The sequence below is a fragment of the Chionomys nivalis genome, chromosome 9 (genome assembly GCF_950005125.1).
Source record: "Chionomys nivalis chromosome 9, mChiNiv1.1, whole genome shotgun sequence".
NCBI classification, from domain to species: domain Eukaryota; kingdom Metazoa; phylum Chordata; class Mammalia; order Rodentia; family Cricetidae; genus Chionomys; species Chionomys nivalis.
Window position 1 is genome coordinate 31,500,194 of NC_080094.1, and position 502,813 is coordinate 32,003,006.

Here is a 502,813-nt window from a genome sequence, read left to right on the forward strand (position 1 = left end):
ATCTAGGAGAAACTCCTCTCTAATATGTGGCACTTACTTGACTGGTTATTGCCCAGGACACATTCTATGTACTTGATAATCACTTGTCTGTCTAGTGAATTAATTAATTCACCACTCAGAGGCTATCCTTGGCACTGGGAAAAGCATTACCAGGTTACTGTATCTAAGGTTGTCTTTAAGTTTCCTTTCAGAATCACATGTTTCTGTCTTTATTTGGGTCTCTCCAACTTGCTTTAAAAGTCACTATGCCTTCAAATCTGCTTATAACAGAATTGTGTGTCTTTGTTATTATTTTTTTTCTCCAATAAAAAATGACCTTTGAAGAGAGAAAATAAATTTGGGTAGATTTCTTTTCCTTCCTTATTTGGAACTAATAGAGTTGAAGCTTAGTACACAAGGGAGCTGGGATCCATGGTTGCCATGGTACCTTGTGAGGAGATGGAGATCCTCCCATGATGCAGTTCTCTGTAGACTACTGGGGCCTGGACAGATGAGGGAACACTCACAGCATTCTGTCTCCCTAGAGCCTGCCTGGGGACTAGCAGAAACATGGGAGGGTAGACTCAGGTATCCTCTTACTGCCTATTTTACATTTCCAAATCAGGAGGTGGGATTCATCAAGTCAGCAATTCTGCAAACTACAATGTGTTGGAAAATAACAAGGACAGGATTGGATGCCTTATATAACACAGAATCCTATTCTTAGTCTCTAGAAAGACCTCAACAAGAACAGCAGACAGAACCCAGGCAGGGCCAGAGGTAAAGGATGCTCTCCTAGTCCCAGGCCCCTGCTCTGCATGTTGTCTGCATCCTTCTCTTCTAGCTCTCTGGTCCTCCCTGGGGGACTCCACCCTGAGACAAAGGCTGCCTTCAAGTTCAACATTAACTCCCTTTCCTACAATCTAGCTAAACACAACCAGAAAGGTGGGATCCCATTCTGCAAACAAGTTGCAGCTAACTCCTGTGGGTAAGGAAGAAGAGTTTAGGGGAATCTCTACGAACTGTCATGTATCTCTTATTAGACAGCTACCTGCTAAGGAATACGTAAGGAACCACCTTAGGACAAACAAACAAACAAATAAAACACTGGAGTATGAGAGAACATGCTGCAAAGCCCTGAGTTCTAAAAGGAAAAGCCAGCAAACAGCTATTACATGGCACATTTATAAGAGGGAAGCAATCCAAACTATTGGGCTCTTGGTGGCCACAGTAGTAATGGTTTACATCTAAAACTGCACATTTCTAGGTGTCAGATTTCCCTTGCTGTGTAACAAATGTCCTCTACAACTGCCTTTCAGTCCTGTACCCTTGATGAAAGCAGCCCTGAGTCAAGCAGGAAACTGTAAAGTATATATATACATAAAGACTATGCATCAGCTTTCCTTTTGGAGCAGGCATTGGAGACTGACAAAGGGGTGGTAGACTCCCCAGTATAGAGTCTTATTCTCTTGGCTTAAGTATAGAGTGATCAAACAGAGCTAAAGAAACTTCTAGAATAAAGAAATTTATTTTAAAATTAAGAACAAGAACTCCTAGGCAGGCTAGAATGAATGAGCCAGTTGCCCTGTTTAAGACCTTTGCTGTGATCATCAGAATGGAGGAAGAAAAGCTGATTCTGCTGAACAGAAGGCTCCATCCCCAGAGGAACAAGGGAGGTCCCAGAGCCACAACTATCACACAAGATGCCTCCTTCAAGAGGAAAGCTGAGACAAGCTCATGGCTAAGCAAAAGTTCTCTGGTCAAGTAAAAGCACTTCTTAAGAGTCCTCTTGGGGCTGCCTGCAAGTGAGCAACTGCCCCTTCCCATCCTTAGAAGGCAGCCCTTCTGATCAAAAGCCTCCTACCTATCATCCCAGAAACCTAACTAGCTATTACCTCCCAGCTCAAAATAAGTGCATGAAAGAGGAAAACGTATTCCAGTGCAGCCGCTCAGCAATCTTAATTAAGATAAGCCTGCTCATAAATATTCAACCAGTCAAGAAAGTTCCACAGGCTTCGCTTATGGGGCTGCCTAATTACAAGGGCTGAGTCTCAAGTTCTTGTGGGTGTCTTAGGCTGCTGTAAATACCATTAACCCCAAGAAAAAGGCTGCATTCTCAGCAGTCACAGGAGGAATTCTTAAATCCAGCGGGAGAAAACAACCACACACACTTTCAGGCCAAAAAGAAAGAAAAAGGAAAAGAAGAAGATACATCCAAAGAAAGACAGCTTTGCCCCTGCCGAGCTGGAAGCCCAGCTCTACCATGAAGAACCTGATTTCCATGGAAGCATTTTATCTGCAGCAGCCTCAGTTTTCCCCATCTGTGAAGTTACGGGCAAAGCCCTTCAACTGTAATAGCGTCCCCACTCCCAGAGAATGGCTGAGGACGGAAAACCTAGCCATGGCAACGTGTGCAAGCACAGATCAGACACAGGGAACCCTCACTGTGAGATCACAGTGTGAAGTGGTCACTATAGACGGCTCAGTGGAACCACTACCAGGAGCCAGCGTGTGTTCATTCTGACACTTAGACTTCTATCCAAATGGCCTCATCTTTTTACATCTTTTATGTGTATATACAAATTGTGTCTTTCTAAAATCTGTGAGTGGAGGGTCAAACTCAGCCTTTAAACGTCTGGTAAATGCTCAATGAGGCTGGTAGGATGGCCCCTCATGCATTTTGATCAGCATCTTTGTGAGCGGGAAAGAAACAAGGAAGATGTGTGCTCAGAAGGGGGGGTGGCAAAGAGGATGCTATGGGACGCAGCTGTGTGTAACTTGGCAAGAGCGCTCACAGAACCACTCCTGCTGAAATCTTGCTCTCATACTTGCATCCTTCTGAACTGTGAGCAGTAAACTCTGCTGTTTCCACCTCCTAAACTATGTTATTTTGCTATGGCAACCCAATCAAATTGATGCACTATTTCTGGATGTCAATACCTCTTCTCACTGCTGCTGCTCAAACATGCAACCTATTTCAGTGTCCGTGTACCCCAAGAAGCACTACTTGGTGTAAAGAAATTGTGGAATACTTTGACATTTGTGTACCTGCCCTTGTCTACTAGAGACCAGGAAAGTCCCACTTCCTGACATGAGATGGAACAAGACCACGGTGTGAATCATACTCTGTAACGTTTCATGGTCTAAGCTGAGATTGGAACTGGACCAGAAGTCCTACCCTGGCTGCACTCTTCTCTATGCTCCTTTACTCCTTCTCCATTCTCTCTTGAGACACACATTAATAAAACACGAACACAGATCTTCATCTGAGGCTCTGCTTCCCAGGAGCCCTACTTGAGATGTTGTCTCCAAGGATATGTGCACCCCAATGCCATGACATAGAGCCAGCTTCATATTCTACATCCTGTTTATTACTTCTCCTGCAGACCCACCATATTGGCTTCCTACATTTCATAGTCCCTGTTCTGACACACACGCATGTTCTCAACTGTGGTTGTCATGTACCTAAAGGTCCAGTCTCAGCCCTGCTCCTTGGAGCTTAGTGACTATATACATATATATACGTGTGTGTGTGTGTGTGTGTGTGTGTGTGTCTGTGGGTACTCTCTGAGAACTCGGGTTCTGTTCTAGCCTGCTCAGACTCAAGCTGCACACTCTGTCCATCTGGGGGGACAGTGGTTGACACACAGAGGAGAAACAAGAATTGAGAGAAAACACAGAACATTTTTAAGTAACTGTAGTATGAATCATTGACTCAAATACTTTATTTCGAACGGATGCGATGGAAGTCAATGAGGGCAGGATACTGAGCAGGTCACTGCCAGGGGTAGTGCATCCTATGGGGCCCTCCTGAGGGTGTGGGACACATACAAGAGCTTCCCACCTACAGAGCAATGTTGCTGGGGAATGTCTATAGCAATCTGTTTGGTAGATGGATCTATGATCAGCTGAGAGGAGGAACCAGAACCAAGAGGAAATACACAACTTTTTAAGGAAGCGTGGTATGAGTCAGTGATTCGAACACTTTGTTTAGAAGGGATAGAAGTCAATGCGAGCTTCTGCCCTGAGGGGTGCCATTGCTATGCAGTTATGGTCACAGAGGGACAGATCGGGTGGCAGTAGTCATAATGTTGACCCGGAAGGGCTGAAGGTGTATGAATGAGGCACAGGCAGATCTAACCCATGAAGGAAGGCTTTTCAGAGCTACTGCTGCTGACGAGAGATGAGTGACTGGGTGTAGTCTGGAGTGAAGAATTGCTATCTTGAATTTCTCTATGGTCATGAGCAGACAAGCTGCTCCTCTTCTCAGAACATCCATGTCTCTATAAAATGTGAGGTAAAAATCGCAACCACGGTGAAAGTTTGAGCAATCGGATGTTTGTTTTGTCTCAAAATCCCTCCTTCTTCAGATGTTATAAACAGTGACATGGCGAGGGGGAAACCTGGGAAGCGCCACCCGACCGAGCAATCAAAGCTAGCCCCTCTATAACACCGTAAATCAATAGACCGTGCTTGTTCGCGTGATGTGCAGAGAAGATGGGGCCTTTCCATCTAACCCTGCCAAAATTGCACAACTGAATCTAATCACAGGGAGACATCAGACAAAGTCAAATAAAGAGACAGTCTACAACGTAATTGGCCTGCACACCTCAAAAAGTGTCAAGGTGATGAAAGACAAAGTCTGAGGTGCTGTTTCTGATTGTAGGAGGCTTAAGGAGATGTGACAACTAAGCGCAGTGTGTGAGCCAAGACCTGCTTGGGGTTTTGTTTTGTTTTCAGTCTGGTCACAAAGAACCAACATCTAAATAATGTCTGTGGGTTATAAAATAATATTCCATAAATATCCCACTCCCTGGTTTTTATAGCTATACAGTAGTTATAAAAAAAAGACTTACATTAAATAACAAAACAGGGAAGAGGTAGGGATAGGGGCTTTGTCTTTGTCTGCAATGGTTACTGTTCGAACGCCATAGTTGAAGTGGTTTGTAAACAACATGCCCCTCACGCTTCTAGAAATGGCAAGTCGAAGATCAAGGTGCTGGAAGCCCTGCGGCCTGCTCGGCTCTTCTATCAGGATCGCTCGCTTTTTTAATCTCATGTAGTTAACTTACAAGGGACAGGGCCATCAGGCCACTAGCAGCATTCACAGGACCTGATCCTCCTGATCTACCTACCTCTTAAGAGCTCCATCTCCCAATACCATCACACAACGACTAGGATTCAAAACCATAAATTCTGGGGAGGTACAACAGCTATCATGTCTGCAACTCATTCTAATCAGAAAAACAAACAAATTTCTTGTATGAGGGTTTCCTAAATAATTTTTTAGCATGGGCTTGTCCTGTAGTTCCAGCACCATTTGTTTGTTTTTAAAAATCCATTTTCCTCTCCTTTGTCTTAGGTCATTTCATTATTTATGAGGTCATTTCACTGCAAATAATCACACGTATTACAATCTACCCCAAACAACACATGTGTATAGTGAACACATGAAGTGACTTTATGTATAGAAGACAAAATGTATTACAGTTGGCTTAAGCAAAAAGAATAAGGCTAGAGGGGTTATAATTGCAGATCTGAAGATATATTACAAATTCCGGCCAGGGAACCAGAGCCCAACAACCCTACTACAGCAGGCTCTGAACATTCCAACATTGCTGAAGCAGAAGAAAAGGACCTTAAAACAGTCTGTATGAGGAAATACAGGTCCTTAAAGAGGAAATGAATAAATCCCTTAAAGCAATCCAGGAAAACACAAACAAACAATGGGAAGGAATAAACAAAACTGTTTAAGACTTGAAAATGGAAAAAGAATCAATAAAGAAAACTCAAACTGAGGGAATTCTGGAAATGAAATTTAGAAGTGCAAACAGGAACTACAAGCTTCACCAACAGAATTCAAGAGATAGAAGAGAGAATCTCAGACACTGAGGGTAAAATAGAAGAAAGGGATATATTGCTCAAATAAGATGTTAAATCTAAAAATCTCCTGACACAACCCATCTGGCAAATCTGGGACACTGTGTTAAGATCAAATTTAAGAATAATAGTAATAAGACCAGCCTGGTCTACAAGAGCTAGTTCCAGGACAGGCTCCAAAACCACAGAGAAACCCTGTCTCGAAAAACCAAAAAAAAAAAAAAAAAAAAAAAAAAAGAATAATAGTAATAGAAGAAGGAGAAGAAACCCAGATCAAAAGCCCAGTAAATACTTTCAGCAAAATCAATGAACAAATTTCCTAACCTAAAGATGGAGATATTTATAAAGACACAGAAACCTTACAGAACACCAAATAGGTTGGGCCTGAAAAGAAAGTTCCTGCAACACATAATAATCAAAATGCCAAATATACAGAACAAAGAAACAATGTTAAAAGATGCAAGGGAAAAAGAGCGCTTCAAGAAACATATGAAGGCAGAACTGCTAGAAGTACACATGACTTCTCAATGGATACTGGAAAAGCCAGAAGGGCCTGGACAGATGTGCTATAGACTCTGAGAGACCACAGATGTCAACCCAGATTGCAATACCCAGCAAATCTTTCAATCACCATAGATGGATAAAACAAGACATTCTCTGATAAGACCAGATTTAAGCAATATTTATCTACAAATCCAGTCCTACAGAAAGTGGTAGGAGGAACACTCTAACCCAAGGAGATTAGAAGCCTGTTCTTTTCTAATGAGAGTGGTTCTGGATGGGAGAGGAGGAGGGGAGGAACTGGGAGGAATAGAGGGAGGAAAAACTGTAATCACAATATAGTCTATGAGGATGAGAAAAGTCTATTTTCAATAAAAGAGGGAAATTCTTTTTTAAAAATATTTATTACAGAACCATAGTAATAAAAGCAATATGATATGGGCACAGAAACAAACATGTAGACTAATGGAATGAAATAGAAGACCCATAAATACATGAGTACTCATAAATCTAGCCACTTGATATTTGAAAAAGATGCCAAAAACATAAACTGTAGAAAAGAAATCATCTTCAGTTAATTATGTGGGCCAAACTGGATGTTCACATGCAGAGTAATGAAATTAGACCTGCATCTATCACCTTGCACAAAAACTAGCTCCAAAGGAATCAAAGACCGACAATTAAAGCTGAAACTGGTGGGGGAAGCATAGGCAGTACTCTATCCGATACGGGTGTAAGAGAGGACTTTCCCAACCGGACTCCATTTGTCCAAGAATTAAGGCCAACAATTGGCAGGTGGAACTTCATAAAACCAAAAAGTTTCTACACAGCTAAAGAAACAATCAACCAAGCAAAGAGAAAGTCCACAGAATGAGAGGACCCTTGTCCAGCTATACGCCTGCTGCAGGATTCATTTCCAGAACATACAAAGAACTCAAAAAACTCAACTCAAAGAGACAAAAATATGACCCATTCAAAAAATGGGCATGGAACCTGAACAGAGAATGCTCAACAGAATAGAAAAAAAAATGGCTAGGAAATATGACAAAAATGTGTTAATTGTCCCTAGAAATTAGAGAAATGAAGAATCAAAACAACACTAATATTTCATCTTATCCCAATAGAACAGCAAAGTCAAACAATTGACAGCAAATGCCGGAGTGCATGCAGGGAAAGGAAACCCTCATTCACTGTTGTTGGGATGGCAACTGGTACAGCCATGGCTGTAAGTGTGGAGAATTCTCAGAAGGTGAAAAATAAATCTACCGTACGGCACAGTTATACCACTCCATAGCCTATGTCCAAAGGACTCGACGTCCTACCCTACAGATACTTGTTCAGCCACGTTCGCTGCTGCTCTATTCACAATGGGTAGGAACTGCAAGCACTCATTTGTATCCATAACAAAGGACAATTCTTAAGATTCCATAATTGGGGATCTGCCGAACATGAATTAGAAATGAACTATATAATGAGTTATTTGGTTTTGACTTGAGTTTTTTGTGTTTTTGGTTTTTTTTTTTTTTTTTTTTTTGGTTTTTCGAGACAGGGTTTCTCTGTGGTTTTGGAGCCTGTCCTGTAACTAGCTCTTGTAGACCAGGCTGGTCTCGAACTCACAGAGATCTGCCTGCCTCTGCCTCCCAAGTGCTGGGATTAAAGGCATGTGCCACCACCGCCCAGCTGACTTGAGTTTTTTAAATAGTTTTACAAATGTCATTTTATGTCATTTTATTTTTTTTAATTCAATCACAACATCTCTAGATAAGACCACAACAGAATTAACTCTTTCTTATATCACCTAGACAAGGTATAAATACAGGATTTCAGGTCTGAAACCTTAGCATGTATCAGAATCACCTAGAAGCCTCCTTGAAATGCAGCTGAGCTTCACATTAAGAGCACTGGCTTCTCTTGCAAAGGACTTAGTTTCAGCTCCCAGAACCCACATGGTGATCCACAACTGCCTGTAACTGTAGTTCCAGAGGATTCAATGCCCTCTCCAGACTTCTCCAGATACCACGCACAAACATGGTGTGCATACATGCAGGAAAAAACCTCATACACATAAAAATAAGTTAATTAAAGCAAAATTTAAGGAAAAACCAACAGTTTTTCTTAAATATCATCTCAAGGGGCTCTGATTCTGTATCTCTGTATGGCATATTGTTATCATATTTCTAAACATATAGGAAGTTTTAATTTCATCTGAACAGGTGATGGAGGAGTTAATTTCATTGGTTAAATAAAGAAACTGCCTTAGCCCTTTAATAGGACAGAAAATTAGGTAGGCGGAGTAGACAGAACAGGATGCTGGGAGAAAGAAGCTGAGTCAGTGAGTCGCCATGATTCTCCCACTCCAGACAGACGCAGGTTAAGATCTTTCCTGGTAAGCCAGCTCGTGGTGCTACACAAAATATTAGAAATGGGTTAGATCAATATGTAAGAGCTAGCCAATAAGAGGCTGGAACTAATGGGCCAGGCAGTGTTTAAAAGAATACAGTTTCTGTGTAATTATTTCGGGGAATAAGCTAGCCATGTGGGCGGCCAGGTGCCAGGAACGTAGCCCACCGCTCCTAATACTACAAACAGGTAAAATTTTTAGTAGTCTGTATCTAGCCATAAACATTCCATAGGATGTTCTTACACTGAAAAATCCTTGTTCATGTGCAGCTGAATTTCACTGAACATCCTATATGTCAGCTAACCTTATTGAAGTGATCCCAGGAGCTGCTAGAAGCTGCTGGCCCAGGTTCTTTGCTTTGAGAATCCCTGGGCATTACAGACCTTCTACTTTGGCCATCTCCGATTCTAGACTGAGTACTAAAGCTTGGAGTGTTGTGGGTTATTGTACACTGTGTGAAGATGCATTGCTGTGACTGGTATCATAAAAGCTGAATGGCAGGCAGTAAGCATAGGTGTGACTTCTAGGCAGAGAGAGGACTCTGGGAAGAAGAAAGGTGTCATCACCAGCCAGGCGCAGAGGAAGCAGGATGTGGAGTACAGAGTCAAGGTAACAGAGACACTAGGAGAATGTAGACTAAAAGGAATGGGTTAATTTATCAGAGCTAGTTAGGAACAAGCCTAAGCTAAGGCTGAGCTTTCATAATTAATAAGTCTCCGTGTCATTATTCATGAGCTGGCAGCCCGAAGAAAAATCTGCCTACATCAGAGATACTTGGCAAATACTCAGATCGTTTCAAGAGAATTTGAAGGTCAGGAAACATGGAGAGTGCTGGCACATCGCAGTGAATGTGAGGTGGCTCTTAAAAACTCACTGCTTAGCTTGAGTGGTTATAATCCTTGCAGCAACCAAAAAGTCTGAAGAGACTGGAAGCTGTTTCCTTGGCTGAGTTTGTGCAGACAGCCGTGGAAACTGGCCCTGCTGTATCCGTGAGCAGGAGATGCTGAGTTACTGGGGCCCAAGGTCTGTCATTTGCACCTGGCAATCGATCCCCATATTTGTTTCCCTGTGTGAGTTTCTCAGTCCTGCAGAGCTTTCTCCTCGCCTTTGCTCAAGATCACAGGTGATGAGAAATTCATGTGTGCTTGCTAAGTAATCCTCTTTCTCTTTCCCAACCTCTCACTTAGCTTTTCTTTTTTTTCCAAGCCTGCCCTGTGAATGAGTTCCTACTTGGTGGTAGTCCCTGCCATTTATACTCCAGGAAAGAGAATGCTGTCCAGCTGGTGGTGTTTTATAAGCATGGATCATACATAGAGCGAAACCGAATATACAGAGACAGGCGAGAGCACAATCAAGACAAATTGGTGTTTGCTGAGTGACAGCAGTATTGCACACATAGATTCCTGGCTATTAATACCCTATCCTGTCTCTGCATTTTCATCAGTGGTAACGAGTGTCAGTTGTGGTTTACGGCCACACGAGAAGTTCCAAGGTGCCCATCTACCAGCAATGATGATTTCCTTGATGTGGGTATGGCTTAAAAATAAAGGCAAATTTAAGAGCTCCTGGGATAGGACAACGGCCTGAGCAAACTGCTGAATTTATAGTTGATTCTTATTATTCATAGTGCTTGTGTTCTGTAAAGTCACTTTGGATAATGAATTTGAAAATACTGAACCATTGTTCCTTCGGGAAGCATGGGTTTTGGTTCCTTCTAGCTTCTAACAGTAATATTTTGGCCAACCAGTCATAAATAACCGTCTCGTACATGTTTTTGCAATTCATGCCTGGACATAACTTATCTAGTTTAACATACATTTTCTCTGCAGTAATATCCCAGCCTTCTTGCTGGTGGAAGCGCCACTCAGGGTCTTAATAGAAACTGCATGTGGGGACCTTCTAAACTGCAGAGTCATCAGAAAATGGCACAGGTGACAGGAACCGCACTGGAAGGGACCCTGCTTACAATTCAAGTGCTGGAGCATGACAAAGGGCCGCCTTGATCAACCACAGCTGAGGAATTTTAAGGAACTCAAATTTCCACCCTTCTGCACATGTCCACAAATGACCACAAAAGTGCCACAGGCACCGTGTTAGCAAATGGGTAAATTCAGAAATATAAAATCGTGTATCATGAGGAGTGACTGTCACTTGGACCCAGCAAGTCTGCTCCTACAGAAAAAATAGGAGTCTTAGTTAGCGTGCCTATTCACTGTGATAAAGAATCATAAACCATAAATAACTTTGGAAGGAAGTATATTTCCCTTATACTTCCACATCACAGTTTATCAGCAAGGAAATCAGGGCAGGAACACAAGCACGGCAAGAACCTGGGAGGCAGATGGTACGGAGGCCACAGAGGAATACTGCTTCCTGCCCTTCTCCCAGTGGCTTGCTCAGCCTGCTTCCTTATGGCATCCAGGGTCACCAACCAAGGGGTAGTGTTGCCAATGGTGAGCTGGGCCTTCCCCCATTAATCACCAGTCCATAAAATGCACCACGGCTTTGTCCACAGGCCAGTCTAGTGGGGGCACTTTCTCAGTTGAGGTTCCCTCTTCCTAAATGGCTCTCATCAAATTAACTAGCACAGCGTGTTCACCAAAGACAAGCAGCAGGCTGTGCAGAGTACATTGCCTCACAGTAGGTCAAATCCGGAAATAACTAACACTCTTCAACAGAAGGGTAAAGAGTGATATACTTGAGCACACAATTAAATAATAACCATCAGTATAAAAACTAATCAATAAAGCACACAGTAACACAGGACTCTAACTCTAAAAAATACCAGGATGAGAAAAAGATACTAAACACAAAACATTTTATACAGTATGACAGTGCTTACCTGAGCCTGGGAAGTGAGGATAGAATTTGGAGAAGGAATAGTTAATGGGTACGGAGTGTAACCGAAATAACGTCCAATGTCCTATAGCATGGCGGGATAATGGTGACTATGGCTTGACAATAAATTGTATGTTTCAAAATAGCTTGTAGAGAGGATTTTAGTGTCTTCCCAAAAAGAAGTAATCAATGATTGAAGTAATAAATATGCTAATTACCCTGATCATCGTGCATTGTATCCATACACTGAAATACCCACTGTACTCCATAAATACCTATTTTGTATTAATTAAAATGTTCTTCAAATATCTTTAGAAAAATGTCCATTTTATGTAAAATTCAAAATTAGACTAATAGAATGCAAACATGGTGGATTCTAATCTAATTCTGTTGATAATTACCTTGAATGTCCATGTGATCTAAGTATGTTAATTAAAAGACAAAATGGATCAAAAATAAAGACCTATCTACGTGCTGTCTACAAAAATCCCACTCCAGGTGTAAGTATATAACTATCTGTATTTATAAGTATATAAACTGAGAACATTATCATGCTAACACTGATTAAAAGAAAGATGGAATAACTATATTAATTTCAAAGAAAGCAGATTTTAGTGAAAAGAAAATTATAAAAGTTATGAGAAACATTGAATAAAGAAGTCAATGAGCCAAGAATATATAATAATCCTAACATGTGTGTGCCTAACAATATACTATCACAACATGAGGCAGAAGCTGATAGAACTACAAGGAAAAACAGAAGAATCCACTGTTTCACTGGAGAAGTCGACACTCCTCTTTGCAGAAGTGCCCAGATCCAGCCGGCAGAAAATCAGTAGGGACATAATTGAACTCAACAGCACCATCAATCAGCTGGATGCAATTGACATCTGTAGAGTAGTTCATCCAACAAGAACAGAATACATATTCTCTAGCTCACATGGGACGTAGATCACATTTTGGGCTATAAAAAAATCTTGACACGTTTAAGAAAATATAAATCACACATCTCTCAGATTACAACAGGATCGAACTGAAACCCAATAACAAAAAGATGGATAAAATTCCCGAAATGACTGGCTCATATCTGGTTCCAGTTCCACATTTTTGGGAGTCCCCAATGGTAAAGGATAATGTTAGCATCAACACCACTGGACTGTAGTGCCCACTTGTTTATTAAAACACTAATCTAAAAAAAAATAAAAAATAAAATAAAACACTAATCTAGATGTTATTTGCTCTAGAAGCATATTTTGGATATCATTAACCTTTGGAGAAATAGATTCTAAGTAGAAGAAATTTTCTTTCACGAAGGAGAGGGCCTAGTCCAATAAGCTTAACGCCTTGAGCATACACTGAAGTTTCCCAAGGAGCAGAAATTTGACCTAACATCAGCAGCATAGAAATCCTATCTGAAGTTCCAGTCCAATGTCTTGTTCTCTGCGATTTGGGTTCATGAAGATAACCTCAACTCCTGCCTGAATTTCCAGTCTTTTGTCTTGGTTAGACTTTACACAGTTGCATAAGTCAATTCCTTAAAATTGTTTCTCTCCATTTCTCTTTCTCCCTTCCTTACCAACACCCCACAAGGCACAGGCAAGATGGAGAAGGACCCATGGATCTGTAAAGCACTGGGTAGAAGCATTACAGTATCAACTATACAGAAGACAAGAGTATCTTTCTACAGGACAGTCTTCTGAAAGACCAGAACAGGGTTCGAGTGAGAGACTTAAGAGCCTGCCATCCTTTAAGGTCTATCAGCCACTTGAGTACTTAATGGGCCTCTATAGACACAACGCCACAGTAGGCACGCTATCTAGGTGTCTTAGGGTTTTTATTGCTGTTATAAAAGCCATGACCTCCCAACACTGGAAGGAAAGGATTTATTTTCCCTACTCTTTTATATCACAGTCCATCACTAAAGGCAGCCAAGGCAGGAACTTGGAGGCAGGAGCTGATGCAGAGTCCATGAAGTAGTTGCTTCTCATGTCTTGATCAGCCAGCTTTCTTAAAAAGTCCAGGACCACCAGGCCAAGGGTGGTCCCCCCCACAAAGAGATGGGACCTTCCCACATCAGTCACTAATCAAGATAGTGCCTCACAGGTTTATCTACAATCAGATCTTACAGAGTCATTTTCTCAATTGAGGTCACACTCTTCTCAGATGGCTTTAGCTTGTGTAAAGTTGACATAAAAAACAGCCAATATTGTTGACCCCCCTCAACTTGACGTGCAAACACACCACTTATTAAAACATAAACTTTTTGTTTCTGTTGTTCCCAATCTCTCACGTTAATTTTAATATCATAATAATATTCCAACATAAAATATATTGCAAACTTTAAAAGTCCCACTGCCTAAAATTTCAGACACATTAGAATTTCAGTCTCTTAACTGTGGGTTCCTGTAAATTCAAAAACAAATTAAATTCTTTCTTATTCCAAGAGGGAAGAAGCGGGGCACAGTCATAACCAAAGCAAAGCAAAACCAAATTTGAACAGTATAAATAACTCAGTGTCCAATGTCTAAGATTCACTCATAATTTTATTGGTCCATCCCAGGGGCTTGGGTAGCATCTCTGGCTCCACCCTCTTCAGCCCACACACCTGGTCTCCAAGGCTCAGACTGGCTCCAGTCAACAGGTGCTGCTCTTCTGAGGCAGTTGTCCCACGGTCCTGGCTACTGCAAAATGCTGGGCTCGACTACTGCACTGGGCTGCACGTTCACCAATAGCCTCACCTGAACTCAACTCAGAGACTCCAGCCCTGCCACACAGTACCAAGCCTCAGCTGCTCCCCGTGACCCCTTCATGCCTTCAAAACCAGTACCACCTGGTTTTTACACTACCAAGTTTGGCTGCCAGCAGGAGGAACAACCTTGGCTACCTCTGGCACCTTCTGGGCGCTAACCCTGAGGAAACACTTCCCAGCAGAATCTTCCTCGGTGATACGGGTCTGATCTTAATCACAGAGATTCTCCAACCCCAGCACCCATTGCCCCAGCAAAGCACAAGTTTTATTTCGGTGATTCTATCTCTTGTTGATCACAGCCGATTCCTCGGCTCTAGCTGACCAGAAACCACAGGTTCTGAACGCAAAATATTATACAACTACCCCAGTAGAATACCGCTTCCTCTGACTTCACAAGTCAGGCCTCCATGTCTACACTGCTCTCAGATTTATCTTCTGAAGTCATTCAACTCCGAATATTCAGTGGCTTTTCCAACCCAAATTCCAAAGTCCTTCCTGTCCTCCCCCAAACAACATGCTCAGGTCTCTTACAGAAATACCCCAGGATCTTACTAATTTCTGTCTTAGCTGGGGTTATTATTGCTGTGACAAAACACCATGATCAAAAACAACGTGAGAGGGTAAGTTTATTTTACTTACTCTTTCTTGTCACAGGTCATCATCAATGAAGGAAGTGAGGGCAGGAACTCAAACAGGGCAGGAACTTGGAGGCAGGAGCTAATGCAGTGGCCATGGAGGGGAATGGCTTACTGGCTTGCTCCTTCATGGCTTGCTCGGTCTACTGTCTTATAAAATCTAAGACTATCAGTCCAGGAATGGCCCCACCCACAATGAGCTGGGTCCTCTCCCATCAATCACTGATTAAGAGAATGCCCTACAGGAGACAACAAAGAACCAGACAATGCACACCCTTCCCAAAAGGACACCTGTGGTTGGGAAATTACCAGGCTTCCCAATTTTTCTATAAGTGGAATTGAAATTGGAAAGATTTTTTTTCATTAAGTTTTTTCATTTAGTCAAAAGACAGCTTGCTGGAGTTGGTTTTCTCCTTCTGCCTTGAAGGTCCTGGGGATTCAACTCAGGTCATCAGACTTGGGGGCAAGTGCATCTCTACTTTTAAAATCCTACAATAGCCGGGCGGTGGTGGCGCACGCCTTTAATCCCAGCACTCGGGAGGCAGAGGCAGGTGGATCTCTGTGAGTTCGAGGCCAGCCTGGTCTACAAGAGCTAGTTCCAGGACAGGAACCAAAAGCTACAGAGAAACCCTGTCTCGAAAAAAAAAAAAATCCTACAATAGATCATTGAATTGTACATATCCACCAAACTGTTTCATGTCTTTGGTAGTTTCAAAATTAATAATAGAGCCTTTACAGATTGTTTTAATCACCATAAAAATGACGATTAAATTATGAAATCCAAACAAAAAAGTTTTTTCATTTATTTTACATATCAACCACAGTTTTCCCTTCCTCCTCTCCTCCTGTTCCCTCCCCCACCTCTTTTCTACCACCCCCATCCACTCCTCAGAAAGGCTAAGGCCTCCCATGGAAGTCAACAAAGCCTGGCATATCAAGTTGAAGCAGGACAAGGCTCCCCTCCCGCCCCCCGCCTGGCTGCACCAAGGGTGCAGGCATCCCAGTATCTTAAAATTTTAGTGATTAGTGTAAATTCTGAAACCACTGAGAAGGTCCAATAAAATACAGGGGTCCCTCTGGACCCACAGAGTAGTGACTATGGGACCCTACGAATTCCACAATCTGCATATAAAATAACATATATGGTATTTGTGATAACCTTCTGTACACAACTTTGCCTAGCCTTTATATCATCTCTACATTATTTATAATATCTAAAAACTAATGCAAACACTAGATAACTAGTAGACAGATAACTGTTATACTTCACTGTTTTTATACCTTTTGTTTAGTTTTGGGGCTTTTGTTTTTTTCCTTTTTAGTTTCTCTTTTCTTTTCACTGTATCAAGGATTGACCCTAAAACCTCCCACATGCTAAGCATCACTCTACTGCTAACCTATGCCCCAAGTCCTGTTCTTATTTTTGTCATGAAACAGTCTCACAATGTTGCCCAGGCTACCCTTGAACTCACCCTATACCCCAGACAGGAAATCACCCCACCATAGCCTGCCAAGTAGTTGAGCTTACAAGCTTGCCTCGCCATACCCAGCTGTCATTTGTTCTTCAAGCCAAAGTTGGCTGAGTCAAATCTGAAGCCTGAGAGTACAATGGGGGGCAACTGTACAACTAGGAGTCATGTAAGAAAATTCAACTGTCAGTTTTTGATCCACAGGCTAATCCAACTCTTGCCCCTCCTACTTTAATTAAATTTTACTCATGACCCAGAGCCTAGTGAAGGGTTTGCCGCATTCACGAGAGCCCCTTAGACCTACGCTGAGCTATGCAAGTTCCTAGCAAATCCAGTCCACTTTACTCCCATTCCTCTTTGTGTGCCTCTATCAGAGAATGAACCCCACTACTATCTGGATGTCTGATTGCTTGAGATATATCAGTCCCTCAATTAGTTATGTGTCTCTATGTTCATCACTACCCACTGCAAAATAAGCTCCTTTGGCCAAGGCTGAGAGAAACACATATATGAATATGATAACAGATATTGAGAAGGGAATTTGACAGCATGAGAAGTTAACAAAGCAACAGTAAGAGCGTCCCCTCCAGGATCAACATCCTCCCCATTATTATTTTGTGCAGAATCTTTCTGCAATTTTGCATCCACCCTCTGCTGCATGGATCTTCTGAAGACAGATGTCAGGAGCAAACTCCTGCAGGCCAGCTCATAGCTCCTGCCCAGTAGTGCCCAGTGGGCAGCTCTGGGGCTGTGAAAGTGTCTGAGGGACGGGCCTGGGTAGCCCCTTGCTAACCTCTCGCCAAAAAATAAATAAGAGGATAAGAAGCTCCCTCTGCCAATGGATATGATACAAAGCCAAATGACTCCCCTGCTTCATCATCATCTTGTCGACCCTTTTGTGCTAATCTTTGCCTGGGGTTGGAGGAATTGCTGCTTCTGGACAGTCTCCTACAGTTTGATGATAATGTTTCTGATCCTGACTGCCACTTGCTGGTGCCCTCTTTGGCATGTGAACAGTTGCATTTGTGGGAATGTGGTGTGTGTGCTCATCTCTTGCAACTGCTTAAAGTGAAAGGTGAAGTATTATTTTCCTGGAAAACTCAAACTTCCTTCTTCCATCTGAGGAATGGCTGACTACTGCTTCATCCGTGGAAAGGGACACATGGTGGAGGCCCAAAACATTTCAAAACTCCTGTTGCAGGGGGGCCACCCAGCTAGCTTAGACCCGAAATAATCACACAGAAACTATATTATTTAAAACACTGTTTGGCCTATTAGCTCTAACTTCTTATCAGCTAACTCTTACATTTTAATTTAACCCATCTCCATTAAACTGTGTATCACCATATGGCAGTGGCTTACCAGCAAAGTTTCAACATGTCTGATTCTGGCCATGGCTCCATGGCATCTCTCTCTCCAGCTTTCTTCTCCCAGCATTCAGTCCAGTTTTCCCCGCCTACCTAAGTTCTGCCCTATCAACAGGACAAGGCAGTTTCTTTGTTCATTAATCAATACAATCAACACATAGACAAAAGGACCTCCCACACCAAACTCCCCTTAGCATAAAAGAGTGCATTCAGTCACTCTCATCACCATGGGGCAGGTAACCCAGGCTCCCTGCTCTGTGTAATTTCATTTTTCTTGGCTGCTGCTTAAGAAAATAAGGTTCTAGTTACTGATTGCTATTGTGACCTTATTGACACTATACCTGAGCTGGAATCTCAACAAGGCCTATGACTATATATGAGCTTCTTAGGGACAGCTTAAGTCCCTTAGAGACATGGCTTGAAGTATCTAAACAAAAGGAATAGACTTCATTGCCTTGGGGGACAGGCATAGAATCTTTATGGGTTTCAATTTAACTTCCAGACTTTGTTTTGAATATCAAACACCATGGAGGAGTTTCCTTGAACCTCTGGGATAGACAGTGAGACTTCATTCAGTCAGCTACTTCAAGTCACTCTCTATTCCCTTCTTCTTCTTCTTCTTCTTCTTCTTCTTCTTCTTCTTCTTCTTCTTCTTCTTCTTCTTCTTCTTCTTCTTCTTCCTCTTCCTCCTCCTCCTCCTCCTCCTCCTCCTCCTCCTCCTCCTCCTCTTCTTCTTCTTCTTCTTCTTCTTCTTCTTCTTCTTCTTCTTCTTCTTCTTCTTCTTCTTCCTCTTTTTCCCTGGAACTGGAGATAATTAATAGGAAAGAGTTAGAAAGTCCAAAAGTACCACCTGCTCTAATGTTCACTTGGTTAAGAGGCAAGCAAGGAAAAGCACAGTGCTTCCAATAATGGAATAATCCTCAATCATAAGGAGGTAAAACTAAAAATACACACAGCAACTTGGATGAATCTTGAAGTCATGCTAAGTAAGAGAAGCCAGAAACATTGGAGTATATGTGGCAGGATTCTGTTCATATATGATCATAGAAGAGGCCATGCAAAGCTGTGGGGATGGAAATCAGAACAGGAATTTCCCCCAAGGGAGCATATAAGATTACCTGGGGAATAAAAGAGCAAAAATATTGTTCTGAAGTGGGGGGATATTTCCTATCATGAGTAGGGTGTTCACACAAGCCTATATATTTGTCAAAACCCATGAAACTGTGTTAAAATCTATGTGTGTTACTCTTTATAAATAATACACCAATGCAAAGGGAAACCAAAGCTCTCATCTGCTGAATAGAGGTGTCACTGGGAAATGAGAGCTGGCATCAATCTGAACCTTGCATGCTTTGTGAGGCTGTCACCAAGGGGCTATTGCACAAAAAACTCTGGGCTTTAAACCTAGGTGTTTTATGCAGCAAGAGTCCACCAGTTGTGGTATGCCGCTAATACACATTGTTATCTTACCTGCAATGCTGGGTCCCATATGAAGCAGAGCCAGGTATTAAGATTAGTTTGTGGGAGACAATCCTGAAGGTGTTCTTTGGGACTGAGTTTGTGGAAGGAAGGGAGGGAAGCAGAAGTGGACAAAAAGCCAGAAACTTTCTCAACAAGGGTCCCTCCTTGCCTCTGGCCCAAATGGCAAACAAACCCAAAGAAGATGCATGGTTCTGTGGAAAACACTCCAGAGTTGATGCCTTTAACTGACCATGGGCCAGAGAATTAAGAAGCTGATAATGCTTGCAAAGATCACTAATGTTCTCGTGAAATGGACCAGGGAACTAAAAGAATTGATTACTGATTAATTAATAATCAACACACACTCATGCTAGGAGAAATGAAGGAGTTATTTACGCTTAGGCTCCAAAGGGGATCCTGTCCACCTTATTAGTCAGTGGCATACATTCTCATTGTTGGGCATCCTTCAGATGCTGGGCATCCCTGAGGCAGATGGCTTACTTGGGGAATCCTATGAAGACTGGATAAAAGAAGGTAGTGAAGCAGAGAAAAAGGGAAAGTCAATATCATGCATTTGACAGAGCAAGTCATATATCTGTACACAACTGCAAGTCAGTATCACAAGAGATCCCCTAAGGACCTGCATAAAGCCAACAAAAGAACTGTCCTGCGCTGCCTAAAGATTCCCCTGATAGTCTGACAGCCCCACACTAGTGGAAACTCTCAAGTATAGCTTGAGCTACCTCCTGAGACATCAGAGAACAGGACCCAACAAGCCGCAGATGTGGGATGCAACACAGGACACACTGCACCATGTCAGCCACATAGTCAGCTGACAGGAGGGTTACCTTCAGTGATGTACAAGTGCTACATACGGTCACCCTGGGCTCCATAAGCAAAATAGCCCACACTTGGGTTATCAACGCTGCTGTCATCACTATAACAATGTTAAGTTTTGAACACAATACCCTTGTTTTCCTTTTACATGAGGTCCTGCAAATTGTATCACTGCCCTGTGACTGTCAAGACAAATCATATTCTTCTCAGGTCAGTGCTGGCCAATGTCTGAGAAAGCAGTGATATGGTATAGGAAGGTCCTAGAACCTCCATCTAATGTAAGAATGCTTTTATGGGCAGCCTTAACCAGTACAGATTTCATGAGGCCTTCTCCAGGGTCTCACAGCTTTGCCTACCCAATCAATCCTCTTCCTGTTTTTTCCTTTTAGACACTCATTACCAAGAAGTCTTTCTCATCCTCACTCTGACTCAGCATCTTCTTCCAGAAGACCACATCTGAAGTCTGAGTTGGAGCAAGGGGGTAGGATGTGAGACAACAGGAACACTACAGTGTTGAGTTTTACTGTCATCCAGTCTTGTGAGAACCCCATCCCTACCACCAGCAATGTGACAGGTAAATTAAGAAAATATTTTTCTCAAGTCACCTGCAACAAGGTTGAAATGATATCCCCAAAGTCTTTGTCCTTGCACACACACACACAAATGCCTTCCTTACTGCTTAAATTCTACCCTTGAATTGAACATTAACAACTGGTTGCCCATCAGTGTCCTAAGTTGGTCTTATTCACCAATACAATTACGACAACTAGTTTCTTGTTAATCAATACAGTTACAACAATTAGTTTGCTATTAACTAATGCAATTGCAACAACTAGTCTGTTGTTAACCAATGCAATTGCAACAACTAGTTTGTTGTTAATCAATACAATTGCAACAACTAGTTTGCTATTAACTAATGCAGTTGCAACAACTAGTCTGTTGTTAACCAAAGCAACTTCAACAACTGTTAACCAATGCAATTGCAACAACTAGTTTCCTGTCAACTCCTTCTTTGCTCTTTTGTTTTCCATCTATAAAAACCGAAGTCCTCAGACGATGCCATTTGGGGACCACTAACTCTAGACAACTAGAATCTGTAACCCTGGGTTACCCATCATCATACTCAGTGCACCTCAACTTGCCTTCTACACAGACAGATGGCAGACCTGGAAAGTCCTACTTGGAGGAAACTCAGCATCGTAATATCTACCAACCTTTACCTAGGTTTGTTCCCACAGCTATAGATAGCTGTACTTTAGCCTCAGTTTTCCTTTTGTACTTCAATTCAGTTGTAACAAGGGCTGTGCTATAGCCCTGAATAATTCTTGCTAGCTCCTTCACTAGGTGATTTAGGGAGTATTGATGGAAAAGACTAAGTATATGAGCCAGCAGATCTGGACAGGTGAAAAGCCACAGTGCAACGCTTCTGTCCTGCTCAGCCCTGCAAACCCTTCACCACTGGAACCTTGTTAATGTTCCCCTTAGAACAATCACCTCCCCATCTTCAGGTCCAGCCTGACCTGTCTTGAGCTACTTTCTACAGAAAAATAAAATCTCAAGTTTCCCTGAACAAGTTACATCATGGGCGACAAGACAATGATGTTACTAGGCACCATATGCCTAGTGAATCCACATGCAAAGTCTGCCCTACACTGGTTTAAAGGTGAAATGGGTCTAAATAGTCTTTCCAAAGTTAGCTTTAAAAACAATCGCTATGTCTGTGCATACTCTATGTAAATGTGCTTATAGTATGCAGAGAAGAAACTAAATTTCTTTGTTTTTGTAGCATAGTTCACTTTTTTCCCCATTGCATCCTCAACTAACCTCTTCAGTTTACTGCCAATCATCCTGAAGAGCTCCCAAGTACAATGAGAGCATGCGTGCACACACACCCAAAGCATCTTCATCTTGCAAGTTCTCTAAAAACTTTCTCTAGGACCAGGGAACTTTTCTCAGCCCACGTATAGGACAGCTGTGGGTATTCAGGAGTACATGGTGCCAAATAACCTCAATCAATAAGAGAGGAGAGTTGGTGAATGATCAACCCATCAAATTTTAAAGTTTTTCAATGGGAAAAGTGCCATAATAGCCTCAAAATTAAAAGACAAGTTCAATCTAGGGAAAACTGTATACAATTTATGGGAAAAACAGTCACTATATTTTATTTTTAAGGATAACTCAACTGACCAGTGTCCTACTAATTAATACTGTCATTTGGATATATCAAGAGCATAAAAACTATTTCTGGTAAGCAAAAAAGTGAGCTAACGTGACATGCAGCTTTCAATAGTCATGTCCACGTTACTCCAGGTGTGGAGATAGAGGTGAGAAAATGAACACACTTGGGCACACCTGTGAGGACAAGAGTTGGTCCATTTCTCTGAAGAGCAATCTGAGTCAGGTCAAAAGCCTAATCAATTCATTGAATACACAGTGTTTCCTCATTTCATCCCAGGCCAACTCAGATAAAACCCCTGTGTTGGGTCTCACCACTAAATTCCTGTTAGCATATTCATAATTATCTTCTAAGGAGTCTAATTCTAACTTTGAAAAGTCATGACATTCAGGACTACACACACACCAAAACTCACCAAAAAGAGACCTCTTTCCTAGGTGGTGTCCAAAGCCCACTTCTCTCTGTGGTAACTGTGGTTGCACCCCACCCCCGTTTTAGGACTGAGGTTAAAATAGATTTGCGTGAGAATAGTCTAGTAGACATTATGTCCCGCCTGGGAAACAACAGCCTCTCTCATCACCCTGGTTCTTGCATTCACAGAAGAATGCCCTGCAGACACAGGTGGTATGGGAAGTCCTTCGGTATATATGTTGCTTTTATTGGTTAATGAATAAAGCTGCTTCTGGTCAATAGCTTAACAGCATAAAGTCAGGCTGAAAGAGATATATAGAGAGAGTAGGCAGAGTCAGAGAGGAGCCATGTAGCTACTAGAAGAGACAGATCCTGGAACCTTGCTGGTAGGCCATGACCTCGTCATGATGCACAGATTAATGGAGATGGGTTAGTTTAGGATATATGAGCTAGCTAGAAGTACACTTAAGCTATTGGCCAAACAGTATTGCAATTAATATAGTTTCTGTGTGATTATTTGGGTCTGAGCAGCCTCTGCCAACAGTCATGAGCTTGGGAGATGATGGCAGGTCATTTGGGAGTCAACCAAGGTCAGCACCATCCCGGTATTGAAATCAGAGGCCTGTGAAGTTCAAAGCACGTGGATCTGAAGCCTCCGTGAGTTCAGTCAATTCTATGTCTGGGAATGGGATGCAAGACAGCCAGTGACAAGTATTTGATAAACACAATCAGCTTAGGAGCCCAGAGGAGAGGACGGCGGGAGGGAACAGCAATACAGAAGCGGTTCTGGGTGTCGCCCAAGGAGCTCTCATTTCCCTCCATTCATCACCTGCCATTGTCCCTGATTACAGTTTTTGCACCCGTCCATCTCGCATCCTTACATTAATCCTTCCAATTCGGGGCAATTTCGTTGCATTGTGTTTGCTAATTTCCCATTTAGAGCAACATGGAGGCAGGTTTCCACTGCTTCCTGAATGGCTCAGAAGCCAGCTGAGCAGCTAAGACACGCGAATTCTCCGCTTCTAGAGTCTGCCTTTTGTGCAACAGTATAAGCTTTGAAATACAGGCACCCAAAGCAGAGGAGCAGATGCTTCTGTAAAAAAAATGCAAAAGGTGGGAGTCGGAACAGAGGAAAATGCAGTTGAGGGAGGAGTGCCAAGACAAGGCACTGGTGTGAGCTCTTAGCTCAGACAGACCTGCAGGCAGACGGGCTCCTTTCCTCCTTCCCTCTTTCTCTTAAGCTTTTTATTTATTTGTTTGTTTTTGCCTCCTATAAGAAATCAGGTTAGTGACGGAGGTTTGTGAATAGCCTGGTGTGGCTACCACGACTACCCATCCACTATGCCTTTGGAATAAATTGCTCCCGCCAAAACGACTGTATCAATTACCTACAGCTCTGTGCTACAGTCTAGCTAAGGGTCCTGTTGACACCTACTTGCTAGAGGATTGTTTCTAGGCTGTGGCATGGTTGGGAAATGATGGAGCCTTTAAGAGGAGTAGCAGAAAGTGAGGTCGCTGGGGGAAAGCCTTTGAAGGGACTGTTGGGGCTCTTGCCTCTTCCGCCTCCCTGCATCCTGCCCATGATGAGAACAGCATTGCTCTATCATACGTTCTCGACATGATATGCAGCCTCGCCACTGCCCCAGAGGTAAGAGGGTCAAACAACCCCAGGCTGCTGAAACCTCCAAAACCATGAGCCAAAGCTTTTGTTTTACTTCTCTTTGTTGTTGGTTTTTGTTTGGTTTTGTTTTGTTTTGGTTTGTTTTTTGAAACAGTGTTTCTCTGTAGCTTTGGAGCCTATCCTAGAACTAGCTCTTGTTGACCACGCTGGCCTCGGACTCACAGAGATCCACCTGCCTCTGCCTCCTGAGTGCTGGAATTAAAGGTGTGTGCCACCACTACCCGGCTCTTGTTTTACTTTTAAGTCGACTCTAGGGTTTGGCCACAGTTAAAAAAAAATGGTAAATACATATATTCCTCTAAAACAATCACAGCTTACCTAGCTCACAATCCTATGAATCAGGAGTTCAGGCTATGCTCACAGGGCTATTTTTCTTTTCATCTTTATTGGTTAGTCCATGTGTCTTCAAGTTGGTTTTGCTGTGTTTCTCATGTATAGGTCTTAACAAGGATGCAATGATTAGTTACTTGGCACAGTAGAAAGAAGCCTCAATGAGGAATTGTCTGGATTAGGTTAGCCTGTAGGTGTGCCGGTTAGAGACTGGATTCACTGAGATGGGAAGAGCATCCTCAGCGTGAGCAGCACCAGTCAAGGACTGGGTGCTACATTAGTGGAAAGGATGATGAACTGAGCACCGTCATCATGTGTGCATCCTTTGCCCTCTGTTTCTTGACTATGGATGCGATGTGACCAGCTGTCTCAAACTTTGGACGAGTGTCCAACAATGATGGGCTATAACTCAGAACTCTGAACTGAAATACCCCATTCTCACTTAAGTTTATTTTGTTAGGGTATTTCATCACATTCACGAAGAGAAAACTAAGATAAGTCCCTGTCTGATGGGGAAAGCCTTTTAACCAATAATCTTTAAGAGGTGGTACACAGGTTTTTATCTCCCTGTCCCAGAAAGCCACGCCTAAACTAGGTTCCACCTCTTAAAGATTATTGGTTAACAAGGCTTTCCCCATCACCTGTCTCTGACAAACTGACTCTGCCATCCTTCCAAAGGCTAGCCTGACACACTGACATGGTGGAGGCAGAATCCTAAAGAGAGCAAGGCAGAGCAGGTGCTGCCGCAGGAGCCAGACTGGATAGCCAGACTCAAAGGAATAGAGAGAGACAACACCCCATGTCTTTATTGCTGGGAGAAGTCACACAGTCACATTGTAAGACATAGTCTCAGCCACGACTGTAGCCATTTTTGCTGCAATGAAACACCATGACCAAAGCTACCTAGGGAGGAAAAGGTTTATTTTGTTTGCATATCACAGTTCAAGAGAAGGGAAGTCAAGGCAGGAATTCAAACAGGGCAGGATTCTGGAGGCAAGAGCTGATGCAGAGGCCCTGGGAGGCATGCTTCTTCCTGGTTTGCTCATTACAACTTACTCAACTTGTTTTCTTTTTTTTTAAATTATTTTTATTCTTTTTTAATTAAAATTTCCACCTGTCCCCGTTCCCCATTTCCCTTCCCCTCCTCCCAAATATTGCCCCTCCCCCCACTCCCCTTTCCCTATCCCTACTCCTCTTCTCCACCCCCCACTCCATTCCCCCTCCCTCTCGATACTGAAGAGCAGTACAAATTCCCTGCCCTGCGGGAAGACCAAGGTCCTCCCACTTCTATCTAGGTACATATCACCTTAGAACCTGCATCTGGCGATGGATCGAGATAGAGACAGAGACTCAATTTGGAGCAACGGTCTGAGCTCTTAAGGTCCAAATGAAGAGCAGAAGGAGGGAGAACATGATCAAGGAAGTCAGGACCACGAGGGGTGCACCCACCCACTGTAACATTGGAACTGATTTATTGGGAGCCCACCAAGGCCAGCTGGACTGGGACTGAATAAGCATGGGTTGAAACTGGACTCTCTGAACATGGCGGACAATGAAGGCTGATGAGAAGCCAAGGACAATGGCACTAGGTTTCGATCCTAATACATGAACTGGCTTTGTGGGAGCTTAGCCTGTTTGGACGATCAACTTGTTTTCTTATAGGACCCAAGACAACCAGCCTAGGAGTAGCCCCACCCACAATGGGCTGGGCTCCCCACATCAATCACTCATAAAAAATAAAATACCCCCAGGCTTACCTACAGCTCAATTTTATGAAGGCAGTTTTTCAGTTTAAGTTCCCTCCTCTCAAAAAAATGAAGTACAGACCTAAACAGAGAACTCTAAACAGAAGAATCTAAAATGACTGAAAGACACTTAAGGAAATGTTCCACATCCTTAGTCATCAGAGAAATGCAAATCAAAACAACTCTGAGATTCCATCTTGCACCTGTAAGAATGGCCAAGATCAAAAACACTGACGACAACTTATGCTGGAGAGGTTGTGGGGTAAAAGGAACACTCCTGCATTGCTGGAAGGAATGCTAGCTGGTACAGCCCCTTTGGATGTCAGTGAGGCAATTTCTCAGAAAATTAGAAAACAACCTTCCTCAAAACCCAGTAATACCACTTTTGGGTATATATCCAAAGGATGCTCAATCGTGCCACAAGGACATGTGTTCAACTATGTTCATAGCAGCTTTGTTTGTCATAGCCAGAACCTGGAAACAACCTAAATGCCTCTCAACCAAAGAATGGATAAGGAAAATGTGGTACATTTACACAATGGAGTACTGCACAACAGAAAAAAATAATGACATCTTGAAATTTGTAGACAAATGGATGGAGCTAGAAAACATCATTTTGAGTGAGGTAACCCAGACCCAGAAAGACAATTATCACATGTATTCACATATAAGTGGTTTTTAAACATAAAGCAAAGAAAACCAGCCCACAAATCACAATCCCAGAGAACCTAGACAACAATGAGGACACTAAGAGAGGCATACATAGATCTAATCTACATGGGTAGTAAAAAAAAAAAAAAAAAAAAAAAAGACAAGATCTCCTGAGTAAATTGGGAGCATGGGGACCTTGGGAGAGGGTTGAAGGGGAAGGGAGAGGCAGGGAGGGGAGCAGAGAAAAACATAGAGCTCAATAAAAATCAATCAAAAAGGAGTTCCCTCCTCTCATATGACTACAATTTGTATCAAGATGACATAAAACTAGCCAGCACAGTCAGTATCTAAACTCTGCATTCAGAAAGATGAATATTGGACATTCAGGTTCCCATGCTATTAAAAATAAAGTCCCCTGGGGTATTCCTTCAGAATGATCCTCTTGTCAAGAAAACAAAACAAATCCACTTTAGAGGGCTCTCTGGGGGCATCTCTTTAACGGAGGGCCAATGAAGATCTTGCATCTTGTCCCCCAGAGCTAAATGTTATCCCTGGGTGGATGGAAGAAATTGAGCCTTGCTTGTGACTCCTCTTTCAGGCGCGGTTTTCATCAATCAAGAACTGCGGTACAGGTCCTAAAGAATAAGTATGCTGAAGATGAGGAATAGAGACAATGGCAGCCTAACATTTTCCCTTTCCAGGGCCTGTCTCAAGTTGAGTGGGCTTGTGACTCACGGACAGGGAACACATCCACAGTTATCTTGAGTCTGAATGCGGATACAGTTCTCTTTTTTTCTAGGTTAAATAAAACAAAAACTAGTCATGTTGCATGTTTTACTTGCAAGGGAAGTGGGGAATGGATCAATGCTTTCCATTTACATACAAGGGTTTCATAAAGATGGAAGAAAGACTACTTCCTGTGTCAAGAAACAAGCTTCTGAAGGCTCTGGTCCTGAGACAGATGTGTGTTAGTGAGAGGTGTAACCCTAAGCCCATTGAGGTTATAGTCAAAGTCTATAAACTCACTTAGGAATAAAAATATCTTTAAGCGATAGGGCATATGACTAGCAGGCATGGTCTTGCACTGATTCTGAAATATGCTCTTCTCCCATACCAGCAGCTTTGAACTTGAGCTTCCTATTATCATCAAATGTTCTTTAGCTTCTGATGCCTATATATGCTTGAATATCAAAATACCAGCAACAAATCCTGACGGGTGGGTACGAGTAGTGTGGATGGAAATTTGGACCTACCACGAATGAAGAAGGGAGTGGGGATCACTTTAACAGTGATGTGAAAGTGGGCTCTGAGCATGGGATTTCAAGCTTGGAAACTAAAGTAGGGAAACCATTCTCCACTCACAACTCTAGGAACCTGTAGGCCACATCGGCAGAAACCTGGACCATCCAGAGAAGACCCACGGAGAATGAATTAGGACTTGCAAAAGAACTTTCCTTTTTTCCCTTACATCTCAAGCACATGCTCTAAGCATTTGGAACAAAGGTAAACTCCAAATTGAGGAGATCCATAAATGCGAAGCTAATGTATTAACTACCTACCTAAGGCAGAGGGGACAAACTGGTTGTGAGATTATGGTACATGTTTATTGGATTTCCTCAACTTCCTCTTCATAACTTCCTCCTAAAACCAGCCATTCAAGCTTTACTATTCCCCCACCTTTAGCTGGCCACAAAGAAATTCTCCAGCCTACCTAACCTGTCTGGTGGTAGATCACTGGAGCCTGCTCATTCTGCCAGCACCTGCCCAACTGCCCTGAAAGAGGGAATGCTGCCTCAAGAGCATGGATGGGCACTGTTGGTGAGTGAAGCGCTCTCCTCCTCATAGAAGCTTCTCTTTGCGATAGGAAGATGTTAACACAGAGAAACACAGATGATCAAAGTGCAGAGAATAAGTCCCTGTATCCTGACTCCTCCCGCAAAGGCCCAGAGAACATGGCAGAGGAGAGGAGGAAAAGACTGTAAGAGCCAGAGGTCCTTGAGGATTGTTGCAGCTCCATGACTTCTGTATATGACAGGAAATTTTTCTCATGAGCTCAGCAGCTGTAGTTGCTGCACAAGACTTGAACATGACCAATCTAGTCACCATTTTAACAGCTCCAATAGTTGGGGAGCTCATGAGGTCCCGCTCCTAGGTGAGAAGCCACAGGTAGTTGATGACTGCTAAGGAAAGTCCTGGTAGGTTGTCCATGCTACAGCGTGCAGCCCTACGCACACATGCATGCAGGAAACACTAACTGAACTCCGTAAAATAGAGAAGAGAAAGGGAGAGAGAGAAACATAAAGTAGGGCAGGTAGGGAGGTGGGGGATCTAAGAAGAGTTAGGGAGGGGCAGAAACATCATCAAAACACACTGCATAAAACATTTTTAGCTGAAAATAGGAAAAGAAACTAAAGCCTTGGTCTTTCAATTTGGGGATATTACATAATAAACTATCCCAAAACAGCATCTTTCCAATGATCATCTGCTTTGCTTACAAACCTGGGAATAAGGACACCACCATGTGGTCCTTGCCCAGGGTATTCTATGCATGTGTAGAATTGAGAGTCTGTGGCTGTCTTTGAGGCCTCCTCGCTGGTAATCTTGACATCCCTGAACATCAGTCTGTCCCCTCCATGAGTTCGCCCCCCATGGAGATGAGTCTGTATCTATGAGAACATAGAAGAATCCTAGAATCCTGGGAAGTCCTGCAGACCCCCTTCTGCTACATCCTACTTATCAAAGCAAACACAAAGACACCCCCCAAGTTCCAAAAGAGGAGGACCCACGTTTTAAAGAGAGAAGTATCAAAGAATTTGTGCAGATTTCAAATCGCCACAGCTGGTGAATTATAACAGTACAGCTGACAATGACTGTACCAGAATGTTCACTTTCACACCCCCCTCTTTCCATGAACTCTGTCGACTGTCTGTCAGCCACACCTGCTGAGCGGGCTGGGCGAACAATCTTACCTCTGGTATGTTTCTGCAGCGGACAGGCACACAGTCTGCTCTACAGGGAAAGCTGCCTACTGCTAGCACGAATCTTGTATGCTTGTACTCTCCTATCCTTTAAGTCCTTTCAAAACTGCCTTTCGGGATTTAAGACCTTCCAGAGCCAGCCACTGGTGGCGCACACCTTTCATCCCAGCACTTGGGAGGCAGAAGCAGGTGGATCTCTGTGAGTTCAAGGTTAGCCTGGTCTACAAAGTGAGTTCCAGGACAGCCTGGGCTGTTACACAGAAAAACCCTGTCTTGAAAATAAATAAGCAAACAAGCAAACAAACAAAGCCTTCCAGAAGCTCACTGGCATAGAATGTGGCATTTAGTTCATTTTTTTCCTCCCTAGGAATTCCACTTATCACAAATCTTGCTACATTTTCTTCCAAGAAACCTGAACTTCCCCTTTTGTGTTCTACCCATACTCATCTATAACCCTCTTTCCTCCTCCTCCCCTTCTTCTTCCTCCTTCTGAATCCTTTACCATCTTTACTTAATTTATATGCTGACATAAATCATTCGGATCTTCCAGAGTCCCATAAATTCACAGTCTACCTTAGGGTCAGCAAAACTATCCATTCCTCATACCAGTCCCAAGGTCCCTATTGAATCAACCTCCCGAAAAGATTGTTCTATCTGGCTTGATGAGAACAACATCCAAAGCTGCCTCCATCGTGCCCACAGTCCTCTCCGTAATGCCTGTCTTTCCTTCATTGTTTTCTAATTTCTGATAGCCACTAGCACCTCAGCCAGCAATAAACAATTGTCTCTAGAGGCTCATGTGAGCCAGTCCATCAGGAAATGATTTTACTCGAGTGTGGAGCCTTTGTCTCCAATAGCAATGGGCAGTTCTACTGCTAGCTCTTCTGCTTTTATGACACTTCGGCTGGTACCATCTGCCCCCATATACCACAGCCTTCTAAAAGTGAACATGAGGGATTTTATAATTCAAGCAATTCACATGTTGAATATTCCCTGATTATGATAGTTTCCTGTGCTGAGCAATTATTAAGGTCTCTGCCTGCAGCACGCCTTTTATCTTCCTTTCTACTGGAGGTCAGCCTGAGGGGTCTTCTATCGTTTCTACTTCATCCCATTTTCAGTGTCTGATTCTTCCCAGGAGTTTCCAGTTTGGGGGTGGACTCTGTAGCACAGATATGACACTCACTCCCTTCTGTTGTAAGAAATGGAAAGCCAACACCTCCATCCCATTTTCTATTTTCCCTGACAAACCAGATTACTGCAAAGGATAACACCCACATGTCTTTTGTAAATTGTAATTTCTCTTTTGAACTCGTAAGTTCTTTCTAGGCATCAACTGAACCTCAGTTGTATGTCTTCCCTACTAAAACAAAGGTCACACAACTGTCACCACAGCCTACTTGTGATCCTGTCTCACACATGCTACTTTTATCAGCCTCATCAAGGAGGCATGTCGTCCAGTGTCACATAGATTCTTCCCAAAGATGCTGCACTGTCCAATGGTTTGGCCTTGATTAGTTTCCCTACCACCCATCCCAGCATGCAATTGCCACTACTGCAAAAGTGCACACCATCCCACACCACACTGGGAGAGGTAGCCATTTCAGGACTGACCCCATGGATGCTCCACCCTATGACAGACCAATTACAATTGAATTTCTCATCCCTCATCACAAGGGCCATGCAACTGTTCTCCCCCAACTTATCCTTGGTTCTGTAGGTCATTTCTCAGGTGCCTTCAAGGTGTATGAATTTTCCTGAGAATATATAAACAACATGTACCAAATGCAGCCCTTGGTTTCCAAGAGCACAGTCTCAAGGTTGCCTCCTTTCTCACTGTCCCTTCAGTGAAGTCACAGACTCCTTTCCATCATGACACTGATCCCCAGGGCTTGGAGGAGTCTAGGATCACAGGGTTGGAGGCAGAACAAAAGAAGCTGAAGCCATACTGGTGTTTTCAGCTTTGAGGGTCTTTGATCCAAGTTGGAGCAATCCATCCCTTACTCTAATGGTCTCCTCCAGAATACAAAATCGGGGTGAGGTTCTGAACTTCGAGGGTGCTTCCTAGCCCCGACCATGAGAGGATAACTGCTGCTCATTTCCCCATGCTGAGAGCCCATGCTCTTGCACCTCCCCAGCCTTCTGTTTCTTCTGCCTGTTGCCTCCAGTATCATTCCTGTTAGAGTGACAAAATACTCAACAGACTCTTAAGAGAGGAAGTTTTGTTTTGGCCTATGGTTTTATAGGTTCAGTACACAGTAGCTTTGATACCATGGGCTTGGGTAGAACATCAGGGCAATGGGAAGAAATGTGACAGGAGCATCTTCATCTTACCAAACAGGATGCAACCAGAGAGGGAATATAGGAAAGAGCCATCGCAAGCTGTGATTCCCCAGGACATGCCCTCTGTGACCCCACCACCAACCTCTCACCACCTTCTAATAATATTACCATATTGTGAACCAATAAAGGGATTTATTATTCATTAGCTCTTGCGATCTTCTTGTCTCAGAAATACTATCACAGACATGCCCAGCTCTTTACTAATCTCCCAGACATCCTCAGTGTGCCCACAGCAGACTCGAATCAGGTTTTGCAGACTGCCGGTGCTCAGATCACTCAGCTGAGAAGCTATGCCACCCCACTAAGTTAAAAACCATTTTACTGGTGATAGCAAGGGCCAGCATACCATCCCTAACACCACCAGCTCGAACTTCTATCACAGAACTCATCTGAAGGCCTGTGACCATATCCAGTGTCCATTTCTTCAGCCTCCTCAGGAAAGAAACATCAACAAAGAGGCGCTTTGAGGTGTCTAGCTTTTCTCCTTAGGAAACAAGGTTATAGGCAAAATCACGGAAATAACCATCGTTCGCCCATCCACCCTGGAGGCAGCCAAGCAGCCCTCAGCCTGGTGTTTTCTTCAGCAGTTTGGCATCGTCTCTATAGCTGCTCCAACCGTGAGCCTGTGGGAATGACTCACCAGAGCCCCCTTCCAGCCCATTGCCTGGGCTGCCTATAAATCTCATCTGGCCTTTGGGAGCCTCCAGCTGTTTTCAAGAGTTAACCAAACATCAATTTAATTACACTGCTAAACTATATAAATATTGTGCTCCAGAAAATGGTACAAAACATATTTTTAGGCGGTCACAGATGTTTTGTGTGATTAACCAAGTCACAGGTCTGCAAGAATTTTTTTTTTCTTCTCCAACGAAAAGTAAATGAGAATCTTAAGCAGTCACTCATGGGCATGTCCTGATGCAGGTCAGTCTGTGGTCCTCTGTGTCTAGAGAACTCCTTCCTGGTTCTTCATCTCTGCACTGATACTTGCTGCACAGTCTCCCTCTGTAGCCCAGGCTGGCCAAAACCTCACTGTGTAGCCTAGGCTGCTCTGAACGTGCAGCATTCCTCCCATCTCAGTGGCCTAAGTGCTGGTATTACAGGCGTGGGCCACCATTTCTACTTCTATTTATTTTGACTTTTTGTTGAAGGTTAATATCCACAAAGTACAAGTCCACTCAGCACACACTCATGTGATAGGTTCTAAAAATTTGGACATGGCCAGGGCTCCACAAAGTCTCACTTACACTCCTAAAAAAATCCAATAAGCAAATACACAAAAGAAAGAAAAGAAGGAAGAAAGAAACAGGAATCGGGGAAGGGAGGGAGGGACAAAAGGACGAAGGGAGGGAAATTGGGTGCAGTAGCGCATGCCTGAAAACCCAGCACTCGGGAGTTAGAGATAGGACTGTGAGTTCAAAAATAGCCAAGGCTATATGATATGTCCTTGTTTTAAAAGACCAAAATAACAAAGACAGACGAGTAGGTAGGTAGATGGATGAATGGACACACACGTACGCGCGCGCGCGCGCACACACACACACACACACACACACACACAGCTTGCCCAAGTCCCATAGCTAGGAAGTGGTCAGAACAAGATCCAGCCTGTAGCCCTAGCCCAGAGTCTAAGCTCTTCCCTAAAGGACCTGCATGTCAGAGCTCTGCTCAGGTTTGGCCCTAACGCCCCACTTGTTTTGTTTGATCCTTCTTTGGACTTCACCATCTCTGTCTTCCCCAGCCCTCTTCTACCTTCCTGGGCTTTCCCCAGGGCTTGAAGCCCACTCTGCATATGTGGCAGATCCCCCAAAGCCCGTCAATCAGCAACTGTCCCAGAAGCCCCTAGCTTCTTGTGAGAAGATCCAGAGGTGTCTTTATGCCAGGTCCTGTTATGGGACTAAGGCCCAGTGGCGCCATTCAGCAAAGAGCCCTGTGTCACCTGCCTTCACCCCCTATCATGTCAACTCCTGAACAAGTGCCTCTGGAAACACCTTCCAGATCACCTGCTGACATTCAAGTCTTGGCCCAGGTACCAGTTTCAAGATCATCAAATCTGAGGAGCTCCTGGTGTTGAAACATTCATTTACCACCATAAATGAAAAACATAGACTGAGTAACAAAGTTTTATTCAGCTCACAGTTTTAGATGCTGGGAAGTCTGAGGTAAGGTCGCCTCTAGTGAATTCCTTCTTGTTGATGAGGACTTTGCAGAATAAGTTAGACAAGTCAGTCCTTGGATACCCCACTAGTCCTGAGCAAAGACCCAGTCACTTTATAAGGTCCCATCTGATTTTATTTTATATGTGAGATATATACTGAGATGAGGCAGGGTCTCACTATATGATCCATAGTTGTGGAGGAAGGAAGTAGCGTCTCTAGCGAAGTATTCTAAGTTCTGCTCTTCATTCATAGTTCACATGAACCTTTAACCTCTCTGAGCCTTGGCTTCCCCTTTCCTTTCAGGGCTATGCTGCCACCTTGGGTGAGAAAAATGAATTTTAGCACCATCACATCCTGCTGCCCACACAAACCTGGCACTGGAGGATTCATCAGTATTTGCTAAATGATTGATTCGATCAATAAAATGATGACAGTTCAATTGTAGATTGGATTAGGTTCTTACAGTGTCCAGACCTCATCCTCCAAAAACGCTTCCCACATCCTCTTGTCCTACTCATTGAACTGATGATGCACGGTCTGTGGAAGGCGTAAAGCAACTGTATATAAAATCCTCAGCTAGGGCCACTATTTGGGAAGATTACGGAGCCTTTGGAAGGTGGAGCTTCATTGAAGGAAGTCCCTTACCGGAAGAGGGCTTTGAGATTTTATGGCGTGACCCTACTTGCTGTTGGCTTTCTGTTTCTTGTATGCAGGTGCACCATGACTAGATGGCTTCTTGTCCCTACTACCATGCCTGTTGCCATGTCTTCCTCACTGTGATGGACTCTATTCCCCCAGAACTGCAAGCCAAAAGAAACCCTTTTTTCTTTAAGTTGGTGCTGTTGCTGGGGTATCTTATCACAGCAACAGAAATTAGTACAAGCTAAAAAGGGGTGATGAGGAACTGTTTTCCAATGATGCACAATCAGATAAGCTGGTGCACAACACACACAAACACACACACACACACTTCTGAGCCTCCTATTCCACACAGGGTAATCACCCAAGCCAAATTTCACTCCTGCCACCTCTCAGCAGAAGAAAAGAGAAAAACTGCCAAGTGCGAATCTCATTAACTGGGCAGATGGGGGAGGAGGTGGCTCCCAAGGTGCACCCTGTGCCTTTGACAGACTGACAAAAATTCTTCATCAGAATAAAATTCCCTTTCTTTCCTGCTTTGGGCAAATAAACAGAATATTCCTGGCCCGGGGAAACTCCGGAATCTTGTAAATAGATCTAAGAACCAACAACAGGTTTTGCTGCTCCTAGCACAGTTTCTCACAGGGCAGATCTAATCGATTATTTAGTTCTACCTGCTAGCTCCTGCCTGCAGCCTGGGCTCCCACTCAGACACAAGAACACTCTGAGGGCACCAGAAGGATGGACCAATGACTGACAGGAGCTTCCCACCACCCTCACCTGAAGCCTACCAGACCACAGCATTCTCTGTTGACCTGTGGACAGGAGGGAACCCCGCAAAACAGAAGGAACAAAGACAGCACTGTCCCAGGCACAGACAAGGGATCCCATCCTTTTTCTATTCCTTAGCAGGCATCCTCTTCACACCCTATATCACAGAATACAGATGATGCAGAGAACATAATGAGAGAAAATAAATGCCAACCCCAAGCCAAAGGACTGATCTTGCTCCTTGAGTTTGGAAGCTACACTTCATGACAAATTTCCAACAGCATATCAGCGAACAGGAAGAAGTTCCCACATGGTCAAACCACCCACCCCTGACCCTCAAGGGGAGCATTTTTAAAGGACGAGATGTGTGTGGTACTCTATGAAATAAGTCAAAACACAAGGTAGGAAGATAGGAAATAGCATTTATGATCGGCTTTTATTCTGGTGGAAAAACAAAACAAAACCAACAAAAGGAGGGCTGGACATACCCAATCTGTGTGTTGGCTCTTGTGGGATTACATCTAGAAGCAGAGACAAGATATTTTGTGGAGAAGTGTTGGGAGCTGTGAAGTCCCAGATCCTGAATTTCTTGTAAACAACTTGTTTTCCTCTGCTCCGAGACAGTCTGCAGCTGCTCTGAGCACGAGACCCTCAGGAGTTCCTGATGGCAGGAGAGTGGTTTCTGGTGGGTTTGGCTGGTGCGTGGTTATTCCTATATAAGCTGTCCCTGAACACAATAAAGGGGGCATTCTTTTTTTTTTATTAATTAATTTATTTAATTATTAAAGATTTCTGCCTCTTCCCCGCCACCACCTCCCATTCCCTCCCCCTCCCCCAATCAAGTCTTCCTTCCTCCTCAGCCCAAAGAGCAAGCAGGTTTCTCTGCCCTGTGGGAGGTCCAAGGACCACCCACCTCCATCCAGGTCTATTAAGGTGAGCATCCAAACTACCTGGGCTCCCACAAAGCCATTACGTGCAATAGGATCAAGAACCCATTGCCATTGTTCTTCAGTTCTCAGTAGTCCTCATTGTCCATTATGTTCAGCGAGACCGGTTTTGTCCCATGCAGACCCAAAAAGAGGAACATGGGATGTACTCACTCATATTTGGTTTCTAGCCATAAATAAAGGACATTGAGACTATAATTCGTGATTCTAGAGAAGCTAAATAAGAAGGTGAACCCAAAGAAAAACATATAAGCATCCCCCTGAATATTAACCTTCATCAGGCGATGAAAGAAGACAGAGACAGAGACCAACATTGGAGCACTGGACTGAAGTCTCACGATCCAAAGGGGGCATTCTTGTTTCAAGGATGACCTGTCTCTGTCTCTTGGTGTGTGTGTCAATCTCCAGCCCCTTGCCCAGTTCATGAACTGTATGGTGGCGCATATAGCGCAGATGGGCGTGGTGCACCGCAGAGAAGGGCCAGGAAGAAGAGATGAAGTTAAAAGAACTAAATTTCCCCTAAATGTTTGTGGTGATTTGAATAGGAATGCCCCTATAGACTCGTGTTTGAGCACTTGACCCCATAGGGAGTGGCACTATTAGGAGGTAAGGCCTTGTTGGAGGAAGTGTCACTGTAGAGGTAGGGTTTGAGGTCTCCTATGTGCCCAAACTCCATGTGGTGTACATACAGTCTCCTTCTGCTGTCTATGGATCAAGATATAGGACTCTCCAGCTCCTTCCCCAGCACCATGTTTGCCTTCACGCCATCATGTTTCCTGCTGTGATAATAGTGGACCAAATCTCTGAAACTGTAAGCCAGCCTCCATTAAATGTTTTTCTTTATAAGAGTTGCCATGGTCACAGGGTCTCTTCACATCAGTTGAAACCCTAACTAAGACAATAGTTTTTAATGTAGTCAGACATTTTTGTCAGGACTGGAGGTTCTCCAATAATGGCATGGAGATTTATTATTAATTATGAAAGTTCAGCCAATAGCTTAGGCTTGTTTCTAACTATCTCTACTAACTTAAATTAACCTGTTTCTATTAATTTACTTCCTGCCTCATGGCGTTATTATCTCATCCTCATAGTGCTCGTTCTGTTTGCTCTGAGTCTCCTCATGTCTCACAGTCTCCACCCTTCTTCCTAGCATCCTCTGTGCCTAGAAATCCTGCCTAGTGATTGGTCATTCAGCTTTTTATTAAACCAATCAGAGTGACACTTCTTCACATTGTACAAAAAGATTCTTCCACAACACTTTTATATTGTTCAGCTTTTTCCTTTTATAAGTTTTATTTTTAATTGTGCTTATGTGACTGTATGTGGGTTTGTGCACTTGAGTACAGTTCCTGTGGAGGGCAGAAGTACAGATGGTTGTGAGCTCCTACATGGGAGCTGGGACCCATACTCCGTCTCCCTGGAAGAGCAGTAAGCATCCTGAACCACTGGGCCAGCCCCTATTTGGAATTTTTTGTGGACTTTTTTAATGTTGAAAAGTTTTTTGCACTCACTCAGCAAACAGTTGTGAAGTCCATAGTGTATATCAGACTCCCAAAGAATGAGATGAAGTGAACCCAGGAAAAGGACCTGATTGGCTCTGCTCCCCAGATCCCCCACCCTAGTAGTGCAGAGGGGGCCTCATGACCTGACAAATTGAGACTTCTCTGAGGAAGGAGAAACTGCTGACTGAATAACAAGATGACAGTGTGACCCAGGACTGTGCTGGCAAAGTCCCAGATGAGAAGAGCCACAGAAACTCAGAACACGGGGCTGGGGTTGGGGGAACACACACATTGTGGAAGAACAGGATAACTGAATGAGGGTCCGTTTTACAAAGGTTTGGGTGCAGTTTAGATGGTGGAGTTTAGTCAGAGGAAGTGGAATTATAGAACTGCGGGCCCCATGAACGCTCAGCATCTCAGTCCTGAGGGCTGTGGCCACTGCGAGGTTCACGGGTTACAAGCTGTATAACAAGACATGTGGACTGGATGGCTTAAGCAATAGCCGTCTCAGCCGGGCGATGGTGGCGCACGCCTTTAATCCCAGCACTCGGGAGGCAGAGGCAGGCGGATCTCTGTGAGTTCGAGACCAGCCTGGTCTACAGAGCTAGTTCCAGGACAGGCTCCAAAGCCACAGAGAAACCCTGTCTCGAAAAACCAAAAAAAAAAAAAAAAAAAAACAAGCAATAGCCGTCTCTCTTCAGAGTTCTGGAAGCTGATCTCCCTGCTTCTCACAAGAACACTTACCTCATATCGGCGACTCACCCCAGGGACCACTCAACATTAATTCCCCTCCCAGGGTTGGTACTTTGATATAGGGTATCTTTTCATGGTGCCGTGACTCCAACGCAGTGCCTTGGCATGCTGGGCTAGCGCTCTATCCTTGAACCATAACCCCAACCATATGCTTCCCATGAAATGAAGAGGCTCTGGATGAGTGTTATTACAGGCCAAAGGGATTCTAAGGATATAACTGACTTTTCAGTGGAGATTAAGAAAGGGAGATTATCCTGGAACTACGGCAGTGCAGTGAAACCACAGGAGCCCCATAAAGTAGACAAAGAAGAACGAGGTGGAAGGACCCAGTGAAGTTTGGAGCATGAGGGCTCCACACAGCACTTCTCATTCTGCAGATGAGGACCTCCCCCAAAAAAGCTGATCCTGTCCTAATCTCAGTGAGTGCAGTGTTAATTTTCCTATGGATCCTCACACAAGGCATAGCCTAGCCAATTCCCTGATGTCATCATTGGGAGCTGAGCCCACCTGGACTTCTAGTCAGCAAGAATTGAGACTTAATGCATGGATATTGTTTTGAGTCATTAAATTTGCAGTATTTGTTATATGGCCATGGGAAAAAAATGAGCAGAGTGTCTCAGTTAAAGGAAAAAATAAGGCACCTTACTGTATGGAGCTATGTTAGCAACTGAGCAAGACAGGTACCTACGAGGACAGACTCACTATATTAATGCCCCTTTAAAGGGCTATCTCCTTTATTTTCAGCTAAATTTTTATGGTGTAAATTGAGCATGGCCAAACACACAGGGCTGTCCACCATATTAACCTTAAACATGTCCCAGGGCCTTGAGTTAAGCGCGCTCCAAAATGTAACAACTTGCTTGGGGTTTGGGTTTCTTTTTTCCTTAAGCACCTGGAGAGGTGGTTCAGTTCCCAGAACCCATGCTGGGCAGTGCATAACACCCCTAAGTCCAGTTTCTAGGTGCCTAACACGCTTTTGGTTCCATAAGCATGGCACTCATGTTCACAAACCCATACACAGACACGTATAGACACACATTTATTTTTAAAAATTCAAAAACAAGGGTGGAGAAGTGAGTAAAAGCACTTGCTGAGCAAGTATGAGAACCTGAGTTTAAATCCCTAGCGTCCATGTAAAAAGTCAGGCATGTATGTAAGCACCTGTAATCCCAAATTGGGGGGGGGGACAGAGATAAACTAATCCTGAGAGGTCACTGGCCGGCCAAAGTGACTTTCTGTATCAGTGAGAAACCCTGTCTCAAAGCAATAAGGTGAGGAGCAGAGAAAGACACCATCCTTCTCTGGCCTCCGCATGCCTATGCTCAGGTGTGAATACTCATACAGTTGTGTGATTACACTATTCCAAACACACACACCATACAAGTACAACACACACATGTAAAAAAATAAGCCTTTAAAAAAGTATTACCTTAAACTGAGCATGCTCAGGAATGGACCCCAGCTGTATGTGAATACGCTCAGCACCCACAGAATAAGATCCCCAGTTTCCTCTACTGAAGGACGGCATTGCTTTGATCGACTCCCGGACTCTCTAGACCTGCTGCAGGTGGCAAATCTGTCTTCATCCTTCTATCATGGCCAGGCCTTTTTTTGGCTTAGCACTCCCAAAGATACAATCCCATTGTGTTCCATTCCATAAATAAACCCTGTTAGGATCCCAGGAAGCAGGCCCAGCTTGGGAAAATGACAATGTGAACATTGTGATGTCAGACCACTAACACAGCCTCAGCAGAGGAGGACCTGGGTCTTTCTGGAAGACTTTTACCCCCCCCCTCAACACACATACACATACACACCACTCCTGAGTTGTTGCCTGGCAGGAACATAGGCTCAGGGTGTACAAAATTCTAATTTTTTCAGGAGAATCCAGGAGTCTCATTTTTATGTCTTAACTCAGTCTTAAAAACACTGCCCTGGCCAACTTTGTGCTGACCAAACCAAACACAGATGTGTACTTGAGCCAGATGTGACCTTCTGAAAGCCCCATCTGAGTATAAGACAAAAGGCAGAGAAGTCCCCGGAGCACAGCAGGAGAAACCCCAAGCATGGCCCTTTTTAGAGACGAAAAGGAGCCACTGAAAGCCCCCACTCACCTACCGTGATTCTCATTCAGAAGAGAAGGGAAGTCACACTTATGGAAAGTGCAGTTTGGTGAGCGGCATGTCCTGATTGTAGCTCCCTGGTGCACTGTCCTGATAGGGCCTGGACTACTGCTTCCAGATGAGGCATCTGGGACAAGAAGTGGTTCAGTAACCATCAGTGACACAGCTATGGCATGACACGGTTTCTTGTTCGTTCCTAAGGGCTTCCTGCAATGTTTCCCAAGTCCTGAGCAGCTTCCTCTGCTTACTTGATGGAGGAAGGTCATTGGCTAATAAAGAAACTGCCTTGGCCCATTTGATAGGCCAGCCTTTAGATAGGCAGAGTAAACAGAACAGAATGCTGGGAGGAAGAGGAAGTGAGCTCGGATGCAGGGCAGCTCCTCTCAGAGGCAGACGCAATGAAGCAAGCCACCAGGTCAGACATGCTGAATCTTTCCCGGTAAGACTAATGCTACACAGATTATTAGAGATGGGTTGATCGGGATATGAGAATTAGCCAGTAAGGGCTAGAGCTAATGGGCCAAGCAGTGTTTAAAAGAATACAGTTTGTGTGTTGTTATTTCGGGGCATAAGCTAGCCAGGTGACCAAGAGCTGGGGCGGCAGGAACACAGCCCGCAGCTCCCATTTCACTTACTCAAGGCTCCTGTTCACTCCTGTCTCCAGCTTCTGCAGCAAGAGTTAGTCTGTCTCCCATGGGTTTGCTGGCTCCTCTGATGGCCCCACCTTCCAGGTCCCTTCTCACTGCTTGTTTGTAGCTCAGTCTATCATTTTCTCAATCCAAGATTCTCAAGGAAGGAACCTGAGTCAGGTTTGTTTGGGTGGACCTTAGGTCAGATGCTGCTCCAAGCATCAACTAGACTCTCCTTTGGTTGTCCTATGCCGTTCTTGCCTCAAGGCCAATCAGTGGAGGCTAATACCAACTCACAGCCTGAGCAAGGCTCTCTGGATACCTGAACTTGGACTCGCCATTTCCCTCATATAGTGTCCTGTACATCTACCCACCCTCTTGTGGCCTTGTTGGAGGAAGCCTGGTCTTTCTGAACAAAGAACTCCGAGTGAAGCCTCCACAGATGCCCTGAGAGCAGGATGCAGCAGGAACACCACTGTGTGTTTATCATTTTTCATGGTCCCAGGGAGAAAAGAAACTAAGATACATGTCAGGTGACCACCCAGACCCTTAGCAATCTTTTCCATGGAGTGGACTCACTCAACAGAGCATCAGTTAGACAAACAACAGCCTTTCCTTCCCCAAAGAAGAGATGTTCTGGGAACAACAGCCATTGTTTTGCCTTCTCCTCTACAGAGAATCTCAGGGCCATCCAAATCAGCCAAGGGTGGGAAACCAGGCCTGTGACAGGTCAAAGGGCTTATTTCCCTGAGACAGGGTTAATCACAAGTCCTCTTGGAAATGTTCTTTCTGGGAACAAAGGCTGCCTTTAGGGCAGCTTTAGCGCTTGCACTGAGACACGGACAACACAAGTCCATGTACCTTAGTAAAGTGTAAAATTGGGTGTATTGATCTATATATCATCTGTAACCCATTGCCGCACAGAGATAATGACTACATCCATCAGCCCAAGTTTCCCCATGATCATTTCTAACACCTCCCCCATCCTTCCCACACCCCATTCTCATCTCCTGGCAAACTGATCATTCTGTCATCACACTTTACGTTTTCTCATGGTCTTTTTCCTCACCTTTTCCAGTATTTTGTAATACTATAGCATCTACTCAGTTCTCTCTGGCATCCTCTCATCAACATAATTATTTTTTTCTTTCCATCTGCTTGCTGGGTGTGCAACTATAATTTGTTCCTTTTTATTGCTAAGTAGTATTCTATGGTATGGCGGTCTACAATTTGTTCATCCCGTCTCCTATTGATAGACATTTGCTTTTATTTTAAATAATTACCAACACAGCTACAGTTAATGTTTATACCAAGCCTTTATGTTCCTTTGATATTTTCCTTTTTTATTTGCATTTTTGCAGAATTTCATACATGAGAACTATATTTATGTCATTTCACCCCTCCTCTGCCCTCCAACTCTTCCGATGTCCCCCCACTTCTTCTCAAACTCAAGACCTCCTTGTAATTATTGTGCCGTGTGTGCATACACTGAGTATGTATGACTGAGTCCATTTACTGTTATTTATATATACCCGTGTCTAGTTAGGGCAGACCACATGGGATTGGGTAACCTAATTCAGAGGGCTGATCCCTGAAAAAGGCTGAATTTTCCTCTCTCGGTAGCCCTTGGTAGCCTGTAGCTCTTCATCTCGGGGTAGGACCTTATGAAATTTTTTCCATTCACATCATCATGTCAATTAGTATTGTCATTATGCAGGTCTTGTTTAGGTGGCCACATGGCTGAAGTTTCCTGGGTGCAACTTTCACATCATATATAGAAGACACTTACCTTACGGCAGGAGTCCTGGTCCCCTGGCCCTTAACACATCCCTTCGGCAATGCTCCCTATGTAGATTGCATTGCAGATGTACCAGTTGGGGTTGGAGATCCCACAATCACTTATTCTCTGCATTTAAGCAGTGTTTTTAACTTTAAAAATGGTTATATTTATTTGTGTGTAGAGATGGCAGGACAATTTCTAGGAGTGTGCTTGCTTCTTGCTTCTCTCCTTCCACCAGGTGAGTTCCAGAAATCAAAGCCAGGTTCTCAGCCTCAGCAGTCGTTTCCCTTCCTCACTGAGCCATCTCGTTGGCTTTCATACAAGTTTTTGTACTTGTACATATATGTTTGCCTTAAGATATTACTTTAAAATGAAATGATATTGGGTAGGTACCATGGTTTTAATGTGTTCCCAAAAATTCATGCCATGGAAACTGATTTGCTAAGTTTATGTTACTGGTATCTGGAGGATGAATGTTTGGGAGGTGTTTGGGTTGAGATGAGGTCCTAAGTATGGGACCATCATGGTGCTACTAGTAGCTTTATAAGAGACAAAATTCACTGACCTAGCAAACCACTCTCTTGTGGATGCCCTTTTCCATTTTACAACACAACAGAAAAGCCCTCTTGGATGGGAATAGTATTCCAGCACCATGCTCCAAGAATTCCTAGTCTTTGAGACCATAAGTCAAATAAACCTTTCTTCTATAAAAAGTACTCAATCTCAGATGTTGTATTATAGCAGCGTAAAATAGACTAAGAAGACAAACCTGTGTTGATCACCAAAGTTCTGACATAACTTTCATAGGAGCCTCAGAATATCTATGCTGCACATATTTAAAGATTCGCCCAGACCACATGTGAACCAATGATGCGCACACTCACTTGCAGAGACCAAATGAGCTGCAGTTGGCTTCATACCAGTCCAAGAAAACACGTGAGGAAAGCTACCAGAAAGAGGAAAACCCCTTGCATGAACTTGATTATTAAAATGCCAATGCACAAACTTCCAGTAACATGAATTCTTTAGAAATGGATCTGAGAGAACTATGTAGCCTGTCTTTAAATAATGACAGCATCTCACTGGTCTTGCATAGAACAATGATCAATACCATAACCTTCCCACAAAGCAAAGGAGGGCAAAAGCTTTTCAAAGGTGGCCCCACTGACATTGAAACATGGCTGAAAGGCACATTCTCCCCAGGACAGACCAACTGAGTCGAAACTGAGGTTCCCATCATACAGACTTGAACTATGCTTCTGGACAATTCTGCTACATGATCTGGCCTATCTTTCAGGCCCTTCAAATTTCCTGGCTTGAATCCATCAAAGGATACACTATACCCAGAAAAACATCTCACTATTGCTGGATTCCATGCACAGAGCTGTAGGGATCACGGTCTCAGGGCCTTGAGACCTGCAGTAAGCTCTGCTTCTGGAACGAAATCACCATGCATAGTGCCCACATACTTCTTTCCCCTAAAGCTCCAAACTACTAAAAAGGCTATATATTTTTCTAAGATATAGATAGATAGATAGATAGATAGATAGATAGATAGATAGATGATAGATAGATAGATAGATAGATATAAAGTATATATATAAAGATATATATAAAGTATATATACTAAGATATACTCATATCTTAGAAAATCATCAGCTTTAAGATCCAAACAGAACGACCCATTCAGCTTCATGCGGCCTCACACTGACATAACAGAGGAGAAGCCCAGCTAAGGAATTGAAAGGACAAAGGTTTTAGGTGTTACACTCCAACACTTTTTACTGTCCCAGAATCCAGCAAATGTAGACATCAGCAGGAAATCAATTGAACTTGAATAGGAAGAATTTGAGTAAAAATATTGGCTATTTTTTTCCTTTAATCTTCAGTTTAAGCATGGCTGCCAGTCAACATTATAAACCAGAAGTCTTGATCTTCTCTGGGTTTCCTGCATGCTTAAAATTTGCCCCAGTCTCTGAAGATCTTCTCCAGCTTCTGGCTAAGGAAAACTTTGCCTTTCACTTTGAACTTGCCAGCCAGGAAAGCCTTCTGTGGGTTCATCTTACCCACAACTAACTCCATGAATACAGAGTCAGGAATGATGAAGACAGTGTCTGCTGGAAGCCGGGCAGATCCCAGGTACGTGTCCCCAGAACCATTCTTGAGGTCAATGGTCCATTGCAGAATGGTCTTCCCATCTTTGGTGATGTCTAGCTGAAAGATGGCATTCACTTTCTTTACCAGTTGGGCTCCTACTTCTTTGATGTGATGGCTAATGTCCTCAAACACGGAGAAGCCCTGAAAGTCTGACGGTTCTAGAGGGTGTGGCGGTGCTGTCTGTGTGGCCGACCCCAGAGCCAGAGAATGGCAAGTCTGGGGCCTATCTCCTGCTTTGATCTTGGCTTGAGGATCAGTTCTCTTCCACATCTTACTGTGGTCTTCTTTACTTTGCCATCTGGCCTATGAGTGGCTGTAGCCAGATTAGTGCCTGAAGGTCAGATTGTGACATCAAAGGCAAGGCTCCAGCAGGGTCTGAGGCTGGTGTGTGTGTGCTGCAATCTTATTGGCCAAACAAATCCTAAAATATGACATAGGGTGAGGGTAATTGTGAGGCAGAAATATACCACATCCTCCTCACACACACACTACCACCACCACCACACCTGGCCAGTTAGCACTTCTGGAGCCATGAGGCCAAAGGTCTGAACTCTGGTGGGGATCAGGATACCTGGCCCCAGGCTGAGCTCTAGCGACAGGAACACCTGTAGCTTTCCGAAGCAGACTTGTCCCTGTGTTTCAACCCTGATTGAGAAACCAGTTATTTTGATTCCTTTAAAAGTACATAATTCCATCTTAAATTGTCACCATAGAACCTTCATCGAGCAACTGATGGAAACAGAGGCACAGACCCACATTGGAGCACTGGACTGAGCTCCCAAAGTCCAGTTGAAGAGTGGGAGGAGTGAGAATATGAGCAAAGAGGTCAAGACCATGATGGGGACACCCACTGAAACAGCTTACCTGAGCTAATGGGAGCTCACCAACTACAGCCAGACTGGGAAGAAACCAGCATAGGTCCAAACTAGTCCTTCTTAATGTGGTTGACAGTTGTATGGCTGGGGCAGACTGTAGGGCCACTGGCAGTGCCACCAGGATTTATCCCTACTGCTTGTACTGGTATTTTTGGAACCCATTCTCTTTGGATGATACTTTGCTCAGCCTAGATATAGAACGGAGGGCCTTGGACCTTTCTCAAAGCAATGTGCCTTACCCTCTCTGAGGAGTGGAACGGGGGTGGGTGGAGGTGGGAGAGTGGAGAAAGGTGGAGGGAATTGGAAGAGGGAAGGGAGTGGGAACTGGGATTGGTGTGTAAAATGAGAAAAGACTGTTTTCTTTTTAAAAATAAAATAAAGTAACACAAAAATTCAAACTCTTTTTAAAAAGTACATAATTCCTAAGTCACAAATGCTGGTGGTAGATTTGGTTTTATCAGGTCACTGGTAGAGGGGAAAATAGAAGAAAAAAACAAGGGAGAAGCAATATCTCAGGAGATATCCCTGAGATGCTCCCTGTACCCTGGCAGGACAATAAAGACATAAGGAATTGAACAAATGACAAAGAAAGAAGCAGCTCCTCCCCACAACAGAAATCCAATTATCAAGCCTCAAAAAAGTGGTGAGAATAAAGAATACATCAAATGACTACTTGGCACCATGATGCAGGTGCAAGTGTGGGCAAAGAGGAATGGGCAAACAGGACATTTGAAACATCTCGCATTGCTATTTACATGTACTGTTTACAAAGAGAAAAAACAACAATAGAAAAACGGGACAGGGAGATGGCTTCACCAGTCAAACCACTCGCTGAGAAAGCATTGGGCCTGAATTTAACTCTCCAACATGTAAGGCATAATCAAAACATAAGCTTCATATGTCTGTAGCCCCATCATTGCAGGGCAGAGACAGGCAGGTCCCAAGTACTCAGTGACCAGCCAGCCTAGCTGAAGTGGTAAGATTTTGGATCAGTGAGAGAACTTGCCTCAAGACAATCAGGTGTAGAATGTTAAAGATACCCAGTACCATCCTGTTAGTTCTGCATGTGCTCACAGTGCTGCACCTTCACACTCATGTGCCTCTCTCTCTCTCTCTCTCACACACACACACACACATACACACACACCAGCAACAGCAGCAGCAACTCTAACAGAAATAATTTTAGCCAAGTAGTCAAAGTCCAGAAAAAAAGACCTCACATCACGTACATCTGATCTGTGTCCCTGGGGAGGACACAAGATCACCCATCTATTAAAAGTGCATAACCAAAAAAATGTATACACTCAACATGGGAAAACATTAGACCTCAAACAAAAGACACTTTGTGGGATAACTGGCAGGTACTTCTTCAATGCGTCATGGTCATGATCGCGAGACTGAAGAATTGTTACAGATTTCAAAGTACTACGGAAATATACAACCAAAATCAATATGAAATCCTGGGCCAAAATCTGGACTCTGGATCAAAATCTGGGTATTAGTGAGCCAATAGGCAAAACTCGCATATTGGTTCAAGTTTAATTAGCAACGTCAAGAAGTTCCCAATGTTAATTTCTTAGATCGGATCCTCACACTGTAGTTTTATGAGATGCTAACATTGGAGGAAGCTGGCTATGGGATCCATAGGCATTATTTTTGCATAGGATTTAGTGTCAGTTTGCCTCTGTTCAAACCTGGCCACACTACTTACTAGCTGGCTTACCTTCCTATCTACTGATTCCCACCAGGTTTCTTATCCGCTAAACTGGGATAAAAGGGTACCTATCTCAGAGGCTGTGATGAAAATTAAATGTGCTAAAGCATGTGGAATGTTTAGAATTCATCGCCAAGGCTCAGGGCAGCGACTGTGGTGACATATCCCATTTCTTAGGCTATCAAAGCTATGGCATTTTATTACAATAGCCCAAGTACACAAACACACGCCACATTCACATCTTGCTTGGTGGGGGGTGGGGAGTTGATCCGTTTGCTTTAGCTAGTCTAATAGGTATGTAGCCCACATAGCTTTTAATTCTAAGGCAGACAACTGTGAGAGGAAGTCTATTCAGAGGCATGGGGAATAGCTTTTCTTTGCTAGATACGGCTTCAGGGAATGACACGATTGCATGTTGTAGATGGGAGGAATTCTCCCACTCTGTAGAAAGAATGTGCCAGAGCAAATTACCGGCCTCAACTTTGCACATTGCTAAAAGAGTCTTTCATCAACAGCCTTGCAATGTCTTTCACTGGGGGTGGGGGACACAGCCCCACCACTTTGGAGCTGGACATGGTCATGGGACCTGCTGTGGGTAGTGGGACATTTGTGACATCGAATGAGCAGAAGCTTGAAACGTGTCAGGGTAACTGGGTTTGTACCCTTACGACAACCTTACGTTTTTGTCGTAGCCATTAAATGGTACTTCCTGGGCAACTGTGAGTACAGGGAAGAGATACATGGAACTAAGCCCGAATCCAGCAGAGCCCAGCTTTGGTTCGCCAAATATTAATTTCCCTGTTTGCCTGTGGAATAAATTTGAGTCCTTTGAAGTCTCTGAGCTTTGGAGTTGTTTGTTATTTGGCATTTCTGAGGTTCTAGCTGACCTGTGTGCTTAAAACATAATCTGAAGCTGCCAACAAGCCTTGGGGCCAGGATCTTCAGCCTGGAAACAAACATGTCTTGGGCAATGGCAGCCTGTGGTCTTTCTTCATGAGAGATCTGCATATCCAGAGCGGGAACTTGCCTGAGACAATAGAAAGGTTTTCACCTCAGCCAGGAAACAAACCTAGGTGTTCTGTGTACACAGCTGCTCTGGGAAATGTGATTTGCTGACCAGCGGCAGTGGCATCTCTGTGAGCTTCTCAGAAATACAAAATCTCAGGCCCCATCTGAGATCCGCTACAGCAATGTCTGTTTTAACAAGATCCCTAAAGATTCCACAGCTTGTTAAAACTTGGCACGGGAGGATCCATATGCCCACTCACACACCTGCTACAACCCCACTGATTTGAAAATAATAGCAATTTCATAATGCGTCCTGGGGTTAATGTTTACAAATAGCAAACACACAGTTAGGGAATAATTTAATATAAACTAAGAAAGCATTTAATTTCAACATTTGTTAGTAGGGTTTGTAATTTTTTTTTTCTTTTACTGTACCAGGAATTGAACCCAGGGCCACACACAAGTACCCTACCAAAAAACTATGACCCCAGCCTTCTTCTTCAACTTTATATTTTAACTTACTTTGTAGCCTGGGCAGGTCTTGAATTTCAATCCTCCTGCCTCGGACTTCTCAAACTGTTCTTTCTTTAAGACAGTTTTAGACTTCATATAGTATAGAAAGTTCTCAAATATCCCCTCTTCCTCTTAACACAAGATCCTGTTATTTACACCTTGCATTAATGTGGTGTGTTTGTTACAACTACTGAACCAATTTTCATATACTAATATTAATTAAGATTCATAATTCAGAGTATATTTCTCTCAATTTCATACATTCCATGGGATAATGCCATGTACTCACCCTTGCAGGGCCATGCAGGATACTGTCACTACCCCTTATCTATCCAAGCCTCACCATAACCTATGAGTTCCACTTATCTTTCTACTGTCAATAGTTTTGCCCCTTATAGAATCTCATATAGTTGTAAACATACAATAGGAAGTCTTTCAGACTGCCTTCTTTTCCTTATAAAAATATGATCTCTCCTGTAGCTAGAGAGATGGCTCAGCAGCTAAGAAAGCTTGCCACCCATTTAGAAGATCAAAGTTTGGTTCTTAGCACCTCCATCACGGGGCTCACATCAACCTGTTAGAAGGTCCCCTTCTGGTCTTCACAGGTATACAGAGTGGGGGAGGGAGGGAAAAACAGAGAGAGACAGGGGTTGAGTTTTGAAAACTATACTGTATTCACATGCACATACCACACATAGACATACATATCACACATACCGCGCTCACATGCACACACCACACATAGACATACATATCACACATACCACGCTCACATGCACACACCACACATACACATCGCACACATCGTTTGATAATCAAACTTTAAGAGAATTCTCCACCTCTTTTCACATCTTTATAGCATTTTTTATTGTTACTAAATAATTTTCAATCATGTGACCATGGTTTTTACCAGTGGTCTGGACAAGGTATTTCCAGGTTCTTAGCTCTTATAAAAGTGAAATTAAAGCCCACAGAAATTGAAATGTAGTAAGAAAGCTTTATTTGAAATAAAGTGCTAGAACAGGTCAGATAAACTGTCGAGAATAACAGCAGGCTATGGGAGTAAAGAGACTCAAGGACCCGGGTTATTGTTTGTGGCTTTCTTTTCTGAAGTTCAAAACAAGGAAACAGTGTTTTCCAGGCACAACAGGGCAGTTGCACACAGAAACTCACAGAGACCACGCAAGATCTGTGTAAGCTTTGGCTAGACGAACATCCAACCTGAGGGGGAGGGGGAGCATGGAAGGTAGGCATAAAACCCCATCATCAGCTGCAGAACTATTGGCACCTGATAGTTGATGGGGCAGGGAGAGTCCATTTTCTTAAATGGCATGACCCTGGTAGGCTGACCCCACATCTGGGCAGGCCCATTCTCAAGACTAGTTGGAAACTACAAACTGGGCTTAATGGGGGGGGGAGTAATCTCAGAGTTGGGTGGCCAAGGCATGGAGAGTAAGAGGCAGTTATGGGAGGAGCTGGGAAGAGTTGATGGAGATAAATATGTTCAAAGTGAACTGTATGAAATTCTCAATAAATCAACAAAAATATCATTTAAAGAAAGAAATGATGCTATGAAAGGCTGCTAAAGGGATAACTTATTTCAGTGATTCGTGTCCATGGATTTATTCAGGAGTCGGTCCTAGGTTGCTAATAAGTTTGCACAATGATATGGGTATAGCCCAAATCAAGGAGTGTCACAGCCTGCTAAGCTCTTTCCTATGCTTGTCTGTTTCACCCTGAAGGATAATTTGATTCTACCAAGTTTGTCATTTATGAATAAAGGTTCTATTTGCCAGGCCTCCTTAGCCTTATTCCCCAGAGAAAGGTGAGTGCGCTATCCGACCGTTCCGCAGCCCCACTATGCAGGACAATCAGATTCAAAGCAGGAACTCAGCTTATTACTCTGAGCATCCGCTTATAAAGCTTAAGGGTCATCATAGGGGCTGATGTGATGCAGGGTACCTCCAGCCAATGAGAGACAGCCACGCCCTCCCTCTGGCTGGAGGGCCTTCTACCTAGAATTTGCTGTCTTATCCCCACTCAGACTTCTCTCTGTCCTACAGGCCTCGAGGTATAAGCCCTGAGATAATTTTGGCCCAACACAATTGACATGTAAAATCCTGTGAAGATTAGTTTATGTCTTTTTCCAGCTGTCGCTGTTGTTTACTGAATAGTCGCAATCCTTCAACCTCTACAATAAATCCGCATATGTTTTCATTTTACAAGTGTGAATTGGGAGGCTGGGTAACTTGTCCAAAGCACATAGCTGATAACTTCCGTGGGATGTCCTTGGTAGAAGGAGAGGGCACTGAAAAGTAGTCTTCTGACCTCCACGTGATCACATAACACACGCACGCACAGACAACTGTACACTAAGAGAGATGCAAGCTAAACACGTCAAATACACATAATAAACTTTACATAAACACAACTTTGTTGCCTTCATGAACTTCTATCTTTACTAAGTGGTTATCTTCACCCTTAATGAAATCCCAATACAAATGGCCACCAGGCACACTGAAAAGTATCTAACATCTTTAATCATTGGAGAAATGTGAATTAAAACTCCAGCCAGATTTCCACATCTTCCGATCTCATAATCCCACAATGCAACTTAAGAACACACCTACTCTTTTTAGTTGTGAGTGGTGGCATGTACCTGTAATGCCAGCATTCAGGAGCTGAAGGCGGGAAATTGCCACAAGTTATAGGCTGGGTTACAAAGAACACACATGGTGGATAGGAAACAAATATTTTTAATTGTATCATATTGGGTAGGCACAGATGTTTTTCTTGTGATTGTTTCCTAAAAAATACAATATAATATAGAATAGTAACTACTTATTCAATGTTCTACATTGTGTTAGGCATTGTAAGAATATAGAGGCTCTTTAATGCATAGCAGAATTGTGTAGTTTATTGTAAATACAATATTTTATAAAAGGGACTTGAGCATATGTAAAGCTGCATAGCTGTGCGGGATTCTGGAGCCAATTCATCAAGGGCACTGATGGATAACTCTCCAGTGAGATATATCTTCCCTGTATTGGAATGGTTAGATTCGAAGGCTGTCAATGGCAGAACTGGATGCTGGGAGGAAGAAGACAGACAGAGAGAGCCGCCATAGAGCCAGCCTCCAGGTCAGACATGCTAAATCTTTCCCAGGAAGCCATGACCTAGTGGTAAAATACAGATTACTAGAAATTGGTTAAATCGAGATATGAGAGTTAGCCAATAAGAGGCTAGAACTAATGGGCCAGAACTAATTTAACCAATACATTTTCTGTGTGGTTATTTCAGGGGTTAAGCTAGCTGGGCAGCCGGGACGAAAAGCAGGCCCCCTCTCTCCTTCAACAAAGTGATTAAAAACAAGGGGTAACTGAATGGTCAGCAAGAAACAGAACACCAACATCATCTTCCAGCCCCCAACGCTCAAGCAACACTGCAGAACACAATATATCATGAAATGTTCATATTTTCTGTAGCAAATTTTCTCTAAGAAAATACATTCCATCTTAGAGGGAAGCTTATCAATACTAAAGGGACCCTGTTAAAAATTGGGAAATAATTCCGAAATCTCAGGAAATCCCTGAAATTAACTAGATATACTAGATCACTCCCTCTCTATGTTTAGATAAGCAATATGAACTGCCGAGAGACCAGCCAAGTCGCCTGAGTCACTCTGCCTGCAGGTTGCCCAATGAACTCTAAATTTCCAGATTTTGTGGGCTGTCATTCATGCTGGGGTGGGCTTTTAGTAATACAGCCACCTTTGTGTTAGCCCTGTACTTTCATCACTGATAGAAGCATAGCTGAAGAAAAACACTTAATGTGAGGACCTAGTGGGCTGCCAGTGAGACCCCACAGGACCATGGTTAGAGTCAGCCATGTCCCTATGTATGGGAAATTTGGAGGTGTCTTTGAGAGTGATAGAGATTTTCTTGGCTCTTAGTGACCTCAGCTCAGGGTCTAGGTCTCTGAAAATATGAAGGCCAGCACAACTGTCCCTCAAACCAGTGGCTTTGGGGGTTTGTCTTAATTAGATATGTGATGAAACACAAGACTAAAGGCAAGTTGGGGCAAAAAGGGTTTATTTCACTCACTCTTCCATATCAGGGTTCATTATCAAAGGAAGTCAGGGCAGGAACTCAAGCAGAGCATGAACCTGTAGGGAGGAACTGATGCAGAGGCCATGGAGGAGTGCTGCTTACTAACTTGCTCCTCGTGACTTGCTCTGCCTGTGCACCAAAAGCTCAAGTATGGACCTACCAGCAATGGGCTGGGCCCTCTGGCATCACAAATTAAGAAAATGCCCTACGGGTTTGTCTACAGCCCAACCACATGAAGGAAATTTTTCAGTTGTGATTTCCTAACCTCAAGTAATTGTCTATAGCTTGTGTCAACTTGAGATTAAACTAGCAATGGGGAGAGGACCTTTACTTGTAAATTCAAAGAGTGAAATTCACAGCCTACAAAGTTTAGGAAGTTTATTTCTATTTTAACTGCATAGTTGGGATCTTAAGGGAGAGCAAGAAATGGGGCAGAGCTCCTGAATAGTAGGAATGGCTAGAGAAATGTGGCACCAATGAGTTGAGAGCCTGGGAATTTTATAGGATTTAGAAGAAACAGGGTTAAAGCATGGGGAGGAGTGGGCTGGTAGTCCAAGAGACCCAACCATGAGGTGTCAAGACGCTTTCTCTCAATTTCAGCCATGTATTCATATACAGCTACCCCACAGAGGTAAGAGGTGACGTGGAACCAGGAACCAGCCATGTGTTCACACATAGCTTCCACTCAGAAGTAAAAGGTGACGTGGAACCAGGAACTGGCACTCTCTTCTTGGCATCCCTGACCGTCAACATGGACATTCTTAGAACTGCTACTTTGGGGCCTCGTCCTAACTTCTTTTGTCACTTAAGACCTCTACATGAAAGTTGGAAATGTAACGCCCAGTGAAAGTTCTAGATGTGTAGGAACTTGGTTTATACTTTCTAGTTTATTCATCACTCACAAAGGGCAGAATGGGTGAGTGGTTGGGTACAAAGAAGCCAACAGTGGTTTAAAGAATTTCTTTGAGATATTTTCCTTGAGGAAACCAGAAAATGCCCACAGACCCTCACTTTAATGAATCTGAATTCAAGCTGGACTGGGATGAAGGGTGAACACAGAAAAATTTTGCCCAGTAGAACATGGACATTTCTTGATTTTGCTCAAGAGACTGATATAGACCTTCTCCGGAGTCCCAGTAAATGCTACTGGGCAATGCTAGCCCCAACAACTTGTGCTATTTCTTAGAAGCTTTTCTGTCTAAACATCTGGTTTATGTGGACCAATTGGTTCTAATAGCTCCTCACTCTGTGCCCATGTGAAAAGTGAGCTATTGTTTCCTAGGATATATTTTTTGAACTCAAGCTAGCCTGGTTTGATGCCTACAATATTGGATGTTCTCTTAGCTTACAAGTTCTCTTAGCTTTATGTCTCATTTTCTTCTCTTACTTCCCCTAAAGTTTGGCTAGGGCTTTACAACTCATAGTGGAGCTTCTCCCTAAAGTTCTCAATCTCTCCCACAGCCTGACTCTGTCCTGAAAGAGCCACAATACCTCTGTAAGTACACTAGAAAAAAAAAAAAAAACAAAGACTCTGTTTTAATGGCTAGCTTTTGACCTGTATTATGACACCCTCACTTGGTGTCATAATTACCAGCCAAAAGACAAACATAATTATATTAGTATTGCTGCATTTATCTCTGAATAGGATGTATGTGTGCCCATGTGTGTGATTCCTGAGTAGTATGTCAAATTATAGAAGGCGTAATTTAATTATAATACAATTATATACTAAATATAATGTAATTTTATTGATTATAATTTCATTAAGAGGCTATACATTCAACTTCTTCTAACTACCGAGAGCACATTGTCCTTGGTGAGTAGCTTAAATAGGTCTTAGCTATCAATGACCCCCAAAATGCCATGTAACAAGTCACGCCCCAACTAACAGACTTAAAACAATACACATTTATCATCTCATGTGTGAATAAGTCAGCAGCTTAGGCTGTGGTCAATTTGGTGCTTATCCTGTTCTCTGGAGCACATGTATGATAATTTCCTATTAACTACAAATTAGCATGATTGGGTCATGTGACATGTTTCTCCACAGTGGCTTGTGTTCACTGAGAGTTGCTTTCGAGGCAGGGCTCTGCCAGACTTCCCAGAAGCCCTGAGTATGTTCCAGTAATATGTGCCTCAGAAGCAAACTAGAATATCAGAGATGACTGAGAGTTTATCGGCAGCTGCTTCTGCAAAGGCCAGGCAGGGTTGAGGATACTATGGGGGGAGGGGTTCTCAACCTGTGGGTCCTGCATATCAGATATTTACATTACAATTCATAACAGTAGCAAAATTACAGTTATGAAGTAGCAACAAGGTAAGTTATGGTTGGGGGTCACCACAGCATGAAGAACTGTATTAAAGGGACACATTAAAAAGGTTGAGAACCACTGCTCTAAGACTCTCTGCAACATGAATAATAAAAACCCAGAGACAGATATTGGGGTTCAAACTGAAGATCAGAAAAGCAAAGTGGCCAACCACTGGCTTTTACCTCTACCTCAGAACAAAATGGGCCATCCTGCCTCCATGAATCCTCAGACTGGGACTGAGACCACTCTCTTCCCATTTTATATTCCTATCTAGTGCGGGGATTAAAGGCTTGCATCACCAGTCCCAGCCTCTATGGCTGACTAGTGTGGCTGCTGAGATTAAAAGTGTGTGCCACCACTGCCTGGCCTGTATGGCTGACTAGTGTGACTGCTTTGCACTCTGATCTTTAGGCAAGTTTTATTTATTAAAACACAAATAATATCTTTTTTAACTTTTATTTATTTATTTAAATTTCCACCTCCTCCCATCCTCCCATTTCCCTCCCACTCCCCCCCCCTCCATCCAGATCTAGGAAGGTGAGCATCCAAACAGACTAGGGTCCCAAAAAGCCAGTCCATGCAGTAGGATGAAAATCCGGTGTCATTATCATTGGCTTCTCAGTCGGCCCTCATTGTCAGCCACCCACTATATTTCACCTTCTTGTCTAAAAAAGAAGGCTGTAACTAATATAAGAAAAACTATATACTATAAGTATAATAACTATATACATGCAATAAATAAATCAACAATGTCTAGTCCATTTGCACTTCACAAATTCAGAAAAAAATACTCCATATCTATTCTATCTTGATGAGTCCAAAGGGTTGAATCTAATCTACTTTATATTCTAATTTGCATTATCAAATTATCTTTTAATATCTCTCAACATTTTACACTTTATACCTCTTTAGTGAGTTTCTTTTCCGAGTCTGGTAAACAAGGAAAACTATAACTATCTAGTCTGCAGCTAACTCAGAGATTCAAGAAGGAAATAATATTAACTGAGTAAGCAGGAAGTGCAAGCAAGCAATTTCCAAAAAATATGTGAGAAATGGCAGAAACAGTTGACTGTCTGAAAGTCACCCAGGGTTCCTCTGCAATGTTGGGGCATCCAACTTCGGCCTATAGGCCTAGAATATTAGACAGACTTTTCTGTGAAGCAGGATATTCTGAAGTGCTGTACTGCCCTGTCTTGACAATGTTTGGCAATCACTCTCTTTTGTGTACTGCTTGTCCAATTAGGACAGCATACTGTCAGATTTCAAGGCAAGGACATTTTCTTGCTCAGTGGCTTACTTTTGCAGCAAAGAAACTAAACTCCATGTGGAGTTTCTTTGATGTCCATAATCTCTGAAGTAGATTGGTAGTACCAGGAGCAGACATGTCTCATTGTCATAAAAAAAAAGAAGCTATAGTATTCAAACACCTTAAAAGCCATAATCTGTGAATCTCTGATGATGACCTGTCTATTTAAAATACATTTCTATTTGACATTGAAAACATACCTAATGTGACTACAAGTCTGATTGTAATAGGTGACTAGCCCAGGTGCTTGGGCTCAGTCGCTTTGCGATCCAGGCAGCATGTGTCTTTCCTCTTCCTGGGACCAGCAGGCAGCCTGGGCCGTTCATTTTCTGAGGCTGACTACCAATGAGATCAGCACATTCTGCATAAGTGCATCTCAAAAGTGTTCCGCCATCTGTGCTAAAGTTATAGGATCCAAAGTAAATAAAAATAATCACAGGTACCTACATACCTAGACCTGGAAATGGAGGGTTTATCTAAAACTCCTTATTTATCACTGCAAGACACCCAAGGGTTCTTTCATCCCAAAGTCCAGGGAGTGAGATAGAAACCCTTTTCCTCTGTCTGTCTTGAATAGACTGTCCGTAGCTCCCTGTGTGAAGTAAAAGAAGAAGAATCAAATCTTGGGTGCATAAGCAGACCAACTCAAGTGGCCTATTCTGTTTTGCTTCTTCGGCTCCCCTCAGGGTAGAATCCCAAGGGAGAATTACAAACATCTGGCTAAGAGAAGGAATACAGGGCACTTATTTTCCTGCTTTAGTAGAAGTCAATTAGAGTTTCAGTTTCCTTCTCTAAATGTCGCCTTTTTACGACATCCTGGAGGAAGCGTTGGCAGTCCTTTCACGAGGTAAAGAAGTGTCTAAAGCGACACAGACGGGTTCAGAGATTAAAGGACCCTCGCGAGCTCACCAAGCTTCCCAGAGCTCTCCGTCTCTATTTTGAGAGGAGCATTTGGCTTCCCCCGTAGCCTCAAGTGAGCCTTTTGAATCTCCTGTCGCACTTTTCTGCCATCTGCAAAAAGGGGATAATAAGGCTTGCGGCTGGCGATGCACGCAAGGTGCTCCGAGGTGCTCCAGAGGAAGGCTGGCTTCTCGAGGAGAACCTGTCAGCATGTTCTCCCCAGGTGCCAGATATTTTCAGTGTCTGGTACCCCCAATTAGAGCATCTGTTCTTTCTCTGCGAATTTAGGAAGAAGGCAGAAAGCTCGGAGCAGAGAGGATCCCTTCCCTCACTCCTGCCGCAAAGGAGGCATGTCAAGTTGAGTGATGAACCGTTGCTGTTCTCCACTCGCAAACGCTGTGTACCCTATTTTCAAATTAAGGAGCACATTGTTGGCAGCCTGAAAGGTTAAACACTCCCACTTCATTGCCGCAGTCACTAATTGGTGCTTTATCACCATTTCTGCGAAGGGAACATCTTGTCTGCAGAAACAGCCCCTGCCCCAACAGAACTGAGATTTGGGGATCATCTCCAGTTTTCAAAGTTAGATTCTAAATCTAAATCTCCTGCTCATACCTAACAAATACAGTAAAGTAGTAAAACTGATACATCTTTTAAATGATGTGCATTTAAATGCATTTTAGATGCATGTGTGCGTGTGTGTGATGGCTAATCTTGGTTGTCAAGTTGACAGATCTGGAAGAGGAGACTTCAAATGAGGAATTGCTTTCCTCAGGTTGACCTGTGGTCATGTCTGTGGGGCTTTTATTTTCCTCACTGACGTAGGTGGGCCCAGTTCACCGTGGTCAGTGTCATTCCTGGAAGATGGTCCTGGGTTGTAGAAAAGCTAAACTGGGCAGTGGTGGCGCGCGCCTTTAATCCTAGCACTCAGGAGGCAGAGGCAGGCGGATCTCTATGACTTCGAGGCTAGCCTGATCTACAAGAGCTAGTTCCAGGACAGCTAGGACTGTGACACAGAAAAACCCTGTCTCAAATAAAGCAAAGTAAATAAATAAATAAATAAATAACAACAAAAAAAAACCCGAAAAGCTAGATGATCACATGATCATGTGGGACAGAAGCAGTGTTGAGTAATTACTGACCCAGCTTCCCTTGTCCTGTCTTTCCCAAGTTGCTTTTGGTCATGGTATTTATCACAATAACAAGGAACCAAACTAGAACTCTGTGTGTATGTGTGTCTGTGTGTCTGACTGTATGTCTGTATCTCTGTGTGCATGACTTGTTGTCTGTGTGTGTGTCTGGATCTGGATGTGTGTATGTCTGTGTGTATGTCTGTGTCTCTGTGTATATATGTCTGTGTGTACCTGTGTGTGTGTCTGTTTGGGGACCTGTGTGTATCTGTATCTGTGTCTCTGTGTGTATATGTCTGGGTCTGTCTCTATGTGTATCTCTAGGTGAGTATCTGGGTGTGTGTATGTGTCTGGGTGTGTGTACTCCTGTGTGTGTGTCTGTGTCTGTCTCGGTGTCTGTCTGTGTATGTGTATTTGAGTGTGTGTGTCTGTGTCTGTGTATGTGTGTATATGTCTGGGTCTGTCTGTGTGCGTGTATTTGAGTGTGTGTCTCTGTGTGTGTGTCTATGTATGTGTATGTGTTGTTTGTGTCTGTGTGTGTCTGTGAGTGTGTGTGTGTGTAGGCCAGAGATAGACATCAGGTATCTTCCACTATCCATCAGCGTTTTTCTAGAGACAGGCTCTCTAGAAGAACCTGGAGCTTATGAGTTTGCCCAGACTGGTTACCCAGTGACTGTGAAGGATCCTACTGTCTCTGCCTCCCATGCACTGGGATTACAAACACACAGGACCATGACTGATTTTTTGTGTGAATTTGGGGATCAAATTCAGGTGCTCATGCTTGCATGGTGCTGACTTTACTGGTGAGCTATCTCCCCAGTGGCTTGGAAGTTTCATAAAGATTATTTCTTTTCAATCATAGAGAAACTTATTTTCTCCCTCGGTGGAGATGTTTTTCAGACAGAGCTCAATCAACTGCAATACTAGAAAGAATTCAGAGTGGTTAGTGCATAACATTTTCTCCTGGGGCTCTTACTATGAGGAGTGTTTTGAGGGTGGTGCGGTGGAGGGCTGAGGTGAGGGTAGAAACTGGGCTGTGGAGATAGAAAGCCCCTGTGTGGACTCCGCAACCTCTCAAGGAAGGCCTTTACAGAGAGGAGCCCCTCGCTGGACTAGGAATATTTATAATCATCATCTAACACTGCAGAAGAAAAAAAGTCTTTTCAAGCCAGTATAAAAGCATCTTTGATCCCAATTTTCTAGCTCTACCATCATCTATCAATTTATCTGAAAGTTTGTTGAGCTGACAAGATGGTTCAGTGGGAAAAGCACTTCCCCAAATGGCCTAAGAGGTGAGACCTTCTCTCAATAAACAAAAATAATCTAGCATATGTTCCTCACTTGAATAATTTTGTCATTTTTAAATAACGAGAGCAAAACCCGCTGCGCTCTAAATCTTTGTTCTTATTCTTTTGCAGCAAAAGGTTTATCTTGACTCATGCTTGATTACTGACTGCAGTGTTCCAAAACATAAGACCTTCCCGTGAACAGGGCTTCTTTGGGGAGCTGTTGAACAAAATAGAACCAAACATTTACAGCTGTCAAGCTAAGGAGGAAAGATGAATCTTAAGCAAGAGAGACAAGTTACTTCACAGAATTTTGTTTATGGGATTTAAAACTTACTCGAATCTTTGCCTCTCCTTCCACACAGGGGCTACTTCCCCCAACCCCCTCCCCACTATCGTCCCAACATTAAACCCAGGAAGGAATTTCAGAGGAGTGTCACCACTGTTATCTGTGTCACCAGAGACACTGACATTGTCCACTTCTGAAGCCTTGGCTTGATGGTTTGGTTTCTTTCAATGCGTCAGTATTTTCTTTTAAGCCAAGATGGTTTGTTGAGGAGAATCTATTTAAATCTTCGGAATCTCAATTTATTTTCTTCTAAGATGGCAGTATCCTTTCCTACACTTTCTTTAGGGGCATGCTTCTTCCTCTCCTGCTAGAGGGCCTCTGGTCAATCTCAGCAGGTCAGCAATGAAGAAGAGGAGGAAATGGGTACCAGGGCTGGCAATCAAGTACCAGGGTCCCTGTGTTAGCAGTTCTGAGAAGACAGAGGAATTTCTTTTTTACAACCAATATGTATCTTAAAGCATATAACATGTTGTAGCATTTGCATACTGCCCTCTTGGACATGTTAAATACTCTCTGGATCATTAGGAACCATAGTCATCAATTGCTGTAGGTTGGAAAAGTATAACTAGAACATTCTGTATCCTTTTCCTTTTTTTTTTTTTTTTTTTTTTTTTTTTTTTTTTTTTAGTTTTTTCGAGACAGGGTTTCTCTGTGGTTTTGGAGCCTGTCCTGGAACTAGCTCTTGTAGACCAGGCTGGTCTCGAACTCACAGAGATCCGCCTGCCTCTGCCTCCCGAGTGCTGGGATTAAAGGCGTGCGCCACCACCGCCCGGCCTATATCCTTTTCCTTAACATGGACTTAGATTTATGACTTGCTATCTTTATGTAGTAAACATAAGACAAATAGAGGATTGGGGAGAGCTGTGTATTAGAACATCTCCTTTCTTTTTTTTTTATAGAGAAAAAAACATTTAATTGGAATAGCTTACATTTTCAGAGTTTAGTCCATTATCATCATGGTGTGACATTGTGGCGTGCAGGCAGACATGGTGCTGAAAAAGTAGAGGAGTGTCCTACATCTTTACTTGCAGACAACAGGAAGTGGTCTGAGACACTGTGTGTGTCTTGAGCATATATGAGACCTTAAAGCTCACCTCCACAGCGACAGGCTTCCTCCAAGGAGTAGTCCAACAAAGCCACACCTCCTATTAGTGCCACCCCTAAGAGCTTATAGGGGCCAATTACATTAAACCATCACAATGACCAACACTCAGTCTTAAAGCATATACTCAACTGCCAGCACTAAAGGCTACCTAAAGGTGAGTCAATGACACAAAATTTCTTTTTTTTTTTTGTTCTGATCTCCTTTCTTTTTATTTCATTATTTATTTATTTATTAAAGATTTCTGCCTTCTCCCTGCCACCCCTCCCATTTCCCTCCCCCTCCCCCATCAAGTTCCCCTCCCTCATCATCCCTAAGAGTAATCCGGGTTCCCTGCCCTGTGGGAAGAGGACATCTCCTTTCTTGCTATTGCAAACCTTCCATCGTTGTGTGATGAGGTCTAGGCTACCTATATGGAAGCTGAGCAAGTCGCCAGCCATTATAGCCAACACTCCAGACAAACTAACATCATCCAGGGCCACTGTGTGCAGCTAATCAGATAATCAGAGAGGAAGAGCCATCTACAAATCTCACAGAATCATGAAAACAAAAATATGTTACTACTACATACTTTAGAACAGCAAAAATCTGATTATGCCAAATGCTAGCCACAGTATAAACAAAAGGAACCTTCATCCATTGAGGGTGAGGTACAAAATGGCACCGTCTTGTTGAAGACAAGTTGGCAGTTCCTCCAATTAAACCAAAAGGTGGAGCTGTAGCTCAGTGGTTTAGTACTTATTTGGCATGCACAAGGATCGGGGTTCAATCCCCAGTCCTGCAAATAAGTAAATATAATTCTAGCCCTTAAGAGACTGAAGCAGGAGAGTTTCATGTTCAAGTTCAAGTTCAGCCTGTATAGCAAGATTCTGTCTCAAAAACAAAACAGGAAAAAAAATACACACAGTTTTGCTATATACCAAGCAATCACACTTACTGGCATTCACCGAAACAGGTTGAAAAGACTGCGCACTAGTTTGTAGCAGCTTTATTCTTAGCTGATGAAACTTAGAAACAACAAGAGGCCTCTGGGTAGGTGAACAAATACAGCATGGTGAATCCAGACGATAAACTACTATCTAGCATCAAAACCCAATGAACTACCCAGCTACAGGGTACAGCATGCACGCAGTATTCTAGACTATCTCTAATGAGTTCTTAGAAAAGGAAAAAAAAATCAGTGTTTTCAAAGGTTAAGAGGAGAAGACAAAATAGGCAGAACACAGACGGTCTTGGGGAATTAATGTTCTGAATGATACTCTCCCAAGGGGTACATGTCTTTCTACATTTATCAAGACTCATAGACTGTACAACACCCAGAGTGGGCCCTAAAGTAAACTACAGAGTTCGGGTGATGGTGTGTCAGTGTAGGCTCATGGTTCTAACGGGCCCACACTCTGGTGCAGTGTATGGTATTGATAGTGGGGAAGCCAAGGGGTCTGGGATCAAATGGGAATGCTCTGGACTTTCTGCTCCATTTTCCTATGAACCTAAAACTTACCTAGAAATGTAAGTCCACTCTAAAAACTCTGTGTTACTATAAGTCTCTAGGTTTAGAGTAACATTTTACATAATGTTGGTTAGTTTTCCTGAGATGTATAGACATCCCTATTCACCCTAGATAGAGAAGACAAAGATGGACAGAAAGAGAAAATGTCATGCAAGCCTAGCTTGGTGGACCAATGAGATTGCTAGGGTTACTTAGAAGAGTGTGGACACCTACAAAGCAGCTTCATGATGGGAAAGTCCTGTTGCAGGATGCGTGAGAACTCATGCAGTGTCTCCAGAGTTTCCTGTGGGACTCTAGACAACTGCACCCCTGTGTCTCCTTCGTCATTAGCAATCACTAACTACTTACGTAAACCCGAGCAGGGACTTTGTGAGTCTTGCACACCGCCTTATCTAGTGAGTCCTGTAACTTTCCTGTCAGAGTGTGAGCCATTTGAACTCATCCAGGAATGCCTCAAGCCAAGGAAACAGCTAGAGGACACACAGCAAACACTGCCTTTGTGGGGAGGGGTCAAACTGGAACCGGAAAATACACGCTAGAAAAGCACGGTCGACTTTGGGGTGAAATCTGCCCAGGCTTCTAATCAGGAGTGCTCGTTAAAATCAATCTAGGATGAGTGTCATTTTAGAAGAAAATGTTCTTTGCCTGCCCCTGGGTGTGCCTTTTCTGTTGAATCCTTATTTCTAAGGGAAGGAATTTGTTCCACTGTGGTTCTCATAGCAAAAATCCCATGTCTGTAGTTCCATCTACTTATGAGGCTGAGGCAGGAGACTCACAACTTACCAGCCAGCTTAAGCCACTTTAGGAAAAGCCTGTTTCAAAAAGAGATCTTTTTTTGAGACAAGATCTAACTACGTAACCCTGGCTGGCCTGGAACTCTCCATGCAGGCCATTCACAGAGATCTGCCTGCCTCTACCACTTAAATTCGGGGATTAAAGGTGTGAGCCGCCATCCTGAGACAAAGTTGTTTTGGTTTGTTTGTTTACTTGTTTGTGTGGGGGGGTTGTTCTATTTTGAGAGCTTGTAATATAGTTAAGTGGTGGAGTACTTGTTTAGCACACAGAGAGCCAGAGGTTCATCTAGTGTTTGGCCTTAGAAACTGCTACAGCTATGAATTAAAACTAAATCCTTCATTCTTCAGAGCCTGTTTTGGGTCACAAAAGCAATCTCTATAAAGGGAAAGGAACATAACAAAATGTGTTAGTGAAGGAAGGCCTTGGGAAGCTGAGGCAGGAGGACTGCCGTGTCTTGGAGGCCACCCTGAGATTGTAGAATGAAGCTCTGTCAAAGAGAGGAGGAGAAGGAAAGAGAGGGGAGAAAGAGAGAATTCAGGTGTTTACTTTCAAAGAGGACAGGAGGCTCTTGCTTGAGCCAGACCGTTCTGCTCTGGTCACCTGACCCAATACAGTCCTAGTCATCAGGGCCAAGGAGAAGGAAAAAGAAATATTTGCTTCCTTCAAAGGAAATGAACTCACCCTCACCACCTCTGGTGGTGAGTCTCTGGGCTGGTGTGCAAGCTGAAGACTTCATCTCTCTCTCTCTGCAGCACTCTGGGAGTCAGAGAAGAGAGAGACAGCACACAGCACCCTCACAAAGGGAGCTCTGGCCATGGTTTCAAAGCAGGATAGTATTCCGAGTTGATGAGAATTCCACAAGATCGTTAATCAGCTGTTAGCCATATGCCACTTGTCTTTCAATGTGCTTCTTAATCCAACATGAATATGACAGCCTAATTACAGGGAAGGCCTGCGACTAAGCATCCATCCATCCCTGGATTGTGTTACTCCCAGTCCCCTCCCCCATCCACGGGGCAATCTGGGATGTATGGAAAGTCACCCTCTGCCCACATCCCACTAAGGGAAGGACAGAAATTATCTTGAGACCTTAAGTCTACACATTCAAGGTTTTCCTACTTTAAATCAAGCAATGCCTCAAGGGAAAGGCCCCCCAAATCTTTTGTCTATGATATGTAGGTTAAAAAATTGTGAGGAGCTGAACTCAAGCAGGCTTTTCTACTTAAAAGATTGTGTGTGTGTGTGTATGTGTGTGTGTGTCTATGTTACTGTGACATTGGAACACCTTTTACCAGTATCAGTAAAGTGCAGATAAAGCACTTGGTGGCAAGAATACGAAGTGGTCTCAACTCTCATAGCTTTCTGGTAGAGACGCAAAATGTAACAGGACACACGCACACACAGTTAAACATTTACAGAATGTCAGGACCAAGGAAATGTTTATGTTAAGTGGTGCACTTAATTACAGACACCAGAATCCACTCTCGTGTAAGCAGATTGACAGCAGAACCAGCAAAACATGAGAAGCATGCTGATGAGCTGGGAAGGATCTCCCTCAGGTACTGCCGCATCTTGGATGATATGTTAATAGCCAAGTATAAAGGTGACATTGCCAATGATCAAACAGGGTGTCACCCTTCTGAAATTCGAGACCAGGTAGTACAGCGACCATCTCTGGTAAATCAGAGCAAGGAGAGTTTCTGGGAAAACGTGATCACGCGCTAGCCTGATGACTCCTGCTGGTAGTGAATTTGGAGCAAACCTAAGGCCATGCCTACTGACTTATACACTGGATGTTAAACAAGAAAATTAATCCCACTGAACAACCCTAGAGCCAGAAGAGACACAAGGATATTGTTAAGCAAATCAGCATCTGTAATGAGAAATTGGATCCAATCCTAACATGACAGCATTGTGCCAATGTCTTTTTAGTAATAGCATACCAGAGCCAACCACCAATATCCTTTGGTTCAAGGAATAGAAACCTCCCCAAAGTGTGAACATGCCAAAGGAGACACCCTGTGTGAAGCTCCAGAATCCATGTCTCCATTGATTTTTGCCTGTCAAGGCCCTATCTGTCTTCCTTTCCAAGTATCTACTATAATTGGAGTAGTAATCAGGGTGGACTGTAGGGCAGAAGCTGAAAGTGTTCTCAAGCCACACGCAGTTCTGCCATTCTGGAGAAGAACATTTTGGCACATGGAATTTAAGCATGACTTGAATCGATGGGCCAGGTATTGTCCCTATGGCCTGAGTAGAGATGTGGAAGCTTCAGTCAAGGTCACAACTGAAGTGAGTGAAAATGCAGCACAGCACTTTAAATAAAGTTCTCCATGGGTTCAGCATGGACTTCGAGTCAAGACTCGGCTTGCCACGATGTTTACTGTGGCGATGGTTAGTGACAGGATAAATGAGCAGCAATGAGAGCGACTGGCCTTCGTGCTAGACTACCATCCTGCACGTGGAGCCCACAGCAGGATTGCCCAGGTTTCTGTTCTGGACCCCCACCTGAGGGGCATTGCTCTAAGTTTGCCGAGTGAAAGAAGAAAATATGGCTGCCATTCTTGGAATAAGCTGGAAGACGGCACCAAGCTCTTGAAAACCAGCCTTTCTCCCACTATCGATTCGGTTCTCTGAGAACCCTTGTACCATGCGGTGTCATTTTACCGTTCATTCTCATGCCGCACACAGCTGTCATATGGGGAGGAAGAAGACTGGTTCATGGCATGTAGTATGGCTTAAGATGGTGGGACAGGTACCGTCCCTCTGGGCTGAGATTAGCATTCTCATGCTCACTGAGTTACTGTGGGTGTCAGGAAAGCACAGAGAAGACGCCGAGGGAGCTGGTGAAGGCTCGGAGGGCTGGATGAAGAGTGTCCCTAACAGCTGCCATCTCAGTCCCAATCAGTAAGAAGAAGAGTGATCTCAGAACTGAGGCTCAGTAGGCCACTTGAGATTAATGACAAAATACAGGCAATGATAGTAATGTATTTATCACATTCAGAAGAGAAGAATGTATTGTCAACCATTTAGTTGTATATGTAAAATTTTAATTTGCACATTATTATATTTAGTACTTTTTAGTAAAAATTACTCGACCAAAATTTTGTCAGAGAATCCTGATAATCACTAAAATAAATTTTAACAAAACTTAGTCTGAGCTTCCTTAGAAGAAACTCCATGGTCTGGAGAGATGTCTCAGTGGTTAGGACTACTGGCAGCTCTTCCAGGGGATTGGGGTTCAATTCCCAGCACTCATACTGCAGCTGACAACCATATACACCTCCAGAGTCAAGGAGTCCAATCCCTGCTGTGGTCTCCTTGGGTACCAGGAATACATGATGAATACAGACATATACATGTATACAGTCATATACATCATTACAGATAGTATACATATATACAGACATATACATCAATACAGATGTATACATGATGTATACCATCACACATAAAATAAAAATAAATCTTTAAAATAATGAATAAACTTTAAAGGGGAGACACACTTTGCAGCAGTCCCCACATCGTAAGGAAGCCCAGATGCTTGGAGAAGCCACCCTGCATGTTCTGATCTCCTTCAGCTTATTCTACCCCAAGCACTGGACAAGACTGTTGAGCCATCCTATCCTTGAATTCTTCCCAATAAGACCCTAGAAACTGGGGATCAGACACACATGGCCCCTATACTGTCCAAACTGACCTGCTATGTCCATTAAGTATAGTAAAATGGCTGCTTTAGGGGCTGTGCTTTGGAGTGGTTTGTTAAACAGCACCAGAAACAGGAAAGGCAAGTTGCAGAATGAATGATGGATGGGCCAGGCATCCTGCAGCAGCTCCGGTACTCTGGGTATGGTTCTCAGACGCAGCTTATGGCAAGGAAGCAAATGAATGATTTTCATAAAACTTTATTTCCAAAACCGGGAAACCAGTCCATGGGTCAGAGTTTGCCAACCCCTGCCTTAGACAAATCTGTGATTTAGTTTCCCTCATGTAACAAAAAGACCTAAAGCGGGCAGCTGTGACATCTGAAGGCTCAAGAAGGGCTGGATCCATTTCCTGTGCAGCCCACTCTAGTGAGTGGGATGACAGTTGGTTTCTTTCCTCGTGGCACTGTTTTGTGTCCCTAGAGCATCGAGGCTGGGGTCCCACGGAACAAGCCGTTCAAGAAGCAGAGGTGAAGCAATGCTTTCTGTGGGGGCCTGTAACGTCCTCAAGCTATTAATTTTGCTGTGTTCCTTGTATTACCAGAGATCGGCCCTGATTCAATGAAATAAAAGCTTGTGAGAGATAAAGACAAGGAGGTGGCAGACATTAAGAGACATCTGAAAAGTGTATGGCCACAGTAATGCCATATAGCTGGACACCAAGGAAAAGGACCTGCCATCTCCCAAGAGAAGGACCTGATAGTCACTCTAGACATTTTCTGTCTGCCACAATTATTCACCGTATTGTCTAAGGACAGCTGGGAAGGCGGCTGTGGCAAAGGATCCCTCCAGCCTGTGGAGTTGGCCAAGGCCAGGAGGTCTTGAAGGCCCAGGACTAGACTGAGAACAGCAGTTGCAAGAGGCATCTTCGAACAGAACAGTTAATGCTCGCTTGGCTTCCGGCCTCTGGTATGTAGCGGGCTGATCCTGAAAGGGTGGGTTCTGTGTGTCCTCCACTTCACTGTGCAAAACAGCTTGCCTTTCTCTCTGGGACAACTGCCCATGAGACCCTTAGTTTTCCATCTCTGTGTCTTTCGAAACAGCGTGGAGGATTTCAGACATCGTCAGCCGCTCATCTCAGGGCAGACCATCAAGCCAGCATCTCTGGGGGATTTAAATGTTTAAAGGCTCCTGAGGAGGTGTCCAGGTTAAGAGCTTCTCCCATGAACACAGGATTCCTTTCACTGTGGCTGGAGCCAGGACCAGAAGTCCTGACAGCCACCTCCCATTTGTAATTCTACCCTGTGGTTCCTTAAACCCCAAGTTCGTTATCAGCGGCTCCTTTCCTAGGTCCTCCCTGGCCTGCAGTTTCCATTTAACCCAGATCGCTTCATTTCATTGCATCACATTGAGAGACCCATCTGCCTAGGCTGTGGTCGCTCTGGCCCTCCTCTCACCCCGCAGCACCAGCGCACCCCACGGGCTCAATTGCATCCAAGCTCTTGATAAATGTTCTGTCTGGAGAAGAGCCCCGTGGCATTCCCCCAGCGAGTTCCTGCGAGGTATTTATCTGCCACAAATATCCTGGCAGCATCCTTATCTTCGCGATTTCCCCCAACATCCATCACAGCTGCTCCAGGGTCATAAGAGCATCTGTATTTCTAGCGCAGTCTGTGATGGCATCTCAGGCCTCCTCCTGCCATCCTTTTTTCTGGTTCCCACAAATCATTCTAGGGGCCAGCTCAGCATTCTCCTGGGGAAAATAGGGGGGAAAAGGGAACTGAGTGCTTCTGCCTCTTCTGGGGCCAGATTTGGGCCAGACATTCCATACTGGCTGCTTCCCTCAGTAGCTGCGTGCCCCTAGGGAAGTGGCTCCGCGGCTCTGTGCCTCCTTGTCTCACCTGTGGAAAGAGGAAAGGGGCGCTCTTCTCACGATGCCATTGTAAGCATTAAAGTGAGTGCGGGAGGCTGCTTACAGCAGCACCTACCAAGCGAGCCGGTTACTGTCACCATCATCATTGGTGCTGATGCTCCCATTAGTCCAGCAGACATCTGCCCCAGGAGCGGTATCGCTTTCTTGTACCTTTTAGGTGGAAAAGCTATATACATCTTTAATTTTTTTGTGTCGCCATCTTCAGTTTCCTAAGATGGACATTTTAGGATATTTACTGATCTTATCTCTTCCTTTTTTTCTCCTGCTTATTGAATGCTAAGAATTTCCCCCTAAGCACTACTCATTCCATTTGCACATTTTGTTTTCATTTTCATTTCTTTCTAAATATGTTACAATTCTGTCAAGAACTCCTTTTTGGCCTGCGGAGTTAGAGGAGGAGAAAACATAATGAAGATATATTACATCAAAAATTAAAATAAAATAAAAAGTAAGTCGTTGAAGATTTCTCCAAAAGAGTCTGCCTTCATTGATCTCTTTTTGTTGTTCACTTGTTTGGTTTTTGTTTCTGTTTGAAACAGGGTCTCTCTGCATAGCCCTGACTGTCCTGAACTCACTATACAGACCAGGCTGGCCACAAACTCATGGCTGTGTCCTCTCAGAGGTGATGCCTCTACCATATCACAGCACCCTTCTCTTTTCATGACAACTGCCTCTGCCTTCTGAGTGCTGGGATTAAGGCATGTATCAAAACACTGGCCCTTCATTAACTTCTAATGTCATTCCACTGTGGTCTGAGAACTGACTTTGAATGACTGCTATTATTTTAAGTGTTTAAGGCATATTTAATGAGTCAGAATGTGATCTCTCCTGGTGAATGTTCCATGCAAGCCTGAGCCAAATCGTGTATTCTGCTCTCTGTGAAAGGAGTATTTTATGAAAGTCAATTAGATCAAGCTGACGAATAGTGCTGTTGAGGTCAACTCCATCTTTAGTGCTTTTCTGACCTCTGGAAGATGCTGGAGTCTATTTCTCCTCGAAGTTCTCCGAGTTCTGCCTCCTGTGTTTTGACACTGTGTTGTTGGGCACATGCATGGCTGTGTCCTCTCGGAGGTGATGCCTCTACCATATCACAGCACCCTTCTCTTTTTTTTTTTTTTTATTCTTTTTTAATTAAAATTTCCACCTGCTCCCCGTTTCCCATTTCCCTCCCCTCCTCCCAAATATTGCCCCCTCCCCCCAGTCCCCTCCCCCTATCCCCACTCCTCTTCTTCTTCCCCCACACCATTCCCCCTCCCTCTCGATACTGGAGAGCAGTCCAAATTCTCTGCCCTGCGGGAAGACGAAGGTCTTCTATCTATGTCCAGGAAGGTGAGCGTCTAAACAGGCTAAGCACCCACAAAGCCAGTTCATGTATTAGGATCGAAACCTAATGCCATTGTCCTTGGCTTCTCATCAGCCTTCATTGTCCGCCATGCTCAGAGAGTCCAGTTTCAACCCATGCTTATTCAGTCCCAGACCAGCTGGCCTTGGTGGGCTCACAATAAATCAGTTCCACTGTCACAGTGGGCGGGTGCATCCCTCGTGGTCCTGATTTCCTTGCTCATGTTCTCCCTCCTTCTGCTCCTCATTTGGACCTTAAGAGCTCAGACGGTTGCTCCAAATTGAGTCTCTGTCTCTACCTCGATCCATCGCCAGATGAAGGTTCTAAGGTGATATGTAAGATATTTATCAGTATAGGATAGGGTCATTTCAGGTTCCCTCTCCTCAGTTGCCCAAGGTACCAGCTGGGGACATCTCCCTGGACACCTGCGAACCCCTATAGAGTCAAGTTTCTTTCTAACCCTAAGATGGGTCCCTTAGTTAGGATATATACTTCGCTGCTCCCGTATCCTCCCTTCCTATATCCCAACCATCCCAATCCCCCGAGCTCCTCCCAACCTCCCCTTCTCATGTTTCTCATCCCATTTCCCCTTTGCCCCTTGCCACCTCCCCCGCAAGTTCCCAGTTATTGCCCTGCAATCTTGTCTACTTCCCCTCTCCAGGCAGATGACTATATGATTTTCTTTGTGTTCACTGTCTTATTTAGCTTCTCTAGGATCACAAATTATAAGCTCAATGTCCTTTATTTATGGCTAGAATCCGATTATGAGTGAGTACATCCCATGTTCCTCTTTTTGGGACTGGGATACTTCACTCAGGATCGTGTTTTCTATTTCCATCCATTTGCACGCAAAATTCGAGAAGTCATTGTTTTTTACCGCTGAGTAGTACTCTAATATGTATATATTCCACACTTTCTTCATCCATTCCTCCATTGAAGGGCATCTAGGTTGTTTCCAGGTTTTGGCTATTACAAACAATGCTGCTATGAACATAGTTGAAGAGATACTTTTGTCATTTGTTGGGGCATCTCTTGGGTATATTCCCAATAGTGGTATTACTGGATCTTGGGGTAGGTTGATCCCAAATTTCCTGAGAAATCGCCACACTGATTTCCAAAGTGGTTGCACAAGTTTGCATTCCCACCAGCAATGAATGAGTGTGCCCCTTTCTCCACAACCTCTCCAGCAAAGGCTATCATTGGTGTTTTTGATTTTAGCCATTCTGACAGGTGTAAGATGGTATCTCAAAGTTGTTTTAATTTGCATTTCCCTTATCGCTAAGGAGGTTGAGCATGACTTTAAGTGTCTTTTGGCCATTTGGTGCTGGCAGAACTGGTTGTCAACGTGTAGAAGAATGAAATTAGATCCATATCTATCACCATGCACAAAACTCAAGTCCAAATGGATTAAAGACCTCAATATTAGTCTGAACACACTGAACCTGATAGAAGAAAAAGTGGGAAGTACTCTACAACATATGGGTACAGGAGATCACTTCCTACATTTATCCCCAGCAGCACAGACATTAAGGACAACATTGAATAAATGGGACCTCCTGAAACTGAGTAGCTTCTGTAAAGCAAAGGACACTGTCACTAAGACAAAAAGGCAACCCACTGACTGGGAGAAGATCTTCACCAACCCTGCAACAGACAAAGGTCTGATCTCCAAAATATATAAAGAACTCAAGAAACTAGACTTTAAAATGCTAATGAACCCAATAAAAAAATGGGGCACTGAACTGAACAGAGAATTCTCAACAGAAGAAATTCAAATGGCCAAAAGCACCCTTCTCTTTTCATGACAACTTCACTCCGATGTCTGCTACTAACATCAGCACTTCAGCTTTCTTTCAATTAGCGCTACCATGGTAGACATTTGCTCATCTTTTAATTACAAGCTATCAGTCTTCATACTTAAGTGGGCTTGGGGGTTCTAGGGTGCAGCTTCGTGGTAAAGCACTTGCCCAGCATGTCCAAGGCCCTGGGTATGATCCCAGTACCACGGAATAAACAGATACAGAGGTTTCTTATAGAAAGCAAATAGTTGTTGCCGTGGAGCTTAGAAAAAAACATTTTAAGCTAATCTGGGTCTCCCTCAAATAGTTTCCTACCACTTCACCCATAGTGTAGGTACCCTGTCAAAGCCATTCTCAACTCCTCCCTCCTGTGCCTTGTGGCGTGGCTGTCATTTGTTTTGCTTACCCGTTTGCTGTCAAATACACTGGTGCTATTGCTGGTTTAGAAAGGTACACTTGTCTATTTTAGAGACCAGGGCAGATTCTCTAGACTCTGTTTCCAAATCCAGAAGTCCTGTTTGAAGAGAGGCAAGACTTCTAACTCCCCTGAAGAGGAAGTTATTCCCAGTCCCCTCTGGAGAGCAGGGACCCCATTAAACACCAAAAGAACCCTATCACATAAAATGCTATACTGAATACTGCAGGGACATCATGATTGCGGAACTCAGACACAAGCCGTGCTGACCTCCACAGCTTACAGATGAGGAAAGGATGGCTCAAATGTCTGCTCGTGGGCTAATCAGAAGAGACAGAACATAGAAACGCTGCCAGATCCTTTACTGGGATCCTGCATGAAATGCTGCAAAAGACATTTTCAGATAAACTGACAGATAGCATTAGAACACGGACAATAAATCAAGAACAGAGTGTGAAATTCATTGGAGTGGCAACTGTAGTTACGAAAGGGGGGCTCCAGGGTAACTTACCCTCAGATGTGAACATTAGCCTCAAACAGATCAGAAAAAGGAGGCAGAAAGAAATGTCAAAGCAGATGGCCCCAAATGTTAGCCACAGTTAAGTTAGACCGATTATATAAGATATTCTTTGTAGTTATTGTAGCTTTTCTTTGGTAAGTGGAAATCATACTCAAATAAAAAATTTTAAAGTGATCTTTTCAGTCTTTTACTATAACAGGTTCTAACCCTACATGCCTGGAAATCCCAGGATTTGCCTCCGTGTTTTCAATGTTCTCTATATCACTGAGCTAAAACTACCAATATGTAATCTGGTGTTGTTGTTGAAGCTACCTTTCAGGTGCTGTTTCTGAAATAGGTGATTGTTGCCCTGGGGAAGGATTTATATCAGGCAAGTCTGCTTGGGTAGCCAGTTGTTGGAGTTAGGGGATTGTGATTATGCTCAAGGCCTTTGTTCTTCAAGAAGAGCACAGCCAAGGTGCAGATTCCTCTGGGATTGTACCTGGGTGGGGAGAAGGGCCCCTCCTTCCTTGTCCTTGAGAAGCACCCACCTTCAGGAAGTAGTGAGCAGCAGCATGGGGAGACTATTCCTGTTGTCTGTTATCCATGTTCCCTTTCTGTTTTCTTTTTTAATGCAATATTTTAATGCTTTGAGAATTTCATGCTATGTATTTTTTATCATATTTGCTCCCTACCCCACTCTTTCCCCAATTCTTCCTATATCCACCCTCACCTTCCACCTGCCTTTTTTAGTTTTATTGGTACATTTATACATATAAATTTATAAATACAACTTACTGTATCTATTTATTATTGTTTGTATGGATGCATTTTTAGGGCTGACCTCTTAGTCTTGGATAATCAATTAGGGGCTCATCCCTGGGGAAGACTGATTCCCCCTTCTTAACAGTCATTAATTGTCTATAGCTCTTCATCTAGGGGTGGGGCCTGGTCCAATTTCCCCATCCATCTTGGCATGTCAACTGGTGTTGTCATTGTTTAGGTCTTGTTTAGGTATCATATTATAAAGATTTCATGGATATAGCTTCCATGTTCTACATAGAAGACACGATTTCACGGCAGATGCCCTGGCCCTCTAGCTCTTCAAATCTTTCTGTCTGCTCTTTATAATGTTTCCCTGAGCCTTAAGTGTATGGTTTGTATTGTAAATGTTTCAGCTGGAATTGAATACCCACATTCAGTGGTTCTCTCAGCTCTCTGTAGTGGCCTCTATCTGATTCAAAAAGAAGCATCTCTGATGAGGGTGCCAGCTTCTTTTAGCTGTGGCTTCAAGGCTGAGCACATAGGATGCAGTTAGAAGTTATACAGGCTCTGCAAAACAGAGACTTTAGGCTCTCTTCTGGGCCCATGGCCTCACCAGCTATGGAAAGTTAGCGAAGTTTGTAGTAGTAGAAATTAATTCTCTCCTGTTGAGCAGCCTTAAGTCCAAGTCGACAGCGGTTGGCTACCTCTGAGATATGAGTTCCATTCCTTTACCTTCGGAGACATCTTTTATCTCCCCTGTTATCATCAGTGTTGTGGTTCAGAGGCATCTCAGCTGGGTAGGCGTTTTGATTGCTTTTCTCCCATGGAAGCTTGCACGGCACATTCTGGTACTGTGAGAGCTAGTTCTCAAAGAGGAGGCCATTTCAGCACAATCCTCCAAGTTCTGTGTCCAACTTGTGTGATGTTTTTAGCAATAGGGACTTAACCTCCAATTCTGGGAAGTAGCCAAGGGCAACAGCAATAGCCTATATTGTTTGGGAGAGGGGTCTCTTCGACTCCTCTGACCAACAACTTAAATGGAGGTTTCTCATACTCTCTGGTATGGTTTCTGGTACTTGGGTTTTCTTATTGAATAGGAACATTCTGTTGCGGAATATTTGTCTACAGTGTAAAGATAAGTCTCTGCCTAAGATACCTTCTGATTGGTTTACTAAAAGTTGAGTGGCCATTAGATAGGCAGGAGAGATAAGTGGGATTTCCAGGGAGAGGAGAGGATGAGGAATCTAGGCGCAGTGAGACACCAGGGACAGAAAGAGGAAACAAGAGGTGCAAGATGGAAGAGCAGTAACACCATGTGATAGAACATAGATTAATATAAATGGATTAATTTAAGACATAACAGCTAGTTGAGAGAAGCCACAGCTAAAGGCCAAGCTTTCATAATTAATAATAAGTCTCCATGTCATTATTTGGGAGCTGGCTGGTGGCTCTCAAATGAAACTCTGACTATAACATTCATTTCTACTTATGCCAGAAGAAAAAAATATCAAAACACTGAAAAAAGTAGTGTACCTATGGAGACCCACCAAACCTCTCTCCACCCTGTATCTTGACCTGACCTGATCCCAGAACTTTTGGAACCCAAGCCTAAACCAAGAGTTTGCAAGGAAAGCTTCACAGAAACATAACACTCCATTCTCCATCTCCATTCTTCTCTCACTGTGGCAGGATGGACTGAGCTTCAGGCTTTTGGGCTGTATGTGGTCCTCAGAGTCATCATCTGGTGGTCTCACTGTGTTCCTTTGCAGGAAGCATGGCTACTGAACAGACAGGCAGAAGACTTGGAAGTCAGGAGGCTTAATAAAGGTCATACCTTACATCACTGCCTTCAAATGGGAGCAGGTGGGATCTGAGGCTTCTAACCAGATAATAGCTTGGTTTCTCCTTCCTACTCATGCTCTCTTCTGGAGCAGCATCCGTTCTTCCCGCTCTGTGCACAGATCATCTCCAGCCATTTCCTCAGCTGCCGCCCTCCCTGCACATCATGCCACGATGAAGCCAACTCTTTGCTTGAGCAAGAGACAGCTAAGATCCTAAGACCATAGACCATTTTTCTCTAAGATGTCACCCAAAATGACACAGGATCCGGTGTGCTGGCGTTGCTCTCACACAACTGCTCTGATTTTTCTGAATGCCCTGGCAAAGGACACTGATAAACAAAGCCTTGGACTATGTCTAAGCACTGAACCTTCCTTGAGGGTCCCAGGATGCTCCATTTCTCCTGGTGTGTTCTCTGGATACATCCTTAGACAAGCTGTCTGCTATTACCTGAACAGTATGTGCCCTAGACGGCCATTCAAGCTTCCTTGAAAATTCCCTCAGACATGCATCCCTTCCCAAGAGTTTGGGATACTTGTTTGACTATATTATAAACTTCTTGTTGCTACTTTTACTGAAGCACCCTCCACTGCTGTGGTTTCTTGTCTGTTTTAGTAGAATGTGCATCCCGGCTCAAGGCCTCAGTGGCATTTATGTCTATGTGCCCAGAAACGATCACTCTAACATAAGCAAATGAATGAACCGTTCCCGAGAATCAGGGTCATTTGTTTCATGCTCTGGATCAGTCACTGTCTCTTTCATCTCACACGAGTCAGTTTTCTTCTTGGAGGCTCCATCTTCGCAATGGTGAAGGATCTTCTCTAGCTTAGAAATGGCTGTTCCAGCAAACCAATGCCCATGTAGCATGTAGATTATGGTTTAAACAGAGAATGAAGAGAGCTGAGAAACTCTGGGGGGGGGGCATATTGGAAGATCTAATATGCCTGGGCTTCTCTGCCTTAGTTGCTCATTGAGGGTGCCTGGGAAATTCTACTGGTTTTTGACACAGGACTGTGAGATTTTGAAATCTCCCCCCACCCCAGGTGACTATAATGTGCAGCTTAGACTGAGAATGCTGGCTGGCCCTGAAACATAATGCCTTCACCTCGGTGTCTAGCACTTGAGTCTTCTACCTGGAATAAGGAAAGGCAAGGAATTTTCGAAGTTTAACTAAATCAACATCAATTGCAGGATTGTTGAACCCGCTGCAGGAATGCACCTACGTTTTTGACTCAACTCTGGGGCACAGCCTGAGACTTTGTTTTTCAGAAGTTCCCAAGCAATTCTGCTTCTCTGGACTCTTCTATCTGAGAATACTGGGTTTGAAAAACTGTGGCTTTTGCAGCAAGTTCCAACTCAGACCTGCTGATGTCTTTTAATTTTTTTAAAATGAGTGTAGACACATGTAGCTAGGTGGTAACTACATCGCATGGTATGGTAGAAATCCAGAGACTTTTAGACCCATGAAGTATTTTCATCCCTTCTTTCAAGTAAAGGAGAAATACATGCCCTTGTATGACCTGTAGCATAATGCAATGTATACACACAGGGCGCTCACCTACCCAGCAGATAATTCAGGACCTCAAACCAGGCTTCAAAGTAAATGGGGACTAGATACTCAGAAAGCACTTCTAGCTAGCCACTAGCTAGCGGAAGCTTACATGACTCTGAGAGAGCAATAAAGCAATTTTAAAAAGAGTAGGACAGTCCCCATAATGTTCCAAAAAAATGTACAGAGAGAGAAATGGCGTTACTATACATGACTTCAAGTCCAAAGAACAAAGTGGTAGAGGGAAGGTTCATTTCAGGAGGAAAGAAATCACTGAAACAAGACAACCAGGCACACACAAGGATTTCAAAACGCCAGTGGCGTAGGTGATGGCAAAGCTGATGAAGGAATGGCTAACAGAAGTCCACAAGGCTAGAGAAGCAACACAAGCTAGAGCTGGTAGCCGTGAAGACTGTCAGCATGCCTGCATCCGAGGATGAATCTTGGAAAACTCTGCAGAAGAGGGAGGGCTGTCAGCAGTTGCTATGGCCTTTGTGGAAGACAGAGCCACGCTCCCCTAGCTCCCTCAGTCGGAACTGTTCTGCCCACCAGCAATCTCCATGGCCAAACCTAAGAAGCAACAAGGAAGTGGGCCAGGATCCCAGGCAAGGGCAAGGCACAGCTTGCATTGCAAATGTGCAAGAAGTCATCAGCTGGAAGGAGAGTGTGCAGAAGGGGAACTACAACAGTGTCCTGATCATGACTGCAGGGGAGAGTCACACATACGGAGCAGGTGACCAGTGAGACGTGGCACCACACCTCGGTGCTATCTTCATGCACTTGGTGGTTACGTGGGTCCTTCGTGTAGTTTCAATCCCGGGGCCCTAACACCTAATGGAGGTTTGTATTAGGGCATGATTGTGGAACCCCTCATAGGATCATGTTTTGAATGCTTGGTCCCTAGCAAATATTAGCATTTTAGAAAGTAGAACTTGGCTGGTAGAAGTAGGTCACTAGGAATAGGACATTGAAGGAATCTTATCCCTTCCCTGAGAGCTATTCTCTCCATCCTTCTATCCTTCCTTTGACCTCTCTCTGTGTGTGTGTGTGTGTGTACACACGTGTTTGTGCATGCATGCAAGTGTGTGTGTCTCCCACATGCTCCTGCTACCATGACATTCTGCCCACCATGCACACAGGGTCAAGAGGTCAATATCTGAACCCTTTAAGTTGTTTTTACTAACAGATATCTGCTCATCGTAATGATAAAAGTAACAAATACAGCTGTTGAGAGAGTTCTCTCTGGTGTTTCTTCAACTAAATTGGCTCTGAGCCTCCACTCCAAGTTTATACACAGCCCACAGTCACAGGAGAGTGTTTCCTCAAAGATCAGGCAGTACAGACAATCGGGCCCTCAGTGTCCCCTGCTTTATGGCTATGACACAAATATTGACCCTGAAGTTGCTATAGTGATGCTCAGCCCTGTCCTGGCTCAGGGTCCCCTGTGTTCTGCCAGCAAATACCACACCCCCTCCAATACTGCAGCAGGCTAACTGGTCAATCAGGTAAAATGTCCCACCCTTCCCAGCTCCTGATGTCGTTCCCCTCTCTGTTTCTCCACTGGGGAAAACAGAAGCGCTGTGGTGATTAGCTCACGCCTGCAAAGGGCGGAATCTAGCTTTTGGCCATGGGTAAGTGCTCAAATCAATTACTTTATCTACTCCTCTAAACAAACACTTGAAACTCAGAAAGGATAAAATAAGCATCATAAAAGTGGCCTTCAAGGCAAGGTAGGTGAGGAGATGGTTATATATTGGAATGAAATCAAGTTCCAAAAAGGCTTTGAGACCATTTTAAAGGTATAGTACAGACTATAGTACAGACTCTGTGGTGTAGAATTTTCGCGGAGTAGCTTTAAGAGATTAATGCTAAAACGAGAAAACAAAAAGTCAAACATGTCAAAAAAAATCAGTTTCCAAGAATGGATGGCAGATACTACAAACATCCCAGTACAATGTGAGCTCCTAGAACTCAGCAAGTTGGGAGGTAGGATGAGTTTGTAAAGTAACAGCTTGTGCTATACTATATTGTTTGACAAGATCACTGGGTTAACCACCAAAATGCTGTACAATGGAAGACAGCTTGGTTTCAGCAGGAATGGGCAACATGGGCAGGTCTGAAGATGACATGAGGTTGGGAGGAAGGACCAACACGACTGTAACAGCAGTTCAACTGACCAGAGGCTGTGTCTGGTAGGATTGCAGTGATTGTATGGGATTAATTCAGGGATTTACTTACCTGTAGGCTCCAGGTTAGCCAAGAATGGGATGCAGATACAGTCAGTGTCTGTTCACCCATGGGATGCACCTGTATGCGTTGCTGCTCTGACTTTGAGCATCCTGTTGTCTAGTCTTACAACCATACTGCAAAGGGAAGTGCTGCCTCCACCCAACAGAGGAAGGAGAAAAGCATCCAGCTGCTAGAATAGTAACTTATCCCAAGGTTTCCCTGGTCTAAGCCATCCCCTGGCCTGTTGAGACCAACATGCACATGTTCACATCAAGGTGCCTTGGGCACACAATAACAGAGCTACAAACAAATTTTCAAGGGTCACAGTTACAGGAAACATTGCTGAAGAACCAGAACACACCAGTCTGGGAAAGACCAGGAGACAGCCATGTGGACATGGACAGCAGAACTAAGAATGAGCAGGCCCCGCTACTCTAAGGTCTAGCTCTGTCCTTAACCCTCTGTGATCTCCCTCTCCCCACACGCACTATTACCAACCTTCTGGCAGTTGTCTGAACACCCTGCCACTTTGAGACCATTATACTTGCCATTTAACCTCCTCCATAACCCCCTGTGGTTGTGAGGCCATCTACCTCTTCCTACCGATCTCTCCTACCCTGGGAAGAGGCCCTTTTGTATCTAAAGCCTGAGCCATATTCCTCCCACAGAAGGGCTATCAGCTGCAGCTCCTTAGGGGACCACCCCAATGGACTTTCTGATCAACTGGAGCCTTGAAGCTCACTCACCCCGGTAAAGAATCAAAACAGGTTGTGAAGCCCCTATAAATATCCAATACATTATCCCAAAGTAATCTATTAATTTAGATTCAGCAGTCGAAAGCTTCGCAGTAGCAAATGATTTCTTAATGGGCATTTAAGGCTGGTTTTTAGGAGCTCCAAAATTAAATGAACTGCTGTCTGGACCTCAGGAGAGAATGAAAACGCGGAAGCACTTAAGAAGGCTGACTCCCTCAAATGGCAGGCTCCCTAGTCTTTCCTAATACAGTCAAGAGAGGCCTGACTCGAACCTTGCCCAGTTTGTGATAAAAGGTTCTTCTACTCTATCTTAAAAGGACTCCAAACAGCAATTTTCTACAAACAGAATTCATCTACAAAGAATTCTGGAAGTGCCCAGGTGACCAGGGCAGGTAAAGGTTAATTAACAGCAGAGGCCATCTCTCTGGTTTTTGAGTTACTAAATTGACAGTGGGTCAAAAGGAGTGGAGTGATGGTACGGTGTGTTTGCTCATTATGATCAAGTCGGTAGATATCAATTTTCGTCTATACCCATCCATCAGTACAGCTCCATCCATTGTCTCAATGCAGCATGGTAGAGGAGCTGCCCCGCCTTCCTCCCCAGGACCACCAACCATGACGACAGGCTGTGGAGCATCCAGCCTCAGAGGATGCCTTTATTTGGTCTAGGTTTTGTGTAGCCACAAGGGCTTGTCCTGCTATAAAGTAAACTGCAAAAGGCAAGATTAAACGGATCTTGCTTCCCAGCATTGCCGGCACACTGCTGTTTAAAGTGCTGGGCCTGAGACCTGCCAAGGCAGGCGTCTCAAAAAAAGCCATACATGGTATGGCTCTCCTCTCCCATCCCCACACAAAAGATGTTTTAGCAGACAGTAAACAGCAAGCTTTGTAAGTAAGCAGAGATGCTAGCAAGGACGTAAAGATGGAGTTTTATCCTATGCAAGCAGAACTGTGCCCCAAATCTAATTTTAGCCTTTCCTCCCACAGGCGGACTCGGAAACAACCTTTCTTTCAAAGGAGGGTTAGTGGGTGGAAATCGGTGCTTTGCTTTCGATGGAACCTTGCCTGTTCTGGGGTTTCTCCTTGACCTCACATTGTCTCTCATCATATTTGCCCGTTAGATCGGACCTCCCCAAGGCACTCTGGAGTGTGTTCGCTGCTTCTATGATCCTAGGAACTGAAAAAGATCTTTATGATGGTGAAATGCTTCCTTGCATCCAATGCTCCATTTTCCTGATAGTCATCATAGTCCCTGCATTTTGTCAAGGAGGATTTTTAAGCCAATTATTTGAAACAGCAGGTCTCCCTCCACATAAGTAGGTTTGAGTTTTCTGCTCAGATGATAAAAGCTCCCAACATTACAATCCACTTTGGAATTATTTTGTTAGAAAGCCAGCCTCTGCTTAATGCAACTTACACCCACTGTTCCTGTCATTATTTCTGACCCAAGGTCTCCCCTACATCTTTCCAATTCTCACAAATGTTCTCCCCCAGGCTACAGAGTCTCAGATCTTTCAGCTCTCTGCCTCGTGGTTGTCAGCCACTTCAGCCATTTGGCCATACTCTGCTGCTCACACTCCAGCTGGCCTGTGCCCCTTTCAAATGGGGTCCAGAGACAGAGCTGTGGACCATGCGAGTGTGTCGCTTCACCACCGTGCAAACAGCCAGTTATTGGTTATTGCTATTCAGCCCTCATCTCCCCTGACTCCAAGGACAGGCTGCAGCTGTTCAGCGAGCACTAATTGGTGCTGATAAACTGTGGTGGCAGGAAAATACATGACAAATCTGCTCGGTGACGCATATAAAAGGGGGAGTTTAGTAAATTTATTCATATCAAACCCTGCTTTGGTAAGTCAGATAGAGTGGGGGGGGGGGGTCTTCTTGGTCCTCGCTGCCCATGAGCTGGGAAAACTGACCTGATTTGCACTGGAGTGCAATGTTTTCAACCTCAAATGTAGATGTTAAAATATCATACATTTTGTTGGATGTCTGTACTGGTTCAGAACAAAGACAGATTTCACTAGGGAGCAAGTTCTTTCCTAACTGTATATTCTGAGTTCCTTGAAGATGGGTTTTAAATGCCATCTGAGGTGTTTCCCCCCATACTTCTTAATGTTTTCATTAGACGTAGACAAGTTGGTCAGATCAGAGGGACTCAAGTCATTAAAAAGGTCGTGGGTAGACAGTGTCAGCATTACCAAAATGCCAAAAAGGGGTGTCTTCTCTATGAGCCGAGAAATATTTTAAGAGCTAGCTAACACTGTTTACTGTAAGCAATAATATTTCTCAACATTGTATAATGTTTAAAAAAGGACTGCTATAGATGTGTCACTGGTCAGCTAACTCCTTGGACAGAGTGACTCGGTCAACGAGTTCAGATGCACACACAACAGAGCAGCTGATGGACAAAGGCTTCTGTGCTGCCAACATGGGAGGCCTCATCCTACTTCCCCTGTGGAATCTGAATGTTCTGGCCATCCTGAAGATGGATCCCCAGCCCGTCTGCGTTTCCTTTCCCGCAACCACTTTTCCAAGTTGAATGCCATCAGTCACAAATTAGCTCAAACAGCCTCTCACTCTGAAAGCAGAAGCCTATGTGAACCACTCGTGGAAGAACTCTTGCAAGGCTGTCTGAAATGATGCATGGATGCATACGGTGGGTTCAGACACATCACATCTCTAACACAACATGGTTAAACCAACACAGCAGAATCTGCCTAACAATAAAGTAGTTCATTGCGGTTTATGGTTTTATTAGTATTTATTTTTAGAAAAAAGAGAAATTTACAAGATGCAAAGTCTCATACAATATGTTATTGTTGTTTGCCAAACAGAAGCCCTGCCTTGTGACTCAGAGATGGAGACAACATGGGCAGCAGGAATGTGCTGGAGACTGATCATGAACACAGAGACTACACCACAGTAGACTTGAGGACGGATGATGCTGGGTCAGCCTGTACCAACAGCAAGCCAAGACATGATAGGAAGCGAGGAAACCATGGACCTCCCTCCACAGGGGAGGCATAGCTGTGTACCAACCGCGAGCATCCCCCATCCCATAACAGCCACTACCCCATCAGACCACAGCATTACAGGAAATGGGATGGTCCTTTGGTGTTTTTCTGCAGGGGTATTCAGGTTCCCAGTGTCTTATTTCTGATTTTCTTTTCACATTTGAGTCCTGAATTCTTAAAGCAGTGTAGGGGCTTAGCATCTTGAATTTTTCAGGATCCGGTTCTGCCCAATGGTAATTTGCTAAAAGGAACAAAGAGAAGACATTGCTAAGACAAACTGCAAAACCTGTTTTCAAAACCTATCTCTAGGTCCAGAAGCATTAAGAATTAGCTGAAGGAATCACTTCAAACTCACACAAAGACATGGATCACAATGCCTTGCTTAACTATGAAAAATCTAGCAACTTGTGATATGTAAACCCAAATACCTTCTCACCAAAGTATCTCCACAATAACCTCAATATTTGAGCTCTAAAAGATACTAAATCAAATTACCAAACACAGTTCTTTGATTAGTTTGGGGATTTTGTTTTATTTTGCTTTGTCTTCATTTTTTGAGACAGGATCACATCCTATAGCCTAGGCTGACCTAGAACTCACCATGTAGTCTGAGGTTGGCCCTGAGCTTACAGTAATTTTCCTACCTCAATCTCCTAAAATTACAGGTTTAAACTACCATGCCCAGATCTGAATATACTTCTAAATGGCCTTTGCATCAAAGAGAACTCTCAAGGAAAACTGGAGTGTATTTTGAAGTATATGAAAAAGAAAACACAATATACCAAAACAACTGTAATAGTCACCTTAGGAAGAATTTCATAGCATTTATGCTATGGGGGGGGAAACTGTCAAATCCATAATCTGAGTTTCTACCCTAAGAAAGAAAAATGATAAAAGCAGAATAATCCTCAAAACAAATTTAATCAAGAGAAGAAAATGACAGAAAAATAAATAAAAATACCAATAAAACCAATATATCTAACATTGAGGTTTTTATTTGACAACCTATGGCTTATGGGAGGAGCATTATCCTTGATGTAAGGTAATTCCAATTAAACTCTTTGATATGATACACACACATACACACAAGTGTGTGTATGTAATATATGTATGTATGTATGAATAGTGTAAAATAATAGATTTCTATATGGATTTTCAAACAAACTTAACATTTTTACTCCTCCCCAACCCACTCCTCTGTCCTGCCTTCCCATCCGAGTACTAGGTATGGGATACCTTCCCTCAAGTCTGGGGCATACAAGAAATCACAAAACAATGCAAACCATTGCTTTTAGTCACCCACCAGAATTCGATTATAATATACCGTTGCTGAAGACACCACACACTTTGGTCACAGGGCATGGAGAAGGCAAGCTGGCACTGACTACCAAGCTTCCTCCCAGATGGCTAGCTTTCACAGTCCTGGAAGGTGTCATGCAGACTGCTGGGGATGCAAAGGAAAAGGCCACTAACTCACTCCCTGCTGTGAACCCTGGGTTCAGCACAGACAAGACTTCTATGGGAATAACCAACCAGGCTTAAGCCTGTTTTCTTAAGCCTCACTCCACAGGGAGGAACACATACCTGGTACTATGAATCTGTCCAACAAGTCCTGGTTCATGAACTCATAAGCACCAGAAATGAACCCATTACTATTATTTTGCTAAATGGACAAAGCATCAAACTGTTTTTAAAATCATATTTCTATACCCATAGATTAGTACAGGTCTCAGATCTTATCAGGGAAGTTTCTCTGTGGAATGATGCAGAAACAACTGGTCAAAGTGCAGAGAGTGGGTGAACATGGAGTACTCAGCCACAGGTGGGCATCTATGTTAAATCCGCTCTCCGCACGGCTCAAGGACCACTGTGGAAGAGAAGGCACAAAGACTGTAAGAGTCAGGCTGGGGAAGAGCAGAGGAGACAGGGTCTTCTAGACATAACAGAACTACGGCACTCATGAGCTCACAGCATCTGTGGTTTCTGCAGAAGAGCAAGCAAGCCAGTCATCATTCCAGCACAGAGGACGAGGCTCTGAGCCCCGCCCCTCTGGAAGAGCTACTGGCACCTGGCTGCTTCTGGAGAGAGTCATTTTTCTTTAAGGGTTTGGCCCTTAGTAGGTTGGTCACACTTCAGTGGATGGCCCCAAACTCATAAGTATAAAGTAGCACAAATTGGACTCAGGGTTATTTTGAGAGAGAGAAAGAGAGAGAGAGAAAGAGAGAGAGAGAGAGAGAGAGAGAGAGAGAGAGAGAGAGAGAGAGAGAGAAAGAGAGAGAGAGACTGTGCAGCTGGGAGGAGTTGGGGGAGGAGTTAAGGTTGAAGAGCGTTAAAATACATTGTATGCATGAGTGAAATTCTCAAAGAACTAGTGAAAATATTATATTAAAAAATCTGATGGCAAAACCTCTTACTCAGGGTTATTACTGCTGTAATAAAACGTGCAGGACCGCTGCTTACCAGCTTTCTCAACCTCTTGCTTTCTTACAGAACCCAGACCCACCTCCCACAGTAGACTGGGCTTGCCCACATCAATCACTAAGAAAATGCTCTACAGGCTTGCCTGCAGCCTGGCCTTATGGAGACATTTTCTCAACTGAAGTTTTCAACCTGGGGGATATGACCATCAGAAAACATATTTCTGAGAGTCTTAGGAACTAAGAACTCACTCAGTAGCAAAATAACAGTTATGAAGTAGCAGTCACAGTTGGGGGTTCCTAAGACCATTGGAAATACGTGTTCTCTGATGGTCGTAACTCATAGGTTGAGAACCACTGTTCTAACCTCTGTCAAACTGACAGAAAACTAAACAGCATATAAGTAACAGATAATATAATAATCTGGAAGTAAATACATCAACAATGAGATGTCATTTCAGTGTGTTTGAACTGTAAATCAACTAAACAAAAAATTTAATTGGGTTAACCTCATCATATAAGCAGTAAAAATAGAAGTATCAGTGCGGACCCTACAGACAAGAAAAAACTAAACCAGTAAGGAGGCAGGTGTGATATCAGCACTTGGGAGGCTGAGGCAGCAAAAGCATGCATTTGTGAATAGCCTGGGCTGTTTAGACTCTTGTCTGAAAGAAATTAATTAAATTAAATATAAAAAATAAAATCTATATATCACAAATTGATGCTCACATAATATGTGGGGTAAATTCTTTGAAAAATGGGTATAAATGGTTTTTAATACAATGGGGTTTGGGGAGCTGGGGACCTAAAGAAAGCAATAAAAGGAAGGAATAAACTGAGCACTTGTTCTTGGGATGTTTAATCCCACTCAAAAGATGGCTGTCTTTTGATATAAAATGTCTAAGTGAGCTTTAAATTGTAAGACAATAATGTGAATTACATGAGAAAAAAAGTTTTAATTAGGTATGGAATTCTCAGTTAATCCTAAAGCAGCTGTGCTGGCTCACGTCCATAGCCCCAGCATGCAAGGCAGGAGAGAGCAACCCAGGGGGATTTCCATGGGCATTCTAGAGGTTCTAGAGGCCACATAGTGAGTTCCGAGCTGACCTGAGCTATATACACTGTGACCCCATAAAAAAACACAAACAAGTGTCTCATGTTTCCCTTTGTGATTTCGAGGCCACAATAAAACTCAGCTGACAAACTGCCAAGCTTCATGGTTGGAGGATTTCTCATCCAAATGTTCAACTAAATTCCAAAGCTCAACAGAGCACTTTCTGTTCCCTCACATCTAAAAGATCCTAACAGCAACCCTATGAGGTAACACCTACTCTGGGTGTGCTTTCTGGTATCTTCAATGCCGAACATGACAGATGCCTCAAGGAGTTAACAGTTTGCCATGGAGGCCCCTGAGTGCACATAAGAAAAGCCATCAACACTTGAGGCAGGTGGGAGAGCTGCCCCTGTGGTCATAAGAGCAGGAGAGCTGTCCTTGCCCCCTCCAACTGCAACTCTCGGGAGAGAGGCCATGCACTTCTCCAGGGCAGTGCAAGAGAGGCAACACTGTTAGAGGAGGTCTGGGTGAGGCAGCCCCAAAGTTGTGAACATGGGAGAGCTGTCCCCATTTCTCATCTGTCCTGTGGCAGCATGGGTGGGGAAAGATGCCCCCATGACTACCTGAGGCAAATGTGAGAGCTAGGCCTGTGGTCATAAATGCGGGAGGGAAGGCTGCCCTTGATCCCTACCAGCAGCAACACTCAGGAGAGCAGGCCCTGCACCTCACCTGAGCAACAATAGAGCCAACCCTGTTGGCTAAAGTGTGGGTGAGCCAGCCCCAAAGTAGTGAGTGGAGGAGACCTAGCCCCACCTCTCATCTGCCATACGGAGGCAAGGACTCGGGAAAGATGCCCCTCACACACCCCCAGTACCTATTAGTGCCTGAGGCAGGTGGGAGAACTGGCCTTGAGGTCACAGAGCTGTCCCTGTCTCCTACCAGCTGCCACACTTGGGAGAGCACACCCTGCACCTCACTGGGAGACACAATTGAGCCAACCCTGCTAGTGGAGTTGTAGGTGAGCCAGTTCAGTCCCAAAGCTGTAAGCGAGGGAGAGCTGTCACCACTACTTGTCTCTCATGCAGTGGTGTGGATAAGGGTGTCCCCCCTACTCCTCATCCCTTACTGTCTGCAACAGATGAGAAAGCTGACCCTCCCCCCCTTACCAGCTGCAGCCCTCAGGAAAGCGGGCCCTGTTCCTCACCTAGACAGCACAGCAGAGCTGCCCAGTGGTCAGAGGTGATAGTGACCCAGCCCTAATGCTGCGAGCAAGGGAGAACAGTTCCCATTACTCATCTGACATATGGTAGCATGGGGAAGGAAAGATGCCCTTCCCCCCACCTCCCACCCATCAACAACCTGAGACAAGGGAGGAGCTGGCCATTGGGTCAAAAGAGCAGGAGGGCTGCCCCCTCCAGATATAGCACTTGGAAGAATGGCTCCGTACCTCAAAAGAACTGGCCCTGAGAGCATAGGCATGGGAGAGCCAACCCTGAGGGCATGAAAGCAGGAGATGGTCCCCATCCACTGTTCCTGGTTGCAAGAGGTGAATCAGCCAGGGAAAGACTGGAGTGCTCACCCAGGTGGTAAGAACAGGGGAGAGTTGGTGGGTGGACCAACCCTGCAGTTACCCAGGCCCAGACCCAGGGTTATCCACCCCATCTATGATCTGCTGGAGCACACGAAGGAACCTGACCCGTAGACCTAGAGTTGCAGGATATCCACAACACAGGGCAACAACAGGATATCCAAGAAGAGTCCCAGTGAGGGCCCAGCATCAATAGTGTAGTAGAAACCAGAGGCCTGAAACCAGACCAATGACTCTCTGTCATGAACACTTGCAAGTAATAATACATGGACAAAGGGGTTTACTGAGTGACTTACTGTGTCACACTGCAGCTTCTATGATGAGATTGTTAAAATTTTTCCCTTTTTTCTATTAAATTTGTTTTATTTTGGGAGGGGTACAGGGGCAGAGGTCAGATGTGAAGGGATAGGATAATGAATGGAATCAAGACACATGCTGTAAAAGACACAGAATAAATAAAAAAGAAAGTGAAAAGAAAAGCTAGCTAGAAACACAGCTACTCTATGCTCTTTGGTTCTGTCTGGAAACATGTCAAGAATTGACTTCTCCCCTCAGGCCTCACTCACACTCTAAGGCACCCCCTTAATAGCCCTGCACCCCTAAACAAATAGCAGAAAGTCCAGCAGGTGGAAACACACCATGCCATTCTCAGGACCTCACTGTTTCCGGGTTTTAGCCAACAAAAGAAAGTGACCCACTTCTTTTTGCACAGTCCTGAAGGTGACGCCCCAAACGCAGGGACTGGAGTCTCTGAAGGTCTCTTCCTCAGCTGTAACAACAAGTGAAAGTCTGAAACTCTCCCTTGCTGACCTCAGAGAAGCCCATCCTCCTGACACACACTGAAACTACACTTCTGGTTTTTGGAACTTGTTTTAAGATTCTGGTTAAATAAATTTTCCTTTCCTTTCTAGATTAACTTTAAGTACTCTATAATATTTTAAAATCTTGAAGATAATTTTATGATTCAAATGTATGACATACAGGTGGAAAATATAAAGTTTACTTTAGAAGAATAAATGACTTAAACATTCATGACACCCTTTCAAGGGAAATAAAGCAGCTGACACTGTGTACTGAGTAGTCCTGAGCTCTTGAAATGAGATGAAAAAGACACGGGATGATCTGCTTGGGAAAATGCTGCAAAGGAGTCAGGCCAGGGACAGCTGTATTGGAATGACAAGCTGGCAGGTTATTTTTTCTTTTCTTCTTTGAGCAATTTGGCATTTCTGAAATGTGCTAAGTGTAAATTTTTGTAATAAAATTTTATTTCAAAATAGGTTCTAAAGGAGAAAACTTATTTATGAATTCTGATTCTCTACTAAAAGAAACATAGAACCATAAGGAATCTTGGAGGGTGGAGTCCAAGAGTTCTCCAAGCTTTTGGATATACTTTCAGGCAGAAGGACTCCACAAAGCATCTGTCTTAAAGGACTGGGAGCTAAATGTGCCTTCAGGATCGACCTTGCTACAACTGGAGGTCCCAATGGGCCCAATCATATGTCAACATTAATACTATGAGTGACATGCTCTCAACAAAGCCCAGAGCCTCTAGCAAGCAGCAAATACTGTCCCAGCTGTAAGTCTCTGCCATCACCATGGGACTGGCCAGTGGACGCTGCTCTGTTTCTAACCTGTTTGTTAGAATATCCCACTTCGTTTTCCTTGACCTAGCTGTAGAAAAGATTAGGAACTGGTTGCTGGGCATCATGGAGAGTGGCTGGAGATGGTGACGCTATACATTGGACAGCTATAACAGCCACCACAACCGGCAGCCTTTCTGACTACCAGCTTCCTCCAGCTGTGCCAGTGGCTCTCTTTCTACTGTTTTCAAATACCAAGGAGTGAGAAACATCCTTGGTGAGGCCAGTGCAGGAATGGAAGCTAGGAGTCCTTCAACAGCCGGTTCAAATGCTGATGTGGTGGCTCAGATCTGCACTCCTAGTACTTGGGAGGTTGAGGATGGAGGATTGCTCTGAGTTTGAAAACAGCCTGGGCTATATCGTAAGTTTCAGGCTATCTTGGATTAAATAATGATGCCCTCTTTAAAAAAAAAAAAAGAAAGAAAGAAAAAAGAAAAAAAAGAACCACAAGATGTTCCTATTCGTTGACTTTTAGCTGATCAGTTTCCAGCTTCAGGCCATTTGTGTAACTACAAGATGCAAGATACAGGACACAACAGGTGTTCTCCAACTCATTGTTCCAAACAAAACCCAAGTTTATATTTATTTATGAATTTCATGTCTCAGTTGGGAATCTCATTGGCATCATTTACCTAGAAAGTAGAACTGTTCTTTGCAAAAACTCAGAATTTCTGGGAAACCTGACATTACCAGTTAATACTGTTAGAGGTTCCGGTGAGCCCCTCCAATGAACTGCCAAGGGGTCTCAGGTCTTTCAAACAAACAAAGAGTGGAAATTTGGCAAGGAGTGTGGTGCACTAGTACAATCTCAGCCCTTCCGAAACAGTCAGAGAATCATAAATTCAAGTCCAGACTGGGTAAGAGTTCAAGGCCAGCCTGATCTACATAGTAAGACCCTGTTTCAAAAAAGCCAAGGATTAAGATCCAATACCTGACTTCTGGGTAGAATGGCAGATTAGAAGCTACCTCTCCTTGTGACCCACTTGAGGTGAAATCTTCATTTAAGAAAGAACTGCCTATTGCAAAGAGAGAAAAGTGAAGAGGTCTGGAACTTCACAGAGGCAGTGAGAGAATGGCTAAGGGAGTTGGGCAGTGCCCCTCCCAAAGAGCCAGAGCTAAACACTGCTCCTGATACATAGCTGTACAGTGGGGTGGGGAGAAGTAGAGCCCTCATCTTAGAACTAGTCTAGGGGTCCCAGGTAAAGAGACAGGCAGCCCTGCCCTCGAAGCAAGCTCTCCCTACATATAGCAGTGGTTTGGTGATAGAGATTCCTCTCACTCATAGGTCAGGAATGAATAGGAGTTCATTTTGTCAGTCTACACGACTCGGGAAACAAAAAGGACTGGCCACCATCTTGTGGGGTGACGTGTTGTTTAAAACTGACCCATTCTGGGGGCCTGGGAACAGCAAGCAATGCACAAGTCAGGGAATCTCAACTTAACCAGACAGCCCCAGATGAAAGACAGTCTGGGGGACATATGTGGACAGCAGGACAGGAGGACATCAGGACAGGAGGACATCGGGACAGGAGGACAACGGGACAGGAGGACAGCAGGACAGCAGGACAGGAGGACATCAGGACAGGAGGACAGCAGGACAGGAGGACATCGGGACAGGAGGACAACGGGACAGGAGGACAACGGGACAGGAGGACAGCAGGACAGGAGGACAGCAGGACAGGAGGACAGCAGGACAGGAGGACATCGGGACAGGAGGACAACGGGACAGGAGGACAACGGGACAGGAGGACAACGGGACAGGAGGACAACAGGACAGGAGGACAGCAGGACAGGAGGACATCAGGACAGGAGGACAACGGGACAGGAGGACAACGGGACAGGAGGACAGGAGGACAACAGGACAGGAGGACAACAGGACAGGAGGACAGCAGGACAGGAGGACAACAGGACAGGAGGACAGCAGGACAGGAGGACATCAGGACAGGAGGACAACAGGACAGGAGGACAGCAGGACAGGAGGACATCAGGACAGGAGGACAACAGGACAGGAGGACAGCAGGACAGGAGGACAGCAGGACAGGAGGACAGCAGGACATCAGGACAGGAGGACAACGGGACAGGAGGACACGGGACAGGAGGACAACAGGACAGGAGGACATCAGGACAGGAGGACAACGGGACAGGAGGACATCAGGACATCAGGACAGGAGGACAGCAGGACAGCGGGACAGGAGGACAACGGGACAGGAGGACACGGGACAGGAGGACACGGGACAGGAGGACAACGGGACAGGAGGACAGCAGGACAGGAGGACAGCAGGACATCAGGACAGGAGGACAGCAGGACAGGAGGACAGCAGGACAGCAGGACAGGAAGACAGCAGGACAGCGGGACAGGAGGACAGCAGGACAGCAGGACAGGAGGACAACGGGACAGGAGGACAGCAGGACAGCGGGACAGGAGGACAACGGGACAGCAGGACAGCAGGACAGGAGGACAACGGGACAGGAGGACAGCAGGACAGGAGAACAGCGGGACAGCAGGACAGCAGGAGATCAGGACTGAGAAGCTGGGCAGCAGAGGCTTCTGAGACTTAGCTCACACCTCCACCACCTACAGATGGAATCAGGACTCATCAACTGGGAGCTGGACTTTTACAGCCATGAGCCTGAGGCCAGTGGGGGTGAGGTTCTCTCATTGAGAAAGCTGAAGTTCCAACAGTGTACCTGATGGCCACTGCTGCATCTTTCCAGAACGGTGATTAATATCGGGAGGTCCTGAAGGAACTAAGCTAGGTCCTTTTCCTGTACAGATCTCCATGCTGTGGGTGCTTCCCGTGAATCCCAATGTGCTTGGGAGACTCCTGATCCTAGAACAGCTTAGGGGATACCATTTGAGAAATAGCAGAGTGAGAGAACCACGGACCACAAAGCTAAGTGTGGACAGCAGAAGCCCCTGGTACACAAAGAAAGGAAGCTGACAGTAAAGACAGGCCAGTGAACACAGGACACCTGTCCATACAAACTCAAGCCCAGCCTAGACCACAGGAAAGTCTGTGTCCACAAGTGTGACTGGCACCCCCATCCCACACTGTCAGAACTGAAGTCAGAGGAGTCAGACTCCCCGGAGGACAACACTGAGCACAAGAGGGCAGGGATGGTTTCTCCTGCTCAGCATCTAGTTTCTGCGCTAGTATTTCCAGATGCTCACATAATCCCTCCATTAAACCTCCATTAAGCTGAAGATCTCAGTCTTTGGGTCATAACCCCCTTTGGGGTCACATATCAGATATTTACATTACAATTCACAACAGTAGCAAAGTTTCAGTTTTGAAGTAGCAATAAAATAATTTTACGGTTGGGGGTCACCACAACATGAGCAACTGTATTAAAGGGTCACAGAATTAGGAAGATTGAGAACCACTGCTCTAAGGACTATGGAAGTTTGAAAGCTGATTGTCAAGCAAGTGTTTCTTGGATTGTCTTGAGGCAATAATCCTTCAAAGAATGGCTATGGGATCTTATCTTTTAATCTCGCATTAAGTTTACACAGTTCCTGGAAAAATATTTTGACAACAATTCTACAAGGTGACATAGTGGCTTCTTCACTTTCATACATTCCAGAACACTCCATAGAAACAAAGCAACACGTAAAAGGTGAGCAAACTTCTTAGCAACACTTCTCAATTTACTCGTTTCAAAGTGACGTGTGGTATCATCTTGTTCTTTGAATATTCTTTCAAATGATTTAATGCACTCCTCGATCAGCATGCAAAATCACCCAGATAAGGAGCCTAAAAAGACTCTCCTGAGCCTTCTGTTGGCACAGCCATTAGGCAGCATGTTGCAGAGTTCTTGTTTGGACTTTTAAGAAACTCCCTTTGTCTGCAATTTGTGAGGGCCTTCTTCAAACTCTAAACTTGACTAACAAGTCATATGACAAAATGAGACTAGATGAACGCAATTTTGTCATGAGAAGTCACTTTTGTCCTTCATCATCTTCTTTCTTTTTACTACTGCCAGCTCTTGGTCTTTGTTTGCATCATGGTCTCCTCCATTGATAATTTTCCTTAGTAGAGAGCCTCCTCGCTAGGAACAGAAAAGCCAAACACTTCCTGAACTACAGGGAGCTCCATCCTTTTTTCTCCTTCCCCCATCAGAAATCTATATTAATATATTAAAATATATTTTGTATATAAATATATCATATATATTATATAATATATAAATGTACATATTAGATAATAAAACTGCCATTGGAGATGTTGACTATGTTGGTGGCTTCACCATGGATCATTTTCTTCAGGGACTCTGGTATGCTAAGCTCAGTGTGTGTGTGTGTGTGTGTGTGTGTGTGCTAAGCTGATTATATATGTGTGTATACACACAAACACACAAACACACACATAAAAACACACACATCCTAAAGTCTAATTGGGAAATATTCCTTGTCTTTTAAGCATAAAATTGTTTTAGTTTATTAAAAAAAAATAAGAAAAACAAAAAAAAAAGACCACAAAAAATGCCAAGGGTATTGTTGGGGATGTCTCTCCAAAGTGGAGGGTCTTTTTTGAGTGATATCCTAAAATAAAATATTTTGATAAGAAATAAAAACAAATTTTCCTTAATAGCTTTAACTTTCTTCATTCCCCACAAGACTGGAGCATGTTGGAAACACTCTTCTGGAGCTCCGAGAATGTAGGAAATCCACTAAACAGGAGCTGGCAGAGGACGAAGACGATGACTTCCGGAAGGTGGAGTGCCCCAGAGCGATGCACTGATCGGCCTACCCCGAGCCCCACATTAGATACCACATTGGGCTAGTCTGTGCCTTGTATATCCAACTTCCATGTTGGACTTGGGCCAGTGTCTGAAAGTACCCAGATTGTACATGTTTGCAGTTTGCTCCCTATGGCCAGAAGGAAAGACCAAGTATCATGTCAAATATTGCACAGTTAGCATAGCAATCAGTGCTGATGCTTCAAGTGTTGGCTTAAGGTGGAGAATCTGCCTGCAACCTCCTGATGGAGCTGCTGGATGCAAGCTAGTGTCAGCGTATCCCAGCAGATGACCTTTTAATAGGTTTCTTTTTGTCAGAGCCACAGTCACATAACTTTGTGGGATCAGTCCTGCCTGTAAATACCCTTTAACTAGATACTGCCTACAGTGGTGTAATGGTTTCCTTTTGACTAGAAGTGTATTTGTGGTTTGGGTACAGAGGGAAATGTAAGGCGGAGTGAAGTGCTAAGCGTTTAGGCTGGTTTCACCAGGGCAACACAAAGCATTGCAGAGGGGCAAAGAAGCCGGGAGGAAAGAGGATTCAGAGAATCAGGAAAACGGCACTGGTGCAAGAGAGTGGTACTGACCTGAACACAGGTACACCAGCTGTACCTCGAACTGACCAAGCAGCTTGGGTGTCTGAGAAACAGTTTAATAACTTGTAGAACATAGACTGAGCCTGGAGAGCTGCTCTCATCCTAAGCAGCAAGTCTGCTTTGTAGCAGGCATATGCAAGGACTTCAAAGGTGTCTGTCACTGGGATCCTTAGATGTAAACTTTGTATTTGTGAAAATGGCCCTTTAAGTATATTTAATTTTTTTGCCACTTGTACTTATTTAAAGGCAGCAATACTTTCTAGGTCACACCATTTTAATGAAATTCCTCTCATGTCATTGAGGGCTTTAATAAAGGTTCCTTCCCCACTATGAAAAAAAGATATATCTTCTGGATTATAGTCACCCTCCAAAGTGAGCATGTGAAATAAACTGAGTCAAGTCCAGGTGGTCCTCCATTCCATCTTTCTGTATAGAAAACTTCAATCATATGCTGACCTCCTCTCTTAATTTCAGACTCGTGTAGGACTTTTTGAAGGAATTCAGAACTAGCATTGATTCCTCCTGGTGACGTCTGTGTTCATGTGAGGCTGCATTCTTTGAGCAAGCCAATGGCTACTTCAACACTATCACCTACAGGTCTTCCCAGGAGCAAAGGGAGCACCTCTATGCATAGAATTTCATGTTATATCTTGCTTAATAAGATGTGCAACAAAATTTGAGGTATTCAGACAAATTCATTTATTATTTCTTTAATATCCTTTCTAAAAATTAAAAAATTAGTCTCAGAGGATTTATTCTCCAGTTTGCGGGCCTTCTGAGTTGGTAACCGCTACTAAAGTTGCATAAGCTTGAGTGACAAGTCAAGAAGCGCGTTGTGCTTACAAAACAGATCTGGAAAACAGTCCTCGCCCTCAAACTGTGTTTTCTTGAAGAAGCTCTTGGATAATAAAACATCTTAGAGATGTTGAATTTTTTGGTGGCCTCACCATTGATCATCTCCCGTAGGCCTCTCTGTTCATTCCCTGGTATGCTAAGCTGATATTATCAATACTCTATTCCTGCATCATCCTGAGCTATGAGGGAGGAAGGGCCACTCCTCCAGGAAGAGTGGTGAGAGGATCCAGTTCATCTTTTCTCCTTTTGTAGTAGGTTCATCTCAAGTGGACCTGGGTCACTGCTGGTCCTGGGCTTCTTCTAGGAGATGGGGATTTCCAGGACCTCTTCTTGTAAGCAGAGTAATATCTCTTCAGGGAAACATTTCCTTTTTGCATATTTTCCTGTGTGCCATATTACTTTTCATTTTCTGATGCCAACTGAACCAATAAATCAGACTCCTCAAGTTGGACCAAGTAACAAGTACTCAGTGGTCTGTATTCCTTGACAGTTTTGTCTTTCTATCTCTAGGCATCATCTATCGCCCATTCCCTTGAGTAGTCTTTTCTAGCCTACTTTTAATAATCATTAGTTGAGTAGACTCAACTAGTAACATGAAAATTATAGTGACAATGGTAATGACAGCAGAATGAGAGGGACTACAAGAATAACAACAATGAGAAAAGGCAGCAGCAGAGCTATAGTAAAGACAGCTGCAGTAGAGACAGCAAAAGCAATGTTACAGCAAAGACATCTATATTGTAGCAACAGAAATGGTGGGAACATCAAAACAAAAGGGTAGCTATGGCCCAGGAGTAGCAGGCATGACAGCAGCCATAGCAAAGACAGGCAGCTCAAAGGTTACAGAAAGCAGCTATGACAATAACAGGAGAAACTAGAAATAAAGAGAATGTAAAAGAGTCCAACGAGCTGAGACTGGAGAAGGGCAGAAAGTTGTGAAGATCCAGAGAAGAGAAAATGATGAATTCCAAAGATCAACCAGGCCTTGAGAGCAAACAGTTTCAGACATTCTACACCTACGAGCTGTATCAATAGCTGCTCTTAGGGTCTAAGGAATCTTGACACCCGAGGTCCAAGAATCACAATACTAGTTACTTATTTTCTAATAAGCACAATAATAATAAGAAGAAGAAGAAGCAATGGGAGACTGTCATGGAGAAATCCAACACACAACTAATAAAGTGCCATAATAGTGAAAATGCACCCCAAATTTCTGTGGGGGTCCCAGAATTTGAGAGGTCATGTAGAGAAACTGAGGCACCATGTAGCAGGGGTAGAGTCCCTGAGTAGAGGCCATTCGTGAAGGTGCAGCCTCAGTTACAGTGCAGACTCCAGCATATTTGAGATGCTAGGACCATGAGCTGCCTACCATGGGATGGATGACAACAGCAGATGTGAAATGGAGCCTGTCTGAACACATGAGAAAATTGGATATGTTGTGGATGGCAGACCTCATAAAGGTGAGTACCCAAAGTCCTTTAGAGCCCAGAAGATCATGAGTGAGTTCCAGATGTCAGACACTGGGCTTGTTACACTGTTGGAATTTTGTTTTGTTTAAATATAATTGTTTGTATGTCCTGTTTTGAGTAAAAATGTATTTAAAATGGTTACTATTATTATCATTATTATTATTATTATTTGATGAGAGCCCACAATTAAAAGATTGAATATTTTAAAGAGACTTGGAACTTTTAAAGTGTTTGAATTTTTTTTTGAGACAAGGTTTCTCTGTGTAACAGTCCTAGCTATCCTGAACTTTCTCTGTAGACCAGGCTGGCCTTGAACTCACAGAGAATTACTTACCTCTGCCTCCCAAGTGCTGGGATTAAAGGCATGTGCCACCACAATTTTTTAAAGACTATGGAACTTGAAAAACATCCTTCATAAATATACAAAAAACCAAACTTTCAAAAACTGTATGGAATGAAATAACCAAAGCAATTCTAAGTAAAAAGAACAAAGCTGACGGTGTTATAATACCTGACCTCAAAATCTACAAAGTGATAGTACTCCAGACAACACTGTACATATGCACATGCACATTAAATAAACCAAAGGAACAAACTAGAGAACCAATAATTAAAAACATGCATTTATAAACACATTTCTTTGACAGTGAAGACATACATTGAAGAAAGGAAATTCTTTGATAAATGGTACTGGGCAAAGTAGACTGTCCATACACAGAAGAACTAAACTCCCAACTCTTACTATATACAAAAATCAACTCAATATGAATCAAAGACATAAGTCCTAAAACTATAGAATTATAGTCCTAAAACTATAGTCCTAAACTATGAGAAAAAAACTTTAGAACATCATGAGGTAAATATTTGGATATGATTGCAAAGCATATGCATCAAAACAGGAAATGATAAATAAGATCACATCAAACTAAAAGCTTTATGTAGAGCAAAGCATTCAACAGAGTGAAGAGACAACCTAGAAGAGGGGGGAAATATTTGTAAACTATAAGACAAGAAATGACTTTTAGAATATATAAGAAATTCAAATAAACCACGTAAAAAATAACACTGTGATTTTCAAATGGGCAAGCTACCTGAATAGATATTTCCCAAAAACTAACACATCTAAATATCTAATAAGCATATGAAAAACTCATCATAACCAACCATCAGAGAAATGTAAATAAGAACCACAATGAGATGTCGTTCTATCCCAGTTAGAATGACTGTTGTAAAAGAAAAAATAACTAATGCTGGTGAGGATGTGGAGGAACAGGAAACCTGATATGCTTTTGATGGGAATGTAAATTAGAACATCCATTATGGAAATAGTACAAAAGTTTCTCGGAAAACTAGAAATAAAATCATCATATGACCTAGCAATCCCACTACCAGGAATATATCTCCAAGAATTGTGATTAGAAGCCCAAAGGTACAGCTACATTCATGTTTATTAACACACTATTCACAATAGCCAGGAAATGAAAACAACTTAGGTGACTATCAACACATAAATGGATTTTAAAAATGTATTTTACATACACAATAGAATATTTGATATCCACTCAGAAAAAAATGAAATGGTCTCATTTGCAGCAACAGACATGTAAGAGAACCGAGTCACATAGAAGGACGGATGCTGTATGTTCTCACTTACATGGAGAAGACGAAGTTGATCGCAGAGAGATAGAGAATAGACCTAACGAGACCAGATCCTGGGAAGAGTGTTGGGGAGAGGATGCAAAGGGACAGTGTTAGCACCAGTCCCCCAGATGCTAGTGTGAAGAGCCTCACAGACCTGCCCCGCTGCTCACATCTGCAGCAAAGAGCTGACAGGCCACACAGTTCTCATAAGAGATAAATGTCATGCTGCCAGGGCATCCAGAGACAGCTTGACTATGGTCAGGTAACAGGGGTAACATATTAACTAAGCCTGCTTCCTTGAAGTGCAGGACCACCCCCTTCCTCAGAAACACTGATGAGTAGATATGGCACTCTATGGAACTGAAGCTCCTTACTTCAGGCCTTGCCTGTAGCATTAATAAATCTCTTGTGTGAATGCTAATTCTACCAGGTGTTTTTCTCTAGAGTCCCTTTCCTGTCTCCTTCTCCTAAACTAGCAGTTGGGAAATGGGCACAGGGGTACAGATGGATAGGAATACAGTAGGATGACTACAATCGACTGCCACACCTACAGTAGGATGACTACAATCCACTACCACACCTACAGTAGGATGACTACAATCCACTACCACACCTACAGCAGGATGACTACAATCCACTACCACACCTACAGCAGGATGACTACAATCGACTGCCACACCTACAGTAGGATGACTACAATCCACTACCACACCTACAGTAGGATGACTACAATCCACTACCACGCCTACAGTAGGATGACTACAATCCACTACCACACCTACAGTAGGATGACTACAATCGACTGCCACACCTACAGTAGGATGACTACAATCCACTACCACACCTACAGTAGGATGACTACAATCCACTACCACACCTACAGAAGGATGACTACAATCCACTACCACACCTACAGAAGGATGACTACAATCCACTACCACACCTACAGCAGGATGACTACAATCCACTACCACACCTACAGCAGGATAACTACAATCCACTACCACACCTACAGTAGGATGACTACAATTGACTGCCACACCTACAGTAGGATGACTACAATCCACTACCACACCTACAGTAGGATGACTACAATCCACTACCACACCTACAGCAGGATAACTACAATCCACTACCACACCTACAGTAGGATGACTACAATTGACTGCCACACCTACAGTAGGATGACTACAATCCACTACCACATCTACAGTAGGATGACTACAATCCACTACCACACCTACAGCAGGATAACTACAATCCACTACCACACCTACAGTAGGATGACTACAATCCACTACCACACCTACAGTAGGATGACTACAATCCACTACCACACCTACAGTAGGATGACTACAATCCACTACCACACCTACAGTAGGATGACTACAATTGATAACAAATAACAGAATGTTTCCTGCTAGCTAGTGCAGAAGATTTTGAATGTTCTAAGCAACAACAAAACAATATGTGTCTTTGGTGGCACATATGCCAGTATATCTGATACATGTATACATACACCAAAAGGTCACACTACATACCAAAAACATTTACAACCACTATATGTCCTTTAAAATTAAAAATACATTTGAAAATAATTTAAAAAGAGAGAAATGAAGCATTTAAATATTGAAAATACAAAAACTACCAGTTAGAATTCTAGACCAGCAAAATTATCCTTCAAAAACAAAAAAGAAAACTAAAGATTTCCTTAAATATGTGCTTCAAAAAATACAGAAAGCAATTCTTCAGACAGAAGGAACATGAAATAGTTTGAAAACCTATGTTCACAGCATGAAAGGAAAAGCCATAATCAGAGAAATGAAGGCAAACACCTCTTCCTAACCTTGATTCATCTTTAAAATAACCACTCAGGAAACGATGAAAGCAGTGCACAGTGACCATCCCGCGTGTCAGCTGGGCCATGGCAGTGACATCACAGGAAGGAAAAACTGGGAAGACAGGATTGTGCAGGTAACTTAGCATGATGCTGTTTAAAAGTGGAACCGGAGACATTTAAAATTGTAAACTCTAGAGCAAACGTGCACACATGCACACACACACGCACACACATATGCACAGACTACTCAACTACTCTGCTCATTAGAAAGAATGTTGCATCTTACTATTACGACAAAGGTCAGCCTGGAAAAGCAAGCAGATGGCAACTCCCAAAACATTCCCTTGTTTTGTTGACATTTGAGGATGAAATGTGGGGGGCTGTTCAGGAGCTCTTCTTACACCCTAGGTACAGCAGTCAAGTAAATACTCAAATGTAGTGAGAGGTGACCCTGAAGCAAAGAACAGTCTTCCAGTCCAGGCTGCCCTAACCCCCGCCTGTTAACAGGAGAATAACTGAGTCACAGTCTCACCGCAAATCCTCTCATCCTGAGGAGTGAGATGAGAAGCCTGAAGAAATGAGACCAAACACAGAACAAACGTTAATTTTAGCATTTTTATGCCTGTTTGATGAAATAGAAAGGAATTTGCAATTTGACAAAGAAATGCCCCCACCCTGGGAATACCCTCCCAACCACGAAGGGTATTTAATCATTTTCAAAGAAAAATAGAGCCAATGGTATGAGTTTCTCATTATATTTTCTTTGCCTTTCCCTTTTCCCTCTCAAGCCCTGAAAATTCAAAGCAGCTCCCCAGGCTCCATGGGTTCCCCAGGGCTCTTTCTCCTTTTAAAGAAAAGCAAAAGAAAACTGCAGCTCCCGTCTGGACTGGCTGTTCCATGCAACAGAACAAACGCAAGGTCACCATCTGCTCTCTTCTTCAGCTCTCACCAGGATCTAAAATGTCTGAGGGTGATTTTGTGGCCTATTGAGACGACAAATTTCTTCCAAGTGACAACACAAAACCTAAACGTACAATTGTTATAGCACCTGTCCTTTAGTCTGGCCCCCTTCAAAGTCTTCAAATCCAGAAACGCGGCTAAATTCTCTGAGAAAGGTACACCCCAGCCCCTCACTGGCTCAGAGGGACTCCCCTGCCAGGCTCTGTTGCAGCTCTCTCTCACACCTGGATTACTACTGGAATATAAGAGTCTCCCCAAACAATAAGGGTTATTCCATTGCCCTTGGTTATCTTCAAGAATTTGAAGGTAAGATCCTATAGCTAAAGACATCACACACTTCAGACACAAACCTGGAGGAATAGAGCTGGTACTGACCTGGAAACCGCCTCCCCAAAGACTAGTTCTCAAAGCACTGGAGATCACACACACACACACACACACACACACACAGCCAAGGGGAAATGCAAGCAGCAGTCCTACCCTGCAGGAAAGCCTATGACCCACAACAATGACTAAATTGGCAATGTACCCCGGGTGGTGCAATAGCAGCATTTCATCTTGAGGGTAACCAGAAGCTGTCTAGTTGGACTTAAGGAGAGAATTCATTCCTGGTTCTGTAAACCTAGCCAACTACCCATGGCTGGAGAGATCGTTCACCCTAGAGAAGAATCTACTACAGCCACTTTCCTAAACCAATCCTAACTATATTCTAAATATGAAGTTTTAAATACTTACAATTCTTAACTATATTCAAAATACGTATTCTTATACCCACAGGCAAGTGTAGCTCTCACCCCTCATCAAAGAAGCTTCTTTTGCAACAGATGGAGTCTACTACCAATATCCATGACTGATCAAAAGCCAGAGAACAAGTGACTGTGGGCTATCTAACCCCAACTAATAGATCTCTAATGATGTGGGATTTCCCTCTGTATGCTATGAATATGTCTTATAACCATTAGCTAATAAAGAAGCTGCTTTGGCTTATGACAGGGCAGAATAGAGTTAGGTGGGGAAAACTAAAGTGAATGCATGGAGAAAAAAGGCAGAGTGAGGCAGATGCCAGGTAGCTGCCAAAGGAGAAAGACACCAGAACCTTATGGGTAGGCCACATTAATTGTGGTGATACACAGATTAATAGAAATGGGTTAATTTAAGATGTAAGAATATGTAGGAATATGCCTAAGCTATTGGTTAAACAGTGTTGTAACTAATCTAGTTTCTGAGTGATTATTTGGGGCTGGGTAGTCAGGAAACTAAAGTACAATCTCCGTTTACACTCTAAGGCAACCCCTATACCTAAGACTCAGGGAAAATCAGGGACAAGGGAGAGGAAAGATTGTAAGAACCAGAAACCCTAAGATACTTGCTACTAGATAGTATCCCTAAACATGACACATACATTTCACCATGAAATATCAACAATATGTTTGCCTAAATAATAGTCATATAATGACAGTATCAGTTGACATACCAATGTGGACAAGAGAAATTTTGCATGTTCCAATCCCTAGATGAAGAGCTATGTACGGGTGGTCAATGGATGCTAAAAGAGGAAGAATTAGTTTCCTCCAAGGATAACATAGGTTACCCAGTCCCAAATGACCAATCATGGACATGTTCATGCAAGTCACACTAAATGGATTTGGTGACTTACATATGTATATGTATGTAACAGTAATAACTAAAGATGAGACTGTGAGTTTAGGAAAGAGGGGATACTGGAGTTGAAGACAGGAAGAGGGTGAGACAGACAGAGACACACTGCTCACACAGAAAGATTTCCAAAAAATTTTTTATAATTATTTTGAGGCCAAATCCAAAGCAAAAAGAAGCTGTCAGATTGTTCTGTTTTATGATCATTTAAAAAGTAACAAAATTCTTGTCAGGTGGTGGTGGTGCATGCCTTTAATCCCAGCACTCGGGGAGGCAGAAGCAGGTGGATCTCTGTGAGTTTGAGGCTAGCCTGGTCTACAAGAGCTAGTTCCAGGACAGGCTTCAAAGCTACAGTGAAATCCTGTCTCAAAAAACAAAAACAAACAAACAAAAGTAACCCAATTTTTTATACCTCAAAAGCAAAACCAAGATTTTCTGATACAGTTAAAGTAAAACTCAAGACATTGCATTTGTAAAATATGCTGATATGTCAATAATATAAAGCAGAGTAATCAGTAGGCTGGCATTATAATTGTTCAAGATGTTTGAAAGCACAAAACATATTCTAATGTATGCACAGGCATGTGTCTACACAATGGTGTGTATGGCATATGTATACATGTTTGTGTGCACAAGCATGTGTCTAGACATTTCTGTGTATAGCATATATATATATGTTTATGTGCATAGCATGTATATAGACATGTATGCACGACATGTGTATTTATATATGCTTGTGTTCACAGCATGTGTAAAGATGTGTGCACAAGCATATATATATGTTTGTGTGAACAGCATGTGTATAGACATATGTGCGCACAGCATGTGTATTTAGATTGATAATCTAAGTTTGGTTCTTTAAGATGAGTGCTAATAATGTTATCCCTCTCCCATCAATTTTGCACGGTAGTTTAAACATTTAATTTGCATTAAACTTGTAGCTGAAGTTCTAATTCTCTAGAAAAAGACTATAGTTTATAGTCTAACAAAAGTCAAGAGATAAAGGCAGCGTTCACAAGTGTCAAGAGAATATGGGAGGCTGCCCAGTCCTGGGATCCATGGCTGGAGGTCTAGACTAGTCTCTACTTCTTAACCAAGTGAAGGGCTTCCCCAGCACAATGAGCCTGACAGACTGGGTCCTTCTGACCTTTGCTGGTGGGTACAGAGGAGTCCATCTTTCCAATGCTTCTGTGGGACCTAAAGCACTATGCACAGATGCTGGGGCTTAAGCCAGTGTCTCCTTCCTGCACAGACCACTGCATGCATTCTGATACCATCACTCTACCTGTCCTTGATCTGCATCAGCTGCAGGAAGTGGACTTGATTGTTTTAAGGGAAGAAACACCAAGGAGGCAGAAATCGCATAAAGACCTAAAAACCCAAAAGCAGGATAAGGTCCTGCATAAGACCCAGCGCTGTGTTAGTACCTGCTCCTAACAGGCATGACAGACCTGAGGCCTAACCATGCCTTCTGTTTTGTTTGTTTGAGATTATAATACAATTACATTCTCCCTTCCCTTTACTTCCTCCAAACCTTCCCATATACCCCTCCCCTTTCTCCTTCAGATTCATGGCCTATTTTTTTCACTAATTGTTATTGCATGCATGTATCTATACATATACATTCCTAAATATAACCTATTCGGTTATATGATGGTATCTCTATGTGTGTTTCCAGGACTGACTATTTGGCACTGGATAACCAATTAGTGTGATCTTCCCTGGGAAAGACCACCTATCCCACTCCCAGTTTTTCTCAGTTTCCTATAATTCTCTCCGTAGGGTCGTGCCTTGCAGACTCCCACCCCCACTCGCTGTCCACTTTGGCAAGTCCATCGGTGTCATCCTTGTTCAGTTCGTGTTTCAGCAATCATGTTCATGAGACTTCATAGGTGTAGCTTCTAAAGTTACTAGGAAGCACCATCTCACAGCAAACTTCTTGATTGTCTGCCTCTTTCCATCTTCTCTTCTCCAATGTTCCTTGAGCCTTAGGTTGTGGGAGTGTTTTGTAGATGTCACCATCGAGACTGGACTCCACAACTCTGCATTTTGATTTGTTGTGGTTTTCTGTAAAGGTCTCTATCTGTTGCAAAGAGAAGTTTCCTTGATGGGGGATTAAGACTACAGCTATCTGTGGGTACAAGAACAAAGGTTTCTAGATTGTTGTCAGGGACTATGCAGGTTTAATAAGTTAGGGGTTGTAGATTCTTCTCCAATAACCATGACCTCACTAGCACTGAGTAGTTGGCTAGGTTTCTAGTACCAGGCATGGTCTCCCTCTTGTTGGGTGTCTTCTTGCTGCCCTTTCTATTTGAACATGAGGTTGGACTCTGGCTTCCTCTCCATTTGGCTGGCCCCTCTGTTCTTTCCACTGGCTACCCCATACTCGAATGCTTTCTGCCCTCAGCCAGGCAGAGGCCTCCTCTCCATCATTTTTCTTCATCCCTGCCCTTTGTGCTCTGTCTGCACGCGTCACAATTCCTACCTCTAAACAGATTATTAAGCAGTATCATTAGCAGTATTTGTATGACAAAGAGACTGATGACTGGCAGGAAAGACATGAAGTTTTAGAAGGAGTAGGAATGGATGTTTTATAGAATATGTATGTCACACAAAATATTATCACATATTCATGTATACTTAACATTATTAGAAACCAAATATCACATTTTATATGTAACTAACCCACATTACATTTTTTCAGTTCATGATTAAAAACCAACGACTTTAGGCCTGAGCATCAAAACGAGAAACTGGTGAGTTGGTGATTATGACCAACAAAGCCCACTGTGACGGGACCTTTCTCTGACTCAGACTTCACTCATCCGTGAATGTGTGAGGTTAAGTCAATCACGACCAGCTACTAGAGCACCACCATCTTCCCACAGGTACATTGGAAGAAAGCATAGAGCTATAGGGAGGGTATGGGGAAGTAAGAGCAACCCCCTCAAACTATCAGGGCCCATCCTTTCTGAGCTGTTTATTCATTCCTTTATCTGTTGGAAGTGTGTACTACTGCACCCAACTATTACTAATGTATCTTAATATCTGTACATGAACATCCTCAAAGCCACAGACATCACAGTCACTGCCTTCAGAAGGGAAGAGAAAGAATGCCTTGTTGGCAGCAACTCCTCTTGTAGTTTGCTATCTTCAGAACGACCCTGTCTTCAGATATGGTTTAATTGGTATAGAAGCTGAAGGCTCCAGAATGCATGCCTAAGACCTCTTCTTAGCCCAGTCCCACAGACACAAGACTGTCACCAAAATTGTTACTAGTATTCCCTCCTATTTCTCCTACATCATTCTAGGTGCCCCCAATACTCATATTGATTAACCAAGCTGATCCTTTACATCTTCCAGCCCTACCTCTCTCCTTGAATCCCACTATTTCTTTGGATTTCTGTAGGTCCTCCAAACTGGCCTATCTACTTCTGGTCTCACTCACCAGAGCTGGAGGATGTTTTCATTTTTGCCTGTCTATGTCACTTGCATACTAAAACTTCTCAGAGATTTATCATCACCCCATATTCATGGGATTTATAAACTACATCCTGAATGATAATGTCCCCCCCAGCAAAAAGCTCTATGCCCTCCCACTGGTACCCAACCCTTCAATTAATTTTCACTTTTTCTTTTCCAAAGCTATTTATCTTTGTTATTTTCATTTTTTTCCAATGAAATAATGCTAGCACCTTGCTATAGAATGTATCTGAAGCATCCTCCACAGACTTACATGGTCAAGGCTTGCTCTGTCTGCACTGTGGTACTACCTAGAGGCAGTGAAAATTTTCAGGCATGGGGCCTGGGAAAACATCTTCAGGTTATTTCAGGAATGTTCCTAAAGGAGACCATGGATCTTAGCCTTCTCTTCCTCCCCTCTCTCCTCTTTGTGCTTCCTGGCCATATGAACTCGCCATGGCATTTTGGCTTTTCCAAATGATCAAAAAGCAACAGGGTCTGCTTTTTGAAAAGCAAAAATCACTGGCTGAAACCACCAAAACTATGAGTCAAAATAAGTCTTTTCAAAAGCAGATGTTTTTGTTTAGTTATAGCTGTTGTAATTTACTGGCCTGGCCTGTTACCTGGGTACCCTGTCCCTTTAATAGGCAAGCCCCACACACTACCAATCCACCCCTTTCCCTGTGGAGGCAAGCGGATCGGATCACCTGCCTCCCTCTCCCTCTCTCTCTCTCTCTCTCTCTCTCTCTCTCTCTCTCTCTCTCTCTCTCTATCTCTCTCTCTCTCTCTCTCTCCATCCTGCTTCTGAAGAGGTAGCTACTGCCTTTTCCTCCCCAATTTTCCCCCCCATCTCTCTATCTCTATTTAGCTCTTTCCTCCATAATTCCCTTACCCATTAAATAAATTCCACCCAAACTCTCTCTACATTGCATATCTTTGTCCTCTGCTCTGCCAATACTGTGCTGAATGCAAGAGACACCAGACAGTTCCACACCACAAATCCTTGAGTAAAGCAACCAGCTACCCCAGGATGTTACCAGCACCCACCTTTCTCAGGCCCCCCAAGAAAGACTTTGGTGCCCAAAAATAAGCAGGAAGCAGTCTTGAGAACCTGCCGTCCCAATCCCCTCAACCTACCATGCCTAACTCCCCATCATTTTATTATAAGACAAAGCAGGAATATTGTAATCTGCTGGCCTGGTCTGTCACCTGGGTACCCTGTCCCTTTAAGAGACAAACTCCACTCACTCCCAACCTCTTCCCCTTTGGCCAAGGCAAGCGGACCTCGTGCCCTCTCTCCATCCTCTCTCTCTCTTTCTCTGTCCCTCTCTCTTCTGAAGAGGTAACTACTACCTCCTCTTCCCCATCTCTCCTCTCTCTTTCCTCTTTCTCTGTCCCCCTTTCTCCCTCTCCCCTTCTCCCCACCTCCTCCATAACCCCTCACTCTTCTACTATTCGCACTAACTAAGCTCTACACCCAAGCTCTCTCTGCATGGCATATCTGTCTGTCTCCCGTGCGGCCTCAGGGGACTCACTAAGGCCTCAGGTGATCTGCTGCCACCCTTGGGGGACTGACCTCGGGTCACCCGCATTTATAAATGATAACAGTATGAAAACAGTCTAGTCTACATAGTTGAATTTGAAGTCAATCAAAACTACACAGCAGAATGCTCTCTTGATCTAATAAACAAATAAATGGCGGTGTCATGCAGTGTGAAAGGACGATGGTAAAACACAAAGCAGGCGATGGTGAAGGAGACTGCTGCAGAGGACACTGTAGCACTGGGGCTGCCGAGAGTGAGAGCAGCAATGGCCGGCAGGGCGGTAGAGTTAGACAGAGATGGGGCCAGACAGCAGGAGAGCACACAGATGCCAGGCAAGCCCAGGCAGTGTGGCTGGCACAGACAATGCAGGAGGGGCACACTCACTAGGTGCACCCTGCAGCCTACATATAGCCTCCTGTACACATTTTGATGACTACAACACAATCTTACCAGCGACCTTCACCATGCAGGAAAGTAACACATTCATGGTTGTCATGACTGAAGAAGATTCAAGAGGAGCGCTACCTTAGCAGCCATCTCACCTTGATTCATTTCTGTTCCCCTACAACATGGGGGACAGAGCTGTACAGGTGAAAACCTCCTACCTGAGCTCCCGCTTCTGCATCTATGGCTCCCGCTCTGAAGACACATCACCCTCAGCCCCGCTGCTGGCACTGCGATCCTCTTTCCGGGGTGCATTTCGTTCTTTGCTTGACTCAGAAGGCCCCTTGGCTCTGGTCTTTTCTTTTCTCTGCTGCTGCTTCTCCAGCTTTGACAGCTGTTTAAGAAAGAAAATATTTTGAAGCGGTGAAGATGTGACTAGGTAGCCAACGCATGAGAACTTCCCACATGCAAGCCACCGGGAAAGCTTCTTCCTGGTGCCTGATTTTTCACAGTTGCTCAGAGATCCAACAATGAACACTGATCAAACAGCACCTGAATCCTTCACACAGATTCTCTGCCCACTACCTGTAATGCCACTCTGACCTCTCATCACCCAGCATGTGGGATGTGAAGACAGCCATGCTCCAAGCTTCTTACAGCAGCTCAGAAAACCGTCTTAAATGACAAAGGCCTTTTTTAATTTGTTACCATTTGTTACCATTTTCTTTGATGGCCTTGTAGCTTTTCTCGCCATTGTCTCCCCTCTATTTTTTAAAGATTGTTCAAAGCATTCCAGTATTTGCTGAAGGTAACAGAGAAGACTGTGAAATAAAATACAGTGTCTCAGTTACATTCCTGAGCCTAAAGCCTGACTCACCCACGGCACGTGCTCCTACTACGCTAATGGTAGTCACAGATGAGCCACCAGCCACTGGAGCATCCTCCAACTTTCCAGGGGCGGGGGGTGGCACACATGCTCTGAGATGACCTGGACCCATTTCTTCCCTTGATGTCTCCCCAAGAGTTTCAAAGTAACCACAGACTAGACAGACAGAAGAAACTTAGGTCATCTCACACTGAGCAACAGTGCAGCCACTCCAAAAAAGGCTTGCTGAGAATACTAGCCAAGTTTTGGTTCATGAGATTTTCTTGGACCAAGAAAGGCATCTGTACCAAACCCTGAGAGACAGCGACACCCAGCTCCATCTGCTTCCCAGACCAAGTCTGCAGGCATTTTCTCCATCACATGGAAAGAAATTCAGTGAAGGGCTAGCCTCTCCCAGCTGGCCTCTGCCCATTCCACACAGCCTGCCAGAGCACTGCTTCTATTATGCACAGATTAGAACTCAACCTTTTATTAATAAACAATCAGCCTTCAATCTGGTCTAAGAAACCAAATTTATTAACAACTGGCTTACAGTATTATCTTTCCCAATTTCCATTAACTTGAAAAGTTACAGCAAATAACCAGGTTGGTTGATATGCTAATTCGATTTTATGCTGAATTGCACCATTGACCCAGAGACTTTGTTCCCAGGTAACTCCCCTTACAAGATTCCACCCCTGAAGGATTGTAAGAGCCAGAGGTGATGGATAACTACAAGGCAATGGTGTCTTCCAGACACAACAGAGCAGGTAGACATAGACTAAGTGATTGTGTCAGCATACACAAGACCTGTGTCAGCCCAGGTCAAAGTCCCAGCATGGAACAGTGGGAGGGGCACAGGAAGTCTCACCACTTGCTGAGGTGCTATTGGCCATTGAGAGCTTCCAGGAGAGGAAGGGTCTGTTTTCTTTAAAGGTGTGAGCCTTAATAAGCCAATCACTCTCCAGAGCAGACACCACAGCCAAGAGTATTTGCAGAGACAAAATTAGATGAATCAATGGTTTGGTTTGGTTTTGGTTGGGTGGTTTTTGTTGTTTTGTTTTGTTTTTGTTTGTTTGTTTGTCTGTTGAGACAGGGTTTCTCTGTGTAGTCCTGGCCATCCTGGAACTCACTTTGTAAACTAGGCTGGCCTCAAACTCAGAGAATTACCTGCCTCTGCCTCCCAAGCACATGTGCCACCACCACCCAGCCAAACAATCAGAGAGAGAGAGAGAGAGAGAGAGAGAGAGAGAGAGAGAGAGAGAACAGCACAAAGTTGGGTGGGCGAGAAGATGGAGTGGATCTGGGAGGATTTGGGGAAGAGAATGAATATAATCAAAATACACTGTATGAAATCCTCAAAAATTTAGTAAAAATATTTTTTTAAAAGATTCAACCCAAGCACACAGGGAGGTTCATAAAAATGTGTAGTGTTATATTAGCAAAAAACCTAGAAACCATGGAAATATCCATTAATAGGATAAATAAAAATAACATGCTAAACTAACAAGAAGTAATACTGTAGGACAGGCAAATCTGCAATTACAAAAATAGAAGAATCTTTAAAATTATCTTGTGCAAAAACAAAGTTTCAGAGACAGAACTACACACCATGACGTGCTCATGCACTACACACCGTGATGAGCTAACAGACTACACAACGTGACGAGCTCATGCATTACACACCTGAGTAGTTCACACACTGCACGCTGTGAAGAGATCGTGCATTGCACACCATGATGAGCTCACACTACACACCGTGATGAGCTCTCACACTGCACACCGTGATGAGCTCACACACTGCACACCGTGATGAGCTCACACACTGCACACCGTGATGAGCTCACACACTACACACTGTGATGAGCTCACACACTACACACTGTGATGAGCTCACACCACACTGTGATGAGCTCACATTACACACTGTGATGAGCTCACAGACTACATACACACTGTGATGAGCTCACACACTGCACACTGTGATGAGCTCACAATACACACTGTGATGAGCTCACAGACTACACACTGTAATGAATTTACCCACTACACACTGTGGTAAGTTCACGTAAATGGGTGGGAAGGCAGACACTAGCTCCGGTGTACTGGAGAGGAGAGGGGGAAATGTGGTGGAATGAATAGACACAGGCTTCGACTATAACTGTCAACTTTCACTTCTTTAAGAACAAAACCAGACCTAGAGTTTGGCTTCTGACTAGGGCCAGGCCATGAGCTGTTTGTGCAGGACATCTGGACCACAGATGGAAGAGTGTACATCAGCCCAGAGCTTCCCTCATCGACAGTCACCCAGCAAAGGGTAACACCTACTACACTGTGTTCTAGGTGTGTGGCTGACCTCATGCTGCCCAACACTCATTGTCTGACCATGGTCTGGTAACAAACAGCGCGTGTCCCTGTCCTTTAAATAGGAAAGGTCAGAAGAAAAGGTGACAACATTTCAGTGTTTTAAATCTAGGAAATGGCAACCAGAATGGCCACATTTTCATTACAGCATTATTTTCCATGAGCAAATACTCCCTTTATATATCTGACCGCAGATGAGAAAGAACTGTTACACTCATGCTTTCATTTCTCCCTCCTATTGAAACCTCTTTCTTTTTTTGACACCATGAGGACAGGCATGGGTCCCTCTGTCTTATTCTTTTCTTAAAAAAAAAAAAAAAAAAAAATCTTAACTTGTAAATATGCCTCATGCCACAGAAATACATAATAAAAATGGTTACAATGGAAATCTTCATATGTGTTTTTCTAAAATTTTACAATAATTGCAGGGGCTGGAGAAATAACTCAGTGATTAAGAGCACTTATTGATCTTGTAGAGGACCCTGTTCCGTTCCCAGAACCCACAGGGAAGCTCCAATTCCAGGGGTAGCAAACCTCTTCTGGCCTCTGTGGGCACCAGAGATACATTCAGGCAAAACACCCATACCCATAAAATAATGTTTAATTAAAAATAATTTTTATGCTGGGCAATGGTGGTGTATACCTTTAATCCCAGCACTTTTGAGTCAGAGGACCACAGATCTCTGAGTTCAAGGCCAGGCTGGTCTACAGAGTGAGTTCCATGATAGCCAGGGCATCACAAAGAAACTTTGTCAAAACAAAACAAATAGCAATAATGACAATAATAATAATATTTTGGTAAACATAAGTTGACAATACATATTGAATTCCCAATTTCTTTTTATTTTCTGTGTTTCTGGTTCATAAAACCTAAAAATCTGGAAGTCAGGGTTCTACAGCACATACACTCTGTCAACTGCCTTTGGTGTGTTATACTCCAGTATGCCACATGTGTAGGTAGATACCCACATAAAGGGATGATCACAGATGTGATCCAAGACAGGTGTTGAAAATATGGTATTTGCTTCAGATGACAAGAAGCCCTCTCAGTTTTGTTTCTCCTTTTTAGAGGTAGCATACAGGAAATGTGAATATCACAAGTGCCAAGAATGAATATTGCGGTGCCCGCTGTAGAGTCGGCTCCCACACGAGGCTTGCTGTGCCTTTTGCATCTTTCTCTGCTGCCCTGGATAACAGGTCCTAAGAGAGAGGCAGGATCCCAGGGAATTGGGGCTGCTCAGGGGCATCACAGCTCCAAGCAGCACCCATCAGATGTGGCTCTGACACAAAGGCCTTGTCCCACAGTGCACAAATGTAGAGACATAGATCTGAACTTCACCCTAACCCTGTCGCCCCACCACCATGAGCCAAGCTTTTAAATCACATGTGATAATTCTTTAAGCAATAGGCAGTCATGTTTCTGCCAACCATGCAATGCTGATTCTCTTACATTACTTATCTTAAAATAACCCAATCCCACATGGCTCCAGGCCACCAAATAAAGTTCTCTATGAGAACACTGTGAACCAAATTAATAAATTGAAGCCTTTTCTCGGAAAACTGGGTCCAATGCATCCAGGAGGTGGAAGTCATGTCTCAGGGTAAGAAGCAGATGGGCTATTTTCCTTTTCTTTGCTTTCTTCCCTCTCTTTCCTTCCCCTTTCTTTCCCTCCCTTTCTTCTTTCAAGGAGATGACTCTTCCCACTTCTCGTTTCCTCTTCACCGTCTACCCCTCCCTTCCCTTTCCTCCTCAGAACTAAGGAGAAGGAAGAAAGAGAAAGGAAAGCATGGCACTGTGCATGGGCTCATATAGAAAGACAGCAGATCCACGTCAAAGAGAAAGCGAAGTGCTGTGGTCTGTGAGCACAGTACCCATGAGTGCTGATATTGAGTGCTTCTGGAGCTTCTCTCCTCTCTGCTTGTTTAGGCACTGATGAGCAAGCTCACACTGTAAAGTAGGCCTTGTCCCAAGGACTGACCTTAGCGTCTTAGAGACAAACCCAAAGGCAGCTTTGGACTAAAGAGCCCCCAGGGATCTAAATGAAGAACTTTCTTTTTCATTAATATCTGCGAGCTATGATAGCGTTCTCTAAGAACATCTGAGGACAGGCTTTACCTGCTCTGCAGCCAAGCCTGCAAACTGAAACACCCTGAGAGATGGCACAGAGCTCAATAGAAAGAACATGGTGGAGACTGGGCTATCTATCACCCAAGGGCAAGCCCTACCCAAGGGTGTTCACATTTTTATACATAGTCTGAAAAATGTCATGCTAATATCACCTGCTAGGACTCCGCTTTGTTCTTCTACCATGATTTGCTAACTCTTCTGTAGGGATAAGTCCTGTCCCTTAGGGGGGCGTGTTCGCCTCGGGCTACAAACCAAGTTTAAGGCCAGCCTGTGCAACAGTTGAGCCCCAGGTAGCTGGTGTTTGTTCCACCCATGACCTTGGGCTCCTTGGCGTGTGTAGGCAGTGCTTCTCATCTGCCTATGTGACCTCTTAAAACCTCTTAAAAGGAAGGAGGGAGGGCCCAGCTAGCTCAGTTGGTAGAGCACAGGTGTAGTGGGAAGCTGCGGGCTGTGTTCCTGCCGCCCCAGCTCCTGGTCGCCCGAAATAACAACACACAAATTGTATTCTTTTAAACACTGCTTGGCCCATTATATCTAGCCTCTTCTTGGCTAATTCTCACGTAATAATTTAGCCCGTTTCTAATAATCTGTGTAGCACCCCAAGGTGCACTTACCGGGAAGATTTTAGCCTATGTCCATCCTGGGTTGGAGCTTCATCGCGTCTGCCCTGGCGATGAGCTGCATTGCGTCTGTCTCTGAGAGGAGCTGCCCTGCATCTGAGCTCACTTCCTCTTCTTCCCAGCATTCTGTTCTGTTTACTCCACCCACCTCTGTTCTAACCTATGAGGGCCAAGCAGTTTCTTTTTTAATTAACCAATGACCTTCCTCCATCACTCTTCAGATGCCAAAACAATTTGTCACCATCATCACTGTGAACAATCCACGGAGAAGCACTGTTAGCACCATAGCCGGTCCCTTCCCAGTCCCCCCGCACCCCCCCCTGCCCCCGCCTCCCGCACACACTGATTCCTGCTTCAAGGGGAATAGCATCTAACCTAACGGCATGTGGCATGTGGTCTGCAGGAGCTGCAGGGATAGCAAAGAAGTGATTCCCTCACCAATAACACACAGGAGTGAGGTGACACCATCTTCCTTCTCTCCTGACCCTGGCCACATGGGAACCCTGGCACTGTACAGAGCTAGAGGTGAGGAAGGGCTCCTGGGGTGCACAGAAGCCTCTGGTGATCCTGAGCATGGCACCCCTGTTAGGGACAGCAATTACGCTGCTTACGGTTAAAATCAGTGTGGTTGGGGACAAGTTCAACTGAGAGCAAACCAGCAAAGCTATGGGCTTTCTTTCAGTTTGGCAGTATGTGAAATCCTGAGGCTTCTAGAACACTAGTCTCAACCTTCCTAATGCTGAGACCCTTTAATACAGTTTCTCAGGCTGTGGTTACTTCATAACTGTAGTTTTGCTACTGTTATGAACTGTAATACAAATATCTGACCTACAGGTTGAGAACCACTGTTCTAGAGAGCAGAGGGGAGAGTGGCACAAAGATTGGGCACCCAGATAGAGGGTTAGCCAGGGTGTCCTGTTCATTACCACCTTCTGTCCAGAGAACCACACATCCCTCTCCCTCAGCATATTAACTTCATTTAACAGATATTTCCTGAACACAAGCTATATTTTGTGCCTCATCACAGCAGAGAGTAGCACATCACTGCACCTTTGGGGCTTACTGTTCCCCAGAAAAATGGTTGGTAATCCCTTATCTGCCAGAACCAGTCTCTGTTCTAAACACTTGATATGTATGTGTAATGGAGTCATCATAAGCCCACCCAGAACCTTCCCATTTGCCTAGAACATGTGGCTGGCTCACTGTCACGCCTACAGTGGTAAAGAGAAGCAGTGCAGGGTCTGAGTGGAAAATGACACACAGGAAGACAGAAGCCAAAGGAGTGGAGCATCACACCAGGAAAGTCAGAGGCCCAGGCCCAGGGATGGTGAAGCAAGCCAGCAAAGGGGATGAGTGAGGGGTGAGTTGGGCTACGGTGACCCTCAGACAGAAACTAGAGCATCTTCCAGAAGAGGAGGATGCCAAAGCTCTGCAGGTGGACTCATCCCAGAGCCCTTGAACAGAGCAGAAGGGAGAATGGCCCAGTGAATAGGGTACCAAGACTCAGTGGTAGCCAAGGTGCCCTAGTCATCAAAACAATGGTAGGGACGTGGACATTGCTCTGTGGCACCTAAAAAAATGCCAGATAGACTTTCTGAAATAGGAATGAACAGGTAAATGTTGTTTGCAAGAGCAGACCAGGAAATGGCCTTGGAGGGAAGGAAGGTCCAGGTTCCCAGTTCTTAGCAGCAAGGTTACACAGGTGCCATAATGAGGAGAAGAGGCACTCAGCCAGCTGCAGACATGAGTGGCCCTGTACGGATGAGGGGCCTGTGCCTTCAGAGTTGGTGTATCTGTCTCTAATGATGTAGCAGTTCACTGGCAAGAGGAAAACATCTGCTTCACCATAAATGACCCAGGGCACCAAATAAACAGGGAGCCATTATCATTACCCTGTTCTTTCACACACACACACCATTACACGGGGCATCTTTTATCTCTTCATGTTGAGGACATAGAGTGCCATGTGACAGAAACTATGACATGACAGGTAGCTCCTGTGACACTAATGATAAGGGATGTCTCCATTATTAACCAGAGGATTTGAGTCCTAGTCCTTCATGCTCAGTCAGACCCTGTAATCTTCAAGATTCCAATATCTCTAGGAAATCAGGCACAGTCTAATGTCCTGCAGCTAGCTACACCAAACGAGACTGGAAGGGTTCAAGTGGAAGCAGCAGGAAGGGTTGGGTGTGCTGTCCTCTACCCCACTTACCTCCCTGGGGACACCCCAACCTACCAGACTAAAGCACTACACTTTGCAGTGATTCCCAAGAACTGGCTTCTTTGTGGCTTATTTCAGAACAAATGAGGTACTCTTTAACACTGGATGGAAGGATCACAGTTGGAGTGAGCTCACAAGGGTGCCTGACACTCACTTTCAACATGATTAGGAACAACATCAACAGTGAAAACTCACCGAGGCCACAGATGAGCTACAGCACGTTTTTGTGAGAAGTCCCACAAAACCCAAGTCTGCGCATATCCTTTCTCTTATTGGAATCTATAACTTAGAAATAAAAGAGCCTCTACCCTCAAAGGCCCAATACACATACAGTGAAAATTCTCCTTCAGTTCTCTAAACTCCATCTTCACACTGCGGAAACAAATGACCCCTTAGATCCTGACAGCCAACTGTTCCCCTTTGGGATTCTGAGAACTCAAGAGCAGACATTATTACTCACAGATTGTTTCTGAGCACAATGAGGTCAGTGAAGAGAGCGCTTGCCCAAAGTCAAGTACAGGCTGGGCAGGCTGGGCAGGCTGGGCAGGCTGGGCAGGCTGGGCAGGAGCCAGGTCTCAGGACTGCCTGCCAAGCCTCCAGTTGACCTGACTGTTCTTTGGAGCAAATGCTCACCTATGTAGGGATTTACTGGGAGTGCTAGGGCCCAGGGCAGCAAATCCCATTCCCATCCTTCTAGGCTAATGTGAGGTACGGTCCTGTCTTGGAGTTATTTTAATGCCAGTTATTTCCTGCCAGACTGTTCTGTCCCGCATATGAGAGAAATCTAATTAGAGAAGGAAGAAAATAACAAAAGAAAAACTTAAGCCCATGAAGTCAGTTCTGTGGTTTTTATAGACCCTGGTGTAGATGAGAAAGTTCTGCTCCAACCAACCCCTTACAGAGATTCCAAGAACATCTTATTGTGCAAATCATATAGCTCAAATGTGCCCGCCCCCACATGCACACAAGGCATTACTCCTCTGAGTTGCTAGCTCATACCTGTGACTCAGCTGATGTCACAGGACACTGGGAGAAAGGACATGCCCAACCAGGTCTCCTGAGTCAGGTACGCATTCAAGACAAAAGGACAAAATGCCTAACACAAGCACCCTATTAACTCAGCTCAATGCTTCAGAAGTTTATCTCCAGAATGCCATCTTTCCTAAGTGTCCATGAATGAAGAATGCCGGAGAACCATGGCCTTTTCAAGTCATCTCAGCTCCACATGACCCTTCTCTCACCCTAGAGATAAGCAGATGCTGTCCTTATTTGTTTGTTTTCTTGAATACTTGACTATTCCAAGGCAACAAAGAAGTAAAGCACATTAGAGATCAGATAAAAGTTAGATCATAAGCTTTGTTGTCTACATCATTAAACTTCACTCTGCTTCAGTTTGCCATGTTAGACCACAGAAACTTCTGGAAGGTACCTTTCTTGATCATGGTTATCTCCCCTGCCAGATAAATGCAGGCAGTGCCTTTCTACCAGTGCCATGCAGGTGCAGTAAGACCCAAACACTGCTGGAATAGCACCAGGGGAACCAACTGTCCTCTGGGATGGTGCACAACGTCCTCAGGTGTAGACTACAGGGGAATGGCAGGGTCCTCAATCAAGAGCTATTGGCAACTGATAACTGCCAGAGGAGGACAAATCATGATTCGTAGAGGACCCTGGTATGTTTCCAGTTCTCAGTAGATGGTACCACACATGTACAGGCAGCACTGTGCGTTATAAAGGAAAGGAAGGGGGCAGCAAGAGCCATGACATGAAGTTAGGGGAAATAAAGAAACTAGAAGGCAAAATGCTGAATAGGGTTGTATATGACCATATTTCAGTGTATACATGCATAAAATTCTCAAAAAATAAAAAGACATCTGCACTCAAACTCCAGGGAAGGAATGTTCACTGGCTAGCCCAACGGCTACAGGTCAACTGCACACACATTCATTTCTGCCTTCAGAACTGAGGCATTTCTTGAACTGCAGGGAAGCCTGTGGGTCCAAAACCTTTCTCTTTCCCTCTACTCAAGGCCCAGGTAACAAGGGGTTGGGAGAAGAAAGGAGGGGGATGGGGTTCTAATCGGGAAATGAGTAGCAAAACATTGAAAAGATGCACGCCTGTATCTATCATGCATTATAAGACCCGCAGAAACATATTCCTACACATGGCCTGCAATTGACTAAGTCATTTTTTAACAGGGCAACTGGAATTTATAGCTGAACAATTTATTTTATCAAACTGCAGCTTGGTATAATTTTACCTTATGTGATAATTTGGAAGGCATTTTTTAAAACTAATCTTATGCAATGGAAAACCTGACCGAACATTTAAGAGGATGTTTCCATACACACCAGAGTCTGCCCTGGTGTCAACTGCCGTGTTCCGTTATTGTTAAATCAACTAGCTGCTTAATAAAAACATTATGAAGTAGAGCGCACACATGGTACCTAATTCTCATACATTACTAGCTCTGCTTGAGGTTTTTGTGGGACTTTTAAAAAAATCAAGTAAAAAAGCATCTGTCCCCATGTGAAATCATGCAAGCTAATTTTATTTTCTAATTCCTTGTTGCTTCGGCATGCAAAGTTAGGAGGGTGTGGCGCCTTCCTCTTGTTCTTACTGAGCTCAGTCCCTGGGTTTAGGCCTTGGCTTCGCAGGCTATTGTTGGATTGGCTCCAGTCATCCCATGTCGGCGGCCACTTGTTCTAGGCTATGGTGGGATGTGCAGAGTGCAGCTGGTCCCTGAGGTCCTAAGTGGACTCCTGCAGCTGCACCATAGGCTGTCGGAGTCCCCAGAGGCCCCAGCCCAGGGGCTGCCTGCAGCTCCTCTCAACCTTTCAAACTTTTGGCTGCTTATCTCCAGTAACTGACCCTTTTTGATGAAGGTCCTTCTGGCCAGTCACAGAGGGTCAGGCCACTAACGGTCTTAGAAGGACCAACTGTGAGATGTACCTGCAGGATACACTGGTGTGCATCCTCTGGGACTCCCTTTCTATCCTTCCTGCACAACAACTACCTGGCCCTAAGGACTGTCACTCCAGGGATCCTAACCACAGGTATGTAAGTCCTCTCTAATAAACCCGTGTTAATGTGAGTTCTCATTAGTATAACCTGCTTGTCAGCTGGCATCTAGAAACTGACATTTGATGCTTCTTCTTTGTCTCAACGCTGGAGAATGATGTGGCTGTTTCGGGTACTGACTTTCTCTTCCAAGGCACTGGAAAAGGCTACAAAGCGAAGGGATTCCTGAGCGATTTGGAGTGTAATCTGTGACAGTTTGATTATACATGCAACCTTCCCTGAAAATCGGTTAGCCACACAAATGGCAAGCTATGCGCAGTAGTGGTGAGGGCGTTTTTACTCTGTACCTACTCCCCTGCCCTACTGGGTATAAGGTGTTGATGGCATTCCACCCCCCTGCTAGTGTCAAAGTTCTCTTCTCCCCATAACTGTGGCTTTGGGTTTTTCTTTCAGTGAGGGGTGATCATAAAATTCTAAGAATTGTGAGGCAGAAGTAGCCACTTCCTTTCTATTTGTGGATGAGGTCAGGTAGGGACCACCTCCACCCACTGTTCCATCCTCTTATGGACCTATCATTATTAGGGGCCTAGACAATAGAACACAAAATAATATAAGCAACTATATAATAGTAAGCAACTATAGTCAATGTATACTTTTGACTTGAGTCAACATCTATGGCATACTTGGCACATGCCTGGTTTAAAATCATGAACATCGGTAAAGTTTAAAGAGACACTTGAACAATTTCAGCTCAGTTCTCCAATGCATAATTGGTAACAGAAAGCACTTCATGAGCATTTTAAGCAAATAATGTTCTTTAAATGATTCAAAATGTTTCTTTAATTGCAATAATCTTAAGGAAAACGGGGGGCTCCTCTCCCACTTGGTCTATATGTTGTGCAAATGCCAAGAGAACAAATCTGGAACAAGGAAGAATTATTACACAGGATAACTATACACATAAAAGGGGAAAGATGGGATCCAGAAAGGCAGTGGGCATGACCTGAGAAAGAAGTTGAGGCCAAGGGCAAATAAGGTGAATCCTCAACAGCTAAAAGACTAACCTGCACACAAGGGAACTGGGAGTGATACAGAACATAGGCTCTCATGGGGGAAGGAAAGTAGAGAAAAGGTCAGGGGCTCAGAGATGGGTAAGTGAAATACCTTCAGCAAGACTGCAAGAGGAGAAGAAAGACAAACAAACAGGTCTGGAAACGCCAAAAGCTGAACGCTGACAACAAAACCTGCAGGGTACAACATGGCTTTGTAGTGCCTTACAGTCCCTGAGCCACAACCACACAGATACTGCTGACTGCTTCAGTGAGAAGCAACAAAAGGTTAGTACGGAAAATGGGAGGATCCATTCCTCCTCTGTAATAGCCTGAAAAAAATAGCAAAATTCAATAAGTCAGAATTACTGAAGATCCCTCAATGTAAGATAAAGAAGAATGTTCTAAAAGAAATGTTTCATGCCTTGAAATATGGTTAGACAAGGACAGGGAGAAACCAGCATAGATTACTTTTCAATAACACCTTCATATATATTGTTTTAATTATATGCATAATTAATAAACACTTGAAAATTGATTTAAGGCAGAAAATACATAAAGCAAATATAGTTCTTAAATACAGCAATGCAGAAAATGACATTAGTGACAGAAATAGAGTTCATACAGTTCTTCTGAGAGTCATGGGAAAGACACTGAATAAAAAGAGCAGAAACATGGAAACCCAACAGAGGAAGTCCAGCGATCCGTGGGATGGAGGCTGTATGGAAAGGGATCTGGGTAGATGCAGAAGAATCAAAGGACATCATCGAAGACCCTCCTATTGATCAAGGACATACAGAGAGGAAAGTGAAAGAGAGGTACAGTGAGGGTAGCCTCTTCCCTCCACACCAGAACAGCCAGCAGTCTGGCTCTGCAAACCCCTGACCAACTATAAGTTGAACAGATGACAGAATGAGTGTGGGGACAGACAAGTGGCTAAACAGAAAGAAGGATGGCACAAGCAACAACCAACCACCACGACAATGTCTCCAGGGTCTAAGCACAAAATGATGACCCAAACACTCTGTGTCAACTGAGACTATTCCAAAACATGCAAGCATTCAGAAACTATTATGCCCACCTCTATACTTAAAAAGCAAAAGAATAAATTACTCACAAAAGAATTCCAGCCTCTATGGAAAATTTTGCTAAGTAATGTAACCAACAAAATGAATTACGCAAATTATAAAACTAATTCTTAAATGAGAGGACATATAATTCAAACAAAAACACAAGCTTCTATGAATCTTAAAATCCAGTTCCAAAAGCAATTTTTAAAATGTGAAGAAGCTCATGCGCCTAATAAGCTCCCCTACTAATAAAGTTCAGTTTCACTGGCAGCTAATGATGTAAATAGAAATGAGCTATAATTTATGATTCATCAAACTGAAAAGAGTTAAACAATTACACCCTTGAGCCTCTGTGAGGATTTGAGGAAAAGATCCTTCATGTTGGTGATGAGGATTGCAAAACTAGTGAACACAGTCTGGCAATGTACTTCAAAGCCCTAAGTACAGGCACATCTAAGCACACAAACATGTAATCAGATGCACATCTAAGCACACATACATGTAAGCTTAGATACATGTAAGCAGATGCATATCTAAGCACACAAACATGTAAATAGATGCACATCTAAGCATACATACACATAAGCATATGCACACCTAAGCACATGTATATATTAGTACATATGCACATCTAAGCACACGTACATGTAAGCAGAAGCACATTTAAGCATATATACATGTAAGTAGATGCACATCTAAGCATAGATACATATAATCATATGCACATCTAAGCACATGTATCTGTTTGATGTGGGAGGTAATGTATGCTGTGAATATGTTTTATTGCCATTGGTTAATAAAGAAGCTGCTTTTGGCCAATGGCTTAACAGAGCAAAGCTATGTGGGAAAGCTAAACTGAATGCTGGGAGAAAGAAGACAGGGTAGAGAGAAGCCATGTATCCACCGCCAGTGACAGACATGCCACAACCTTGTCAGTAAGCCACAGCCATGTGGCAATACACAAAATAATGGAAATGGGTTAATTTAAGATATAAGAGTAAGCCAGAAATATACTTAAGCTATTGGCCAAGCAGTATTGCAAATAACATAGTTTCTGTGTGATTATTTCATGATCTGGGCAGCCAGAAATGAACAAGCAGCCTCTAACTACACATGTTAGTACATATGCCCATCTAAGCACACATATATGTAAACATGTGTACATCCAAGCACACATACATGTAAGCATATGCACATCTATGCATACATACAAGTAAGCATATGCACATTTAAGCACACATACATGTAAGCAGATGCATGTCATGTAAGCATATGCACATCTACACACATGTACATGTAAGCATACATACATCTATACATGTGCATATCAGGACTCAGTAATTTCATCCCTCAGGATTTATCTTGTGCAAACAGCCAACCACCAAGTGCAAAGACATGTGCAAGAGGATGTTCACTGCATTTTCCTATCTCACACTAGAAAAATCTTTAGAGGAATCTAAACATCTACAAAAGGGAAATTTCTTCACAAATTATGAGACATTCAGGTGTTACAACAGGCAATGGTGGTTACAATATCAAACAAGGCCTCCTCTCAGGTCTTCTTGGGTTTTTAAAATCATATTTTTGGAAATAGCATAAAGTCATTGTGAGTGATTAGCTGGTGGTGGAAAGTGTGGAAAGCTGGGTGAGTGCACACACCTGAGAGAACAAAGCTGAGCACAGAGGCGAGAGTGAAAGCAGTGGCAGGGAATGGGAGTGCCTAACCAGGCAAACCACACAACCTTCCTGGGGACTCTATGCACTCCAGGGACCACTTGGATACAGAGGAAAGAGGCAGGATGTTGAGATGCAGGGCAGACGAGGCATGGAAGGTCAGTGACAGCAGGAAGGGGGAAGGGTCCCAAATAAAGATGATACCCCAGTTGTCAGATGGACAAAAACCTCAGCCCCATTCGGCAGTCACACTGTTTATACAGGGGAGTGAGGTCACTTCATTCTCAGTCCTGCTTTTGCCCAACGGCTCAAGCAGTCCAACCAGTCTTTCTGCAGGTAACCTGAGAGAGATCTACATCCCTCTCCATTCTCAAGCCTGCCAGAGAAAACAGTGTTATTCCGAAAGACAGTGACACTTCTGCCTGTCTCACAGAATGCCTAGCTCTGGATGCCCTCCGGTCACTCTGGGCCTATTTGGTCTCCAACTGCAGACATCTCAACAGAAAACAGAAGTGTAGCAGGCAAAATTCCTAGAAATCTAATAATGTTGGTTCTTGCCATTCACTTCTAAAAGGAAACGTTAACAAAACACCACAAACCTCTCATGAATTTCACTACTGTGGAAGAATGCATATTCACAAAAGCATCGGTCATGATTTTGGTATAAACAGAAGCTGCCATGCCCTGTGCCAAAATACTGCCACAACTGGAGCAATAGAAGGCTATCAGGAAGTACCCCTCCTGCGATGGAATTGGAGGAGAAACATAATGCTCAAAGCCACCATGCTACTTTGATTCTCCAGTCTCAAAACACTCACCTTGCTGGACAGATCCGGGAGAACATGCAGGGGCTTTCCTAACATGCCAGCACTGCTCATAGCTGCAGAGAATTCCTCAAAGTCCTAAGAAGCCTGACCACTGTCCCCATACCACCTTGGTTGTGTTGTTTCTCTCTACTTACAGCCTCCCACATCCATACATCATGAAGCAGAGATACAAAGAGCAATGCTCTAGGAGGTGGGGCTGTTCCTAGTGCCTATTAGCCTACAAGACTCATGGGCTCTATCTACCCAGACCTACAGTCAGAATCTTAGGACATTCTTATGCACGAGCAACTGTAAGCTCACTTGGTGTCAAAAGAAGCTGCATCGGGAACATTGCACTAAATGAGATTGCATCCAGGGACTTTGACATGGGACTGATGGACCATGAGAGGCACTACTATCCAAATGGATCTTGGGGTTGCTGTTGATGAGAAGCCAACACTTTGATGGTCTTCATCTCCCCTCATTCCAGCGAGCCTCCATATTAGTCACTTCTCTCTGAGCTGCAACCAAACACCTGACAGATGGAGGGGGAGAGGGAAGGAGAGGGAGAAACAAAGGGGAGGAAGCAGAGAAGGCTTATTTTGATTCATAATTTCAAGATATAGCCCAGCGTGGCTGCGGAGGTGCAGTGGCAGAAGCAGGAGGCAGTTGGTCACATTGCATCCAGTCAAGAAGCAGAGAGACAAAGGTTCATGCTTACCAAACCCACTCCTTTGTATACAATCCTGTACCTTGGCCCAAGGCTTAGTGCCACCCACATTTCCTAAACCTAGAAAATCCCTCACAGATGCGCTTAAGAGACTTTCCTTCAAGATGATTCCGTCAAGCTGGCAGCCCCTATAAACCATCACTGTCCTTTCTAACACACTCCACCAGCCTGGCAGTCTGTATATTTACTGTACTCTGATTTCCTGCACCCCACCCAAAAATGAGACCTTTCAACTCCTAACCCCCTTTTTGTCCCACCTCAGGAAGGTCTTCTCTGGAATTCACAGGCAGGACCCTCATCACAGACTTCCACAGGACACCTCGCCTGGTCTCTAGCCTGTCTCATCCCGAGTGGCACTATTCCAGCCGAGCCCATCAGCAGTCTCACCAAGCAGCTCTCACGTTCCCTCCACCAGCACTGTCCTGACAACCGAGAGCTGCTCTCACCCATAAGTGGCTGATTCGGCATGAGATTTTCACCAAAATCCAAGATTCCACACCTAAAGAAGTTTTAAAAACATTCACAGAAACACCTGTCTCTTTCAAATCCACCCTCGTACTCAACCCCGCAGAGACACAGTTAGAATGCCAACCCAGTGGACTGTAAATGTCACTACCTATCAGCATAATTCAGAACAACCAAAAAGGGGAAAACCAGCGCAAGTTTCCATTAGCTGCTGAATCAATAAATGAAGTATGGTCTATCCATACAATAGAATATTATTAGGGAATAAAAAGGACCAAATCACTGAATCATGTACAACATGGATAGACACTAAAAGTGTTACTCTCTGAGCTAAAAGAGCCAGTCACAAAAGGCTGCATAATGTATGATTCTGTTTGTATGAAATGGCCAAAACGGGGCCATCTAAAGACAAAAAGTAGGTTATCAGTTGCTTAGGGCTGGTGTGTGTTGGGGGGGGGGGGAGACGAAGCTGAAGACAGGTTTGTTTTGTGATGGTGGGGATGTGGTATTGGTCTTACAATCCTGAAGACTATGGGTCAGTGACCTGTACACTCTAGGTGGGAGAACTGTATCTCAGCAAAGCTGCATTCAAAATGATGTTACTTCTCATTTAAAACTTCAAGAAAAGCCATGACTCCTCGGAGTCACAGAATATTTTCCATGATCTGACCCCACACACCTATCCAGTTCCACCTCCCAATCCTCCTCACCCTATGTTTCGTGCTCTGGAATTCCAAGCTCTCACACTCCCCACCATGCAATCCTTCTGCACTGCATAGGATTTCAACATTGAAGCCTCATCACATCCCAGTTCTGTCTCAGAGTTGGGCTAAGGCCCCTCCTCCTGGTATTCATGCATACTTCACCACTGTCTGATGTGAAACTCTGAAGCTCAGTTGTGATTCTTGGTGTACACCCACAGGCTAAACAGACATACAGACACAGTGGCTAAGTCCTTGGTTATATCTACTACCTGGTCACAACGTGTCTGCGAAAGTAACATTATCACGTTGCTTAAACCTCTGGACCTCATGGCCTAACACGGAGTACATATTTGACTCACAAGCAGCCAAAGCCCAACCTTTTGAATGCAAAGAGGTACTCTCCAACTTTCTTAGCAAAAGATAAGTCAGCCCCAGTGGTAGTTCCTTCTGGCCCCTGAAAGTAATTAACATCTTAGGACACTTCGTCCCCAACTCCCTTCTCTGGACAATGAGCAAAACAACACATGGAATTAATTAACACAAGCTGGAAGGGACAAAGTGGCAGGCCGTTGTCCCCTAAGAAAGCAGACAGAAGGGAGGGGCATGTTAGAAATGGTATCCACGCCTCCAGACTAAGCCTCATTGGCCAAAAGATTGACTCTTCTTACTAAGTCTGACTTTATGACAAGGAAAATTCCCCTCAGAGTTCCTCTCAAAAACATCCCTGAGATTTTTAGATTCTTCATGTGCATCATAAGGCAACTAAATTTTGGTGACAACAGCTGACATTTACACCGATGAGAAACTGGTCAAATTATATGGAGAACCCAATAAAAAGAAACCCTTCACTGCAACTAAGCACCCCCTCTATCTTGGTTAAATTTATGATTTGAGATTACTTGTGCCATGTGAGTCTGTGATGAGAATTAATGTCAAAATGGGGTTCAGAGGTCCACAAATAAATTACATGATTCCCTGTCATTAAGTTAAGATCAGGACCATTTCTGGACAAATGGATGACGAACAGGCTTGACAAAGCATAGAAGAAAATGCCTCTGCTGTCACTAGGAAGGTCAGGCCATCAAGATAAATGTTTAAATTTCAGGTTCAATCAGTTATACACAGAATGTCTAGGCCAAAGGCCTTCCCATTCCACACCTATAAATTCTAACACTCCCCTGAGCCTGTGGGGACCATGAACAATTGAACCTGCAGACAATCCGACATTTCTGCACAACAATCCAGAAAGAAAGAGTCACACACCCAAGGTGCCGGATGCCTAGAACTGACCATTATGCTATCTTCCTGGAAGACCAGGACCAGAAACGAAGGTGCCCAGGGCTGCTGAGTATTGCACTCTGACACCTGGGAAGGTCTGTCTGAATTCTAAGGAACAAAATGCCACAGGTTGAGATGTGGGAAAGAGGAAATGTTAGTGATAGCTTTCACAATTTTGTCAGCACACTTAGAACCAAGTATACAAGTAAAGTCAGACGATTCTGACAATGTCCCAAACAAAGATGTCAATCAACTATAAACAGGTGGCTTGGAATTGGGCTCTACAGGTAAGATAAGCTAGGGAGCATCTTGGAGAGATGACTGTTGTGGGGAGCTGTGGGCTGCGTTCCTGCCACCCAGCTCCCGGCGGCCTGGCTAGCTTATGCTCCGAAATAACAACACACGAACTTTATTCTTTTAAACATTGCCTGGCCCATTATATCTAGCCTCTTCTAGGCTAATTATCACGTATTAATTTAGCCCATTTCTAATAATCTGCGTAGCACCAGTAGGTGCGCTTACCGGGAAAGATTCAGCATGTCTTACCTGGCGGCTGGCTGCAACCCGTCTGGCTCTGAGAGGAGCTGCCCTTCATCTGAGCTCACTTCCTCTTCCTCCCAGCATTCTGTTCTGTTTACTTCACCCACTTATGTTCTAACCTATCAGGCCAAGCAGTTTCTTTAATTAACCAATGACCTTCCTCCATCAGATGACCAAAGTGAGACTACAGTGGCATCTTACAGAACGAGTGTCATTAAAAGTGGCTCCTACTAGGTCATATCAGAGACCTAGAGCCAAAAGAATTGGACCTGATAGAGCTGGACCCAATAGGAACAAATGTGAACCTTGGATCTCAGACCAGAGGCTAAAGAAGGTGGCTTCAGAACTGTTTCCTTGTGGATCAAAAGCAATGATATGTCTGTTATGGCCCATTCCAGTGCTGCAAGAAGAGCAGGAAGCATGGGTTGTCTCTTAGTTAAGGCCCAGCTGGCTCTTGCTGGGGAAGGTAATGGCCAACGGATTCTTTGGAAGCCTTACACAAGAATGATACAAACCAAAACATTTTCAAATGTTTTAATTCAAACTGGGAAAGTAGTGCTATTCTTTCTGGGATAAGTGAAGACAGAATATGGAGCAGTGAGTGTCCACGCTAGCCTGGATCACATTCATGACACATACATTGTGGCTGAGTTTAAGATGCTGTTCACACATTATGCAGCATTTTTACACAAATTAAGGTTTTTCTAATGCAGTCTTGACCTCTGTATTATTAGAAAACAAAAAACTCTAAAGTACAAAATTCTAATATCACTCAGAATGAGCCAACTTATAAAATAAAAATAAAATCAACTAGTATTATAGTAACACTGAGGTATTCTGATGTCGGATTCCCCTCTGTATGCTGTGAATATCACTGATTAATAAAGGAACTGCTTTGTACCTATAGCAGAGATATAGGGGAACAGAGCTAGGTGGGGAAAACTAAACTGATGCAGGGAGAAAGAAGGACAGAGTCAGGAGAAGCCATGGAGCCTCCACCAGAGACAGACACGCTGAAACTTTACTGGTAAGCCATGACCCATGGTGATGCACAGATTAATGGAGATGGGTTAAATTAAGATGTAAGAGTTAGCCAGAAATATGCTTAAGTTATTTGGCCAAACAGTATTGCAAATAATATGGTTTCTGTGTGATTATTTTCAGGTCTGAGCTTCCAGGTGACCAGGCAATAAGTAGTCTCCTCCTAACAACAAACTAGCATCTGAGAGGGCTTGAAAAGGAATTCTAGATGTAAAAATACAGAGTTTAATACAGTTTATTGCTGTTTGCTGGCAGCATGCTGCAGCTCCTTTAAGAGAGGTTTTCCTGACTCAACGTTAGCAGGAAAAAAAAAAGCTGTGCCATTTTGAAATACCGGCTTTCTGAGCCATGCTGCCAGCATGAACCCTGGCTCTTTCAGAAGATTAAGCATTTGAATGGGGTTTGTGAGCAAAATGCTACAGCTTGCTTGGTGGCAACATGGACCAGCTGTGTGCCTAGAGATGGGGCAGTGTGCATGGCTCTTGAAGGCAGTGAGCAGTCCAACATGCTGGACTGGGCAGGGCAAGCAGGAAGTACCATATATGCCCTATTAATGCTGCTGCTTAGGTTTTTAAGAAGTGCTTAGCATTTTGAGAAGTGCTCCTAACAGTAAAGAATTACAGATACATAATAGGACAGATTCAAACATAAAAGACCTCTAAATGAGACACAGTGTGTTTTAAAAATGTGCAGAGGCTTGGGACAGAAAAGAAAAAGAGTATAGAGAGTTATAAAAAAGAAGTAAATGGTTTACAAAAAAAAGTCTTTAAAGAGACAGATTACAGACAGACATAGATTAAAAGGAGTAAAGAAAAATAAGCCACGTCAAGATGGAATATACACAGAGAGTCTGGATTATGGATACTATTATGTTTTCTTTGAATTTTTTGGCTGTAGAGAGACATTTGATTCTGAGGATTGCTAAGATAAACCAACATATATATTTTAAAGGTATCTTGATTTCAAAATATGGATCTAACGATATGCTGCTTCAAAAATGAGATTTTTCTTTTGTTTCCACAGAGGATGAGAACCTGTGGATTGCTTCCAAACTAATATGATTTGATGGACCAAGACCCCCTGAAAGGTCACCTTGAACACCCCTCAATAAACAGCAGGAAGCAGTCTGAAGAAGAACTATGTCCATATTCCCAAATATTGTCTATAAATGTTTGTTTACATTTAAAGGGGGATATGCTATAGAAATTTGCATTGGTATGGATCTTGGTTTATTGATACAAATTTAAGGTCAATTTTGTTAGACTCTGTATATATATTTCTGATCTTGATTAAAATATTATGTTTGTCCAGATCATTTAAAAATACAATGTATAATGAAGAAATATAGGTTAATAGATAATTATAATAGTCAAGTTTGTAGTCATGTTAGTTTATTTTCCAGATGGACAGAGATGTATTTCAGATGGATAAGGGATTCTTCAAATCTTTAAAAGACTACAGAATATGGCATTTAAAAGGACTTAAGAACTTAAGACTTTTCATGACAGTGAGACACACATGCTCCTGGCCACTCCAATCTACTTCAAGAGGAAGATGGGCAGTGAAGACACTCCTTATAAAGTTTGCTAGTCATTTGGACAAGAAACTGCTCTTTCCTGGACTGCTTGATAAACTGAACATGCAGGACTCACAGAAAATGGCTGTTGAACTTGCCAAGGGTGAGACGGTCCTTTGGGGTTCCTGCTTCAAAAGAATAAAAAGAGTCTGGTAGATGTTCTGCAGGACACAGAAAAAAGTGAGTGACAAACTACCAATATAGGTGGAACTACCTTTGAAATTTCCTGCTTCATGGGAGAATCTGCCAGATGCAATGGACGTGTAGGCTAAAGATGGGTGCCCCAACATTACAGAAGAACTTTGGGTGACTGTGCAGGCAGCAAAATGTCTCTCTCTGTCGATTTTAGAGTTTTGGAAGTTGCTTACAATGCACTTCCTGTTTCCTTAGGTAATATTATATCCTTCTGGAGTCTTTGATGGAGTTGAAGATAGTTAATAATAATATAGTTAGTTTTCCTTAGTTATGATAAAAGATAAAATAGATATAAATATTGTAACTGTAATTATTGCTTGATACCTGTTTTGTTATATATAATTTTACTATGTTAAAGTTAAAACCTTCGCTATTATTGAAACAGAAAAGATGTGATATGGAATTTCCCTCTGTATGCTGTGATTGCCATTGATAAATAAAGGGACTGCTTTGGGCCTATAGCAGAACTATAGGGGAACAGAGTTAGGCGGGGAAAACTAAACTAAACGCTGGGAGAAAGAAGGGCAGAGTCAGGAGAAGCCATGTAGCCCAAACCAGACCAAACTTTACCTGGTAAGCCACTGCCATGTGGCAATACATAGATTAATGGAGATGGGCTAAATTAAGATATAAGAGTTAGCCAATAAAATGCTAGAGCTAATGAGCCAAGCAGCATTTTAAATAATATAGTTTTTGTGTGATTTTTTTGGGGGCTGAGTGGCCAAGCAGCCGGGAACCAACAAGCAGCCCTCCTTCAACAGTCTTCGGCCAAGGAATTTAAGACAGTCTAAGACAAAAGACATATCATATCTCTCTCTCTCTCTCTCTCTCTCTCTCTCTCTCATATGTATGTATGTATCTCAAAAGACACATTAAAAGTGCAAAATTTCAGTTAATACAGGTATTGTACTCTTTGTTTTCTTCTCTGATGACTGCGGCCTGCACCAGCACTGGAGTTCTCCGCTGTCACATTGATCTGCAGGTCTTATTTCCCTTCTCTTGCGTTTCTTCTCAGAGGAAGTACCATGGCTAGCAAGATTCTAGGTGATTCCTGAGCCCAGTTTACTATAATCTTAATGTTTCAATGGGTGTTATGTAGCCATGTATCTATATGGCCCTATGTTTCCCCCAGTTCCTTGGGCTTCCTTTGCCATATGCTTTGGGTGGCTTGCTTGTAGTGGTCTTCTCATCATCAAAACAAGCTTCTGGGATCATGTGGTGGCTCTGAACCCTGATAGCCTGATGTTGTCCTTCAGGAAGTAACTATTGTAGCATGTGCCAACAAGGAGCATTCATGACTGCCTGTGCAACTGCCATTGTAATCACTTCCCATCATGCCACAAATCTTTGCGGGATTCTTTGTGTTGTAGCCAAGATTGGCATTGCATCACTTATATAATCATAAGAATTATAATCAAAACCTCTTGCAAAAAAAGAAAATGAAAAATGTAAAAAGCTCAGATATTTGGGCTAGGGTGATGACTACTCTTACTTGGAACAGGAGTCTAGAATGCTCAACTCCTTAAATTCTAGACACTGTGCTCTACTGTTGATACCCTTGGTGGGACACCCATGGCATGGCTACCCCCAGTTCTCTATTCACTATAGCACCCCAACACTGCAGATCACCCCCTGACAGGCAGGCCTTCCCAGGGTCACAGTCTCAACCAGCAGTTGCTCACTCTGCAGTCTGCCTGCCACACACTGGCTGAGAAAGAGATCTAGCCAAAACACATGAGAGGTAACTGGCAAGGGATTCGAGGAAAGTCTTTAGGAGGGACTTGAGATGGGGACATTCTCTTTCTACATGTAGACACTGCTGTCTGTCTTCATACCATACTTGCAAATGTGGCGATTATTCTGAAACCACGAAAGAAGCCAACACACTTAGAAAAGTTAGCCAGCATCAGAAGGAACTGGGATGCTGTACAGATAAACACAACCTTTGAATCGTGATAAACAAATGTTCTTACAGTACTAAGTGTGGGTGAACACACCTATAATAACAGCAGAAATATCATAAGTTTCAGGCCAACCTTCACTACATAGTGAGCTCAATGCCATTCTAGGCTATATAGTAAGACCCTGTCTCAAAAATAAAATAAAACCTAGGGCTAGAATAATAGCTTCATGGTCAAGAGAACTTACTGCTCTTGCAAAGGACCTGAGTTCAGTTCCCAGCATTCCATCACAGCTAACAAGTGCTGTGACTCCAGCTCCAGAAAATCTGACACCCTCTCCTGATCTCCACAAGCTCTGCATGCATGTGGTGTACAGAGATACATGCAGGCAAAACACTCATACACACAAAGATAAATAAATCTTTTTATGTTAAAGTAATTATCTCTATCATTTGAGTTACTTTTTACTGTTTTTGAGACCTATTGTCCAATGTCTGAACTTAGAACTGTCAGGAATAGGAATAAACAGGTTATCTTCTATGATGGAACTGCAACACATGTAATCTGACTTATATAATACACCTCTGACAGTCTTTTACTTTTAAATAACTCCTAAATACTACGTATTATACACTATACCTTGAGGGCTATACAGGGTCATGAAACCCGGTAGATAGTATAAAAAGGAAACTATGTTCTGAACATTAGAACTGTGCAAAGATGACCTCGGGGACACAATCATCACCTGGCGACAGCTCTAATCACAAATGAAACCTTAGGTGACACAGAGTCCCTTGAAACATTCTTGTTTTTGTAAGTACCTTAGAGGGGCAATGTAGGTAAGGATGCTTGTATCGATCTATCACTAGTAAGCAATAGGCCCAGCAATGCACAGGGCACCAAGGCATCTAAACAGTGGCTCTCCATTGAGGGAGCTCAGCACCTCCTCTCTCCTCTATTCCATCCAGACATTGGCCATGCTTGGAGACGTTTTGGGTTGTCACACTGTGGGGAGGGACTACCAACTGCTGGTGGGGAAGGCAGGGATGATATAAAAACAGCCTATAATGCATGGGGCAGCCTTCTACAGTAAAGATCATATGATCCACCATGGCAACAGTGTGAGGTGCATAAACCTTGGTCTGATGGGTCATGGCTCCTTCCACAAGGTAGCCACAAAGCACTAAGTTGATAGCCAACTGTTCTATGTTGATTTAGATGTTTGTTGCTCTGTGTTTCAGGCTCAAAATAACAAGATAGCATTTTCAGAGTACAAGAAAACCTAGAATATCATTTGGAGTATGCTCATAATCTGTTCTATATGAATGATGGTTTGCAATGTACCAACTTGCCACTATACTGGAGATAGGCCATTCATTAAGAATACTTTGAAACCTCAACAAGTCTACCTTCCTAGTGTAATGTCTTATTCTGCTCAATGGAGAAACTTTCTGTGGCCAGAATGAGCAAGCAGAGACCCCCACTAATATAGCTGAAACATTTGCCTTGAGTCATAGAATTGATGCAAATGATGAATGAGTCAATAAGAAATGCATTTTATCTTAGTCAGAAGAACCCAATAAAAAACTCAAATCCCCACCAACCAGATATAAGCTCAGAAAAGCTGTCAAATAGGTTGTACCTTCTTAATAAATGTAAATATAATGTTTTTCCCATCTCACCTCCATGACTACCTTAACTTAAAACACAAAGAGGCTTGAGTTTGTGTGCTGTGTGCCATTCTATCCCTGTTTTGACAGTTCTGTCTGCCCACTGGCCTCTAGCCAAGTGGCCTACATATGCCGAGTTTCCAGGCAATGCAAGTTGCTAAGTGGACATGGTGGCAACTACAGCGCATGCTGGAGCTTATAAATGCATGATGGTGCCAAGGGAGACAAGCACAGGGGTTAAGTCAGAACCCAGACAACAAGTGCATATGAAAGGTAAGGAAATGAATGGCCCTGAGTTTGATACATTTCCTATGAGCAGCCAGAGAGCAGGCTTGTCAGCATCTCCAGCTACCACATGTGGGTTGGTAAAAACAATGCCAGGGTCCTCGTGGAGCCCAATGAGCCTTCTGATTCTTTGTAGGGAACCACTTGAAAAGGCTGGCATCTCTGAAGCTCTCCTAATCTGCAAGCATGGAAACCTGTGGTACTTGCACAACAGAGGTCAGAACTGGAGCTGCTACTCCTCAGCCCAGCCCTCACAGTTTCCCATTCATGTCTCTATCACATCTCTAAAATACCTTCACAGTCCACAGAATGCTTGAAAACCTAAATTTTTGAAACTAAAATTAGCAAATAAACATTGCTTTGTAAGTAAGAGGTGGAAACCTTCCCATAAAAAAGACCACCAGACCAGATGGTTTAAGGCATACTGTGCCAACATTAAAGGAATGTTCATTCTATATAGACATAGTCTTCTATTGTATGAGGCTGCTAGTTCGTTTCCGGCTGCTCAGACCCGAAATAATCACTCAGAAACTGTATTAATTAAATCACTGCTTGGCCTATTAGCACTCATTTCTTATTGGCTAGCTCTTACACCAAGAATTAACCCATTTCCATTATTTTATGTTTTACCACAAGGCTCATGGCCTACCGGGAAGGTTCCAACTCACAGCTTGCATTTGTCTCCTCTGGTGGCTCCATGGCTTCTCCTTGACTCCACCTTCTTTCTCCCAGCATTCAGTTTAGTTTTCCCTGCCATCTTCTCAGTCTACATTTACCTCCCCTCTGAATATTTTTTAAATAAACTCTAAATAGAAAATAATAAACTGTGTATAATTCAAGGTCAGCAAGATGGCTCAAGGGGTAAGGGCACTGGCTGCCAAGCCTGATGACCTGAGTTCAGTCCTTAGATCCCACATAATGGAAAGAGAACCAGCTCCTAGCCTAGCTCCTACAAGATAACCTTTGACTCACACATACATACATACATACATACACACATACACGCACACGTGCGTGCATGCACATGCGCTGCATGCACACACGCATGCATGCACGCATACACACAAAGCAATTAAATAATATAAAAATCATTATATAAGAAAAGAGAAGTCTAGCTCACGGTTTAAACTGAATCTCTGGTTGTTCTTTCTATTTGGTTTGCTTGGCTGTTTCTTGTGAGGCTTACAAAGATGGTTCACTGACTGCAGACAGATGTTACCTTTGTCTATAACCTCCCAGCTCCTCTACTTTCTACATTTCTAATTCTGACTATCAAACACCATATTTCCTCCCCAGTTTAGAGAATATCATGCTAATTTCTCTGCTCCCACTGGTACCCCTCTGTAGAAGGGATTTTGAATCCACATGCATCAGCAGTTGTTTAAAGGTTCTAGATGATTGCACTTAGCCCAGCTCTGAGTTTTCAGAGGGAAGAGTCCAAATGATTAAGTAACAGGAAATTTTGACAACTGCTAAACCAATTTCAGCACAGAAGATGGACTGCTCTTTCCGCTAAACTGACAGTTATAAAACTGCATGCTGGCCAATTGGATTGTCTTCAGGAGACTGTGGTAGGTCCTCTCTAAAAGCCTTTCAGAGTAGGAGTGAAGCAGGCCCCACCCACCCAAGAAACCAGTTACCTGCTAGAAGTTAAGAAGCAGACTGGAGGGGTGTACCCACAAGCCTCCCCAGCAAGGACAGGCTGGGCACACAGGTGCCAAACAAGAAGAGTTGCATGGGACCCCTGGAGGGAAACGTGACACACTGGCCTGATTAATCCCAGAAGTCCTATAAGTTATAGACCAGAATCTGGACAAATGGGATCAGTGTTTCCTTTCTGTCTTAAAACATGATTTTTCCCAGTCTAGGATATGGGATCCACTATGTAGACTTTGTTTTTAAGGACAGAATCCAAATGCTTCTGGGTTATGGCAAGTTCAGATGCCAAACCAACACTTGGATGAATGGGGTGAAAAGATATGAGTCCCTCTGAGAAGACACTGGTTCTGAAAATTGATGGAGAAGATGCTATTGATGGATGCTGGAGTTCAGTGGATGCCAAAGGCCCAAGCGATCTGTTTAAAGGATCCAGGAAGCCATAAGTGCATGGCCTTAGCACAAATCTAAGGTTCAGGAAAGGGGCCCAGCTCTCAAATACACAACTTGGTTCTGAACATGATACATACTCAACCCAGACAAAAGTCAGAGCTAACAATAGCTGGCAGACACACTCAGAATATCTGCACACCAGACCCTGGAGAGCAGAGTCCCCCCAAAACTAGCAGTGCGGAGGCAGTTGCTGCCTGTCTAGAGCAGAAAGCCTGCAAATGACAGCCTGACATACCAGTCTTTAGGGCTGCTGAGAAACTTTTCAATTTCAGAGCTCAAGGAATTTTAATGCTGGTTTTGCCAGCTTTTATTAATCATCATTTTATAGACTGAATCCACAGAAAATCCTAGAGTTTCAAGTTTTAAATCGTGATGGCTTCTTCTACAACCAAAATAGAAATGCCAAACTGCTTTGCTACATCTTGGTTTAACTTTAGCATCTGCTGATGTTTCTCTTCCCATCAATTCCCTGGCCCACCAGGACCTGCTTGGTAGGTACCAGTGGAGAGCCACATCCACAGGAGAGGCAGATGGACAGCAGAGACCCATACTCATACAGGCTGTGAAGTTGTCCAGCCTGTGACACCTCAGAAACAAACTGGGACCCCACACAGGCAGCAGTCTGGGTGGAACAGGTAGTCCTTCGCCACAGGGTCCCCTGGGTAAGTGCAAGGACAGGACTTGCTATGTCAGGTCCTAAGGGCAGAGGAGCCGGGAAAGGAGGGGTTAGCACAGGATCCTGGTAAACACCGAGGACTCAGAGCAAATATTCAATAGAAGAGCTGGATCAAAAGAATTTTGAAGTTCCAATGGCCCTCCCTGGTTTTCAGGGCATCTCTGAGCCTACAAGTGAGGCAGGAAGACCTGTGGAACCTGAGGCCCAGGATGAATTTGGGGGCTGAACACAGACTGTTTCAAAACTGCTTGATGTGCACAAGGGTTTGGCTGAAGGGAGAGGTGTGTTGACAGTCTATCTTTGAGGTGCCAGAGGTTTCCCCTATTTTAAAAAATCTTCTGAAACAGTGGGTTTTTCTCTATAAGAAAGTTATGTGTATATATGTATGTATGTGTGTGTATTTGTATTTGTGTGTACATGTACATGTGGCATGTATATGGTACACACAGGAATGGGTGCATGTGTATATGTATGTGTGCAAGCATGCAGAGGCCAAAGGTCAGCATCAGATATCTTCCTTAATTGCTGCCCACATTATTGTTGTCATTGTTACTGTGAAAAGGGGTTGTTGTTGTTGTTGTTGTTATTATTATTATTATGAAAAATGGTCTCTCACTAAAGTCAGAGCTCAGTAATTCAGCTAGACTGGATAGCCAATGAGTTCCAAGGATGCTCCTGTCTCTGCCTCCCCAGCACTGGGATTACCGATGGAAACTTTTTACAAGGGAAATGGATCTGAACTCAGGTCCTTGTGCTTGCTAAATAAGTACTTTACCACTAAGCAACCTCCCTAGCCCCTGTGGAGAAATCTGTGAGATTGCCATGCTATCTCCGTTGCCAGTGTCAGCCAAGGAGGCTGGCAAGACTCTCCTGGTTTGTCTGTTTCTAAATCTCTGTTTTTAACCTGCTTTCTCTCCTGGCCCACAATCTCTATTTCCCTAATATTCCTTCTGTCCTTTTGGCCTTGACTGGAAAAGGCTGCTGGAAACCCGTCAGAGGTTCGGGCTTACAGCCATTGCTAGTCTCCAGGCCTCCCACCAAGGAAGGCCAACCGGGCATCCTTTGCAGAGGCTACTCTTTGAAAGATGTTTCTTTTGTGCACCTCTGGCACCTGCTCTGCCTAGTGCTTGTGCTCTTGGCATTTCAGCAGCTATTCTGTACAGTGCCTACATTTGTAGGCAGTGGACCACATGATGACAAAAGGCTTTATTTTCAGATAGTCACTTTCTTCCCTAAACCGTTTTATTCCTTCTGAAACAGCTTGTTAAATCTTCTCAGGGCTCCTGTGTCTGGCTGAGGACTTGACTCTGCTGTTTGAATGGATGAGCTAGACCTAGAGCATGTCTAGAGTGTGTGTGTGTGTGTGTGTGTGTGTGTGTGTGTGTGTGTGTGTGTGTGTGCCTGAGTGTTTGGTTGAAGTGTCCAGTGTTAGGGGCCAGAGAGGGAAGAGGGCAGGGGGACTGAGGATTTGGAGAAGCCATGGCCTACGTGCATCTGCATATCTATTAGTGCACCAGCAAGGAAGGAGGAAGATGATATGTGGGTTTGGGTGAACTGAGGAAAGTGGGGGAGATGGAGGATGTGCAGCATCAGTTCAGCGACTGCTAACACAAGTTGCCTCACATGAGGCAATGGAGGGTTCAAGACTGCTTCATGTTGAGCTAGACCACAGTAGACAACTGTCTTCCAGGCAGGAGTGTCTTAAACATGAGTATTTGGGATTTTTTATTGCCATCAGAGACCTATGTTGACACAGTGAAATCATTGCTACTATATTAAGAAGGCTGGGGGGGCGGCTTTAGAGATGGCTCCTCTGTTAAAAGACTGTGTAGTGTGCCTTCAGAAAACCCAGTTGGGTTCCAGTAGTCATAGTGGGTAGCTCACAACCGCCTAAAAACTCCAACTCCAAAGGTCCCAATACCCTTTTCTGGTCCCTGTGTGTACACACCCACATGTTCACATACCCCCAAATACATACACAACATACATATATACATAACACATAAACCTGGCTGAGCAGCCTTTAATCCCAGCACTTGGGAGGCAGATGCAGGTGAATCTCTGTGTGTTCAAGACCAGCCTGGTCTACAAGAGCTAGTTCAAGGAAAGGCCCCAAAGCTACAGAGAAACCCTGTCTCAAAAAACAAACAAACAAACAAATAAACAAACCTTTATGCTTTCTTAAAGTTTATTGTGTGACTATATGAGTGTATGCCACAGGTGTACAGGCACCTATGGAGACCAGAAGAGGGAGTCAAATGTCCTAGCTAGGATTACAGGCAATTGTGAACCAGCTAACATGGTGCTGGGAACTCAGGTCCTTTGGAAGAGCAGTGCACACTCTTAACCACTGAACCATCTCTCCAGTCCCTGATTAAAATTAAATAATTTTTAATGCTGTGGGATGAAAATGACCTGGCATTGTGGCATATGTCTTTATCACATATTAACTTTGTGTCAATGCTCACTTATGACCCTGCAGTCAGTGAACGGCTACCTGACACACAGACTGAGGGAGCTATCTTTAGCAACCTGACCCTGGGGTAAGTTGCTTCTGCTTCATCTTTGCATGTGCATGTACACTATACACATGTGTTTCATGTGCACACATATGCACTAAAGAACAATCTTGCAACACACAAATAAACTATATCCCCAAAGGCTCAAGCACTGTTGAACAGTACTGAAAGGCAGCAGAACCTTTAAAAGCAGTGCCCCAGGGAAGGTAATCGGGACAATGAGGGCATCACCCTCAGAAGGGATAGATACCCATTCAAGACAGACTGGCTTAGGTTTCACAACAGTGAGTGGCTTACCATAAGGATGGGTCATTATTAGGCAAACTTCACGGTCCATGCTCTTTTTCTTATTCCTACCCTTATCTTTTGCACCCATCAACTGCTCTTGTAGTTGTTCGCACTATGCAATGCCACCCACCATGTTGTAACATAACAAGAAGGTCCTTAACAGGAGTCAGACAGGACTTACTTCCTCCAAAATCATGAGCTAAGAAAGCCCTTTGGTTTATCAAGCATCAAGCCTCAGTAATTTTCCTGCAGCAGTACAAAATGGACTAAGACGGTGCTTATCAACATGACATCCTCTCATCCTTTAGCCATAAGGGCAAAAGGTACCTGTAATAGTTTAGGGATTGTTATTATCATTCCTGTGCTGACCTCGATGAATACCACAAGAAGTACAAACATGGGCCCCTGACTCAGGAAGTTTGAGAAACCGAAACTCAACACTGTAAGAACAAAGATGAATGACTGACTACCAGGCAAGGTACCATCCGCCACTTTAGTTTCTAAGTGCTCCAAGAAAGCAAAACTCATGAGCGGCTAGCAGTTGCACAGGGAATCACCTTGTTTTGATTGTTGTGTAGTTCAATTGCTGTTGTGTTGAGACAGGGTCTCACTATGGAGCACTGGCTGTCCTACCTGCTAGACAGTCCAGGCTGGCTTTGAACTTACAGAGATCTACCTGCCTCTGCTGGGACAAAAGGCATGTGCTCGCATGCCCAGCAACTGCCTTGTTAAAGAAGGTTAGATCCTAAAGAAACATCATGAAATCAAATAGAAGCCAACAGAACTTTGTAAGTCCTTAACCTAGAAGACACTGTGAGCCAGCTGAAGACAGCCTGAAAGAAAAACCGTCCTAACGAAATATGATTAATACAGCAACAATAACAACAGCAGCAAAACATTACCTTGACACTTGTGCTTTTGTCCAAGACAAATTCACTCTTATACCTAAAACTAGGAAGAGAGAGAGGGAGAGGGGGAGAGGGGGAGAGAGGGAGAGAGGGAGAGAGGGAGAGAAGAAGCAACCATTTTCCAGACACTGAACATCAGAAAATAAAAGCCAGGAAACAGGAAGAGAAGCTTAGCGGCAGCTGCAGCTGACTGCCAAAGAAGAGCTCACAGTCACTATCATGCACCACAGGGAGGAGGAGGCGGCTGCAGAGGTCCCTGAGCAGAAACAGAGGAAGCTACACAGGAGGCTGCGGTGACATGCAGCAGGGCTGAGGGCATTGACCAAGTGATCAGGGTATCTGAGTGAGAAAACTACGGAAGGTCATGGGGGAAATGACCCAAAGAGATTAGTATGCAATGCCTGGGACTTTCATAGTGATGGGAACAGTGTCTGTTCTCTGAGCCATAGTGGAGAACCATGCCCCACATCTCTGGATATGTGGTACTCAACAGGGACATACCTCAGTAGAGAAAATAGTGCCACTTGAGCATTGCTCTGAACTCAGCTAATAATGCATTAAGAGAGGCTGGAGGTATTGCTTAGTAGTTAAGAGTAATGCTACTCTCAGAAAAGATCCAAACTCAGCTCCCAGCATCTGTATTTGGTGACTCAAAACCCAGATGTAACTTCAGTTCCAGAGGATCTGATGCTCTCTTCTTACCTCTGAGGTCACCAGACACACAGGGTGCACACACATAAATACAAGCAGTCACACATCACATAAAATTTAAGTAAAAAAAATAAATTTTAAAAAACTAAAAGAACTAAATTGAGTCCCTGTAACTAACCTGAAAGCTTGATGTGGGTAGGGAAAAAAAAGTACCTAACAAAGTGAATATTCCAACATTTTAAATACATTTTAAATTAAAATATAATCACAATACTTCCTCCTTTCCCTTTCTTCCTCCTCACACCTCCATGTCCTCTCCCTCCAACCCCTCCCATATATGTGTGCAAAAACATAAATATAACCTGCTGAATCCATTTTGTTGTGTGTATATGATCTTAGGCTGACCACTTTTGGATAACCAATTAGAGTGTTCATTCCTGGGAGAAGCTAATCTCCCCGCTCCCTTCTTCCCTCCCTCCTTCTCTTTACTTTTCCCTCTCCCCCCTCACTCTCTGCAGTCATTATTTGCCTATAGTTCTTTGTCTAAGAGTGGATCCCATGAGGCTTTTCCCTATCTTTGCATGTCTATTGATACTGTCATTGCCGTGTTTATGCAGGCATTTCCAGAAGACACAGTCTCAAAGCAGGCTTCCTAGTATTCTGGCCCTTACCAACATTCTTCCTCCTCCTCTGTGAAGTTTTCTGAGCGGTAAATGCAGAACCTAAGCTACTCACTAGTCCCATAAAAGCATTCTCTAGCAAGAACTACTTACATAAGTCCCAGGACACAGAATTTACAGAATGATCATAAGCTTTATCAAAGAATTAAAAGAATTTAAAGACACAAACAAGCACCTCAGTGAATTCAAGAGGGCAGTAATAAATGCCTGAGTGATGACCAAAAAATCACAAACACACAGCTGGGACATGAGAGCAGTAATTCAGGATTTGAAAACTGATTCAATGAAGGGTAGAAATACTGAAGAGAACACAGGCTGAAATTAAGATGAAATTGAAAACCTCAGTATCCCAATTAGAAACTTGGGAAAAATCCTTCCAAGGAGAATGAATTAAGCAGAAGATAGAATAACAACAGCATTCAAAGATAAAGTGAAAGATCTAGACCAAATAATCAAAGACTATGAAACAACTTTAACACTCAAGAAAGGGAGATGGAAACTGGCTAGAAGGAAAATGTTTTCCTTTTCAAACTTACTGGACAGCAAGGGGTGTGCCGATTTGTTCTTAAAGTAACTTAAGTAAGTCCATTTTTACATAATGGCTGAAGAAGGTTTGGGATGCCCTTTTAGAGGATGACCAGTTTCTTTCAAAGATGAGAAATATCCTTGGGCAAATAGGCACTGTATTTATTGTGAATAAATTCTTCAAAGAATTATTGTATAATGGATGCTAAGAAATGGCCTACTCTGAACATTAGTGTTCCTTGAAAAACATGTAGGGATAAGCCCCAACCAAAGTCCAAAAGCAAGCCCCTTCCCTAGAGGCAGGTGAGCAGGGATGGCTCCAGAAGTTCCATAAACAAGGGACCTGGAGGTGGCCAGTTAGTTAGGGGTGGAGCTGGGGTGTAGGGCAACTATCTCGAAACTGTACGTGCAATGCAAACATATCCCTTTTACTTAACTATACCACTTACAGGATGTAGAGGCCTAGGTTTGTCACAGTTAGTCCTGATGCCACCTCAGGGGCAGGTAGGAGGGCCAGGAAAGCCTTCTAAGTCCCACACTGCAGACGCGGGTCTGCAAACAGAAAGTGTAAAGAGGGGAGCATTTAAAGTTGGTCACACAAATTTGATATTGCTGTGCATTTTAGCTTTGCTAAGGAAGACTAGAAACTAAAACAAGTTTGAGAAAGAAGGCCCTCCCATGAAGAGTCAGGTGAGCCGTGACCAAGTGTTCCATCTTGACCACTTAGCTCTGACAGGCAGGCCCAGTTAGTGGTTTGGACTGGTCTACTCTGGTCTGGAAGGAATGGGAGGATGGAGTAGGGAAGATGGGAAATAGCAGCAACCTTGTGTGCTCAGAGAATGTAAGAGGAAGAAAAGTCCTGGGAAAACACAAGGGGCAGTGGGGGCGGGGTGGGGATCCTGTTCTACAGGGAACAGACTCAAAAGTAATGCCCTAGCAAAGCCAAAGCTCGCTGGTATGGAAATGCAACTAACTACTGCTGCTTAGGGTCCAGACCCTGTCCAGAATGGATGTTAAAAGACTGAGAACGAGCAAATGATGCCTATGGAAACAGGAAAGTCCTAAAGTCTGCAGGCTGAGTGCAACTCAACAATCATGTTCACATGGGCAGCATTGGGAAGCATTCTTGATGAGGCACACACTCATCCTTGGTGGTGCACACACTCATCCTTGATGAGGCACACACTCATCCTTGGTGGTATACACACCCACCCTTAGTGGTGCACGCACTCATCCTTGGTGGTGCACACACTCATCCTTGGTGATGCACACACTCATCCTTCATGCATCACACACACACCCTTAGTGGTGCACACACTCATCCTTGGTGGTGCACACACTCATCCTCAATGAAGCTCACATCCTTCCTGCTTCTCCCAGCCTCCTCTGACCCATTCACAATGAGAGATCAATGTTCACTGCCTGCTCACTACTCATTTGTGTGATAGTTAGGTTTTACTTTTTTCAAAACTAGAATGTGCCCATTAATATGAAAAATGCTGCTTTCCTTATTGACTGCTTTCATCTGGGTAGCAGGCTACACTGTTTATCCCAACAGTGGCACAGAGGCGACAGTCACTTCCTACAGACATGCAGAGTATCATTTGAAGGGAACCCCAAACCACACTGCTATCTTGAAAGTGAATAATAAAATCACTCCCTGTATGTAAAAAAAAAAAATGTTTATTTAAACAGGATTTTTATTTAAACAATAAATGTTCTTTCTCTCTCTCCATAAAATCAAGACATTTTATTACAGCCATTAATTCTCATGCAGTTTTCTTATAATAGACCCTAATGAGACAGAGAGAAACAGAAAGAATAAAGTTTAAGATCTGACTCATTTTCATTTAAATACCAGGTAACGTCATACACCTACATAATACATAATATATATTTATACAAACACATATGTGCTTGCTCTCACTACTTCCTTGATTTTATTACAACTTCCTTTTTAGGAGTGCCTGGAGAAAAATTCTCTTTTATTGATGACTAAAGGCTAGCATATATAGCTTTGTCTCAAAAAGCATTTTGTTCACTAGACTGTCCCAGATTGCAGTTAAAGTCCACAGGCCTTAGACCAACACAATCCAATGCAAATATAAGACAAACCACAAATGGAATTTTTAAGTTTGCCAGTAGGCACACTGAGAAAGTAAAAAGGTGAAATACTAATAACATTATATGAAAATTAATAATAAGCTATTTTACCTGAAGAGGTAGAGAGCTATGTTTGTGGTTTGAAGGTTGAGCACTCTGCATTGGACAATGAACAAGGGGCTCATCCCTGAGAGAGAATAATTCTCCTTCTCCACACCATCAACAACAGTGGACTCAGCAGGTTGTATTTATGTTTTATCATACACATACATATATATGCATGTGTGTAACAGTAGTAATCAAAAAGAGTCTATCAGCTTGTGGAGGGACATAAGAGGGGTACCAGGGGACGGTATCTGGGAAGGGCTGGAAGGAGGAAAGTGATGTCATTCTATTACAATTAAAAACATTTATGAAAAAAAAGAGGTAGAGAAATAGCCTGATCCCCCCACCCCACTCCCATCCCAGGCACATGGGTCGCAGGCTCTAAGCCCCAGCCATGCATACTCAACATTAGCCACCCTGGCTTGGCCTATAATGGTGTCCCTTGTACACAAGTACAAGTCCTCGCCTAGACTTACTTACAAGGGAGGCCTCTGACCTGCAAGGTCCATGGACCAATGGGACAGGCACAAACAGACTGCAGCAGTTCTGTTTCAGCCCTGGCAGAAACAAGTAGATACACAGGAAGGAGCCAGGCTGGGCTCTGAGAAGCCATACCGTTCACTCCATCTCTGTCAGGTCCCCTGTACTCGGCTCATCAGCAAATGTGAGAAAGAAGACAACATGAAGGTATATGTGTGCATCTACACATGTGTGTGTGCTATCACATACCATAAATATGTTCTATGGCAAAGTCCACTCATCTAGAGAAAAGAGAACCGGTTCTGATGCCTGGGGAGACTTTTTATGGAGAACCAGCCACGAGCCCTCCTTGAAAAAAGGCATTAAAGGCCGGGCGGTGGTGGCGCACGCCTTTAATCCCAGCACTTGGGAGGCAGAGGCAGGCGGATCTCTGTGAGTTCGAGACCAGCCTGGTCTACAAGAGCTAGTGCCAGGACAGGCTCCAAAACCACAGAGAAACCCTGTCTCGAAAAACAAAAAAAAAAAAACAAAAAAAAAAAAAAGAAAAAAGGCATTAAGCCTCTGGGTCCCGGTGCCTCACTGCTGTACAGGACACACAGCCACAAGAACTAATCTATTTAAGAGGCACCTACCACTATAGTTTGGTACATGTGAGAGGCTAGATGTACATACAAGAGGGTAAGCATAGCTAGCCCCAGACAGAGCATTCAAGGAATAATTCACTATAAAGCATACCTTGTTCATTTTAAACACACAACAGGTATATAAGGCTTCAAAATCTAACACAGCTGTTGCTTAAACTGGAAAAACTGCAAGTGAGATCAGGCAGGTACCGAATTTCCTCTAATTAGTATGTGTTCTGACTGGTGGAGTTCCATCTTTCTGAATATAACTGAAAACTGATGACAACCCAGGGAGATACAGATATAGCATCAGGTAAACAAGGCGGTGAACACCCAAGTAAACTATGACAAGCTGCATGGGGATAGCACCCAAGAGAAGTCACTGTGAACCTGAGCCACCTCTCATGTACAGGTTTAGATTCTGTTTAGGCTCCTCCCCTCAACAGACTGGGTCTGCATAGGACACACCTGATGAATAATGACGTCAACACTCAGAAATGTTTCACCTTCCACATTTGGAAACATTCAATTAAAATATGTAAATGAAGCACTAAAGAGATTAGGAGGAACTCAATTACACCAGGCGCACTGCCTTTCCGAGACTGGAATACTGGGGCAGGGCTACACTGCTTCCTTGGGTATAATTCACACAAAAGGCTTGCCACCTAAAAATGCACACCACTTGATCTGCCTTGGAGCAGAAGCAAAGGTCATTCTCTGTGCTGTTTCTGCTGTTGCTGTTGTTGTTTTAAAGAGATTCGCTGTCAAGCTAGCTCTGTGGGGTAACTTCCTGCATCACTGCCACAGCATCAAACCTTACTCCTTAAAGGTAGTGGCTCCTCTGCCCACAAAGGACCCAGTGACATTTTCTCTTCCAAAGTCCACCATGAGCTGGATATGGACAGCTCACACCTGTTACCCCAGAACTGGAGAATACTCAACTCTCCAGAAGACAAGTTTGACACCATGAGCACTGATGTGGTGGGCAACACTGCCCTTTACAAACACAACTGCCTTGATCTTGTCTCAACACAGAAAATAGTACATTTGGAAAAAAAGTTTCCCAGCTCTTGGGTTCATAATGATAGCAAGAATCCCCACTCTGAGTCAGCATTTGCTAAATCTTCAGAACCCAATCACATCAGACAATAGCAGCTCACTTACTGCTTACCCTCTCCTTCTGAATCTAGGAGAGAGACCTGCAGAGATCCACATACAATATGGCAATCCCCATTTCCAGCAGAGTTTTGGCTACAGGTTTGGTCAGTCACAGGCCCACCAACCCAGATAGCCAACAAAAAGCAGATACCACAATAAGGTTCATGATGTGGGATTCCCCTCTGTATGCTATGAATACCAATGGTTAATAAAGAATCTGTCTTGGCCTGTGATAGGGTAGAGTAAAGCTAGGCTGGGAAAACTAACCTGAATGCTAGGAGAAAAAAGGCAGAGTGGTGAGATGCCAGGCAGCCAGAATCTTGCCAGTAGGCCACAAGCCTCATGGTAAAATATAAGATAACAGAAATGGGTTAATTTAATATGTAAGAGCTTGCTAGGAATATGCTATAGTGATTGGCCACACAATGATTTAATTAACAGTTTCTGTATGGTTATTTCGGAAGTCTGGGTAACCGGGAAATGAACAAGTGGCCTCTAAAAACAGGCTCAAGTGATCATTTGTTCAGAAACACATGGGCATAAACCCAGCAAACCAGTTTAGCATGCACTCAGCTCCAAGAGCAAAACCTTGCATTTCTAGAACATATTTGAGACGTTAGCAATGTTTCTATCATTTGCATATTCTAAGATGGACACACTGCATTCTTTTAAGTGACATTATAAAGGGGCACACAGTGTCACTGTGCATTCAGGAAAACCTTCCTAGAGGGCAATTATTAGGTCCTCTGGTTTTCAATTGATCATTCCCACACAGAACAGATGTCCAACCCTAAGCTAAGTCATCCCTGCCCTGCTCTTCCATCTACTGAGCCATCAGAATGTGAGCTCATTATGACACCATGATAGTGTTCAGACTTTTTAACATCTCATGGGGAAGACAAAGGCATTTACCTTCCACTGCAAGACCCCATGGCACCAGTTCACCTGTCCTCATGTTTATCACTACTGTAGAGCATGTGACTTCTGGCGAATGTTATCTCTTCTGAAGTCATTGTTCATTTGTGATATGTAGATGGTTTAAACCCTTGGTTCATGTTTTTCATCTGGGATACTAAACAACTCCCAAATATGATATTCCACTGGTACCTAAAAGCATCTTGTAATATGTCCTAGAGAAATCTTCCTAACGTTGCAGCCCTTTAATACAGTTCCTCGTATTGTGATGACATCCAACCATAAAAGTATCTTCATTGTTACTTCACATATAACTGTAATTTTTCCACTGTTAGGAATCATAATGTAAATATCTTTTCATGGTCTTAGGTGACCTTGTGAAAGGACCCTTCAATCCCCAAAGAATCACACACACAGGTTGAGAACTGCGGTCCTTAGGGACAGCTCTATCCTATAAATGTTCCACTCGACTAAAGACACCTGAATGTGCTGTCAATCCAGATCATGGGTTCAAATGAGACCGGAGTCCAAACCTCCACAGCACCCGCAGACTCTGAGGACACTGTTAACCTAGCCATTTCCGGAGTACCTGCCTCTCTACCCTACTTCAATCCCACCTCTCTTTTTGTATATTAATTATGAATAAACTTTGAAGACAGGAGAGAGGCTGAGGTTGAAACTGAAACTTTCTATTGATATTACTAGTGGGTTTCTGAGGCAGGAATACACTACAGGTGTGTATCTGTGTGAAGTCAGTTATATTTTCTAATTAATACATACATTAAAATTCAGAATTTAGAGCAAATGGTAATTTATTACAAGACAGTTTGAATGTAATTGACCCCCCCATAAGCTCATAGGGACTGGCATTAATAGGAGTAGTTTTGTTGGAGTAAGTATGGCCTTATTAGAGAAAGTGTGTCACTGTGGGGGTGGACTTTGAGTTCAACTTTGCTCAAACTTCGCTCAGTGTGACATTCAGACTTCTTCCTGTTGCCTGCGGGTCAAGATGTAGGACTCTCAGTTCCTTCTCCAGCACCATGTCTGCCTACACGTACCATGTCTGCCTACACACCATGTCACACCATGTTGATAAGGGACTAAACCTCTGAAAATGTAAGTCGCCTCAATTAAATGTTTTCTTTCATAAGAGTTGCTGTGGTCATGCTGTCTCTTCACAGCAAAAGAAACCCTAACTAAGTCACAGTGTATATATTCATACTGATTGTCAACTTAACAGGATCTAGAATCATGAAAAAAATAATGCCGTGAATATGTCTGTGAGAGATTTTCTAGACTAGTTTATCTAAGTTTGCAGGGCCTAGGCTAACTGGAGGTCACACCATTCCCTGGGCCAGAGCTTCAGAGTGACTACAAAGGGAAGAGAGCTGAGCACCAGCACACTCATCGCTCTGTTTCCTGGTGCAGCTGTCGTGTGACAGCCATCTCAAGTTCCTACACCGTGACTTCCCACCCTGATGGACTGTGAACTCACTGTGAGCCAAAATAAACCCTGCCTTCCTTAAGTGACTTTTGTCAGGTATTTTATTACAAGAACAAGATAAGTAACACATACACACACACTTAGCCTGGGACATGTTGAAAGACAACTTTTAGGGCTGAGGCTGTAGCTCAATTGCTTGCCAAGTATCCACAAAGTCCTGGGTTTGACTCCCAGCACCTCACAAAACCAAGTGTGATAGTGCATGCCAATAAGCCCAACAGTCAGGAGATGGAGGCAAGACGACCATAAAATCAAGATTATCCTACATACCAAGCTTGAGGTCAGCCTTGGCAATATGGGATCCTATCTCAAAAAACAACCAAATAAAATAATAATAAAACATAAAAACTCAATTTTTAAATGTAGCAGTATTCTTTTTAGCTTTAAATTTCTTAAATATTACAAATACAGTCTAGAAAAGCTCTGTACAGCAGAAATGTGTGTGATGGAAAATATCCAAAATAATCACCACAAGTGGATAGAAATGTGGCTAGCATGAGCCAATTATCTGGGGTTTTATTGAATTCTAGTCCATTTAAATAACCACTGTGGCTAGTGGCCACCACATGAGGCAGCACAGGTCCAGACAACAGACAACCTCCCTTAGCAAGTTCACTGACATGGAAATACTAATTTACCCATGACCCACTTCACCTCACCAGAGCAGGTATGCAGATAGAACCCTCATGCATGACTGCACCTACCACAGGAAGAGAACCTGCCACTGCAAGGTCACAGAAGAAGAAAGCTTCCCTGTCCTTGTGCAGCTTCTGCCACTAGTCTTTGGCAAGGGAACTGTCATGAGAATCTGGGAATATTAAGCAGCATCTCTGGTCTCCATTCCTATAGCCCTGACCCTCCCATTTGTGACAGCCCAAACTGTCCCCAAACACTGTCAGATGCCTACAAAATGTTTAGGAAGCTGCTGGAAGCTTTTAATAAAACAAACATCTGAACTCTGCTCTTAGAATGTCTGCCTTGGCTGATCTTACAGGACTAGGCTACTCTCTCGTTTCCCCTGGAAGTACCTTGTCTACCCCATGTACAAAACTCTTCAAAGCCAAGGCAGCTGAAGCTCCTACACTCTTTCTGAGGCTCCTGTCCACAAATATACATGCGAGTGTTTGGCTGTGCTCAGTGGAGAGGCCCATGGAGGACCAAAACAGTGTCCATGAGAAGCTGGTTCATCTTGCCTCAACAACTGCCTGTCTAGAAAATGGACAAAGGGGACTTTAGACTAGAAGCTAGCTAATGACAGCCAAGTGGATGGTTCAATTCCCCCCTAAATTAATTAAAACCAAAGACAGAAGGAAAGGGGAAAGATGCATAACTGCAGATGAACCAGAGACTGGATTGGAAACTGAAGCCTTTCGGCTTTCAAAGACAATCGTAGGACAATGGCCCAATAAAAGATTTTCTCCCTTCAGTGTTCTGAAGGACATACAATTGACACTCAATTTGTAGTGGAACTGAGAGACTTTCTAGGCAAGAGATTTAAAATTATGGGGGATAACTTCTCCCCATCAACCTTTAACATTGTATGGTGGTATCTCAATGCAAAATGAGCAACTCTGGCTGACACTGCAATACCCCAGAAACTTGTTCAGAACTAGCAGTTCACTTTCTGTGTTCATCAATAGATGTAAAGGTTGAGAAGTTTCATGGAGTCCGGTGCTAATGTCAGTTCCTTAAGAAGTCAGTGTAACTCCTAGGCAGTTCTAGCCTGTGCTCTCCCGCATGCCCCAGAGGGATCCTTTGAGAATCTGGTACAGAGCAATGGAACCAATATCTCTGAGGAAGTCACTCCCCTTTCCTGCTTCTGCCTCATGCTGGAACAGTATAAAGCTCTGAATACCATCCTGGGCTCACCAGGGACATAATGAATTCACAGAACAAACTTATTTAGAAAAAAAGCACTGCAATATTTTTTAAGACATTCATGGTCCTCATTGGGCTCCTGTAGGTGTGTCTCATACACCCAAAAGCCATTAAACCCCATTTACTAGGGAACATACCCTGTGTCTGAATCCAACATCTATCCTGTTGCCGCCATGCAAACCCTCGGCTGACCCCTCAGCCTGTCCCTGTCACTCTGCTGCTTCTCTCCTCATGCCCTGCTCTTACCTTGCACTTCTACACATCCCTCCCTCGTTCCTTCTGATGACCCAGTCCTGACTTCCTCTCCCTCCCTATTTGCCCTATCCCCAATCCTGAACAACCAGCCAGCCGGCAGATGTGGATGGAGGCCTTGTTCTTCCACACCCTAACTGTGCCTTTGGAAAACTCTTTCCCCGTGTGAAGGGGCTTTTTAAATAATAGCCCCTGTAGCAGGATCTTATCGTCTTCCTTCCTGCTGCAGCTCGGTTCAGAGGGCAAAAATGCCAGAATCTCACTGTCCAAACACCCCAGTGACCTGGACAGTAATCCAAGTCTGTTAAGAGGAAAGAGAATGTTGGCTGTGTTGGAAAACATCCTCTTCCTGATAAAAATAAAAGAAAATGAAATGAAGGGAAGTGTTAATCCTCTTGCTCACCATGAACCATGCAGGGGAGTAAGCATTGCAAGGATGTTTTCCCCCTGAGCTCTCAACAGCTATGGCTGCCTGTCAGAGATCTGCACAAAACCACACCGGGCAATATTCTAACATGGAAGGAAGAGGGCTCACAAGGTCCCACCCCTAACTAATGAGCTACAGTGGCTAAGTGAGGGAGAGTCAGTTTTCTTTCTGGAAAGGGACCCTGATAAGTTGCCCATACAAGGCCCAAGTGGTGAATTCTATATTGGTAAACATATGGGAAAAATTAATTGGATCATATGCAATATGTATGTATGTATGTATAATACATACATACATATCCCAATGACACAGAAGAAGTGAAAGAAGTAGGCATGAATTTGAGTGGAGAATATGGGGGGACATAAGATGAGGGGGAAGAATGAGGCTTATGATGAAAATGAGTTGTAGTCATGTATGAAATTCTCAAAAAAATTAAATTTTACAACTTATAAAACTCTCTAAACATTTGCTATAATTCTACTGATTTGCTTAGACATAAACATATTTATATCTATTTCACAGAATTTCTCTTATATCAAACATTAAACATTAATGAAATATACGTATCCCATTAGGTATTAAAGTTACAAAAAATTAATATTAATCTTGATGCCCAACAATTAAAGAAAAGATTATAAACTGTAGTAGGCAGATTTAATAAATAGCATACATATATACATAAAATTATATACAAAATTTATCCTCTAAGAAAATGTTTTTTAAAAAATTTTAAATCAAAAGTTTTACTTTTCTGATCCCAAGGTAAGCTTTATTTATTAAAATACAAATGAAATGCTACTACATTTAGCACTGGCTCAACATACGAAAAACTGTCACTGTAATCCACTGTATAAACAAACCAAAAAAAAAAAAATCACATGATCATCTCATGAGATGCTAAAAAAAGCCTTTGACAAAAATCCAACATCCCTTCATGAAAAAAGTCTTGGCTACTAACATGATAGCTACTAGACACATGTATCAATGAAGCTCCTGAAACATGGCTACTAACATGAGAGCCACTAGACATATGTAGCAACAAAGCACCTGAAACATGGCTACTGTGACTAAGTAGAATTTTTAGTTTCTTTAATGTTTATCAATTAAAATTCCCCTGGCTTTGCAGTGCTAGGGATGGCCATTCTGGTCAATTTGGAAATTTCTCATATACCTTTGGTATACAACATCTACGTGACACTTGTACACATTCACCATTGTGCCACACATAGTGAGCAATGGGCAACGGCAGTCCACAGACAGCAAAAACAAGCTGCTTATCCAGCCCAACACTAGCCAATATGGTAGCCACTAGCCCGAGGTGGCTATTTAAATTCAAACTGAGCCCCACAGTCTTGCTAGTAACTACTCACTAGTGGCTAGAAATTAATGCCCTGGACAGTAGAGGTTTAGAATATGTTCAACATTGGAAATTATATTGGATAGCAATGGTTTTCATAGTTTCAAAACAACAATGAAGTTGGCTCGAAACATTTTGGTTTGTGTTGTATTGGTAATTCCAGACAATATTAGTGACAAATGACTCTTCTCTGTCCAGTTTTTCCCTCTGTGGCATGCCCTGTCTACCCAAATCTACCTACCTAGGGACACAGGAATACATGACTGTAGGAGCATACTCATGTTCCAGTTGTACCTCTATTCAGATGATGTTTAAAGGGAACAGGAAAAGTAAAAACTTTAAAACTTATACAGTACAGTTCCCTTTCTGTTCCTAGCAAAGATCCAGTTTGTTCTTTAAAAATCTGCTTACAAGACAATCTCCAAACACAAAACTGCAAGCAATCACTGGACATATGAGAGAGAGGGGGGCCAAACGACACGAGTGGACCTTCTCCCCAGTCCTAGCAGTGGACTGTGCTGCAGATACGCTGGGCAAGTGCTTAGCCACTGGGCCACACCTCTGGTCCAGAGCACACTGTTTCCTTAACAGACTTCTTTACAAAAGACAGAAAGGCATCTCTGACTTCAAGGCTCTCTCACTCCTGGTAGCACCCACTTCCCAAAGACAGGCCTAAAATAGAACTCAACTTCTTCTAAAGAAGACTGGGAAAATAGGGCCAGCGAGAGCTGCTCGGCCCTCAGTTACGGTCCATGCATTAAACATTAACATGGCTACAGTCTTTTTCCTACCAGAAATATTAAAAATGCATACAATGTTTCTAATTTCAATTCCCATAATGGTCTGTAATGTTTTCAGAGGGTTCTGAATTTTTGATTTCTCATTCCGCCACCCTGTCCCAGTCTCTGCCAGCTCCACCTGTTACATATTATGCCTCCCCACCCCCACAAACCCTATGTTCCACCCCCAGTCAACAGCAAAGAAGGGCAAGGCCTTGCTGCCTCCACTCCTTCCATGTTCTGCAACATCTCCTCTTAAAAAGGGCAACATCCCTAAGAAGGAAACCTCTGCTCAGATCATGTCTGTAAATGCTTCCTAGCTAAAGAACAAACACTAGAAAATAAAAAGAGAGCAGATAACAAAAAGAATATTGTGCTATCTAGTATAATGGAGAAGATGTTTCCAGGTAGGGGATACACAAAGGGTTGTTGTTCATATCCTAAAGTCTACACTACTATATCTAAAGACTATCATTTATTCGGATAGTCTATGAAAATGCCCTGGGATTACCCTGATGTACTCTCAGGTCCTTTGTCATCCCTTTCTGCTGCAGCTCGTGGGATCCCTCCTCTCTCACACACCATAGCATCTATCACACACCATGGTACTTCTGAAGGGTCATTCGGAGACCTGTCCCAGGCACGCATGTGTATGCACAGGAAGGAGGGGTCTGGGTCAGACTGCTCTTTTGGTGAATGGTGAAGGTAGAAAGCACTAACCAGACACCTCACTTACAGTTTGAGGTGGAAGTCCAACCAGCCTTCAGCAAACAAGCTTTTCTCGAATTCTAGGAAATGTGTGGTTCATTCCTGTCAAAGGACCATGTACCCCATTATGAAAAAAAAAAATCCTATAGTTGGACTGGCTCAGGGACACAACACATGCTTAGCAGACACAAGCCCCTGGGTTTAGTCTCATCACACACACAAAGGAATCAACAACAAACTTAAGTCATGATTCAGAAACATAATGCTCTGCTGACGTCATCCCTTTTGTTTCACTGACTGAGGCTGAGCTGGAAGCGCTTGCTCTTCATCTGAAGGTTGTGCTGCGATCACCATTTCCGGGCAAGTGCTCATTTCTCCAAAATTGTATTTTCAAAGCAGTTAGGACTTGAAGCCCTGGCCCTAGTATCCCTTCCAGCTTTCTTATCTATGCTGCCACCCCTGGGTCCTGCATGCCACTCACAGCACCTCAAACACACCTAGAACTGTCCCTGAAGGCCTCACACTGTCTGTTCCTTCTATCGGCAACACTCTTCTCAAGATCCCTTCCTGGATACGCCTTCTCTCCCTCAGACCTCGGCTCTAATGCAGCCACTGTCCCCTTGTCCAGTTCTTTTCATCATTTCAACACCAACACACCATCTCTGTCTCATTTCCCACAGCTCTACCGAGTCCCCAACACCCAGCTCCGCAAGGGGATTTTTGTGCTCACTGCTGAGTCTAAGTGTCTAGAACGCACCTGTACAACGTATGTGCTAATGTCTCTGTACAACGACGGAGTCTGCATGGTGACGGCCCAACTCCTAACTACATCTCAGCCACAAGACGTCAGCCTCTAATGTGGCTCTAGAAGGACTAAAGACATGACCTGCAAAAATGGGAGGGGCAAGGATAAGACATAAACTAACTTTTAAAAAAAGCCTAGAACGTAAATATCTTACATAAATATACCCGCATCTGTGCCCTCTACCTCTTAGGAAAGGTTCCAATGTTCAATGCTAAATATCCCAGTCCTGGACCAAGCATTCTGAGGGCTTTACGGAGACCCTGAGGCTTCTGCCCCCTAAGTCTGGCTAAAGGTATTTACCTTGAGCACTTAGCTCTGCAAGCTTACAGGGCTGGGTGTCAGAACTTTTCTGTGCCTCCTTTTCATTCTTGTCCTTTTAACAAGTTCAGTAGGGCAGAATTTGGTCCAGGTATTTTTTTTTTCCCTGTCATTTCTGATGGGGCAGGCAGAGGACTGTGAGGGGAGCTCTCACCCACTTCCAACAGTCTGGTGGTGACTATCTTAACAGAAAGAAGCGAAGAGCGGCACATGCCAAACTCATTAAGTCAGTTATTACAGTGGTTTATCTGTTCTCCCCGGCACTCAGGCAGGCCAGAGGGGCTGGAGAGATGGCTCCGCATTTAAAAGCATACACTGCTCTTACAGAGGACCTGAATTTAATTCCTAGCATGCCAGGTTGTTCACAACTGCCTGTAACTCCAACTGCAGGGCATCTGACAGTCTCTTCTGGCCTCTGATGGCACCAGCACTCACATATGGACATACCCATGCCTATACACACATATATACAGATAATTAAAAATTAATCTTTTTAATGGAAATAAACTATACCTCTCAAAAAGTATCTCAAGTTCTAGATTGCTAGAATACGAAAGACATGCGTGGTGAATTAAAATCACTAGCACAGTTTGTAGGTGTTTTCCATAGATCCTCAGACTAAACAGACACAGCAGACCTGTGCTCTCCAAGAGAATCTTGGTTCACACTGAACAAATGGGTATCTGATGCTTTTGATAATATTGATGCCCAACACTAACTACAAGTATTATTGCCATAGTAACAGTTATCAGGCCAACAGGTCTTTTGGGGTGTAATCAAAGAAAATGTAAATCAAGAAATGCTTTCACAACTTGCTAGCTCATTCAAAGCCCTGGATAAAGAGATGGTTCAGGGAAGTAGAAAAAGACAAGATCTCCTGAGTAAATTGGGAGCTTAGGGACCTTGGGAGAGAATAGAAGGGAAGGGGAGAGGCAGGGATGAGAGCAAAGAAAAATGTAGACCTCAATAAAAATCAATAAAAGAGATGGTTCATTGTGGGCTTAACTCTGAATACTTAGAAAATGTCAAATTCCACATCACAGTACTTACCAGCACAAAGTCCCTCTATCTTCTCCCGAGATTCCTCATAAGCTATCAGAGAAACGAGCAGGAAAAAAAGAGACCCACCCACCCCCACCCTGTGCCATGCCAACACACATACATACTGCAAGAAAGCACTACAAGGTAACAAGAAAAAGACCCAAGACTGAAAAGGATGACTGATCACAAGCCTAAAACAGATTGGAAAGATAAATTCTCTCTATCTGCAGCTTGGGCTAAACAGGGGAGACAACTGCAGTGCAGAAGAGAAAGGGGCCAAGGATAGGCCTGAACAGGCTCCGGGAAGTAGAGAGAACCCTACCAAGACAGCTTCATTCACCCCTGAGCATATGGACAGCATCCATAAGCATAGAGAGCTTATTTCTCAGATAAAATTCTGAGGTTCTCTTTTAGTACAGATCAGTTTCAATATGGTCTCTGATGCAATTGTGCTTCCAAATGCTAATTTCTTGCAAGAGTCTAGGATGAATTTCCACAAAATGGGCAAGTGTGGGAACTCGGGGATGGACGCACATGGAGAACAGGGAAAATGAAGCACTGGGTTCATGAGGAAAAAGCAAAAACAACTGTGGACTCGATAGAATTGCAATGGTGTGAACTGCCCACCCTATGCTGAGAAATCTCTCAAAATTAGCTGCTTTTACTCTTGCCAGTTAATGATCTGGTGCATCTGCAGACAGGCCAGGGACCGCCCCAGCTCTCCAAAGACCCAGAATGCTAACTATGGCTGTCCTCGTCAGGCCCGCCATCCACCATACAACTCCACTGGGTGGCCCAACTGGCTTTGAATTGACTTCAAACTCTTTTCCAGGGTGCCCTTTTATATCTCCACTCATGAGGTCCCATGTGGGCATATGTAGAAAGTCTCAGGAAAAGCCACATGTGTACTTCATTCTGTGACAGACCAGAGCACCAAGGGTACAACATTTCAGAAGTACCTTTGAGGCTGCAGTGTGTATCCCTTAACAACAGTTGAGGCTTAATGTCATTTTTAAGCAACTGCTTCCCAAGTTACTGCATAAAACTAAGAGAGTGGGTCCATGTGAATATTTTGTCTTTGTAGATCTTTTTGAGCAACAGTTTGGTCATGTCCCAGGAAAGACAGAAAAAGGAAAAAGTAAAGAAAAACAGAAGTTGGGGCCCACTTCTCGTTACTCAGCCTCTATGTCCTCCACTCTCCCCATCAGCAAAATTAAGCAGGTCACCTCTGAGACTTGGGGAGGGATCAACAGACATCTGGGCAGCAGGGGGCCTCATTAAGCAATATTGGCTGAACACCAGGGCATGGGGCAGGAGCCCTGTGCAAAGCACTCACTGGAGGCAGATGTCTACCATGCCACACCACAGAATGGGGCTATCAATGACACAGGGCAAGCATTCAATTATGGTGGCCAGTTTCCACCTTCCGCCCCCAAGTCCTTGTGTTCAACACTCCTAAATAATGGAAAGACTCTGGGAGGAGAAAAAGCAAACCAGGATTGCCTCTTCCTTGAAATGCTCCCTAAATAACTACAACCACACAAGAAACTACATGGGTTCCACAGTACCGAGTTTAACCCATGAGGCTCTAACGTGCACATACATGCACACATGCACATACATACAACACGCTATCATTTACTCAGTGGAAAAATGTGTACGTGTATGTGGGTTTTGTTAAAATTTGTAGAAACAGCATAACAAAACTTCAGACCATTTAATAAGCACATGGGCTGAGAAGGCCTATGAATGATTTACAAAGGTCTTAATCCAGGTCAAATAAGCAAAAGCCCCAAATAAGAAAATACTGAATTGCTCATAAAGTTCATATGCAAGAAGTTTTAGAAAACAGCACAAAGAAAATGCCTGCTTCCCTTTGCCTTTTATTTTCCTTTCCTTATTTTTCTCTCTTTTGGGGATGGGGATGTAAGCAAAAAAAAATAAAATAAAATAAAATAAAATAAGCAATAAGGACAACTAATAAGAAGAAAACAAAAGAATGCTTGCCAGGAAGGAGCTAGGCTCTGGGTAAATGTTAGTTCCCTCCCCTCTCTTGCCCTTTTGGGATTACTCAAAGGGCTAGCAAGAGTTTAACCAGCACATAACAATGAGCCAAAAATCCAGCAACGGCAGCAACAGCTGGAGCAGAAGTAGGTGGGGCATCTGCTTCCTGTACTCTCAGAAACATCCATTGCTTTGGGGATGCACAGCCCTGCAATCTTGCTCCCTGTTCTTGACTGTTTTGTTGCTCAGCAGAACCTTGGGGGTTTGGGTAGGATGAGAGAAATGAGGGCTGAAACATAAAACAGTTGATCTTCCAATTTATTGGCTACAGCATGGCGTGGAAAAGACAGCACAGCTTCTTGAAGGGGAAGCCTCTGGGTTTCGAACTAAATTGTTTGGCAGCTGCAGTTCTGCTGGAGTGCTAATTCCCACCCTGCATAAACCACTCCCACTCATTATCTCTGAACAATTAGGAGTTAGCTAAATTTTTGGAAACAAAGGCGTGAATATTGGAGAAAGGAGAGGTAGGAGAAGGGATTGAGAGGAGTGGAGGGAGGGGAAACTGAGGTTAAGATGTTATGTATGAAAGACTAAAAACCGGGTGGCTATTGCAGCATGGGTGTGTTCCTGGGTCTTCTGTCTACATGAGTGTTTTTGTGCCAGCACCATGTCTATATGATACAGTTTCAAATCTGGCATTGCTATACCTCCCACACTGCCCATTCTTTTGATGATTTAATTATTTTACTTATTTGAAGTCACTTGTGCATCCACATGAATGTTTGCGACTGTTTTCCTGTTCTGCAGAGCACATCATCGGCATGTTGATGAGGACTGTGTTGGATGAGAAGGCTGACTCTAGTAACTCAGCTATTTTCACAGTGCAAATCCGGTTAGCGCACGAGCTGGGAGTCTTGGAACCCTTTCATCAGGGTCTTCCAGGCAAAGGCTTCTTCTAACTAGCGCCCTTTCACTTCTTTGGTTAGGTTTATTCCTAGAGATTTTCTAAACTAAGATGAATGGGATTCCACCTCTACCCTGATTTCTCTTTCAGTAATCAAGCTGAAACTCTATTAGATCAAAGAGCTTTCTGGTGGGGTCTTCAGGCTCACGTTCGTATAGGATCTTACATTCACCAGCTACAGATAAAGCTAATTTATTTTCTTTTCCTTTCCTAATCATATATATTTTATTTCTTTATCTTGTCTTATTGTTCTAGTTAACATACCAAGTATATATTGAATGAAAGAAAAAAGTGTCTTGTCTCATTCTTGGTTTCAAGAGAAAATATTTAAATTTGCCCCCCCCCCATAATGCTGGGTACAGGGTCTACTGTATATAGCTTTTATTGTGTTGAAGCATATATTGTTGTAATTCCTCATTTATCCAAGGTTTTTATCATGAAAAGGACATAAATTTAGTCTAAGGGTGTTTCTACATCTATTGAAATAATCATGTGTCCCTAACTCTGTTTTATTACATTAATTGATTTGTATATATTTGCATTCTTAAAATGAAACCAACCTAAAATTATGGTGTGTCATTTTTTAATGTGCTGTTATTAAATTTGATTTGCAAATATGTGATTGAGAAGTTTTGTGTGTATGTTCATAGAAACTGACCAATACCACTACCTTTCTCATTTTTTGATATTTGGTGTTCACAGTAATTAGCTTCACAAAAAGTTTGGAAACATTCCAGTGTTGAGTGTTTATATAATTGTTACATTGCCTTTATGGATTATTTCTATTAATAAGTAATGACCTATCTCTCCTAATTTTGGCCTCATATATATTTTATCAAATATTATTATAGCCAACCTTGATTGTTTGAGGCTTTTGTTTATTATATTCTTTCATCTCAGTCTCAGCTTGTGCCTTTTTCAATGAGGTGTGTTTCTTGTACACAACCAATATTTGGGTCTTGCTTTTTATTCCAATCAGCTAGTCTGCAACTCTTGAGAAATAAGACTTTACATGTAAGATTATTACTGTGGAGTTGTGCCGATTCCCACAATTTTGTTGGCTGTTTTTCTGCTGGTTATTATTGTTTGCTCACTTCCTTCTCCTCTATTTGTGATTGGCATTTGATGCTTTACAAAGCTGGACACGACTGGTTGTAGTCCATCTCACCTTTTCCATTTATTCCTCTAAGGTCATTTACTCTTTCCCTGCTCATATAATTAAAACTGTCTTTCTTCCTCCCTGTGTTTAGAGCCCTTTAAGTATCTTTTGTAATGCTGGACTGGTGATCATGACTGCTTTAGCTTGCTTTCTTGAAATGTTTATCTCCATCAATTTTGAAAGATATAACAATCTTACTTTGGGGACTTGAAATATATCATCCCACATGTTCCTCACTTTTATGATTTCTGTTAAGAGTTTTGAAGTATTATGAAGTGTTTGCCTATGTTGTGAGATACATTTTTCTCTTAATTTTTTTTTGAGACAGTATTTCTCTGTAGCTTTGGAGCCTGTCTTAAAATTAGCTCTTGTAGACCAGGCTGGCTTTGAACTCACAGAGATCTGCCTGCCTCTGGAATTAAAGGCATGCGCCACCACTGCCCAGCTTCTCTTACAGTTTTTAATACTGTTCCTTTGCTTTGTATTTTGGGAAACTTTAATGTGTTGTGGAAAAGTTCTCGGTCATGTCTATGTTGGATTCTAAATGCTTGTGAATTTATCCTTTTCTGATTTATTTTTCTTTGATAATTTCACACATGTATATATTGTATTTTGGCACACTCATCCCATTCCCCTTCTTACTCCTCTCCCCTAGAATTCTTCATAACATGTCCCGTGGTACTTTCATGTCCTTTTCTTTTTAACAACCCACTGAGTTTAATCAGGACTGTTTGTATTTTGCATAGGTTACTTACTGGCTTATATGTAAGTAGACAGTGGATACACCCCTAAAGAAAAAAACATTAACTACCGATAGCTCCTCAGCAAGGGATGGAACCTCACCCATTCCTCCTGGAATGTTGATAGGCTCCATCTGGGGCAGAAAAGCACAGCTGCTAAGTAACAGCCATGTCATGTCCAGATGACAGCATGTCACAGCACTCCCCTCAGTCCTCTGGCTCTTAGATTCTTTCCACTGCCGCCTCCTTCCTCAGTGTTCCCTAGGTCCTGAGTGGGGAAGGGTAGTGTGTGTGTGTGTGTGTGTGTGTGTGTGTGTGTGAGAGAGAGAGAGAGAGAGAGAGAGAGAGAGAGAGAGAGAGAGAGAGAGAGTTACAGATGTCATTGCCCCTTTAGTGCTGAGTACTCAATAGTCACTTCTTCGCAACACTTTAACTACTTATTGAGTTTCTACATTAACTAGTGACCATTACAGAGAGAAGCTTCTCAGGCAAAAGTTGAGGACATCACTAATCTATGTGTATAAATATAAACATTTAGAAAGTAGTTTGATAACATGTCCATTTGGAAAGACAAGAGAAGGTTCCCTCTAGGACCTCCTGAGCCATGGCGTTTTAATCAAGTTTACAGTGACAGAAATGAACTTCCTTCTATGTAGCAGGCCTCAAATCTAATCCCGCAGCCTTTGTGCCACTATTATAAGTGGGTCCATCTTGTCTGGCAGGCCAAGACTGGGTTGATTCACTGGTCCATTGCACTGATGTCTTTTCTCCCCCAGCAGCCCAAAAAGCACCTTTAGACACTATAAAAGCCAGCTGGGAGGAAATTTCTAGTACGCTCCTGATTGAGGTCTCGAAGTCCGAGAACCACAGGGTGTTACATACTCAGAAATAAGATCTCACCATCCCGTTCTGGTCTATAACCGTCAGCAACAGCCAATATGTTATGCCACTCTGCAGGCCTTTGGGGCTTCCTTGACCAATAACTTATTAGGAAGTACCCCGTGATCAGCACTGAGAGTTTTAAACCCATATCTTCTGTGGGAAGCACTGTGTGTGTTGTACTCCCTCCTCCAGTGCAGCGTACCTATATTCAAATTCCTTCACTTTTACTATCTTCAATTAGTTTATAAAGAAGTGAGGTCCCATAATGATTTTCCATACATCCTTAGCTTTGGTTGATCCAGTTCCCACTCTCTCTCCCCTGTTCCCTTACCCTTACCCTAATTAAACCTCTCACCCCCAGTATTCCTCCCTTTGAGCTTCATATCATATGTGTTCTATTTCTTCCTGTGACCTTGCATATGGGTTTCTCTTTAGTCTGAAATATTCCTCAAGGATTTTCTACAGAGCCGGCTCAGTGGTCAGAAATAGCTTTAGCCCACTTTTGTCATGGAAATTTTTTATTTCTCCTTCAATTGTGACAAACAGTGTTGTATATATTGTAGCCTGGGTTGGCAGTTGTAGTATTTCAGAACGTGAAATACATCCTTCTAGGCCATCCTGGTTTTATAGTTTCAGTTCAACAGTCTGTTGTTGGGGTTTTGTTTTTGGTCAGGTGAAATGGGCCAGCCTTTATATACGACTTGATGTTTTTCTCTTGCCACTTTCAATAAACTTTCATTTTTTGCATATCTAGTTTTAATTATAATTTGGGGATTCTTTCTGCTTCCTACTTTACATGCCTTCTATATTGAGATTAGCATCTCTTTTCCTAGCTCTTGGAAATTGCCTGTTATGACTTCTTTTGGAATTTTTTTCAATGCCTTTAGGATGAGACTCTTCTTCTATACACAGAAACCACAGATTTGGCCCTTTCATAGTATTGCATATATCCTGGAGTTCCCATTGATATCTATTATTTTCTCTTTGTCTTGTCTGGATTGCTCTAGTTCCTCTTTACTGTCTTTAAGCTCAGATAGTCTGTCTTCTCCTTGATTCACGCTACTGCTGAGACTTCCCACAAAGCCTTTTAGATAATGTCTGACATGTTCTGTCTCCAGTCTTCCAGATCGGTTTTACTTCAGTACTTCTCTCTAGTCCCTTGTTGAGAAAGTACATGGGATGCGATCAGTATCCATCCACAGATTTTATTGGCTGGTAAAGCTATCAAAGGTTACAATTAAGAAGTAAAAGAGGCTGGGCAGTGGTGGCACACCTTTTATCCCCAGCATCTGGGAGGCAGAGGCAAGTAGATCTTTTGAGTTTGAGGCCAGCCTGGTCTACAGAGTGAGTTACAGGACAGCCAGGGCTGCACATAGAAACCCTGTCTCAAAGAAAAAAATAAAGGGGGTCAAAGAGGAGATACAGAAGAGAGAAATAGAACTAAGAGGAAGTATATGAGATGTGGGTGAAAAGTATAGGAAACAGTGCCATACAGTCAACTGGATGGAAAAATATACACGACAACCCTAAAACCCAACTGAGCAATATATATGAACAGACAAAACCATCATGAGCCATAAATGCAAGAATGGAGATCAAATACTAGAAAATAAGGAATAAAAAGATACTTATGCAGTGAATTGCTGCCACAGCTGTGCTGAGGTGGGAGGCAGGCAATCTTGTCAGGGGGTGTCTGTCAGTGCCCAGGAGTGGGGACGCAGACACGGCACTAGCACCTGTCCAGGTCAACCAGCCTCTACGCTTCAGCACCCACTCTGTGCTGAACTCCTTGCTGGAGGGAGGAGGCTACAGAAGTCCACTGCTCTGTGAGAACTTCTGAGTTCTCGGTTCTACGAGCAGTGAATCTGACAGTAAATAGGAGGTTCCAGAGTAGGGGCCACCTGCTGACCTCAGGCTGTGACTGCATGTCCATGGTTGGACTTAGGTGGAAGACTCAGCTCCTAGCCACCCCAACTCAGACCATCACCCACCATACTCTTCGCTGCCTAGGCCAAGTCTCCTACTCTCCAGAATCTGCCTCCCACAGCCGTCTCCCCCATTCTGGTGCAAAGTGGACTCTAGACCCCTAAGACTGTTCATTGTTGTCAGGTCCCAGGGTGGTTCAGTCTTAACCAATAACCTCTCCCAAGATGACCCACAACCATAGCCCTCAGTAAGAGTGACAAATTGAGGGGCTGGAGAGATGGCTCAGAGGTTAAGAGCACTGCCTGCTCTTCCAAAGGTCCTGAGTTCAATTCCCAGCAACCACATGGTGGCTCATAACCATCTGAAATGAGATCTGATGCCCTCTTCTGGCTGCAGACACACAGACAGAATATTGTATACATAATAAATAAATAAATATTAAAAAAAAAAGAGTGACAAATTGAGCTCCATTCCACTATTGGCCCATCATGCCAAGGGAGGGCGCCACGATCGGAGGCTTTCCAGTTCTGTGATCTTGTCCTGTGTGTACCACAGTCTCTCTTCATCAGGGCTGCCTGGTTTACCCTTTGAATGAGACTTTTGCTTCCCCTTCGACTGCTGTAGAGCCGCACTGGAGCCATGTGCTGCTTCCCCCGGTGTGTGTTTGTTTGTTCATTTTCTATTCCCCTCTGTTTCTCCACCCGCTAGCAGCCTTGTCACCCACGCTGGGCTTTCTGGCTCTCTTCTGCTCTTTCTTTAAAACAGCCTGTTCGTTGTTACCCTTACTATCTAAGATGTTACGAAGCAGCACAACGGAATCTAATTTTCTTACATATGCCTACAGGTGTGGAAAGGCACATACACTAGATGCAGACAGAAGGGAGGCGGCATAGAGAAAGACAATGTGTCAAGGTTAAGTACTAACACTGATTTAAAGATAAGATTTTTGAGTAAAATGCTTCCAAAAGTTCTAGTTTGTAACTTCGAGGCCCGGTTCCTAGGTTCCTAGGGAAAACTACTGTCGTGCTCTGAGGACATCTAATCAGCCGTGGGGAGAAGTACACACGGCAGGAAACCAAGGCTACCCTCCGGCAGCCAGCACAGCTTGAGTTTCTCAGGTGAATCACTTTGGAAGCAGGTTCTCTGGCCACTTGTCAGTGGGTCATGGTCCCAAACCAACACCTTGACTGTAGTCTCTTGAAACCCGTAGCTATAGCCACCTGGTGAAATACTTCAAATTCCTAACCCACAGAAATTGAACTGTGAAGTTGAACTGGCTTAAGTTTGGAGGTAATTTGCTGGGTAGCAATTCAGTTGGTCGCATCTGAAATGAAGATCTAAGTGGCCCACAGAACACAATGCCCAGGGGCAGTGGCTGCAGAGCAGCTGCAGGACTCCGCATCAGCACTCAGACGCTGGGCTGGAGCACCTGGGAAAGAGACAGCAGGTTTCTACCACTGAAATGCAGGGCTCCTTGGTGACTCCTGGGACTGGACCAAAGCAAGGAAGATAACAACTCTCCCAGCTCAGGACCTTGTCAGCAGAGGCATGAAGCAGTAACTGGGGTCACAAGATCATGTGTCCCCAAAATGGAGCAGCCCACAGAACAAATAATCTTCCACAAAGGAACTCTTGACATCACAAATTCGGCCTGCAACCCCTTTGGTGTGCTTTTAAGCTCCTTTAGATTTTTTGAGATTTTTTTTAAGGTCCTTTCTGAGATAATTATTTTTAACTCTAATATTATGGCCATATTTTAGTGGCCTGGGTTAGGCCCTCCCTGTGGCGCTGCTTTAAGCAGTTTGTAATTCAGACAGCATTCCCTTCCCCACTCTCCCATTCCCTTTTTATTTTTTTTTTCCAAATCATAAACTTTTGGTAATGATTGCAGGGTTGTCAGTTACTTTAAACACTGCAAGCCACCACTGGAAATCAAGACAGCCAGGCTTCCAAGTCAATAAAACTATGGCTGCTTAGAGCTGCAGTGGTTCCTGGTTATATTTATATCTACACAGCACATTTAAAAAATTGGGGAAAGTCACCAAAGTGACTCTGATATAAATCTACATGGAGTAAGGAAACCTAAAAACACAATCACAGGGGGAAAAATGTGAACCTTAAAAACTTAATTAGGTAATTTAAGAAGAAAAATTAGGTGTCTTCTCCCCTTTATCTCCAGTGTTCTTGAAAAGGTGACTCTGAAACAATTTCCACCAAAGCAAAATAAATATAACAGAGTTTTTAAACTATGGGGTCTTAAAAAAAACTTAGTGTAGAGTTTTATATCATTTTACACACTGAATTGCTTATTTTATGACAAGGTCTCATGTAGTCTGGTTTAGAACTCACTATGAATCTGAGAAGACCTTGAACTTCTGATCCTCCTGCCCCACCTCCTGGGATTAAAGATGTGTATCCCTCTTCCTGATTTATAGTGTTGGGGTTCTGTGCATACCAAGTAAGTACTCTGCGACTAAACCATGTCGCCAGCCCAGGGTATTAAACATTTTTAATGGGGTAAATCTAATCAGACTCATACTGACAGTAACTTAGTGGGATCCTATGCTGAAAAATACTTTAGGCCGGTTTAGCCAGCAAGCTAATCAGACCAACTCTGTGCTTATTCCCAAAGCAGAGTAGAAGCACCATTTCCCACTCTGTGAAATAAGTACAACATCATTTTAGATATGACCAGACCAGACCTTCAAGTCACAGCTCTTGTGAAGAAGACAATGACAGGACTCCAAAGTCAAGCTTTCATTTGCCTAATCAACTGAGATAACTTCAAAGGGCAAGTTATGACGTGAAAACTCTCCATCACTCGAGACTATTCCCTTCATGTGACAGAAGAACAGAAGCCTAGTAAGAATTAAGTCCCTGCCACCCACTCCTTCATGAAGTATAAAAAATGCATAACAGACACACGTGAAATGTGATTCAGAGAAACATTCTGCCAGGTGGCTTGTCTGGTGGCATTTTCAGACCAGAAGAGGTCAAACATCTTATTAAGTGTAAGGTACCAGGTAAGTACAAAATAAGGGGAAATTTAAGATTGATCAATGAACCTCAAGTGGTTAAAGGCATCAAAGAAAAACAATCACACTAACAGTCAAACAAACCTTAGCTCTTTAAGTTGGGACTTGAAGATCCTGAACAGACTGAAGAGCTGGGCTATCAATTAACATTTGCAGACAACAATGAGATGGAGGAAACCAGATGGCACTTCATCAATAAGCAGCTCCCTATGTACAAATGACATCTGGCCAGTTAACTCTTTCCACAATTCATTAATTCAATAGATTGTTACTGAGTGCTTGTTATGCTCCAAATGATCCTCTTGCTCAGTTCACAAGGCAGAAGCAACAAGTCTCATTATGAATTTAGCAGCAGCTGCCTGACTCATAATTGACTAAAACTTATAATCATACTGGTCTAAATCAGCTTCTATATCAAGTAAAAAAGCAATTTTATGAACTCCTCAGGATCCAAAAGAAGATAGAAAATTATTCAAATAATATAAGCAGAAATACCCCATAAAATAACTCTTCCATCCTTAGTGACTTCCACTGAATCTAAATCTTCTGATTGTTATATTATTATTTTGCAAGCATTGATATAAAATAGCAATTTGGGAAATACGCTTCAAACATGTTTGCATGGAAACAAACATATGTTTTAATTAGTACGTGTGATGGATGGTTAGTTTTTGTCAACTTACCTTGACCTAGAATCACTAGAGACTCTCAAGTGTCTAGAACAGGTTGGGCTGTGGGCATGTCTATAGGAGACTGACTGACTTGATGATTAATTGATCTAATTCACTTTGGGTAGCACCATTCTCTATACAGGGCCCTAAACTGTAAGCGTGAAGAAAGCTAACTGGACATAGAAACAAGCAAGCTGGCAGCATGGATGTGTTCCTTTCTTTCTGCTTTTGACTATCAACTAGTTACTTGAGTAATTATTGCCTTAGTAATGCACGGGAACATGAAACTGTAAGCTAAAATCTTTCCTCCACTGTGGCTTTTGGTCATAGTATCTTATCACAGCAACAGAAATGAAGCTATTCCAGTTGTGATAAGCTTTACCGTGAATGCCTAAACTCAGACTAAAACTAATTGTTTAAACTCACTAGGACACTGGGTATGGCATATGAAATGAGCATCCAGGTCTGAAATCAATCCACACTTTACAAAGGTAGTGAAATTGTAGGACCTTGATTGGTTCGCATGCTCTTTCTAAACAGAGCCACAGTTTTCTCTTGATTTCGCTTCCTTTTAAACAGCTGTAACTTAACTTTGACATAAACTTCTTAAGAACCATCTTTCAAGACAGCTTGACATTTTAGTTGCTGTTGAACATTCTGTTGGCTGAAAACGAAGCCTAGCTTTTCAAGTTCAGGATCCTGTGCCCAAACCTCTCCCCCAGCAGCCCCAATGTCTCTTTCTGGGACCAGGTCTGTTAAAGGCCAAAGGCCTAGTCTGCCCCCACAATACTCAACTTTCCATTAAACACACACACACATACACATGCATAAAATCAGAGATGTATGGGCACACACACACACACACTACAGTCATCAGAAAGTAAGCAAACATGATCAGGCCAAAATAGCCCCTCTAAAACATCTGTTCTAACAACAGCCAAATAAAGTGATGACAGCGCCTGTGAGAAGCTGAACAGATGACCACGCTGGTGCTGTGCTAATGTCTTATGCAATAAAAAGCATAGGAATAAGTTATCCAGCTTACTCTGGCTTCAACTCTAGGTTACAAAGTCAATGCTTTAAAAAAAAAAGGCACAACCGGCCAGAAACATTAAGCTGCTCTGTGCCTGTGGCTGGGGTTAGGGCCTTGAGAAATAATGAAAAGGAGGCTGCTGGAGGATATAACGCTCATCACAGGGATCAATTAAAACCTACGCATGACCCCAGATCCTTTACAACTGCTATGTTTAAACATTCTCTCATTGAAATGCTTTCAATTAAACAAGCTACTAAAGTGGGAGAGCAAGCTTGAAACAGTAATGAGTCAAGGTCTCAGATGAGAGTGAATGCAAGAGAAACAGGGAGCCCTCTCCCCACCCCGCCCCATTCCTGTATTCTACACAAGCCCCTGTGCGATGTAGGTTCAAGTGTCTCCCACAGCACTGAGTGAGAAGTAATAAAGCATCTCTCACTCCTCACCCCTACAAGGTTGTGACCCACAGCCCCATGGCCAGCACACCCAAGAACCCGCAGAATCAAGTCACATGGACAACTCTAAAGAAATGATGCAAAATTATCCTGGATGCAGCAACACCATGGACTCCTGCCCCATTGGACACAGACGGCACTGCTGCAGGTAGTGATTCACTGTGCCAACAAAGACCATAAGAGGCTTGGCTCCACTAGACTCCCTGTCCCTCCGCTTGCTTAGTTCTGAGTGAGGCTCTTATAAACCCATGAAGCACAAGACTAGAGAAGAGCAAGAGAATTAGTCATACCATAGTCTTGTGCCAAAGACAAGGCTTCTTTATCTCTCATAATAAATTTCTTTAAAACTGAAATGGAATGCAAATATTTGTCAATGCCTACTCTGTGCCTTGGGATGTTTAAGTTCTGGTCTGGCTGGCTCTGGTCTTAAGGAGTCCATAATTTAATTGCATAACAAGAGATGTGCTCTTAAGAAGTCAAATAGAAATCACTACATTTCAAGACAAGGGAGCGTTAACAAATAGTCACTCGTCTCAGCAGTTCCCACATGTGGCCACAGCTGCCATTCGCATCCAAAGGGTGAGAGCTATTTATGCCTGCAAAGGGAGGACAGAAGAAAAATGCACAAAAGTGCAGCCACGCAGATGAAAAGTTGAAGGTGCAGGCTCAATGCAAGGACAAACATGTGCTAATGACACCCCACAGAAAAACAGTGGAGGACACACTGGAGATGCAGCCCTGGTGGGCTTAAGTTTGATATTTACCCCATGGGAAACAGATCCAGCAAGGACTTGCAAAGGCGAATACTAGGATCAAAGCAGTCAGAGCACACCAAGAAACCTGCGGTGCGTTGGTTTCAGTGCAGAAGTCCTTGCGTGCAGAGCCATGGCAGCAATTAAAGTAACTGTTTTGAGGAGATATCGGCCAACGAGAGTGGAGAATGTGGGTCATGTTCACGTACCGTTTAGAAGCCTGATAGGGAATGAGCAGAGCACTGACGTGAAGCAAGGGCTCAACCAACATTTACTTCTAAAGCTGTATTTATTATTACCTAGATGTGAACAAACAGGCCTTTGAGGAAAGTGAAGAGAGCCAAGAAGTGGGGTAGGAGCCAACGTCAACCCTGAGAAGGACAAGGAAAGAGGAACCCAGCAGAAGAACAGCAAAGAGAGTCTTTCTTCTAAGCAGAGACAGCTGGCCCATAATTTAATGCAGGCCCAGAGAGAGGCCTCAAAAGAAGCTGAGGAACAGTACGAGGCAGTGCTGAGGACATTCCCTCGATCACCATGCCTATGAACCCCTGACTCCAGAGATGAGGCTACTTGATCACATCATGACCAAGGGCTCCTCAGAGGTCACTCTGGAGAAACCCCCCAAAGGCATGGCTCTGAGCTCCTGCCATATCGCTGCCCCGTCTCCAGCTCTAAGGAGGACTCGCGCTGTTCACGGGTGTCCAGAGAGAATCAGAAGTCCAGGGAAGGTCCCCTGCCAGTACAGCTTAGAAATAAGTACTCTGTGGACTCCCCTTCCTTCACTGGGAGCAAGCTTCCCACAGACACACCAGGGGGAGGTAGTACCTCAGAGAACTTGTTAGCCAGAACACAGGAAAGAAGATACCTGAAAACAAAGAGGCCACAGCTGCAAAATGTTCAATTCAATAGCAGTAAAGCTAAAAGGAAATCTTCCTGAAGACCTCACATGCAGGTGTACAGGTGGAGAAGCCGGGCCATCTGGAAGGGGCAGGTGGAAGCTGTCTAGCTCTCCTCATAAAAAAGTAGCTCAGCTCACACTGTGGCCTGAGGAACAGAAACCCCGTTTCGTCCTCTAATCCTCCCTAGACCCCAAAGGGAAGGGTGTCCACCCAGAGGACATACCTCACTGTAATCCACAGGCCTTAGCTTCTACCCCCTGAGCACGGGCAGTGGTGCCTCTACATGCCCTTTGTTGATATTCAGCGTCCCCACAGGTGTGCTCTGCTGACACAATGACAACAGGGAACTCTACATGAGGCCCCCCCCCCAAAAAAAATAAATAAAAAGCAATGGCAGAATCTAGCAGCCACTCGGACCACATTCACACCCAAAATTCCTTACAGAAAACATAATTGCCTGCTTTTTTCTAGAATTATCAGGAGGTGGCCTCGTGGTTTACAGTTTGAATATGTGACTCACTTGTGTCCCACAAACAGAAATTCAAGAAAATTCAAAATGCTTGCCAAACTCTAGCCTACAATCAGGTAGAACTCTGAACTCGTTTCTATAACAGTATTCCAAAATGTGTTAAGTTTCAAAACATAATTCAAAAACAGACAAAAACTGGTACTACAGACATCTGGCATCTTAAAAGTCTAAACACATGGACAAACATATGTTATTCTGTTCAAGGGCATTATGAGACCCAAACACAGACATTTATAACACCTTCAGGAAGCTATGCTACAAGCAATGCTTTGCTTTCTTACAGACAAGTAACTGGCAGCCCCGGACTGCACTGATTAGCCACTCTTGGTAGGTACTGCACTGGACATCTGGGCTTATAAGTGTTTCTCATTTGGGAAAGGCAAGTGTTCTACCCTGAGGTAGGTAGGCATTAATTCCCCACGTATCTGGCAAAGGCCTTCTGCATTATCAAGTGGTGTGTCAGATACTGAAGATATGACAGCAGAAAGAGAACAGAGGCAGAAGTCTGGCCAGAAAGGATGGACACCAGAATGAAAAGGTGCCAGGCATGGGAGAGAACACAATGAGGGTATCTGTGGAAACCCAACAGTCAGGTCCCAAGCCCCAGGGCTCAAAATAACTGGCTTAAGTTAGAAATGACAAGTGACTGACATCCTAAACACAGCAGCTCATGGTCAGTGCAGGTGAGGTGGACAGACCCAGATCACAATCTCTAAGAATCAGGATAGGACCAAAGGGGTGGGGGTGGGGGGTGATGCCCACATTGAAGCAACAAACTAATATAAAATACCTACAGCATGCAAATAGTGCTCTAGCTTCAACTGCCATGCATCTCTCCAGTACCACCCTTCTCTCACATGAACTGATAAGACGCAACATCCATCTCTCCTGGCCCAAACGGCAGGCCCTCAAGCATTCACCAGGAACCCTGTGAGAGTGATGCAATCTCTCCTTCAGGAGGAACTGAGCCATCTTTTGAGCTCTGCAGTCACTTCTGCTTCCTGAAACACCTGCTGGTGATGAAAAGCAGGCTCTGATTTGATGGGTACCAGCTGCTGAGAACAAAACATCCAAGGTAATCACGCCTGCAAAACTGCTGCTTTAATGAAAAGCAACACTATTTGATGGGCTAGGTGCACTTCCAGGAAATCAGAGGTCTGCTTGTCTTTTAGAAGCAAACTCCGTGGATCCCTTCAGCATTCCATCCACTCCCCACAACCCGTCTTCATTTCTATCATCCACTTAGAATTCTCTCACACCTGCTAAGTCCGGGATCTTAAGCAATCGCAAGTGCTCACACTGCCAAGTTTGAGGGAATCCATTTGCTAGCTGCTGCTGTAGCCTCCGGTGCTGCTTAAAGAGACATCAGTGTCTCCTTGCCCCACCCACGATCAGCACTTTGAAATTCAGCACAAATCTCTTGTTTCCTTCAACTCCGGTTTTCATTTATGGGGCCTGAAAACTAATGTGCTTTTTGGCTCGTGTAATGAGAAAGACCTTTTTGCCAAAACACACACAAACTAATTCCTTTTTCAAAGCAAACAAAACTATTTTCCATGTTGCTTTAAAAGAAAATTAAGCAAAGTACCAACCCTGAAGCATATCTAACTCTGATAAAGGAAGATGGTGAGCGGGAAGGAGACTTACAGGGAGATGATGAACTCAAAGGCCCAAGGAAAGAGAAGAATCTTTCTGATGGACACATTTCAAACATGATCAGACATGACAGCATACAGGATGCCCAGTTAACTCTAAAGTTCTAATAGTAGTACAAGGATTGTACACCTAAAATTATTCACTCTTGTTCTAAGGGGTGGGAGTCAATGAGGTCTCTTAGCTTGTGACAGGATCTGGTGTTGCTCCCTAGGACCTCTCCACAAAAAAGATTAATCCTGTATATCTTAAATTAAACTTATCTGGGTATTCTGCAACCCTACAAATTATATATATATATATATATATATACATATACATATACATATACATATACATATACATATACATATACATGCACACACACACGCACACACACACTCCTAATCTCTTTAGGGTAGGCTGTGATTAGTGACTTGTTCTCAAATATCAGAATAGGGAAACGGTGGCAATGGCCACATGAGATGGGCAGCATGTGGCAAAGTGCATGGTGCCAGCCCACCAGGAGGCAGCTCTCTGAGGGGTGGATCTCATTCAAGCAAGGCTATGAGACTACAGACCCCCAAATGTCTTATGTTTCTGTTGTGTCTTTTCATGCTTGTTACTGCAATATTCATCTGGAATCTAGTATGGTGTGCATGGATATGTGGAGATCTCCACTGCCTGTAATACAGTGTGCTTATCTATTGGAAACATCCTGTTCTACTGGGCATTTTTACCTGTGGGTTGTCAAGATGACCCGTCCCTAAGCTGTACTTTATAAATTGATAATAAAAATGATAGCCTATACAGTGTTTTGATGAATAAAAATAAATACAAGGATATGTTTCACAGCCAGGGTCCATGAGTTTCATCTAAGGAGCTGCATGGATTGTGTAGTTCAAGCTAATGATTATTGAGTCCCAGTAGCCCAGCTAGTTTAAATTCTTTTAACCTTGATGTTGGGAGATGTTCACAAATTTCAGAGTGCATCACAGATGAAACAAAGCTTTGAAAATAACCAAGTTAGAATAAGATGTTTCTGTTATATAACTTTGAAGTGGAAAGCCCAAGAAGACAAGAAAAGGTTTAGAAAGGCACATAGCCGAGTGAGGGACTCTTTAACATCAGGGAACAAGAACAAGGCAGCCCATTATCATTAGCTGTACCTTTCTTGCTAGAACTGGTTGATGACGAAAGGTGATGATTAATTCCTTGTACACATTTTTGCCCTCAATCTCCTGATATAAAAAAAACTATTGATGAGTGGGTATGCACCCTAAAGATTTAAAGTAGAGCTGACTGATTCTTCTTCATATATAAAAGTTTCGGCTTGTGATTCCTTTAAGACTCCTTGTAAGACTACCTTTCAAAATAAGTAATACAGTAATCAGCCTTTCTTTGTAACTGCCAAATTAGCCTGGAGTAAAAGACCTGACAAGAGCACCTTGCTTACCCACACAGTTAATCTATTAACAAGTTGCTTGGGTATGAATGTATGTGGGTTCTTGGGATAATTTATTTCTCACTGATACATGTAAATGTTTAATCATGAAAGAGAGTTGGAAAACATGTTGTTTTCTACTGTTTGTTCTGTATTCATTGTAATCATTCACTTGAAAAACAGAATGTAACCACATTGTAATTCCTATATTGCCTGAAAAACATGGATGGAGTATATAGACTGCAGGGAAAAAGTAGAAAGTAGAGAAAGAACACGAGAGAACAAAAGAATAAAGAAAGGAGCCATCAAGAGTGTGAGTGTCCTCTTCCCTAAACGCCCTCGGATAGAAAAGTCTAGTTTACGCTGACTCCGTGGATGTCTCTCAAAGTCCTGTGCTGTTGGAGGCTGCCCTGCCCCCCAGAGAGCAGTAAAAGAGAAGCACAGTGACTTCACAGTGGAGGGACAAGGTCCATACTGCATGCTCTCGGCGATTAGTATTAGCATGCAGGGACGTCAAGAGAAATCAGAGGACACTTAATCTTAGTATTCCTCCCCAAAACAGTGTCAGCAAGCACTCCCCACAACTGCCACAGCACTCCCCACAGACTGAGGAACTGCCATGGACAGTGAAATGCTCAGTGGTGCCCAGATGGGTCCTAGAACAGAAAGATGACATGAGGAGGAAAACTAGTGAGATACAGTTCATTTTTAACTGCTAGCAATATGCCCAATGTCCATTTCTGAACTCTGTGCTGTGGTAGTGTAAGAGTTGACAATTGCAGAGAAGGGTGGTGGGTGTATGGGAACACTCTGCACTGTTAGCAACGTTCCCAGAGATCAAAAATTACCCAAAAGTTTAAAAGTTTGTTTTTTAAAAAAATCAAATGGACTCCACCCACCTGACATTCTTTCTTCACTCACTTCTAGCAAAAGCTAATGACGGTCAAAAAGGAAACTTTACAACCTCCTTCCCCTTCTGCCCTTGAACTGCCCCAGCTTACAAGTGGATGTGGGTTCTGGTTCTTACAGAGCCCCCCATCCCCTGCACAGGTTTGTTCCCAAATAAAAGCCTGTCCTGTCTAAGTCAAATCCAATGTAAAGAAATTAGAGGAGGGCAGTCAAGATGGTAAGTGGTGAAGGAGCCTGATGCACAAGCCAAGCTATGAGTTAGATCTGTGCACCCATGGAAAAGGGAGGAAGGAGGGGAGGTCAGGGTCACTCGGCCTGCTCTTGCAGAAGACCTGGGTTCAAGCCCCATTACCCACATGGCAACTACCGTGGTAGCTGTAACTCCAGTCCCCAGGGACCTGATGCCTTCTTCTATATGCATGTGGTACACAGACAGACAAGCCGACAAAGCACCTATACACAAACTTAAAATTTTTTAAGTAGGCTAGGCGGTGGTGGCACGTGCCTTTAATCCCAGCACTCAGGAGGCAGAGGCAGGCAGATCTCTGTGCACTCGAAGCCAGTCTGGTCTATGAGAGCTAGTTCCAGGACAGTTTTCAAAGCTGCAGAGAAACTCTGTCTTGAAAAGCCAAAAAAGGCAGAAAAATGACTCACAAAGTTATCCTCTGGCCTCCATACATACACTATGGCATGCACCAACACAAACATCATGTGTACACACAACATACACAGAATGAATAACAACAATAATAATCAAGGGAATTGTGGAATTGCTTCAAAGTTTGCCAACAAATGCAGGAAGAAGATGAGAGAAGGGTGATGTGTCAGGACTAACCAGCACATCTTTACTGCAGGACATGGACAGAGGACCGTGACTAGAACGGCCCAGGGAGTCTCTCAGGCCTGACCAACTGCCTTCACTTTCTGGCCCAAGCCGTCTTCTCTATGGTAATTAACCATCTCAGTTTGTCTGAAACCATCAGGGTCTTAGCACTGAAATCTTCATATACCAGAAAAGTCTCTCAACCCCCAAAAAACCCTCATCCTCTCATTTTCTCTGTGTGTGTGTGTTTCTGTCTGCCTGTATGTCTGTGTGTCTATGTGTGTATGTCTGCGTATCTATCTGCCTGTGTGTGTATGTATATATATGTGTGTGTTATGAACAGAAGAACACACACATAATACACACTTAGAATGCGGAAGGAAATACTCAAAAAGCCAAGTACAGTTCCAGAGTCCAGGAAAGTAACTATGTTTACAGAAAGTTCTAGAAAATAGGTGTGATTCCCACGTGCCTGTAATTCCAGCACTTGGGAAGCAGAAGCAAGAGGTTCACCATAAGTTTGAGGCCAGCCTGAGTTACATAATAAGCATCAAGCCAGCCTAGAAAACAGTAAAACTTTGTCTCAAAAGGAAAAAAAATATTGTTTAAAAAGCTCTAGAGTAGCAACCTGCCTCTTTGAACACCTACCTGCCACCACTGCATATTTATACTCACTGCTGTTTCCAGAAGGACAGGAACTCTTGGCTACTATCTATGAAAACACAAATACCACCCTTGTACCTAGTCTGGAATATATTTCTAGGCCACTGGAAAAGGCTATTTAGAATAGTGAGGTCACTCCGGACAGCATGGGTTGCAGTGCACAACCCTGAATGTACAGGTTCAACAGACACCAATGCGAGCACCAGACATCTGTGTATGAAAACACCCAGCAGCCCTTGTCCTGCTGCCAGGCATCCTAAACATGAGAACAGATACTCCCCGGTGCAGGCAGAGAGGCTCCCCTCTGCATGCCTGCATCTGGAAGCCTGGACTTTAGCAAACAACACCTTCCCCACAGGTACCATGGAAGATACCCAGGCTGAACGCCTTCCTGGGTGAGGGCAGGTGCTGTGGTACAGGATGACCATCCCTCAGGTGTCGTCACAACAGCAGTGACCATGGCTTTGCAAGATTTATGGGCCAGGTGCATAACTGCAGGGTCCTCTTACAGAAGAAGCAAGTTCATCACTGTGGACACAGGAGTTTGAGAAGGAAACAAAAATATGTTCAGAGCATTTCTACAAACTCACCCATCGGTTAGTAAGTCATAAATGGTAAGCCCTAAATGCATGTGTATCTGAGCAACACTAAAATAACTAAGTTGCTTTGTGTATGTGTGTTTGTGTGTGTATGTATGTGTTTGTATGTGTATGTATGTTTGTGTGTATGTGCCAATAACAATTTTTTAAAAATCAAACATTTAAGAAGGAGGACAACATGGGAGGAGATGGAAGGGGAAAGGAAAAGGTAGACATTATATGAATGCAGTACTCATGCATGAAATTCTCAAAAGAATCAAAAGTTTAAGTTTCAAAGAAATGTAAGCCAGGTAGTGCATTGATAAGATGAGCTTACACAGTGCTGTACCAGTGAGATGCCCAGGATTATCTGCTGGAGCAGTTAACATTTCTATAATAATCACAAGGACTGTATATCCATTCAGAGAACCGTTAATCTTGAACTTCTAAAAGAAAGCCTTATTTGCCAAGTACCAGACAATAATAGCATCTCTCTGGGAGACTGAAAGTATCCAGGCCGCCCTGACTTATAGATGTTTCCTCTGCTAGCCTCGAAAATACAAATAAGCAATATTTATGGACAAGGCCATCTATTGAGACAAACTAATACATCAAATATAGAAATAAATTCAATGAAATACTCTCTTGAGGCCCCTCCCATTCCACTACCATGGATTCTGACCATGCTTCTTCTAATTGGGCTTCAATTATTAGTATTTACAGCCCAGCCACACATAGGGACATCTAAAATGTGCATTTTTGGACAGCTGATAATAACTGATACAAGGATGACAATCTGTTACATTTTCTCCTCTACTTTTATGGGTTTCAGGATTTCTACTGTACAGAGTTAGAAAGATAAGTATCTCAGAAAAATTGCTATAATTAAAACAGACTAACCCTTGTGATAAACAGAAATTATTGCCTTCACAACAAGAAGCAAGAAAACTAATTCAGGCAGAGAAGGCAATTGGGCTAAGGCATCAGTAGTTGAGTGGGCTGCTGACGGATTAGCTCATTAGCCTGCCATCCTCACTCACATAAATTCTGTGGGAATCGAAGTTATTTGTACCTAGATTAATTTACCAGAGTTCATGACCTTATTTGAAAAACAGGGACACCAAATTGGAAACATTCACATTATAAGTTTATTCCCTAGACTATTATTGACCCTAAAATTCTGGGTTCTTGTTTTGTCATAACTTAAATTAAGCTGAAATAGGATTATCATAACATAGTAAACATTCTAATAACCAAAAGCACCCTTCAAAATGACTTTCTATTTTAAATTGCACATTAAAAAGAAAAGCAGAAATGTGAACCATAAACACTCATTTTCTAAGCCATGGATAGTTTATTAAATAACAGTGTAACCTCACCAAAATAATACCACACATGCTGATTAGTGCTCAAAAAAGGAGGTTCTTTTGACACCAGAAAGAGCTTCTGTGTGTACATATTAAAGTTCAAGGCTTAAATTTATTTAACCTTTCACTCAACCAGTTTTCCCACCTGTCAAATACAGGCAATGCTGTCAAGACACACGGGTGTCGGGGGCCAGCCCGTGTTACTCTCGGGGCTCTGGCTGGAGGAACACCGCGGAGAGGTGACAGCAGAAGAGGGATCTGCACGCAGATGCTGAGAGACTCTCAGTCTCACCCCACCTGTGCAGAGAAAGGCCACACACAGACCTGGCCACCTCCTGTACCTCACCGGGAACTCAACTACTCACGTGACTAAAGGGCAAGCACATGCAAACTTTGTGGAGCAGCCAACTCCTGGAGGACAAGAAGCTAGCTGTTTAAACAGACTACCTTCAGAATGGAAAAGGGACAAGCAAAAGAAATCTGAGCCAATGCAGCCTGAAAGATGTCTTCTGTCAGAGCCTCTCTCTCACCTTACAGCTATGCCACGTCATTCTGACCTAGTCATTGACAAGGACAACTAAACTCTTCCCTTCCACAGGGACAGTGCAGGTCTGGTGTGTGGCTGTGAGGCTACGAAACTGATAAGCCATTGGTTCTCAATATGGCTTATTAATAGCCATGGTCTGCTCTCTAACAATGGCTTCTTTCGGGCATAATTACTTCCTTTTTTTCAAAAGCAAAGCTTCATTTTAAAGCTATAAATTTCTCCAAAACAGTTTCCTAATGTTTGACTTAAAAACAGAAAGGAAATTTGGGGGAAGAATGCCACAGCCATTATCCAGAGAGAGAAAGAGCTAATTAGCATTTTATGAGTTAGAAGCTCATTTTTAAAGTATGCCATTTGTTTGCAGTTTATACTCCTCTACATTAATTATAAACCACTAATAAGTAAAATTATTCAGATTTCAAAAGCTGTTTTAATTTTTGGAGTATTCTTATTTCATACTCCAAAGTCAAACTCAACAACTACTTTCATATATTAATATACTTTAAATTAATAGTTAAGTTCAAAGAAAACTAATTTATGAATCTTCTAATTGTTGTTCAATTCATTAAGTAAGATTGGATCTAGACCTGGTCTGCTTGTTAAGAGCCCCAGACATGGCTAATTCACCATTCTTGCTTAAAGAAGTCTCAAGTGAAGCCAATGATAACGACACTAGGATTTGTCTCTACTGCATGTACTGGCTTTTTGGGATCCTAGTCTACTTGGATGCAAACCTTCCTAGGCCTGGATGGAGGGGGGAGGGTAAGTGTGGACTTCTCACAGGGCAAGGTACCCTGCCCTCTCTTAGGACTGGGGGGAAGGGGTTAGGGTGAGTGGGGGAGTAGGAGGGAAATGGGAGGGGGGAGGAAGTGGAAATTTTGAATGGTATTATTTATAAAGCAATAAAAAATTAAAAATAAATAGATAGATAAATAGATAGATAAATAAATAAATAAATAAATAAATAAGTATCAAGCGTGCTAGCAAAAATAAATTGTTTCTTAAGAAAGCCAGTCAGCAACTGTTCCCAAGCACCTCCTTGACCCAAACCCTGAGGTCAGTTAATGCCCAGGCACATGTGACAGACTTCACAATTCTTTTCTAAATTCCACCCAACAGTGGGCTAGGGACTTGGTTCGGCAAGTAGAGTGCTTGCCACTCAAGTCCTAAACTCCATCCTGGGAAGCCAGGGAAAGGAAAGAACCAACTCCACAAAGCTGTTGTCTGATCTGCACATGCATGGAACACACACATGCATGGAACATAGACACATAGATGTATCATGTGAGCACACACAATAATAATAATTGATACACTATAAAGTAAAATAAACACATTTTTAACTATTTTTTAAAAAAAGAAAACAGGGGCTTATAAGGAAGAATCTGCCTTGAGTATCAAAAGAAACTTCAGTTTTTAAACAGTGTTGGAAGTGTTAAAGACCACAAGGACTTTTGAATTTGGAATGAATGTATTTTGTTAGATGAAATGGCCAAGATCCCATAAAACCAGAATGTTACGGTTTGAAATGTAAAATGTGCCCCATAGACCCACGGTTTGAACATTTGATCCCCAGCTGAGGGAGTCCTTGTGATGGGGTCTAACTGGGAAAAGTGGATCCTTGAGGGTAAGCCTGGAGTTTGCTGAGTTTGCCCATCTCCTGTCCTTTCTGTTTCGTGATACCTGCCATCATGCCTTCTCTGCCATTACAGATGATTAACACTTCTTAAACTAGAGCCTAACAAACCCTTCCTCTCCTAAGCTGCTTCTTGCCAAGTAGCTGGCAGTACTACAGTACTGAGAAAAACAACTAATAGGTAGCAACCCTCACATGATACTCCTTAAAGCAAGGGGAATGGCAGTCTGTGTCTGTAGTCCCACCTACTCAAAGAGGCTCAAGCAGGAGGACCACTTGAGCCTAGGAGTTTGAGGGCAGCCAAGTCAACATCTAATTCCATATCTAAAAGAGAAAAGGATAAAGCAGCCCACACAACATCATAAATGGAGCCAGAATGCTGTCTCCTCTTCCCTGGAAGGGCTGCAATCCTGCTCCAGCCCTGAGGCCCTCAGGCTGCACACAGTTTGGGCCAAAACCTAGAGGGGCTTCTCTGGACAGCCGGACAGTTCCAGAACAGGAGAAAGTAGGAACTCTTCTGTAAAGGGATTTCCTGGGATTTTGATTGACATTCAGATGTTCCTAGGAGCTACTCCACCAGACTGAAAACAAAGCTGAAAGGGGCATTTCTCTCACCACTTCAGAAATTATTTATGCAACCAGATATTTACACTGAGGACCCTCCAAAAAGCCTAGAAGAGCACTTCACCTTAAGAATGAGATACAAGTTATATGTAAATACTGCAATATGGATACTTTGGAGTGCCCGCAGCCTGTCTCCTGCATCTCAGTCACCTCAGACAGCTCCATGTAGATGCTGCCTGGCCACTGATCTTTTTGCCACGAGGTTTTCTCAGAAGCCATGAAAACTGTGAGGGCCGGAACCGGTGGCTAGGCTTCATCTTGAATCCTCTGGACAGACAACTGGTGGCATTCTGCATCCCAGTATAAATAAAAAATGTGTTAGTTTGATGCCTTAAGCCTTTAAACAGTGTTCTTAGTCTGGATCCTGAATTACATCCCCATGAGGTGCCAGATGAATAAAACCATGGTTCTCCGCTTTAGCTCTGCAAATGGAGTCATCCAGAACACACTCATCTGGCAGGGTGCAGTTCAGCTACCTAGGCTCAGCCCTGGCCTGTCTGTTCTAGGACCTGGGAATTCCAACACCAACCAGAAGTACAACAGCAGAGCTCTGCAGAAAGGCCACAAAACTCAGTACATCAACCCTCAACAGGAGGATGGCCATGAGGGCTGACGGTAAACCCTCTTCTGGCAGGGCATAGCAGTACATACCTGTAACCCCAGCACTCAGAACATAAAGGAAGTAGACTCCCTGATTTGTGGCCAGCCTGTGCTACATATCTAAAACTGTATCTCAAAAAAAGGGGTAGAATAAAAACTCTTTTCCAGAATGTGTTAGACACAAGGGATCCACAATAGTGAGAAGCAGCCAGACCGATTACAGACCAACAGATGGTTTCTGTTCTGACATAAATAGAATGGCACCACATATATTCTTTGGAGATATATTCATTTCATATAATAATGTGTCTACTGTACTACTATTCATTCAATTTTTAAAAATAATTGAATAGATGTCCTAATGCCTTTTCTGAAAATCCATCTCTAGCCACTAATCTGAAATGCTACCCTTGTGAGAGTCTTACTCTACACAGACCATCAGAGTGTCTCTCGGGTCTTTCATCTGGTCCTCTAATAGCTTTCTCTCCCACTCTGTCAGCACCATCTGCTTTCACTACTACAGTGGTGTAATACATTTTGATATTTAGGAAGGCCAGGACCCTCTGTGAGATTCTTTTAAATTACATTTATCTCTTTAACTCCACTGAAATGTATTCTAAAGGGCAGCATAAACTAAGGATCTGAATGATTAATTTTCTATAATTGCCAACCAGTTGCCCAGTTACCACTTCCTGAGAAAGCTTCCATCTGCCATGAATGTATGATGCCTACTTTGTCACGCAGACCAAACTTCTGCAGGAAAGGGCACATACTCCATTCTGAACTGCCCCTTGTCTACCCCTAAGTGGGCTAAGAGCTGACAGTCTAGACAACAGATTTCAAAGGCTAAACAAGAAGCAAATTTTTAGAGGTAATAAATCTGACAAAAGAATGGGGGAAGCAGTGTGGGAACCTGGGAGTGAGGCCCAAAGCAGCCCCAGGATGGAGTGAAAGCCTGAGTGAGGGGCCAGCAATGTGGGGAGGTGGACCAGTGGGAGGGAAGGTGGCAGGGTTGAGCTCATAGGCATGGGAACTGAACAAGCACATAGTCCCCACACTCACAGAGGTCTGCATTTATTTAATGCACTGCCATTGCCACCTTGAAATTCTTAATGTTTTCCTATAAATCAATCTGCTTTAAGTCTTATGAAGCCATGTTACATGTTCATGCACAAAGGAGATACCCACGACAACACGCAGCTTTCAGGGCGTGTCACAAACACAGCGTACCCACGGGACTCACAATGCCTGTGACACTCACAGCAAGAGTAGCACGGGAGAGCCAAACCCATGACCGAGGAAACAAGGCTGGATGCTCTAGGGCCACGGTTCCCCTTTGAATCACAACAGCCTGAACAGAAAGGACAACAGCGCTCTAAGGCATCCAAAACCCGAAAGAGCCTTTCCACTCACCGCCAACTGTCAGAGTTACTACCCACCTTGGATGTAATAACACAGAAGAAAGATAAGGTGCTTGCAGCTCCTTTTCTGGGCCCTTTTCTTTCATTTCTCCTTAGTCAATGGAGGGGAGGTGTTGGCAGGACATGCGCGTGACGAGCAATGAACAAAACCAGATAAATCATTTCCTACCATTATGGTAGAAACAAACAGTACAATCTCCATGCATGAACTATAAAATACAAACTCTGTAATTTTGGTGATTCACAAATGTGTTTAAAGCCACCACTGCATACTATGAGTGGTAAAAGCCATGCCAATAACATCAATGCTTTATTCTTCTCCTGCTAGAATGGCATTAAAAGAAAAGGCACTATGACAAATACTGAGGACCTCATGAAAGAAAGAAAGCTGCCCCCATGCCTTTTGACCAAGGAATCTGGCATTTTCATCCTTCAGTGAGCCCTGAAAAAAATCCACCCAACCCTGTCCCTGGGTTAGAACATCAGCCTGTCTTCATGGCTCGTCCTTTTCCAGTCTAGATTTGTGATCTCAAACTTCACTTCCGACTGGAACCATCTCTGGCCCCTTCCAGAGGATCTACAGTCAATAGATCTATGGTCTAGGGTAAGCCCCGGTAATAGGTGATGGCAAACCCAGTGTTGAAAAGTACAGCTTAAACAGAAGCGCATCTAGCAAGGCCTGCAGTGGCACCCGAGGGAAAATGCATCGCTTCCTACAGCCATAATCTGGACCTTATTCCACATCTACAGTCTGCTGGTTAGTTTTCATCAACTTGACACAGACTAGGGTTATCTGGAAAGAGGGAACCTAAATTGAGAAAGTGCCTCCATCAGATTAGATTGTAGGTAATTTTACAGGGCATTTTCTTGATAAATGATTGATATGGGAGGGACCATCCACTGTGAGTATGCCCACCCCTGGGCAGGAGCTCCTGGATGTATAAGAAAGGTAGCTGAATGTGACCTAGCAAGCAAGTCAGTAAGCAGCATTTCTCTATGGTCTATGCTTCAGTTCCTGCCTCAAGTTCCTGCTTTGAATGCCCTTGATAATGGACTGTCATCTGTAAACCAAATAAACTCTTTCCTTCCAAAGCTGCTTCCTGTCATGGTGTTTGTCATAACAATAGAAACAGACAAACAAAACAAAGCCTAGGGAACTGGGCACTCTGTGAGTCAGCCTTCTTTCTCCGTGACAAAGCCTGAGATGGGCAGCTAACAAGGAGTAAAGATTGTTTTGACTCAGTTTCAGGTGTTCTGGACCAAAGTTGTTTGGTCCCATTGTTTTGAGCTGGGAGTGAGGCAGCAAAGAATGGCAAGAAGTATGTGGCTTGTTTACCTCCTGGTCACCAGAAAGCAAATACAGATGGGAAAGGGCTGGGGTCCCAATATCCTATGCAAGAGCACACCACCCTCCATTCCACCAAGCATCATCTCCAAAGAGTCTCAACCTAACACTTAGCTACAGGCAGTTAGCTAGAGAGCAAGTCTTAAACATATGGAGGGGCAGCATTTTGTTTCCAAATTACAGCAGACCTTGGAAAAAATTATCAAAACAAACAGAAAGGATGTAGGAGAAATGTAGGCTTGAGCTGGCAGTCACCTATGTGGCATACTGCATTCATGACATACTATGCTCCTGAAGTCAGAACACTGAATTCTGAAGAAGCTTGAGGAGCCAGTATCGGGTCTACGGATGAATCTGCACTCTCCATGTCTCCTTTAATGTGTTTATTCTGCATAGAAACCTGGGTGGTATGAGCACTCACTATCCAATCCGAGGTAATATGCTAACCAATCACAGTTGATAGGCTTCCACTTTGTAAGAGGTGGCCCAAGTGCAATGAAGTGAATACTGTTCCCTGAAGCTGTCTCTGGAATAGGTTTATCTCCTCTCCCTTTAGCAACCCACAGGCACTGTGGTTTTGTCGGGAGACACTCCAGCAATGACAGCAAAAAGACAGAACAACAACTGGTCCTATAGGAGCCACATAAAACCAGAGATCAGCAGAGTCCTTTGAGCTGGGAGTGAGCTTTTCCCAGGGATGAAGAGATAGCTCAGCAGTTCAGAACACTGTCTGCCCTTCCAAAGGACCCAGGTTTGATTCTAACACTCACCTGGCCACTCAAAACCATCTATAACCCCAGTCCCCTGAAATCAGTGTTGTCTTCTTGACAACAGCACCAGGCATTCACGTGGTATAGAGATAAACACGCAGGCAGAACACCCACACACATAAAATAATTTAAAATCATACATACATACATACACACATACCTACAGAAAGAGAGAGCTGACCCCAATGTGGACCCCATAGAGGCTGACAAGCTCACTCTACTTGTCATCCCCAGTCCATTTGTCATGAGTTGTCTTTTTGCAACTCTCTTTCCAGACCCAGTGCAGGTGCCCTGCTGTGTCTAGTCCAAACTAACATTCTGCTACAAGGTGATAGCTACAGGACAGACCTGCCCATTCCACCCTGTTCAACTCGCTTCAGTGGCTGCAGAACGCTCAAGGGCGAAGTGAAAGCTCCACGCCAACACTTTGGCTGTCATGATCATCTTGTACCTTCTCCAGGCCCTCTGTCCTCCCCATCTATAGCTTTCCTGCACCAACAGACATCTTCTTCCACCAAATAGTCCTCCTTGCTTCTACTCTTCCAGGAAGGCATCACATTTCAAACCTGGTGTCTTAGTTAGGGTTTCTATTGCAGTGACGAAGCACCACGACCAAAAAGCAAGTTGGGGTGGAAAGGGTTTATTCAGTTTACACTTCTATATCACTTTTCATCATTGAAGGAAATCAGGACGGGAACTCAAGCAGGGCAAGAATCTGATGCAGAGGCCATGGAGGGATGATGCAAACTGGCTTGCTACCTCTTGCTTGCATAACCTGCTTTCTTTTTTTTCTTTTTCTTTTTTTGGTTTTTCGAGACAGGGTTTCTCTTTAGTTTTGGAGCCTCTCCTGGAACTAGCACTTGTAGACCAGGCTGGCCTCAAACTCACAGAGATCCGCCTATCTCTGACTCCCAAGTGCTGGAATTAAAGGCGTGCACCACCACCACCTGGCTATAACCTGCTTTCTTATAGAAAGCATGTCTACCAGCCCAGAAATGGAACTATCCACAATAGGCTGGGCCCCCTTCCATTAAGAAATTAAGAAAATGTCTTAGAGTCAGATCTAATGGAGGCAGCTTCTCAATTGAGGTTCCCTCCTTTCAGATAACTCTAGTTTGTATGTCAAGTTGACACAGGACTAGCCAACACACCTGGTTACTTCTCACCCAGATGTCTACTAGGGGCACATGCATACCTGTTCTGACAACCACACCTCACTAATGCTCTGTGTATCTCACTTCCTCCCTAAGCCAAATAGCCTCCTCTAAGAACCATCTCAATGACTTCTGTCCCACTGAAATAGGAGCCTCTTGAAGAAAGAATCATGCCTTACTTCTATTCTACGATGAAGAATCTGACATATAAAAAGCTGTCAGCAAATATTTATGAAAAGAAACCAAATGCAAGCAACTATGCCAATTTTTACATATATGGATGTGGGTCAAGTATTGAGGTTAGACTCCCAAAGCCAATGAAAACACCAATCTATTTTGGAAGACATATATTCAGAATACAAACATGAAGTTATTTGTACTTGTTATTTCTGAAATACTTGGCCTTTGAGAGTTTGGGTTGATTGATTAGAAGGGCAGAGAAAGTGGGAATTCCTTTCCCCCACTGTCAGGGCTTTACTTTGTTCTGTTGAGCTCGAGTTAACACCAAATGTAGGTGGTTCATCTCAGAAGGTCAGGGCTGATGATCCTGAAATGCAATCAGGCCCATATGGCCCATTAACATGCAAATCCCTCTCTTCAGACATCTGATTTCCATCAAGGTATAGAGACCAAAGCTTGCAAAGCCACAAGAGTCCCCAGTAGAGATTTCCAGGCCATTCTGGGCGGTCTGTTTCTTCTTGAGAACAAAGGCCCAAGGAAAAAGTATCACCAGAAGGCCAAAGACAACAGTTAAGCAACCAAGAAATCCTCTGTGTGACCAAGAGTCAACACCACAGGCAGGCAGGTCTATAAGCAATAGAGACCCAAACTTCCACCGTGATCGTTAGACAAGGAATCCAGCAGGTCTGTGACAAGGCCACATAGTCTGAGACTCCCAGGAACCTGGCCGTCAGTCTTGCTTTGACCTACTCTTCTGCTCTCAGCTCCTGAAGGGCCTTTATGAGGGAAAAGAAAGGAAGGGGTACAGTGGGCATTTTGTGTGCATTTCCCTAGCCTTTAAGAAAGGAAATGAGGTGAATGCTGTACCTGGGCCACAAGAAGCCCAGGGAGCCTGTGGCCCACTGTACCAACATGCTGACCACAAGCAAGCTCTGGGCATCCCAGTGTGTTTTACAGCATGAAAAAGGTCATTCATTTCAAGTCCATAATGACATTTTTTTACAATATACTTTAGCCTCTTATAAAGGAAGTTGTCATGTGTTAAAGAGGCAAATACAGCCCTATGTTTATTCATAAGGACCAAGATAATACTCAACATCACTGTCTTCCACAGAAAAGGGATAAACAAAGCATGTTATGAATACATATATACAACAGAATATAATTCATCCATTAAAGAAACTGTGGTTTGTGGCAACATGGATGGAAATGAAGGGCATTATGTCAAGTAAAGTGAGTCGGGCACAGAAAGGCAAACACTTCATGTTCTTAATTCTATGCAGAAGACAGCAAGTTGATCTCACAGGAGAAGAGAAAACAGTGGTTACCAGTGTCTCGGGAACATACTGGGGAGAGGTCAGCAGGTGTTAGGTTCCTAGCACTTTTGATGTTCTATAGCACAGGGCAGCAGCTGTGATTGGCTACGACTAACTGTATAGTGCAAAGCAGCCAATGAGAAGGGTTCTGAGTGCTCCCAACACAAAGAAATAGCAGATGTTGAAGGTGACAGCTATGCCAGTTACCTTGATCTGATCATTACATCCATTTAAATGTCACACTGTACAGGATGGAATGGTACATGGCACTCATGAAGCTGAAGCAGTAGGTTTACAAGTTCAAGGCAAGCCTGGGATTCACTCTTATTCTCATTCAGTCTCTCTTTGTCCTTCTCTCATATGTGTGTGTGCATGCGTGCATACGTGTGTGTGTGTGTGTGTCACAGTGTACTTCATAAATATGTATGATTGCTACATCTCAAAACAGCAATTTAAAGACCCACAAAACCTCCAATAAGGCAGGTATGTAGATTTTGTTCTAGGGATTGAGATCACATCACCAAAGCAGGTTAGAACTAGTATATCTAAGTGATGATGACCTTTGTCCAGAACTTGTGGGAATATGATTCACTTGGAGCCATGTGTTTGCTGCAGGCAGTCCAGGAAACGTGGGCCGCACTCACTTCTTCCTGCAGGCATGTGAACTAGGAGACAGGATCCTCCTTTAGCTCAATAAAACTCCTTACACTGTTAATAACACTTCTCCAAATCCCAGAGCAATTAATTAATTTATTTCCAGAGAATTCCATTTCCCACGGTTTGGCAAAGTAAGCTGAAGTCCAGCCTGGCCCTTCTCCTCCCTTGGCTTGCCTCCTGCCACTCATGGTTACAAAACTGATTTACCACAATTTATCCTGGGACTGAAATGGTTCAGTATGCCTTCCTGTGTGTGTCTCATCTCACCAACAAGCAAGCAAGGGATCCAGTACAAGAAATGAATCTAGGCAGGTTCCAAGCAGTTCATCCAGGTCTGTTATTCTTTTTTTTTTTTTTTTTTTTTTTTTTTTGGTTTTTCGAGACAGGGTTTCTCTGTAGCTTTGGAGCCTTTCCTGGAACTCCCTTTGTAGACCAGGCTGGCCTCGAACTTACAGAGATCCGCCTGCCTCTGCCTCCCGAGTGCTGGGATTCAGGTCTGTTATTCTTAACCTTTGATGATTCTTCCTCCTGTTTCATTTTATTAAATCCTATTAAGGTAGACATGAAAGAAATCTAAAGGAAAAGGTGGCTGAGCCTACATGGTATTGTATTCATGAGTCGTATCTGGAAAGTAAGCCCACACTTTCTGTTGGTTCTTTTTAATCTGACTTTCCCAAAATATCTTGCTTTTGAAAAGGCTATCTACTTTTGAGGCAATTGTATCACTAATAATAATTCTCACTCAGTAAGACACTAACTTCGAATAAGCCCTAGAAAAGCTCCTTGGTTCATCCTTTATTGAGTGATATGATAATTTAACAACTTAAAGATTCCAGAGCCAATATTAGCATTTGTACAGTTAGGTGTTGTTACATTATTCTCTGTACCTTTAGCAAGTTTTAAATATCTTTATTTTTTCAATACGAAATATTACAAAGAAGCAATTTTCTATTACCTTGAAAATCAAAATCTACAAAAGGAAATATCCACAATTTTTGTGTCATTTTAATAATAGCAAAAACTTCCCAATGACTCCATAAATCCACCAAAAGGAAACTAGCTGAACAAAACACAGTCTATTCATAAAATAGAATCCTGACTTGCAGTTAAGATGAAGCAACCAGCTGTGTGTGAAACAAAACTAGTGATACAGCAGGGTGGGCGAGAGCGAGCTTTAGGACAAGGCTGTGTATGGTCTCATACCACTTAGCCAAGAGCTTCTGTATGTACACATCGAAGACACACAATACATATGTGCATGTTCGCACGCACACACACACAGATGCACACTGCATCTAACCCTAGAAGAATATCATATAAACCAAAGCGAAAGACAGTCTTCAAAACAATGCCTGTATCCTACAAAAGCAGGCTCATGATAAAAGGATAAACCAACATAGGGTAAAGGACACTGAAGATACATGACAATTAAATACAAAGAATGATTCTGAACTTGGTCTTTTCACTATAAAAGGCTTTGTGGTAAAGGTAGTAAAATGTGAAAGGGATCTGTGAATTGAACTCTAGTAAAATAAAGGCAATTTTCTGATTTTTCTGGGAGTTGAGGAGTTCTATGAGAGAATGTTTTTATTTTCAGGAAATATATTAATGAGTGTAGAGGCCAGGGGCATCAAGTCAACAACCCACTCTTAAATGGTTCCACAAAAAAAAAAAAGTTCTCATCAATGTTCTGCCTACTTGTCTGTAAGTAGAAAAGTATGAATAGTTGAGCTCACATATGAATGTTAACTCAAATGGCCACGGTGGATAAATAAAATACAAAATATATATGGTGGACTATTATTATATCATTAAAATTTTGACCTATGCATAAGGTTTGACATAGATGAGCCTGGAAGACATCACGATAAAGAAGCCAGTTACAAAACACTATGTATTGTATGGTTTCACTCAGATATACAACAGCCAGATTCAAAGAGAAGTCATCACTGCCAGGACCACAGGGGAGAAATGGAATTGTTACTTAATGAGTCCAGTTCAGTTCTGAAAAAGGACTCCGCTCTGTGATGCACCACTGTAATATTGGCTGCAGACAACATGAGTGTACTGCTGCCACTGAACTGTGTGCTCAAAATGCATACACAGTAAGTTCTGTGTTACATACATCCCATTGCAGCACATGAAACTGCTGTCTGTACACCAAGAGATATTACATATTCTTCACAAACAGAGCAAATAGCATATTTTATTAAGTCTAGCGAAAAATCAGTGACACTCATCAATAGTGCTACCTCAGAGAACTGAAAGATTAGAATCAAGTGTTTTTGCTGTATCTTAAACTCCTTAATTTTTCAAAGAATATTGATTTTATGTATTGTGTGTAACAAAAAACTGATAAGATGCTATCTTCTGGGCTTACAAGAAAAATAAATGATGGAAAAAGAACTGTCTCTATAAAAATACCTTTCTACCCAGGAATACTATTAAAAACTCACTATAAAAAAAAAACTTTCCTAAATTGGTACTTTCCATTCATTACATGCTTGCTCATTTCAAATTTAAAAATAATAATAATTGCAATAATAAGAGACTCATCCCAGAGGAAATGAATGGTGCAAAGGGACAACATGAAATGGGGTGGGGGAGAAAAACCCCACTGAGATGTGGTCTGGAGTTTGAATGAAATTCTATAGGAACTGTATTTATCCCCTGAAGGTTTCGTGACCCAACAATGACACTAACAGTTAATAAAAGCCTTTGCCCTCCCTCTGCAGTCTAACAGCAATGCCATTTCTGAAAGGAGCCACTGCCCGGGGGATATGATGTGGGTATCGTGTTCCTGACAGAGGAGGAGGAGTGGAAAATGGAAACAAGGCCACAAACTTAGATCTTTCCATTACATAGAAATTGAGGCTTCCGGGCTTCACTTTCATGATTAAAAATAGAAAAAGAAATTGACTTCACATTTTATGGAAAGTAGTCAAAGGAATAAATTTCATGTGAAGAATCTTCACAGAACTGCAATGCTTTTGTGGTCCATACTGGCAAAAAAAAAAAAAAATCATTGAGATGGCAGAACCAGTGGGGTAGGAAGCAGGAAGCAGCCTGCAAGATGGTGGGAGCAGTGGGGTAGGAAGCAGCCTGCGTGACTGAGACTCTGAACCTGCTCCCAGTAGAATGGGCTCCAGAGTGCACAGCAGAGCAGCTGCCTTCATCCTGGATGGCTGTTCCCCCTCTCTAGCTGCCACCTCCCTTCTGATAACTATTTCCTGCAATTTCCAGGATCAATGAACACCAGGAAACACACTTTTCCAAAAATAAATCTTTTATCTCTCTGACAAGTTTCAAAAACTTATTCTGAAAAAAAAATAGATTCTGACAATATTAGAAAAATTGGTGTACATAAATAGAATTCAATATAAATGTTTCTTGAGCTTTCATAATACATTGCATAATTCAAGGGTTGGTTTGCATTGTAGGGGAACTGGGCAACAGTGAAACATCTGGCTTCCCACTGACCTAAAGGAGGAGTTGTGTCCCTGGAACATCAGATGGGTGTTCTCATTTTGTGCCCAGCCTAGGCCCAAGGGCAAAAATTACACCCTTGATTCCAAATGCATGATCTTGTCATAGATACACAATGGACTCCCTTCGCCTCCCTGGCCATGAGGAATGGGGTCTTTCTTATAATGAGCCATGGAAGGTTAGACTTCACAGTCTTTCCTGATGTTCAGACCACAGGATGAAATAAATCTGACATATAACACTGAGGAAGAAAAAAATAACTTCTATTGTAGGAGGTACTATGCCTCCACATCACACTTAGAATCTCTGACTCGCTCGCCCACCTGTATCGCAGCCTTTGAATGCTCTCCTTGACATGCTATGTATCCGGTGGACATGTGCAAGCTCTTAATGCCACAATCAAAACTGCTTTGCTGCCTAGTCCTAGACGCCTTGTTTCATCAGGCCAACTCACAGCCTCATTTCCTAAGGCCTCCATGGCACCTCCACGCTCCAGCCTCACTGGCCTGGAGTCTGTATTTGCTCATCCACATTCTTCCTCCAGTTTTGCATGAAGTTTGCTCACCTGAACTCAGTGTCCCTCCTCAGCACCTGTGCTTTTAAGATAGCAACATTTTCTATATCTAATTCCATTTTATTTCTTAATATTATCACAATTTCAAATTATACTTATTTTGTATGTTTCTCCACTAGTACCTGTGTCCCCTTAGAACATGCTTGAGATTAGAGTTAAACCTACGTGTAGAGCCAGCACAGAGTACATATCTCATAAGCAGCTGCTGAAGGGCTATGTAAGTAGGTGGTTAAGTGAATGGACTGACATATGATTGCACAGCTTGCTGGACACACAGGTCGATCGACAAGTATATATGTCAACAGGCAAACTAAAACCTGAATGCACGTGAGCTTTTGTCCAAGTGCATTTCTGTTAGGGAGTAGACTCCACACCACATAGAGGAGAGTCAAAGTGAGGAGGGTGCATCTGGAAGGACTGGGGTAAGCACTATGAATGAAACACTATCTGAAATGGATCTTAAAAGGTGGGAAATATTGCGGCTAGCAAGATGGCTCTGTCCATAGGTAAAGCACAAGCCTGATGACCTGAATTAGATTCCCAAAGACTAAGTAAAAAGCCAGATGCGGTGGCGTGCATCTGTAATCGCAGTACTTTGACTTCAGCAGTGAGATGGGAGGCAGGGAGAGAAATGGTCCAGAAGCTCAGAGGCTGGCTTGTCTGGAATACAGAGCACAAGCATGACCAAGGCAACACACTCATCTCAAAACATGGTGGAGGAGAGGACCAGTTCCCAAAAATTGTCCTCTGACCTCCACACATGCACTGTAGCATGCTCCCACATTCACACGCACATCACACTCATACACACACATCACACTCACACACACACATATATACTAATAATAAAAAGGGAATAGGTTGACAGGCAGGGACAGAGAAGGAATTCATTTCAATGGGTGAATAGAAATACACAGGAGGGTAAAAAGAATCATAATGCTTATTCAACAACCAGCAAATAACTGCAGGAACCTGGTTTACAATTGGCTGGGGAAAGGTTTTACCATGAACTCCATAGGTAATCATACACTATAAAACAGGAACATTTAACAATGCCTAGTGTGAGTTTAAATGTAAATGATCACCAACTGCCCAGGGGAACATTAGCATTCATGGATTTCAAGAAATTGCAATTTCCATGCAAAGACTAAGATGTGGATCATCCTGGGGTTTATTCTAGTCCCATTAATATGTCAACGGAAGAGTAAGGCAGTCTATACCCAGTACTCCCCACAGAAGAGAGCTATAAGTCACCTTTTGAGAAACAACCCCACTGAGTGGCTATTGAACAATACCCATGTAGAGTTCATTGCTTTCAAGGTAATTCCACTAACACATGGCTCAGTGCCACTCGGTGGAGTGGCCAGTCGTCAGTCATTCATGTATTAGGTTGTTGTCTCTACTGGATTTCCCCTAATGCACTGCAGTTGTGGCAAGAAGGCGTCATACTCAGGCAGCGTTTTCATCACTGCATGTATGGGAATGGGGTTAGGAGACTCTGGGGAGCACTGACGAAGGAGAACAGCTTCATGTGTGACCTCAATAATCCAGCCCAGCCATCTTGTTCACCTGCAGCTGCACAAACACAGGTCATGGAGTCTTTTTAGACATGATGAAGCAGGGAGGGAGAGAAGGGTGGCCTGGAGGAGACGAATCCCTGAACCAGATAGAAACGGCACTGTCAGATTCCCTGTGGTCCAGCTGCTCTCAAATGCCTGTGTGCTTGTGGAAAACATGATTGGAAACAAAAATCTACTGTCTCCTGCACCCTACGTCCACACATGCCAGAGCTCTGGTCAGACAGGATGGGTAGGTTTAAAATGCTACATTTAGCAAGTCTCCTGGGTACCCATATGGTCTGAGTGCTCTATGAAGGCTATCATCGCCCACAGTGACTCTGACGGAGACACAGCAGCCCCCAGTCCATGAGCATTTTCCAGGCCACTGGAAAATATGACACAAGTCTTTGAAACTCCTCTCCCTCCTTTCTTCTCTCTCTCTCTCTCTCTCTCTCTCTCTCTCTCTCTCTCTCTCTCACACACACACACACACACATGTGGCTAAGCTCAGAACAGTCTATGACCTTCCAAAAACCCACTTTAGCCAATAGTTTCTTAAAGACTGGCTAGATTTAAAATAGCAAATGCCTTTTCAGTCATTAAAATGACCCCAAAATGTATTAATTATTTTGGCAAAAAAAAAAATTATGTAGTTCGGTGTTTTACGTATTAAGCAATTATAGCAAACATTACATTCCGATGCCTTCCAGCTCATTCTTGTTCCCATGCTGAAATGCTTCAACACAGCGTTCTACGAAACACCACTGAATGGCTGAACAGCTCTTACAATTAACCAGGACTCCTGACAAATCACTTAAAAGTTAAGGATTCATAACTAAAGTCTTGGGTCTCTGTGATGGAATTATTGCTATGTTGAAAACATGAGCCCAGGGGAAAACAGAAGTAACCAATTCTTAGAAACAAAAGAAGATGCTGTACTCTTGGACAGATCAAGTCAGCAGGTGAGGGTTCATTGTTCATCTACCACAAGTGAGACCAGAGAATAAAATAACTAAAACTCTGCCCAGAGGCCACATGCAGGAGCAAATGAAGTGCTTCAAGTTTAAGGTACTAACCCATTAGTGCACTGAGAGATTAGTTTAAAGCAAAACAGGTACTTTGTCTTAGTACGATCAGAAATGGTATATGTGTCAGAGACAGAAGGAGAGTGAAGCATACTTTCAAAATTGCTATCCAAATTCCAATCACAAGGAACAAACACTTCAATTTCTGCAATTTTGTTAACATGGGCTATAGATTCAAAATGGTAAGAGGAAAGTCAATTGATCCAACTGTCACTCAATGGGTTCTCAAGCAGAGAGGCACAGTCACATGTGTCCTGGAAAGACTTTTTCTTAAGACTACAGTGGAGTAACTCAGGACAACTGTCCACATGGGGTTAAAAGATTGAAACAAGGGCAGCAGGTGGTGACAGAGGAATGACCGACCAACCTACCAGGGAGCACCAGAGGGGTCCTGATGACTGACCCACCCAGGAGCACCAGAGGAGGCCTGAGTAACCTATTGGCCTGGGAGCCACGAGCAACCCACACAGGACCAGTGAATGACCCAAACCATAGCCCTGCCTCTACCTCAAGGAGTGACCATATGAGTCTTGGGTCCCCATGAACCTTGGGGAGAGATCACTAGAGGTTCTGTTCTGCCTACACCTGAAAAAGCTTTCAAGAGAGCCACAGCCCCCAACTACACCAATTGGAAGAAGAGGGACCACTTGAAGCACAGGTTCCACCTATACTGATTGGAAGATAAGCTGGATAGACAAAACAGTAAGAATATACTCAGCAACATAAAGAGCAATAAGGCACCACCAGAAACTAGTGGCTAAACAACAGCAAGATCTGAACACCTCAACACAGATGAAGCAGAAGAAAAGACCTTAAAAATGACTTCCAGAAAATGATTGAGACCCTTAAAAAGAAAATGAAAAATACCCTTAAAGAAGTGGAGGAAACGACAAACTAAAAATTGGAAGAAATCAACAATCTTAAAGAAAACCAAGAAAAAGCAATCAAACAGGCAAAAGAAATGATTCAAGACTTGAAAACTTAAAAAAAAAAAAAAACTTAAAAAGAGACAATAAAGAAAACACAAAATAAGTGAGTTCTGGAAATGGAAATTTTGGGTAAACGATCAGGAGTCACAAATGCAAGCACAAACAACAGAACAGACGAGATGGAAGAGAGAACTCAGGTGCTGAAGACAGAATAGAGGAAATAGATTCATCAGTCAAAGAACATGTTAAATCCAACAAAAGCTTAATAAAAACTATCCAGGAAATATGGGACACTATGTAAAGATCAAACCTAATAATAAAAGGGATAGAAGAAGTTCAACGCAAAGACACAGAAAATATATCAACAAAATCATACAAGAAAACTTTCCTAACCTAAAGAAGGACACGCCTATGAAAATACAAGAAGCTTACAGAACACCAGATAGGCTTGACAAAAAAAAAAAAAATCCCCTCAGCACATAATAATCAAAACACTAAACACAGAGAATAAAGAAAGAATATTAAAAGCTACAAAGATAAAAGGCCAAATACCATAGAAAGACAGACCTATTAGAATTATAGCCAATTTCTCAATGGAAACAATGAAAGACAGAAGGTCCTAGACAAGCATTATATAGACACTAAGAGACCAAAGATGCTAGCCCAAACTACTATACCCAGAAAAACTTTCAGTCACCATTGATGGAGAAAACAAGATATTCCATGACAAAACCAGATTTAAACAATACCTATCCACAAATCCAGTCCTACAGAAAGTACTTGTAGGAAAACTCCAGCCCAAGAAAGTCAACTACATATACAAAAACACAGGCAATAGATGATCTCACAGTAGCAAATCCCAAAGAAGGGAAACACACACACAATACCACCAACAACAAAAACAAAAACAACAAGAACTAGCAATCACTGTTCATTAATATCTCTTAATATAAATGGACTCAATTTGATTCCACTAAAATCAGGGACAAGACAAGGCTGTCCACTCTCTCCCTGTCTATTCAATATAGTACTCCAAGTCTTAGCTAAAGCAATGAGACAACAAAAGGAGATCAAGGGGACACAAATTGGAAAGAAAGAAGACAAACTTCCGCTATTTGTTGATGATATGATAGTATACATAAGTAACTCAAAAAATTCTACCAGGAAACTCCTACAACTGATAAACACCTTCAGCAATGTGGCAGGCTACAAGATTAAGTAAAAAAAATCAGTAGCCCTCCTATATACAGATGTTAAACGGGCTGAAAAAAATCAGGAAATATCACCCTTCACAACAACCACAAACAAAATAAAATATCTTGGTGTAACTCTAACCAAACAAATAAAAGACCTGTATGACACGAACTTTTAAGTCTTTAAAAAACCAAATTGAAAAAGATATCAAAAAATAGAAAGCTCACCCATGCTCACAAATAGGTAAGATTAACATAGTAAAAATGGCAATCCTACCAAAAGCAATCTATAGCTTCAATGCAATACCCAGCAAAATCCCAGCATAATTCGTCACAGATCTCGAAAAAAAAAATTCTAAATTTCATATAGAGAAAGTAAAAACCCAGAATAGTCATACAATAAACTATACAATACAAGAATATAATAAAAGAATATCTGGAGGCATAACCATCCCTGACTTCAAGCTCTATTATAGAGCTACAGTAATAAAAACAGCTTGGTTAAAAAAAAAAAAAAAAAAAAAAAAAAAAAAAACAGCTTGGTATTGGCATAAAAAAAAAAGGACAGGTAGACCAATGGAATCGAATTGAAGATCCTGATATTAGTTCACATACCTATGAACACCTTATTTTTGACAAAGAAGCTAAAAACATAAAAGGAAAAAGAGAAAGTTTCTTCAACAAATGGTGCTGGTATAAATGGAAGTCGACATGTAGCAGAATACAAATAGATCCAGATCTATGGCCATGCACAAAATTCAAATACAAATGAATCGAAGATCTCAACATAAATCCATCCACACTGAACCTCATAGAAGAGAAAGTGGGAAGCACCCTTGAACACATTAGCACAGGAGACTACTTCCTAAATATAACCACCAGTAGCACAGATACTGAGAGCAACAATAAATAAATGGGACCTCCTGAAACTGGGAAGCTTCTGTAAAGCAAAGGACATAGTCAACAAGACAAAATGACTGCCTATAGAATGAGAAAAGATCTTCACTAACCCCACATCTGACAGAGGACTTGATCTCTAAAATAAACCAAAAACTCAAGAAACTAGACATCAAACTACCAAATAATCCAATTTAAAAATGGGGTACAGATCTAAACAGAATCATCAACAGAAAAATATCAAATAGCTGAAAGACACTAAAGAAATGTTCAACATCCTTAGTCATCAGGGAAATGCAAATCAAAACAAGTCTGAGATACCATCTTATACTAATCAGAATGGCTAAGATCAGAAACACTGATGACAGCTTATGCTGGAGAGGATGCGGAGTAAGCCAAACACTTCTCCATTGCTAGTGGGAGTACAAACTTGTACAGCCACTATGGAAATCAGTATGGTGAGTTCTCAAAAAGTTAGGAATCAATCTACCTCAAGACCCAGAAATATCATTTGGGGACATAAACCCAAAGGATGCTTAATCATACTCTAAGAACATTTGCTCAACTATGTTCATAACAGCATTATTCATCATAGCCAGAACATGGAAACAAGCTAAATGCCCCTAGACTGAAGAATGGATAAAGAAAACATGGTACATTTACTCAATGGAGTATTATTCAGCAATAAAAAAAATGACACCTTTAAATTTGCAGGAATGGATGGAAACTAGAAAAATCCATTGTGAGTAAGGTAACCCAGACCCAGAAAGGCAAATACAGTACATCCTCACTCATAAGCGGATACCAGACATAAAGCAAAGGGTAACCAATCTACAGTCCACAACCCCAGAGAAGCTAAAACCCTCTTCCAGAAACAGAGGAAAACAGATGCAGAGATCCACAGCTAATCACTGGGCCACGCTCCAGGTGAAGAGAGGGATGAACAATAATATGGACAAAGGTATCAAGACCATGATGGGGAAACCCACAGAATCGCTGACCCGAGCTAGTGGAAGATCACTGACTCTGGACTGACCTGGGGAACCTGCATAGGACCAACGTAGGCCCCCAAATACAAGTAGTATGGCTTGGCAGTATAGGAGCCACTGGCAGTGGGAGCAGGATCTAACTCTAATGCATGAACTGAATTTGTGGAGCCCCTTCTCTATGGAGAGATATGTCTTGCTCAGGCTAGGCATGGGTAATAGCAGGGGCCTTGGAACTGCCTCAAGGAGGTGGTGGGACAAAGTTGTCTTCCAGGGGAGGCCTTGACCTCTCTGAGGAGCGGGTGGGAGTGGGGTAGGGAGAAAGAAAGAGAAGGGAGGGATTGGTATTAATAAATAAATAGATAGACTGACAAATAAATAAATAAATGCAATTTTTTTGAAAAAAGGTCAAAACAAAAGGGATGCCTGGCAACTCCTCTCAGGAGGGGAGTCTGCTTGGAGACATGCAGTGGGCTCAGCCTTTCCAACTGTGGGATAGTCATTCGTAAGTAGGCATTCTGCTGGGCACTGACAAGGTCTGGTGGACACCTGACTGTACTGGCAGTGAGCAGAGCTGAGGATGGTCAGGAGCCCACCCACCCACTATCTGACCTACTCCCCACAGGGCTGTTATGATTTCATAACTCACAGAAAAGCAGATGTGCAGACCAAAAGAACTAAAAGCCAGGCAGGCTTCCTCGTGTGGAGAGAGGTCTAGACAGTCGCTAGCCTCGCCTTGATGGGAGGCCTTCAACAGAACATGCTAGATCCAGAAACCAGTGTGGCCAGAATGCTGGCCATGACTGTAGCGAGCTGCGTGAAGCCACACCTGATGGCAATGTAGAGAGCTGCGTGGAGTCGCACGTGATGGTGCTGGCTCCCGCCCTCCACAATCCCAAAAGCAAGTGCTCTCTGTGATAATCAACTCCTAATATCAACTAGACCTGACTTATGCTATTATCACGCAATGATTGTCAGCTGCTTGCATATGCGTGGACCTATGAGCAGTGCCCACCTGGCAATCCAGGATTGGTAGCCCAGGCCTACTTAAGGGCTGGGAGAGGTTTGCCTGAGAGAGGAGAAAAGGAGAGAGAGAGAGGGAGAGAGGAAAAGAGAGAGGAGAGAGGAAAAGAGTGAGAGGGGGAGAGGGAGAGAGAGAGATTTTACAGTTGTCAAAATGTCCTGAATAAAACTGCAGTGAGAAGAGCTCCGGTGGTCGCGTCATCCTTGCTGGACAAGGGGGGCCGCGACACATGACAAGCACTGCACCACAGCAACCACACAAACTGCGATGGAGGAGCGACTCCCAGGCCGCACATCAATGCTTTCAAAATACTGAAGCATAAATAAAGCAAACTCAGCCAGTATTTCTTCAACAAACTAAGGTGTCAGGACAGACTGCTGCACTGTGGGTGAACAGCAAGATCTGAGTTCCATGTCAGCACCCAGACCTGCGAGCATCCTCCCAGAGCAAGTCAAGTACCAGAGCGGAACTCGGAACTCGCCAGAGCCAAGGGATCCTAGTCTAGAGGCCATGCATAAAAAAAAGAGCAGGAAGGAGAGCATAAGCATTTCTTCCTGAAAAGGCAAACTGGCCCCCAGGCAACTCTTCTGGATAGCACTCCTCACTGGATAGGACCCTCAACTGTAGCTCCACAAAGGGGCAGGCTGTCTGGACACCTGCTCCAGGTTGTCTGGCAGAAGCCATATTGCCCTAGTCTGTCTGCAACACCTGAAGCCCATAGCACTGACTAAAGGCTGCTCCTGTCGGCAGAAGGAGAAACAATGATCCAAATGGACTTCTTTTCTAAGAAGTTCACCCCTGCTCTATCCTACAGATCCCCTCCAGATCCTCCCGATGCCTGCCACACATGTGTCAGTTTCTACACTGAAGGTCCAGGCACAGGGACAGACACTGGCTGAGAATCATACAGAAAGAGTTATAGGCAAAGCAAGAGCAGTACTCAAAGAAGTATAGAATTAAAACCTCCATAAAGTTCAAGGCGCCATTCTGCACTAGTCAATTCCTCCAATCATCTGTCAATAATCACAGGAGTCAATGCAAAGACACGTTAGTTTCATTTTTCTAGCTTTTTCCAGTGTTTCTACTTAGTCAAGTTTTCAATCAGAGTAAATAAATGAGAACATAAATAATTAATGGTCATATTATGAAGTAGGAAGGCTCTGAGCCCCAGAGTAGACCCCTTCCATTACCCAATGCCTGCCTCACTAGGAGAAATGTCCATCTGCTCTCACCCCTTCCGTGAGGGTCAGGAAAACAGTCCCCATTCAGGAAAGGCCACTTAAATTTAAAATAAGGAAAGTATCTACCTCCAGGACAGTGAGCTAGGGTGTTCATCTCCTACCACCTAGGCATCTGCAGAACTTATACATCAGCGACCACGCATTGTGTAAGCATCAGGATGCTCCAGAATCCTGTTTTCCCACAATGGGCATTAAAGAAGCAGCTCCCACTCAGTTTGCACAGCCTGAGACCTTTGCAAATGTCATACAAAGGAAATATGGATGCTCTTCTTCCAGCCTCTTCCCATCACCACACTATGTCATGGGACCCATACTGCAGCCTATAAGATAGACAGGCATGTCATTGATATGACTGTAGGAATGGTACAGACGCTATAGTGGCCAGTCCCAGAAACAAGCAGAGTTCTAGCTAAAGCAAGCAAAATGCTGCTACCTTTACCAGATCAATCTCCACCCATTCATTACCCATTAATAAAGCCCTGGGATTCCTGAAAACAAGAAGCTACCTTCACTTCAAGTGCAAGTCTGAAAACAACTAGGAATCCCTTCTCTCTTCATCATGAATGTCAGCTGAGGCCTCCTGCTCCCTGGAGGCTGGCCCAGCTCAGTAGCAGCAACAATGGCAGTAGCTGACTTAGAACTCAAGACAATCCATAGGGAGGAGCTCATGAGGCCCCACCACTATTTAAAGGAAAATGGGCAGGTAATGATTGCTGGGAAAGGAGCGTCATTTCTGGGTGTGGTAAGTTGTTCATGCTCCAGTAGACATGCCTCATTCATGCCTATGCTAGCAACCATAATGAAATTCAGTGTATCACACACAGACACACACACATGCACACATGCACACAAACACAGGTGAGAAGCTTGTTGGGAAGAAGGGTTTCAACAGGGCCAGGAAGAGAATAAGAGAAGGTAATGGGGTAAAAATGACCAAAACTAATTGCATGAAATTGTCAATAAATTTTTAAAGAACCCTTTATATCTGAACTATGTATTCAATGCAGTACATATTTCTATGATTAAAAAAAAAACGACCTCAGGACATTCACAGACAGCACAGCCCACAGCCTGCACACTCAAATGACACACCCCTGACACACTTCCTACAGCACAGCAGCAAACAAGATACAGTGCACACAACTTAGGAGGAGTGAAGAAGGTGGTAAGCAGAGAGCAAGAAGATATTGAGAGATGGCAACAAGCCCTTAAAGCAGTCATCAAGGCAGTGTGACGGTGCCTGTGAAGGGCACTGAGAAGCTCCTCCTCTGAGAAACCAACCTGGTTGTCCTCTTCTTGGACTGGAGAGGAAACACGAGTGAGTGCAGCACCGGGAAGGCAAGACAGTGCAGGGCAGACAGGACTGCCACAGAGGCCACAGAGACCCTAACTAAGTACACGCTTTATAAAGGCCATAAAGGGTTGGGAGTAAGAGCCTAAGTTGTGTGGCTGTGACATTCCCTGTGGGGTTCTATGCTAACTGGACCTCTTTCATACTCTCTGACCTTCCTGGTTTATGTTACTCTAAATCCATGTTTGAGAGCAAGGATCAGGGGTTAGGCAGAATGACTACCCAGCACACCATCATATGCCTAAAAGCATGCACGCACACAGATACTCGCAAGCTTGCACACACACACACACACACACACACACACACCTTGTTCATCTGCACAGATGGCTGACGGAGTTGATATTTCTTAAAAACTGGCCAAAAGAATAATTTTTCGGTAACAAAGAAACGTGCCAAACAAATGGTTTTTCCATAATGCAATTGTAGAAATTTGGAATAGGGAAATAAAACACTTAGAATTAAAAGCTTGCTTAACAGAAACACATGTTTTTCTATCAGTAAAACAAATTTGGCTATGCTCTTTCTGTCCATACAGAAGCAAGCCAAGACACTGTCTGCGGGGAGAGGAAGCCCCTCTAGCTGAAAGGGGAAAAAGCAAGGAGAAGCCACAGGCAGAGGAAAGCACCAGGGTCACATTGGCCCCTCTGTGCCCGCTGGCGCCACCTGCTGGAGAGCCAGAGGATGAACACCTGCATGAGTTTCCAGGGTTAGGAAAAGCTACAGATGTGAAATTAGACGATACATGAATTTAAACAGAAAGGATCTTAAGGACTCAGGAGTCTTCTTTAACCTAATAAATCATCATAATTTCTTCATATGGTTGAAGAACACCATTTGAGGCTCTACGGGGTTCTTTGTGGGTTTTTTATGGTACATAATACAGGTGTACAACATACCATTTCAAAAAACTGTTTGGAATGAATAAAAAAGCTTCATAACCAAAATTTCCCTGAAATACAGCTAACGCAGAATAATACATCAAAACTACACACTAGCAATCACATAAAACCAAAGGAACTGCCAGAAGCAGGAGGAAAACCCAGACACATTGCCATCCTGCAAAAGGTGGTTTCCAGGACCAAGGAGATCACAGAGGCAGGAATGACTGGGATGAAGGACAAGGAAGGGGCATGAAAGCTGTCGTGAAGCAGGCCACCAAGCAGGCAGTGGGGACCGTGAGCCCTCTGAGGGCAGAGTAGGAGAAAGACGTTGATGAACTCACTCTGGGTATCTAAGCACAGTTGAAAGCTGATGGAAGACCAAGGAGGCCTAGCACGCATGAGACACGGGGATCAATTCCCAGTGCGAGGAGGGAAACCCAGTAAGAATAAGATGATGGGTGAGCATGCATGGCTGCCAAGAGCATGGAAAGGGGGGAGTCTAGTCCAAGCCAGACTGGCTACACAGAATGTGACCTCTACTGCCACAAGGGGTCTAAGTTCAAGGAGCCCCTACTCTGTCAGCAGCTTGAAGTTTTTTTCTTTTTCAAGCATATTGTCATTACTCAGAGACATCACAAAGTTTAGAATTCCTAATTAGGAAGCTCTGATTCTAAGAGAGCTACACAGAAGGGAAAGGCTGCTACTGGAGGAGCCAGGTGGTACAAAGGAAAGCACCCTAAGATGTTCTCATATAAGACGGACTCTAATAAGGGTCCTTATTACCATTTCACTTTGGCTCTGGTTCAAAAAGAGAGGCTGGCCTCAGCCCAGAAGGGAAGCTTTGCTGCTATGCTAGAAGGCAGTGGGGAAGAACAGCAGGATGGATACTTTATGCTGACCTCTTCCCCTGCAAAGAAGAAAGAACTGTCTGCCACGACCAGAAGAAAGACAGATAAGGGAAGGGTAAGGATTTCACAAAGGATGGAAAAACCTGGTAGACTCCACCTTAACCAATGCAAGGTTAACATCACCACGGTGAGACACCACCTTGACCAGGAGGCAAGGCTAACATCACCACGGTGAGACACCATCTTAACCAGGAGGCAAGGTTAACATTACCGCGGTGAGACACCACCTTGACCAGGAAGCAAGGTTAACAACACTGAGATGAGATGATGACCAGGTGGTAAGGTCAGCATCACCATGGTGAGACAGAACAGTGCCATACACCTCAGTTGGCACTAAGAAGAGAACAAGATCACTTCTGAACAAGCTGAGACTCATGTCAAACCACAATGCCTTGCTGTAACCACAAAGACAAAATAGAGAAACAGTTTATAAAACATACAGCACATATGGAAAGTGTCAAGGTCACGAAACACAAGGAAAGACCAAGGAACTGTCACAGATTAGACAAAGGAGAAAGACAACTGCAATTAGACACCATGTAGAATACTGCACAGCTAAGCAGACACCAGTGAAACTGTGCAGTGTCGCCTCCCTGGAAGATGACGTGGAAGAGGAGGCATTGACGGCGACAGCTGGGCATGGTAGCTCAGGCCTATAATCCTGGCATCTAGAAGACTTGGGGAAAGAGAGCTACCATGAGCTCAGGACCAGCCTGGACTACAAAGTGACACCTTGAATCAAAGAAGGAAGGGAGAGAGGGAGGGAGGGCTGATGAGTTCAAATCGGGCTTGCTTGCATGTAGTTAATAGTATCTTATCAATGTTAACTTCAGTATGTCGATCACTAAAAGACTACACCAGGGCTCTGGTTGGCTTTCTTGTAAGTCTCCAATTATCTCAAAGCTTGCATTTCCATGTGGATTCTTTTTGTTTGTTATTTTTAAAATGTTATCAGCAGGGGCTGGAGAGATGGCTCAACAGTTAAGAGTACTAGCTGCTCTTCCAGAGGTCCCAGGTTCAATTCCCAGCAGCCACATGGCAACCATCTATGCCTCTTCTGGCTTACAGGTGTACATACAGACAAAGCATTCAGACAGACAGACAGATAGAATGTTACCGGTAATGGCAGTACCCTCGGGTCCATTTTTGAAGCTTGATGCTATTGCACACATGGTCCTACTTCTCAGCCAATATACAGTGTTAACACTGGCTTTCTACAGAAGAAGACCATTGCTCTACACCAGTTACTCAGCCCCAAGTTTTCATCACGGCTCCCCCAGATGAATTCATTAGTCCACTTTACAGCATCCTAGCAAGGGAAGGATGCTAGGAAGGACAAGCAGGAACACACCTCAACCCATCGCCTGTCGTGACTCATGTCCCTATCAAGTGGATACATTAATTAAAGCTTTTGTAAATGCTAAGCACAAAGGGACAATGTAAGTTTGCAAGGACGATCACACACCTCCTTTCTCTATTTTAATTACATTTTTCCTGAACACTTATAGAGTTGGCAATAAATCCAGTTCAGATGTTGCTTTAGAAAAATGAAGATTTAAAGAGAATCTTGAGTGTCTCGTCTACCCACACCTTGGACAAAACCCAATCCAGGTAACCACTCTGAGTACGCTGGCCAGGGATGCTGCTCTGCTGCCACCAAGTGGCAATTGGGTGCCATGACGCCTAGTCCAAGAACAGTCCAAAAGGAAAAACCAGACCCTTCTAAGAACACTTTCTGTGCACAGTCAAGCCTGCCACACATTCAGGAGTGACTGTAACATGCATTCTTGAGAAAGAGAAATTAAATACAAGGCTGAGGCCATGAGGTGTTTCCTTCGCTTCAAGATGAGGACTACTACAGAGGCCAAGGCTAAGCCACGGCCCATTTCACCCACGAGACCATGGCGGTCTCCAGACTTCAGACTCACCTGCTTTGGGTCAGAGTTAGCAGCTCCAGGAGCAGGAGACTCCAGTTCTATAGTCACTGGCCCATCATTCTGAATGTGCACCTGCATGTAGGCACCAAACTTGCCATCTGAAAGAACAATCCAAAAATTTTAAGAGTTGGAGACCCCGGGTTTATCTATCCAAAGACTACATGTACAACAATGTAATTTTAAAAACCTGGGCAATAGGGCCTACCAGCCAACACAGGACAAAATGGCCAGCTTCGTGAAGGGTGGGGGAGGGAGAAGCAGGTAAACAGCGCCGATATTACAGCCTGCCCAAATGAACTGGCAAGAAAGACCTGGTAACACCAAGAAGGACACACAGCATGAATAAGATGCCATGTCCGTGCTGGGAAGGCAAACTAGCATAGCCAGAGGAAGGCCATTTTAGCCCCAAATCTGGTAATGCCTCTTCATATCCATCCCCACTGTCTGACCCAAGCAGAATCTTTCTTCAGGGGCCATAGCTTCCACCGCCACATCAGTTTTCCCCTCTGGTTCTTCCCACCCAGTTTACTCCCTCCTTAGTCTCGCGAGGACTGAGCAAAACAGACACATCAACACTGGCTTTCGTCAGTGCACAGACTATAACCTTGAGACAGCATTAAGAGCACCCGAGCAGCCTGCCATCTTTATAGGCAAGATAGCTGGTTCCTGGTGGGGAGCCAAATGTGCCCAAATAGTAGTGACTTCTGTGCCCTCCAGGGATTAAGGTGGTCACTCAGATCAACCGAGCCTTTCTTCTATCTGTGTCACACCAGCTAAAGAGACATCAGCTGGGAAGGAAATCATGTGTTTAATTGCATGCTAAAATTATGGCTACAATTAGTAGCAAATTTCACCATCTACACTCCTCAGGGAAGCTGCAGGCAGACTCAGGAGGAAGGAAATGATTTCCAACCTTAAATTTCTGTTGCCAGGATATACGACGCATGCTTCACCATAGTTCTCATTCCAAGTGGTAAGAAATGATTTTTCTTTTCCTGTTTTTCTTCAACTGGGAACAGAACTATTATCTGAATTTCCATTTGTACACACAATAAATCCAAAGACAGGTTTTAAGAGGTCTTAAAATTGTAACATTTTTTTCCAGTCCAGATCAAAGGGTGAAGTCCCTAAGAAAAATTATACTAGCCAGGGAAAATAAATATACTTTTAAAAAGAAAAGACAAGAACATATCTACAGAATTACATCTGGTTTCATGCGGTGATACAATCGAGTTGTTCTTAAATATGAGCCTCAGGACTCCACCCAGAGCTGCAGGACAAGCACGTGTCAAACATGTCTGTGCCACATGTTTCAGGCACGAAACCACCAGCTGGGCCCAGCATCTACAAACTGGTCTCTGACAGCAGCTGCTCAAAGCCCCTCCCAAGCAGGCTGGAAGTCAAGCACTTCACATCAGGATTCACTGGTACCTGTGAGGCTGGTACTCGTGCCCCTCTAGATAATGCCCAACTGATTCCCTCCACATACCAACAAGACCCACACTGCCAGTCTGTGGCCCAATAGGACAGTCATCGTGAACGCAATGAGTCACTAGTGCTAACATACTTGTCACTGGCCATCATAGCATCTGGTCAACCTGGGGACCAGCCCGGTCAATTTACTGAGGGGGTGGGGTATTGAAGAAAAACAGAGTAAACAAGAGGTGTGTGATGCTGCTTCCTGGCCTGGTTCAAGGAAAGCTCTACTGTCCAGAGCATGGCCATGACCCACTGGAACTTGGCCGCTCTCAAGACTCAGGGCACATGGCACTAGACGAGAGCCTTGGGCTAACCTGAATTAAGCCCATCTTACAGGCAGTTTCCTGCCACCCAGGAAGTGTTCTCACCACCCAGACTTCTTTTCTCTTCCACTTTGCATGTGTTCAGAGCCCAATCAGGGGAGGAGGAGTCACTACTGGAAACCCCAACCCTGGATACACAGGCTGGGACATGAAATCAAGCAGAAGAACGGCCTGGGGAAAAAGAACACATTCAAAATTCAGGTTATAAGAAGGTTAAGATGCAGGGCTTTGATTTGAATCCCCAGGACTGTGTAGGCAGAGCTCATAGAAATGGTACTGCCAGGCTGCGGGCATCTGGAGCAGCTCTACCCTCATGTGCAGAGCCTGCTTCCATGGAGACAGCAGTGCTTCTCAGCATCCCTGCTTCCTCAGAGGACATGGCAACACTAGCGGACCACACTGGGACAATGATTACAACAGAGCAATGGATGCCTGGCTCCAGGCAACCTGAATGGCAGTGGCAAGGGCTCTAGGAGCCTTCTGCAGAAATCAGAGTCTCTGAGAAAGACACCTCCTCAGGCTTGTCAGCACGTGGGACAGTATGAGTAACCGAACTCTTCAGAGTAAGAGCAGCCAGGCCTGAGTGTAGAGCTCCATTCTACAGTGGAGGCCATGGAGGGATTAAGAGGGGCAAACCCTAGACCCTTACAGATTCTTCCAGGCCCAGGATCCCTTCGGAAAATGTTCTGATTAACTGCTACTTCCAAGCACTGAGGTGTCCCAGACCCAGGATTTCATGGCAAGAGGTACTAGGGAAGGGGATATACCTGTGGCCCAATATAAACAATGCCAAATTATAGGAAAATGCCACCCTCAAACACAAACCACAGTTTCTGAAGGAAACAACCATTTGGCTGGTAAACACCTAGGGCAAAAATTCACCTCAACTGGGCAGGTATGATGCTAACTGAGTTTAGGTGCTGGAATCATGGATTCACAGCAATGAAGGACGTATATCTTGTCTGACACAGAGATTCTATGCAATGTCTCTGACAACTGGGCTTTGCTCAGACACCTTAGTGTTCTTTTGCAGTCCCTAACAACATTCTGCTTAGAGAGCCTAACAGGAAGTATTAGGCCACCTGGACTCCTAAAGGAGACACACAGGAGCCTGTGTGGCAATGCTGGAGTGGTCAAGCTCTGAAGGACCCACAAGGACACCTTTATAACACAAGTATGCAAATATGTTGGCCATGGCTGCTAAATGAACCCACATCAGACCAGTCATGGACACCTCTCCACTGAGAGAACTAGGTAGGAAACCATGGAGGGTCTTCTGAGCTCAGACTTCATTTCTTTGAACTTGAATGTGACAAAGAATTGGTCTGTAATTTCTCCCCAGGTATATGAGAAAGGTATAGAATTACATTCAACTTCTATGCATGCCCACATTGCTGACACTGGAGATAATTTCCTCGTGTGTCTTATTCAGATGTGTCTTCTATTCAAACAGTCCTTTAACCGCACAGCAAAACTTCTGCTGGGCTGAGCAGAGCTAGTCAAGATGGCTGGCTGCAACAAAGGAAACAACCGAGATTTGTCTTTCCCCTTGGGAGCATGGTGGCCTCAGAGGAGCTTCACATCAAGACCCAGGTTAGAACTTTAGGAGACAAAGGATGCAGAGCAGGAACATCCTCAGAGGCTCAAAGGTGGACCAGCTGGGGCTATGGCCATCTATCTCCCTAACAGGGAGCCCCCATGGCCCGAGGGTTTCTCTGCTCAGAAACACCCTCTATCTGTTCCTGTCCCTCCCAGGAAGAGAATGACAGTTCTCAGGAAGGCATAATGCTTTCTCCCCGACTCCACTCCCACCCCACACAGGAACAAAGACACACACACACACACACACACTGTTGTCCTTGTAGTTACTGCTGAAAATTAAGCATCATCATTCAAAGCTTTCCCAACCTAAACCTCTCCAGGGAACTGCTAACTGTTGTGAGGACTGCCTGAAGGAGACGCAGCTGGAGGCAGGAGGGAGAGGCTGTCACGGTAGTTAAGATGGCAGACTCTGACGTCTTGTGCTGGAGTAGCTTCGGCAAGAAGTGGCATCCAGTTTCATGCACGTCAACAGAGAGCCTAGAACAACTTGCTAATGAATGAGATGTGGCAAAAAAAGGAGCCATGCAAAATTCTGACATTTTCAGACCATGAATTTATTATTTAGCAAAACTAAAAAACTAAATGAAATAAGGAGCCAGTACAATAAACAGAGCACACAACACAAAGTGAAGAAGACATGCAAAGACTGAGGATTAAAGTGAAACCAGAAAAGAAAGAAAGAACTAGATCAATTAAGAGCAGTTTTCAGAAGAAAAAAAATAATTAAAATGCTAAAAATAATCTGAGAAAGCTTCAACCACTCTCTGCACATTAAAACTCAACAACTGTTGAGTTTATCAACAGGTGGAGAGCAATCTAGAAGCTAAAAATGCACTGTTGACAAAGCTATGACGAAAGGAGGGACCTCACAGACCGGAATGGGCAGCACCTTCTGGCACATCTGTCGTTCCCATCCAGGATATTGACACTCCACAGAAAGTCGTATATGTACAAATTTACTTTTTGTATCACTTTGGAGTTAGTATTGTATTAGTGGTGTGTGCATGCGTGTGTGTGTGTGTGTGTGTGTGTGTGTGTGTGTGTGTGTGTGTGTGTGTACAAATGCCTGGCATGGAAGTCAAAGGACTACTATCAGGAGTCAGTTCTCTCCTTCCACCATGTGGGTCTGAAGATCAAACTCAAGTCACCAGAATTACAGAGAAAACACTTGCGCCCACTGAGCCATCTCACTGGTCCCGCTACTGTTCTTAAGAGACAAAAACTACCCTGGCCATGACACAGGATCCCACAGCAGCAGTGGCCACCTACACAAGATCAAGCTACTTCCAAGCTCTAGCAAGGAGGGAGAAGGTCCTGAGGTCCCGCCCCGCTAAAGAGTTTATGGCAGTTGATGGCTTCTGGGGTCTGGAACATCACTTTCCTTCTTCTTTTTTGTTTTTGTTTTTGTTGTTGTTGCTGCTGTTTAGTTTTGTTTTGTTTTGTTTTGTTTTTCAAGACAGGGTTTTGGTGAGGGAGGTCCAGCAGGGTTTCTCTGTAGTTTTGGAGCCTGTCCTGCAACTTGTTCTGTAGAGCACTCACAGAGATTCTCCTGCCTCTGCCTCCCGAGTGCTGGGACTAAAGGCAAGCACTGCCACTGCTGGGCAAGAATCATTTTTCTTTAGGAGTGTGGCCACTCAAAGGTTGTGTGTGCCTAGTGGATGATCCCAGGTACATCAGCATCACTAAGAGGATTCAGTGGGTTTAAAAATAAATAAATCTAAGTCATTATAAAACAGCGACATAAAGCTGGGAGGAGGATGTGATGGGTCTGGTCTTAGGAGGAGTTGTTATGAGGGTGAGAATGAATATGATTAAGATATGTGGCATAAATGTATGACACTATCAAAGAATAAAGGTGAAAAAGACCCAAAAATTTTAAAATCCAATAATCCAACAACAGAAGCACCAATAAGTCGCAGTGTGCTCCTGCCTTAAGCACTACCTAGCTGACACCAAAAAGATGTGAGGACATGGGGCTAAACTGGTGAGGGAAGACTCTCTAGGGAGATAAAAATAGTTTATTGCATGCTACCTTTTACATTAAAAGCCAAACACTCACATTAGTTTGCATCTGCACATACAATAGATAAATAGAAAAAGTAATAAAAATTAATTATGTGTAGAAAGCTAGGGTGTAGATGGAGACCGCTTTTTTGTTCCCAGATGCCCAGACCCGAAATAATCACATAGAAACTATATTATTTACAATACTTAAGTGCATTTCTAGCTAGTGCTTACACCTTAAATTAACTCATTTCTATTTTATCTTTTACCACGAGACTCGTGGTTTACCAGTAAGGTTCCGGCTGGTGACTTGCGTCTTTGTCCTTCTATCGCTACATGGCATCTCTTTGACTCCACCTAACTCTCTCCTCCTCTATCTGCTTGGAATTCTTGCCTTGCCCTATGATGTGCTGCAATAGGCCCAAAGCAGCTCCTTTATTAACCAACTATTCACAGCATACAGAGGGGAATCCCACATCAACAGGAGAACAAGTTGGACAGGGATAAGGGGGCTAAACTTTCCATTGTGGAGCTGTGCATGTTTGAACTTCAGCATCAAACTACCTATTCAAACTACCTTTTAGAAGAACAGAGAGGACTCAGATGTCCCAATTTCAAATCTTACTACAAATCAAAATGGTGTACTTCTGGCATAAGGACAGAACAATGAAATAAAGCTTGGAATTCAGAAATAACCACCCCCCCAAAAAAAAAAAAAACCCTACATAGATGCTTAGAACAAAACTGTTCTTTTGCAGCAGATGGAGACCACTACAGACAGGTGTAACTGGACAAAACACAGAGAATAAGTAACTGTGGTTACTCATATGCCTACTCCCAGCTGACACATCTACAGTGCAGCCATACACCTCAGACTCGGGAAAATCACACAAGACAGAACAGGAAAGATTGTAAGAACCAAAGGACCAGGCACCTGCTGTGAGATAGCATCTTCTAAACATGGCAGGGGAGCTGCAACCATGAAATCTCAAAAACATGACTGCCTAAACAAATCCCACTTAATGACAACACCAGTTGACATGCCAGTGAGGGCAGGGGAAATTACACAAGGTTCCAGCCTTGGATAAAGAACTGCAAGCAATCAAGTGCCAAGAGAGGAAGAGATTCTGGTCCAGAGACTGGCCCCCGATAGGCTAACCAATCTAGAGCAGTCAGCCCTAAACACGTGTACATACAAGCAACACTAAACAGATTCAGTAGGTTGTGTGTGCATATTGAAATAGAAATAAAAATAGTTGGTTGATGTTAACTCAGAGGATGGGTGAAAAGCTAAACAACATGAAGAACACATAAACTGGGTGGATTCCCATGGGACACAGCAAAAGGAAGAATGATAAAAAGGCACATGCGCTATTCATTTCTTCAGTAAAGTGTAGAAGTGAAGAACATAAAAAGTCAACAAATTCATCAATAGTTCTGTCTTTCCAGACCCTGGATCCTTCTTATGACTCCTGAGTGAGTTAGTCTTTTCTCTCATTCCATCCCAAGTCCGTGGAGTAAGTACTTAGACTATACAATGGTGAACAGTTTCTTCCCACCTCACTCATCTTTTAAAATATTGTCCCTTTAAGTGGTTTACTCCATGACTCATTGTGTCAAACTGCAGCTCCCATGATGAAATTTTCCCTTTCTTCCATTTTTTTTCCTTTTTCATCTTAAATTATATTTTGTTTTATGGGGGGGGTTCAGGGGCATAGGGCAAATGTGAGGGGACAGAAGATGGAACCAGGATGTATGATGTGAAAGACACAAAGAATAAATGCAAAAAGAAAGTTACAAAATAAAATAAGTACCATCCTTATTTCTTTAACCTGGGTGGCCACTACAGACTGTGAAGAAAGAGCTCAGCCTCCAATTCATGGTCAAAAGTGTGGAGGGAGCTCAGGGTATGAGGTTTTAAAAAGGATGAAGGAAAATAAGGCCAGAAAGGAAGAGAAGCCAGGAGAAGCAGTGTGTTTTCTACTGTAACACAACACCTGAGACATTTGACTCACAAGGATAAACTTTACTCCATGGTTTCCGTCCATGGTCCCTAAGTCCTACCACTATGAGCCTGTGGCAAGACAAAGAACCATGGCAGAAAATAACAGCATATAACAGAACAAAGCTGCTTATCTCAGGGAAACAAGAAGAAAGGGGGTGAGGGGTGGAGCAACAGTAGCACTTCCTGGTTTTTTCAGAGGACCTGAGTTTGGTTTCCAGCACCTACATCTGGCAGCTCATCATTAATTGACTGTAACCCCAGCTTCACACACTCAAATACCTCTCCTGGACTCCCAGGGTATACACAACACACACACACACACATATCATTCACTCACACACACAAAGTAAAATAAAATTTTCTTTAAAAAGAGAGAAAGAGGGAGGAGGGGCTTAAGTTCCAGTATCCCACTCAAAGGCACACCCCTCAGTGACCTCACTTCCTTCCACTGGGCCCCACCTCTTAAAGTTTCCACTATCTCCTATGATAGCCACAAGCTAGAAAAGAAATCTTTAGTATCTTTAGTAAATGGGCCTTTGGAGGGCATAGGGACTATAGAAGGGAAAAGGATGAATGAGATAGCTGTCACCCTCATGAGCCTGTCCTCATTTCATCACACCAGATAAGGCCATGACAACAGGGGTACCAAATCTCCACCATGCCACCAACACTGGACTTGGGGCCAACACAGACACGTACTGTAGGTAAGAAAAGGAACTTGTAAGATTAGGTTGTTCTTCACTATACAAAATCAATTAAAGAAATCATCAAAACATAGGAATTAAGGATGAAGGTAGAAACAGTTCCCCATTTGGGAAGAAGGCTAAAGTATAATCATGAGATGATGTAAGCTAAGTCTAAAAACACATGCAGGAATAAATAAGAAAGCCAATCACCAAAGAGGAAAGGAAAAGATCTGAGTGACAGAAAACACTAACCAATTTAGAAAAAAAAAATCATTAATACCTGTACCAAGCTTCCACACAGAAGCATGAGACCATCCCATAGTCAGCCAGCCTTGCCACTCAGGAGCAGTAAAGACTAGACCCACGCTGTAATTTCCTAAATTTATATTCAGAATAATGACTTCGGCTCAACAGTCCCTGCCAAAGCCAGCATCTGCTGAAAGTTCACTCATGCTGCTAAAATGATTTAAGTGGTAAGAAGGGTAGGAAATTAGATGAATCCATAGGCATTAACTACTAACCACAAAGCAAGAACTAGATGTGGTCTCCTGGCTCCCAAACCTTCTCCTTGCATTATGAAGCTGCAGGAGACCTAGACATAATGGATGTTCCATGCTGGGCACAGAGATGGCTGGCCAATCATAAGCTGCCACCTCCTTTAGTGCCTATCCACATCGCTCTAGCTCTTTGCCCATGGCAGATAAGACCCTACAGCAAGTGCATAGAAGTTCTTATACTACAGTAACTTCTGCTTTGCCTGGGAGGCCTTCTTAGGTCCTGCTACACATGACTCAGCACTGGAATTAGAAGCCTGGAAGGGTGGGCTCTTTCTTTTCAACCACTTTACATTGGTATAATATTTATTTCTACACTACTATGAAACAATCTGTTTAGCACTCAACTTAGAGGGTGTTCCATGACCCCTGCCAAACGAGCTTTCAGCATTCATCCCAAGCTGGAACTCCCTGGGTGGCAACAGAAGCCACCACTGACTTTGCCCAGGGGCCACTCTGTCAATCTGGAGCAGTGGTTCTCAACCTTCCTAAAGCTACAACCCTTTAATACAGTTCCTCATGTTGTGGTGACCCCCAGCCATAAAATAATTTCTGTTGCTACTTCATAACTGTGGTTCATTCTAAAACAGAGGGGTAAACTTGTCAAATTTGTACGCTGGGATTTTTCCTCTAAGCAATCAGTCATCTGAAGATACCCAGACAGTGAGAAAGCAGCAGGGTCACGGGCTGTGGAATGAGAGAGAGGGCTCTAAACAATTTGACCTTACTTCCTGCAGCACAGGTCTGGTTTCCCTCCCTATCTCCGTCCCCAGTGAGCTGGGAATCTGCCGGGACCAATGGTATGTGGCAGAAGGAAAGCTGTACTGTTTCCAGGCCTGGCATTTTTATTTCCTGTCTTAGGGCACTGGTTCTCAAAATCCTTGCTCAGAGAAAGCCAGCACCACATTAGAAACCCAAGTACACTGAGATCACCTGCTTCTGAGAAGCCCTGGCATTGCAGGGGGCCCAGGAGGATGAATGACCCTACAGGGGAGTAGATAACTGTAACAAGGCCACCTTAGCAGGAAGGCAAGCAGGGAGCAGTGAGGGAGAAAGGTGTGCATACCTAGAGAGCTCACTGGAACACACCAGAAGCTTCTCAATGGGTCACACAAACACATGCTCAAAGAACACAGTTTGCATCTCCCCTTAGCTCTGGTCTCAGCTGAAATGTCTTGGCTGCTGACAAAGACAGAAGCCAAGTTGTCATATTTCCAACCATTTTTTTAGTACTGTAGTCTCCTCACCTCCTCTCTCTACAGCTGCCTCTGCAGTTTTTGGAGCCTTCAAGCCAGTCACATGTGTGCCAGTGTGGCATGTCTGCAGCTTTCCTAGAGACCTGGCCATGAGCTCTGCGGTCTCCAGCAGAGGTACACCCCATTCCTGCTGTTCTGGTGCTCATTCTAATCCCTACCTCAGCTCCAGTGCAAAGAGGAGTGCATTTTCGCATCCTGCACTAAGATCTCTGCTGGCCCAGGGTCGACCAGGGAGTGTCCTGCCACAGGGGTCATCCCAGTTAGCCCAGTGATCCCAGTGAGGATCTGGAGAGCCCTAGAAAATCCTGACCCCTGCTCTGAGGCTGACCTGTCCAGTGTCCTGGATCATTACAGCAGATAAGAGACCCAGAGAGGGGCTGGAGAGATGGCTCAGTGGTTAAGAGCATTGCCTGCTCTTCCAAAGGTCCTGAGTTCAATTCCCAGCAACCACATGGTGGCTCACAACCATCTGTAATGGGGTCTGGTGCCCTCTTATGGCCTGCAGGCATATATGTAGACAGAATATTGTATATAGAATAAATAAAGAGACCCAGAGAGTTGGGGAAGAGACACAAGGAGCACTTGAGGAGGACAGTCACAGCCCCATGCCATGCCTTTTGGCTTGGGTGGCAGAAATCAATCAGAAGCAGCCCTACGCACATCATTAGAGTGAGCAAGTACATGGTTTTGGGAGAGAGGAGGCATAACAGTTCCTGCGTAGCAGACAGAGGCAGACCTTAGGGGGTGAGGGTGGTGAGGAATGGGCTGGCATGGATGGCCTGCTTGTTACCCAGGTCCATGATGATGCCCAGGCATGGGCTGCTGCCAAGAACTATGTTGTGGGCATGGCCATGATGCAGCAATGAGGGTCCGTGTTGATGTCTGTGGTTCCTGTTACCTTCAAGAGCCCTTCAAACACCCAAAGTCTGGGCCGTCACCTGAGACCATGTTGGTGTCTGAAGAATATGCCCCCACAGGGGCTATGCCAATCTGAAAGGCCTGCACTGCCACCCAGGACCATGCAGGGTTACAAGAGCAGAACATCATAACAATAATGACTTCCTGAAACAAGGAAACATGGCTGCAAGGTGGGCATAACAAGGTAGACATAACACCCCTTTTAAAACAAAGGTAGGGTTGCAAGGTAGTTAAAAAAACAACTCTTTGAAACGAACACATGATTGCCATTCCTAGAACAGGCAGTGTAGAACCATTTGTAGTTAAGGTTATAGGTGGGGTGTAGCCCAATCCTTGAGAAACAGGTTTAATCATAAACAGGAATGAACCCAGTTTGTCTTTACTATAAGATGGCTTTTAAGCCTAAAATGGAGACAGACTGGTTCTTCATTTGTTGTGAAAATGCAAGTGAATAAACAATGGGAAGTGCTTACTCTACACAGGGCCTAGAAGATCCAAAGCTCCTAATAAGAGATGCAGTTTGGCATGCTGTGTACTGACAATAATAAAGTGGGGATAGCATAACTAGTTTGCCCAGGGGGGCACCCATTCTATGTAGATGCAGAGGGAGAGCTCAGGTTAGAGCACCATCACAAACAATAGAAAGTTAGACAATAGACTTCACTGCCTAACATGAACCACTGCTGGTCTGAGTGGGAAGGGCTTTTGGCTGTCAAGAAAATGTCTGTAATCCAATGAACACTCACTGGGGATATGAAAGACCAAGATATAAATGTAAAATGAATGCTCAGCCATGAAAGGAGAAGGAAGTGGAGAAAAAAATGTTAACAGTAGTTAAACTACTTTCCATTTTAAAGTTCCTGAAGTAGCCCTGAAAAATGCTAAAATAAAGAAAATGTATTCAGTAGTTTATTTGTCTTCCTACATCTCTTCAGCTCAAAGGCTTCCCATGAAGCTGGAAGACAAATTCTCAAAAATAATCAAAGGTGGCAGGCATGGGAAGCACGCTGCACTCTTCCCATTGCAGGCTGGAGAAGAACTAAGGCCAGAAAAGAGAGAAGCTCTGATGACAAAACCATAGCCCTTCTGAAAGTCCAAAAGTTGCAAAGATTTTGGTTAAAACTCTGTACTTTTTTATTAAAAATTCATGTCATGTTTCATAAAAGTAATTAGATGGATCATATCTCATGTGTTTAAATTCTGATCCACTATAAAATGACACTGTTTACAGCACACCACTTCAGGCCCTTCATATAATGCCCTTGAAAAAAAATTCATACCACTTCAAAACTGAAAGCATCTAATAATACATGAAGCACTCCTCTCTAAGGACTTGGATGAATGCTGTTTTGCATTCAGTCAAGCATTTCATAAGCAGTGTCAATGCTCCCCCGTTGAAAGCGCCCCTGAAATACATCAGAGATTTCTTGGAAGTGCGATGACTGCATGAACAACAGGGAAGACAATGCTGAGGGTTCCCAATCCTTGGCTCTGCAAAGCAGTAATTCCTCAGAGGAACTGATTTAATCGCTCACTCCATGAAGAAGTAAATTCATAGCAAAGCTAGGTCAGAGAATCCCAGAGATGTAGCCACGAGCTGCCTCTTGAATGGAGTTCTAAAGGAGGCCATTTCCAGAAGAGGCAGAACTCTTCTGCTCCATCAGAACCTGGAAAGGCTGGGATTTTATTTAAAGCACAAAAATGCTGTATATGTTTTTTCATGACAAATGGACACATTTTACAGGGACAAGAATTAAAAGAAACACACCCACGTACATGCAACAATAATAAAGAAATAAAGGTCTAAAGCTGTAGGGTTCCACAGTTAGGAGAAAATGTCCAACTCCTTCTTCACCCTCCTGATCTGACACAAAAGCCAGGCAGCTTAAACAAAGGCCTTGTAGCCTTTTGTCTCCCAGCAGCAGGCCCCTTACTGATGGAGTGGGAGTTCAAGGCCTCATCAGGACTGCTTGAAGGGACCCTCACTGGAGCATGTGGCTCTGGCAGGGTTTGCCCTTCTCCCCATTCCCTCTGCCCTGCTAAAAACCATTAGATTACTTTCCTAAGCTAGCCACCAAGGTCTGTTCCCTTATTTGGCCACTTCCTCCTCCTGAGGCTGACTATCAAAGTCCAGCAATCAGAACCCCCTTTGACTGACCTAATTAACATGCCCAATTAAAATTAAACACCTCATCCTAACAAGGGGTTCCCCTTAACCTTTATAAACCACCATTTGCCTATATTCCATGCCTGTCTCCCCTCTATTCAGAGGCAGGCCTTTGCCCCTCCAGGGCGAACGTCCCTGCCACTTTCCCTTGTCCCCTTCCCCTTCTTGCTTTTCCTCCCTCTCCATCACCACAGCATCCTAGCCCATTCTAACAGACCTCCCCTTTTCCTCCTCTTAAAAACCACACCTGCAAGGCCATTGGCTCTGTTTTTCTCCCTGAGTCAGAAAGCAGTCACTGTAACTTTTCTTCCCAGTTTAATAAAGGATCTCTCGGTGAAAGCAGGTGTTTGGGTGCAGTCTGTGCCTAATCTTGGGTCTGGAAGGGAGCCCCCGCTGTGTGAGCATCCCCTTCACCCAGCACACATCAATTCTAGGCCAATCAACCATCCCAGCGCTCTTCAAACTCACCAACCCTAAATTAGGGAAGAAAAACTCTTCAGAGGCTTTAAACAGTCCCCACCACAGATTTTCAGCTTCCTGATTCCCCCTCTGCTTTGCAGGGGGTCTTTTTCTCTGTAGGTCTGCTATGTGTGTGTATCCTCACCCCCATGGTTTGCTTCAACTGCTGATTTTGTCTGCAGTGCTCAAGATTTCTCTGCTAACACCTGTTGTGCTTCAGATTTTTCCTGTTTTTTAATTCTTTAACAGAGAAAATGAACCAATCAAGACCTCTAAGCTGAATCCTGACCATGTTCACCTTTTCCATGTGGGTGCTGAGATCCAAACTCAGGTCCTCTTGCACTCTTACCCACTAAACTATCTGTCCAGCCTCTGAAGTCTACTATTCATTTTTTTAAAAAGGCCTTTTTATATACATGTGCACAAACATGATGTGGGAGTGTCATATATCAATCTGTTGATTTCATTGGTTAAGTAATAAAGAAACTGCTTGGCCCTCATAGGTTAAAACATAGGTGGGTGGAGTAAACAGAACAGAATGCTGGGAGGAAGAGGAAGTGAGCTCAGACTCGATAGCTCTCCTCTCTGGGGCAGACGCGATGAAGCAAGCCACCAGGTCAGACATGCTGAATGATTCCTGGTAAGACTGATGCTAGACAGATTATTAGAGATGGGTTGATCGGGATATGAGAATTAGCCAGTAAGGGTTAGAGCTAATGGGCCAAACAGTGTTTTAAATGAATACAATTTGTGTGTTGTTATTTCAGGGCATAAGCTAGCCAGGCGACCAGGAGCTGGGGCAGCAGGAACGCAGCCCACAGCTCCTACAACACAAACACACTTTTTATACATGTGTGCACGCACACACACATAAAGCATATACATATGTTCCCCTTAAGGACACACTGGCTGACACACAGCACCTTATACTGCTAATCCACTATGCACTTGGACCAGTGTTTCCTACTCTTGTCCTCAATACATACATAGAATATATTTTATAGATAGGTAGGTAGGTAGGTAGGTAGGTAGGTAGGTAGATAGATAGAGAATCTCAGAACTTTTTGTACTGATTACCTGCCTAATGCCATAATATTCTATATATATTAAACAAAATCAAAATAAGTCTATAGGGCTAGAGAGATGGCTCAGGGCTTAAGGGCTTTTGCTGCTCTTGTAAAGAGCTGGGGTTCAGTTCCCAGCATTCCTGTCAGGAACTCACAACTGTCTGCAACTCCTGCTTGAGAGGATCTGATGTACTTCTGACCTGTGTGCACACTTGCACTCACATGCACATACCTACAGACACACACACAGAGAATTTCAAAATAAACCTTGAAAGCATTTTTATATTTAATTGTATTTGTATCTTTCTGTTTGGGGAGGGGATGTTGTTTTGATGCTGGGGAATTGAATCCAAGACCTTGTTTACTCGCCCAGGGCCTCACACAGTCCTTAGGGTCCCGGCCCGGAACCGCCTGAGCTTGCCCACCTACCTCTGACCAGCTCTGGCCTGTAGCTCTTGCGCAGCTGTTCCAGGAAGCTGTTGTAGAAGCTCTCGGCCTGCTCTGTGGGCATCGCCAGGTGGAAGTCAGGCTTGTTCCCCTTGAGGACACACTGGAGGGTGAACTGGCTGACACACAGCACCTCATACTCTTTATCCATCACGCTCTTGGACCAGTGTTTCCCACTCTCGTCCTCAAACACACGCAGATTTAAAATCTTTCGAACCCTATGGGAAAAGAGAGCAATGAGAGCTACCAGAAGAATCACAAGGCAGCCAACATACTCCATACTTTCAAAGAAAGATGCATGGGTTACTCCATCACTCACAAAAGCTGTGATACAGACGCACCAGTGAGCCATGCCTCATTTCCTCACCGCCATTCTCAGAAAGGTGTTCTCTCTTAACTCTTACATCCCTCTAATTCATAGCAGTCATCAGTGGATTTAGGATTACAGCCACCAAAACTACAAGAAAGCAGTGGAAACTGCAAGGGATGCACTGCTCCTCACACACTGGATCTTCAGGCTCAGAAGTAAAGGCGAAGTGTGTGGTCCAAGAGAGAGCTACCAGGAAAGGAGGCGCATGCGCACACACACACACACACACACACACACACACACACACACATCATAACCACATGGGACACAGAAACTGCAGACGACAGCTCCCCTCCATCCATCCCTGACACAGCACTAGGTAGAGGCTGCTATAGCCAGGAGGATCTGATAATTTCACCTTCTAGCTCAACATAGCTATGCCAGCATTCACTCCATAGGCATTTTTTTTATTTCTTACTTTCTAGTATTTGATCTCACTTCTGCATTTATGGTTCATAAAGGTTTTGTTTGTCTCTATGAATTTTTCAGTTAAGTTTTTGGGTTGTTTTGTGTGTTTCTTTGCCCAGTTGACTGTATGGCAGTGTTTTCTATACTTTTCACCCTTATCTCATATACTTTCCCTCTTATTCCTACATCTTCCCTCTCTCATCCTTACTCCATCCTCTTCTCCTTCTTAATTGCAGCCTTCCACAGAGCTGATATCTCCAGAATCTGTGGGCTCCAACAACACTCCAACCATCCCCATAGCCACTTACTCGCCTTTTCTTTTTCATTCATTTTAATATTCAATCCTATCCTCACCCACTCTACTTCCCTCTCAATCCTACTCTTACTAAAACCCCAGTGTGCTCCATACTGTCCTTGAATGTTTATCTTCCAACAGTTGAAGTCAAAAGGGCCACCACGATTAACTGGCTCGTACAACAGCTGCACAGTGGCAACATCCAGCTGCTCTCACAGTTACCATTCCACTGATGGAACAACGCAGAGTGTGAACCAGGCACCCTGAACTCCTGAACTGAGGAACTTCTTTCTAGATTACACTCAAATCCGCCACGTCCAAACATGTCTTACTTGAGCACTACAAATACTTCAACTGAAATAAAAAAGCTGTTTTAAAAAACAAAGAAATAACACCAGATGCATAAATCTCAGTATAATAACAAGATACATAAAAAGCCAAGATAACATAGTTCTCAAAAAAATTACTAACTCTGCAATATATATAAAACATATAGTTTATAATGCTATAATATATATTAGATATATAAAACATATATATATATACATATATGTGAAATAAATAGCATCATAGCTCAAATGGATTTAACAGACATCTACAGAATATGCCATCCAAACACTGCAAAATACACATTTTTTCCTTTGCAGTACATGGAATTTTCTCTAAAACATCATATATTAGAACACAAAGCAAGACTCAAGAATACAATTAAAATCTGAACTTTTCAATGTCTCTTCATTTTGATAACAATGAATTAAGTCTACAAATCAATAACAAGAGAATCCAGAACACAGACACACGGAGATTAAACAATACAGTACTGATCAATGAATGTGTCCTTGAAGAAATCAAGAAGAAAATAAAAAAAAAAAACCATTCCTAGAACCAAATAATAATGAAGATAGGCCAGGCAGTGATGGCGCAGGCCATTAATCCGAGTGCTAAGAGGCAGAGGCAGGAGGATCTTTGTGAGTTCAAGGCCAGTCTTGTCTACAAAGTGAGTTCTGGGACAGAGAAACCCTGTTTCAAAAAGCAAAAAAAAAAAAAAAAAAAAAAAAAAAGAGAAGAAGGAAGGAAGAAGAAAGGAAAGAAGGAAGGAAGGGAGGAAGGAAAGAAGGAAGAAAGAAAATAGAATACACCAAAATCTATGGGCTACAATGAAAGCAGTCCTAACTGGGATATTTACTATTCTAGGAATCTACATTCAAAATTGAGAGATAGCAAATGAATAACTTAATGATATACAAAGCTTTGAAGAAAAAAAAAAAAAAGAACAAACCAAAGTTTAAATCAGTAGGTAGGAAAAATCATTAATATCAGGACAAAAAATATAAAATGGAAACAAGAAGATAATAGAGAGAATCAATAGAATTAAAAGTTGGTTCTTCAAAAAAAATAAGATAGACAAACTCTTATCCAAACTAACCAAAAGAAAGAGAAGACCCAAATTAATAATATTAGAGATGAAAAGAGGCACCAATGAAATTGAGAAAGTTATTAGGTCTTATTGAAAAAACATACATTGTAATAAATTTGAAAATCTAAACAAAAAAAATGAATTAGGCCTGCCAAATTAAACCAAGATGAGATGAACAATTTAAATAGATCTATAAGCAGTGAAGTCAAAACAGAAATTTTTAAATCCCATAACTAAAAAACATCCAGACAGACAGATTCACTGCTGAATTTTATCAGACTTCAAAGAACTAACACCAATGTTTTGTTATAATGTTATAATATATATATATATATATTAGATAGATAGATAAAATGTATGTAATATAAAATATATAAATAAAAATATAATATATAAATAGTATGTAGTATATAAAGGAAGGAATATCACTGTTGTGATTTGAAAGAGAAATGTCCCTCATAAGTTCTTATATATGAAAACTTGATCTCCAGTTGGGTGTTCTTAAGGCAATTAAAGAACCTTAAAGAGGTGGAACCTTGCTCAACATATGTCATTGGAGGAGGGAGGATTTGAGGGTTTGGAGCCTTTCCTCACTTCCTGTTAGTTCTCTCTGCTGCCTAAGTCAATGAAGCTTTGACCAGTCAAGCTCCCTTCTCCTGCCAAGATGTCTAGCCTTGCCTGCTGCCACACCTATTCTACCACTATGACTGTGAGCCAAAAAAACCTTTCTTCCTTATGTTGCTCTTGGTCATGATATTTTATCACAGTCACAGGGAACTAATTAATATAATCACTAAACTTTCTATGAAGCTAGTATTACCTTGATTGAAAAATTAAATAAAGATGCAGCATAAAAAGAATATTTAAACCAATATCCCTGGTAAACATAGATTCAAAAATTCTCAACAAAATATTTACAAACAAATTTAAGAACACTTCAAAAAAGATTATTTACCATGATCATGCTGGTTTTATTCTAGATATGTAGGAATGGTTCAACATATGTAAATCAACAAATATTATACATTACATAAATGGTCTCAAGAACAAAAATCACATAGTCATCATGATAGATTAAAAAAAGCTTTTAACCAGACACCGAAGAAGCAGAATGTGTCCTGCCCTGCTGAAAAAGATACTAAGCCATATAGCTAACATATGTGAGAATAATGGGCTAATATATATTATAAGAGCTACTACGGGGCTGGAGAGATGGCTCAGTGGTTAAGAGCACTGGCTGCTCTTCCAGAGGTTCTGAGTTCAATTCCCAGCAACCACATGGTGTCTCACAACCATTTGTAATGAGATCTGGCGCCCTCCTTTGGCGTGCAGGCACACATGGAGGCAGAATATTGTATACATAATAAATAAATAAATCTTTAAAAAAAAAAGAGCTACTACGAAGCCTGAGCTAATGGGCCAATCTGTTTATAACTTATGTAGACCTCTGTGTGATTTTCTTTGGGACCTTACCAGCTGTGGAAACTGGGTAGGACAGAAACCCCAACAAGCAGACCCTCATGTTACAGAATGGCACCCACCTGGACAACTGTATCCACATAAAACCTGTGAGGCAGGAAATCAAGAGATGGCTCAGCAGTTAAGAGTATTGCCTACTCTTCCAAAGGTCCTGAGTTCAATTCCCAGCAACCACATGGTGGCTCACAACCATCTGTAATGGGGTCTGCTCTACTACCTGAAAGCAATAGGTGCTAAAAAGCTTCTCTTAGCAGGGAACCAGCATAGTGAAACCAAAAGTTACCTGTATTCCTCTGTTGTTTACTCAGACTGCCTAGTCACCACCCATGGCATACCCTGCCTGTTAGAAAAGGCCTGAGAGGCTTGCAAGCAACGCGTGGAGAAAAGAAAGTTTTTACCTTAATCATGAAATCTACTGATCAGTAGAATTTTAGCTTAATACTTAAAGAACATAGATAAGCACACGATTTCTCCCTTTTAGCCTCCCTTGTTGATTTAATCCTTAGTTGACCCCACCCAGGAGTCTTCACTAACCACACCACTCCTACCTGGTGCCATAAATGAGAACTGACAGCTATTGCTCTGTGTATAAATCTGTCTGCCTTGGTGACCCTAAGGAACTCGAGCCTCACACTGCATTGCCAAAAGAATCACTGTTGTAATTCTTACTATACCACAAAGCCACCACTGTCAGCCAGAGTGGGACAGAGCCAGTACAATGCAGGAATCCTAACAGGTACCCCCCCCCCCAAGAACTCGGGCTAGAACAATGAAGAGACATGGATAGAAAGAAACACGTGAGCAGATTTTTTTTCTTTAACCCTCAGATTTTAGTCCCTTCCTTCGCTTATTGTAATGTCGTTTTTGTTTTTTAGGTTTTTTTTTCCCCCTGAGTGAAAGCTTTAGAGGCAGACCGTTAAAGTTTTCAGTAGGAACATCCCACATCTATTTGGCCAGGCTCTGATCTTCTTCTTTGTAGTCCACCCCTGCAAATTTGCCAGGCTGACACCTCTACCTTTACTAAACTTTCTGTTCAGTGAGGGGAAGGGGAAATAGGGTCTTATCATCTAAGCTCTAGCTGTCCACTCCTCAGGTTACTTATCTGGGATTAGCTATTCCAACTCACAAGGCCATTAGCCTAGATAGAAAATAATTCAGTTGGGCTGGAGAGATGGCTCAGCGGTTAAGAGCATTGCCCACTCTTCCAAAGGTCCTGAGTTCAATTCCCAGCTACCACGTGGTGGCTCACAACCATCTGTAATGAGGTCTGGTGCCCTCTTCTGGCCTGCAGGCATACACACAGACAGAATATTGTATACATAATAAATAAATATAAAAAAAAAAGAAAGAAAAAAGAAAATAATTCAGTCACTCACAATCCCCACCACCAAGGATGAAAGTCTATAGAGATGGCCAGTTTCTTACTGCTGGATTCCTCTGTCTCTCTTCAGGACCGCCCACCATACGAAGTGGCCCTCAGTCCCTCACATGAACTCTTGCACTCATTACTAAGCCACTTCATAAGCTTCAGCAGGCCCTCCTCCAGGCTCCAGCCTGCTATCTTCAGGACTTAACTAGCTCCTTCTTTCCCCAGGTTACAGAAAAGACGGGATATGCCCTCAGGGCTCTGGGTCACTAACAGGAACCTTCCTGTTGCATACTTATCAAAAAATTAGAGCATGGTGTCCAAGGAACGGCACCTTGCCTGAGTGCTCTGGCCATAGCCAAACTTCCTCACTTGAATGAGAAAGGTTAACCATCGGGTCACCCACCACAGTCTTCTCTTTTCACTTCTGCCCCATATCCTAACATACAGGGCTCCGAATACTACCTCCGTCCAGAGTTCTCTCTTCAGGTAGCAACGGCAGAGATTGCTACACTTGCTTTTCATTCCGCATTTCAAACTGACTCAAGTTGCTGATTTGACTCTCTCTTTTTTTTTTTCCTTGCTGATTTTTTTATTAATTAATTAATTTAATTATTAAAGATTTCTGCCTCTTCCCCGCCACCACCTCCCGTTCCCTCCCCCTCCCCCAATCAAGTCTTCCTTCCTCCTCAGCCCAAAGAGCAAGCAGGTTTCTCTGCCCTATGGGAGGTCCAAGGACCACCCACCTCCATCCAGGTCTATTAAGGTGAGCATCCAAACTACCTGGGCTCCCACAAAGCCATTACATGCAATAGGATCAAGAACCCATTGCCATTGTTCTTCAGTTCTCAGTAGTCCTCATTGTCCATTATGTTCAGCGAGACCGGTTTTGTCCCATGCTTTTTCAGTCCCCGGCCAGCTGGCCTTGGTGAGTTCCCGATAGATCATCCCCATTGCCTCAGTGTGTGGGTGCACCCCTCGCCATCCTGAGTTCCTTGCTCGTGCTCACTCTCCTTCTGCTCCTCCTTTGGATCGTGAGACTTCAGTCCAGTGCTCCAATGTTGGTCTCTGTCTCTGTCTTCTTTCATCGCCTGATGAAGGTTAATATTCAGGGGGATGCTTATATGTTTTTCTTTGGGTTCACCTTCTTATTTAGCTTCTCTAGAGTCACGAATTACATCCATTGCTGGTGGGAATGCAAACTTGTGCAACCACTTTGGAAAGCAGTGTGGCGGTTTCTCAGGAAAGTCGGGTTCAACCTACCTCTTGACCCAGCAATACCACTATTGGGAATATACCCAAGAGATGCCCAAACATACAACAAAAGTATATGCTCAACTATGTTCATAGCAGCATTGTTTGTAATTGCCAGAACCTGGAAACAACCTAGATGTCCTTCAGTGGAAGAATGGATGAAGAAAGTATGGAATATATACATATTAGAGTACTACTCGGCAGTAAAAAACAATGACTTCTTGAATTTTGCATACAAATGGACGGAAATTGAAAACACTATCCTGAGTGAGGTAAGCCAGACCCAAAAAGAGGAACATGGAATGTACTCACTCATATTTGGTTTCTAACCATAAATAAAGGACATTGAGACTATGATTTGACTCTCTTAAGGGTGTATGGAGCACTTGTTTCTGCTGACTTCTGCCACTCACCATATTTGATTCCAAATTCTAGAGCCTACCTCTTCAGCTGTTTCTTCCTCCACCTACTCTATCCATCCATCTCTCTCCTCCCCTACTCAGTAAGTGTCCTTTCTCTGGAGGACACTTCTACACCTGGAGCCTTCTACACTCTCCTGGGTTCCACCCTATGACATTACCCCTCTTCCTCTTTGGAACCCTCCCTGTTTCCTTGTCTTCTCCACCTAGGAATTGCCTATTATGCCCTGAAGCTTCCTTAGCCCTTCTGTGCCTGTGACCTTGTCCCTCCTCGGCTCCATCCTAGAAGTCTCCCGGCTTCTCTATGCCCTCCTGGGCTTCTCTCTTCCTCTCAGCTCCCACTTGGAGCTTACAGAAATTCCTTCCAGTGGAGTTCATTTGCAACCCCTCCTCTCTTCCTCCATGGACTCTGATTTTATTGAAGCCTCACTGTTACTACAAACTGCTTGACTCAGTACATTTTGATGGCTTAAATTGGCATGCTCAATTTTCAATGGTGGCAATTTCTGCCAATGCACAAATGATCTAAAAATCTTTTATATGTAAACTCGTTCTCCCCTCCTCTATTTCTTCCTATCTACACCTGTCCAGAGTAGCTCTTACATATGGAGACCCCCACCTCTCAAAGAGCAGGGAAATTGCTCTATATCAGGCTGTCAAAGGCTGATTCAGTTGCCAAATAAGATAGTTGTCCCTATAACACCTAAATGAATGTCTAAAACACCTGCTCTTATTGATCTTATAGGAGACATGATGCATATTCAGGAAGGCATTCTACCTTTTATTCAAAATAGTCATCTTTCATATTCTAATTAACGACCCATGGCACCCCTGATGGGAGACAGGGTTCTTGGTGACCTTTACTATTGCATTTAGCACAGCTGTCCATCAGGCACAATCAAACGCTCTCTCGGCCCCTAGGTATAGACAGGGTAGAAGAAGTGGTCCAAAGTTCCTCAAAAGTCCTAACATTCCTGAGGCATAGGCAGGCGGATCTCTGTGAGTTCGAGACCAGCCTGGTCTACAAGAGCTAGTTCCAGGACAGGCTCCAAAACCACAGAGAAACCCTGTCTCGAAAAACCAAAAAAAAAAAAAAAAAAAAAAAAGTCCTGACATTCCTAATATCACCCCTTTCAGATGACACTGATTGCACCTCCCTCTCACACCACCTCTTGTTTCAGACCTTAATCTCTGCTTTGCTGACAGCTTTGGAGATGCTGGTTGTGTCCCTCCCAGTCATACTCATGACCACCGTTTGTGCCCTCGCCCATTATCTTATCAGAGTCTCTCATCTCGCTGCTGTTAATTGCTCTGAGTCCAACATCACTAACAGCCCTTATTTCTCCCACTTCTCTCTCTTCAGTATCACAGACTGCTTTAACTCCTCAGAGACATACTTTGTGGGCTCTCTGGACGCTGCAAACTGAACTAATACCATAACCCTTAGTACTATCACCCAGCCCCAATGCCCAAACATTCACAACATCCCAATTCTCTATGGCACCCAAGTTTACCTACCTGCTGGGTGATCTGGGACTGTGCCCTGGTGTCCCTTTTTCCAAAACTAGGAGCTGTACCAGTGAAGAACCCTTGCCAATTCCCATCCTAGGGTTTATAGCAGTGTGGCATGACAAAGGAGAGGTTCGGATCATATCCTCTAGCAGTGCTGTGTATGACAGCTGGTGTCACCACTGGAATGACAGGACTGCCTCCCTAGCTATTTACCATCGGTTTTCCTCAGTTCATCCAGGATCTCCAATGGGTGGCTTAGACCAACCTTACCCTCCAGGGCCACAGAGACTCACTGCCGGCTGTAGTGTTACAAAACTGGTGGGGCTGAGATTCACTAGCAGCAGAGAGAGGCAATCTTTGTCTCTTCCTCAGGGAGGAGTGTTGCTTCTGTGTGAACCAGTCATGTACAGTGAAAGACAAGATCCGACAACTCCAGGTACAAGAACTAGCTTGACGCCTCTGGCAGTGGACCATTGACAGACCACGGTGGATCGGACACTGTCTTAGCCCCTCTCCTCCTTTTCATCTCACTAGCTACGCCCTGCCTTAGAAACTTCTTGTCGAGATTTCAACAACAGATTCAAAAGATTTCTAACCAGACTTTTAATCAGTTGCTATTACAGGTTTACCAAATCCTAGCTGCAGAGCCAGAGGCCCTGATGGTGAAGATCAAGTTCACCCAAAGGACTTAGACACTCCTCTTCAACAGGAAGAAGTCTAATGATAACATGGCCCCCTCCCAGTAACCTGACTGTTTATCAATAATAAACAAAAGAGAGGGAAATGTAAGCCCCTCTGAGCTACACCAGTGGCCAGGCACCTTCCCCAGAGGCCCTCCAACTGTCAGGTTCCACCCACAGAACATTCCAACTGTCCTAACAGCTGGACCCAGTCCCCACCCTATAGACTAAAAAGCCCAAGCTCTGGTGTTACTGAATATTTGTATATACTGTGAAGATGTGTCTATATTTTTGACTCACCTGACTAAGGCACCAGACTGGTTTAATAAAGAGCTGAATGGCCAATAGCTAGGCAGGGGAGAAGAGGCAGGACTTCTGAGGAGAGACAGGAACTCTGAGGTGAAGGAGGTGAGATTTTGCCAGCAGATCAGAGGCAGTTGGACATACTATACCACTCTTTGGCATGTACCTAAATGATATTTCATATACCACAAGGATACTTGCTCAACCAAATTTTTGCAGCTTTATTCTTACTAGCCAGAAACTGAAAACAACCTAGATGTCCTCAACCAAAGAATGAATAAAGAAAATGTGATACATTTACACAATGGAGTATTATTGAGCTGTTATAACACAGATAGTGATGGCACATGCTTTTAACCTCAGCACTTTGGAGGCAGAAGCAGGAGTATCTTTGTGAGTTCAAGGCCAGCCTGATCTACAGAGAGTTCCAGGACAGGCTCCAAAGCTAGAGAGAAATCCTGTCTAGAAAAACCAAATAGATAGATACAGAGAAAGAAAGAAAGAAAAGAAAGAAAGAAAGAAAGAAAGAAAGAAAGAAAGAAGAAAGAAAGAAAAAAAAAAGAGAAAGAAAGAAAGAGAACCATAAAATTTGCAGGCAAATGGATAGAACTAGAAAAAAAATCAGCCTGAGTGAGGTAACCCAGACCCAGAAATATAAACATGGTATGTGTTCACTTATAAGTAGATGTTAGCTGTAAAATAAAGGATAATCACGCTACAGTACACAGACCCAGAGATACTAAGTAATAGGGAGAGCTCAAAAGGAGACGCATGGATCTCTCTGGGAAAGAGAAATAAAATAGATTTTGTGGATTGACTGGGGTGGGTGGGGATGGGAACAGGAGGAATGGGGGGATTGAGTGAGAGAGGACTGAAATTATGGGGCACTTGGGGGGCAAGGTAGAAACCTACTTTGGAAACTCTCAAGACTCTACTTGGGTGACCCTAGCTAAGAGTCCTAGTAATAAAGAATGCATAGCCTGAACTGGCCATCTTCTGTAGCCAGGCAAGGCTTCAAGTGGCAGGATTGGGACACCAACCCAGCATAAAACCAACTGCTGTGGATTAACTCTTCTGTATATTGTATAAATTAGGCTATAATTGGTTTAATAAAGAAGTTGGTTGGCCAATAACTGGACGGGATAAGGTTAAGCAGGAAAACCAGACTAAGGACACTGGGAAGAAGAAGGGTAAGGTCAAAGGAGTGACCAACAAGACATGGAGAAGAAATAGGAGGTACAAGATGAAAGACAGGAGAGCCACATAGGAGAATATAGATTAATCAAAATGGGTTAATTTAAGTTGTAAGAGCTAGTTAGTAATAAGCCTGAGCTATCAGCTAAGTTTTTATAATTAATATTGAGTCTCCATGTTGGTTATTTGGGAACTGGTGGGCAGGAAAGAAAAGTCTGTCTACAACCTACAGTTTATCCTGCCTGCATGGGGTAAAGGTGGAGAAGAAGAACTTGTGGGAGTGGCCAAACAACTGGTCCAATTTGAGACCGACACACAAGAGGAAGCCCATGCCTGACACTGTCTGGAGGACCAGGAGCTAGAACTGGGATAGCTCAGAGACCTAGGATAGAACCAAACACGACAATTAAAAAAAAAATCAGTGAAATGATTCCTAATGATACTCTGCTATACTTCTAGACCAGAGCCTAGCATAATCATCATCAGGAAAGCTTCACCCAGTAACTTAGAGGAATAGATGTAAAAACCCATAGTCAAACATTAGGTAGCTTCGGGAATCCTGTTAAAAAGGGGGAGGAAGAATTGTAGGATTAATAGAAATGGGTTAAATTAATATGTAAGCGTTAGCCAATCAGAAGCTAGGGCTAATGGACCAAGCAGTGATTTAATTAATAGTTTCTGTGTGATTATTTTGGGGCTAAGCAGCCAGAAACCAACAAGTGGACTCCTTACTACACTCCACCAAGAAAATATTACAATTCTAAACATGCACCCAACACAAGGGCACTCAAGTCCACAAAAGAAACACTACTACAGCTAAAACTACAGTGATGGTGATTTAGTACTCCACTCTTGCCAACAGACAGGTCATCCAGACAGCTACACAGAAATGCTGGTATTAAATAATGTCGTAAGTCAAATGGATAACCTTGTGTCCATCAATTTGATCATCAATGAACCAAATGCCTAAAAGAACAAATCTGCAAGGAGGAAAGTTTTCTGTTGCCTCAAGTTTCAGGTATTACTATGCTACATGGCAGGGAGGGCATGGCAGGGTAGGGCAGCTCCTAACATGGTTAGCATGTCTCTCCCTTTATTCCTTCTAGACCCTGGCCTATGGAATGGTGCTATCTATATCCACTAAGAGGCCTTCCCTTTAGTTACTCCTTTCTGGAAAAACACTCACAGACAAACCCTTACTAATCTCCTGTGAATATCTCAATCTAATCAAATAGATGACCAAGATTAGCCATCCCAATATTAAAGAAACCTAAACCCAGACCCAATTATTACCCACTCCCCCACTCTACTCCATTTGAGTTCCTACGGGACTGACTCTATCAATACCAACATCTCTGTAGTATCACACTACCCTTATTAGTCATCAATGCCTTGGCAGGGATTAGGTTCTGAGCCTGGCTTTTAGTGTAATAACAAAGAGACAACAAGACAGCTATACTGAGGCTCTGGGCATCAAGAGGCAGCACCTGAAGTGAATATAGCAGGTGGTACTAGAGAAGATGCAGGAACAGATGAAGACTGGCGTATTAAGACAGCCTTGCCTTATTAAAAAAAAAAAAAAAAAAAAAAGTACCAGCTTCAGGGGAGCCAGCCAACTCAAGTTCAGGTTTTTACTGGGTGAGTATGCCCATGTCCTGGAGCAAGGACATGAACCTGAGTTCCGATCCTTACGTGACCAGTGAGCAACTGGGCATTGTACTCAGTCATCTGGCTCCACTTTAAAGAGGAATCACCCAGAGGACACCCAACATTGTCTGCAGAGGTGATGGCACATAAGAATAAGGCAAACTGGGGACCTACTTCACGGCTGACAGTGGCCAAGTGTGGGCACGTTACTCTTCCTCAGTCTTATCAGCATGAAACAAGGGTTCAAATCGACACAGGCTCGGATTATAAGCACAAAATATTACAGGAGTGGCCAGCATGGCCAGCACATAGGCCGTGACTTAGCAATGGCTTAGAAATCCAAATCTTACATGTGCTCCAGTTCCTTCTGTGAATCTTCCACGGAAATACCCAGCAGCACACAGATGCCCCGTCCAATGGCACTTATCTGCTCTCCTCCAACTACCAGGAACCAAAGGGGAGAAAAGACGTAATCAGGCATCAAGACATGACTCCAGGCACGCGATAGCCATTCTTAACATCACACATCCTTACAAGTTCTTCAGTTAAAGTGAGTGAGTACATGAGCCAGTAACTCCCATCCACTCTGGTTTCTTATCTGGAACCAATGAGAGCTGGGAGGTGAATAATCGATCATTAGGAAGGGTTTTAGCGCCGGATCTTTTTTTTAAATAATTTATTTATTTTTATTGATTTGCTTTGGTGTTTTGCCTGCATGAATCTCTGTGTGAGGGTGCTATATCTTGGAATTACAAATTGTTAGCTGCCATGTGGATGCTGGGAATTGAACCCAGGTCCTCCAGAAGAGCTGTCAGTGCTCGTAACCACTGAACCATGTCTCCAGCCCTAGCACTGGATCTTATCTGCAACTTTGGGTACAATGCCTAGAACATTCCACAGTTTCATATATGCATCTGAGAACCAGAGCAGTGATTTCCTCCCCTGAGAGAGACTCCAGCTCAGCAAGACTAATTCTCTGAAAGGAGATCCCCGTTTTTCTTGTAAATCAGCAACTCTAGTAACTCAAACCACAGATGGTACTGAATGGGAAATGTCCATGGCCTAAAAACAAACATGTTTTCCAGCTTACTGCAAAGGCAAATTTATTATCCATAAACACCATGACTTATGTGTTAAGCATCACTCCAGAAACTGCCATCTTCTCCCAGCGTGTGACCAATGTGGCATTCTAAGCCAAGGACCGCTAATTCTTTTTGAATCATGCACTTTGTCCATAAAAAAGAAAAGAAAAAAAAACTCTAAGAACACCATGCTAATATCTGTGTATGTATTTATAGCTAAGTGTACTCCCTACTACCTTTAGCCAATATCTCAAATGTTGGCACAGTATTTAGACTAGCATTCATCATTATGATGGTAAAATAATACCCGTATTTTAAGTGGCAACCTTGATAATTTTCTCCATTTTGCCCAATCTCATTATATGACTGTGGTTTTGTTTGGTTTTTTTCATTTTGTATTGACCTAATGTTCCAGTCAGGAATAGAAGAATGAACTCTGCCGTGTGTGTCTGTGTGTGTTGCTTCTGCAATAAAATCTGCAAATATCCCTAACAAGGGAGCACAGACTAAACCCCATCTTCCTTAACTCTGACTTATAATCACATATGGAATCACATATCCAAAGGCAAGTGTTACAAAATTAAAAAAAAAAAATTAGCAACAATAGGTTTCTGAATGTGCAAACACCAAAACTTAATGCAAAACCAACATCTAATTTGTCTAAAGTGCTCCTGGCTGTGTTCATTCAGGCTGCATCATCATGCCCCTTTAATGCAGCCTTGGGTCTGGTGTGCAGTACAACCAGCACACACGCCACACAACAGCACTGCCTGATCTGAGACTATCACATGTACCAGCTGTACTGTTTTTGGAGTACTCACCCAGTTCTATGCTCTCACAGAAACATCATGGCTTATAAAAAAGAGCGACTTCTAGTATTTCCTAGTATTATTTTTCAGCAATGAGTTTCAAAGTAATGAGGCATGCAAGCCTAGGGAACAGCTTAACAAACTGGGACTCCGCTTGGTTTGGACTTAGCACAAACTCCTCTCTGAACAATGCACCTAGCAACCTGTTCGCAGCAGCCTAGGATCCCACCTGCACAGACTGCATGTATACCAGCTTTACTTTTTAATTGGAGCGATTAACTTATATCATTACAATTGATTGATTTTTTTATATTTATTTATGTGACACAGCACAAGTTGTCAGAGGACAATTTGTAGGAGTTGGTTCTCTCTTCAGGTCCTCAGACTTCGTGGCAAACGTTTTTAATTACATAGGCCCTGTATAATTGCTTCAAACAATGGAAACATACTGATTGATAATGCCCCGCTACTACTCAAGATAACCTGGAAAATATCTGGAAACTACGGGCAATGGATTCATCCACTCTAGACAACCGACTGTTACTCAGGCCATCACTAACTCTTATCCCAAACTGTCTCATTAGCTTAAGCGTAGGTGTGATAAAAGGGCTCCCCAGGGAAATTCTAAGAGTGTTAGACACTTCATGCAAGTACCAGTCCAGGGTCTTGCACATCTTGGTTTTACAGGACAGGGTTTCACTCTGTCGCTCAGTCTGGCCTTCAACTCACTAGGAAGCCCATGCTGGACTCAAACTAGAGACTCCTACCTCTGTCCCCAGAGTGCTGGGATGTAGATGTGCCACCACCTACAACCAAAAATACATTTTCCAGCAAGAGGGAGGGTTTAAGGGACCAAAGTTCAAAATTTCAATATGTTGATGGTGACCACATAAAGCAGACAGATTCTCCCCCAAAAGAGCAAAAGAACCCTTCATCAATGAATGTTCGCAGTTTTCCTGTCCTTGAAGAGTTACTGAAATGTTATCAAAGTTCCTGGTTTTATTCTACTCCTATTAATCCAGGACGACTTCCAAACTCGAAGGTAATGAGGAAGCTTGCAAAAGGTGGACTCCAGGGCCTACACATGTGGTTGAGGTCCTTGTGGGGGAGGGGTCTTGGGTGTGGATTACACTTTATATTCTCAAGACGTATTTGTTATAAAATAGCTTGAAGAAAAATGTATCTTTATTACTTGACCTGAAACTTTTGGGGGGGAGGGTTATTTGGTCTCTCTCTCTTTTTTTTTTTTTTTTTTTTTTTTTGACCAATCTTTGAACTCCTGGGCTCAAAATATCCTCCTGCCTCAGCCTCCAAAGTGGCTGAGACTACATGTGTTTACCATGGCATCTGACCTAAAAATGTAATTCTGCATATATATAATTAAAACACTAGATTGGTAATGGCTCAGTGGGTGAAGGCACTTGCTGCCGAGGCTGATGCCCTGAGTTGAATTCCAAGGACCTACATGGTAGTGACAGTTCTAAATTGTCCTTTGGCCCAGACACCAAAGTCCAGTTACACGCAGAAACACACACTAAATAAATAAATGTATTTTTTTAATCTAAAATACTAAACGTGTAGCACCTGTCGTTTCAATTTTTTAAATACTTTTCAAATACCTACAGTAGGTATAATAACCATTTGGATCCCGGTTGCTTCAAAAGTCTACCACATTCAACCAATGGTTGAATGTCTTGGTACACATTAGTTAGTGGGGGAAAAAAAGAAACATGTCATCTTGAATTCTGTGGTTCTGACCCATGGTTGAAGGAAGGGTTCAGAGGCCCGACATCCAGACGCAATGAACACTATGCACCTAGTTGGGATGCCTTCACGTATTTGCACACAATTGCCAGAGCTCAAACAATGAACAATCCTCATCTGTGCATTTTATCATGAACCAAGTATCATTTAAATATATATATATATATACAAAAAGAGGGTGCTAAAATACAGCATGCCAGACAGGGAAGTGGGAAACGGGAGATTCCGCTCTAGAAATGCTCCTTATGTGTTGTTTGTGCAACAGTGCATTCAAGAACGGGCCCTGGGGATGCTCGCAGGTTCTGCCACCTTGTCTGTGCGACACACACAAACACACACAAAGATGATGATGATTATAATGATGATGATGACGATGATGAGGGTTTATGCTGCACCCAAAGCACGGAGCCTGAGCCCGTAAGTGGCCAAGCACGTGCCGGGTTTTCTCGGCCACGGCGCTGCCCGGAGCTGCCGGGCAACTCGGGGCTGCGGAGAACCCTCACACGGAACAGCGGGTCGCGGGGGCCAGAGGCTGCTCCTCCCGGGCCCGGTCCCGCCCGACTGACCTGTGACGCTAGCCCGGGTGACGCGCTGCACCACGGCCTTCATGGCGGCGGCTGTGGCTACTCGGACAGGCCGTGTGGTCAGACCTTGCGACTCCACAGGCAGTTCCTCGGCCGGCGCCCTCTGTCGGTAACACCCGGAAGCGCTCCGGGAGGACCCATTCCCCTGAGCTGCGGCCCGCCCACGTCGGCCACACCTACCCACCAATTGGCCCCGCCCATGTCAATCTCGCTCATCTGCCACCTATCCATAACCTCGCCCCTCCGTGGTAGGCCCCGCCCCACCCACAGCTGAGCTCCACGCTAAACCCTTGGCGTAGTCACGAACTGCCAGCCCGAACACCACGATGCCCAGACACACTTTAATTTCTGCTCTAGTTTCTTTCTCCCTCAACTTTGCCCTAAATCCTTTTCCTCCGATCTCAGATTTCCTCAAACTCTTCACTAGTTCTCCAGCCTCAGCAAAAAGCCTGTTGCTAAAGAAAAGCATCTGCTGTTAAAGTAACCATATAATTATAAAACTATTATTTTATCTTAGACACTTCACTATGGTAAATAGGTATAGGAGTCTAGAATTCTAATTCCTTCCTAATACGAATCTAATACTTTGCCCCATCATAAGGTTGTTAGGAAATTTGAATGAAATAGACCGTAAGGGAGTTTAGAAGGTTACAACGAGCTGTAGATATTACTCTAGCAAGTTTTCATTACTAAAAAAAAAAATCTTTGTAGCCTAGTGGTAGAACACGTGTTAATTATAAAAACAATAAAGAGAAGGAAGGAAGAAAGGGAGGGAAGGAGGGGGGAGAGCATCACAGAAGACACAGAAGAGTGTTTTAGTCCATGAATTAAAGACCACCAGTGTAGGGGCTGGAGAGATGGCTCAGAGGTTAAGAGCATTGCCTGCTCTTCCAAAGGTCCTGAGTTCAATTCCCAGCAACCACACGGTGGCTCACAACCATCTGTAATGGGGTCTGGTCCCTCTTCTGGCCTGCAGGCATACACACAGACAGAATATTGTATACATAATAAATAAATAAATAAATAAATATTAAAAAAAAGAAAAAAACAAAAATTAAAAAAAAAAAAGACCACCAGTGTGAACAATATAATGAGACTCTTCGTAGAGATAGAAATGGGGATATCTGAAAAGGTTCACCTGTTTCAGAATGCCTTCACTTTGAAGGCCTCTATTAGGATTGACAGATTCAGAAAAGAATTTGATAAAAAGCAAGGAGCTGTTATTTGGCCAAAAGATGCCAAGGAATGGTGGCCCCGTGTCTGTGATGCAAGCATTCTGGAGGCAGAAGTTCAAGGCCAGCCTGGGGTACAGAGGGAGACTTTGTATTGCTGTCAGGTACCATTAGAGAAGACTACTCAGACATGGGTTTAAGCCAATAGAAAGTCTTTATTAGATGGCCGGCAACTAAACTGGGTGTTCAGGATCCCAATGCAGCACTGATCCTTTGTCAGGGCAACATTTGTGGATTTTTTTGGTTTTTGTTTGTTTGATTCTTACAAGCATTGGCATTTTACCTGCATGTATGTCTGTGGTAGGGTGTCAGGTCCCATGGAACAGGAATTGCAGACAGTTTTAAGCCACCGTATGGGTGCTGGGAATTGAACCTGGGTCCTCTGGAAGAGCAGCAAGTACTCTTAGCTGCTGAGCCATCTCTCCAGCCCCATAAGTAAAACTTCCAAAACTAAAATTTCAGGGCCAATGCAATGGTTCAGCAGGTACCCAATGACCATGAATATGAACCCTGGAACCACAGTGGAAGGAGACAACCAACTCCTACAAACTGTCCTCTGACCTCCATGAACACATCACAGCACGCGCACACACGCAGACACATGTCATTCACAAATAAATGTAATTTTAAAAATGCAATGGTCTATATCATCTTTCAGCCATGGAAACAGAAGACCACCTCTCGAATTATGTGTTCAGTTCCCTGAAGAATTCATCAGTTGCACAGTAATGATTATATTTTATAAAGTCAAATTAATACATTCTTTCCACAAGCACAAAATGAAAATCAAGGCATCTGTCAAACAAAGAGCCCAGTCCTTGTTTTCCGAATTCAGCAGTTGATCACGACTGGGGCCCAGGCCCACCAATCCATGACTTCAGATGGTCCGTGATCCTCTGAGTGACTGACATAAAACTGTTTGGATTCTTTACAAATGTCTGCAGATGAGGCTCGTCAAGGGGCTCACTTATTTCCCTGTCAAAGTCAGAGTCTTCGCATGTAGCAAGAGGGGCTTCATCCCTCCAGCCATCCTTCTGTTCTTCTCCATAACCTTAAAAAAAAAGAAAAGAAAAGAAAAGAACCTGAGTTATTAACTTAGACATCAGTCATTAAAGTCGTGGACATAAAACAGGGCATGATTCTGCCACCAGATGTCTATTGCCATTATCTTTCTTTTGGAAAGAAAAATCAGAGACAGAAAAGGGCATACACGACGACCGTGATACGTGTGAACTTTCAAACCGCTAGCAACCTTCATGACCAAGTAGAATTTCCAGTGTTTACACAATGGCTTTATTGAGATGTACCTAACAAATCATACAAATTCCTTTTACAAAGCACTATTCAGTGATTTTTAGTCTATTCAGCCTGAGCAACCCAGCACCACAACTGATTTAGAGTATTTTCAGGCACTAAGAGTCACCTTCCATCCTAACACCCCAGTCCCTAGCGCTTACACCAACTGACTTTCGTGTTCCTTCCATTTCCACACGTATTGGAAGGTTCAGGAGTTCCTTTTCCACCCAATAACTGAGATGATTTTAATACTTCTTGGTTGTTGTTAAGACCTGAACCGGCTTGCTCGCCGTACGCGACAGGGTCTCAAGGAAATGAGCAGCATTCGAGCCTCTGGGAGCCACCAGGTGAATTCACATATTCCAAGTGAACATTGGGACAGTGTTAATCAGTAAGACAGATCCAGGTGGCAATACTTAATAGTTCCTGGAGGAGTCTTTCTCTCTGCAGATTCCATCACTGTAAATTACCTAAGTACCCGCTAGCAGCAGTTTTGCACTACCCCAGGGTTCAAGCAGGGAAGGTCGCTTCGGTGAATTCCAGGGCGACGAGCCGGAAGCGGAGGCTGCGAGGCCGATCTCGACGGGCGGAGGAACCCTACCTGGCTCCTTCTGTCTACGTGTAAGGAAAATCGCCGAACCCAGCGCCCCCCAGGCGCTGATTGCGTAGACCATGGACATCCGCCGGTACCAAAAAGTAGCCCGTTCAGGACGCATGGCTCCACAAAGTGAGCCGCCGAGTCCGCGGGGAGGGCGGCCTTCCAATCAGTGTGTCGCAGCGGCCACCAATAGGTGGCCAGCCCTAGGCTACTTCCTGCTCCGACCGCGATGCATTTAGGGACTAGTAGTCCACAGTTAATTCAGGCTCGGTCTGAAGTTATCTAGGGGACCATAGTTTAGAATCTCAGTTGCCTGCTGGCGACTACACTGTATACTATGTGATGGGAAGAAGATGGCGACTTGAAACTTCCTCTCTTGTAATGCATGACCTCCATGTATCAGATGGTATTTAAAATAGTTGACTTCATTTCCTTTAACAGCTGTCAGATTTTGGAAGACACTGTGTCCGCAACTACGTACCTATCTAGACCTCCATGTCTAGTTCTTTAGAGCTCCCTTGGTCCTGTCCCAATTATACCCTATCACCCACCACTCCGGTTTATCACACTATTGGTTTTCATCCTCCTTCATAGAAAGGTGTACACATCTCAAAAAAGAAAAGCCGGCCGGGCGGTGGTGGCGCACGCCTTTAATCCCAGCACTTGGGAGGCAGAGGCAGGCGGCGGATCTCTGTGAGTTCGAGACCAGCCTGGTCTACAAGAGCTAGTTCCAGGACAGGCTCCAAAACCACAGAGAAACCCTGTCTCGAAAAACCAAAAAAAAAAAGAAAAGCCTTCGAGTCCATCAACTGCTTTTCTTAAGCAAACACTTTGTCCGCACGCCCGTAGACCCGTAGACTGAATAACTGGAGCGGGCTGGTGCACCTGCGTTGACCATTTCCGTCCTAACTCAAACTTGACTTCTAAAGCAATTGACACCATTGACCCTACCACCCTGCCCTGTTATCGCCCAGGGCTCCTTTTACATTTATGTTTACACTGTAGAAATATATACTTATAATATTTAACTCAAAGAAGATTGTGTGTTTAATGCTAAAAGCTAAAATTATAAACCTAGAAGCAAGCCAAAAGAAAAATCTTTGCCATCCTGGAATGGGCGAAGATTTCTTGGGATACAAAAAGCATGAACCACAAAAGGAAAGCTGATTAATTGGGCCTAAAAGTCGTCGCTGGGAAAAATGCAAACAAGCCACTGAATAAAAAAAAAAAATTTAAGGTCAGAGGCTGACATCAGGTTTCTTCCTTAATCACTCTCCACCTAATTCTGTGACAGGGTCACCAGTAAGCCCAGGGGGCCTCTTGTCTCCACTCCCAAGCAATGGAATCACAGGAGCTCAGCTGTGCCTTCCTTTTCATGTGGGCGCTGGGGGTCAGAACGCAGGTCCTCTTGTTTACGCAGGAGGCACTTTATCTACAGAGCCAGCTCCACAGCCCAGCTGAGCAGTTGCAGTTCTTACTGAGGAGAGCAGAAAATGTTATATTGGCTTTACAAGGCTGGCATACCCTTTTTTTTTTTCGAACTTATTTTTCTTTTAAAAAGAGTGTATGTGTGTGAGGGCGTGCGCCACATATACATGGGTGCACATGGAAACCAGAGAAGGACATCAGATCCCCTGGAGCTGGAGTTGCAGGTGGTTATGAGTTATCAATATGGGGGTGCTACAATCTCAACTCAGGTCTTCTGGAAGAACAGCAAGCTTTCTTGATCACTAAGCTATCTCTCCAGCCCCTAAGACTGAACACACAGCAATCTTACAATCTATTTCGCTCTACTCCACTCCCAACCTTCCTCAAGAGAAAAGCCGTGTCCAAACAGACCTGTGCACAGTGTTCATACATATTTTATTCACAGCAACAAAAGTAGAAACCACTCAAATAGCTGAGTAAAAATTAGATAAAGAAGTTATATACCACTTGGCAAGATGTATCAATCTTCAATGAATTAGGGTAAATGATAGACAGACATAAAACCTAAAATCAAACTGATAAATAGAGGGAGAAAGTCTATGGCCAACACGTAGATTTCATCTAGTGAGACTGATTGAATTGTATACTTAACTGGGTAACATTATTGTATGTAAATTATATCTCAATGCAGCTGTAAAAAGCAAAATAACTATTATTTCCACTTGCCTACTTTCTAGGGAAACAAGTCTGTCCAGAGGCTCTGCTGCATACAGATCCCTAGACTGTCAGCTTGCTGAGCACCTCTAATGTGTACATCACACAAGTTCCTGAAAATGGACAGAGCTGAACTTATGACTGCTACACCTGAGAAATGAACTTTCTCTTCCTGTCCCTTAACGAAGGCAATGATTGTATTGACCCCCTCCTCTGATATCTCATCCATCAACTTTGAACACTTTTCTCTCCCATCCTTCCTGCCAATTAAGTCCTAGCTTTTCAACCTCAACTGACCATTTCAGTTCCTGCCTGAGGTAAGTCAGAGGCCTGCTTTGGTTTCAAACACAGCTCAGGGTCTTCATGCGGGACACTGGGCTCAGTGCTATCCACTTAAGTGAGCATCTGCTCCTCGCCCTCCCTGGAGCCCAAAGGTCTTCTCTGTCACTCTGTGGTGCTCTCATCTCACTTTATTGGAGAGAATACCTGCCCGAGCTGGAATTATCATGTGCTTTCTTCTGTTCATTTGTAACAGATAGGTCCAATAAGGAAATCTAGTTCTAACCCACTTGATTTTAAGTACTCTTCTATGTGTCTCAGTTGAAAATTACATAAAAATAACCTCTGGGAAAGGAAATATTATATAAACTCTTTAAACTATAACTGTTACACAGTAAATACTTCTAAAGCATAGAGCAGACAAAGAGCACAAATCTGAACTCAAAAGGTGAAAAACTATTATCAGTTTGGTGGCCCAATATCCAATTCACAGTTTCTTTGCCTTTACTTAGGACTCACTTTCTTATTCCCTTTGGGGCTCAGTAGGTAAAGGCCCTAGTTGCCAAGTCTGATGGCCTGAATTTTATTCCTGGGACCCACAAGGTGGAAGGAGAGAACCAGCTCCTGCACAATGTGCCCTAATCTCCATGGGCATGCATTATCTTCTTGCTTGCCTTCTCTCTCTCTCCCTCCCTCCCTCCGTTACACACACACACACACATATATATCAATGTTAAAAAATGAAAGTGACTTTGATAGTTTGGAAAGTTTTCCTTCAAGTGGCATGAGGAATGACTGATCCTAAACCCTGCAGGAATGAGGGGTCAACAGTACTACCTGGCTCCAACATGAACAACAGTTACATCATCACAAATTTCTGTGATGGGCAGATGCTTCCTTTAGTTTTTACAATCAACTTCCATGGGGGGGGCGGGAATTATGGCTCATAGGTTAGAACATATATAAGTCTTGATAACATTAAAGTCCAGCTAACAAAACTGGAGGGCAGGGAGGAATTTCTTAATATCTTCATAGAACAAAAGTAGGAGCTGAAAGACAGTGGCTAAAACCAAATGCATCACCAACAAAACACATGGAAGAGAAGGTTGATTACTTATGAAGAACTGCCCTGGGTTTAGGAAATGGAGGGAATTTATTTAATGTAAGTCCTTTAGGGTAAAGATGTTTTGTTTTGACATGTGTATGACACATATATACATAAATACATACACACACATATTTATGGATAGAATTTTAATTAAAATCAGTACTCATTCCAGGTAGCTTGTTTGGTGTCCAAGATAAATGTGTCATTACTCTGTTGAATCCTCTCAGGCCCATCAGCGAGTGATTCCGGAAGTCCACCTGGCCAGTTACCAACCAAGGAGGCACCTGCCCTACAAACCACAGCAACAAAAGTCTTGCTTCACACATTTCATACTATTCCCAGTTTAGATAACGAGAAGATCAAGGTCAGAAAACAACCCTTGAAATCCTCCCACCTCTCTCTCACACACACAGAAATATACACACCCTGTCTTTTACTCTCACACACACACCCTCTCTCTCTCTCTTTCACCCTCTCTCTCTCTCTCTCTCTCTCTCTCTCTCTCTCTCTCTCTCTCACACACACACACACACACACACACTTTTTGGCTTTCACACACACACACCCTCTCTCTCTCTCACACACACACACACTCACACACACACATGCAGAGATAAAATCTGCGTCAGTATTATTTTGGCCAATGCTCTTCTCATCCAGATTTATTTCCTTTATGATCATCAAGGTTCACTTAAACAAGCAGCCAAAAATACATAAACTCTGATTTTACAAAGACTCTAAAACATTAAAGTACAAAAAGTAAGTAAACATCTACAATTAGCAGAACATTTACGACCTTATATAATCTCATGTGTAGGAAAACAGGCAGAGAAGGAATACAAATAAATTATAACCTGAAGATGTATTATAACCTGAAGATATACATATAAAAATTCTTTGGGTTATTTATTAGAATCTTCCAGAAAGGAGAAAGGAATGTTGCTAAGGTGATATCAACAGTGTGAGGATGGTCTGACAGTCCTGTCTTCCACTTCTGGGCTGCGCTGTTAGTTTAAGAGGCACTGGACACAGCCAGCTTCTTCAAGTGATCCATGAACACCTGCAGGCTGACATCGTCCGTCAGGATGGGCGCTCCAGTCTCCTGCAATGCAACCACAAAGGCTTATTGACAAAGACCTTAACAGCCACTTGGGATTCCCAGCTTGGTGCCTTCTGCCTGAGAACATTCATTCACCAGAAGCATGCTTTTCTCTAAACCTTTTACTGAGATCTGGTCATTCCTGCCCGCTGCCAACAGTGTACGAGTATATGCCGGTCTACTTCATCTCTTCCCAGAGTCCTACAGATCTTCTCAGATCATCCAGGGCTCCCACCAGTTGTGAGCCCTCCAGTCTGTACAGCATCCCGTCGTGGAGCACATCACTGCCAGCACCACGCTATCTCTAAAGTGCTCTGCTACAAGAGAAAGGTGTCATAGGCACGAGAATGAGTGACACTACCAAGAGATGGTACTTGTGATTTAATTAATTCTCTAGAGGAAAAGACTTGGTAGAAATGGCAGTTTGCACCAAGATCTCAAATTTGTAAAGAAATAACATATGTACATCATGAAATATTTAGTTTCTATTACCTAGGAATAGTGGTTTTGGGTAATTTCTTTCTTTCCTAAAATTCAGTAATCCTGAGCAAAAAGCTATGATGATAGAGGTAGGACAATTCCAAGAATATTATAGAGCCACAGTCACAGAAACAGATGAGTTACATTGCATTATTACTAGAGACACAGGACACAACTTATGATAAAAGGACCAACACACTAAGAAAACATAATAATCCTAAATATGTACACACCAAACAGAGGAGTAAGGCATGTGAGGAAAACTTAACGGAAGTGAAGAAGAGTCACAGCTAAAGCAGAGCTGGGCTGGACAATTCATTCACAAACTGGGAGAACACAGAAAACTGGTAAGGATATACAAGAACTCAGTGATGCCACCAACTATAACAGGATCCAATTAACACTGATTGGTAGATCGTTCCACCGAACAGCCAGCTACACAATATTCTTTCTTTTCAAGTGACCATGGAATGAAAACCAAGACAGATTATGTCCCAGATCATAAAACAAACTTCAACAAATATAAAGAACTGAAATCATACAAAGTATGTTCCCAACCAAATGGAATCTACAGAGAAATCGTAACAAGAAGTGAGGAAAACTCAGCATAGTTGTAAACAAGCAACAGGCACCGAAACCTGGGAGACACAGCCACGGCAGTGTGGACAGGGAACGCTGATGAGAAGAGGGTACAGCTTTTTTATTTTATTTATAATGACAATTTTTTATTCATTTATTTTCATTTCTTATTAATTGTACATGTAGAGGTGTTTTACCTGCATGCATGTCTGAGTGCCATGTGCATGCAGTGCCCTTGGTGGCCAGAAGAGGACACTGGATCCCACAAGACTGGAGTTAAAGATGGTTGTGACCCACTGTATGGGTGCTGGGAACCAAAGTGGGTTCTCCTGAAGAGCAATCAGTGCTCCTCACCACATTGAGCCATCTCTCCAGGCCCACACGCCAACAATTTAAGCTCTATCAATAGAGTAAAAGAAATCTAAAGCAAACAGAAGGAAGTAACAGCAAACACAACAGAAGTCAGTTGGGCTGAAAATAAAGAGATGGCTGAGAGAAGTCAGTGAAATAAAGCCAAAGTTACATTTAAGTTTTAATTACTACATCTTATAGATCCATGAAACAAAAATGCCCCGATCTGCAAGCCCCTTGCCCAAGGACAGATACAGACAGTTCCTGAAATGCTGGAGGTTATGGTTTATGGGCGATAACAAGCCACGTGTTTTCACTCCCAACAAGTTTGTTTGAGACATCCGCACCAACGTTCTTGATCACACGTGGGTGAGAGGTTCACAGGTAGAAAGTACGCTTGCCCCTGACTGGTTATAGGATGGAAGTATGTCAGAATATATGTTTGCCCCTAATTGAATCTGATGGAAAATGAAATGAATTATGGGTTTTCCTTCTTAAGCCCTTGCCATTCTTGATTCTGGGCCACTTCCTGGAAACCCAGAGATGGACGTGGCCAGAGCCCATCCACCTAGTCAGTATTAAATTAAATTCAGTTGTGGTAGTGGTCTTATCCTCAACTAGTGGGATTAACAGTAGCTTTGAAGATAAATAAACTTCCAAACTTCTAGAAAGACAGGGAAGAAAATGAAACAAATAAATATAAAGAATGAAGCTGGACTATGGATATCTAAAGAATGTGTGTGTGTGTGTGTGTGTGTGTGTGTGTGTGTGTGTTTGAAAGCTTAACAAAAATAATTCCTCAAAGCACACAACTGCCAAATTACTCAACATGGAAAAGATAATTTGAATACCTTTAACAATTATAGACAGTAAATTAGCAATGTAAAGAAATCTCTATGCTCTGATGGTTTCACTCGAAAATTCCAGCAAATTTCTCAGGAATGAACTCCAAGACAGGCATGATGGCACACAACTTTAATTCCAGCACTGGGGAGGCAGAGGCAGGCAGATCTCTGTAAATTTGAGGCTGGCCTAGCCTACAGAGCAGGTTTCAGGACAGCCAGGGCAGAGGAGGGGGCAGAGGAGGAGGAGGAGGAAGGAAGGAAGGAGGGAGGGAGGGAGGGAGGGAGGGAGGGAGGGAGGGAGGGAGGGAGGGAGGGAGGAAGGAAGGAAGGAAGGAAGGAAGGAAGGAAGGAAGGAAGGAAGGAAGACAGATAAGGTTGGCTTAATATTCAAAAATATCAATGTAATCCGCCTCAGTAAAAGGCTTAAAAAGGAAAAACTATGACTATACCAAAAAATATATTTAAAAGTACCTCAATATTCAACACTCACTGATAACAAAGAATCTCGGAAAAATACCAACAGAAAGGCCTTCCAGAATTTGATAAAGAGATCTAGGAAAAGCTTACAGCTACTACTGTACTCAGTGGTAAAAGGCAGAATGCTTGTCCCATAAGCCTGAGGTCTCTGGAAGAATGTCCTGATACTAGGGGTTCTCACTGCAAGAGGAGAAGTCATTCCAATTGAAAAAAGCAATCCAAATGGCTCTACTTGCAGATGGCATGCCTATCTCAGAAGATAACCCCAAAAAATTACTATAAAAGTTCCTAGAACTAATACACAGAACACGAGATGAGCATATACAATATTTTTTCTATGTATTAGCAATGAAAATCAGATTATCTAAATAAAATAAAATACTGCAAGGAATAGAGAACACCAGTGATCTCAGCACCTAGGAGGCTAAAGCAGGAAGATCAAGTCCAGGTCAGCCTGTACTAGGGTCCTGCTTCAAAACAAAGAAAGTAAAATAAAGTGAGATGCCAGTCAAAATCACCTTTTAAGACAGAAATACAAGTATGAATATATGAATCAAGAGGTTTAGTACAAGGAGAGTCATACCAAGTTCATAGTTAAATTATCTTCAAATAGGCTTGATTTTCTTATAAAACCTCTACAAGTATTTTTAAAGATAAAAAAGGATTAGTCTAAAATTCATAACGAAAAGCAAAAGAACTAGAATAAGAGTTTTTCTCAAAAAAATAAAGTGCAAAGAATCTAGTCTGTGGTTTTAAAGCTCTGGTATTGGTATAAACACAGATCAGTAAAACAATAGGAAACCAGGAATTAGACTCACAATGTACATCCTACTATGATCTTTGACAAAGATACAAAAGCAATCCAAGAAACAGCCTTTTTCCATAAATGATACCAAAGCAATTAGATATCCATGTGTAGAAGAAATCCCCAGTTACCTTCTGTAAAAAAAAAAAAAATTAATCAGAGCTGGCCATGGTGATGCACACCTTTACTCCCAGCACTTGGAGGACAGAGATAGGTGGGTTTTGTTAGTTCAAGATCAGCTTGGTCTACATAGTAAGTTCCAGGACAGCCAGGGCTATGCAGAGAGACATCCGTCTCAAAATAATGACAATAAAAATATCAAGATGAATTATTGCCTAAAATGCAACATAAAACTATTTTTTAAAGATTACAGGGGGAAAAGAAAACAAAACAAAAAAAAAAATCTTTGGGATCTGTGGTCATTTGAATAAGAATGGCTCTCACAGACTCATACTGAATTCTTAGTCTCCAGTTGCTGTTTGGGGAAGATCAGGAAGTATGGTCTTGTTGAAAAAGGTATAAGTGGGTTTGAGTTTTCAAAGGACTACCGCCCCCCCCCCCGCCCCCCCCCCCCCGCTTTGAGTTATCTCTCTGCTTCCTATTTGTGGAACAAGATGTGAGCTCTCACCTATTGCTGCCACCAAGCCTTTGTTCCACCATCCAGGCTGGCCTTGAACTCACAGAGATCCTCCTGCCTTTGCCTCTCAAGTGCTAGGATTAAAGGTGTACACCACTACAGCTGGCAAACATTTTCTTTAATAAGTTGCTTTGTGACAGAAATATAAAAGTAACTAGATCTAAGACTAGAAAAAGGGCTCTTAAACCTTACTCCAAAAGCACAATTCACAGCAGGAAAAACTGATAAGGTAAAGCTATGTAAACATTTAAAACTTCTGCCTTGTAAAGAGAATGAACAGGTAAGTTACAAATAAAAGTACTTACAAGTGACACACCTAAAAAGGTAGCATCTAGGTCACATAAAGACCTCACATGAGACTGAGGAGTCTCAGCCGGGAGGTGATGGTGCATGCTTTTAATGCCAGCACTTGGGAAGCAAAAGCATGTGGATCTCTGTGAATTTGAAGCCAGCCTGGTCTTCAGACTGAGTTCCAAGACAGCCAGGGCTATACAGAGAAATGTCTGGTGAGGGATGGGGGGGGGGGGACCCTTACTCTTAGCAACATAGGAAAGCAAATGATCTGATTAGACCATAGACAAATGATAGAGACATTTCACAGAAGATAAAAAGATAGCACACAAGCCACCTGTGATGAACATGTTCAACATCATCAGTCATTAGGAAAATATAAATTAAAGCCAGTGATAGCCAAGTTAGGGTGACACCTAGAATGCCAGCACAGTAAAGGCTGGAGTAGGAAATCCCAGTGTGAGGTTTTTGTCTCAAATAACCAAAGGCTGGAGATGCAGCTCAGTAGTACAGCATTGACCTATTACACAGGCCCTGGTAGATGGAGCACTAGACGGCTAAAAAAATACCCAAAATACAAGGAATGACAACATTAAATGCTGGCAAAACTATATCACTCAGCCACTGCTAGTAGAGATGTAAAGAGGTACAGCTGCTCTCAGAAAGTGCAGCAGTTTCTTTAAAATCCTAAACACACAACTATCATAGAACCTATCAAATATACTTTTGTGCCTTTATCTCAAAGAAATGAAGTCATGTTCAAATAAAACCTGTACTTAATTGTTTATAACACATGTATTCCTAAGAGCTCAAAACTGCGAACATCCTAGATGCCTTTAAATAGATGCATGACCAAACCAAATGTAATATGTATACTGTGGATTACTTCTCTGCAAACAAAAAGGAATGGATTATTAATGCACATAACAACATAGAGCAATCTATAGATAATTACACTTGAGTGAAACAAGACAACCATAACAGGTAATCTACTGTATGACTTTATGTTTATGATTTTTTAGTGTGTGTGTGTGTGTGTGTGTGTATGTGTATTGCTAAGATGGAACCCAGAAACTTGTGCATGCTAAGCAAGTGATCTACCACTGACCCACTGGCCTATATTCCTAGCCCTACCTAACAATTTGAATAATGAATACAGAAATACTGAGCTAAGGATTAGTAAGCACCAAATGTTAAGGATGAGGGAGGGTGGTAATGGTTATGAAAGACACTATCAGAGATCATCATATCATTGATGATATTCAATTATTATTTTTCAGAATGTTACTATTATTAGTTTAAAAATTAGTTACAGGGTATCTCTGGTATTATTATAATTTGATTTTCTTGAGACAGGGCTTCACTAGCCCTGGCTAGCCTAGAACTCAGAGATCCACCTGCCTCTGCAAGCTGGGTAATAGAATTAAAGACACATGCCACCATGTCCAACTTTTTGTATTATTTCTTATAACTGCAGATAAACTTACAGCTATCTCAAGAACTATTTAAAGTTTAATTTAAAACATTAAATTTAACAAATTTTAAATATAAACAAAGATTAAATTAAAACATTTCAAGATTCTTAGGATCTTGAAAGAGAAACAAATTTAGAGAATAATTAGGCAAAGGAGTAATGCTGGAAGTGAAGCATGGATAGATGAATAGGAACAGGAGATGTCCTGTAGGCATGCGCATGAGGAGAGATGCACAAAGGCAGCAGTGGTGCACACTGCCCCGCCCCCAGCACAGGAAGCTGTGTGTAGGAGACCCACACAGGTAGTACCCTACTCCCCACATAACTATGGTACTTGGAGTCCACACCCCAACAGAGTCATTCTGTCTGATCCAAAACAGGTTCAACAAATAGGCTCAAACAAGCTTTAAGTAAAAGTAGCTTAACCTTCTCCCCAGATACCCAGCAATTCTTACCTGTCCCCAAGCATACAAGTTATTGTGTGTCTGAGATGGATTAACTTTAGACAACAGGAATCGCGCCTTTAAAAATAAAAATATTTTAAAGATTAAAAGTAATATTAATGTACAAAAAGTAAAGTTTTTACATTTGTTTAAAATAATTTTTTTCTTTCTCTTTGTTCTCTCTCCCTTTTTTTTCCTGTTTAGAAATCTATTACTTTTATCTTAAGCCCATTGGCTCCCCAGTTACAAATGATCCAGACATACTGATAATCTTACATTTTCATATTAGTACATCCATTTAACAAGAAGTCACCACTAGGCATAGCAAGGCACATATGTGGTAATTTGAATGTAATTGGCCCCCACAAGCTCACAAGGAGTGGCACTATTAGGAGGTGCAGCCGTGTTGAAGTAGGTGTGACCTTGTTAGAGGAAGTGTGTCACTGTGGGGGCGGGCTTTTAGGTCTCTCATGCTCAAGCTATCACTAGTTCAATTCACTTCCTATTGCCTGCAGATCAAGACATAGCTCTATCTCCACTCTCAGCTCCTTCTCCAGCACCATGTCTGCCTGCATGCCGCCATGTCCCACCATGATGATAATGGACTAAACCTTGGAACTGTAAGCCACCCAATTAAATAAGAGTTGCCATGGTCATGGTGTCTCTTCACAGTCATAGGGCACTGACCAAGACATGTAGGAAGCAAATGTATGAGGATCATGAGTTTGAGGTCAACCTTCACTACACAGTGAGTCTCAGGCCAGCCTGGAAGTAAAATAAACAAGTAAAACTAAACAAAAATCATAGCTGAAAAAAAAACCTGTAGGTAAATTTATGCCACCACATAAAACTGTAACCAGTCTATTATATTAATATCCATAAAACAGATCATCAAACAACAAAAAATCCATTAGAGCTAGAATGGGGCTCACCCACCTGACTGCCACCATGTTCTGTGTTGATATAACGTGGCATTGGGAAGCGTGCTTGCAGAATTTCTTGTGCATCATCCAGTGGTGCCTGAAGAAGGTGCTTGAAGTTTTCATACTCTGGCATGTCCTGGTATCCAGCTTTTCGCCACTGGGCTATGGTCTACACCAAAACAAACCAACCAAAACTGCTGTTGAAGCACTGACAGCAGCCTTCAACACTTAGGGCATTCTTCCACTAGCACCATCCAAACAGGCTGCCAGTGAAGAAGTCTGTGATGGTGCAGAGAGAATGACTCCCCCAAGCCATCCTTCGGCCATGCACACACACACACACACACACACTAAATCAAAGTAAATAACAGGAAAACAAAACAAGAGTCAAGAAAGAAACTGATGATATCAACTTACCTCACCAAGATAAATGACAATTTGGAAGAAAGTATCCATCAGCAGAATTCGGTCAGCGAGAATGCTGCTGCTGTCCAGGAGCACAGGCTATGGAAGAGGACAGGTGACATTGGTCCTCCCTCTCTACACAACAGCCACTCCAGCCCCCCATGCACAAGTCCACAAAAAGCAAAGAAGCTCTTCACAAACGGTTCTGGCACAGGGCTGCCCTCTTCACACACTACTGCATTCCACTCCCCAAACTGATAACTCTAAATCTCAGCTTTGTAGAAGACACAGGCTGTTGACACTCCATCAGTCGGGGAAAGAAACTGATGCTACTTTGTGGTCCAGAAGCCAGAGCATGATCTGACCTCTCTCTGTGCTGCTCCAGAACTACTCTTAATCAGCTCACCTTTTCTCAACTACTGTAGCTAGAGCTAGAATGACTAAGGATGCCTTAAGAAAGAGAATTTAAGGCAAGTTTTCAAAGTTTATCACAAAATATATTTCATTATGATTTTATTTTGATAATAAAAGTAACTTGTACTCGTTTCAGAAAACCCGTAGTTGAAAACAAGAAATACTGAGATTTTGGTTTATTTTCATATTGTTCTTTATTTTTATAGGCTTTTAGTTTAGTATGAGTAACTTAGAATTAATTTTGCTGTTAGCCCTTTTTAGCTTAAAAATCTTTATTGGTTTTATTTGCAAGTTGGGCAACATTCCATTCCATGACGTTTTTAAGGTGTCTCTGATTTGGTCCCATTCGCCTCATCAACGAGTGGGGCCTGCTAAAGCCAGAGCAATCTGTCACCATGTGCCGGTGATTCGCTCCACAATCATCTTTCACTTCTTCCTTTTTATTGTTTCTCTTCACTCTTGCACAGGTCTCAGGATGGCTTTACTTTTGCTCACATATTGCTCAGTTAGGTTTTAAGGCTACTCCATTTCTCCAGCCTCTTTTCCACAGGGCAATCTTTACTAAACTAAAAAAGCTTCTACTTTTTTTTTTTTACCATGTTACATTTTTATGTTTTACTATGTTATATAAATTATGTGGCTATTTCTTAGAATATTTAACTGTTTTCCTTCTACTGAGTACTTGGATTGCCATCTGATTCCTTTTTTTTTTTTTTTTCAGTACCAGAACCAGGTCCTCATGTATTCAGGGCAAGCTCTCTACCAGCCCAAATTCTCTGTAGTAGTCCATTTTCTTGTTTCTTTGCATAAAGCCTTCTCTGGATTCATATTCATATTTCTTTTAGATACTTCACAAGGCTTGGACATATTGGGCAAAGTATGTGAACACTGTGGGTTTCCTCAATTTATGCCTGCTTTCCACACACCAAAAACAGCTTTAGGATATTATCTGACTTTTCCTATTTTTTTTCCTATTTTTTAATACTCAGAAACAATATAAAGCACTATAAACTCAAGGTTTTGTTTACAGTTCTGCTCTAAGACTCTATTTGGTAAAAAAAAAAAATCACTCATGATGAAGTCACGCCACTCTTAGACAAACACGGATGCCCAGCCTCACCTCTGGGGGTCCATGGAAGGAGTAGGAATAGAGAATAGGCTGGATCATGATGAGGGACTGGGTCAGATCCTGCCTGGCAAAGTGGTGTCTGTAATAGGACGACTCGTCTGGACTGTTGTTGAACACTTGAAGAAATGGAGATCTTCTCAGGTGGAACATGAACTGCATGCACAAAAGAAAAAGACAAAAGGATACATCTGTGATGCTGGACACGCAGAGCCATCTACTCTGGCTAAAATACGAAACCTAGACTCAGAGACACAAGAAGGGCGGCAGCAGAGCTGGGGACAAGGAAAGGGGTAGACAGTTTTACAGGTATTCCATTCCAAGTGGCCTTTGCTTGTTTTATGACATGATGATCTTTTGTGTCTGGCCTGATATTCTCCTGCCTCAGTCCTCCAAGTGCTGAAATTACAAGCATGTGTCACCACATTTGGCTCAACAAGACAATAAAAAAAAAAATTATAGAGCTCTGGTACACAAGAATGTGAATGTGGGGGCTGATGGCTCAGCAGTTAAGAGCACTGCCTGCTCTTCCAAAGGACCAGGGTTCAATTCTCAGCACCCATAAGGCAGCTCACAACTGTCTGTAACTCCAGTTGCAGGGGATCAGACACCATCACACAGATATACATGCAGGCAAAAGACCAATGCACACAAAGTAAAATAAATCATTTAAAAAGAAAGTGAATATATTTAATATCACACAATTATACATTTCAAAGAGGTTAAGATGATAAACTTGAGGCTAGAGCGTTGCTGCTCCTGCAGAGGATCTGAGTTCAGCTCCCAGCATCCAAGTCACATGGCTCTCAACTAACCATAATTCCAGCTCTAACTGCCCTCTCTGAAGGCACCGCACTCTTGTGCACAAGACCACACATATCCCTTAAATCTTTTTTTAAACGGTTAAGTATTTGCTGGGTGGTAGTGGCTCACACCTTTAACCCCAGCACTAGTGAGACAAAGGCAGGCAGATCTCTGAGTTCAAGGCCAGCCTGGTCTACAGAGTGAGTTCCAGGACAGCCAGAGCTACATGGAGAAACCCTGTCTTAAAAAACCAGGAAAAAAAAAAAGGGTAAGTTTTTGCCTGCATGTGTTACATATAAGCATACGTGTGGCCAAACAATTATGTATACGTACCTGTGTGTATATATGCATGCGGAAACCCCAAGCGGATGTCCTGTGTCTTTCTCTACCACTCTCCACTTGTACTTACTGTACTTTTGTTCTCTCATTTGAACCCAGAACTTGCCAACAGGCTACTCTAATTAGCCAGCTTGCCCTGGAGACCCCATCTCTAACTCCTGAGAACTAGGTTATAAATCGCCACCACACCTACCCAGCTTTTGCTTGGGTACTGGGGATCTCCTTATGTCCAAGAAGATAAGATAAATTTTGTCTTTTTTTTTTTTAACACAATTTTAAAAATGTCTTACAATTGTTACTTTTAAGTGTCACTTTTAGGTATTTTTGTTTTGTTGTTTTGTTTTTTAAAAACAAGGATTATGTAGCCTGGGCTAACTGTGAACTCCTAATCCCCCTGCCTCCACTTCTCAAGTGCTAGGATTATAGATGTGTGTCATTATGGCAAGGTAAGATTTTTTTTTTTATTTTAATGACTTGGCCCTTTTTTAGTGTTTGTTTGTTTTTTATTTTATTTTACATGGATGGGGTTTTGCCTTCATGTCCATGCACTATGGGCATGCCATCCCCAAGAAGGCAAGAAGAGGGAGTCAGATCTCCTGGAACTGAAGTTACAAAGAGCTGTTAGTTGTCACATAGGTGTTGGGAATTGAACTTGTATCCTCCTGGAAGAGCAATCAGCAGTCTTAACTGCTCAGCCATCTCTTCAACCCCTTAAAGATTTATTTTACTTTTAATTATGGGGGCGGAGACATGTGCATCTGAGTATAGGTGTCCAGAGTCCAGAAATGTCAGGTCTCCTGGAGCTGGAGTTAACTGTAGTTGTGAGCCACCGGACGTAGGTGCTGAGAACAGAACTCAGTCCTCTGAAAAGAACAGTACACACTCCTAACAACTGGGCCACCTCTCTAGCCTTCCAGATGAGATTTTTAAAATTTATTTTTATTTTATATATGCGTTCTGTGTGTTTGTATGTCACATGTAGGTGCCCAAGAATGCCACAGGAAGGTATCGGGTCCTTGGAGCTAGAGCCACAAGCATTGTGAGCCACCTGATGTAGGTACTGAGAACCCAACTTAGGTCTCCTAAAGGCAGCAACCACTCTTAGATCTGAGCCATTTGTCCACCCCCCAGCTAAAATTCTTTTGTTTGCTTTGTTTTTCAAAGAACTCCCCCATGAAGGAGCACAGTGTGGTAACATCAGCTGAGAAGGCTTTTATGATTTCATCTACAGAGCATTCTAAGGTAGGAGGACTCTTACACTGTGCTCAACCCTCAAAGTCTCAAAAGTGCTTTCCCTCCTGGGCTTAGTTTCTTTGGGAACAGATATTCTTTCTCTTGAGTAAGTCCCTGGAGGGTAGAGACTCTGTGGGATCCAGTGGATCCAGGTGGCAGGCACAATCTGTCTGCTTTTCACACCGGCTTTTGAAGGAGAGTCCTCTGAAGGTAAGGATTTCACAGCTTTAAAGAGATTTCAATCACTGCTTCAGGCCACTTCTTCCTTCTAAATCTGACGAAACACAGACCCACAGAGCTTTCAGACCTCATCTAAGAGCAGCAGCAGGGCCCGTGCTGGCACTGCACCCTGACTGGCCAGTCCACGGCTCTTTCACACATTACCCATCATATCCTGCTCAGACACAGCACCTGAAAGCCCTAGGACCCAGCTACTGGCCGCTACATGCACAAAGCACTACCCAAGTGCTGTGCACTTGCTGGCTCCAACAGAGGCCCAAAGAGGTGGGATAGCCTGTTATTACAGAAACGTTCTAACAATGCATTCTTCTATAGTTATCTTTAAAACCATAGCTCTTACCTGAGGATACAGAGAAAAGGAGTCTGACAATCTGAAAGACGTGGGGTCTTCTTTGTTATACTGCCCAAACTTCTGACACTGTTGAAAGAAAACAGGGAAAAAAGAGTGGTTAGTGTCACCTAGAAAAGTCCTTCAGCTCTAAGGGGATCCAACACCTTCTTACCTCCACAGCCACAGGTTCCTATACACACCTGGTGCACATACACATACTTTGCCATGTCTGTGCACACGCAACACAGCACACACAAAAACACACACACAAATAAATAAATGAATAAATCAATGGTTTTAAAAATTAAAAAACAATAGGCTTATGTGGGAAGAGACACAAACTCAATGCCATTGTTCCCAATTTACCAGTCGGATGAGTTGCCGATCCAGCCACCGAAGCACATCAGGTCCCTCCTCTGACTCTGCCCGGAACACTCCAAGCCGTGCCATCAAGACCGCTGCAGCCTCCTGGTCAAATGCTGCTTCTATGTGCCTCAGCTGACTCTGCGCATCTGCCCAACTGACAATTCCAGAGTTAGTGCCGCACTCTTGATCAGGGGCTACCAGAGACTAGATCTCTGCTCAGATCCTGTTCTTTTGTCCAAGACAAGGTGGCACTACATTTTCATTAAGGAAGTTTCACAATCATTTAAGTTACCCTCAGGTGCTGTCTGAAGGCTAGAAGCATAGAAGAAAAACTTCCCCAAATCCACCAGACACAACAGTAGACACCCAAAAGGTTAAGTCTAAACCCAATGCTCCTTCCTCTAGGCTAATCCTTACAAAAATCTAAGGATTTACAACTTTACAAAATGACTTCTTGGTATCACCTTGGAAAAATGAATTGAGATATTTAAAAGTTTTTCAGGTGACTAAAGATAAAAAGAGCTAAAGGGACACCAGGAATAGAAAAGCACAAATCCAAAATACATAAATACTCTCTGCAAATCAGTGAAAACAAGGAATAAGTTTACACATCTAGGCATGGAAGCAATTGCATGTAAACTCAGCACTTGGGACAGAATGAATTCAAGGTCAGCTAAACTACATGATACTGGGCATAAAAGAAAGGCAAAGAAACAGAGAGAGAGAGAGAGAGAGAGAGAGAGAGAGAGAGAGAGAGAGAGAGAGAGAGAGAGGAAAATACAAATGAAAATGAGATATTACTGTTTACATTTAAATATTTATATCTACTATTAATGAGGTAATGGTGTTCTCTCCCTGCCCATACTGAAGAGAAAACAAAGCCTCTGAGAATCTAAAGTTTGCAGTTTCTAAAATTTCAACTATGAAACGGCTGACAAGAAGTACACTTGGGGCTGAGGCTGCAGCTCAGTGGTAAAGTGAGAGAGCATGAGATAGAGGCCCTGGGTTCAATCCCCAGTCATGTGGAGAATATCATCACTCCAAAAAAAATTTTTTAAAGGAGAAGAAAAAAAAAATACTAGCATGTGTGAATTCATTCCTAAAAAGAAAATATAAAAGCAGCACTGCTGGAGTAGCACATGAGGTCCCTTTAACAAAGGCAGCATCCCACGCAAACTATGCAATAGTGTGTGACCATTAACACAAAAGAGATGCGAGCCAGAGATAAACACACGCAAAGAGATATAAGTGTGAGCACATAGGAAATAAGCTGCCGTACATATATGGTGTACAGCAGCACAGTAATGGGGGTGTGCTGTTAAATTTACATAGACTTAATTCTGGGAATGGGTAAGTAAAGACACCCATAAGTAAATAGTTATTTTTCAGTATCGACTGGGACTCATTGTAGGACCCACCCTCTCAGATATCATAATTCCTGGATACTCAAGTCAAGCATGGTGGTGCATGTCTATAACCCCAGCCCTCAGGAGGCAGACATCGGATCTTTGTGATTTCATGGCAAATCTGGTCTACATAGTAAGTTCTAGGTCATTTAAGGCTACATAGTGAGATCCTATCTCAAAATAAATAAATAAATAAAACAAAGAAATATAAATAAAATGGTATGGTATTTGTAAAAATCTAAACACATTCTCCTACATACACTCCTTCATCTCTACATTACCACTGAGAACATAAATACTAAACAAACAGCTGTTATACTATATTGCTTATGGAATAATAATTTTTTAAATGTCTGTACATTTTCAATACAGATGTAATGTTAAAAATAATTTACATCCCAGTTTGGCTAAATTTATGGATGTGAAACTGATGACTATAGAGGGCCAACCAAATTTATGTTTTCTTTACATCTTTAATAGGAAGCATGATTTACTTATCTAGCAAACAAAATAATAAAAGATAATTTTTAATAAACTATATTCCTATTGAAAGCTGATTCTTCTAGGTAAGTTGAGAAAGGTTCAATTGGGTTAGTCAGGAATGGCTGATCAGTGAGTCAGTGAGGAGCTGAGAGAACCATGCAAGGGAATCAGAAAGACAAACTCAAAGAGGTTTATTCTCACGGGAAAATCATCAGCTTTGATTCAATAGGAAAGAGATAAGATGCTCACTTGCGGGCAATGGTGGTCACTCGGATGCGCTTCTGAGTGCTGGAATGCTGATACTGAGTGACAAACTGGATGGCACCTCGGCCTCCCTGGGGAATCGGGGCATTGTGCTGCAGGGTGGGAGGCCACATCAGGTTACTGTCAAAGGCATGACTAAAACACAGCCTTTCTTAAGCACTGAAGTAAGGTTCTTGGTACATTTCAATGGACTTAAAAGTTACATGGGATCATTGTATATTAACTCTTATCTAAAGGCAGAGGGGGGATTAGCACATTTAAATGAACTGGGGCTGGGTGTGTGGCTCAAGGGTAGATCATGTGCCTACAATGCAAGAGGCCCTGGGTTCAGTCTCCAGTATCAGAAGGAATAAAAGTAAAGCCAATTAATGATATTGATACCAAACTATTTAGAGATGAAAGCCACTGATGTCTGCAAGTTGCTGTGAAATCATCAAGAATAAGCCAGGTGTGGTGACATACACCTGTGCTTCCAGCATATCGAATATGGAAGCAAAAGAATCAGGACTTCAAGGCCACCCAAGTCTGTAAAACACCTTGCCTCATCTCCCCTCTACCCACAAAAGCATCAAAAGTAAAACGGAACAACAGATATTTCATAATGCAACTGTAGTAAAATGTTGATTACAGAATCCAGCTAGTGGGTTTTGCAGGTGTTGCATGTACAGGTCTTTGTAATTTTTCATAACAAAACATTGGGGAAAGTCTGACACCCTCAAAATTTTTTTTTTTTTTTTTTTGGTTTTACGAGACAGGGTTTCTCTGTGGTTTTGGAGCCTGTCCTGGAACTAGCTCTTGTAGACCAGGTTGGTCTCGAACTCACAGAGATCAGCCTGCCTCTGCCTCCCAAGTGCTGGGATTAAAGGCGTGCGCCACCACCGCCCGGCAACCCTCAAAAATTTATGAGTATTATTATGATGGCTTGGAAAAGCCAGTACTCATCTCAGGGCCTTGACAGCTCAACAATAAAGGACAAAGTAATTTGTTGTTTGATTCTAACTAAATGATGGAAGGAATTTAGAAAGAGCACACCAGATTAGCACAATGTCTAATGTGATACCAAAGTAGTATGGAGAGAGTACCTTCTAATAAATCAGAAGATATAACATGAAAAAAAAATATGTCAACCCACCTGATTGACAACTTCAAAGTAGATGCCAAGAGTAGACGTGGGATCCAGGCCACAGATTTTCCACTGACTTGTGCCACCAACACCAAGCTCCTAGAGATAAGAAGAGGAATTTTAAAAAGATATAATACAAAATGGAAACCCAAAAGAAATCACTGATGAAAAGCAGCGAATGAGCAGGGTAGGTCACTTGGAACTTTTACTTGAGCAGAAGTTTTAAACTCCAGTGAAAATGTCTAAGAAGAGTGTAATTGCAGACCAGAGTCTAAATATTTGTATTTACAGTACTTTTAAATTACTGACATGCTAAGTCATTTTAATGTATGATACAAACACACACACACACACACACACACACACATATATATATATATAGAGAGAGAGAGAGTGCTGTAAGTCACTCAGAAAATACATGCAAGAGACAGAAGCTTTAACCAGACTCTAACTTTATCTTCAAACCTAACTTTCTTCAGGAAGTACTGCAAATTTCCCATTTTTCTAAAAACACTGAATTATAGAGCATTAAGAATTTGCCCAAGCTACTTCACAGCTACTATGAAGAAGTAGCTACGCACCTAAATCCACAACATTTCTATAGTCCACCTCCCACTGTGGATGACAACAAGGGAAGGACAGGACTATATAACAACATCCCCAGACTACCTCAGAGACGGCAGGGATATACTTTTATGAAAATAGCTCTTGCATTCAGAAAGACTGAACTTTTCCCGGACATTACAGTCAAATACTACACCTCTTGATCATCTACTGTGTAATCAGGGTGTTTAAATGTAACCTTAAAAGAATAATGGAACAATCAACTTTACTTGGCTTGGATAGTCCGAGAACGAGCTTTTACAACCTAAGCTAATGCATAGCTTTAATCTTAAGTTATGTACTCTTTCATGCCCCTGACCCAGAGTAATATATGTGTATGTTTGTAATCATTTGCTGAAAGCAACTCATAGGCTGGAAATAACCTATACAACAAATATCCACCACATATATTAGAAACAACATACAGATATAGCTTGTTTGTAGTAATAAGTGATTCTGGGTCAGTTGGGGTCAGTAAAATGACCTTTCCCCTTATAAAACTGGTAGTGATTTCTGTAAAGAAGCACTTACTACTTTCCAGTGGGATCCTTTGTCTGTTCAATAAATACAATGGAGGCAGACAGGCACGGGGCAGTGAGACACCCAGACAACATTCAGACAAACACATATTGCACAGATTACAGACAGGCCAGTAACCATAAACTACGAACAGACAGAAGACAGAGAAGAGAGAAGTGGAGAATTCAAACTTGAGCTTTTTCTGGATTAAATTAACCAAAGAGAAGTTTATGATTTCATTCCTTGATATAATACAGATGCACTTCCGTACCTCCGAGGTTATGGTTATGTATGTAGGCATGTAACCAACGCAGAAGGGACCTCATAAACCAGATGCTGTGTCTTTTCAGCTAAAGCATACTTACAGCATGTGGGCCATCAGCAAAGCCACTTACCCAAGGGATGACTGAACTCTGCTCTCATACATTAACAATGCATACGCATCTGTGTCATCCACTGTCCAACCAACTCAGTGGTTCCTTGTACTGAACTCCTCATCAAGTGAGTCAGACAAAGGGAACCAACTCTAAGCTCTGAGGCACACAGGTTATTCTGGAAGAATTCTGAATGTCTGTCTTTGCTTTTCATTCTCGGTGGGATAGCATCCATATACATCAGATGTAGTCAGAAGAACCTGAGATCTAGCTCCTCTGGCTCAGCTTCAACCCTGAGTAAGGGTTGTTTTAACCTCTCTGATTCCACATTTCCTTCTCTGGTCTTTCAGACAGACTGACGGACAGAAGGACAGAAGACAATACCTCTTGAGTTGTCATGAATAAGGATTAGAGCTCCTCTCACACAGGTACACCCCACACGGACACAAAGCAAGATCATCAGGATGTGACTTCACTAATGAGTTTACTCCAGGACAGGTGAGGGTGAGGACTTTCCTTACATTTTCCGACACACATGGTCCTTTCACATTCATAGACACGCATGGACCAATAGCTCCTGCAATCTTCAGTTCCCGAGAAGTCTAAAACAAATTACACAATAAGTTAAGAGCCAGTCTGCCGTCACCAGAGGAAAGATCCCAGGGAAACTCTCTACTGAACTGCACCATCCAAATGCCCACTCGAGCTTTTCCAGGAGCACTAGCACTCATCAGAGCTGCAACAAAGCCACCTTCAAAAACACGTCACGAGACCAGGGGCGCTGGTGCAGCAGTCATACTCCGCAGGCTGAGGCACAAGATCAGGACAAGGCCAGCCTCACTAGACAGTGAATTTGTCACCAGCTTGAATTCATCAGACTGTCTTAAAAATCAAATTAAAAAGACACAGTATAAACAAAAACAAACAAACAAGCCGAGCCATGGTGGCGCAGGCCTTTAATCCCAGCATTTGGGAGACAGAGGCAGGTAGATCTCCGTGAGTTTGAGGCCAGCCTGGTCTACAAAGCGAGTTCCAGAACACTCAGGGCTCCATTACTCAGAGAAACCCTGTCTGGAAAGAACAAAGACACAGTAAGGTAGCATTTTCATACTATTCATTTGTTTGAAGCAGGATCCCTAAGAAGCTGAGACTAACCTGGAAATCTCTACACAGCCCAAGTGAGCTCATACCCACAATCCTCCTGCCTCTGCCTAAGTGCCAGGATACAGGCTTGCACCACCACACCAGGCCATGCATAGTCATACTTATAGATTTCTAACCAGTAAACATATTATTTTAAAAATACTTAATTCACAAATTCCAACATTCCAACATAATGATAAGACCAATGGATATTTTCTTTTTTCTTTTTTTTTAAATAGACAGGGCCTCTATATATAGTCCTGGCCTCAAATTCAGATTCTCCTGCCTCTGGATTTTTTTTTTTTTTTCAAACAAATGCTTTAGCTTTAGCTGTCTTGGAACTCACTTTGTAGATCAGGCTGGGCTCAAACTCACAGAGATCTGTCTGCCTCTGCCTCTCGAGTGCTGAGATTAAAAGCATGAGCCACCACTGCCTGCACAAATGGAGGTTTTAAACACTGAACTCACTTTATTGAAGTGAATTCAAACTTACAAAATAAAGTGAATTCAAACCATTCCTTTTTGTTTGGGGGTGAGCTGGGTTTTGAGAGAGTTCATCTGTGTAGTTCTGGCTGTCCTGGAACTTGCTCTATATACCAGGCTGGCCTCAAACTCAAGAGATCTGCCTGTCTCTGTCTCCCGCATGCTGAGATTAAAGGCATGTGCTGCTCAGTCTATTCCTCTTTATCAAAAAAAAAAAAAAAAAAAAAAAAAAACCCTCAAGCATACATATGCTTTTACACAGATGCTGATGGAGGTAGTTAGGCTTAAACAACAGGCACTCTGCCTACTGAGCAATCTCCCTATCCCCTTTTTAATAACTTCCAATTCTGCTAAATACTCAAACAAAAACCCCTCAAACATTTAAAAATGCTGTTTAAAGGTTAAATTATCCTAGGTTAGGATATATAAGTTACATTATTCTAGATAATCTAACGCTTTCTCTAATTCTCTAATGGCAGTTTCTAATGGCCTCTTTTAATGATTTCTCAATGACTTAAGTGTCAGCTGTCTAGGACTGCTGTGGGACAATGGTTTTACCCTGTAAAGGTTTGTTTCTTATACTTGTTTAATAAAATGCTAATTGGCCAGTAGCCAGGCAGGAAGTAGAGGTGGGGCAATGAGAACAAGAGAATTCTGGGAAGAAGAAAGAGTCAGTCTGCAGCCATAACCCAGAAGCAGAGGAAGCAAGATGTGACTGTCTCCCCAAAAAAGGTACCAAGCCACGTGGCTAACACAGACCAGAATTATGGGCTAATAAAGAAGCCTGAGATAATAGGCCAATCAGTTTATAATTAATGCAGGCCTCTGTGCGTTTCTTTGGGACTCAACGGCTGCAGGAGCAGGCAGGACAGAAACCTCTGTCAACATAAGACTATGATTTCCTACAAAGAAATACAAACTTAAACTCATAATGCTCTTAGGACACCTCAGTTGTTCTTCAATATAAACCCTACTCAGTGCTATTGCGTATTATTTATTTATACTGTGTGAAGATGTGTCATGGTGATTGGTTTAGTAAAGAGCTGAATGGCCAATAGGCAGGCAGGAGAGAAGGGAAGGAGGATTCAGGCAAGAAGAGAGGAGGAGACACCAGCAAGACACTGAAGAAGTTCATTATGATATAAATGAGAGGTAATAACCAGGTAACTGAGTTATGTGGCAGAACACAAATTAAAAAATATGGGTTAATTTAAGTTACAAGAGCTAGTTGAGAAAAAGCCTAAGCTAAGACCAAACGTTTACAATTAATAATTAGTCTCCATGTCATTTATGAGCTTGTGACCCAAAGAAAGGTGCAATGCAGTGACTCACACCAATGGCTGGGTGTATACTGACCATGCATGACTGTGTCCCCAAGCCTCAGTACAGCAACCAACACCCACCCTAGCCCCTCTAAGTCCAAATATCCTAAAGTGGGTGGAGCAGAGCAGAGCAGGGCCTGAGGAAACCAGAAACTTTCTGTTTAGAACTTTAATAAATACATAGGTCATCCTTGAGAGACAAAGGACTACAGTAGGCAATACACTTTGTGATTGCCATCTTGTTGGATCCTTTTACGTGATCTTTAAAGCTTCATTTATGGGCTGAGGCTACCAGTGTCTAAACTAAACCAGTAACAACACTAATCCCAGAAAAGTTTCAAAATTCTTCAATATGGTTGGGTACAGTAGAGCATACAGGAAGAGGCAAGTGAATCTTTGTAAGTTTGAGGCCAGCCTGGTCTGTATGGCAAATTCCAGGCCAGCTGAGGATACACAGTGAGACCCTACCTCAAATAAATAATAAATAAGAGAATGTTTATCATGTATATATGAAAATTCCATAAACTAATTATATAAGCTAATTTAAAATAAGTTTTCTAAAAGTCTACTGTACCTTTACTTCCAATGTAGCACCAAATGCCATTCTGAAATCTCCATTGAAGTCTTTACTAAAAATCCTTTGGAATGTCTGCTTGAAAAGAGAAGTATTGAAAGAATCTCCCATCACCATGTGGCCTCTAGGTAAGAAAGGGGAAAGTATACATTTAAGAGAACTGGAAGCCATTTGGTTGTTCCCTTAGTAGTCATAAACACAAAGAAAAACATGACCACATAGGTGCTACAGATTAACGTAAATGAAGAATACCAAGTTCAATTTGTATTTAGCAAAGAAAGTATCTCAAAAACATTAAACAAAAGATCCTTATGGCAGTTCTAGGGGGCTGGGAAGGTGGCTCAGTGGGTAAGGGTCCCCCTAAGTCTGATAACTTCAGTTCAATCAATCCCAGGATCCACATGGTAAAGGAAGGGAATTAACTCCCACAGATAGCCCTCAAACATCCATGCAAGTGCCATGACGTGTGCATTCAGAGACATACACATATACACTCACATACCAAAAAAAGTTAATGTAAAAATATTTTATAAGATTTAAGATACCAATTCTATATTTTGATCACTAGACACAAATCTTCAGATATGGTAAAATCTCCTTGATTACACTCACAAAAGAAGAAAACAAGCAGGGAAATCTACACAGGTCTGTGGTGTCATTGACTGCACTGTGCTATTTCCATTCTTGAAGTTGGCACTTTACACATTTGTATAAAGTGCTACCCTGGGAGATGCTAAGTGAAGAGTGGGAAAACTCACAATTCCCAACAGTCTGCAATTATTGCAATCAAATGATACACAAGTGGTGGCACACTCCTATACTCCAGCACTCAGGAGGCTGAAGCAGGATTGTGAATTTGAGGCCACCCAGGGCTACACCAGTAAGACCGTAATCAAACACGCATGCACATATATGCCCGGCTACAGGCAGTAAAGATGTTTAGGCATTTCTCTCTCACACTTATCATTCTTCACCTAAAACATTTTGAGCAGCACCCAGCATTCCCTCCTTCCCCATCAAGCATCTCCAGGTCATCATGTGACCCCTTTAAACCGAATGCTCAAAGGGAAAAAGTACAAAATTTCAGCAGGGACAACAAGCACTGAGGGAATCTGAGTGTCTTAGAAAGCATCCACTACTCCACTAGTCCAGCCTGGGCCACCATGTCTTTGTCTGAGGTCATCCTATGTAGGGACATAGCCCCACCCATTGGGGGCGTGTTCGCCTCGGGCTAATGTTTACGGATAAATCTGCCGGGCGTGAGCCCAGCAGCCCTTTTCTTTTGCTCCGCTTTTCCAGTGCTCCGCGGGAACCTGTGGTCCTGTAGGTCTATTTCCTTATTAAAGCTGTATATATCTATATAATCTGTCTGCATTCATTTGCGCCAGCCACAATCCTACTCAGCCAGAACCTGGGCTTCTCTTGGTCTCAAGGTTGTTTTGTTGTTTCTTCCTTTTCTTTTCCTTTCTTTTTTTTCTAAAGGGGGGTTACATGTATTCATCTCTATGTATGTGTGTGTTTGTGTGCTTATGAATAGGTATGCATAAGCCAGGGAGGGCACAGAGGTCAGAGGACAACCTGCAGGATTGTTTGTTTCCTTCCACATGAGTCCCGGGATTGAACTCAAGTCTCAGGCTTAGAGGCAAGCAGGCACACTTACCTGCTGAGCCATCTTGCCAGCATGTATGGTTATTAGTTTCTATGGGGTGGGGAAGAGCTTTTTCTTTTTAAAGTCAACTTCTTGCTATACAGCCAAGGCTAGCCTTGAACTCAAGATCCTCTAGAGTGCTATGGGTACAGATATGCCTACCAGGTCCATTAAGACCCAACCTATTACAATTGGCTCAATCTGTTCTACTCTCCAAAACAGGTTCAAGTGGCTCAGATTCTACTTCCTATACCTTCTCCTAAAAGAGCACAAAAAAATCACTAGGGAGGTTGATTAGAAAAGCAGAAATACAGACCAGGGAGATAGTTCAAGAGAGAAAGGTGCTTGCTACCAAGATTAACACCCTAAGGTCAATCCCTAGGTCCTCACACTGGAAGAAGACAGTTAACTCCCGCAAAGTGTCCTCAGACCTCCACATGTGTACACTGACATACATACTCATGCACACACATAAACTCCACAAAGTGTCCTCAGACCTCCACATGTGTACACTGACATACATACTCATGCACACACATAAATTCCAAAAGTGTCCTTAGTCCTCCACATGTGTGCACTGACATACATACACATGCACACACATAAAACTCCACAAAGTGTCCTCAGATCTCCTCAAGTGTACAATGACACACATATACACTCATAAATAAAAAAAATAAATAAATAAAATTTAAGTTAAAGAAAAAAGACAAAAGAAATGCAGACTCTCTGGCCCCATCCATGGTCCTCTGTAGATGTTCCTCAAACTATGCCATGTATTCCAGCCAATAGGACTTGGGCAAATGTAGGTTGATTCAGCAAGTGAGAAATGAGATTTAAGAGGCCGCACTTCTAATGAGCTCCCAGAGAAACCAAGGCTGTGTGTGTTCAAACTCTGCTCTATGCTAGAATCACTGGAAGAAAACTTGGAAGAATGCTGATGCCTAAGCCATGCCCCATGCTAATTATACCACGGGACAGGACAGACAGAGCAGCTTCCCTTGTTCTTTACTCTTTTCCTAGAGTCTTTGACGCTCCCTAGTCGACACCATCATGTAGCTGAACTACAGATTCTGGCCTCCACCTCAGTGCTTTCTGAACTTCTTGAACACTAAAGACAGCTGTTCCCCAAGAGCTTTTGATTCAGAGGGTCTGAGGAAAGCCAAAAAACATTCCTAATCTGTTCCATAAGCCCCATGGTTCCTAGTCCCGTCATCGTCTCAACCTGAGAATAAATTCTATATTTTTAGTTGAGGACAATACTGACTTGGTGTGTAAGTGGCACTTGTCACAGTCACTTAGCCAGGTCAAGTTCCTCCTAAAGGCATGATACTCTGACACTCAGATGCTATTGTTGGCCCATCACAAAGATGTGCACAGCTGAAGGCCAGTGGGCACTCCACATCAGCACAGCACTAGACTTCAGGTAAGTTTAAATTCCAAAGAAACAGTTACTCTGATGGGGTTTGTTCCTGGTGAAATCCTGAGAACTCTTGCCAAGCACGGCTTCTTCCTCCACAGGGCCCACACTCCCTTTCCTGCCAATGAACGCAAAGCTGAGCGACCTGAAAGCTCCAAGGTTACCCTCCCTTACTCCTATGACTCCATCATTCATTTCTTCCCTTACCATAGGGAAGGTATAGTTGAACATGTCAACATACCCTGTAAGATTTGGACAGCATTTCATCTCCAGAAGTCCAGTTTGATCAAGAGCACAAGCATAAATATCAATGCAGTGACCATTTGCAGCAGTTCGATTAGCAAGCATCTCGTAATGCTGTAAATAAAAAAAGAAAACTATCTTTAGGAAAGAGAAGCATAATTCCCAAGGCATGTCTTAATACACCTAAGGATGCAGTCAAGAAAGGGAGCATAGAATTCGCTGTCTATAAAACAACCACATAGAATAAAAATACAGTTTTAGATTCAAAACTCTAGAACCATTTTCTCTAAGCAGAGCCATAGATGGAGACAAGTTAATGGGAGCCAAGATCTGGAAGAGTCACTGTACAAGCACCTTCTGACTTCAGAAAAGTAGCCATCATTCATCTAGAGAAGTCCACACCTGGCTGTCACTGCAATTACAGCTGGAACCCAACAGTGCCTACCTTGGTTGCCTTTTTCATGAACCGCGCATTATCTTTCTCAATATCATGCCAGGAACGAATAGGAGTCTTCAATTCATCTCCAACCACCATGCCAGGCCCTTGGGTGGGAGGGCCTCCAGTGAACAGCATGATCCTGGCTCCAGTGTTTGGAAAAGTACCCTAAAAACAGAGTGAAGACTATGGTAGAAGAAGCATACAGTTCCCCCTCCGAGTATGGCTTCCATTTATGTATAAAATACTCCAAAGACGAACTCTCCACCATCCTGCCTCCTTACCCGCTCTCGGCACTAGGGCACTAGGGGTGCCGTGGAGTAACACGCATGACAGCAGAGAAAAGCAGTGATTACTTTCTCCCAACCAGGTGGTTTTGCAGTTTATTTAGTAAAAGTACTTTCCACTACTCCCATTCCCATAGTTTTTCATAAAATTTTTGGTATTTTCAAAATACTGAGGGCCTCTCAATGTGCATAATAATGACTAAAATATTTTTGGATATACAGACAATGACCTGACTTAAAGCACAAGAAATTTTCAAACAGAGCTATCAAGAACAGCTTGTGTGATTTAAGAGGTCCCTATAAAAGTGTGAATTACCTCCAACAATCCAACAGCAATGGACAATGCAACACCAGTGGATCGCAAAGGTCTCTTCCCCTGAGTTACTGGCCATGGGTCCCTCTGCAGCTCCCCCAGAAGATCTGTGAGGTTCATATCAATCTTGTGAACGGGCTGCAGAAATCTATATGATTCCAAAAGGGCACATCAGTTGTGATTTACTAAAGTTCCTTTAACCCTAGGTCACCTAGTCAACTGCTTTTCAGAACCATTATTCAAAAGCAAAAACTCAATCCTTTTCCTTCAAAATTATCTCTATAAACACAAAAGCGATTCCAAGCAATTTTAATGTGAAATATACTATAAAATCTAATAATCACAAATTTATACATGTATCATTAAAAAAAATCAAGCCGGGCGGTGGTGGCGCACGCCTTTAATCCCAGCACTTGGGAGGCAGAGGCAGACGGATCTCTGTGAGTTCGAGACCAACCTGGTCTACAAGAGCTAGTTCCAGGACAGGCTCCAAAACCACAGAGAAATCCTGTCTCGAAAAACCAAAAAATAAATAAATAAATAAATAAATAAATAAATAAAAATAAATAAAAAATTAAAAAAAAAATCAAACTGAAAAGGAAAACGTCAGCTCAATTAAATTTTAAGTAGCAAAGAAATCCTAATAATAAATCCAGTTTGTTTCTGTGGACAGTCTCTACCATGCTGAAGCTTCTGTTAACATGCCTCTTGAGCCTTAGAAGCTGAGAAAAACACTCTGGTTTCCCACCAGAGTGGAGGTTGTCTCCAGCACAATTTGCTGGCGGCTAACCTGGCCGAAGGCAACCACAGGCTTTCAGTCAACTGAAGGAAGTGAGTGCCTGCTCACAGGCTTATTTCAAAGTACCCAAAAGAAGTGGTTTTTGTTTTGTTGGCTTTACTTAAGGATCAAGGATAACAGCATGTGTCAAAAAGGAGGGGACCAAAGTGTCAAAATGTTTCTATAGGACACTGAATAGCAACTGGGTTTAATCTTTAATTCTTTTTCTTAGAACTATGGGACCCGAAGTTCTAGCATCGCTCTTCTTGCTCTCCCGGGCTGGCAGGCATGCCCACCACAGAACATGGAACACTGTGTACCGATAGCTCACCTGCTGGAAACAAAAGGCTGCTCCTGAGGTTGAGCAGGCCTTGCTTGCTGCATGGGCATAGCTGATTTGGTCAGGCCCAGCATATCCTGAAAAGGAAAAACAGAAAGATCCAATTTCCAGTAACACTAAAAGTAAACAATAAGCATTACAGATCTACCCTTGGTCCTGCTTCTCGACAAAACACAAACCTGTATCTGTTTTGCAGTTAAATCCTTGGTCCCTCGGAAGACGTAACTCTTGGAGATTCCTTCACAGCTTAACTCGTGAACCTGCACCATCCTCCCAAAAGTGATAAGACCAACCAGAGCATCGGGAGGAAGGAGACTCAAGGACATCTGCAGGGATTCTTTGAGTGCTTGAAGGTCATCTTCCTCCAAACATGTGTCAACCACATAGAGAAAGATCAGAGGGGATCGAGCACCTCGCTTTGAGCAAAGAAAAACGGCATAATGATCAGTATACACATAGCTACAGCCAGCTAGCACAGAGCAAATTAGGTACAAAACAGCAAGTCTTTATACCTGTAAATATCCCAGGGGCTACAAACTGTATAGCTAAAAATCTACACCAGCTTCTAATTACCTCATCAAATGACCCAGAGTACATCAAAACAAACATAAATCTAAAAAGGTATTTAATATCTAATACCTACTATGTGCCACACATTACTGCAGACCCTGGGATACATAACTAAACAGAAAGAACAAAGATTCCTGGCCAACCAGCGAGATGGCCAGGGAGCAGCAACAGCTAAGATGGAGGAAGGTGGCAGATCCCTGTGATAAAAAGGGAGCAGGGCCAGGGATGATGCCATACGCCTTTAATCTCAACACTCAGGAGGAAGAAACGGATGAATCTCTGTGAGTTTGAGGCCAGCCCGGTCTATAAAGACAGCCAGGGCTACATAGTGAGACCTTGTCACAAAAAGTAAATAAATAAAAATTAAAATAAAAGAGAGAGAGAGAAAGAAAAGGGCAGCCTCAGTAAGACAGTAAAATTTGAGGGGACAAGATGGCCCAACAGATAAAGGCCAAACCAAACCTGATGACCTGCATCGATCCCCAGAACCCACAAGGTAGAAATATTGGCTTCCACAAATTATCCTCTGATCTTGACACATATGCCCACACACATACACACATAAATAAACAAATACATAGACAAATCATGGTTATAGGGAGGAAAAAGAGAGGAGAGTGGGGAGCAACACAGACACAGAGCAAAAATGAGTTCCAGCCTGAGGAAAAAGAGCAAACACCCTCTGGCAGGTGTGACACTTGAGTCAAAAAGGTCCACGGGCTGAACAAGGACACTAGGGGGCCATGAGACATGGGGCCTTGAAGACTATCTTTTGTTTTGAGTGAAGAGGGGCCAATTCAGTCAGTGGAGGCTTCTGAGCAGAGAAGTAACATAAAACATGTTTCTAGAGAGTTACAATGACTGCTGGGTTAAGAATAAAATACAAGCAGGCATAGGTCAATGTCAATGAGGGAGAACAGCTAAGATACTGTATGTATCTAGTGAGAGGAGGCAGATGGCGCAGGATGGCTGGGGACAAGAAGGTGTGGGGAGGAGAATCTAGGTATGTTCTGAATAGTGACTCAGTGGATGGCCTACTAAATAAGACAGGGGATGTGGAAGAAAGAAATCAATGGTGAGAACAGGAAGGGGTAGGTCTAACTCTTCTAGGCCAGGCTAGCCACTGTTCATCTCCTCGGCTGCATTTGGTTGTTGATTTCACCGGACTCATGCTCAAGATAGGAAGATCATGGGCAGGGTGTGTGAGGGGCCTAAGTCTCAGAATGCTTAGGGGGATCCAGAGGAAACAGCTAAGATCAGGGTGGTGGGAAAAGAACCAGACTGCAGAATTTACATCAGGGCCAGACGATCCCTGCAAACCTATCTCTCCTTCTACCATACAGGGACCAACAACAGGAAGGGAGGAGGCACTATAAATATTTTTAAGCTGACCACCTAGACAATGAAGTATCTCAATTGAGATGAAGAAGGCTGTGGAGACATGCTTTAATTCAGTCAGTTTCACCTTTGTTAAAGCCTAGGCCAAGACCTGAAAACAAAGCCAGTAATGCAAATGTACTGTAACATACTGTATAGAATCTGCTCTCACGGACACCAGCTTTACTTTACAAAGCCAGTAACGCAAATGTACTGTAACATACTGTCTAGAATCTGCTTCCACGGACACCAGCTTTACTTTCACGGACAGGTGAGATATCTATATCACTCCAAGTATTTCAAAAGAAACTCGATTTTAACAGTGTTCGTTAAACACATGACAAAATTACCTGGATGACGTACTCAATTGTTGAAAACTGAGGCATCAATTCAGCAGGCTGGTTCACCTCAGATATACCTGTATATGCTGGAGGGAACTAATGAGAAGAAAACAAAACAACATTTAATTAGGGCTACAAGCGATTTGTGTTCCACTTTTTTTTTTTGTGCTGGAGCTAGCCTAGGCATAGGCGAATGTACCACTTCTGAGCTCCAGTTCCAAACATGCATGGTACACTTATGTCCCATTTATAAAACTGATTCATGACCACATTAATTCTGAAAGCACAAAATAAAAAACATCTTGCTAAAACACAAATATTAGCACTCAAAGCTTCTAATTCTTACATGTCTATGGCCATATAACCTTAAAAAAGATTTACTGATAAAAATAGATATTACACTTGATCTTGGCCAAAAGGCTAGCCCAAAACCCATGTCCGGAGAGTAAGTCTACCCCAACACTTCCTGGACCAGCACCAGGACCCACAGGCTGGACGACCCAGAGACCTAGGATAGAACCAAACATGCCTAGAGGGAGAAAAATGTCAATATAATGATTCCTAACAATATTCTGCTTTACACACAGATTGGTGCCTAGCTCAATTGTCATCAGAGAGGCTTCATCCAGCAACTGATGCAAACAGATGCAAAGATCCACAGCCAAACATTAGGCCAAGTTTGGGGAATACTGAAGAGGGGAAGAAAAGACTGTAAGAGCTGGAGGGGCCAAGGACAATGTTATGAAACAGTACTTTAACTATGTAAAGATGTATTACATTTGTTTATGTTGCAGAATATTGCTTTAACTAAGCAAAAATGTGTTACATTTGTTTCTACCCCTTTTGTTTAATTACTTAAAGTGTGTTGGTTTTGTTTATGCTGCATTTGTTTAATTTGTAGCGATATGTTGCTGTTCCACCTTGTCTGCCTAAGGTACCTGAGTGGTCTAAAAAGTTGACCAGCCAATAGCTAGGGAGATCTCTGAGTTCCAGGACAGCCAGGGCAACACAGGAAAACACTATTAGGGGAGAGAGGGTGAAGGACATGGCACTTTTGTTTGTTTGTTGTTCTTGAAACAGGTTTCTCTGTAGCTCTGGCTATACTGGAACATATTCTATAGACCAGGCTGGACTCAAACTCAGAGATCCATCTGCAAGTGCTGGGATAAATGGTGTGCACCATCACCACTCAGCAACACGACACTTTCAAAGCAGAAGGAGCTCAACACTGATACTGGACCCCTAAAGTTACATGAAAATTCAATAACATGCACCATCTAATTAAGAAATCAATGTGATCCAATAAAATATAAACAGCAGATCTATTTTCTTTAGGTAATATATTTACTTCCTATAGAAAACTTAGAAAGATCAGAGAATTTTATATGTCCCCTAGTATTCAAAACCAATGTGTCTAACAAAAGCCATTACCTGAGATCACCAGAGTGCTAATCACCAGTGTAGATAGAAATGTAAGTTGATATCTTTTCCAGAGTAGTACAACAAAAACAAAATGTATACACACACACACACACACACACACATATATATGTTGTTTTAAATTACATACCTGATTTCTTTGAAAACAGAAATTGCAAGCCCAAAGTTTTGCTCGATAATCAACTTGACTGTAAGAAAGATAAATATCACAGAGGTTTATTTCTAAGCAGGAAAGCAATCAAATGTAGACTTAAAGTTCTGTAAATTAAACAGACATGTGCTTCTACGAGTGTGCATATACAGAAGAGCTCGTGAGATTGACTGCAGGGTACACTAGCTATTAAGTACACCAAAAAATTCCCTCAAATTAGTAAATTCTTTTTTATCTTTTTCATGTTCATGATCATGTTTTAAGATTTCTTCACTGCCAGGTGATGGTACACGCCTTTAATCCCAGCACTCGGGAGGCAGAGGTAGGCGGATCTCTGTGAGTTCGAGGTCAGCCTGGTCTATAAGAGCTAGTTCCAGGACAAGCTGCAAAGCTACAGAGGAACCCTGTCTTGAAAAACCAGAAAATAAAAAAGATTTCTTCACTCATATAAACTATAAGCTTTATCCTTTTGCCTTCATTTTAACTTGGTTGTCAAGATAGACCCAACGTTTTCAACAATGTAAAACTTTTTTAAAGATCTGTTTAACTATTTTAAGTGTATGTGTTTTTTTCCCTGTATGTATGTGCGGCACACACATAACTAGCAGAGGCCAGAAGAGGGCAAAGGATCCCCTGGTACTGGAGATAACAGAAGGCTGAGCTACATGTAGGTGCTAGGAACATGACCATGAGTCAATGCAGTAGCAGCAAGTACGCTTAACCACTGAGCCACCAATCTCCAGCCCCTATATACAACCTTCAATTACAATAATGAAATGACATTTCATACTTGGGCCATAGAAAGTATGTTTCCAGGTTGGTAAAGCTGCTAGAAATAGTTGATGATAAAGCATCTATTGCTTCTTCTCCCTTTGTGAATTTTTAGGGTATTCCTAGCCAATGGCTACCATTTTACAAGCAGGGTAGAGATTTTCCTAATATGGGCTTGATAAAGAAAAAAAATGAAATAAAGGAAAAGGTGCTTCTGCACCTTTTAACACTCTCAATTTGCTTCAGAATCCCTCAGCAGAATGGTGGTACACTTCCACTGTCTTATGGCCTCCCCGATGCCGGAGGGCCACACAAATCCTCGAGTCTGAGACCAAGTTATGCAACATGAACACTCTACCACAAAAAATAATGGAAAAAAAAGTATTTCCAATAGTGCCCAAATATATGAATAGAATAGACTCTCAGGTTTAAAAAAAAAAATTCACTCAACAATAAAATTACTGGGAGTCAAATTTCTTCTGCCAGAGAAAGACAGCTTAGTGGTTAACAGCAAGCGCTTGTTGCTCTTCCACCCAAGTTTAGTTCCTAGCATCCATCCTGGTAGCCCACTCTTCTGTAACTCCAGCTCCAAGAAATTCTTCTCCCTCTTCTGCCCTCCACAGGTACCTACATGCAAATGGCATGCACATATGCATGTCCACTTGTGTAAGCACGTACACACACACACACACACACACACACACACACACAAATTCTTCTGTCTACTACTTCTTCCAGACATACACATAGTCATATAGGGGATGTATAAAAAGAGTAAAATTTTTTTTTAATTTATTTATTTATTAAAGATTTCTGCCTCCTCCCCGCCACCGCCTCCCATTTCCCTCCCCCTCCCCCAATCAAGTTCCCCTCCCTCATCAGCCCAAAGAGCAATCAGGGCTCCCTGCCCTGTGGGAAGTCCAAGGACCCCCCACCTCCATCTAGGTCTAAGAGTAAAATTTTTAAATTTTTTTAAATGCTTTAAAAGCCATCCCTTGGCCAGATGGTGGTGGTGCACACCTTTAATCCCAGCACTCAGGAGGCAGAGGCAGGCAGATCTCTGTGAATTCAAGGCCAGTCTGGTCTACAGAGCTAGTTCCAGAACAGTCAGGGCTACACAAAGAAACCCTGTCTTGAAAAGATAATAGAAGAAAAGAAAGGGGGCTGGAGAGATGGCTCAGTGGTTAAGAGCATTGCCTGCTCTGCATAAGGTCCTGAGTTCAATTCCCAGCAACCACATGGTGGCTCACAGCCATCTGTAATGAGGTCTGGTGCCCTCTTCTGGCCTTCTGGCATACACAGACACAGAGTGTTGTATACATAATAAATAAATAAATATTAAAAAAAAAAAAAAAAACGACAATAACAGGAGGCTTCAGAAAACAGGTCCTTCCACAAGACTGCAGCACTGCCTTCCACACGGGCAGGCTCTAGGACACAGAGAAACCCTGTCTCAAAAAACCAAAAAAAGAAAGCCATTCCTCAAAGTCTACAATTAAGCCAGAAGCAAACTGCTAATCTGGGAGAGGATAAGAAAGGAAGGAAGGGAAAGAAGGGAGGGATAGAAGGAAGGACAATTCCAAACTCTCCCCATCTGTCCTCCCCTTGTTCAAATAAGGTTTCTTCCAGAAACACCTTTAATCCCAGCTTTTGGGAGGAAGAAGCAGAGGCAGAAGGATCTTTGTGAGGTGGACACCAACTAGGTCTACATAGTGAGTTCCAGGACAGCCAGGGCTAGATCTGCCTCAAAAAAGACAGAAAACAAAAAGATTCCAATTTGATCTGAAGTGTTTGACCAGAGAGGTTCCCGTGAGCAAGCATCCTCTAAGAATCTCAGCATCTACTTACTCTTACCTCAAACTGGAATCTCTTCTACAGAAATCAAGTGATTTTTATGAGAATTGCATAAAGATGACAATTTATTTCTTATTTTACCAGGTTTTTAAAGCATTCATACCAAAGTGGATTGAGAATAGCCTTGCAGGTTGGCCTGCTGCAAAGCACAGGTTCATACTGTACAGGAGGCAGGTCTGGGCGTTCCTTTAAAGGAGTGAGGAGACAAGCCAAAGGAACAACCATTCTTGTGGCTTCAAGGCGGCTAGAAGGCCACACATTCCAACTGAAACGCACGCCATCTCGCTCTTCATTCTGCTGAATGAACTCCAGATATGTTGCCATGGTCTAAAAGGAAGCTAAAAATAAAGCTTTAATTAGATGCAAAATTCTCAGTTGATCTTAAATAAAATAAAAAATAAAAGATGGTCCCAAGCCAGGTGCAGTGGTTCACACCAGAAATCTAGCACTCAGTCCCAAACAAAGAAATCATGTTTCACAAACACTTGGTGAGGAAAAGCCTGTCACTATAGGATAACAGTAACTTTCTTCTCTCAGACCCCCAAAGTTGACTATTCTTCCTTCTGTCTTTGTTTTTTGCTGTCATGATAAAGACCATGGCCAAGCCAGATGTGGTGGCATACAACTTTAATCCCAGGGAGGCAGAAGCAGGCGGATCTCTATGAATTTGAGGCCAGGCTGGTCTGCAAAGGGAGTTCCAGGATAGCCAGGACCATTACACTGAAACCCTGTCTCAAAAAACAAACAAACAAAAAAGACCATGAGCAAAAGCAACACAGGGAGGAAAGGGTTTATTTCAGCTTATTCTTGTAGTCCATCATCTTCCGGGAAAGTCAGAGCAGGAACTCAGGCAGGCACTATACAGCGGCCAGGGGAGAGCACTGCTTACTGGCTCGTTCCTCAAGGCTTGCTCAGTCTGCCTTTTTATAAACCCAGGGCCACTTGCCTAGAGGCAGCACTGCCTATGGTGGGCTGGACCCTCAGGCATCAATCAGCAATCAAGAAAATGCCCCACAGGCCCACCTGGTGGGAGCATCTTCTCAACTGAGGTTTCCCTTTCTCAAATGACAATGGCTTGTGTCAACTTGGCAAAAAACTAATAGGTCACTTTCTCAAACCATCTCTGTAGAACTTGAAAAAAATTAATCAAAGCAGTTAAAGGTTGAACTGCTTGACCATTTGTTAGCTGTGTATAGGCAGATATTACTACTATTTAGTTGTTTGTTTGTGGTGCTAAGGGTTGAACCCAGGGCCTTGTGCATGCTAGGCAAGCACTGAGCTCAAGTCCTCAGACAAGCCAGTTTCAACCATGTATCCAAAGTCTCAAACTGTTTCATCCCCCAGCAACTTCCCTAATTCCCTTCCTTCCTTTATCCATCAAAGTACATACTGTATGAAATGTTACATTCCAAGTAACCTTTTGTGCCCCCCTCCCACACACATACACACTTTGCTCACTGTGGAGAAAAGAACTGTATGCTGATTTGAGAATCTGTTTACTAACAGGAAGCAGCGTGAAACTCAAGCGTTTCTAATGGGCACACCAAAACTACGAAGGGGAGTTTGCTTTCGTGCCAAGTCTCCCCTTGTCCTCCTTCCTTAGCATGTTTGCACCCCTCCCACACACATACACACTTTGCTCACTGTGGAGAAAAGAACTGTATGCTGATTTGAGAATCTGTTTACTAACAGGAAGCAGCGTGAAACTCAAGCGTTTCTAATGGGCACACCAAAACTACGAAGGGGAGTTTGCTTTCGTGCCAAGTCTCCCCTTGTCCTCCTTCCTTAGCATGTTTGCTTATGCTCATCCTTGAAAAGCCCTGGGAAGTCAGTCCTTCGGACTAAGCTTTCAGACCCCAGTGTTGTTGAGTAAATGCTTCCTAGCTGTGGACACATCGCAACACATAAGTTACTGAGGTTCAACTGAACAAGTCCTTCAGGAAAGCAAGCAAGGACTGCAAGGTGACCCAGCGGGTAAAGTATGACAGCCCGAGCTTGGTCCTCAGATCCCACACAGAGCTGTAAGGAGAGAACCACTACTACAAGTGTTGCCTTCAGCCCCCAGCATGGGAAACCTGACAGGTGCACACACAGCACGCATATCTCACGCAAAGAAATAAATAAAACAATGAAAAAGGAAAGCAAGAACACTGAATCTATGAGATGAGAACGGAGGGAAAATTCTTGTAACCTCCATTATTTGAGAAGCTGAGGCAAAAGAACCAAAGGAGTTCAACGCCTCCTGGGTTACATAGGGAGATCATATAAAATATATGTGTATGTGCATATGTATATGTAATATTATATATAGCATATATTATATATACTATATATAAGTAATATTTTACATATATATAAAATAGTAAAGTGCTTTTAGTGACAGACATGCTTGATAACTGTCTCCTCTGAGGAATACCATACTGCTAATAACTTCGATGAGGTCAATTTTACATGCCCAGAAAAGCAAATTAATTATTCTACCATACAGAACCCACACAACAAAAATCCCCAATCTGTTCCAACGGAGACTCTAAGACATTTCCTTGTTATTGATGGCAAACACAGGAAGCCAAACCACTGACTACACAGAAAGCACTTATGTACCTTCCTGGAGGGCAAAAAATAAATCACAGGTACGTACGTTCTAATATCGCCATTTTCAGCAACTACTTCAGAAAACCCCATTCAATATCGGTAACCCCTCTTTAAAGGAACCCAGGTCTCTACATATTAAAATCTGCTCCCTGTTTCCCATGGCCTCCTTTCCTGGCCCTTCTAGACCACGGTTACTTAATCCTGTTCATGTTAATTCACAGAAGATTTCAGTGAATGCATGAATCCTTTTTAGTTCTATGTTCTTTTATTAAATTCGATATGTTGAGACATATCAAACGACATGAGTCCACTGCTCATAGCAAATTCTCAAGGAGTACGGATATTTGAAAAAGTAAACACGCGAGTGAGAGAATACACAAAAGGATCCAATAAAATATCTGAAAGTATCCAATAAAATATCTGAGCCACTCTCATTTCTCCACGACATAACTTTCCAGGACTTAGTAGCCATCTGTAAGCACGGCTAAACATCTAATCCTGTACTGAAGATCTGGGTTCTGGTTTCACTTATCACAAAGCAAAACTCAACTTTTTCATGAAGATTCAATCCTTCCGGATGTTCACGCCACCACCACCACCACTCCAATTCCCATGGCTAAAGAGCCAGAAACCGGTCCTCTGCCATCAGGCAGGGGGCGGACGAGTCACTTTCATCCAGTTTCTGGATCATCAGTCCCCTCTGATGCCTCAGCCTGGCAAGCAGAGGGCTCCTCCCCGAAGCAGCCCACCTTGCTCGGGCACCTCTGGCCTCGGCCCTCCTCATCCTCCTAAGCGCCCACTCACCAACGCGGGACCGCTCAGCTGCCCGGAGCCACTCACCTGGACAGAGCCTTCCGCGCCGCACGGACTCCAGCACTCGGCTCCGGCTTCCACCGCCAAGTCCACCTCAGCTCACAGTCGATTGGTCAGTGCTCCCATACGTCACTCCACGGCGCCTTGTCTTAGCCAATCAGAGAGCGCTGCTCTGGCTGACGCATGAGAGCGAAACCGTCAGAAATGCTGCGCCGCCATCTTTGAACAGGGCAAGGCAGTCGTTTCTCACACTCGAAACTTCAAAATTCAGAGTTTCTTTAGGGTACGTGCGTCCTCGAACACAGCCCTAAACGCTTCTCCTGCCCCTGCGCAGGACCTCGGCGCCTGCGGGTCCGTCGTCCAAATGCATCCAACACTCCTCAGGCGTCCGCCCTTACCACGACGTTTGTTTGCCTCAGAGGGAAGTCCCTCTGGTCACCTTAGTTACCGGGAAGCGAGACCGGTGACGTGTAGCCCCAGAGGAACCCGAAGTTGTCCGGAAGAGGCCATCAGCCTGCGGGAAGGGCCTTGGAGGTGGCAGGGAGTCTCAACCGGGTAGCAGGGAGTCTCTACCGCTAGTTGAAGTTCTTTCTGAGCGTGGCAGGTGCAGTTCCTCGCAGGACCAAACTTTCCCTTCTCACTTGCTGCTATGGCTTCTGCGCTCAGAAGAGACTGTTTCATCTCCCTGTCATCCAACAAGGAAATGAGTAATTGGGTACAGTCCTCGTATTCAAGCATTTTAGGAGACTAACAGAGTCCATTTTTTAATGGATAATACAAATTTCTGTGACCGCCTCAGTCATTTTATAATTTCTTACAAGTGGAGAAGAAAAAACCCAGCAAATTCTCAAATCTTTTTGAAGATTTATTTTTAATTAGACCTGCCTGTTTGTCAGTCTATGTATGTGTGCACATGAGTGTGCAGGGCCTACAGAGGCCAGAAGAGAATGTGGGGCCCCATGGAGCTAGAGTTACAGCCGAAGAAATAACACCTTGGGCCACAAAAGTGTAAAAAAGGGTAACAGCAGAGCTAGGCTGTACTGATTCTGAGAGGAGCGGGATTGCTACATCCTGCAGGGAAACAATCCCCCCACCACACCGCAGCTTCAGGTATAGCCTGGCTTCCCAAAAGGTCAGGATACCTTTCCCTCCAGAGCTGTGCTGGCCTGCCCTTGGGGTTCTGACAGGAAAAGTCCTCAACTGTAGCCACTAAGAGCACCTCCTGTGCACATCCACTACACTTGCTTTTAAAAGGGTCTTACCCACCTCCTCTCTCCCTCTCTCCCTGTCTCCCTGTCTCCCTCTTTCCCTCTCTCCCCCTCTCCCTCCCCCCCTTTCCTTTCTTTCTCTGCTTCTCTGCCTACCTCTCTGTCTCTATCCCTTTCTCTCCCCTCTCTCTGCCTCTCTCTTCTCTTTAACTGCTCCTGTCCCCAGAGTCCAGTCTCCTCCTCCCTCCTCTTCTTTCCCCCTTTTTATGTTTCCTTTCCCCTTATTAAAAAAAAAAAAAATCCTCCAGGGGCTGGAGAGATGGCTCAATGATTAAGCGCACTGACTGCTCTTCCAGACGTCCTGAGTTCAATTCCCAGCAACCATATGGTGGCTCACAACCATCTATAATGAGATCTGATGTCCTCTTCTGGCATAAAGTCAATAGAGCTGTCATATACATAAAATAAATAAATAAATCTTTAAAAAATAAAATAAAAATAAAGAGAGTGAGGCCAATAAATATGGTGGAGGCAGAAGGATCAGGATCAAGATCACCCTCAGCTACACATTGAGTTGAAGGACCCTGCCTCAAAATAAGTAAATAAGCAATAAATAAATAAAAATGGGCTGGCGAGATGGCTCAGGGGCTAAGAGTGAGCTCTTCCAGAGGGCCTGGAACTCAGCATCACACAAGAGAAAAAAAAAAACCCTTCCATGTGAACTCTGTCACATGGCATCTTTCTCTCTCATGCCACCTTTTTAAAAATTAACAGCTGTCCCTTTGCAGCTTCAAATATAGCCCAACTTCCCAACAAGTCAGGATACCCTTTTCTCCAGAGCTGTAACATTCACACTAACTAAGACAGGGACCAGTTGACTTGTTTGGCTGAAGAAATCTCAAGAGAGTATAACATTACATCCAGGCTAAGGCATGGTTCATCACATTTATTGTGGCTTAGAGTATTTTAGCTGGAGGATGTAAAAAGTATGCAGTTTGGCATGAATGATAGCATGGACATGAGGGATAAGGAGATGGCTCAGTGGTTGAAAGCACTGTGCTTCCTGCTTTTCCAGAGGCCCTGAGTTCAGTCTCCAGTACCCATACTGCTTGGCTCACGACAGCCAGTAACTCAAACTCCTGGGAAATTCCATTCTCAGAGGCCACCTGAACTCCTGTGCACAAAAACACACACATACACAATTGCTAAAAATAATAAAACTTAAAAAAAGAAAAAAGCATGAACATGATCAAAGCTTCAGACAAGGCAGATGTGGGAAAACATCTGTAGTTAAAAAGGGATTAGCACTAGGTGTTGGTGGCACATACTTTTTTTAGGAGGCAGAGACAGGCGGATCTTTGTGAATTCGAGACCAATCTGGTCTACAAATCAAGTTCCAAGACAGTCAGAGCTGCAACACATAAAAACCCTGTCTCGAAAAACAAAACAAAAATGGCAGCATTAATGCAAAACCTAGCACTTTTTACACTGGGGCAATAGGAAATATGCACTATGGTTCAGACCCTACACGTTGAAAGTTCTAGCTTCTAAAAGCACAAATTTATTTAAAAGGAGAAATCCTGAACTGAGTGAGAATGCCTTCACCCCCGCTGGGGTTCCCTCCTGGGAAATGGCCACCAAAGGAAATGTTTTCCCAATTTTAGCTTCCAAGGCATGCAGAAGACAGCATCTGTGTTCTACCAGGGTCTGCCTACATCTCAGCATGGGGCATGTAAGAGGAACAGCAAGCAGCGTTGGAACTCACAGGACACAGCTGAGCAGCCAGCAAAACCATGCCAAATGAGCCTTGGAGAGGCAGAGTCCTGAGGACTGCATGTCCCCAGAACCTCATGCTGTCCTCACAGCCGCCACATCCCTCATAATCCATGAGTTGTATGAAAACTTTAAAGGGGTTCCCAGCCCCTCCTGGGGCAGTGTTACTGGTACCTAGAATAATAGTGATCAACTTTTTACAAGCATTGCTGCTTGTGGTAGTTTGAATGTAAATGGCCCCCATAATCTCATAGGGAAAGGCACTATTAGCAGGTGTGGCCTTGTTGGAGGAAGTGTGACACTGTGGAGGTGGCCTTTGAGGTCTCATATATGCTCAAGATAGTGCCGAGTGTTTCAGTCAACTTCCTGTTGCCTGCAAGATGTAGGACTCTCAGTTGCATTTCCAGCATCATGTCTGCCTGCACCACTATCTCCCCACCATGATGGTGATGAACTGAACCTCTGAGCTGTAAGCTGCCTCCTCAATTAAATGTCTTCCTTTATAAGAGTTGCCGTGGTCATGGTGTCTCTTCACAGCAACAGAAACCCTAACTAAGACACTGCTGGAACAGATTAATAACGCAATCACCACCCTTAGAAAGAGTTTAGACAAGTAGATTGTTAGTAAAGTTAGGTTAAGATGTTTTTTGTTAATGGCTTCCATATAAAAAAAATCTTGAGGAACAATTTGAGGTTTAAAAGGTCATGCTTTTGATAGTTGAGCAAGGGACTTGTTGAGGTCAAGGAACAAAACAAATGCAGTTCAGTGTTAGGGACCAGCCCTGACTTAAAATATTTCTCGTACCAGAGTGGAGGTGTAGGAATAAATGAAGCACTGCTCATGCGACAGCATCAGGAGGGAGTTTCAGAGATCCTTCATGAAATCCTGAACTCACATCCTGAAAATCACCCGCGTTTATTTTCCAAACAACTTTTATATCAAAATGTAAACTGAGGGGGAAATCCATTAGCACTCTATTTCCTAAGTAGTAGGGGAAAGACTCTGGTCACATCTTGCCTATCTTTGTCCATTTTGTCACGTTTATGCCCATGCCCATTTTGTCACGTAGACTGAAAAAATGCCTCTTTCTTAGACAACCTCCTAATTTACAATAGAAGGAGCAGGACGACATTAGCATATCCTGAACTCTTGTTTAGGATGGCATCAGGTTGTTTTTACTATTTAAAAGCTAGGACACCACCTTCTGTGTGGCAGGTGCAAATTTTTCCTTGTAGGTCGCTCAGAGTTCTCTGACTGCCAGACAGTGTAGGAATATGGACCTGTATAATTCGGCCCCTACAGTCCAGTTATTACTAACCGACATGCCTTTCTTGCTAGGATAGGTTGGTGATCAAAGGCAATGATTTGTTCTTTATACCTATTTCTACCCTCAGCTTTCTGATATAATTTAATAAAAAATTATCAATGAATGAGTATGTACCCTGAGGATTACAGTGGAAATTCCTGATTGTTTTTTTATATATAAAAGTACAGATTTATAATTTTTAAAAAGTTTTTTTTAATTATTACCTTTTGAGATAAATAATAAAATGATTGATCCTTTCTTTGTAACTGCAAAATTTAGCCTGGAAGTAAAAGAACTGGCTGAGAAAAATACCTTGCTTGCTCACCCTCTGTTAATCTATAACAAGTTGTTTAGACAGGAATGTATGTGGGTTCTTGGGAATAATTTCTTTTACATATAATACATAAAATGTTTAATCATGTAAGGGATATGGGAAACATGCTAATTTTTTACTTTTATTTATTGTAATCATTCACTTAAAAATAGAATGTAACCATATTGTAATTTTTATATTACTTAAAAGATTTTGCTGGGGTATATAAGTTGTAAGGGAAAAAAATAGAGTCAGAGGAAGAAAAAAGGAAAGGGTTAGAAGGAGAACACCAGGAAAGATGTAAGAGGATGTCAGGAAGGAGGAAATAAAAAATAAAAGAGAGAGGCCTGACAGTTGAAGGTGTGTGTGCATGCTCCCCTTATTCACCGGCCCCAGAGAGCTAAGTTTTACTTTCTCAGACTAAAAGATCAATTGTGTGATTATGCACGACTCCCAGTCAGTTCCTGAGCTGCTGAAAACTGACTTTACAGGAGCACCTATTGAGACGCCATTTAAAAAGAATTATTGAAATGAGAAGGCATGGAGACTTACTCCAAGTTCTAGGGAGCGGCTAATGCTAACAGTGTATGACAGAGCTGTATTCTCTGCTAAGAAGTTCTGTAAGGCTGAGGCGTGAATCTGTGGAAGTGCAGCTTCAGCTGCACTGGATAGCCCAGGATGCTGAAGACGCAGCCCGTGCCCAACATCTAGGGAGCAGGAGGCAGAGAGATCCCTGGAACTTGCTGACCAGCTAGTCTTGCTAAATTTGTGATGTCCGAATTCACAGATAGATCTTGTCTCAAAAATCAAATGTAAAGTGGAAAATAATAGAAGCTACGCAATATTGACCTCTGGCTTACACCCACACACACACCACATACACACAATTTTAGAACACAATAGAATGTGACTGCCTGTTCCTGAGGTGGCATGGGAAGATTTGAGCATAATTTCCATACACAAGGCTCACATTATTCTTGGAAGAATGCATTTTTCATGCCCACCTCAATAAAAACCTCAAGGAACAGACTCAAGACAACTGGTTCTGTGTTCTTTTCCTGGTTTGCCTGCCTCACCCATTTTGCAAAGTGTCCTTTCCTTCCTCCCTCCCTTCCTTCCTACTCTGGTTTCATTAATAACTCTCTGTGTTCGCTAGTTTTAATTGTCAACTAGCCACAACCTAGAATCACCTGAGAAGCGTCTTGATGAGGAATCATGTAGACCAGGTTCCCCGCAGGCAGGTCTGTAGGAGACTGTCTTCATTTAGTCATTTAGTTAATAGAGGTAGAAAGACCGATCCTGTTTGTGGGCAGTTCCAGTTCATGGGCAGGGCCCCAGACTGTGAATGAGTGAAAAAAAAGCCAGCGGCAATTGGGTTGGACAACCTGAGTTCAATCTCCAGGACCCACCTGATAGAATGAGAGGAAGGATTCCTTCAGGTTGTCCTCTAACCTCCACACATACACTCATCTATGCTGAAACATGTACACATCAGGTGTGGTGCTGGGACCAGCCTCAGCAGAGAAGTGGGTCTCGAACCTGGGACATCTGGAAGGTGAAATGAGTACACAAACACAGGGTTCTGATGCAAGCTGACAGGCTCTCAGCTGCAGGGCGGGTTTTTCTCCTTTCTCTGCCCCGAGTTTTGATCCTTAGTCTTTTATTGTAAATTTTACAGAAGGAAAAAAGATTCTTTTTTCTTGCCACGGGTTAATCATTACCTGGGCAAAGCAGTTCACAGGAAGTATAAAGATTCTTTGAAATTAGAACATCATCATTCATTATGACATTTTCCCAGGTCCCAAGCCCCATGCCAGTCACTATATTCTTAATTCTTAGCTGAGTTAATCATAAAACAGCTTCTGAGGCTTTCACCTCAGAGGTTAACTACCTGCAGTTTACAGAAGCTTAGTTGAGTGGGTTTACTCCATTGTCGTACCTTTCCCATTGTTGTTCCTCACAGTTCCAACACATGTCATTTTGATTTATAAGGTCATGGGCAGTCAGCCCCAAAGGTTCTTCAGAAACTTTATTCATCATAGCCAAGTTCTTTTCCATTTCAGTATAATTTTGCCAAGTTTCATAATTAGGCAAAGAACAATTTCTGCATTTTCCCCAAATTCCCCCCAATTCTTTCATCAGTCAGTTTTCCCCATGACCTGCTTTACAGCTTTAGAGCCTGCCCGCTCTATCAGATCAGAAAGTTCATATTATCGTACAGCACATCCATTTTTTTTTTCAGAAGCCACTGGAGTGGAAGGAAAAAGGAACATGAAGAGCAAGTGCACTAGTAGAATTGCTAAAACCAGAAGCCTCTGTAACATTGCGAATGCAGATACCACGGAAGTGGCCCTCGGGGCACGTAGGTGTTTTCTCCTTAGCCCTCAAGTAGCACTCATTTAGCTGCCACTGGGTTTCCTGGAGGGAACTGCTTCCTGCATCTCAGGAACCGCATGTGGAGGAGGTTTATGCTTTGCCATCTCCGGCAGCCTGGCATATACACAAAAATTGTAAAAAACAAAAAATGGGGTTCAGCCATTAAGTGTAGCTGCTGCTCTTCCAGAACACTGGAGTTCGATTCCCAGCACTCACATTTGACTACTTCCATCTCCAGAGGACCCAGCACCCTCCTCCAAACTCCTTAGCGGCACACCCGTGCATGTGGTGCGTATACACATAATCATTTTTGCTGAATATGGTGACATATTCCTTTAATGCCAGCACTTAAGAGGCAGAAGCAGGAAGGTCTTTTTGAGTTCTAGGCCAGTCTGGTCTACGTAGAGAGCCCCAGGCCAGTGTTGGGGTGGGCTACATAATGAGACTGTCTTAAATGAAAGTTCCATAATAAGAAGATAGCACATTATGAAAATATTGTTGCCAGTACTTCATAAGGAACGTGGAGTATGAGGACGCTGGAAAAAAGGAAATCAAAGGTGAGTGATATTTGATGGCAATTCACAGCGTTTAAGTTTGGCAGAGAAGGAAGAGTACCTGCGGGAAGAAGGAAGAGTACCTGCGGGCTTCCAATGACTACAATTCCCAGAAGGCCTCAGTGCGGCCTCCCGGCCGGATGCACTCTCGATTTGAGCACTGCTGGTCCGAACTGGGCAGGGGTCTCCGGCGACAGCGTTCATGGCGTCACCTAGCAAGGCAGTGATTGTTCCCGGGAACGGAGGCGGGGATGTGGCCACCCAGGGCTGGTACGGCTGGGTGAGAAAGGGACTGGAGCAGGTAAGGAATTTCAGCCACTGCCCTGCGGTCAGCTTGGCGCGGAGCGGAGGGAGGGAGGACGATGGGCGAGGCTCGAGCCTGTGCCCACCTTCCTCCAGATTAACACAGTGTGTGAGTACTCGACGATGCTAGCACCTCAAGCCTTAGATCTAAACTAGTGGCGAGGATCTTGCCTGGCGAAGCAGCCCAAAAAGCTGAGGTCTCAGTTTTTGAGACTGAGAAGAACCCTGTTATACAGAGAATGCCCCCCCCACCCCAATCTGCTGCCAGTTCAGATTCGAGCCTTCCCAGATAATTTTATGTTTATATTCACTAATTTAGAGTTTTTTTTTAAAAAGATTCACCACGTAACCTTTGATATATATACAAAGGATGTATATAAGGTGTAATACGCTACCAAACTGACCAAAAAAAAAAAAAAAAACCCCAAAAAAATCGGTGCTATTCAAGCCCAAGGTTTTTGATTGTGTGCCATTGAGCTACACTCTTCGCCCAAATTAAACTCTAGAACATCGCCAGTATCTTCTAACTGATCTGCCTGCCTCCTGCCCCATCCCTATGACAGTCTGTAGTACATTTTGCTTCTCTTTATTGTATGTGGGAGGTGCTTGTGGAGGTGAGAAGACAATTTTGTGTAACCAGTTTCTTTTTACCTATACATGGGTTTGGGAATCGAACTCAGGAACCCATGTGTATAATCTTGTATGATATTGTTTAATTTGGCTTCTGTGTGAGCTTTATAGAAACAGCATTGCACCCTAGCTTATCCTTTGCTGCTTGACTTTTAAGAAAAGAAGCTGCTTTGGCCTCTAGAACAGAATTTCAGGAGAAAATACAGTCCGTTTGGAATGTAACTTCAGGGTTGGGGCTGAAAGCTATGGGCAAAGCTACCGAACTCAAAGGTCCAGCTGGAAATGGCCAGCAGGGTGGGATGCCCAACTATCTCTATGGCATATCTATATTATTTTTTAATTTCTTTCTGGAATGCAGTCTGTTTGGCTCAGGCCATTCTGTCTCTAGCACATCCACTTGGGCCTTCTCCGTAGATGGAGGCCCTAAGGATAAGCAGGTTCCAAGTGCAGACACAGGTTCCTGTGGAGTTCTACAAAACATGGGTGTATATTCATCTGTAACGTAGCTTAATCCATCTCATTTCACAGTCAGCAAATACTTACTGAATTGAGCAAGATCACATCAGGTGTCACTTTTTTTTTTTTGAGTTTTAGTTGGAATTAAGCTCTTTATTATAGCTTTTTCTTCCCCCTTAAATCTCAGGTTCCGGGTTTCCAGTGTCTGGCTAGAAACATGCCTGACCCAAGTAAGTTTTAAACTTGCTTTTGAAAAGCCTCATCCATTAATTAGAGTTTGAGCTCACCATCTGGGGGTGAGGGGAGGGAAACTGGAGTATCATAGTGAAAGAACAAAGATAAATACACACTAAGAACAAATAAAGCAAGGAGCTCCAGGAGGCAGGTGTAAGCCAAAAAATATGGAAGATTTCAGGAAGAACCAAGAAAAGCACCTGGGCATGGTAAAATTTAATTTTTTACTTTGTAAGCTAGCAACTTTATTGGCCCTGTTGAATGTCTGCAGACATTTTCAGGCAAAATGTAGGTAAAACTACAGATAAAATAAAACCTTACAGTTGAGTTCCTAAATAGTTAAAAATATAAGATTTCCTCCTTTTGTTATGGGTGCATCTTGGTTCAGGAAAGAAATATATATTATACATGGGTTTAGAATGTTGTCAAGAGGTTTTGTGTGTGTGTGTGTGTGTTTGTGTGTTTCTCAGTACTGAGACTGAACCTAGGGGTCTCACACATCCTGGGCAAGTGTTCTGCCTCTGAACTGTATCTCTACCTTGTGGGTATTTGTTTGCGAAGTTTAAATTTTTACATAAAAATTTCAGAGTTGAGGTCAGTATGTGGTATATGCCTTTAAACTCGACAGTTGGGAGCCTGAGACAAGGGAATTCTGATGTGGGCTACACAGCAAATTACATACTAGCCTGTGTTACATAGTGAGGCTCTTTCTCGAAAAAGAGGGGAAGCTTCACTTCAATTGTAATGTATTATTTCCTTTTTTTTTTTTTTTTTTTTAAATAAGACCGTGGTGGGGGAAGCAAAGCTCTTCACTAAAACCGTAAGACAGAGATCTTAGGCTCTGATAACAGCCTCATCCCTCCCCACTTCTGCCTCAGTTTAAAAGTGGTGAGCTGCTGTTCATTAGAGGTGGGACAGCATCACTTACAGACTGCCCCCTCTGAGTACCAGACTGTTTTACCCTGAACACAGTTACAGCCCGGGAGAGCATCTGGCTGCCCTTCATGGAGACAGAACTGCACTGTGATGAGAAGACCATCATCATAGGCCACAGCTCCGGGGCTATTGCAGCCATGAGGTATGACCCTGTGGGACTGCTGCCCCAGGTGTGGTCTGTAGTCATGCTTGCTGGGGAAATAGTTGTGTTTCTTAAGTTTCCATTGCAGAGGAACAGTGCTGATCTCAAAAGTGGTAACCTAATCTGCCCTAATTTCTTCCTTGTTTGTTAAGGGATTGGAAGAAACAGATTGCTTTTACCAGGTGCAGTGATCCTTTTAAAATTTCTGTAGCTCCGAAGCTTCCTGTTGCTCAGCTGTCTCCCTTCACCCCTTTTCTCCTCCCAACCAGGCATGCTGACGTCATTGTAGTTCCTGGAAAATGCCAAGTACACACCTGCCTTCCTTATCCTGCTCAGCCTTCTAGCAGGGACACTCTCTTAAAAGCTGCCTGACTTTCTCTTACCGTCTTTCTGCTTGAATGTTGTATTTTGGGTGAGATCTTTAACAATCCCATATAAAAGAGCAGCCTCACTCTGCTGGCTCTATCTCATTTGTATTTTATTACCTATAGTGCTTTTATCATCTAATATACATTGATTTCTTATCTGCCCCTATTAATTTAATAGAAGCTCCATGAAGGTGGGACTTTGTTCACTGACAAGGAATCGCAGTGCCTAGGAGAGAGTGTGACATAGTAGATGTTCAATAAGTACCTCTTGGAGACTAGAGGTTGCTTCCCTACCTACCTACAACCCCTCCCCCAATCCTTGGCATTCACAGTACACACATTTGCTTCTATCAAAATTTCCTACCTTCTCCACTAGCCTAGGGGGTAAGGGATTAGCTGGCCAAGCTGTTTCAGGTTGGGCTTCTTCCATATTTCCTCCTACCTTGGTAACAAAGTCTGTTCCAAGCAGTTATTCAAAATATCATATGAATTGTATGTCATGGAATCTTGCCACATTTTATGATGATCTTTCAGCTACACAGGTCAAGGGGATGGGTTGTAGCATACTCTGTCCTTTTGTTTATCAGCCATTGGTAAAAATGGCTATCTTCTAAGTCCTCTGAATTCATCAGGATCGTCAGCAGCCTTCTAAACATTGGCTTCTAAAGTTAGGAATAGCAAAGAAAAATGATGCGCAAACCATCAGTGTAAGGGTGTGAAGAAGCAGGGAGCTAGTACAATCATACGGGACATGCTAGCTGATTTATTAACTGCTAAGGGATATTGATCTTTCTCAATGGAAAGGGCTGGGAACACCTTAACAAGCAATCAAACAGTATCATTGATAGTGGGACACACATCATGTGTCCCTGAAGTGACGACCCTATCTTGCCAAAAATATATAATCTCAGTTTAACTGTGAGAAAATGAATTTAGCTTAGGGAACTGACCTGAACTTTATAAAGAATATAGGCAGCGGTATATGATTGGGTATAATAATGGTACTAAGGTTATTTGAAGGGAACATGCACTAAGGTAAGTGTAAAGGGTGGAAAGCTCAATCAGTCTGGGTGGGGCTTTTCCTGTCATGTCTTCTGGGGTTTGATATTTCTTGAGTAAGCAGGTTGGGGGTGGGAGAACTTTATTCTCAAGAATGAAACTCTAGCCCTAAACATTTCTTCTTCAAAGGTCTCAGTCTTTCCTTGGCCTGCTCTTGGCGGAGCGAGAGCATCTGTAGATAGTGGTCTGGTGGTCTACAGAGGGTGCTGTTCACAGAGCAGTAAGGCTTTTCCTGCCCGTAAGGAGACAGTGATCGTGTGTCTGGGCGTGAGGACAGTTGTAATACGACACAATGAGAACACATGTACGGGGCAGCGGAAGTACTTTTCTAGCATTGTCCAGTTTTTCTTACATTACAGGTTCCTGGGCCTTAATCCCATTTCTCTGAATTCCATGCTCTGGGGCCGAGTCTAGGATCTCATTGGAATGTAGACGCACACTAAAGGTGAATGAGTGCACACAGCAGTGATTATTTTCTTGCTTGCATCTGTCTCGGTAGCATATACCTCCTTTCTGTGAACTCATATCAGATGGCTTACTGCTTTTCAGATTTAATAAGGCCATACATTACTGACACTATCTTTCTCATGCCAGGTATGCAGAGACACATCAGGTATATGCTCTTATACTGGTGTCTGCATACACATCAGACTTGGGAGATGAGAACGAGCGTGCAAGTGGTAAGTCTGTAGGGAGAACACCCAGGAAAGCCCTTCTCTAGGCACGGGATAGACTGCCAAGTTTACAAAGTAGTTATTCTCTCTCAGATAGCCCTAAAAATATAACAGCAAATTTATATTTATATTATATAATAGCAAGTGAGACATTTCCCACCTATTTTTTCCAATCTGAAGTCTAGAATGAATCCCAGGACCTGGTTTTACTTGAGCCTCTTTGTCTTCGCAAGTCAGTATGGTATCAAGTCCTACAGATAGGAAAACCAAAGAACTGTCCTGAATTTAAGCCCCTGATCCTTTGCACCTCTGTGAGGACCCCCACTAGATACTTTTAGATATCTAGGGTGATGATTCATGCATATCGATAGGCTATTTTTTTTTTCTGTAGGGTACTTCAGCCGCCCCTGGCAGTGGGAGAAGATCAAGGCCAACTGCCCTCACATTGTACAGTTTGGCTCCACTGATGACCCCTTCCTTCCCTGGAAGGAACAAGAAGAAGTGGCAGATAGGTTGGATGCCAAATTGTACAAATTCACCAACCGTGGTCACTTTCAGAACACGGAGTTTCCTGAACTAGTTAGTGTGGTGAAGTCTATGCTAAAAGTACCAGAATAGTTGGGATGACTCCTGCTCTCCAACATGCCACACAGTACTAAACTTGAAATGCCTACTTATGCTACAGAAGTGCCTGAAAAACAAGCCTGTTCGAACACTCACACTAAGCTGCTAGCATTCTCAGTTCCCATAGCTTAACTCTTCTTCAAAAGTGGTAACTATAGAAGTATTTTCTGTTTGATAGGGAACACAGAGGGAGTTTGTTTAGCCATCCTACTGATCCAGGGAGCAAGTCAGAAATAGAACCAGACATGGTGGTGTCTCCCTGTAATTCCAGCACTTGAGGAAGCAGGGACCAGGAGGGGAAGGCTAGCCTGACCCTGTCTCAGTAAAGAAACAGCAAGTAGACTCAGGTATCCTGAGTCTCATTCCAAATTATAACTCAGTAACTTCTGCAAGGTGTGACCTACTCCCGACATCCTAGTACTTGGGGAGCTGAAGAAAGTAGATCTGGAATTTGAGGCCTTCCTAAGCTAAATATTTAGCAAAACCCTGTCTCAAAAAACAAAACAAAAAACCCAAAGAAACAAAAACTAAACAAATTTTTATGAAACGTATGAGAGACACCTTTTCTTTCTGAAGTAAAATTTTCTCTTACTGGGATAAAAAAAAACATGATTAAAAGTCCAGAATGTTCTTAGAATTCAAAACTCTAGCTGCTGCTTCATGCTGGCTCAAGATAGCAATTTCAAATTTGGGTCTTCATCACTCAGATCCCTGACCCCATCCCAGGTCCTTCTGACAAGATGAGAGACCAGCATATAAGGATCCTGAGTCAGGAAGCTGCAGGGGACAGATATCTGCATAGCTTGTCAGGCAGACTCGCAGGATCAGGGCATTGGGAGTGCTGCAGTACAGGAATGTGACAAGTGTTAAGTGTTGGTCTTTTTTCTAAGCTGGGGACTATATGCATATAATCCCTACATGAAGTATGACAGCTGGCAACTCTGTAATTGAACAATTTGGAAAAGCTACAAGACAAAGACCAAGTTATCCATTTGTAAATTTAGTCATAAAAGTTTTAGATTCTCTATAGTACAGGCAGTGGTGGGGCACACCTTTAATCCCAGCACTTGGGAGGCAGAGGCAGGTGGATTTCTGTGAGTTCAAGGCATGGTCTACAGAGCAAGTTCTAGGACAGGCTACACAGAGAAAAAGAAAAAAGAAAAAGCCTAAGATAACCAAAATGAACGTAAGGGAGCAATTTGTACTGTTAAGTTTTAAGTTATCTTCCAAAAGAACTTCCTACAATGCAAGTTCAATTCTTGTAAAGAGTTCAACCTCTTAACTTCTAGAGATCATTCAGGCATTCCAAGATTTTTCTTACACTTTCATTAAAAAAAGAACCCCTTTTAAAATAATGTACTTTATATTAACATATATTGGATTACAAGATGGTTTCATCATGATATTTTCACTCATGTTTATAATGTAAAAAAATAAAAACTTTTATTTCCCAGGATTTTCTGACTATTGTGATGCCAAAGATCTCCAGTGTACTTAAACTTGGTGATGCAGAACCTGTGATGGATGCAGAAATGTGAGTTTCCACACTTCTATCCCTAGATGGGGTGCAAAGCTGTTGTGAGATGATGTGGGGGTTCTAAATGTAATATAAGCCAGGAGATTCTTTAACTTTTAACAGTAGGTATCTTTGGAGGAGAGACAATCACATAGGTCTACTGTAAGTGTTTTTTGAGACAGGGTTTCTCTAAGAGCCCTGGCTGTTCTAGAACTCACTCTGTAGACCAGGCTGGCTTTCCAAATGCTGGGATTAAAGGTGTGTGCCACCACTGCCTGGCAGGTGAATATATTTTTATTCTGTGGCAGAAAACAAATTGTGAACTAATGTTATCTATATAAGTTAATAATTTTTTAAGAATTTAAAAACAAAAGCAAATCATTACTAATCTCAAATTCAAGTAGACTCAAACTTGGATTATAGGTTTGGTCCAATCACTGCTAAAATGTCTGCTGACTAAATTAGATATATCTATTAATGTTTTTAAATTAATGTTTTTTCCTAACTTTCAAATAACTTGTTTAAAATCTTAATTATAGACTGATAAATTTCAGTGTGAGATTCAGTAACCCGCTGACGGAGAGCATACAAGCGAGCGCTCTATTGAGCTGCACTATCTCTTTTTTTTCCTTTTCGGTTTTTTGAGACAGGATTTCTCTGTAGCTTTGGAACCTTTCCTAGAACTCACTCTGTAGACCAGGCTGGCCTTGAACTCACAGAGATCCGCCTGCCTCTGCCTCCCAAGTGCTGGGATTAAAGGCGTGTGCCACAAAGTGCCCAACTAAACCTTAGTTCTTTAGGCTCTTGTTTCAAGTGCTGGCAAGCCAGCTGGCTCGGGGTCACTGTACTAAACACCAAATATCGACTATTTCCATCATAATAGAAAATGCTACTTGACCAGATGTTACAGTATAAACTTCTAACCCAGCAGGAGGGAGGTAGAGGCAGGACTGAGTTCAAGATCCTGTCTTACTGGACCACAGTGCTGCAGGGCACATATTTTGTATTTGTCCTTCACCTGCCACATAGTAAATTCTTCCCTTCACTGTTGAGCTGGTGGTTGGATCAGAGGCCTCCACATATGAGGCGTGTGTCCCATCACAAATTGAGTTGTTGATTACTCTGCTTAATTGATCACCATCAAAACTCTTCTATAAAACATTTATTGTCAAATTGGAAATTCTGTAGAAGCCACATAACTATTCATTAAAAACCATTAAATAGACTTATGACGTCAAATTTTGTTTTGTTTTTCGAGACAGGGTTTTTCTGTGTATTGCTGGCTGTCCTGGAACTCGCTCTGTAGGATTAGGCTGGCTTCAAACTCAGAGATCCACTTGCTCATACCTCTACCTCCCAAGAGCTGGCATTAAAAGCAAGCACACCATGACTGGCAATGTAGGATCACTTTAAAACAGAATCCTCAACAGACTGAATGTGTTCTCGGGTGGGAAAGACTGAAGTATGTGGACTTCATCTGCAGTTTGATGTTGTGGCATCATGATTTTAGATGCCCACAATTTCTTCTGATTCTAGCTTATTTCTGTAGGCAAATTCATTTTATTTATAGTACAGCTGCTATGTTTTACTAAATTTATCTCTCTCTCAGTTAGTACTCAAGAGTAAATATGCTACGAGCAAAAAATATTCAGTAAAAATATGCTATGAAGAAAAACTTTTAAAGTATCTCTTTATTCTGGTGAGGCAAGGAACACTTCTAGCCACTAACTGCAAATTTAAAACAGTATCTAATCATCAAGACAATACAAAGCCATGTATGGCTGCTAAATGCCAGTAATCCCAGCACTTAGAGGCTAAATCAGGACCACCATGAGTTCAAGGCCAGCCTAGACCATAAAGTGAACTCCAGGGTAGTGTGGGCTAGAGTGAGATTCTTCTCCAACAAAACAAAAAAGACAAAATAGACAGCATATTAAACATTTTTTTTAAAAAAATTCTTTCTCCCTTTTGTAAGTCTCTTACGTATCTAGTTTTCTAGGAAAATAAGACTAGTGCTTATTGGATAAGCCAGGCAGGTCCAGGAAGAATGAACACTTTTTTACCATGTCAGCCTCACTAGAGATAGAAGAGGAACCTGCATTTAATATATAATCTAACACTTAAGAGCTGGTGTCATTAAATGCTTATTCTATAGAGCTAGACATAGAATTCATTGATAATGAATTGATAATGACCTAGCAAGTTGGATTTTATTGGTCCCATTTATCTCAAGGGAACTCCAATGATGCTGTACACTTAGAATACTACCAAATGGTAGAGCTCAGCTTCAAAGAAGAGTGGGCTGTGAGCCCTTTCAGTTGGCCCATGCTTTTGGCTTGCATAAAGAAACTTTTAAGACACAAAGTAAGCTGGGCATAGTGGAGGAGGCAGAGACAGGTGGATCTGAGTTCAAGGCTAGCCTGATCTGCAAAGTTCCAGGGCAGCCTGAGCCACACAGAAAAACCTCATCTCAAAAAAAAAAAAAAAAAAAAAGACACAAAGTAAAAATCAAATGCTGAGATCCTTAAAGATATATGGCTATATTCTGCATAACAGCACGGCAACTAACTTAAGTTCCAGTGCCCAACGGCTGGAGTTAACGAACTATATAGTGATGGTTTTCTGCTTAGACACATCACACCATGGTTTTTAGAAAACAAGGAAAAAAAGAGACCAGTCTAAAACACTGTAAGATAGGTTCCTACCCCTTACATTGAAGGGCATGATCTGTATTTATTTTTGAGTCCGGGTTTCTTTCTCTATAGCCCTGGCTGTCCTGAAATTCACTATGTGGTCCAGGCTGGTCTTGAACTAACTGAGACCTGCCTACCTCTGCCTCCCAAGTGCTAGTATGAAAGGACTGCACCACCATACACAGCTAGTTTTAGTTACAATTTAGTTCAATGATTAGATACTATCTCTTCTGTCTGCTTTGATAGAACACTATAGATAGTGGTTCTCAACTTTCCTAATGCAACCTTTAATGCAGTTACTCATGTTGTGGTGACCCACAACCATAAAGTTATTTTTGTTGCTATTGCATAACTGTAATTTTGCTACTGTTATGGATTGTAATGTAAATATCTGTTTTCTGAAGGTCTCAGACGACCCCTTGAAAGGGTTGTTCAACCTGAGAACTGCTGCTATAGATTGATGGTTTATCAAGAAAATATATTTAATTATCATGATTCAAAAAGCGGGAGAGTCTAGTGTGCTGGCAGATATACGATCTAACAAGGGCCCACTTCCTTATTCTTCTCCCTATATTCTCGCCTAACAGAAGCCAACAGAACACTTTGGGTCTCTTCTGTACAGGCCCTGATTCCACTCACGAGGACTCTACATTCACCATCTCTCACCTTCCAAAGGTCCTACTTATCACATTCCACACAGGGATTAGATTACAAAATTTGAATTTGATGCTGGTGGCAGAGAGGATCATACTATAGACGTAAAGTAAGAATCTGGAAAAAATTTCAGCAAATAGTAAAATTTGGTGTAGGAGGTCCTTTTATATTTGTGTTGCTTTCATTGGTTAAATAAAGAGACTTGGCCTTTTGATAGGGCAGAAACTTAGGTACGTGGGGAAAAGAGAACTGAATGCTGGGAGGAAGAAGGCAGAGTCAGAGAGCACCATGGAGCCAGCTGCCAGGTCAGACATGCTGAATCTTTCCCGGTAAGCCACAGTCATGTGGTAATATATAGATTTAATAGAAATGGGTTAATCAAGATGTAAGAGTTAGCCAATAAGAGGCTAGAGCTAATGGGCCAGGCAGTAATTTAATTAATACAATTTCCGTGTGGTTATTTCAGGGGGTTAAGCTAGCCGGGCAGTGGGCTGCGGCCCACGCCTCCCTACTACAACAAAAATTAAGCCATACAGAGAAATTTACAGCCTTAACAATGAAGGACTTGCGAGATTATCCCCTTTAGGATGGAGTATCACTGAGCTGAAGACATGTCCCAGACAACAGCATGTGGGGGTGAAAGGGCATGGAGGTGAGGAGACCCCGACAGTGTGGAAAGGGATTGTCCACTCTACCTTCAGACCCGAAGTCTGCACACACTCCCATCAGCAGCTCCCTGCTGCACCACTTGTAATTTCTCAGTGAAACCCAGGAAAAACAAAACAGAAACTGTGGTAATAAACCTGATACGATGAGTTTCAATGAAGACCTTAAGAAGTAACTTTAAGCGTGTATCTTCACACTCTAGCTGTTAGCACAGTATTTGGTTGCTCCTTTTTCCTTGGTCTTCTAGAGCTTCAAGGTATTTTTTTACTTTTACTGCAGAAGAGACTTCCCTATAAAACTTTATTAAATTTCATTTGCTTTGTGTTCTGTCTTCAGAAATAAATACATTTTCATAGCAGCAAGTCAGTATCCATCATTGTGAAGTATGCTTTCAAAGAAATTGGATGTTCCATCATGAATTATTTGCTCTCCAAGTAATTCATTTGCCAAAGTAAGTAAGATTCACAGCTCTCTATTAAAATTCGAGCCACTCTGTCATATAAATACAATTAGATGGTGAAATCTCACCACCTTCATGGCAGTCATCAAAAACCTTTAAAAGAAACATAAAAAGTTCATATTCAAATTGAAGTTTTAAAATACCAAAGCCTCATTGATTTAAAGCAGTATTAACAGAAGGAAAAGGAAACACTCTTTGAAAGGTATTGGGACTATAAGAGCACACTGTAAAGTGCCTGCTTTGTGATCACTGTTAACTATGAGCCTTTCATTTTTAGTTTGCTTTGTTTGTTTGTTTGTTTTTCTGAGACAGGGTCCTGCAAGTCACTATGTAGAACAGGCAGGCCTGAAACTCAGAGCTCTGCCTACCTCTGCCTCCCAACTGCTGGGATTAAAGGTGTGCACTATCCTGTCTGGCATGGAGTCCCTATTAACACAGTGTACAGGTGACCTCACTCACCTGCCCACTGGGTAAAAAGAAATGAGTCCTATACTTATGGACAACTTAATTTCTACTAAATTGAAGCTTATTTCATGTTTAACTATCTTTAAAGGGTGCTAAATAGAATTTCCAGGATGTTGGCTTTTGTCTAGGAGTTGAAACTGGGTCACAATGATCTTACAGGTAAGGTCAAGGGTTAGCATAATGAATATGGCAGAGTAGCAGCCCAAGAATATCCCAAAATGCCACAGGAACAGGGAGTGTTTTTGCTCTCTTTAGCCTCAGAATGTCCATCCCAGTGTTGGTAAACCAGCTAGGAATGACTGCTAAGGCACATTATTTGAAGTAACATTTTCTGCTTAAGTCTGAGTTTCTTCTTTCTCCAAGGGAAGGGCACTAGGGGAAACCTGGTGAGAGGCCCTGTGTACACTGAGCATAGGCCCTGCCACTGAGCTATACTTAGCCCTAAGTTCCCTCATTCTTTAGGGGGAATGATGCACTAGCTCCAAGGACACAGGAGGATTAGAATAAGTTTCGCTCATGGTAGCTTCTCAACAACCTTCATTTCCCTCCCTACAAAGGAGAAATGGTTAGTCTCAATGAAAATGTATCCACTTCAGGGTCAAGAACAGAAGGGCATGTCCCTACCCTCAATGTTCCAAGAAATAATATAAGACCTGTCCATTAACAGTGTGTCCATCAAGAGTCCGTGGCAGTTTGAGTGGCTCACGTGACACTTGCTGTGGGAAAGCTGGTGTGCCTGTTGTTTCTTTGTGTGGCATTTGCATGTGGTGGTGATGAAATACAGAGTGAAGCAGCTTTTACTTACGGGGCAGAGTCCACAGGGTGCCCGGACTAAGCCTGTAGGTGGGAGGATTGGGTTGACTGCCCTGTACAGTTTCATTTGTCCGTCTACACTGCCAACAGTGCCTTCCTTTGCAGCAATAATAGTCATCTCCACTTTCCCATCATAAATGAGTGTGTTCAGGATGGTCTCGATGTCCTCCATGGACAACTCCACCTAGAAAGGGGGTATGTTAGCATGCAGAAAGGACAAGAGAACATGGAGAGGCCATGTTCTGGGCAAGAGTAATGGAAGGCACAAAGGGAGTAGGCAACATTCTACATTAGCCCAAGCACAGAAGTACTCAGGACAGCTCTAACTCCATACTGATATCCTCACATGTCTTAAAAAAAACAAAAACTCACACGTCTTATGAGGTAGAATTTTTTTTTTTTTGGCAAGAATTTGATGGGAAGGGAGGAGGGGTTGGGACACCATGATAAAATAAAACCACGAAAAAGGCTGGCATTGTAGCTCAGGGGCAGGGCATGTGCTTAGCATTGAGCCCTGGGCTCACCCTAGCATCAATCAAAACCAAAACCCATAAAGAAGAAATTCCTCCCCAAGAATTTGATGGAGATTTTTTTTTCCCCCACAAGATTAGTTTCTCTGTGTAGCCCTGGTTCTAGAACTTGCTCCTGGAACTCAGAGATCCACTTACCTCTGCCTCCTGATTGATGGAGATTCTTAAAATGTCTTTAAGCAGAGAGACACTTGAGCCATGAAATAATTCTAGTTCCTAATCTTTTATCAGTGAAAAATCTAGAAACCAGGAAGTAAAAATTATTTGTCCAAATGCCACTTTGGCTTCTTTGCTGATCATGAAAAACATCAGTCTTTTTTTCTGTGTAGCCCTGGTTGTCCTAGAACTAGCTCTGTAGACCAAGCTGGCCTTTAACTCACAGAGATCCACTTGCCTCTGCCTCCTGAGTGCTAGGATTAAAGGCTTGTGCCACCCACCACCACCTGGCATCAGTGTCTTTATGTAAAGGTCTTCAAAGGGTGCTGATGATACCACTTACATTTCATTAAGTAAGACAGTATCAATAAGTGACACTAATGTGACAAGCTCAACTGTCACACATTCAAGAACTTATCAGAACAATTTGACTTTGGGTGGTGAACGGCACAGCTAGGACTGTGCTCAAGAATAGTTCAGCCGAAATCAGCCCACCAGGAGGGCCTCTGTCTACTTTAGGACAGTGCTTTTCCAAAGTGGGTTCAGCAGAATGTGTACATGAAAGGGGGGCTGGGTCAAATACACTGTAATACAGCCTGGGAGGAAGACAGTGTAGAAAGTAAGTTCTGACCTTACTGATGCCCAATTCACAGATGTACTTCCACACTTCATGGGATGAAGCAAACGAGCTGTTTCTTTGAATCATTGGATTCTGTTTACTTTCTCTTGCGGTTTCTGCCTAGAAGGGTAGAACAAGAAACTCAAGCAAGAATGCATGTTAGTGCTTTCTGAAGTTCACACGTATGTGTCACACCAACAGCAGCACATACTGTTTAGTCAAAACTTCCAATGTTAGCATTTTCAATCTTAGAAAATATGAAATACAAGAGTAAATCTTTCAGGAAGCAGCTTTCTAAAGGCTCATAATGTTTCCTTAATGACCTCACCTTGGTTTGTAGGAATTTGAAACACTGTTGGTTAAGCACCTCAACAAATTCAGATTCAAAATCCTGGTCACTGTACCATGCTCCGCCAGTCACAGACCGGTCTGGCTGTAGGTTATAGAGCATATAAACCTTCTTTTTGGAGGCCTAGGAAAGAATACACATATCATTTGTTTATAATGTTTTTCAGAAACTTAAACCTGAAAACTGCTTATAAGTTAGAACACTTTTAGGTGTACAAAATTACTGCAAAGATAGCAGTTATCGAACTTGGGACAGTTATCTCAAAGTGAGGGCCATGTTGGGGGCAGAATTGGATAGTGCCTCTAACCCAAGTCAGAACTATACTGAAGCCGGCACTGCCCATGACTCTCTATGTATAGTAAGCAGGATCAGGAGTCTCACAGGGAGGAAAAGATTCATTTCTACAAGTACTTAGGTTAGTCCTAGTCCTTCAACCCCTAGCGGTGTGATTTCTAAAATTCTGTCACATTTATTTATTTTCTAAATTAAAAAAAAATCATTTAGTTAATGTGGTGGGTATTTGTATATGTTTATGCCTGTTACCCACAAAGGCTAGAAGAGGGTGTCAAATTTCCCTAGAATGGAGTTGCAGATGGCTGAGTAACCATGTAGGTGCTCTTCCTCTGGAAGAGCAGCCATGTTTGTAACTGCTGAGTCATACCCAAACCCCTGGTTTCTAGTTATACATTCCACATCCCACTCTGGCATCCTCCTAATTTCTAAGCAGCTTTTAAAAAGTTATGAAATGATACAGATAGCTGAGCATGATGGCATACACATGTAAATCCCTGCACTCAAGTGGCTAAGGCAGAAAAGATCCTGCATTTCTGCATTCAAGACATTCAAGACCAGCCCTGGTTATATTACTAGACTTTTCTTTCAAAATAAAATAAAACAGTCCAATTAAGATTACTTTGTGCTATGTCTATAGATACCATCTTGTTATATAGAATAGTTTAACTGCCACCAAACATTTTCTGTGCTGTATCTACTCAATTCTGCCTAGGACCCTACTCCCAAGACTAGCAAATATTTGTCTTTTTACTGTCTTAACATTCTACTTTCCCACAATGTCACCGGGTTAGCAACATCTAGTGTGCTACCTTGTCAGCATGCCTTCTTACACCAAGCAATAGGCATTAAGGTCACTCCATGTCTTCATGATAGGTCATCTTTTTATTGCTGAATATTCCAGATAGAGAGACGAGGGAAGGGGAGCGGAGGGGAGGGGAGGGGAGGGGAAACAAACCACAAACATGGTATGGAGACACAGGACAGAGAGCTTTCTCAGCTGACTTTGTTACTTATGTATACCTGCCACAGCCTAATCAGTGGACACTTGCTGAATGAGAGAATGTGCTAGGATAGCTGAGTCATCTCACACAACATGAAAATTAGGAAGCACACTCAAGGCTCCTGGCTTCCTTACTGCAGAATACAGTACAAGTTTGGTAAAAAGTTTGGCAGAGGCGAGACAGTGCAGTAGGCTGCTGCTTCAAGTCAGTACAACAAGAGTTAAATCTCAATGAATTAAAGAACAAAGGATGAAAACCCAGCTGGAACAGCTTACTTAAGTGAATATATGGAGGAAACCCAGAAAGCCAACTACTCACTGCTACAGACTTCACAGCTTTGATAAGTTTTTTACTTTCCAGATTCTTGAGAATTTTGTTGATTTCCGTTAATGGCAAATTACTTTTATATCGAATATCTCTGCTCCATATTCCTGTAAGAAAGTAGGAAAGCTGACAGCATATCCTTTAGCACAAAATTTTATAACAGTTTTGTAAAAAAAAAAAAAAAAATTAGATAAAGAAACAAAAGTACAAGAGCCAGTAACTAGGTGTATGTTTATATTCTAACTGGAAACTGCTTGGCACATCAGTGTGTTTTTTGGTTTTTGACAGGGCTTCACCATGCAGCCCTGGCTGGCCTGGAACTTGCTGCACAGATCAAGGCGACCATGAACTCTGAGATCCACCTGCCTCTGCCTCCAGAGTATTAGGATAAAGGGTGCCTCATCACCTAGTGGGGCATCTTCTAAAAATATATAACAAGAACATTTTTGTAATGGAAAAAGAAAAAGCATCAATGCTGTTGAATTAACTTAAATCCAGTCTCTCATCCAATTGTTTACCTAATCGCAATTTTCTGAGCGTTTCACTGTAAAAGTGAAACAACTTAAATTTAGGTGAGGGTCATCTGCCATCTTCAACCAGCCAAAAACCAAACCAAAACATTACTTTAGAAGTTTCAATGCACATACTTTTATTATTTAAACAACATTCCATTTGTAAGACAGAAAAAAATAAGGCTGTGGTTCTTACTCTCATTAAGTACCCATTGTGGGAAGTCATGAGTTTTCTATCAAAGAAAGAAAGCTGTATATACAGAAAGAGAATATATACAAAACATGTGCTTAGCTCCATGTGACAGGGCATGCCTGCAGTCCCACCACTCAGAAAGATGAGGAAAGAAGATAATAGAAAGCCTGCTCTACATAGTGCGATCCTCTCTTTAAAAATAGACAGAATAAGGAAGACACTTTAGGTCATCCTTCACGTGCTCACCTTTATTCCCTGCATCCTCTATGATTTGGTAGACTAATTTTTCTTGGTTATCGGACCCCTTCATTTTACTGCAGGGAATAAAGCAGAATTAAAAAAGGAAAAAAAAAAATGTGAGCTGTGCTATCATCTGCATAACTATTTAAGTTAATTGGCAGACAGGCTCTCACACTGACTTTTTGCAAAAGAGCTTACCTCAAAAAGAATGAGACAGCTGTGTGTACCAAAAACAAAAAATATCCAAAGTACAGTAAGTGGGCAAAAAAAAAAACCCAAGTTACAGAACAGTATAGATAGCATGACCCCGTTTTGTTTTTTTTTAAAAAAGAAAAGAATAGGGGCTAGAGAGTTGGCTTGGTGGTTAAGAGCACTGACTGCTCTTCCAGAGGACCCGGGTTCAAGTTCCAGCACCCACATGGCAGCTCACAACTGTCTGTAAATCAAGTTTCAGGGGATCTGACACCTTCACACCAATGCACATAAAATAAAAGTTAAAATAAATAAAAAATTCTTTAAAAAGTTAGACAAAAAAGAAAAGAATAATATATAAATATATAATCACCTATGAATATTTCAGTGTATCTAGGAGAAATTACCAGGAACAGTTACTCTGGGGAACGGAACACAGGACAGAAAGGAGGGATGGTATGAGTTTCCATCCGTTTGTTTTGTTTTCCGATTTTGAGGCAGGGTCTTTTGATGTATAGCCTGAACTGTCTTCCACCTCATGGTCCTTCTGGCTCTGTCTCCCAAGTGTCAGGATTATAGGTGTGCAGCACCACACTTAGCTACATTATGTATAGACAGACCGACAGACACACAATACTCACATGCACTAATATCATTAATCTGTGTAGCTAAGGATGGCACTAAACTTTCAGCCCTACTTTCCCAAGTGCTGAGATGTGGGTTTGTGCCACAATACCTGTTACTACGTTAGCTTTTTTCTAATACATACATTACTTTTACAATAATCAAAATTTTCTTAAAATTAAAAACCAGGTGCTTACTTACCCAGCATTCTGAGAATCCTTTATTCTATATAAAAGGCCTGTATTACTCCTTAAAAGATCCAACTGACCCTAAAGTGTTTTAAAATAGAAAACTGTCGTCAATTACTTTGGAAATACATCAATTCCAATGCTAAGTGTCAACATAGTTTTAAATGTGTTTATTATACAGACTAAATTATTTACTCAAATGTATAATATTAATTCTGTGATAAAGGGGGCAAAAAGACGAACCAATGAACAAAAGGTCTTCAGTGTTGGTATTTTATATCATGAAGCAAAGTAAGATTAAAGTGTATTCTACCATGTTTTAGAAGCTCCTTGGGTCTAGCATTAAGAGAATCCAGATGTGTGTATCACTGGGCTTGCAGCAGTTATAGGAAACTATAGCCAAGAGGGAGCCCTACTGTGCGTTAGACTGTAAAACATGTTTACATACTGGACAAACTGCAACACCTTACCTCCTTCCCCAGTCCACCAAATGGCAAAGTGGGGTCACAAAACTCAACTCAGAAGTTCCCTTCTGTCACTTATTCAGCCTATTCTAGTCACTTTCACTTACTAAACACCTGTATTGTACCAGTATTAAGACAGCTGCTTAAGGGGACAATTTGCTGATAGAATTATAAGTCTGAGGACTGAATAAAGGGCATCATGCAAGCTAGGTGATTATTCTACCACTGAGCTATACTCCCAGGCCAAAACAAATTCTAAAAAGGAAGCACACAGATGATGTTGATACTATTTGGTTAGCATCAGGAGAGAAACAAGGGTGGATGCATACTCAGAGAAAGGACTGTGGCCCAACTGGGGATCCTGGAGAAAGCAGGAAAGCTGAGCCCTGAAGGACAAGGAGTCGTTCTACACAGAAAAAGGAAGCCCAGAAATCACCAACACATTTTTCTTTGGGTGAATTACAAAGGATATTTTATTTACCAGTTCACAGAGAAAGTCTGCCAAATTCTCATCCCAAAAGGTGAAAACTAAAGCTTAACAAAAGGTTCACCCATCCCTAAAATCTCGCCGTCTAGAGCCAGACGGAAGACAAGGCTGGAAGTTTTAAAAAGCAAACAAGTCATAGCAGGGCTCTTAACGAATGACTAATAAAACGGAGAGGCCCTCGGGAAGACATTTCAAGCATGGGGCAGTACTTGGTGGAGTGTTTTTCAAAAGTTGGAGGATAGGCATGAGGGCTCCAGGTTCTTGGGCTTCACTGAAAATTCCACTGCCCTGTCTCTGGAAGCTGGGGCTGTACTTCTTCCTGCTCTTGAAAAGCTCAGAGTGACATTGTGATACCCAGTGAATAGGCTATGTGATAACTCACAAAAAAATCATAGTGGAAATATTTTATAGGGAATGGCTAAGCGCTAGCAGCAGAAAGCAAAAGAAGGTGAGAACAGATTACATCCATGTGTGCCTTGTGTCAATTAAGCTAATATAATTAGTTATAACAGAATTGCACATACTTTCTTCATCTTGCCAAATGGCAAATAATTATGTTCTCTTTCTTTTGTCTTTCCATTCAGACAGCCTAACCTTTTCCCTGGTTTGGAATCAAGTCACAGTTTTTGGCTTGACAATTAGCGTACTGGTTCACGAAAAAGAAGCTTATAGTGCTATTATTAGTTCATGTGATTACGGTGAGCAGGAACTGTTGCAGTCTACCTCCTGCGAGCTAGAGACTCAACAAGGCCAGTTGCACAGATCAGCGGTCTACAAGTGATGCACTAGTGTTAGAGATGGAGCTGTGGATGGACTCTGAGGGCCTAGGAACAAGAGTGCTAAAGATAGAAGACTGGTACTGGAAGTCAAAGCAGGTCTGGAGTAAATTCCTCTGTCCTCTTTCTATTTGTTCTGCTTAGGATGACACTAGATTGGACGGTGCCCACTCACCGTCTACTCAGTTCAGCGATTCAAATACTTCCATATTCCCAAACATCCCAGAAACAGCCTATAGCCAGTTATCTAAGAATCTCACGTCCCTGCCAATTGGCACATAAAGTTAACCATCATAATTATGTGACAGAAACCAATGAAAACCATAATAGCTAACAAATTACACAAATCTGTTGAATTCACCTTACCATAGACAACAGTCTGTTGATGGCCACTGCCCGCTGTTGGGCCTCTATGTGAGGCATTTCATTTTGAATTACTTGATCTGTGATTCCATGAGGGAACTGGTGGCACAATTCTATAATTCTAGGAATAAAGGTATTAATGATTTATGTTAGCTTTTTTCAAAGGGCAAAAGAAGGAAATGCAGTATAGCTAGATATTAAAGCTGAGACCCAATGCTATCAATGGGCAAATGTGGAATACAGAGATATGGTGGTTTACCGTAACTGGAGTCTGTCTGCAAAATTATCCCTTCCAAACAATTTCGAATATCGCCTTAGTAGTAATAAACGCATTACCCTGTTGAGAAAGTTGCTTTTACCTACGTTATAACCTAAAACTACTTGTGCGCTATGAGGAGTATTAGCTTTAAGGCACTCGCTGAATCTACTTGACTCAGTGATGCTTTGTGATCATAAACTGAACCCTGATTTAGCCCGAACGTTCTCCTATGTAATTTCCCTTGGCCACCGAGCAATCTTGAAATCGAACATGAATTCGAACATGCCCAAGGGGCAAACGCGGGTCTCTTTTCAGGCATTCAGGCCAACGTCTAGGTTCCAGGAGTGTCCTCACTACTATAACAGAATCCTGGCGATGCCAGTTACATAAAGTTCCAAGCTGTCACGCTGCTCTTCTGCCCTCCCTAGTCGGGGGAGGGGAGGGGGAGGAGTAGAACCCCGCAATCCCGTTCCCGCGTGCTCACGCAGCCTGCTCCGGCCACTCCCTGGGACTGCGAGAGAAGGGGTCCGGCTGCACTGCATTACCTGTTTTCTATTTCCACCGGATCCGCGTCCGGCGGTTGCACCTTCACCTTCACCTCAGCCATAAGGGCGGTTTTCCAGACTAGAGGAAAAATCGCCCCGGGAAGTGCGCTGAGAGCCCCGAGTACCAGAGGAGGCGCGCGCCGGGCGGGCGAGGGGCCTTTTTCGTCCGGTCGCGCCGGGCCTTCTTCGTCGGGTCGGCTTGGGGCGTCTGAGGTTTGCCTGCTCCGTTCTGCTCAGCGGTGTCGCCACAGGCTCTCTTTCTGTTATCCCAAATTTCAGTGCCTGTCCGATTAAAGGCTTGGGCCCCCGTACGCTAAATAGGGGTGCACTCTTTCAGGCCCTTCCAGTCGCCGAGAAGGCATATTATTGGATGCCTACAGCAAAGCCTCGCCCACGGAGCTGGGGGCGGGTTCCAGACAGACTCCGCGGCCCGGAGACAAGGGCGGGGCTAGTTGCTAGGAAATCGTTTTCCCTGCCAATCATCTGCTCGACTCGCGGTGGGCGGGGCGCGACCTGCAGCGTCGGTGGTAACCCAAGCTGCAGCAGAGGAGCAGTCGTGCAGCGCAAGAGCCTAGACACCCGGTTGGCGGCGGCTAAGGTGCATTGGGGGTCCTCATCTCGTTCGTGAGGCTGGAGGAGGGTAAGGAGGATGGCCGCATACTCGGTCGGGAGGGATCCAGGCGACTCTGACTGCTTCGCGAGGCCGAGGGCTTGACGCGGCGGGTCCTGGTGTAGGCAGCGAGGAGATGGTCCAGGTGAAGGATGTTGGGAGATGCTGGTGGCATGACAGTGACAACAGGCTGTGGTTTGGACCTAGGGAATCAGGCTTCTCTATCTCCTTCGCGTGAGATCCATTGACCACCACAGCCTTCCAAGGGCAGCTAATACTAACCGTGAGCAAATTAGTCCCTATTCAACTGCGTTTATTTAGAATCTAGTTTTCGGCTGTTTTTACTTTAACTGATTCTTTCTCGAAAGAAAATGCGAATATAGGCAGATCCCTCTACGTCCAGCCTCATTGCTGAACGATGACGTATCTGTGGTTTTTTTTTAAATATTATTATTATTGTTAGCCCACAAACTGGAAATTGATCTTTTAAATCTAATTATCCCACTTTTCAGAACAAGGTATGTCAAAACGCAAAGATGTTCAGAGAAACATTATCAGAATTCCAATTACCAAAAATTAAAAAAAAAAAAGCCTCACCATCGAACAACAAATTGTTGCATGAAAAATTGTAAATAAGAATGAGGGTGAAAATGTTGACTATAACAGTAGGATGGATATGAACATTCTAATTGAATAATCACGTAGCCATAATTGAAACAGCAATGCAAGGTGCAAATGCTGTGCCAAGATGGCTTCTCCCCACCTCAAAGAAAAGACGCATATGGCTCCTGTGGTGGTGGTTGTTTACGAAACAGTATAGGAATAAAGCGAATAGGAATCTTGTGTTTGTTGATTTATATCCATGTCAACTTCCTTTATATTGAGAATTCATGCTCTGCAGCCTTTGCAGTTTTCAGATACGCAATATACTGCAACGGCAAAGGGAAGACCGTGGGCTTAGAACTCCCTTTAAAAGTTGACTCTAAATAAATAATTCATGCTACATGCAAAGTTCCTTGTTCCCTTTATGTAATGAATTGCCTTGAAGTCAGGAGAATGAGTGTGTATGTTTGCACTAACCGAAGGCAGTGAAGAGTGAATGATCTGGAAGGAACCGAGGTCAGAATATTGGCGTGAATTCTGTTCTGCCTCGTTCAGTTAACCTGCCCATTCCAAGCAGCTCCTGTCTCCTGTCGGATTCATCTGTGTGCCTTTCTGAGAGGGAAAGCGTGTACATGACGACCCGACAGCAGATCTGCAGCTGAGATGCAATAATCATTTCATTTACTAAATGGGCATTACCAGTAGGTGGCGCATTAATGATGTTCTCGTCAGGTTTTACTGGCTTGCTGCATTTAAAAAAAAAAAAAACGGTACTCTGTAGTCTGTGTTCAGATACAGGTTCATGATGGAATTCTTAATTTAATTTCTTTACATAAGGAGAAACCATGACTGCTGGCTCAGTGTGTGCCCCTCAGATCATACCACTGCGAGTGCCCCAGCCTGGAAAAGCCAACCATGAGATTGATACCAATACTCTTTTGGAAATGAAATCTGGTAGGAATCTTGTGCATTTTGAATTACTTAAAATAGCATTGTCATGCCCTGTATTCATGTGTTGCTGATTTATATCTTTGTATGTTTTCTATTATCTACCACCTGGAGCCACTGTGAGGGTTAAGTGAGTTGCTGTATACAGGTATATATTCGTTGGCATATTGAGTTGGTATATGTGAAGTACACAAGATTTATCTTATAATAAAATAAACCTTAGCCCAGTGGTGGTGGTGGCAGTGCATGCCTTTAATCCCAGCACTCGGAATGCAGGTGAATCTCTGAGTTTGAGTGCAGCCTGATTTACAGAGCGAGTTCCAGAACAGCCAAGGCTACACAGAGAAACCCTGTCTCGATAAAACAAAAATAAATAAATAAATAAATAAATCTTAACTATTACAAAAACAAGGTATTCGTAGTAGTATTTAATATTAAGTAGTATTTAATATTAAACCTGTTTATATGCATATAAATAATTTATGTAAAGAAATTTTATAGCTAAGACATATGAACAAATATTTGTGTTAAAAAGCTTTTAGATTTTAATTAGATATGTATCTATTTAATTTTGATAGTTTAAATGTATAAAAGTATTTATCTGAATTTGTAGAGCTGCCTCCAGGCTCCCTAGTTCAAGATTTCCAAGAATAAGATGCATATTATACTATAGCCTCTTTTATCTGAAAGGCTAACATGTTTAATGGTTTTACATAAGGGCTTATAACTCTTAGAAGACTATTATTGGAATGTGATAATATAGATGGTGGTTCTATATTCTCTAATGTTTAAATGTCAAATAAATAAAAATATCCCACTGTTAAATACTAAAGAGAATAATAACCCAATGTAAATGCCTTTATGTCAACACTGGGGAGGCCAAGATAGGAGAACAGTGAATTTGAGGCCAACCTGTGTTACCTTTGGAGAGATTGAAATAGTGATAATTGTATATATAGATATACATATATGCATATATATGTATGCACATATATGCACACACACACACACACACACACATATATATATATATATATGAAGAGGGAAGGGGAAATGAAAGAAGAAAGAGAATTTGATTTAACAACAGAGAAGTCGTGAATATGACCAAGGTCTTGGGTTCAGTCCCCATTGCTGCAAAATTAACAAATAAGAAATGAATGAAAGAAAAAATACTAAGTGTTTTTTTTCATGTACAGAATCTAGGTTTTTCCCTTAAAGACTTGAAAGTTGGGAGGAGGAAAGGGAGTGATGGAACTCAGTGGTTCAAGATTGTGGACTGTGTACTCTAACGCAGCAGAACTTAACCACATATTATAAGCATATGACTCAACAAATTTTGCATATATTAGGATGTTCAAATCTATTGCCATTTCAACTTGGAAGTCATTAGTCATTTTCTTTTTAACTAAATCTTTTTCTTTTTCCTACTCCCATTTTCTTTCTTAAGAATATTTTTATTTTATGCATATGGGTGTTTTGTCCTCGTGTATGCCACTGTACCACAAGCCTGCCTAGTACCTACCGAGGCCAGAAGAGGGCATTGGATACCTTGCTAATGGAGTTACAGAGTTGTGAGCCACTGTGAGCACTGGAAATCTTTTGTTATTTAGCAAGTTTATTAATCGCTCAGGCACTCAGTTCCCATCTATAAAATGGGTACAGTGTAGGACCTACCTCATCCAGTAATGTGAACGAATACGTGAAGTGAGCTCATTCATGCAAAGCACTGTGTTGGCACAGACCACGGGGTCATTATCACTTGGTGTGTGTGTCTCTGTTTTTAACAGATTATCGTTACACAGGGACTTGTTTCACTGTTAATTATGGTTATCCTGTTCTGGATTTTTCAGACACCCCAGATGTCAACATTTATTACACCCTGGATGGCAGCAAGCCTGACTTCCTAAAGAAAGTTGGTTCTGGTGAAAATAATACATTTAAGTATATAAAACCTATTACTCTGCCTGATGGGAAAATACAAGTTAAAGCTGTTGCCGTCTCTAAGTAAGTTAAGAGCATGGTAGGCAAATAAGCATGGTATTATTTTATATATATGCTTGTTTTTTATTTTTTGTTTCTCTATATAGCCCTGACTGTCCTGGAGCTCTCTCTCTCTGTAGACCAGTCTGGCCTTAAACTCAGAGATCTACCTGCTTCTGCTTCCTGAGTACTGGGATTAAAAGCATGGGCTACCATTCCCAACTACATTATATTTTAATTTTATTTATTTCTTTTTATGAGAACCAATGTGTTAGAAAGACATTAAAGAAAAAGTTATGCTAATTTTAGTACTTATATTATTTGCATTTTATTGAGGTATAAAGTCCATAAATCATTAAGTATATAACTCAATAAATACTGCATATATTAATAACATTTTCATTTCAAATTCCACACTGGAGTTCTGGGGAGGAAAAGCTTTCTAAAGAGCTTCCTTTGGCTCTAAGAAAAGTGCCATTTGGTGGATGGTTCTTTTATTCTCTGGGATGTGACGTCATTCTTTGTTTCATTTTTTAAAAAATATTTATTTATTTATTATGTATACAATATTCTGTCTGTGTGTCTGCAGGCCAGAAGAGGGCACCAAACCTCATTACAGATGGTTGTGAGCCACCATGTGGTTGCTGGGAATTGAACTCATGACCTTTGGAAGAGCAGGCAATGCTCTTAACCACAGAGCCATCTTTCCAGCCCTCTTTGTTTCATTTTGTATTGACTTAATTGATGTTCAAAGCTTATTGCCATATCAACCTGGAGGCCATTAGCCACTTTCTTTTTCCTAAATCCTTCTTCTCCTACTCCCATTTTCTTTCTTAAGAATATTTATGTATGTATGTATTTTGGTTTATTGAGACGGAATTTTTCTGTGTAACAGTCCTAATTGCCTTGAAAATCACTTTGTAGACCAGGCTGGCCTCAAACTCACAGATCCTTGCCTCTGCCTCCCTGAGCGCTGGGATTAAAGGTGTGAGTTACCATGACTAGCCTTGATTATTTTTTTATTGATAATTCTTTTAACATTTCCTTATTTCCTGGGGAGAAGGTTTCCCATCAGAGTAAGGAAGGAATGAAAGAACACAGTTGGATGAGAAGGGCAAAGAACTTGGGAACATGTCAGGAAGGGGAGGGTGTTGTCAAGGGTTGGTGGCCTATACTGACATCAAATCCCAGTGTCCCCTCACCTTCTGCTTCTTTAAAGGCCTCCTTGTGGTCAACAGTGTCCTGCCCCACCATCATACTTTGTCATGCATTAGCAGTGACTGTGCAGTTTGTCCTTCTCCACCACTGACCTCACATAGGGCTCACAACAAATAAAGCCAAGCAGGAGCAAAACCTGTCTGGAACTAAGGATGGAGTCCTGTGACAGAGGAATAGATGTGAACAAGCATTTACTCAGTACAGATGGGGAACAAACCAGACCAACACAGACCAAAGTAAAGATGCTACCAAAGCCCAGCTTGACGAAACAATGGGTTTTATTGGGTTACTTGCAGGAACATGAGTGTGTGCGGTGGGGAACTTGCAAGAACAGAAATGACTCAAAGACAGCCACACCACCAAACGCCCACCCGGGGTGGGTGACAGCCTGTGAAAGTTGGAGCCCTGGAGCACACTTTACAGCCAACTTGCAGGCAGCTTGATATGTCAGAGAATGTCTTCCAGGCAGCTCCGCTGGCCTCTGCCTTTTCCAGGTGGTTTAGCCAGTTCGAACCTCTTTTAGGCAGCTCTGCTTGTCTGAGAGCATCTCCCAGCAGTCCTTACTTCTTATGTAAGCTTGGGGAAGGAAGGGCCTAGTAGTTCATTTGGGGCACTTCTGAAGCTACTGAGTTCTTTACTTCTGAGTTTCTTCCTTGGTGCCCTGCAGGATGGAATGTTTCACCTCCCTTTAGAACATCCTAAGTCTCAACAAGCTTCCTTCCAAAAGAGAATGTTTCATCTCAGAGGAACTTGCTACACAATTCTACTGTGAGCTTTCAGCGCAAGTGTTTGGGGGCTCAGATTCCTCTGAGAATAATAGCTTCTTCAGTAGACTCATGAAGGACCCCCAGTTTTTGCAATTGAGGTTGATAAAGCAAATATAAGTAGGTAATCAGAATAGCTCACAGTGCTCCCCATCTGTAGCTCCTTGAAATACACACACACACACACACACAGCCTAACATATTAAATCTGTATTTTAGATATACATGTAAACTATATAGATACATATATATATATACCTGGAGGCTGTGATTCAAACTTGTTGTATACAGACCCTGTTCAGGAGGCAATACAATGGAGAGATCTGAATGCCATGTGCACAGGCAGGAAAAGCAGGGAGAAAACTCTAGGAGAAGTAACTGAGTGTAGAAAGAACACAGGACTTGGAAACTAGTAGTTACTTTTGTGTTACAATGGCCAAAATACCTGAGAACACTTGAAAAAGGAGGACTTACTTGGACTCGGTTTCAGAGGTGTCAGCCCAATCAAGATGGGAAAGAGAAGATCACATTAGGGCCATCAGAGAGCAAAGAAAAAGAACACAGGAAGGGACCAGGGCAAGATGTAGTCTCTGTGGACATGCCTCTTGGTGACCTGCTTATTCCAGTCAGGCACCTCCTGCCTTTTGCTTTTCCCCAATAATTCCATCATATTATAAATTCATCAAGGGAATGATCTACCGATTAAGTCAAGACACAGCATTCAGACATCCACAAAGTGTGCCTTACTAATCCTTTAGGCCTTTCTCAATCCAATTAAGTTGACAAGATTATCACCACAGAGATTTGAAGATTTTAATCCTATTTAATCATTTAGTCAGTGTCACCTTAGTTATGTGGCTCTCCGACTTTCCTTTATTTGTTAGTCCTCATTTCTGGGTTACTAGAATTTCAGAGTTGATTTAACTCTTAGAATTCAAGAGTTTGTGCCTGGGTGAATAAAATGTGCCTGTAACCCCAGCTGTAGTGGCCACAGACAAAGGCAGGTCTCGGGGGCTCATTGGTCACCAGCATAGCTGAATCGGTAAGCCCTGGGTTCAGTGAGAGGCTCTTCTAAAAAACAAAGTGGAGGCCATGCTTTGTGGTTCACACCTTTAATCTCTGCACTTGTGAGGCAGAGGCAGGTGGATCTCTAAGTTTGGGGCCAGCCTGGTCTACAGAGCGAGTTCCAGGACAGTCAAGGTTCTACAGAGAAGTCTTGTCTCAAGAAACTATAAACAAATAACTAAACAGATAGATAGGTGGATGGATAGATAGATAGATAGATAGATAGATAGATAGATAGATAGATAGATAGATTGGAGAGCTGGGGCAATGGCTTAACGGATAAAGATGCTTGTGATACAAGCGTGATGAGTGATGATCTCAGTTCAGTCTCCAGAATCAAAAGCTGAGTGCCATGCTACACCTCTGTGATCCCAGTACACCTGCAGTGGGATGGAAGGCAGAGATAGGTGAATTGGCCAGAAACTTGCAGCCAAATAGGCTGATATACATAACTCAGAAATAACAGGGGCCAACCTTCCTCAGAACAAGGTGGAAGGAGAGAACCACCTTCTGAAAGTTGTCTTCTGACCTCTTCATGCATGCCGTGTCTCCCCACCCCTTATGATGTGTGCATTTATGCACACACAGTAAGTAAAATAAATGGAGAGTGATGAAGGAAGACCCCTGACACCCATCTCTAGCTTCCACACAGTTGCACGCACATGCACGTACACCCATATCCGCACATACACGTACACCCATATCCGCACATGCATGTACCACCGCATGAACATGTACATAGACCACATGTGTACAAACGCCAAAAAACATTTTGGTTGCCATTAGGAGTATTACTTGCTACTAGAATCTAGTGCAGTGTTACTCAACCTTTCTAATGCTGCACCCTTTAATATAGTTCCTCAAGTTGTGGTAACTCCCCAACCTTATAATATTTTGTCACTACTTAATACCTGTAGTTTTGCTACTGTTATGAGTTATAATGTAAATATATGATATATAGGATATCAGATATGTGACTCTCACAGGGGTCGTGACCCACAGGTTGAGAACCACTGATCTAGTGGTTAATGGGGAGAGTTGCAGCTTGTCATTTTATAATGTAGAGGATAGCCTCACACTTCAATAGTTTTCAGTAGGCGGAGAAAACTTGACCCAAACCAAATTGTGGCTTCCCATTAATCCATCTTGGTAATTTGCTTGTAGTCATTCAGAAAATTCTGATTTTTAGTGCTGATAATTGACTCGGGCCTTGCATGTAGGAAGTCATGCTACAAACTGTGCTACACCCCAGCTCTTTAATTCTGATATTTCATTGAAAGGATAATATTTGTAGAGCTAAAAGTACCCAGAGATGGCTTTTATGCAGGGTATAATTTATGTTGGTGCATGCATATTTAAGGTCACTATCCTGAGCCCTAATAGAGGTGTATGTGCATTTTAAATGCATTTTAGGCTCTGAGTGAGATTTATAACTCTAACCTCAAACCTAATCTTTTGGGGGATGAGAGAGGGCTATTCTCGGGTTGAAATCCTTCTACCTACCATGAAGCATAAGCTGGTCTGTGGGCTGTTGTAGGCTGAATAGAGTGGGCAAATGCCTTAGCTGGGTATCCATGGACATGGCCATCTCTGCTAGGGAGATAACCTAGGCCTTAAAGGAGTGGAGCAAGTGGCTGAGAACCAGGATGACATCAGGGTGGGGTCTGAGTGCACCTTCAGGAACCTTAGAGAAGTGTGCTAATAAGGACAGCTGAGGGGGATGCAGTAGTTCATGGATAAATCATCTTATGTGCATCAGACAGCTGCAGCTTTGGTCTTACACGTTAAATGCTTCTCCCAAGTTCAGTCTACTGTGAGTCCTTCCAGTCACCAAACATGGAAATACTCACGAAGCACAGAAAGCCAAATGTGTGGTTATGTCAACACTGTCACTCAGTTAGTGGTTATTTAGATGAATTCCATATTTTTTGAGAATTTTTCTACCTTCTAGAATACAGCTTTAAACCTCTATAATATTTTGTTAGGTATTTCTCAACTGTATTAAAATTGATGTTTACATATTTATGATTTTACATAAAGAATCTTAAGCCTTTGGAGACGTTTTATTTGCTTAGACTTTATAAACCTTTTTAAAGGAATGTATAAAATCTGAGAAATTACCAAAGTGCAAGTAAAACATATCAAAGATCAGTCTAAAAATCGACAAGAGCACGCAAACAAAGGACTCGAAGAAAAGAAGGCGATTGAAGAGCATAATTGGTGAGCGCTGGGCAGATCAGCCAGAATCACACCCACGAGGCCCTATAATGTAAAGAAAATTATCAGGAAGCTGTGCTCCACTGTGAGCTTCAGAGCAAGTGAGTCAGCGTGACAGTTAAAACATCCTGTGATGCTCCCAGCACCGGGATGATGATACAGTTCTGCCTGCCCCAGCATCTGCTTCTCCCTTCTCTAATAATGGCACCTGTGACTTTTAGCCTAATAGTATGGGTGTGTCCCAGGCTGTGGCTCATGGATATATGTAGAAACGACATGTGAAACTTCCAGACTTTGTTTTTAAAGGGAAGCAGAGTGGGTTCTGCTTCCCGCTGTGGGTGTCACTCACGTCGGATCATGATAACGAGTGCAATGTGCTAGGGATGATGGAACAACAAGATGGAAAGTGGTCCCCATGACATCTGTGTTCCCTACTTTTCTTAGTGTTGTGATTAAAAATACCTGGCAAAAGCAGCCCAAGGAAGGAAGGATTTATTTTGGCTCTCAGTTTGAGGGTGTGGGCCATCCAAGGAAGAGAATTCATGGTGACTGGATCCCGAGATGGCAGGTCACATTGTGTCTACAGTCAGGAAGCAGGGCGGAGCTCACTTTTTCTCTTTTTTGACGTGCAGGACCCCAGCCCACTCCAGGATGGATCTTCTCACCTCAGTTAACCCAGCATTAACCATTATAACGCCTCGACTCTATACCCTCTGTCTTAGCCAGTGTTCTGTGGCTGTGAAGGAATACCATAAGCAAGGCGAAGAAAGAATTTCTTATAGTTGAGAGGTTTAGTCTGTTAATATCATGGTGGGAAGCAGGAAGACACTGGAGCAGTAGCTGATCTATAGGCAGAGAGAGAGAGGGAGGGAGGGAGATTCTGTGTTTGGCATGTTTTGAACTCTCAAAACCCACCTGCAGTGACACATTTTTTTCCAACAAAGCCATATCACCTAATCCTTTCAAAATGTGCCACTCCCTGGTGACCAAATCTGTGGACCAATAGTGTCATTCTCTTTCAGCCCCCCCCCACACACACACACTATCTTTGGACTGCACACACTTGTTGATTCTGGTTTGTTTGTTTGTTTGCTTGTTTTTAAGTCATTACTTTTGTTCCACTTGTAGTAGTCAACCGATATCCTAACATACAGAGGAACACCTCAAGCAAATATCTACAGAGAACATGATCAGGCGTGACCAGATGGTCCACAAGTAGACAGTACTTGTCATTGATGTGTGGAGAAATCAGAGCCCTTACATAATGTCCATGAGAGTGGGGGAAGGGAGAGACTGGCCCAAGAACAAGCATTTGTGAAGGAAGTCATCCAGCCCCAATCCGATGGTACCACATGAGTGTCCACATGAGAGCCTCCTGGCTGCCACCGGCTTACCAGGGCCTGGGGTTTGAGGCCCCAGCTTCTGGGCAGTTAGCTGTGCAGCAATAGATACATGTGACCCAAATGACAATGAGGTAAGGAAACACTGTGGAAATTGGGATTCTTTTCTGATTGAAAGTATAATGAATTAGCAGGAATAGAAAGAACAGAACAGCATTTTCATTAATACTTTACTTATGTGAGAGGGGTTTCATCTTTCAAAGGATTGCCCCTAGATTTCACTTTTTCATCTTCCTCTGAGCATCTAATAGCGAGTATTGTTTTTCTGCACAAACTGCTCCATTGTGTTCAATAGTAACTGTGTAGCTGTGTTTCACATGTTCGTCAACTGTACGGTTCACAGTAAAACTTAATCCACTCAGATGAGAAGAGCCTTTCATTAAAGCAAACAGTAGTCAAATCTGTGGCACTGAATGGTAGGGGCCCAAGAATTCTAAGTGTGGGGTATCCACTGGCACGAGATATTTATATTATTTGTGCTGATTAGTTTTGAGGGGTGTATGTGTCTGTGTGTGAACTTGACATAGCTAGAGTCATCTGGGAAGAGAGAACCTTGACTGAGAAAGTAAATCCATCATACTAACCTGAAGGCAAGTCTAGGTATGTGAGGGCCCAGCTCTCTGTGGGAGGTATCACCCCTGAACTGTGGTCCTTGGTTGTACGAGAAGGGTGACTGAACATGCTGTGGGAAGCAAGCCAGTAGGCAGCACTTCTCCACAGTCTGCTTAGGTTTCTGACTTGAGTTCCAGCCCTGGATTCCCTCAGTGGTGGATGTAAACTGTAAGCCAAATGAACTCATTCTTCCCTCAGGTTGTTTTGGTCTTGGAGTTTTATCACAGCTGTAGGGAACTAAAGCAGGACACAAGAGCTGTCAGATCCATGGTGCTAAATGCTTGAGGCCCAAGGATCGCAAGTGCTGGGTGTCCACCCACACAAACCTTGTTATCTGTATTATTAAAACTACAACAATAGAAATGAAAGCTGCTTTACTTTTAAAAAGGAACTTTAGAATGAGATCATTAAACATTTTAAATATAACTACTTAAGTACATTTTGAATATGAGTAGTGTGTGTTTTGTGTCAGGTAAATAGCTAAGCTGTCTGTCCAGAATTCTGGTGTCAGAGAAAATGACCGGAGATAATTACAAAGAAGATGCTTCATAGCTGGTCCATTTTAAAAACAACTGTGATCCTTGAAGGAAACCACTTTGGCCTTTCTATCAGAGATTTCTGTTGGCCTTTTATTGATAAACTATATGTTTGTACCCTCACAGTATAGATTGTGTTTATTTATTTTTTAAAAATACTTTTGAGACAGTAGTGATGTCATTTACCTTTAATCCCCGCACTTTGGGAGGCAGAAGCAGGGTGATCTCTATGAGTTCGAGGCCAGACTGGTCTAAGGAGCAAGTTCCAGGACAGCTAGGACTGTTAAAAAGAGAAACCCAGTCTCAAAACAAACAAAAAAAACCTTTTGATTTATTTTTATTTTATGTGCATGAGTCTTTTGCCTGTTTACCACATGCATACAGTGCCCCTGGAGGCCAGAGGAGGGAGTCAGATCCCCTGGAACTGCTTTTATAGACAGTTGTAGATCACCATATGGGTGCTTGGAATTTAATTCAAGTCCTTTGGAAGAGCAGCTGGTGCTCTTGAACTTGCAGTGATCTACCTCTATGCCTGGCTTTCCAGGAATGGTTTTGAAGATCCAGAGCAGACCTAAAAAGAAGATACAAGAGATGCCAACCACGTTCCTGAGCTTGGGCTCTGTGCTGCTGAGGCCAGGATTCTGAGGCAGGCAGGGTAGGAAGGAGTGCTGCACACTGGCCTGAGGCTCTGTGAACAGCACCGGGCTGGGACAGGGTCTAGAGTTCCAGCATCACTGCTGAAGACCGATACCACCCCGCCCTTCGCCCCTAACCCTCACCTCTCATGGCCTCCTTAACTGAAAGTATATTTTAATTTTTCCAACTTAAAAGGTAACAAACCTAGCGGCTACATTAAATAATTTAAGCATCATCTTGACTGCTAGCCACCTTTTCCTGTGTTGGGTCCAGGGGGGTTGCACAAAGATGGGGACAGACCACCAAAGTCTAATAAACCAGAAGCAAACTTTATTACAGAAACCAGAACCCAGGAAAAAATAAAAAAATAATAAAATAAAAAGTCTCCATAGGGCACAAAAAGCTTATCAGCTAGCTGAAACCACAGCCAGAGATGATTTGTAAGACTGGCAGAGGCCGGTTTCTGAACCCACCTTTTTATAGTAGGGACACCAAGCATTTGGTCTGAACAAAGGAATTTTTACAATCTCAAGGTAAAACTCAAATACAGGTTGCCTTGCTTTACAATCTCCATTAGCAGAGTTTTGTTAGTTAAAAACTTGTGTTTGTACTTAATCTGTTGTCTTCCCTGGTCCTTCCAGGTGGTGTTTACTGAGCCCTGTGCTCTCCCCTTTGATGCTGCCGGTCTCACACAGCAGGGATAATGCATAGCCCAGAGGTCATAGATCTGTTTCCTAAAGTTGACTGGATGGCTCTCAGTTTGTAGAGAGATGCTTTGGCCTTGTAAATACAGCTATGGGTTGTAAAGCAGAGTAACCACTGTTAATAGTTAATCCTCAAGCTGCAGACAGTCTGTTCTCATCCTCCTAGACTTACAACTGTATATTTCTTTATTTTTACATTCTTATTTTTAGAATCTACATTTTTATTTTCTTATTCTTGGACTCTTCACCTGGAACGTTTGTGTAAGATGCTCTCTCCTTTTTAAAAATTTGATTTTCAGAGACTGCAGACAAAGTGGAATTGTGACAAAGGTGTTTCAGGTTGACTATGAGCCCCCAAAGATGGTCTCCCCTGAAGAGAGTGTTGAAGGCTTTTCAAAGCAGGCAAGTAATGAAGCCGAAGAATGTTCCAACTGTCGCATCCTTTCTTGCTCAGTGGGGATACCCTCCTTTCTTTACAGCGCCTCTACTCACAGTCAGATCCTCATGATTAAGGTCAGGATCAACCATTGTGAAGAACCTTCACTGCTTTCCCTGCCTTGGTCAAACCTTCCTCTCTAAGATTGGGATTCTGACTGGGCCCTGTCACTGCCTGTGCTGTTGTCTGCAGCGACTATCTGTGACAAAGCAGAAACCATTTAGCATGCTGCCCCTTCTACCCTGTCTGCCCTGTCTGTGAAGGCTGCATAAACTCCAGATGAACAAGCTGTTTGCTCTCTTCTCTGTCCCTGCACCAGGCCTTCGCTGGGGAAAGTGACCTGAGCATGTGTTTTCTTGGTTTCTCGTCAGCCTTTCCGGTTTGCAAGCTCCAAGGTGGCAGGCAGTAAGCAGGGGTGTGGTACTCTTAGCAGAGCTCAGGGGGCAGGCAAGGGAGGGCAATGAGTGCGTATTAGGTGAATGGAATAGTCAGGCTAAGTAGACCCATCCAGGGCGTGTGACTTCTGTTAACGTCTTCTCCTGGCGAAAACTATAATTCTTCCCTTCTGTGGAGAGTTAATCTGATAGGCGTAAGAAGGGTGTTTGAAACTTCAGCCCTGGGTTATAGCACCAGTGGTCCAGGTAAGAGGGCCAGACAGTGGCCACCCAACCAGGAGGTCTCAGTCGTGGGGTACTTGTTGAGAGTGACAGAGAAGGTTTGTGGGGCTGTTACTTAAGCCAGGTTGTAGCCCTGAGACCAGAGCGCGTGTTGTGGGACCAGAGTGGCTGCAAGTGGATTAGTGGGGGTGGGCCTCTAGTGTGACCGTCGCAGGGACAGTCATCACGACTCAGGCTCAAGTCAGGTAGAAGGGACAGAGTCCGCAACAAAGAAAGGCTGAGGAGAAGAGTCTTCGGATGGCTGTCTGGGCAGGTAGTGTGTATAAGGCCTGTCATTTTGGGTCTGACCCCACCCTATTTTCCCCTCTGATTCTTTTCTTATGCTATTACTGTCTCTAATAATGACACTATCCATGTCTCCTATCTTGGCTGCTTGACCTGGTGAGGCCTTCCAGCCAGACTTGAAACTGTGGGTTTCCAGCAGAAACAGGCATCACTTTATAAAAACTACCCTCATCCCTCACAAGTGAGAAGGGCCCACCATGACACTGTACCACAACTTTTGATTCTCACACTCTAAGGCTGTATAATCAAGTGCCATGTAATCTCTTTATTCCTAGGAATTAAAAAATGGGTTTGTCGGACCAAAGCTAAGGAAGAAGTATAAGAATGCTGAAAACAAGTCAACTTGGAACGTTAACATTAGACGGCTTGCAGGTACGATGAGGAAGACGGGAACCTAAGCAGGCTTCCTGCATGCTCACTGTGTGCTTCTTCTGTACTTGTGTTGAAACAAGAAAAGCAGGAAGGCAGGCTACAATTTGACCATGAGAGATAAGCAAGCAGTTGGACAAATTTGATTTATCGAATGATTGTATTGAAGGAACCAGGGGGTGCTCACCTAACAAAGAAAGGGTCATCAGGTTTGGAAAGAGGGGGTGTTAAGATAAATTTTAAACAGAAACTGAGTTTTGCTAGCATTGAGTAAAATTGAGCTGCATGAGAAGGACCAACATCAGATGTGGATTCAGGTTTGGTTACCTTGGAAACTGCAAAGGTACATGTAGGATGTGTTCAGCACATGGTTAGAAAATGAGCCTGCCTTTTTATGTCTTGGGGACCTGCAAAATAGCTTATCAGGGAAAAGCATTTGGCGTGCAAATATGCCCCCATGGCTAGACGCCTCCAGGAAAGGACTACATCACATTCTTTCCAGCAGTGACTGCTCTAAAGTCACCTCCCCAAGTCAGTGAATAGAACTGAGAAATAATTAACCCAGTCTAAGAAGATAGCCTTCCTTGATACCGCCTACAACGTTCCATGCCAAGCTAAGAAAACACACCAGTGCAATTACAAAGTTAACAGGTAACATCATTTCAACTAAAAAGAAAAAAAAAAATCATGGCAGCCTCTTCTTTGCATGGCTATTGCCTACTTACCCAGGAGTCCAGAAACTTTGCTGTCTGAAGTCACGTAACTAAAACCTCAACTTTTCCTAAAAGACCCAGTCACTTTATTGTTGTTGTTGTTTTTAGAAAACAAATAAACAAAAACTCCCAACAGTACTGTGTTGTTACTGTTTATGTGTGGGGCGCACGTATGCCACAGAGAACCATTTCTGGGTTCAGTTGTCTCACTACACATAGGTTCCCAGGACCAAACTCAGAATGTTGAGGCTTCTGTTTATTTTCTAAAATAACAGCAACAAAGAGACCAAGTAAGTAAGCAATAACCATGCAAAGAAGAGACTGTCACAGGTGTTTTTTTTCTTTTTAGTTGAAATAATGTTACCTGCTAACTTTGTAGTTGGACTGGTCTGTTTTTTTTTTTTTTTAGCTCAACATGGAATGTTGCGGAAGGTATCAAGGAAGGTTATTTTCTTAGACTGGGTTAATTATTTCTCCGTTTTGCTTCGCTGACTTGGGGAGGTGACTTTATAGTAGTTGGCACTGGGAAGAAATGTGATGTATTCCTTTACTGGAGGTTTCTAGCCATGGGGGCATATGTACATGGTTTTATATGGTAACAGATAATCACAAAACAATATTTTTAATGTAATTCTAGACCTCAAAGTAGGTGAAAGAGCAGACGCTAAAACTCTGAAAGATCTTCGCTTCGCTGAGGGTCCGCTGGAAATCCCCACCTACCATGATGCATCTGCTACTAGAATAGCTGCTCATCCATCTCAGGTAACAGCAGTGGAAATTCTTTAGGGTAGCCGAAACACCAACGCTTCCCAGCACGCCTTAGGGACAGCGTCTTTTAGCCTTGAGTCGTGTTGTGGGCAGTTCCCAGCTTGGAAGCACTGTGTCCAAAGGGAAAGGCCTTTGACAGGGACTTGTAACAGATAAACAATAATCAAGTAACTAGTCACACCAACTTTTTATTTGTTTTTTTGTTTTGTTTTTTTTTTTTTTTTTTTTTTTGCTTTTGAAGACAGGGTTTTTCTGTGTAGCCCTGACTACCCTGGAGCTCTGTCTGTAGATCAGACTGTCCTTAAACTCAGAGATTTGCTGACTTTTGCCTCCCAAGTGCTGTGATTAAAGGTGTGCTCCAACTCTGCCTGGATCTGTACAGAAATTTTTAGCCAGTGGTATCATCCACAAGATAAACTATGTGATGAGATAGCAGGGTGATTCTCAAAGTGGGCTCCCCATCCCTGCTGCACCATAAACACACAGGAGTCCATTTCAAACGCGTACTCTCGGCCCTCATGGCAGCCCTGAACAGAGACTCACAGAGAGAGCATGGGGCCAGTCTGCCTTGGACTCATCCGTCCTTCAGGGTCAGGTAACAAAGTAGAGGATAAATGACAAGTGACAGCTAGCTTTAGACTGAGGTTACCAAGTTTGTGGGTTCCGTGATGATCTGGAATGCCAGAGCCACCCAGAGGGCCCATTCTCATCTGTAGACAGTGATTGGCAAGGACGTCCCGTTCAGTATCGCCACCTGATGAATTCGCCGCCAAACTTACATCTTCCTGTCTGCCAACATAGTTTGAAATCTGAGAGTCTATCTGGAACCTGAACCAGTATGGGAGGCAATATATGTAATGTAGATGAAATGAAATTCAGTGACTCACTATACTTGGCCAATAGAAGACCAGTTCATGACTTCTACTACAGGCCACATGAGGTGACACAAAGTCTGGAACATTATACTTCGTCCTTAACAAAATCACTCTGACTGCACCCTGTTGCCTGCAGAATTAAGTCTGAAATCCTAAGATTTAGTGCCCTTACTGTTGACGTGAGCTCAAGCCAAATGGGTTTTCAAGCTTCCGCATCCTTCTCAGAAATGAGTATTGTAGCCCCTCACATGCTGCATTGACAGCACCCCGCCTCTGGAGTGTGTACCAAAATTCATGCCTGAGTCTGTTTGCAGGAACGTTAGACAAACACAAGTTCCATGTCAATGCCATATGCTACAAATTTTTGTGAGTTAATGGCCATGTTAGTTTGTTTTGTTTTTAGAAATAATCTCATAAGACAGCCCTGGCTGATCTGAAAACATGTGGACGAGGCTGGCCTCAAATTTATAGCGATCCTTCTGCGTCTGCTTATATTTTTTAATTAAAATATAATTACATCACTCCCCCTTCCTTTTCCTCTCTCCACCCCCTCTCATGTAGCATCCCCTCTCCCCAACTTGTCTCCAAACCATGGCCCATGTTTTAATTGATGTATACATTGAGGTAGCACAGGTAATAGATTCTGAATCTTGGGTGCTGGGGTTTCAGGCACGCACCACTGAACCTGACTGGCGTATTGCTCTTTTAAAATGTTCAAGGCAAGAAAGTTGAAGAGAGTCTGAGGAACCACTTCAAATTAGAAGTGACAAGGAAGACATGACAAATAGAGGAAAAGTGTGGTATTGGATTGGACCCCAGACCAGGAAGAAATTACAGAAGGACACCATTGTCATAACTGGCAGGCTCTAAAAGCAGATATGTGGATTAGATAAGATCCTTCATTCTTCTGACTCTGGCACACGGTTGTTCCTGGGAAATTCATACTCAGCTACTTAGGGGCTAAGGCTTATCATGCCTACAGTTTAGCCTCATGTGACTCAAAGAGAATAAAGAGATATATAGGAAAATGTTGCCATAAGCAATTGTTTAAGCTAAAGGAACAGGAGTTAGTTTTGCTGTTTTGATAACTTTTTTGAAAGTCTGGTATATCAAAATACGATGCTATATGCTCAGTGTGGTGGTTCATTTATTTAATCCCTGGTTTCAGGAGACTGAGGCAGGAGAAAAACAAGGCCAGTCTGGGTTACATAGCAAGACTGTCTGAAAATAATATAACAAATGTACAATAAAATGGTACACCTCATAGGGTGATTGTGAATGTCAAGGAGATAATGGCTACAGTAGCCAGTGCATTTCATTATCAGTAGTAATGCGGCTGGCTTCTCCCCTTCATCTTTCTTTCTCAGGCTTCTCTCTGTTCCGTTCTGTAGACCACATCCAGCCATAGGTATCCCAGGATGAACCATGTGCTGCCCTCCAGTGGTACCTGTGTGTGTCCTTTTGTTTTCTGTCTACGTCACAGACTTTCCTCCGCTTTCCCTGCCCCCTTGATTGTTAGCGCGTCTCCTGTGGAGCCTGCAAATGTGAATATTCTCTCCTCTCGGCTCCCAGGGACCACAGCACAAGTCTGTTATAAGATTTCAATTATATTGTACAGATACAAGGGATGTGCTTTAGGGACAGGGACCATGTAAAATTCTGTTTGTTTTACCCTTTTTCCGCACTGAACACAGAAATTAATTTAAATAACCTAGTGTATAAGTGTGTCCTTTTAAGTTTTTTTAGAAATATTATCTTTAAGATTCTAGCTTAAGTCTTCCAATTTTAAAATACAATCTGTCTAATAGTAAATTAGGATATATTTTTTGTGGTTTTGTTTTTTGTTTTTGAAGCCATGGTATTGTCCTTGGCTGTCCTGGAACTCACAGAGATCTGCCTGCCTCTACCTCCCGAGTGTTGGGATTTAAGGTGTGTGCCACCACTGCCTGGTTTCCCTGTGATAGTTTTAAAACATGAACTCTGGCAAATGAATTTGAATGGCTTTTCCTTTCCCTTCCTACGACCTGTATGTCTGTTCCCAGCTCTCTCTGTGTTCTTCGTTTCAGTCCCCTGGCTTTGCACACATCACTGGCCAGAAGAGTCTGACAAGCACTGAGATCACACGGATCCAGAGGGACACGGACTTCCTCAAGTACGTAACATGTTTTCTGCCTTTTTTAGATCAAAGTCACACGCGATCCACAGGGATTTAAAATGATTATAACACTGGATTTGCCCATCCCTAGTTTTTAAATTAAATTTGTTGAGACAGGGACTTGCCTTGTAGGCCTGACCTGGCACTTCCTATGCAGTCCAGTTTGGCCTCAAACTTGAAACAGTTTCTTGCCTCAGACTCCTAAGTTTTGGTATTTACCATACCTAGAAAAAGATTATAGTTTAAAAACACATAGTTGGAGAAAGGAGGCCAGGACTGGAGAGATGGCTAAGTGGTTAGGTGCACTAACTAATTTCTCTTCCAGAGGACCTGGTTTAATTCCCAGCACCCACATAGTAGCTCACAACTGTCAGTAACTCCAGTCCCAGGGGATCCGACACCCTCTTCTATCCCCTGTGTGCATGGGCATGTATTGTAGGCAAAACGTCCATACATAGAAAAAAAATTTAAAAGAAAAAAGAGTGTAACTGACATACACTAAAATGTGTATCTGTCAACAGTGTGATTGACACATGTATTTGAAGCTAACACGACAATCGCAGAGATGAACAAGTTCATCCCAACATCGAACCTTCTTATTCCGCCCCATCCAGTCAGCTGTGGATACAGCTCTTGTCACTCTGGTTTGCATTGCCTCCATAGGTAATGGACTAAATCAGCACACATGCTTTACCCACTCCCCAGGCCTTACTGATTCACCATAATGTTTTTGAGACTCACACACGTGGCTGACATCAGAAGTCTATTCTTTTTATTGCCAAGTGTTCTGTTTGTTGTTGCTTCTGTGCCATGGGTACCCACAGTCTGCTTACCCATTCACTTGTGAGAGCACATGCTCCTCCTAGTGTTTGGCTAACAAGTCAAATTGTAAAACTAATGTGAACATTTATACACACGCCACTGTGTGTACATTGACCTCCATGTCCTATATGGTAGATAGCTGGAAGGAAAATGACTGGGTCTTATGATGGGTGATTTATCTTCTCAGCTTTTTAAGAAATTATCCAGTTGTTTCCAAAGGAGGTGTATCACTTATATTCACTTGGCAGTGTTACAGAATTCCAATTTTTTCCTTTTTAATTTATTTTTTAAGAAAGAAAACAAACTATCTTTTTTCATTATACATACCAATCCAAGTTCCCACTCCCTCCTCTCCTCCCATTCCCTCCACATACCCTCCCATCCCACTCCCATCTAATCCTCAGAGAAGGTAAGGCACATTGCTTTGGGGAAGGTCCAACACCCTCCCTCCCTTTATCTAGGCTGAGCAAGGTAATACATCCAAAGAGAATAGGTTCCTAAAAAAAAGGTAGTACATGCAGTGGGATAAATCCTGGTGCGGCTGTCAGTGGCCCCTCAGTCTCTCCCAGCCATGCAACTGTCAACCACAATCAGAGGAACTAGTTTGGTCCTACTTGTTCTTTCCTAGTCCAGCTGTTGTTGGTGAGCTCCCATTAGCTCAGGTAAGCTGTTTCAGTGGGTGTCCCCATCATGGTCTTGACCTCTTTGCTCATATTCTCACTCCTCCCACTCTTCAACTGGACTTTGGGAGCTCAGCCCAGTGCTCTAATGTGGGTCTCTGCCTCTGTTTCCATCAGTTGCTGGATGAAGGTTCTATAGTGATATTTAAGATATTCATCAGTCGGACTACAGGGCAAGTCATGGTTAGGTCCCCTCTCCTCTATCGCTTAGGGTCTTAGCTGGGGTCATCCTTGTGGATTCCTGGCAATTTCTCTAGAGGCAGGTTTCTTGCTCACCCTATAATGGCTCCCTCAATCAAAATATCTCTTTCCTTGCTCTCCAGAATTCCAGTTTTTATATCTTTACCAACAATTTGTATTTTGGGGCATTTAGTGAGACTGCGATTATAGTGGTAGATCACTGTGATTCTAATTTAGATTTCCCTAGTGATTAGTAGTAGGCATCTTTTATGTACTTACTTGTCATGTATAAATTTTGGGTAAATAATCTATTAAAATTTAAAGTGGTTATATATTTTATTTGTTATTATTATTATTAGGTTATAAAAGTTCTCCCTTGTCAGATAGATGTTTTACAAATACTTTCTAATTTTGAGCTCTGCAATTTGATGAAGTCTAATGTACTTGTTTTTCTTTTATAGTTAATTCTTTTTTTTTTCTGGTTTTTTGAGACAGGCCTTCTCTTATGTGTATCCCTGGCTGTCATGGAACTCACTCTGTAGATCAGGCTGGTCTCAAAATCAGATATCTACCTGCCTCTGCCTCCTAAGTGCAGTGATTAAGGGTGTTTGCCACCACCACTTGGTTATATTTAATTCTTAGTTTGCTATATTTATGGAAAACTTCACAGGTTTTCACACGTGACACATGCCTGTAATGCCAACCTTAAGGATGCTGAGGTAGGAAGATCACAAGTTCTGGGCTAACCTGGCCTATATAGTAAGTTCTAGGTTAGCTTAGGAAACACAATAAGACCCTCTTAGCTTATTCACAACTTGGCAAACAAGAAGCAGAAAGTTCCTGGACTGAAGCAGGGATGGGTATAACCTTCAAAGTCCATTCTCTGGTAACCTGCGTCACCAGCCAGGCTCCGCAGCCTTCAGATGACACAAGAAAAGCCTAAGGGCTGTGCGGGCATTACAGATTTAAGTCACAACATTTCATTGCTGGCCCCAAAGCTCATGACCATCTCAGAATGCAAGATGCAATTTATAGTTTTAAAAGACTTCTTAAAACTGCTATTAAATATGTTTATGTCCTGTTGTTGAGTTCACTCCTATGGCTCTGTGAAATAACCTTCTTTAACCCTGGTGACTTCCTTTGCTTAGACGCTGTTTGCTCTAATAATAAGTAGTCACTCCTGCCTTCTTCTAACTAATATCTATATGACATATTATATTTTATAATTTACTTTTGTTCCTCTACTTAATGTTGATTTTTTCAAAGCAAAATGTAGCTATGTCTTACTTTCAAAAAAGTATATTAGACAATCTCTGCATTCTACTGAAGGTGTTTAGAAATACACACACACACACACACACACACACACACACATGCACTTGACTCTTCTTAAGAATTTCCCCTTGATGCCGGGTGGTGGTGGCGCACGCCTTTAATCCCAGCACTTGGGAGGCAGAGGCAGGCGGATCTCTGTGAGTTCGAGACCAGCCTGGTCTACAAAGGGAGTTCCAGGACAGGCTCCAAAACCACAGAGAAACCCTGTCTCGAAAAACCAAAAAAAAAAAAAAAAAAAGAATTTCCCCTTGAACTTTCATGTCGTGTGAGTGCATGTGTGTATGCTTGTGTGTCTGAATTTAATTAGGGTTGCTTTCATAAGCGTGGGCTGCTGTTCAGTAGGTATATCACTGATAAAGATGCTCCACCCAAACAACCTTTTCCGCCAGTGGTCCTTTGGGGAGCAGGAGTTCACGCACCCTCTCCCATACATTAGACATGTAAGAATGTTCCTGTAGACCCCTATGGATAAATGGGACCTGTTTTGCTGTAGGTGTGCCCACTGTCTGGCCTCCCGTCCATCAGATCCCTTTGCTCGCTTCTGTCAAGAATGTGGGGCTCCTGTTCCACCCATATTTGGCTATCGTCTTCCACCCCCAGAAGCAGCTCAGGTAAGCTTCAGAGTGTTTGAAAACATTGGTTTCTGGTTTATGTGACCTGTATGGGTATCTGTGACCTGGGCCTGTCACATGAGCCACAAACATAAACTCTTAATGAAAGAATTTTGAGCGCATTGATCTCTTGCTATCCAGATCCTTCTTGAGAATAGAGAACATACTTCTAACAGGATTTCTTTAGTGTTTCCTTGGAGAAGACAGACAGAAACAGGCTGAAATGTTACTGTTTTAATGGGACAAGGTTGGCCCAAAACTGTGCTCAAGTACCTCAAGCTAGTAAGACTTTGCTGATAGATGTTGGTGTGGGCTGGACCGAATATAAAACTTAAGACTGTTTTCAAGTTAGCCTAAGCTTTTACTTTTTAAAAATTAATTTGTTTTGTTTTTTGATTCAGGGTTTCTGTGTGTAGCCATGGCTGTCCTGGAACTCACTCTGTAGACCAGGCAGGCCTTGAACTCACAGACATCCTCCTGCCTCTGCCTGCTGAGTACTGAGATCAAAGGTGTGCACCACCACCGCCCGGCACTTTTTACTTATATTGAGCTCTTTTTCATCTACACATGCAAGTAGAGATGTGTGGCTGCTTGGGAGAACTGAGAACTTATTGAGACAATTCCTGGGCATGGTGCTGGGAGAATGTCTGTCAGTAAAGCACTGTTGACTTGAAAGTACACAGGCGAGGTCAGTCCTCAACACCTAGCTCACTCGCCAGACCTCAGGCTTAGCATAATTGGTAAGCTGCAGGCCAATGAGAAACCCTGTGTCAAAGGAGATGGACAGCATTCCTGATGATGACACCTGAGGCTATCTTCTGACCTGCACACACGCAAACCTGTACATACATATGGTCTTGCACATGTATGAACATACACATTCTGAGAATTTCATACATGATCACTACTACACCTGTGTCACTCCCGACCTTCTCTGTACCAACACACACAGAGTGTTTTTCAAAAGTTAAAATGGGAATCATAATAAAAGCAAAGCAATCTATTCAAAACAGTAATAAAAATAATAGCAACAAATAAAAATCCTTGTCACTTCACCTGTCTGTTGATTACCATGAGCCCCTGGTTTTCCTTGTTTGCCACTGAGATTGTCATCTTGGCAATGTTTCAAATAAGGAGACCCTGTACAGTGGCAGTCACAGAAATGCTACTGCTCCCAGCCGCCCTGCCCTGGAGGAGCCGCTGCGCAGAGCAGGGAGGAGGAGAGAAGCCTGTAAGAGCCGCCATGCTCTTGTGCAAATGGGCATTCAGGAACTTTCGGTTTGTTGCTCACCAGAGGCTTACAGTTCTCGTTCTAGAGTAAAGCAGTTTTCTTTTGTTGTTTTTACTCTTAATGGCAATAAAATAGGAGGAAAGGTAATTATTTTAAATATTTACAGAAGCAAGTCAAACGTTATGAACTAAGTCCTGTCAGCCTTTACCTCGCAGTCAACCCTGGCCTTTTCCTTTGAGCAGATGGGACTGTGCACAGAGTGTGGAAGCGTGGTACCCATGAACACCCCCATCTGTGTGGTGTGCGAGGCTCCTCTTGCTCCACAGCTGCGCCCCCAGGCCAGCCTCCACCTGAAGGTAGGGAAGTGTGAGTCTGTCAAAACCCAGACAGTGGTGTCTGAATCATTGTGTGTCTGTCTTCAGCTGGAGGAGTGGACTAATGATGGATAAAGTGTCATGAACAAACCCATTCTCACTTTTAGGAAGGTGTACCGATCCAAAGGATCTCTAAGGGAGATGCCTACACACATGTCCCAAAAATGAATTTTGAGGACAAATTACAATATAGTTAATTTAGATAGTGTTTGCTTAATTATTGTTACTAATATCGACTTATAATTGTTCCCTGGAAGTGGTTTTGTTTGATGGTGGCTTCCTGTTTTGTGGAAAGAGTTGGCAGAATTGTTCACGCCCTGGCATCTCCATTGCAGCCTACGCTTCTCCTTCCCAGCCTCATGCAGTGGCTCCTCAGGGCCTCTTTTAGGGAATCTGACCCTGTCACCCACTGCCTGGCTTCAACAGCTTTCAGGAACTTTGATGCCAGCCTCCATGATGCTCTCAGTATCGCATCTTTTGTGGCTGCAAAACCAGTACCTTGTGGCTGGTACTCTTAAATTCTGCTGCCAGCTCCAAATAAACTTTGGCCCACTTCTCCACGCTTGCCAGCCTCTGTGCTCCTCGGTGGCTGGACCTGCAAGCACTGGCCTAAGTAGTTGTTCTTACTAATCAGTTTGCATTTTACAAACTAGAACCTTTTATGTGTAGAGCCTTACCCTGTAGGCGTTTTCCTAATCCAGTGCAAAATGTAAGGTTTCTCCTTAACTGTACCAACCTTATTAACAGTCACAGCGTCCCAGCCTCCTCTGTTTCCTCCACACTTCCTTCACATTCCTAGCCCTGTCCAGTTCTGTCGTCTCCTCTGTTTCTGTGTTGCATCTTGACCGTCGCTTGACTCTCGGACTGAGTTGGGAAGTTACATTCATGTTTTCTTCTGACAACCATTTCTTCCACTTCTAAATCATAACCAAAGGGAACAAGCCTAAATTCACAGCTACCATAAAGCTGCGGGACCCAACAGACTTGTAAGTCCACAGATGAGCTTCTGCTGGTCTCAAGTCTTTCTCCTTATAGTACGGGCCATGAATAGAAAGCCCATTGGCTGTCAGCTTTCCCACATTGGAGATGGGAACATAACCATCCTAAAATTTCAAATTGTCTTCCTCAAAGTAAATGAATACTGTCTTCAGCTTGTTTGCTTGTTTGCAGTTTTGTCTCTTTTAAAACTGTGTTCATTTGCCTGGCACTGTTGCAATAATCCCCAGCCCAACGCAGTATTCCTGCCTGGATGCTGTAACACCACTGGCTGACTAACAGGACTGCTGGCCCCTCCACCCTGTCATTGCTCATTCTGTTTCTAATTCCCTGTTGTCAAGGAGAAGGTGATCTGTCGCACCTGTGGCACTGGGAATCCTGTTCAGCTGAGATACTGTGTCACCTGTGAGGGGACCCTCCCTGGAGCACAAGAGGTAGGTGGGCTGAATGTGAATGTCCCTGTCTTTGATGGTCACCAAGTGCTCAGTGCTGATGTTACTAGAGAAGACATGCAGTGGGAGGAGAAAGATGGTTATGAAACACAGACTAGGGCTCAGCAGGTGAAAGCACTTGCCTCAAAAGCTTGGCAACCCAAGTTCCATAGACTTCACAGTGGAAGGAGAGAATTGACTCCCCAGATTATCCTCTGACCCCTACTGCAGACATTTTATCTATGTTAATTCTTCTGAAGCCTGAACATAGGATAATCTTCCACTTACTTCTGTCTTTAATCTTGTTTCTGTCACCAGCACAGATGTTACCATATTTTAACCTTATAGTATCACCAATACGTCATACATGTTGCCTTATGATGTCGCCTGTTTGTCTGTGTTTACATGCTTCTCTTATGCTTGGTAATATGGTTGTCCTGTCCCCTCCCCCATCATGTCAGAGATGTGTGGATTTTATGATCCTTTCAAAGTCTTCAAATTTTACATCCTAGTTTTTATTTGTTTTTTTCTTTCTCTTTGCTTTAATTTGGTCCTCTTTTTTTCAGATTCCTTTTTATTTATTTATTTATTTATTTATTCACTTATTTTCTTTCTTTATCTCTCTTTCTTTTCTTCCTTCCTTACTTTCTTCTTTTCTTCCTTTCTTCCTTTCTTTCTTCTGTCTTACTATGTAATGCTGGCTGGCCTGGAATTCACTATACTGACCAGGCTCACAAAGACCTGCCTGCCTCTGCTTCCTAATTACTGGAATTAAAGGTGTGTGCCACTATTCCTGGCCTTATTTTTTCTTCAGATTTTCTATTTTGTGTGTGTGCACACATGCACATAAGGTCAGAGGACAGGTTTCCTTCTTCTACCATGTGGGTCCTGGGAATCAAACCCGGGTTGTCAGGCTTGCAGCAAGTGCCTTTACCTGCTGAGCCAGCTCTAATATCCTGAAATAAGAACTCAGACCACTGACTTTAAATTTCTTTCCTCATTCCAACACGAAATGTAAAATTCTGAAGATCTTCTTTGGCAGCATTCTGTAATTATAAGTGTTTATATTGTGTTTTCACGATAATACCTTTAAAAATACTGTCCATTTTCCCTGGGATTTCTTCTTTAGTCTAAGACTTATTTGTTAGTTGTTTGCTTCGTTTCCAAATATATGGTCTTTTCCTCATTATTAGCAGTGGTGACTTAAAAGTTAACTCTTTTTTTGTTTTTTTTTTTCAAGACAGGGTTTCTCTGTGTAGCCTGGCAGTCCTGGAACTCTCTCTGTAGACTAGGCTGGCCTCAAACTCAAATATTAGCCGTCCTCTGCCTTCCCGGTACTAGGATTAAAGGCATGTGCCACCCCATCAGCCACCAATAATTAACTCTTATGGCTAGAGCACATGCTCTGTGTGGTTCGTTACTCTAATACGATTTATTCTGTGGCCCATCATATGCTCTAACTTGGAAGCATCCTGGTACACCTGAGCAGTGTGAGTTTCCATCATTGTTAGGTGCAGCATTCAGTAAGTATCAATTAAGTCTCAGAGGGATGCTGCAGATACCTTTGCTGGTTTTGTTGACTTGTTTTTGTCTTTCTATTCCTTCTAGCAAATTTTGAAGAAGAGGTAGTAAACAAAGATAAAAATGAAAAGTTTAGAGTGTTAATTAAAGAAAAACTGAGCATGGTAATAGGCCTATAATCCCGGCGCCAGGGTTGAGGCAGGGTAATTGTAGCATGGATTCTAATTGGTATTAATAAAAAACCCAGAGTCAGTTAACCAGGGGTAAAAGCTGAGAGATCACAGAAGCAGAGCATTTAGCCACTGGAGAGTTCTTTGTACCGCTACTGAACCTCAGACTGCTGCTGTTCTCTACACAACCTCAGACAGCAAGACCGTCTCAAAAGACAAAAGAGAAAACAGAAAGAAAATGAAATTGAAGACAGGAATAAGTGGAAGGTTATCCCGTGTCCAGGCATCGGAAGAATTAGCATAAATAAAATATCTGCAGTTTCCAAAGCAGTCTACAGATTCAGGAAAATCCTGTAAAAATTTCAATGACTTTATTTATTTATTTTTTTAAGATTTATTTATTTATTTATGTATTCATTCAGTCAGTCAGTCAAGTATCCTGCCTGTAGGCCAGAAGAGGGCACCAGATCTCATTATAGGTGGTTCTGAGCCACCATGTGGTTGCTGGGAATTGAACTCAGGACCTCTGGAAGAGCAGTCAGTGCTCTTAACCACTGAGCCATCTCTCCAGCCCCAATGACTTTATTTTTTACAAAATAAAGAAAGGAATCCAAAGAGAGAGAAGCTTGAGGAAGAGAACTTGACCCTGTGCTGAGTGTTCCTTTGTACTCACTTGGCATTCATCTAAACCCACCATAGACCAGTGAGGACGCTGCCGAGAGACTGAAATCCTGGACAGCAGGCCGTAAGATCAGTGGGCCCGGGCTCAGTGATGGTGCCTATCTCACAGGTCGTGTGAGTTGACATAGGGTGCAGGCCATTACTGGAACAGTTCCTGCACAGACACTCACAGAACTGCCAGTTCTTACCGTCACCCCATTGGGAAAGTGAGAAGCTGTTACATTCCACAATAGTGAATAAGCAGGAGCCAGATACTAACCCAGGTCTGCCTAACAGCGTCAGAAACTCTCAAGAAGCAGCCGTTTCCCTCTCCACAATAAAAGAATTTCTTGTATAACTAGAGCCCGGGACAAGAGACAGGAACTGAGTCACTATAATTTATTTAGAGAGCTGGCAATCAGGAAAGCCAGGGAACATCCCCCCGTCTGCCTTCCCCATCCATCTCCAGGCAGCGTCCTTTACAGGGAACCTGAAGAAAGGCGGCGGATCATTGCAAAGGTTGTCTCCCTGATCCGCGGCAGCTTCGCCCCGTGCCATCGGTGCCTCTCTCCCTGTTGCTCCCTGTGCTTTCCCCTTGTTGTTGTCTCTGTGTAGTCAGAGTCCCCATACTCCCAGCACTGAGGTCTACATCCCTCCCAAAGAGCTATCTAAAGATCCCTTCATCAAAAGCTAGCTCAGAACAAGCACGCTATTAGCAGCTGGCAGGTGTTCATGCTGGACTGCGTTCAGTGTGGATCTGTAGGTTCTGTCCTACAGTATGAAGACAATATGCTCTTTTTGAATTTTATGATTTGTTTTAAGTATATGGGTGTTTGGACTGCATGTATTTCTTCTGTGTACCTCTTGTGCCTGTGTCTCATGCCCTCAGAGGTCAGAAGAGAGTGTCAGATCCTCTGGAACTGGAGTTACAGACAGTTGTGAACTACCTCCCATATGGGTGCTGGGAATGAAGCCAGATCCTGAGAAAAAGGGACACGTTCTCTTAACCACTGAGCCATCTTTCCAGCCACCAAATGTGGTCTTACAATGCAGAATAAAAGTGGCCATTACCTCACCCTATCATTCCCATGCCCAGGCTGGAGAATAAATCAACATTTCCCTGGGACAGAGGGGAGAAGATGAGTCCCGTCATGGCCCTGCGTGGCTCGGCTTGGCTTACCAGTAAAGCTCTGTTAATACTAGTAGGCTTGCTCAGCCTGTGATGCCAATGATATAGAGGGTTATGGAGATGTAGCAGACTCCACTTTTCATACTTCTATGATTTGCAGGAAGGAATATGAACTTAAAACTTGGTGACTATGGGCCAGGCTTAGTGACACACACACACCTTTAATCGCAGCACTCAGAGGCAGAGACAGGTGAATCTCTGTGAATTCAAGGCCACCTTGATCTACATAGCAAGTTCCAGGACAGCTAGGACTGTGTAGAAACCCTGTCTCAAAAACAAACAAAATTGGCGAAATCTATCATACTTTTACTCTTTTTGTCAAAAAAAAAAAAAAAAGCACGGGGTGAGGGGACTGTATTTCCAGTTTCCGCTCTTTGGAGCTCTATTCCCTGGTCTGGATATGGAGCAGGACTGGAGAACACGGTTCTGACCCTGCCTGTCCACACTTCTTTATTCAGCAGTGGCTGTGCAGTGGAAACGAAGTCTCTCGTCCACCGTCTCGGAATGGGGATACCATTTCCTGCTCCAGATGTGGCTGCCAGAACCTCTGGGAGGCATCCTTCTGCGACTGGTGTGGAGCCACGGTAGGGATTTAAATACAGCCTCACCACCAGGTGGTAGGGGCGCATGCCTTTAATCCCAGCACTCAGGAAACAGAGGCAGGCAGATCTCTGTGCCTTTGAGGCCAGCCTGGTCTATAGAGCAAGCTCCAGGACAGCCAGAGCTACTCAGGCACCCTGGAGAGCTAAGGTCTCCCCACGGCCTTGCAGGAGATCCTTCCTATGGTTTCTGTATCAAGAATTTGGAGGTAGAAATGATAATTTCATAGCCCTTCTCACTGACATTTAATTTACATTTTTGAGGTTAACCCTTTCCACTCATTACTGAAATTTCTTCTGTGAATGGAGTTTGCCCATTTTTAATCAAAATATTCAGACCGTTTATGTATATCTGATATTGCATGCAAGTAACAAGAGGGAATGGCTGTCTCCTTTGTCTCAGCCTGCAGCTCCCCTGTTCAGAAGCATGCCTACTGTTGAGATAAACCAGGTGCTCTCAGTTCCCCAGTGAACTGGCGCTTACTGACCATTCTTTCTACCTGGCAATATGCCTTGCTTCCCTGTAGCTTCACCTGCCATTGTCTATAATATAGACTCTATATGCGCACACCGTGGTTTATTTAGGCTATGGGCCCCATTGCTGGACACTTATTTCCTCTGGACTGCCACTACTGGGCTGGAAAGATGGCGCAGGGAGCGAAAGCACCCTCCCCCAAACCTGAAGACTTGAATTCAATTCTGAGGATCCACCCCATGGAAAGAAACAGCCAGCTCTCCAGGGTTGTCCTCTGACCTCTATACAGGCACTGTGATACACACACTCACTCACACACACACTCATCACACACACACTCACATGCACGCACAAAACAAATTTAAAATCCAATTTTTAAACACCTATAATGCTAGAAAAGATGGCCTGGAATACATTTCTTGAAGTGCTTGTCCATGTGTTGGAGAAAGCCTGGAGGTGGAATGTTAGGGCCGAGGGCGGGAGCATATGTCATCTTGATGATAAGAGAGTATGGTGCTAGAATAGTTTATGTGGGCGAGTCAGAACTCTAAACCATAAAAAAATTCTGTTCCCTAGCTTGGCATTTCTGGTAGCCACTCTGTGTGCCCAAAATGTGGGGCCAACAATCATCTGTCTGCCCGGTTCTGTGGCACCTGCGGTATTTACGTGAAGTCCATAACACGCTTTAGAATGAACAGCTTGGCCCTAGTTGCTGGGGGATCGCGCCCATTTTCTGAGGTAAGGAGGCCTGCGTGCTGCACGGTGGGAAGAATGGCTGACTTGGTCTGCCCTGCTCTGTGGGTCAGTCCAGGAGAGCAGAACCAGAATACATAGACCTTGCACATAAATTCCATTTAGGTTTCAAACTCCTGAATGATTTCTTCAAAAATTATATATTCAAGTTCAAGTATAGCCTAGGGTAGAGAGTCTCAAAAAAAAAAAAAAAGTCAAGAAACTAAAATTGCATTGTTCCGACAGAGATTTGTGTCTAATAGCAGCTCTGAGGCAGTAGAGTGCCCAGAGAGAAATAACTTTCTCTGTGTGGGGCAGAATGAACCGCTCTTGTGTTTTTCCAGTAGCAAGCCAAGAACCTGCCTCCATGTCCTGTTACATCTACTGTGTGAGATTTCTCCCGGTCAACAAGCTCTGACTGGTGGTCATTCTCAGCCGCACACACGGGGCAAACGGCTGCCTGTTAGCCTTCCGAGTCTCTTCTCTGAGCCCCACAAAGACTTTCAGATGCCACCTCATCTCTTTACTGATGGGAACTGAGGACAGATGAGAGACTGTGCACACACTGAGCCCCTAGCATGTACACTTGTGAAGGACACATGGTGCCTTAACTCAGAGGCAGACTTGTGGGGCCACCAGGCCCATTTGCACGTTTGTCGAGTGAAAAGGAGGTGTTCTTTCTGCACAACACCTGCCGTCTGTTAGAACTGTCCATCGTAGATGCTCTTTCTTCTCTCTGCCAGGAAACTCATCCTAATAAGTATGCAAATGTGCACTGTCTGCCATGTGAATGGTGCCCCTTTAGCCGCAATGACACCAGGCAGCCCACACTGCCTTCCATGGTGATTTTCTTAGGTCCATCAAAGAAATAGTCAGTGGTTGAATGCAGTTGTGCAGTAAAGACTGTATTCCATTCCTTGTAGAACTGAGAAGGCAGATGTCTTCCAGGCCCCAGGCAGATTAAAAGGCACCATTAATTAGCTGAACCTGGAACAATAACTGACCAAGGGGAGGGGCTACCTTCATGGATCAGGTAGGAGTTTCTGAGAAAGACGAGGCAGTGGTGGCGAGAACATACACACACCCCAACAAAAACCTTTAGTTCAAAGAAAGCTTTGAGTGTTTTCTATTCTGATTTAAATTGTATTTTGTGACTAGAGATGGGCTAGTTAAATTATATCCTGATCTTTAAGTGTATTCTCCGTTGCTCACAGCCCCGATCTGCCTGGCAGTCCCTGAGTGTCTCTTTGCCCACCCCTGCTATTGGGTCTAAGAAGGACACGGGCACACAGACCTCTGGCCTCTTCTACCCATCTGGCAAGCTCCTGGCAAAGAAGGAACTGGAGGCGGCTTGTCACAGGCAGAGGCAGGAGAAGATGAGTGACCACAGGCCAGTGCTCACGGCTGTCAGCCCAGGAAGAGGTAAGGGGCACTTGCTCCCGGTAGGAGGAAACCCACTCTCTGAAGAGCCTCCCATGTCTCCTCCCTTTTGGATTCGTTTTTCATGGACTAGAAATACGTTCCTTTTTCTCTGTTCAGATCATTTTCTTTGTATGGACAGTAGCTTTTCCTTAAGTCTTTCCTCCTCCAGTACTTTAACTCCTGGCCTGCTGTCTGTTGTAGGATGTTTTATTCTTTTTTTTTTTTTCTTTTTCGAGACAGGGTTTCTCTGTGGTTTTGGAGCCTGTCCTGGAACTAGCTCTTGTAGACCAGGCTGATCTCGAACTCACAGAGATCCGCCTGCCTCTGCCTCCCAAGTGCTGGGATTGAAGGCGTGCGCCACCACTGCCCGGCGGATGTTTTATTCTTTTGGCTTTTTGAGGGACCCACCACCCAGCTCCCAAACAAATCACACAAGGCTTATTCTTAGTTATAAATGCCCGGTGATGTAGGAGGTCCTTCTGTATTTGTATTGCTTTTATTGGTTGAATAAAAAAACTGCCTTGGCCTTTTGATAGGGCAGACTTAGATAGGTGGAGCAGACAGAACTGAATGCTGGGAAGAAGGGCAGTGTGGCAGACACCATGTATCTCCAGCCTGAGACGGACGTAGGTTAGAATCTTGCCAGTAAGCCACAGTCACGTGGTGATACACCGATTTAATAGAAATGTGTTAATCAAGATGTGAGGGTTAGCCAATAAGAGGCTAGAGCTAATGGGCCAGGCAGTAATTTAATACAATTTCAGTGTGGTTATTTCGGGCGGGACGAAAAGCAACCCCCCCCCCCACTCCCTACTACAGAGTGGCGTCCATGGTGGTTAACTAACGCCACATAAAACCTGAAACAAGCCTTAGCTAGGCTTGTTTCTTGCCAGCTTTTCTTATATTAACCCAACTACCTTTTCCCTCTGGCTTTTTATCTTTCTCTACTTCTGTATATCTTTCTTGACTTCTTTCCCCATGGCTTGCTGCATGGGTGGGTGACTCCTGGTGTCCTCCTCTCCTTGTTTTCTTGCTCTCCTCTTTCTTCTGTTTATCCTCTCTGCTGCCAGCCCCGCCTGTTCTTGCTCTGCCTTGCTATTGGCCATTCAGCTCTTTACTAGACATCGGGTGTTTTAAACAAGCAAAGAATCACAGCTTCACAGAGTTAATCAAATACAGCATAAACAAAAGTCACACACTTTAAAATAATATTCCCCAACAGCTGTCTGGTCCATCCGACTCATGGCGCCTGTGGGTTCATTCTGCTGTGGAGACAGGCTTAATCTGTCTCATCATTATCACCTGTCATTACGGCTTTTTAGTGCATAAAACTCATGTAGTATACAATTCTCTATCTTAACTATGTTTAAGTGTGCAATGAACAGTATCAAGCACGTTCATTAATGATGTTACATAGACATCATCACTCTTCTTCAGCAGTGGACACAGCCATCACTCCAGTAGCAAGCTTGTGTTTCTCAAACGGCCACCTTCCACATCCCTTCTCCTGTATATGCTCTCACAAGTGCTAGATGCCTGTCAGCCACTGGCCTGTCTGTCTGTGGCCTTGCCGTTACTCAGTGTCCAAGGGGGAGAGAGAGAGAGAGAGAGAGAGAGAGAGAGAGAGAGAGAGAGAGAGAGAGAGAGAGAGAGAGCTGCCTGCAGTGGCACAGCTGTATTTCTGGGAGAGAGAGGGACGTCTACAGAACCTTCAGTCTAGCACCCGAACATGTTTATAACAGCCCCTCTGAAGTTCTGTTAAAGCCCCGACTTGCAGTTGCTGTTGCAGTCAGTTTTTCTCCCCTGACTTTTTTGTTTGTTTTTTTTGTTTGTTTGTTTTGTTTTGTTCTCTCGAGACAGGGTTTCTCTGTGTATCCATGGCTGGGATATGGTCTGGAACTCTCTGTAGACCAGGCTAGCCTTGAACTCAGAGATCCTCCTGCCTGTGCCTCCCAAGTGCTGAGATTAGTGAGCGCCATCACCGCCTGGCTCTCCCCTGCCTTTTGTTCTTATGTTTAAGTTAACTTTCTTCTTTCTTTTACCATTTTATAATATTTTGTTAGAACCAAAGTTTTCTTAAATTTATTCTTCTCTTATATATTACATTCTGATCATAGTTTCTCCTCTCTCCTTTCTTCCCAGTCCCTCCCCCATGCCTCCCCATCCCACACCTCCCACCCCCATTCTATTTCTCCTCTGCGTCCCTTCAGGAAAGGGCAGGCCTCCCTGGGATATCAACCAAACACAGCATATCAAGTTGCTGTAAGACTAGGCATCTCCCCACATATTAAGGTTGGACTAGGCAATGCAGTAGGAGGAAAGGTCCTGAAAAACAAGTAAAAGAATCAGAGATGGCCCCCAGAGCTGGAGGTTTTAAATGACTGAGTATTTCAACTCTAGTCTGGTTTCCCTTCCAGGCTTGTTCTTGCTATTTGCACATTAATCTGTCTAGCAGCTAGCTCCATCTTTCCAGTGAACTTCAGTTCGTCCTGCTGTGTGAAGCCTCTGAGGCTGCACTTTGGGGAGTACACCATTGGTCTGCACTCTGCCACCCTAGGAAGATGGTAGCTTTGGTGGTTTGGGCAAGGCTCTCGGCCTCCTTCCCTGACCACTCCCAGTCGTGACTGCTAGTCCATCACGTTGTTGTTTTCAGCTCTAGGTTGGCATCAGCCCTTTCACAGACTGGTCCAATTAAATGTGGGGTCTTTTACAACAGTATTTTTACAGGTCAGTATTTGAATACTCTTCTGACTTCAGAAGGGCTTTTATTAGCTGTTGCTTTTCCTGGTTCTATGTAAAGTGGTCAACCTGTGATGCAGCTCTCACCTGTAGTGAATTTATCGCATTGTACTTTCCCCCGCTCCCTTCTTTAGGTGCTGGTATTGAACTCAGGTCCTGTGTATGCCAGGCAAAGACTCTGCCACCCTGTTACAGTGAAGTCAGTTGCTTTGGGAAGAGCTTCTGAACTCTCTGCTTACCTAGTCTTCTTTCTCCCCTGGGCAGAAATTTGTTTGGAATTGGACATTGGCACTTTTCTCTCAGAATGACATTCATCCCAGGGAATACAACAATCATATATGATTTTTCTATTTTTACCTCTCTCAAAATGGGCTTTGATAAGTGAGCCACGATAAGATCTGGGTACCCAGTATCAACAGTGCCTCAGATCAAGGTAAAACCTCCATCCTATGAGAAATGACTGGGCAGGAGCATAGAGAACACCCTTTGGACCACACTTGCCAAGAGCTTAGGTTGTGCAATAGGCAGCTGGGGCAGGACGAGAAATATGGAAATCTTGTTTGCTCTAAGAAGATAGTGAGGTTGAACTTAGAACCAAGATGGACAGGACTGTGTTCCTGACTGTACATACCTGGACTGGAGTTTCCATCCTATTAAGCAAGAGGGGGTTGGGTAATGATTCAGACACCATCCACTTACTATCTTGAGTTTCAGTACTTTTTTTTCATTAAATACTTAATTTGCTAATGTCTTTAGAAACAGGTTCAGAGAATTTAAATCATTGATTATTTTTTTAGGTTTACTTATTTTATGTGTATGAATGTTTGCCTGCATATATATATATATATATATCTCTGCATTACATGTGTGCTTGGTGCCTGCCCATAGAAGTCAGAAGAGGACATCAAATCCCCTGGAACTGGAGTTAGAGACGATTGTGAGCCACCATGTGAGTCTTAGATGTCAAATCCAGGTCCTCTGCAAAAAAAAAAAAAAAAAAGCAAGTGCTCTAACCACTGAGCAACCTCTCCAGCCTCTCATTGCTTTTTAACACTGGTTTCTCTGGGGGAAAGAGAGCACCAAGATCCGCAGGATGCCATGATGGAGGTCTCTCAGCCCTACACTTGCTCCCCAAGTGTCCCTGTTAGGAGTTATAACTCAGCCACAGTTTGGTTGACTCTTCTAGACTTGAGTGTGGCATTAGTCCTAAGGAGATTGTTTACAGCCATTCCCAGAATGATTCCTAATATCCCTCCTTTCCTCACGAGGAAGAGGCTGTTTTCTGTCTCTTGGAATCTTGATGGCTTGGTCACTTGCTGGCCAGTGGAACATGACAGTTCTGACCTTAAGCCTGAAGAAGAATGAGGGCCAATGTGCTCTCTAGAAAGTCGGCACCGAGTAAAGAAATTCACTGTGTATTCCTGAGTGAAAGAGACCTGCTAGAGGAGAACAGGGGCACCAACAAACTCAGTCATTTCAGTGAGCCCACACAGCAGTGAGAAAAGGATTAAATCTACCTGTCAGTGCCTGAAAGGCTCTGCCACCTTAGCTGGGATTCCACCCCAGTCTGCTTCTCCTTGTCAAGGGCCTCCAATCTTGGCAGAAAGGTGGGAACTACTATATCTTTCTCCCACACATGAGAAGCCAAACCCCTGGGCTCACGAAAGTGCTCTAATTTCTGATTCAAATCCATTTAAACCCCTATATAGACAGAAAAGGAGCACAGAAACTTTCTGGAGTAATAGAAATGTTCTGTATGTTGTTTGGGATGAATACAATTCTCAAACCCATACATTTAGGACTATGTAATTTATATGTGAGACAGAATAATAAAGGAATAAAAGACTTCTATAGAAGGAGACTGCCCTTTTGTTTCTGGCTGCTCAGACCTGAATAATCACACTGAAACTATATTAATTACAACACTGTTTGACCAATGACTCAGGCATATTTTTAGCTCGCTCTTACATCTTGAATTGATCCATTTCTATTAATCTATGTATTGGCATGAGGCTGTGGCTTACCGATAATGATATGGCATCTCTCTCCTGCAGCAGCTACATGGCATCCCTCTGACTCTGCCTACACTCTCTATATCTCTTCCAGCCTGGCTATATTCTGCTAAGCTACTGGCCAAAACAGCTTTATTAATTAGCCAATAAACACATAGACAGAAGGTCATCCCACATCGGGCTTCACATGCAGCAATCTGCATATTCTTTTTAAATGTGATGATCTGTGATAATTGTGTAGAATTGTCTCGGGGTGGTAGTAGCACTTACTTTAGTACGTACTTGAGGTTCTATAAGAAAAACCCAACACAGTTAGCCAAGGAAAATTACCTGTCAGAGAATTTCCACACTCCTTTCTTTCTTAAATGTGGAAGAATTATCCATATCTTTGGGTTTCTCTCCCTTTTTAGGCTACTGGAGAAAACAATTGGATCACATCTCTGCTCACCTCAGGTCCTATGCTCAGAATAACCCTGATTTCCGGGCCTTGATTGCAGAACCCAGGATGGGAAAGGTGGGTAAGATGAAGCTACTGCTTAGAGCATCCCTGGGATCAGACTTTGCTTGTTAATTGTGTTTTTTCCTCTCCCTTTCCTTTCCATCTCTGCTTTCCATGTTTTTCTTTCTCCTTCCTTCCTTCCTTCCTTCCTTCCTTCCTTCCTTCCTTCCTCCCTCCCTCCCTCCCTCCCTCCCTCCCTCCCTTTCTTCCTTCCTTTCATTATGTATGTATGTATGTATGTATGTATGTATGTATGTATGTATGTATTTTCTTTCTTTTTACTTGAGTTTCTGTGTGTAATACTGGCTATCCTGGAGTTTGCTCTGTAGACCAGGCTGGTCCTGAACTCAGAGATCTGCCTGCCTCTGCCTCCCAAGTTCTGAGATTAAAGGTATGAGCCACGACACCCAGCTAAAGTAATGGGGTTTTTTGTTTTTGTTTTTCGAGGCAGGGTTTCACTGTAGCTATCAAGCCTGTCCTGGAACTAACTCTTGTAGAGTAGACCAGGCTGGCCTTGAACTCTCAGAGGTCTACCTGCCTCTGCCTCCCAAGTACTGGGATTAAAGGTGCGTGCCACCACCGCCCGGCAAGTAGTGGTTTTTAATGGCACAGAATTGAAGTTGCTTTGTTTTGTGTTGTTTTAAGTCTGTAGATCTTCATAGCAAGTCTTATTTGATACCCAAAGTAACTGAAGCTCAGAGAGGTTTGACAGATTGCCCCAAACTGCACTGCTGTGTCTTGGCATTAAGATTTGGAGCAGGTCTGTAAATCCCAAGCCACATGCCTTTTCTTTAGCACAAAATCATTAAGAGACAGTTCAATGGGATAACATGTCCTGTTCGTCACAAACTACAAGGAACCCTTTCAAATCAGTCACAAAAGCATCCAAGACTGAACCTATCTTGTTTTCAAGTACTGCTCAGCTTCCTTTGATGGACTATTTGGTAGCTTATGCAAACTTTGTCTTAATCTGGAGTTCAGCAAACTATTCTCTCTGAGACAAATGTGGCCCACTGCCTAGTTTTACAAGTAATATGTAATTGGATCAGAGATGTATCCAGCCATTTACATGTTAGCCGTGGCTGCTTTGTGTTACCACAGCAAGGCTAAGCATTTGCAGTAGAGAATTTATGACCCACGAGACCTAAATAAAAATTACCATTTGATCCTCAGAAACATTTGCTGCCCCCTTTTAAGTTCATTCCACAGCTTACAGGGAAAACTACTCACTCATAAGCTCCTTCCTTGCAGAGCTGCCCACCCCCCACCCCTACCCCCCCACCCCCCAACCCCCAATCCAGCCGCCCCATTCACCAGGACACCTTTTCAGAGTCTGTAGATCTTCATAGCAAGCCATATGACTGACTGGAGAAGTCTCTTGAAGAAAATATAAATTCGGATCTTGTTCTTATTCACTCTGAGTCCCTGCCCTCGACTAAAGTATTTAGTTCATTTATAATTAGGAGTGCAGGTCGGCTGGTTTGGAGTCTGCTGTTTCGTTCTTTGTTTTCTATTTATCTCATCTCAGTTTCTCCTCTTGTTTCTCTAGTCTAACCTTTTTGTAATAAATATTTTACTAGAGAGTTTCACATCTCACAGTTCTTAGGGGTTGAGTCCCACACCACAACTGAGAATATTCTTTAAATTTCTTTAAAAGCTTATCTCTGCCACTGTCCATGAAGATGGCTACGAAGTTAGCATCAGGCTGAACTACGTTCAAGTCTCAAACAAGGTATGTATGTACTCCTCCAGAAGTTATCTACAAGTTGATTGCCTCATGGTTTACAGTTCACAGGGATGCTTTTGCATGATGAATACAAAGGAAAAGTTTCAAATAATAAACCCGACCTAGACAAGGAATTCTATGGGACTACATAAATAACTGTGCTAACCGTCAGAGAGGCCCACTGTCCAGCCCAGTGGATGTCCTGGCAGCAGGAGCTGCTACCCACACTTGCTCTGGTTTTCCTTGGGGTCACAGCTTACTGAAATGATTATATGCCTGGGATACAACAAACTTGGAAAAAGACTAACAAAAAATGTTTACCGATTTTCACCTTAACTTATTTGTTTTATACAAAATTAACCACTTGGAAGGATGAGGCATGAGGATCTCAAAGTAAAGGCCAGAATGAGTTCAGGGCCATCTGGGACAAGTTTGTTAGAGCAGTCTTAAAAGTAGAAGCACCCTGGGACTATAATTTGATGGTAGAATGCTTGCCTACTGTGCACAAGGCTCCCAGCCTCAGGCTGCACTGCAAGTGTCCCTCCGGAGGAGCAGGCTCGCAGTAGAGCTCTCTGCCGAGACATAGCAGCCCCATCGATAGTGATGCTTGAAATGTTTTCATTGGCCAGAACCTGTACATCAACAAGGCGATGAATCTCAGTGACCACTTTCTGAGCAGTATCAGCGAAGGTGGGAACGGGCTGTATGACAGCAGGGCCAGCTTGGGTGAGTTGTACCCTCCTGGTGAGTTTTTAGTAATTAACCAAGAACACACTGATTAGTCAGGGATTGGTAAGACTTGTATAAATTTGAAGCTGAGTCACAAATCTCAACATGTGTCAGGCAATTTATTTGTCTGGCTCCTCTGGAGATGGGGGATCTGACTTCTGAAATCCTTTACAGGACTTGGGAAGTTTTATTTGCTGCAGCTGGTGGGGGGCAGGGGAGGCATGTGTGTGTATGGGGGTGTACATGTACTTTTTAATCTAAAAATTAAAATCCCTTCTTTTCCCTTTCAAATCATTTCCAGGTTCCTGGAAGGGGTGGTCAAGGGTCCCACCTGCCAGGTTTAATTTAAAAAAAAAATCTAGAAAATTCATTGTATCATTGTGACTTTTGAGGGGCATGACCAAAGTGTCCTTACACATGACAAGTAAGGCAGGGTCATTTTGGTCTCCAACTCTTTGTTATTTCAGTTAGTGCCTATAGCCAGAGCGCCTCAGACATGCCTGAAAATATCAAGAAGATGAAGGATCTCAAGACCAAAAACTTGCACAGAAACCCAGAGCTGCCTGCGGTAGGTGCACGTCTTGGTCTCCGTAGCTCTTATGCAGCCTGCTGCACCAGTGTTATTTGGACATTTTGTAATGGAATGCTTTCTCATTTTCTCCTTTTAAACAACAGTGCTGTCTATTTTGTGACAAATTTTTTAAGATAGTGAACTAGGGCTAAATTTAAAGTCTCATCAATTTCCTGGATCATCTCTGTTTCCTCCAGGGTCAGTTCTGAGTGCTCATCTTTCTCTGATATTTGGTTTGGCTAAATATATGATGATGCTTCATTGTCTAGTCACTTAACAAATAAAGGGCTAGTTGGATCAGCACTGGTACTGGCATGGGTGTCCAGTGTGAGTGCCAAGCTTGGACAGGTGTGTGAGTTGAAGTCTCTATGGGGGTGGGTGGCTATGGATGGGTTTATTTGTTACTGTTGTACTGCTGTGAAGATACACCATGAGCAAGGCAACTTTTAAAAGAAAGAATGTAGCTGGGGCTTGCTTACATGGTGGCATGCAAGCACGACACTGGAGAAATAACTGAGGGTCCATATCTGATCTACAAATTGCAGACACAGAGAGAAAGATACTGAGCCTGGAATGGGCTTTTGAAACCTCAAAGCCTACCCACCACTGACACACCAACTTCAGCAAGGCCACACCTCCTAATCCTTCCCAAACAGTTCCACCAACTGGGGACCAAGCATTTAAACATATGAGGAGCCTATGGGGACTGTTATCATTCAAACCACCACGATGGGGCTCCACAGAGTTACTAGGCAGGAGGCAGGAGGTCTCCTGGGCTGCCAGTGTAGAAGGTCTTTCCTCTGGTGGCAGTGGTATTAATGGTGTAGTGTGCTCATATATATTTCAGTTCTGCATGAAGCCGTCTTTGTTCCTTCCCCTCATAGCCTCCCTTGTGGCTACACTCTTCCCTTCTCCCATTAGAAGCCTTTGCTGGGAAATCATGTGATTTCTAGAAAATAGTTGTAGGGCTTTAGACAGAAAGCATAGTTTTCCTGCCCTCACACAGGAGCCAAGGGGAGGGTGGCAGCGGTCTCCGCCAGTCACAGTAAGCCCTCCAGTCGTGCAGTCTTGCCTACAGCCTGAACCTAATATCTGCCCTCCTTCCTGACTAACCTTTAGAACCTGAATGTTCAGCTAGAGAGGAAAACACTCGGATCTCTAGGTGTTCGGTTGTTTTTTGTTTGTTTATTGCATTGTTTTCACCTATTATAGTCTTCTTAGTGATCCCGCAAAATCACTCGTCCACTACAGTGGACATCACTTCAGGATCTCCTGCAGCTTTAAGGTTTTGTCTTTTAAACTACATATCAGGACATAATCAATCCCGAAGGGACTGCCTTCCCCAGCTTGCCTGGCTCCGGCCCAGTGTTGATTTTTTTTTTTTTTTTTTTGATTTTTTGAGACAGGGTTTCTCCGTAGCTTTTTTTGGTTCCTGTCCTGGAACTAGCTCTTGTAGACCAGGCTGGCCTCGAACTAACAGAGATCCGCCTGCCTCTGCCTCCCAAGTGCTGGGATTAAAGGCGTGCGCCGCTGCCGCCCGGCCAGCCCAGTGTTGACTGCAGCACAGAGAACAGCTGTGAGGGGCAGCAAGCCAGATGTAGAGATGGGCATATGTGGTGCCTCTCATCCCTGGGTTCTGCCAGGCCCGTGGGCCTCCACTGTGGGCATGCTCTAGCCTCCTTGCTTGTATGTCAGTTGCTTTAGAGGCAGGGTCTATTTTTTGCATTTACATGTCTCTCCTGCAACATAGGCCTCACGTTGCACTAGTAAATTTGGGGGTAAGACTCTGTGATTGGTTTTGGTTGCTTGTGTTCTCCCCTCCCCCAGTCTGAAACAGTGAGGGTGAGGGAAGTGCAGAGCTCACTAGTCTGTGTGTGACCCAGGTCTCCGCTGCTGGGTGAGAGAAGTGCGGAGCTCACGAGTCTGTGTGTGACCCAAGTCTCCACTGCTGGGTGAGAGAAGTGCAGAACTCACTAGTCGTTGTGTGACCCAGGTCTCCCAGCATTCATTCACTGTGTAGTGATTATTTTGAGCACACCCAGATGTGCTTCAGAGCTCAGGAAACTGACGGTCTAATACATTTTTCCATAGGGAACAGAATTCACTGTGACTAGGCACCATACCTAAGACCATGTGGGGCTTTTCTGATTAGGAAACAGTACCTTGTTCCAAGAAATTCACCAGAGAGGTAGGGTGGCAAATGAGGGGTCACATAGACTGAACCCCATATCTTCTGAAAGGCTTAGTAGCCCAGGAAGGGGAGTAGGTTTTGTAACTGCTTCTGTAAAGGGCAGTCCCAGTCCCTGTGACCATCCAAGGCATGACTGGGAACTAGTGGCAGAAGCATACTAAAGCAGTGTGCTTGTTTGGGCCTAATTCCTTCAGTCTTCTAGTATTTGGATTCCTTTCTATATATAAAATGATATGAAAGACAGATAAAGGTAAATTTCATGGCATTTTTGAAAACATGAAAGAAATTCTTCAGATGTCTATGGACCAATGAAAGTATTGGTCTGTTGGTTCCATTTCTTGGGCGAGCATGTGATCTGTCATCCTGGGCTGGCCTCGGGCACTTTCATAAGCCACAGAGTGAAGCCACAGAGTAGATTCGGGGTTCCACCCTAGCTGCTCTTCCGGGAGCTAGTCATTACAAAGCTTGCAAATTTCTGAGGTTTTGTGAGGCCTCTCATGGGCCTCCTTGCCCTTGATTGAATAAAACAAATGTCAAGGCAGTGTCCTTACCCATAACAAGGCTTGGGAGCTGAGCACAGATTCATGTTACAGTTACACATGTATGTCTGTACTACTGCATATAGAGGACTGTGTACACACAGAAACACTCAGAAGAACACACCACACACACACACACACACACACCTTCTCTCAAAACTCACACTTACCCGTCCATGTTGTTCAACGGAGAAGATAACTACTAACCTGGGAGCGGGGAGGGGTTTGCCTTGAGCACTCAGCTGGGACTCTGCAGCACAGGTACCCAGAGGCCATGAAGATGCCCTGTTCTGTCACCCTACAGCCTGAAAACAGACTCCTGCTGGAGGAGGTTGGCCCCGCCGGGAAAGGAAGACTGTCCGTGCTGGAACAGCTGCTCGATGAAGTGAGTGCCCTCAGAACAGGCCTCTCTGCAGAGAGCAGCCTGCTTTGTGCACTGCCTGCTGACTGAGCTCTGCATGCAAGGGCTGAAGGACTGCCCAAGGGCTTTATACTCCGTGGTGCTTCTCTGCCTGCTTTTATAGCAAAGACAAGCACATGCAAACCTAAGTAATGTCCTTGAGCTGGACAGAATGTGGCCAAATGTGCCTGCTTTCCTACTAGGCAAGGTGAATGGGTGCTTGCTTGCTCCTCCCGATGTGGGGAAAAGTCTTAAACATCTGGGGGCTTGCCATCTGTGTCCATTTTAGCTGTGTTCGTGAGATTCCTCATTCTCCTCTGGTTTGTACTCAGTTTAATGCCATCATCCCTTTCCAGGACATTTGTCATTCACAGTGGGATGGCAGTTGGGCAATGTTGAGTTCGGGGTTTGTGGCGAGTTTGTCCCTTTCCATGACCCACAGGGAGCAGACCCTAACTGTTGTGATAGTCAAGGGCGACCCGCTGTTATCGTGGCTGTTGTGAATAAACACCATGAAGCCATTCCAGTTCTTGCTCAGAGAGGAGCAGACATCGACCTGCAGTGGGGACCGTAAGTGAACACTGGAAGGACAGCAGGGCACCCTGTTGTGACTAAGTATAGCTTCCAGGATTCTGTCACAGTAGAGTCAGTCCATGCAAGTGTCCTGCTCGATTGGAACCCCAGAACTGTTTTACTCTTTTCCAGCCTTAGTAAGAGGCTCAGTCGGTGTTTTCCAAAGCTGGGTGCTTCAGCGACTTTGTTATTCCTGTGATAGAAAGCCCTGACAGAAGCAACTCAGGGGAGAAAGGGTTTGATTGGGCTTACAGTTTGGAAAGATGTAGTCCAAAAAGGCAGCAGGCAGGGAAGGCTTGGTCAGGAGCAGGAGGTCACCGTTCACATTGTATCTACACTCAGGAAGAAGTGGGGCAGGGCTATAAAACATCCAAGCCCACCCTCAGTGACCTTCCCCTAGTGAATCTCCACCTCCTAAAAGTTCTACAGCCTTCTAAAACAATGACTCAAGGGACCTTGAGTAAAACCAAATTTTAGAATACTCTATTGCCTAACTTAATGGGGTTTATATATATATATATATATTTTTTTTTTTTTTGAGACAGGGTATCTCTGTGTAGCCCTGGCTGTCCTGAAACTCTGTAGATCAGGCTAGCCTTGAACTCAGAGATCCGCCTGCCTCCTGAGAGCTGGGATTAAAAGCATGTGCCAGCACCGCTGATGGGCTTTATAAATGGTAATGCATTTGCTAACCTATTAATTTGTACTTTTTGTGTGCTGTTTATTTAGGCATGGCCCACCTAAAACTTGCTAATGTAGACCATCTGGCCTTGAATTTGCAATCCTTCTGCCTCTGCTTCTTGAGTGCTGAGATTATAGGTGTGTGCTACCACATCCAACATGAACTTGTACTTTTCTAGGTCTAGTGAATCTTTAAGTCTTGGGATATTGGGCAAAGCTATTGTCATGATCCAAACTGTTAAGACCTATGCTGAGTAAAGAGAGGCCTCAGTGTATTCCTATGAAAATATATCTATAAAGTTAATGCAGAAAGAAAGGGTTACATGGCTGCCTGCCGGGCTGACACCACCGGTGAGGAGCTGCCGTGAGAGTCCACCATACAGTCCCTGGCCCCTTAGTGTCCACATCTGAGGACGAAGGGGTTCTGTGTAAAGTTACCTACTGCCCAGCCTCAGGGCCATCTTGACTCACAACCTAATCCCTGTCTGAGATTCTCTTGTTTGTTTCCAAATTACTTTGGAAACTGGGTTCAGAAGTTCCTGGAGTATGTATCATTTATGGCAATGCTCATCTTCTGGACATGATGTCAAATAGAAGTTTCCAAAGATGCTGCAGGTATTTAGCCTTCTTGCTTCCTGGCTTGGTGAGATGTGTTGTTTGGTATTTCCAGCCACCATGGAGGAGGGAACAAAATTCCCATAACTTTGCTTCTATTATCTGTTTCAATTTTTCTAAATATATATATTCTTTATGGCTACTATTCATTTTGTTTTTTTATTCTTCTAAATTGACTATATGTACTTGTAAAATTTGTCACCAGGGCTGTTGGTACATACCTGCACTCTCAACACTTAGGCTGTGGCAGGAGGATCATAAGTTTGAGGCTAGACAGGGCTATAATAACAAGAGCCTATTTTCTGAGTGCATTTTTATAGTATTTCCCATAGGACACTGTATCAGAAGAGACTGCACCCTTTCAGGTTTATTCTATAGCAGAATATTTGATATATAGTTATAAAACATTGTTGACTTTCTTGAGTTTTCTTAAGTCGGCACCCTCTTCATTTTCCCATACCTTTGCATCATTTTCTTGATGATGAAATAAATGATGCTATTTATGTGTGGGTTTTTTTTTTTAAACAATGTCTCACTGGCTGATCAGCCTGGGTGATCTTGAATTCACGAAGATCCACCTGCCTCTACATTCTGTGTATTGAGATCTAAGGTGTGCACCACTGTACCCAGTGATGCTATTTGCTTTATAATATATTTTGTATTTTTATAATTTGGACAAGTTTTCATAGCATTTAAGCATGATGTCTTGTGGTCGATCTGCGAGTCACTTTTTAAATGATTCTCCAGTAAAATGAGTCCTGGATTCATGAACAATTCAGCTATGAGTTTGAAACTTCTGTGGACATAGAACAAGTTGCCACTTTATTGTGGTCTTCCTTAGTTCCCTTATATACTTCATAGGCACTCCACAGTGACCCAAATACACATGGGATTTCACTGCAGACATGCCGAGTCCTGTGCTTGGTTTGGCCCGTCCCGCTGACTGGTGCACAGTGCCAGTGCAGGCCTCCTAAGTCGCAGCTTTGTGGCTGTGCCCGTCTGAGTGGAGCAGTAACAGCACGGCTCCCACTGCGTTATCAAGATTGCCCTGAGCAGTGTTTAACTTACATAGGTGAAAGTCTTTGAGGGAAGAAAGCCAGACTGGAGGCCATCTTCCCAAATAAAACACAGAGTTCTTCCTTTTTAGTAGGTGCCAATAAAGGGAAGTAGACTTGCCCCCAGAGAGTTACCTCAAATATATCCATCTAAAAAGTTGAAACCTTCCAGCATGGCCTCTACCCTGCAGCTGGGCTCGGTGCATCCAGGGAACCACATCCCCTCCACCCTGCCACCCTTAGGCATCAGCCATTCAGAGACCTAGCTTTCCTGAAGCTAGAGAGCAGAGAGGCTTGGCAAGGTGCTCCTTAGCAAACCAGAATTAGGGCCAGCAAGGTGACTCAGTAGGTAAAGGCACCTGCCACAGAGCCTGAGGACCTGAGTTTAGTCCCTTTCCATTTTCCTCATGACGCTAAACATTTACCCAGAAAATTTTCCCCCCACAAATAGGTTCAGAAATACAGCTCTTCATGAAGCAACTCTGCTTGGCCTGGAAGGAAAGGAGAGCATCACCACGTTACTGGGGTATGTCAAAGGCTTCTCCCGAGGATAGCAGTGACATCCCTACCGACACTCAGTGGTGTTAGACAGGCCCTGCCTTCTGAACTGTTATCCCTGTCAGAGAAGGCCACTATCGCACAATGAGCGTTACCCTCATTTAACATGGTTATAGGAGGGGGCTGGAGAGATGGCTCAGTGGTTAAGAGCATTGCCTGCCCTTCCAAAGGTCCTGAGTTCAATTCCCGGCAACCACATGGTGGCTCACAACCATCTGTAATGAGGTCTGGTGCCCTCTTCTGGCTGCAGACATACACACAGACAGAACATTGTATACATAATAAATAAATATTTAAAAAAAAACATGGCCTTTGATGCAATTTAAGCCAATCACAAGGACAGGCAATTGAACATTTGAAATCACACAATCCCTTAAAAGGGAGAGTCACTCTGAGAGCTGGCCTCTTTGGGACACGTTTGGGGAAGTAGGACCAGGTACCTACATTGGTCTCTGTGGCAAGGAATAGTCAGCTCTGAGGGTCATATTTCTGAGTGACCTTGAGTAACTTTCTCTACTTCCTTCGCAGGTGCAACGCAAATCCTCAAAAGAAGAACACCAGAGGCCAGACAGCATATGACATCGCTCTTGAGATCGGGGATGACTTCACCGCTTCGCTCTTTGCCACTAAGTTCAGCCAAGGTCTGGAGGACCAACTCTCCCCATCTGGGAACCCCATCCTAGGTGACAGTTAGATCTGAGGTAGTCAGTCACAAGGCTGCAAAGAGACTACCCAGCTACAGATGTTCTTGTTTTTGGAATGTGTATTTAAGTGTAAGAATCAGAACTGAAAGGAACTCATAAGATGTGTGTGTATGTGTGTGTGTATGCGTGTGTGTGTGTGTATGTGAGTGAATGTATGAGTGTACGTGTGTATGTGTATTCATGCACGTACACATACTTGCAAGTGGTAGGAGGGACTGAACCCAGGGCCTTGCAGAGGCTAGGCAAGTGTACCACTGTGCTATATTCCTAGCCTTCTTTGTTTTGAACGTGTGAATTTGCTCAGACTGGTCTTGAACTTACTCTGTAGTATAGAAAGGCCTTGAACAACTTGGGATCTTCCCTCCTCAGCCTCCCAAGTAACTGAGAGGACATGCTGGGACCAGCAGACCCAGCTCTTTTTTCTTTTTCTAACTGGTATTACTATCGAATACCACATATACTTTGGAGTATGGGAAAATTAAAATATGTTTTAATATTTTCTGTTTTGTTGTTTTCTTTTTATTATTTCTTTCTTTTTCTTTTCTTTCTTTCTTTTTTTTTTTTTTTTTTTTTTGAGTCAGTGTCTCAATATACAGCCATGACTGGCCTAGAATTTGCTACATAGACCAGGCTGGCCTTGAACTCACAGAGATCAATCTGTCTCTGTCTCCCAAATGCTAGGATTAAAGGCATGTGCCACCATGTCCAGATACTTTTTAATGTTTTACTGATAATTTTGAAGTTTGGTTTTTAATTTTTGTTTTTCTTCTTTATTGTTGTTTTTGAGACAGGGTCTCATGTGCCCTGTCCTTAAACTTGCTGTTTAGCTGAATATGACCTTGAACTCCTGACCCTGCTGCCTCCAACCCACTGAGTCCTGGGATTCTAGACTTGTACCACCACATTCAGTTTTATGTGGTACACGGAACAGAACCCAGGGCTTCATGCATGCTAACCAAATACCCGACCAGCTGAAGTATCTGTGCCCAGCTGCTAACTCACTTTTCAGTAGGTAATAGTTAAATGTGGCTCAAAGTCAAAACGTATAAAGTACTATATAATAAAGCTCTTCTCATTCCGATTCTTCAGCCACTGCTTCCCCCTCAGAGTCAACCATGTCTCTGCAGGGGTGATACAACATTATGTAATTACATCTGTCTGTGTGCACAAGGAGTATAACATAAAACTACATAGCACGTATATATCCTCCCCCGCTTCTATTGAACATATATATCTATATATAGCTTAATCAAATAACTTACAAGAATTCATAGTAGAGTGACTGTGTCCTTATCTTAGCAGAAAGTCAACTGTGGGTCTCTTCCCCTGATTCAGAACTAGATGGCCCTGTTTCTCGCTCCCTCAGGCTGGACTCAGTGCGTCCAGGCTCATCCCCCTCCTCCTGGAAGTTCTTCCTGCATGCTAGTGACCTCTCACCCACAGCAGACGGGTGCCTGAAAATAATTCTGTTCGGATGAAAGCTTTACAGATGGCTTTCTTTTCTGCAAAGGGGGCTCCCCAGAAGTATGTTCCTAGGAATGGGTCCCACATCATTGTAACTGAGGTTCTGCTAAGTCCTCTGAAAGCAAGGCTACTCCTACTCAGCATGACTTCGTGTTAATGGCTGCTCCTCTTCTCTCAACTCATGCCCTCCATCAGGGAAGGAAGCCACTGTCTATAAGAGACCTGGGAGGCACTTCCTACAGATGTGTGGACATTTGGGAAGTGGTAGCAGACGCTTCTGTGTCTACAGTTCTACAGGTGTTTTGTTTCCTACCTTCCTGAGCAAAAAGAGTCTAGCACTCAACCCCTCCTTGAAGAAAACTTCACATTGTATCAGAACACTGTGGGCCTCCAGCAGCTATATCTGTCCCCTTTATTTAAAAATAGTAGATGTGAATCTACCTGGATGAGGGGTGGCTGCCATCTTGCCTGTCTCTGTATAACAGATGACACACTTGGTCACAATCAGTGGCCTAATGATAATTATGATCCCACAGTCCTCAGAGCTACTTTGCCAGCACTCACTCTACAAATCCTGTCGGCCAATTTGAAACCAAAGTCCTCTGCCTGGATATTGGCTCTGCGTATGTTCCTTGAAAACACAACGGAGGGTAGTTTAAAGTCCCTGACCTTTTGCTGAGGTGGTAGAAGAAAGCACCTCTAAAACATAACACTGTTCCCATAGACACACATGCTGGTACACAATGGAGTTGGCATAAAAGAACATTGTTAGATGTCGTTAGATACAGCATTGGGGGAGCAGAGGCAGAAAGCGGCGAGAGAAGACAGAAATTAGACCAGCTCAAGGTCTTAGAATGTTATGGTAGTGGCATGGATGTGGTTCTTAGTACGTACAAAAGAGGGTATGTGAGCAGAGAATACTAAATCCAGTCTAGCAAAGAGTGGTTCGGTGGCCATGCGTGAGTGGGAGATTGGGATGGAATGTTCTCTTGTGGAGTGGTCATTTGAAGGATGGACTTGTATGGCTCCAGGGAGGAACACCTGTCCAGCAGGATACTTCTCCCAATTGGTGTCTGTCTAGGGCATTAGTGCATTCAGAGGAGTCTTGAATTCTTAACTGATTGGTTGTGACAGGCCAACTCATGGGACATTCTATACACCCTGCATTGTTTGATATTAGGTAAATTCATAATGCAGTGAGCTGGCTCATGATGGAAGATAGTATATAGCCAGCTCCCCACAAAAAGTACCGGTAAGCTTCCCGGGCTGATACCCTTGAAGTCTCCCATCTTTAGCAAAGTTGAATTTATAAGGCTGAGACAGAAACTGCATTCACCAATGGCAGGGTAATCGTCTCCTGCAACCGCTAAAGCAAAAGCACTTCATTATTTCTGATCTGTTACCATTTGGGCCCAGGCTGGATCTTTCCATCTCCAGGACTCTTTATCCACGTAAGAGCCCAGGAGGAGCTGTAGGTTGTCTTGGCTGGTATTTTTGGCAGTATGCAGTCTGTAGATTCAGGTTACCCAAAGTGATTATTCAAAGTAGTAATATCTACAAAAAAATGTATTATCAAGTCTGAAAGCTGTCTAGACAATCCAGCTTTTGTACATAGGTCAACAGCAGTGAACACGGGCCTTCTACGTGCTCTAGAACCATTGAATGCAGATCATTTTAAAGTGTAGGCAGCATTTATGCCAGCTCATCCACCATGTATCATTGGTACCCTGTTGGGAATGAGCCTGCGCCTTCTTGCCTACCTAGGTCATCACATGAGAGACAGCAAAGAGTTGGTGATCCCTTGCATATTTCCTCAAGGATAACATGTTGAAAGTGAATTTTTTGTTGTGTCTAATACTGTGACATGTCAGTATAAGTAGTCCGTTTCCTTCAGTAAGCTTCTCCAGTGATGTGACCATATGGGTTGTTTCTGTGTGATGTTCCTGATGGCCAAAGTCCCGAAAGTGTCTTTTCATTTCATAGTGGTTTGACCACTGAGCTGGACAAATCTTGAAGTTCACCTGAGAGCATGGGTGAGAATAGGGGAATCCCAAGAAGAAACCTTCAAGAAATGTGGGCCTGTAAGGTGTCTTTTAATGGTCGAAGGCAGGTCTTTGAAGGTGCTTGTGGGAACTCATTCTCTTTTGCTTCCTGGTGATGCAGTGAATGATTTTGTTCTGGTACGATGTGTTGCCTTGCCACATGCCCAATGGCATGGAACCAAATGACCATGGACTGGAAACTTCAAAACTGTGAGCAAACACCAAACTTTTTGTTTTTAAGTTTATCATCTCTGGTATTGTGTTATAGTGATGAAAAGCTGACCAGCACAATGTTGTACCCGCATGCCTACACACGCAACCTCCACGCCTGAGATGGTGTGTCTTATGCTTAACTCTAGCTCCTGGTACAGGTGGGTTCTTAGGAAGTAGTTGTGAACATGCACTTTATGGTTTTTTGAATGATTAATGAGCCTAAAGAATAGCTTTGGAAAATAGATATCTTGGCTATTAAGCTTGGAAAACTTTTATTTTCTGATACAAGGTTGTACTCAAAATGAAAATATATATGCCAGTAAATTTCTAAGTGGATCCATATCTTGGTCGTATGGGTTTATGCGTTGTGAGACAAGAAATGCTGGTGCAGGTTTTGCCTCCTGGATATGTGTACAGTCAAGATGGACATTCAGATCTGAGCAGAATGATTCACCGCTTATCCTGTGCAGACAAGTGACCATTTCATAAAACATTTCATGTGTATTATAAGAAATTAAAACAGCAGAAAATTTAAATAAAGGAAAAATTCCTGAACTATCACATTCTTAGAGTGTCAGTTTTTCAAGGTTTCTGTGCATGGGTTATTTTAAATAACTAGTTTTAAATAATATCTATTTCCTTATGAAATAATATTATGATTTAAAAGATTGTGTGTGTGGGGTGGTTCACACTCCTGTGTATGCTCACAGAGACCAGAAGAGGGCATCAGGTGTCTTCTGTCACTCTGTCTCTTCCTCTGAACAGGGCCTCTTCTTGAATTCAAGGTTCATGTCTCAGCTAAGCTGGAAGCAAGCAAACTTGAGCAACCATCCTGTCTCTGCCACATTAGCTTCGGGGTTACAGATGTTTGTGGAAAATTTCAGCTTGTTAAACAGATGCTGGAATTTGAACTCCATTCTTCATGATTACAGTGCAAGCACTCTTAACCTCCGACCCCTCTCTCCAGCCCTAGTATTCTGATTCTGGTTGGTATCTTAAGTTTCTTTTCTGGTTGCTCTGATAAACTCCTGACAACGCCAACTTAGCTCGTATGTGGCAGGAGCTTGAGGGAGCGCTCATGTCACATCCGTAACCAGGAACAAGGAGCAGTAAACACCTGCATGCTCCTACTCAGCTCACTTTGTCCACTCTTCTGCGGTCCAGGATCCCCCACTTAGGGAACTCTAGCTGGTCTCCCGCCCACCAGTTCCCAAATAACCACTCTGAGGCTTAATATTAATTGCAAACTGTTTGGCTTATTAGCTGAGGCTTATTATTAACTAGTTCTTATAACTTAATTTAACCCATTTCTATTATTTTATATTCTACCACAAGGCTCGTGGCTTGTTACCTCACATCCTGCTTCTCTGGCAGATGCTGGCATCTCCCTGACTCCGCCTTCTTTCTCCCTCTCCCTCTGCTTGGATTTCCAGCCTGGCTATATTCTGTCCTGCCATAGGCCAAAGCAGCGTCTTTATTAACCAATAATGATAAAATATAGTCACAGTATACAGAGGGGTACCCCACATCAGGGAATAGTGCCACCCATCGTGGTTTGGTCTTCCCACCTCAAATTAGCATAATCTAGACAACCCCCACCAATGCCTGATGTAGACAGAGGCTGAGACTCTTCCCAGGTTGACACTTAAAACTAACCATCATAATATACCAAGAAATAATGTTACTTGCTGTTTTTTTTTCCTTTTTCCACCTGCTGTTTTTAAAAAAGAATCATATCACCTGTTTCTATGTTCCTCCTTCCTTAAATTCCTTAAAATCAGGGAAATAAAAACAATCTAAAGTTATTTAGTATATGCCTAAAAAATAATAAAAATAAGATGTGATCCCAGCATGTGAGATTTTGCTGTGGCCTTGGAAAAGAGGGAACTGAGCATGTGCCAGTCAATCTGTGTTTGTCTGTCTAGTGGACTGTGAGGCATCTCTAGCACACCCAACTTAAAATCACAGCCAGCTTTGGGTACCTTTGTAACTGCAGCTTTGTATTGCCTATGACCTTGACCATCACTCCCTTCATCTGAATGGAATTTGAACACTACTACGCGAAGGGTTAGATTACAACACACACACTCAGACCACAAAAATATTCATGTACCAATTTAGAGGTACTAGGGATCAAATCCAGAGCCTCTCTTGTGAGAGGTGAGTGCTCTACCACTGAGCTACACCATCAGTCTTTCAAAGATGTCCTTAAAATGAGACCTGGACAAACGGCACTCAGACACTGGACTGTCTGCATCGTGGACAAGCCTTGGTCAAGGCCTGAAAAAGGCTGACGTCTGTTTTTCCCATGCCCCTTTCCCTGTTTTTTTGTTTTGTTTTGTTTTGTTTTTTTTGTTTTTTTTTTTCCTATTTCTATTTCATATTCTCGCTGTGGAATGGGAGAAGGGCGCCAGGGAATGGCTTAGGGGGTAAGAACGCCTACTGCATAAGCACAAGGGCTCGAGGGGTGTGTGGAGCGAATGCAGGTGTGAACATGCAGGAGCTAGAGAAGGCTAGACCAGGTACCCTTGTGGAGGTCTCTTCATTGAACCTGGAGTTCAGTGTACTTGCTTTGGCCTCTGCCTCTCTAGCGCTGGGATTAAAGACATGTACACATACTTCGCTCAATCTGGCTTTACAAAAACCCTAGCTCAGGGCCATTTTGGAAGATCTGGCACAGAATTATATTCAAAATCATCTATAGCACAAGCAATGTAAATGAATAATTCTAGGCTAGTCTAGAACAAAGAAACTGTTTAAGAATTAGGTCAAAAATAAAGAAAATCACAATCTGAATGAATATGGATCTTAAAAAGATGCATTTTTGCCAGGCGGTGGTGGCACACACATTTAATCTCAGCACTCAGGAGGCAGAGGCAGGCGGATCTCTGAGTTTGAGGCCAGCCTGGTCTACACTGGTCTACAGAACTACTTCCAGAACTACCAGGGCTACATAAAGAAACCCTGTCTCAGGGCTGGAGAGATGGCTTAGTGGCCGCTCTTCCAGAGGTCATGAGTTCAATTCCCAGCAACCACATGGTAGCTCACAACCATCTGTAATGAGATCTGGTGCCCTCTTCTGGCATGTGGGCTTACATGGAGACAGAATGTTGTATACACAATAAATAAATAAATCTTAAAAAAAAAAATAAATCCTGACTCAAAAAAAAGGGGGGGATGCATTTGCATGCTCTTTGAGGTGACAGTGGTAAATAACTCATGCTGACTGCCCCACCCCAACATTATACAAATCTGGACATGGACAATATGGCATGCACTGTGCCGGCAATTCCGCTTCTGGCAACTTTGGGTAAAAGGCTATCTTTTTAAATCACTTTGGACCAAAAAAAAAAAAAAAAAGATGTTTTGAATTAAAAAAAAATCACTTTCAGGAAGAAAAGCTAGCAAAGGGCTGACATGAGGAAAGAACAAGATAAAACAAATGTGCACACTGGTCTGAATCTGGATTCTTAAAAATCATGTGTAGGAGCCATTGTGGAGAAAATATGGCGCAGATCCTGTTTCTATTAGGTAGGAAGTTACAAAATTTAACAAGTGTTTTCTTACCACTTGTCTGGAAGAGGGCTTATTTTCCTATCCCACCTTAGTACCCATCAAGTAAAGAAATTTGGATGAAATGTAAGTCTTTAAGATACACTGGAAGAAAATTCTGGCATAGAAATTATTCCCCAAGACTTCTCTATTTGAGCCAATTTGATGGAAAATCGTACTTCAATGCCATTTAGAAGAAAATTCTGGCAAAGAGTATGTAACAACAGCAAAAAACCCTCTATGATTTCAGTGAATTTTAGAAGAAATTACATTTTCTGCATATATCTTAGAAGAGTTAGTTCTTATACCATTCACACTTGAGCATATGTAAATGAAAATACCACAGTCCCAGAAAACCTGGGCAGAAATATGGTTTTCTACCCCCCAAGTCCCCACATAAATTTGGTTTTTAATTTGTTTCTTGATCATCCAAAGGGAGACCTGGGAACACATTTGTGTCCCCCAACCCTACAGTGCAATGATATGAACTATTTATCTCTTGACAGTCTGTAAAATAATGTAGCATATAATCTATGAACACTCCAAAAATCTAAGGAAATTTATAAGAAAAATCACATACCTGCTAAATTTTTTTAAAAATCTGGCATTATTTCCTAAAGACTATAAGAATTAGTGAATTTGGGGGGGCTGGAGAGATGGCTCAGAGGTTAAGAGCATTGCCTGCTCTTCCAAAGGTCCTGAGTTCAATTCCCAGCAACCACATGGTGGCTCACAACCATCTGTAATGGGGTCTGGTGCCCTCTTCTGGCCTGCATGTATTATACACAGACAGAATATTGTATACATAATAAATAAATTTAAAAAAAAAAAAGAATTAGTGAATTTGGATAAAAGTCCTAACTGCAAGAGCATTCGAAAGGAAAATACAGTATGCTGTTTTATCCAGATAATCCTAGTATGCAATTGGGGTGAAAAACAGCAATTAGGGGGCAGAGGCAATGACTTAGAGGTTAAGTACAATGGCTGCTCTTGGAGAGAGCCAGACTCGATTCCCAGCACCCATATGGTGGCTCAGAGCCATCTATAACTCTGGTTCTAAGATGTCTGATGCCCTCTTCTGTCCTCCGAGGGCTGCAAGCATGCTTGTGATACATGCCGGAAAAACACTCAAATACATAAAACAACAACTGTGTTTCTGGACTATCTTAAAAATTGCTTGGTGGCACACACCTTTAATCCTAGCACTAGGAGGCAGAGGCAGGCAGAGCTCTGTGAGTTCAAGGCCAGCCTGGTTTACTGAGTGAGTTCCAGGACAGCCTCCAAAGCTACAGAGAAACCCTGTCTTGAAAAAACAAACAAACAATATATAAATATTGGGTATATGCATTTAGGTATAAAAACAACTTTTGGAGTGAATTTGGGTGAAAAGGAAAATCTGATTTCATAGCAGGATTTCATCCCTGCCCTTTTAACTGAATTTCACTTCATGAGGTAAAAACCCTTCCACAAAGATCCCAAAACAAGACGCTGTGGTTGAGGTATTAAAATGCTAATGAATGGTTGCCTCAACAGCCACTGAAACCACTCTGTGTGGCTCAGCCACACACTTACTCTCTCTGAGGCCTTACGGGTCTTACAGCTATGCCCTTATCTCCCAAGCAATGGATTTTTGTGAAGTGAGTTCAAGATACCCAAATGGTCCATTTCCTAAAAGAATGAGAATCAGGTCAGGTTGCAGACTTGTAAAGAAGCAAAGTTTACTAGACAACAGGCCACAGAACGTGAGACCGGAAGGAAGTGGACTGAAAGTTTACTAGACAGCAGGCCACAGAACATGAGACAGGAAGGAAGCAGGCTGAAAGTTTACTAGACAACAGGCCACAGAATGTGAGACAGGAAGGAAGTGGGCTGAGTTACTGTCCGTAGGCCTTATGAAGTTCATTGGTCTGCTTCACAAAAAGTGTAAGAATTCTGACAATGAACCTTTCCATCACCCTCATTTTCAAAGGGAATAGAAGGGCCCAGATGAGTGCCCCAAACAGGCTTCCGAGTAGGGCTGCAGGGGCGGTTTATGGTGGGCCCTTTCATCTTCCTCTGTCTGCTAAGGTGAGACCTTTGCCTAAAGCCCTGTCCACAGGTCTTGCATGTGTAAGTCTTCTCTCCTTATGTGTCATCTGATGTAAGGTGAGGCGTGACTTCTGGATAAAGCCTTGGCCACACTCTCTCCACACACAGGGCTTCTCTTCAAAGTGTGCCCGCTTATGTGTGATTAGAGCTGACTTGTTGGCACAGCCCAGTCCACACTGCCTGCACACGTACGGCTTCTCCCTTGAATGCTTCCTCTTGTGTCTGATGAGCCCGGCCTGGTGACTGAAGCCTCGCCCACAGTCTCGGCACACATATGGCTTTTCTCCTGAGTGTGTCCTCTGGTGTGCGAGGAGGTTTGACTTCTGGCTAAAGCCTCGTCCACATTCCTCACACACCATGGGCTTCTCCCCGGAGTGTGTCCTCAGGTGCCTGATGAGGTTCGACTGCTGGCTGAAGCCTCGCCCACAATCCTTGCACGCGATGGGCTTCTCCCCTGAGTGGATGTGCTGGTGTCTGTTGAGGTGAGACTTTAAGCTGAAGCCTCGTCCACATACCCCACACACGTATGGCTTCTCCCCAGTGTGCGTCCTCTTGTGGGAGATGAGAGTTGAATTCTGGCTAAAACTGTGCCCACACACACCACACACGTAAGGCTTCTCCTTTGAGTGAGTCCTCTGATGATTGACAAGGGTTGTCCTCTGCCTGAAGCACCGTCCGCACTCCTTACAGACGTAAGGCTTCGCCCCTGAGTGTGTCCGCTGGTGGGAGATGAGGTTGGACCTGTCACTGAAGCCAAGGCCACAGTCACTACACACGATGGTCTTCTCCTCTAAGTGTGTCCTCTGGTGTCTCACAACAGCTGACTTCTGGCTAAAGCCTTTGCCACACTCCCTGCACACGTAAGGCTTCTCCCCTGAGTGTGTCCGCCGATGGATGATGAGGTTCGACTTCTGGCTAAAGCCTCGTCCACACTCACTGCACATGTAAGGCTTTTCTCCTGAGTGTGTCCTCTCGTGAATGATGAGTGTTGACTTCCGGTTAAAGCCTCGCCCACACTCTCTGCACACGATGGGTTTTTCCCCAGAGTGCGCCTTCTGGTGTCTGGCAAGGCTCTTCTTTAGGCTGAAGCCCTTCTCACACACCCCACACACATACGGCTTCTCCCCTGAATGGATCCTCTGGTGACTAAGCAGGTTTGTCATCTTGCGGAAGCCCAGCCCACACTCTCCACAGTTGATCGTTCCAAATCTCAAGATTTCTATTCGCTTCAACAACTTTTCGGGTTCTTCAGTGCGCCCAGCTTGCTCTGGGCTGGTCTCCATCTCTACCCGTCTGATACCATTCCAAGAGCTGACTGGCTGCCTTAGGGCTGGCCTGGAGAGGGTCCCCAAACTCCTTTTTTTTGTCCTTCTAGATGAAGGCCTGGCACCTCTCTCTCCACCTTCTGACTTACCGCTGCAGGAGCTCCTATCAGAGGCTCGCTGCTGCGTCTCCTGGGCCCCGTGGCAGGCGTCCCCTGCATCGGTGTGACGTTTTGCACACAGGCATGTAAAGATCCACGGTGCATAATCACTCAGCACACACTGCACAGGGAGTTTCTGATTGGTGAGATCCGGGGGGCACACAGGACCAGGGCAGAGTTCCAGCTTTCCCTGTGCTGCAGAGAAAAGGAGTCAGAATGGGGTCCATGCAGGGATCATCCAAACAATCCTGCCTAACCTGCTGGTGACTGCACCTGATCCTCAGAGCCAGCCCACAAGACTTCCTCCCCAGCCTCACTACATCTCCCATCTCCTACTACATCCAGAGAAGCACTACAAACTCGAGGTTATAAAAAGCACCACAGTTGACAGGCCAATACACGAGTCTCCACTCAGTTACTACTACAATACCTCTGACTCACAACCGCACCAAGACAGAAACTGTGTCCCCTGTGTGCTGTGTACCTGTGCTTTTGATGGAGAGCTGCGAACAAGACCCATGTGGAAATGTCTCTGATGTTCGGGAGGATGAAGCAGGCAGCCTGAGAAAGCATAATTCCAACTCTAGTGCAAGACAGCCTAGGAGAGTGGGTGGCCCAGAGGGGGTAGCAAGTCAAGGTGTTTGTCACCAAAGCTGGAGCACACACGGTAGGAGGGAACTTAGTACCATAAGTTGTCTTCTGACCTCCATATGTGCACCATAGTATGTGAATGCCCTGCTCCAACAAATGTTTTAAAAAAGAGAAACAATGGTTAAATTGAAAGTGCATGACACACTTGCACTGGGGTCCCCACACTTGACAAACACGGTATCAGTGGATTACTCTGCTAGAATTCTACAGGGCTGTAAGCCCTTGGCAGGGAACAGCATGACTATAGCCAAGATCTACGGTATTGTCAAAGATGCCCCTTACCAACTTCTAAGTCCTGTTAATTTCCAGAATTAGTTTAAATAAAAATGTCCCCAAGATCAGTACAAACAATAAATCTGGAGGCTAGAAATACAGCTGAGTGATAGAGTACTTGCCGCTCTCATGGGCCTTGGTCCTTAGAACCACAGGGAGACAGACAGACCGGCAAGCAGGCAGGCAGGCAGAAAACACGAGGGGAAACTGGAAGGCTGAGGCAGGAGGATCATGGATTTGAGGCCAGCCTGATATACACATTGAATTTAAAGCCAGACGGACTACACAGTAAGATCATCTTTGTTAAACATGAAACTACAGGACTAGGTGACAACAGAACCAGAAGACAACCATCGTGCGTCTCACAGCAGAGACACAGCTTATGACAAGGAAGGGATAGGTCCTGAGAAGACCCAAGCAACAGACATCAGTGACAACGGAAAGTCAAGAAGAGACCAAGCCCAAGCCCAGGAATCAGTTCTCTGGCTGTGCCTCCTACTGCTTCAGCAGTGCTGGTTCTGGTCAGCTGAAGGCAGTCAGTGACCAAACGGTTAGAGCAGTTAGTACAGATCTTACTGAATCTTCCTAAACACTCTTTTTCTTAGCCAATGAACAATCAGTTAATAATTACATACATTATTCTACCCTACACTGAATGCAGTTTTCAGTTATAACTAAATTAGCATAATTAGAATAATTGTCTTCATTATTAAAGTAAGCATAAGCACCCTTTCCTAACATAAAAGCCCTTCACTCTTTCTACATGGCCAACTACCAAAGAAACACCTCCTTTTTATCTTCCAACGTCTTATAAGAACTAAGTGCAGAAGTGCAGTTCTTCTTTTAGTACATTTTTTATGCGTATGAATACTTTGTCTGCACGTATGTTTGGGTACCACATGTTTGCCTGGTACTTGTGGAGTTCAGTGATTGTGAGCCGTCCTGTGGGTGCTGAGTGTTGAACCTGGGTCTTTGGCAAGGACAACCGTTAACTGCTGCATCATCTCTCCAGCACCTAGGCGCAGTTCTTTCCCACCAGGGCTCCACTGGTTGTCACAAAGGTGTGAATGACAGTATGAGAGGCACTGATCCAATCTGATGCCCAACCCTCCCCAGCCCCAGGACAATGGAGCACCCTGACTAGGTAGCCATCAGTGCCCCAGGCCTGTTCCTCGGGTGTATCTGAAGCCTGGCTGCTGTTAGCAACTTTCTTTTGTGTCACCGAAGAAGGTATTGCACAAATCAAATCAGCTGAGTCGAGGTCCTATTTATGGCCAGCAACTTGAGTCTCCTCACTTCTGTGGGCACACAAAGTGGCTGGCTTTTATTTGCAGTCAACACAGTTCAGAATTAATTCAGCCCTTTCAAAGAAATTTCAACATTGTTTTAACATCTGTATGGAGGGACAGGAAAACAAATTTCAGTTTTCCACTGGCTGATCCTTTCCATTGACTGTGAATCTGCCATTATGTGAACACTCTGGGCTAAAGTGTCTGAGGACAAATTGAACACAAAATATGATCAGTTCAATGAATTAGTTTGAAAAGTATCTTAAATCTACAGGTGCTCCTATATTTAAAGTTCATACAGATTTACTCAATACTGGTATAAGTTTAAATTTCAAAACTCAGTCAGGCATGGTAGCACATGACTTTAATCCCGGCTCTCAGAAAGCAGAAGCAGAGGCCAGAGGTTTCAAGGAAAAAGAGACAAGAGACACCAGGAAAGTTCCTGCCGGAAGACAGGGTGGCCCTGAGTCAAAGAGCACCCAGTTCCTCATCACTGTCTCTTCTCCTCAGCATCCTGGGCCGCTACCAGCCCTGTGTCCTGTGTGCCCAGGCCTTCCCCACTCACCCTGACCGGCAGCTTGTGGGCATTTCCTCTCTTCTTGCCATGTTTCTTTCCCTTGTTCCAGCTGGGTGATGAGTTTCGGTTTTGAAACTGGAATTCCTGCTTGCCAGAAAAGAAAACAGGATGGCTATAGGTTAGGGTATGGAAGGAATTCTGACTTACCTTTGTAATAGACTCCAAAGCAAAGACTGGGGGAGGAGCTTCAGGGGCAATGCCGTGGGTTAACGGTTATCAGCGGGATGGTGAACCCAGATGAGGGTACACTGAGTCTACTCCATGCTGGGTAGACGGAACTCTATTAGAGTAATCCTGACTGTCAGCCTGACTGGGTAGAGAAACACCTAGGAGATCAGCAAAGTGCACCTTTGAGACTGTCTGTGAGGGGTTCCAGAGAGGACTCACTGGGAAGAAAGACCTTGCCTTGAAAGGGGGTGGTATCAGCCTGTAGGCTGGGCCTGAATGGACTAGAGATGGAAAGCAAGTCCACACACACAGGTTCGCCCTTTCTCCCTCTCTCTGCTCCTGGCTGGCATGAAGTATACTGCTGGGGTCTGTCAAGCCCCAGTCCCACGACAGACTGAAACTGTGAGCCGTCATAAGTAAGTCCTTCTGAGCATGGTGGTTCACTCCTTTAATCCCAACGCTTGGAAGGCAGAGGAGGATGGATCTCTACAAGTCTGAGGCCAGCCTAGTCCACGTAGTGAATTCTATGACAGCCAATGGTATGTACAGACCCTGCCTCAGAAATAAAAACAAAAGCTAATTCCTCCCTTTACGCTGTTTTCTTGGGTAGTTGCCATAAAAGTGCGAGGTCTAACACACCTGTCTCATTTAAAAGAAGTTAACTTAGGGAAAGAAAGAGCCCCGGGTTGGAGGGAAAAGCCTAGAGACGCCGAGCACAACTATTCTGCCTGCGCGCGTGCACACACGCGTGTGCTCGCGATACATACACACTTTTACTAACGTTCAACTCTACAAAATCAGACTTCCCTAGGAAAGCAGGGAATGAGCAGGGAGAGCAAACAAACCCAAAAGTCAATACAAAAAGCAAGATGGCCGCTCCAGCACAGGTGTACTCGCACTGAGCGCGTGCGTCCTGAGAGAGACACCACTTACCCAGAGACACCAGGTTGCTGTAGTTCTCCAACATCACCTCTCTGTACAGGGACCTCTGTGCAGGGCTCAGCAGGCGCCACTCCTCCTGAGAGAAATCCACAGCCACATCTCTGAATGCCATGTGGACCTGTAACACAGAACAGCCTTACTTGCCCCTAAGAGTCCCTGAAGTGGCACAGGGTGAGGGGCAAGAAGAGGCTACCCTAGTCGAGGCAGTGAGAAACACAGAACCCACTTTGGCTGCCACCCTGATGCCATCTGATCTGACACCTCTGAATCTCTGTGTCTACTTAGTCAGTAACATTTATGAACCCACAGATTCAAAATGGTGGGCTACTTTGTACATGCAAAAAGTCAAAAGCACACCTTTAATCCCAGCACTCGGGAGGCAGAGGCAGGCGGATCTCTGTGAGTTCAAGGCCAGCCTGGTCTACAGAGCGAGTTCCAGGACAGCCAGGGCTACAAAGAAAAACCTGTCTTGAGGGAAAACAATTGAACCACAAGGCATAAGAGACTTTGAGTTGCTGGGTTTTAGTTTTCTCTTGTGTATATGTATCATGTCTATATGTATGCATTTACATGTAGGCATACACACAGGATGCACACAGAAGGCATCTGGTCTCCTGGAGTTACAGGCAGTGTAAGCCACCCTATCGGTGCTAGAAATTGAACCTGGGTCCTCTGCAAGAGTGGTACACTCTCTTAACCATGGAGCCGCTCTGCCAGTCCCTAGACTTTTTATGTTTTAAAATGTAAAGGATCAAATAGTCCAGCACATCATATTAATGGTGAAGCACCTGGAATTCATACAGTTCTGTAACACCAAAGCCTAGTAAGTTACAACTCAGCCCTTGTTGAGAGGCACGGAGGGGTGGTGGAGTATCTGAGCCGCAATACCTGAGTTGAGGCCCAAGCCTGTCATAAGCCAGTGCTTCCGCTTTCTCACGAGGCTAAGGGCAATTAAACTCCCACACGGCCAGTGCCACAGTGGAACCTCTTGGCTACTCATCCCCGCCTATTTTCCTGTGCCCAGATCCACTCTTCTCGGCTCCACTGAGAACACACGGCGAAGGGGTTTGCTAATGCTGACCCCGGGAACTCAGGTTTCTAGAACAGAAAGGAACCGAGGGAAGAACAACGCACTAATATTCCAGATAACCTATGGGGAGCAGAGCCAAGGGCATCCTGGGCAGAGGTCGAGGGAGAAGGGAGGCCCAAACTGTGGGCAGGTAGAGCGGACTATCCAGAAGGAGACAAAGACCCTCCTATACACAAAGGATAAGGAAGCAGAGAAGGAAATCAGAGAAGCATCGCATAAAATATCTTGGGGTAACTCTAACCAAGGAAGTGAAGGATCTATTTGACAAGAACTTTAAGTCTTTGAAGAAAGAAATTGAGGAGGATACCAGAAAATTGAAGGATCTCCTTTGCTCTTGGATTGGGAGGATCAACATAGTAAAAATGGCAATTCTACCAAGGGCAATTTATAGATTCAATGCAATCCCCATTAAAATCCCATCAAAATTCTTCACAGATCTTGAGAGGACATTAATCAACTTTATATGGAAAAACAAAAGACCCAGGATAGGGTGCTGGAGAGATGGCTCAGTGGTTAAGAGCACTGCCTGCTCTTCCAAAGGTCCTGAGTTCAATTCCCAGCAACCACATGGTGGTTCACAACCATCTGTAATGAGATCTGGTGCCCTCTTCTGGCCTGCAGGCAGACAGAATACTAAGAATGCTGTATACATAATAAATACATAAATATTGTACATATAATAAATACATAAATGTATACATAATAAATAAATCTTTAAAAAAAAAAAAAAGACCCAGGATAGCCAAAACAATCTTATACAATAAAGGAACTTCTGGAGGCATTACCATCCCTGACTTCGAACTCTATTACAGAGCTTCAGTATTGAAAACAGCTTGGTATTGGCACAAAAACAGAGAAGTCGATCAATGGAATCGAGTAGAAGACTCTGATTTTAACCCACAAACCTATGAACACCTGATCTTTGATAAAGGAGCTAAAAGTATTCAATGGAAGAAAGAAAGCATCTTCAACAAATGGTGCTGGCAGAACTGGTTGTCAACCTGTAGAAGAATGAAAATAGATCCACATCTATCATCATGCACAAAACTCAAGTCCAAATGGATTAAAGACCTCAATATCAGTCTGAACACACTGAACCTGATAGAAGAAAAAGTGGGAAGTACCCTACAACATATGGGCACAGGAGATCACTTCCTACGTATATCCCCAGCAGCACAGACATTAAGGACAACATTGAATAAATGGGACCTCCTGAAACTGAGAAGCTTCTGTAAAGCAAAGGACATTGTCACTAAGACAAAAAGGCAACCCACTGACTGGGAGAAGATCTTCACCAACCCTACAACAGACAAAGGTCTGATCTCCAAAGTATATAAAGAACTCAAGAAACTAGACTTTAAAATGCTAATTAACCCAATTAAATAAATGGGGCACTGAACTGAATAGAGAATTCTCAATAGAAGAAATTCAAATGGCCAAAAGACACTTAAGGTCATGCTCAACCTCCTTAGCAATAAGGGAAATGCAAATTAAAACAACTTTGAAATACCATCTTACACCTGTGAGAATGGCTAAAATCAAAAACACCAATGATAGCCTTTGCTGGAGAGGTTGTGGAGGAAGGGGTACACTCATCCATTGCTGGTGGGAATGCAAACTTGTGCAACCACTTTGGAAATCAGTGTGGCGATTTCTCAGGAAATTTGGGATCAACTTACCCCAAGATCCAGTAATACCACTCTTGGGAATATACCCAAGAGATGCCCTATCATATGACAAAAGCATTTGTTCAACTATGTTCATAGCAGCATTGTTTGTAATAGCCAGAACCTGGAAACAACCTAGATGCCCTTCAATGGAAGAATGGATGAAGAAAGTGTGGAATATATACATATTAGAGTACTACTCAGCGGTAAAAAACAATGACATCGTGAATTTTGCATGCAAATGGATGGAAATAGAAAACACTATCCTGAGTGAGGTATCCCAGACCCAAAAGGATGAACACGGGATGTACTCACTCATAATTGGTTTCTAGCCATAAAGGACATTGAACATATAATTTGTGATCCTAGAGAAGCTAAATAAGAAGGTGAACCCAAAGAAAAACGTATAGTCATCCGCCTGGATAGGGGAAGTAGACAAGATTTCTGGGCAAAAGCTGGGAACTTGAGGGTGAGGTGGCAAGGGGCTAAGGGGAAATGGGGTGAGAAACGTGAGAAGGGGAGGATGGGAGGAACTTGGGGGAGTGGGATGTTTGGGATATAGGAAGGGTGGATACGGGAGCAGAGAAATATATATCCTAATTAAGGGAGCCATCTTAGGGTTGGCAAGAGACTTGACTCTAGAGGGGCTCGCAGGTGTCCAGGGAGATGTCCCCAGCTGGTACCTTGGGCAACTGAGGAGAGGGAACCTGAAATGACCCTATTCTATAGCCATACTGATGAATATCTTGCATATCACCTTAGAACCTTCATCTGGCGATGGATTGAAATAGAGACAGAGACCCAATTTGGAGCAATGGACTGAGCTCTTAAGGTCCAAATGAGGAGCAGAAGGAGGGAGAACATGAACAAGGAAGTCAGGACCACGAGGGGTGTACCCACCCACTGTGACAGTGGAACTGATCTATTGGGAGCCCACCAAGGCCAGCTGGACTGGGACTGAATAAGCATGGGATGAAACCGGACTCTCCGAACATGGTGGACAATGAAGGCTAATGAGAAGCCAAGGACAATGGCACTAGGTTTCGATCCTAATACATGAACTGGCTTTATGGGAGCCTAGCCTGTCTGGATGCTCACCTTCCTGGACCTAGATAGAAGTGGGAGGACCTTGGACTTCCCGCAGGGCAGTGAATTTGGACTGCTCTTCAGTACCTAGAGGGAGGGGGAATGAAGTGGGGGAAGGGGGAAAGGAGTGGGGAGACGGGGAGGGGAGTGGGGGGAGGGGGCAATGTGTGGGAGGAGGGGGAGGGAAATGGGAAACGGGGAGGAGGCGGAAATTTTAATTGAAAAAGAATAAAATAGAAAAAAAAAAGGAGACAAAGAAAGTGGAGCGAAGCAGCCGGGAGGTGCTTAACTTTTACTGCGGTAAAATACACAACACAAGTCACCGTCGTTACCAGTGAGCATGTGGTTGAGGGCATCAGGGCACTGCTAGTGCTGCCAATCACCGCCACTTCTCTTTCCACAACACTCTTGGCACGTCCCTGCGGAAACGCTGTGTTGAACAGTAACTCCCCAGCTCCCAACTCTGCTAAAGATCATTTCTGTCTCTGTGCATCCGGCCAGTGCACATGGCTAAAACAGGGGACTCCTACAGTGTGTGGCTTATCTCACTCAGCACGCCTTGAAGACACACGGAAGCACGCGCTCCCGCCGCTCCTCTGTAGAGGTAAGTGACAGTTCACTGCGTGTTACATCTATGCTGTAATTGATGGGCACAGCTTCTTACCGCTGTGAAAAACTGCTCTGCACACTGAATATCTGGGTTCTCACCTTCTTTCTGTTTGTTTTTTGTTTTTTCTAGACAGTTTCCCTGCATAACAGCTCTGGCTGTCCTGAAACTGGCTTTGTAGAACCTGCTGGCCTCAGACTCAAAGAGATCCACCTGCCTCTGCCTCCTGAGTACTGGGATTAAAGGTGTGCACCACCACCACCTGGCACCTTCAATTCCTTTGAGTGCATGCCCCAAAATGGAGTTAACTGGAACCAATGGTCATTCTATGCCCACAGTGCCATATCCGTTCCATTAGCAACGTACAAGGGCTCGAGTTTCTCCACACCCTCTCTAATCCCATTATTGTGTGGCTTATATGTATATTGATGTATGGGGGGATGCATTAGTGCATATGGAGGCCAGAAAAATATAATCTATTTGTATGAGAAGATCACACTATATAACCTTGGCTGGCCTGGAATTCACTATGAAGGCCAAGTTGGCTGTGAACTCACAGAGATTCACCTGCCTCTACCCTTGGGAATACAGTCATGTGCCACCACTCCCAGCTTACTCTTCCTATTTTTTGAGACAGGGTCTTTTGATGAACCTAGAGCTCATGCATCCACTAGGCTGGATGACCAATGAGCGCCAGAGATTTACCTAGGCCCCTCACCTCCCTTCCAGTGCTGTGCTTAGAGACACATGTTGCTATACCTAGCTTTTTACATGGGTACTGGTCATTTAAACTCAGGTTCTCATGCCAGTGCAGCAGGCACTTTGGCAACTGAGCCATCTCCCCCTGCCCCACCCCCTTTTTAATAATAGGGGAATAAGTCTTATGGTCTTTACATGTGTCTCAATACTGGTTACTTTTTAATGTGTTTATTGGCCTGCAAGTGTGTATGCTAGGTATCCTTTAAAGGGTCACAGCTTAAACTTGACCTTCAGAATGGCACTACTGGGAGGTAGCAGAACCATGAAGAACCATTGGGCTCAATGGGAGCATGCCCTCAAAGAGAACTCTGAGCCAATGGCCCACTTCACTTCTCTCTGGTCCCTGGTTCTCCACGTAAGCAATTTTGTTCTTCCAATCACTCCGACGGCCATTTGCTGTCTTACGACAGGCCCAAAGCAATCCGGCCACCATGGACTAGAATCTCCCCAAAACCCTGAGCCAGAATAATGCTAATATGTTCGTCATGTTTGCATTTTCCTTGCAAATATGCTTACACAAACCATTTGAATACACCGTTGGAATCTTTTGTTCTATGTTCCTTCTACATTCTTGACATTTTTTCTCAGTTACAGAACTTACAAATAGCATTCTTTCCTTTTGGTGAAAAAAATTTAAAGTTCTAATGAAGCCCAATATTTCTATTTCTTTTTCTTTTGATGTCTGTGCTTTTGATACCATTTCTAAAAATCACCAAGTCCAGTATCCCACGCACCTGTTTCTTTTTAAGAAGCACACAGTGGGGCTCTCATGCCATGGCCCTGACTCCTTCCCTTCCCTTGCACATGGTGAGCTAAGTGCTCACCTTCGCTCTTCTGACAGACATCGTCCTCTCCACACTGGACGGCTTTGTTCTCCTGCTGAAAACCATTTGACCACACATGCAAAGCTTGACTTCGATGTCTTCTGTTCTGTCCATCTGTCTGTCTATACTTGGACTGGAGCTGCTGTGGAAATTCATGAAATCTACACCTGTGGGTCCTTCAGCCTTGTTTGCTTTCATGATTGCCTCAGGTCCTCGGGGTCCCTCAGATCCCACATGAACTTTAGAATGACTGTATTTCCACAACAGAAGTCACTGAACTCTTGGTGGACGTTTACATTGCACCTGAATAACAGTTTCAGTGGGATTTACATTTAAGTTTTCAATCCAGTAACACATGGCCCCTTTCCATTTATCTGTGGCTTCTTCAGTTTCTTCCTTTCTTTGTTTACTCTTGTGGTACTGAAGACTGAATTCAGATTATCATAAATGCTGGTACTCTACCCCTGAGGCCCCAAGCCCTCATGTCTTTAATTGTTTCAGCGATGTGCTGTGGTTTTCTCACCCTTGGCTAGTTCTAAGTATTTTATTCCTTTTGATGCATATAAATTAGAGTTGTTTCCCTAATACTCTTTTAAGATTGCTCATTGTCAATCTACAGATATCAAATTGTTTTTGTGTGTTGCTACTGTAAATTCTAATAGGTGTGTTCAAATGCGTGTACATGCATGTAATCTATAGTATCTTCAACATGTAGGATCATATCATTTGTGAAGAGGCAATTTTTTTTTTTAACTGTTTTCTTCTGAAGTCAATGCTTTGTGTTTTTTTTTCTCTGGGTAGAACTTCCGATAGGCTGTTGACTCTAAGTGCAAAGTGGACATCTTTTGCTGTTGTGTTTTTCAAGACAGGGTTTCTCCGTATATCCCTCACTGTCTCGTTCCTGTTTGCCTCCCAAATCTTTTAACTTTCCAGTTGTTACGCAGCCACTTTAGCTGGTGGATGAGATCAGTAACAACCAGAACACGTATCTTTGATACCTGGATAAAAGGTTTTATTGTCCACGGTGGCTCCCAGCAGCTATGTGCAAGCTGCTCCAGTAACATGGACATGGCTGCTGGCCATGGGGGGACAAGGGGACAGAAGGCTGCTACTCTATCAAGAGCTGAAACCAACTGACATCATTACAGCTGAAAAGATCCTCGTGGTTTCTGTACAAACGTGCCTGGGGGCAGGGTAAGAGAGTAAATAAAGAGGTCAGGAGATGGCACTGATCATCCACGGACCCAGACCATAGTGGAAGCAGCAAGCGTCAGAGGCCATTGGATTTCAGATTTAGCTACTGTAGACAGCTTGTAAAAAAAGAAAGAAAGAAAGAAAGAATCAAGGGTGACCCCAAGATTTTGAGTTTGAGCAACCTAAAAAGGAGTTGCCAGGTCTCTGCTTCGTTTTGAAGAATTTCCGGCACCATAGTAGGGTGGAGCAGTCTGCAGAAGAGCAGGATCAAATCAGATCAGACCCTTGACAAGGAGACAGCCTGGTGTGCGGAAACGAAAGAGCCTTACTACAGTGTGCAAGCGACAAGAGACAATACAGTGACAGTCCGTGGAGCTAAGTGAGCACGCGTGGAACTCAGGAGAGGATTCCACAGCCAATCAAACAAAGTGAGTCTGGAAAGAACAAAGGAGCAAGGCAAACTCAGAGAGCCAGCTTGTATCACCATGTAAGTTACAGCTGTTAAACATGGCCCAGCAAGGCCCAGAGAAACAGAAGGAGGGGCACAGGAAGAGAGGGCCAGCTGGGTGAATTCCACATCTCTTTTACCTTCGATCACAGATGTTAAATCTGGAGAAAAAAAGAAGGCAACAAAAAACATACTTCTTAAACAACTGGGGAAACTCCACACGGACTGAATATTAGATCAAATTAAGTTACTAATGTCACTGGGTGTGACAATGAAATTGTATGGATTAAAGTTATGCATCTTTTAAAATAAAATCATGTGTGTGCAGCTGTCGCTGTGTTAGGGATGTCTATTGAAGTAGGTGCCAGGAAAATAACTGAAAACTATTCCAGCAGGACAAACAGCAAATGAGGACAGACGCAGGCCAGCTCCTGACGAGCCCTAGGACCGAGCAGGGTGAACAAATGCTGAGGTGGAATGGAATGCAGGAGAAATGACTGGAGGAGCAGTAAGTGAGCACACACGGCCTGAATACTGATTCCCTGCAAAAGCCGTCACCCTTAGAGCAAGGGGATCTTCCTGGGAGAACCAGCTGGGGTTCTGGTCCCCAGTGGGACACCACGAGATACAAGATGAGAGCAAAGTCAAACCTACTCCTGGTTCAGGATGCAAAAAAAGAACGGCACTCACCTGAAGCTGGGCAGTCAGGAACTGCCCAGAAAAAGTATTCTTCCCAGCAGGAGGCACTGTAGGCAGCCAGGGGTCCCAGGAAGCACAGCAACAACAACAAACAAACAAACAAAAACAAAAGTTCAGGAAAGTCCTTGGAAATCTTCAAGCTCCAACAGGGCTGTGCACTGCTTCTTCCTTAAAGGCATTAGGAACGGACCTGCCACAGAAGACAAGACGAGAATTGTGGGTACTTCCTAGAGAGCAAGCTGGGATGCGGTCTAGGAACTCAGTCTTCCCTGGCGTGCTGCTGATGGCAGGCGTAAGACAATCCTCTCTGGCCGGTAGTCATGAAAGTCAATACTTACTGGACGCTTAGAACACTCCAGAGACTGTTCCAGGCAGTCTTCATTCTAGCAACAACTCCAAGTAATAAACTCTCCTTTTACACATGAGACTTGGGACACAGTGAGATCAGGCCCTTGCCAAGGTGACAAACTAGGAAGTAAAAACACGGCTGTGAGGCCCAGAGTCTCTAGGGTGCTAAGGGTCCTTCGCGTGTTAACTTTGAGATGAATCATGATTAGTTACAGGGTGGCCAGCATCTGGGTGACAGGTCTTTGAAGCTTTATATTTTTTATATTTTTCTGGCTGTTTGGGATTTCTCTATAACAAAACATTAAAATGCAATTTAAAAACCCTAAGCTTCTTGTGGTCACTAAGTCTTTGGGTGCTTTGAAAAAGTTGAGGAATGGTCCCAGTTTGCCTGCCTCCTTTTCAAAGCCCTAACTGGGAGTGGGGAACGCTAAACTGAGACCCTAAGACCGGGCCAACATAGCCACCTGACACACAGTGAAATCTGGGCTTACTGGGCTAGGGTACGGGGGCCCTCATCACATATCAGCAAAGTTGAGAAGTGGTAGGACCAAAAGACCTCTAGCTCCCCAAAACACCAAAGAAATCCTGTCTAGGCTCACAGACCTAGACAGTCCTATCCCAACACCTAGTAAATAAATATCACACCCCTAAAAGTCTCCTTAGTCAGGCCTCACCTACTTGGGCACCTAAAGCTTGAGCCATCTCCTCTAATACTGCCATTTCAACCAACGCTGAACCTGTCCCCACCCACAAGAACCCTAACCCCGAAGAACCAAGCCTTGCGCACCCATGGAACACTAGGACAGCTGAGGTTCATACAACTTCCTCAGAAATGCATGCTCACACCCCCAAGATAACACACCCCCGCCGGCGCGTCCCCTCAGCTCCCAGATTCCAGCACCACCGCCGAGTGCTCAGATAAACCCCAGACAAGCCCTGCAGGATCTTCCCCTCCGTCCAGAATAGGGCCCGCGGGAGAGGCACTCACCGACGCCACCAAAGACTAAGGGGCTGCTCCAGCCACCAGCTGGGGAGCGATCTGCCCGCCCGGAGGCGCCGGGACTACATCACCCAGAGCCCTCCAGGCGCAAGAACCACGCCTCCCAGTATGCCCCGCGCCACCCATTAACTTGGACTGCCCGCAGCTCCCGTGGTCCTTTGATCTGTCCATTTCTGGTTGAGTGCTTCCCGCTTAGCTGGAGTGTGGATGCTTCGGCACCTGGAGGCGTTATCCTCCTTCCTAAGACGACGTTCCTAAAACGCGGTTACTCTCCTCTCAGTGCCTCTGCCTGAGAAACTACACTCCCCACTGCCCCCTGCATCGACTTCCGCATCCTGTGCCATCTGACGCACCCCCCCACACACACACACTCGTTCCATACACACACAAATCCACCCACGAACGGAAATAGTGCCCCAGAGATGCTTCTTGGTTACCCAGTGGAAGAATTGCACTCTTTGGGCCTTTCGGCGTCTCTCTCCTGCGAGGCTGGTTACCTGTGTGAGTTTGGAGCCAGGACCATGTATATTTTAGGCCAAAACTCTAAGAGTGAGCTATAGTCTCAGCCTTTATTTTACTTTTTTCTTTCGAAACAGTTAAGTTGCCCAGGCAGGACCTAGAAGAACCCTAACACAGCTTGTGTACCCAGAAATTATTCGATTGATTGATTGATTGAGATTATTTTGTTGGTTGATTGACTGACCACGTTATTTATTTATTTATTCATTCATTCTTTCTTTTTTCGTGCGCCGCCACCACCGGGCAGTCCTGAGATTCTTTTAGTCACTAGATCTTCGGATGCTTTGGAAAACTTGACACGTGTGTCCCAACTTGACTGTCCCCATTCCAAAGCCCCGGGGAGAATACTGAGACTCTAAGATGGGGCCAACATGGCTACCTCACACCCAATAAAACCTGGGCTTATTTGGCTAGATGAGCTAGTAGTCACTCCCCTGTATTCCTCAGGTCGTCTGTGAACTTGTGATCCTCCTGCCTAGAGTAGTTGTGATTACAGCCCTGTACCACCAGCTCTCTCCCTCTGAGCCATGGACAATGGCAGCAGAATAAGGAGAGCTGTGTACAGCATAGCAGGTTTTCATTACGTTCATGACCGTGACTCTGGATTTAATTTAGAAACTAGGAAAGCTCTGGGGTCTTGCTCATAAGGACCTGTATAGAAGTAATGACAGAACACTGGTTGCCCTTACAGATGACCTCAGTTCGATTCCCAGCACCCATATGGTGGCTTACAACCATCTGTTACTCTGGTCCCAAGGAAACTGACTCCTGGCTTGCGCAGGCACTAGGCATGCAGGTGCTCTACACACACAAGCAGACAAAACACCCATAAACAAAAATTAAAATTTTAAAAAATTATTTTGTCATCTATTACCAATCAAGAAAATGCCTACAGACATGCCCACAGGCCAAACCAGGTGTCTCTAGGTTGTGCCAAATTAACAATAAAACTAACCAGGACATGTTAATCTCACAGATGAGAGGAGAAAGACCACCGACCCAAATCATGGTCAAATTAATCAAAATAAGCTTTTGTTATTCGTGTGCACTGACTCTCCCTAAAAGTGAGTTCAATAGATCAGCATTGGACATGAAGTAGATGAAGATTTTTATAGCTCAGAAGTGGGGGTTTCCAAATGGGGGAGTTAGCAGACAAATCGGTGGGATTACAGGAGCAGAAATTAAGCATAACATATTGGTTATGCCGGGCGGTGGTGGCGCACGCCTTTAATCCCAGCACTTGGGAGGCAGAGGCAGGCGGATCTCTGTGAGTTCGAGACCAGCCTGGTCTACAAGAGCTAGTTCCAGGACAGGCTCCAAAACCACAGAGAAACCCTGTCTCGAAAAAACAAAAAAAAAAAACAAAACAAAAAAAAAAAAACAAAAAAAACAAAAAAAAAAACATATTGGTTATAGCAACTTGCTGAAACAAAGACATATTTGCAAGGTTATCATATCATATTTCCAAGGTGGTCATATCAACAGGTGGTCATAATAATGGCTTTTTGAAACAAAGGCGTGGTTGCCATTCCTGGAACAGGCTGTAGAGAACCCAATCCATGAGAAACAGATTTAATCATAAACATGACTGAATTTCATTTTTCTTTACTATAGCATGGCTTTTAACCCTAAAATGGAAGCAAGTTGTTTTTTATCAGACACTGCTTTAAATCATATTTTTGTTTATTTTTCTCATGATCCTGATGCTCAGACTAATCCTTGTATAGCAACTAGTTTGTGAGAGTCAGTAAGGTCACAGATGCATACAGAACGTTAAATGTATTGGATTTATTATTATTTCCCTACTCCCTTCAAATAACCAATGAGGTACTTTCAGTAGAATATCCTACGGGGGGAAAAAAGTCACAATGTAATAAGATTCATCTAAAGAATTAAGTCAGGCAGTGGTGGTGTGCACCTTTAATCCCAGCACTCAGGAGGCAGAGGCAGGTGGATCTCTGAGTTCGCTTCAGCCTGGTCTATAGAGTGAGTTCTGGGACAGCCAAGGCTACACAGAGAAGCCCTGTCTCAAAAAAAAAACTAATATAAAATAATAATAATTATTATTATTATTATTTCATTTGGGGGGCTAGAGATGTAGCTGAAACAGTAGTGTTCTTGCCTAGTAGATCTGTTACTTCTCTGTTGCCATGATAAAAATACCACGGCCAATTGCAATTTAAGGAAGAAGAAGCTGATTTGGCTTCGTGTTCCAGAAGGATGGAGTCACCACGGTGGGAACATATGGCATGGCAGCAGAAGCGGGTTCTGTGTTTAAAAATGCTAATGGTGTGTGCTTGGTATTACTGTTTTTCTTGGGAATACATCACGAATGTTTCAGTTATCAGTATTTTATCTTTTCTGTAAAGCTTTCTAACATAATTGTGTTAAATTATAGACATATTTATAATCTTTATACCCACTAATCCATGTCCTTGTGCTGGTTGAATTGCTTTTAATTATAGTGTGCTTTGTCATACTGATATCCGAGACACTTTCAGCATGCATGGACTTTACTTGGCTTTACTCTTCCTTACTTGATGCCTTACATGCCAGCTGTGATCACTACACAATGTCATCCTCAGAGAGAGGGGATGAAGTTTGTCCCTGAAGAATCGATTTTGTCATTATTTGGCTTGGTGTACCTATTTTTTGGTGAGCCTTTAAATAACTTAATGCTTTCTCATTGATTCCCATGGTTCTATGCCAGTGTTTCTTCCTTAGCATTGAATGAATGAATTTAATAGGATACAGGTTTTGCTTCCTTTGTCATGATAGAAACTGAACCCGGGGATTCCCTCCACATGCTAAGCTCATGCTTAACCACTTAGCTGTACCTGCAACCCCCACAGGGTACATTTGAAACACTGTGAAATGTGACAGAGACTTAATATTAATCATAAATGCCCAGCTGAGCTCACGCTTGTTACTAACTAGCTCTTACAACTTAAGTTGACCCATATTTCTTATCTACACTCTACCATGTGGCAGTACTTTTTTTCAGCATGGCATGTTCATCTTGCTTTCTCTCCGAGTCTCCTGGCAACTCCATGTGATTCCACCCTTCTTTACAGCAGCCTTCCAATTTGGCTCTCCCACCTCACCTTTTTTTTCCCTAGCTGTTGAGCAGTCGGCTCTTTATTAATCCAATTGGGAGCTACCTTGGCAAAGACACATCTTCATAGTGTACAAAAAGATTGTTCCATAACAAGTGCTAGCTTTCAATTTTTAAAGATTTATTTGTTTATTATGTATACAGTGTCCTGCCTACATGTATGCGATGCCTGCACACCAAAAGAGGACACCAGATCTCATTATATATGGTTGTGAGCCACCATGTGGTTGCTGGGAATTGAATTCAGGACCTCTGGAAGAGCAGCCAGTGCTCTTGTGAGGCTGGAAAAGGTTCCATTTTTGTGCTGGGACATTGTGGGACTTTGAACTTCACCCCCATCCCTGAGGAAAGCCAGGAGTCGCTAGCCCCCTTTTAGGGAAAGTATTCACTAATGGGAAAACCCAAGCTACACAAAACTGCTGACCACCTAATTTCGCCTATCAGTTGAGTAATGATGGACCAATCAGATAGGATTCCAAACAGCCCCTGCGGTTAGCAAAGGGTCAGCAGATGTCCGGAGGATATGACCAGGGGGCTGTCGCTATCCCCCTTAGACAATAATAGCCTATCAGGAACTAACAGCTGAGCTTTACCTAACCTTTAGCCAATTGGGATGTAGAATAAGCAATCTGTATTTTGAGACTGCAATCTTGTGACTGTCTTGTGGTTTTTGTCTTTATAAACGCCTTACAAAAATAGATGGGGTCCTTCTCCCTCCATCTGCTGTGTCAGACTGTGAGGCAGAGGACCGCGCTAGCCTGTAACTAATAAACTAAACTTTGCTTTTGCATTCAAAAATGTGTGGCTCCGTGGTGGTCTTCTTGGGGGTCTCAGGACTTAGGTACAACATACACTCTTAACCTCTGAGCCATCTCTCCAGCCCCTAGCTTTCAATTCTTAATGAACACAATCTACCAGTTTAACACACCAACCAAACCAAAAAATCTTTTGAGTTGTGTGTTTGGTAAATTCAAACCTTTAGTTTTTGTTTTACATTAAACACAGATAAAAATACTTTCCATAAAGCCCAAAATTCTTATAACATATTCACTGCATTAAATGGTTTTATTAATTCATAAAAATTTTTTAAGGAAGTTAGGGGAAAATAGCAGAAATAAACACAGAAGCAGGAATAGGTTAGATGAGTTACAGAAACTTCACCTCACCCCAGCTCACCGTCTAGTATCACCTTTCCCTAGTAGCCTTACAAGTTCCTTTGATAGAACATGGTTTGCTTACAGAAACATGCCACAGAGTGGGTCATTGTTCACAGTGATATACAGCGTTAGAGAGATGACTCAGCAGTTAGAAGTATGTGCTGTTCTTGCAGAGGACTGGAATTTGGGCCACAACATCAAGAGCAGGCAGGTCACAACCGTTTGTAGCTGTAGGGGATGTGATACACCTATGGCCTCCTTGTGCACACAGCTCGAGACGCACACACATACAGTTTTTATATGTCAAAATAGTTATTTTTAATTGAAAAATATTTTTCATAAACTTTAGTTCCTTAAGTTACAAGCTCTGTTTCTGTTATTGTCATAATTGTTTTGTTTGTTTTGTTTTTGAGAAACAGCCTCACTATGCAGCCCAGGCTGGCACTATACTTGAGGTCTTCCTGCCTCAGTCTTCTGAGCGCTGGGACTACACAGGCCTGCTGCATCCATCTACTTGAGATCACTTGTTTGGAAGTAATTTCAAGCTTAACAAAATCCTACCAAGTGGAACCAAGAATCTACAGTATCTAGCGTGGAGCCTTTCGTAGGTGCCTAGGTGGACAGGCTTTCTCTGCACTGCTTTTCCACTCTCTCCACACACAGACATCCATACACTTCCCTGAACTACTTGAGGGTAAGTTGTGCATACCATAGGTCCTGAAATGTAGCAAGTAAGCATTTCTTTAAAAAAAATAGGAACTTTATTATATGATCACAGCAATCAAGGACAGAAAACTGAATATTGGCAGTTTCTTTATTGAGCCTACCCCTTATTCCATGTTCACGACTGACCTGATAGTGTGTTTTGTAACACACTCTACTTTCTAGTAAAGGTCCCAGCCTGGGATTAGGGTGCGCTGTCATACTCCTAGCTCCTATATGAAAAGTTTATATGTTTTATTTTTCTTCTCTGATGGTATTTTTTGGGAAAGGATCTTTTTTGGTAGTTTAATATTTCTCTTTTTGTATCTAAACTCACATTTTACTTTAAGCATTAATTTCAAAAGTGTAGCCAGAAGCAAGAGGAACGAGCAGTTAGAGGTAAATGGGAGAGTCCTTTCTTTGATAATGGCTTTTTATAACAAAAGGTATTTTTTCAGGACTAGGGAGATGACTCAGTTGGAAAAGTGCTGTAAATGGTGGGTTGAAAGAAAATTATCTCCAAAGGGAGTAGCACTATTAGGAGGTGTGGCCTTTTGGGAGGAAGTGTGTCACTGTGGCGGCGGTCTTTGAGGCCTTTTCCTCAAGCTTCCCTCAGTGCGGCTGTCAGATTTCCTGTTGCTTGCAAGATGTAGGACTCTTGGCCCAAGCACCATGTCTGCCTGCATGCCGCCATGTTCTCCACCATGATGATAATGGACTAAATCTCTGAACCTGTAAGCCAGTTACAGTTAAATGTTTTCGTTTATAAGAGTTGCCGTGGTCATGGTGTCTCCTCACAGCAATACAAACCCTGATTAAGACACTGTTCAAGCACGAAGTCCTGAGTTCAGATCTCTAGTATCCACACAGAAGCCTGGCAGACATGGTAACCAACTGCAGTCCCAGCACGCAGGAGGCAGAAACAGGAAATATAGGAACAGGCTGGTTAGCTGATTAGACTGGCCGAACTAGCCAGCCCAAGTTAACTCAGAGACCTTGATACACAAGGTACAAAATGATTGAGGAAGATACCCAATCTTCATCACACACACACACGCACACCTAAAAAGGAAAGTTGAGACAAGATGGTTCATTGTGTAGTGGCCCTTGATGCCAAGATTTGACGACTTGAGTTGATCCACTGGAGCACGTGGTAGAAGAGAAGTGACCCCACAAGTTGTCCTCTGACCTTCACAAGCCATTGCAACACACACACGTAAGTAATTTAAAAGTTTTTAGAGACACAGGCATAGTGGATTTATGATGTGCTTGCTAATTTTTACAAAGGCAAGAGACTGAAATTAGTAGTTCCCCTGCTCCATACGGTCACAGACTTGGTTCTCTTAGCTGCTTCTGCCCTTTGGACAGCAGGGGTCGCCCTACACACAGTGATTGCTTCTTTGCCTCACACCCTTTCTGCCGCCCAGCAAGCTAATTTTTCAACCATTAGGATTCAATTATTCAGCTTTCCCCTGGGCAGTATGGGTAGCCAAGAACTCCGAGGAATCAGCTGACTTTTCAATTTTCCAAATATCTGTGAATGAAAACTTTTAATTGCATTCTAACGAAGAGTATTACTGAAGTCTGTGGGGGAGGGGCACCGCTACTATTCCGCAGTAATTCACTGCTCTAGAGTGAACTCCAGGTGAGTTAATACAAGTGCTCAACTCGGGGAGAGGGAGTACATACTGTCCTTGGGTTCTCCGCATGAACTCAATGTGTAAGTGGGTACTATTCGTTTCTAGTAGTAAAAAAACAAGGCCCTGAAACTGGATCGTCCGGAGCATTTTCATGGTGAAATAGCCTTAGGCACTAGGGCACACGTGGAACCATATTTGCTCTGGCCGAGAATGCGGACTGCACAGATGCTACACAGTACCAAACAAAACTCCTGGAGCCAGGGTGGAGGTCAGAACCCGTGCTTGTCTGCAGCAGAGATTCTACTAGCAGAAAGAGGTCAATGAGAACATGGCCGTGGGCTGAGTTATACGCACACACACATCGCTGTTAGAAGAAAGACAGACGGCGACATAAAGCTTGTCCCTATCTATCAGTCCCAGGACTAAAGTGAGCGATAGGGCGCTTGGGCCGATGGCAGCAGCTAAGGCATCTGTTTTAGTAATGGCTCATGTCCCAGGGCTAGGCTGCCCCCGTGTGAATGCTGCCATAATTTATGTGAGGTTCCATAGGTCATGTGACCATTTAATAAGTCTATGTGTCTAAAGTATCTCAAACCATGGCATTTGCTCAATAAATATTAACATGGCCTGCCAGGGATAGATAAAGTCTTTAACTGTCTCACTTCCTGAATTCATTTTCCTTTCTTCTCAATCTTAGAGTAAAAGACAAAAAGTTTTGCTTAGCCAGCCAAAACATTTACTGGTCACCTATATGCCCCGCACTGTATTTGACACTAAGATTCCAACAATAAAAATGACACAGAATCAGAACAAGGTCTCCTTACCTGTACAATATAATACAATAGCTATCTCCGGCCCATAGATCCACACTCTGCCATTGCTCGGATGGTCATCAGGCACCTCAGTGTGTCTCAGATTCTCCTCGTTCCCTCCCTCTCCAAAGCCAGGACTTCTCCAAGAGCAGCAAATGCTCTTGACTTCTGAGCCATTTCTGCAACCCAGGGGCTGCTCTCTGAAGCCCTCGCACCCCACCGTTCCTCCTTCGGCTTCCTAGCACATTTTACAATGGCTGCCTTAGTATTTTCGTCTTAGTATATTGCACCATGTTTACCGTGGTTTCTCCTCCCAGGGAGGCACCAGGACGGCCTGTGTCCAAGACACAGAGCGCTCGGTGGTGGCCTGGAGCTTGAAATGGAAAGCTAGCAGTGATAGGCAGGCACGTGACTCTAGGAGCTTCCTCCTGATAGGCTGGTTTGGCGAGGGTGTCTTCTCACAGTCGAAGACCCCAGTGAGCTGAGAGAGTGCACGAGGGATTGGTGGGTACCTAAGGGGCATCAGCTACTAAATGGTTCTGCTTTCCTCGCTTCCAACATAGTGTCTAAAGTGAGTTCAATCTTCTTATAGATTTTGAGTTCCTTGGAGTTCAAGATTCTACTGAAAGGGAAATAACTAGGTTTCACTGCTTAAATTCACTGATGAGAAAGTCTTTTGGAAAAACAATGAAGAAGATTTTTTCAAAACTTCCTCTTTTAAAAAACAAAAATGTCACCTTAGATTGTGACTTAAGAATATTAATTTAAAAAGAGTTTCTTCTACAAATGACTTAATTTCTATGTCGTTGTTAAAATTAATAAACATGTGCATAGTGTATATATGTAGACACAGTCACACATGTGTGGAGAGGGAGGCTGGTATCAGGTGCCTTCCTCAATTCCTCTCCACCACTTTGGCTTTTGATTCTTCAGTGTCCCAATACATAGCTCTGGATGGCCTGAACTCAACCACCTTATTTGTTTTTAAGATTTATTTATTTTATTTTGCTTTCTGTGTGTGAGTAAGTTTTGCCTGCATGTATGGATGTGGACCACATGCATGCCCTCAGAGATCAGAAGAGGGCCCCAGATGTTCTGGAACCGGAGTTATGGATGATTCTGAACCACCATGTGAGTTCTGGAAACCAACCCCAGCTGTTCTGCAAGAGCAAGTGCTCTTAGACACTGAATCGGCCTCTGTCCATCATCTGCCTTATGCTTTGCAACAAGATCTCTCACTGAACACGGAGCTCACTGAGTTGGCCCTACTGGGATTGTGTGTGTGTGTCTGTGTGTGTGTGTGTGTGTGTGCCAGGTCTTGGGTGCTGGAGATCTGAACTTGGGTATTCATGTTTGTACATTCAGGCACTTTACCAACTGTGTCAACTTCCCGACCCTTGTTTATTATTAGAGTCTCATGTAGCCTAAGCTGGCCTCAAACTTACTAAGCAGTATCTTGCTTAAACTGCTCCTCCTGTCTACACCTCCCAAGAGCAATAAGGATGACTAGCTTATTGATTGATAATCTATTCTAATAGAGACAGTTGACAGTCATTTGCTGACACTTTTTGTATCCTGGTCAGCTTGGACTTACCATGCCCTGGCACCCAAGATACCCACAGTCTTATGGCTGGTATGTGTGTAGGGGGTGCTATGTGGCAAAACAAAAACAACAAAAAACAAAAACAAAAAACATATCCACAAAGCAGCAGAGGAAGTAGAGAAAGGTCTTCAATATTCTGTTGCTGTGCAGAGTTCAGCTGGATGATTTCTGGTAATGCTGAGGTGCATGTCACAAAGAGAGACAAACTGGGCCCAGTTGTGGCCCAAAAGGAAAATAAGAGGTACACAGTGAATTCCTCTCAGTCAAGAAATTCCAGGAGAAACAGGCTCACGAGAGTCTTCTGGTCTGGCTCTAGCTCTGCCCTTCACAGTGGTTGTTGGAAGAGCAGGTCCACACTGCTGGGTGAGGTTACCCAGGTGCCTGCACAGATTAACCCCTTGAAGCCACAGCTGCAAACGGCCTCATCCTGGGAAGAAGACGTCAGCGATGATGTCAGCGGTGACGTCAGCGATGACATCAGCAGTGACAGCAACCAAGGCTGACTGAGGGTAACAAGACCTGCTGCAGTGCTCTTTGTCCCCAGCCTTGGGTCATTAAGAGTGGGGAGCTTCCTAAAGGAAATCACTGTGGTGTTCTACAGGCACACACAAGGTGGCGACTCCTGAGCATGCCCAGTGGATGCCTTCCCCTTACTCCTCTAACTTCCTGATGCCCTTCAGGAGGTCCTACAATGTCCCAAGGAGGGCAACTCTTTTTTTTTTTTCTTGAGGGGGTAGAGAAGTAGAACCCCGGGCTGTGATCAACTGCTCAGCCTTAACCTCAGAAAGAGCATTCTTGTGTTTAAAAATCAAATCCCCACTTGCGGAGGGCACCTTTCTGCAGTCTAGGCTAGGCACATTTCCAGTGCCTTGAAAGGAGAACAGGAAGAAAGTGAATGTGGACCCAGGAAGTCGCATTACTGTCAATCTCCACCTATACTCTGTGTAGAACCCCCCTTCTGATGGTAGTCACACACCTTAACACACGGCCTGGCTTTTCCGGAAACCCTCATGGCTAAGAGAACACTGTGTCTCAGTCAGAAGGTGTGCCATGGGGTGCTTCAGCAGGCATTTTGAATCAACTATACTGTGTGTCCACAATAAGATTACACGACAGTAATCTTGAACTCACCTCCCTGAAAACCCCAAGCTAATTAACTCCTGTGTTCCAGGCACTGTCTTCTGGAATCTGCAGACCCATCCTTACAGGGAAAGTCTGTTGTCTGCATTTTACTGGTGAGGAAATGGGGAGAAAGGTAACAGGGATAAACGTAAGAGATGCCATATAAAGATATAAGGAAGAGCCCAGTGTATGTTTCCGATGGGAGATAATGGGTCCCCACACAAGCTGTGCTGCAGTAGACTCTAGCTGGCTGTTCATTTCCAGTCTAATTCTGACCTTGTTTACCAGCAGACAGCGTCAAGTCCCATAGGCTAAGGACTCCATCCCTCACACTGCCTCTACTTTAGATGCTAGGGGCAAGTACTAGGTTGTCACTTAGGCTTCTGATCAACCAGCTCAGATGCAGACTTATGGTACCCACTGTCCCCTCCTTGGATTTGCTAGGGAAGCTCATAGCACAAGTGTTTAAACTACTTATAAAGAACATTACAAACAACCTGGCCATATAGTGACACATGCTTTTAATCCCAGCACTCAGGAAGCAGAGGGAGACAGATCTTTGTGAGTTCAAGGCCATCCTGGTCTACAGAGCTAGTTCCAGGATAACCACTCTCTTTTGAGATAGAGAAACCCTGTCTCAAAAAAACAACCAACCAACTACACCAAACAAAACAAAACAAAAAGACAAAACAAAAAGCATCACGAAGGGTACAGAATGGCAGCCAGATGAAGGCAAAGAGGTGCTAAGTGAGGCTTAGGGAAAGGGTGTGCTGCATCCATGCAGTCTTAAGAGACACACGCCTCCAGCTGCCTACACTCACTCATCCGTCGTTCAGAGGCCCGTCCTCTGTCCTCTGCCTCCCACGATCTGAGATTAAAGATGTGCACCACCACATCCAGCTCCAACTCAGTATGAGGCAGAGGGAGATGCTGCCATGAGCATTTATATAGTGCTCAGGACCCGGGAATTAAATTCAAGGCTTCATCCGCAGTCTGTGTCCTCTGGGTTTTTGTGGACCTTTCATTACAAGGCCTCTATCTCATCAGTGGACACGGGTGGTCGGCTCAACCTTCATCTCCCTCCAGCAGCCAGTGGTGTGTACATGGGAATTGGCTGAAAGTCCCAGTCTTCTTTCTGATCAGTTGATTTCCTGGGTGGGAGCAGATGTTTCTCTCCCGCCCTCCTGTTTCAAATACCCAGTGGCAATTTCCCAAATAATTGACTCAGAGGCTTAATATTACTTATAAATGCTCAGCTCAAGTTTTGTGACTAACTAGCTCTTACACTTGAAGTTAACCCATAATCCTTGTTTATGCTCTGCCATGTGGTGGTACCTCTGTTAACATGGCACGTTCATCTCCTGTACCCTCTGCATCTGGCTGGCGACTCCTGACTCCACCCTTCTCCTTCCCATCATCTTTAGTTTGGTCGCCTCACCTATACTTCCTGCCTGGCTACTGGCCAATCGGCGTTTTATTAAACTAATATGAATGACAAATCTTTACAGTGTACAAGAGAATTATCCCACAGCACCCTGGCAAGCAGACCCCACCTTTGGGCTGTGCAGAAGCCACCAAAAGCCACCACACGGGAACAAAGGCTGCTCCTATCACCCAGGAAATTCCAAAGGGGTTAGAAGCTCTGCTCACACGTGTTATCACTCAGGAAACCACAAAGGTCTCAGGAGCCAGGGGCAAAGGCCATATTAGATCAAAAGACTCCTCCAATGTCCCTACGCACAAGAAATCTCTTGTTATATAACACCGCTACATTCTTTCTAACAAAAACTGATATGCCATCTAGGGCAAGCAAGACTTTTCTCATGTTGTGCCCTGGAGCAGAGCCCTCTCCTATGTGGAGGAGCTTAGCCTTGTACCCTTAAAGTGAAGCCTCCCCAGCAGGAGGCTCTAGGTGCATTTCCAAACTTCTAGGTGGAACCTTTTCCTTAACTGTCCATGCGCCTTAGGGCAGAAGTCTACACCAGCAGCAGAAGCTGTTCCATGGGATGACTAAGGACTGTGCTGAGGGCATCTTGCTAGTAACTGGGATGTGTTTGGGTTCAAGTGCAGAGCTCTGTAAAATTAGCTTTTAGCCACATTGTTGCTTCCCCAACTCAAATTTTGAGAATGAAATATTAAACCTGAAGCTTAAAATCTAATAAAGATATTTTACTCAATTTTAACTTCCTCCAATTTTGTCAAGACAGTTAACATTAATCATATTCACAATGTGCACCATAATATGATATATATTTATACATGTTATAACTATATATATTATATATAGTGAAATTATTACATTCAGCTAATTAGCAGATTTGTCAACTCACATATGTACTTACAGTGAAGGCAGAATAAGTAAAAGCATCTCACAATTCTCAAATGTAAAATATATGCTATGTGGCCGGGTGTGGTGGCACACATCTTTAATCACAGCACTCAGGAGGCAGAAGCAGAGGCAGGCATCTTTGTGAGTCTGAGGCCAGCCTGGTCTACAAAGCAGATGCCAGGACAACCAGGACTATTAACTTAGAGAAACCCTGTCTTGAAAACATACACACAATGTATGTATGTGTGTGTGTTTATATTTGTGTGTGGTATCTGTGTGTATGTAAGGACTGTTACACTCTTTCTAGTCAGGAATAAAATATTATATTGTTATTTAAAAATAGACCTGGATTAGTTTAAGTGCAGACTTCAGAGTAGACACTAATGATATTCATAAAATCACTGTCGTTGATATGAGAACAGAAGAAATCATTTGAAATGCTCAGTGAAACACAGAAGAGGCAGAAAAGAAAAACACAAAAGAGAAGCAGACAATGAGGGCTGGGAACAGAAAACTGTAACAAATAGGTAGATGTTAATCTAACCACAACAATAACCATTTATTTTTATTGTGTGCACATTTGGTGTTTGACTGCATGTGTGAGTGTTAGTATGTGAGTGGCCTGAACACGAGACTTGGAGCAGGAGACTGGAGAGATGGCTCGGTGCTAAGAGCCTGTCCTGCTCTTCCCAAGGACACAGGCTTGCTTTCCAGCGTCCACATCAGGCAGTTCTCAGTGCCTGTACCTCCAGCTCCACAGGATCTGACACTCTCTTCTGGCCTCCTTGGACACCTGCATTCATGTGTACAAAACCACACACAAGCCACACATAAACACATAATTAAAAATAAACCTTCAGGAGTTGGAGAGACGGCTCAGTGGTTGGGAGCACTGACTGTTCTTCAGAGACCAGGGTTCAATTCCCAGCATACACATGGCAGCTCACAACAGTCTCTAATTCCAGTTCCAGGGAAACCAGTACTGACACTGTTATGCAGACATACATGCAGGCAAAACACCAAATGTCCGTAAAGTAAAAATTAAAAAAAAAATCATTAAAAAATAAAATCAAATCTTAAAAAAAAGAGATCTGGTGCCCATCATCAGCTGGATCTAATTGACATTAAGTGAGGACTTTAGCTAACGGCCAAACATATTCCTTTCAAGATCATACACATTGAGCAAGGAGAATCACACACCAGATCACGAAAACACACCTGAACCATTTATAGTCTGAGTGTAGGGGCGCATGCCTTTGATCCCAGGGAGGCAGAGGCAGGTGAATTTGTGAGTTTGAACACAGCTTGATCTACATAGCAAGTTCCAGGCCAGACAAAACTACATAGTAAAACTGTCTGAAAAAAAAATTTTTTGACAAAAGTAGAAATTATACAGTATGAGCTCTCAAGTCATGCTGGAGTTAAATTTGGAATCAACAACGGAATTCTGGAAGCAAAATACCTGGATATTAGAAAGCGCATCTGGGTCTGGGAAGATGGCTCTGCAATTAAGGAAATTCGCTGCTCTTCCAGAGGACCCAAGTTCAATTCCCAGCACCTACCTGTGACTTTCAAATATCCATATGCCCAGTCTCAGAGGATCCAACGTTCTTCTGGCCTCCTTGGGCACTGAAGAAGCATGGTGCGCAGACATACATGCAGTTAGAACACCCAGACACATAAAATAATAAAAATAATTTAAAACAAACAAGCAATAAAAGTGCACAGACTCAACTGTCCTCGGACAGAAGGGAAAGTTGAAATGAAGCAAGGTTCTCTTCTCTAGCCAAAGGCAACCAATATCTACTTTGTATCTCTGTGAATCTGAGAACTTTAGGGGTCTTGTTTAAATCGAATTATGTGGTATTTGTCCTTCTGTGAATGACATATTTCACTTAACATAATGTCCTCAAGTTACAGCATGTGTTGGAATTCCCTTCCTTTTTAAGGCTGAATAATATTCCATAGTGAACACACACACTGATACCCATACATAACCACTAGTAACACCAGCTCCAAATCTGACCCCCTCTTCTGACCTCTGTGGAAATATACACAAAGATAAATGAAAGATAAAAATAAAGAAAATGGATATGCAGATAGCTCTTCAAATCGGTTTTTATTCTTTCAGGTATGGATCCAAAAGTAGCATTGTGGGACCCCCAGATAAGGCTGTCCCTTTTTGTTCTGAACAGGGACGCTGTTTTCCACAGCAGCTGCGCCGTCGTACATTCCTACCAAGAGTGCACACACACAGGCTCCCATTTCCCTCCCGCCTCTTCAGCTCTGGCTATTTTGTTTTGTTTTGCTAGATGCCTTTTCACTGGTTTTCATTTGCATTTTGCTGATAAGCAGTTATGAGTCTTTCCTTGTTAGGTGTGCTTCCCATGAGTGGTTGATGTGAGATTTTCGGAAATTTTACAAGTGACAATCGACAGCTTCGCTGGGCTGGGCAGTCTGCAGGGAGGCAGGATTCCCTCTAGCAGGCACCCAAAGACTCACTTGGGTCTGTTCACAGAAGGCCTGCTGTCTGCTGCCTGACTTAGGGTTCGGGCGTGGGGGGCACTGATTTGTGGCTCCACCCTCACTCAGCAGGTCTCCGGGCCAGGACTCACCCAGCCCAGCCCTGCACACCCTTTCTGCCCAACCTCGAGGCCTTTGGGAAACTTCCGGAGCCACTCTGGAGACTACATCTGACTTCTCCATACGCTTCTTTTAATCATCTCTGAACACCAGCCAAAAAATATTTGCCAAGCAAATGAACAGAAAGGAGCCTTTCCCTGTAAACCTAGGAAAGCCAGCCAATTATCCAGGCATGGAAGCTGCAGGGGCCCTTCTGCAGCTATGGCCCGTGCGCCATGTAGGTCGCCCCGCCCATGTTTCTGGCTCTTTGCTCTGACCCAAAACTGCTTTCTGTGGCTTCCAGAGATGACAGAGTCAGCAACACCAAAGAAGGACTGGTGTGGAACCATTCTTGGTTGCAGGAATTGCGCAAATGGGCCAAGGTTCCTCAGATGACTCAGCACCTAGCAACGCCCTTGGGGAGAAGCCATGGGCCCAGGGCTCTCCCACGGTTTGTCACAGATTATCAGGAAGTGTGGATGAAGATACGAAGCCTTGGAAGACAAACACGATATCCCGCCTGTCCCAGAAGCTGATCAGGACGCTCCTTGGCTATACCCACTGAATCCTCCGGTATCAGACTGCGAGCAGCAACAGAAGGGGGCTGGGGATTTGAACTCGGATCCTCAGCCTTGCACCGCTAAGACCTTTTACCCACTGAGCAATTTTCCAAGCCGTGATATGATCTGTAAAAGTCCTAAAAGTTTTGTCTTTAGTCTTCACTTTCATCAAATAATTTTTCTTTTGAAGAAACCTAAATTCTCTATCAGGAGAATAATGACAGGTCAAGGCTTTGTAGATAGGACCACAGTTACTGGTATCGTCTGGATTTTCCTGCCCACCTCTGCTAGGCAGGAAATCATTCCAGGGTCTCAGCGGCTACTGGCTGCAGTTTTGCTGGTCCTTGCTTTTTGCCTCTGGTGGCCTGCCTGCAGTGACCCCCTTCCTTCCCTAGCCAGCAGTGGGCTGGCAGGAGCTGCTCACTTGGGACCCAGTGTGCTGTGCAAGTGTATGTAAGAGGCTTTGCTGGGATAGTAAACCTGAGCCTGACTCTGTTGACGTCCCCTGGCCTTCCAGCCTTAGGTTTCATGGGTGGTGCATCTAGGAACTGGTGCTGCCAAGTGGGGGATGAGTGCAGAGACAAGGAAACAGACAACGGTGTTAACAGTATCCTTTGAATATATTTGCTACAAGTCAGGTTTTTAAGTATTCACTTTCTTTTCTTTTGGGGAGGTATGGGTGAGGTGGGTGGTGGGGGTGAAGCCCTGGCTGGTCTTGAGCTTGCTATGTAGACCAAACTGGCCTTGAACTCACAGAGATCCAGTGCCTTTGCTTCCTAAGGTATACACCATCACACCTCGCTTTTAAAAAAAAAATCAGAACAGTCGTTGATACTTACTGAGCATCTGTAGAAACTCTATCCCTTCAGTCATTCGATATATATATTCTATATATATTGTATCATTCAGTTCCACAGCAACACTAGGAAGCAGCTACTCCTAAAACCATGTCCTTTGCTATAAATGAGGACCCAGGCAGGTGAGGACCAGATCTCTGCCCCAGGGGTCCAGAAGCTGGCAGAGAAGACAGGCCTGCACCCTGGGATTCAGCTGCAGAGCCCTACACCCTAATTAGCATCTGTTAATGAACTAATAACACAGTGAGAAGATGTTCAAAAGGGTTGGAGAGATGGCTCAGTGGGTAAGAGCATTGACTGCTCTAGTCCAATTCTCAGCCCTATGTGGCGGCTCACAGCTGTCCATAACTCCAGGTCCCAGGGGTTCGTTGCCTTCCTCTGGCCTCTGAGGGCACCAGGCAAACATATAGTGTGCAAACATACATGTCAATAAAATGCCCATACACATAAAATAATAAAATGATCTTTTAAAAAGTTGAAAGGTATTCACAGTGCTGTTTTCGTCAAGCTCTGGGGCTTTGGTGAGCAACTTGATCTCTCTCTTGTTAGAAGCAAAAGGAAAGGAATTATAGCCCTCAGTGGCTTTTTTAATTTTTTTTTAATCTTTGTTGAAATTGAAGGTGGTCCAGTTGCTACAAGGCACTGCCTCATTTGGATAATTGAAACACTGCAGTCGCTCAGTTATGAAATACAGGTCTGTACCCTTTAAGTTTAGCTCCAGGCAGCGATGAAACTGGTACAGTCACCTAGAAACCCGCGGGTCATGCTTTCCTAAAGCTGAGCACACCCTCACGCTCTGACCCAGCAATTCCACTCTCACACACTTACACTGACTACACAGAACCTCTGTACCCTCAGAGATTTCTTTCTAGAGTGTTCTCAGCCAAAGCCAAGCATGGTAGTATAGGTTGTAATTCCTGCTCTTAGGAGGCTGAGGCAGGAAGACAGGAGCTCCTGTTTCAACATGAGACCCTATTTCAAAACTTAACAACAGTTCTCCTCTCTGAACTAGAAGTAGGACCCAACATTCTACCCGACAATCTTATTGCACTTCCTATTCATCCCAGCATTGGCTGAGGTGGGAAAAGGAGGCATCTGTTCGCAGATAAATGCGTTTTTAAAACTGATTTGTTTGTGTGCACAGGTGCTTTCCCTGCATGCATGTATGTGTACCTCATATGTGCCCTCAGAAGACAGTGTGAGATCCCCTGGAACTGGAGTTATAGATGACTGGGAGCCAACATGTGGGTGTTCAGGATTGAATCTGGGTCCTCTGGAAGACCAACCCGTGCTCTTAACCACTGAGCCATCACAGCAACACTGATGAATGCATCTCTAAGTGACATATGTACATAATAGGATATGAATCAATTCTTTAAGAAGACTAGAATCCTGCTATTTGCAGAACCTAAGTAACCGTGGTAGACAAAACTATGTCAAGCAAAATAAGCCAGGCATAGAATGGCGTATGTGACACACTCCCACTCATTGATAGATTTTAGAATGTTTTTCTACTTAAATATTTTAGATACTTATTTTTATTTTGTGTGTATGAGTATTTTGCCTATACATACATACACACACACACATATATATGTACTTACTGTGTGTGTGTGTGTGTGTGCTTGTTGACTGTGGATGCCAGAAAAGGGCACCTAATCCCCTGGAACAAGAATTACAGATGGTTGTGATATGCCATGTGGGTGCTAGAAACAAAACCCCAGTCTTCTGCCAATGCTCTTAAACACTGAACCATCTCTCCAGTCCCTTCAACTTGTTTTCACGTGTGTCTGTGTGTGTGTGTGTGTGTGTGTGTGTGTGTGTATACTTGAGTGTATGTGCCCCAAGCACACACACGGAGGTCTGAGAACAACTTTCAGGATGCGGTTCTTTCCTGCCACCATGGGAACCCAAGGGATTAAGCATGGGTCCTGACTTGTGCTGCAAGTGCTTCTCCCTGCTGACCCGTCTCATCAGCCCATTTGCTTCTTTTTGAGATACGATTTTATATAGCCCAGGCTAATCCCAAACTTGCTATGTAGCTAAGGATGACCTTAAACTTTTAATCCTTCTGCCTCTACCTTCCAAACACTGGGATCACACATGTGTGCACCAACACACCCAGAGAAAACCCACAGAATATGAATAAATAGTGTCAACGAGTGACTGGGGGGAAGGGAGGAGAGGGGGCAGGTGACAGAGAGGTGAGGTGATAGGTACAAGGATTTGCCTGTACAGGACTGAGGAAGGGAATGATAGCTAACAATGATTTTATATTACAAGACAGAAAAGAGATCCTGAAAGTTCTCAGTGCAGAACAATAATAAACATACAAAACATTAGCTATGCCAGTTCTCATGATTTGATGACAGGGCATTGTCAGGATTACATATACAGCGGTACCATCACACTATCCCATGAGTGTGCACAGTTATTAGAGACCAATGAAAGAACTAGAACTTTAAAATGGCTGAAGAGATAACCCTGCGGTTAGGAGTGCTACCTATAACTCCAACTTCAAGGAACCCAAGGAATCTGAGACTCTGCACAGCAACTGTACTCATGTGTGAAAATACCCACCCCTTCACACAAACATAATTAAAAATAAATCTTTAAGAATGCTTTAAATCAATCTCTTTTTAAAAAAAGAAAAACTTTCTAATAATATCCTATTCCATAATAAATAAAAAAAGAAAGAAAAATGTAAATGTACGTAGAGAAAAGAATATTGTTGGCATGGTGATATGCTACTTTTCTCCCTGGGGTGGACTAGGCAACATCTCCCCAGCCTCCTTACAAGGTTCCAACGACAAACCAAGGTTCAGTTCTATCAGAGTTCACCTGGGGAACCAATCAGTGTATCTGGCTTCCTTACAGAACATATAGGTAGGGGGTTACAGGAAGGAGCATAGGTAACCTTAAGCAGTCACAAAGGAAGGTCTGCACCCAGCGTGATGATGACCCCCATGACTGCACAGATGGAGCCCCTTCCCCTAGTCCTCTGGCTCTCCTAAGTCCCCAAGGCCATGGGCAATTAAGACAACATTGCACACAAGTGACTGGGAGGATCTCTGTGAGTTCGAGGCCAGGCTGATAATCTACAGAGCTTGTTCTAGGGCAGCTAGGGCTATGAAGAGAAACCCTGTCTCAAAAAACAAAATGGAACAAACAAACAGAAACCAAAACAAACAATCAAGAAAATAAAATAAAATACTTGGCAATAAACTCAACTAAAAATTTTTTTTTCATTTTTGAGACAGGGTCTCATTATGTATCCCTAACTGACTGGCCTGGAACTACATAGATCAGGTTGTCCTTGAACTCACAACGATCCACCTGATTCTGCCAGGATTAAAGGTGTGGACCACCATACCCAGTGCCACAAAGAAAACATATTTTAATAAGATATGTTTATTTTTATTATATATACACATACTCATATTATTTTATCTATTATTTATTATTTATATATTTAAACTATATAAAAACTCATTATATATATATATATATATATATATATATATATATATATATATATATATGAGTGTTTGCCAGCATGTCTGTAAATGCATCATGTGTGTGCCTTGAAGACCAGAAAAGTGTATCAGATCCCCTAGAACAGGAGCTACAGAGTTGCGAGCCACCTGTGGGCCCCAGGAACTGAACACACCCTCCCCTGAAAGAGCATCCAATGCTTTTTAATCGCTGAGTCATCCTTCCAGCCCCCAAAAAAATTTTTTTAAAAAGTTTAAAAACTAAAAACTAAAAGTAGAAAATGCCAAAAAGAAAAGGAGCCAATAGCATACTTTCCCTTAGAATCCATCTAAACTTGAATGTGCTCTCAACTAACTCCAGTGTCTTAGGAGATGAGCTGATTCTCAAGTTAGCGTGGAAAGTGAACCAACAAATGACAATCATCCAAGGAAACTCCAGAGAAGAAAGCTAACAAGGTACCTCTGTGCCTTCCACACAGCCAGAGACATCATAACACCCACAGTTTAGGGAAGCCTGAAGCAGTCTGTGGTAGCAGGCAGATCAATGAACAACAAGATCCAAATCCATATGGAACGGTGGCGTTTGAAAGTAGCGTGGGAAAGATGGATTATTCAATAAATGGCTTTGGGACAGCTGACTGCCAGTTGGAGCTGTCCCTTTCTCCTTACACCAGAGTCAATTCCAGATGGCAAAGCAGCTTGAAAATGTGTGGGATACCAGAAGACGGCTTGAGAGATTTCAAAACTCCAACAGGAAAGACCTTTCTCTGGAAGACATGTCTAAAGCCCAGAAGACATCACAGAAAGGGCTCTACATGCTAGTACACATATGTTGACTGATAATAAATTCCCATTCTCAGAGCTTTTCAAGGACTGGCAAAATGGCGAACCTCATGTTCCTCAGTTCCTGCCATCCCTGGTTCCCAAAGAGAGGTGGGAGGAGAGGACTAACTCCATGAAGCTGTCCTCTGACCTCAATACACACACACACACACATTGTACAGACTAATGATAATAAAAAAATATTTATTTTTATTTATTTCTTTATTTTTATTGTTTTTTGTTTGCTTGGTTGGTTTGGTTTGGTTTGATTTTTGGTTTTTGAAGACAGGTTTTCTCTGATTATCCCTGGCTGTCCTGGAACTCACTCTGAAGATCAGGCTGGCAATTCTGTCTCTATGAATCCCCAGACTGAATGCTGTCTCCATGAAACCTCATGCTGCATGCTCAGATTTAATCCTCAGACTGCATCTGACCTCTTGTCTCATCTCACCTTAGATTCTTCTCTCTGCCCAACCATATCACTCCTGTCTCCTTCTCCCTAGTGCTGCTGGGATTAAAGGCATGTGGTCCCAAATGCTGAGATCACCTTTGTGTGAGCTCTGTTTCTCTTTTAGACAGATTCAATCTTGTGTAGCCCTGGATGGCCTTGAACTAACAGAGATCCCTCTGCCTCTCCCTCCTGAGTGCTGGGATTAAAGGTGTGTGCCACCACTGCCTGGCCTCTATGACTAACTAATGGTTTAGCTCTGCACTCTGATCTTTAGGCAAGCTTTATTTGTTAGATTACAAACAATCACTACAGTTTGCCTTCATAAACTGTAAATCAATACAAACCCTTCCCTGTGTAAGTGTGGCTTTGTCACGTGTTTTGTCCCAGCAAGAGCAATGCAATCAATACAGCGTTAGGCTTCACTTAGGAGGAAGTCAGCCACAGCTATACGGCCAGACAGTTGAGCAGTAGTGTCCAGGGCCTGGGTGGGAGGAGGCTTGGAAAAATACTGTTCAAGAGATAGATTCCCTTTGGGGTGAGGGGAGCTATGGAGCTAGGTAACCACACAACACTCTGAATGAAATTAAACCCTGCACCGAAGCGTTGTGAAAATGGTAAATTGTATGTTATGCTCATTGCACTGCAACAATAGCAAGAATAGCGCTATAAACGTAGGGAGCAAAGGAGAGAATAGTAAGCTGTCCTTAGCCGAAGTTACCCAGTGTGTGTGTGCAGGCAGATAGCTGTTTTTTATGGGTCCAGGACATTTCCAAAGAATGTCTGAATAGTGTAAGTAGGTTTCTGGGACAGCGGAGTTTTAGACTTTTGATAGATAGGCCGGACTTAAAAAAAGATTTGGGTCATCATATGGTTGCGTTTTCAGCAGTCATAAGTCACCAAAATCTCTTTTGTCTTACCAGAATTTACACCTTCAAATCTTCTGTTTCCACCTAGTGCTCACATGTGTGCATGCGTGTGCGCTTGTATGCACGCACACACACACCATTGACAGCGCCAGGGGCAATTCTGGGTAGTTTGGAGAGGGCATCCATCTGCTCTCAGCAGTTACAAGCCCAGCTGTATGGGGCAACAGAGAAGAAGGATTGGCATTTGCATCTGCCCCTCAGCTGGGGAATTTCCAAGGAGGGTGACATGCACAAGTGTTCATGCGGCTTTAGCCTCACTTTCCAATTAGAACAGTGCTATATTTCATAGACCATTGTCTTATAGTGTGGTGATGATGTCTGTAAATCCTAGCACTTGAGAGGCAGAGGGCAGAGGATGATGAATTCAAAGCCAGCATGGGCTACACTGCCTTTCAAAATTAGAAAATAAACAATAAAATACATAAAGCAAGTCGTTTTTAATTTAATGCAGCTTCCTTAAGCAGCTTTCCCTGAGAAACGCACTCGAGCAAGATCTGTTCTTCTTGGTTGTTCTGTGGATGTTGTTCAGCTGCTTCTCCTCCTAGGGCGGCTGTTTCACAACCACAAGGATATGCAGGATGTCCTGGGTTCCTGAACACTGACTCTCCATCTTGGAAGACACTACGAGATGCGACAGTAGGGAGAAGTCCGTTTTTCTCTATTTCCTGCTCATCACCTAGTTCCTAGTAGGTCATGTAATAACGGATGGGGCCTCTCTGACCTGCTCTCCAACGTCAACCCACCAATGTCAGGCCAACGTGGCATGTGATTTCAGGGAAGCAGGGACTGGTGCAATGGCTGCTGGGCAAGTATGAGGATGCGCGCGCGCGCGTGTGTGTGTGTGTGTGTGTGTGTGTGCAGAAATAAGCAGATCCTCAGAGCTTTTGGGCCAGCCATTCTAACCAACCTGTGAGCTCCAGGTCCAGTGAGAGATATCTCAAAACACGAGCCAGAGAACGATAAAGGAAGACAGCTGGCCTCAACCTATGGTTCCCCACATGCGCACATATACATGTATGTGCACATACATGCACTACAGCCAAAAAGGTAGAGGTAATGACTTCAAGGAAACTGATTCATATGATGTACTCGGCTCTTTGCTGCCTTGGTTTTCAGCGTTGGGGCATCACCCAGGGCCTAGCACTGTAAGCAAGCACTCTGTCACCCCACCTCAGTCACAGCCCTGCCCTGATTTATTGTTTAGAACAAGGTGTTGTAAATACCACACCCCGAAGTGTGATTATTTGTAGTCCTGGGAGATAGGGCCATCTGTACAAACCTGGAAAAGTAATATGACCAGCTAATGCTGAGTCACCAAGGGTGTCAGACTTTAGTTTCTTTTTTTTCTTTTTTTTTTTTTTTTAATATTTATTTATTTATTTATTTATTTATTACAATATTCTGTCTGTGTGTATGCCTGCAGGCCAGAAGAGGGCACCAGACCCCATTACAGATGGTTGTGAGCCACCATGTGGTTGCTGGGAATTGAACTCAGGACCTTTGGAAGAGCAGGCAATGCTCTTAACCTCTGAGCCATCTCTCCAGCCCCCAGACTTTAGTTTCTTATCCAGAAATATGGAGAGGTGCTAGGGAGGGGTGTGCAAACTGGAGGCCAGGGAGATCCAGTCATGTAACCGGGAAAGACACGACAGCATAGAAAAGCTTTCTCCTCAGCTCTGCTATCTCCAACTGAGTTATGGTCGATTTTCCAATGCTTTCCAACCATTTACCACATAGCTAGATAATACAGGGCCCTACAGTATCTAACTCTGACGGCGGGGGTGGAGGCGGGGAGGTGGCATGCAGTTAACTTTTCCCTTCTTCCCCGCATCCTGTTCTAACAGAGCCCCAGATCCTGATAGGTTCCCAGATCTTAGCACAACTGACTCCATGATGGAAGTGCTATTCAGGCCATAAAGCTCAGCACATGGACAGCACCACTGCCAAAAAATGAAACAAAACAAACAAAAAAAACCCTAATCCATCAAAGCCCACAGTTCTGGGAAAGTCTCTAAATGTACTAACCTTGCTTTCTGGTTCTGTAGTTCTGCTTCCGGCTAGCACTCTTGTTAACTGGTTTAAAAGATCATCCTGAAAAAGGCTCGGGGCCACACCCAGTGTAGCCGCTGGTCAGCGAATAAAGACTTTCTTTTGGCTTAACCCATGTCTAAGTAGTCTTCTCTGGTGGATACCCCGCATTTTGGATGTTAGGTGCATGGACTGAGTCACGTATGCAGCTGCCTGAGAATCTTCATCCAAGATAAACCTAAGCGGGTGCTGGTCGCTTATCAGCAACTCATAACCCTGAGTTGCCTGAGGCACTTCTTTCTTTTGAAAATGCACCATCATATTTTACTCTCTACAGCAGCAGCTGCTCTTGCTTAGATTTGCTCAACTTTAGTCCTAGTTTGAGAAAGACCAAGGCAACACAGCTGGGAATATTTTCCCTGGATAGGACAGTTCTGCCCAGGCTTCCAGCCAAGGAAAACAGAAACGACTCGAGACCGATCACATGGCCAGGGCCTGCCACCCTTAGGCTCAAAGGCTTTTCTTTCTGCAGGCAAGGGTGAAAAAGTTAGAGGTGGTGCAATCTCTGTCCTCAGGGCTCCCCTGGAGCGCTGTGCCTGCATGCAGCAGAAGTGCGGGGCAGGTGTGACCAGGCAACGCCCTGTGGGAACCACAGGGGAGCCAAGGAGTACCTGACGCCAAGAAAACAAGTTTAAAAACCACTGGGACTGAGGTGAGAGGTCCTCCAGGTGAGCCAGCCGGGACTCTGAGAGGGCGGGAAGCTTGCCCTGGTGGTGGCGCACACCTGTAATCACTCAGAGACCACTGTAGGAAGACAGAGAGCTTGGAGCCAGTGTGGGCTACCCGGGGAGATCTTGTCTCAGTCACAAAGGTAGACAGTACTATCTGCTCTGAGGTGGCACCTTTGATCCTGTTAGCCAACAAAATATTTCACAGCAAGAGTATGACACTCTAGATTAACCCACCAGATTCAGCTGTCCGAAGCTTCGAATTTAGATATTTTTTCCAGCCATCGAGAGGCTGCTGGATGGGAAATCATTGGTTTGTCTTTTGAGATCAAGATGCCTGATTTTTTTTTTCCCCTGAGTATAAAGAGGTGTAAGAGAACTCTGAGCTTGCCAGTAACTTGATTTTGGAGTTTTATCTTCTGAAACGGTAAGGCAGTAAGTTTTTGTTTCAAGCCATACTATGTCTTGCGGTTAACAGATGTGTCCTGTCAGCCACACAAAACTGGTACAGCAGTGGAAAGCCATGAATTCAGCGCAGCTATAATCCTGTGTTGGTAAGACCAAAGGAAGGTCCTCTAGGGTTCATGAAGGTCATCTCTTTCTCAGGCAAAACCGCAGGAATGAGTCTGGGAGACACACGCAGAGCACAAATCACAGACTCACAATTAGCTATGTAACTTTGGGCAACCGCCTAACTATCCTGGAAGCATTCTCAGCTTTAAGTAAGTGCAAAGCTTTCCTATTAAATGCAGGGTGTGAGCACAGCACAGAGCACACATCTCGCCTGTGCAGGGCCCCACAGAGGACCACAGCACCATGGCAGTCCTCAGCAGAGCTCGGTTTCCCCCTAATATCTGATAAGGAAGGCGTGCACCAGAAGGACTCGGGTCCCTTGGAGCCCTTTGACATCGGGAGCTTATCTCATGGTTCACATCTGAGATCTTGTTTGATGGTCTGTTCTCAGGCTCCTGAAGACAGTTTCCATACTCAAACTACCAACGGTGTGTAAGAGTTGACACCCTCCAAATGGGGTAGCTGTGACTGAGACTTGAAGGATGCATTAATGCAGCAGCCACTCATTGGCTTGGAATCAGAGAAACTGGAGGCATCAACCTCAGGACCGGGGATCTAGCAGAAGCCATAGGCTCTGCCTGACATCACACAATTGTGTGGTCTTCCTTCCACAAGGGCCTTCCTAGAAAACATTCTTAGTGAGTCACCTACACTCATATCGTTATTTTAGAATCTGAGTCTTCTAAAGATCCTCTCATGAAGAGACACTACAGGAAGCCCTGAAGGACTGACCAGACTGTGCACTCAAGTAGTTCACTATTTTAACAGATAGGACTATGAGTTACCCCTTGTTCACGGGCCTGGTATCAACATCATAGTTAATTCAAATTCTCATGCAGCTCAGGTAACTTTGATTTGTGTTAGCGTTCCATCACTGAAACACCTGAAGAATATCACCTTAACGATGGGAAGGGTTTGTTGGCTCATAAGGTTTATAAGCCCTACAGCTTCAAAGGTCCCTGAGCTTGAAAACCTACCAGTCTCCATCCTGAAAATTTCCATCCTGAAAAACTCTGCCCTCAAGAAACCCTATATAAAGCCTGTCTCCCACTCAGTTCCCCACTGCTTCTCTTCCAAGCAGAGGCAGCCACCCTCTTCTGTCTCTCCCAATAAATCTCTTGTGTGAGGTTTGTTATGTGGTGTGACTCTGTGGTATTCCTTGCCTCCCAGCTGTGAGGATATCTTTCCCCTCAGAGCTACAACAGTTCCACTGGCGAAACCTTTCCTCTCATATCCGCAACATTTCCGCTGGGGAAGCCTTTCCCCTCAGATCTGCAACACTTTCCACGGGGAAACTTTTCCTTTCAGAGCTATAACAGTTTTGCCAGCATGTATGTTGGTGTACTATAAGTGTGCCTGGTGCCTACGAGGCCAGAAGAAAGCACCGAGTCTCCTGGAACTGAATATGGATGTAAGTCACCATGTGAGTACTGGGAGAAGAACCTGGGTCCTCTAGAAAAGCAGGAAGTGCTCTTATCCACTGAGCCATCTCTCCAGCCCTCATGAACTTAATTTTTGTTATAGCAGATTTTCTCTATTATACATGACAATGCTTATGAAGCCAAAATCAAGTTGAATCATATTTGACTGAAATCGCCAGAGGTTATTAGGGTGTTGGCTGAAATAGTGACTTTGTTGTCTGGTTTTTGGAGCCAGGGTCTCAGGTAGCCCAGGCTGACCTTGAACTAGCTGTGTAGCTGAGGATAGCATTATTGCATGGCAGTTTTCTCTGATCAAAACCTTCCTTCTTGAAGGGAAGCTCCTTAAGACACAGGATGTTAATGGGTAGGTGAAACAGCAGGATTTTTTACAGGGAGGTCAAACTTTCCATCCTACTGGGAAGCTCCTTATTCTCAGGAAGTAAACAATTCAATGTCTTCAGGAAGTCCCTGAAACTGACCAAATTCACTGGGCAGCTCCCTTCCCATAAGCTGTAAGGAATATTAAGACACGCTCTAAGACAACTGAACTGCCTGGAAAAGGCTCACATCAACTGAACCACCTGGAAAGGACACTCTCCAACATGTTGAGATGTCTACAGTTTACAAAGTGTGCTCCAGGCTCCAGATATTCTGAATTGTCATTCATGACAGTGTGGGCTTTGGTGATGTCTTTGAGTCATTTCTACTCTTGCAAGTAACCCAATAAAACTTTGTTTGACCAAGTTGCACTGTGATGCGGTCCTTACTTTGGTCTATCATTGGTTTTCTATTTGGAGTAACTAGATGTTTGCCATGTCTTCAAGGAATAGTGTCATACAATGTCCATAAACTCTTGATCCTTCTGTCTTGATATTGTATAGTTTATAGTTGTGTGCTTCCTGCTCCAACCTTGTAATCCCCTTAATATGCATTCATTCATTCATTCATTCATTCATTCATTCATTCATGTAGGGAGAGAGCAGTTTGCAGGAAGTCAGTTCTCTCCTTCTGCCATGTGGATCCCAGCTATAGAACTCAGGTCATCAGGCTTAGCACAGACCGTCTTTACTCTCTAACCCAGAATAACTTTTTAGGCCATTGTTACGTGGAGATGCTTCTGATAAGTCCATATAAGGGGCTGAAGAGATGGCTCGGTAGCTGAGAGCGCAGTAGTTGCTCTGGCAGGTTCAACTTCCAGCACCCACATGGTGGTTTACAGTCACCCATACCCCTAGTTCAGTTCCAGGGGATCCAACAGGTATGCACTTACATGCAAGCAAAACATTCATCCACATAAAGTAAAATAAATAAATCTTTAAAAAAAGATTCACATAAAAGAGAAACTACATATCCAAGATATTAAAGCTCATGGTGATTGAGTAATCATGGGAAAGATGACAAGTGAAAATGGAGGCAATTAACGTTTACTGGTTCCTGGCCACATTCCCAGCAAATTCCAGCTGAGTGTATCTAAGCTGAGGAGAGATGCAGCCCTCACAAGGAGATCAAGGCTGATGGGAAAATGCACCTGCGAGCTCTCTAACTACCACCATTATGGAGAATATGGAGGCCCCATGAAAATCTAACCAGGTCTATCACATGACCCAGCTGTCCTGCTTTCAGGCACATGGCCAAAAGGCATGCCATCAGCATATTGCAGAGACACCTGAAGTCCCATACCCTGCAGCACTGTCCACAATTGCCAAAATAAAGAATCACTGTATTCACAGATGGATGGATGGATAAAGAAAATATGTGCACAACAGAATGGCACCCATCCATAGAAAGAATGACATCACGACATTGCAGCAGAATGGGTGGAACTGGAGGCCACTGTGTTACAACATAATCAGGCACAGAGGAATACCATGCTCTCTCTCACCTGAAAAAGTTAAAAAATTGTTTAAGTGGACCCAAATGTTTAAAACTAGTATTGACTAGAAGTTGAGGAGGGGGCAATGCAGATAGATATGGTACCTAAACAGCGAGGCAGAGCAAGAGGGAAGAGAGTTCAACTGACTATGGCTTATGGTCTATGTTGTATTATTATGTTGTAAATTTGATGGGAAACTGGATGGAAGTGCTGGTGAACAATTTTTTGTACACTGTTAATATATATTGGTCTTACTGGTTAATAAAAAGCTGACTGGCTTATAGCAGGGCAGAAAGAGATTGGGTGGGACAGCCAGACTAGGAAGACGCTGGGAAGAAAAAAGGTGGCGTCTCAGGAGGAATGGCCAGGAGATACCAGGACTCAGAAGAAGCAGCATGAGCGGTACAGAGCAAAGGTAAAACAGTCACACTGCAGCATGCAAATGAATGGAAATGGGCTAATTTATGCTGTAAGAGCTAGTCACAAACTTAAGCTATTGGATGAGCATTTATAATTAATACTATTTCTCTGTGTGGTTATTTGGGAGCTGGCTGGTGGGACAGAAAAGTCCATCTACAAGGGTGGATCTCAGAGGCTACAGTGAAGAGAAATGAGCTAGAAATGCTAATTATCCCCAGGTGATCAACCTCCCCTGTTGTCTAAACTCTTAAAACCTTCTGTAGAAAAGAGTTGAACTTTATAGTTCTTAAAGAAAATAATGGGATGATCCCTAAAAGTCTCTGTTTGGACACATAGGCAAGGAGGATATCAGCTGGTATCATTAATGACCCATATTCTAGAAACTTCCACACCAGATCCCAAAGTAATTTGCAAGAGAACAGAATCTGGCACACCAGTTTAGATAGAAAAATGGGTGAGCTTACCCCCATGAATATGCCCCCATGAATAGTCATAAAAACGTCTTTAAACTTTACCCACAGAATCCTATGAGCAGCTACTCACCTCTTCCAGAGCTCCTGCTTTACTTTTCTCTGCAGTGTACAAGGTCAGCTCTCTTTGAGATGCCCGCACCCGCGCTCTCGGGTGAGTTACTTTCTTCCTGATGTCCTCCCTATTAACTGCTATTTTTCAATCTGTTAAAAGCATCTTTCAGGGTTCAGCAAGAGGACTCAGTGGGTAAGACCCTTGCCACCAAGTCCGAGTTGATTCCCAAAATCCCACGGCTCCATCTTGGTAGATGTGCCTCCTAACAGCCTGGATGCCACTAAACATCCTCAAAGCTGCATTAGGTCTTCCCGCTCCATCAGAAACTAAGGCTCTGGGCGCCTTCCCAGCTGCACTCCTGCACACTAAAGAAGGGTCCACAACCTCAAGACACTGGCTTCATTATAACGTCATTCTCATTGTGGGTTGTATTCCACTACCCCTTGCAGGCCTTCTTAAAAACAGGAGAGTTGGAGTTTATTGTGGTGTGTGTGTGTGTGTGTGTATGCAGGTATGCTAGCTAGCATAAATATATGTGGAGGCCAGATGTAAACAACTGGTATCTTCTATGCTTTCCACCACATAAATGAATATACATGTGTGTGTATATATTATATATGTTCTATGATATGTATTAATATGCTTCCTCTATGCTCTCTACCACATATATATGTATATCACATATGTGTGTGTGTGTTGTAAACACACACATATTTGAGGATGTGTTTGAGACAGGGTCTTATGAAGACCAGGCTGTCCTGGATTTGTATGCTCTGCAATATTAGTTTAAGATGTGTTACATTTGTTTATGCTGTGTAACACTTGTTTAATGATACAAAGATGTGCTGCATTCTTTTATGTTGCATTTGTTTAACTCTGTGAAGCTGTGTTACTTTGCCTGTCTACAACACCTGATTGGTCTAATAAAGAGCTGAATGGCCAATAGCAAGGCAGGAGAAAGGATAGGCGGCACTGGCACGCAGAGAGAATAGGAGGAGAGATCTAGGGAAGAAAAGAATGAGAAAAGGAGAAGGAGAGGAGGGTGTCAGGGGACAGCCACCCAGCTAGCCATGGAGTAAAAAGGAAAGATGTGGAGAATAAAGAGAGATAAAAAGCCCAGAGGCAACACATAGTTAAAGAGATATGGAATAATTTAAGTTAGAAAAGCTGGCAAGAAACGAGTCAATCTAAGGCCAGGCATTCATAAGTAAGAATAAGTCTGCATGTATTTATTTGGGAGATGGGTAGTGGGCCCCCAAAGAGTGAAACAAAACAGGACAAAACAACTACACTCATATAGCTGGATGAACCTGAACTCTTATCTTCCTACCTCTACCAATCACGTGATGGACTACAGGCCTGTGCCGCCACATCTAGTTTTAATCCTTGTTTTTTTGAGACAGAATCTCTCATATTCTGAATCTGATACTTGCTGTTTTGACTAGACTGGAGCAAGAGAGCCTACCCCAAGCCACTCCCGTGCTGGGGTTACAGTCACGAGCCGCTGTGCCCACCTGTTACGTGGGTGCTGAGGACCTCCACTCAGTGAGCCACCCTCCAACCACCCCACTTTCAATATAAATAGGAGGAAACTATTCTGAATTTTATCTTTTTGGTTCAGTATGTCTTGTTGGTGGTTCCAAATAAGTACATTCAGATTGAGCCTATTGGGGCTGGGGAGATAGTCTGTAAAAGAGCCAGGCTGGCGCTATGCCTTTATAATCCCAGCACCGAGGAGGCAAGGACAAGCACATCCCTGGGCTCAACAGCCTAACTGGCAAGATCCAGGCCAATAGGGACTCTGTCTCTAAAGAACGATGCCCAAAATGTAGCACAGACACACACACACACACACACACACACACAAGGAAAAAGATTGAGTTCCCCTTCCCGCCATTGTTTTTCCTTACACCAAGCTCAGTTGTTTCCAGTTCTTTTGGTCTATTCCCAAGAACGATAATATCCAGGCCCTGAGCAAAAAACCCAGGGAACTCAGAGCCGTTAAGACCAGGCTTAGGTTTACATAATAACCGGATCTTACTCTTGTCTCTGGTGTCTTCCAGAGTAATCTCCACCAGCAGCCGTGGTAGAAAGCACTGGATGAGACGGCAGGCTTGCCAGAGCTGGCCCTGAGGCCAGTACTTAATAATTCCCTTCAAACAAGGCTGTCTGTGCCCTTCCTGGCAGAGAGAAGCAGCCAGGCACTCTGTGTGGCCTTGGATTCCCACAGAGCCTGTCTCCTTTCCTCTCACCTGTTCCACTCGTGGAGACCACAGCCCATCCCACCTCCCCTAACAAAGAGCCACCAAAGGCTGGGCCAACAGGCGTCCCTAAGGGTCATGAAGAAAGCCATGGCCACCGGACTCAGGGGATCAGGCAGGCATTTGAACATGAACCGTCCACTGAGGCAGTTTCCCCCCCTGGTAAAGCTAAGTTATGTTAAAGATACAACATATCTTTGCGGGGAGGAGCAGTATTTGGAGAACTCAGGGCAGGAACCAGCTGGCTTGTTCTGAAGGGGTATGTAGCAAACATTTTAGCCTCTGTGAACCATATGATCTGTGTGGTAACAACACAGCTATGTGGCACGAAAGGCCAGGCAGCACCGATGAGATGCCACTCACAAAAATAAATGCCATTCAGGCTGCTGTCTGCAGGCGTCTACTCTGGGACAGTGGTTAAAAGAAAGTTAACGCTGTGCCTGCTCTCAGCTAGTGAGGTGTAAAAAATACTTCTCATGTCTTCATTTGATAGACATTTCCGTGGTACTGAGGCAGGAGAAAGCTGTGGAGAGGGATGCTCCAGAGATGAACTAGGAAATGGGACAGCCACAGCTGTAGCCCTTGGTCTACCCAAGTTCCATTCAGCCATGGGAGCAACCTCAGGAAAGCCCAAGTTATATGAACTTGAGAGAGGTATTATAATTATATATTAACCCATAAAAGGTCACTGCAAACCCCCCTTCGCTCCTCTGTCCCTTCTTGCCTGGCCACAGGTGAGGAACAATACACCTTTTACACTCCTCTTGTCTCTCCCTCAGTAAACCATCTTCTCTCCTGTAACTCACCGCAGAGGCATGAGAACCTGGAACCTGGCGACTGCCCGCTAGCCCCAGATCCGCACCTAGTCTACTACTGCAGTCCAGCTGTCCAGAGGAGCCTCGTCCCAGCAGTGCATTAATTACCTCAGTGGCCCATAACCTGAGAAAAAAGTGGTTGGGAACCCTGACTAGGGTCACACAGTGGTAAATGCGAGCTGGGACTGAAGGTGGGCAGCTGATGCTCTTTTCCACGCTCTCTGCCGGGGAGAGAACGGGTGCCCTCTGTGAGGAATGTCCACTGTGCACTCTGACCGGCCTCAGGCTGGATGCGGCAGTGAGGCTTGCAGAGGTAGAAAGGAGCTCCATGCCCGCCCGTGGGGAGGTGCCGAGCTGGGGACTCAGTTAAAGCTCATTGCGTTTATAGGGAGGTCAGGAATGAACTAAAGTCACCTGTGGGGATAAAGGTCAAAAAGTGGCAATCTTGGAGCAGCACAAGGAAGCCTGTGTAGCACGGGAGAGGGCCTGACCTTTATCTAAACATCTGATGTACCCAGGTAAGAAGTCAGCGAGCAGACGCAAGACACCAGAAACGTTTCAACTGGGAGCACAGGTGCTGGGAGCTGGCAGATGTGGGGCAGGTGGGGCAGAAGCTGCAGCTCCCTAAGTACTCCTCTAGGAAGCTGTTGCTGCTCTTATGTCTGGGGCCCATGCCATCTCCTCAGAATTCTGTGTGGAGAGGAATTGGGGTTTGGACGATGGTACAATGGGTCAACCTGTAGGGCAGCCCAGACCAGAATCCATGCCTCTCCCATAAAGCAATTTGGGCTGTTCGGGGGTGCTTGACACAAATCCTGGTTACAGACATGGATCCACAACAGAGCCATCCATCCAGAGTGGCCCACAAAAAGGGAGAGAAAGACCTGTTACCAGACTAGACTCAAGCCTGCAGAACCCACTCCCTTCCTTACCTGAAGCCCTGGAAGGGGAAGCCCTGACTGTTAGCTCCTTCACATAAAGGCCCTCTTGGGACCCAGCACCTTGCACAGGAGGTTTAGCAGGTCAATGGTTAGGACTGGAGAAGTGAGAGATGCAGAATTGATCAGCCTGTGCCTTGGCGCTGAATGGCACCTTTAAGTTTGGTTCTGCATTCTCCCTGAAGGCAGGAAAACTCTGTGCTCACTTCCAGCCCAGGGCCCACAGTGTCACACTTCTGACTAGAAAGCCAGGCCCCTTCAGCTGTCATAATCTGTTCAAGAAACACCTCCTATTGGTCCACATTTCTTTTTTATTTCCTGCCTCTAAATGTCAGTCAGAACCGAGCAGAGAAGATGGTAGCGCTACCCTCAGCCCTCCTCTCTACTGGCCCATAACTCATCCGTGTACCCAACACTCACTCTCCCATCCACACACCTCCCTGTGTACCCATTGCCCGTCTGAGATCCTGGCCACACAGCTCTGCTTTCGCCCACAGATCTACAGCGCTCTCTTTCCATTCAACCGCCTGTCTGTATGGGCACAGATCCTCTGCATGCTACCATCCACTTCGGCCACACATCTCTCCTGCAAGGACCCGGTGCTCTTTGCAGACAGTTCTCTTTCTGAGGCCCACTTACACGCCAGGGTCTTCTGTAAGTCAAGATCATGAAGGCTGCTATGGTCAGGAAGCCATCACATGCACAGATAGAAAGGAAGGGGGCTGAATGTTTAGGCCCTATTGTTTGATTTTCTGGGTTCCAACCTACCTACCATTTTTGGCTCAGTTCTTCCTTCCTCTGACTTGCAAAAACAAGTAAATGACAAAAAGTTTATCAGGCCTTTTTTTTTTCTTTAAGAGAAGAGCCTAACTATAAAAATATATTTTAAAAAATTATTTTTGAGACAGGTCCCTCTATTGTATAGACCTGATTGTCCTGGAACTCACTATGTAGACCAGGCTGTCCTTGAACTCACAGAGATCAGCCTGTTTCTGCCTCCCAAGCGCCAGGATTAAAGGCGTGTGCCACTCATAAGGCTGCTGACCATCCTGAATCCATGCTTTATGCAGTTTCAGCTCCTTCCAAGAGGTGAGGTCAAGTCTCCAATCCGATGAATCTATGACTTGCTTTGCCTACAGAATGTGGCAAAATGACAGGCCAATTCTGAGGCGACCTCTGTAAGTCACCCCACCCCACCTTTGTCATTCTCCCTTCTCCATCTCCAAGCTTTGTTACCTCCCTCCTTGCAAATAAGCCTGTTGCAGGAGAGGCTGCATGGATCACAACCACCTCATCCTAGCCCACAGCTCCAGCTTCCAGAGGCTGAGAGGTCCAGCTAACCACAAAGGGGCTGACACCAGGACTAGCTCAGCCTAAATCACTTACAAACCATAAACAAACAGAAACTGGCTTTTCTAACCCACTGAGGCTTTTGGAGGGTTTTCTGCAGAACATCTGTGTGATGGGTAAGTGACGACCAGAGGGCGCACAGTCCTGTGCCTCACAGGGCTGTGGACAGAGTTAAATGAGATGCTCTACGTAAAAGTGCTTGACTGAATGCCGAACACAAAGCAGCATCCCATGAATGCCTATTAATTTTTGGTGCGAGGTGTTGTGTACCATGTGGAGATCAAAACTACGATTTGAGTCCACCTGAGCATTCAGCCAGCTGCCTATGAAACATATGCTGCCCACCTACAGAAAGCTAGGCCCTGCACAGAATTTCTCCCAAACACTTGTTAGTTATATCACCAGTGGGCATCCATAAAGTAGTTCAGAAGAGATGTGTGGGGCTCGGTAGACATATGGTTATGCTGGAGTCACCTACCAGACACGGGAACCTGCCACAGAGAGCACGATTTCTCTTTAGAAGAGAGACCTGGTGGGCCTGGCTTCCTGAAAGATGCTCCAGGTCACCTCTAGGAAACACTGGACTTTCCTGCAACTGAACCTAGGGTGGGGGCGGTTGCCTCTGGAGACCACCTTTCTACCCACAGCAAACCAACTTGGAGATTAATGGATCCTGAAGGGCTTGTTGTGCTTCTTGGCTCTCCCTGAAATTCTAATTTCAGTCTCTGCCTGGCAGCCTGTAATATCAGCACTGGAAAGGGTGAGGCAAGAAGAAACTAACTTTAAAGCCAGCCTGAGCTACATAGTGAGTTGAAGACAAGCCTGAGCTATTCATCAAGACACTGCCCCCAAACAACCAACCAAACAACATGACAAGCAAGCAAGCAAGCAACCAAAAACCCTACCTTGATAAATGACCCATGGATTTTGCACCAATATAACAGGTTATACATACGAAAACTTGTATTTTTCTATTTTTTTTTTTTTTTTTTGGTGGCAAAAACTTAAAGCGCCAGAATTGCCCAACAATAATGACATGGTTAGACTTGTGGTATTCATATACCTACAGAATGCTTTGTAATTCTATTTAAAAGTAAACTGAATTTATTTTTTGTCTATAGGGATTTCTATTATACATTTTTAAAGGATGTTTTGTGCATATTGGTGTTTGCCTGCATGTATGTCTGCCCACCATGAGTGTGTTTGGGGTCCACAGGACCTGAAGAGGGAGTTGGAGCCCCTGGAACTGGAGTTACAGAGGGTTGTGAACCAGCATGTAGATGCTAGAAATCAAATGTGGGTCTTCTGTGAGAATAACCAGTGCTCTTAACCACTGAGCCATCTCTTTAGCCCCCTTATGATATATTGTTAAGAGAGAAGATCAAGCTGTACTAATAACTAATATCTTATTTTGACTTAAAAACCCATTTAAGAGTTTAAATACTAATGTGGTTTGTGCATGCATGGAGGTCTGAAAGAAAAATAAGCAGAGAGCTAGACAAGGCATGGGGGATGTTAGGGTTTCCCTCCCTTCTCTTCCTAACCTACAACTCCGCTCCCTCCCATCTACTCACAGGTGCAGGTCTTTTCTCACCCACTTGAGAGTAAGATACACATGCCGTAGTGGTTTACCTCTAGATGTCCAGGGCAAGCTTCCTAAGTGCAGAGACAATCTACCACACAACCATAGCACAGCATCCATCTCAGTAAATGTAGCTCATACCAGAGTTGTTTGTGAACACAAGAGAATTGACCTAGAAATCAGTAACGAAGAGTAGATAGAACTCCCCCAAGACACAGAAATTATATGTATATGGACTGGACCCAAGGAAAGGAAATTAAGCTCAGCAGTTAAGATTACATACTTTGCTGGGAGGTGGCGGTGCATGCCTGCAGTCCCAGCACTCAGGAGGCAGGGGTAAATGGATCTCTGTGAGTTCGAGGCCAGCCTGGTCTATAGAGTGAGTTCCAGGACAGCCAGAGCTATTACACAGAGAAAACTTATCTCAAGAAAGAAAGGAAGGAAGGAAGGAAGGAAGGAAGGAAGGAAGGAAGGAAGGAAGGAAGGAAGGAAGGAAGGAAGGAAGGAAGGAAGGAAAGAAAAGAAAAAAGAAAGAAAAAGATTGCATACTGTTATTGAGGAACAAGTGCAGTGCCCTGCACCAACATGGCAGCTCAGAGCTGCCTGCTACTCTAGCTCCAAGAGGATTAAGCATCCCTGGCTTTCTCAGGTACCTGTACTCACAGGTACATTACCACCCACCCCCCATACACACACAACACACACAAAATAAAACAAATAAAAAATAAAATTGTTTAAAAATATTTGGGAAACACTGACACCAGGATTTCTGTGTATATACAGTAAGTCATTTTGATACCAACAATCCCTTTTCAGATAAGGAAATTCAGGTTCAGTTACTTGCCCAAGTCACATTGTTAATGAGCTACAGAGTTCTGTGGCCTGGGGACACATTGCCTCTGGGTTTATCCAGATGTGGTAACAACTGATGATGGCCTTTCCCCTACCTCCTTGGTTCTGGAGTCGGTTTATCTGTGTAGCCCTGACTGTCCTGAAACTTGCTATGTAGACTGGTCTCGAACTCACAGATCCACTTGCTCCTGCGTTCCCAGTGTTGGTATTAAAGGTATGTGCCAACACACCCGGCTGGCAACGGCCATTTTTAAAGTCAGCTTGTGTTGGGGTTCTGCTGTTTCCTGACTAAAGGCTATAGCCTAACTCAGCTCTGCATTCTTCCAGCTTCACGCCTCTCCCCTCCCCTTCCCCATGGAATCTTTGACCTGCTTTCTTCAAACATCACCTGGCCATGTGGCCCTCTATGCCTCCCACAAGGGTTTATAGTTTTGGAGCACAGAAGCCAGCCAGTCTGGTTTATTCTTTAGACAGGGTCTCATGGAGCCCCAGCTGGCCCGGAACTCTATTTGTAGACCAGGCTGGGTTCAACCTCAGAGTTCTGCCTGCCTCTGCCTCCGAGGGTTGGGATTTGAGGCGTGCATCACCACACCAGGAGTCTGGTTTTCTTAGTGACATTCATTTTTGTTGGGGTGTGTACCTGACTGTACAGCACACGTGTGGAGGTCAGTGGACACTTGTAGGCACTGGTTCAAATCTGCTTAGATCATGAGGATCCTGGGAATTAATCAGGTCTGCAGGCTTGCCATCAAGGCATTTGTCCTCTGACTCATCCTGCTGGCCCGAGTCTTTCAGTCAACAGAAGGGCAGGAGGGAAAAGGATAAAGTCTGAGCAGCTTCTCCCTGGAGAGAAATGAGGGATGGTCCCTCTGCTCTCTCTGAGCAAGGAAGTGACCACAGCTGAGGGCTCTGGGGCTGAGGGAAGACCACCTTAGAGATGTGGTGACAGATGCAAGAGTCAGGACCAAATATTCAGGGCAGCTTTGACAATCACACCATACACCTCTGTGATGCCCATGGCCTCGCAATTAGGAGCGCAAACAAGTTCTGTGGGATGTGAATGGGGTTGGAACTGGGTGGAAACCAAGAACAGTTTGCTGATGCTGCAGAGAAGCCAGAGAAGGAAGCCTGGGCCAAGTGTACTGTTAGTACTGGGCCTTGAGGGACCAAAAGGAGCAGCTGAAAACATACTTCATAGCTGAGCAGGGTGCCTCTGGAGAAACAAACGGAGGCCAGGTTTCCTCACAGCCCCTCTGCTTAGACCTTAGAGCAGGGGTTCTCAACCTGTGGGGTCATGACTTCTGGGGTCATACAACCCCTTCACAGGTCACATAGAATATCAGCTATCTGCATATCCGATATCTACAATTCATAAAAGTAGCAAAACTACAGTTATGAAGTAGCAACAAAATAATGACATGGTTTGGGTCACTACAACATGAGCAACTGCATTAAAGGGTCGCAGCATTAGGAAGGTTGAGAACCACTGCCTTAGAGTCAAGTCCTAAGTTTGCACCCTGTTGCTTGGGCATGGAGCTTGCTGGCTGGAACAGGCTGGCTGTTCCACCAGAGTATCCTGTCTGCCTCCTCAGCTGTGGCATTGCGAGTATGTGCCATTATGCCCCACTTTCTACACAGGTACAGAGGATTGAGCCCAGGGCCTCTTGCTTATGTGGCAAGTACTCTCAGGACTGAACTACCTGCATATTTCCAGCTGCTAATACTGAGCTTTCAGGTGATGGGTGCCTTAATTTATAAATGAAGATGCTGGCAGTTAGAAGGAAAAATGAAGACATCCTCTGACCTAAAAACTCCACTTCTGGGAATCTATCCACAAGTAAAATGCCCAATCCATGGTAGAAAAGAAAGTACAAATATGTTAACTGCAATTCTATTTATGAAGACATGGTTATGATATGGCCAGTGTTTGGAAAATAGGACATGAGAACTTCAGGTGTACTGTGAAGCTAAAAAAAGCCAACAAAAAAGTAACTTGAAAGTAAAATGACTGTTTTCTCCTCTACTTTAAAATTTTTCTATATTTCATATATATGTATGTATATATATTTATATATGTATATATATATACATATATATATATATTTTTTTTTTTAAAGAAATACAACCGCCCGGCATCACACTGAAGACAGACAGTAGGTAGCAATTAGAGGGTGGAATAGCAACTTAAAGAGCTGCCCAAGGGGGAATGGCCAGTGTCCTACAACATTTAGAACAAAACACCAGACTGGGTGACTGATGCTGCAGGCATACGAAGGAGCCTTATGTTTGAGAGGAGACTTGTCTGGGGAGGGCTTCCTCTCTGCTCCAAAAACTGAGCCAGCAGGCTGTGTCCTCTCGAGGTAGAAGGGCAAGCTGGTTTGTTTTTGTCTGAGACAGGGTCTTAGCCCAGGCCAGACTTCGGATTACCAGCACACACCACCATGCTCTGCTGTGCCCTCCTGATCTCGTCATCTCTGAAAAACTCTTAGTATCATCACATAATCTGATCTTTGCAGGGTGCAAAGATATTAAGACATTGCAGGGATATTTAGCAAGCTGAGTGACAGGAATTGGGCCTGAATGGCCAAGAAAGCCCTGTCTGGGGCTTCCAGTGTGGCTAATACATTTGTCACCCGAGCAGAAGAACACAACATGTGCTGAATGACATGGGTCAGAGGATCCCAGGCTAACTCCAGGATATACCAACTATATTTTCTTTATTATAAGGGGCAAACTCATGAAACAGAAACGAGAAGTCCAACCTCAGCTGTGTAGCACGGGAACCAGAGAGAGAGAGGGAGAGAGAATGAGCCCTGGGCAGGCCAGTGGTTTTCTCTGAGTACCCAAACCTGGCCCAACCTCTTAAAGATCATTGGCTGACAGAGGTTCCCCACCAAGCATGGTAGCCTTGCTGCTTCTCCACCTCATCTCTCTGCTTACTCTTTCCTTTAACAGCCACAGGCTGTGCGCCACAGTGCAGAGCTCTCCCTAGGGCACTCCAGGACCACTATGAATGCAATGTTCACGAGGCTGTGAGCAGAGCTGCTGGGGCCTCACTGATCTTCATGGCCCACTCCACCTAATACTCTAGGCAGCATGAGAAACCTTGGCAGGCAGCTCCACCTTTGCCTGGGTCCTGACCCTGTGGTCAGTGCAAGGCTAGAAGCAGCTATGTACCCACTACTCACGGGACTCCTGGGTGAGCTGCCAGATCACTTTGCATGGGCCCAAGGAAACTCCGCAGGAGCTGAGGTTAGAAAGCACAGGCAGAGGCCTCCCTGCAGCTTCTCGGCTAAGCCATCATGCATCTTTTGGTCTTCACGAAAACCAAACTTTTTCAGAGTTTACTCACTTTTGCAGAGGTCCTCTTAGCACAAGGAAACCTGTATACAGTGAAAGGCTCTGCAGGCAAAGAGAAGGGGGTGGCACTCTGGGACGATCTGTGATACAAGGAAATATTCTAGGCATGAAGAGTGAGCAGAGCAAGAGGCCAAGTTCAGCGGCTCACCTGGCCCAGTGTCTGGGGCAGCACTTCCTTCCCGCTCACCAAGGCAGGTGCACTGTGCTCAAGCCAGTAGTTCCGAGCACAGCAGACCTCCCCACGCCCCACACCCCAGAGAAGTCTGAATAAGCAAGACTGCTGCTTTTGATGTCACTCTGCTAAGCTTTGAACTGAGAGGTCTCTTATTTCTGGTACTTGGTTTTGCAGTGCTGAGGACGGAACCCCAATGCTTGCACACTCTAGCCAAGTGGTCTTCCACTGAGCTACATGTTCCCCAGATGTTTTATATTTTCTTACCTGTACCTGTTGCTACTAGTCTCTGAGGTAGGTTTTATCCTCATCTTACTGTGGAATATTCCTTTATACTGTATGAATATTTGTCACTGTGACTGGGTTAATAAAGAAGCTCACTGGCCTATAGCTAGGCAAGCTAAGGTTAGGAGGGAGAACCAGACTAAGGACATTGAGAAGAAAAAGGGTGGAGTCAAGAGTCATGACAAGCCGTGGAGAAAAACAGTATCATCACAGGGCAAAGTGTAAATAAGAAATATGGGTTATTTTAAAATAGTAACACGTCTTAATTATCAGGCACTTAAAAGTAATAGTAAGTCTCTGTGTTGTTATTTGGGAACTGGTTGGAGGGTCAGAAAAGTCCACCTACATTTTACAGGTGAGGCAGCTGAAGTGTGATATTCACTCAAATACCAGTTCAAGTCATGAGACTAATTGCAGAAACAAAGACTGTAATTGACAACTTTTGGTCTTATTTTGTTAAGAACGTGTTTGCACATATATTAAGCAAATATTTATATCCTTTCCTTTATTATCATTTCATGTAACACTGAGATAACATTAGTGGCTCAGTGCTGTAAATCTATCTTATAATTAAAAGACTAAACATTCCTCAAAGGACTTTGCCACCTATTCTAAAATATATGATATGCTTGCAGCTGTACACGGGACAGTTGTATAATATTGAGCAGAATTATGACCTGGTTGTTTTCATTTGGAAATTAAGCATGATATAAGGAGATGTGAATGAGTCAAGGTAGCAGGACAAAGAATGGACCAGTAATGGCTAATCTTGTAAAGCTGACTACACCTGTAGGGATTTTCTTATTATTTGAAGAAGGCAACTCCACCCTAAATCTGGAGCACACTTATGGTATCAGCCCTCATCAAAGGACGTGGGAGAAGGAAGCTTTGCTTTTTGCCTGCTTGCCGCCACCCTTGCTGGCAAGCTCACCTACTCTGTTGCTGTGGCTGGTATTAAGTTCAACTCTTTCAGGACTCCAGTAGAGACTGTAGCACTCCAGGAATCCTCTCGGTCTCCAGCCCCAGATGGGGACTGCAAAGTCATTCAGCCTTCTGAACTAGACAACTACCAGACTTTCAGCCCTTCCGTCCTAAGACTACGCAGATGCCATCCCATAAGCCAGTCTAATACATCCTCCTTAAATATATATATGCATATATGTATATATCATAACTGACAAATGTTTGTATTTTGTTCTATATACACACATACATCACACACACACACTCATCCTAGCAGTTCTGTTCCTTTTGAGAACCCTGACTAATACAGACTGATAGTAAGCAGCAGTGTGAGATAATAAGAAAACGTGTAATTTTCAGAAATACCTAACTAAATAAGTGGTGGTGTACCATACAAGACCTGGGAATTACTCTTAACACTCATATATATAAAATTAAAAAAAAGTTTAAAAATATGTAAAATAGGGGAAGATAAAGCTGCACTGTATGAAGGAGAAAGGCGAAGCCCTTAAAAATGGGTGTAAAGTAGAATTAAAGCAACCATAATCATGGCCTTCCTCGGCACCAGAAGCTGGAGATACCCCCAAGCCACTCTACCACACTGGATGTTTAATTCACCGGAGACAGCTAAAAGCTGGATCCCAGGTTCGGGAAATGTGACTTCCTCAATTTTACTTCACGGGGCTTATGGTTGTTTGAATGAGCGGCCCCCATCGCTCATATGTTTGAGTGCTTGATCCCCAGCTGGTGGAACTGTCTGGGAAGAATTAGGTGTGGGCTTGTTGTTGGAGGTACGCTACTTCAAGTGGGCTTTTTAATGTCCAAAGCCCACACCATCAGTTAGCTTTCTCTCTGCTTCGTGCTTGTTTCAAGATGTGTGCTCTCAGCCACTGTTCCAGCGCCATGTCTGTCTGCATGCCCACTGCCATGCTCTGTTACCATGGTGATCAAGGACCACTGTTCCAGCGCCATGTCTGTCTGCATGCCTGCTGCCATGCGCTGTTACCATGGTGGTCAAGGACCACTGTTCCAGCGCCATGTCTGCCTGCTGCCAAGCTCCGTTACCATGGTGGTCATGGACTCTAAACCTCTGGAACTGCAAGCCTCAACTAAACTCTCTGATAAGTTGCTTTGGTCATGGTGTCTTATTGGAGCAATAGAAAAGGAACTAAAACAGGTCTTATGACCCATTATCGACAAAAACCTTTAAAAGGTAGAATGTGCTTGGGAAGAAGGAAGAAGAAAATAGGAAAATGCTAGATGGTGCTGCTCTAAATTCTCAAAGAAACAGAGCCTCAACTGTTGCTCCAGGTGACAGAAAAACGCTGCCCTCAACACAGGGGTTCGAGCTGCAGGCAGAGTCCATGGGCAGAAGATCCAAATAATGTTCCATGTGGTGAAGTTTTAAACGGCATGGCAGCATCCTAGGAAGCATCCAGCTCTCTCGGGATTCTCAACCCAACCCAAGTCCACAGAGAAAGAAAGCAGCCACTGCTCCTAACTAAAGACAAGATGAGCGCCAATGACTGAGCTGAAGCCCGACTGTGAGCTGTTACTCGGTTAGGTTTTATTTGAGAATATCTGATGCTTTTGGAAATGCACTTCCAGGGTCCAAAGACACCTGCAGCATAGGAAGCAGCTTCATCCTGTACGGGGCCTCCAGTGCTACCTGCACCACTCCACACCTCCACTGCTGTGATGCAACTGTTCTGCGCAGGGCAAGGGCCAGGCCAGGCATCTATTGTGTTGAGCTTAACCGTTTCTCTCAAGCTATTTTCCCAGGCCATGCCAAGGAAAATTATACCAGGCCACTGTTCCTGCAAGGAGATGCTAACAGGTAGCCCATGTCAAGAAGCATGGAGATAAACATTGAATTTCTTCCTCCTGACTGGGACCAAAGTCAGCAAGAGGTAGAAGGACTCTGTGCCCCATAGTTCCTGGGATTCCATTACAGCACACCGCAGGCTGGAGCAGGGCAGGAATCATTCCTTATAATCTCTCATCCCAGGACAGTAGAAGGCCACATGGGCACTGTGAGACTTCAGCGCCTTTCAGGTTTCTTGAGCTCTAACCCAGGACGAGCAGGCCCTTTCTCAAAGGCTTTGTTTCAGTAGCCCTCATGTGCTCACACACTACTGTGTGGAAAGAGGAGTCCAGGATGCTGCTGGAGGCCACTCCAGGATGGGCTGGAGGGTTTCTGGATGGAAGCTTCCTACCTGTACCACTGAACTCGGCTTCACTCGCCCAGCTGGGCCATGTGGAGTTACTACCCACAGGCGACCAGGCCCACTGTGAGGACAACTGCCTGCACACTCCCGAAGGCCCATTCTCTGACAGCACCCACTGTCCTCTGGGAAGAACTAGGTTCACCTCAGCGGCGGAGCCTCAGGAAGAATGCATGTTTACACTCTGTACTCTCCAGTGGGTAATACTTATCATAAAAGTCCAGAACATACTCCTCTGTCTTGAAGCCAAATTTCTGATACAGCAGCATGGCAGGGTTGCTTGCTGAGACGTGAAGAGTCACATCCTTGCCCATGCATGTCTGCCAAAGAGTGGAAAACACAAGGTGAAGCCACGGGGACAAAGAGAATGAACAAATGAAGACAGTCTTCAGAAGGAAGCAAGTGGGGTACTGGGAACTGGGGCTGAGGTACAGGAGCACCTAACAACAGCTGGAACCAGAGCAGGGGCACTCTGCAACTGAGCTGTGTGTCCCCAAGACTAAAGGGATTCATGTGCTAGGGGCAGGGGGATTGCTTTTACCCTGAAGCAAAAGGTCACAGAGTATATTTTGTTATAGAATTACATTTATTTATACTATGTATTTTATTTTACTATATGGCTGAAAGCGTGTCTATGTATCACATGTGTGCAGGAGCCTTCAGAGGTGAGAAGGTGTTAATCCCCTGGAACTGAAGTTACAGATGGTTGTGAGCTATCATGTTGGTGGGAACCAAACCTAGCTTTTTCTGCAAAAGCAGTAAGTTAAGAGCTCTTAACAGCTGAGTCATCTCTCCAGCCCTGTTTATTATTTCAATTAAATTCTGTTTCCTTACTCTTATGTGTCAGGGGTGGTATGTGCGGGCTCATGCATGTCGTACTGCAGACCGGAGGTAAGAGGACTATCGGGAGTCGGTTCTTTACTTCTACCATGTGGTCCCAGGGATGACACTCAGACCACCAGGTTCAAGGCAAGTGCTTTTACTTGCTGAGTCAGCTCACCAGCCTCCATATTACTGGATTTTATAATTTACGTTTAAATATCAGACACATCAATACCAACAATATGACAAGCTCAAAGAACTAGAGAATGAGAAATTCTATTTTCCATATAGATGACAGTTATATCATCCCACAACCTATAATAAATCCTTTCCTAGAAATGCTAGAAAACAGCTGCATGGTGGTGGCACACGCCTTTAGTCCCAGCACTTGGGAGGCAGAGGCAGGCGGATCTCTGTGAGTTCAAGACCAGCCTGGTCTACAAGAGCTAGTTCCAGGACAGGCTCCAAAGCTTCAGAGAAACCCTGTCTCGGGGGGGGAGGGGGGGGCTAGAAAACATACTAACTTATATAAAAATCTTCTTAAATACTAAAATTTTAATTATAAAGCCTGAAGTTTTCTCCACCTATATCCTTAGGTCTCTTTAAATCTGACATAATTAATTTCCCAAAACTGAGGCTTTTTGCATTTAGGAAAAAGGAACAGAGATGGTTCTATGGACATAAAGGCATAGATTCTTTAATTAGCCCACACAAAATGATGTACTCCAGTCCACACAGGTATGAACTATTTAATGATGAGTTCAAGGCAATAGACAGTTTCCTTCTTTTTCTATTTATTTTTTCACTGTGTCAGAACACGATTATTATCACAAGGACAACAGCATGGTGTGAGCACACAGAGCAATTCTATGGGGTGATGGCGGTGATTTTAGACAGTCCACATAGATACCTAACCATGGCCATCACCAGGTACTATAGACTGGGTCCTATTTGGGCCCTGGGCTTACAGTCTGACTGGGATACAAAGTGCCCACTCATACAGATGAGCTGAGCAAACAGTCAACAAGGACTCGCCTCCATGCCAAGCCTTACACTAAGCACCAAGGATGCCTTCTGAGTTATCATCCTGCCCTCCTCCAGGCCCTGCTAGTAACAAAGAGCCAGAGAACTGCCCAGGCACTCTGCGAGAGAGATAACGCAGTGAGATGCATCCTGGAGGGGGCACAAGGAGAGAAAGGATGTGGAATCGACACGAGGCAGCATGTGTGGACACTAGGCAAGGGCTTACAGTCTCTGCCTTAAGTGATTTCTAGAAAGATGCTTTAAGATGCCTATCCACATCTAGGAATTATTAAGTGAATTTCACTAACAATTGGGAAGACGCACTTAATTAAGCATTAGAAAAACACCTTATCATTTCCATCTTCTCTTGAGGCAAGAACTCAAGTTCCAGGCCAGCCTATGCTATAGAGGGAAAACTTATCTCAAAATAAAACAAAGACTTTTGCCCAAATCAATATTGCAGAATCTTTGTTGTTATTTTTAAGACAGGGTTTCTCTGTATAGACCAGGTTAGCCTCTAGAAATCTATCTACTTTTGCCTCCTGAGTGCTGGCATTAAAGGCGTGCGCCACCACCGCCCGGCCTTGCATAATCTTTTATACCAAATAGTTTCTAAACAGAATCTACCAGAAGAATTCTTGAGGAAAAAAAAATTTTACTGCTTGGAGGTTTTGTACCTCACGAACCTTAAAGTTCAAAGAAACAGGTAAGCTGCCTATATTTACTAGTTCATACAATAAAAATGTTTATTGTTTTATAAGAAAAAAATCATTGCTGGGCCAGAAGTGGTAGCACATGCCTTAAGGCCCAATACATGAGAGCAAAGAGGTAAATCTCTGGGAGTTCAAGGCTAGCCAATGCTACACAGTGAGATCCTGACTCAGAATAAACAAACAAACAAAAATCCTTGCTCAGTGTAGTGACTCAGGTCTGTAATTTGAGCCCTCTGAAGACTGTCCAAGACTAGCCTGGGTGACTGTGGTGGTTTGAATATGAATAGCTCCCATAGGCTGAGATTTGAATGCTTAGTCACCAAGGAAAAGCACTATTTGAAAGGATCAGGAGGTGTGGCCTTGTTGGTGGAAGTGTGTCACTGAGGGGTGGGCTTTGAGGTTTCGAAATCCCAAGCCAAGCCCAGTGGCTCTCTATTCCTGCGGCTCATCAGATCCAGCAGTCAACTCTCAGTTACCATGTCTGTCTGCATGTCATCATGCTCCATCTGTGAGGATAATGGACTTCTCAAACTGTAGGAACACCCCAATTAAATGCTTTCTTTTTATAAGAGTTGCTATGGTAATGGTGTCTCTTCAGAGCAACAGAACACTGACTAAGACACTGACACAGTAAATCCCATGCCAACCAGGGTTTAATATCAATATCTTCCCTAAAAAGCAAAGCAAAATAATCTTTTTGCTTGTGGGGGAAAAAAAAAACCACTGCATTCATTCGGAGTGTACTGCTTATTGATTCAACTGTGATGAATGCTTATAAACAGACTTATTCCAAGAGCAGAAAAGTACCAATACAGGCACTGCGTGTGCTTTTACAGTCTCACATATGGCATTCTGCTGTCTTATTTATGATACATGTTCACCTAGGGGCTTCTCTGAAGCCAAGAATAGAATCTTATTTTAGGGCTGGCTGCAGGTTTAATCCTGAGAGGTGACGATGGCTTCCTTTTGCGTAGGCTATGCTGAACAAGTCAGCTCAGCCTCATGGCTCCTCTAAGTTTTTCTGGGAAGCCCTGAGAGGTAAATCATGAGCAGAGAGAACTTGCCTGAATCAGATGATAGATCATGAACGTGGCAATCCCCGCTCTTCTCCATTCAGGATGGACAAGCAGAAATGAAATGTAAGCTTCGTTGTACTTCACGTCTGGAACCATGAAGCCAAAGGCAACAATGACTTTTTTATAAAGGACTACAACACTGAAGTCTGGATACTGCAGACACTCCGACAGGTCAATGCCTAAAGAAAAGAACCAGCCAGACATTCAGACCATGTGCCTTTTGGAAGTAATGAACAACAAGCTGTTTAGCCTGTACTTATTGTTACACCTGCATGCTAAAAAAAATTCCCCAAATTGGAGGCAAAACCATTACCATAGATACCACACATTCAGATCAGAAAAATGCATTTTAGAAAATATCAAAATTAACATAGTCTTTTCTAAGTACATATGCTAAAAGCAGAGAAACAGGACAGGCTGGGTAGCAGAGAGATTCCAGGTTCAGAATGGCCACACCTGGCTTTGACTCCGCCTCGTCTACCATGTGTTTGATTTGGCACATTTTAAAGTTGCCTCATTTCTTGCAATCTGTTAAGCTGAGGTACATACTGAGCCCTGACACAGCAGGGGTAAAGGTTCTTGAAAATGCCAATATCGTGTTCTCTCTTTTTCTTCTATTGTTGTTCCTGTTGTGTGTATGAGTATGTATGAATACAAGCGCATATGTGTTACGGCATGTGTGTGGAGGTCAGAGGACAACTGTGGCAAATCTGTTCTCTCCTTCCTCTGTAGGATCTGAGGAAGAATTCAGGATGCAGGTTTAGGTGGCAAGCACTTTCACCTGCTGTGCCATCTCATGAGCCTGCTAACATCACTTTCTTTACCCCACTCACATACCACCGACAATCTTCCTATTACAGCTTTCACAATAAACTGTATATGTTAAAGGTGGCAAGAATAACGTGTGACAAATACCTAACATCAGGGCAGAAGGAGCTGACACTCCCAGAATGTGACTTTCAGCCCAGTGCCACCCCAGAAGAGATGGACCACACTGTCAGACCATCAGCAGGGCAGCCCTGCCCTGCTGAAATTGTACATCTGTAAGACAGATGTGTCCTGTAGGTTGCAGGCCCATAGAGAGTACGGCTATAATTAGCAATGAAATTGCTGATTGGCAGCCTAGGTCTTGGCTGATGAAATGACAATCATCCTGGTTTACCCCGAGTCCTGAAGTCAGAGGGCATTTGGCTTCTTAAGAACACCTTTTGGATGTCCTACCATTCTCTAAGAAATAGCTAAACAACAAAACACAAAGAACTATTAGATAAAAAACAAAAGTGTTCACATGCCCAGCTATGAGTCTGTGTATCTTGGAGAGACATTACCTGGTATCTAAACATAGGCAGAAGCAAAACAGGATGAATCTTTTATTCTGGAAGCAGAGACAAACAGGGAAGAAAAACAAACAAAAACACTGTTGATTACTTTAATTGCTTGCTTCTTGATTTTAGGAAAGCGAGAGGCATTTATGCTTTAATATTTCTGTTAGTAAAGACAGACTAAATGGAATCAAGAGTAAAGCGCTTGGGGTCACATGGCAGACACTATTTAAAAACAGACCCAGGTGATAGATACAGAACAATCAATCTGCCTAGCGTGGAAGTAGGAACATACCAGGCCAGAAAAACTCCTGACACATGGAGTTGATGGTTGGGATGTGATTTGGTCGGACGTAGCAGTAATCGAGAGGTGCGTCAGGCTCAGGTGTCCAGTGAGGGTCACTCCTGTGCAGGTGGGAACGAATCTGAGACAGGAGCTGGAGTTTGGGTGGCTTTGTCTCATAATCACGCCTTCAGCACCACAGAAAATAAACAAATTCAAGTCAAGAAAAACACTCATTACTGCTAGCTATCTGACTCACAGCTACTTTGAACTGCTTATAATATCACACAGTTTTATATGCTAGCTAGTGTGCAGCCTTAATGTTTTCTAAATTCACTCAGAACTCAGATCAAGCCAGACTCCTTTGGTACCCACGGGGGACTGCATGAGGTGAAGTGAGGAAAAAGCACCCGACACAGGGATGCTCCTCTAGCATGAGCAGAGGCCAGAGGAGGGAGGGGCCGCACAACCCCACTGGCAGCTGGAGATCACGAGAGAAAGGTTGCAGTGGGCCTACAAATGGCTTTTCCATAGGTTTGCCCAGGAACTGAGGGGTAGGTGAGGGGTCAGATCAGGGTGATGGTAGAGCTGCAGAGCAAACATGCTGCTTGTAAGCCAGCTGGCCTAGGCTGAAACAGTCAACTCTAGATTGACAACAGACTGTCTCAAAAAAAAAAAAAAAAAAAGTGCAGTTCAGGTGTGGTAGCACAGGTCTTAAATCATAGCATTCAAGGGGCAGAGGAAGGCAGATCTCTGTGAATTCAAGGGTAGCCTGGTCTACACAATGAGTTCCAGGTCAGACGAGGACACACAGTAAAACCCTGTTTCAGAATTAACTGATTAATTAAATTTATTAAAAATGGTTCAGAGTAATAATGAAAGATACCCGAAGTCAACCACAGCTCTCCACAGATGAATGCACCTGCAAGCATTCATACACACGTGCATACACACACATGCACACACAAAAAGAATGAAAACAGAAACTGTCCCAATATTCAGTTAAGATACTGGCTCAACTGAGACTGCTTTCCTTTCCTTTCAGTTCACAGACTATTAAATATAAATAATTTTGATACTGTGAACAAAAGCCAGTTGTAGTTGACACATGCTTTTAATTCCAGCATTAGGGAGACAGAGGCAAGCAGATCTCTGTGAGTTCATGGCCAGCCAGGTCTACATAGCGAGTCCCAGGACAGCTGAGGCTCTGTAGAGAGACCCTGTCTCAAAAAACCAAAACCAAACAAACAAACAAACACAAAACAAAACAAAAAACCCAACTGGGCAGTAGCGTGCACGCCTTTAATCCCAGCACTCGGGAGGCAGAGGCAGGAGAATCTCTGTAAGTTTGAGGCCAGCCTGGCCTACAGAGCAAGTTCTAGGACTGACTTCATAGCTACTGAGAAAAACTGTTTCGGGGAAAAAAAAAGATGATGATAATAATGCCCAAGAAACCAAAATTAACTCAGTCTTCTTGCTTTCTACACTTCTTTCAAAGGACCACCCTGTCTGTCCTTGCCCGAACCTGCTCCATGTCAGGACATATCTATCCCTATGGACTGGGTATAGAAGCCAACAAGATCGCCCATGTCAGGACATATCTACCCCTATGGACTGGGTATAGAAGCCAACAAGATCACCCATGTCAGCCCTGACACCATGTATACCTGATATAAGGCTTCAGGATCCGAGAAGTATAAGGGCTGACGATACTTTGGTCCACAGCCATATCTTCTGATCCCACCAAACGATATAAAAATCTGGTGGTCTGGTGCCGGAATCCTTTCCTGGTTGGTAAGGCAGTCTGTGGGAAAGAAACGGTTTATATAAAAAGAAAAGCACTCAAAAAAGGCAACCTTCCACGTCTAATGAGTCTTCTGCATGTCAGGAGGAGGTCTGGTTTGCACTACCTATTTGGAAAGCTGAAGTTTTGACATAAACTTAACAGGTCTTTGCCTAAAACTAAACACAAAAAACCTAACATGGGTGGGCTATTTACTATTTATTATACAACCACAGTTTCATCTTAAGAGCCGCCAGCGCCAATCAGGTTTTTTTTTTTTTTTTTTTTTTGACTGTGCCCTCTTTTCACTAAGTAAATATGGCAAACACAGGAGTTACATTGCTCACCAGCCCCAAACCCTATCACCACAGTAAGGAAGCCCTACAGAGATTAGGCAAAGGCCTGGCCTTAGTTTGCTAGACAGGTATGGGGCAGAACTGGTTGGTTTCACATGCTTGCTCTGTACTGGCCACACCGACGTGAAGCGGTTCTTCTGTGTGGCTGCTAACCTGGGGCCCTGGGTCATGTAGCAACACAACACTGCAATTAAGGTTGTAATAGAAAGAGCCCCAACCAAGATGAAAAGACCTTCACAAAGGGGTGCCAAGATGAAGCTAAAAAACCGAGCTGTCTTTTAGAGACAGTCTGCTCTTAGCTCAGAAAATAACTTGTTGAAAGAGCAAGATTTCTTCCTTTGTAATTTGCCTTCAGACTTTTTTCAGCCTGGACACCAAACTCCTCAAAAGCCAGCTTTGAAATTCTTCCAAGGCTTCAAGTGAATTTCAAAGTAATCTTCAGAGCTGTGGTGTGCAGTTGCCAAAGGACACAAGTAGCTCCTCCCACCCTTGCAGGTATAATAATGGCTCCTCCTATCAGAAGGCAGAGTCTACTCCGAACCCAGCCAGCTGTAAAGAACTTTGACCTATCAAAGTGGCAGAAGTAACACCAGGAACTTCAAGCCCAAATCTTAAAGACAACTGGCAACTTCTTCCACCTTGATGCATGGCTGCCAGGTGGCTCCAACTAGGACCTGGAGCCGGAACCTGGAAGAGCAGTGTCCCAGTCAGTCCAGCCCCAACCAGCTCCCCCGCGAATGCAGCCACAGACACGACCCCAGAGGTAACAGAACCATTCAGCTGGGTCCAGTCAGGCCAGATTCCAAGAAATAATAGCAGTTCTTATGTCAAGCCATTAAGTTTGGGGTGGTTTTCAATGCAGTGTTGGGTAATTTGTTGACCCATCAGTCCACAAACTAATCTTTCCCTCTTAGCAGACTTAGGGTGAGAGAGCCCTGTGGATAGTACAGAATTCCTCTCCACAGTCTACTCTTCTCCAAACCACTCCCACCAACCCTAGACCACCACTGCCTTCCATGGGCCACTCTCGCCCCACACCGTACAGCCTCCACATACAGGCCAGATGCCTTTTTGTTGTTGTTGTTTGTTTGTTTGTTTTGAGACAGGGTTTTTCTGAGTAGCTTTGGTGCCTGTCCTGGAACTAGCTCTTGTAGACCAGGCTAGCCTCGAACTCACAGAGATCCGCCTGCCCCTGCCTCCCTGAGTGTTGTTATTAAAGGTGTGAGCCACCACTTGACCAGATACTTCTTTTAAAAATAAACTGGAGGCCGGGCGGTGGTGGCGCACGCCTTTAATCCCAGCACTTGGGAGGCAGAGGCAGGTGGATCTCTGTGAGTTCGAGACCAGCCTGGTCTACAAGAGCTAGTTCCAGGACAGGCTCCAAAACCACAGAGAAACCCTGTCTCGAAAAACTTTAAAAATAAATAAATAAATAAATAAATAAATAAATAAATAAATAAATAAATAAATAAACTGGGCATGGTAGCACATGCCTTTAATCCTAACACCTGGGAAACAGAGACAGGCAGATCTCTGTGAATCCAAGACCAGCCTAATCTAATAAATGAGAACCAGGTCAGTCAGGGCTACACAGTGAAACCCTATTTAAAAATCAAACATCAACTCCCCCACTCCCCCGCACCCTGTTCACAATTCCTGTGTGGATTCCCAATGTCAAGGTCCTTGCCTGTGCCTTTCAAGGAACCTGCAGGACCCAACCTTGTTACACTGTGGCCTCATCTTCCAGAACCATACTCCTGTATCGCGATGGTCCCATGACATCTACCAGTCTTTCTCGGGCCTCAGGGCCTGGGTCTGGCCTTCCATTCCAGTTCTCTTCCTCCTAGCGTTTCCTTGTTAGTTAGCACTTCTTGCATGGTTACCTCCCCTGAGAGGCTAGTCTTAATTCCCAGGAACATAGTGGTCCTCTGTGTGTGCATGCACACGCGCATGCGCACACACACACCCTGCTGCCCCAGAATAAGCAGAACAAGCTCCAGAAGCACACTCAGTACAGGAACACTGAGATTCCTGGGAAAGACATTTAACTGTTGTAGTTGTTATGTTACAAGCTCTAAGGGCAAGCGTGCAGATGGTAGTTTAAACAGAGCTGGAGATCCCAAGAAAGAACTAAATTAATGCTTAGGGGCCAAAAGCAACAGAAATTGAGACTGCCTTTGGCAGCAGACTAATCAATAACCTGCAGAGAGCTTAGAAGAAGCTCTCTAAGCTGGACATCTGTCAACAAAACTCCCTAAACCGAAAAGCAGAGGGAAAAAAAAAGATTAAAATGAATGGCCAGGAATTGTGGGAAACTATACACAGCACGACGAGGAGAACACAGAAGGAAAAGGGAAGAGAAAGCACAAGAAACAGTTGCATCTCTAACGTCAGACACCAAACCACAGACTGAGAAAGCTCCGATAATACCAGACACCTCTACCGTGGAATGCCATTCTCCAGGCATGCCATGGTCAGTGGCCTCGAGACCTCTCAGCAGCTGTGATTACCCGAAGGAGACCTGAACAAGACTGGGCTCATTAGCTGTCCTTGGAGAGTGGGGAAGGGACAGGAGGCTATGCCCCTCCTTAAGGATTTACAGATAGTAAATGGTTAACACAAGGTGCTCATGAGGTCACTCCTCTCCCCGAGGGCTATAAACAGTTAATGAAGAGCTTTCCCCCTCCAAAGGTGTAGCTGCTCCTCGTTGCCCATGTTCCTATAAGAAATCCTTCACATTTCTGCAAGCAGCTACTGTTTAGTGTTAACTGTCAACTAGACTCAATATAGGGTCACAGTGGGTCTCAACCTTCGCAATGCTGTGACCCTTTGGTACAGTTCCTCATGTTGTGGTGTAAATGTAAATATCTGTTTTCCAATGGTCTTAGGTGAACACTGTGAAAGGGTCGTTACTGGGTTGCAAACCACAAGTTGAGACCTGCCGATCTAGGCTGATTGAGAGGCCCCTGGGAGATTGGTCTCTAGGAATACCTGCTGAGGGTTGAAGTGGGAAGACCTGCCCACAGGGTGGTGGGGCTGTCACCTGGCTGGGATGACAGAAGAAGGGAGCTGAGCAGCAGGAATGCATTGCTCTCTGTTCCGGGTAACAGGCTGCATCTGACCAGCTCTTCCTGTTCTAACCTCCTTACTATGATGAAATCTGTACTTGGAACCATGAGTCAAAAGAAACCATGTTCTCACAGCAATAGGTAAAGAAACTAAGACAGTGACCCTAATTAAACTGTTTTCAGCACCCAGACTTGGGTGGACTGTTGTTCTGGTCTCTTGCTGGTAGCCTACTAGGACAAAGAGATGTTTCTCCCCAGGAGAGTTTACACAACTGCTGACCTGGAGCAGAACTGTCAGGTGAGACAAGGGCAGCAAAGCACTGGGAATGCACTGACACCAAAACAGGAACCTCAGAGTTTACAGAAGAGGGGGCATTGCTAAAAGGAGGCCACACAAAAAAAAAAAAATCAGATTAAAAATGGGGTCCTCACAGTAAGGCATGGTGACTCATACCTTCAAGTCCAACACCTGGATGGCAGGGGCAGGCAGATCTCTGAGTTCCAGGTCAGCTAGTACTACACAATGAGGCTCTCTCCAAACAAAAGAAAACAGGGCTTCCTGGAGCAATAGTACATACAATGATAATGAAGTTACAACTTCAAAATGGCAAAGGAGAAAATAAAACCACACCTTTGTAAGTTACTCTTTATGTCACTCTTGCATTTAAAGATATTCTAGGCATACAGGTTTCCAAGATACATCTCAAAAGACCACACTTAGGGATGGCGGATGGTGTAAAGAACTGTAAAGACTTAAGCAAGAAATTAATACGAGGAGAATATAAGAAAAATCAGTCTACTATCGTGTAATAAGTAACACAAGAGGAAAGCGAGGAGACCAAGGAAAGATACTTTGAGGGAGGAGCAATCAATAACATAACATTTAAAAAGACAGAAAAACTACTTTTTTGTTTTTTTGAGACAGTCTTTCTCTATGTAGCTTTGGCCATCCTGGAACTCCCTTTGTAGAGCAGGCTAGCTTTGAACTCACAGAGATCTATCTGCCTATGCTCCTGAGTGCTAGGATTAAAGGCATATGCCACCAGAAAAACACATGTTAACTCAGGACCTATCAGAGCACAGGATGCTATGCACCCTCAGGCCAAGCCTAGCCCTTGCCCGTCTCAGTAAGTGAACTCCCTGGGGCACAGCTGGAGCCATGTACTACTGCAGCTCCTTCTGTCACCGGTTCTCAGTTACAACCCAGACCTTGTGGGCTGCCGAGCCTACAATATTTACTATCAGGCCCTTACACAGAAGGGGGTATGCCAGTTCAAAATAGGGAATTCCTAAAAGACAGAATAGAGGAAACAGGGAGAACTCCAGGAGATGGAAATCAGACGGAAAGCGCATCCCACACCAAGCTCCAAGTACAACTAAAGGAAGAGGCCTAGCATGTCACTGAGAATCAAACATGCAACAGAGATTTCCAAGACAGTCCAGAGAGAACAACAGAAAAATGTTAAAGACTCAACAAGCAATTCACAGAGAAACAAATAGGAAACACAAAATGTTCAACCTCACTTATAATCAAAGAGATATAAATATGAGATGAGATTATAGTCACAGCCATCGATTTGTAAAAGTTAAGGCAGATGAGGGCCAAATGCCAGCAAAACTTAAATCACAGCTGCTGGTCCTAGTGGAATTAGATGCTGTCAGAGTACTCATGGAACTCACTGTGAGTAACACTGACTCCAGAATTCTTCACGTTGAGCCCTAAGTATGAAGACAGTCACACACCCACAGCTCCAGGTTGTTAGAGTCTAGGATACTACATGTCCTCAACAAACCTGTCAGTCAAAACCATGAAAAAGACCACATATAACTACCTTCAAGAGAGAGATAAGAAATATCTAGACTATTTCTTGGATGCTGGGTGAGAAAGAAACTCAGATATATGAAGGGGCATTAAATGATGAGCTATTTTTGAACAGGAGGCCCACCAAGTTTTGCATTGCTTTCTTCTCCCCAAATTACTCATGATATCAAATACCACACAGCAACAATATCCACTGCCTGGTGCTGCCTGTCCCACTCCCTCTTCCACCCCACATCACCTGGTATCGGTCAAGGATTCTGAAGTCCTGGCAGGTGGTACGGTATGTAGCTTGTCCAGCTGGAAGCCGGGATGCTCCTCCGTCTTTGGTTCCATAAATCCCATCGACTAGCAGAAGCGCAGCATTCACAACCTCGTCCAAGTCAAACAGTGGTAAACCCCGATCCCTCTTCGCCTGCCTGATGATCAGTTTCCGCTTCAGCCTCCGGGCTTCTGGGGTCATAGCCACAGCACTGGGGCATGCCTCCAGCCTCTTGAGCAGCAGCTTCTCCTCGTAGATGCTCACAGGTGTATACCTGGGCCCCTTGGGCTTCACATCCTTCTCCAAGGGTGGCTTCCTCTTTTCTCGAGCCCTAGTGTGCAAAGAAGTGTTTGAATCTGTGTCTTCACTATCTCCATCCATCCTGTCTGGCTTCTCCTCGTCGCTGTCCACCTCCTGTTTTATCTGTTCGGGAGCTCTGACCTTCTTTCTGCTCCCAACCAGGCCAGAAGCTGCTGACCCAGCTGGGGGTGGGATATACTCCATCCCTGGGTCTATAACTCCGTCTCCTTCCAGCTCATCATCATCTGTGCAAAGCAGAACGGACTCTTGTCAAGACACAGGAAGGCAGAGCACAGGTTCACCCCCAAGCTAGAAAACACAGCAAGTCTTACCATGAAACAAGGCCTGGGGTGGCATCACATCTGGGATGAGATCGGCTTCAGAAAGGAGGCTAGGCGTGGCTGAATGCGAGGCCGGTGTCCCAGGGGCAGAGAAATCCAGAGAGGGGGAAGGAGATGGGCTTGTGAGGGGGGTACGGTCTGAGGAGCTCAGAGATGAAAAGTCAATCACTTCCCCTTTCTCCAGAACCATGTCTGGCCTCCGGGCTCGGCTTATGAACTTGACAGGGGTAGAGGAGGTGCTCCTGTCAAGGAGGCCAGCTGCTTCCTTCTGTGCTCTTCTGATGTCTTTTGCTTCCTGTGTTCGAGACCGCTTCTCTTTCAATTCCATGGCAGATTCCACAGGATTCCGGCTTGCCCGTTTCCTGAGTCCCTCGACAGTGATGATGGGATCCAGCGCTGGTTTTGAGGCTGCCAGAAAAGAATACTTAATTTCTATGTTAACTGCTCTTTTTAAAATATGTTTCAGTTCTATGTACATGTATGTGCTTCTGGGCATTTACGTACAGGCGAGAGAAGGCACCAGATTCCTTGGAGCTGGATCCAGGTGGTTGTGAGCCACCCTGACATGGGTACTGGGAACTGACCTTGGGCCTTCTACAAAAGCCTCGAGGGCTCTTAATGGCAAAAGCATCTCTCCATCCCCTTAGCTATTCATTTTCTTCTTAATGTTAACTATTTCTTTCATAATTTACTATTGGCACCATCTTCAATATACAGAAATGTTCAATGACTACCCCAACCAAAAAAACCTTACCTCACTTTCAAAACAAAGTTTTGCGTGTATGTGATGGTGCATACCCAGAATCCCAGTAGTAAAGGTTGTGATGGTGCATACCCAGAATCCCAGTAGTAAAGGTTGTGATGGTGCATACCCAGAATCCCAGTAGTAAAGGTTGTGATGGTGCATACCCAGAATCCCAGTAGTAAAGGTTGTGATGGTGCACACCCAGAATCCCAGTAGTAAAGGTTGTGATGGTGCATACCCAGAATCCCAGTAGTAAAGGTTGTGATGGTGCACACCCAGAATCCCAGTAGTAAAGGTAGTGAAGGGACAAGAGTCTTAGGACCAAAGCCAGAAAGCCAATTAGAGGTCAACAGTGCGTTAAAGTTAGCACCAGCCTATCTAGGAAGAACTTTCTTTTTTGTTTTGTTTTTCGAGACAGGCTTTCTCTGTAGCTTTGGTGCCTGTCCTGGAACTACCTCTTATAGAGCAGGCTGGCCTCGAGCTCACAGAGATCTGCCTGCCTCTGCCTCCCAAGTGCTGGGATTAAAGGCGTGCGCCACCACTGCTCAGCTCGGAAGAACTTTCTTAAACAAAAGCTACAATGCAAATTTAGACAAATTAACACCATCAATTCTATCTTTCATATGCTATGACTGGGAAGTTTCATAATGATCACCAAGAATACGGCATGCCTTCCTGACTTTTTTGTAGAACATAAATTGTACATTGTGGAGGGTAATTTGGCATTACCACTGACATCTTTACCTAACTATACCCTTTGACCTATCAACACTGTTTTTAGTAACTTATCATACTATGTACATATACAAAAATTTGAAAAAGTTTAAAATAATGACAATGAAAATGGGCAAAAGTTTAGGGCAGTGGTTCATGCTTATAACTGCAGTACTTAGAAGGCAGAGGCAGGAGGATCAGAAGTCAACGCCAGCTTGGGCCACACAAGACTGCCTCAGGTGTTGGGGCTATAGTTGAATACCTAGTAGCAGACCATGCCTCAAAGAGCCCAGACATCTGCTAAAGTGACCACCAGAGCTCCATCCTGGGGAGACTCCCCCAAGTCACCCTCTCACCTCCACAAGAGGATGTGGCACACCCTCCTCCCTACATACACAAATTTATTTTAAAAATAAGAATTAAAAATAAAAGCTCAGGCAGGGTGGCATATATAATCCCAGAACTGAAGAGATGGAGGCAGGAAGATCAGGAGTTCAAAACCAGCCTTGGCTACATAAAACCCTGTCTCAAACCAACCAACCACACAATAACAACAAAGGAGGAAACAACCAAAATGTGCACAACAGTTGTCCTGACTAGTTTTGTCAACTTGACACAGCTGAAGTCAATGGAGAGGAGGGAGGCTCAATAAGATCAGGCTATAGAAGGGCCTATAGGACATTTTCTTAATTAGTAATTGATATGGGAAGGCCTCTCCCATTGTGGGTCGTGTTACCCCTAGGTAGGGTCGTCCTGGATTCTATAAGACAGCAGGCTGAGCAAGCCATGGAGAGCAAGCCAGAAAGCAGCACCCCTCCCTGGTTTCTGAACCAGCTCTTGCCTTATTTGAGTTCTTGCCCTGACTTTCTTTGATGATGAATAATGTTGTGGTATCACAAACTGAATTAATCCTTTTCTCCCCAAGTTGTTTTTGGCCACACGGCAATAGTAACCCTAACTAAGATAACGGGAATGTTTTGATGTTACCATAGAGTGATCATATAATGCAGTCAATGAAATGAAAGAAAATATGGTCAGTCTACATGCACTACAACCGAAAGATGTCCAAGGCATTTTAAGGGGAAATGTAAGGGATTAATATTATAATATATTTCTGCTTTGCATTCATTTTATTTTGAATCTTGCTGTAGCTCAGACTGGCCTGGAAATTATAACTATTATGCCTCAAGCTTCTCTAGTGTTGGATTACAAGTGTAATTATACCAAGTTAGATTATTATATTATTATTATACCGAGTTACACTTTGTGTGTGTGTGTATGAGAGAGAGGGGGGAGAGAGAGAGAGAGAGAGAGAGAGAGAGAGAGAGAGAATATATTCACAAGAGGTAACAGTAGTTATTCTGGGAAGAGATTATCGGAGACTGTACATTCTTCAATGTTATTTGACAAACACCCCACCGCTGAGGTGGAATATTAGTTGAAGATGTGTTACATTTGTTTATGCTGTGAAATATTTGTTTAGTTTTTTTGTTTGCTTGGTTTGGTTTGGTTTTTCGAGACTAGTTTCTCTGTAGCTTTGGAGTCTATCCTGAAACTCACTTTGTAGACCAGGCTGGCCTTGAACTCACAGAGATCCACCTGTCTGTGCCTTCAGAGTACTGGGATTAATGGCATACACCATTAATATACACCAATTATATTTTTTTAATTTTTAAGTTTTAAAAAGATTTTTAGTGGGTTGTGGTGACACATCCCTTTAATCTCAGCACTCAGGAGACAGAGGCAGGTGGATCTCTGTGAGTTTGAGGTCAGCCTGGCCTAGAAAGTGAGTTCTAGGACAACCAGTGCTGTTATAGAGAAACCCTGTTTCAAAAAAAACAAGAAAGAAGTCTTATCTGTAGAGTCACAGAAGGCACATATTGAAATATTTATGGATAAAATGCTGACACTTGAGCCCTGGTTCTAGATACACCGAGGGTGGGGCAAGTACCAGAGAACTGGATGAGGGCAGCACTGGGTGCCTGCTGCTGAAGTGAGGGAGGCCCAGGTACTTCACGCGGCTCTCCACCTCCACGTGTTTAAACCTCCATAGTAAAAAGCTGAAAGGTAATCAGACTGAAAACAATCTTCTGTTCGTGTAGTGATTCCCACCTGTAAGCCCAGCACTTGGGAGGTAGAGGACTGAGGACTGTCCACAGTTAGAGGCCAGCCTGTGCTACAGAGTGAGCTTCAGGGCAGCACTGACTACAGAGACCATGTGAAGACAGGCAGACAGAAAGGAAGAGGGGTCAGGGGAGTCACCAAAGGAAATGATAAAACTAGTAACCTGATTAGTTCCTGACTTAGAAACTTGATTAGTTACTGAAATGATAAAATGTTTTGTATAATGTTTACATACAGCAAACCCCGCCCCACCCCCGCGGAGACTGAAGTGTCCAGTCTCACAGCTCCAGACACCGCTGGAAGGTTGGGTGAGTCTCCAGCGTGGGCCCTGGGCAGCTCTCACACTTTACCTTTCACTTTCAAAGTGGAAGCAGACAGCTTCTCCCCCTCGGGTCTCATTGTTGGGGGCCTATTATGAACCAGTTTCCACCATCCAGGCTCTCCAAACTCCTGAGCACCTGAACGGAAGTACACAGGACTTCCCACACTGAGGCAACCTGCTACTGTGCTCCACCACGTTGAAGTCTTCTTCCTAAAACACAGACAGTTTAAAATCTACCGACACTTCAATTTGATCACAGCACAGCAAGCATATTGTACTTAAACTCTCACTGGTGCCGGGCTGTCAGATGGAGAGACAGAGTACTGCGACCCAGAGAAAGGTCTGGGGTCCACCTGGCTCCAAGTCCATGCTCTCACCTTCCAGCTGCCTTGGTTTCTCCATTGGTGAAAGCAGGGTAACAGAATTATAGGGTGACTAAGAGGATCAAATGAAGTAATTCAAACATAAAACACATATCAATATCGTAGCCAGGAATGTTGGCACACGCCTTTAATCTCAGCACTCAGGAGACAGAGGCAAGAGATCTCTGTGAGTTCAAGGCCAGCCTGTTCTACAAAGCAAGTTTTGGACAGGACAGTCAAGCTACATATACCCTGTCTGGAGAAAACAATGAACAACACAAAAAAATAGCGACTTATCTATCATCATGGCAGGATTACCAAAAATGCAAGCCAGCTTTCTTGACTATGAGCCTGGGCACTGATAACAGTTAATCATTAGTCCTCATGAATAGCTTGCTTCACCCGGAGAAGAACACATCTTTGTCTGATTCAGTGTGCTCTGACATACTAGAGTGGTTCCAAGGCATGCTTCAGACACAGCAGATCTAACAAAGTGAAGAAACATTGATGTGGGATGTCCTATACAGGGCGAATATGGGTTGCTTTTATTGGTTGATGAATAAAGCTTTTTCAGCCAATAACCAGAAAAAATATAGGTAGGCAGGAAATGCAAACAGAGATGCAGAGTGAAGGAAGCCGGAGTCAAGGAGCCGCCATGTGGCTGCCGAAGGAGCATCACTGGAAACCACAGCCTAGTGGCAATAAACAGATTGTTAGAAATGGGTTAATTTAACTGAGAGCTAGTCAGTAATATGCCTGAGCCATTGGCCAAACAATTCTAATTGATATTGAGCCTCTGAGTGGTTATTTCATAAGTGGCTGCAGGAGCTCGCGAGTGGGAAACTGGTTCAGGGGACCAGAGGGACAGAGAAAAATGTTCAGCTACAAAACATGCCAAAGGTCAACTATTCATCCGCTGAAAATTACTTTAATGGCCACGATTTCCAGTTTGCAAATATAAATCAATTACCAGAAATTCTCAAAAACTAACTCTTTCACAAGAGGTGACAATCTAACAGCCACAAGACAAAAGGAACAAACATGTTCTAGAAATGAAGGGAAACCTTCAGCCAAGAGCTACAGCTTACATGGGTCCCCCAGGCCATGTGCAAAGGCTTCCTCACTGTTTTAACCTGTCCAGCCCATGCCGCCTTACCTAAGGGAACAGAGAAAGAATTCTCCACTTTCTTTTTCTTTCAAGCTCCAAATTCTGCTTGTGTTTACCTGTTCTCCCTCTCTAAATGTCCTGTTTGCTGTAAGGTGTGGGTCAGATGGAGAAGCCAGCTTCCTCTTGTTCAGCATACACCCACCGGTTTTCCTTTTCTTTTAATTTACTTAACTCCTGTTTACCTCTGTGTGTATGTTTCTTTTTTTTTTTTTTTTTTTTTTTTTGGTTTTTCGAGACAGGGTTTCTCTGTGGTTTTGGAGCCTGTCCTGGAACTAGCTCTTGTAGACCAGGCTGGTCTCGAACTCACAGAGATCCGCCTGCCTCTGCCTCCCAAGTGCTGGGATTAAAGGCGTGCGCCACCACCGCCCGGCCTGTGTGTATGTTTCTTGTGAGCTCCAGGGAGTCAACTTGGATCCACCTTGAACATTTTGCTAGGTCCACGCAACACCTGACGGCTCCACAGAGCCTGGACAATGAAGTGAACAGCTAGCTGTCCCAGCTTTCTCAGACCCCCAAAAAATGCAACACCCCCAGGTCAGCATGAAGCATGAGAACACAGCATCCTCATCCCCACCTCACCTGTTACCCGTTTCTAACGCCTCACATTTTTATAATAAATAAAAAGAGAAGAATGTTAGTATTCAGGCATCTGTACTGGCCTGCCCTCGGGGTCCTGACAGGATAGGTGCTCAGCTGCAGTCACAAAAAGCATTCCCTGTGTTCCCTTTGAAAAGGGCCTTGCCCGGGCGGTGGTGGCGCACGCCTTTAATCCCAGCACTCGGGAGGCAGAGGCAGGCGGATCTCTGTGAGTTCGAGGCCAGCCTGGTCTACAAGAGCTGGTTCCAGAAGAGGAACCAAAAGCTATGGAGAAACCCTGTCTCGAAAATCCAAAAAAAAAAAACAACGAAAAGGGCCTTGCCCACTTCCCATCATTCTCTGTTTCTCTGTCTGATATTTCTCCCCCGCCCCTCTCTCTGCCTTTTTGCTCTTCTGCTGCTCCTGTCTCCAGAGGCCGGTCTCCCCTTCCCCTTTTACATTCTCTTTCCCCTAGTAAAAAACCCCTCCACGTGAGATCTGTCACATGGCGTCTTTCTCACGGGCCCCGGTGGATCTCTGAGTTTAAGGCCAACCTGGTCTATAGAGTGAGTTCCAGGACAGCCAGAACTACACAGGGAAACTCTATCTTGTGAAACAAAACAAAAACAAACAAAGAATATTCACACTGTTGTGCACAGATCTCTGGAACTCTTTGACCCAGCAAATCTAAAATGCTACACACTTTGTTCAACTCTCCCTTCTCTCTTCCAGCCCCATAAACACCTGTTTTTGACCATGCTAGTATTTCATTTGTGTAGAACCACAGTACTTGTCTATCTGTGAGTAGTTTATTTTCCTTAGCATGATGTCCTAAAGGTTTATTCTTGTAGCCTGTGACAGGATCCCCCACCCCTTTCTTTTTGGGGGAGGGTTTGTTGTTGTTTTTGGAGATAGTGCACAGCCCAGTAGCCTAAGCACATTCGTATCCTACAACCACTGCCATCACTCACCTTCATTTTATGGCACAAAACAAATTCTACCCTCATTAAACAAACAACTCTCAAAGTCTGCCCTGGTTTGCAACTGACGACAAACATCATTCTACTTCCTGAATCTATGTATTTCATTACTTTAATTGCCTAGTGTAAGTGGAATCATACAGTGTATTTATGACTGAGTTCATTCAGCACAGTGTTTTCAAGATTTACACATGCTGTAACACATGGCAGAATCTTCTTCCTTTCTAAGACTGAACACTTTCCATTATATGGACATACGATACTATGAATTCAGGTATGGATAGACTGGTATTGTGTCCTCACATTAGTTACTGTGAGGACCAGAGTAGAGCTGCTAGCTATGATAATTATACATTTAGCTTACCGAGGAGTCACCAGACTGTATGTTCATGCAATTCTACATTCCTGTCCAGGGTATGTGGGTGTGCTATTACAGGCATCATTCACTGACAGACAGGAGAAGGCTTTCACTAGCTGTCTAAACTTCCACATAGCCTCTTGTTTAGTTTCACACTCATGATCATCCTGCCTCATGCTTCTGAATGGGGATTATGGGCATGTACCACCATGCCCATTTATTTTCAGATGGCTGCCCTGTAAGGTAAGGTGGTCGCTCACAGCAGTTTTACTTGCATCTTCCTAGTGATTAGTGACTTTAAGCATCTTTTTATGTGCTTATTCACCACTTCTGTAACTTTATTACCCACACTCGCAGTGAGGGGAGATGCAGTGACACTGGCTGCTGTCTCTGTCTGCTGTAACCGTGACCACAACACAAATACACAGTATTTGTAGAAAGTTGTTTTGGGCTACCCTGGGTCCTATAGTTTATTTGCAAGCAGCCACAAATCAGATGTAGACAGCTCCCTGCCTCAGGCTGGAGGTAGGTGGCATGTAACTTGCTATGATGCTAAGAACTGAAACTGACCACTGAATCCTTAGAAGATACAAGTCTTATTAAACTCCAGAGCTCAAACTAGTTCTACAAGTGAGTCTGTAAAAGGTGGGGACAGTATTGGCCCAGGAGCATCTTCAGGTAGTTGAGGTTTTGTTTTGTTTTGTTAAATTTGTTTATTATTTTCTGTGCATGAATGTTTGCCTCCATGTGTGTTTGTACAATTGTCCAGGTGCTCATGACATTAGAAGAGGTCTTCAGAGTCCCTGGGACTGGAGGCACAGATGAGTTGGAGCTGCCATGTGGTGCTGGGAATCAAACCTGGGTATTTTGTAAGAGCAGCAAGTGTTGACCATTGAGTCAACTCTCCAGACGCTGCTGTTCACTTTTTGTTTTGTTTTTAAGAGGAGGTTTCTCTATGTGGCCTTTGCTGGCCTAGAACTTAGAGATGAGGCGAGCCTTGAACTTACAGATGTGCTGCCGGGCGGTGGTGGCACACGCCTTTAATCCCAGCACTCGGGAGGCAGAGGCAGGCGGATCTCTGAGAGTTCGAGGCCAGCCTGGTCTACAAGAGCTAGTTCCAGGACAGGAACCAAAAGCTACGGAGAAACCCTGTCTCGAAAATCAAAAAAAAAAAAAAAATAAAATAAAAATAAATAAATAAATAAATAAATAAAATGAACTTAACAGATGTCCTCCTAACTCTGCCTCAAGAGTGCTGGCATTAAAGTGGCATGCCACCACATTCAGCTTTCAGATAGTTTTTAAAAATGTAACTATTATGACTATGTTCTATCATATTCTAGTAACTCTAAAACCCATTGACTAAGATACACTATTTATGTACAACTAAGGAGAATAAGAAGCTAGTTACCAATTAAACTATAACATAAAGAAAATATCAAACAAAATAAGATGTTATTTTGTTGCGGCTGCAGAGGTGGATCAGTAGTTAAGAGCACTTACTGCTCTGGCAGAGGTTCAATTTCTAACACCCTTATCAGGTGACTTGCAACCATCTGTAACTTGAGTTCCAAAGGATCCTACACCCTCCAACCTCTGTGGGTACCTGCAGGCATACAGTATACCTAAATTCTTTCTCTCTCTCTCTTACACATACACACACACACACACGCATACACACACTGCAAAAACAATAAATGAGCCATGTGTGTGTTAATGTGGCAAACCTTGCTTAGCACTGTGGGCAAAAAGTATGGGTAGTGTGCCTCTAGAGTTAATAAGAGAAAAAACTGTAAGACTCAATGAATTAAGAGCAACCTAATGGGTACAGGTATTAATTGGCCTTTGTGTTTCTCTTCGGACCTCTATGTCCCCCATTTTAAAAGGACATCACTGCTGGGCGATGGTGGCGCACGCCTTTAATCCCAGCACTCGGGAGGCAGAGGCAGGCAGATCTCTGTGAGTTCGAGACCAGCCTGGTCTACAAGAGCTAGTTCCAGGACAGGCTCCAAAACCATAGAGAAACCCTGTCTCGAAAAACCAAAAAAAAAAAAAAGGACATCACAAGCCTGTTTCCTCAAGTTAGTTACTCAAACTCATTTTTAAAAAACTAAGAAGAAAGCCGTGCAGTGGTGGCACATGCCTTTAATCCTAGCACTCAGAAGCAGAGGCAGAGTCAGGTGAATCTCTGAGTTCGAGACCAACCTGGTTTATAGAGTCAGTTCCATGACAATCAGACAGTCAGGGCTACACAGAGAAACCCTATCTCCAAAAAAAAAAAAAAAAAAAAAAAGGAAGAAAGAAAGAAGGCAGGAAGATAAGAAAAGAAAACTCTCCCCTGGAAGCAGAATGAGAAAACGGTGGGAACCCACATTTTCTGGTATACAGTTCCCCTTTGAGCTACACTGTAAACCCCCATCAGTTACATTAGGTTCTCAGCTTTTGTATATCTTGTTTACATCTTTATTCCAGTATAAGATGTTGTAAAATCATGTTACCTGTTTCCTAGTAAAAAAGTCCAATGTTTCTCAATAAAAGCGCAGATATCTTCTTTCCACCGGAAATAACCTTGACGTCCACTTCCTTCCAGAGACAAATTGTACATTGCCAACATGACCACCTGAAACACAAAGGAAGACAGGCTGGGAGGGCATCCATGGGGAAAGCTGTTCTGTTTTAGATTCCAAGTAGGAACGGGGGAACGGAGGACACAGGATGGGCTCTTGCAATAATCTGGGCCGTCTTTTCTTGCTCGTGTAAGCTCTCACTAGCGCAGTCATGAGGTACAACTGCTCAGGATGTGTCACACGCGAGGGCTGGTGTGTGGCTGGGCCGGTCAGGAGGCTCTAGCACAGGCACCCTGCTATCCACAGCAGCTCGACTCCACAAAGCATGCTCTGACTGATGGTGCAAGCCTTTATCCAAGGCTTTAAAATTCATTTCCAAATGCATACTTTTCTAAGCCTTTTACAGGGCAAAGACAAGACTCCAAATTCCAGAGCTGGGCAATGTTACAGGCATCTACTCAGGGACAGAGGCATCTACTCAGGGACAGAGCCATTTGGAGTCAGCACTAAACAAGGGGCAGGGAACTAAAAGACCTGGCTGTTCATCCCATTCACAGAGGGCTCCAAGACACCCTGAAGCTCAGTGTTCCAACTCCTATCTAGTCCAGTCCTGTCACCTTTATAGACAATGATTCCTAGCCTACTATGGAAAGTATGGCCCAGAAATACAAAAACATATATCAATATAGATTTCAATACCACAGAAGAGAGCAAGAAAGAAGTAAAAAGCTTCTGAAATCCACCATCAGGAAATAAACGCTGGGGACTGCAGGGCTGGCTCAGCCTATGCTGCTCTCTCCTAGGGTTCAGTTCTCAGCACCCACAAAGCAGCTTACAACTAACTGCCTTTAACTCCAGTTCCAGGGGATCCAACAGCCCTGACTTCCACAAATACCTGCACATATGTGCAAACACACACACACACACAAATAATAAAATAAAATCTTAATTCCTTTAAAGTTTCTATGTAAAAAAAGCATGCACTTTTGCTATGAGTAGTTAGGTACCTATTACTGTACTGTAGTACTCAGGAGGCTGGGGTAGGGTTGTGAACTAAAGGACGGCCTACATACATAGTAAAATTCTGTCTCAAAAAAAAAAAGACATAAATAAATAATAACAAGGAATAAGAAGCCAGTTTTTAGCATTTCGGTGGCTATGCTTTCAGACAATTCCTGGCATCTATATTTATACAGATGTTTTATATATACAATTTTGTAGAAGTGAACAAAACTGTAGAAGTGATTGAAAACCACGATCTTTTCCTACAATGAAAATCACAGGAGCTAGAGAGATGCTGCTTTTCCAGAAGACCCAAATTCAGTTTCCAGCATCCACATCAGGAGGCTCACAATTGCCTGTAACTTAACTCCAGCTCCAGGGGACCCAACACCCTTTTCTGGCCTCCATAAGCACTCTCAAACGTGCACAGACACATACATATACACATAAAATAAATCTTCTAAACATCCTAACTTAACCGAGTCTAAGAAACCAAATAGAGAACAGAGTCTAGAAAAGAATTCTTTAAAAAAAAGGGGGGGGGGGCTGGAGAGATGGCTCAGTGGTTAAGAGCATTGCCTGCTCTTCCAAAGGTCCTGAGTTCAATTCCCAGCAACCACATGGTGGCTCACAACCATCTGTAATGAAGTCTGGTGCCCTCTTCTGGCCTGCAGACATACACACAGACAGAATATTATATACATAATAAATATTTATAAAAAAAAAGAATTCTTAAATAATCCTTTCTACAAGGAGGTCGATAAACTGCAATTAAAGCCACCATCAGGTGTGGTCACCACATTAATCCCCCTTCCCCCCACCCCAGCTATGTCCGCATCTACACCATGCAAAGGGTCCAGGAACTATGCCACCACTTTACCCCACAAACACACTGTTCAAGTGTCTCCCACTTATTTTTACATTAGGGCAACAACAGTCAACAAGTGACTCCCTTTAAACAATTAAAACTCATGGAGAGTCATGGACATGAAGTTTCAGTTTGGGGAGATAAAGTTTTGGAGATGATTACACATGAACAACGAAAAAGAGTACATCTTACATTCTATATCTGTTACCACACAAAGAAAAAATTATCATCATTCAATAGACACCTCAGTTATGGAATAAGCTCTGTCATTCTCAGACTCCTCCTACTTAGAAACATGTACTTACTGCCAGTCTCGAGCACAGATGCCTGCCTGTATTTCCAGTTTAACATATTCATGAATTACAAGTTATGTACTTGAAAACGGCTTTTCTGTTACCAGTGTTCATCAGACACACTATATAGTAATCTGAAGGGATCTATTGTTCCTCCTCTTCCAAAATGTGATCTTAAATGTCAGATCAGTTTTCTACTCACTACACCAGACCAAGCTCACCGTAAGGAAGCTGGTCTTCTGCACAAAGTATCTCCAGGGCCTGTCGGGGCTGTCTGACTGAAGACACAGGGGTCACTTGGGAGCTGCCTGCTGAAGGACCCAGAAAGAGGCATGCAGACAAGGAATGCCTGCCTGTGTCAGAAGGAGGTCCAGGACAAGAATGTGCAAATGTCTCTAGCCCCCAAGGTGTTTCGCAGTTTCTCCTCTGTGCTGCAAGTTAGGAGTTACCAGAAAGAAGACACAGAGGGACATGAAGGGAAGTGGTCTTCAATCTAGAGAGCAGATCTTTACTGGTAGGATTTTGTAATACTAAGAAAATGCTGTGTGTTGCAAGCATCTTTCTTGCTTCTTCAATAAATCAAAGTTTGAGATTTCAAAAGCTGAAAACACAAACTATAATGCTCTAAGTATCTGAAGTCACTGGGGACTAGCTGGTTCTCATTCAGGTTTCCAGTGAAAGACAGCTTTTTCCAGTTGCTGCCAGAAACACTGGTTGATAGCTTAGGAGAACATATACCTAAGTTATATGTCTATCCAAGGTATGTAATTTATCACTTCTCCCTTCCAGGGTATTATCCACATTCAAAATATCTTCTAAAAGTGAAAAGTTTTCTCAATCTGTGATAACCTGGATAAGTATATACACAGAGCCAATAGTACATAATATTACATATTCTGAGGAATATAAGAACTAATTTCTCTTAAAAACATTATATTTCTAACATGTTAGTTAGAAAGTTAACATTCTTGAAAATGATCACTTATATTTGCTTTCTACCATTTTACAGCTTTAGTTCGCTTGTGTATTTGCAATTCTCTTCCTAGAAACACACCTAGCCTGAGTATGCCATCAACAGGGGGAAAGTGCAGTTGTGACCCTACAAGACTATACACTCAATTCAAACTTCCTTCATTTTCTACCTATGTATTCTTGGCAAGTCAAAGCAGCATCCCAAGTTAATAGACAGGTCTCCTGGGGTGACCTAATAAGCACCGGTGATGAAGACAACGTTCAGGTTGTTATGGCAACCACAGTCTATAAGAAACACCCCCAAGTGCCCAATACAGCACATCTAAAATCTTCCCCGTTTGTTTTCTTCAAAGGAGAAAGTGCCTGGGTAATTATCACTTTTATCTGTTTGTGGAATGTCAGCGGCCCCGAAGGCCTAGGGTGGAGGCTTCAGTTGGCTCACCCACCACAGCACTCTCCAGACCTCAAATAGTAAGTACCTGGTACACCGTAAGCACTCAGTATATATCAAATAAATAAAAATAAATTAAAAAGTGAGGCACCTAGGGGGTCTGGAACAGAGTTCACAGATATAGCACTTAATGGAAGCAAGGCTGTGAGCTTGACCCCAGCATCACAACCTCCAACACAAACAGGTTACCAGAAAGCTCTTTATTTCTAACTTAAGGACTGCTATACCTTGTTACCCTACTATATATATATATATATATATATATATATATATGCATATTAAAATTAAAATAAAACCGAACAACTTAATAGAACTTAATAGAACCTGATGATCAATGAAAGGTTACTGAGTGCTGGTATTTGAAATAGCTAAAAGTATCCATCAACAAAGACTTGTCTCCAATTTCAAAAGCAGGAAGGTTGAACCGGTTGGTTACTTTGTCTCGGTTATCAAGTCAAACTGTTTCTGCCAAATCTATTTCCAGTGTAGCCACCTCTGGTTTTATTATGCCAGAAATGGCTGCCAGAAAATGTGGGCCTGGTTTTGAGTCTAAACCTGGTATGACATAAATGAAATTGATTCAGATTCTCAAGAACTCACTAAATTAGCATCAAGCATTTTTTTAAACCACGAAGCTCTTTCCACATTTTTATCGCGAAGTGTAAAGTACCCCATCTCCAAACCACTCCAGGTTCCTCACTAATCACTCCAAGCTCTTGGGCACCCAACCTGCTGCATCTAGAAAAGAGCTTGGTACTCACTTGCTGCCACGTCAGCTTCAGCCGCTCAGACTGCTCCTTGCCATCTGCCGAGCAATCGGAACAAGTAAACCTAAAAAAGTTATCCCCCTTAAGGTAACTGAGCTGCTCCCTCAGCTGACCTACGAGAAAAAACACAAGTCACATCATGGGTTTAGCATATGCAGTGGCAACCCAAAGGCTCAGTTAATCAACCAGGTTTCCAAGTTTCCCATGGTGGGTTTTTTGTTTTCTGCAGCCAACCCAGGACAGTAGCAGAGGAGAGAAAAAGCTGTCTCTCCTTCTAAAGTCAGGCACATGCCCCTCCAAGAACCTGTGGCTCCTTAGCTTTTAAGGAAAAAGGTCCTGGAAAAGCAGGTATGATTGCTTTAACTGGATTTCCCAGAAGCCACATTCCTGGCTCTTCCAGGCAGGTCTCTTCAACATTCTTTCACAGAATACCTGAGTTTGTATCACCAGCCATGCGCCAGGCTAGGAACAGGATGTGCAATGTCTAAGGCAGACATGACCCACACCTGCTCTCGTGGGCTCAGTCTGGAGGTAGTAGAATCACAGGCGAACATAACTGCACTGCATCTAGATTCTTGTCAGAGTGGCTGGGTTTTTTTTCCTTACTATGGCCATGCCTGCCCAAAGTGAAATGCTTCAGTCTCTGAACCCGCTGAGGACTCTGCATTAAAGCTCCTAGGTGATGTTGATGTTTTGTACAGCATGTAAACTCCCAAAGTAAAATATAAAGTGCACCACAGGGCAGAGTAAAGCATAGCAAAAAAATGGATGCCCAATCCCATTAGGGAGGGATAGAGGTCTACTGGGCCCGAGGGAGACTAGAACTGGCTAGAAGAAGGCTCCTGTGGAACAGAAGTGCAGGGAAGCTGCCCCATATTCCAGAGAAAACAAAATGTACAACATCCTAGGAATCACAAAGCATTTAGAAAGAATGAAAAGTTCAACTACCTCCCTAAAAAAGTTAGCAGGGCCCCATCAAGAAAGTCACCTTAAAATCTACCCTGTGAGGACAGCAGGAAAGCCAGAGATTTGGGGTAGAACCCAGCTCTACTAGATAGCTGAGAACCAAAACCCAGCTAAAACATAAATTCTAGGTTTGTTTTCTATTAACCTATTTTTGAACAACTGAGTCCATTTTTAACAGAAAACGACCACCCTGACTAAGTGTGCCATGGCTCCATTGCACTAGCTGTGAACTCTGCACTGAGCGCTCCTCCGGCAGTCATCCTTTGCTGTCTCTGGCCTAAAGGCCAGTGCTGTGGTAAGAACCATGACGGCTGGCAGAGCATGCTATGAAACAGGGCTGAGACCCTCAAGGTCTGTGCATTGTGACTCCTTCCAGCAGATGAAAGAGGCCCACGGTGGGAAATAAGCCTGGTGTAAAGGCAGGAAGCAATCACCTTGCACCGTCAGTTCTGACCACCCGTGAGAAGACAAGAGCTGCACTCCACAAATGTCAAATACAACACAGTAAGTTCTGTGAACTTGAACTTTAATTCTATACTGGCAACAGAATGTGTCCCCCCAACCCACAGCATAATCTTGTTAGAAAAATATAAATTCCTTAAGTAACATAGGATCCCTAATTTTTCTTGGGCTACCCTTCAGAATGCTTTAACGATGAGAGAATGGTTGACAATTTTTATTAATACAAATGTGTTTTTGTGAGCATGGAGAGATGAGATGACTCAGCAGTTAGGAACACCTACTGCCCTTGCAGGGGACACAGGCTCAGTTCCCAGCACCCATACATGACTCACAACCATGTATAATTAAGTGTCACATGACCTGACATCTCTTCTGACCTCTGCAAGCACAGCATGTATATGGTACACATACACTCAGGCACACACACATACATATAAAATAAATGTTTTAAAAAACTAAAAACAAAACAAAAAAGATGTGTTTTTATATAAATTTACATTTGGTAAACTAGACTAATAATAATAAATATAGTAATTATCTTTTGATTCAAGTCTATTTTATTAGTGTTTTTCAGACTGGAAAACAAACCATCACACGGGGATCGACCAATCAAAGGAATTGAGAAGTTCCTTACTGGCTGGGATCCATTTCTGGCACTTGTCACAGAAGTAAGACAGCTGCTCCTCCATCCACGACACATCTCCTTCATCGCTGTTGAGGGAATCCCCGCTCTGGTCGTGAGATAAGTCCACAGATGCCTGATCCTCTGACTCGACAATCAGGAGAGTCTCTCCTTCCACCTCTCCTTCCTCCAGCCCTTCCGAGGTGGATGTTCTTGTGGCTTCATCATCATGCCGACTTAGCAGTCCACCCAGGTGGATGTTACTCTCCATCCTCCCCTGCGCACAAGCACTCCTAAGCTGACAGGGACTGCTGCAAGAATCCCCAGACAACTTCAGAAGAACGTCTGCCCACAAGTACTTTATCCAGACAGAACAGACTTGTAAAAGTGATTCAACAGACAGGATCCACTGTCCTTTATTTAATAAAGTTTATATGGACAGTGACTTTCGGGGGAAACAGATCTCACTAGCTATTCTCTATCAATACACACATGCGTGCAACCCGCATATATACACATTAACCCAGCGCTGCCCCATCAATTTTCAAAGTCAAGTGTTTTGAGATCCTCTTTCCAACATCTTCTCTCTTTCTGCTTCAAGTTGCTTAGTCAAAATAATCTGTTCTCCCAAAAGACGAATGTTTTCTTTTTTCTGATTCTGTCTCTCAATGTCTCTGATCACTCCGTCACGAAGCCTCTAAAAACGCAAGAAGCAGATTTTAGTTACCCCTGAACAGGTGGCTCCCATCCTGCGCCTCCAAATCTAAATAACAGCACCACCAAAATACACTCAAACTGTTCTGATTCCAAATACCCAACTACTATTTTAACTTCTGTACAATGTAAATAAAGAAACCACCAAGTAAATCTGGTAATGTTATGTTAATACTGAAGTGACTTCTTACCACGTTTTAAGAAATTTCTAGCTGGGTGGTGGTGGCACAAACCTTTAATCCCAGCACTCAGGAGGCAGAAGCAAGCAGATCTCTGTGAATTCGAGGCCAGTCTGGTCTACAAAGCTAGTTCCAGAACAGGCTCCAAAGCTACACAGAGAAACCCTGTCTTGAAAAACCAAAAAACCAAACAAACAAAAAAACAAAAAAACTAGCACTATGCTGTATTTTATAAATTTAATTGCTAAGTGATACTTTTACAATGTGATCAGTTAGTCCAGCAAAACTGTGAACTACCTTCCTATAAGTTACCTGAGACAGACAATAAACATCGAGATAAACAGAGAGTAAGTGGTGGTGCAAGCCTTTAACCCCAGCACTTGGGAGGTAGAGGCAGGCGGGTCTTTGTGAATTCGAGGCCAGCCTGGTCTACAGAGCAAATTCCAGGACAGGCTTTAAAGCTTCAAAACAACCCTGTCTTGGAAAACAAACAAACAACAACAACAACAAAAGGCAATAAGAATATGAGAAAATAAAGGATTTATATCATGAAAAGGGAAAACCACAAAATTTCCAATCAGACTAGGAAAAAAAAAGAATGAAAAAAAAAGGAACAATTACCAGTGGAAAAAAGTAAGCTCTCAATGGTCATTATCTTGATAAACACTAAAAATAGAATCTCAGAATGTGAACCTGGTACCTAACAGGAAATCTAAAATGCCCACTCAGTTACTACAATGAATATTTTATAGTTCATAGCCCACACAAGAGTACATTTTTAACAGAAGCTCCATGAGATTATTATTTTTATTTTTTCACTTTAAAACCTTTAATTCTATCTTATGTGTATGGGTGTTCTGTCTACAAGTTATGCCAGAACTGTGCCTGTGGAGGCCAGAAGAGGGTGTCCAATACCCTGGAACTGGAGTTACAAATGGTCATGAGCTACCACATGGGTGCTGGGAATCAAACCCAGGTCCTCTGCAAGAGCAGTTAATGCTCATAATCACTGTGCCATCTCTCCATTCCCTATGTCTTTTTTTTAAGTACCTTTCTATGTAATCCTGACTGTACTGAACTCCCTATGTAGACAAGGCAGACCTCAAACTCACAGAAATCTGCCTACCTCTGCCTCCCATCTATCTCTATTTTTAAAGATTGGCCTAAGAAAGAACTGAAATCAACCTAGCTGTCCACCAACAGATAAATGGATAATGAAACTTTGGTGTGTGTGTGTGTGTGCGCGCACGCACACACACACACACCACACAATAGACTACTACTCAGCTCTAAAGAAAACTAAAGTTAAAAAAAAAAGCTATAGGAAAATGGGTAGACTTAGAACGTATAATGTTGAGCAAAGTCACACACACTCAGAGAGAAAGAAATGGTATGTTCTCTCTCGTATGCAGAATCTAGCCAATGATATCTGTTTTGGTTTTTTGTTTGTTTGTTTTTTTGTTTTGTTTTGTTTTGTTTTTCGAGACAGGGTTTCTCTGTGGTTTTGGAGCCTGTCCTGGAACTAGCTCTTGTAGACCAGGCTGGTCTCGAACTCACAGAGATCCGCCTGCCTCTGCCTCCCAAGTGCTTGGATTAAAGGCGTGCGCCACCACTGCCCGGCTAATGAATGATATCTGTATATACACAAACAAATGCCCGTGTGGGTACAGTACGACATGATGGAAAGGGAACAAGAATGGCTATCCACAGGGGATGAGGGAAGACTGAATGGTAATGGACACAGTCATAACAGAGAATAAAAGTGAATTGTTTCTCTAGTTCTAATTCTGCCACAGACGTTTTTGAGGTTGGTGGTAGTACATAAAATATATTCAATATTGAAAGTATAAACTTTAATGTGAAGCTTCACAGCTTCTGCTCTGAAGGCCTATTCTACACGTACAGAAGGGCTGCAGAGATGGTTCCAGGGTTAAGTGCACTGCTCTTGCAAATGACCTGACTTCAATTTCCATGGCAGCTCACAAGTGTCTGTAACTCCAATCCGAAGGGATACAATATGCATGTAGTGCTCATACATACATGCAAACCTTCATAAATATAGTAAAATAAATACATTATTGAAGAAATTTCTAAAAACTAACTATACAAGTTCATTGAATTGTACAGTCTTTAAGTCTTATTAACTTTGATGTGGGGCCAGGCGGTACTGGTAGCATATGCTTTTAATCCCAGCACCAGGAGACAGAAGCAAGCAGATCTCTGTGAGTTCAAGGACAGCCTGGTCTACACAGCAAGTTCCAGAGCAGGCACCAAAGCTACAAAGACAAATCCTGTCTCAAAAAACTAAAAAAAAAAAACAACAAAACCCTTTGGTTTAGTCAGATTCCCTAAAGAGAGCCTGAGGAGGTTATTGGTGGCTGTACAGCCCAGCTGCAGTGCACACCCCCATATTTTGGAGATGCCAGTATCATGGGATGCTGCTGTGGAGTAGAGCCAGCCTGAGCTTAGAGGGGCAGCTCCATGTGCCTTTGACGGCAGAGCTGGAGATGTCACAGATGTCACAGCCCACGCCCCTCAGAGCCCAAAAGAATGGCAAATGGGTCCTAGATGTCAAGCACTGAATTTTTTCCACTAATGTTTTTGGTTTTGCTTTCTTCTGAATGTAACTATGCCCTAGTTCTTCCCTCCTAGAGTAAGAAAGTATTTAAGTTAGTTTTGATCTTACATTTTAGAGAGGGCTGAACTCTGAAGGTGACCACTGATATTTTATAAAGAGTCTGAATTGGGCAGGCAGATTTAGAGTTAGCAGTCAGTCTAGTTTACAGAATGAGCTCCAGGACAACTAAGACAATTTAGAGCACGGGTGCTCAAGCCGTGGGTGGAATGGCCCTTTCACAGGGGTCACTTAACATCCCCAGAAAACACAAATACTTACATTGTAATTCATAACAGTAGTAAGACTACAGTTACAAAGTAGCAATGAAATAAGTTTATGGTTGCAGTCACCACAAGAGGAACTGTATTAAAAGGTCATAGCATTAGGAAGGTTGAGAATCACTGATTTAAAGAGACCCTGTCCAGGGAGAGCGGAGGGGGAGGGGGAGATGGAGAGGAAACCTGAACTTTTTTTTTTTTTTTTTTGGTTTTTCGAGACAGGGTTTCTCTGTGGCTTTGGAGCCTGTCCTGGAACTAGCTCTTGTAGACCAGGCTGGTCTCGAACTCACAGAGATCCGCCTGCCTCTGCCTCCCAAGTGCTGGGATTAAAGGCGTGCGCCACCACCGCCCGGCAAACCTGAACTTTTAAATACAGGGACTTTTAAAGTTAGAAATGTTTTATGTTGTAATATTGATATTAATAAGACATTTTGAGGGTAAACAAAAAGGACAGATCACAGCTTAATAGGTGATACATTTGTGGCAAGCTGACAAGGGGTCAATTGTGCTGGCTGTTTATCAATCTGACACAAACCTAGATATATCTGAAGAGAGAGTTTTCTTATTTCTCTCCCCCTCCCTGGTGTGTGTGTGTGTGTGTGTGCGCGCGCGCGCGTGTGCACGCAGGTTCCTGCAGAGGCCAGAAGAGAGCAGTTAATCCACAGCAGTTAATTCCCTGGAGCCGGAATTATAGGCAGTTGTAAGTCACCTGACATGGGGGAACAGCAGTGTTCCTCACTTCTGGACCATCTCTCCAGCCCCTGAAAGAGGGAATCATAACTGAGAGAATGCATCCTAAGACTGGCCTAGAGGTAAATCAATGGAGTACGGTCTTGATAAATGATTGACAGAAGGCGGCCTACCCCACTGTGGGTGGTGTCACTCCTGGACAGGTGGTCCTACCAACGGACAAGTGGCAAGTGGTATTGATGTACAAGGACACAAACTGAGCAAGCCAGGAGCAAGCAAGCCAGTGAGCAGCATTCTTTCACGTCTTGCTTCTGTTTCAGTTCCTGCTTCCAGGTTCCTGCCTCATGGACTATGATATAAAACTCTAAGCTGAGCCGGGCGGTGGTGGCGCACGCCTTTAATCCCAGCACTCGGGAGGCAGAGGCAGGCGGATCTCTGTGAGTTCGAGACCAGCCTGGTCTACAGAGCTAGTTCCAGGACAGGCTCCAAAGCCACAGAGAAACCCTGTCTCGAAAAACAAAACAAAAAAAAAAAAAAAAAAAAAAAAAAAACTCTAAGCTGAGATAAACCCTTTCCTCCCTAAGTTGCTTTTGGTCATGGTGTTTAATCACAGCAATAGAAACCCTAGCTAAGACAGCTCTTTACTAACCTAATTCTAACATCTGGAGCTGTGATTCCCATAGAATCACTGACAGTCTTAACTCATACTGAGTCCACCTAACTCATACTGAATGTCAGGACTCAGCAACTATACCATAGAACATCAGCATCCTGCAGCTCCCTGGGGACTGTGGCTTGTTCTGCTGTCCAGCATCTCGAAAGGCTCGTGCCATTTATTCCCAGCCTAGGAAAATACCAAAATTCAATATTCAAAGAATGTCTCACTAAATACAAACCACATTGCTTCCCTATCACCGTGGTCAAAACCAAGCTGAACCATTTGTAAGGTAGGACCCATCTGGACTTGGATTTTACTTAAGTTGCTTAAAGACACTGTATATAAAGTGGGAAGACACCATGCCTGATGTGGAGTAGACAGAAAACAAGTCGTTATTTCATTTATAGCTGCCTTGAAGTTTTCAGCAAACCCATCATACCAATTGTTCCTTCCTCAACGTTAGACAGCACGCTGCTAACGGTGATCTAATGGAGAGGCTTTCCGGTCAGTCTTTTTCACTAACTTTCACAGAATACCTAAATCTTTCTGTTCTTCCACACCTCCATTCTCAACCAAGTTGCATTCAAGCCCTTGGCACAGCTTTAGAACAAAGCGGCGCCTCCACGCTCAGAGAGATCTGGTTCCCTTGGATTAGCCACACTGCAAAAACTTCTCAGGGACTTGATTTGAGACAAAGATCTAATTCCCAACCCTTCAAAACACACCATAATGACACAGACATCCTGTCTTAGCCTCCAAGTTTAATCAGACCACCATCTTTTCCTTTACCACCTCAGAAGGAAGTTTCTTGCTTCGACTCCAAAAGATATCTCTATGGAACGATACACGATACTTTAATTCTAAATCTCTAAGCTCTTGTGTTCCTTTAAACCACTGTTTATCCCACCCTGCTCCTCAAAATTCTTCTGACATTTCAAGATTCCTCTCCGATTTCTAGATTGTGAATACCAAAGTCAAAGGGGCTGTTTTCTCTTGATGCATTTAATTCACCTGTCTGTCAAGGTGTTGCCAGATAGGCCAAATCCCAGATACTGACTAGCAGAGTGTAGCTTCGTTTTAACAACAGACTCTAAAGAGGCCATTATTAACTATGCCTTCTCAAAGTGCGTAGCGCACTAACCGTTGCAAACTTGAATGAGAACGGAAGAACTGACGGTCAGTCGCTGATCAATAAGCCAGATATTCCCCCGAAATAAAAGCATCAAAAGAAAACATGGAAGGCGCTACCTACCCTGTATCGTTTTCAGAATCTACTTTCCATAGCAGATTGTTTATGAACGCAAAAAAAAAAAAATTACAGAAATCTCAAGTTGCCTTGGCAAAGGGTGCCGGGAGTGTGCTGGGTGTGCGCTGCGTTATCTCGGGATTTAATTACTGGGGTATTGCTTTGTGAGCTGTGGTGCCGGGGGCCTCGTGCTCGCCCTACCAGCGCCCTACCTCAGGGGTACACCCCCGCCCCGAGGCTTCCGCCCTAGCCTGAGGCCTCGTGGCTGAGAAGCCAGAAACCCGAAGGCGCCCTTGAAGCCCGGCGGCCCGCCACGCGCGCGGGGACCGCGGCAAGCTCGGCGCTCCGGAAGGCGCGGTCATGTGACACCGACCTGCCGGTCCTGCCGCTGCTTCAAATGCACGCCGGCCACCGTGGCTGCCGTCAGCAGCACCGAGAGGCCCAGCACCGCCTTCGAGCTCCTCGACATTCCCGCTCCCGGCCGCGAACTCGCTCCCGTGTACGCCCCCACTGCTAACGCCGCCGCCGCCGCAACGGGCCAGGCTCGACCCCTCGAGCGCAGAGCCGTCGCAAGGGCTCTGTCGTCGCCAGGCTCGAGCAATCGAGCGCCGAGCGTAGTCCCTGCCTAACTTCACTTTGCCGCTTCTAGTGGGGGCCTGGGATGGGGTTCCCCGTTTCCGAACTGCTTCCACAAGGAAGTCGTGCTGGGCAGCCTTGGAGACGCAAAGGGTTGGGGGTGGGGGATTTGTGGTGTAGATGCGAGGTCAACTCATCGTTGTGGGGCGACGGATCAGACCGTGGATTTTCTTAGACTCTAAAAGCTGGGTGGTTGGTTTCTTGCTATGCCGCTCAGACTGGCCTCAAACTCGCAATCCTTCAGCCTCAGCCTCAGCCTCCGCTACATCATGTCGCCTACTCACAAATCCGGTTGGGAAATGCGAAAGGTCAGGCAAGGATCCGGAAGTGTGTATCCCGTTTTTCTTTGATCCCCTTGAAGACTGCCAAAAATGCAAGATTCTTACATTTACATACTAACCAGAAAAATTAGAGACTAGAGTAGTTCACAAGAAGCTAAGGATGGTGTCATTTGCACTTCCCCCTTAAAAAGAAGCTTGGTTTCTGAGAACTTTTAAGTATTTAACCGAGCTGCCAATGAAGAACTGATATCACTAAATAGCACTCCTGCCCACGAAAATACATATGCAAAGCTTCTTCTTCTTCTTTCTTCTGTGAAAACAGCCATAGACGATGTTGATAGGGCTAATCTAGCTTTTCCCAGGGCTTCTCCAATATTCACCTCGGTTCGAAATGCACACCTTTAATCCTAGCACTCCGGAGGCAGAGGTAGGTGGATCTCTGAGTTCGAGGCCAGCCTGGTTTACAGACTGAGTTCCAGGACAACCAGGGTTGCTACACAGAGAAACCCAGTCTCAAAAAACAAACAAACCAGGGGCTGGAGAGATGGCTCAGTGGTTAAGAGCACTGCCTGCTCTTCCAAAGGTCCTGAGTTCAATTCCCAGCAACCACATGGTGGCTCACAACCATCCGTAATGAGGTCTGGTGTCCTCTTCTGGCCTGCAAGCATACACACAGACAATTGTATACATAATAAATAAATAGATATTTAAAAAAAAGACAAAAAAAATAGCATTAAAAAAAACAAAAGCATTGATCTTCCATTCTCTGTTAAGTGAACCTAAGTGGCATGAAGAAAATACTACTTTATGAACTGTAATGAAATAAATGAAAGATGCCCTTTTGCAAACGTCAGTCTGACCACAGCAATTTTAGCACCCTATGGAGCTTGTATCTTTGAATATAAAAATAGAGTTTGGACCTAGTAAATTTTGGAATGAGAAGTAATTCAGAATGTTTTTGCATATTAAAGAAATAAAAATTATTCCACGATACTTTTCACTTGTTGTAACACCTGACTTTTTTCATCCAGTAAATTAGTGAGTGAAACAGTTATAAATGAACTTGGAGTGACACCAGAAAGTTAGAAGGCTTTCATTTTATTGTGATTAATTTTTCTTTTTTTTTTTTTTTTTTTTCGAGACAGGGTTTCTCTGTGGCTTTGGAGCCTGTCCTGGAACTAGCTCTGTAGACCAGGCTGGTCTCGAACTCACAGAGATCCGCCTGCCTCTGCCTCCCGAGTGCTGGGATTAAAGGCGTGCGCCACCGTCGCCCGGCGTGATTAATTTTTCAATTTGTCGTCTTGAAATGTATTCTGTCTTTTAAAATCTTTCAAACCAGGCGATGGTGTCGCATACCTTTAATCTCAGCACTCAAAAGGCAACAGCAGGCAGATCTCTTGAGTTCAACGCCAGCCTGGTTTACAGAGCAAGTTCCAGAAAAGCTAGCACCACACAGGGGAAGTTCCGTCTTGAAAAAAACAAAAGAAAAAAAAAAAACTTTTAAAGTGTTGTACTCAATGAGACCAGCCTGGTCTATAAGAGCTAGCTCTAGGACAAGCTCCAAAGCTACAGAGAAACCCTGTCTCGAAAAAACAAATAAATAAATAAATAAGATGTGTCTAAAATGTAGACCAATGTTTATAAACCAAAGCAAGATGTTTTGTATAATTATTATGATTTAGCTTAGTGGCTGAATGACTGCATGCCATCAGACACTGAAAAGAAAAAAAAAAAACAGTGTATTTATTTTTGAGGTTTCTACTAAATAAATTTTCTTGTTTTCTCTTTTTTATGTCAAGACCTTTCAGAGAAAGCATCACTGATGAACACCTATTATTTTATGTGTTCGGCTAACTCCTGTGTTTGAGGCACATCTGAAATGCTGGAAAGGCGTGTGACAGGGCCAGACAGTGCATGGTTCTTCCATCTTATATTCTTGCTAAGTCCATTTTAGCTTTAACTAGAATTTGAACTCCTTGATGGAGAATCCTGTGCAAAGTTACACTATTCTAGAAACCCAAGGTCAAGATTCCCCAACTACCTTATCTTAGGTTGTGTTAAACTGCAAAACCTCCCCCTGAAGTTGCCATGTGAAATACCAGGATGTTGTTTTACCTTTAAAAACCCATTACCCTAAACACTGAGGGCTGCACTAGGGTCCCAAATACCTGAGTGCAATCCCAGCCAGCTGGAATAAAGACTCTCAGTTGCCTATACACTGTGTCTCAGTGGTCTTCTCTGGAGGGCTCCCCATAACAGACTTATCCCAGGGACCACATTCCTCAAAGGAGAAAAAGCTATAGGCAGTGAGCTTTCTTCTAACACAACTGTATCAACAAGAAAGAAGGCAGAAGAGACTACCCAAATACCATCAGGGTTCTCTATTTTGGAGCAAGAGGACTCACAAATTTTAAGAACTGACCCCCAAGGACAAAATCATAGTTTAAGGATAAAAAAGATAGCCTTTTCAACAAACAGTCTTAAGAAAAACCTGGGTGTCCACATGTGGGGTAGTACCTCACCTACCAAACATCCTGGCCCAGCAGCACAGCACACTGTGATGTGTCAGTGGCCTCTCATGGTTGTGAGGCTCTCCCACAGCTGCACTGACTAGCATCATGAGAAAGGATTGCAAGAGAACATTAAAAGTCAAAATTGGAACTGGGTGATTAGCTCAACGCTAGGCTCCAAGGCAGTCGACTGCCTCCTTACTGAGCATATGTCACTCAGATGTCACAGTATCACGAAGTCCAAAAATGGTAGGTGGGAACATCCTAAGTCAGACGCCTCCTGTACATGATTTGACAAAGTTATTTCACATTCAGAATCCACTCACAGCATTAGAAAACAATGTTAATTTTACCAGTGTTAATAAAAGGAGAGCTTAGATCCTTTAAACATAATTTAAATATACTTAAAAGTTATCTACCATTGCTTACCCAAGTATTGATTTCAGCTGACATACAATACTCTGTGTTGGCAAACACATGGAGCAGCCTGGAACTCTCTGTACACCTGGACCCATAATCCAGCAAACGTTACACAATTCACACAGGCAGCAGAGCTGCAGGCATATGTCCTTAAAAGATAAGGTAAAGCAAGGCGGGCTTAGTGTACATGCCTTTGATGCCAGCATGCAAGAGGCAGAGGAAGGAGAATCTGAATGTGAAGCAAGCCTGCCTAGCAAGTGAGTTCTAGGACATCCAGGACTACTGACCCTGCCCCAGAATAAATGAATAAATAAGTGTACACAAATAAAAAAAATAGGTAAGGGATGGATAGATGGATCAATGTTTAAGAACAATGCCTGCAGGGCTGGAGAGATGGTGCAGTGGTTAAGTTATGGTGCACATACTTATTCTTCATGCAGAAGACCCAGGCTCAATTCCCATCTCACCCATGGTGGCTGACAACATATATAATTCCAGTTCCAGGGGACTTAACATCTGGCCTCCAGGGTACTGCATTCATGTGGTGTACATTCATACATGCACACAAAAAACTCACATGTAAAGTAATAAAATTAAGTTAAATTTTTAAAAAAGAATAATGTCTGTTCTTCCAGAGGGCCCACACTCAATTCCCAGCACCCATGTGTGATGTGAGATTTCCTCTGTATGTTGTGAATACAACTGGTTAATAAAAAAGCTGTTTTGGACCTGTGATACAGTAGAACATGGCTAGATAGGGAAAACTAAACTGAATGCTGGGAGAAAAAAAGGAGAAGTCAGGAGAAACCATATAGCCATGTGGGAAACAGATGCTGAACTTTACCCGGTAAGCCACAGCCTCGAGGCAATACATAGACTAATTAAGATGGGTTAGTTTAAGATATAAGTTAGCCAGAAATGCACTTAAGCTATTGTTCAAACAGTATTGCAAATAATATGGTTTCTGTATGATTATTACGGGGCAAAGCAGCCAGGAACAAGCTAGCGGTCTCCAACAATAAATTGGTACCAATGTGGACAACTAAAATCCACTTAAAACCTGAAAGAGTTTGGAAAGGAATTCTAGGCAAAGAAAAAAACAAAACAGAAAAATACCAGACTTAAGCATGGCTTAATACCATGGCTCCTTTAAGAGAAGTTTTCCTGATTCAGCAGAAGCAGAAAAAAAGTTACACGGTTTTAAAACAGCAGCTTTCTGGGTTGTGCTGCCAGCACAAACTCTGGTTCTTTCAGGAGGCCAAGCATTTAAATGGGATTTGTGTGTAGTGTGCTGCAAGTTACTTGGTGGCAGCATGGGCCAACTGGTTATCAGAGTTGAGGTGGTGGGGATGACTCCCACCCGGCAGTCTCAGAGGCAGTGAATGAACTTTTGCCATGTTGGACTGGGCAGAACATGCAGGCAGTGCCATATTTGCTCTAGCAAAGCTGCAGCTTAGGTTTTTAATAAGTGCTTAGCATTTTAAGAAGAGCTCCTAGACAGAAAATAATTACAGATACACAATAAAGACAGATTCAGATAAAAAAAAAAAAGACCTCTGAATGGGTCAGATCATTGGATAAATGTACGTAGGTTTGAGAGAGAAAAGAAAAAGAATATAGCCGGGCGGTGGTGGCGCACGCCTTTAATCCCAGCACTCGGGAGGCAGAGGCAGGCGGATCTCTGTAAGTTCGAGGCCAGCCTGGTCTACAAAGGGAGTTCCAGGAAAGGCTCCAAAGCTACAGAGAAACCCTGTCTCGAAAAACCAAAAAAAAAAAAAAAAAAAGAATATAGACAGTTATATAAAGAAGTAAATGGTTTTTTTAAAGATAATGTCTTTAAAGAGACAGAGTACAGATGGTCATAGATTAAAGGGGGTAAAGAAAAATAGGTCACATAAAGATGGAATATACACGGAGAGTCTGAATTATGTATACTATTGTGTTTTCTTTCCTATTAGCTCTAACTTCTTATCAGCTAACTCTTACATCTTAATTTAACCCATTTCTAGCAGTCTGTGTATCACCATGTGGCTGTGACTTACTAGGTAAGGTTCTGTCCAGCTCCAATGGGGCTACATGGCTTCTCTCTGACTCTGTCTTCCTTCTCCCAGCATTCAGTTTAGTTCCCCCACCTAGCTCTATCCTATGCTATCAGAAGAAGCCAGTTTCTTTATTAATTAACCATTCATAGGGCTGGAGAGATGGCTCAGTGGTTAAGAGCATTGCCTGCTCTTCCAAAGGTCCTGGGTTCATTTCTCAGCAACCACATGGTGGCTCACAACCATCTGTAATGAGGTCTGGTGCCTTCTTCTGGCCTGCAGGCATACACACAGACAGAACATTGTATACATAATAAATAAATAAATATCTTTTAAAAAATTAACCATTCATATTCACAGCATACAGAAGGAAATTCCACATCAATACATCTTTACATAATTAAACAAATATATAACACACCTTTACATAGTTAAAGTAATATTCCACAATAGGCCTCAGCAAGAATACAAGGTGGAGGGATCTTTGAATTCTCTTGCCCTGTCACAGGTACACCACGGCACCACATACACACATCACTCAAATACGCATGCATACACCCAGAAAACAATAACAACAAGAATTTTAAGTAATTAAATAGATTATCTTTTAAAGTAATATGTTTTTTTTCCCCAGATAGTAAGTTTCCCTGCTGATCCAATAAGCCAGATCAAGCCAAATTACAAGTATAGCAACAGACCTATTGAGAACAAAGCAACTCCAAACAGATTCACTGGTCTCAGAGAACAGATGCCAGAGAAGTCGAACCCCCAAATTAGGCGAGGCTGATGACATGCCATCCAGGAGCTGGTACTGTACCCAAGTATGGCCAAAAGCTAGGTATCTGGACGGAAACTTTGGTGCCATTCCTTTGTTCAGAGTTATTTCCATGCAGGCTGGGTTTGGGGAAATAGGGCAGACAGAGTTTTCCAGCTTGTGTAAGGGAAAGCTGGAAGCTCCAACTGAACATAAAGTATCCTGATAAGTTAGCTAATGCACACTATCTGATCAGAAACTATGATAAAAAAAAGTCACTTAAACACAAAAATTGATATAAAAAAGGTTAGACCCCACCACGCATGGTGGCATAGGCACACAGTTCTAACTCTCAGCACACTGGGGAAAGATTATGAGTTGGAGGTTGGCCTGGGATATTTACCAAAATTCTGACTCAAAAACAAGCAAGAAAAAGTTAGCTCTAGCTTTTTATATTTGAAAACAAAACAAAACAAAAGACAGCTAGGAATATAAGTCAGGAGGAGAGTATTTACCCAGTATATACAAAGCCGTGAGATCAACCTCAGCACCACAAAAATTAATAAGTTAATTAAGGAGTCATAGATATATTATCATCAAATTTTACATATTCAAACCTATCCTAATCATTCATTTTTCCACTCACAATTATGTAACACATTTTTTTCTTTTCATAAAAATATTTGGATAAAATACAAGCAGCTATTACCCATAAAACTCCATTTTGTAGATTGTTGGTCAGCTGCTGCTGAGACCAGGAAGGTATCAGAACTAGATCACTGGTTAGCTATTGCTGGGGGAGGGCCGGGAATGAAGTGTGCATAGTAAATCTTACTGAGAAAGTACAATGTTTGAAAACTCTGGATGTATGGCTATACAACTCAGACAATGTATTACAAACCTTGGAGTTGTATATAAAAAATGGTAAAATTTATGGTATATACATGATGCATCTGAAAGGCTGTTAATAAAAAGAAAATAGGCATTTGGGGGAAAAAAACCCTCCATTTTGAATTCTGCAAGCTTCTTCACACTGATCTCAGTGAACTACAGAACTATTATCCCAGCCAGGCGGTGGTGGCATACGCCTTTAATCCCAGCACTTGGGAGGCAGAGGTAGGCGGATCTCTGTGAGTTCGAGACCAGCCTGGTCTACAGAGCTAGTTCCAGGACAGGCTCCAAAGCCACAGAGAAACCCTGTCTCGAAAAATGAAAAAAAAAAAAAAAAAAAACTATTATCCCTTCTCATGTTCACCAAGGTGGGACAGTGACTAGGAAGTGCAACCGACACCGTGAGTTTTCATTCTCATTTTCTGCAGTGCTGGGGGAGCCTGGGCTGTGCACTTCACCCTCAACCACCACAGTGCTCTGACTTCCAAAGGCTAAGACGCAGGGTTGACCTCACAAACTGCACAGTAGCTCCCCATTCTTGCAGATAAAGTTCCCAGGTCCTTGGGACGACATTCTACCCAGCCCTTCCTTTCAATCTTCTCTAAGTAACAAGCATCATCCATCAAGAAGTACAGGGCCTGGAAATGAGTCAAGAAATGAGAGTTCTTTGGAGAAAACACAGGTACTGTCCCTCGAAGGAGCAATGCACTCCAACAACCTTCCAATTGCTTTCACTCCCTCAAGGGCAGAGACCTAAATTGACTCCTTAACGCAATGTATAACTTGGCTGTGTCCTTCATGCTTGAGTCAGGGCCAGGTGCCCTCAGCAATTACGGAAGAGCTGAGTTTGAAGTCATAGGGAATATTGTTCATTAGTGGGAGGCAGAGAGTTAAGGCAGAATCGATGGTGGGCAGTAATGTCACAGGTGGAGACACAGGACTAATTTGAAGATTGTGTGGGAGTGGGGTTGAGATTGTGGTGGGGGCAGGATGGGGAGCTGTTTGGGAAGAAGGCGGAACTGTCAGGAGACCTGGCAGCAGTAACCAACATGACTGCATATTTCACACTTCAACCTCAGCACCAAGTGAGGGCAGACATCCCATCCTGGGCAGCCCCAACCCACTACTCTAAATGTATGAAGTAAACAGGAGTGGTCTGTGAATGGCTCTGTAGTAGACAGTGCAGGTACCAATGCCCTGGAGCTCCATCTTCAGGCTGGAGCTCTGAAGGCAGCCATCAACATTTAACAAGAAAAAAAAAATCAGCTGGGCGGTGGTGGAGCACGCCTTTAATCCCAGCACTCGGGAGGCAGAGGCAGGCAGATCTCTGTGAGTTCAAGACCAGCCTTGTCTACAAGAGCTAGTTCCAGGACAGGCTCCGAAACCACAGAGAAACCCTGTCTCGAGAAAACCAAAAAAAAAAAAAAAAAAGTCAGTATTGAAAACATCACTGAAATAGCCTCAGGGTTAGGCATGTGACCCCAGCACTTGAGAGACTAAGGCAGGAGGATGGAGGGTTGGAGTCCAGCTTGTGCCACACACAGTGAGGCCTTGTCAAAGAGGGAGGAGAGGAAGAAAGGGGTAGAGTTGAAAGTCTTCTAGGATGCTCAGGCATAGTAGTGCACATCTTTCTTTAATTTTAACACATGGGAGACAGAGGCAGACAGATCTCTGTGAGATCAAGACCAGCCTGGTCTACATAACAAGTTCTAGGACAGTCAGAGCTACATAGTGAGACCCACCTCCCACTCAGAAAGAGAGAGAAAGAGGGAGAGAAAGCCTTCTAGTCATTAGGGATAAGCCTTTGAAAGGCACACTGGGAACTTTTCTCTAAATTCTGGTTTTGAGTTGGGGCCACAAAGTGAGCAATTTCATTCTGCTTAACCCCTTTTCATAATGAGCTGTTTCATAGCACAGGGCCAGTGGATCAGAGGCTGAAATCCCTAAAACCAAGAGTCAAAACTTATTATCCTTTGTAAATTTTTTTAAATTATTTATTTTTCTGTGTATAGATGACATTTGTTTATTTTTTTTATTTGTACACATATGCATGGCTCAGAAGACAACTTTTAAGGGTTGGTTCTCAGGCTAAAGAGATGGCTCAGAGGTTAGGAGCACTGGCTGCTCTTATAGAGGTCCCGAGTTCAATTCCCAGCAGACACATGGTGGCAGCTCACAACCATCTATAATGAGATCTGATGCCTTCTTATGGCATGTGGGCATACATGTAGGCAGAGTGATGTATACATAATACATAAATAAATCGTAAAAAAAAAAAAAGTTTTTTCTCTTTCCATCATTGTGAGTCCTAGAGATAAAAGTCAGGTCATTAGGGACTGGAGAGAAGGTCAAAGAAGCACTTGTTCTTGTGGAGGATTTGGGGTTGACTTCTAATACCAACATCGTTGCTCACAACTATCTGTAATGCCAGTTCTAAGGGATCTGCTGCCTTCTTTTGTCTTCTGGGGGTACTAGAGATGACCCACATTCTTTCTACAGTTACTGAATCAGTATGGTAACATCCTGCATTGAGGTTTCTTCTTCTGTTTGTGAAACAGATCTTGTCATAGCTTGAACTCCTTCCTGCCAGCATGCATCAAACCTCTCTTACTCAGTACACTTTTTTTTTTTTTTTTTTTTGAGACAGGATTTCTCTGTGTATCCCTGGCTGTCCTGGGACTTTCTCTGTAGATCAGGTTGGCCTCAAACTCAGAGTTCCACCTGCTTCTGCCTCCTGAGTGCTGGGATTAAAGGATTAAATATATTTTATATCTTAAATATATTTACACCTCTTTGCTTTATTTATCAGCTTGAAATGATTTTTTTTTTTTTGTGGTCTCTGGGTCTGTCTTAGTTAGAGTTCCTATTGCTGTGTGAAACACCACGACCAAAAGCAACTTGAGGAGGAAAGGGTTTGTTCAGCTTACACTTCCACAGCACTGCTCATCACTGAAGGAAGTCAGGACAGGACCCTCAGACAGGGCAGGAACCCGGACAGAAGCCACAGAGGGGTGATGTCTATTGGCTTGCTCGGCTAACTTTCTTTTTTTCTTTTTTCTTTTTTTTTTTTTTTGTCTTTTGTTTTTTGGGGTTTTGGTTTTTTTGTTTTTTCGAGACAGGGTTTCTCTGTGGCTTTGGAGCCTGTCCTGGAACTAGCTCTTGTAGACCAGGCTGGTCTCGAACTCACAGAGATTCACCTGCCTCTGCCTCCCAAGTGCTGGGATTAAAGGCGTGCGCCACCATCGCCCGGCCTGAGGGCATTTTCTTGACTAATGATTGATGTTATTAGAAAGCCCAGCCGGAAGTGGGTGGTGCCACTCCTGGGCAGGTAGTCCTGGGTTGTTTTAAAGGAAAAAAAAAGTTGAGTAAGTAGATAAGAAGTGAGTTCCTCCAGGGCCTCTGTTTAAGTTCCCATGTCCAGGTTCCTGCTTCTGCTCCCTGCTGACTCCCCTCTATGATGGACTCTGATTGGGGTTTGTAAGCCAGAGGAACCCAAACTCCCCGAGCTGGTTTCGGTCAGCATAGAAAGCTGACTGGCAGCCACACCATTAGTTTATATTTATGCTTTGCTCCGTGACCATAATTCTATATTTACTTTTGTCTTACTCCTTTAAGTGGATCTGACAGCCAGTGGTCTGAAAATGTTTTGTCTTTTTGTTTGTGTGTGTGTGTGTTGAATTCGTTTTGTGTAGTGATACGTTTTTACTCTCATCACATTTGTTTTTGCGCAAATTCCGTAAGCGCTGCTGCTGTTGCTATGAGGATCACGTAGGTTACCTAAGTTATATGATTTGGATTAATACAATCAATTTTGGTCACTAAGATCCTACTCTTAGAAAACTATCCACTTTGTTACTGTTATTAAAAAGTATGACTTTTTCCAATTTAGCCAGGCATGGTGGTGCACGCCTTTAATCCCAGCACCCTGGAGGCAGAGACAGATGGATCTCTGTGAGTTTGAGGCCAGCATGGTCTACTGAGCAAGTTCCAGGACAGCCAGAGTTATAGTGAGACCCTGTCTCAAACAAAAACAGGCAAACAAAAAATTATGACTTTATACAATTTGTTCTCATTAACATAAATTTATAGTTCTGTGGGTTTTTTAGATTTATTTATTTTATGTGTAGGAGTGTTTTGTTTACACGTATGTGCATCATGTGTGTGCCTGGTGTCTGTGGAGGTCATAAGAGGGCTTCAGAGCCCTCGAAACCAGAGTTAGGGACAATCGTAAGTCACTGGGGGTACTGGGAATTGAACCCAAGTCCTCTGTGAGAGCAGAAAGTGCCCTTTAACCACTTAGGCATCTTTCTAGCCCATGTATTTTTAAGTCCTGTAGAAAATTAAAAGGGGATGTATAAACTTGAATTATACTGATGTTTTGTTTTTAGATAAGGTCTCATATAGTCCAAGCTAACCCTAAACTCATTAAGTAGTTGAGAATGACATTCAGCCTCTGATCTTCCTGCCTCTGTGTCCTGAGTGCTGAGATCCCAGGCGCCACACTCAGCCTTTTTACTACTACTACTACTACCATTTTGAGAGTATAATAATCTTCTCTCTGTAAAAGAGCAAAGGCTGACAAGATGACTCAGTGGGTAAGAACACTGGCCACTAAGCCTGATGTCCTGTGTCTGACCCTCAGAACCGGCACAGTGGAAGGAGAGAACCATTTCCTGCAAGGTGCCCTCTGACCTCCACACATGTGCCATGGCACGCTTGGTCACTGTTGGGGACTGCAGACCACCAGACCCTGAATTTCCTGTAAGCAACTTGTTTTCCTCTGCTCTGAGCAGCCTGACCCTGATGGCAGGGGAGTGTGTTCTGTTGAGTCTGCAGCTGAAAGATCCCGAGAGCTGGGGCGTGGCCAGAGCCCTATAGAAGCTGCCCCTGAGCACAATAAAGTGGGCATTCTTGGCATTCTTGTCTCAAGGATGTCCCCCGAGGTTCCCTCTGTCTGTCTCTGTGTGTATGTTTTTAAATTTTCATTCAGTTCCCGTAGCCAGTAGAGTGGGAACCGGAACTGGTGTAGTTTAACAAGTCACCCCTTAGTGACATATTCCTTTTTGCAATTTAGGTATGCATGGTCGTGTAGTTTAAAATATCAAGTCCCAGCACTCGGGAAGCAGAGGCGGTCGGATCTCTGAGTTCTTGGCCAGCCTGGTCTACAGAATGAGTTCCAGGACAGACTCCAAAGCTACACAGAAAAACTCTGTCCAAAAAAAAAAAAGAAGAAAAAGAAGAAAGGAAAAGAAAAAAATGACACAAATAAACAATTCATGTTTTTTATTTTATTTATTTTATTTTTTACTTGAAGAAAATGATCTCCTTATATGGTTCTGGGATTCTAATTTAGGTGGTCAGCCTTGGCAGCAAGTACAATTAAACACTGGGCCCTCTCGCCACCCCCAATTCATGTTTTAAATTGCATACCATCCTTGAGTAGCGTGAAGCAGGCTCCTGTGCAGGCTCCTGCTCTCCCTGTGTAGAATGGGAATTAGTCTTTTATCCAGTGTGTCCTCTCAGGACTCACTGGGAGCTGTCGTTGGTATCAAACGGACGGCCACTCCATGGCAATCCTGTGTTCGTCCAGACTCTTTCTTTCAAAAGGGCACCAATGCAACGCTTGAGACACAGAGGAGTGCTTTCTTTAAGTGGGAAGGGAAACGTTTTCTTCTCAGCTAAAAAAGACAGACAGATAGGGATGCTGAGCTTGCTGAGATCTACAGGAAGAATAAATACATCTGTGAAATTGGGAAGTGAGAAGAAAGTCATGTTACTTTTGCACCCCAAGGCATCAAAATCGCAGCCAAGGCATTTGGTAAGAGCTTAGTTATGATGGAAAAAGCATTGACTTTGGATGTGAATGGAAAGACCACACATAAGGTATATGGTTACAGTCGATTGCCAGCACATACTGGGGCTTTTGAATATATCCACAGCCCATTGAGACAAGGACGACTGTGAACTAGAAACTCCAGCCATGTGAAGAAAAAGAATGGTAGGGCTGGTCAGATGGCCCAGTGGGTAGAGACACTTGCCATGAAGCCTGCTGTCCAAAGTTCAATCCCCAGCACACATGGTGGAGGGGAGAAGTGACTCCTGAAAATTGTCCTCTTGACCTCTACAGACATGTTACTCTCGTGCGCGCGCATGCGCGCGCGCACACACACTGTTTTAGTTAAGGATTCTATAACTGTGATTAAAAAAAAAATCCTAACCAAAAGCAACTTCGGGAGTGTCGTAATTAGGGTCACTATTGCTGTGAAGAGACACCATGACTCTTATCAAGGAAAACATTTCATTCGGGTGGCTTACCATTTCAGAGGTTTAGTCCATCATCACGACAGGACATGGTGGCGTGCAGACAGACATGGTGCTGGAGAAGGAGCTGAGAGTTCTACATCTTGATCCACAGGCAATAGGAATCAACTGTGTACACTGAGCATAGCTTGAGCAAAGGAGGCCTCAAAGCCCGCCCCAACAGTGACACACTTCTGCCAACAAGGCCACACCTACTTCAACAAGGCCACACCTCCTAATGGTGCTGCTCCCTATGAGTTCATGAGGACCAATCACATTCAAACTTCCACGGGGAAGAAAGAGCTTATTTCATCTTACAACTCACCATCACATTCCATCCGGAGTGAAGTTAGGGCAGGAACTCAAGGCAGGAACCTGGAAGGAGGAGTCGATGCAGAGGTCATGGAGGAGTGCTACTTAGTGGCTTGCCTGCTTCTCATGGATTGCTGGGCTGCCTTCTTATACCAGGGTCACCAGCCCAGGATGGCACCACTCACAGTAGTCTGGACCCTCGCACATCAATCATCAATCAGGAAAATGTACTACAGGCTTGCCCTCGGGTAAATCTGGTGAGGGCGTTTTCTCAGTTGAGAGTACCTCTTCCAAGATGACTCTAGCTAGTGTCAAGATGACAGGAATTAAAAAACCCACCAACATACATACACACACTAAATGAAATACAGGTTTTTTTAAGCCTAATGAAATAAACAGTAATTGAAAGAAAAAAAAAGATTTTTTTCCTTATATGTATTTGATTTAGGAGAAAACAGTTTATTCAAAATCATGGCAACAATGCATGGGATTATATAATCTTTTTTCTTTCATTTTTGGTTTTTCAAGACAGGGTTTCTCTGTGTAGCCCTAGCTGTCCTGGAACTGACTCTGTAGACCAGGCCGGCCTCCAATTCAAAGATCCTCCTGCCTCTGCCTCTGCTTTCCTGTCTACTTTGCCTCGCTTCTTTCTGGTTTTATTTATTTTTTTATGTGTTATTTATTTATTATATAGTGTTCTGCCTGCATGTATGACTGCACGCCAGAAGAGGGCACCACATATCATTATAGATGGTTGCAAGCCATCACGTGGTTGCTTGGAACGATACCTTGCTCAGCCTAGGCCCTGGGGTGGGAGTGGGGGTGGGGGGCTTGGTCCTGCCTCAATGAGATGATAGGACAGACTTAGTTGACTTCCCAGAGGAGGCTTTAACCTCTCTGAGGAGCAGATGGAAGGTGAGGTAGGCAGAAGGGGGAGAAGCAAGAAAGGAGAGAGGGGGACTGGGATGGTATGGGATATTAAATAATTAATTAATTAAAAAAGTAAAAATCCCAGCCAGTCAGCTTTCACATATTGACAAACTTATCCTAATGTTTATAGGCAGAGGCAAAGAACCCTAAAGGCAAAGAAGCTCAGTAACAGAGCACTGGCCAAGCGTGTGTGAGTCAATCCCAGGAATGCAAGCAAGCAAGCAAGCAAGCAAGCAAAAGAGTCTATTTCTTCACACTGTTGCACTTAAACATATATGCACACACAATAGCAAATTAAAAAACACATGTGTACACACATAAAAAACAAGAAAAACAGACCGCGGGCAGTGGTGGCACACACCTTTAATACCAGCACTCCAGAGGCGGTGGATCTCTGAGTTCAAGGCCAGTCTGGAGCGAGTTTCAGGACAGGCTCCAAAGGTGCACAGAGAAACCCTATCTTGAAAAAAACAAAACAAAACAAACAAAAGAAAAAAAGAAAAAAGAAGGAAACTATTTAAATTAAACAGTTCAGACTTAAAAAAAAAAACAGAACAAAAAAAAAATCTTTAGGGGGGCTGGAGAGATGGCTCAGCGGTTAAGAGCATTGCCTGCTCTTCCAAAGGTCCTGAGTTCAATTCCCAGCAACCACATGGTGGCTCACAGCCATCTGTAATGAGGTCTGGTGCCCCCTTCTGGACTTCAGGCATACACGCAGAAAGAATATTCTATACATAATAAATAAATATTTTAAAAAAAAAATCTTTGGGCTAGTGATAACAGAGCTCAGTAGTAAACTACATTACTAGCATGTGTAAAGCCTTAAGTTCAGTCCACAGAACAACAACAAAAAGAAACAAACAAACAATCAGTAATCAAACAGTGTGCTTTGGCTAAAGAATGGGTAAATAGACCAATGGGATGAAAGTGTGAGCACAGAAATAGGTTCATGTAAGTATATCAAGAGATGTGGCAAAGAAGCAGAGAGAATGCCATGGGACAGAGGGCAACATGGTCTGGGGCATGGAGGCAGAACTATTGAGGAACCACAAGGGAAAATGAACCCAAACGTTCACCTTTCACCAGAATTGACTCAGAATGGGTTGTGGGCCTAAGCCAGAAATGCAAAACTGAAATCGCTAGGAGACAATGCAGGACTCTGGGTTTGATAATGCAGCTTTAGACACAGTACCGATTCCATGGAAGAGGGAGATGATTAGCTGCATTTCATTAAAGTGAAGAATTTTTGCTCTGTAAAAGATCCCATCAAGAGAATGAGATGACTAGCGGAAAATAGGTTAGTAGGAGACTGAAAAAGACAAATCCGCTAAAGGACCAACATCCAAAAACATGCATAAAACTTTTAAAATTGAACAATCCTTAAAAACACACATACACAATTGAAATGGTCAAAAAATCTTAACAGACACCTCATCAAAGAAAATATATGAACATCAAACAGAGACATGAAATGATCTCTATAATTTGTTACCAGGGAAATAAATTAAGATAATGATAATTTATCACTATACCTATATTACCGTGGTCTAAACTAGAATGTTGACCTCATCAAATGCTGGCAGGGGTGTAGAGCAATGGACACTAATTCATTGCTGGAGGAGATGCAAAATGATACAGTTTGGAAGACAGCTTGGCAGTGTCTTACTAAATATACTCCTACTGGGTGAGCCTTTAATCACGCTCCTTGGTTGCATTTTTATTTTGTTTATTTACTTACTCAAAGAAGTTGAAGATGTATGTCCACATAAAAACCTACACAGAGGGGCTGGAGAGATGGCTCAGAGGTTAAGAGCATTGTCTGCTCTTCCAAAGGTCCTGAGTTCAATTCCCAGCAACCACATGGTGGCTCACAACCATCTGTAATGGGGTCTGGTGCCCTCTTCTGGCCTGCAGGCATACACACAGACAGAATATTGTATACATAATAAATAAATAAATATTTTTTTAAAAAAAACCTACACAGAGGTTTTTGCAGAAGCTTATGAATAATTTTCAAAACTTGGGGTCAAACCAGACACCTTTTAATAGATTAAATGGATAGACCACGGTATATCTAGACAGTGGAATAATATTCAGGGCTAAAAAAAGGAATGAGTTATCAAGGTGTGAAAGATATGGACGAAATATAAGTGCAGATTGCCAGGTAAAATAAATCAATCTGAAGACTATGTTTCCAACTATGTGACAGTCTAGGAAATGCCCAACTCTAGAGAGAGCACAAAAGATTAGTGGGTGATAGGTATCTTCATTTCTTTTCTTGTTGCTGTGAAAATATGCGGTTAAAGACTCTCAAGGAGAAAGTGTCTATTTCAGCTCACAGGTCAAAGTTACAGTCCATTATTGCAAGGGACGTCACAGAGCAGGAGCTTGAGGCTGCTCATCACACCGTCTCTGCAGAAGAAGAAACCAGGAGGAATGTCTGCTGTACTAACTGGCTTCCTCAAGCTTCTGCATTCCAGGATCCCCTGCTTGGGGAGCATGGGGACCTTGGGGGAGGGCTGAAGTGGGGAGGGGAGAGGCAGAGAGGGGAGCAGAGAAAAACGTAGAGCTCAATAAATATCATGGAAAATAAATAAAAAAAAATTTACTAATTTTTATTTTATGTGTATCCGTGTTTTGCCTGCAAGCATATATGTGCACCATGTGTGTACAGTACCCAACAAGGCCGGAAGAGGAGGATGGATCTCCTAGAACTGGGATTATAGGTGATTGTTAGCCACTACGTGTGTGCTGAGAACCGAACCCAGCTTGTAAGATGCCATGTGGATTCTGGGAGACAAACCCGTGTCCTCTGCAGGAGTAGCAAATGTATTTAGCCACTTAGCTATCTCTCCAGTCTCACTATGAACATTCTTATTTTTTTTTATTGTTTTTATTGAGCTATATTTTTCTCTTTTACCCCCTCCTCCCCTTTGACCCTCTCCCAAGGTCCCCATGCTCCCAGTTTACTCAGGAGATCTTGTCTTTTTCTACTTCCCATACTTCCCATGTAGATTAGATCCATGTATGTCTCTCTTAGGTTCCTCTTTGTTGTCTAGATTCTCTGGGGTTGTGAATTGTAGACTTTTTTTTTTTTTTTTTGGTTTTGTTTACCTTTGGAGTTTGTCCTGGCACTCACTCTGTAGATCAGGCTGGCCTTGGACTCATAGAAATCTACCTGCCTCTGCCTCCCAAGGGCTGGGATTAAAGGTGTGTGCCACCACTGCCCAGCAGGCTGGTTTTCCTTTGCTTTATGTCTAAAAGCCACTTAAGAGTGAGTACATATTATATTTGTCTTCCTGAATCTGAGTTACCTCACTATGTTTTTTTCTGGATCCATCGCAAATTTCAAGATGTCATTATTTTTTTTCCACTGTGTAGTTTTCATTGTGTAAACGTACCACATTTTCTTTATCCATTCTTTGGTCGAGGGCCATTTAAGTTGTTTTCAGGTTCCAGCTATTACAAATAATGCTGCTATGAACATAGTTGAGCACATGTCCTTGTGGTATAATTGAGCATCCTTCATAAACATTCTTATTTATAACTGTTAAAAATTATGTTTATTATTTAGATTTATTTTTGCGTCTGTGTTGCTTGCATGGATGTATGTGTACCATGTGCATGCCTGGTGCCCACAGAGGTCAGAAAAAGTCATTAAATCTCCTGGAACTGGAGTGAAGGACCTTGTGAACCACCTTGTGGGTGTTGGGACTCAAACCTGGGTCCTCTGTAAGAGCAACAAGTACTCTTTACCAATGAGACATCTCTCTAGTCTCTCAATTTTTTTCAGTTATGTATCTGTGTGTGAGTTTGTGCACATAAGTGCAGGCGATATCCTTAAAATTGGAGCCATTGGATATGGGAACAGAGCACTCAGGTTTTCTGGAAAAGCAGTTCACACTCTTAACTGCTGAGACAACTCTCCAACTCTTTTATTGTTTTTAATTATTTCTTTAATTTTGAAATTATAATTGCATCATTTCCCGCCTCTCTTTGTTCCCTTCAAAACCTTTCAAATTCACCTGCCTCTGCCTCCCAAGTGCTGGGATTAAAGGCGTGCGCCACCACCGCCTGGCTTCAAAGAGTTTTCTTGATGAGAGGCGAAGTCTATACTTGGCTGTGTGTATAAAGACAAATATTCACAATATAGTTAGGGATCACACTAGTTTAGTAAAGTGGGGTTGTAAGTTCTCAAAGGCATTTGTCTGGAGCTAGAACACTGATATGGGTACCAGGATCAGAGCTCAGATCCCCTGAGAGAGCAGTTCACTCAGGCACTGAGCCGTCTCTCCAGCTCCTTATTCATATCTTAAAAACAAAACAAATACAAGTATTTGTTTCGATCTTTTTTGTTGTAGAAGTCTACAGATTTTAGCACGTGTAGATGCACATAATCTCTACAAAAAACAAACAAACAAAACCTTATAGTTTCATCCTCCGCGAAAGCTGCCTAGGGCGCTCCCTGTATGGTCGCTCCCTCCCTTTAACTCCAATCTCTTTGCTCTCTGTCACTCTACTCTGATATATCTGAGAAGGTTGGAAATGGGGGAGGGAGAATACATCAAGGGATGCAGCCTTGAGAGGTTGCACAGCAGACAGCTCAACTCTCACACACATACTGGCAGTGCTAGCGGACTCAGGAAGTTTTTAAAAAGAGCACATGGGGTGATGATGGTTCAGTAGTTAAGAGCATGTGCTCCCAAAAAGCATCAGAGTTCCTTCCTCAGCATCTCTATCTGGGCAGCTTATAACTACCTATACCCCCAGCTCCAAGGGAGCTGGTGCCCTCTTCTGGCCTCCACAGCAACCCAGACATATGTGGCTTATGCTCACACAGATGAGTACACATATACACAGCTAAAAATTTAAAATAAGCTGGGTGTGGTAGTGCATGCTTTCTAATCCCAGGATTCCAGAGGCAAGCAGGTGTTTGTGAGTTCAAGGCCAGCCTGATCTACATAGTGAGTTCCAGGACAGTCAAGGCTACATAAGGAGACCCTGTATCAAAAATAAATAAGTACCCCCAATGGATACACATCTTCAACCAAACTCCCGCACCTACTCAGGGAACATCTTGGGGGTGTGGAACGGGACTATAAGAATAAAGGATCCAGAAGTCTGTGAGATTGTGTCTCCTGGAGATGACAGGGAAGCTAGACTCATGATGCCTAATCAATGAGGGATCTAAACAAGACCTGAACAATAACATCAATAGGCATGCTAATATAGAAGGGGCAAACTTCAGTGTCCTACACCCAGACAAATAACCACGGGCAATTAATAACTGCTGAGAGAGAGAATGAATTAGCTCCTCCCAAGGATAACCCCTTAATTGGTTATTCAACCATATAGACCCAGGTTACACTAAATGGGACCAGCAGTTTGTATTTATATATTTGTGCACATATATATGAGAAAATAATAATCAAAGAAAAGGCCATCAATTTGAGGGAGGGTTAAGAGGGGATGGAGGAAGGGGACATGGGAGGGGCTGGAGGGAGAAAAAGGAAGAGGGGAAGTTATGTAATTGTATTTTAATTAAAATTATTAAATAATAAATTAAAATATTAAAATAATCGCATAATTATGGACTTATCACACATAACCAGTAGATAACGGCTTGTGTGGACAGTGCTAGGGATCAAATCTAGGTCCTTGAGCATGCTGACCGAGCACTACACCACTGAGGTATATGTCCAGCCCCTTAAAACATACCTTGAATTTTGAGATAGGGTCTGGCCAAGCTGTCCAGGCTCCCTTTGAAATCACAGTCATCCAGCTGCAGTCTCCCAAGTGCTGGGATTCTAGGCAGATAGAACCAGGCCCAATTTTGATGTGTGGATTTGAGCAGTCATTTTGATTGGGCAAATTCACAGGGTAGAATGGCTTTATCGTGGGGTCTCCGTACGTTTATAGTGAGTTCAGCCAAATCATTTTCCCAAGTGACTGAGCTGGAAACGTACTATAGTTTCAGGCGCTGCCTCCACCTACATTTGGGAAGCGTTCTGACTCACGTGCGTGTGTAACACTTCAGCCATTCTTGTAGGTGCACATGCAAATTAGGTTTTATCATTGTCATAAATCATGGGAAGGATTAGTCATCCTCTGCAGCAGATGCTGCCACCACCCAGCCCACTTCCCCTGGGATCCCTTTTACAGTCTCAGCTGGTACAGGTGAAGCTGCCAAAGGCTCACATCCGCACGTACCTTCACCCACAGCAGTTTCTCAACCTGTGGGTCAAGACTCCTGAGGGGTCAAATGACCCTTTCACAGGGGTTGACTATCATATATCCTCCATATCAGATACTTACATTATGGTTCATAACAGTAGCAAATTTATAGATATAAAATAGCAACAAAATAATTTTATGCTTGGGGAGTTCACCACAACATGAGGAACTGTATTAAAGGGTCCCAGCGTTAAGAAAGCTAAGAAGCACTGACCCAGGGTTTGCCACTGAGTAACAGGTATGCTACACAGTTTGACACTGGCCCCGCTAAGAAACACTCCCCCCCCCCCCCACACACACACACAGAGTTTTGCAGGCTGAACCTGGACTCGCCCATGCTCTGGTCTTATCTCCTCCTGCCCTCGTGTCCAGGCTTTCCTGTGAGCGTTCCTCAACACAGTATTTTCTGCTTCTCCTGACCCGATACTCAGCGGTGGTGGCGCACACCTAAAATTCTAGCACTGAGGAGGCAGAGGCAGGTGGGTCTTTGTGAGTTCCAAAGCCAGCCTGGTCTATAGAGCAAGTTCCAGAACAGTTAGGGCTACACAGAGAAACCCTGTCTTGAAAAAATGAAAGAAAAGCCGGTCGGTGGTGGCGCACGCCTTTAATCCCAGCACTTGGAAGGCAGAGGCAGGCGGATCTCTGTGAGTTCGAGACCAGCCTGGTCTACAAGAGCTAGTTCCAGGACAGGCTCCAAAACCACAGAGAAACCCTGTCTCGAAAAACAAAAAAAAATGAAAGAAAAATGAAAGAAAAAAAAGAAAGGAAGGGAGGAAGGAGGGAAGGAAGGACAGAAGGAAGGAAGGAAGGAAGGAAGGAAGGAAGGAAGGAAGGAAGGAAGGAAGGAAGGAAGGAAAGAAAAGAAACCGACCCAAGATGCCTTTGCAACATCCATTTTCTATCCTCCTTCCTCAAGGTCCTACTCGCTATATATGGTTTAGTTAGCTGATGGCAATTACTAAAAACTAAAAAAAAAATTGGTTTTCTATTGTTAAGTAGAGGTTGAAACAATCATGAAAGATGAGAGGCAAAAACAAAAATCAGCGTGGCTCCCAAAGCAGAGTGTGTGGAAAGCTGCCTACAATTCCCACCAATGCTGGCTGCAACAGAAGCTTATGTTTACCACGCTTGACCTTACCCAAAGGCCAAGAAGCCACGCAACTCATATTTACAGAACATTCATTGAATTAGTCTGAGTTTGTGGCATGTGACAATTGAACATCTTTCTGTATCCGTTTCTACTTTCATTCTCATTAATTTATTCTAAACAATTCCTATCACCTTTTTTTTTTTTTGCAAGAGTTTATAAGTGACATTGAAACAAACCAAGAGTTTTTGTCTTTTAAAATGAGAGCTTGGGATTTTGTGGTTGTTGTTGTTTGTTTTTTGAGATAGCATCTCACTGTGTAGCTCGGGTTGTCATGGAATTCACTATGTAGACCAAGCTGGCCTTGAACTCATAGAGCTTCGCTTGACTCTGCCTCTTGGGTACTAGGATTAAAGTTGTGCACCCAGCTGAGAACTTGGAATTTTTAATCTTTATTTTTGAAAAATAAACAGTTTGGGGGGCAAGAGAGGTGGCTCAGTGGTTAAGATCACTGGCTGCTCTTCCAGAAGTCCCAGGTTCAATTCCCAGCAACCACCATGGCATCTCATAACCATCTGTAATGGGATCTAATGCCCTCTTCTGGCATGTAGGCATACATGCAGACTGTGCACACAAAATACATAAATAGATTAATCTTTAAAAAAAGTTTTAGACCTATAGAAAATTGTAGAAGTACTTATTTTCCTATATCCTATACCCAATTTCCCCATTCTTTTTATTCAATTTATTTTTATTTTATGTGTGTGCCTGAGTGTAAGAGTACCATGTATGTATGTGCTTGTGAAGGTCGGAAGACAGCATTGGATCCCCTAGAACTGGAGTTACAGACAGTTGAACACTACTGTGTGGGTGCTGGGAACTGAACCCAGTCCTCTGGGAGAGCAGTAACCCCCTTAACTGCTGAGTCATCTCCAGTCCCAACTCCCCTATGCTTAACATCTGCCATTATTGTGGTACACCCATCACAACTGGTGAGCCAGTCTGGATATGCTTGCTGTTGTTAGCTAAATTCCACACTTCATTCCGTTTTCATCAGTTTGTCTCTGTTCTGTGATCTCACCAGGCCAGGCCAGAACTGTTAGCTGTGGCTTCTCTGGTTTTTTGTTTGTTTGGTTTTGGTTTTTTGAGACAGGGTTTCTCTGTAGCTTTGGAGCCTGTCCTGGAACTACTTCTCGTAGACCAGGCTGACCTCTAACTCACAGAGATCTGCCTGCTTCTGCCTCCTAAGTGCTGGGATTAAATGTGTGCGCCACCGACTCCCAGCGTGACTTCTGTGTTAAGGGTGTCTACACTGCTGCTGTTCCTGGGGTTTGTGCGTCTACACTACTACTGCCTCTGAGGTTTTACCTGCTTGCTTTTTAATGATCTAAGCCATTTTGAGGCATGCTAAGCAGGTCTGGAAGAATTTTCCTTGCACAGGGGTTATGACTTGGAGAGGGGAAGGCTGCAGAGGTGAAGGCCTGGTACTCATATTGAATCCTTACAGTCTGCTGTAATGTGGATCTATAATGTTCTCCAAAGGTGCTAGGTACCTCCAGCCTGTGTACTATTGAATGGAACCTTTGGGGGGGCAGGACCAGTTGGAAAGAAGGGTGGTCATTAAGGATGTGCCCTTGAAGTGGATATTGAGACCCAACCTATTCTCCCATGCCCTTTCTTATTTCTCTTGCTTCCCAGCAACCATGAAATAAAAGCATTTGAGAATGAAGGTAAATTGATCGGTTAAGACATAATCATGTCGGGCGGTGGTGGCGCATGCCTTTAATCCCAGCACTCAAGAGGCAGAGGCAGGCGGATCTCTGGGAGTTCGAGGCCAGCCTGGTCTACAAGAGTTAGTTCCGGGACAGGCACCAAAGCTACAGAGAAACCCTGTCTCAAAAAAAAAAAAAAAAAAAATCACAATGATTCCATGAGCAACTGAGATCAGGAAGCCCTAAAATTAAAGGCTCATAAATCTACATTCACTTAACCAACATAAAGACAAATTCTCAAATCTAAACTTAAAACTGTTTGCCTTTGAATTAACTACAGCATAATAACGACCTATGGATCATGCTGAAAGGACCAGTACGTGCTCAGTGGTCTACATTTCAGGTTGGCCTTGGGTGGTTGCCTGCTCTGACTTAGCTGACCAATGTGGAATTTCAGAGTGAACTCTTGACATAGAGCTGGGCGACTGCATACAAAATAGAGAGGGGTCCTGGTGAGCCCTTGAAGTGGAAAAGAGGACAGAAGAGTCCAGACTGATGCATATGAGGAAGATGAACTTATTATCGTGACTTTGAAGGCGAGCCAAGCAAAGCTGAGGATTTCAGAACAAAAAAGGATATAGATTCCGTACTAGAGCATCCACATAAAACCACGGAGCCCTGTGAGACTTCTGACCTCCAGGGCTGACGCCTCTGGGTGTAGTGACTCACACTTGTGATTCCAGCAACTGGGAGGCTGAGATCAGAGAACTGCCACAATTTTAAGACCAGCCTGAAGGAGAGACCTGTACGTAGGGACACCCAATCTTGAAACAAAAACAAACAACAATATCCCAGAATATCAACATTTAAAAAAAAGAAATGGAAGACCTGCCAGAGGGCAGGGCTTGAAAAGCAAACAGTTACAATCGAAAGTATTGGCATTAGGCTGGAAAGATGGCCTCCGGGCACTTGCTGCTCTTGAAGAGGGCCCAAGTTCAGTTTCTAGCACCCACTTTGAGTATCTCACAATTACCTGTAACTCTAGTTCCCTTCTCTGATCTTCTCTGGCAACCAAAGACACTGACATTTACTCTCACATGCACATGAAATAAATACAAAAATCTTATAGAAAAAAAAAAAAAGCAAAGCCGGGAATGGTAGTGGCTTTAATTCCAGCACTTGGGAGGCAGAGGCAGGCAGATCTCTGAGTTTGAGGCCAGCCTGGTCTACAGAGCAAATTCCAGGACAGTCTCTGTCCTCTAGAATTGAAAATAAAAAAATCTTAAAAGTGTTGGAGGGGCGTACTTTTGGAACAGGTCACTAAAGAGACACTGGAGGAAATACACCCATTACTTGAAGCCTCTAAATCCTTCATGCAGGATACCTATGGGGCTGGAGATTTAGCTCAGTTGATAGAACACTTGCCTAAGCAGACAGCAAGACCTGGGTTCAATCCTCAGGATTAAAACTGGGTGTGGTTTGCATACTTATAATTCCAGTACTGGGGAGATAAAGGCAGGAGGTTCAGAAATTCAAGGTCTGTTGGGTGTGGTGGTGCACACCTTTAGTCCCTTTGCTTGGGAAGCAGAGGCAGGTGGATTTCTGTCCATAGGACCAAGTATGACTTTGGGGGTAAAGTAGTGCAGTGAGCTTTATTAATGGTATCCTAAGCCCCTCCCATTCTTCTGGGACTCTGGAATGGGGACTGTGAGGGGAAATGCTCAGTGTTGGGGATTGAGTTGGACCAGGAACTCCCCATCAATCAAGGGGCACCCCCTTCCTCTAATGTTCTTTCTGGTGATGGTCCTGGCAGGGCTCTTTCCTCATGGTGGCCATATGGACTACAAGGTCTCCCATTCAGCAGTAGCTTTAGGCATACTCATTGTCACTCTAGGAGATGAGCTTGACAAAGTGGCCCTGGAGGACAATCCTGGCCCCAACATCAAAAGAAGAATAGTTGTGTCTGTTAGAGTTGCAGGAGACAACACAGCTCTTGGTATATAGCTCAAGATGTATTTCAGGAGATCCTCAGATGCCTGGGTTACTTTTTTTTGCTTTTGTCAGGGTCTCCTTTTATAGCCCCAGCTAACCTAGCACTCACAAAGATCTGCCTGTCTTTACCTCTCCCGCACTGGGATTAAAGGTATGTGCCATCACTTCTGGCAGTTGCCACTGTTGATGTCATCATATCTCGTAGCTTTCTCCATGTAGCAGGTCAGATCCATAACAGACACTGTAAGAGTAGGAACATGGAAGGCTATGTTAGCAGGTTTCCCATCCAATTCTGTGATTGCTTCATTAGCTCTAGAACACACAGGTATGCTAGAAAGGGGAGCCCCATGGCCATCTCACCATCTCTCTCAGAGGGGTTGTTTACGATCTTCTGGGTGGCAATGATGACATGAACTGTGGCCATATGTTCCTCCATGATGCCAAAGTTGTTATGGATGACGTTGGCTGTGGGATCAATCTAAGTGGTTGGAGGTACAAGAGGCAGGGCTGTCAATCCTGAGAGTGATACACTTCATTGGTTTGTGCCCATCTCTGACATGAAGGACTCAGCAGAAGGGACAGAGTTATTGTCCTATTGCTGTGAAGAGATACCATTGAAGCACGAACCTAATTAGTCTTAACAATAAAAACCCAGAGTCAGATATCAGGGGGTGAAAGCTGAAAGATCAAAGAAGCAGAGCAGCCAGTCACTAGAGTTCTTACCTCTACAAATTAGACCAAAAGGGCTGAGATTCTGTCTCTGCCCCACCTTATCACTTCCCGTCCGTCTATACAGACCTCCAGACCTCTATGGCTAACTAGTGGCTAGCTCCACCCTCTGATCGCCAGGCAAGCTTTATTGTCAGAACACAAACAAAATATCACAACATCCCATGACCAAGCCAAGTTATAAAACAAAGCATTTGATTGGAGACTTGCTTACCATTTCAGAAGTTTAGTCATCATGGCAGGAAGCAGACAGGCATGGCGCTGGAGCAGTGGTTGAGAGCCTCATATCCTGATTCGCAAGGGGGGGGGGCACACCTCCTAATTCTTCTAATCCTCCTCAAACAATTGTTCGGCTGAGGACCAAGCATTCCTTATGAGCCCATGGGGGCCATTTTCATTCAAACCACGGCAGTACCAAAGACACTGGAGGGCTCCAACAGTCGTCTGGGCTGGTCTTCTCAATGACAAAGCTGCCTCTGAGACCCCATGCTCCTGTAAGTAACCCCACTAACTCCCCGATCCACTAGACTAGACTTGTGTGGAATCATTCCTCGCGTTTGTCATTGGTGCCCAGCCTAGTGTAAATAGACGTGTATTCATGTATCCCTGGAAAAAGTCACTCAACAAGAGATTACCGCCACGAGCCATCACACCCCAGCTGGAGTCCCTTTTCTTCTGTAAGAATCTCCCAGATCTTGCCTAACCTGGCTTCCCAGCTGTGCTTCCTGCCCTCTTCTTATCCCAGCAGGAGTCAGAGATGACTTGCGAGCCAGGAAATTTTGCACTACTTACCGATCCTGTGGTGTGGTATTGTCTCTTGAAGATGGCTTCCCATCCACTTCTGGGTTCGATTTTTTTCGTTTTACTGTTTGTTTATTTAATATGTATGTGTATGAACCTGCATGAGTATATATTCATGGAGTGTATATGTATGGAGCGGGGGAGGAGCCCAGGGAGGTCAGATCTGGAACTGGAGTCCCAGGGAGTTTCAAGTCACCACGTGGGTGCCAGGAACCAAACCTAGGTCTTTTGCAGCAACACTGAGCACTCATAACTGGTAAGCCGCCTCTCCGGTCCTTAGTCTGGGAATTTTAAAGACAGGCCACTGCACTGTGCATGGATGGACCCAGGAGGACGGGCCACTGCGCCCTGTGGATGCTGGTCAACGATGGTGGGTAACTGCTGGGTGGAGACTAATCCCGGAAGATGTGTGACTGCGCTGTGCGTGGGTCGAGATAGATGGCCTGCTCAGCACGCAGGAGCTTCAGACGCTGCACTGATCTGAGCACAGCAGCAACTCCGCAGTGTTGATGGGGACTCAGCACAAGCCCTGTGGCTCCAACAGGTAAAAAAAAACGCTTGCTCTGCAAGCCTGGTGGCCCGAGCTCAATCCCTGCATCCTGAAGTGGAAGGAGAATCCAACTCGAAGAAGCCATCCTCTATCTAACTTCCACATGCAGGCTGGTACTTGCTCACTCATGAACACACACACGCACACACACAACAAACAAACACAAACATACAAACACATCATACACACGTGCTAATGATAAATTGTTGAAGCTAGCAGGTGTGGTGACACACGATTTTAATCCCAGTACTCAGGCGGCAGAGACAGGCAGATCTCAGTAAGTCTGAGGCTAGCTAGCCCAGGCTACAGTGAGATCTTGTCTAAAATAAAAAAATAAGTAGTCTGAAGGAGATTTGGTAACTTTGGGAATTAAGGCCTGTGCCTGTAGTTCTAGGCCTGCTAGGCCAGCACCTGACCACTGTGTTGCCTCCCTAGTCATAGGATTTAATTTTTTAAATTTAATTTTATTAATTTTCATGTGTATGGACAGTTTATCTGCATGTATGTCTATGCACCATGTTTGTGCCTGATACATTCAGAGCCCAGAAGAGGCTGTCAGATCCCCTGGAATTGAAGTTATAGATGGTTGTGAGCTCTCTCGTGGGTGCTGGGAATCGAACCCAGGTCCCCTAGAAGACTAGCTACTGCTTTAAAATGCTGAGCCATCTCTTTAGTTCCTAATTATAGGATTTTTGAGACAAGGTCTCACTATTTGCACTCCAGGCTGGCCTTTAACTTGTGACCCTCTTGCTAAAATTAGAGCTATGAGTTTCCATACCTAGAAGAATTCCACTTTGACACATTACCCAGATGAAGCAACACAAAACCCTGTATCATTAAGGGAAAGACTGAAATGATGAACTTTCTTGATGTCTGTATAAAATAAGTTACATGTATAAGACGACTACTGAATATTAGGGGTTTGCTGGAGAGAAGAAAGTTCTTTCTCCAATATCGTCTAAATCAGGCTTCATCAAGATTAACGTGTTGCGTGTGCTGGGTTCTGATTGCTGCAAAAATAGAACTGGCTTACACAACAGAAAGCACTTTCTTCTGTTCCCTAAATGAACTAACAGTTGCAGCCTTGTTTCAGCTGCTCAAGCCCTCAAAGGTTCAGGCTTTCTGCTTTGACAACTCTGGCTTTTGGGTTTTCAATATCATGCTGACATCCTCATTGTTACAAGGTGGCTGTCGAACATCCGTACGTTGTACCTGAGCTGAATTTTGTGTATGACTCATTGGATGAAACAATGTCACATGATATGATCCTGACGCCCTCTTCTGGCCTCCCGGAGTATAAGCAGAGAGTGCTCATTCGTTTCCTGGATGTCCAGATCCAATAAGCACACAGAAACTATTATTAATTACAACAATGTTTGGTCAATGACTTGGGCATATTTCTAGCTAGTTCTTACATCTTGAATTTCTATCAATCTGTGTATTGCCATGAGGCTGTGGCTTACCAGAAAGGTTCTTGGTCCTCCTTCAGCAGCTGCATGCTGTCCCTCTAGCTCTACCTACTCTCTCTCTATATCTCTTCTAGTCTGGCTATATTCTGCCCTGATATAGGTCAAGGCAATTTCTTTATTAACCTCCACATCATCTCCCCTTTTTTATCTAAATAAAAAGGATGGTATTAACATTAACATAATAAAATTACAAATAGCCGGGCAGTGGTGGCACACGCCTTTAATCCCAGTACTCAGGAGGCAGAGGCAGGCGGATCTCTGTGAGTTCGAGACCAGCCTGGTCTACAGAGCTAGTTCCAGGACAGGCTCCAAAGCCACAGAGAAACCCTGTCTCGAAAAACAAATAAAATAAAATAAAATAAAATTACAAATACAAAACAGTTATCAAGCAAGAATTATAGTTACAATAGTTAGTCCATTTACATTTGGCAAATTAAGGAAAATATCATCTATTCTATCTTGTGAGTCTAAAGTTTTATATCTGATTTGCCTTTTATCATAACTAAGAAAAACTATAACTATCTGTCTTTAACTCTTCAAAGACCCCAGAAGGATATAATTTTACCTAAGTAAACAGAATGTGCATTGTAAGCAACTTCCAAAACTAGAATTGACAGGAACATACCGTTGCCTGGATAGTCACTCAAAGTTCTTCTGTAACGTTGGTGCATCCATCTTCAGCCTTCAGGACCATAGTATCTGGCAGACTTTCCCATGAAGCAAGAAATTTGAAAGACAGTTTCACCTATATTGGCAGAGTTGATCAGTAGCTTTCTTCTGTGTCCTGCAGAATGTCTGGCAGTTTCTTCTGTGAAGCAGGAACCCTCAAGGACTATACTGTCTTTTGAAAGGTTCAGCAGTCATTTTTCTGTGGGTCCTGCATGATCAGTTCTTACAGCATAGCCTAAAGCAGTCCAGGCAAGAGCAGTTTCTTGCCCAAATGACTAGCCTTGTCGCATTGAAGGCAAATCCCATAACGAGGTTCTTCAATGCTCATCGTCCTCTTGAAGTACATAGGTGCAGTAACTGCCACAACCTTGGTGGCTTAAAGCAGCAGAAACTTGGGGCAGAGAGATGGCTCAGCAGTTAGAGAACTGGAGTTCAGATCCCAGCACCCACATAAAAAACTGGGAATGGTCCTATGAACACCTGTGACCCCAACACTGAAGGAACAGAGACAGAAGGATCTCTGAGGTTTGCAAGCTCTAGGTTCAGTGAGAGACCCTCAGAGGAAGAGCAAAGAGAAAGAGGAGAGAACACTGATGCCCTCCTCTGGCCTCTGCAAGGGCATAGATGCACACCCTCACCCCACCCACCCCCATCACACAAAGACATATAAACGTTTACACATTTTACAAATAAAATTACAAATAAAAATTTACAAATTAAATAAATAAATAAACCCAGAAATGCACTCTTACAGAGTTCTGAGGACAAAAGTCCTATATCTGTAGCCTTGAGTTGAAACCAGGGTATCAACGGGAACTGTACTTCTGCCTCTCACAGTTCCTGTGGCTGATGGAGGAAGGTCATTGGCTAATAAAGAAACTGCCTTGGCCCATCTGATAGGGCAGAATTTAGATAGGTGGAGTAAACAGAATAGAATGCTGGGAGGAAGAGGAAGTGAGCTCAGACTCGACAGCTCTGCTCTCTGGAGCAGACGCCATGCTCCCCTCTCCCCGGCAGACGCGATAAAGCTCCGACCCAGGATGGACGTAGGCTAGAATCTTCCCGGTAAGCGCTCCTTGGGGTGCTACATACATGAACAGAAATGGGCCAAGCAGTGTTTAAAAGAATACAGTTTGTGTGTCATTATTTTGGGGCATAAGCTAGCCAGGCGACCATGAGCCGGGCTGTGGGAAGAGGCCCGCAGCTCCTACTACAGATGGCGCCCACGTGGATAACTGCATCCACAGAAAGCCTGAGAAAGCTTGGGAAAGAATAGAGTAAAGCGTGTTTTCTTGGTAGCAGCAATTTCTCGGGTCTGCTCTGCTTGCTAGAGGCAAGCAAGTGCTCTCATCTAAGAGAGGCTTCCTGACTCAGCTTCAGCTGCAGAACCCTGCAGCTCATTAAGAGGTCCTGCCACGAAACACTTAAAAGGTATTGATAAAAGCTGACTGCATACTTGTTTGTTTTCAGACGTAGCAGGAAAAAAGTTGTGCTGTTTTAAAACTCTGGCATTCTGGTCCATCCTGCCAGGGCAAACTCTGACTGTTTGAGGCAGGAGGGCCAACTACAGAGAGAGGACTTGAATGTTGTCTGTGGATATAGTATTGCAGCTTGTTTGCTGGCAAGGACCTTGAAACGCCACAGAGTTGTGGTGATAAACATGGCTACAGCCGGTACCTCAGCCATGAGGCTGGAAAGCTAAGGAATGTGCTGGATCCAGCCGTCAAAGCCACGGCTTTCGTCCTACTGATATTGCTTGGTAAATTAAAGACTCATGTGGTCAGAAAAAGAGAGATATACAGTAAAGAGAGATTCAAAGACAAAGAAAATTTCTAAATTGTTTACAGTGTGTTAAAAGTATATGCAGGCTAAAAGTTCTTAAAAAAAAATAAGGAAGAAAGCAGTTGGGTGTGGTAGTACACACCTTTAATCCCAACACTTAGGAGAAAGAGGGAGATTGACCTCTGAGACTTCAAGGTGTGGTAGCACACGCCTTTAATCCCACTGCCTGGGAGGCAGAGACAGACAGATCTCTGAATTCAAGGACAGCCTTGTCTAAAGAGTTATTCCAGGACGAAGATATACAGAAAATATAAAGTAAAAGTAAACAAGATAGAGTTAAAATAAAGCTGCACAAAGATGGAAATTACACAGAGAATCTTGATACTGTATGCTATTATGCTCTCTTTGAATTGTTTGAATGCTGAGGAAGGAGCAACAGATGCTAAAAGATATTTGTTTATAAATGCTGCTGAACTAATCCAAGATAGATATTTACAAAATACCTTGACTTCAGAATTTGGATCTAAGGATATGATACTTTGGAAAAGAGTTTCTTCTTTTGTTTTCACAGAGGATGAGACTCTTTGGATTGCTTCTTCGATCCCAATATGGTATGATAGACCACGTCCTCCTGAAGGGTTGCTGTGAACACCTTCAAAAAATTACTTTGCTCAACTGCCGACTGAGAGGAACCTAGCACACAGGTTATACCATGAAAGACTTGATTAACAGCGCCCCCATTCAGCAGGAAGCAGTTTGGAGAGAAATAACTGCGCCCATATTCCCAAATATTGTTTATAAATGTTCTTTTACATTTCAAGAGGGAGATGATATAGATGTGAATAATTTGCATTGATATGAATCTTGGTTTACTGATATTAATTTAAGGTCAATTTTATTATATGTATTTCTGATATTGATTAAGGTATTGTGATTGTGTAGTTCACTTAAAAATGTAATGTCTATAGGTTGTTAATGGATAATTATCAATAATAGTCAAGTTTGTAGTCATGTTAGTTAGATTTTCTAGATGTACATAGATATATTTTAGATAGACATTCTTCATATCTTTTAAAGATTATAAAATATGGCATTTTAAGTGTTTTAATAACTTAGGGTTTTTCATGACAATGAGACACTCTGCTCCTGGCAGCACCAATCTACTTCAAGAAGAAAGAAGATGGGCATCGAAGAGGATTCTTAGGGAGTTTGATAGCTATTTGGGCAAGAAACTGCTCTTGCCTGGACTATTGTATAAACTGGACACAAAGAACCCGCAGAGAGAGGACTGCTGAACTTGCCTAAAGGTGAGATGATCTTTTGGGGTTCCTGATTCATGAAAGAGACATGAATTCATGCGAGACATTCTGCAGGACACAGCAGATAGTGACTGAACTGCCTTTGAAATTTCCTGCTTCATGGAAATGTCTGCTGGAAACTATGGGCCTTTAGGCTGAAGATGGATGCCCCAACGGTACAGAGAAACTTTGGGTGACTGTCAAGGCAGCGAGATGTCTCTGTCATTTCTAGAGTTTAGAAGTTGCTTATTTCTTGTTTGCTTAGGTAATATTATATCCTTCTGGAGTCTTTGATAGAGTTGAAGAATAGATAGATAGTTATAGTTTTCTTTAGTTATGATAAAGATAAAATAGATGTAAATATTGTAACTGTAATTCTTACTTGATAACTGTTTTGCTATATGTAATTTTGCTATGTTAGAGGCTTTCCTTTTTGTTTAAACAGAAAAAGGGGAAATGATGGAGGAAGGTCATTGGCTAATAAAGAAACTGCCTTGGCCCATCTGATAGGGCAGAATTTAGATAGGTGGAGTAAACAGAATAGAATGCTGGGAGGAAGAGGAAGTGAGCTCAGACTCGACAGCTCTGCTCTCTGGAGCAGACGCCATGCTCCCCTCTCCCCGGCAGACGCGATAAAGCTCCGACCCAGGATGGACGTAGGCTAGAATCTTCCCGGTAAGCGCTCCTTGGGGTGCTACATACATGAACAGAAATGGGCCAAGCAGTGTTTAAAAGAATACAGTTTGTGTGTCATTATTTTGGGGCATAAGCTAGCCAGGCGACCATGAGCCGGGCTGTGGGAAGAGGCCCGCAGCTCCTACTACATGTGGCCACCAACATTTCCTGACTGGTGGTGCCATTACTCCAAGCTCTGCTTCCATGATCACAAGGCATCCTTTTTACCTGTATAGTCTGCCTCTCTCTCTCTCATAATGATGTTTATTATGATATTTAGTGTCTTCCCAGATAATTGAGGGTAATCTAACCTTAAATCCTTAATTTACCTATAAAGACCTTTATTCTAGGGAAGGTCACACTCATGATTTCTTTCATGATTCTCATGAACGGAGACAAGGATACCCTCTTCATGGGAGACAGTATGTATATCTTAGTCTATAACAGTGGGGGAAAACGAGGAAGGGTACAGGTAAGAAAACTGTCCTGCCTTTCCGAGACAGTGTGTCTCAGATGTGGAGACACGGAGACCTCCGCAGAAAACTTCCACTGTGTTTACAGACTGAGTAGACTCTTGGCTCAAGTGGGAAAGGCCCTGCTGGTTCCTATTGGGAGCTCTGCATGTTTTATAGAACCCCGAGTGAGAGCTTAGGGGCATTCAGACCGCTCCTTTTACATTTCTATTGG

General features: G+C 43.5%; 9 protein-coding genes and 1 pseudogene across 19 annotated transcripts; 1 reads left to right on the top strand and 9 right to left on the bottom strand.

The window, feature by feature from the left end:
- Positions 1-18,544: 18,544 nt before the first annotated feature.
- On the bottom strand, positions 18,545-241,892 carry Dtd1 (D-aminoacyl-tRNA deacylase 1). Of its 2 annotated transcripts, none has more exons than XM_057781019.1 (6): positions 241,744-241,892; positions 237,873-237,963; positions 225,161-225,396; positions 210,203-210,309; positions 110,649-110,821; positions 18,545-18,623 (listed from the first exon to the last, which is right to left on the bottom strand). In XM_057781019.1, exons 1-5 carry the CDS (start codon positions 241,784-241,786, stop codon positions 110,669-110,671), a joined length of 630 nt encoding a protein of 209 aa, XP_057637002.1. In that variant the 5' UTR covers positions 241,787-241,892; the 3' UTR covers positions 18,545-18,623; positions 110,649-110,668. The 2 variants fall into 2 exon arrangements, with proteins under 2 accessions (XP_057637002.1, XP_057637001.1); XM_057781018.1 differs by lacking the exon at positions 18,545-18,623 and adding an exon at positions 84,316-84,822.
- Positions 45,689-46,159, bottom strand: Scp2d1 (SCP2 sterol binding domain containing 1). Its single transcript, XM_057781020.1, has one exon. It carries the CDS (start codon positions 46,157-46,159, stop codon positions 45,689-45,691), a length of 471 nt encoding a protein of 156 aa, XP_057637003.1.
- LOC130881547 (pre-mRNA-splicing factor CWC22 homolog) lies at positions 96,977-97,848 on the bottom strand (annotated as a pseudogene).
- Positions 241,893-243,152: 1,260 nt separating the features above from the next.
- On the bottom strand, positions 243,153-245,092 carry Smim26 (small integral membrane protein 26). The gene is made up of 2 exons (XM_057781565.1): positions 244,891-245,092; positions 243,153-244,044 (listed from the first exon to the last, which is right to left on the bottom strand). The coding sequence occupies exons 1-2, from the start codon at positions 245,003-245,005 to the stop codon at positions 243,836-243,838; spliced, it is 324 nt and encodes a 107-aa protein (XP_057637548.1). The 5' UTR covers positions 245,006-245,092; the 3' UTR covers positions 243,153-243,835.
- A 3,938-nt stretch (positions 245,093-249,030) lies between these two features.
- On the bottom strand, positions 249,031-285,837 carry Sec23b (SEC23 homolog B, COPII coat complex component). 2 transcript variants are annotated; one of them, XM_057780968.1, is made up of 20 exons: positions 285,777-285,837; positions 282,445-282,679; positions 279,696-279,753; positions 278,135-278,221; positions 276,017-276,253; positions 275,829-275,914; positions 274,723-274,867; positions 274,129-274,287; positions 273,682-273,797; positions 270,373-270,496; positions 267,372-267,452; positions 265,364-265,453; positions 264,217-264,323; positions 262,079-262,232; positions 261,722-261,799; positions 258,760-258,921; positions 257,238-257,324; positions 256,834-256,989; positions 255,910-255,975; positions 249,031-249,518 (listed from the first exon to the last, which is right to left on the bottom strand). In XM_057780968.1, the coding sequence occupies exons 2-20, from the start codon at positions 282,663-282,665 to the stop codon at positions 249,429-249,431; spliced, it is 2,304 nt and encodes a 767-aa protein (XP_057636951.1). In that variant the 5' UTR covers positions 282,666-282,679; positions 285,777-285,837; the 3' UTR covers positions 249,031-249,428. The 2 variants fall into 2 exon arrangements, with proteins under 2 accessions (XP_057636951.1, XP_057636949.1); XM_057780966.1 differs by lacking the exon at positions 285,777-285,837 and adding an exon at positions 285,686-285,760.
- Positions 285,838-293,408: 7,571 nt separating this feature from the next.
- Positions 293,409-366,958, top strand: LOC130881415 (putative hydrolase RBBP9). 8 transcript variants are annotated; one of them, XM_057781003.1, is made up of 22 exons: positions 293,409-293,581; positions 294,857-294,899; positions 316,140-316,256; positions 318,101-318,254; positions 327,682-327,784; positions 329,056-329,152; positions 330,500-330,624; positions 333,572-333,657; positions 337,171-337,288; positions 338,762-338,875; positions 340,231-340,323; positions 344,319-344,444; positions 345,511-345,672; positions 346,881-347,088; positions 352,250-352,353; positions 353,996-354,070; positions 354,694-354,790; positions 355,261-355,361; positions 358,399-358,479; positions 358,937-359,064; positions 361,870-361,944; positions 362,505-366,958. In XM_057781003.1, exons 1-22 carry the CDS (start codon positions 293,483-293,485, stop codon positions 362,668-362,670), a joined length of 2,472 nt encoding a protein of 823 aa, XP_057636986.1. In that variant the 5' UTR covers positions 293,409-293,482; the 3' UTR covers positions 362,671-366,958. The 8 variants fall into 8 exon arrangements, 7 of the variants coding, with proteins under 7 accessions (XP_057636986.1, XP_057636992.1, XP_057636989.1 ...); XR_009057730.1 differs by lacking the exon at positions 358,937-359,064 and having other exon boundaries at positions 362,505-362,645; XM_057781006.1 differs by lacking the exon at positions 294,857-294,899 and having other exon boundaries at positions 293,476-293,581.
- On the bottom strand, positions 301,257-314,488 carry Polr3f (RNA polymerase III subunit F). Of its 2 annotated transcripts, none has more exons than XM_057781010.1 (9): positions 313,545-314,043; positions 313,289-313,406; positions 311,209-311,276; positions 310,198-310,265; positions 309,241-309,353; positions 307,607-307,750; positions 307,291-307,398; positions 305,966-306,157; positions 301,257-304,788 (listed from the first exon to the last, which is right to left on the bottom strand). In XM_057781010.1, the coding sequence occupies exons 1-9, from the start codon at positions 313,616-313,618 to the stop codon at positions 304,711-304,713; spliced, it is 963 nt and encodes a 320-aa protein (XP_057636993.1). In that variant the 5' UTR covers positions 313,619-314,043; the 3' UTR covers positions 301,257-304,710. The 2 variants fall into 2 exon arrangements, with proteins under 2 accessions (XP_057636993.1, XP_057636994.1); XM_057781011.1 differs by lacking the exon at positions 313,545-314,043 and adding an exon at positions 314,090-314,488 and having other exon boundaries at positions 302,718-304,788.
- Positions 366,959-371,639: 4,681 nt separating the features above from the next.
- Positions 371,640-387,130, bottom strand: Znf133 (zinc finger protein 133). The gene is given in 7 exon segments (XM_057781072.1): positions 371,640-372,000; positions 372,003-372,077; positions 372,080-373,657; positions 376,241-376,336; positions 377,354-377,480; positions 385,728-385,926; positions 387,073-387,130. Coding segments are annotated over 5 exon segments (1,956 nt in total). The 5' UTR covers positions 377,475-377,480; positions 385,728-385,926; positions 387,073-387,130; the 3' UTR covers positions 371,640-371,914.
- A 44,374-nt stretch (positions 387,131-431,504) lies between these two features.
- On the bottom strand, positions 431,505-461,952 carry Kat14 (lysine acetyltransferase 14). Its single transcript, XM_057781796.1, has 10 exons — positions 461,686-461,952; positions 459,618-459,736; positions 455,202-455,323; positions 449,288-449,469; positions 445,346-445,762; positions 444,693-445,258; positions 439,093-439,229; positions 437,438-437,613; positions 435,809-435,999; positions 431,505-432,506 (listed from the first exon to the last, which is right to left on the bottom strand). Exons 1-10 carry the CDS (start codon positions 461,942-461,944, stop codon positions 432,333-432,335), a joined length of 2,343 nt encoding a protein of 780 aa, XP_057637779.1. The 5' UTR covers positions 461,945-461,952; the 3' UTR covers positions 431,505-432,332.
- Positions 461,953-462,220: 268 nt separating this feature from the next.
- Positions 462,221-468,584, bottom strand: LOC130881942 (protein PET117 homolog, mitochondrial). The gene is made up of 2 exons (XM_057781797.1): positions 468,429-468,584; positions 462,221-462,370 (listed from the first exon to the last, which is right to left on the bottom strand). Exons 1-2 carry the CDS (start codon positions 468,522-468,524, stop codon positions 462,224-462,226), a joined length of 243 nt encoding a protein of 80 aa, XP_057637780.1. The 5' UTR covers positions 468,525-468,584; the 3' UTR covers positions 462,221-462,223.
- Positions 468,585-502,813: the final 34,229 nt, after the last annotated feature.

Bases quoted from the DNA above. Each gene is read 5' to 3' on its own strand.
- Smim26 (XM_057781565.1), bottom strand. From the start codon at position 245,005: ATGCGTCCTGAACGGGCTACTTTTTGGTACCGGCGGATGTCCATGGTC. The intron at 244,045-244,890 runs GTAGGGTTCCTC...TTTTTTTTTAAG, and splicing joins ACGTAGACAGAAGGAGCCAG to GTTATGGAGAAGAACAGAAG.
- LOC130881415 (XM_057781003.1), top strand. From the start codon at position 293,483: ATGGCGTCACCTAGCAAGGCAGTGATTGTTCCCGGGAACGGAGGCGGG. The intron at 337,289-338,761 runs GTAAGCTTCAGA...TCCTTTGAGCAG, and splicing joins CACCCCCAGAAGCAGCTCAG to ATGGGACTGTGCACAGAGTG. The intron at 355,362-358,398 runs GTAGGTGCACGT...GTCACCCTACAG, and splicing joins GAAACCCAGAGCTGCCTGCG to CCTGAAAACAGACTCCTGCT.
- Polr3f (XM_057781010.1), bottom strand. From the start codon at position 313,618: ATGCGTTTATTACTACTAAGGCGATATTCGAAATTGTTTGGAAGGGAT. The intron at 310,266-311,208 runs GTAAGTAAGCAC...TATTCCCTGCAG, and splicing joins AAGGATTCTCAGAATGCTGG to TAAAATGAAGGGGTCCGATA. The intron at 304,789-305,965 runs GTAAGTAAAAGC...TTTCTTTTAAAG, and splicing joins CACCCTGTGGACTCTGCCCC to GTTTTTGATGACTGCCATGA.
- Scp2d1 (XM_057781020.1), bottom strand. From the start codon at position 46,159: ATGTGGAAGAGAACTGATCCTCAAGCCAAGATCAAAGCAGGAGATAGG.
- Sec23b (XM_057780968.1), bottom strand. From the start codon at position 282,665: ATGGCAACATATCTGGAGTTCATTCAGCAGAATGAAGAGCGAGATGGC. The intron at 274,868-275,828 runs GTGAGCTATCGG...GGAATCATATAG, and splicing joins CAGCCTTTTGTTTCCAGCAG to ATTTCTGCAGCCCGTTCACA. The intron at 273,798-274,128 runs GTAGGCACTGTT...TTTTATTTACAG, and splicing joins TCATGAAAAAGGCAACCAAG to CATTACGAGATGCTTGCTAA.
- Kat14 (XM_057781796.1), bottom strand. From the start codon at position 461,944: ATGGAGAGTAACATCCACCTGGGTGGACTGCTAAGTCGGCATGATGAT. The intron at 455,324-459,617 runs GTGAGTACCAAG...TTTGTGTTTCAG, and splicing joins TGAAGCTGACGTGGCAGCAA to GTGGTCATGTTGGCAATGTA. The intron at 437,614-439,092 runs GTATACATGGTG...GTGGTGCTGAAG, and splicing joins ATCCTGAAGCCTTATATCAG to GCGTGATTATGAGACAAAGC.
- Dtd1 (XM_057781019.1), bottom strand. From the start codon at position 241,786: ATGAAGGCCGTGGTGCAGCGCGTCACCCGGGCTAGCGTCACAG. The intron at 237,964-241,743 runs GTCAGTCGGGCG...GGTTCCTGGTAG, and splicing joins CACCCGGGCTAGCGTCACAG to TTGGAGGAGAGCAGATAAGT. The intron at 225,397-237,872 runs GTAAGATTTGGA...CTTTTCCCATAG, and splicing joins CAGAAGGAACTGGAGCACAT to GGTTCGAAAGATTTTAAATC.
- LOC130881942 (XM_057781797.1), bottom strand. From the start codon at position 468,524: ATGTCGAGGAGCTCGAAGGCGGTGCTGGGCCTCTCGGTGCTGCTGACG. The intron at 462,371-468,428 runs GTCGGTGTCACA...TTGCGTTTTTAG, and splicing joins AGCAGCGGCAGGACCGGCAG to AGGCTTCGTGACGGAGTGAT.